Source organism: Hemitrygon akajei, chromosome 25, assembly GCF_048418815.1.
Source record: "Hemitrygon akajei chromosome 25, sHemAka1.3, whole genome shotgun sequence".
Lineage (NCBI taxonomy): Eukaryota > Metazoa > Chordata > Chondrichthyes > Myliobatiformes > Dasyatidae > Hemitrygon > Hemitrygon akajei.
This window is the reverse complement of record NC_133148.1, coordinates 46,277,617-46,854,332: the sequence shown is the minus strand read 5'-3', so window position 1 is coordinate 46,854,332 and position 576,716 is coordinate 46,277,617. Positions and strand designations below refer to the sequence as shown.

Genomic DNA, 576,716 nt, shown 5'->3' with positions numbered 1-576,716 from the left:
TAATCACATATCTCCCCACAGAATCAATTATTACATTTTGTATTTTAATTGGTAAAGATTTATTAACCAAAATTGCAACTCCTCTCGATTTTGAATTAAATGAAGCTGCAATGACATTTCCAACCCAATCCCTCTTTAATTTCTTATGTTCTGTTTCTGTTAAATGTGTTTCTTGTAAAAAAGCTATATCTTCAATATACGTAATTGATTTACTTGTTTATTTATTATTTTTATTATTATTATTATTATTATTATTATTTCTCTGCTAGATTATGTATTGCATTGAACTGCTGCTGCTAAGTTAACATATTTCACATCACATGCCGGTGAAAATAAACCCAATTCTGATTCTGATTCTGAAAAGAGAATTCAGAGAGCTGGGTGGAAAGCTGAGAAGCAGGAATTCCCGGGTAGTAATTTCTGGATTGCTGCCTGTGCCACACGTCAGTGAGGGTAGAAACAGGATGATCTGGCTGATAGATGCGTGGCTGATAATTGAATTGAATTGACTTTATTTCTTATATCCTTCACAGACACGAGGAGTAAAAATCTTCGTGTTACATCTCCATCTAAATGTGAAATGTGCAATCACAGTAATTTATAATAATCTATAATAAACAGAATAGTCAATGAAACATAGAAATACACTCAGATCAGTGTGAGTTAATCAGTCTGATGGCCTGGTGGAAGAAGCTGTCCTGGAGGCTGTTGGTCCTGGCTTTTAATCTGCGGTACTATTCCCTGGGTGGTGAATTAGAGTAGATTGTGGTTGGGATGACTCAGGTCCCAATGATCCTACGGGCCCTTTTCACTCACCTGTCTTTGTAAATGTCCTGAATCATGGAAGTTCACAACTGCAGATACGCTGGGTTGTGCGATTTAGGGAGGTACAGTTCCCATACAAGGCAGTGATGCAGCCAGTCAGGATGCTCTCAATTGTGCCCCTGTAGAAGGTTCTGAGGATTTCAGGGCCCATACCAAACTTCCTCAATCGTCTGAGGTAAAAGAGGTGCTGTTGAGTCTTTTTCACCACAGAGCTGGTCTATGCAAACCATGTGAGGTCCTCGGTGATGTGGATGCTGAGGAACTTAAAGTTGTTAACCCTCTCAATCCCATCCATTGATATCAATAGTGGTTACCCTGCCTCCATTTCTCCTGTAATCCACAACCAGTAGGGGGCAGGGCTTCAGGTTCTTGGATCATTGGGATCTCTTCTGGGGCTGGAATGATCTGTAAAAAAGTGATGGGTTGCACCTGAGCCCAAGGGCGACCAATATTCTCGCATGCAGGTTTGTTAGAGCTGTTGGGGAGGGTGGGAACCAGAGTGAAGGGACTCAGGATAGGACAGATGGTAAAAAAGTAAAGATAGCGTGCAGTCAGACTGTCAGGAAAGGCAGGAAGGTGATGGGATGTAGTTGCACCAAACAGACTGAGTATCAACTCATTAGAGATGCAGAATCAGAAAGGAGAGCAAATACGGTACTCAAGGTGTTGTATCTAAATGTGCATAGTATAAGAAATAAGGTGGATGATCTTGTTGCAATATTACAGATGGCCAGGTATGATGTTGTGGCCATCACTGAATAGGGGCTGAAGGTTGGTTGTAGTTGGGAGTTGAATGTCCAAGGTTACACGTTATATCGGAGGGATAGGAAGGTAGGCAGAAGGAGTGGTGTGGCTCTACTGGTAAAGAATGGCATCAAATCAATGTAAAGATGTGACATAGGATCGGAATCCTTGTGGGTTGAGTTAAGAAACTGCAAGGGTAAAAGGACGTTGATGGCAGTTTTATACAGGCCTCCCAACAGTGGCTGAGAGGTGGAACACAGGTTACAACAGGAACTAGAAAAGGCAAGTGAAAAGGGCAACGTTATGGTAGTCATGGGTGATTTTGACATACAGGTCAATTGGGAAAATCAGGTTGGTAATGGATCTCAAGAGAGTGAGTTTGTTGAAAGCCTAACAGCTAGCTTGTTAGAGCAGCTGAGCCTACTAGGGGATCAGCTATACTGGATTGGGTGTTATGTAATGAACCGGAGGCAAGTAGGGAGCTTAAGGTACAAGAACCCTTAGGAACCAGAGATCACAATATGATTGAGTTCAACTTGAAATTTGATAGGGATAAAGTGAAGACTGATGTAGAGGTATTTCAGTGGAGTAAAGGAAATTACAGTAGTATGAGAGAGGAGTTGGCCAAAGTAAATTGGAGCCGCAGGCAGGGATGTCAGCAGAGTGGCAATGGCGTGCATTTCTGGGGAAAATGAGGAAGGTGCAGGACAGAGGAATTCCAAAAATGAAGAAATAATTAAATGGTACAATCGTACAACCAGGGCTGACAAGGGAAGTCAAAGCCATTGTGAAAGCAAAAGAATGGGCATACAACACAGCAAACATTAGTGGGAAGATAGAGGAATGGGAAATTTTTAAAACCCTACAGAGAGCAACTAAAAAATCATTAGAAGGAAAAGATGAAATATGAAAGCAAGCTAGCAAATAATATCAAAGTGGACAGGAAAAAGTTTTTCAAGTATGTTAAAAATAATAGAGAAATGAGAGTGGATTTAGGACCGTAAGAAAATGAGGCAGGTGAAATAATTATGGGGGACAAGGAGACGGCTGAATAAGTAGATACTTTGCATCAGTCTTCACTGTAGAGGACACTAACCATATGCTTGATGTTGTAGTGTGCTAAGGAAGAGAATTGTGTGAAGTTACAATTACAAGAGAGAAGGTGCTCAAAAAGCTGAAAGACCTAAAGGTACGTAAGTCACCCGGACCAGATGAACTGCATCCTATGGTTCTGAAAGAGGTAGTGTTAGAGATTGTGGTGGCATTAGGAATAATCTTTCAGAAATCATTTGACTCCGGCATGGTGCCAGAGGACTGGAAAATTGCAACTGTCACTCCACTCTTTGAGAAAGGAGGAAGGCAGCAGAAAGGAAATTATAGACCTTAGTGGTTGGGAAGATGTTAGAGTCAATTGTTAAGGATGAGGTGATGGAGTACTTGGCGACACGAACAAGATAGTACAAAGTCAGCATCGTTTCCTTCAGGGAAAATCCTGCTTGACAATCCTGTTGGAATTCTTTGAGCAGATTAGAAGTAGGATAGATAAAGGGGATGATTCAGTGAATGTTGTATATTTGGACTTTCAGAAGGAGTTTGACAAGGTGTCACATACGAGGCTGCTAACCAAGTTAAGAGCCCATGGTATTAGAGGAAAGTTACAAACATGATTAGAACATTGGCTGATAGGTAGGATGCAGCGAGTGGGAATAAAAGGATCCTTTCCTGGTTGGCTGCCAGAGACTAGTGGTGTTTCACAGGGGCTGGTGTTGGGAACACTTCTTTTTGTGCTGTATATAAATGATTTAGATGATGGAATAGATGGATTTGTTTCGAGGTTTACAGATGATACGAAGATTGGTGGAGGGGCAGGTAGTGTTGAGGGAACAGGTAGGATGCTGGACTTGGACAGATTAGGAGAATGGGCAAGAAAGTGACAAATGAAATGCAATGTTGGAAAATGCATGGTCATGCACTTTGGTAGTAGAAATAAATGTGTGGACTATTTTCAGAATGAGGAGAAAATCCAGGAAACTAGATGCAGAGGTTACTTGGGAGTCCTTGTGCAGAACACCCTGAAAGTTAACTTGCAGGTTGAGATAGTGGTGAGGAAGGCAAATGCCATGTTAGCATTCATTTCATGATGTCTAGGATACAAGAGCAGGGGTGTGATGCTGAGGCTTTATAAGACACTAGTGAGGCCTCACCTTTAGTACTGTGAACAGTTTTGGGCCCCTCATCGTAGAAAAGATGTGTTGGCATTGGACAGGGTCCAGAGGAGGTTCATAAGGATGATTCCAGGAATGATAGGGTTACCATACGATGAACGTTTGATGGCTCTGGGTCTGTACTTGTTGGAATTCAGAAGGATGAGGGGGGATCTCATTAAAACCTTTTCAACGTTGAAAGGCCTGGACAGAGTAGATGTGGAAAGGATGTTTCCCATGGTGGGAGAGTCTAGGACAAGAGGGCACAGTCTCAGGGTAGAGGAGCACCCTTTCAGAACAGTGATGCAGAAGAATTTCTTTAGCCAAAGGGTAGTGAATTTGTGGAACTTGTTGCCATATGCAGCTCTGGAGGCCAGATTGTTGGATGTATTTTTGAGAGAGATTGATAGTTCTTATTTGAACATGGCATCAAAGATTACAGGGAGAAGGTGGGGAACTGGGGTTGAGCAGATTTTTTAAAATGATCATCCATGATTGAATGGTGGAGCAGACTCAATGAGCCAGATGGCCTAATTCTGCTCCCATGTGTTATGGTCTTATGAAAGCAAAGATGTAATGTTGAGACTTCAGAAAGCACTCGTGAGGCCATCTTGGAATATTGTGAGCAATTTTGGGCCTCTTATCTAAGAACTGACATGGTGACATTGGAGAGGGTACAAAGGAGATTCACGAAAACTATTCCCAGATTGAAAGGCTTGTCATTGGACCTTTGGATGGCTTTAGGCCTGTGGTCAGTGGAATTCAGAAGAATGAGAGGTGACTTCATTGAAACAGGACGATTGTTGAAAAGCCTCGATGGAGTGGATGTTTCCTGTGGTGGGAGAGTCTAAGAAAAGAGGACACAGCCTCTGAATAGAGGGGTATCCTTTTAGAATGGATATGAGGGTGAATTTCTTTCAGCAGAGAATGGTGAATCTGTGGAATTCACTGCCACAAGTGGATGTGGAGGCCAAGCCTTTAGGTATATTCAAGGCAGAGGTTGATAGATTCTTGATCAGTCAGGGCCTGAAGGGATATGGGGAGAAGGCAGGAGATTGGGGCTGGGAGGGAAAATGGATCAACCAAGATGAAAAGACGAAGCAGACTCGATGGGCCAAAATGGCATTTCTACTGCTATATCTTATGGTTTTAATGGAGGAGTTCTGAATGTTAAGAGCAATTTCAAAAAAAAGGGGTAGGTTAGGATTAGTCAGCAAGGCTGTGTGTGTGGGAGATTATGTCTCATGAATTTCCTCCATTTTGTCCCTGCTCCAGCTTCCACAGGACCATACGGTTTCTCTCTTTCTGTTCTCATTTGTTCTTCCTCATCTATTAGGGCATAGTAAGTATACAAATATTTGTAGTAAGAATGGCTCCAAGGGCAAACACGAGGTAATCTGCAGATGTTGGAAATTCAAACAACACACACAAAATGCTGGTGGAACACAGCAGGCCAGGCAGCATCTATAAGGAGAAGCACTGTCGACGTTTCAGGCCGAGACCCTTCGTCAGGACTAACTGAAAGGACAGATACTAAGAGATTTGAAAGTAGCGGGGGGAGGGGGAAATGCAAAATGATAGGAGAAGACCGGAGGGGGTGGGATGAAGCCAAGAGCTGGAAAGGTGATTGGCGAAAGTGATACAGAGCTGGAGAAGGGAAAGGATCATTGGACGGGAGGCCTCGGCAGAAAGAAAGGGGGAGGGGGGAGCACCAGAGGGAGATGGAGAACAGGCAGAGTGATGGGCAGAGAGAGAGAAAACAAACAACTAAATATGTCAGGGATAGGGTAAGAAGGGGAGGAGGGGCATTAACGGAAGTTAGAAACATCAATGTTCATGCCATCAGGTTGGAGGCTACCCAGCCGGTATATAAGATGTTGTTCCTCCAACCTGAGTGTGGATTCATCTTTACAGTAGAGGAGGCCATGGGCAGACATATGGGAATGGGACGTGGAATTAAAATGTGTGGCCACTGGGAGATCCTGCTTTCTCTGGCAGACCGAGCGTAGGTGTTCAGCGAAACAGTCTCCCAGTCTGCGTCGGGTCTCACCAATATATAAAAGGCCACACCGGGAGCACCGGACGCAGTATACCACACCAGCCGACCCACAGGTGAAGTGTTCCGTCTCCGCCGCATCTGCTCTCAGGATGAGGCTTTTCATTCCAGGATGAAGGAGATGTCTTCCTTTTTTAAATAAATGGACTTCCCTTCCTCCACCATCAACTCTCCTCTCAAACGCATCTCTCCCATTTCCCGCACATCTGCCCTCACTCCATCCGCCGGCCACCTCACTCAGGATAGGGTTCCCCTTATCCTCACCTACCACCCCACCAGCCTCTAGGTCCAACGTATAATTCTCCGTAACTTGCGCCACCTCCAATGGGATCCCACTACCGAGCACATCTTTCCCTCCCACCTCTTTCTGCTTTCTGCAGGGATCCCTTGCGACTCCCTTGTCCACTCGTCCCCCCCATCCCTTCCCACCGGTCTCCCTCCTGGCACTTATCCTTGTAAGCGGAACAGGTGCTACACCTGCCCTTACACTTCCTCCGTCACCACCATTCAGGGCCCAGACAGTCCTTCCAGGTGAGGCGACACTTCACCTGTGAGTCGGCTGGTGTGGTATACTGCGTCCGGTGCTCCCGGTGTGGCCTTTTATATATTGGTGAGACCCAACGCAGACTGGGAGACCGTTTCGCTGAACACCTACGCTCGGTCCGCCAGAGAAAGCAGGATCTCCCAGTGGCCATACATTTTAATTCCACATCCCATTCCCATACTGATATGTCTGTCCATGGCCTCCTCTACTGTAAAGATGAATCCACACTCAGGTTGGAAGAACAACACCATATATACCGGCTGGGTAGCCTCCAACCTGATGGCATGAACATTGATTTCTCTAACTTCCGTTAATGCCCCTCCTCCCCTTCTTACCCCATCCCTGACATATTTAGTTGTTTGTTTTTTTTTCTCTTTCTCTGCCCATCACCCTGCCTGTTCTCCATCTCCCTCTGGTGCTCCCCCTCTCCAGCTCTGTATCACTTTCACCAATCACCTTTCCAGCTCTTGGCTTCATCCCACCCCCTCCGGTCTTCTCCTCTCATTTTGCATTTCCCCCTCCCCCCGCTATTTCAAATCTCTTAGTATCTCTCCTTTCAGTTAGTCCTGACGAAGGGTCTCGGCCTGAAACGTTGACAGTGCTTCTCCTTATAGATGCTGCCTGGCCTGCTGTGTTCCACCAGCATTGTGTGTGTGTTGTTTGGCTCCAAGGGCAGTGTTTTTCACTCTGTGTGGGATGTGGGAAGTCTGGGAGATCTCCATTCTCCCAGCTGAACACATCTGCACCAGGTGCACCGAGTTGCAGCAACTGAGAGAATGTATTAAGGAACCGGAGCTGCAGCTCGATGAGCTTTGACTCATACGGGAGAATGAGAAGGTGATAGACAGGAGCTACAGGGACGTCATTACTCTAAAGTTGCAGGAGACAGGTAACTGGGTGATGGTCAGGAGAAGGAGGGGAAGTGCACAGCCTATGCAGAGAACAACTGTAGCTGTTCCTCTCAGTAACAAGTATATCTTTAGATACTATTGAGGGGGATGACCTACTGGTGGGTAGCCAAAGTGACCAGGCCTCTGACGTTGAGTCTGATGATGTGGCTCAGAAGAGCAGAGAGGTAAAGAGGACTGCAGTGTTGATAGGAGATTCCTTGGTCAGAGGAACAGAGGTGAGGTTCTATGGGTGCGACAGAGACACACAGATGGTATGTTGCATCCCTGCTGCCAGGATCAGGGACGTCTCAGATTGTGAACATGACAATCTCAAGGGTGAGTGTGAGCAGCCAGAAGTCTTTGTTATGAGACACTCCCAACCATACCAGCTTCTGGGATTTAGACGCATGAACACTCTGGAGTGCGGATAGCTGGCTCAGGTTCAGGATGGTCCTGCTAACTGGTAATCCTGGTTTTGGCACCAAGAATTGACTGTTTAATGACCAGCTGAACAGATGTTCGGTGCTTAATCGTAAGCCTTCTTGTGATATCATCTGGAGGAACTCAGCAGGCCAAGCAGCATCTCTGGAAAGGAGTACAGTCGACGTTTCAGGCTGGGACCCTTCATCAGGATGAGGGGTCTGCTGAGTTCCTCCAGCATTTTGTGTCTGTTGCTCAGATTTCCAGCATCTGCACATTTTCTCTTGTTTGTAAGGAACAGCTGGTTACAGTTTTGGTGCTCAATTGTAAACTGACTAATAATATCATCCAATGTTTGTTTTGTGCTCGAATCTAGTCAGATCAGTGAGAGATCTGCTTGGATTCAGAGGAATTCATGGGAGCCATGAGGACGGTGTTTAATCACCTTATTGGAGCCAGCGAGCCTCGGACCGCCTGATGAAGAATCGACAGGGGGTATAGTCTGCGACCGACTACGCAATTGAATTTTAGACTTTGGTCCAGGAGGATCATTGGAACTGGAAGGTTTTGGCCATGCTGTACCACCATGGATCCCAAAATAAATTGAAGGATTCACTTGCCTTAGGAGAGCCAGCAGAGAACTCAGAGGCTCTGATTGACCAGTCCATCCATCTCGATAAACGTCTCGGAGAGCAAAAGTGGGACTACTTCAGGAAAATGAAGAGAGCTGGTCCCTATGCATTGCAGTTCCACTCCCAACCTCAGACCATAATCAGCCAGTCGCCTGCTCAAGATCCAGTCGAACTCACAGAGGTCTACTGTACTAGACTCTCGCCGATGAGAGATCCCAGTGTTGGAAACAAGATCGCTGGTTTTACTGCAGGGAAATATGTCAGCAGTGAGCAAAATGTCCCAGGCTGCAACCGTCAGGACAGCAAAGACCAGCCAGTATCGGGAGGACTGTGATAGTAGCAGTCACTACTCCCTTCCCACTGACTCTGGGTTTGTGCTGAAGGCAGAGTTTTCCAGGGTAACAACTTAAGGCAGGTGAGGGCTTTTGTGTACTATGGAGCAGTGGGTAACTTCCTGGATTTAACAACAGCCCATTGGTTCGACATACAGTTGCAGGAGTTGAGTCAACCCATGTCTGCAATCATCTTGGACAGTTGCCCTCTAGGTTCTAGACGTATCCAGCAACAGACTGTGGATTTGCAGATGAAGATAGATAGATACTTCATTGATCCCAAAGGAAATTACAGCATCACACTAGCATTACAAGTGCACAGATATAAATACAAGAAATAGAAAGAATAAAAAATAAGTTCCCTCCAACAGTCTAACAGGAGGGGTCATCACTTCCCTGGCTATAGGCTGACTCTTTATAGAGCCCAATGGCCGAGGGTAAGAATGGCCTCATGTAGTGCTGTTTACAGCAGCACACTTGTCTCAGTCTATTACTAAAAGTGCTCCTCTGTTCAGCCGAGGTGGCATGCAGAGGGTGAAAAACATTGTCCAGAATTGCCAAGATTCTCCGTAGGGTCCCTTGTTCTATCACAGCTCCAGTCTATCCAGTTTGACTCCTATAACAGAGCCAGTCACCTGTTAGCATCACCCGGGTTGATGTCATTGCCCCAGGACACCAGCCCAGAAAAGATTGTACTGGCAACAACAGACCAGTAGAACTGGTGAAGGAGAAGCCTGCATACTCCAAAGGATCTCACTCTCCTCAGGAAGTAGAGGCGACTCTGGCCATTCTGTGGAAGACATTAGTTTCTACATTATTGACTCTCATAACCCTGATCCTCGGGTAACCTTGGCTGTCCCAGCATAACTCATCCGTGGACTGGAGGGAGGGGAGAATCATTGCTTGGTCCAGTCATTGTAAGACAGTTTGTTTGTGGCATGGTGTTCCAAGACCCAGACTCTCCTGTGACCAACAAACAATAAGGGGGCAGCCTCAGACCTTCTGGAGACCTCGTCCTGCCCTCAGGGATGGACAAGCTGGTTCCAGCCAATGGGCCTGTGTGAGTCCCGACACTCTCTAGTCGGGATCCCACAGGAACTAGAGAGAGGGAATCTCTAGTTCAGGAGAGGACCAAAGAGATGCCCAAACAGTCAGTGGAACTTGCAGACAATCTTAAGGAATCCAGCCACCAGGTCTCAAGGAAGGGGAAAGACTGCTTTACACGTGAAACCTATTTCCAGGAAGGAAGGAACCTTCTGTAACGCCTCACTGCCGTCGCCTGAGGATTCAGATGGAGATTCGGACTCTGATTTGGCCCGTTTCCATGAATGAGCTTTGAGCCTAGGGAGGGGTCTCTGAGATCAGTTGAATCGCCCCTGCTGCCTAAGAAGACTCAGAGTCATTCTCACAGGAAGGTCGGGAGGAGAGAGCTACACCCAAAAAGGTCAAAATCCCTTCACTTTACAAGGACTTGGTCGTTGGCAAGAGAAAGGCCTTGAGTCTTCCCCTGCACACACCCTATAACTGTACAATAGACCTGCTGCCCAGTACTTGTCCCACACAGGGTCAATTGTCAGGCCCAGAGAGAAGCGTAATGGAGGAGTATATTATGGAGGCTGTTGCCACGGGCTTCATTCAGCCCTCCACCTTATCCGCCTGTGCAGTCTTCTCCTTCATACAAAAGAAGGATGGGAGCCTGCGGCCAAGCATTGATTAAACCGCATGATGGCCAAAAATCACTACCCCTAACATTCATGATTATGGCCTTTTAGATGCTCCAAGGAGCGAGTGTGTTCTCAAAACTAAACCTACAGATGTATACAATCTGGTCCATGTAGGGGAAGGTGATGAGTGAAAGACTGCATTCAATACACCGATGGGGCTCCAAGGTATCTGGTTTTGCCCTTCAGCCATTTTCCAGGCCATTATAAACGACATACTCCAAGGTACTCTCCATAAGTATGCCTTTGTCGACTTGGATGATATCAGAATCTTCTCAGATCCCATGGAGTAGAATGCTGTTTATGTCAGGGGCATTTTAAAGAGTGTTCTAGAGCATGATCTTTATGTCAAGTTGGAGAAGTCCGAGTTTCACGTGATGACTATTTCATTTTTGGGGTTTGTCATCTCCAATGACAATCTCAAGATGGACTCTCCGCTCATACCCAGGCAGGGATTGGCCACTATCACCTAGCATCAATCAAGTCCAATGATTCCTGGGGTTTGCAAACTTCAGCTCAGTGGCAGCTCCTCTGATGTCACTACTAAGAATTCCATGGACCCTTTCGTCTGGACTACTGATGCAGAGGCTGCTTTTGTGAGCAGACAGAAGTGGCTGAACACATTGGCTCAAATGACAATAGGCAGAAAAGTGGATGTGCTGCTGTGGAGTGAATAAAGGGAGTTAGAAAAGAGTTAAAATGTAAGACCCCAACTGTGGTGATCCCTGGATTATTCCCACTGCCATGTCCTGGTGAGGCTAAAAATTGAACATACTGTATATGGTTGAAACTTTGCACAGGGTGCGAGAATTCAGTTCTCTGGATCTTTCAGATACTTTCTGGGACAGACGTGATGTGTACGGGTAATTTTGTCCTTAATTTAAGAAGGGCTGTAAATAAAAATAAAATGCTGGAAACTATGGACTAGTGAACCCAATATCTGTGGAAGGAATTTACTATAATAGAGCAAAAATCAGTGGGAAGTTAGAATGGGAAGATTTTAAAAACCACCAGAAGGCAACTTAAAAAGTCTTAAAGAAGCAGTAGGTGGAATACAGAAATAAGCTAGCCAAGCTTAAGGAATCCAGCCACCAGTTCCAAAGGAAGGGAAAAGACTCCTCTTCACCGAACCTTGGAGCCTATTTCCAGGGGCGAATAACTCTCTGTAAACCATCGCTGCCATCATCTACCGATGCAGATGGGGATTTGGACTCTAATTTGCCCCATTTCCATGAATGAGTTTTGTGAGCTGAGGGAGTGGACTCTGAGTTCTGCTGAATCACTCCTGCCCCCAAATAAGCCTCAGCGGTCATCCTCGAAGGAAGATCCAGAGGAGATAGGAACACACAAACAGGTTGAAATTTCTTCCATCTACAAGAAAGGAAGAAAGGAAGGTAGACCTCCGTCTACTTGAAGGAGGTCTTAAGCAAGGAAAAGGCCTCAACTCTTCCAGTGCACTGACCATACGACTGTCTGATAGACCTATTGCCTGGTACCTGTCCCCGCGGGGTTGATTGCATGCACTCTTGGACCCAGAGTGAAGCACAATGGAAGAGTATATTGAGGAGGCTCTTGCCACGGGCTTCATTTGGCCCTCCACCTCAACCCTCGTCGCAGGTTTCTTCTTCATACAAAAGAAGGATGGGACCCTGCGGCTATGCATTGATTATAGGGGATTATACTTCCAAACGGCCAGAATTTGCTAAGCCCTACCACTCATTAGTATGGCCTTCGAGATGCTCCAAGGAGCAAGAGTATTCTCAAAACTAGACCTACGGAGCACATACAATCTGGTCCATATGAGTGATGCGATGAGTCGAAGACTACATTCAATACACTGACTGGGCTTTATGAGTACCTGGTTATGCTCTTCAGCCTTGTGAATGCTCCAGCCATTTTCCAGGCCTTTATAAACAACATGCTCCGAGATACTCTACATAATTACACCTTTGTCTTCTCAGATGATATCTTTACAGAAACATAGAAAATAGGTGCAGGAGTGGGCCATTTGGCCCTTCGAGCCTGCACCACCATTCTGTATGATCGTGGCTGATCATCCAACTCAGAACTCTGTACCTGCTTTCTCTCCATACCCCCTGATCCCTTTAGCCACAAGGGCCATATCTAACTCCCTCTTAAATATAACCAATGAACTGGCCTCGACTATTTCCTGTGGCAGAGAATTCCACAGATCCACTACTCTCTGTGTGAAGAAGTTTTTCCTCATCTCAATCCTAAAAGGCTTCCCCTTTATCCTTAAACTGTGACCCCTCGTTCTGGACTTCCCCAACATCGGGAACAATCTTCCTGCATCTAGCCTGTCCAATCCCTTTAGAATTTTATACATTTCAATAAGATCCCCCCTCAATCTTCTAAATTCCAGCGAGCATAAGCCTAGTCGATCCAGTCTTTCTTCATATGAAAGTCCTGTCATCCCAGGAATCAATCGGGTGAACTTTCTTTGTACTCCCTCTATGGCAAGAATGTCTTTCCTCAGATTAGGGGACCAAAACTGCATACGATACTCCAGATGTGGTCGCACCAAGGCCTTGTACAACTGCAGTAGAACCTCCCTGCTCCTGTACTCGAGGTTCTACTGCTTATCTTCACAAAGTCCATGGAGGAGAATTTCAGGGGATTCGTTGCTACATCTACAACCAGTCTATTGAAGAAGGTGGGGGTGAGGGGTGTCTCCCTCCAACAAGCAATCAAGTCCTTGTCAAATGCAGCAGAAGAAAGCAGCAATTGGATTTGGATTAAAAGGAAAGACAACAACTGGGCTGCAAGCTGAAGACAGGAGGGTACGGAACTGAGAGGGGTGTATCTGGGACGCCAGGTACCACCGTTAAGCCCTCTGGAGATGTTGTGGGATTATCAATGAAACGTCAAAGAAGGAGGGTGCCCATTTGCTGACCCCAATGACATAGCTACCCTCCTCGTCACCACTCCAAGCCTACTGCCAACATCAAGAGTGCCAACTTTATAATTGGGATTGAAAGATCAAGTCCTAGTAGCTCTACAGGAGCCCAAGAGTTTGAATTCCAGGCAGGCCAGGTGGACTTTGTTATTTAACTGCTTTGAATTCATCCTGTCCTAATGACCGGAGTCAAAGGAACAAAGCCAGATGCCCAGTCCTGTCATTCTGATGAACCGGAACGAGAGGAGCAGCCTGCCACCATTTTACCACAAGCCAGAGTGGTAGAACCAATTCATTCGAGAATCAACACTCTTGTTCAATAGGTCAAAGCACAGAGGGGACCTCCTTCCGGGTCAGCTGTTTGTCCCAAGTTCTCTGGTCCCAGGTTCTCCAGTGGGGATATTCACTGAGAATGACTGCACACCCAGGACTCTCAAGTTTATTAAGAGGAGTATAGGTGTCCTACAGATGACGGAAGAACTTTGGCACTTCATGCAGGCATGCAAGGTGTGTGCTCGAAACAAGCAGAACCACACCTCAAGGGCTCCTCCACCCCCTACCTGTTCCAGAAAGACGTTGGACACACATCTCCATGGACTTTGGCACATGTCTCCCACCACCCAGGGGGATATCGGTCATGATGGTAGTCGTCATTGGTTTTCTAAAGCCTGCAATCCATTGCCTTGGAGAAGCTACCATCTGCAGTGGAAATGGCTGAAATTGTCCTGGACCAAGTCTTCAGGATCTACAGATTCCCAATGGACATTGTCTTGGATCGTGGTCCACAATTCACATCACATCTCTGGAGGGCATTCTGTAAACTGATAGGGGCAACAGCAAGCCTTTCCTCTGGGTTTTACTCCAATCCAATGGTCAGACCGAGCTGACCAATCAAGAACTTACCCCAAGATGCCTGGCCTCGGAAAGACCTGATGAGCAGTGTGACTATTTGATGTGGGCAGAGGTCACCCAGAACACTTTACAGCATTCATCACATGGGATGTCAGTTTGGTTAACTTCTGCCTCTTGTTCTGGTACAGTAGGCCGAGGTTGGGGTCTCTGCAGCCGAAGATTTCATCCAATGCTGCAAGCAGAAATGGATTATGGCAAGAGAAATTTTATTAGCCTCTACCCCGAGGGCAGAAACCAAGGTGAACTGAAGAAGACAGGGACCCACTTTACAGCCTGAGCAAGGGGACTGGCTGTCCTCTCATGATTTGCCTCTCCGGGTTTAATCTAGAAAGTTGGCACCCAAGATCATGGGAATTTTCAAAGTCCCGAGGAAAGTAAACCCGGTGGCTAATACCTTGCAGCTCCCCAAGACCCTAAGGATCATTCCCACCTTCCACATCTTTAAATTAAAGCCTGTCTCCATCAGCCCCTGAGCACCACCACCATCAGCCCTGCTCCTACCCAGGCACAGGGTGCTTGATAGAGACATCTTAGAACTGGCCCTCATCCATGATTATCATCGACACTTCTCCGAGCAGCAAGTGCCCTCATGAATTGAGGTATTTACTGTAGGGCAGGGGTTCCTATTACAAAAAGCTCCCATCTGCGCCAACTTCCGGGATTTACATGATCTAACTCTGCAGAGTACGGGTAGCTGACATGTCCCTTTCAGGGATCAAGACAGTCCTGCTAATTGGTAATCATGTTTTGGGTGTCAAGAATTGAGTATTTAAGGAACAGCTGAACAGAGGTTTGGTGCTCAATCATAACCTTGCTTGTGATATATTCTAGCATATGTTTTGTGCTCAGATCTAGTTTGATACCATGTCTTGAACTTTGCTTCGAATACCCCAGCATCTGGGTCAAAACCATCATCGTCATCATGGACTCTAGTCACAGTCTTGGTACATATTGGCATCAATGACATGAGTAGACAAGGTGAGGAGGTCCTGAACTAATGCAAGAGGCAGGGGTTCAGATTTATGGGTCACTGGGATCTCTTCTGGTGAAGGTATGACCTCTAGAAAAGAGATAGGTTACACCTGAACCCGAGGAGGTCCAATATCATTGTGTGCAGATTGGCTGTTGTGCAATAAACTGGATTGATGAGAGAGCTGAAGGTAAAAGAAGCCTTTGGGAAAATTATCATAATATGATCAAATTCAACATGGAATCTGAGAAGGAGATGGTAAAGGCAGATGTATCAGTATTACGGTGGAGTAAAGAAAATTACAGTGGCATGACAGAGGAGATGATTGCCAGAATTGATTGGAAAAGAACACTGGTAAGGCTGACAGCAGAGCAACAGTAACTGGAATTTCTGGAAGCAATTCAGAAGGCACAGGATATATACATCCCAAAGAGGAAGAATTATTCTAAAGGCAAGATAATGCAACCATGGCGAACAAGCGAAGTCATAGCCAAAATAAAAGCCAAAGAGAGCGCATATACTTGAGCAAAAATTGGTGGAAGTTCGAGGATTGGGAAGGTTTTACAAATCAGCAGAGGGCAACTGAACAAGTCAGAAAGAAGGTTAAGATGAATTCAAAAGTAAGCTAGCCAATAATATTAAACAGGATATTGTTACGGATTCAGGCAACAATAAATATATGAGTTAGGCAGGGGTTTTTATAACAAATAACACGTTTATTAAACACTGAAAACAAACCCCCCAAAAGTAAACAAATCACTAACGTAACCGGAAATCAGCTGCTGTGCGGCAGCTTAATGGTCCTTAAAGCAATGAAGCTTACAGTCCTTAAAGCGATGTTGCAAGAACAGTTCTTTAGAGTAGTATTGCCAAAAGTTCAAAATGCTCACAGTCCATTTAAAAGGAGAGACTTTTAAAGACGATTTAAATTCTCTTTCACGTCGTTTTGCTTCGGTTCCCCAAAGTCGAACTTTTCCCACGAAGAATTTATGGAACAAAACGGCTTAAAGGCACTGACCTTTCCTTTACCACCATTCTCAATCCTTTCTGGTATTTCCCAGGGATTAACACGAGAATAGTCAACGAAATCCTTCCGAATAAGGATCAAACAAGGTCGAACCTGTTTCACCGTCGAAATCGATTCTCCTCGATCTTTAACTCCCGAACTCCGATCTTCACTCTCCACTGATTCTCAACTAGCAGTATTGTAAAGAAACTGCTGGCAATGACCTTTTAAACTTTAGGCATTAGACAAAACTTCATCTTTCAACTAAACTGCGTCATAACATTAAATCACGCAGTGGCATGAAGTCAACATGGCAAATCCAGCCACGAACTGCCCCTCCTCACAGGGAGGGGTCCTCCTCTTATACCCTGTAAAAAAAACCTGTCACATGATCTCTACTGGCGGGAAAATGACATCACTCCACCATCACCTCAAGTCCAGTATAACTTCAACCCCAGTCACGTGACAAGTGTACCACTGTCACGTGTCACGGGTACGTAACAATATAAAAAGGTTCATCAGATACATAAAGTGTATAAAAGAGGCAAGAGCGTATATTGGACCGCTGGAAAAAGATGCTGTCAATGTAGTAAGGAGAGAAGGAAATAATGGATGAACTGAACAAATACTTTGCATCAGTCTTCACTGACGAAGACACTAGCAGTATGGTAGAAGTTCCATGCATCTGGGGTCATGAAGTGTGTGAAGCTATCATTACTAGAGAGAAGATTCTTGAGAAACTGAAAGGTATGAAGGTAGATATGTCACCAGGACCAGACGGTGTACACCCCAGGGTTCAGAAAAAGGTGGCTGAAGAATTTGTAGTGGCATTAGCAATGATATTTCAAGAATCATGAGATTCTGGAATGGAAGACTGGAAAATTGCCCATGTCGCATATGTTACTCCACTATTCAAGAAGGGAGAGAGGCAGAAGAGTGGAAATTATAGGCCAGTTAGTTTGACCTCAGTGGTTGGGAAAATGTTGGAGTTGATTATCGCAGATGAGGTCTCAGGGTACTTGGAATCACATGATAAAATAGGCCATACTCAGCATGGCTCCCTCAAGGGAAAATCTTGCAGAACAAATCAGCTGGAATTCATTGAAGAAATAGCAAGCAGGATGGACAATAGAGAATCAGTTGATGTGTGTACTTGGATTTTCAGAAGGCCTTTGACAAGGTGCCACATATGACACTGCCTAACAAGTATGAGCCCATGGTATTACAGGAAAGATTCGAGCATGTTTCAAGCAGTAACTGATTGGCAGGAGGCAAAGAGTGGAAATAAATGGAGCCTTTTCTGGTTGGCTGCCATTGACTAGTGGTGTTCTACAGGGGTCTATTTTAGGACAGATTCTTTTCACATTTTTTGTCAATGACTTGGATGTTCGAATTGATGGATTTGTTGCAACTTTTGCAGATGATACGATCATAGGTGGAGGTGCAGATAATTTTGAGGAAGTAGAGATGCTACTGAAAGACTTACACAGATTAGGAGAATGGGCAAAGAAGTGGTAGATGGAGTACAATGTTGGGAAATGTATGATCATGTTTTTGGGAAGAAGAAACGAAAGGGTTGACTATTTTCTCAATGGAGAGAAAAGATAAAACTTTGAAGTGCAAAGGGTTTTGTGAGTCCTTATGCACGATTTCCAAAGGTTAATTTTCAGGTAGAGTCTGTGGTGAGGAAGGCAAATGCAATGTTAGCATTCATTTCCAGAATATTAAAGCAAGGTGATAATGCTCAGACTTTATAAAGCACTATTGAAGCCTTTCTTCATTTCCTTTCAGATTCGATTATATTCAGCTTTTGGTCACTCCCATCCACCACCCACTAGAGGACACAGTTTTCAGGACAGAGTTGAAAGATTTAATAGGAACATAAGGAACAAGTTTTTCACCCAGAAGATGGTCTGCATATGGAATCAGCTGCCGGATGAAGTGAGTGAGGCAGATACAAGAACAACATATTAAAAAAACACTTCAACAGGTATATGGATAGGAATACTTTAGAGCAGGGGTTCCTAACTGGGGGTCCGTGGACCCTCTGCTAAATCATATTGGTCCGTGGCATTAAAAGGTTGGCAATACCTGTTTTAGAGGGATGTGTGGTGTGCACTGGCAAATGGGCAATTCTGATGTGAAACTTGGTCCACATCGACCAGTTGGGCCAAGAGTCCTATTTCAGTGCTCTGTAACTCTGCAGGAGGTGTTCCAGTTTGGGACGTCAAACCAGGCAAAGTCTTTTGCAGTAAATGGTAGGGTCCTGGGGGTGTTGATATCCTCCAGGGGAACCTACACCTCGACAGCATTAGAATGAAATTCTTCAGCATCCAGTAACTGCTCCCCCTCTGTGACTTTCCTTTCACCTCTGATCTAGCTGGCCCTCAACACCGTCTCTTTGTCCTCCTCCACCTCCACACTGGAAGATCACCCAAAGTTCAAAGTAAATTTATTATCAAAGTACATAGATGTCACTATATACTACCCTGAGATTCATTTTCTTGCAGGTATTCACAGTAAATATAATGAGACAATAGAATCAATGAAAAACTGCACACGACAAAGATGGACAAAGAACCAATGTGCAAAAGACAAGAAAGTGTGCAAATATGAAAAAGAAATCAAAAGAATAAGAAATGCATGAAAGAATAAATAATGTTGTGAATCAGTTGTCGAATCCTTGACAGAGAGTCCATAGGTTGTGGAGCAGACTCGACAGGCCAAATGGCCTAATTCTGCTCCTCCATTTTAGGAATCAGTTCATTGTAGGGGTGAGTGAAGTTATCCACTCTGGTTCAAGAGCTTGATGGTTGAGCGTTTATAACTGTTCCTGAACCTGGTGGTCTGGGACACAAGGCTTCTGTACCTTCTTCTTGATGACAGCAGTGAGAAGAGAGCATGTCCTGGATGGTTGATGTGCTTGATGATAGATGCTTCTTTCCTGCAATAGCACTCCTTGTAGATGTGTTCAATAGTGTGGAGAGATGTTAGGGTGTATTCTGGAGTTACGGTAAATAGCAAATACTAATTTCAACAGCAACCAGCCTTCATACCTAAACATGGAATGTAGATTGAGTTTAAAATGCACCCAGAACAATGGTGTTCTTGGAGCTGCAGAATGGGATTGATTGCAAACAAAGAAACTCTAAATTCGACCTCAGATACCTGTATATGCATGAATGTGGCCCAGAGTCAGTGGGGATTAACATTCATTTTGCGTGTCTAAAGTATGGATGTGAAGATGGAGGAATTTCAAAATTATATGTAATTCAAAGGGAGCATTCTGGATGCATTTTAACCACAGAATTGTCCTGCTGTTACGTTTGATCTTTAGCATCTAAAAATTTCATGTAACACAGGGTCAGGCAGGCCTCTTCTTCCACGACTGTCTGGAGTACGATGCCTGTTGCTTGTTTTGCTGAATAAAGATTTCTATATCCACCAGCTTCAGTGTCTCTCTGGTGAATTCGTTCACAGTCACAAGGGCTTTACCTGTGATGGACTGGTCTGTATCCATGAGTTTTTGTAGGCTTTTCCATTCAAAGGGTTTCCATACCAGTCCATGATACAACCAACACACTCCTCCCACTGGTGCCCATCCTCCACTGCACCCCTCTGCCCTCCGCACCTCTCTCCCATTAGTTCATGCTCCACATTCCTCTCCTATCAGATTCCATTATCTTCAGCCTTTTGTTACGTCCACCCTCACCTACAACTTTCCAGCGCTGTTCCCACTTTTCCTTTCCCCATCTGTCAACCCGCTCACCTGGAGGCACCTATCACCTGACAGCACTTGCTCCACCCCTTCCCTCACCTCTTCACAATTTTACAGCTTTGCTGAAACATCCACTTTAACGGACCTTTCTGAAAAAATGTCTTGCTGTTAAACAGCCCCCCCACAACTTTAAAAAGTGACCAATGGTATGGCAAGACTGACAATGGATCTGCATGAAAACTAATGGAGATAAAAAGGGAGGGTGCGAACATGCAGACGTCCAACCAATAGAGGCAGGTGGTCTGTGCATTTCTCTAATGACGCACGGAAGGAGAACCGCCAGGCCTTTTAACCAATGGCGGCAGGAATAGAAGCTGGTTCACTGTGTTTGCCTGACTTTTACTCTGGTGTTTCCTTTCACTATCTTCCTTCGGCTAACAGTCTAGGTGGGAATGGCCTGTGTACGTTTACGTCCCCACACTCCGCAAAGATCCTCTCCACATCAACTCCTTATGGGCCTTTCAATAGTCGATAGGTTTCCAAGGTTTAAGGTGCATTACCACTACCTTCTGAATTGGAGTGTGGTTCAACATAACTAGAACCACATATTTATACAGTATTTGACCCCATATTTATGTTTGTATTAAATTTTATTTAAAAAAGAACTGTTCTTGGGGGGACGTCACGTGATGACGTAGGATCGAGACGCTGGAACCCAGCTCTCCCGTAAAAAGTTAATAAATTAATGTCTAAATGAAGAAAAGTTAGTCAGTACCTTCTAAAAGTTACTTATAAACTACTCCGGATTGTGTCAAGCTATGCCTCAAAGAAGGAAGATGAAGAAAACTAATACCGGGAAGATTACGCAAGTTGGAACAAGAGCGGGGCCCACGTCTGCCGAGGAACCGCGGTCTCAGGTACGTGATGCCACCGGCGAGGCGGAACAAGAGACCGCGGCAACAATGGCCATTCCTAAAGGGAAGGGTCATCGTGAATTGCGCAAACGCGGAGCATGCGCAAACGGGAGCAACAAGAACTACAAAGCCCAGCTACCACTGCAACTGAAAGTGATAGTGAATCGGAGGGAGAGTCAAGTGTCTCGGAAGGATCAGATGAAGAGGGAGTTAAAAGTCCTTCTAGAAATACAGAAAAGACTTTGAGGCAAATAATGCGTAAATTAGACACATTAAAAATAATTAAAAAATACTCGAAAAAAAAATGACCAAAATGAAGATTATGCTTGATAAAATGACAAAGAGACAGGAAAAAATGGAAAAAAGAATTACGGACTTGGAAACTACAACGGAGGACATAGTTGAAAGAATGGACAAAATAGAAAATGAAAATGCTGCTTGGGCATCAGAAAGAAAACAATTTATGGAACAAATTGATAAGCTTGAAAATTTCAGTAGACGAAATAATATTAAAATTGTTGGACTTAAAGAAGATATAGAAGGAGAAGATCCAATAAATTTTTTTCAAAAATGGATCCCTGAAAAGTTGGAAATGGAAGGAGAAATTCCAATTGAGATCGAAAGGGCTCATAGATCCTTAAGGCCAAGACCTCATGCTGATCAAAACCCACGATCAATTTTGATAAAATGCTTACGATACCAAGACAAAGAAAAGATCCTGAAGGCCGCTGCCCAAAGTGCCAAAAATAGAAACGGGCCATTGATGATAGCAGGAAAACCAATTCTCTTTTATCCTGATATAAGTTACAACCTGTTGAAGAGAAAGAAGGAATTTAACCCAGCGAAAAAAGCCTTATGGGAAAAGGGTTATAAATTTACAATGCGTCATCCAATGCGTCACTGATAATTTTTTTGGAGGAAGGAAAAAAACTTTTTTCCGATTATCGAAAAGCGGAGGAGTTTGTACAAGAACTTCCATCTACTCGCTAATTACGCATAGAGACTTCCAAACGTAATGGATTAAAGATGAAGATAGACCCAACGAACAGAAGTGATGGACATTTACGGATATTATAGAAGAGAAAAGCAAAATTTTAGAAATACTAAATGAGAATGGTATTTCTTTTCTTTTTCTCTTCTTATACATATACGTTTTTGTGTTGCGGGGGGGCTGGGGAGCTTTGGATCGGTTACTGCGGGATTCATGTGTGTAATCTTGGCGGTTGCCATGACCCGTACAGCAGAGGGGGGTAATGTTGTGTTTTTTTTTCCACAACATTAGTAGGGGGGTATTTTGTTTTTTTTCTTTATATTTTAATTTTCTTCTATCTTTTAGCCTGGATGATTGGTGGGGACACACATAGCAACACGGAGATTTTTATAAAGATTTCCCAAGATACCACGAAAGTGGAAAGATTAGGTATTATTATAGATTGGAATAATATAATAAAAAAAAATAATGACTAATCTACTAAACTTTTAAAGTTTTAATGTTAATGGGCTTAATGGGCCAGTAAAAAGAAAAAGAATTTTAACATATATTAAAAAAAATGAAAACAGATATAGCTTTTTTACAAGAAACTCATTTAACAGACATAGAACATCAGAAATTAAAAAGAGACTGGGTTGGAAATGTTATTGCAGCTTCATTTAATTCAAAGGCGAGAGGAGTTGCAATTTTGGTTAACAAAAATCTACCAATTAAAATACAAAACGTATTAATTGATTCGGCGGGGAGTTATCTAATTATACACTGTCAAATTTTTTCAGAACTATGGACCCTTATGAACATTTATGCACCAAATGAAAATGATGTAAAATTCATACAGGAGGTCTTTTTGAATTTGGCCAACGCACATGATAAAATATTAATAGGTGGAGATTTTAATTTTTGTCTAGATCCAGCTTTAGATAGATCAACAAAGGTTGTTACAAAATCAAAAGCAGTAAAATTAACTCTATCATTGATGAAAGACTTAAATCTGATTGATATATGGAGAAGAATTAATCCAAAAGAAAGAGATTATTCATTTTATTCAAATAGACATAAAACATATTCAAGGATAGACTTTTTCCTATTATCAACAAATATTCAAGATAGAGTGAAAAATGTGGAATATAAAGCAAGAATATTGTCAGATCATTCTCCTTTAATAATGACAATGATAATGATAGATAAAGAGGAATCAGTTTATAGGTGGAAATTCAATATTATTAAAACGTCAAGACTTTTGTGATTTTATGAAAAAACAGATTCAGTTCTTTTTAGATATAAATTCACATTCAGTTGATGATAAATTTATAGTGTGGGAAGCAATGAAGGCATACTTGAGAGGTCAGATAATAAGTTATACTTCTAAAATTAAGAAGGAATATATGATAGAAATAGATCAATTGGAAAAAGAGATTACAAAATTAGAAAAAGAATCCCAAAGAAATATGACAGAAGAAAAACGAAGACAACTTATTAACAAGAAGTTACAATATAATACGCTCCAAACATATCGAATGGAAAAAGCAATTATGAGAACTAAACAAAGATATTATGAATTAGGTGAAAGATCACATAAAGTTCTTGCATGGCAGCTAAAAACAGACCAGACTTCTTAAACAATAAATGCAATTCGAACAAGAGTAAATAAAATTACTTATAAACCTTTAGAAATTAATGAAGCTTTTAAGAATTTTTACTCTGAGTTGTACAAATCAGAATCACAAAATGACAATGTCAAGATAGAAAGGTTTCTATCACAAATAACTCTTCCAAAATTAAATACAGATGAACAGAAGGGATTAGATATGCCTTTTACATTGAAAGAGGTCGAAGAAGCCCTAGGATCACTTCAAAGTAATAAATCTCCAGGAGAAGATGGTTTTCCTCCTGAATTCTATAAAAAGTTTAAAGATTTATTAATTCCTCCTCTTATGGAGTTAATACGCCAAGCGGAAAGAACGCATAAACTTCCAGAATCCTTTTCGACAGCCATTTTAATAGTATTGCCAAAAAAAGATAGAGATCCTTTAAAGCCATCATCATATAGACCGATTTCTTTATTAAATACTGATTATAAAATAATAGCAAAAACCTTATCTAATAGATTATCTAGATGCTTACCAAAATTAGTACATATGGATCAAACAGGATTTATTAAAAATAGACCATCAGTAGATAATGTAACTCGCTTATTTAGTATAATTCATTTAGCACAGAAGAGGGACGAAATGAGCGTGGCAGTTGCTTTAGATGCAGAAAAAGCATTTGATAGATTGGAGTGGGATTTTTTATTTAAGGTATTGGAAAAATACGGATTAGGAGTATCTTTTATAAAATGGATTAAAACCTTAAATACTAATCCCAAAGCTAAAGTAGTGACAAATGGTCAAATTTCAACACCATTTCAGTTAACAAGGTCAACTAGGCAAGGTTGTCCATTATCACCTGCTTTATTTGTATTGGCGATAGAGCCATTAGCTGAATTGATCAGAATGGACCCAGATATTAAGGGTTTTAGAGTTAACCAGGAAGAATACAAGATTAACTTATTTGCTGATGATGTTCTACTTTATCTAACAAACCCATTGCAATCGTTGCGTAAATTATCCTATAGATTAGAAGAATATGGGAAAGTATCAGGTTACAAAATAAATTGGGATAAAAGTGAAATTTTACCTCTTACTAAAGGAGACTATAATCAATGTCGATCAATAACCCAATTTAGATGGCCGGCAAATGGTATAAAATATTTAGGTATAAGAGTCGATAATGATATAAAGAACATATACAAATTAAATTATTTACCACTATTGAAAAAAATTCAAGAAGATCTTGATAAATGGATGGTATTACCAATAACATTAGTAGGTAGAGTAAATACCATAAAAATGAATATATTCCCTAGATTACAATACTTATTTCAATCACTACCAATACAATTACCCCAGAAGTTTTTTCAAGAGCTGAATAAATATGTGAGGAAGTTTCTTTGGAAAGGTAAGATGTCAAGAATATCGTTGGAAAAATTGACATGGAAATTTGAGCTAGGAGGGTTACAACTTCCAAATTTTAAGAATTATTATAAAGCAAATCAACTTAGATTTATTGCATCCTTTTTTGAGAAAGACAAACCGGCATGGATCAGAATAGAACTAGATAAAATAGGAGAAAATATACCAGAAGACTTTATATATAAATGGGAATCTAAATGGATACGGGAAAAGAAAGAATCTCCTATATTAAAACATTTGATTGATTTATGGAATAAGATAAATGTTGACGATGAGACAAAGAAATCCTTATTAGCAAAGAGATCTTTAATCCAAAATAGACTTATTCCTTTTACAATGGATAATCAACTTTTATACAATTGGTTTCAAAAAGGGATTAGATATATAGGAGATTGTTTTGAAGGAGGTATATTAATGTCATTTGATCAATTAAAGAATAAATATAAAGTATCAAACAACACTCTTTTTTGTTACTTTCAACTAAGGGCTTATTTAAGAGAAAAGCTAGGTCAACAATGTTACTACCGAAACCCAATGAAATAGAAACTTTAATTCAAAAAGGAAAGATTAAAAAATTTATCTCTTGTATGTATAATTTGATTCAAAAACAGGCAATTAAACAAAGAGTCCATAAGTCAAGATAAAAATGGGAAAGTGATTTGAATATCAAAATTGAAGAAAAAAACTGGTCAAGACTATGTCTTGAGAGTATGACAAATACAATAAACGTTCGATTAAGATTAGTGCAATACAATTTTTTACATCAACTATATATTACACCACAAAAAATAAACAAATTAAACCCAAATCTATCTGATCAGTGTTTTCGATGTAACCAAGAAATTGGTACTTTTTTACATTCTACTTGGTCTTGCTCTAAAATTCAACCTTTTTGGACAAATTTAAGAGTTTTACTGGAATTTTTATTTACTGGAATTTACTGGAACAAATTATTGGAATACAACTTCCACACAACCCAATATTACTTTTACTAGGTAATATTGAAGGGATAAAACCGATATCCAGATTGAATAAATATCAGAAAGAATTTATAAAAATTGCATTGGCAGTAGCCAAAAAAGCTATTGCAGTGACTTGGAAATCGGATACATATCTAAGTATAGATCGTTGGAAGAACGAAATTTATGGCTGTATTCCACTTGAAAAAATCACTTACAATTTAAGAGATAAATATGAAACATTTTTGAAAATTTGGCGCCCTTATTTACAAAAGACAGGATTAAATATATAGGTGCTCCGAAGATGAAATAATTGGTTACTTGGGGAAAGAAATAAATACATATACTAAAGTTATTACGAACTCCGTGGAGCATGTGGGGACCCTCCAATATCCAGGCATTCCTTTTTTTTTCTCTTTCTTTTTTTTTCTAATAGGGATGTTAGGGGGGAGGGGTTAAGGGGAGGGGGGCTGGGTAACACATTTTTTTTTCTCATACACATTTATTCTGTAAATTTGAAAACAATAAAAAAAGTTTTTAAAAAAAAGAACTGTTCTTAAAGAAACTGCACTATATATTTAGAGCAATAGTCCTGTGATCTTTTCTGCAAAATGCTGTTAATGTTTAATTGTATTTTATTCTGTGATAACTTTAAAATTAACCATCTCCTCTCTTGATTATATCTTGTTTCTTAGAATAATCACACCCCCCATTATTGTGTTTCTTAATTTAGAACAATGTACTTTAATTCTGTGTGCCCAATCCTCAATCTCGATATTATCACCTCCCTCCTCTTCTTTCCTGCATTCCTTGACCATTCCTGTTCTTTCTGGATATTATATTTAAGTTGAAATAAGGTTTGTATTATTCCACGTACAATGTCTGGCCTTGCCACTGAATGTAAATCTTTTAGACTTCTGATTAGAGAATATTACAACTCTCATCGGTCTCACTTCCTACACCCACTGCAAAGTGAATAGTCCAGCTGTCATTTCCCCTGTATACACTGAGAAATCATCATTTATCCTCACCTGCTTTTTCATGTTAAAATCAGGCACTACAAATCCTACCCCAAATCTACTATTACTGTTTTTAAAGCATTGTGTACATTTGAAAATATCCATAATAATGATTATTTACATAATATTCAACAATATCTTCAATTAAGATCACTTCTCTTTTTGAATAATTTAGGATCCATCTCTGGTGCTTCACAGTCATGGAGACAGCCCAGGAAAAGGCTCTGTATCACTCGCTACCTTATTACTAATTCCTGTCCTTCCTGCTTTTCCTTCAATAGTACACACTAAACCTGAATTTCTTTCTTTCCTTTTCCCAGCATGGATCTAGAAGCTGTTTACTTGGATGATGTTCTCCAGGCCCTGGGAGGTTTACCCAATATGTTAACACAAGCAGTGTTCTTCTCAGTTCCAGAGGTGTCTCTCCCAACTCCACCTGCATTGCCACCACTGGTGTTGTCCTTATTCCCCCACTGATTAACCTTATTGCTTGACTTTGAATTCAGCACTTTCTTACTTTTGATTATTTCTTTAATATGTGCTGACCATGACTATTTTCAAACCAAATGCCTAAAAATTAAAAATGTTTCCACATTGTCTAGTTCTGTTACACAAAGTTTGCTTTCAGTGCTTTTCTATCCTCTTCCTAGTAAAAAGCATTAATTTGGATTTCTCTACTGAAAAGCTGAATTCCCATTTTCATGCCCAGTTTTTCACCTAAACTTTTGCCTCTTGAAGTTTCCATGTTATAAATTCCACATTCCCACCCCTTTTCCACATCGCTCTATCATCCACACACAATGACATTCCAATACTATTTATATTAGAAAATATATCATTTATCATTATAGTAAATAATAATGGACCACCCACACTTCCCTGAGGGATTCTATTTTCCACAATCGGTTTACTTGACATAGATTTCCCTCCTCACACCATGATAGATCTACCAATTTAAAAATCTTTATTCCAATTTAGCATTTTCCTCTAATTCCCAATTTATATAATTTAGTGATCAAACCTTCCCCATCACATAACACTGGGGATTCAATTTTCCTGTTGACACCATTCATTCTTTTTATCATCTTCCAAACTCTTTCAATGGGAGGTCGTATTCCTCCGGAGTCAAAAAACTTACTTCAATATTTTTGTTTCTACTTTCAAATTGTTTTCTTACTATTGCTTACATTTTTAGTACTGAAATAATTTTGGAAAATCGTTTGTCCTCTATTCCATTCTGAATGCTCTATTACGATGTCTTATTGCTTCCCCACAGTCTTTTCTCCACCATGGCACCATTTTCCTTTCAGCTCTATTCCATTTCCTCAGGATACTTATTGTTGCTGCTGTCATTATCCCTTCCACAATCTTGTCACATAAAAGATCCACATCCTGATTGATTTCAATATTCTGTCATTCCTGATCACTTATTTCTTTAAACTTTCCCTAATCAGCCTTTCAAACAGCCGGCATTCCGGCATATTTTCTTCAACTATCAGATTCAGACTTAATATCTCCAACATATGTCATGAACTCTGTTGTCTCTGCAGCAGCAGCAGTACAATGCAATATATAATAATAGTGAAAAAACTGAATTACAGGAGATGTATATCTTTATTAAATAACTAAATTACGTAAGTAGTGCAAATGGAAAAATAAATCAGTAGTGAGGTAGTATTCAAGGGTTCATTTTTCATTCAGATATCAGATGGCAGAGGTACACAGGCCTATACTCAGGGAGTGGAAATACATCCAGGTGATCAGACTTTCCAACATGTGGACGTGGGATAGCACGGTAAGCGCCTGATGGTGGTATAACATTGGACCTCTGGTACTACATGTGATTTGTTGATTCTTATACAAACATCTGCATGATGCTAAGCTAGGACACATCATCAGTAACATTACCTGTGGTCATCAAGTGTTTCGGGTCTTTCAACATCATACACCCTCGCCCAGGTGACCCGAGTGGCGTTGATCAGACCCCAGCCTGTGCCCTAGCAGCAACCCACGGATCTGCCCTCTTTATCCAGAGCCATCTTGACGCTTTCTCTGCTGCATCTCTGGTGGTAGAAACAGCTCTCCTTCTTCTCTCTCCCGTGATTCCAAGTGCAGAGCCTGCAAAGCCATGACACCCGACCTCCACGGGCCAACACTTTGCTCTCCAGCCTCTTCTTTGGCAGTTCTTCAGATCTTCATACTTGGCTCTTTTCCGTTTGTCGGCCTCCTCCATGTGTTCTTCCCACGGCACAGTAAGCTCAAGCACAAGAACATGCTTCGAAGAGTTTGACCACAACACAATGTCGGGCCGCAATGTAGTCTCTATGATGTGGGGAGGAAATTGCAGCTGTTTTCCCAGGTCTGCTTTTAGCTTCCAGTCCTGGGCAGTGAAGAGCAACCCGGTTGCTTTCTGGTGTTCTGTTGGTTTCCCCCTCTTTGACAAAGCAGATGGTATTCTTGACCGACTTGTTTTCCGGCAGATGTTAAGGGTGCTGCAGATTGTCTCAGCAATTGTCCGGAGGACTTGGTCATGCCGCCTTCGATAATGGCCATCGGCAAGAGCTCTGGGGCAGCAGCTCAGAATATGCTCTAGCGTACCGGTCTTCTCACAGAGGGGACAAGCTGGTCATTCCCCCAATAGTGCAGGTTTGATGGGCTTGGAGGGATGTCATAAACAGCCTGTATAAGGAACTTGATGCGGTGTGGATCCACCTTCCATCGTTCCACGTGATCTTTCGCTCGATCGCTTGCTCCCATTTGGTCCAGGCTCCTTGCTGTTTCATTGCCACTGCTCTGCTGGTCCTCTCCTCCTCCACAGCTGCCCTTACTTCATTCTGCACCAGTTCTCGTTACTCTTTCCCCTGTACTTTGTCAAAGTGGGGGACTTCAGGGCTTCCAAGTCCAACTCTTCCCTTGGCGACTGCCCCCACCAGCACTTTGTGGCGCAGTCACACCTCAGCTTCTTCCACTGCAGCCTCTGCTCTCCACTTTCTTCCAGTTCTCACTGCCACTCTTGCTCCGGCAACCTCTGGATCTGAAGATTCCCAGAACTGCAGCACCCCTCTTGCTCGCAAAACCTTGAACTCCTCCTCGATGGATTTCAGAGAGAGCCTCAGTTTGCAGTTATTCCCATACAGAGCAATGATGCTGATGTTTCTTGGTAACCCAGCCATCTTCGCAGGAACCGGCTGACTACCCTCTCTAATTCAGCAACAGTGGAAATTGGAAACTCATAGAGAAGCAGTGGCCAGAGGATTCTTGGTAGTATACCGTTGTTATGCCGTTGGCCCCCTCCTTTGTGAAAATCGCAAGAACTCTAGTTAAGGGGGGTCAACTGACCCAAGAGAGAGAGACGTGCGAAAGACCACGTTCTTCCAAGAAGCAGAATAAAAGTGACTTTGACTATTGTCTCATGGAGACCACCTGAAAAGCCCTCGGGCAAAGTGGGCTGGTTGAGAGAGAGATCGCATTACCTGCAACTTGATTGACACCTGCGATCCCGTGAAGAAGTATAAAGGCGGGTCTGAGGGGAGGACCCTCAGATGCACCAAGGAAACACACGAAGGAGAAACGCTAGAAATCCTGCGACAGCGTTTTAATAGCTACAGCCGGTGGTGGGGTTCGTGTGCGTCCTTCCCTTGCCTGGGATTGGCGACTTCACCACGGAAGACGGCCTAGCTACAGGGGAAGCCACAGATGAGAGTCCATTCCCCCAACGAGACTTCCGACTACCTCCTACAGGTTGGAAAAACTGTCGGGTAAATGCTTCATGTTCTCTGTCTTTCTAACTAAAAGTGCACCAACGCGACACTTCTGCCGACAACTAAGTGAAACTGCCGTGATCTAAAAGACTTTTAGATATCCAGTGAACGATATAAAATCTACATTACCCCTAGACGACGATCGAGCTTGTGTTTTGAATGATTATTATTACACCGGTGTTTTAGATTGAGTTTTGACGGTTTGAATGTTTTGTATTAACCATACGTTTGTGCCCTTGTTGAATAAAACGTTTGAAAATAGTAGCATCCGACTCAGCTGATCCATCTATCTTTGCTGGTAAGTTACCTGGTTACGGGGTTTTCGTAACACCGTGCTGGTAAATCCATGCCTTAAACCGCCCTGGAAGGCCAGTCCTGTCAACCTCTTACAACCATTGTTCAAACTCCCCACAGGTGTTTCTTATTGCTGCCTTATCTCTGAGCCTTTTTACAGGGTTCGCTGTGATGGTAGGAATTTGAATGCCCTCAATAGAGAAACAAGATTTCTCCTGTACTCTCCCCTTCTTCAGCACTACAGATCTTGATTTTGCAGGGTTAAAGCACATCCTTGCCCACCTCATGAAACTTTCCAGCCCCTTAGGAATCCACCGAGCACCAGGCACGAACTCCGTAGTGATAGTCAGATCATCCATGAAGGCTCGTATCGGTGGTTGGCGGATCCCAGATATTGATTTCAGGCCTTGACACTCTGGATCTGCACATTTTACCAGCATATTCATTGCCAGGGCAAAAAGGATGAGTGAGATGGTGCAGCCTGTGAAGATACCAGTCTCCAGCCCACACCAGTCTGATGTTATTGGCCCTGTTGACTCTCAGGTGGAACTCGTTGTAGTCCATAAGGAGGCCTCTGATTCCTTCAAGAACATGGTGCCTCTTCAGAGCGTCTTCAACAGCCTTGTGGGGGATTGATCCATAGGCACTGGCCAAATCTAACCACAAAACTGGCTGATGTTCTCAGAGTTCTCTTCTTTTGGAATCCACACTCCGTTTGCATACTTCCATTGCTTGGGCACTTTGCCTCTCTTCCAGATGACCTTGAGGATTCTCTGCAGCCGCCAGAGAGGCCTGGGGCAGCGTTTGTAGATGTTGTAGTGGTGCCACTCGGACCAGGCGCTGAGCCGGCTCTGGCTTTCTTGACTACTTGCTGAACCTCCTTGAAGAGAGGCTCCTGAAGGTGGAAAGCCTCTGTTGGTTCTGCGGGGGCGATGAGGGCATCACAGTCCCCCAGTTCAACTTCTCTGTCTGGGTTACTGAAGATGCTTCGAAGCTGGTGGTCCATCTGTTCCTTTGTGCAGGACAGCTTTCCTCTTCTCTTCTGTCACAGCAGCTGTTTGGTGAACTGAAATGGGTTATTGATAAACGCAGATCTTTTCTGTGCTCTTTCTCTCCTGTGCCTCCGATGTTGCTCCACTCTTCTCAGAGTTATCAGCCTTTTCCTCAGCATCACACGCAGTTCTTCCAGTGGTGCCCTTTCCTCATGGTTTGCCAGTTTATGTTGTTGCTTCAGCGCCTTTAGTTCTTTCTGGATGTTGTTGATTTTGGTGGCTCTGTTGTTTTTAACATATGGTTGTTTAGCCCGCTTCTCTTCCTCAGTACCAAATCTTTCTGCTGCCACAGTTATGATCACTGTTGTCAATATCTGCAATCTCCTCTATACACCACCTTTGGCCACTGTTCCCAACACTAGATCTACGTCCTCATCAAATCTTTGCCACTCTGCTGTCTGGCAGGCTTTGGACCATCTGATCCGCACGGTCTGAGATGTGATGTTAGGAAGAACAGCTTGCACCATGCGGAGGCTCTGGGTACTGTGGGGTGCTTCCTGACCCTGCTCCTCCTCTGTCTCCCCAGATTGGGAATCTGTGCATTGTGGTGCTCTCTGTTGCTCATTACACTTCATCCTTGACCAGTGGATTTTCAAGCCTCTCTGATTCTTACACATTTTGCCACAGATGCACTGTATACTTGTTGTCGTTTGTCCATTGCACTGGGTTGGTAACCTTGTATCCGTCCAGCTGGGAAGCTCTTCCGACCCCCTCTCGGGCTTCCCTAGGGGATGGCATCGGGATGTGCTGTTTCATGCCTGTTATTACATCGCACAGTTCATACAGAGTCTGTTTTACACTGGCCTGAAGCGGAACGTACACCACTACTAAGATGATCGGTGAAGTCACCCCACACCTCTGCCTACCTGCCTGTCCTTTTGATACAATGTGTATCCTTGGATGTTAAGCTCCCAGCTATGATCTTCTTGTAGCCATGACTCAGTGATGCCCACAAGGTCATGCCTGCTGGTCTCGAACTGCAGGACAAGATCATTTAACTTATTCCATATACTTTGTGTGTTACAATACACACCCAACCGCGTCGGCTTCCAGGGATTCTCAGCTCTACTTGGATTATCATCTCGTGTTTAGTTTAGTATTCTGTTCTCATTTCAGTCTCACATTGTGTCTGGATTCCAGCCTCAGATACTCCAGCATTTGAGTCGTAACCATCCTCGCCTCGGTCTCCCATCACAGTACGATTGAGCCTAACACGGACCCAGTGGGGTATCAGAGTCTCTCATCTGCTGAGTCTAGCCAGAGCGAGAGGATTTCCAGACAGAGCCTGGAGATCCAGGTTGCCATGTGGCAACTCTCACAAGGTGGAAGCCAGAGTCGCTCAGGTGGCTGCTTTTACTGTGGGGAAGCAGGGCACCGGCTGACCGAATGTCCGAAGCTGCAGCTGTCGGGAGAACTGCTGAGACTGTCCAGTGTCGGGAGAACTGTGATGGCAGCAGCCACTACTCCCAACCCCAGGGATTCTGGTGTCACACTGAAGGCATTGATCTCCTGGGGTAAAAACCGAAGAGAGGTGAATGCCTTTGTGGACTCTGGGGCAGATGGTAATTTCCTGTATTTGTGGACCGCCTGTCAACTCAACTACCACTGCAGGAGCTGAGCCAGTCCATGCCCGCACCTGTCCTGGACGGCTGCCCGCTAGGCTCTGGGCAGATCCAGCAGCAGACACTGGTTTTACGGATGAGGATTGAGGATCATGTGGAGGACATTAGTTTCTGTATCATTGATTCGCCTCTCATACCCCTGATCCTCGGCACCCTTTGCTGTCCCAGCATAACCTTTCTATGAACTGGAAGGGAGGGAGGATGATTGCTTGGTCCAGTCATTGCAAGAGGGTATGTTTTCTGCGTGGTGTTCCAAACCCCTAGACTCGACTGAGACCAACAACCGATGAAGGGGAAGACTCCAGTTTGGGATAACCTGAGGCCGTCTGGAGACTCAGTCCTGATCTTAAGATGGTTCTGGCCAACGGGACTGTGCAAGACTCGACCTCGTCTAGTTGGGGGTTTGCTAGAACTAGAGAGCGGGGATCTCTGCTTCAGGAGCAAACCAAGGTGTCTGGAACCTTGCAGCTAAGCCAAAAGGTTCCTGCCACGAGGTCCCAACTAAAGTAAAGACTCCTAAATGCAGACCCTTGGAGCTGAGTCCTGGGGGTGCAAGGACCATTTGTTAAGCCACTGTTTTAACAAAAGAGTCTAATAAACCTATGAAGGAGACTCCGAGGTCAGTTCAATCACCACACTCACCAAAGGAGCCTCAGGAGTCATCCTCAAAGGAAAGTTCGGAGGAAATTGCAACACCCGAACTGGTTGAAATCTCTTCCTTTGACAAGGATTTGGAAGAGATATTCAGGAAGGGAAAGGCCTCGACTTTTCCATTGCACTGTTCCGATGACTGTGCTATCGATCGACTGCCTGGTACTTGTCCTCAGTGGGGTTGATTGCATGTGCACTCAGACCTGAAGAGAAGCACCGTGGAAGAGTACATAAAAGAGGCTCTTGCCATGGGATTAATTCAATCCTCCACCTCATCAGCCTGTGTGGCTTTCTGCTTTGTACAGAAAAAGGGTGGAAGCCTGCAGCCATGCATTGATTACAGGGAGCTAAATTGAAAACAGCCAAAAACCATCACCCCTTCACTCATGAACATTGCCTTCGAGATTCTGCAAGGGGCAAGAGCTTTTTCAAAGCTAGACTTGCGGAGTGCATACAATCTGGTCTGCAGAAAGGAGGGCAACGAGTGGAAAACTGCATTCAACACAGCAACGAGGCACTGCGTACCTGGTCATCCCCTTCAGCCTCGCGATCGCTGCAGCAGTTTTCCAGGCCTTTATAAATGATCTGCTCCAGGATGCTCTCCATAAGTATTTCTTTTGTTACGTATTCAGGCAACAATAAATATATGTGAGTTAGGCAAAGGTTTTTATAACAAATAACACGTTTATTAAACACTGAAAACAAACCCCCCAAAAGTAAACAAACACTAACGTAACCGGAAAACAGCTGCTGTGCGGCAGCTTCACAGTTCTTAAAGCGATGTTGAAAAAAACAGTTCTTTAAAGCGGTATGCCGAAAGTTCAAAATGCTCACAGTCCATTTAAAAGGAGAAACTTTTTAAGGCGATTTAAATTCTCTTCCACGTCGTTGTCCTTCGATCCCCGGCGTCGAACTCTTCCCACGTAGAATTTTATAAAATGTAACGGTTTAAAGGCACTGACCTCTTCTTCCACACTCTTCTCAATCTCCTGCTTTCCCGCAGAGATTAACATGAGAACAGTCAACGAAATCCTTCCGAATGAGGATCACACAAGGTCGAACCCAATCCACCGTCGAAAATTGATTCTCCTCGATCTTTAACTTCCGAACTTTTATCTTCACTCTCCACAGTAAAGAAACTGCTGGCAATGACCTTTTAAACTTTAGGCATTAGATAAAACTTCATCTTTCAACTAAACTGCGACATCACATTAAATCACGCAGTGGCATGAAGTCAACATGGCAAATCCAGCCACGAACTGCCCCTCCCCACAGGGTGGGGTCCTCCTCTTAGACCTGTAAAATAAAACCTGTCACATGACCTCTACTGGCGGGAAAATGACGTCACTCCACCATCACAAGACCATTACCTCAAGTCCAGTATAGCTTCAACCCCAGTCACGTGACAAGGGTACCACTGTCACGTGTCACGAGTACGTAACACTTTGTCTACTTGGATTATATCCAAATCTTCTCAAAGTGCATGGAGGAGTACATCACTCACATCGGGGGTGTTTTAACAAGGCTTCTAGACCATGGACTTTATGTAAAGTGAGGCTGGAAATTTCCAAATGTAACCACTGTTTCATTTTTGAGTTTTATCATCTCTCATGGCAATTTCGAGATGGGCCCAACTAAGACACAGGCAGTCAGAGACTGACCACAACCATCCAATGTGAAACCAGTCCAACAGTTCCTGGGGTTTGCCAACTTTTACTGGAAGTTCATTAGGAACTTCAGCTCAGTGGCGGCTCCACTGACAGGTCTGACTAAAAAATCCATGGGCCCTTTTGTTTGGACCACTGAAGCGAAGGCTGCTTTTGCAGAGCTCAAACACCGGTTCATGACAGCTCCCATTTTGGATTCACCTAACCCGGACCTTCCCTTCCTCATGGAAGTGGACGCCTCAGACATTCAAGTGAGTGCAGTGTTGTCTCAACGAACACTTTCAGACAATGAAATTAAATGAACCCATGTGCATTCTACTCCAGACGGCTGTCCCCAGCAGAGGATAGCCGCCATCGGTATCGGTATGACATCGGTAACAGAGAACTGCTCACGGTCAAGATGCCTCTGGAGGAATGAAGTCACTGGCTCGAGGGGGCCAAGAGACTGAATTCCAGACAGGTCAGGTGGTCTCTTTTCTTCAACCACTTCAATTTCATCCTGACCTGTCGACCAGGGTCAACAATCCAGAAACCAGATGCCTTGTCTCCTTGGCTGACATGCTCGATCGCAATGCCCAGGTGCAAGGAGAGATTCCTGAGAATGGTTCTCCAGGCCACCTGTTAGTCCCAAGTTCTGTCAAGTTCGGACGTCTTCAAAAGTTCCCAAATCTCATACAAGGAACATATCAGTAACTCTGGACCCATTCTTAGCATAACAGGCTATGTACTAACATTACAAAAAAACTTAGAACTTAGAACATCCACCTGTGCTTCCCCAAGCTTGATTTCAAGGATGCCTGTTGAGCTAAAGCCAGATCACTCTAACACTGTCCACTGACACAATGGCTGCACCGCTTACACCTCACTCCCGAGTGCCTAACAGATCGCTATGAATACAGCCCCCCAAAATGTCCCAAAAGCACCTGAACTCTTTTCAAACTTTATGCTAGATCACCAATGAACGAGCTCTCACACTGATTGCAGCTCACCATAAAGTAAGTAGGAAAGTGAAGAGCGAAGTAGGTTATCAAAATTACAGTGAGGTTTTGTTTAGGTTAATAAGTGGACTGAAAAATGGCAAACAGAGTTCTATTCAGGGAAGTGCAAGGTGTGAATCTTTGGAAAGTTAAACCAAGATAGGACTTTCACAGTGTTCGACAGGGCCCGGGAGGGTGTTGTGGAACAGAGGGACCTTGGAGTTCAAGTACATGGTTTGCTGAAAGTGGGGTCACTGGAAGACAGGGTGGTGAAGAAGTGCTTTGGTATGCTGGCATTCATCAGTCAGAACATTATGTATAAAGTTGGTAACACATGGTGTGATTGTAGAAGGCGCTGGTGAGATTAGATTTGGAGTATTGTGTTCAAATTTTATTCATCCTCTTGGTGAAAAGATATAATTAATCTGAAAAGAGTGCAGAAAAGATTTACAAGGATGTTGCCATGACTTGAGTTGAAAGGAGAAGTTGTCTGGAATAGGACATTCCTTGGAGTGAATAGACAAATTACAGAACATAATTAATATCTTGGAATCAGTCACTGTGGAGAGTCAACATAACAGTGGGATAGGACTTTTTCCTGCTACTGTATTTGTTATTTAAATCATTAACAATTTCTAACTTCCACAGCTCTGGTGAAACACTCTGACATATTGGAGACTGAGGGGGGATCTTATGGAGATACACAAAATCAAGAAGGCTATGGACAGGAAAAGTTCCCACAATATGTTGTCAAGCTGACTGGTTTGATTTTGCAGAAAGCAAAGCGCCAGATCAGTAAATTGGCCCACATCACATCAAACTGTAGCTCACCGTTACAATACCAGAACCACATTTAAAAGAAAGATGTGAAAGAAATGGTTTCATGGACCATCTGGAAGATATCACCCGAGGCACCGTTATTCGCTTGTGCCAACTTGACTGTAGTTACGCATGTATTTGGGATGTGGAGGAAAACACATTTCAATGTGACATATTCAGCTGAAGAGATCCTGCAAACTCAGGAACTCCTGACACTCTGGAATCCTCCTGTGCACTGTTTCACCCGCTTCTCCATCTTCTCTAAACACAAAGTGCACTGCAGATGCTGTGGTCAAATCAAGACGTACTAAAAAGCTGGATGAACTCAGCAGGTCGGGCAGCATCCGTTCGGATGTTAGATGTCAGATGCTGCCCGACCTGCTGAGTTCATCCAGCTTTTTTGTCCGTCTCCGTCTTCTCTGTCTGACTGACACCTAGTGGATATCGGATAGTATTACAATAGTCAGTGTGACTGAAGCCTGAATATTTGGAGATGTTCCTCTGACTCCCAGTGGTTACAGTTTATCACTGCAAGGTAACAAATACTTCTGATCAAATTGACTTCAATCCAGACACAAGAGTCCACTGATGCTGGAATCCTCAACCACACACAATCTACTGGCAGGCTGAGCAGCATCAATGGAAGAAACTGTCGAATTCCTGAATGAGGAGAGTCCGTGCTAGGGTTACAACAGACAGAATGAAATTACCAGAGTAAAGAAAACCTGCTCATGTTGTAAGTCAGAAGTAAAACCTTTTGCAAGCACTGCACAGACAATATACATTGTACATCAGTGCTGGAGGGAATGAAATGCAGTGTCAGTGAGTAGACCATATACTTCACCAAATATGCCAACTCATGGATGTCAATGATTAAGTCAAAACAACTGTAAAATAACAAAATCAGAGTCCAATGAACAAGAGCTCAGATCAAAGCTCTATGGAAGACAACCTATAAATGCAAATTATTGCAAGGTAATGAAACATTGACAGAGAAAGACAGTGAGAGAAAGCAGGGATTGTATAAAACGTCCTATCAGTGAGATACTAACTGATGAATGAAAACCCTGCCCTTTCCTTGTGACATATTCATCTGAAGAGCCCCTGTAGTTTCAGGAACTCCTGGAACAGTGGAATCCTCCTGTGCACTGATTCACCCACACTGTCCAGCAGCCTCTCTGTTACATTGACAACTAGAGACTGTCAGTTACTGTTACAGCAGCCAGTTTAACTGAAGGCTCAATATTTGGATGTGTTCCTCTGACCCCCAGTTGTTCCCGTCCTAACTCCCAGAGATACAAAACCTTCTTTCAAATGAGAAACTGATTTATTTGTACATCTCTGAATTACTGTAGTTGATCTCCTGCTGATAATGTGGCCTCCTCTACACTGGGGAAAACACAAACCCAGAAACTGCGTTCAAGAATTCTTTATTCAAACAGATTTCAGATATATGGAGAAATTTAAGGTGGAGGGTTATTGGAAGGCAGGGTTTAAGGGTTGGCACAACATTGTGGGCTGAAGGACCTGTACTGTGCTATATTGTTCTATGTTCTATGTCCTATGTCACAAATTCAAAACCACACTCTGATCATCTGCACTTTGACAACTCAAGGTGATGCTTGAGGAAGGACACATCTCCCTATGAGACACATTACAGTCGCTGAGTCTGAGAGATGTCACCATGATCTCAGATAACCAACCACTCCAGTTTGTGACAGAACTCTCCTGCTCCAATGAAGAACATTCACTAAATTGTAATGGAAACCCATTTTCTCTCTCCACAGATGTTGCCTGACCCACCCTTTACGCTCCTGTTGCCACCTTCCCCCACCCACCACTCCCCTCCATCATGCATCTCCTACCTGCCCATCACAGCTCGGATTATCCATATATACTCTATGCCTGCTCCATATTCCTCCAGCCACAAATACTACTCAAGCAGCTGAGTTTATCCAGCGGATTGCTTGTTCCACCAGATTCCAGCATCTGCAGTCTCCCTCGTCTCCTCCTCACCCAGCTGTAGTACACATCAACCCCAACCTCCAGTGACAACCTTGACCAGGCCACACTTCAGTGCCGACTATTGGGATTCAAATTTGCAGCTCCAATAGCTCACATACCCCATCCCTCGAATCCACGTGGCCAACGGATCCTCCAATCACAGCTTGCCAATCTTCCTGCTTGTACTTCAACCATGGGGTTTGGATACTTGGATACACAGAGCAGACAATGTCCAGTTGGTGCTGCAGAGGAGATGCTGACACCATAGACCATGCTACTGGTGGGATATTCACACATAGTGTTGTTGGTGCTGCAAGGACTGTGCTGACAGGACACACAATGCTTTTCCAGTTGTTTTATTTTCCTTAACAACTGCAGCACCACTGCAGTTGAAATCATTTAGTGAAGTTGAGTCACTGAAATATGAGAACGCGTGGCATCTCCAACAGTGAAAGATATGGGTGTCCCAATGATGTTTTAACCACTAACACAGCCCCTTTGTTACAAGGAGTGACGGGGGGTGAACCCAAGTGCAGGACACAGACACGGAGACAGGGTTGAGCAGTGCTTGCACAGTCGTGAACGTGGAACAGATAACCAGGGGAGTATTGACCCGGAGCTGTGATATGGAGCCTTGACACAGACGGGGTTTTCATGGAGTAACTTGAAACTAGAGCTGAACTTAGAACAAACATTTCTAAGCGATGGGGAAATGAAGTTATCACACGGGAATAGACCAATGAACTGGCGACCCGTGGTTGTGACGCCAGAGTTCTTATCCTGCAGTCTCTGGAGGAAACCAGATGTGTTGTATTTAAGTGAACTAGCAACAATTGGGAATCTAACAACTGGAATTAAGGCAATAATCAAGGAGATAGGAGTGAGATGGGAAACAGCCAGGTGGGACGATGACAGTACCCTCCCCCTCAACAGGAGCCTCCAGGCGACACCCCAGGCTTGTCTGGATGGTCCCGATGGAAGTCACAGATGAGGGAAGGGTCCAGGATGAAGGAACGGGGAATCCAGGAACGTTCCTCTGAGCCGTATCCCTCCCAGTCGACCAGGTACTGGAGGCCCCTGTCCTGACGGCGCACATCCAGTAACCGCCAGACGGTGTATGTCGGGTGGTCGTTGATGATCTAGGCGGGTGGAAAGGGTTCAGTCGGAGGGCACAAGGGGCTGACAGAAACCGGTTTTAATTGGGAAACATGAAATGTAGGACGGATGTGCATAGATTTAGGCAGTTTGAGTTAAACCACGTGGGGTTGATAATACTCTCGATCTCAAAATGTCCCAGAATGCGAGGGGTGAGCTTCTTGGGCTCATTCTTGAGAGGAATGTCTTTAGATGAGAGCCACACCTCCTGCTCAGGTCGATACTCGGGAGCAGGAGTCCGATGGCGATCGACAATCCTCCAATTGCGGTCGGCTGAGTGGAGCAGGGCCGTGTGTGTGTCTTCCCAGACCTTGCGGCATCGCTGCATTTGAGGCAGAACAGAAGGCACTAGAATATCCTCTTCCTGAGTGGAAACAGTGGGGGTTGGTAACCAAGAGGGCATTCAAAAGGAGATCTTCTGGTGGTGGTGCTGACCAGAGAGTTGTGGGTGTACTCTACCTGCGTGAGGTGGTTGCTCCAGGTAGACGCGTTGTTGACTGTTATGCAACGTAGCACCGCCTCCAAATCCTGGCTGACCCGCTCCGTTTGCCCGTTCGTCTGTGGATGAAAGCCAGACAACAGGCTAACTGAGGAACCCAGGGATCGACAAAAGGATCTCCAGACTTGCGAAACGAATTGGGGACCCCGGTCGTTGATAATGTCTGAAGGAATTCCGTGAATGCGGAAGACGTGGCGGACGAGAAGGTCTGCAGTCTCCTGAGCAGAAGGAAACTTAGGGAGGGCTACAAAGTGCACAGTCTTGGGGAAACGGTCCACCACGGTGAGTATGGCGGTGTTCCCATGTGAAGGGGTTAATCCCGTGACAAAATCCAGTGCTATGTGAGACCAAGGATGATTAGGGACAGGTAGGCGATGAAGTAACCCAGCAGATGGTCGGTGGGAGGCATTTCCATGGGCACAGATAGAACATGCAGAGACAAAGGAACGGAATTTAGCATCCATGGAAGGCCACCAAAAGTGTCTTTTCTGGAGAGACAGTGTCTAATCACCCCTGGGATGGCAGGCGAAACGAACGTGTGATCAAACGGAACCACAAAAAGGTGATTGGTGGGACCATTTCCAGGGTCAGGTTCAGCCCGTTGAGCCTCTTTCACTACGGTTTCGATTTCCCAGGTGAGGGCAGCCACCACACAGGATGGTGGAAGGATGGTCTCCGGGCTGGAAAGGTTTTCTTTGGAATTGTATTGACAGAAAAGCGCATCAGGTTTCCTGTTCTTGGACCCCAGACGACAGGTGAGAGAAAACCTGAACCTGCCAAATACTCACGCCCAACGGGCTTGGCGGGAGTTTAGGCGTTTGACGTTCTGGATATTTCCGAGGTTCTTGTGATCGATCCACACAATAAAAGGGTTTTCCTCCCCCTCTAGCCAGTTCCTCCATTCTTCCAACGCCAATCTGACTGCCAGTAGCTCCCGGTTCCCCACGTCGTAACCGTTCCGTGCGGGACAGCTGGCGAGGAAAGGAGGCACGGGGGTGAAGTTTCTGATCAGGATCTGAATGTTGGGACAGGGCTGTTCCTACCCCAGAGTCGGAGGCATCGACCTCCACACTGAATTGACAGGAGGGGTCCGGTTGGACGAGGATGGGAGCGGATGTGAAACGCCTCTTCAGTTCAGCAAATGCTAAGTCAGCCTCGGAGTCCGAAAGAAAAGGTGTTCTAGGTGAGGTAAGTTGGGTAAGGGGTGCCGCCACCCGACTGTAATCCCTGGTAAACCAGCGACAGAAGTTTTCAAACCGCAGAGACTGCTGGAGTTGTTTGCGGGTCGTGGGTCTGGGCCACACCGCCACCACCCAGATCTTCTCGGGATCTGCTCTCACTCACCCACTCTCAACGATGTAAGCTGAGAAGCTGACCGAGGGGATGTGGAATTCACACTTTTCAGCCTTCAGGAATAATTTGTTCTCCCACAGCCTCTGTAGGAATTGACGGACATAATGAATGTGGTTCCAGAGACTACTGGAGAAGATTAGGATGTCATCCAGGTAGACAAACACAAAGCGGTTAATAAAGTCTCTCAGCACATCATTAATCAAGGCCTGAAAAACAGTGGGGGCATTGGTGAGGCCAAATGCAATGAACAGGTATTTGAAATGGCCCAGAGGGGTATTAAATGCCGTCTTCCACTCGTCCCCCTCCCTAATTCTGACCAGATGATTGGCGCTTTGTACGTCCAGCTTCGAGAAGATGGTGGCCCTGTGAAGTGCTTCATACACTGAATTTATGAGGGGCAGTGGGTACATGTTTTTAACGGTTATGTTGTTAAGGCCTCAGTAATCGATGCAGGGACGTAGTCAACACAGGTGCTCCCCAGGGCTGTGTGCTGAGCCTGTTGCTGTATACTCAGCTCACACACACTGCAACTGCATGGCCAAACACCGAGTAATCACATTGTCAAGTTCACCAATGACACAACAGTGGTTGGGCTCATCACCAACAACATTAAGACAACTGCAGAGAGGAGGTAGAAGAGCTCGAGGCCTGTTGGCAGGCAAAGAACCTCTTCCTTACTCTCAGCAAGACAAAGGAGATGGTTAATGACAGAGACCATAAGAGATAGGAGCAGAATTAGACCATTCAGTCCGTTGAGTCTGCTGTGCCATTTCATCATGGCTGATCCATTTCCCTGCTGAATCCCATTCTCCTGCCTTCTTTCAACACCAACTAATCAACAAACCATCAGCATCTTTCTTAAATACACCCAGTGACCTGGCCTCCACGTCGACCTGTGGCAACAAATTCCACAGATTCACCACCACCTGTCTAAAGAAATTCCTCCTCATCTCCATTCTAAATAAACATCCCCGGTATTCAGAGAACTGTGCACTCTGGTCCTGGACTCTCTCACTACAGGAAACCACCTCTCTATATCCACACAACCCAGGCCTTTCAAAACTTGATACAATTCAATGAGATCCCCCCTATTTCTTGAAAATTCCAGTGAGTACAGGCCCAGAGCATTCAAATTCTCCTCATATGATAACACTTTCATTCCCAAAATCATTCTCGTGAACCTTTTCTGAGCCTCCTCCAACATAAGCACATCTTTTCTTAAATAAAGGATCCAAAACGCCTCAAAGAGTTCAAAGGGTAATACAAAGCCTTGGCATTGCTACCAACTCAACCTGCAAGTTAGCCTTTAGGGAGCCCTGCATGAGGACTCAAAAGTCCCCTTGTACCTCCGAGTTTTGAATGTTCTGCTCATTTAGAAAATAGTCTGAACTTTTGTTCCTTTTACCAAAGTGCATGGCCAAACATGTCCTGACACTGTACTCCACTGGCCAATTCTTTACCCATTGTCCTAATCTGTCTAAGTCCTACTGCAACCTGGCTGCTTCCTCAACCCTACCAGCCCCTCTACCTATCTTCGTATCATCTGCAAACTTGGCCATTATGTCATTTAGTCTATCATCCAAATCATGAACATGTAATGCAAAAAGAAGTGGTCCCAACACCGACCCCTGTGGAAGAGCACTTGTCACCAGCAGCCAACCAGAAAATGCTCCCTTTATTCCCATCCTTTGCCTCCTGCCACTCAGTCAATCCGGTACCCATGCTAGTATCTTATCTCTTTAAGCAGCCTCATGTGCGACACCTTGTTATTTCCTGATCAGTCAGGCATGATTTTCCTGTAAGTAAACCATGCTGAATTCAGCCTATTTTATCATGTGCCTCCAAATAACCTGAAAAATCATCCTCGACAAACAACTTCTTCCCAACTGAGGTCAGGCTAACCGTCCGATAATTTCCTTTCTACTGCCTCCATCCCTTCTTGAAGAGTGAAGTGATATTTGCAATCTTCGTGTCCTCCAGAACCATGCCAGAATCTAGTGATTTTTAAGAGATCATTATCAATGCCTCCACACTCTCCCCAGCCACCTCTTTCAGAACCCTGGTGTGTGGTCCAGGTGACATCCACCTTCAGAGCTTTCAGCTTCCCAAGCACCTTCTATAGAAACAGCAGTTGCACTCACTTCATCCTCTGATACTCTTGAACTTCCATCATATGTCAGTGTTTTCCATGGTGAAGAAAGATGCAAATTCTCACTTAGTTCATCGGCCATTTCTTTGTCCCCCAGTACCATCTCTCCAGCATTATTTTTCAGTGGTACTATATCTATTCTTGCCTCTCTTTTACTCTTTATTTATCTGAAAATCTTTCTGTATCCCACTTGACATTAAACACCAGCTAACCTTCATATTTCCCTCCTTATGGCCTTTTTAGTTGCTTACTGTTGGTTTTTAAAAGCTTCCTGATCCCATTCATTTTCCCCTTTATTATATGTCTTTTGCTTTCATGTTGTTTTGGACTTCCCTTGTCAGCCATGGATACATCATTCTGCTTTTAGAATACTTATTATTCCTTGGGATGTATCTATCCTGCACCTTCCATATTTCTCCCAGAAACTCCAGTCATTGCTGTTCCGTCATCATCCTTGTTAGTATCCCCTTCTAATAAACATTAGCCAGCTCCTCTATCATGCCTCTGTAATTCCCCTTACTCCAGTGTAAAACTCATACATCTGACTTCAGCTTTTCCCTCTCAAATTGCAGGGTGAAGCCTGTCATATTATGATCACTGACTGCTTAGGGTTCCTTTACCTTAAGCTCCCTAATCATATCTGATTCCTTGCACAACATGAATCCAGAATAGCCTTTCCCAAGTGGGCTCAATCACAATCTGCTCTAAAAAGCCATCTTGTATGGATTCTACAAATTTTCTCTCTTGGAATCCAGCACCAATTTGATTTTTCCAATCTTCCTGCATATTGAAATCCTTCATGGCCATCATAACATTGCCCTTTGGATAAACATTTTCTACCTCCAGCTGTAATTTATAGCCCACAGCTTGGCTACTGTTCACAGGCTTGTATATAACTCCCATCAGGGTCATTTTACCTTTGCAGTTTCTTAAATCCACTCACAAGGATTCTATATCATCCAATCCTATGTCACCTATTTCCAATGATGTGATTTATTTTTTTACCAACAGAGCCACCCCACTCCCTCTGCCTACCTACCTGTCCTTTCAAAACTATGGATGTTGGACTCCCAAATATGATCATCTTCCAGCCATGAAACAGCAATGCCCACAACATCACACCTACCAATCTCTAACTGTGCTTCAAGATCATCTACCTTATTCCATATTCTGTATTCAAATATAACACCTGCAGTCCTGAATTCATCCTTTTTTTTTATTTTGGCCTCCTGTTACATCGACTGCAATTTTGCCTTTCATCTGCCTGTCCTTCCTCACAGTCTCACTACACACTGCATCCAGTTATATAACAACTGCCCACCCTCAGCCCTATCACTCAGCTTCCCATTCCCCTGCCAAATTAGTTCAAAACCTGCCCTAAAGCTCTAGCAAACCTGCCAGCAAGGATATTGGTCCCCCTCGGGTTTAGGTGTAAGCTGTCCTTCATGTACAAATCACTCCTTCCCCAGAAGAGATCCCAATGATCCAGAAATCTGAAACCCTGCCCCCTGTACCAATTCCACAGCTGCGCATTCATCTGCTGTATCATTTTCTTACCCTCACTGGTGCATGGCATAGGCAGCAGTCCAGGAGGTCCTGCTTTTCAGCTTCCTGTATTCTCTCTTCCAGACCTTCTTCCTTTTCCACCCTGTCGTTGGTACCAATATGTATCACATCTTCCAGCTGTTCACCCTTCCCCTTCAGAATGTTGTGGACCTGATCTGAGACATCCCCGACTCTGGCAGCTGTGAGGCAACATACCATCTTCATGTCTGCAGAATCTGCTGTCTGGTCCCCTAATTATGGAATCCTCAATTACTACTGCACACCTTTTCTCCCCAAACCCCACCCTTTCCTGTGCCACTGAAACACTTTTAGTGGCAGAAATCAGGTCATCATGGCTGCCCCCAATAGGTTGTCCCACCAACAGTATCCAAAGCATTTTAATTATTATTGAAGGGAACAGCCACAGGGGTACTGTGCACTGGCTGCTTGTTTCCTTTCCCTCTACTGACAGTCACACAAACACCCATCTCCTGTAACTTAGGAGTGACTACCTCACTATTGCTCCTATCTATCACCTCCTCATTTTCCCAAAGGTCATCGAGCTGCAGCTCCAGTTCCTTCACACAGTCTCTAAGGAGCTGCAGCTCAGTGCATTTCATACAATTGTATTTATCAGGGAGACTGGATGTCACCAAAAGTTACCACATCTCATAAAAGGTCCATTCTCAGAGCAATTAGCTGTGTACCAAAACAAAAAAAAATCTTACAAGAAACTTCCTTAAAGCATCCACCTGTACTTGCCTACCCCTGATTACAGGAAACCTTTTGAGCTAAACCTGTCCACTCACACAATGGCCACTCCCGTGATGGCTGCCCCACTTACAGCTCACTTCTCTTTATTGGCCCCTGACGAGTGCTATCGAAGCTGACTGGATCGCTATGATTGCAGCCCACTGAAAAGTCCTGAATACACCTAAACTCTTTTTAAAACTGTTCTGCAACACCAATTCTCTCTCACGAATTGCAGCCCGACAAAAAAAATAAGCGGTAAAGTGAAGAGCAAAGAAGGTTATCAAAATTACAGTTGGTCCTCGTTCAGCTCGGTAAGTGGGCTGAAGTGTGGTAAATGGAGTTCTATTCAGGGAAGTGCAAGGTGTAATACTTTGGAAAGTTAAACCAAGATAGGAATTTCAGAGTGAATGAAAGGTCCCCGGAGAGTGCTGTGGAACAGAGGGACTTCTGAGTTCAAGTACATGGTTCCCTGACAGTGGAGTCACAGGTAGACAGGGTGGTGAACAAGTTTTCTGTTATGCTGTTCTTCATCAGTGAGAACATTGTGTATAGATGTTTGGAACACATGTTGGGATTGTAGAAGATGCTGGTGAGGTTGTATTTGGAGTATTGTGCTCAGTTTTTATTGATGCTCCTGGAGAAAAGATGTTATTAATCAGAACAGAGTACAGAAACAACTTACAAGGATGTTGCGTGACTTTGAAGGGAGACATTGTCTAGGCTAGGACTTTCCTTGGAGTGAATATACAAATTACAGAAAATATGATTTGTATCTTGGAGTCACAGTCACTGTGGAGAGTCAATGTCACAGTGAGATGGACAGATAATGTGCTGCCTTTATGGCAGTTATTTAGTTTATAATATTTTCACTTAGTCATTCGTTTGTTAGCATTTTTTAGTTAAAGTTAGGATTGTTTAAGTAAAATTCGTTGTCTGTAATATATCGCGGCGAGGACGTCACATCCGGTTTCGCCGCGTCTTGTGGGAAAATACCGGTTTGGGATAAACGCAAGGGTGGGGGCCAGACATGTGCCAGTTCAGCGCAAGCAGAGTTTTCTCTCTACGCACCAGAAACACAGTGAAAGCAACGCTGTAAGTCATGAGATAATCAATATGTTGAATTAAAATGTTAACGCTGATTCTGTTCAAAGTAACGACAGTCGATAAGGTTTATGTTTTTGTTAGTTAAAGAGTCGGGATAGTTTGTGTTGAAGTGTATTTAAAGCAGTCAATGGAGTAGGTAGATTCTGACTGTATGCTGCACTTTAATGTAATGTAGTTGTTGTAGTTTTACCTTTGCAAGTATTCACGATGTAAATGTGATGTCTAGAAGGAAACAAACACTGTACCAATCTTGTGTTGTTTTATCAACAGTTTTCACCATACGTTAATGTGAAGAGTGAACAGTAAATGGTTAATCTTACTGCGACCTTGTTTTCATTGACTATGGTTTAACTCGACGTTTAATTCGGGTTTCCTTACACCCGAGCGAGAACGTTACAGTGAAAAAGCGGCATTATCAGGTGTTTCAAGTGCAGCAATGACAACTCGGTCCAGCATCAAGTCATTGCCATCCTGCGACAGGGGCAGTAGGGCATCAAGTAAGGCCACCCAAGCAAGAGCTAAAGCAGAAGCTGCCAATGTGCGAGCGTGCTTTGCCAAACAAGAAGTAGAAATAAAAATGGAAGCGGCTGCCAAAGAAGCCGAAAACCAGAAGGAAGAGGCTGCCAGAGAAGCCGAAAACCAGAAGGAAAAGGCTGCCAGAGAAGCCAAAAACCAGAAGGAAAAGGCTGCCAGAGAAGCCAAAAACCAGAAGGAAAAGGCTGCCAGAGAAGCCAAAAACCAGGGGAAAAAGGCTGCCAGAGAAGCCGAAAACCAGTTGGAAAGAAAAAGGATAGCGGCAGAGTTAGAAGTGCTGACGCTAGAACGAGAAGCAGAAGCTGCCAGGGTGGAAGCAGAGTTAATAGAAGATGCTGAAGAAATGCATGATCTGGTTGACGGAAAATCTACTTCAGAAAAGATCAGGTTGGAACTCACAAGCGACTATGTCCAATCTCAAATAAACTGGAAGACTCGTTCTTCCGCTCCACACTCATTTGATAACGTCCCACTTCACGAGGAGTCTCAGAGAGGCCCGACCGCATCACATCCATCCGAGGAAATCAATTTACGTGTGCAACTCCGCAATGAATCCAGGAATGAAAGGGCTCACGACAAGTACTTCTCAACACCAAACTTACCAGATTTGGGGAGAAGAGAGGCAAAGACCGAGTCCAGAACAGCAAATTCCGTAACAGATGTACGCCCTCAGTCGTATACCCGCAGACATGTTTCCTCAGCCCGCATGCCACTTGCAGTCGAACCCGTAGCACGGTATTTAGCACAACGGGATCTCGTCACTTCAGGACTATACCAGTTTGACGATAAACCTGAAAATTACCGTGCATGGCACTCCACATTCACCAACGCTATCGACGGAGTCCAGCTCAGAGCAACCCAGGAGTTGGATCTTATGGGGAAATGGCTGGGAAAAGAATCGTGCGAACAGGTGAGACGCATACGTTCAGTGTACATCAACAAACCTGAGCTAGCATTGAAGAAAGCATGGGAGAGACTTCAGGAGGGCTATGGAGCCCCCAAAATTATTGAAGTGGCGCTATGCCAACGTTTGGGGAATTTTCCTAAGGTGTCAGCCAAGGACCACACTAAGATAAGAGAACTCAGAGATTTACTCATGGAGATTCAAGGCGCCAAAGAAGATAGCTACTAAGCTGGTCTAGTATACCTAGACACTCCAACCGGGATTAGACAAATCGTGGACAAACTTCCATTTGGGCTGCAGGACAGCTGGTTGTTCATTGCCTCAGAGTACAAGGAAGATCGCAGAGGTCGATTTCCTCCCTTTGAGTATTTCACTAGGTTTGTGCTCAAGGAGGCGAAGAAGCAAAATGATCCTAGCCTCATAGGTCCAGGAAGCAGTACAACTTACACCAAGCCAGATAAATCCTCTTCGAATAATTTCAACATTAATAAACCAGTCTCAGTGCTTAAGACTGAAGCCTTTACAACTAACAACGACCCTACCAAGAATTGTCCATTGCATAACAAACCCCACCCCCTCAAAAGATGCAGAACGTTTAGGGAAAAACCCCTTGAAGAGAGGATGGCCCTTCTCAAGGAGAAAAGAATATGTTTTAAATGCTGTTCCTCAACCTCTCACTTTGCTAGAGAGTGTACGATCTCCGTGAAGTGCCCGGAATGTAATAGCACTAATCACGATGGGGCCATGCATCCCGGCCCATTACCACAAACCGACAACGCTCCTTCACCCCCACAACAGGATGGCGGGGAGGGAGAAGCTCACTCCAGGACAACTGTTGTCAGCTCGAGCTGTACAGAAGTTTGTGGTCAAGCTCAGGCAAGCCGTTCTTGTTCAAAGATCTGTCTCACTAAGGTGTACCCTAAGGGAGCCAAAGACAAGGCCATCAAAGCCTATGTAATTCTGGATGATCAGAGCAATCGCTCGCTAGTCAGTCCAGAGTTCTTTAACTTGTTCAACATAGAGAGTGAGCAGTTCCCATACTACCTTAGAACTTACTCAGGCAACATGGAAACTTACGGAAGGAAGGCTGAAGGCTTCCAGATCGAGTCCCTGGATGGTAAAGTCGTCATCTGTCTCCCTCCACTCTTAGAGTGCAACGAAATCTTGAATAACCGCACTGAGATCCCGACGCCAAGTGCAGTGCTACACCAGCCACATCTCCACCACATCGCCAAACACATCCCAGAACTGGATCCAAAAGCAGAAATACTCCTGCTATTAGGGAGAGATGTTCTCCGGGTACACAAGGTTAGGCAGCAGGTCAATGGACCACATGACGCCCCCTTTGCGCAACGCCTGGATCTGGGCTGGGTGGTGATAGGAGAGGTGTGCCCTGGCAATGTACACAAATCGACGGTTAACACACTCAAGACCAATGTGCTAGAGAGTAGCCGCCATTCGATTCTTCAACCCCACACAAGTTCCATGTGTGTCCAGGAAGCACAACGAGGCTTTAACAAGCGCAAAGTAACTGACAAGACGCTGGGTCAGTCAGTCTTCGCTCAACCGGAGCATGACAATAAACTAGCTCCATCAGCTCAAGATGCTGTTTTCTTAAAAACAAAGGACACCAAGGCCTTCAGAGATGAAGCAAATAATGGGGTCGCCCCACTACCTTTCAGAGAACCACGCCAGCGAATGCCAAACAACAAAGAGCAGGCAGTCAAGCGGTTCACGTCCTTGAAAAAAATCCTGAAAAGGAAACCTGAGATGCAGCACCGCACCCGATTGACCCACGAGGTACTGTGCACACTAATGGCAGAGGTCACAGCCATTATAAATGCACGACCACTCCTACCCGTGTCTTCTGACCTGGAAAACCCCTTCATACTCTCGCCATCAATGCTCCTTACGCAGAAGGCAGGAGCTGCCCCTCCACCAGGGGACTTCTCTGATAAGAATTTGTACACAAAGCAATGGAGACAGGTCCAGGCCCTGGCAAATCGGTTCTGGTCTCGTTGGAGACAGGAATATTTACCTTTGTTGCAACACAGACAAAAGTGGACAGAACCCCGCAGGAATCTTCAAGTTGGAGATTTAGTCCTGCTCAGGGACAAGCAAATCGCCCACAACTGCTGGCCAATGGCCAGAATCACTGCCACATTCCCTAGTCGGGATGGACATGTCAGGAAAGTCGAGCTGAAAACTACCGACCAAGGCGATGTGAAAATTTACCAAAGGCTAGTTACAGAAGTCATTCTACTTCTACCTAATGACTGATTTAGAGACTGAAGTTTTGTATTATGTTCATTGTGACCTTACAAAGGTCAAGCGGGGAGTGTGCTGCCTTTATGGCAGTTATTTAGTTTATAATATTTTCGCTTAGTAATTCGTTTGTTAGCATTTTTTAGTTAAAGTTAGGATTGTTTAAGTAAAATTCGTTGTCTGTAATATATCGCGGCGAGGACGTCACATCCGGTTTCGCCGCGTCTTGTGGGAAAATACCGGTTTGGGATAAACGCAAGGGTGGGGGCCAGACATGTGCCAGTTCAGCGCAAGCAGAGTTTTCTCTCTACGCACCAGAAACACAGTGAAAGCAACGCTGTAAGTCATGAGATAATCGATATGTTGAATTAAAATGTTAACACTGATTCTGTTAAAAGTAACGACGGTCGATAAGGTTTATGTTTTCGTTAGTTAAAGAGTCGGGATAGTTTGTGTTGAAGTGTATTTAAAGCAGTCAATGGAGGAGGTAGATTCTGACTGTATGCTGCACTTTAATGTAATGTAGCTGTTGTAGTTTTACCTTTGCAAGTATTCACGATGTAAATGTGATGTCTAGAAGGAAACAAACACTGTACCAATCTTGTATTGTTTTATCAACAGTTTTCACCATACGTTAATGTGAAGAGTGAACAGTAAATGGTTAATCTTACTGCGACCTTGTTTTCATTGACTATGGTTTAACTCGACGTTTAATTCGGGTTTCGTTACACCCGAGCGAGAACGTTACAGATAATATACATTATACATCAGTAATGGAGGGAATGAAATGGAGTGTCAGTGAGTAGACCATATACATCTCCAAATATACCCACTCATGGATGTTAATGATCATGTCAACAAGTGTAAAATAACAAAAACAGAATCCAATGAACAGGAGCTCAGATCATAGCTCTAGGAAGAAGCCCTATAAATGCAAATTATTGCAGGGAAATGATGCATTGACAGAAAAAGACAGTAAGAGTGAGAGAAAGCAGGGACTGTACAAGATGTCCCATCAGTGAGATTCTAACTGATTAATGGAATCCCTGCCATTTCCATATCTGTCACTTTCAATGTGACATATTCATCTGAAGAGCTCCTGTAATAGCAGGGCCTCCTGGCACAGTGGTATCCTCCTGTACACTGCTTTACCCACACAGTCCAGCAGCGTTTCCATGCCTGACTGTTACTCTGACACCCAGAGACTGTCGGTTACTTTTACAGCAGTCAGTTTAACTGAAGGCTCAATATCTGGAGTCGTTCCTCTGACCCCTAGTGGTTGCAGGTATTATTGCAGGGTAATAATTTGATGGAATCAAATCGGCTTCAGACAAAATCAGCATCTGAACTCCAACAGAAGTATTAAATCATCACTGAGGGACAAATAACTACACATGTTGCAAATAAGAGATAAAAACTACTGAAATTACAGGACAAGCAGTCTATGTGGAGAGAGAGACAAACTAGTATCACAATCACTTCACCAGAGCTGAGAAAATCAGACACTTGATGATTGAAAACCAAGTAGAGTTGCAGAAAAAAAATCCATCTCACTCTGTCCTCCACTCACTCTCCGTGGTGACCAAGGGACCTTGTGAATAAATTCACATAGGCACTGTTACTCCTTCTTCCTTAAAATTTGCTTGGCAGAAATAAATTCCCTCGTTGGTGTTGGGGAGTTTTGAATGAAAGATGTGTATGAGAGGAGAGAGAAAAGGGGACAGTGGGGGAGAAGTTTACCTCAAATTGCAGAATTCAATATTCATGCCACTGGATTGTAGATAACCAGACTGGAATATGAGGTTCTGTCCCTCACGCTTGTGTTTGGCCTCACCATGACAGTGAATGATGTGAAAGCCAGATAGGTTGATGTGGTAAAGGGGAAAGGGTTTAAAACGGCTTCCAAGTGGGATCTGTTGATGGCCATGGTGCCGAGAGTGCAGATCTCCCTTAAAATGATTCCCTCATCAGCACTTAGGTCACCTTGAGAGCACTGAATGCAATAGTTAACAATGGATGGAAATGGAAATCTGAGCCTCACTGGAAAGACTGTTTAGGAGATTGGATGGTGGTGATGAGACAAGGGGACGGGTATTACACCATTGCTGAACAGCAGGGGAAAATCTGGCCTATTTTCCAATTCTCGTACTAACCAGCACATGGCATTATGAGTAATCCAGTGACCATTCCACTTGAGGACCTGTGTTTTAATTTCATACCCCATTCCCTATTCGCATTTTGCAGGACATCAGCCATTGTCCCAACATATACCTGTTAGTGAGGGGAATGGCCACAGGGGACCCCTGTACTGACTGTCTTCTCCCCTTACTTTCCCATCTATGTGAAGTGTGTACTTGAGGTCTGACCACCTCTGTAAATGTCTCATCTCTGTAGCACCGTTTCCCAGATGATACTCAGTACCTGCAGATCCAGCCTCGAACAACAGCCAATCGGAACCTCGCTTTCTCCCGCGCTTTGACCATTTGTCGCGAGCTCACTTCCTCCCAGCTCGCGCGGACACCGGGAGTTTGAATCTTTAATCAGCGGTAACCGGAACAGGTCATACGTCACCTCCAGGCCGATCCTCCAATCAGAGCTTGCCGCTACCCGCGCTCCCCAACCCGACTCTCTTCTCGAATCTTCCTTTTTTTCCGGCAACCAAACATGTCTCCCCGCCCTCTAGTGAGAATCTCCACAACCCACGCTCGAGCCGTCTTCCAATAGACACCCCACGTGACGGCTGATCCTCCAATCACCGCTTTAGAATCGATCCGCGCGCTTCGGCCGTTGGGTTTCGAACACAAGTCACGTTCCCGGCCGTTGATTGGATCAGCTTCCTCCACCAGGCACACCAGTGATTTCCAGACACAAGCCTCTCACCGCATAAATCATTCCTTCCTCATGTGACTCTGATCCTTTTGTCAACCCCACTCATTCTACACCCTCTACATTCACCAATGACAACAATTTCTCTCTGAATTGGATTGACTTTATTACTTACATCCTTCATATAGATGAGAAGTACAAATCTTTATGTTACGTCACATCTAAATGTGCAGTGTGTATTTTATAGTAATTCGTAATAAATAATATGTACAACAGGACAGTCAATATAACAGAAATACAGTTGCGTCAGCATGAATTAATCAGTCTGATGGCCCGGTGGAAGAAGCTGTCCCGGAGCCTGTTGGTTGGTCCTGGCTTTTATGCTGCAGTATGATTTCCTGGATGGTAGCAGCTGGAACAGTTTGTGGTTGGGGAGACTCAGGTCCCCAATGATCCTTTGGGCCTTTTATTACACACCTGTCTTTGTAAATGTCCTGAACAGTGGGAAGTTCACATCTACAGATTCACGAGGCTGCAGAGTCCTGCGATTGAGGGAGGTACAGCTCCCACGCCAGGCAGTGATGCAGCCAGTCAGGATGCTCTCAGTTTTATATATGAATAGATTTGATTGCTTCCTTCCCTCTTACATCCTGATTATTTGGGCTGCAAAGAGATTACTAACAAATGAGATGATGTCATCAGCAGGTTACCTGTACATTTTGGCTGTTCTTGCTGTGGAGATTGTGTGAATACTATATACTGTGTCACGAGTATAATTCTCACATCCGTGTGTCTGTCAGTGATGCAGAAATAATGTTAATGGTCAAGATTGTTGTTAGTGAAATGATACTTGCACATCCAGACTGTTAGTTGGTTCAGGGTGGGGCTCACATCATCGTTGGTCTATAAACTGGATGAAATGACAATGTAGGAGCTGACATCTCTTTCCAAGTGCAGATGGTGCATGTCATACAGACAGGAGCATTCCCAATGGCCTGAGTACAATTGTCCTCCATTGTGCCGGAGATTGCAGTGTGGGAGTTGCTGTGACTCGGACATACTCCCTGTACACCCATAACTGTGTGGCCAGGTACAGCTCCATTAATGAGTTGGTGCTGTACTGGGCCACACAGTTAGGGGTGAACAGGGAGTATGTCCGTGACAAGTAGGTGTACCTCAGGGGTCGATTTCTTGTTTGTCATCTGCGTCAAAGATTTGGATATGAATGTAGAAACCATGGTTAGTACATTCACAGATGACATTGAAACAAGTGGGAAAGTGAAGATTATCAAACGTTACGGGCGTATGTTGATTAGCTGAGTAAATGAGCAGAGGAGTGGCAACTGGATTTTAATTCAGATAAGTGTGAGGTGTTTCATTTTGTAAAGTCAAACCAAGGTGGGGCTTTCACAGTAAATGGTGGGGACCTGGACAGTGTTGTGGAACAGAGGGACCTTGGATTGAAAGGACATGGTTCACTGAAAGTGGAATCAGAAGTAGATAGGATGGTGAATGCTGCCCTTCATTAGACAGATCATTGAGTGTGAATGTTGGGAGGTCACAGTGAGGTTCTACAAGGCATCTGTGAGGCTGCACTTAGAGAATTGTGTTCATTTTCAATCAGCAAGCTGCAGGAAAGATGCCATTAAACTGAATGAGTGCAGAAAGATTTATAAGGATGTTGTCAGGACTCAAGGGACTATGTTACCAGCTTATTAAGACGTGAGGCGTCCCTCTTCTTAATGCTTCCTCCCCAACACGCCACCACAAGCCCTACCAACAAGCCCGTCTTTGTATGTGGGAGGAAACCATGTTGCAATGTGACATATTCACCTGAAGAGCTCCTGTCACCTCAGGACCTCCTGGCACAATGGACTCCTCCTGTGTACTGGTTCACCTGAACCCTCCAGCAACCCTTCTCTGTCTGTCTATAACACTGACACCCAGTGGCTTGAGATTGCTATTGCAGTAGCCAGTTTGATTCCTTATTTCAGCGGTGTTGCTCTGACCCCCAGTGGCTGCAGGTTGTCACTGCAAGGTACCAAATGCTTTCCGTTAAGTCAACTTCAATCCAGACACAAGTGACTGCAGATACTGGAATCCAGAGCAACACACTGTCTGCTGCAGAAACACTGCGATTTCAAGCAGCATTGATGGCTGGAAAGAAACTGTTGAATCCCTGCATCAGGTCAGTTCAAATTAGCATCTGTGCTACCACAGGCAGAATGTAATCATCACCAAAGCAAAATAAAACCTGTTCAAGTTACATTGCAGAGAAAAAATATTCTTGAAAACACCAGACAGACAATATCCATGGTGTATCAGTGGTGGAGGTAATGAAGTGGAGTGTTGCTGAGCAGACCATATACATCAGCAAGTGTGCCAACTCATGAGATGCCAATGATCATGTTGACACAGCTGAAAAATAGCAAAAGCAGCAAAAAAGCTTGCTAAAGATCAGTCCCATGAGCAAGAGTTCAGGTCAAATCCATATTGAAGCTTCTGTTAAAAGCACAGGATTGTTGCTGGCTGACTTTGTCCAATCATTTATCAATGAAGGCTTTTCATTGACACAATTGAGACAGTGTAATCCTCAATGAAGAACAGGGGCCGATTCAAAGGACAGTCTGTTTCAGACTGGAAAGTGGGAGAGCAGGAGGCAGTGTTGTGTGAAGAACAAATGTTATGAGGACACGGCCACAATCACTATGAGGAGACGCTGGGGGTGGATTCAAAGTGTGATGAGGCCAACTCCATCATCAAGACTTAATTGGATCCCTGAAGAGTGGAAGAAAGACAGGAAAACAGAGACAATGAGGCACTGTATCACAGAGGCAGAAATGAGAACCCTGATCCACACCTGGGGCACAATGGAGAAGATGGCCAAGTACAGACAGAGATGGAGGAACTTCATTACGGCTCTAAACATCAGCAGCATAACGGGCAGTAAGTAAATGAACTTCAGTCCAAATTGTCATCTGAGTTACAACACGCAGGATGAAATTGTCACTGAGGGGAACTAACCGCATATGTTGCAAATCAGAGACCAAACTCATGAAAATAGATGATAGGCAGTACCTATGGAGAGAGAACCAAAGCAATATCTCAGGTCAAAACATTTCTGCAGACCTGAAGAAATTAGAGATTTAATAAAGGTCAAAATAATTTTATTATCAGACTACATATATGTCACCATATCAAACTAAATCAAGTTTAATTATCATTCAACCATACACGGATACAGCTGAATGAGACAGTGTTACTCCGGGGCCAAGGTGCAAAACATAAGCACATTCAAAATAGTGAGAAAGAAAAAAAGAGTCATGCAAGAAAACACATTTTGAGTTCAAGACCCTGAGCGAAAATTCCTGTAAATTGTTGATTCCCGGTAACCCAACCTGTCATTCCACAGATTGAACACTAGAGGGCAGCACTGAAAGGAGAGACTGGCTTCAACCAAGCACGGATGTCACACTGCACCACCCTTATCTGGACTGCAGCAGCAGGCAAGCCTGCATCTTGAGTACTATTCCTCACTAAAACTGAAGCTACACTGCTACTTTCCTGTCTGTCTCACCACCAAACAAGGGAAACAGGCTTGAGGCAACCAATGTTTAACAGGCTCTTACAATTGGTAGAGAAACATTCAAGACAGTCACTCACGCTTTCACTGCACGCTGCCTTTGTGCCCCAGTGTCTTTGAGTAGCAGGCAACAGCACAGTCTGCATCCAGGTCAGCTCCACTGAACCCAATCCAGCTCCTCCGATCCGCTGGCCTGCTCCCTCTCCCACCCACCGACCGGACTCTCCTCCAAACTACTGGTCGGTTCCTATGGCACCCTGGCTGGCTACTCTGAACAACGAGCAGCTCCCTGATGTGATAGACCTGCTGTCCCCATAGTTCATGGAGTCCAGTATAATCATATACAATCCTGAGATTCATTTTCATGCAGGCATACTTAATAAATCTATAATATAATACCATAGTAGAATAAATGAAAGACCGTACCAACTTGGGCCTTCAACCAGTGTGCAAAGACAAACACCGTGCAAATACAAAAAGAAAGAAGTAACAATAATGAATAAACAGTAAATATTGAGAACATGAGATGAAGAGTCCTTGAAAGTGAGTCCATAGGTTGCGGGAACATTCAATGATGGGGCAAGAGAGGTTGAGTGAATTTATCCCCTTTGGTTCGGAGCCTGATGGTTGAGGGGTAATAACTGTTCCTGAACCTGATGGTGTGAGTCCTGAGGCTTCTGTATGTTCTTCCTGATGGAAGCAGTGAGAAGAGAGCACGTCCTGGATGGTGGGAGCTTTCCTGCGACAACATTTCATGCAGATGAGTTCATTTGTGGGGAGACTTCACCCGTCATGGATTGGACTGTATCCACTACTGTTTGTAGGATTTTCCATTCAAAGACGTTGGTGTTTCCATACCAGGCTGTGATGCAGCCAGTCTGTGTGGATTTAATAGTTGAAAACTAAATACAGCAGCAGAAAGAAATCCATCTCACTCTGAAATCCACTCCTCATGGAGAAGAAAAGACAATGTGAATAAATTCATACAGACGCTGTTGCTCCAATTCCCTGAACAAAATCTGCTTAGCAGGAATAAACAATTCTCCAGAGAAACTGATTACATTCTATGTTTCTGTGATAATGTTTTTTGATGCATCGAGTAAACAATGAACTTGGAAATGCCTTTCCATACAAGTCCCTTCTAATGTCTCTCCACAGTCCTTTACATAATTTGGACGGGGTCACCTCCTGTGATTGTTTTCCAAAGCAACACTTACAATTGATTTCCTTCTCTGGCCCTGTAGAGATGGAGACATAGAATGATACAGCAATGGAAAAAGTCCCTTCAGCCCAGAGTCCACACCAACCATCAACTACACAGTTAGATTAATCCGACATTAATGATATTATTTAAATTCTCCTCATATTCACATCAATTTGCATCCTCGGATCACCAACCCCTCCCCCCACCTTTCTACCTTCAGAACACTTCACCTGTACACAGAGGGTGATTTCCATCGTCAGTTAACTGACCAACCAGCACATCTTTGAGACATTGCAGGAACCCAGAGCACACTGGGAAATCAGGAGCAATCACAGGGTCAATGTGCAAACTCAATATAGACAGCAGCTTCTTGTTTTGAGGACCAAGCAGAAAACCCATCAGAAAAGACAGCCCTTGACACTATTTCTACGTGACAGTATTACCATACTGTCTGAGAAATTCTTGGGTCTATTCTTTTAGTCTAACACACTATGAACTGCAGTGTCTCCATCCTCTACCCAGGGACAATATGAGTTGGATAAAGAAATTGCTTGTTTTGGTGATGATGACAACATCTGGTGCAGGATAAAACTTCTAAAAATCACTGGATCCTGCTAGTAAGTCATGGCCACTGGCTCTCCATGCAATTCCTTTGAATCTTGCTGCAGTAGAGTTGATCCCCAGGATGACACAGAAGTTCACTCACACCAGGGCTGCACCATTATTCAATATTGACCTGGCCTGGCAGAGTTCATAGCACATTGTAAACAATTTCATAAATGGGGTGAGTCTCAGGACCCGACCTTGGAATTTCTTCACTTGCTTCTTGATACGGGTGTTGGAGGGGGGATGATTCACTGTACAGCTGAAGACTGATTCTGTCTTCCACTCCTGTAAACTCATGGTCAGGAAGAGTCTGGCACTGAAAGCCCACCCCGCTCCAGAGTGGTCGGTGTAGCGCTGGTGTTGGAGGTGATCACGGTGCTGCCTTTCTCCCAGATGACATTTATTTGGTCCGGGAAGAATCCGGAGACCACACACTCCAGTGTGGCCGTTTTCCTTTTCTTGGTCTCTTCCTGAGGTGGAGGCTGTCAGGATTTTGAATAAAGACTGACAATTCTGTGGATTAGAAATGGAAATGCTCAGGATCTTACTGGAGCTATTTCTATTGGTCGTGTTAGGTCAAGACAGATCATCAGTACATGACAGATGCATTTAATGCAAACAGAGTAACATAAACACCCAGGACTGAATCACGTGTCTCATATTCCTGTAAGTTTTGATTGAGAAAAGAAAATCAGAACAAAGGATGTGCTAACTAGGTATTGAATCCCTTTCTAATAACTGTACCAGTTGGTTCACTGTGTGACGGAGCTCTGTGAGACAGAGAAGCATGCAGATTTCTCAGCAGAGACACAGCTCAGTATATTCTTTGCTCAGAGACTCAGTGCCATTGATCAGTAACAATGAACACTGTGAATCAATGAGAATCCCTTTCTCCATCTGGGCTGAGCCTGGGATTCACTCTGTTTAATAACTTCACATCCCGACATTCCAGTCTTACTGTGGCTGTGCCTCTCCCATTCTCTGCAACCTTCACCACCAACACAAACTTCGGAAAACATCGTATTCTTTCAACTCTGCTCACTCATACACCTGCACTACTTCTGCTGGTGCCTGTGGTTTTAGCTTTCATGCTTACAAACACTGAAGCCTCTGTCTCTCTTGAAATGAGCAGTCATGGACAGAGTGTATACTTCAGTTAGCGACTGATGATCTGGTTTTATGTGTTTCAATCCCAAGGAGCAGATGGTAGTTTCAATTCCAATAATAAATGTTTTTGGGATTAATAAAGGATTTGTACTGTTATAAAACCCATGCAGTTTGCTGTTGTTCCACAGGGGAAGAGATCAATCATCCATATCTGGTCTGTGACTCCAGACCTGCAGCAACACGGCTGAACCTGAATCACCATCGGGAACGAGCCAGCAAGTCCCTCAGTTCCAGAGCAATCAGTGATTGATAGGAAATGATAAATGAATAAAACATCTCTTTGATCGGGTTTTGGGTCTCCAGTCCTCTGACAAGTTGTGAGAGGACCTTGTTTTGGGAATGGTTGTTGCAAGACCATTCATACATTTCAGTGATGCTGAACCTGAAAATACAGAAGCCTAGTCTGTGTTCAGTAGCTCCCAGGCTGAGGTTGGAGTGGAGGACAGTGTGTTCAGAGGGGGTAAGTTTCGAGGATGAGAGGGGTGTGCTGAATTTGAGAACGTTCATGTCTCGTTAGACGACTGTCAAGCCTTTTAACCAATGGTGGCAGGAACAGGGTCAGGTCAGGCACAGGCTGGTTCACTGTGTCTGCCTTGCTTTTATTCTGATTGTTCCCCTCTCTTCCTTCGGCAAAGAGCCCGTGGTTGGAATGCCCTTTGTGTGTTTGATATTGCTGCACTCTGGGAAATGCCACTGTGCTGTTTGAAGGACAGTTTACACTCTGGGTCCATTTTAGTTCTGGTTCCTGCTCCATTTACTCACTGCCCGTTACGCCACTTGTGTTTGGGGCAGCAATGAAGGCCTTCCATCTCTGTCTGTCCTTGGCCATCTTCTCTATTGTGCCCCAGGTGTAGTTCAGGGTCCTCATTTCTGTCTCTGTGGTATGGTGCCAAGTTGTCTTTGGTCTCCTCTGTTTCCTCTGTCCTTCAGGGATCCAATGAAGTCTTGATAATGGAGTTGGCCTCATCACATTCCCAATTCATCTCCAATGTTTCATCATGGTGATTGTGGCCATGTCATCTTCATGACACTGAAGGAGCAGGACATAGTTGGAGATCTTTCTTGCCCAGAAAATACAGACGATCCTCCAGAGGATCATGGTGTGAAAATAATTTGGTACCTTGTAATGATAATCTGCAACCACTGGGTGTCAGAGGAACACCTCCAGTTATTGACACTTCATCAGTCTGGCTGCTCATAACTGAAATCTGGGTCTCAGTGTAATAGTCAGGCACGGAGGGACTGCTGGACAATGTGGATGAAACAGTGCACAGGAGGATTCCACTGTGCCAGGAAGTCCTGATTCACTGCAGGAGATCTTCAGATGAATATGTCACATTGAAAATTCAGACAGGGAAAGGACAGGAGATTCATTCAGCAGTTGGTACCTCACAGACAGTTCAGGGCTCTGCAATGGCATTCTGTACAATCCATGCTTTCTCCTGGTGTCTTTTCCCATCAGACATCATTCCCTTTCCCACTCGTTCTCCTTATCTCTTTCCATTTCCATCTCCATTATTCTCTTGGTCAATCTCTTTCTTGATCTCTGTTTTTATTCTCTCTCCTTCAGTCTCTCTTCTTTTTTGTCGTCTCTCTTTCAGGTACAATATGATGCATTCTCTATCTCTCCATCTTGTCCATTCTTTCCTCTCCCCATCACTCTTTCTCTCCATTCCCATTCTAACTCTCTCTCCTTCCTCCTCCCTCTTTGCAGCTTCCCCTGTATAAAGCTGACAGGGTTTGAAAACCTGCCCGTGATTTCTGTTCTTCATACCACACTGCCTGTCTCACTGTTTCTGCTCTCCCACTTTCCAATCTGAAACAGACTGTCATTTGAATCAGCCCCTGTTCTTCATTAAGGATTACAGAGGCTGATTTGTCTCCATGGATAGACCTCAATGATAAACAATTGAATGAAGGCAGCCAGCAGTAATCCTGTGCTTTTGAACAGCAGCTTCAATATGGATTTGATCTGAACTTTTGTTCATGGGACACATCTTTAGTAATTTATTTTTGTTGCTTTTGCTATTTTACAGCTGTGTCAAAATAATCGTTGGCATCTCATGAGTTGGCACACTTGGTCTGCCCAGCAACGCTCCACATCATTCCCTCCACCACTGATGCACCGTGGATATTGTCTGTCTGGTGTTTCAAGAGTATTTTTTCTCTGCAATGTAACTTGAACAGGTTTTATTTTGCTTTGGTGATGATTACATTCTGTCTGTGGTAGCCCAGATGCTAATTTAAACTGACCTGATGCAGGGATTCAACAGTTTCTTTCCAGCCATCAGTACTACTGAAATCACTGTGTTTCTCCAGCAGATTGTGTGTTGCTCTGGATTCCAGTATCTGCAGTCTCTTGTGTCTGGATTGAAGTTGACTTGATGGAAAGCATTTGGTACCTTGCAGTGACAACCTGCAGCCACTGGGGGTCAGTAATACACCTCTGAAATAAGGCATTGAGGCTTCAGTCGAACTGGCTGCTGTAATAGCAACCTCGAGCCACTGGGTGTCAGTGTTACAGTCAGACAGAGAGGGGTTAATGGACATTTTGGTTGAAACAGTGCACAGGAAGAGTCCATTGTGCCAGGAGGTCCTGAGATGACAGGAGCTCTTCAGGTGAATCTGTCACATTGCTACGTGATTTCCTCCCACACACAAAGATGTGCTTGTCGGTAGGTTAATTGGCTACTGTAGATTGCCTGCAGTTTGGATTGACAGAGTCCTACAGCGTGGAAACAGGCCTTTAGCACAAACCATCCATGCTGACCAAGATGAGAATCCAACTGAGACCCATTTCCCAGTGTTCGGCCCATAACTTTCCAAAATGTTCCTCTCCATGTACCTGTCCAAGTGTCTTTCAAAAGTTGTTATTTACTTAACTCAACCATTTCCTCTGGTAGCATATTCCACAAATTTTACACCATTTCTATTTAAATATCCTTTATTTTCCTATTGAATCTTGCCCTTGTCAGCTGACCTAAGTCCTCAAGTTCTTGATTCCCCAATCTTCAGTAAAAGACTGAGTGGATTCATCACAGCTGAGTCCTTGTGATTTTATCAAATCTGCCCTCATTCTAAGGGATTCCTGCATTCCCTCGCTAAGGTGCCGCATTGGCAAGCTCATGCTGGAAAAGGAGGGATCTTCCATGCGATCACACAACAGTGGTTTGCCCTGGGGATATCAGCAGCCTGTGGCAAAGGAGCCATGACTATGTTTGTTAATTGTGTTGTAATCTTATAATATTTCTAGTAATAGTTTGACTCCAACCTGTTTGAATTTTGTAAAGTATCTTGTTTTGAGTAGCTCTAAGTTATGGGGATATACCACCACCAAATTTACAAACCTGTGCTCTTCTTATTGTTTCTGAGTTCGGGCCCTATATAATCAGGAAAACACTACAAATTGCCAACAGAAGTAAATGTGACTCCCGTGTTGCCCAACCCTGGTCTGTTTGTGCTCAGGACCAGAGTCTAAGGTAAATTGGTTAGAATTTTCCCATATGCTATTTGTTTTGCACCCCTCACGCAGCAGTGGCCCGATCTATCTGAAAACATGAACAGGGTTTTTTGGACTCTCTTGGGGGGGTGCTATAAATAATGCCCATACTATTGATTATATAAGTTTAGAATTAGAAATTCTAGCTAATGAAACTACAAAAATGTTCTCAATTATGAATCAGGAAATGCAAAATCTCTGAGTAGTCGTTTTGCAGAACAGGATGGGCTTGGACTACGTCTTAGCAAAAGAAGGTGGTGTTTGTGCACTAGTCGGGAAAGAATGTTGCACTTATCGACCGGATGCTTCAAAAACATGACTCAACAAAACTCAAGCTCAGTTCTCAGGCTTCTCCTAAGGGTTGGGATATTGGTGTTTTTCCGGTTGCAGTCCCACTTTATGGACATTGCACAGATTTGCTTGGTATTAGTTATTCTCTGCATCTTGTAGTGGTTTATTCATCGGACATATACACCTTCCCAGTCAAAGACAAAAATGACTACGCTTTGCTTCATGTGAGGTCCCCAAATATGGGAAACAGTGGGGAAGAGGATAGTTTATGATGAACGAGAAGGTTTGAAAATTCGACCACTACCCTCAAGGTATGAGATCCCTTTTGCAGATACCGATCAAAAAGGAGGGAATTGTGGAAGAATATTTCGAATATAGAGCTACAAGTGCTGTATGTTGCTAAAGCTTTGTGACCTTGTGGACATCCTGTGTTTTCCAATTAAGTTCTAAGTCTGTATAACTAAGATTATTGTGCTGAACAAAACCCCCTATTAAAGCAATAATACAGCTGCACAAGATAGGGGTAGACAGACGAGCCACAAATCAACTCTTTGTTTTGCTAATTGGGACGGGGGCTGGTTTCGCTCAATGTCTGCTACTAGATATAAACAGAAGATGATTCCATGTAACCAGCGTTCCCCACATAAGGATTCTCCATGACATCATGCTAAAATAAAAGATTCACCACTTGAAGTCTGGTATGGAGATTTATTTTTAAAACAATCTCTAACACTCCACTTACAAATCTCAGCGCACTGATTGTAGTGTCAGGAACATGCAGGTTCCATTTTCCAGCCACAGGGTTGTGGGACACTCATTTATTGCCGAACAGTCTGTGGTAGAGACTGTTGGATCTCTGTTTATTTTCTGAACCTTAGGGATTATCTTGGAGTCAAAAAGGCGAGCAGTCTTAATTCCAATATTTCAGTTTATTTTAGAATATAAGCAACATACAATTTGAAGCAAACTAGATAAAGAGCTGTGAAACAATGCTTAGAGGTGTATAGACAAAATAATAAAGAAGAAGCCAAGATTGCGATTCTGAAAAATCACTCACTTTTATGGAGAAGATAAAGAAATTCCTGAAATCGAGAATAAGCCAACTCATGAACTAGATTATGAAAACAATCACATCATGTGGGTAATGTACTAATAGCCAATGAAAGATGAGATAGGTGGAAAACCGTTTCTTTAACTGCCATACCGCTTTGTGCCAGTGAGAGGAGATGAACCACCACACACTGTGACAAATACATGACTTCACTTAAGAGTACAAACTTAATACAAAGTGTTATTGTAAAAACACCGGTTTCCTGCAGGTCCCCCCTTTTGATTCTATAAGGACCCTGGCAGAATCACGTCTGAAAATTCAGAGTAATCACTTTAAAACAAACACAAAGAATGTAGATTCATAGTCGTAATGTCCAATAATTATACTTGTGCTTGAAGTCTTCTCGCAGTATTCGTTTCAATCTGGAGTTACTTGAGCTCGTTTGCAGTGGCTGGTGTGTATCCACTTACATTTGACTTCTACGTTAACTGTTGAATTAGTAATTAACAATGCTTGATAAGGACCTTCTAACCAGGCTCCCAGGGGTTCCTTATACAGTTCTTTGACCAGGACCCACTCGCCAGGCATCAAGGTGTGTTCTCATTCTCATGTACCACAACCAACAGAAACCTGTTGAGAAGCAGACCGAACAGCTTGTGTTGGTTTTGAGCAATAGTCAGCTAAACTATCTGGCAAGAAATGTATATTAGCCTCTCTGAGATCGAGTGCACCCAGTAGTGATGTAGGTCGCCCCGTCATATCTTCAAATGGACTCAGTTTTGTGTTCTTGTTTGCGGTTGCCCTGATGCCGCATAAAAGCGAAGGATTAGCTGTCGAACATGCTATGACTTCCTCCTTATACTTAGTCAGCTGTTGTTTGATGATGCCACTCTTGACACACATTTCCAGTGAAATGTGCTCCTTGGTCAGAGTCAATGTGGCATGGCAATCCTCATCTAGGATTATAGTCCTTAATCTCAGTTTTAGCTGTGTGTGTGGCAGGAGCTTTTCTTGCTGGGATGGCTTCACCCGTCTTGAAAATGTGTCCGTTATTTCTGACCCATCTCAAAACCATTTGCATTTCGGTAAAATAATGTAGTCCACCAGTAGGTGTAAAAATGGACTGGAAGGAGCAGGAGTACTTAGTTGAGGTAGCTAATTTGTTAATCTTTGTTAATCTGGGGTTTGTTTTCTGACATGTTATACATCTCTAAACTATTTATCCTGGTTTATTTGCTGAATTAATAGCATAGTATCTAAAATTTGAATGCCCACATATGGATGCAATTTGGATATATTCTTAATCCATTGAACAACAACTTCCTTGGATCATTCATTATTTTTTTCAGGATCTAGTGGTTGATGACAAACCTCCTATTCCTTTCTATCATCAGTCTTGTGTGTTTTCACTCTCTGAATTTTTACTGGGGCAAGTCCTGCCATGGCTGACAGACCAATTACCTCATTACTGTCATCATCACCTCAGCCACTAGAGGTCTCTGTTGAGTCAGTATCACTTTGCAGTTCCATGAAGTTCCTGAGGTGCTGTGGTTTCAGTGTTGGCTGCCTTTCAACATGATTGACATCACTGTTAACACCGCCCACTGGGACGAATATCTGATTTTTCACAGCTAATCCAACCCCATGTAGAAGAGGTTTTCCTTCCAGATAACGTTTCCATAATGTGTACCTGTAACCTTGTTCCTGCAGCTGACTTTCTCCTGAAACCCTCACTAGGGTGGCAACATTAATGTCCGTGTTCGAGACTAACACAGCATTGGGACACCCATAACTTTCGCTGTTGGAGATTCCACAGGTTCTCACATTCCAGCGACTCAACTTCACTTCATCAAGTCACGTCAAGTTTATTGTCATTTAACTATATACAAACGTTTGTACATTTATATAACGTATATAACCTTCTTTCTTAGGCATCCGTTAGTCTCATGAGACCATGGATTTGCAGGCCTGGGCAGGGTTGTATGGGAGACCGGCAGTTGCCCAAGCTGCAAGCCTTCCCCTCTCCACGCCACCGATGTTGTCCAAGGGAAGGGCACTAGGACCCATGCAGCTCGGTGTCGTCGCAGAGCAATGTGTTGTTAAGTGCCTTGCTCAAGGACACAAACACGCTGCCTCAGCTGAGGCTTGAACCAGTGACCTTCAGGTTACTAGTCCGATGCCTTGTCCACTAGGCCATGCGCCAACTTCAACCATATAATGTATATTGAAATGGGACAACGTTTCTCTGAACCAGGGTATAAATCACAGTAGTGCACATAACACGAGATGATTTATGAAGTTAAGGATAAAATCTACAGATGAATACAGGAACATGTCTTTAGATACTATCGAGGAGGAATCTTCTTTCAAGGGCCAGCAGAAATGGTTAGGTCTCTGGCTGTGTGACTGGCTCTTCAGCTCAGAGGGTGAGCATGTAGGCATACTGGGCATCACGACAGGATACTCAACAGACTGAGATGTATCTTAGAAGCTTGTGAAAACTCAATGTCATCTAAAATGAAACACCCTGGTTTCATTGGCTGCGTAAGTTTAGGGAAGACAACCTCCAGCCCTGCCAAACTTTAGAGATTGAGTTGCATTGGATCCCACCCCAAGCCTCGGTTTGTGTGAATGCCGTGTCCTTTGCTACCCTGTTACAAATTAATGCCACAGAATAACAGTACGCTGCATACAATTAAAGGAATGATGTATATGAATCTTAATTGAAGGCTTATTAAAGAGTAACAAAAAGAAAAAAGCCCATTCTTATTTACAGTCAAATGTGCATAATTTGGAGTTCATCTTGAACTTCTAGGTCACTTACGCACTGGGTCCTCGCTCAATGTAAAAGCACATTTATGATTTTTATAAATGACCTGGATGTAGAGGCGGAAGGATGGGTGAGTAAGTTTGCGGAGGACATGAAGATTGGAGGAGTTGTGGATGGAGCTGTAGGTTGTCGAAGGTTACAAGAGGATATAGACAGGCTGCAGAGTTGGGCAGAAAAATGGCAGATGGAGTTCAATTCAGACAAGTGTGAGGTGATGCCTTTTGGAAGGACAAACCAGAAGACTGAGTACAGGATTAATGATCAGTTACTTAAGAGTGTGGATGAACAAAGGGACCTTGGGGTTCAAATCCATACATCCCTCAAGGTTGCTGCACAGGTTGATAGGGTAGTTAAGAGGGCCTATGTGATGCTAGGCTTCATTAACAGGGGGATTGAGTTCAAGAGCAGAGAGGTCATGTTGCAACTCTACGAATCTCTGGTGAGACTGCACTTAGAATATTGTGTTCAATTCTGGTCACCTTTTTATAGGAAGGATGTGGAAGCTATGGAGAGGGTGCAGAGGAGATTTACCAGGATGTTGCCTGGTTTGGAGAACAAGTCATATGAAGCAAGGTTAGCAGAGCTGGGACTTTTCTCTTTGGAGCGTAGAAGAATGAGAGGGGACTTGATAGAGGTCTACGAGATTATGAGAGGAATAGATAGGGTGGATAGTCAGTACCTGTTTCCCAGGACACCAATAGCAAACACCAGAGGGCATATGTACAAAATTAAGGGAGGTAAGTTTAGGGAAGACATCAGGGGTAAGTTTTTTACACAAAGGGTTGTGAGTTCCTGGAATGACTTGCCAGGGATGGTGGTGGAGACTAAAACATCAGGGGTATTTAAGAAACTCTTGTACAGGCACATGGATGAAAGAAAAATGGAGGGTTATGGGGTAGTGTGAGTTTAGTACATTTTTTAAGGATTATATGGGTCGGCACAACATGGAGGGCTGAAGGGGCCTGTAATGTTCTATGGTTCTATGGTTCACACACCACCTTCCAAACGTCACCAGCAATTCATCTTGAACAAACAGGTCTCGCACCGGAACGTATACCAAATGCTTTCCATCAAGTCAACTTCAATCCAGACACAAGTGACTGCAGATACTGGAATCCAGAGCAACACACAATCTGCTGGAGAAACACAGCGATTTCAGTAGTACTGATGGCTGGAAAGAAACTGTTGAGTCCCTGCATCAGGTCAGTTCAAATTAGCATCTGGGCTACCACAGGCAGAATGTAATCATCACCAATGCAAAATAAAACCTGTTCAAGTTACATTGCAGAGAAAAAATACTCTTGAAAACAGCAGACAGACAATATCCACGGTGCATCAGTGGTGGAGGTAATGAAGTGGAGTGTAGCTGGGCAGACCGTACACATCACCAAGTGTGCCAACTCTTGAGATGCCAAAAAGAGTCATTAAAGAAAGCACAATTTGGGACTTCCGGTAAGATGGCGATTGCTTAGCTGCTCCGAACTTTTGTTCCGTTACTGTCGCTACCTTTGCACTAAATGTCTCCATTTTATAAAGCTTAGTTAGGAATTATTTCGGTATCTCTTACTTGCCTGTGAATATATCTAACCTACAATGTCTAGCAAGAGTTCTAAATCCGGGAGAAAAGAAACTATGACCTCGTCGGACATGACGATGGAGGCGCTTGAAAATCTCCGAGACGAAATCTTAAAGGAAATTAAAACCGCTTTCAAACAGTTAGAAGAGAAACTGGATTGGATCAACGATAAAGTGGACAAACATGCTGAACACTTATCTCGCATCTATTCGACTTCTGAAGCTTTAGAAAGTCGGGTTCGATACTTGGAGACTCTCTGTTCCAGCTTAGAGGAAAAATCTAATAAACTTCTTTCCAAAATGGTGGATCTCGAAAATCGCAGCAGACGCTGCAACATCAGAATTCTGGGATTACCAGAGGCAACTGAGAAGGGGTCAACCGTGAAGTTTTTCGCCGAGTTTCTCTGTGAGATATTCGGGAAGGATCTGCTTCCAAACCCGCCCGAGCTCGAACGGGCACACAGAGTTAACGTCCCCCCGGAATTCTGGGCACCCGTCCGCGACCAGTAATCTTGTGTTTCCATCAATACCAGGTAAAACACAGTCTGATTGTGGAGGCACGTCGCAGAGGCTCTTTTTCTTTCCAGGATACAACCATTCGCTTTGTGGAAGATTTTGCACCTGTTACGTATTCAGGCAACAATAAATATAGATGAGTTAGGCAAGGGTTTTCATAACAAATAACACTTTTATTAAACACTGAAAACCAACCCCCCAAAAGTAAACAAACATTAGCTTAAACGGAACTCAGCTGCTGTGCGGCAGATTCACAGTTCTTAATAGCGTTGTAGATCAAACAGTTCTTAAAGCGGTATTGAAAAAAAAACCAGTTCTTTAAAGCGGTACGCCGAAAGTTCAAAAGCTCGCAGTCCTTTTAAAAGGAGAGACTTTTTAAAGCGATTTAAATTCTCTTCTACGTCGATGTCCTTCGATTCCCCCGGCGTCGAACTTTCCCACGAAGAATTTTATGAAATATAACGGCTTAAAAGTACTGACCTTCTTTCCACACTATTCTCAATCTCCCGCTATCCCAGCGGAGATTAACACGAGAACAGTCAACGAAATCCTTCCGAATGAGGATCAAATAAGGTCGAAACCAATCCACCGTCGAAAATCGATTTTCCTCGATTTTTATCTTCCAAACTTTTATCTTCACTCTCCACCAGCAAAGAAACCGCTGGCAATGACCTTTTAAACTTTAGGCATTATATAAAACTTCATTTTTCAACTAAACTGCGTCATCACATTAAATCACGCAGGGACATGAAGTCAACTTGGCAAATCCCGCTACGAACTGCCCCACCTGACAGGGTGGGTCTTCCTTTTATACCCTGTAAAAAAAACCTGTCACATGACCTCTACTGGCGGGAAAATGACGTCACTCCACCATCACAAGACCATTACCTCAAGTCCAGTATAACTTCAACCCCAGTCACGTGACAAGGGTACCACTGTCACGTGTCACGGGTACGTAACACCTCCCTCCAAAAAAAACATTTTTGGTCTGACAAGAACAAAAATTTTAACAATTACTTACAAGAAAAACAAATGTATAAATTATATAACATACACAATATACAATACAGTAGGAGTGTTACAATAAAAAAAACCACTCCAAAAAAAATTACATTGTACATTCAACATCGAGATAGACAATCAGCAACCACATTATCTTTACCTTTAACATGAGTTATCACAATATTGTACTCTTGCAACATCAAACTCCAATTTAACAATCTTCTGTTTTTGTTTTTCATCTTACCCAGAAAAACTAACGGATTATGATCAGTGTAAACAATAAGTGGTTTTTGAGTTGTAACAACATATATCTCAAAATATTCCAAAGCTAAAACAAGAGATAACAATTCTTTCTCTATTGTTGAATAGTTTCTTTGATGCTTATTAAATTTCTTAGAAAAGTAAGCTACTGGATGATCAACCTCATCACCCTCATTCCTTTGCATCAATACTGCTCCCGCAGCTTCATCACTAGCATCTACAGCTAATGAAAAAGGTTTTCCAAAGTCAGGTGCCTTAAGCACAGGTTGTTGACATATCATTGTTTTCAATGTTTCAAATGCTTCCTGACAAGGCACTGTCCACACAAACTTCACATTCTTCTGCAAAAGGTTAGTTAATGGAAGGGAAACATTAGCAAAATTCTTACAAAATTTTTGATAATATCCTACCATTCCCAAAAATCTTCTAAGAGTTTTTTTCCCCGTCGGAGTGGGAATCTCTAAAATTGCCTGAACTTTTGCCTGAACAGGAGCTACCTTACCTTGACCTACAACATAACCAAGGTAAGTCACAGTGGCATGTCCAAATTCACTCTTGGCTAAATTAATAGTCAAGTTAGCTTTTGAAAGCTTTTCAAACAATTTCTCCACTGCAATTATGTGTGCTTCCCAAGTATCATTTCCTGTCACTAAATCATCAATATAAGCATCAGTATCTTTCAATCCCTGAATCACAGAGTTAATCATCCTCTGGAAAGTACCTGGGGCATTCTTCATCCCAAATGGAAGAACATTATACTCATATAACCCAGATGGAGTTACAAATGCAGAAATCTCTCTACCTCTGTCCGTTAATGGAACACACCAATACCCTTTCAATAAATCAATCTTTGTAAGGAACTTTGCTTTTCCAACCTTATCTACACAATCATCTACTCTAGGAATTGGATATGCATCTGTTTTCGTTACAGCATTCACCTTCCTATAGTCCGTACAAAACCTAATACTACCATCAGGTTTTGGCACCATAACACATGGCGAACTCCAATTCGAGTTAGAATGTCTAATAATATCATTCTCTAACATGTATTCAATTTCTTTCTCAGCAAGTTCACATTTTTCCATGTTCATCCTATAAGGATGTTGTTTAATAGGTTTGGCATCTCCAACATCTACATCATGTGAAGCTATAGTAGTCCTTCTCGGAACATCTGGAAACAAATCCTTATACTTAAAAATCAATTCCTTCATCTGTTGTTTCTGCTCTAGCTGTAAATGTGCTAATTTCTCATCCATATTTTCCAGAATGGTCGAATTAGGTAACCTAACAGAAACAATGTTAGATTTAGAATGAAAGTCAGATGAATCATCTATCATGTTCCCAGTTAAATCAAACTCATTCCCACTAACCACAACAGTCACAGTATCAGATTGTTTCTCAAAATATGGTTTAATCATATTTATGTGGCAAAGTTGTGTTGACCTTCTACGATCTGGAGTTTTTATTACATAATCCACATCATTGATTCTAGACACAATTTCATAAGGACCATGAAATCTAGCTTGTAAAGGATTTGTCTGCACTGGGAAAAGAACCAACACCTTATCTCCAGGCTTAAACATCATCATCCTAGCTTCGTTATCATACCAAGTTTTCATTTTCTCCTGAGCCAACTTTAAATTTTCCTTGGCTAAACTACAAGCTTTATGTAACCTGTCCTTAAATTTCAAAACATAGTCCAACAAATTAGTATGTACTTCCTTACTAATCCACTGTTCCTTCAATAAAGCTAAAGGTCCTCTAACTCTATGCCCAAACACAAGTTCAAATGGACTAAAACCTAAAGATTCCTGTACCGATTCCCTTACTGCAAATAAAAGTAAGTTTATACTCTCATCCCAGTCACTTTCATTTTCCACACAATATGTCCTAATCATATTCTTCAGGGTAGAATGAAACCTCTCCAAGGCACCTTGCGATTCTGGATGGTATGCAGACGAAATGATTTGCTTAGCTCCCAATTTATAAACTATCTGTTGAAACAATCCAGACATAAAATTACTGCCTTGATCAGTTTGTATTTCCTTAGGCAATCCAAAATAAGTAAAGAATTTTATAAGAGCCTTTGTCACAGATTTAGCTTTTATATTCCTAAGTGGTACTGCCTCTGGAAACCTAGACAAAGTACACATGATAGTCAACAAATACTGATAGCCAGTTTTTGTCTTTGGTAATGGACCAACACAATCTACAATAACTTTAGAAAACGGTTCACCAAATGCTGGAATAGGTTGTAATGGAGCTACTGGTGTAACCTGATTTGGTTTACCCACAATTTGACAAGTATGGCACGTCTTACAAAACATCGCCACATCTTTTCTTAGACCAGGCCAGTAAAAATGTTTTAAAATCTTGTCCACAGTTTTCCTTACCCCTTGATGTCCACCTAAAGGCACACTATGAGCTAAAGTCAAAATCTCATTCCGATAAACTTTAGGAACAACTACCTGATAAACAACATTCCATTCCTCACTTGCAGGAATTGTAGGCGACCTCCACTTCCTCATCAACACTCCTTTTTCCAAGTAATATCCTACTGACACCTTCTCAATTTCACTACCTAGTAAAGCTTGTTCCCTTAATTTTATAATCTCAGGATCTCTATTCTGCTCTGCTATCATCTCCTTCCGAGACAGAGATAAATCTTCATAGTCAGACTTACTCTCAGAATCTTGTTCAAACAACGAAGGTAAGAAAGTCTCTGACACATCCTCAAAACTCAAATCCTGAGTTGAACAGTCATGAGTAACAACCTCATTCTGCACATCAATCTTTTTAGCCATAGCTCTAGTCACAACACAGGAAGAATCTGGGTTAGAATTCACCTCTGGTTCCTCTGACTCCATTATCAAATGCACTTCAGGAAAAACTTGTCCACCTGCCAAGTCATTACCTAACAATAAAGAAATACCCTTCACAGGTAAGCTATGCTGTAATCCTACTTTAACAAATCCTGTAACTAACCCTGACTTTAAATTTACTTCATGTAAATGTACAGGCATAAAATCACTTCCAACAGCTCTTATGTAATTTACCTCACCAGTATCACTCTCTTCACTAAACTTCAACACACTATCTAACATCAGTGATTGAGAAGCTCCAGTATCCCTAAGAATTTTTATTGGCACCAGAGTAGATCCCTCTTTCAAGGATACAAACCCTTCAGTTATAAAATGATCATATCCCTTTCTAACTTGGTCAGACTCTAACAAATCCTCATTTGTGTTTACCAAACCCTGTAACTTTACAGGTGCTTCAGTATGTTGCACACAAGCATCTGGAACTGCTTCCTTCTCTTTCTTTTTCAATTTGAAACAGTTAGCTATTACATGGCCAGGCTTCTTACAATAGTTCCAAATAAGACCAAACTGTCTTTCCTTCACAGGTTTTCCTTCCTCCTTACCTTTCTCATTAACCTCTGATTTAATTTCTGATTTACCTTGAGTCTCCATATTATTTTTCCTCTTAAAAATTCTACCCTGAGGAAATTTATTCTTATGGATTAAAACATACTCATCAGCTAATCTAGCACAGTCCTGCAATTTATCAGTATCCCTCTCATTTAAGTAGGTCCTTACTTCAACAGGAATGCTTCTTTTAAATTCCTCCATTAAAATCAGCTCTTTCAATGTATCATAGTCCTCATTTACATTTTTAGAAGAAACCCATCTCTCAAAACACATAGCTTTATCATAGGCAAATTCCACATAAGTCTTTTCCACAGACTTTTTCAAACTTCTGAATCTTTCCCTATATGCTTCTGGGACTAATTCGTACGCTTTGAGAATATTCATTTTCACAATATCATAATCTAATGCTTGCGCAGCAGTTAAAGCTGTGTAAACTTGCTGTGCTTTGCCTTTAATCACACTCTGTAACAACACTGACCATTTATCTTTCGGCCAGTCTGACATCCGAGCAATAGTTTCAAAATGCTGAAAATATCTTTCCACTTCTGTTTCACTAAATGGAGGGACCAATTTAATTTCTTGGCTAGCAACAAACGGTTTTTTAGAATCAGAAGACTGACTCCCAGACCTTAATTTCGCCATTGCATATTCAAACTCTCTCTTTTTCTGGTCAGATTCCAATTTACACTGCTCTAACATCATTTGTTCGATTTGCAACTGCATCTCCAGATTACTTATTGGAAACGATTCTAAAATCGATTCATCAAAATCACCCGAAGCCACAAAATGTGATGCGATTTTTCTCTGTATTACAGCTTTTGATGTAGTCGTCAAAATACCTTTAAGTTGCAATCTATTAGCAATCTCAGACACTTCAGTTTTTTTCACCTTCGCTAACAAATCCGCGGCTGGCGAATCCAGAAACTCATCAATATTCATCGTTGCCGAATACCACTCACAAGCCAATCAAACAAAAGAATCGAGCAATCCGCGTTACCAAAACACCGATTCAAAAGTTAACAAGCATTTAACTCAAACGATCCAATTCCGGACGTAGCCCCCATAATTATGTTACGTATTCAGGCAACAATAAATATAGATGAGTTAGGCAAGGGTTTTCATAACAAATAACACTTTTATTAAACACTGAAAACCAACCCCCCAAAAGTAAACAAACATTAGCTTAAACGGAACTCAGCTGCTGTGCGGCAGATTCACAGTTCTTAATAGCGTTGTAGATCAAACAGTTCTTAAAGCGGTATTGAAAAAAAAACAGTTCTTTAAAGCGGTATGCCGAAAGTTCAAAAGCTCACAGTCCTTTTAAAAGGAGAGACTTTTTAAAGCGATTTAAATTCTCTTCTACATCGATGTCCTTCGATTCCCCCGGCGTCAAACTTTCCCACGAAGAATTTTATGAAATATAACGGCTTAAAAGTACTGACCTTCTTTCCACACTATTCTCAATCTCCCGCTATCCCAGCGGAGATTAACACGAGAACAGTCAACGAAATCCTTCCGAATGAGGATCAAATAAGGTCGAAACCAATCCACCGTCGAAAATCGATTTTCCTCGATTTTTATCTTCCAAACTTTTATCGTCACTCTCCACCAGCAAAGAAACCGCTGGCAATGACCTTTTAAACTTTAGGCATTATATAAAACTTCATTTTTCAACTAAACTGCGTCATCACATTAAATCACGCAGGGACATGAAGTCAACTTGGCAAATCCCGCCACGAACTGCCCCACCTGACAGGGTGGGTCTTCCTTTTATACCCTGTAAAAAAAAACCTGTCACATGACCTCTACTGGCGGGAAAATGACGTCACTCCACCATCACAAGACCATTACCTCAAGTCCAGTATAACTTCAACCCCAGTCACGTGACAAGGGTACCACTGTCACGTGTCATGGGTACGTAACACACCCCAGACCTTAAAGATGCGCGCTGAGTATAAAGGCGTAATGAAAGTGCTTTTTGATCGTGGTTTCAAACCTTCCTTTCGTAATCTTGCTGACCTAAGAATCAAGTTTAATACCGGGGAATTCTAGTGGTTCAAATCAGCGAGGGAAGCTGAAGCGTTTGTGGCAAGTCTTCCGGCTATCCAGTCATCTTTGGAATCTGATCGGACCTCCTAAAATGGTGGATATGTACTCCTCGTAGTAAAATTACTTTTTCTGGACTCGGAATTCACTTGAATCACTCAGACATTATTCACTGAAACTCTAAAGGCTGTTGACAATCTCTCCCGGGATTTGGTGTGTGTGTAATCTATTTTCACCTCTGTATAACTTTACCTACAGAGTTCTACAACTAAATCTAACTTGTTTTGGAGGTTTGAAGTCTTTAGTGAAGGCCTCCCTGTTTGTCGGTTCACAGTTCAACTGCTGATTTATTTTTCCTCTGTTTTAAATACTTATTTATTTTATCTTTTTCTTTTCTTCACCCCCTTTTTTTCCATTCTCTGAATGTTTTTTTCTCCCTTCTCGGTAAACGGTTGATAAATACTCGTCTTGAATTTATAATTTTCCCCTTCCTCTTTTTTTCTTTTTCCTTCTTACCTTTTTTTTCCCCTTTCTCTTACTTTATCCTTCTATAATATTTCGCGGGTAGGTTAGTTTTGGTTTTCTTCCGATTTTCTCTGTATTAAGTTGTATATCTCGGCAGAAGGTGTTCTAATCTGTAGTTATGTTTTCTAGTGCATAAACTAGTTACTGTTTGTTATAGCATTTATACGGAACTGCTGTCAATGACACAGATCTGGAAGTTGTATTTGGGTTAATTTTTTTGGTAGAGCTAGCTACTTGTTTTGGTAGCCGTCTAGTTTTGGGTTGTGTGGGTGGGGCGGATTTTCCAGTTCCAACATTTCTTTATTGTTTAGGACATGTTTATATTTTGACCTTACGAATCTATGTTTACATCTCTGCTCCCAGACTGCTATTGTACCGCTTGATTTTTTATATGCCTGCTGCCTTTTATGCATTAGTAATTGATAATGGCTAGTGCACTTAAATTTGTGAGCTGGAATGTAAAGGGACTGAACCACCCTGTTAAAAGGAGGAAGGTATTCTCACATATTAAACAACTCAAAGCTGACATTGCTTTCCTCCAAGAAACTCATATTCGTTGTTTCGATAACTCCCGGCTTCTGTCAAAGTGGGCGGGTCAGCATTTTCATTCATCCTTTTCCGCTAAAGCTAGGGGAGTCTCCATTCTTATTAACTCAAATATTCCTTTTGAACTCCATAACAAAATATCGGACACAAATGGCCGTTTTATTATTGTTTCTGGTAAACTATATAACACTAAAGTTGCACTAGCAAACCTGTATGCCCCCAACTTTGATGATGTTAACTTTTTTGAACGGTTTTTTTCCTCACTACCAGACTTAAACTCATACTCTCTTATATTGGGTGGTGACTTTAACTGTTGGTTGGATCCTAAACTGGACCGATCGTCCTCTGTTACCAGATCACCTACCAAATCTGCCTTAGCTATTCAGTCGTTTCTCTCTAATTTTGGTATCTCTGATATATGGCGTTTCCTCCATCCTACGGAGAGAGATTATTCCTTTTTCTCACACGTTCACCATACCTTCACTAGAATTGACTATTTCCTACTCGATAACCAACTTATCCCATTTGCCCACACTTGTGACTATCAGAGTATACTGATTTCTGACCATGCCCAATTACCCTCTCTCTGAACTTTCCTGGTCTCCCTCAGAGGAACAAACAGAGGTTCGACTCAACTTTATTATCGGATGATGATTTCGTAAAATTTATTAAAGACCAGATAACCTTCTATTTTAACACTAATACATCACCTGAAGTGCCATCCCAGATTGTCTGGGATGCCATGAAAGCATATCTGAGGGGTCAAATAATCTCTTACACAGCAAATCTCAACAGAAGATCCCGTGCAGATCGAGCAGACCTCATTAACCAGATTAAAGATGTGGATCAATTATATGCCCAAACTAAGAACCCTGAATTATACAAGAAGCGCGTTGAACTCCAAACTAAATTTAACCTTCTGTCCACTCAACCTGTCGAACGCCAACTTCTCGAAAGCAAGAGCCGTTTTTACATTCATGGGGATAAGTCTGGTAAATTCCTAGCCAATCAGCTGAGGCGTTCTAAAGCCAAACAACATATTACAAAGATCCGGAAGGAGAACGGAGACTTTACATCGGATCATTTAGAAATTAATGACGCATTTAAAAAATTTTATTCTCGGCTTTATTCCTCTGAATCCCTGAATGACAATACCTCTGTGGATCAATTTTTACAGAATCTGAATATCCCCTCACTTTCATCTGATTTCAAAGCCAAACTTAATGCACCTATATCACCAGAAGAAATATCTTTTGCAATTTCTGCACTGTCCTCAGGGAAATCTCCTGGACCTGATGGGTTCCCTGTGGAATTTTATAAATCATTCTCCTCACTTCTTTCTTCTCAGTTACTTTCAGTATTATCTGACTCGTTTAACTACGGCAAATTGCCACCCTCTTTCAATGAGGCATCTATTATTCTTCTTTTAAAAAAGGGCAAAGACCCAACAGAGTGTTCCTCGTACAGGCCGATCTCTCTGCTCAATGTTGATGTAAAGATCTTAACTAAAGTGTTGGCTCATAGATTAGAAACCGTTATTCCCTCCATTATCTCTGATGACCAAACAGGCTTTATTAAAAACCGTCTCCCTTTTTTTAACATTCGGCGTCTATTTAATATTTTATACTCAGTTCCAACTGGGACTCCTGAATGTGTTATCTCCCTTGATGTGGAGAAAGCATTTGATCGTATAGAGTGGAACTACCTTTTTGCAGTCTTAGAAAAATTTGACCTCGGCCAAAGTTTCATCTCTTGGATCCAATTGCTGTACCTGTGTCCTACTGCTTCTGTTCTAACTAACTTTCAGAAATCCCAAGTATTCAATCTCAAACGTGGCACCCATCAGGGATGCCCCTTAAGTCCCTTTCTCTTTGATTTGGCTATAGAACCTCTGGCGATAGCATTTCGAAAATGTCCTGAACTGACCGGGATTTGGAGAGGGGGTGTTGAGCATAAAGTCTCTCTCTATGCTGATGACCTACTACTCTTTCTCTCATATCCGTCTACATCCTTACCTCTAATGATTTCACTTCTTGACCAGTTTAGCCAGATCTCTGGCTATAAACTCAACTTACATAAGAGTGAACTTTTCCCAATTAATAAAGAAGCACAAGAACTAATATTTCGTGATCTCCCTTTTAAAGTAGTCTATAATCAATTTACTTATCTTGGAATTACAGTCACAAGGAAGTTTAAAGATCTCTTTCGTGAAAACTTTGTCAATCTTTCATATGTCACAAAACAGAGTCTGGTACAATGGTCACCTCTATCTATGTCCTTGGTAGGTCGTATCAATGTTGTCAAAATGTATGTTCTCCCCAAATTCTTATACTTATTTCAATCTATCCCAATTTTTATTCCTAAATCTTTTTTTGATTCCTTAGACTCTATTATTTTGTCATATCTGTGGCAGAATAAGCGCTCTAGAATTAATAAAATCCACCTCCAAAAATCTAAAAAAGAGGGTGGCATGGCTTTACCTAACTTTCGCTTATATTACTGGGCAGCTAATATACGTTGTGCTGCCTTCTGGTCTTTCTTCCACGGTCAACCTGAGTGCCCTAACTGGGTGGCAATGGAGTTGAGCTCCACTAAAGAATTATCTATATCTGCACTTCTTGGCTCTGCACTCACTAGCAGTCTGCCCAGATCAATAGCTAATCCGCTGGTTAGACACACTTTGCGTATATGGGCTCAGTTCAGGAAATGCTATGGTTTCCAGGGGTTTTCCATTTCTAGCCCTGTCGCACATAATCACCTTTTTTTACCTACCACATTCGATTCAGCATTCCATGTTTGGTACAGGAAGGGCATTAGACATTTTGAAGATCTCTTCATTGATAACCGCTTCGCTTCTTTTCAACAGCTCTCTGTTAAGTTCAACCTGCCTAATGCTCACTTTTTCAGATATCTCCAAATCCAACACTTTACTGCTCCTTTAATTCCTAACTTTCCTGAAATGCCTGCGAAAAATGCTATGGACCTATTTCTCTCCATTAATCCACTAGGTAAAGGTTTAATTTCAATTATCCAAGATAAACTAGCAGCCTTACGACGGGCCCCTGTGGATAAAATTAAAATGGCCTGGGAGCAGGATTTAAATATCTCCTTATCCGAGGAGAGCTGGGACTCAGTTCTCAAATCGGTTAACTCAACCTCTCTTTGTGCTCGCCATTGTCTCTTACAGTTTAAGATTGTTCATAGAGCCCACATGTCTAAATCTAAACTATCTCGATTCTACCCTGGCATTAGTCCGCTCTGTGATAAATGCAAGAGGGGCGTGGCCTCTCTCATCCATATGTACTGGCTCTGTCCTAGCTTGGAGAAATTCTGGAAAGATGTCTTCGCTACACTATCGGGTATTCTGAATCAGCACCTAGAACCTAACCCCTTAATTGCTCTGTTCGGTTTTTGGGGCAAGACAGATTTATGTCAAATGCCGAATACTATCCTTTGCCTCTCTCCTGGCGAGACGCTTGATCCTCCTTAGATGGAGAGATGTTGCCCCACCCACTCATGCGCAATGGCTGAACGACATTATGGCCTGCTTGGACCTCGAAAAAATTCATTATTCAGTTCTCAATTCGGATTTAAAGTTCCATAAGATCTGGGGGCCTTTTATCGAGAACTTTCATAACCTTCCTCTTGACTAGGGTTTTTTTTTCTTTTCGGTCCCTTGCTTTCAGCTCCCTTTTTTTTCTGGTAGTAGGCAGTATTATCCTCTGTTGCTAAGTGTATTCACAGTCTGGGAGTTTGACTGTCCTGACTTATACTCTCTATATTGTGTGGTGGTTGGTCTGGAATTGTTGTTTTTTTTTTCTTGTGTTGTGGGGTTTGGGGAGGACACTAAGCTCACTTGTCTTTAATTTAGGTGCTTTTTTGTTAAATTCTCTTCCTCTGTAGCATATTGTTATTGTATGCTTAACCTTGCTCTGTATTAATGCTCCTCATTGGGATTTGGGGTTTTTAATTTTGTAAAATGTTTTGAAAAACTAATAAAAAAATTTTAAAAAAAAGAAAGCACAATTTTAGTCCAAGACCCTGAGCGAAAATTCCTGCAAATCGGTGATTCCTGGTAAACCAACCTGTCATTCCACTGATTGAACACGAGAGGGCAGCACTGAAAGGAGAGGCCGGCTTCAACTGAGTACAGATGCCACGCTACACCACCCTCACCTGGACTACAGCAGCAGGCAAGCCCACAGCTCGAGTACTATTCCTCACTAAAACTGAGGCTACACTGCCACTTCCCTGTCTGTCTCACCACCAAACAAGGGAAACAGGCTTGTGACAACCAATATTTAACATGCTCTTGTGATCGCAAGAGAAACATCCAAGACAGTCACTCACGGTTTCACTTCATGTTACCTTTGTACCCTAGTATCTTTCAGTAGCAAACAACAGAACAGTCTGCATCTTGGTCAGCTCCACTGAACCCAATCCAGCTCCTCCAATCCGCTGGCCTGCTCCTTCTCCAGCCCACTGACCAGACTCTCCTTCTCCAGACCACTGGTCGGTTCCTATGGCAACCTGGCTGGCTACTCTGAACAACGAGCAGCTCCCTGATGTGACAGAGCTGCTGTACCCATAGTTCATGGAGTCCAAGGTACCCGTATACAATCCTGAGATTCATTTTCATGCAGGCATACTTAATAAACCTAAAAATAGAATAATAGCCTGTTCTTTATTAAAAGTCACTGGATCCTGATAGTAAGTCATGGCCACTGGCTCTTTATGTAATTCCTTTGAATTTTGTGAAGCGAAGCTGATCCCCAGGATGACACAGAAATTCCTCAATCCACAACCAATAAAACCAATGTGACTCCAACCTCAGCCAGTGAGCTACTGAACACAGACTAGGCTTCTGTATTTTCAGGTTCAGCATCACTGAAATGTATGAATGGTCTTGCAACAACCATTCCCAAAACAAAGGCCAGAGGACAACCTGCCAGAGGACAGGTGACCTAAAACCTGATCAGAGATATTTTGTTCATTTATCATTTCCTATCAATCACTGATCGCTCTAGAACTGAGGGACTTGCTGCCTCATTCCTGATGGTGATTCGGGTTCAGCCGTGTTGCTGCAGGTCTGGAGTCACAGACCAGATATGGATAATTGATTTCTTCCCATGAGGAACAACAGCAAATTGCATGGGTTTTATAACAGTCCAAATCCTTCCACAGTATCTTTTTCATTCCCAAAAAACATTTATTATTCAAATTTACCATCTGCTAGCTTGGGACTGAAACACATAAAACCAGATCTTCAGTCCCTAACAACCACTCTGACCATGACTGCTCATTTCAACAGGGACAGAGGCTTCAATGTTTGTCAGCAAGAATGCTAAAACCACAGGCACCAGCAGAAGTAGTGCAGGTGTATGAGTGAGCAGAGTTGAAAGAATACGATGTTTTCTGAAGTTTGTGTGGGTGGTGAAGGTTGCAGAGATGGGGAGAGGCACAGCCACAGTAAGACTGGAATGTCGGGATGTGAAGTTATTAAACTGAATGAATCCCAGGCTCAGCCCAGATGGAGAAAGGGATTCTCATTGATTCACAGTGTTCATTGTTACTGATCAATGCACTGAGTCTCCAAGCAAAGAATATACTGAGCTGTGTCTCTGCTGAGAAATCTGCATGCTTCTCTGTCTCACAGAGCTCCGTCACACAGTGAACCAACTGGTACAGTTATTAGAAAGGGATTCTAAACCTATCCTTTGTTCTGATTTTCTTTTCTCAATCAAAACTTACAGGAATATGAGACACGTGATTCAGTCCTTGGTGTTTCTGTTATGCTGTTTACATTAAGTGCAGTAGTCATGTAGTGATGATCTGTCTTGACCTAACACGACCAATAGAAATATCTCCAGTAAGATTCTGAGGATTTCCATTTCTAATCCACAGAATTGTCAGTCTTTATTCAAAATCCTGACAGCCTCCACCTCAGGAAGAGACCAAGAAAAGGAAAACGGCCACACTGGAGTGTGTGGTCTCCGGATTCTACCCGGACCAAATAAATGTCATCTGGGGGAAAGGCAGCACCGTGATCACCTCCAACACCAGCGCTACACCGACCACTCTGGAGCAGGGGTGGACTTTCAGTACCAGACACTTCCTGACTGTGAGTTTACAGGAGTGGAAGACAGAATCACTCTTCAGCTGTACAGTGATTCATCATCCCTCCGACACCCGTATCAAGAAGCAAATGAAGAACGTCCAAGGTAGGGTCCTGGAACTCACCCCATTATTGAAATTGTTTACATTGTGCTATGAACTCTGCCAGGCAAGGTCAATATTGAATAATGGTGCAGCCCTGGTGTGAGTGAACTGATAATCCAGAAGAGTGGCCAAAGACTTAATTGTATCTCTGAAAATGCTTTCTTAGTTTGAGGATAATCCAGAGTACTTCACTGGATAATAACCTTGAAGATCCCTGATACTTGTCTTCAAAATGCTCTCTCCCTCCGGCATTCAACATAATTTTTCGAGGATGTAACCAGGAAGTTAGACGGGGGAGATCCAGTGGATGTAGTGTACCTCGATTTTCAGAAGGCATTTGATAAGGTCCCACATAGGAGATTGGTGGGTAAAATCAAAGCTCATGGCATTGGGGGGATGACATTGACATGGATAGAAAACTGGTTGGCAGATAGAAAGCAAAGGGTAACGGTGAATGGGTATTTCTCGGAATGGCAGGTGGTGGCTAGTGGGGTGCCACAGGGCTCGGTATTGGGACCACAGCTGTTTACCATTTACGTCAACGATTTAGATGAAGGCATTGAGAATAACATCAGCAAATTTGCTGATGATACTAAGCTGGGTGGCAGTGTGACATGTGATGAGGATGTTAGGAGAATTCAGGGTGACTTGGATAGGCTGGGTGAGTGGGCAGATACTTGGCAGATGACGTTTAATGTGAATAAGTGTGAGGTTATCCACTTTGGGAGTAAGAACAGGAAGGCAGATTATTATCTGAACGGTGTAGAGTTGGGTAAGGGAGAAATACAAAGAGATCTAGGAGTCCTTGTTCATCAGTTACTGAAGGTGAATGAGCAAGTGCAGCAGGCAGTGAAGAAGGCTAATGGAATGTTGGCCTTTATTACAAAGGGAATTGAGTACAAGAGCAAGGAAATCCTCTTGCATTTGTACAGAGCCCTGGTAAGACCACACCTGGAGTATTGTGTACAGTTTTGGTCTCCAGGGTTAAGGAAGGACATCCTGGCTGTAGAGGAAGTGCAGCATAGATTCACGAGGTTAATTCCTGGGATGTCTGGACTGTCTTACGCAGAGAAGTTAGAGAGACTGGGCTTGTACACGCTGGAATTAAGGAGATTGAGAGGGGATCTGATTGAAACTTATAAGATTATTAAGGGATTGGACAAGATAGAGGCAGGAAATATGTTCCAGATGCTGGGAGAGTCCAGCACCAGAGGGCATGGTTTGAGAATAAGGGGTAGGTCGTTTAGGACAGAGTTAAGGAAAAACTTCTTCTCCCAGAGAGTTGTGGGGGTCTGGAATGCACTGCCTCAGAAGATAGTGGAAGCCAATTCTCTGGATGCCTTCAAGAAGGAGCTAGATAGGTATCTTATGGATAGGGGAATCAAGGGATATGGGGACAAGGCAGGAACCGTAGATGATCAGCCATGATCTCAAAATGGCAGTGCAGGCTCGAAGGGCCAAATGGTCTACTTCTGCACCTATTGTCTATTGTCTTTCATCACAGCCTCCGATTAGTGCCTCAGTTGTGACTGAATTTCCAGCAGAGCAGCTCTCCCTCTGCTCCTGTGTGGGAATGGTCAGCCTGGACAATGTGTAGAAGCCTCTGGAGGGCGGCTTGAACACACAACATTCTGATAAATCAGCAGTTTTGTTCCACATAACAGAGGAAATGTTGCATTTAAATATTTGTATTAAAATTATAGTTGTGATGTTAATTTTTAGAATCTAAAACATATTTGCTGGAATATTTTCATGTGAAATATTTTCTCTCTTTTCCGCTCCACAGTCACACTGAAATGCTGGATATTTTCTGTATTTGTTTTAATAAGTGGCTGGAAACAGTTTAATTGACCATAAAACTGCAAAAACAATCTAAGGGCCAATCTTGTTCATTTACATTCCCTCAGGGTGTTTACCCTGTCTGCTCAATAGGGGAGATTCCTTTCTTCACCAATGTAGATTGGTCTAATCTCATTTGATGGGACTGGCAAATCATTGACCAGAGATGAACAGATGCTGGTCAGTGACAAACTTGTCCATTGGGGAACGGTGAAATAATAATTGCAACATTTCTCCCAGATGACTGTTCAGATACCCACCCCTCAGTCACTTTAAGCAAACCATCCTTTGAAGAGATCTGGACGAAGAGGACAGCGACCATTCTGTGTGAGGTGGTTCGCAGTGATTTACAGGGATTCAGTGTAACCTGGCAGGTGGACGGAAGGAAGAGGGAAGCTGGGATGAGATCTCTGGGTCCAAACAGATATTTGGAGATGGGAAATAAAGAACTTTTGACATGAACTATGGTAGGTAATGCACACTCTGAGAGAATTAGTTATCTTCATATCTATGGTGTCTAAACCCTTCCTGCATTGGTTCCCAATGATCAGCTGTCAGTTAATGGTCAGAGAAATTAGAATAATTGGCTTTCTGACAAAGATGTGACAGTGCTAACTACTGATCAGATGTGATATCTGTGTCAAAGACGTTGGATCACTGTTTGAGGGCTCCTTGTCACCACTAAGTTTGTTGCTGCTCATCTGGTGCATGTGTGACGCTAACTAAATGAAACGTATCATTGTTGGGAAATGTCAGAATCTATGAATATGAATAAACAGACAACATTTCAGGCCGAGACCCTTCTACAGGACTGAAAAGGAGGGGGAAAGTTGCCTGAATAAATAGGTGGGGGTAGGGGAAGGAAGCTAGCTGGTAGGTGATAAGTGAAGCCAAGTGGGTGGGAAAAGTAAAGGGCTGGAAAAGAAGGAATCTGATAGGAGAGAAGAATAGAACATTGGAGAAGGTGAAGGAATAGGGTACCCAGGGGATGTGATAGACAGATGAGAAGAGGTAAAGGGCCAGAATGAGGAATACAGGAAGAGGGGAGGGGAGGATAATTTCCTCTTTACTGGAAGGAAAAATGGATATCATGCCATCAGGTTGGAGGCCACCCAGATGGAATATAAGGTGTTGCTCCTCCACCCTGAGGGTTACCTCATCTTGGTGAATGAAATGGAGGTGCTCAATTAAACTGTTTCCCAATTTATGACCATTCTCCAATATCGAGGAGGCCACATCAGGAGCACTGGACACAATAGATGACCCCCACAGATTTACAGGTGAAGTGTTGCCTCACCTCGAAGGACCGTTTAGAGCCCTGAACGGAGGTGAGGGAGGAAGTGAATGGGCAGATGTAGCATTTTGCCATTTGCAGGGATAAAAACCTGGAGGGAGATTAGTGGGGATGGACAGATGGACAGGGGTATCATGTCAAGGTAGATCCATGCGGAAAATGGAGTGGGTGGGGGGGGGGGATGTAAAATATGTTTAGTGGAAGTATCCCTTTGGAGATGGTGAATGTTGTGGAGGATGATGTGTTGGATGTGGAAGCTCGTGGGGTGGTAGGTAATGATAAAAGAAACTCTATCACTGATAAGGCGGTGGGAAGATGGGGTGAGCTCAGATGTTTAGGAAATGGAAGAGATGCAGGTGAGGGCAGCATCAATGGTGGAGGAAGGACACAATTCTGATCTCCTGGGAAGGAAAGCCACAAACTTGGAACAGGTGCAGTCATGTTTGTGGATCTTGGGAAGGAGGTATAAGCAAGCAGTGTAGGGTAACGGAACTATGTGTTTGATGGCAGTGGATAGGAGTTCATCAGACTTGATGAGGTCAGTGATGGTGTTGGAGACAGTTTTCTGATGGTCTGGAGGGGAGTCCTCTTCACAGGGTAAGTATGAGGAGGTGTCTGAGAATTGCTGTCTGGCTCAGCAAGGTAGAGGGCAGTTCAGCACACTACAACAGCACTGCCTTTGTCTGTGGCTTTGATGGTAAGTTTGGGATTGGTTGGAGAGAGTAGAGGACAGTGTGATTAGGCAGTCAACATTTCCACGGAGTCCTGACGAAGGGTCTCGGCCCAAAACGTTGACTGCTCATTTCCACGGATGCAGCCCGACCTTCTGAGTTCTTCCAGCATGTTGCACGTATTGCTTTGACCACAGCATCTGCAGTGTACTTCATGTTCACTGTGTCTGTCTTCCCTTTATTCTGATTGTCCTCCTCTCTTCCTTCCACAAAGAGCCCATGGTTGGAATGGCCTTTGTGTGTTTGATATTGCTGCACTCTGGGAAATGCCACTGTGCTGTTTGAAGGACAGTTTACATTCCGGGTCCATTTTAGTTCTGGTTCCTGCTCCATTTACTTACTGCCCATTATGCCGCTTGCGTTTGGGGCAGCAATGAAGGCCTTCCATCTCTGTCTGTCCTTGGCCATCTTCTGTATTGTGCCCCAGGTGTATTTCAAGGTCCTCATTTCTGTCTCTGTGGTATGGTGCCAAGTTGTCTTTGGTCTCCTGTGTTTCCTCTGTCCTTCAGGGATCCAATGAAGTCTTGATGATGGAGTTGGCCTCATCACATTCCCAATTCATCTCCAATGTTTCATCATGGTGATTGTGGCCATGAAGGAGCAGGACCTAGTTGGAGATCTTTCTTGCCCAGAAAATACAGACGATCCTCCAGAGGATCATGGTGTGAAAAGAATTTGGTACCTTGTAGTGATAATCTGCAACCACTGGGTGTCAGAGGAACACCTCCAGTTATTGACACTTCATCAGTCTGGCTGCTCATAACTGAAATCTGGGTCTCAGTGTAATAGTCAGGCACGGAGGGACTGCTGGACAATGTGGGTGAAACAGTGCACAGGAGGATTCCACTGTGCCAGGAAGTCCTGATTCACTGCAGGAGATCTTCAGATGAATATGTCACATTGAAAAGTCAGATAGGGAAAGGACAGGAGATTCATTCACCAGTTGGTACCTCACAGACAGTGCTGGGCTCTATGATGGCATTCTGTACAATCCATGTTTTCTCTGGTGTCTTTTCCCATCAGACATAATTCCCTTTCCCACTCGTTCTCCTTATCTCTTTCCATTTCCATCTCCATTATTCTCTTGGTTAATCTCTTTCTTGATCTCTGTTTTTATTCTCTCTCCGTCAGTCTCTCTTCTCCTTTGTCGTCTCTCTTTCAGGTACAATATGATGCATTCTCTCTCTCTCCATCTTGTCCAATCTTTCCTCTCCCCATCACTCTTTCTCTCCATTCCCAGTCTGACTCTCTCTCCTTCCTCCTCCCTCTTTGCAGCTTCCCCTGTATAAAGCTGCCAGGGTTTGAAAACCTGTCAGACACATCATTTTATTTCATACAATTTGTCTGTGATTTCTGTTCTTCACACCACACTGTCTGCCTCACTGTTTCTGCTCTCCAACTTTCCAATCTGAAACAGACAGTCTTTTGAATCAGCCCCTGTTCTTCATTAAGGATTACAGAGGCTCACTTGTGTCCATGGATAAACCTCAATGATAAACAGTTGGACAAAGTCGGCCAGCAGTAACCCTGTGCTTTTGGACAGCAGCTTCAATATGGATTTGATCTGAACTTTTGTTCATGGGACACATCTTTAGCAATTTATTTTTGCAGCTTTTGCTATTTTACAGCTGTGTCAAAATAATCATTGGCATCTCATGAGTTGGCACACTTGGTGATGTGTATAGTCTGCCCAGCAACACTCCACATCATTCCCTCCACCACTGATGCACCGTGGCTATTGTCTGTCTGGTGTTTCAAGAGTATTTTTTCTCTGCAATGTAACTTGAACAAGATTTATTTTGCTTTGGTGATGATTACATTCTGCCTGTGGTAGCCCAGATGCTAATTTGAACTGAACTGATGCAGGGATTCAGCAGTTTCTTTCCAGCCATCAGTACTACTGAAATCACTGTGTTTCTCCAGCAGATTGTGCGTTGCTCTGGATTCCAGTATCTTCAGTCTCTTGTGTCTGTATTGAAGTCAACTTAATGGAAAGCATTTGGTACCTTGCAGTCAAAACCTGCAACCACTGGGGTTCAGAAATACTCCTCTTTAATAAGGTATTGAGGCTCTTTAATACTCCTCTTTAATAAGGTATTGAGGCTCTTTAATACTCCTCTTTAATAAGGTATTGAGGCTCTTTAATACTCCTCTTTAATAAGGTATTGAGGCTCTTTAATACTCCTCTTTAATAAGGTATTGAGGCTCTTTAATACCCCTCTTTAATAAGGTATTGAGGCTCTGTAATACTCCTCTTTAATAAGGTATTGAGGCTCTTTAATACACCTCTTTAATAAGGTATTGAGGCTCTTTAATACTCCTCTTTAATAAGGTACTGAGGCTCTTTAATACTCTTTAATAAGGTATTGAGGCTCTTTAATACTCCTCTTTAATAAGGTATTGAGGCTCTTTAATACTCCTCTTTAATAAGGTATTGAGGCTCTTTAATACTCCTCTTTAATAAGGTATTGAGGCTCTTTAATACTCCTCTTTAATAAGGTATTGAGGCTCTTTAATACTCCTCTTTAATAAGGTATTGAGGCTCTTTAATACCCCTCTTTAATAAGGTATTGAGGCTCTGTAATACTCCTCTTTAATAAGGTATTGAGGCTCTTTAATACACCTCTTTAATAAGGTATTGAGGCTCTTTAATACTCCTCTTTAATAAGGTACTGAGGCTCTTTAATACTCTTTAATAAGGTATTGAGGCTCTTTAATACTCCTCTTTAATAAGGTATTGAGGCTCTTTAATACCCCTCTTTAATAAGGTATTGAGGCTCTGTAATACTCCTCTTTAATAAGGTATTGAGGCTCTTTAATACACCTCTTTAATAAGGTATTGAGGCTCTTTAATACTCCTCTTTAATAAGGTACTGAGGCTCTTTAATACTCTTTAATAAGGTATTGAGGCTCTTTAATACTCCTCTTTAATAAGGTATTGAGGCTCTTTAATACTCCTCTTTAATAAGGTATTGAGGCTCTTTAATACTCCTCTTTAATAAGGTACTGAGGCCAACGGCGGACCCAGCAGGAGACTGGTGGCAAAGGCGGAAGAGCTACGACCTTGGAAGACAACGGTTGCTTCGCAGGCAGATGATCGAACAAGAAGAGGGGTGGTGATCTCTTTAAACTCTCCTGGCAGAAGTCAAAGGCAAACCACTACTGTAACCTGTCAAGTATATGATTTTCCAATATGTCAATCTCAATAAAGGTTCAAAACAACGACGTTAACAGAGCCACGAATAACAGCAGTGGAGTTGTGTCCCGCAATGTTAGGAATGAGGCTACCAGGGTCGTTATCAAGCGAAAACTGCATGTCAGGATAGCTAAATGGAATATTAGATCTCTTCTTATACGAGGTAAACTAGAAAATGGGGTTATGGAAATGAAAAGACTGAAGATAAACATACTAGGACGGTGTGAAAGGAGGTGGACAGAGGGGGGATGGCTCAAAAGGGGTGACGGAGACCAACTGATCCATTCAGGAGGAAGTGAACGTAAGCACGGAGTTGGAATCATGGTAGACAAGGAAACAGCGAGAAGTATCAAAGGCAATGTATCCATTAGCGAAAGAGTGATGATGATTAAAATCTCAGCTAAACCATTTGACATTAACGTTATACACGTCTATATGCCAACCACGGACTATGACGATGATGAAGTTCGATATGGTCTACAGAGAAATTGAAAACCTGATGAAAAAGACTAAAAACAATGTAGTAACTGTGATTCTTGGTGATTTTAATGCCAAAGTTGGCAGCGGAAGAAATGTTTTGACTGTGGGACACTTCAGGCTTGGGGAAAGAAACGACCACAGAGAAAGACTGGTTGAATTTGCAAAAACTAACAAACTAATGATTGTGAACACCTGGTATGAACCAGTCCTGATGGTTCAGTAAAAAACCAAATTGACTATATTTTAGTACCCAATCAGTTCAGGAATGGAGTGAAGCAGGTGAAAATGTACCCTGGTGCTGACTGTTATACAGATCACAACCCTGTGGTATTGGACATGAGTGTGTGTTTGAAGAAGATGAGAAAAGCCAAACCATCAAATACGATAGAGTTTGATTAATTCATTAAGGATGAAGCAAAAAAAATGAATATTTGGTTGAAACAGAGAATAGATTTTCAGTCTTAGGTCTTGAGGGTAGCAACATGGCAGTGGAGAACATCTGGGAAGAGTTTAAAACAACAGTGACAGACATTGCAGAAAATACTTTGAGTTTTTGGAAAAAGAGCAAAAGACATAACCCTTGGCTCACTGATGAGCTGAGTAAGTTAACTGAAGAAAGAAGAAAGGTAAAACATCAGGATAATGAACGATACAAAGCCCTACACCGCTTGATTCAAAGAAAATGAATGGAAGTGAAAGAGAATTGGATGAATGAACAGTGCAAAGAAATTGAGCAGTATGAACAAAGTTATGATTATAGAGATCTTCACCAAAAGGTAAAGGATATGATTAAATTAAAGAGGACCGTGCCACCAACTGGGTGTATTGAAGATGGTAGTGGTAATCCATGCTATGAAAAGAAGAGATCGTGGACAGATGGGTTGAGTACATCTCGGAATTATTTGAAGATATCAGGATTGAGGATTTACCAGAACTAAATCAAATGACTATCCAACCTAAAATATTGATGTCAGAGATGGAAAGTGCGATTTGGAGTCTAAAAGTCAGAAAGGCGGCCAGTGAAGATAAGATTTCCACTGAAATTCTGAAATCACTTGGTCTGAAGGGAAAAACAAACCTTTTAGCGATATTAAACAATAGTTATATGACAGGAAATCTTCCGGTGGACTTTCGCAAATCGGTATTTATCACCTTACCAAAAAAGCCAAGGACAATAAAATGTAACGAACACAGGACGATAAGCATAATGTCTCACTGCGTCAAGCTACTGATGAAAATAGTGTTCAGCAGAATGAAAGGCACAATCAGCGATAAAATTGGAAAAACGCAGTTTGGTTTTCGTAAAGGCTCAGGAACATGGGGAGGAATATTTGCGATGAGAAACATCATGGAGAGATGCATTGATGCACAAAAGATCATCTACTTATGCTTTATTGGCTATGAAAAGGCTTTTGATAAAGTAAGACACCAGAAAGTAGTAGAGGTGCTGAACAAGTACGATCCGGGATGGGAGAATGTGCAGATAATAAGGAACTTGTATTGGAAACAGAAAGGGTAGAAGATGAGCTATCACCATGGGCTTGTATTAAACAAGCCGTAAGGCTAGGCTGTGTTGGAACACCGGATTTGTTCAACCTCTATCGAGAATGGACTTTCCGGGAATGCGACCATCAGGAGACAGGTGCTCCAATCGGAGACTGGAAGTAGATCATATCAGATATGAGGATGACACCACGTTGTTAGCTGAAAGCAAATGTGAACTGCAAATTATGCTGAATAAAGTGAATTAGAAAAGTCTTGACTTAAAATCAACCCTCAGAAAACAAAATCGATGATGGTAAGCAAAACAAACACTTAAGACTCATTCATGATTGTATCGTTACAAGTGAATGGAGAAGACATTGAACAGGTGTGAAAGTTTGAATATCTTGACAGTTGTCTGAAAGATGACGGGAGATGTGAAGTTGAGATCAGAAGGAGAATAGGTATGGCTAAGTCCCAGTTCATGAAGCTAAAAGATCTACTATGGAAACGGAAGGTAGACATCCAAACTAGAATCCGCTTCCTCAAGTGTTACGTATAGTCAGTACTGAGGTACGGATCAGAAACATGGACCCTGAAAAAGGATAACATGAAACGAATTAATGCTATTGAAATGTGGTGCTATCGACAGATGTTGAAGATCAGCGGGGTAGAGAAAGTTTCAAATGAGAGGGTTTTGTCCGCAGATGATAGACCACGGATATTGCTGGAGAAAAGTATGAAGTTAAAAGTTACTTATTGTGGACACGCTATGCAGAGAGATAACATCTTGTCAGACTTGCTATATGGAAAGGTGGAGGGAAAGAAAGGAAGAGGAAGGCAAAGAACAACGTGTCTGGATAACATCAAGGATTGGACCTAGCTGGAGAAGACTAGGGATGTTGTAGACAAGTGTTGGGACAGAGCGGAGTGGAGGGAAATTGTCCGCCAACTGGAAATTCCAGATGCAACCTAACGACGATTGAGGCTTCAGTCAAGCAGGCTGCTGTAATAGCAACCTCGGGCCACTGGGTGTCAGTGTTACAGTCAGACAGAGAGGGGTTGATGGACGGTTCGAGTGAAACAGTGCACAGGAGGAGTCCATTCTGTCAGGAGGTCCTGAGATGACAGGAGCTCTTCAGGTGAATATGTCACATTGCAACGTGGATTCCTCCCACACACTAAAGATGTGCTTCTCGGTAGGTGATGCACCATCAATAACTCTTGAAGACGGGAGGTAAAAGATAGGCTTTTATTAGCTGCAAACGCGACCACGACATCTTGGAGACTGAGGGAGGAGCAGTGCCTCCAATTGCCTTTATACAGGGGTCTGTGGGAGGAGCCACAGGAGCAGTCAGCAGAGGGACGTGTCCAGACAGGTATACACATAATTTACCACAGTAGGTTAATTGGTTACTTTAAATTGCTCACAGTGTGGATTGATAGAGTCCTACAGCATGGAAACAAGCCTTCAGCACAAACCGTCCATGCTGACCAAGATGAGAATCCAAGTGAGACCCATTTCCCAGTGTTCGGCCCATAACCTTCCAAAATGTTCCTCTCCATGTACCTGTCCAAGTGCCTTTCAAAAGTTGTTATTTACTTAACTCAACCATTTCCTCTGGTGGCATATTCCACAAATTTTCCACCATTTCTGTTTAAAAATCCTTTATTTTCCTATTGAATCTTGCCCTTGTCAGCTGACCTAAGCCCTCAAGTTCTTGATTCCCCAGTCTTCAGTAAAAGACTGAGTGGATTCATCACAGCTGAGTCCTCGTGATTTTATCAAATCTCCCCTGATTCTCCGACACTTGAAGGAATAAAGCCTTAGCTTATCAAACCTCTCCCTAGAACTCAGTCCCTAGAGTTCTGGCAGCATCCTTGTAAACCTTTTCTGCATTGTTTCCAATATAATGATATCTTTCTTGCATCTTGGTGAATAAAATGAACACAACACTGCAAGTGCAGCCTCACCGGTGCCTTGTACAACCACTCCATGAGCAGCCAGCATTCAGAATCAATGTTCTGTCTAAATAAGACCAGCATGCCAAAACCATTCCTCACCATCCTATCTAACCCTGATAACGCTCTCAGTGAACCATGTGCTTAAACTCCAAGGTCCCTCTGTTCCACAACACTTCCCAGGACCCCGCCATTTACACTGAATGTCCTACACTGGTTTGACTTTCCAAAATGCAACACCTCACACTTATCTGAATTTAAACCCAGATGCTACTGCTCTGCCCATTTGCTCAGCTAATCAACATCATCTTCTTCACAGTTCACTCTACTACTTACTTTAAGGCCATTTACGAACTTACCAACAATGCCTTGTACATTCTTATCCAAATCTTTGATGTGCATGACAACCAGCAAATGGCCCAGCACTGACCTCTGATGTCCGCCAGTTGTCTGGATCTGCTCTCTGTAAACCCACAACTGCATGGCCAGGTACAGAACCAACTCATCGACGGAGCTGCTGTAGAAATATTCAACAGCTTCAAGTTCCTCGGCACCCATATCACCAGCAACCTCACCAGGTCCCTTCACACCGATGATGTGATCAAGAAAGCTCATTAGCATATTCCCTTTGTTAGGTGTTTGACATTTAGTATGTCTGCCAGGAATCTAGAGACTCATGGTAGAAAGCATTCAGACAGGTTGCATCACACTCTTGTACAGCAACTGCTCTGCTCTCGACCATCTGAACCTGAAGAGAGTGTTAAACACAGCCCAGTCCATCAGAAACTTGTTAATTCCTCCCATCCAGTCAGTCTTCACGGTGCATTGCCTCAGGAAGACCCGTGGTGATGTCAAGGATGCATACCATGCTGACCATACCCTTTTCAGTCTTCTACCTTCTGGAGAATGTTGAGAAGCTAGAAAACCGGAATGTCCGGACTGAAGAGCATCTTTTCCCCTTGATATCAGTCTCCTGAGCTGATCAATTCTTTCACATCTCCTTCCTGGTGGTGCTGCCACCTTCTCATACCATTCTCTGCTTTATTCTGTTTCTGTCATTGTCGTGTGTTGTTTTGTGGCATTACCTCACACTGCACAACAATCCCTGTACCATTGTGCTCTTCTCTGCATATAAATTTATTTCTATCGTCATGTATATTGGCCGTTCTCTACCAGCTTCACGTGAAGAAGGAATTTGATTGCACCCTGGTGTACACGGCCATAAACCAACCTAATCTAATCTGAACTGTTTCATACCGTTTCTGAGGGAAGTTCATCACAAAGCATTCATGCCTTGTCTTTAGCTCTCATGTGCTGGGCTCCACCCTCCTGGAAGTTGGTTCTATTGGAGTCGACTCATTTCATTCACTTTTAATGATCCATCATCGTTCACACCTGCATGTGGCAGGACTGCAGAGGCTTGATCTGATCTCTTCTTGATGGGACTGTACATTGGCCATTCTTTGCCTCCTTTGCTATTTTACAGATGTGTAGACTTGATCGTTGGCACCTCACATGTTAGTATATTTGGTGCTGTATATGGTCTGTCCACCCACACCCCAGTTCATTCCCCCCACCACTGATATACCATGAATGCAGTGTATACTATCTACAGAATGTACCACACTCTTCAGTGAAGATTCGGTGACAGCAACTCCCACACTGCAATCTCTGGCACAATGGAGGACAACTGTACTCAGGAGATTGGGGATGCTACTGTCTGTATGACATGCACCATCTGCACTTGGAAACAGATGTCTGCTCCTACATTGTCATTTCACCCACCTCATAGACACCATCGATGATGTGAGCCCCACCCTTGAACAACTAACAGTCTGGGTGTGCAAGTATCATATCACTGACAACAATCTGGAGCATTAACATTATTTCTGTATCACTGACAGCCAGAGAATCAGTTTTCTATCTGTTTATATTATCCCAATGTATATTTTATCCATAATTCAGGACACAGTATCAGAGGAGCGATGAGTCAACCTGACAGAATGGAATTATTTTGTTTGGAAAGGAGGAAGTGGAGGGAACATCTGTGAAGGTATTTCTAATCACAAAGGATCTAGGACTCAAGATTCAAAATTGTTTAATGTGATTTCCTGAACACAAGTGTAAACGAGAATGTAATAATTGATAGATAGATAGATAGATAGATAGATAGATAGATAGATAGATAGATAGATAGATAGATAGATAGATAGATAGATAGATACTTTATTCATCCCCATGGGGAAATTCAACTTTTTTCCAATGTCCCATACACTTGTTGTAGCAAAACTAATTACATACAATACTTAACTCAGTAAAAAAAATATGATATGCATCTAAATCACCATCTCAAAAAGCATTAATAATAGCTTTAAAAAGTTCTTAAGTCCTGGCGGTAGAATTGTAAAGCCTAATGGCATTGGGGAGTATTGACCTCTTCATCCTGTCTGAGGAGCATTGCATCGATAGTAACCTGTCGCTGAAACTGCTTCTCTGTCACTGGATGGTGCTATGTAGAGGATGTTCAGAGTTATCCATAATTGACCGTAGCCTACTCAGCGCCCTTCGCTCAGCTACCGATGTTAAACTCTCCAGTACTTTGCCCACGACAGAGCCCGCCTTCCTTACCAGCTTATTAAGACGTGAGGCGTCCCTCTTCTTAATGCTTCCTCCCCAACACGCCACCACAAAGAAGAGGGCGCTCTCCACAACTGACCTATAGAACATCTTCAGCATCTCACTACAGACATTGAATGACGCCAACCTTCTTAGGAAGTACATTCGACTCTGTGCCTTCCTGCACAAGGCATCTGTGTTGGCAGTCCAGTCTAGCTTCTCATCTAACTGTACTCCCAGATACTTGTAGGTCTTAACCTGCTCCACACATTCTCCATTAATGATCACTGGCTCCATATGAGGCCTAGATCTCCTAAAGTCCACCACCATCTCCTTGGTCTTGGTGATATTGAGACGCAGGTAGTTTGAGTTGCACCATATCACAAAGTCCTGTATCAGTTTCCTATACTCCTCCTGTCCATTCCTGACACACCCTACTATGGCCGTGTCATCAGCGAACTTCTGCACATGGCAGGACTCTGAGTTATATTGGAAGTCTGATGTGTACAGGGTGAACAGGACCGCAGAGAGTACGGTTCCCTGCGGCGCCCCTGTGCTGCTGACCACCGTGTCAGACCTACAGTCTCCCAAATGCACATACTGAGGTCTATCTGTCAAGTAGTCCACTATCCAATCCACCATGTGAGAGTCTACTCCCATCTCCGTTAGTTTGTGCCTTAAGATCTTGGGCTGGATGGTGTTAAAGGCACTAGAGAAGTCAAGGAATGTAATCCTCACAGCACAACTGACCCCCTCTAGGTGAGAGAGTGATTTGTGCAGCAAATACGTGATAGCATCCTCCACTCCCACCTTCTCCTTATACGCAAACTGAAGAGGATCCTGGGCGTGCCTGGTTTGTGGCCTCAGATTCTGTATTATCAGCCGCTCCATGGTCTTCATCACGTTGTTACTCTGGATCTGGATTTTTTTTGCTGGACCGGGTAAGTAGATGAATTGATGAGAAACGAGGAGAGAGAGAGAGCGAGAGAGCGAGAGAGCGAGAGAGCGAGAGCGAGAGCGAGAGCGAGAGCGAGAGCGAGAGAGAGAGAGAGAGAGAGAGAGAGCGAGAGCGAGAGCGAGAGCGAGAGCGAGAGCGAGAGCGAGAGAGAGAGAGAGAGAGAGAGAGAGAGAGAGAGAGAGAGAGAGAGAGAGAGAGAGAGAGAGTTCCCTGTAAATGTTAATAAGAAAACAAGAAAGGAGAAATCCCTGGCACAGCCGCTGGTGCCGCCAGGCTCCCCTGCTGATACGGTATGGTTGGAAACTGGAGATAGCAGGTATGTGATTCCTTTTACTAGTGACTTGTATGGTTGGACACATGACCGGTGGCCTTCTGGGGGGGGGGGGGGGGGAATTTAAATAAGAGACTGGAGGCAGAGATAGATCCTACGTGGGATTATGATTATATGATGACGTCTAACTCCCATCTTTCTCCAATCCAGATGAAGGTCTCTGCCCGACGTCGACTGTTTACTCTATTCCATAGATGCTGCCTGGCCTGCTGAGTTCCTACAGAATTTTGTGTAGGTTGCTTGGATTTCCAGCATCTGCAGATTTTCTGTTGCTTCCTACACTCAAAACATTGATTTACGAAGACCTATGTGCCAAAAGCTTTCTTTGCAATCTATATATACCTGTGATGTCACTTTCAATGAATTATGGACCTGTATTCCCAGATCCCTTTGTTCTACCACACTTCTCAGTGCCCTACCATTCACTGTGCAAAACCTCGCACTTGTCTGCATTAAATTCCATCTGCCATTATTCCCTCATCCTGAATATCGAGTGACTGAACATTCTTGACCAACCTACCATGCGGGACCTTGTCAAGTGTCTTGTTAAAGTCCATGTAGACAGCATCCACTGCCTTGCCTTCATCCGCTTTCACGATAACTTACTCAAAAAACTCTGAGATTGGTTCGACTTGACCTACCACACGCAAAGTCCTGCTGACTAACCTTGATCAGTCCATGTCTATCCAAATACTTATAAATCTGGTCCCTTAGAATAGCTTCCAATAACTTTCCCACAACTGATGTCAGACTCCTCAGCCTATAATATCCTGGTTTCCGTCTCGAGACTTTCTTATTTTTTAAAAAAAAGCAGAACAACATTGGTTATCCTCCAATCCTCTGGTACCTCTCCTGTCACTAGGATAATTTAAATATCTCTTCTAGGTCCCCTGCAATTTCTGCACTTGCCTCCTGTAGGATCCGAGGGACACCTTATCAGGCCCTGGGAATCTATCCATACTGATTTGCTGCAAGGTTACCAACACCTCCTCCTCTTTAATCTGAACAGGGTCCATGAAGTTGATGTCACTTTGTCTCACTTCTATAGATTCTGCGTCTATCTACTGAGTAAATATAAATGCAAAAAAAAAATGTTTAAGATCTCCCCCATCAGTTTTGGCTCCACAAATGGATTACAATCCTGATCTTCCATAGAGCCAATTTTGTCCTTTTGCTCTTAACATTTCTGTAGAATCCCTTCGGATTCTGTCTGACCTTGTCTGCTAGAACAACTTCATGCCTTATTTTAACCCTCCGGATTTCTTTCCAAAGAGCTCTCTTGCATTTTTTATACTCCATAAACACAGTTGTTCCTATCTGCCTATAACTGCTCTGCACCTAATTTTTTCTCTTAACCAGGGCCACAATATTGCTTGAAAACCTAGGTTCCCTACACTTGTTATCTTTACTTCTTTTATTATGACAAGCACATACAAGCTTTGTACTCTCAAAATTTCGCTTTTGAATGCCTCCCACTTGCCAAGTACACCTTTGTCAGAAAATAGCCTTTCCCAATCCACAGTAGCCAGATCATTTTGGATGCCATCAAAATTGTCCTTTCTTCCATTTAATATCTCAATCCATGGACAAGACCTACATTCTTGCATATTTATGTTGAGACGAATGGCATTGTGGTCACTGTGTGCAAAGTGTTCCCCTACACAAACTTCTGTCACCCACCCTGTCTCATTCCCTTATAGCAGATCCAGTATCGCATACTTTCTCTACGTACTGATGAAGGAAACTTTCCTGAACATCTTTGGAAAAACTCTATCCCATCTAGTTTTATTGTAGAAATTGGATTCCTGAATATCGAATAATGGATGCTCCTCTTCACCAACCTCCTGACCTGACATGCCTGCAGAAATGCAATGGACTCAGGAAATAATCACAGCCTTTAATGCTCTTAAAACAGCTTTGAAAACTGCTCCAGCATTGGGCACACCTGACTCTTCAGCTCCTTTCCAATTGTTTGTTAATGAACGCCAAGAGTTTACAAGCAGCATTTTAACACAACAACATGGAGGCCTCAGATTTGACATTGCATATCATTCTGTACAAATACCACGAGTTGCAAGAGGCTTGCCTGGTTGTTTAAGATCTGTCGCCGCCACTGTAGTTATGGAAGAAAAGCCCAATCCGATAGTATTGGATAACCTTTGTACAGTTTTGGCTCCCCGTGCAATTTTGCTTCTTTTAAATTCAAGTGAAATTCAAGATGCTTTTGAAGTGTTTTGCAAACCTCTATATTCCAAAGTTCCAGGGGGAAGCATAACCCAAATTGACACTTTCCTGAATTCTCTAGAGTTACCCACTTTAAGCGAAGATCAAAATAGAACGATGACTGTTGACATAACTGAAGTTGAACTAAAAGCTGCAATTAGTAGGCTTAAATTAAGCAAGTCACCAGGATCAGATGGGTATATGGCAGAATGGTACAAAGAATTTAAAAATGAGTTAATTCCTGTCTTAATCCCCACACTGAACTGGGCTCTAAAAAAGGCACAAATGCCACCCAGCTGGAAGGAAGCAAAAATCTCAGCTGTACCGAAAGAAGGCAAGGATAAAATGGAATGTGGGTCATTTAGACCAATATCCGTTCTTAGTATAAATTATAGATTATTTACCTCCATCATGGCCAAACGATTAGAGGAGTTTCTACCCATACTGATACATAACGATCAGACAGGTTTTATACAACAATGCCAAACACAAGACAATATGTGAAGGACACTTCTCATTATGGATCATATAACCATACAAAACCATATAACAATTACAGAACAGAAATAGGCCATTTTGGCCCTCCTAGTCCATGCCAAATGCTTACTCTCACCTAGTCCCACCGACCTGCACTCAACTCATAACCCTCCACTCTTTTCCTGTCCATATACCTATCAATTTTTTTTTTAATGACAATATCAAACCTGCCTCTACCACTTCTTCTGGAAGCTCGTTCCACACAGCTACCATTCTCTGAGTAAAGAAGTTCCCCCTCGTGTTACCCCTAAAGTTTTGCACCCTAACTCTCAACTCATGTCCTCTTGTTTGAATCTCCCCTACTCTCAATGGAAAAAGCCTATCCTTGTCAACTCTATCTATACCCCTCATAATTTTAAATACCTCTATCAAGTCCACCCTCAGCCTTCTGTGCTCCAAAGAATAAAGACCTAACTTTTCTCTGTAAGTTAGGTGCTGAAACCCAGGTAACAGTCTAGTAAATCTCCTCTGTACTCTCTCTATTTTGTTGATATCTTTCCTATAATTCAGTGAACAGAACTGGACACAATACTCCAAATTTGGCCTCACCAATGCCTTGTATAATTTTAACATTACATCCCAACTTCTACACTCAATGTTCTGATCTATAAAGGCCAGCATACCAAAAGCTTTCTTCACCACCTTATCCACATGAGATTCCACCTTCAGGGAACTATGCACTATTATTCCTAGATCATTCTGTTCTACTGCATTCCTCAATGTCCTGCCATTTACTATGTATGTCCTATTTTGATTAGTCCTACCAAAATGTAGCACCTCACACTTATCAGCGTTACACTCCATCTGCCATCTTTCAGCCCACTCTTCTAACTGGCCTAAATCTCTATGCAAGCTTTGAAAACCTACTTCATTATCCACAACACCACCTATCTTAGTATCATCTGCATACTCACTAATCCAATTTACACCCCATCAACCAGATCATTAATGTATATGACAAACAATATTGGACCCAGTACAGATCCCTGAGGCACACCACTAGTCACCGGCCTCCAACCTGACAAACAGTTATCCACCACTACACTCTGGCATCTCCCATCCAGCCACCGTTGAATCAATTTTACTACTTCAATATTAATACCTAATGATTGAACCTTCCTAACTAGCCTTCCATGCGGAATCTTGTCAAAGGCCTTACTGAAGTCCATATAGACAACATCCACTGCTTTACCCTCATCAACTTTCCTAGTAACCTCTTCAAAATATTCAATAAGATTTGTCAAACATGACCTTCCACGCACAAATCCATGTTGACTGTTCCTAATCAGGCCCTGTCTATCCCGATAATTATATATACCATCTCTGAGAATACTTTCCATTAATTTACCCAGCACTGACATCAAACTTACAGGCTGATAATTGCTAGGTTTACTCTTAGAACCCTTTTCAAACAATGGAACCACATGAGCAATACACTAATCCTCTGGCACCAACCCCGTTTCTAATGACATTTGAAATATTTCTGTCAGAGCCCCTGCTATTTCTACACTAACTTCCCTCAAGGTCCAAGGGAATATCCTGTCAGGATCTGGAGACTTATCCACTTTTATATTCTTTAAAAGCGCCAGTACTTCCTCCTCTATAATCATCATAGTTTCCATAACTACCCTACTCATTTCCCATACCTTACACAATTCAATATCCTTCTCCTTAGTGAATACCAAAGCAAAGAAATTGTTCAAAATCTCCCCCATCTCTTTTGGCTCCACACATAGCTGTCCACTCTGATTCTATAAGGGACCAATTTTATCCCACACTATCCTTTTGCTATTAATATAACTGTAGAAACCCTTTGGATTTATTTTCACCTTACTTGCCAAAGCAACCTCATATCTTCTTTTAGCTTTTCTAATTTCTTTCTTAAGATTCTTCTTACATTCTTTATAATTCTCGAGCACCTCATTTACTCCATGCTGCCTATATTTATTGTAGATCTCTCTCTTTTTCCGAACCAAGTTTCCAATACCCCTTGAAAACCATGGCTCTCTCAAACTTTTAACCTTTCTTTTCAACTAACAGGAACATAAAGATTCTGTACCCTCAAAATTTCACCTTTAAATGACCTCCATTTCTCTATTACATCCTTCCCATAAAACAAATTGTCCCAATCCACTCCTTTCTCCAATCAAAAATCTCAACCCTGGGTCCAGTCCTATCCTTCTCCATAATTGTATTGAAACTAATGGTATTGCGATAACTGGACCCGAAGTGCTCCCCAACACATACCTCCGTCACCTGACCTATCTCATTCCCTAACAGGAGATCCAATACTGCCCCTTCTCTAGTTGGTACCTCTATGTATTGCTACAAAAAACTATCCTGCACACATTTTACAAACTCCAAACCATCCAGCCCTTTTACAGAATGGGCTTCCCAGTCTATGTGTGGAAAATTAAAATCTCACACAATCACAACCTTGTGCTTACTACAAATATCTGCTTTCTCCTTAAAATTTGCTCCTCCAATTCTCACTCCCCATTAGGTGGTCTATAATACACCCCTGTAAGTGTTACTACACCTTTCCCATTCCTCAATTCCACACAAATAGTCTCCCTAGATGAGCCATCTAATCTATCCTGCCAGAGCACTGCTGTAATATTTTCTCAGACAAGCAATGCAACACCTCCCCCTCTTACCCCTCCAATTCTATCACACCTGAAGCAATGAAATCCTGGAATATTTAGTTGCCAGTCACATCCTTCCTGCAACCGTGTTTCACTAATAGCTACAACATCATATTTCCAGATATCAATCCATGCTCTAAGCTCATCCACCTTTCTTGCAATGCTCCTAGCATTAAAATAAATGCATTTAAGAAATTCTCCACCTCTTATTCTCTGTTTACCCCTAACGGTGCAAACAACTTTATTATCTTCTTTTTCTTTCTTCTTCGGTCTGAGCGCTCCCCTTCTCTATCACCTGCCTATCCTCCCTCACACACTGTCTACAAACTTTCTCTATTTGTGAACTAACCTCTTCGCTCCTAGTCTTTTCAATTTGATTCCCACCCCCCAACCATTCTAGTTTAAAGTCTCCCCAGTAGCTTTATCAAATCTCCCCGCCAGGATATTGGTCCCCCGGGATTCAAGTGCAACCCGTCCTTTTTGTACAGGTCCAAAAGAGGTCCCAATGATCCAGAAACTTGAATCCCTGCCCCCTGCTCCAATCCTTCAGCCACGCATTCATCCTCCACCTAATTCCATTCCTACTCTCACTGTCGCGTGGCACAGGCAGTAATCCCGAGATTACTACCTTTGTGGTCCTTCTTCTCAACTGCCTTCCTAACTCCCTATATTCTCCTTTCAGGACCTCTTCCCTCTTCCTACCAATGTCATTGGTATCTGCATGTACCATGGCCTCTGGCTCCTCACCCTCCCACTTCAGGATATCTTGGACATGATCAGAAACATCCCGGACCCTGGCTCCAGGGAGGCAAACTACCATCCGGGTCTCCTGATCGCATCCACAGAATCGCCTATCTGACCCCCTAACTATCGAGTCCCCTATTACTACTGCCTTCCTCTTCCTTTCCCTACCCTTCTGAGCTAAAGGGCCAGACTCTGTGCTGGAGGCACAGCCACTGTTGCTTCCCCCAGGTAGGCTGTCACCCCCCACCCCCCACCCAACAGTACTCAAACAGGAGTATTTATTTTCAAGGGGTACAGCCATTGGGGTACTCTCTAGTACCTGACTCTTCCCTTTCCCTCTCCTAACCGTGACACACTTGTCTGCCTCCCGTGGCCCTGGTGTGACCACCTGCCTGTAACTCCTCCCTATCAACTCCTCATTCTCCCTGACCAGACGAAGGACATCGAGCTGCAGCTCCAGTTCCCTAACACGGTCCCTCAGGAGCTGCAGATCAGCGCATCTGGCGCAGGTATGGACGTCCGGGAGGCTAGGAGACTCCAGGACCTCCCACATCCGACACCGAGAACAACAAGCTGCCCTCACACTTATAATTCCCCCTTTCCTCAAATAACAGGAAAAACTGAAAACTAAACCTACCTTGCCTCGCCTTTTTCCGCCTAAGCCCGTTGAGCCAAAGCCCTTAAGCCTTCACTCTGCTCCCGGCTCACTCCGCTGCCCGCTGTATAAGGTTGTATTTCTTTTAAATCTTCCGTGCTTCCCTGCCGGAATTCACACGCCTGCACAGTCCCGTCTCTCTTAACCCCAATGAGAAGAAAAAAATCAAAATGGCTTCCGCAGCACTCCCGTTCTGATTCTCAGACATCCTTCTTCAAATATACAAAAAAAAAATCGAAGCAATAGTGATAAGCGTGGACGCTGAAAAGGCATTTGATTCGGTTAATTGGAATTTTCTTTACAGAGTTTTACATAGATTTGGTTTCCATGATACAATTATTAAAACTATATAGGCAATATATGACAACCCTATTGCTAGGATTAAAATCAATGGATATTTATCAAATAGTCTTACCCTAGAAAGGGGCACAAGACAGGGTTGTGCATGGTCACTGCTACTCTTCGCATTATATCTGGAACCATTAGCTCAATACATCAGACAAACTGAAGATAACAGGGGAATTACTATTAAAGGGACAGAGCATAAATTGGCTTGTTACGCGGAAGACATTTTGATCTATCTTGGGCAACCAACATACTCTTTTCTAAATTGATGCAATCCTTTGAACAATATGGTCAATTATCAGGATACAAGATCAATATAGATAAAACCTAATTACTTTCATATTACTATAGCCCACCAAGCGAAATTGAAAGCAGATATCCCTGGTCAAGGCAGAGTTTTTCAAATATTTGGGCATTATTATGCCCAAAGATTTGGAAAAATTATCAGAATGCAATTATCAGCCTATATATAAAAAATTAATGAAAATATAACAAGATGGAACATACTTCCTTTTTTTTTAGTTTCAGTTCAATGATTAAACTATTAAACTATTGCCCAGACTATTATATCTCTTTCAAACCCTACCAATAGAGATTAACCAAAATCAATTAAATGAATGGAATAAAATGTTATCAAGATATATTTGGCAAGGTTAAAGGGCTGGGGTTCATTTCAAAGCTTTGCAATTAGCCAAGGAAAAGGGGGGGGAATGGGCCTACCTTCTCTTAGAGATTATTATTTTGCAGCACAGTTGAGAGCTGTGATGTGTTGGTGCAACCCATCATATGACACTGAATGGAAAAACATTGAGGAGCAGGTACTTCCCATCCCCATACAGGCAATTTTGGCTGATAACAACCTACAAAGTTACATAATTACTATTGATAACCCATGGGTGAAATGGATTCTTAAAATATGGAAAACTATTATAAAAGAATATAAACTAGAGGGAGATACTGCAATTCTTAAATGGTGTGCATGTGACTCGGATTTTACGCCGAATAAACTGGATGCTAGATTTAAGGACTGGACAGCTAAAGAAATAACAGTTCTTTGCAATATAATGAAAGAAGGAACACTGTTCAGTTTTGAAATGCTTAAAGAGGAACACTTACTAGAAAAACGAGACTTTTATCAGTATTTAAAGATGTGACAATATGTTAATAGGACGGTTAGAAATGTAACCAAGGCAAGTAGATGTTTGATAGAGCTATTTAGAAAAGCATAGAATTCAGATAATGGTAGTAGAATTATATCAAGCGCGTATAAGGGTTTGTCAAATCTTAAAACACATTCAACTTGATCCATTAAAACAAAATGGGAGAAGGAAGGAGGGATAATTATATCTGAGGAAGAACAGACGATAATATGGAGGTATCAATGGAAGTGTACCAGTTCACAGAAATGGAGGGAGTTCGGATGGAAAAACTTGATAAGGTATTTTATTACACCCTCTCAGAAATCCCATTATGATAATAACCTCCTTGTTTGCTGCAGAAATTGTAGAAATCGAAATGCAAACCATTATCAAGAATGGTTGAAAAGAGATAAATATTTAATGAATATACTGCTGGTGGCTGGTAAAAAAAGTCTCTTACTGGGAAATGGTTATCACAGGAGAGCCCAACCTTAAAGGCATGGTTGGAAATTACAATGGACATTTACAAAACGGAGAAGATAACAGAATCTGTTAATCATAAGCTGGAACAATTTGATTCATACTGGGAAAAATGGTTTAACTACATAATGCCTCATAGGCCTGATTTTATTCTCACAAATCAATGAATCTGTTGTAAAAAAAAAGATCACTCCCTACTTGGACATAGTTTTCTCCTTTCGCTTGTTCTTTCTTTCCTCTCTTTTCTATAAGTGTATACCTCAGATAAATATTATGTGGAGATTTGTGGCATATATGACTATATGATATATATACGGTATATATATAATATCTGAAATACTTCTTATGGAAATGTTTGATGATGAACTTCAATAAAAACTAGATTACAAAAAAAAACAAATTCTCGCTAATGAAACTATAAAAGCATTTTGATTATGAATCAGGAAATGCAAAATCTGTGAGTAGTTGTTGTGCAAAACAGGATGCACTTGTTGGGAAAGAATGTTGTACTTATTGACCGGATGCTTCAAAAATATGACTCGACAATGAGATGAAATACAAGAGCTAAGTTCTCAGACTTCTCCTAAGGATTGGGATATTGGTGTTTTTCTGGTTACAGCCCCACTTTTGATGGACATTGCACAGATTTGTTTGGCATTAGTTATTCACTGCATCTTGCAATGGTGTATACTTCTGACATATATACCTTCCCAGACAAAGACAAAAATGACTGTGTCTTACTTTATGTGAGGTCCCCAAATATGGAAAACAGTGGGGAAGAGGATAGTTTATGATGAACGAGAATGTTTGAAAATGTGACCACTACCCTCAGGCTATGAGGGACAAAATAAAGAAATTCCTTAAATAGAAAATAAGCCAGTGCATAAACTAGATTACTAAAACAATTACATCATGTGCATAATGTGCTAATAGCCAATGAAAAAATGAGAAAGGTGGGAAACCATTCCTTTAACCGCTTTGTGCAAGTGAGTGGGGATGAACCATCACACACTGTGACAAATATATGATTTTGTAAAAGTCAAAAAAGACAAATCTTATATAAAGAATTTTTTTTAAAAAAAACAGTGGTTTCTTACAGTACCCCCTTTTGATTCTATAATGACCCTGGCAGAATCACGTCTGAAAATTCAGAGTAATCACTTTTAAACAAACACAAAAATATAGATTTATTTTCATGATGTCCAATTAAAATGTCCAATATTTATATTTGTGCTTGAAGTCTTCCCACGGTATTTGTTTAAATCTGGAGTTACTTCAGCTCGTTTGCAGTAGCTGGTGTGTATCCGCTTATGTTAACTGCTGAATTGGTAATTAACAATACTTGGTAAGGACCTTCTAACCATGCTTTCAGGGGTTTCTTACGTGGTTCCTTGACCAGAACCCATTCACCAGGAATCAAGGTGTGTCCTCATTCGGGTGCATCACTACAACCAACAGAAACCTGTTGAGAAGCAGGCTGAGCAGCTTGTGTTGGTTTTGAACAATAATTAATTAAGCTATCTGACAAAAATGCATATTAGCCTCTCTCAGATCGAGAGCTCCCAGTAGTGACACAGGTCCCCCCCGTCATATCTTCAAATGGACTCAGTTTCAGGACATCCTGGTATGAGAGGGAAAGCAACCAGAAGTCGTGATACATGTTGGGACCAACAACATAGGCAGGAAGAGGGATGAGGTCCTGAAGTGTGAGTTTCGGGAACTAGGCAGAAGGCTGAAGAACAGGACCTCAAGGGTGGCATTCTCAGGATTGCTGCCAGTACTACGTGATAGTGATGGTAAGAATTGGAGGAGATGGCAGTTGAATGCGTGGCTGAGGAGTTGGTGCAGGGCGCAGGATTTTAGATTTTTGGACCATTGGGATCTCTTCTGGGGAAGGTGGGACCTGTACAGATTGGATGGGTTGCACCTGAACTCGAGGGGGAGCAATATCCTTGCTGGTAGGTTTGCTAGCATGGTTCGGGAGGGTTTAAACTAATTTGCAAGGGGGATGGGAGCGATAGAGCAGTGAAAGAAGTGCGTGGAGTAAAGCCAGATCTAACATATAGGGAGGCTTTGAGGAAAGAGCAGCAGAATAAAGGGTATAAAGGTAGTAAGGTAGAAGGGCTAAAGTGTGTGTACTTCAATGCAAGAAGCATCAGGAACAAAGGTGATGAACTGAGAGCTTGGATACATACATGGAATTATGATGTAGTGGCCATTATGGAGACTTGGCTGGCACCAGGGCAGGAATGGATTCTCAATATTCCTGGATTTCAGTGCTTTAAAAGGGATAGAGGGGGGGAAAAGGGGAGGAGGGGTGGCATTACTGGTCAGGAATACTATTACAGCTACAGAAAGGGTGGGTAATGTAGCAGGATCCTCTTTTGAGTCAGTATGGGTGGAAGTCAGGAACAGTAAGGGAGCAGTTACTCTACTGGGGGTATTCTATAGGCCCCATGGTAGCAGCAGAGATACCGAGGAGCAGATTGGGAGGCATATTTTGGAAAGGTGCAAAAATAACAGGGTTGTTATCATGGGTGACTTTAACTTCCCTAATATTGATAGGCACTTGATTAGTTCCAAGGGTTTAGATGGGGCAGAGTTTGTTAAGTGTGTCCAGGATGGATTCCTGTCACAGTATGTTGACAGGCCGACTAGGGGGAATGCCATACTAGATCTAGTATTAGGTAACGAACCAGGTCAGGTCACAGATCTGTCAGTGGGTGAGCATCTGGGGGACAGTGATCACCGCTCCCTGACCTTTAGCATTATCATGGAAAAAGATAGAATCAGAGAGGACAGGAAAATTTTTAATTGGGGAAGGGCAAATTATGAGGCTATAAGGCTAGAACTTGCGGGTGAGAACTGGGATGATGTTTTTTTCCGGGAAATGTACTATGGACATGTGGTTGATGTTTATGGATCTTTTGCAGGATGTTAGGGATAAATTTGTCCTGGTGAGGAAGATAAAGAATGGTAGGGTGAAGGAACCATGGGTGACAAGTGAAGTGGAAAATCTAGTCAGGTGGAAGAAGGCAGCATACATGAGGTTTAGGAAGCAAGGATCAGATGGGTCTATTGAGGAATATAGGGTAGCAAGAAAGGAGCTTAAGAAGGGGCTGACAAGAGCAAGAAGGGGGCATGAGAAGGCCTTGGCAAGTAGGATAAAGGAAACCAAGGCATTCTTCAATTATGTGAAGAACAAAAGGATGACAGGAATGAAGGAGAGACCGATTAGAGATGAAAGTGAGAAGATGTGCCTGGCGGCTGTGGAAGTGAGCGAGGTCCTCAATGAATACTTCTCTTCAGTATTCACCACTGAGAGGGAACTTGATGACGGTGAGGACAATATGAGTGAGGTTGATGTTCTGGAACATGTTGATATTAAGGGAGAGGAGGTGTTGGAGTTGTTAAAATACATTAGGACGGATAAGTCCCCGGGGCCTGACGGAATATTCCCCAGGCTGCTCCATGAGGCAAGGGAAGAGATTGCTGAACCTCTGGCTAGGATCTTTATGTCCTCATTGTCCACGGGAATGGTACCGGAGGATTGGAGGGAGGCGAATGTTGTCCCCTTGTTCAAAAAAGGTAGTAGGGATAGTCCAGGAAATTACTGACCAGTGAGCCTTACGTCTGTGGTGGGAAAGCTGCTGGAAAAGATTTTTAGAGATAGGATCTTTGGGCATTTAGAGAATCATGGTCTGATCAGGGACAGTCAGCATGGCTTTGTGAAGGGCAGATCGTGCCTAACAAGCCTGATAGAGTTCTTTGAGGAGGTGACCAGGCATATAGATGAGGGTAGTGCAGTGGATGTGACCTACATGGATTTTAGTAAGGCATTTGACAAGGTTCCACATGGTAGGCTTATTCAGAAAGTCAGAAGGCATGGGATCCAGGGAAGTTTGGCCAGGTGGCTTCAGAATTGGCTTGCCTGCAGAAGGCAGAGGGTTGTGGTGGAGGGAGTACATTCAGATTGGAGGGTTGTGACTAGTGGTGTCCCACAAGGATCTGTTCTGGGACCTCTACTTTTTGTGATTTTTATTAACGACCTGGATGTGGGGGTAGAAGGGTGGGTTGGCAAGTTTGCAGACGACACTAAGGTTGGTGGTATTGTAGATAGTGTAGAGGATTGTCGAAGATTGCAGAGAGACATTGATAGGATGCAGAAGTGGGCTGAGAAGTGGCAGATGGAGTTCAACCCGGAGAAGTGTGAGGTGGTACACTTTGAAAGGACAAACTCCAAGGCAGAGTACAAAGTAAATGGCAGGATACTTGGTAGTGTGGAGGAGCAGAGAGATTTGGGGGTACATGTCCACAGATCCCTGAAAGTTGCCTCACAGGTAGATAGGGTAGTTAAGAAAGCTTATGGGGTGTTAGCTTTCATAAGTCGAGGGATAGAGTTTAAGAGACGCGATGTAATGATGCAGCTCTATAAAACTCTAGTTAGGCCACACTTGGAGTACTGTGTCCAGTTCTGGTCACCTCACTATAGGAAGGATGTGGAAGCATTGGAAAGGGTACAGAGGAGATTTACCAGGATGCTGCCTGGTTTAGAGAGTATGGATTATGATCAGAGATTAAGGGAGCTAGGGCTTTACTCTTTGGAGAGGAGAAGGATGAGAGGAGACATGATAGAGGTGTACAAGATATTAAGAGGAATAGACAGAGTGAACAGCCAGCACCTCTTCCCCAGGGCACCACTGCTCAGTACAAGAGGACATGGCTTTAAGTTAAGGGGAGGGAAGTTCAAGGGGGATATTAGAGGAAGGTTTTTCACTCAGAGAGTGATTGGTGCGTGGAATGCACTGCCTGAGTCAGTGGTGGAGGCAGATACACTAGTGAAGTTTAAGAGACTACTAGACAGGTATATGGAGGAATTTAAGTTGGGGGGGGTTATATGGGAGGCAGAGTTTGAGGGTCGGCACAACATTGTGGGCTGAAGGGCCTGTAATGTGCTGTACTATTCTATGTTCTATGTTCAGTTTTGTGTTGTTGTTTGGGGTTGCCCAAAGCAAAGGAATAGCTGTAGGCCATGGTATGTCTGCTCGTGATATTTAGTCAGCCGTTGTTTGATGATGCCACTCTTCACAAACATTTCCAGTGAAATGTGTTCCTTGGTCAGAGTCAATGTGGCATGGCAATCCCCATCTAGGATTATAGTCCTTAATCTCAGTTTTGGCTGTGTGTGTGGCAGGAGCTTTTCTTGCTGGGATGGCTTCACCCATCTTGAAAAGGTGTCCGTTATTACTGACCCATCTCAAAACCCTTTGTACTTTGGTAAAGTAATGTAGTCAATTAGTGGATGTAAAGATAGACTGGAAGTGGCAGGAGTACTTAGTTGAGGTAGCTTCTCTGTTAATCAGGGGCTAGTTGTCTGGCATGTCAGGAATCTCTAAACTATTTGTCAAGCTTGTATCCTGGCTTATTTCCTGAGTATTAGCATCGTAACAAAAATTTGAATGCCTTTATATGGATGTAATTTGTATATAGTCTTAATTCATTGAAGTTCAGCCCAACAACTTCCTTAAATCATTCATTATTTTTTTCTAGAACTAGTGGTTGATGACAAACCTCCTATTTCCTTTTATATTCTCCATCATCAGTCTTGTGTGTTTTCACTCTCTGAATTTTTACTGGGACAAGTCCTGCCATGGCTGCCAGACCAATTACCTCATTACTGTCATCATCACTTCAGCCACTGGAGGTCTCTGTTGAGTCAGTATCACTTTGCATTTCCATGAATTTCCTGAGGTGCTGCTGTTTCAGTGTTGGCTGCCTTTCAACATGATTGACATCACTGTTAACACCGCCCACTGGGACGAATATCTAATTTTTCACAGATAATCCACCTCCTTCCAGATGACCCTTCTTCAATGTGTACCTGTTACCTTGTTCCTGCAGCTGACTTTCTCCTGAACCCCTCACTAGGATGGCGACATCAGCATCCAACCCGTCCATGTTCGAGGCTAAAACAACATTGGGACACCCATATCTTTCGCTGTTGGAGATTCCACAGGTTTTCACATTCCAGCGACTCAACTTCACTTCATCAAGTCACTTCAAGTTTATTGTCATTTAACTATGCACGTGTATACACTGTATATAACCATATAATGTATATTGAAATGGAACAACGTTTCTCTGAATCAGGGTGTAAATCACAATTGTACACATAACATGTGATGATTTATGAAGGTACGGATAAAATCTGCAGATGAATCACACATAAATAACAAACTAAAGTGCATTTATATTAAATATTGTACAGGAACAGATTAACCAGTGACACTTCAAATTCAATGCGACAGGGAGCTCAGAAGCCGAATGGCCTGGGGGAAAAACTCTTTCAAATCCTGACCATTCTTGTTGTTATGTATAGTCGCCTCCTGCCTGATGGTAGGAAGAGAAAGGAGGATGCTGGATGGATGGTTGAGATCCTTAATAATACTAATGGCTCTGCGTATACAGCGCCCCTGATAAATTCCTCCGATGGATGGTCGGGAGATCCCTTTGATCCTCTGAGCTGTTCTCACGCAGTCATTTGTTGGGAATTCCTGCCCGATGCTCGACTGCTTGGAACTGGAGACGTTGCTGCCCACACGGACTGACTGTGGCCTTGCTGTAAAGAAATCCAGTGTCCACTTGCTGAGGGGCTGTGAAGACCCAGCGAGGATAGTTTCCCCACCAGTTTCTGGTGTATGATGGTCCTGAATGCCGAACTGAAGTCTATAAACAGCAGTCTAGCGTATGAGACCCAATTTTCCAGGTGGGACAGGACGGAGAGGCGGACAGAGGCTATTGCATCATCAGAGCATCAATTTGAGCATTAAGTGAACTGGAGAGGGTCCAATGCAGCCAGGAGAAAGGCTTTAATGTGCTCCATGACCAGCCGTTCAAAGCACTTCATAATAGTTGATGTTAATGCCACCAGACGTTAATCATTTAGGCAGGTTACTGTCACCTTCATTGACACTGGAATGATGGTTGCTGCCTTGAAAACCGAGGATACAATAGATTGTTCCAGTGAAATGTTGAATATATCTGTCAGTGACTCTGTCAGCTGGGCTACTCAGTCTTTCCGAACCCGACCTGGTATACCATCGGTCCCGCAGCTTTGCGTGGGTTGACTCTGGCCAGGGTCTTTCTCACCTCAGCTTCAGCCAGGCACAGCGTTTGCTTCCGAGGGAGGACAGGTGCCTTCATTTTCAGTGCTTTGTTCTGTGCATTGAACCGGGTGTGGAAGACATTCAGCCTCTCAGGGAGTGAAGCATCCTGGTCTCTGACGCACAGGATAGACTTGGAGTCTGAAAAGCTCTGAATGTCTTGCCACATGCGCCTCTCGTCTCTGATATCACAGAAGTGGCTGTAAATTCTCAGAATGTTCCCATTTCGCATTCCTGATGGAGCGGGAAAGCACAGTTCTTGCTTCCCTGAGAACTGTCGCATCCCCCGATCTAAAGGGAGCATCAGGATCCCTCCGCCGTGCACGGAGCTCTACAGTGAGCCATGGCTTCTGATTTACCCTCAGCCGGATGTGCTTCGTGATGGTAACATCCTCAGTACACTTCTCTGTGTAGCTGCTCACAGAATCCACATATTCCTCGGTGTTATCATGGTTGCCATGGGTAGATTGCAGCTTCAGACCAGGTTATCACCACCTTTAGAACTGGTTTGTCCCAATTGTATGCTGCAATTAGCATTACAGATAAGTGGTCTGAGAGTCAATGTGGGATCGAGGCACTGCTTTATGGGCAACTGGTTTGTTCGTATAAACCAGGTCGAGTGTACTTTCACCTCTGTTAGCAAAATCAACATGCTGGTGGAATTCTGGCCAGACTGTTTTTGGGTTGGCATGGTTAAAATCACCGGGGTGTTTGGTCTGAAAGTCACTGATGGCGGGGTAGAGTCAAGCAGTACCTCACCAGCATGAGCAGAGGAGTGGGCTGGGGGATATACACAGCCACATGTGACAAATTTATCACCTACATTGAGGAATTATTGCACATAGGTGTGAGAACAGTAGAGAAGCGCTCAAAGGAAATATCAAATATCCTGGAGTCACCTGGGTCACCCAGAGAGCAAAGGGCCTGGATGGGGAAGAATTTGTGTGGGGTGTTCAAGACAATTTCCTCACAAATTATATAGAGGAAAATATTTGGGAAGGAGAACTACTGAACCTCCTCTTAGGCAAAAGGATGGCCAAGTAACTGAAGTGTAAGCTGGGGAGTCTAGTGATCACAATTCTACAATTCTAGTTTTAAAGTAGTAATGGGAAAGAAAGAGAGAACAACGGGAGCTATCATTTTCCTTTCGGATAGGTCCACATGGCAAAGTCCTTAACTGCAGCAAGGCCAACTGAAGGAATTAGGCTGGATCTAGATTGGTTTGACTGAGTGACTCTATTTAAAGATAAAGAAATATTTGGCAAGTGGGAGGTATTTAAAAGGGTGAATCAAGAGTCCAAGGGCAGCATGTTCCTGTTAGTGTGAATGGTAGATGTACCCAGTTGTCATGTTCCTGTTAGTGTGAATGGTAGATGTACCCAGTTCAGGAAACCCTGGTTGTCAAAAGATATCAAGACTCTGGTAAAGAAAAAGAAGGAAGTGTACAATGAGTTTAGGCAGCTGGATGTGAAGGTATCACTTGATGAATATAAAAAGTTTAAGACCAGGTCTAAGAGGGAAATCAGGAGGGCAAAAAGAGGCTATGAGATAGATTTGGCAGGCAAGGTTCATTAGCTACCTTAACAGTGAAAGGTTGTCTATGGAGAGACTGTTTCCTTTGAAAGGCCATCTTGATAATTTGTGTGTTTAATGATGTGAGGAAGCAGAGGGTGGTGGTTGAAGGTGAATTCTTTGACTGGAGGATAGTGACTAGTGGTCACCAGGGATCAGTGTTGGGACCTCTGTTATTTGTGATTCGAGTAAATTAGTTGGAATGTGAATGTACAAGGCACAATTCACAAGTTTGCTGATAATACTAAATGAGGTGGTCTTGTTGATATGAAGGAAGTAACATTGATTTGCCAAAAGATCTTCATCTGTTCAAGAAAAGAGCTAAGGAATAGCAAATTAGATCAAAGTGAGATGATGTATTTTTGGACGGTCAAACCAGGGAAGTACATACAATACATGGCAGGCTTCTTATGAGTACTGTGGACCAGAGGGTCCTCCCAGTCCAAGTACACAGTTCACTGAAATCAGCTGTACCAGTTGAAAGTTCAAAGTAAATTTATTATCAAAGTACATACATAAATGTCACAACACACCACCCTGAGATCCATTTTCTTCTGAGCACTCACAGTAAATACAGGAAACAAAACAGAATCCATAAAAGACTGCATCCAACAGGACAGACGAACAACCAATGTGCAAAAGATAAGGGTGAAAATACTGAAATAATAATAATATATAAGCAATAAATCTTGAAAACATAAGATGAAGAGTCCTTGAAAGTTCAAATTTGGGGAACAGTTCAGTGATGGGGCAAGAGAAGTTAAGTGAAGATATCCCCTCTGATTCAAGAGTCTGATGGTTGAGTGTTAAAAATTATTCCTGAACCTGATGGTGTGGCTCCTGAGGTTCCTGCTCTTCTTTGCTGAGAATAGACCATTGGCTGGATGGTGTTGGTCCTCAGTTATGGAGGCTGCTTTCCTGCAATAGCACTCCTTGTTTCTGTGTTCATTGGGAGGGAGGGCTTTACCCATAATGTACTGGGGTTTTCCATTCAAGGGGATTGGTGTTTCCATTCCAGCCCATGAAGCCCCAGTCAATATACTTCCCACCTCACATCTGTTGAAATTCGTTAAAGTTTTTGATGTCACGCCAAGTAATGGCAAACTTTTTGATGTCTTGGCAAACTGGTAAGAAAGTAGAGACTGCTGTGCTTTCTTCGTAATGACACTGACACTGAGAAATTTAAAGTTGCTGAACCTCTCCAACTCTGATTCCCTGATGAGGACTCTTGGACTTTCGGTTTCCTCCTCCTGAAGTCAAATCCTCTCCTCGATCTTGTTGACATGGAGTGATAGGTGGTTGTTGTTGCACCACTCAGCCAGATTTCCAATCCCTCCCCTAAATGCTGATTCGTCACCACATCTGTTTCAGCCTACAGCAGTGGAGTCATTGGCAAAGATAAATATGATATTAGAGTTATGCTTAGCCTCACGGTCATAAATATAAAGTGAGAAGAGCAGGGGACTAAGCACACAGCCTTGTGGTGCAACTGTGCTGATAGAGATTGTGAGGAGATGACGGTGGTGAAGAAGGCGTTTAGCATGCTGGCCTTCATCAGTCAGGGCATGGAGTCCAACAGTGGGGAGAGTATGTGGCAGTTATGTAAATTGTTGATGAGGTCACACTTGGAGTATTGTGTACAGTTTTGGTCACTCTGATATAGGAAAGACATTGTCAAGCTGGAAATGGTACAGAAGAGATGTACAAGGATGCTGCCCAGACTAGAGGGCCTGAGTTATAGGGCGAGGTAAGCCATACTGGTTCTTTATTATCTGGAGTGGAGGGGAGTATGGGGTGACCTCAGAAGTTTGTAAAATCATGAGGGGTATGGAATGCTGGATGGTCATAGGCTTTTCCTCAGGGTTGGGAGTCCAACACAGGAGGGTACATATAGAAGATAAGAGGGTAGAGATTTAAAAGAGATCTGAGAGTTAACTTCTTTAAAAGAATAATGAGTACCTGGCAGCATCAATAGACCTGGCCTGCTGTGTTCCTCCAGCATTTTGTGTGTGTTGCTTATTGATTTGTCAGGATTACAAACAGGTTTTGTGCCTCCATTTCCTGAGAACTTTGGAGTTCTTGGACTTCCTCCTCAGGACACTCTCCATCAGGTCAAGTGAGGGGATTCTGTGCAACTTGCTAGGGTACTGCTGACTTTCACAGTGTACCTGGACTGATCCTTCATTGTGTGTACGTTAACCCCTCACCAGTGGGTGACTTTGTACACTGTGTCTCTGTCTTCATTAGGCTGAAAGTAACAGTTCACTGTTGAATGTTTTTCCAGTTGATTTGAAATTGCTGTGAATAACTAATTTTTTTGTATTACTGTTGTTCTGACTTTGCAACAGTAATAGAGAGGGTGGCAAAGTGATCCAGAGAAACAGACTAAAAACCCGGCATAACTGAGAACAATTTGCTTCAGTACATTAAAGGAACCTGGAATTCACATACCATGAATTGAGGGAAAAGATGATGTGAAACCACTGAATTGTTATAATCTACCACTCTTTCATTCAGGGAGGGGAAAGTGTGAGTCCTTCTTGCTCTGGTCTTGCAAGAGTCTTCAGAAAAGAAGCTATGTTTGACAGTCTGTGTCCTGAGATTGATAAAGATACTGATCAATAATATAAAGATATAAATCATATGTCCATAGAGCGAGACAGGGAGGGAGATAAATGTATGATTATTAGGAAATAAAAGAGAGATGCGTAGCCAGAAGGTTTGTCAGATCCTTGTTCTTCCCACTGTGGCCTGATCAGCTGACTGTCAGTCATTGGTAAGGCAGTGGAAGCTGTTGCCTGTGGTGCTCTAAAATAGGACTTGCTCATTAATAACCTGTTTACTGTATTCAGCTTCAGTTTTCTCCAGACCACTCTGCTCCTATTCTCATGAGAGTTTTGCTCCAAGCATGGTGTGGTGAACTACATATACCTGTCTGGACACGCCCCCCCCCCCCCCCCCCGCTGACTGCTCCTGTGGCTCCTCCCACTGACCGTGGCTCCTCCCACGGACCCCGGTATAAAGGCGATTGGGGACACCGCCCCGGTCTCAGTCTCCAGGATGCAGTGTGGTGATCAATTGCTGCTTGTTCTTTCTTCCAGCCAATAAAAGTCTATATCTCGCCTCATGTCTCCAAGAGTTATTGATGGTGCATCACATGGACAGGAAAAAAGCAAATGTATAGAAGAGACGAGCCCTAAGAAAATAGCTAAGAAAATCTCGATGTGCTCGCCACTGCCTTTTACAGTTCAACGTGGTACACAGGGCTCATATCTAAAACTAAATTGTCACGGTTCTATCCTGATATTAGTCCCTGTTGTGATCAGTGCAAAGGGGGCAAGGCCTCTCTTATTCATATGTATTGGGCTTGTCCTAGCTTAGAGAAATTCTGAAGAGATTTTTTAAAAATTTTATCTCATATACTTAATTGCTATTTGGAACCTAACCCTCTGATTGCTCTTTTCGGTACTTCGGGAGAAGCTGACATGCATTTAACTCCGACTAAGCGTCGTACATTGTCTTTTGCCTCTCTTTTGGCCAGACTTGCAGTCCTTCTTAGGTGGAGAGATGCTGCCCCACCCACTCATGCTCAATGGCTCAGAGATATTATGTCCTGCTTAGACCTTGAAAAAATTCATTATTCACTTCTTAATTCGGAGATAAAGTTCCAAAAGGCCATTTCTTGAATATTTTCATAATTCCCTCTTAGATTAAGGGTGCATCCCTCCCTTTTTTTCCTTTTTCATTTAAATCCCTTACTTCTAACTTCCAGATTAAGATTTATGGTTTTTTTTAATTTGAAAAATATTATAGATTAGGTAGTAGGCAATATACCTTTTTATAAATACAGCTCTGTGGTGATATAGTTCTGATTAATTTTGTTACATATCGTAAGGGTCAATTATGGAAAACCCTGAACATCCTCTACATAGCACCATCCAGAGACAGGGAAGCAGTTTCAGCGACAGGTTGCTATCGATGCAATGCTCCTCAGACAGGATGAAGAGATCAATACTCCCCAATGCCATTCGGCTTTACAATTCAACCGCCAGGAGTAAGATATGTTAAAGTGCCGGGGTTAGGACTCAATGTATTTAAGTAAACTACTTAAGAACTTTTTAAAAGCTATTATTAATGCTTTTTGAGAGGGTGATTTTAGATGCATATCATATTTTTACTGAGTTAAGTATTGTATGTAATTAGTTTTGCTACAATAAGTGTATGGGGCATTAGAAAAAATGTTGAATTTCCCCATGGGGATGAATAAAGTATCTATCTATCTAGGTTGGCTTGGAGTTGGGTAGTGGGAGGGTGGGGTGGTAACTAACTTTATACAATTCTACTATGGGTGCTTTGCTTAATTGTTATGAACTGTACTTTGGATATGTTTGTTTTGCACTATATAAACCTCTTTTTTATTGTTTTATTTGTTTTGTCGCATTGTAAAAACTCAAAAAATTAATAAAAAAAGAAAATAGCTGGTGCTCATAAGGCAGGAATTTTGTTGCACAAAGCCAAGCTGATCATCACTCAAATGTGAATGAATCCTATCCCTGTGAATCTTTTCCCATCATTTCCCTACATTTGATGTGAGGCTCAATGATCTATAATTTGCTGAATAACTACAAACAAAAACATTAGCAATTTTGCAGACATCTGGGACCTCAGATGTCACTAAAGAAAATACAAAGACAACTAGCTCTTGTCCCAGCCCACTCTCTCACCTCTTTACGGTGATGATCTCTGCTCTACTCTTTCAAATAAGATGAAAGGCCTTCACCCCAAACATTGATTAGCCATTTCCCTCCAAAACCTCAGATTCACTTGGGCCACTTCCAACACCAACTTACCCTTTCTAGGTCCACCTGCAATGACCACAAGCTCACTAATTTCCATAACTACCAGGACTAACCTTCCATCAAATTATTTCATGTAAGAATGCCTTTCCTTCCTCTCAGTTTCTCCATCTCTGTGGCATCTGTTCTTGAGGTGGCCTTCCAATGTGGGACATCTGAAATATTGTCCTTTCAGAAAGAGCAGCAACTTTCAATTCAATCTCGTGCTCCGACTGATTGAGACTTGTCCCAAATCTCCATTTCCAACAACTCCGTACTGAATATATCTCCCTCAGATAAAACTGTGTGATAATTCCCTTTTCTTTCATGTCACCAGCCTTCAACCTTCACATCTTCATCCATTATTGACTATTGAATTCAGTGTTCTCAAGGTGACCCAACTGATGACGAAAAAACCACCTTAGTAAATATCTGCACTTCAGGCACCATGGCCATCTATAGCCCGTACTTGGAAGCCATTTTAATTCCCCTCCCCATTGCCACAGTAAGCCGTCTGATCTTGGCGTCATTCAGTGCCATGGTGAGGCTAAAAGAAAGTTAGAGGAATACTCCACATACTCTAATTGAGTTATTAATCTGATACTACAAATATTGAATTCGCCAATTTCAGGTCAACTTTTCCTCCTCTGTCACCTTTCTCTCTCATCCTGATATACCCAGATCCTCTCATACACATCCTTCTTTCTAAAATCCACAACCCCAATGAGATCCCAGTGGAATTGTTTATTTCTTCCAAGCAAATTTTAAGGGAGATCAAACAGCAGTGACTTGCTCTCTTGGTTATCGTGGAGAGTGGAGGTCAGAGTGAGATGGAATTTTTAATGATATTGTACTTAGCTTTCAACCTTAAAATGTCTAATTTCCTCAGCTCTGATGAAAGGCTTGCAATATTAGTTTGTTTCTCTCAGATAGTGGCTGTCCTGTAATTTCAGTAGCTTTTATCTCTTAATTGCAACGCGTGTAGTTATTTGTCCTTCAATGATTATCTCATTCTTCCTGTTGGAGTTCAGATGCCAATTCTGAATGAAGCAGATTTGATTTGAATAATTTGTTACCCTAAAATAATAGCTGCAACCACTAGGGGTCAGAGGAACACCTCAAGATATTGAGCCTTCAGTTAAACTGGCTGCTGCAACAATAACTAAGTCTCTGGGTGTCAGAGTAACAGCCAGGCACAGAGACACTGCTGGATGGTGTGGATGAAACAGTGCACAGGAGGATTCCGGAGCATCAGGAGTCCCTGAGTCTGCAGGAGCTCTTCAATTGACATCACACATTGAAATATGTCTTCCTTCAATACATGCTTGTTTGTGGGTTAATTGGCCACTGTAAGTTGCACGTGTTGTAGATATTACAGAGGCTACCACCATGATGGAGCTGACTAATTATACAACTTTCTGTAGCTTGCTTTGATCCTTTGCAGTAGACCCCCCACACACACACACCAGACAGTGATGCAGTCTGTCAGAATGCTCTCCACAGTACATCTGTAGAAGTTTTCAAGTGTTTTAGATGACAAACCAAATCTTCTCAAACTCCCAATGAAACATAGCCACTGTCTTGACTTCTTTATTGCTGCATCAATATGTTGGGACCAGGTTAGATCCTCAGCGATCTTGATACCCAGGAACTTGAAATTGCTCACTCTCTCCACTTCTAATTCCTCTATGAGATTTGGTTCATGCTTCCTCGTCTTACCCATTCTGAGGTTCACAATCAGCTCTTGAGTGAAAGGTTGTTGCTGCAACACCATCCAACTAGCCGGTATATCTAACTCCTGTCTGCCCTCTCATCTCCATCTGAGATTCTGCCTCAATGGTTGTATCATCAGCAAATTTATAGATGGCATTTGAGTTATGTCTAAGCACACAGTCATGGGTGTAGAGAGAGTAGAGCAGTGGGTTAAGCGCACATCCCTGACATGTACCAGTGTTGATCATCAGCAAGTAGAAGATGTTATGACCAATCCACACAGTTTCTGGATTGCCGGTTAGGAAGTCAAGGATCCAGTTGCAGATGGAGGTACAGAGGCCCAGGTTCTGGAGCTTTTTGTTCAGAACTGGACTAATGATAGTATTAACGCTGAGCCATAGTTAATGAACAGCATCTTGACATAGTTATTTGTATTGTCCGGGTGATCAAGGCTGTGTGGAGAGCCATCGAGCTCACATCAGCTGTAGACCTATTGAGGCAATAGGCAAACTGCAGTGGGTCCAGGACCTTTGCTGAGACAGGAGTTGATTCTCATCATGACAAATCTCTAAAATCATTTCATCATTGTTAATGTGAGTGCTGTTGGATGACAGTCGTTATGTCAGCTCACACTACTCTTCTTGGGCACTGATATAATTGTTGCACTTTTGAATCAGGTGGTAACTTCCAAACATAGCAGTGAGAGATAGAAAATATCTTTGAATACACCTGCCAGTTTATTGGTGCAAGTTTTCAGAGCCTTACCAGGTACTCCATTGGGACCTGCCACCTTGCGAAGGTTCACCCTCCTGAAAAACAGCCTGCGTTGCCCCTGAGACAGAGATCACTGGGTCATGGGGTGTAGCAGGGCCTTCTGCCCAACTCATTGATACCAGCCAAGATGCCCATCTTAGCTAGTCACTTTGACAGCATTTTGAGGGAACTTTTCCTTTCCATGTCCCTCTTCATTTTAGGCATCTCTATAAAATCACCACTCAATCTCCTGCAAGTCAGAGCTTTTCACCAGAGCTGAGGAAGTTAGAGATTTAATAAATAAGTACAGTAGCAGGAAAGCATCGCATCTCACTGTCATGTTGACTCTCCATGGAGACTGTGACTCCAAGATACAAAGTATATTTTCTGTAGAGTTACTTGTATATTCACTCCAAGGAAAGTCCTAGCCTTGATAATCTCTCCCTTTAACTCAGTCAAGGGAATATCCTTGTAAATCTTTTCTGCACTCTGTCCTAAACAATAACATTTCAGCAGCAGGATGAATAAAAAGCGAACACAATACTCCAACTGCAACCTCACCAATGCCTTCTTCATTCGGACCATGCGGTCCCAACTTTTCGACACAATGTTCTGTCTGATGAAGGCCAGCATACCAACAGTCTTCTTCACCACTCTGTCTACCTGTGACTCCACTTCCTGTGAACCATATAGACCATAAGATATGGGAGGAGAATTAGGCCATTCAGCTGATCAAGGCTGCTCCGCCATGGCTGATCCATTTCCCTCTCAACCGCATTATCTTACCTTTCTCCCCATAATCTTACACGCCCTGACTTAGCAAGAATTTATCAACATCTGCTTTACATACACTCAATGACCTGGCCTCCACAACTGTATGTGACAACAAGTTTCACAGATTCACCACCCTTAGGCTAAAGGAATTGTTCCTTATTTCTGTTCTAAAGGATGTACCTCTGTTCTGAGGTTGCACTCGCTGGCCCTTGGCTTTCAGCATTCGAAAGGTTTCAATGAGATCCCCCCTCATTATTCTAAATTCCAGTGAGTACAGGCCCAAAGCCTCCAAATGCTCCTCATACAATAAACCTTTCAATCCCAGAGTCATTTTCTTGAACTTCCTTTGAACTCTGTCCAATGTTAACACATCCCTACTTGGATAAGGGGCCCAAAGCTGTTCTCAATACTCCAAGTGAGGCCACACCGATGCCTTATAAAAGCCCAGAATTACATCCTTGTTTTTATATTCTAGTCTGCTGAAATGAATGCTAACGTTGCATTTGCTTTCCTCACCACTAACTCAACCTACAAGTTAAATTTTAGGGAATTCTGCACGAGAACTCCTAAGTCCCTTTGCATCTTGGATTTTTGAGTTTTCTCCCCATTCAGAAAATATTCTATGTTTTTATTCCCTCTACTAAGGTGAATGACTATACACTTCCCGACAATGTATTCCATCTGCCATTTCCTTGCCCGTTCTCCTAATCTGGCTAAGTCCTTCTGCAGCCCACCTGCTTCCTCGACACCACCTGCCCCTCCTCCTATCTTCATATTGTCTGCAAACATGATCAAAAAGCCATCAATTCTGTCATCCGAGTCACTGACACAATGTAAACAGAAGCGGTTCCAATACAGACCCCTGCGGAACACCATTAGTCACTGGAAATCAAACAGAAAAGGTTCCTTTATTCCTACACTTTGCATCCTGCCAGGCATCCAATGCTCTATCCATGCTATAATTTTTCCTGTAATACCATGACTCTTATCTTGCTAAGCAGCCTCATGCGTAGCACCTTGGCAAAGGCCTTTTAAAAATCCAAGCACACAATATCCACTGGCTCTCCTTTGTCTATCCTACTTGTTATTTTCTCAAAGAATTCCAGTGGATTTGTCAGACAAGATTTCCCCTTAAGGAAACCATGCAGACTTTGCCATTTTATCATGTGCCTCCAAGAACCCTGAAACTTCATTCACAACAATCGACTGCAACTTCTTCCCAGTCACTCGGGCCAGGCTAACTGACCTATAATATTCTTTCTTCTGCCTCTCTCCCTTCTTGAAGAGTGGAATGGCATTTGCAACTTTCCACTCCCCTAGAACCATGCCAGAATCTAGTGATTCTTGAAAAATTGTTGCTAATAGCTCCATAATCTCTTCAGCTTCCTTTCACAAATCTAGGGTGTGGTCCATCTGTTCCACGTGACTTATTTACCTTCAGACATTTCAGCTTCCCAAGCACCTTCTCACTTATGCCCTGTCACTCGCAAACCCTGGTGTACAGCTCGCATATTCCACGGTGAAGGCTGATGCAAAATATTTATTCAGTTCGTCCACCATCTCCTTATCCCCCATTACTACCTCTCCAGTGTTATTTTCCAGCAATCTGATATCTACTCCGCCTCACTTTTACCCTTTATATATCTGAAAGATCTTTTGGCATCCCCTTTGATATTATTGACCAGCTTAACTTCATATTTCATCTTTTCATGCCTCAGGGCTTTTTTAGTTGCCTTCTCTTGATTTTGAAAAGCATCCCAATCCTCTAACTTCCCACTAGTTGTTGCTCCATTATATGCTATTTGTTTTACTTTTATGTTCGCTTTGACTTTCCTTGTCAGCCATGGGAATGTCATCCTGCCTCCAAAATACTTGCCATTGCTTCTCTCTGTTAGTGTCCCTTTCCATTCAGTGTTGGCAGGCTCCTCCCTCATGACTCTGTAATTCCCTTTACTCCAGTGTAATACTTCACTGGAGTTGGAATTGAATGTACTCAGGATCATCCGGGAGGCTGAAGACTGAACTGGAGGGGAATGAATATCCTGGCTGGGGGGTGGGGGGGGGGGTTGCTAATGTTACTCATGAGGGTTAAAACTAGGTTTTCAGGGGTGGGAAACTTAGCTCCAGTTCAGTAACTGAAATATTGGACAAGAAGGAAGATGTCAGGGAATGTATTGAGAGGCAAAATCAAAATAACTGTGGTATGATGGGACGGATACAGTAGTTGGAAGTGTGTGTGCTTTAATGCTAGGAGTATTATGGGTAAAGGGGATGAACTTAGAGCATGGATCAGTCAATGCAACCACAATGTTCTGACCATTACAGAGACTTGGCTGAGAGAGGGGCAGGAAATGGATGATTAATATTCCAGGTTTTCGAAGTCTTAGAAAAGATAGAGGAGAAGGTAAAAAAGCAGGGGGGATGTGCAGTACTAAACGGGGAGAATATCAGTGCTGCACTGAGGGGAAACATAATGGAGGTTCAGACACTGTGTCCATTTGGGTGGAACTCAAGAATAGTAAAGGTGTAATCACACTGATGGGATGGTACTACAGACCCCCAGTAGCCCCCGGGACATTGAGGAACAGGTACATAAACAAATTAAGCAAATGTGTAAAAATAATAGTGTTTTTATCATGGGGCATTTCAACTTCCCTAATATAAACTGGAATCTGCCCCAAATTCTAGATGGGGCAGAATTTGTAAAGTGTATTCGCGAGGGTTTCTTAAATCAATAAGTGGACGGTCCAACAAGAGGAGGAGCTGTATAGGATCTGAAGTTGGGTAATGAGTCTGGCCAGGTGATCAACCTCTCAGTGAATGAGCAGTTAGGGAGCAGTGACCACAACTCCTTAACTTTCAGGACATCTATAGATAAGGACAGGTATGGTCATTGCAGGAGATTCTTAAATTGGATAAGGGCAAATTATGAGGGCATTAGTCAGGAACTAAGAAGAGTTATTTGGCAAACCTTTTTTCTGTCAAGTCCACATCAGACATGTGGAGAGTGTTTAAAGATCAATTGCACAGAGTACAAGAAAGGTATGTAATAGGAAAGACAGAGATAGAAAGATAAGAGAGCCTTGGATGTCCAGAGAGGTGATGAATTTAGACAAGAAGAAAAGGGAAAAGCATGTAAAGCTTCGGAAGTTAAAATCAAATGAAGCACATGAGGAGTATAAAGAAACCAGAAAAGAAGTAAAGAAAGGAAATAGGAAAGCCACGAGGGTCCGTGAAAAGTCCTTGGGAAGTGGGATTAAGCTGAACCCCAAGGTATTCAATACATACATCAAGAACAAGAGGATAACTAGGGAGAGGGTAGGGCTACTCAAGGATAAAGAGAGGGACATTTGCTTGGATGTGGAGAAGGTGAGTGAGGTACTTAATGAGTACTTTGCTTCAGTATTTCCCAAGGAAATTGACATGGAGGACCAGGAGATCAGAGCTGAGTGCATAGATATGTTAGGGTGTTTAGAGGTAAATGAGAAGGAAGTGTTGGGGCTCCTAATACATATTAAGGTGGATAAGTCCCCAGGGACTGATGGGATTTACCCCGGGTTATTGAAGGAGGCAAGAGATAAGATTTCTGGGCCCTTAACCAGTATCTTTGTTTCCTCTCTAGGCAGTGAAAGATGTGCTTATGGGTTTTAGTAAGATGCTTGACAAAGTCTCTCATGAGAGACTAATCCAGAAGATTAAGATGCATGGGGTCCATGCTGAATTGGCTGTTATTATTCAGAAATAGCTTGCACAGAGAAGACTGAGGGTTGTGGTCAAAGGAACTTATTTGAGCTGGAGGTCTGTAACTAGTGGTGTTCCGCAGGGATCTGTGCTGGTACTTCTGCTGTTTGTGATGTATATAAATGACTGAATGAAAATGTAAATGGGTTGGTTAGTAAGTTTGTAGATGATACCAAGATTGGTGGAGTTGTGAATAGTGTAGAGGGCAGAGAAATCACAGATGGAGGTTAACCCAGATAAATGTGAGGTCTTGCACCTTGGGAAGGCAAATGCAAGGAGGCAGTACACTGTTAAGGGCAAGATTCTTAACAGTGTTGCTGAGCAAAGAGACTTTGGGTTCCAAGTTCATAGCTGCTCGAAATCAGCTAGACAGGTAGAAGTCTTACGGAATGCTTGCTTTTATTAGTCGAGGCATTGAGTTCAAAAGTCAAAGGGTTGTGTTGCAATTTTATGAAATTCTAGAGGATTGGATACAGTTCTGGTAACCTCACTATGGGAAGGATGTTGCAAAGCTTTGGAGAGGGTGCAGAAGAGGTTTCACAAGTTGCTGTCTGGTTTTGAAGGAATGTGCTATCATGAGAGGCTAAGCAAGCTTGGGTTGGTTTCTTTGGAATGGCTGAAGCTGAGGGGAGGTCTGATAGTGGTTTATAAGATTATGAGAGGCATAGTTGGAGTTAACAGCGTATCTTTTTTCCCAGGATAGAAATGTCTAATTCCAGACAGCATGCATTGAAGATGAGAGGAGGTAGGTTCAAAGGGAATGTGAGGGGTAAGTTTTTGCTCAGAGAGTGGTGGATGCCTGGAATGCATTGCCTACTGTGATGGTAGAGGCAAATACATTAGAGACTTTTGAGAGATATTTGGATAGGTGCATGAATATGAGGGAAATGGAGGGTGTCAGGGTCCGGTCCAGTCCAGAATCCGTGTTCCGGGTCTCGATCCGGTCCGAGGGCTCCGGACTCCGGGTCCTGCAGTTGCCCGTCCCGTCACCCGTGAGCTAGTTAGGACCTTCCTGGCTCAAGGAGGCACACCTGTGACTCATTGAGCTGCAGGTGTTTATAAGGGGCCTTGGGACTGGGACCAGGCGGGTGGTCGTTTTGTTATGTTTCCTGTTTCTCCGCTGACTCTGAACTCTTCTCTGCATTCTGTTATCCTGCCCGGGCTCAGATCCACTCCTCATCATGCTTCTCTGCCCCGTACCAGTACTGCCAGGTTGGTCCTCTCCCCCACCTTTCTTCCCACGCGCTGGTCCTGCTTCTCTGCTCGTTTGTTTTGTTCGCACGGTTGCGCTGTCTGCCAGCCTTTCCCGATTTTCCTGCTATTATGGCTGTTGTGTTGGTCACCCTAGACCTATGCCCATTCCTACCCCTTGCCTCCGTCGGGCGGGTCCGGCCAGTCTGCCACTGCCCTTTGGTGGTTCTGCCACGTCCTCCTCTTCCGCACGAACCCTGGGATTGTGCACCGCACCCGCCTAGGGGTCCGTGTCGTGCCCAGACCTCCGGTGTTTCCGCCTGGGAGGCGGCCCTACCCGGGACATATGCAGCCCACCCAGGGAGGGCTCTCCTCTGCCCCGTCCTCCTCTTCCGCCTGAACTCTGGAATTGTTCCCCGCACCCACCCAGGGGTTCGCGTCTTGCCCAGGCCTCCGGTGTTTCCGCCTGGGAGGCGGCCCTACCTGGGATATATCAGGCCCACCCAGGGATGGCTCTCCGCCAGCTTATCTAGCCACCTAGACCTGTCTGCCTGCCAGCCTGAACCCCGGGGACCTGTCTGCCTGAACTCGAACTCAAGGAGCCCACTCCACTCTGCCTGCCTGAACCCCGGGAGCCCGTTCCGCTCTGCCTGCCTGAACTCGAACTCCAGGAGCCCACTCCGCTCTGCCTGCCTGAACCCCGGGAGCCTGTCTACCTGAACTCGAACCCCGGGAGCCCACTCCGCTCTGCCTGCCTGAACCCGAATCCGGGAGCCCGCTCCGCTCTGCCTGCCTGAACCCGAATCCGGGAGCCCGCTCCGCTCTGCCTGCCTGAACCCGAATCCGGGAGCCCGCTCCGCTCTGCCTGCCTGAACCCGAATCCGGGAGCCCGCTCCGCTCTGCCTGCCTGAACCCGAATCCGGGAGCCCGCTCCGCTCTGCCTGCCTGAACCCGAATCCGGGAGCCCGCTCCGCTCTGCCTGCCTGAACCCCGGGAGCCCGCTGCGCTCTGCCTGCCTGAACCCGAATCCGGGAGCCCGCTCCGCTCTGCCTGCCTGAACCCCAGGAGCCCGTCTACCTGAACTCAAACCCCAGGAGCCCGCTCCGCTCTGTCTGCCTGAACTCCGGGAGCCCGCTGCGCTCTGCCTGCCTGACACTCTATCTACCTGAACCCCAGCTCTACCCCTAAATGCCATGGCATCCCCAACCTGTCCTCCCCTTAGTACTTCAGTGTCTGCGTCCTGCGTTTGGGTCCATCCGGCCCCTTTCCTGACAGAGGGATTAGTTTTAGGGGATTTTTGATTTATTTTTCAGCTGGTTCAGCCCACAATGTTGATTATCAATGTTGATAATCTGACTTTAGCTTCTCCCTTTCAAATTGCAGGGTGAATTCTATCATAATTTGACAACTGGCTCTAAGTGTTCCTTTACCTTGAGCTCCCACATCAACTCTGGTTTATTACACAACACCCAATCCAGAATAGTTGATCCCCTAGTGGGCTCAAGCATAAGATGCTCTAAAAATCCATCTATTAGGCATTCCACACATTATCTCTCTTGGAATCCAAAATCAGCAAAAAAACTTGATTTTCCCCATCTTCCTGCATTTTGAAATCCTCCATGACGATCATAACTTTGCTCTTTTGACTTGTGTTTTCTGTCTCCCATTGTAATTTGTAACCAACATCCTGGCTGCTGTTTGGATATAACTCCCTGTATATAACTCCCTTCAGGGCCTTTTACCCTTGCAGCTCCTTAACTCTACCCACAATGATTTGCATCTTCTGTGCCACCACCTCTGACTACTTGCCTATCCTTTTGATAGAATGTGTATCCTTGGATGTTAAACTCCCAACTATAATCTCCTTTTATCCAGAAATCTGAAATCCTGCCCTCCGTACCAGTATCTCAGCCATACTTTCATCTGCCAACTCATCCTATTTTTATCCTCACAGGCACGTGACACAGGCAGCAATCGAAAGATTACTGCACTGGAGGATCTGTTTCAGATTTCTATTTGAACTCCAAGGCCCATCCGTTCCACATTACCCTCCAGGATCCTATCGTTTACTGTGGAAGTCCTACCTTGGATTAACTTTCCAAACCTTGAACTTCCCTGAATAGAACTGCATTTGCCACTCTTCAGTCCACCTGTTCAGCTAAACAAGATCCCACTGTAATGTTGATAACCTTCGCTCTTGACTTTACTGCATATTTTTCAGTTGGCTGCAATTAGTGCGAGAAGTTGGCAGGAGGATGGGAAGCAGAGTGATGGAGCTGAGGATCCGGCAGTTGGTATTGTTACGCCTGTGCCCCCCCCCTCCTTTTTGAGAATCACAAGATCGCTATTAAGTCAGGTCAGGAGACCCAGGAAATGAGAGAGAGACGTTTGGAATGTCCTGGCCCCAGCGATACAAAGCCATGGAACAGGTCATTGTCTCTTGGAGACGGAATTGTGTATTGTGTACTATACTTCATGGAGGCCCTCAGGCAACGTGGGCTGGTTGGGGGATGGCATCATTCCACCCTGATTGACATCTGAGACCCTGTGAGTCAGGATAAAAGAGGGACTGGGGAACAGCCCTTCAGACGCACCAGAAGAAACGCTAGAAATCCTGTAACAGCGTAATAGCGAAAGCCGGTGGAAAGCCACGTGCGTCCTTTTCCATTTGCCTCGGAATTGGTGGGCCTTGCCACAGAAGAACGGCTTTAGCTAACAACAAAGGAGAAATCAGCCCCAACGACTCTCGAAGGATTGACATCAGAAAAGGAATGGGCAAGTTTTAATCCGTCTCTCTCTCCAACCAAAAGCTGCAGCCTTAATGAACTTGAGTGACTTTTATATTTCCATCGGACAATACATTATCCCCTAGACAACGATAGAGCTATTTCTTATTGATTATTATTATACCCGCGCTTTTAGATTTAGTATTGACGACGTATATTATCTGTATGTTTGCATTGATATTATTTTTGTGTATTTTATCAATAAATACTGTTAAAAATAGTACCAACAGACTTCAACGGACCTCTCTATCTTTGCTGATAAGTGACCCAGTTACTGGGTACGTAACAATTGGGGTTCTCATCTCGGGATTTGACACCAAATTGGGAGGCCAGTGAATCGGGCTTGTAAGTCCAAACTTGGATCTGGTTACGTGGGTAGCCAGATGGGAAACCAGCAAAGATGGGTGTGGATGAATTTATAGAAAACCCGACTCTAGAGGCGCTAGAGGCGGCCACTAAATCAGACTTGATAAATGTGGCGAATGGGCTAAACCTCGCAGAGGTGAGGTTGTCAATGAAAAAGCAGGAGGTGCGAAGGGCCATAACTCAGTATTATATTGAGAAGAATGTGTTTGCAGCTGAGGTATTGGAAAATATCCCTGAAAAGGTACCAGCTAGTGGGACGGCTCAGTTAGAGTTGGAGAAATTAAGGTTGGAACATGCAATTAAGTTAAAGCAACTGAGAAGGAGAAAGAAAGGGCCGAGAGACAAAGGGAGCATGAGCTCCAGCTAAAGGAGTTGGAGGTGAAAAGGGAGCAGGACAGGGCTGAGAAACAAAGGGAGCATGAAATTCAGTTAAAACAGCTGGAAGCAGCTGAAAAAGAGAGGGAGAGAGCTGAGAAAGAAAAGGAAAGAGCCGAGAAACAGAGGAAACATGACTTGGAGATGGAGAAGTTAAGGCAAGAGCGAAGAGATCAAGGGTCAGACCGAGAGGAACGGTTTAATGTTAGTCGGGAGTTGAGGTTAGTACCTCCGTTTGAGGAGACGGATGTTGATAGTTATTTCTTGCTTTTTGAGAAGGTGGCAGTGAATCAGAAGTGGCCCAGAGATCAGTGGGTGGCGCTGTTACAAAGTGTGTTAAAAGGGAAGGCACAATGAGCATATACGGCATTGTCCATGGAGGAGGAAGAGGCGGAGAGTTATGACAAAGTAAAAGCGGCCATTCTCCAGACTTACGAATTGGTACCTGAAGCGTATAGACAAAAGTTCAGAAATTTAAAGAAAGGGTGGAATCAGACGTATACCGAGTTTGCCTATGAGAAGGGTGTGCTCTTGGACCGTTGGTGTACAGCAGAAATAGTGGAAGAGGATTTTTGGCGTCTCAGGGAGTTAATTCTGATTGAGGAATTTAAAGGTTGTGTTTCGGAGGATATCCGGATGTATTTGAATGAGAAGCCGGATAAGTCCATCTCAGACTTTGCTAGGTTCGCAGATGAATATGCCCTGACCCACAAGACAAAGTTTTCCTCGAATAAAAGTTACCAGAGAGACCGTGGGAACGATAGAGAAAGCCCGCCGGCTGAGGCAGAGGTCCCGCCGGGAGCTAGTGGTAAGATTGAGGGGGAAAGGCAAGACGGCCAGAGATTTCCGGGCTTGACCTATTTTAATTGTGGAAAGGGGGGACATATTGCATCTAGGTGCTTTGCTCCGAGGAAGGAGACAGGAAAAGGGAAAGCAGCGGTCCCTATCAGATGTGCCGTGGTAATCAGTAAATCGACAAGAGAGCCCCGGGTAGACAGAGTACGAGAAGGGTCTGAGACTTGTATGTCAAACGGAACCGTGTCTGTGAGGGAGGGAGACACACCAGTTCCAGTACGGATCTGGAGAGACACGGGGGCTGAACTATCATTGATCAGCAGTAAGGTACTAGATTTTGGTCGCAAGACAGGAATGGTAGCTGTGAAAGGAATAGGAAAAGGGACGGAAATGGTGCCCCTGCATAGGATCATTATGAATTGTGAGCTAGTCTCTGGACCAGTTGAAATGGGGTTGCGATCAGAATTCCCGAGAACTGACGCGGACGTCCTTCTGGGTAATGATTTAGCCGGTGGTAAGGTTTGGTCAGCAATGACGCTGACGAGACAGCCGGTGAGTGTTGCGGTCCCGCCCCTAGATTCCAAGATCTATCCCGCATGCGCGATCACTCGCAGCATGTCGAGAAAGGCAGCTGAGAACGAGAGCAGTTTAAATCCGGCCAGTATCGATTTGGCCGAGACGTTTTTACCAACCCTGTACCACGAGGGTTTAGAGGGTGTTAAAACTAAGAGTAGTAAAGTGAAAGAGAGTAAGGGAGAGGAGGTAGACCTGTCCTTAGCGAGGAGAAAAGTTCTAGAGGCACGAAATAAAGATGAGAAACAGAAAAAGCTGTTAAAAGTTCCAGAGTTGGACATGGATGATCTGTCTGGTTTGGCAGAACTGTTTGAAGAAGTTGAAAATTCTAAAGGTGTTCCCGATAATGAAATGAGGGTAGTCCTAGATGAAAAGGATGCCATTACCTTGAAGAAGTCTGCTGGGTTGGCAGATGAGGTTGTTTCAGCCCGCGGGGTTGAGTTTACTCTGGAAGGGAGTTGCCCAGAGAGTAGCTGGGAGAATCAGGGGAATTTAGAATTTGGTACGGGTATTGAAAGCCTGGAAGAGGCAAATGTCCCGTTTGAGTGTGTCCAAGATGTGGATGCACGTGGTACTGAACCTAGTAATGGAGCTCAGAAAAAGTCTGAGGTATTTGATTCAGTTGAAAAGGAATGCAGTCCTTGTGGGTCAGATGGACTTGGTTCAGTGAAGAAAGGGTTAACCTTGGTAATAGTGGGAAGTGAGAGTTCCCAGGTGTTTGTGCTCGAAGGTGTGTTAAAAGTTAGCGAGGAGATCAAAAGTGGGGAGATGAATATTATTATTGAAGGAAAAGGAAAATATGTGGTTCCCAAATTGAATGATGAAAATTTAAAGGCTGAACTGATATCGAGAGTGGCAATCAGGCTACAGGGACAAAGGCATGGTACCACAAAGCCTGCGAATCAATTACAGGTTGAGTTGGAAGGTAACGGGGCCCCACACGCTATTGTTATTCCAGAGTGTGGTGTGAAAAGGCAGAATTTGAAATGCTGTTTGAACAAAGAGTTTAAACTAAAAACTAACAGCCTCAAGGGTCCTGAAAAGACAACTAGCAACTTGCGTAAAATTAAATAATTGGGTGGAAATTCAGGAAATGGTCTAAGTTTGGAACACATTGTTGATAAAATAACTCCTATGGAAGGAGCGGGCGAAAGCCTATTTTGGCAGGGTGCACAAGCTCCCCACGTGGGAATTAACTGGAAAAGAAGCGAGGGTTAATGGGACGCCATTTTTAAATGGCAGAAGCCTGTTTTAAGGGTTTTCGACAAAGCATGTGAATAATAAAAGACAACCCCCATGGAAGCCTGCCTGTTAAGTTTGAAAGTAACATAAAGATTAGTATTTGCATGAACTTTTGTAGTATACCCGTAAGCTAAGATCACAACTCTTTAGTTTTTGTTGGCTAAAGAAAAATAAGACCTAAAAATAGGTGGTTATTAAATTGGAGTCTGATGCTACAAGACTTTAGTAAGGTACAAGATGTTAAGATATTAAAGGAAGTGACAATGTAATCGGTAACCATCTAGATACTGAATTGAATGTATAACTGTATTACCCTGTAGAAAAAAAAGCCTTTTGTATGGTGTTAGATTCTAAAATCCTGTAAGACTCTGTATTACTTTGTTTTTTCCCGATGGTAAAAAACGCGTTGATGAAAGGGGGTGTTACGCCTGTGCCCCCCCCCCCCTCCTTTTTGAGAATCGCAAGATCGCTATTAAGTCAGGTCAGGAGACCCAGGAAATGAGAGAGAGACGTTTGGAATGTCCTGGCCCCAGCGATACAAAGCCATGGAACAGGTCATTGTCTCTTGGAGACAGAATTGTGTATTGAGTACTGTACTTCATGGAGGCCCTCAGGCAACGTGGGCTGGTTGGGGGATGGCATCATTCCACCCTGATTGACATCTGAGACCCTGTGAGTCAGGATAAAAGAGGGACTGGGGAACAGCCCTTCAGACGCACCAGAAGAAACGCTAGAATTCCTGTAACAGCGTAATAGCGAAAGCCGGTGGAAAGCCACGTGCGTCCTTTTCCATTTGCCTTGGAATTGGTGGGCCTTGCCACAGAAGAACGGCTTTAGCTAACAACAAAGGAGAAATCAGCCCCAACGACTCTCAAAGGATTGACATCATAAAAGGAATGGGCAAGTTTTAATCCGTCTCTTTCTCCAACCAAAAGCTGCAGCTTGAATGAACTTGAGTGACTTTTATATTTCCATTATCCCCTAGACAACGATAGAGCTATTTCTTATTGATTATTATTATACCCTCGCTTTTAGATTTAGTATTGACGACGTATATTGTCTGTATGTTTGCATTGATATTATTTTTGTGTATTTTATCAATAAATACTGTTAAAAATAGTACCATCAGACTTCAACGGACCTCTCTATCTTTGCTGGTAAGTGACCCAGTTACGGGGTACGTAACAGTATACAACTAGATGTGGTGTGTAGTGAGGCTGAGAGGAAAGGACAGGTAGAAGATAGGCAAAATTGAAGTCATGTGAATGAGTTAAAGTGTAACTGGGGCCAAAATCAAAAAGAGTGATGAATACAGGACTGAAGGTGTAATATTGGAAGGTCTTGTAGCGCAGTTAGAGATTGGCAGGTATGATGTTGTGAGCGTCACTGAATCGTGGCTGAAAGATCATAGCTGGGAGCTTAACATCCAAAGCTACACATTGTGTTGAGAGAATAGGCAGGTAGGCAGAGGGGAGGAGGTGGCTCTGTTGGTAAAAAAAAAGAAATCAAATCCTTATAAAGTGGTGACATAGTATCAGAAGATGTAGTATCATTGTAGGCAGAGTTAAGAAAGTGCAAGGGTAAAAAGATCCTGATGTGAGTTATATACAGACCCCTGAACAGTAGCCAGAATGAGGGATACAAATTACAATGGGTGGGAGGAAAGACATGTAAAAAGGGTAAAGTTAAAATAGTCATGGAATTTCAATATGTAGATAGATTGGGACAATAAGGTTGGTGCTGGATCCCGAGAGAAGAAATTTGTAGAATGCCTATGAATTGTTTTTAGAGCAGCTTGTGGTTGAGTCCAAAAGTGGAACAGCAATTCTGGATTGGGTGTAGGGTAATGAACCAGATTTGATTTGCAAACTTATGGTAAAGGAACCCTCCAGAAAAAGAGATCGTAATATTATAAAATTCAGCTTGCATTTTGAGAAAGAGAAGCTACAATCAGATGTATCAGTACTACAGTGGAGTAAAGGGAATTACAGACACATGAGAGAGGACCTGGCCACAGTTGATTGGAAGGGGTCAGTAAGAGGGATGATGGCAGTTTCTAGGAGAACTTTGGAAGGCATAGGAAAGATGCATCCTGAAGATGAAGAAGTATTCTAAAGGGAGGATGAAACAATCATAGCTATCAAAGGAAATCAAAGACAGAACAAAGGGAAAGAGAGGGCATATAATATAGCAAAAACCAACAGAAGGCTTTCTGTCTGGCATGTGCTAAATGTAGCTTGTACTGTGTAGGACTCTTCATACAGCGTTTTGCACTTTGGCCCCAGAGAAATGCTGCTTTGTTTGTCTGTACTGATGGGCATTCACATCTGGTTGAATGATAATAAACTTGAATTTGGGCTACATCCACAATATGCCGGATAAATCCGTAACCGAAGCTTTTCCTCTCATTTTTACCCTCCGTCCACACTAAAACGGTGTTTTAGTCTCCTGAAACCGGAGCTTTTCAAAAACGCTTTCCAAGGTGGATATTTTTGAAAACACTGCTCGGGCAGATCAATGTAGACGGCATAACCGGAGACTTCTGAAAACGCTATCAGACGGCAGCGCGCCATTTCATTGTTTTCTTGAACGCAACCTAACAACTTCGGAACAGACGGCAACAAGACTGAAGCCAGAAGAGTTAGAAATGTACTCCCAAATACTTTGACCCATAACTTACTGAATAAATAAGTATACTCACTTTGCCCTGTTTTCTGTCCTTGCTTGTATGAAGGTGGTTTACCTATTTATGCAAGTACTTCTCTGACAATAGATGTGTAACAGCCTAATGTAACATTGTATGGAAATACAAGATAACACTGATGCAGACATGTTTTATACATTTAACAAGGTGCTTTATTAATGCAACAGAGTTGGTCAGTTTTCCAATGTTCGTCATCAGCCGGGTCAATCTGTCATTGAACTTCTTGTCGGTTGCCGCTGTACACTCAAGTATTTGTTTTTTTTTTTAGTTTTAAGTTCTCCTGCACGAGAGCCAACAGCTGTCTGTCGTTTTAAGTTTTTCTTGTCTGTAACTACACAAACGCGCACTTTTACGGCGAGATTCGACACCAAACATGTCGCTTGTTTTTGGTAAATGTGCCCTGCGCATGCCCAGCAGGAGGAGATTCGCCAAAATCTCCGTTTCAGTGTGGATAGAGATATTTTCAAAAACGCATAGTGTGGACGCCTATCGTTTATACGTGAAACCAACGTTTTCAAAATTATCCGGTCTAGTGTGGATGTAGCCTTAAACTTGAGGGCAACTTAAAAAAAAGACATAAAGAGAGAAGAGATGAAATATGAAGGTAAGCTAGACAACAACATAAAAGAGGATACCAAAATTTTTCTGATATATATGAAGAAAATGAGAGACCAGAATGGCTATCGGACCACAGGAAAATTACGCTGGAGAGGTAGCAATGTGGGACAAAGAAATGGCAGGCGAACTTAGTAAGTATTTTGTGTCAGTCTGCACTGTGGAACACAGCAGCAAAATGCCAGAAATGCAAGAGTGTCGGGGGCAGAAGTGATTGTCATTTCTATTACTAAGCAGAACATGCTTGGGATGCTGAAAAGTCTGAAGTCACCTGGAGCAGATGGACAACACCTCAGGGCTCTGAAAGAGGAAGCTGAAGAGACTGGAGGCATTAGTAATGATCTTTCAACAGTCACTAGATTCTGAAATGGTTCCAGAGGACTGGAAAATTCCAAATGTCACTCCACTTTTTAAGAAGGGGCAGAGGCGGAAGAAAGGAAATTATACGCAAGGTGGTTAATAGTTAGTGCAGTCTCAGTGGTTAATAATGGTTAGTGCAGACACAGTGGTTAATGGTTAATGCTGACTCAGTGGTTAATGTCTAGTACAGACTCAGTGGTTAATGGTTAGTCCAGAATCAGTGTTGTTAATGGTTAGTGCAAACTCAATGTGGTTAGTAGATAGTACAGACTCTGGATAATGGTTAGTGCAGAGTCAGTAGTTAATGGTTAGTATAGACTCAGTGGTTAATGGTTTGTACAAACTCAATGGTTAATGGTTAAGCCAGACTCAGTGATTAATGGTTAGTACAGACTCAGTGGGATGATGGGCCTGTTTCTGTACTGTATCTCTCTATCTGGACAGGAAACAGTACAGACTGAGTACGGAAGCCCTTGTAAGTGTTCCCCGGACTAACCATCAAAAGAGATAAGTGTGACCCACTACAGTCTGAAGGGGAATGCAGACCTGAATCACCAGTGATTAATGTTCTTTCCCAGACACTGTCTACCTCGCTGTTTTCTGATTTTATTTTCTACGCTCTTGCACATTCTAATAGAAAATGTGACTTCCTTGCGACTCAGCCCCCGTTCATCATCAAGAACTTTTGTGGCTCATTTGTGGACGTGGTTGGTCTGCAATGCAAAATAATTGGACCATTTTGCCCAAAAGCAACCACTTGCATTTACAGTGTGGCTTTAATATAGGAAATCATCAGAAGGTGTTTCACAGGAACATAAATCAGATGTCAGGTCATAGAAGGAGAGGGAATGGCAGGTGAGGAAGTGTCTGGTCAGAGGAGGAATCTGGAAGCAATGCCTCAGTCCAACGGGATGATGTGCTGAAATGGTTTGCACCACAATTTACTGACTCACTCAGATGTCTGACACAGAGTGATGGAAGAGTGAAGGGAATGGAAATGACATCCATAAGATGGATTTAAATTAAAGAGGAAGAGAAAGACACAGACTGCAGGTTTAAATTCATCAGAATGAATCTGTGGACTTTGTTGAGGAAGCTCCTCAGACAGAGTAATTGACAGTAGGACTGGACTCCCATATGGAGGAGGGTGAGAGGAAACTCAGGAATACTTTTAGAATGAACTCATGGGAAAAATCAGTAAAGTCCATGTAAATTATTTAATTCATTTATTTATTGGCATACAGCATGGAATAGGCCCTTCTGGCCCTTTGAGCTACACTGCCCAGGAATCCTGATTTAATCCTCGTCTCATCTCAGGACAATTTACAGCGACCAGTTAAAGTACCAAACTGAGGTATTTTAGACTTTGGACTGTGAGAGGAAACCGGAGTACCCGGTGGAAACCCACACATTCTTGGGGAGACATTACAGTTTCCTTACAGGCTGTGGCAGGAATTGAACCCCAGGCTGCCTGCACCGTAAAGCACTCTGCTAACCCACTGCACTACCAAATGCTGGGTTTCCCAGCCTGTCTGATGGATTCAGTAATTAAAACTTAAACTTGTGTTGGGTCCTGAACTCAAAGTTCTTCAGCAGTCAAGAAGGGGCATTAAAACCCGTTGCTTATGACTGCTGAAAACTGGTAGCAGACATTCTATTCAAATTCCATTGCTTAAATTAAACAATAAAATAGTCCCTATTCGAGCAATGTGATACCCGCAACTCACTGAGCAATTACATGTATATAAGTTATTATTTAAAAACAAACAAACACAAGAAAGTTAAACTACAATGAAAATTACAACTATGCAGTCCAATCCAAAACCTGAAAGGGCCAACTTCCCAAAATAATAAGGTAGTATCATCCTGGTACCTTCCTCGGGACAATTATTTACAGGTATTGTGAGATCTATCAGTATGTTCTTACCAAGATTGATACACGGTTTAAAGAGACTCAAATCCAGGTCAGGTGATGTTATTTAATTCAAGGTGAACACAAAAATCAAACAGCAAGCTATTGGCCCAAGGCTCTTATAGGAGTAAAACTACAAATTTTACTGTCCTGATGCCAGAGAGAAAGGTTTACTACACATCTATTCTTGCAGACCTCATCAGCTGATAACCTGTCAATGACGATTAGATAACAGATTATTGAATGTCTCTGAATCTGCAAGTTTGTTATCCTTGATCTTCAGGGCCTGAGAGCTTCCAGGCCAATGATAACCCCCAATTCCCACAGTGATCCAAAGTGATGATGGTCTGTGTTGCTGTTTCAGTCTAAGCTTTATTCACTGGGCAGCAATTGTTCTCATCAACAAACATCAGCATGTCACACCGGGATTCTGCCCACCCATTGGTGTAATGTTGACAAGGCAGTCTGTGGCATCTTTTAGTTTCTCCTTCTTTTTCACTTTATTGATGACAATTCACAATTATCTGATCACCAAGATGGACCTTTGTGCTCAGTTTGAGCAAACACACTTTAAGTAGTTGGTGGGAGTCTCCCAACTACTTCAGAACATAAAGTGCAGGTGTACATACATTTGAACTGCTCATTCCCATAACATAATCAATAAATCAATCAGTAACACTCAATCATCATTACAGTGAGCCCGTTTCTGACACGTGGCAAATGCTCTGTAACGAGGAGAGGGTCTTGCTGTCTCTGTGTCTTTTGACCTTTGATTTTGATTCATTTCATTTCATTCTGTATGGTAAACGTGAACCTGTTGGTTGGTGCAAAGCACAATGTTAGAATTGTATTTCCATATGTAAAGCAGTGTGCTTATTCTTGTTAGTAACACAGCTCCACTGGGAGGGCCCCCTGCTCAAATTAAACCTGCCTGTGAAACCGGAGAGGAAGTGTAAGGACTGAGTGTTAATGTTATCGCAGAGTTTCAGACATCTGTCAGCTATTAATAACAAATAGTTACTGAGCTTCAAGTAAACCTCCAACACAGAGCAGTACAGCACAGGAACAGGCCCTTCAGCCCATGATGACTGTGACAACCTTAACACCAAATTAATCTAAAGCGAACTATCGGCACATAATCCATATCCCTCCATATCCTGAATGGTCACGTGCTTTTTCAAATGTATCTCAACTGTACTATCATGCTGATTCACCACCACTCCTGCCAGTGCATTCCAGGCACCTATCACTCTCTGTGTAAAAAATACAACCCACAAATCTCCTTTGAATGTTATACCCCTCACCTTAAGTCGATGTATTTTTGGATACAACATTTTACCTTGGAAAAATAACTCTGACTGTCTACCCTGTCCGCCAGAAGAAACTCCAGCCTAATCAAGGACAGGCGAGGCAGACAAACCAGTTGTCTTTTTTCCCCACATTTTGGACTCTGAGCTGATTGTTACTCTGGGGCGATCTAATCAGAGCAATTGAATGTGGATGCAAGGAATTTCAGGTAATGACCTGCTAAATCTGAGACCATTCTTGAATGAGTAGGTACTTACTATGCAAAATGCCAGACCTACCAAAGAAAAAAATCTTTGACATCCTGACGAAGGGTCTCAGCCCGAAACATTGACTGCTCCTTTCAACGGATGGTGCCCGACCTGCTGAGTTCATCCAGCTTTTTTGTATGTCTTGATTTGACCACAGCATCTGCAGTGTACTTTGTGTTAAACAAAAAAAATCTGTTATCTTGTTTGACGCTGTCCGGGTCACTTCATTTAACTGGTTTGGGCCGGTCAGAGTTGAAAGACTCAAATACACAAGGCTGGGATGGGCAGAACCATGAAACAATGTTAGTGTAGCCCTGTACAATGACCAGTAAGAATCAGGAACTCCAAATAAACAGGGGTGATAACTCTCCAGTAACCAGAGACCAACCATTGTGCACAAGTAGGACCTCACTGATACATGGAGATTGGGACCATGAGGAATGCCTGGCCAGCGTTGACTCCTTTCCCGGGTAATACCTTTTATCTTCATTGATTGTTCATGGAGGGTCAGGGATTCTAGTCAGGTGCACACAGGTAATTAGTTTGTGAACCCACGTGCTTTTGAGTTGAGACAATAAAAGTTACTTGTCAGTAAATACAGATTCTCTGTCCTTCCCAGATCATTATTACAAGGGGTGATTCTTGTAACAACCCTATTGATGACTCTCATACTTTCATAAGCCTTTATCAGGTTGCCTCTCAGCCTACGCTCCAGAGTAAACAGTCAAAGATTGTTCAACCTCTCCTTACAGGTAATATTCTGTAATCCAGGCAACATGCTCGTGAACGTCTTTTACACCCTCTCCAAAGCCTCCACATCCTTACAACGGAGCAAACAGAACTGGGGTTTCATGAAGTTTCACCCAGGTAAATGCAGGCATGGAAACCTATGCTTTAACTTCGACAAAAAGCAATCTGTACTCTTACCCAGTCCCATGAAATTCTCCCAGTCGGGACACTGTCACCTTGATGCTGCAATGTACTGGATTCAACTTTAGGGCTCTTCCCTGTGAAAACAGGGGGACATTTTTGACCGCATTAGTAACATGTGAATGGTTTTGATGCTCAAATACACCCTGGATAGGAGGGTCATGAGAATGTTGAAGTGTAAAGCACATTTCCACATAAAATTACCTGATAGGGTGGAGGAGAAAGGTGGTTCAGTCTTCAGGAGGATTAAAACTATTTGGATTATTTATCCAGGGAGTGGGGAGAATGTAGATCTCTCCACAGAAGTGAATGTGGAGAAAGGGAACAGAAGGAAAAGATAACCCAGTTGCACAAAGATGGAATGACTGAAGGTTCATGCAGAAAATGAACAATGGCATGAAATTATTGGTCTGAATCTGCTCCTGTGCTGTACATTTCATTTAAGTCTGTGTAGTACCAGAGTTTCAGGAGGGAAACAAAATCTATTGAGTTTACTTTTCTTCACCATGTTCCTCTCCGACTCTCTTTATCTCTTCCTAGGACTTTCACTCTCCTGTTCCCCCTCACTCACTGCATATCCATGTCATATTTCTCTCATTTCCATTTTCCCCTTTCTGTCACCCTTCTTGTCACTTCCTCTCCATTTCATTCTCTCCCACTTCATGTCTCGTATCCTCTTCCTCCTTCATTCGCTCTGCATGTTCCTCTCTCTTTATTTTCCCTTCATTTTTCCTTCCCAAACTCTTTCTCAGGAACTGTTGTTTCCCAGTGGCAGCAGTTGGGCCCAGACCAGTCACCTACGGTCAGGTATATCAGATCATCAGACTCAACTATTTTCTGCCTTCACTCCCATCTGTATCAGAAACAGGTTTAATATCACTGACGTATGTAGTGAAATTTGTTGTGTTGTGGCAGCAGTACAGTGCAACACATAAAAAATCATAAATTACAATAAATGTATATATAAATATGAGGTAGTGTTGATAAATTGATACATTGCCTGGTCAGAAATCTGATGGCAGAGGGAAGGAAGCTGTTCCTGAATTGTTGAGTGTGTGTCTCCAGGCTCCTGTACCTCCTCTCTGATGTAGTAATAAGAAGAGAACATGTCCTGTATGATGTGAGTTTTTAATGATGGATGCGGCTTTTCGAGGCACCAAATCATCTCAAACTCCTAATGAAATTTAACCTGCTTTAAGATTCTGCCAACAACAGACAAATGTGAAGATGGCATTTGAGCTGTGCCTAGCCACACAGTCATGGGTGTAGAGAGAGTAGAGTGGAGCATGTTCCATATCTCAATTCAGAATGGGACAAAGAGGCAGCGGGAGCTGGAACAGATTAGCCAGCTGTGAGATTTTTAACTTACAGCTGTAAGCCTAGAAAATTTTGAACAAACTGTAATGAATACAAGCCAATGGTAGGTTGAGGCAGGTACACATGAAAATACTCAGGTGTGGTGGGAAACATAAGGAGGTAAACTGCCCACAGTCACAGAGGTTGTTGTCTGGTGAGCTCGTGTTTCAAGAGAGGTCTTGTTTCTGCTGTGTCAGCTGACTGACACAGATTCCATAAGGGAATAAACAATCCCAGTGGAAAGAGGGAATATGGAAGGTTTACTTTGGATGAGAGACCAAGATTGGGTTCTAATTAATCCTAAGGATGAATTTAAGCTAAAGTTCTCATGTGCTGCAGTTAATGAGGAAAACAGGGATACAGAGTGGTGGATATGACACAGCTATGGATAAGAGATCTAGTTAGACCACATCTGGAGCACTGGCAGTGATTCTTGGCATCACTCTTCAGGAAGGATGTATTTTCCTTGGCTGGGAGGGGTTTGGTATTGCTGTTGGGACGGGGGCCAGTGAAGTGCTACTGGGACAGGGATAGTTAGCATATTAGGTCTGGTCTTCTGTTCCCTGAAGTGTGGAAATTGAAATTGAAAGCAAGTGCAATTGGGCAACTTAAAAACATTCAAGGATGGCACAGAAGAATAACACAAAGAATCTGTTATTTCAGGGTACACAGGGCACTGGAAATCTGGGACTCTCCCTGAGAAGTGGTCAAGACTGGAGAGCCATGGGGAGTGTCAGCTGAAACTTCAAAATTAATAGAATTTTGTTTGTTCAATTATTAATATATGTGGAGCCAAAGAAGGTAGATGGAGATTGGACACAGATCAGCTTAAGAAAGAGGGCTGAACAACCTCCTTCTGACACACAGTGCATGGGATAAATTTGTACAGAATCTCTGTGTGCAGCTGTTGATTTACCAGAAACACATTTCATATTTTCTTTCTTGACAGGTGGATGAAACTGGACAGTGATATAGAGGCTATATCCTTCTCAGCTTCCTGTAGGAGATGTGGCTTGACTTAATCTGAACAGGGGACCTTCCAGAGGAAATAGGCTTACTAAAAATAATAAGCTCGCTGCTGAAGGCCTAGAAATACTTTTCTGATTCAGGGACCAATACCAATAAGCAATTCTTGTACAGTATTATTGAAAAGAGGAATGACTAATGGGACTGAAAGTCTGAAGGGAGAAGGGGTCCATGCAAGTATGGAGACATCTGTCCTCTGGGAAGTAACAATATAAAGCTGACTTAAACCAAACATAAATATTGGGTTCTATGGGAAGAAAACAGAGATTGGCTCAGATTGAAGGTGGCGGTTATTTATGCTGCAAACAGGAAATCTGTGCTCTGCCCCAATGCCATTATACTAATGGTTCCAACTGAACTGCTCCAGTACAGATACAACACTGACATCTGCACAAAAATGGGAAAAGTTGCCCAGTATGTCCATTCTCGAAATACAGGACAAATCTAGTTAGACAATAATGGCCCAACTCATCTACACAATGTTCAGTAAAGTGATGGGAGCCATAGTTGACATTATTGGCAAGAGGCACTTACTCACCAGTGACCAGTTTAAACTGTGCTAGCACCACTTGGTTCTTCGTTGATCAATCTTGTTGTTTTATCTTAACCTCTCCTTACAGTTAATATGCTCCAATCGAAACAACACTAAACTGAATCTACTCTGCACCCTCTCCAAAGTACCCACTTCTTTCCTGTAATGCAATAACTAGAACTTTACATGCTCCAAATGTGGAATTAGTATACAAACTCAAGATAAGCAGGACAATTTTGAAATGAATCCTCTATGGCCTGAGAATTCACCAGAGGTTCTCCCTGTTGATGTTAACAAATGCCATTTCAAAGTCCATGAAATTTGTGTGTAGTTGTCACTGTCACTTTGCGTTCTGCTCTATGACATTCCACAGTCTGAAGACCTCATCGACAAAACCTTTATTCTTCCTGAAGCCATCTTGCTCCTTCTTCAAGCACTCATAAACAGTATCTGTAATCCACTGGACAATGACTTTGTTGAGAACCTTGCTAGTCACTGACAGAAGTGTGATTCCGCACCAGTTGTTTCAATCACTTAGTGTTCCTTTCTTGTGGATCCTAACAATAGCTCTCTTTGTCCAGTCCTTTGGTACTTGTCCCCATTCCCAGATTATAATAAACAGTGATTGCAGAATGGCTGCTGCAACTTTTGGTTCAGCTTTGATCAGTTCGGTGTTCAAAATATCATGTCCTGCTGTTCTCTAATGATTTAATCGCAGCAACGATCTCTTCTTTCTTGGGTTGCATTGATGTCTAGATCCATTGCTACCTCTTGTATGTCAGGGTCTTCATCTGGTGGTGTTCTATTCAGTAATTCTCTGAAATACACTATCCATCGTGCTCCTTGATCTTTATTAGTTGTCAAAACCAAACCAATTTTATCTCTCATGGGACAACTGGATCTGGCCTGGAGCTTTTTGCATACCAATTTTGACATCTTGCATATATTTTCCTGATCACCTTGATTGGCTGCTTCTGTGGCTTCCACTGCTAGGTTTTCCATGTAGACTCTCTTATCCATTTTTTGAAGCTTTTCACTTTCTTGCCAGTTGAAGTTTCACCTTAATTTGTGTTGACTTTGCATCAAACACTTTCCTCCTGATTTTCCATCTTTCTTCTAAAGCTGTTCATGTTACCTGCAGTATCCATTCTTTGTTTTTCTCTCCAGCTCTGTAATGTAGACAAGCCTCGCTGATTTCCTTGAACACTGACACAATCTGTTTCCACATTGTGTTGACCTTGTCCACTGACACATCCTCGTCAAAGGCCTGAAATCTGTTCTTAAGTTGAATGGTGACCGCAGATCGCACACTGGTGTCCTTGAACTCAACATCAAAATGTCTTTGTACATATGCTCTGGTCCAGTGCTTCTCAGCATGAGTTTCATCACTGCTACAACAAGATTGTGATTACTTCCTGTATCTGCACCCCTCTTCACCTTTATACCTTGCTGGGATTGGCTCCACATACCAATGATCATCAAATGGTCAATCTGGATCTTGTCACATCCATTGGGCGAACACAATGTCAGTTTGTGGAAAGAGAGTCATCCTATGATCAGATTGTTCATGGCACAGAATTCCACCAGTCTTTCACCGTTGCTATCCATTGCTATTCATTGTCTCACTTACTTGTGTGCCCATGAACCTAGTGAAGTGTGAGTTGTTATTTCCCACTTTGCCATTTAGATCTCCTATGATGATTACATCATGGTGTGGTGTTAACTCTACCTCTGTTGTTTGTAGAAGATGTCCTTTTCTTCAATGTCACTATTGTTACTTGGAGCATAGCACTGGATCACAATCATGTTCACTTGCTTCACTCTCAGCCTGACTCTCACCAGCCGACTGTTGATTGTTTACTCCAGCGGGCACTTCTCAATGCCTTTCTTCAAAATGACAGCTACACCATCATGATGCTGACCATCTTCCCTTCCTGAATATAGAACTGTTTCACCAGTTGCTGCCTTTATTCTGCCAGACCCTGTCCATCTGCTTTCACTGACACCAGTGTGTGTTGGCTGTAAAGACACATTACTGTGGTTATTTGTGTGAGCTTGCAGTGTTGTACGTGGTTAGTACATTTCCAAAAAAACATTTTTGCTCTTGGTCTTTGTGAAGTTCATGGCTTCCTTTACCATGCCAGTAGCTTTCTCTCAGTTTTCACTACTGTCAGCCATGCAAGTCCCGGGTGGTGACTAGGGAATACCATCGCACTCAGATGTAGAAGGATTCCTCATTGCTGTTTCTGTAACTGTGATGAGAGTCCTTGATGAGGATGGTTTGGACCCAAACGCTGGAGTATCCGAAGCAAAGTTCAAGACACAGAATCAAACTGGATTGGGAACTGAGCACAAAACAAACGCTGGACAATGTCACTAGTAGGGCTTACGATTGAGCACCGAACATCAGTTCAGATGTTCTTTAAATACTCAATTCTTGGAGCCCAAAATATGATTGTCAATAAGTGGGATCATCCTGAACCTTAAAAGGGCTGCAACTAGCTATCCACACTCTGCAGAATTAGAGATTCTAAATCTGGAAGATGGCGTGGTTAGGAGTGTCTCGTAACAAAAATTATTTTTCTTTTTGACTAGTCAGTTTCCCTAACCCTGACCTGAAACTCCGAACTTGGAGGAATGGTGGAGCACTCTTCGTCTGGCACCTACACTTTGACCTGTCTAGCATGGGTGACCCTACCTAGAGCTAAAGCACAAGACCCTGACTCAAGTCAACATAGATCTCTGGGTTATTGAGGCACACAAACCCTACAAAAATTTGTGGTCCTCTTGGAGGAAAAAAATGATTCACCATTTTGACTGGTGTCCTGGTGGGGTTGCTGTGTCAGGTGAATGTAAAAGATTTGGAAATTTCTCCACTATGCATCCCAACATTGATCCCTCAATCAGCATCACTGAATGTCTGATCTCTTTGTCTGATCAGACTGAATGTCTGATCGCCAAGATGGCAGCATGACGCAGCTTGCAGTGGCCACTCCGGAGCTGATTATCTGTTATTTGTGAAGCGGGGTGCCGTGCACAATCATAATCGATGAAAAACGGACGTGGGAGCATGGAGGAACATCTGGAAATCTCCAGGAAGACCTTCTTCGTTGCTGCTGCTGCTGTGAGGTCTGGGTCTCTGCTGGGAAGAACAAGCCCCCAGTCCTCGGGGTCGCGTTCCCGATGGCCATTGGCGGGGGCGTCTTAATACGCTCGGCAGAGGATGATCCTGTGCCGGAGGGGATGGTCGGAGGGGAGGGGACGCTCGGAGGTTCGACGGACTCGGAGTTCGCTGCGGTCAGGTCGCTTTCATTGTGTGCTGTGTCTGCGAGGCTGGGTTTGATGGAGCTTTCATTGTGTGCTGCGTCTGCGAGGCTGAGTCGGGCGGCGCCGTGGAAGTCCATAGCGGGGGATTCCCTTCTGCCGCTGGCATGGGATGACGAGTCTATCGGGACCCTGAGGACTTGTGGAAACTGTGTGGTGGTTTCTTTTGAACTTAGTCTTTTAACATCTTTAGATTATTTTTACTGTGCCCATGGTCTGTTTTTTTTTAATCAATTATGCTATTGTTTGCACTGTTGTAAATATATGGTTTTATGTAGGTCTTGTAGCTTTAGTTTGTGGTCTTGTTTTGTCTGGTGGGATTGGAGCTCCTCTCCGGGGAATGCGCTAAGATGGTAGCGTGATATTAATACGCAGCAGCCTCTCTGGACTCTGGATTGGGATTGCCAAACGTTATGTGGACTTTCTGGTGTAGTCTGTTTTGTCAAGTGCTTTTGTGATATCATTCTGGGGGAAAGTTGTCTCATTTTTTAACTGCATAGCATTTGTGTTTTCTAAATGACAATAAACTGAATCTGAATCTGAATCTTTATATCTCAATGCTGTTTCAGAGAGGTTGTTCTGTGTAATTTGGCTTGTCTGCCAACCCACTGGGGAGCATCCTGTTACCAACGACAACAACTTCCCCTGTTGTGTGGCTTCAATTCCCGAGTTCCCTGCATCAAATGTCCTGTTCCTCTCACAGGCTGAAACAGGTCAAAGAGATTTTGTGGGGAGAACTGCTGAGGGTTTTGCAGTGAAATTCATGCTGCCAGGTCCCTGACAGAGAAAATATCTTAAAAGTGTAAATTCCACCCATTTTCACCAGGAATCTCTGTTTAACATTGATTCTCATGCTATGAGTGCAGGCAGGCAATTGTGTGGTAACTCTTTCTACTGCAATGTATTTTCCTGCAAAGACACTCTCAGACTGTGTCTCTGTGGAGCATATCTGCCCACTGACTGGTGTCTCTCAGTCCCTGTCTCTCAGGGAGATATCTGTCCACTGACTGGTGTCTCTCAGATATCTGTCCACTGACTGGTGTCTCTCAGTCCCTGTCTCTCAGAGGGATATCTGTCCACTGACTGGTGTCCCTCAGTCCCTGTCTCTCAGGGGGATATCTGTCCACTGACTGGTGTCCCTCAGTCCCTGTCTCTCAGAGGGATATCTGTCCACTGACTGGTGTCTCTCAGAGAGATATCTGTCCACTGACTGGTGTCTCTCAGGGAGATATCTGTCCACTGACTGGTGTCTCTCAGATATCTGTCCACTGACCGGTGTCTCTCAGTCCCTGTCTCTCAGAGGGATATCTGTCCACTGACTGGTGTCCCTCAGTCCCTGTCTCTCAGAGGGATATCTGTCCACTGACTGGTGTCCCTCAGTCCCTGTCTCTCAGAGGGATATCTGTCCACTGACTGGTGTCTCTCAGGGGGTTATCTGTCCACTGACTGGTGTCTCTCATTCTCTCTCGCTGGGATTCTGTGTGTTTCAGTTTACACAAACTGTTCATCGCTGAAATTGATGGATCGAGCAGAGTGTGACAGATCTTTAATCCGGATCTGGTCACTGCCGCGGACCTGCCGCCTGTTGCAGAGACAAACATCTTTTGGGGAATTGAAATCGCTGCTGTGGGCGGGGACAGGAAGCTGCGCCTCTGGTTTCAGTGTGTGAGAGCCTGTTCAAACCGCGGCTCCCTCTCTCACTCACAGCCCACGTCCCTATTTAAACAGCGCTCACTGCGGCTCCGGACAAAGCCGGCCTGAGCTGAAGCCGCCGATCTCAACAGTGTCCAAGTCCGGCTCAGTGTTCAGGGCGATGGGGGTCGTTCCTTATCTCTGTCTCCTCCTGTCTTGTCTGGCAGGTGGGTGTCCCGCGGCTTGTCGTCCTCCCGGGACCGGCTGTTTCTCGGAGGCTTTGTGAATCTCTGCCCGTGGAACATTTTATTAATTTCTGCTCTTTTTTATTGACAGGCGTGCGGTCCGACGTCGTGCTGACACAGCCCAAGTCAGCGGTGGTACAGCCCGGACAGTCCCACAGACTGACCTGTGACGTCAGTGGGTTCAGCCTCAGCAGCAATAGCATGAGCTGGGTGAAACAGGTCCCCGGGAAAGGGCTGGAATGGGTGGCGGTGATAGCGTATAACAATAACAAATACTACGCGCCTGAATTCCGGAGCCGGTTCGAGGTTTCCAAGGGCAGCAGCACCGTTTATCTGCAAATGAACAGCCTGAGACTGGACGACTCGGCCACCTATTACTGTGCGAGAGACACAGTGAGAGAGACCGGGACTGGACCGGGACAAAAACCCAGCGAGAGCGCCTGCCCTTCGGGCGCTGAGGGAAAGGGCAGCAGTGATCGCCACAGCTGTATCCCGGTCGTTCTGGGCCACATCCGCTCGTCCACGCAATGGAAGACGGGTTGTCAGCGGGGATTCCCGAGAAGAGATGCTGGATGGATGGGCCGAGGGGCTCAGCGGATCACTTCAGAGGGCAGCTCGGAGCCAAGCGCCGTGAGTGGGAATGGGGTCACCGATCGACCTGGTCAGGTGTCGGTCCTTCGTCCACACGTGACAGTAAATGGTCGGGCCATGAGGAACATTAATGATCAGAGACACTTTGGTGTTCCAGTGCGGTTTGACTGAGGAGTGACTGTGCTGGGAGACAGTGAGAGGGGCGGAGGTTATCGTAAGGCGGTGTATCACTGTGACTACTACGGGGTGGCACAGTGTGAGAGATGGCGGCTCCCTCCATACACAAACCTACCGCAACAAAACTCTTTAAATTGGGCTCTTCGGACGCTTCCACTGGCCTTTACCCCGGGATCCGTGAATATCAATCAGATCCCGAGTGGATAATCTGGAAGTTGGAACAAGTTCCACTGGAGATGTGTCTGGAAGGGAACGGGACCACCGAGGAGGAGCTGTCAGTGGAAGCCCAGTGAAAGGTCCCGGTGGGTTATATCATCTCCACTTCAGGACTGGGATGACCGAGATTGAGACCCGCTGTGTGGGATACCCGGACACAGAGGGAGGGTTTAATAAATCCGCCGGCCGGCTCTGGGATCCACTGGATTTCGGGCTGGATGTGATGAAGGCGGTTTGTGACCTGCGGTGAAGCACTGTGATATGGAGCACGGTGACGGGGAGCTGAACAGAAACTGGTCCCGACAAAGGAGCGTCTGCAGCGCAGTCTGTCTCCACGGATTCCGCATTGCTGCTTCCCAGAGTCAAATCCCCGAAGCCTGACTCGGACTGCTGGGTGTAAATGTCCATTTCTGGACAATTAAAAGCCCAAAAAGGATTCGACTCTGATTCCGGATGATGGCGGGAGCCGGTGTCCACAGACAGGAAAACTGTGAAAATGCCTCTTTTAATCACCCGCCATGAAGAGACAAGGACGGAGTTTGGGATGGAAATCCAGGAAGCGGCTGCTCCCGGTCCGGACAGGGATCATGTTGACATTTTGCTGAGATTATTGGATGTGACGGGCAAGTGAAGTTACTGCACTGGGTGAATGGGGAGACGGAGCACTGTGACTATCTTGACTACTGGGGCGGAGGAACCTCGCTGACAGTGACTTCAGGTAAGACCAACTTCTCAATTGTATCTTCACGCACTAGAATTTTATTTATTTACGGTTTTGGCGAATTCTGTGATTTAACTGAAATCAGTGAGATATTTAGAGCGAGTACATGAATCTCCCCGAACCGGCGGGTTTCTCTAGAGCCCAGTAACAGTACAAGGGTACATACCCCACCCCACCAGTGAACTGTCCACAGACCGGGAACAGGCTCAGGGGAATGGGGTCGGATCTTGTCACCAGACTGTGCCTTGACATCGGCCGGTTGTGCTGAGTGAGCTCAGTGTTTGGTTCAAGTCTGGCTTCTGATCCTCAGCACCAACTGAAGCCACGTTCAGGGGCTGAGCGTTTCAGTGCAGTTGAACTCGTTCCCTGTCAGTGACAACAATGGATCTGTTCAGTGTCAAGTTATTGGGATCGGGTTTTACTGTCGGCTGCTTTCATGTTGAAGGTAATGGGATTGAGACATAATCTGAGGGAATGGTTACACATGTATGATCTGGTTGATGGCTCAATATCCCCAGGGTACAGGTGGGTGTCAGTCCCATCATGTAATGTCCGGCGTGAGGTCCGTCCCGGGATACAGCAAAAGTATCGGCGATATCCCAGGATTAATTGACGGGATTAAGGTTTTAGTTTTATTCCCTGATGGGTGAGGAGGCTGGGTATGGTGGGGAAGAATTTTGGAGTTGGGAAGGCAGTGGGGAAGTGGTGCAGGAGGGTAAGGCAGGGAATTGAAATCACAATTCCTTCACACATTCCGGGCAGACTTGCATTGGTGGGTGGGGGAGGGGGAGTGGTGCAGGTGGGGTGGGGAGGGAAGCGTTCAAGTCAATAATGTGTAATAGGGGAGCATTTAAGGGAAGGTTTGTTGATGAACGTTTGTGATCTGGAACACACTGCCTGAATGATGGTGGTGGCCAATAGTGAGTGTAGAGAGGGAACAGGAGGAGATCCGCCTTTTGTAGGGATACAGGGAAGAGCAGAGAGACCAATGGGTTTATTGGGTTTGCTCAGCTAAAGGGAAGCACAAACACTATCGGATGAATGGCCTCACTCTCTGCTCTGTCATTCAATGGAATCAGTATTTATCTTGTAAATCTGGGAAATTCTTCCTCAAAGGGATTCCAACAATCACCCAAGGGTACACAGAGCATGAGTTAAATGCAGATTACAGTTCCCATGTCCTGTCCTGGCAGCCACGGATTAGATACAAAGATCCTTCTGCACTGTCCCATCCCTCCCAGGGCGGAGGCAGCAGAGGTTAGACCCAGAGTGAAGCTTCCCCCGACCTGTCCCATCACACGCTCACGGGACACAAGTTGAACATTACTGTATAAATGAACTGCTTATTCTCAGTTCACAGACAGAGCAACTGCTCTAATTTCTTGCCCTCCTCCATCCCTCGACTGGGTTTGTTTAACAAGTGTTTTCCTACATTAACCAGTGTTGCTGGTGATTCAGTAAAAGTGGTTGCGAGATAAAGTGCTGACATTTACAGACACCTTCCATGGTGTCCCCGAGCTCTTCACAGGCAATGAAGTAGTTTCAAAGTACAGCCCTGTTGTAGAGTCGGGAATGTGGAGCCACTCTGCACACAGCAGAATCCACAAATTGCAAGGTGAGAACGATCAGACAGTCTGTTCTGGTGATGTTATTGAAGGAGAAATATTGTCCAGGACACCATGGACACAGTGATCCAATGGACAGGCACAAGGTTGGATTCGGAGTGATGGGAAACAGGGCAGTACATCAAAGCAGATGAGTAGTGCAGAGGGATGGATGAACAGTCCACGGATACCACCACAACAAAACTGACAAATCTAAACTCAGTTCATCATAATCTGCAACAGATTTGGATCTGTGGTCAGATTTACAACATCTTAATAATTGGTATTGTTTTTAAATCTAGTCATTAGTAATGATGACCCTTCAGTTTTACTGATGTCCCTCAGGGAAGGAGATCTCTCATCCTTACCATCCTTACCCTTTGCAGCTATATAGGACCCTGGTCAGACCCCACTTGGTGTACTGTGCTCAGTTCTGGTCGCCTCACTACAGGAAGGATGTGGAAGCCATAGAAAGGGTGCAGAGAAGATTTACAAGGATGTTTCCTGGATTGGGAGCATGCCTTATGAGAACAGGTTGAGTGAACTTGGCCTTTTCTCCTTGGGGCGATGGAGGATGATAGAGGTGAAAAAGATGATGAGAGGCGTTGATCGTGTGGGTAGTCAGAGGCTGTTTCCCAGGGATGAAATGGTTGCAACAAGAGGACACAGGTTTAAGCTGCTGGGGAGTAGGTACAGAAGAGATGTCAGGGGTAAGTTTTTTACTCAGAGAGTGGTGAGTGCGTGGAATGGGCTGCCGGCAATGGTGGTGGAGGTGGATACAACAGGGTATTTTAAGAGACCTTTGGATAGATCCATGGAGCTCAGAAAAATAGAGGGCCATGTGTAAGCCTAGTTCTTAATTTCTAAGGTAGGGACATGTTCGGCACAACTTTGTGTGCCAAAGGGCCTGTATTGTGTTACAGGTTTTCTATGTTCCATGTTCTATGTGTTCTATGAGCCTATTTATGATCCATCAATGTGTTTATATCCAAAAGCCCTCTGAATGACAGCTCAGATGTGTAATTCATTCAGACTTTACCGGCAAAGCCCAGATCCCAAAAGATGAATAAACAAAATTGCCCACCGGTTGTTCGTACCACCCAATGTTCTATCCACTTACTGCAATACAGACTGAAATCAAACTGTCTTCCCCGATCTACTGATTCAACATCAATCATTTTATACAAATACTCAAGTGTCATTTAATTGAAAATTTCTTCTGAGCTGATCCAGCCAGATCCAGTTCCCCTCTTCACCCAGCACCCCGTGACCCACCCAGATCCAGTTCCCCTCTTCACCCAGCACCCCATGACCCACCCAGATCCAGTTCCCCTCTTCACCCAGCACTCCATGACCCACCCAGATCCAGTTCCCCTCTTCACCCCAGCACCCTGTGACCCACCCAGATCCAGTTCCCCTCTTCACCCCAGCACCCTGTGACCCACCCACATCCTGTTCCCCTCTTCACCCCTGCTCCCTGCTGTCAGTTTGATGGGTGTTTTTATAAAGACCCAGAGGAACACTGATCCAGACAGAACTGTACTTACCACCTGCTGGTCCCGGGATGTAAAAGATCCTCAGCTGCAAATCTCACCGACTGACATTATTCTGCCTCCTGCACTGCCAACACTGAGCAGCTCAGGGAACATCTGTGGGGTGAGAAACAGAGTTAATGTTTCACATCAGTGACCCTTCACCAGACTCTGTCAGTCTGATTTCTGGCAACTATGCCATTTCCATTTTTATTCTACTGACTTTATTTTGATGAAAAAAAAGTGTTTTTCATTGACTTCTGCAACTCTAGAACATCCCAGAGCCTTTCCCAACCCAGCAAGTACTTCTGCAGTGTGTCACTTCATATGTGGGACTAAACCTCCAACTTGTCTGCATCTTGTTCCCACAAACTGAACTACAACATGACAATGTAGTCTGGGTGATGTTGGAAGGGAATGGTCACTTTTAGCCTGCAATTCCTAAAGCTCCCCACCACTGGGAACTCCTCATCTGAATCCTCATTGTGCAGTAGATGAATAGACAGACACTATTTGGTTGTAGGTCATCCAAATGGTCCCAGGTCCTTAGTCCAGCAATTGCAGTTGTTTTCAGGGGTTAACGTCGATAAAGAGCAGTGAGGTTCCTCAGACCTCAGCTGACCAGCTCGTTCCTGAGCTGCTGTGTACCTGGGAGGCTGAGGACAGTGTGGGTGAAATGGTGCTGGCTGTGGCTGGCAATTCCAAAGGGAATCACCAGTGTTCAGCCACTTACACTGGAGTCAGTCCCAGAGTTCCACAGACCACTGTACCCCGGGATTTATTGAGTGACAGATGCCTCCAGAGCTGTTACCACACTCTACCCCATGACACCAGGTCCTACTGGAATTCCCAGGGTAACACTGGGAAATCCACCACAATAATTCCCTCACAGGCCGGACCTGACAAAGGATCACATTCCCCATTCATCTGACTGGGGATTCTGAGCCTTGGGAAGGGATTTATTCAGGAATGATTTCTGGATGATTATTATATTTTAATGCATTTCAGATTTATTATTTTAAGCAAAATATGCTAAATTAATTGTTGCCACAGGAATTTACATCAACTTTAATGTTTCCCAGACATTTCAAATCTGTTAAATTACATGACAGCATTGACACATGACAATTGGCTCCCCGCAATTACCAAGCATAGAAACATAGAAAACCTACAGCACAATTCAAGCCCTTCCACCCACAATGCTGTGATAAACATGTACTTACTTTAGAAATTACCTCGGGTTAGCCACAGCCCTCTATTTTTCTAAGCTCCATGTACCTGTCCAGGAGTCTCTTAAAAGACCCTATCGTATCTGCCTCCATCACCATTGCCGGAAGCCCATTCCATGCAATCACCACTCTCTGTGTAAAAAAATTACCCCTGGCATCTCCTCTGTACCTACTTCCAAGCACCAAGTGACAGGGTGTTCTGGACCCAGAGTCCCAGCAGGGTGCTGCCTGAGGCTTTTTAATGCTGATGCCCCGATACACCTCACCGCAAGTCTCCAGTGTCCAGAAACCCAGCGGGATCCCACCTTTCCCAGTGTAGCAGTGTGGGGAGAGTCCCAGCAGGTTAGAACCAGCACCATTCAGCCCAGTCTGTGTGGACATGGTCCAGTTGGCACCGTGCCCTGTGCTTTCTCTCCTGTGACACTTCACCCACAGCACAGGTCAGCTTGTCCCCCTGTTTCACAGAAGTTGTGTCCCCGGTGGGGAGTCTGACATCAGCATTTCACTGGTTGTTTCAGGCTCAGTCTGAAGGGAATGAGAAAGGGACTATTTTTTTGCTCGGCACATCTTTTGGTCAACATGAATCACCTGAGCTGACTGAGTGTACAACTTCCATCAAAATTTTGTTCTTAAAAATCTTGACCGTTGTGTGAACTGATACTCATTGTCCTTTATCTGTTTTATGTCTAGTATTGGAAAACAAGGTTTCATAACTTTATCTCCATCCTCCTAAGCAACCTCTTATGAGTTTGAAGACTTGCATCTATTTCTTTTGACCTTGGTTGCATCTTGAAATTCCTACTGTTTTATTCCCAAAGCTTGATCTTGTCCAGTCTCATCCATCAGCCACATCACATTTACACCACAGTGCCTTTGTCGACTGCAGTCAAACCTGTTTGATGGATTAGTCTAAAACTAGCACATAGGTGTGGGTGAGTGTGAAGGTTATTACATCACAAGGACATCCCAGAGTTCTGCAAGAGATGACTTCAGAGTTTGTAAATGTTCTGGGTATTATTTCCAAGGTCTGTAGGTTCAGGAATTTTTCCAGTGGATTGAAGAGTAGTAAATGTAACATCACTACTACACAGAAATTAGCGAGAAAAATATGTCAGAAACGACCAGTCTGTTAGCCTAACATCAGTGGCTAGATTCTACAATAAAGACTGTACTAAAACACCTTGAAAAGAATGATAGAATAGAGCAGAGTTAGCTTATATTGATGAAGACAAAACCATGGGTGATTGATCTGCAGGAGCCCTTTGTCGATATGACAAGTAGGTGGAGAAGGGGAAATGAGTGGAGGTGCTGTATTTGTGTTTCCAGAAGGCTTTTGATAAAGTCTTGTATGGGATATTAGCTGGATTAGGGCCTATGTATTTGGGGGTGTGCACTGAGATGGATTGGGAATTGATCACTGGACTGAAATCAAAGAGCTGGCTTAATGGATTCTTCTCTGGATGGCAAGCTTTGATGAGTGGGGTATCACAGTGAAGGGTATTTAGACCACAGCTAATCAAAGCTGCATCAATGTTGAATGAGCGTATGATACATCATTTTAGCAAGACTGCTGAGGATATCATATGAGCTGGGATAGGCCCAGGGAGGATGCAAAGGAAATATGGACAAAATGAATGAGGAGATGAGAAACTGACATGTGGAATATAATCTGGAAAAATGCCAGGTCATCTGTTCAGGTGCACATCTTCAAAAAGCACCGTAGTTGTTAAATGGTGAGAGACTGGGTTCAAAGTTCAATGTAAATTTACTATCAAAGCACATATATGTCACCACGTACAACCCTGAGATTCATTTTCTTGTGGGCATTCATAGTAAATACAAGAAACAGGACAGCGTAAATGAAAGACCGCTCCCAACAGGACAGACAATCAATGTGCAAAAGAGCAGGGGGCGAAGCTCACAGCCTTGTGGTGCACCTGTGCTGATGGAGATTGTGGAGGAAATGGTGTTGCCAATCCAAACTGCCAGGGCTCTGCAAATGAGAAATTGAGCGTCATTTTCCTCACTTGGTAGTGGTAATGTTCAAGGGAACTGAGATGTGCTTGTGCAGAAGGCAGTAAAGGTGAGGATGTAGGTGCAGCAACTGATCAGGATCACCAATGGTATGTTATTAAAGAGGGTGCGAACACAAGAGGAAGTAAGTATTATTGTGGTCAGAGAGCAGTTTGTGAGATGGCCACTGGGGTATTGCATAGTTCTGAACTCCTTACCTTTGGGTATGGAGTGATGGGGTGGAAATATATCTCTACCAAAGGAGGTGTACGGCGCTCCTTCCCTCTGCTAGCCCGCAGGTCACCCTTGGGCAAGGTGTAGCACCTGCTTAGCCCCCCACCCCACTCCCTGATCAGGGTCACATGAAGCCATGGGAGCAGGTGGTAAATATCACAGGTCCTGGTTATGTGACCACTGATGCCAGGCAGACAATATCTGAAGAGTGTTGATAATGGCTGGGCTCACCCATCTTGTAAAGACACTGCCCTGAAGAAGTCAATGGCAAACCTCTTCTGTAGAAAAATCTCCCAATCATGGTCATTGAAAGACACATGACGCGGCACATCATGAACGAGTGAACAAACCATAGGGTGACTGCAGGAAAGATTCACTAGACTGGTTCCAGGGATGGTGGGTTTACATCCTGACTGTTAATTAGAACCAGTAAACCCTTGATATGTATTGTTGTCAAGACAAACTCACTTCCCAACAGTGCAGAATAAACATTGCTTCACCAAGGCCAAAACATCGGGAACACTGTGAGCTGGACACAGTCTTAAACAAGAAGTATACACATTCTTAGAAAGAAAGGGTGGAGCCTTTACACTGACATCACAACATAGACTGGCAAGGCACTGAGCCACGTGGCAATGGGAGGATGCATTGATCCTCTTCTACCTGTTCCACCATGGAGAGACACTGAGATTGATTTATCACCCAATTGCTTTTCCTGAGTCCATTTACACCCAGTTAGCTAAAAGAAATCAGCTTCCTATTTTAAGTTAAGACTTCCTAGTTAAGACTGAACTTGGCCCCCCCATCCCAAAAATCCTGACTGCGCCAACATAAATTTGTTTTTTGTGAATTCAGAATTTCTCTGGCACTCTGTGTGAGGAATTCTTCATTGAAACAGTTAAGATTATAAGGTTCTTGACAGACTAGATGTGGAGAGGATATTTCCTCTTGTGAGAGAATCAAGAACTGGGGATCATTATTTCTAAATAAGAGATGGTGTGATTAAAACAGAGACAAGTTGAACACTTTTCTCACTGAATGTTGTGAGTCTTTATCAAACAGCAGTGGAAGCAGAGTGTCTGAATAGTTTCATGTCAGTGATAGAAGATACTTGATAAGCAAGAGGTTACTCTGTGTGCCTTCAATGTCACCTTCTGATCAGCCATTCCCTTACTAAATGGCAGAGGGGGTTTGAGGGGCTGACTGACCTCCTGTTGCTCCAAATCCATGTGTCTGTTTGTCTTTCCTGCTCCCGGGACCCCTCAACCCACTCTTGTTGGCAACTTTAGTTGTCAATAGCAGGGAAAAGCAGGTGGGTCAGAACAAGCCCTGTCCACAACTCCACTGAAGATAATTCTGACAACTGGTCAAAACACATCCCATCACTTATTCTCCTGTCAAAGCCACTGGAACACTGAATTTTCAAACTAGATTGGAAAATATTCAAACATTAAGAACATTTTAAAAAATGTTAACTAATTCCGCTAGTTAAATATAGCACTCAAGAATACCTGAAATAATGTAATTGGAGTTAGTGAGTTACTTCATTAAATCAACAATTAGTCGTCTCCAGGGAAGTGGACAAAGACCGAGTTGTTTCAAGTGGGGTTTTGATGGTAATTGGTGAGGAATTACCACAGCCTCGTGTCGTCTCACTGGACACCCCCCATCAGGTGTGCACTGAGGGAAATACATCAACATCGAGCAGCATTTCAAGCATTGGCTCAGGATCTCTAAATCGCTCTCATTATTGCCGGTGTCATCCAGGCCAGTGTCTTTCCACACACCCATTTTGTTTCTCACCCTCGTCATCATTACCGACAGGTGGGTCAGTAATTCATGTCGAATCTGTGGGGTTGCTTGCATTTATCATGATGTGTGGCATCACGTGCTGCTTTGGTGAGTTGAATTAAATCTCGGAAGCAGAGTTTAATACATTGGTAGCCACAAGTCAGTCTCACATTTAGTGCTGGAGACAGAGCCCAAATATTTACTGCATCCTCATTTAACTCTTCCATTCAACAGCACCTCAAACAGCTTGATTTTTCAAATACCTCAGTAGACAATACTTTGTTTCATGAAAACTCCTTTGACCTACAGCTAATGTTGTTATGGGGAAGAATGATTAGCTCTGGGTTTAACTGAAGAGTCAATCATTACATCACTGGTGTGGTGCTACACTGGAGTGTGAGCTCAGGTCAGCGGAGTGGGTTCTATCCCACGACCTTACACCTCACAAACACTCTAGTTTAAATCAGTAAGTGCAGTTGGACATGGATTTTGTGTTTTAAAACACAACAACATCTCTTCAGCTTTATCTGACTGCAATGCATTTATTTACTGCAAAATCTGCATGAATTTATTTCCTTTTCAGATGTCAAATCCATGCCATCAGTCTACATCACCTCGTCCACCAGCACAGAAACTCAACAAGACGTCAGCCTCCTCTGCTTGGTGAAGGACTTTGAGTCTACTAGCATCACTTCAACATGGTCCACTGACACTGGAGAGATCACAGCTGGGATCAAGCAGAGCCCTGTAGTCCTGGGGCAAAATATGAAGTACATGATGAGCAGCTTGCTCCGAGTTCCTGCAGCAGATTGGAACAGCAACAAAGTCTACACCTGCAAGGCAGGGTACAAGCCAGACAAAATAAAACAAGCTGAAGTGCAGAGACATCAAGTCAGAAGTTAGTATAAGATAGTATTTGTATTCAAAACTTCACTGATTTCAGGAGTTGGGCAGAAACCTTTGCTGACTAGTGCGGGGGTCATGAATTCTTGTGTACATTTGCTTTCCCAGTGGTGTTGCTAATGAAATGGAAAGTCATGAGTCTTGGTATGAGATTGGAAGAGAGCAAAGTTGTTGCATTTTCAGCCTGAAATGAACCACTCTGAGTGATTAGTTCTGCAGTTTTAATGTCAAGGAAACTGAATATTGGGTGGATTGAATCACAGCAGAGCGAGACTGTTGAGTCTTCATCCAGGTCCTGCCTCACTTCATGTTTCATAGAATCACCCACGGCAGATGAATGCCCTTTGGCCCATCTTGTCTCTGCCAGAATTATGTGGGAGATGAAGTCAGCCCCATTGCCCCTAATATTTCCAATTGGCCTTGGAAATATTTCCCATTGAAATACATATCCAATTCCCTCACAAAAATTCTCAAATAATCTATTTACATCACCCACACCCAGAGTTGAACACTGGGTGAATTTGTGAAAACTTCCTGGTATCTGCCTGGCCTCTTGAACCAAAGTCTGTTCCCAAGCCTCCTGCCAGTGAAAGTAGTTCCACCTCATCTTCTCCTACAAACAGCAACAGGTGTTGGATTCCTGCTGCCTGCGCCCACTCCACCAAACAACTCATTGTACCTCAACCTCATTTACCCACCCTTCTCCTTCATCACTGCATAGAGGCACACTCTGTTTGGGAGACCTCAGTTATACTGACAGCCCTCCCAGTCACAGCGTCTCACTGTGGATTCACCATGTCAATGGTCAGAGGTAAATCAGCAGCATTGTGGAGAGGGTTACTGTTGGGGAATTTTGCCCCTGATGTTGGGGTGATAGAGTTGATCTTAATTAAAGTTATAATAATGTTTTACAGCTCAGCCTCCAGAGATCAGTTCCCTTGTTCCAACCTTGAAGGATGTCCACAGTCAACAACAAGCTATCCTGGGCTGTTTGATATCCGGATTTTATCCCAACCAGATACAGGTTTCCTGGACAAAAGCTGGATCCATTCAAATGGGTACCACTCTCCCCTCGACAATGAGAAACTGCTCAAGCTTTGAAACCGTCAATTACCTGATGGTGCCGATGGACCAGTGGACCAGTGGAGACAAGTACACTTGTGAAGTGACCCACACACCTTCCAATTTCCAGAAAAGCATCAACGTGACATATCAAAGTGGTGAGTGGTATCTGTGGGGAAACCCATTTACCATCTACAACTCAGCCTTGTACTGAGCTCAGGCTGAGTTCATGTCCAAAACGTCAACATTAGTGGGAGAGAAAAGATGTTCGGTGGTTGGTTTTCTGACACTGAACTTGCCCCTACTTTTAACCCAACATCAGGGTGGAAACCATCCCCCTTTTACTCTCACAGTTTTAGTTTCCACTATGTCACGGGTTAAGAGAATGGGGCATCAAGGAAAATAGACGTCCCAATCATTATTTTCCCAAGTCGCCAAACTCTGCTTTTGCTTCTAGTGGCTACTCGATAGATTGTGAACTTACTGGAATGTCGAACCCTGGTTTTTTTTTAAAAATGACCCCAAACTCCTGAAATTTGGTTTATTTCCTCATGTTGTATAGTGCGGGAAAAGGTGAAGCAGCCTACTGTGCTTTGTGTGACCTCATCCCTATAGTTTCCTAAAACATAGGAGAGGTATTGGGAAAATATGGAACTTCCGCAGTCTAATGCTCAATTATGTGAATCTTCCAGTTCCAGGTGAAGATTGTTCGAAGTGTGTGCCGACGTTCATCCAACAGACTAGTACGAATGTGTTATTCCCTGATGGGACTCAACATCAGTATCATTGCCATGGGGGAAAGTGTGAAATAAAGTGATTGGCGTGTATTAAATACGTGATTGAATTTTATTACAACCTTTCTAGTGGAGTTACATCAAACACATGTTATCCATTGGGATCAAAGTGTAATAGTAGGTGGTGATAACAACCAATTCAGATTCTTGCCCCCTAGCTCGTCCATTTCTTTTATTGACATTGCTGGTTCACTGTGACTCAGACTCCAGTCCCACTGCTTGACCAGTTCTGTTCAGGAATCTGACTCCAGATGGCAAGAACTGAAGCTTTTTTTTGGTGGGGCAGGAAGGGAAGGAGGAGGAGGATGCAAGTTAAATATCTCACTGGTGCAGTAAAATGTTGGATGAACCCTTTAATATTAATCCTGGGGCAAAATGGAGAGAAAGAACACAGGATCAGTTTAGTGTCCTGTTCAGTCTCAGAAGTTGTGGATGAAAATCCTGCATAGTTCCCTTGTCCCATCTCCCAGAAACGGATATCAGTCAAAAAGAAGAATTCAGTAATCACAAAGAATGCCCCAGTGCTAATATAAAAAATACAAGAAGAATAATATTAGCATTTTGGGATCTTGAGGAGAATGTTTTGAATATCAGGGCTGCCAATTAACTATTAAACAAGAAGGGATTACTACCTCTGGCCACCAAGATTCAACAGATTTTGAAACAACTATCAAAATGTGTCTGGAACAGCAGCACATCAAGGCCATTTCTCTGATACAGGATATGGGCGAACATCTTAATAAATATGTCTTTGACATCATCATGACATGGATTAAACCTAAATTCACAGATTATCTGCAGTGTCTATCCACCGCTCTTTACAAGTTCCTCACCATGCAACATTAGGGTCCATGTTGAGACCGAGAACAACCCACTGGTGTTTTAGGAAGGAAGGTGTTCACCATTTTTTTTGTCACAAAGAGAAGGGCTAATGAATGGAAAACATCTGACATTATCAAACTACAGAGTCTCTGTTAGTAACACACCCACAATACGGGAGGAACTCAACAGGTCAGGCAGCATCTATGGAGAGGAATAAACAGTCAACATTTCAGGTCAAGACCGTTCAAGATGACTCGGCTCAAAATGTCGACTGTTTATTCCTCTCCATAGGTGCTGCCTGACCTGCTGAGTTTTTCCAGGCTATTGTGGGTGTTACTCTGGATTTCCAGCGTCTGCAGAATCTCTTGTATTTATGGGGTCACTGTCGGATCTGGAAGGAGGCTGAGAAATAGATATTAGCATACATCACCAAACAAGATGACTCCATCCCACGGTCAGTGTGTGTGAAACGTGAGCTCCAACAGCGGCCACGGGTACTGAGCACCCAGCACAAGGAGATTCACTCTTTCTGCAAAGACACACGAGAGTGAAGTCAATCAAGAACAATGTAACCGGGCCTCTCAATGCCACAGAGAGCATGTAGTCATCTGTGTAACTGATTCCACGATGCTGCTTTGGGAGAACATGCAACAAATTTCATTCCATTCCATTCCCCTTCCAGTGATTCGGTTTTGAAATGGGTGAAAGGATGTAGTCTGGAAATAATCCCCGATCAGTAGCAAGTGGGAGATTTCTGTGACTTCATGGGTTACGTTACTGTTCCAAACACTTCCTTTCTTCACAGGGATTCATCATCACTTCCTTTTAGAATGTTCCTTTGACATATTCAAACCTCAACAACTTCACCGGAGCACAATCACAAAAAAATGACACGAACCCAGTCAGAAGTATTGAGGGCTGTGGCAAGGGCTGCATTTCATGTCCCTCGCTGATTGCTCAAGAACTGAGGGACTTGTGGGGCCATTTCCGATGGTGATGAAGGTTCAGCTGCACTGCTGCAGGTCTGAAGTCACATGTCAGCCAGAGCAGATACGGACGACAGATTTCCTTCCCTGAACAACAACGGTGAACTGGATGGGTTTTATGACAGTGCAAATCCTTCCACAGTCCACATCAGTAATGCATGTTTTTAGTTCAGAATGCATTTATTTACTAAATTTAAATTCCCACTGCCAGATTGAAATTTGAGCTCGAGTCTCCACATCATCAGTCCAGCAACTGATGGAGACTCTCCAACCACAGCTGCTCATTTCAAACAGGAGTGACTGGAATCAACCATGGAGGGTTACTGAGTGAGATTCCGTGTTTGCAAGCAAGACAGCTAAAAACACAGCCACCAACAGAAGGAGTGAGCTGTACGAGTGACTGGAGCTGGGCAAATGCAACATTTCCTGACATTGCGAAGATTGCCGTGATGGGTAGAGACACAGTCACAGTAAGACTGGGATATCAGGATGTGAAGTTATTAAACTGAGTGAATCCCAGGCTCAGCCCAGATGGAGAAAGGGATTCTCATTGAGTCACAGTGCTCATTGTTACTGATCAATGGCACTGAGTCTCCAAGCAAAGAATATACTGAGGTGTGTCTCTGCTGAGAAATCTGCATGCATCTTTCCGTCACTGTGTTACACAGTAACTAAACAATGCTCAGCCTCACCGGTCACAGTCATTGCAACAAGATTTAAATCAAATGGCATGTTGTCTTTATCTTATTTTCTCTGTTAAAACCTGCAGCAGTGTATACCACACCAATCAACCTGGTGTGTTTCTTCTACTCTGCAGTAAATATAACCCTAAAGTACTGATGATCTGTCTGTCTTAACACAACCAAGAGAAAAGTTTCCATTAAGATTCTAAAATCTTGTATTTCTAATCCACAGAATTGTTTGTCTTTATTCAAAACCCTGACATTGAAGAGATATGGATCAACAAGACTGCTACCGTGAAGTGCACGGTTATCTGTACAGATCCCGAAGATATCCACATCTCTTGGCACGTGGGCGGGAAGGAGAAAACTAAAGGACCTGTCACTCATCAAGCGGAGAGGGACGGGTCCCGATACAGAGTCCTCAGCGAACTCCAGATCAGTGTGGAGGAGTGGTTCAGTGGGGTGGAATATGAGTGCTCTGCTCAGGAATCTCCTTCATCTTCCCGAGTGTCAGCACGGACCAGTAGTACCAAAGGTGGGCAAGAGACCAGCGATTAAATGGCCAGCATTAGTTACCTGAGTCAAAATGTTTGACACTTCCTTTGTTTTCTTGTCTATTCCAGTCGAGATAAAACGTCCCAAGGTCAGACTGCTGCCTCCACCTCAGGAAGAGACCAAGAAAAGGAAAACGGCCACACTGGAGTGTGTGGTCTCTGGATTCTACCCGGACCAAATAAATGTCATCTGGGAGAAAAACAACACCGCTACCACCGTCAGCACCGTGATCACCTCCAACACCAGCGCTACACCGACAGCTCTGGAGCAGGGGGGATCTTTCAGTGCCAGACACTTCCTGACCATGAGTTTAGAGGAGTGGAAGACAGAATCAGTCTTCAGCTGTACCGTGATTCATCCTCCCTCCGACACCCGTATCAAGAAGCAAGTGAAGAACATCCCAGGTAGGGTCCTGGGACTCACCCCATTATTGAAATTGTTTACATTGTGCTATGAATTCAAGGTCAACACTAAATCACGGTGCAGCCCTGGTTTAGTTATGTGAGTGAACTGATAAAGTTCAAAGTACAAAGTACATTTATTATCACAGTCTGTGCACCATATACAACCTTGAGATTCTCTTCTTGCAGGCAGTCACAAAACAAAGAAACACAATAGAATTCAGGGTCAAACATCCAATGTGTGAAAAAGAAAGAACAATTGTGCAAACAATAAAAAAATTCAAACAAACAGTCCACAGAACCTGAACCGCAGAGTCCGCTGAAGTAAATCCACAGCCACGTCACCAGTTCAGCACTGCAACCGGTCCAGGAGACCGATGGCTGCAGGCCACGGCCACGGAGCCAGGCTCAGTGCTGAGGTGAGTGCCGATGGCTGCAGGCCGCAGCTGCAGAGTCAGTTCAGTGCTGAGGTGAGTCAAGTCTCATAAAGTAGTGAGCCAAATACTGGATCGTCCATTGACTCAACCTCAACGTCTTAATTTTTGGAATCTTGCCCAGCCAATCATCAGTTTGTTCTCTGCTCGCAGCCAACATAATCCAGAAGTTTCACCATATAAATAACTGTCTCTCAGAAAATGCTTTATAACTTGAGGAGAATCCAGACCATTTCACTGGACAGGCACTCGGAAATCCCTAATACTTGTATTCAAAATGCTCCCTCCGTTTACCTTTGAACATAATCCCAGCCCCTGATTAGTGTCTCAGTTGTGACTGAATTTCCAGCAGAGCAGCTCTCCCTCTGCTCCTGTGTGGGAATAGTCAGCCTGGACAATGTGTAGAAGCCTCTGGAGGGCAGCTTGAACACACAACATTCTGACAAAGCTGCAGCCAATTTAAGTTGCACTTAATAGACAAATAAGGTACCTTTCAGCATTTGTGACAAAAAGTAGATGTTTCTGCTACTTTTGTTTTGAAATATGAAGTGTATTTTCTGAAATATTTTCACGTGAAACTTTGCTCTGTTTCCTGTTCCACAGTCACACTCTGAAATACTGGGCATTTTCTGTATTCGCTTTAATAAGTGGCTGGTAACAGTTTAAGTGACCATGAAACCTCAAAAACAATGTAAGGGCCAATCCTGTTCATTTTCGTTCCCTCAGGGTGTTTACCCTGTCTGCTCAATAGGGGACATTCCTTTCTTCACCAAAGGTGATGGGTCTCAACTTGTCTTGACGGGACTGGCAAATCATTGACCAGAGATAAACAAGAAATTCTGGTCTTGTCAGTGAGAAACTTGTTCATTAGGGAATGGTGAGATAATAATTGTGACGTTTCTCCCAGATGTCTGTCCAGATACCCACCCCTCAGTCACTTTAAGCAAACCTTCCTTCGAAGAGATCTGGACAAAGAGGACAGCGACCATTCTGTGTGAGGTGGTTCACAGTGATTTACAGGGATTCAGTGTAACCTGGCAGGTGGACGGAAGGAAGAGGGAAGATGGGGTCAGGACTCTGGGTCCAGAAAGCAATGAAGGTGAAGACAAGATCACCAGCAGACTGACAGTCCCTGCTGCAGAATGGAACAGTGGGGCTGAGTACTCGTGTGTGATAGAGGATGAGAGTTTGCCAACACCAGTGAAGAAATCCATCAGGAAGAACACAGGTACGTGTGGACAGAATTCAGTGTGAGTCTGATCTCAGCAATTGGACAGATTTATCACTATCCAGCACTGTGATAGACTATAGAAAATGAGAACAGGAGCAGGTCACTGGGGCTCTCGATCTGCTCAACCATTCAATCTGGTTTTGGCTGATCATAGAAATATAGAAAGCCTACAGCACAATACAGGCACTTCGGCCCACAAAGCTATGCCAAACATGCCCTTACTATAGAAATTACTGGGGCTTCCCCATAGCCCTCTATTTTTCTAAGCTCCATGTACTTATCCAGGAGTGTCTTAAAAGACCCTATCGTTTCCACCTCTACCACTGCCACTGGCAGCCCATTCCATGCACTCACCACTTTCTGTGTAAAAATCTTACCCCTGACATCTCCTCTGTACCTACTTCCAATTGTACCCTCTCGTGTTCACCATTTCAGCCCTGGGAAAAAAAATCTCTGACTACCCACATGATCAATGCCTCTCGTCATCTTATATACCTCCATCAGAATACCTCTCATCCACTGCCACTCCAAGGAGGAAAGGCCCAGTTCACTCAACTAATCTCATAAGGCATGCTCCGCAATCTAGGCAACATCCTTGTAAATGCTCTGCACCCTTTCTGTAGTTTTCACATCCTTCCTGCAGTGAGGTGACCAGAGCTGAGTAGAAGTGGGGTCTCACTAGGGTCCTATATAGCTGCCGCATTATCTCTTGGCTTCTAAATTCTATCACATGATTGATGAAGGCCAATCCACTATATGCCTTCTTAACCACAGAGTCAACCTGTGTAGCAGCTTTGAATGTCCTATGGACTCGGACCTCAGGATTCCTCTGATCCCTCTGATCCTCCACACAGCCAAGAGTCTTACCATTAATAATATATTCTATCATCATATTTGACCTACCAAAAGGAACCACCTCACACTTATCGAGGTTGAACTCCATCTGCCACTTCTCAACCCTCCACACTATCCACAACAGCCCCAACCTTTGTGCCACCAGCAAATTTACTAACCCATCCCTCCACTTCCTCATCCAGGTCATTTATAAAACCACAAAGAGTAAGGGTTCCAGGACAGATCCCTGAGGAACACCACTGGTCACTGAGCTCCATGTAGAATATGACCCATCTACAACCACTCTTTGCCTTTTCTGGGCAAGCCAATTCTGGATCCACAAAGCCATGTCCCCTTAGATCCCATGAGTCTTTCACAATAAGCCTTGCATTGGGTACCTTATCAAATATCTTGCTGAAATCCATATACACTACATCTAATCCTCTACCCCCATCAATATGTTTTGTCACATCCTCAAAAAATTCAGTCAGGCTCGTAAAGCATGATCTGTCTTTGACAATGCCATGTTGACTATTTCTAATCATGTTATGCCTTTCCAAATGTTCACAAATCCTGCCTCTCAGGATCTTTTCCATCAGCTTACCAACCACAGAGGAAAGACTCACTGGTGTATAATTTCCTGGGCTATCTCTACTCACTTTCTTGAATAAGGGAATGACATCCGCAACCCTCCACTCCTCCGGAACCTCCCCTGTCCCCATTGATGATGCAAAGATCATCACCAGAGGCTCATCAGTCCCCTCCCTCAACTCCCACAGTAGCCTGGTACAATCTCATCTGGTCCCGGTGACTTATCCAACTTGATGCTTTTCAAAAGCTCCAGCACATCCTCTTCCTTAATATCTTTAATAGCTTTTCAGTCCACTGCAAACCATCCCCACAATTGCCAAAATCTTTTCCATAGTCAATACTGAGCAAAGTATTCATTAAGTACCTCTGCTATCTCCTTTGGTTCCATACACACTTTTCACCTGTCACACATGATTGGTCCCATTCTCTCACGTCTTATCCTCTTGTTCTTCACATACTTGTCAAATGCCTTGGGGTTTTCCTTAATCCTGTCTGCCAAGGCCTTCATATGGCCCCTTCTGGCTCTCCTAATTTTATTCTTAAACTCCTTCCTGCAAGACTTATAATCTTCAAGATCTCTATCATTACCTAGTTTTTTTCAAACCTTTCGTAAACTTTTCTTCTTGACGAGACTTACAACAGCCTTTATACACCATGGTTCCTGTACCCTACCATCCATTCCCTGTCTCATTGGAACGTACCTATGCAGAACTGCACACAAATATCCCCTGAATATTTGCCACATTTCTACTGTGCACTTTCCTGAGAATGTCCTTTCCCTATTTATGTTTCCAAGTTCTGCCTGATAGCCTCATATTTCACCTTACTCCAGTTAAATGCTTTCCCAAATTGTCTATTCCTATCCCTCTCCAATGCTGTGGGAAAGGAGATAGAATTGTGATCACTATCTCCAAAGTGCTCTCCCACTGATATATCTGACATTTGACCAGGTTAATTTCCCAATACCAGATCGTACAGCCTTGCGAATTGTAGGCTTATCTATATACTGTGTCAACAATCCTTCCTGAACACACCTAACAAACTCCACACCATCTAAACCCCTTGCTCTAGGAAGATGCCACTCAATATTTGGGAAATTAAAATCTCCCACCATGACAACCCTGTTATTATTACACTTCTTCAGAATCTGTCTCCCTATCTGTTCCTCAACATCCCTGTTACTATTGGGTGGTCTATAAAAAAACACCCAGTAGAGTTATTGACCAATTCCTGTTCCTAACTTCCACCCACAGAGACTCTGTAGACAATTTCTCCATAACTTCCTCCTTTTCTGCAGCCGTGACGCTATCTCTGATCAGCAGTGCCATACCCCCACCTCTTTTGCCTCCCTCCCTGGCCTTTCTGAAACATCTATAGCCTGGCACTCAAAGTAACCATTCCTGCCCCCGAGCCATCCAAATCTCTGTAATGCATAGCTTCAAGTACTGATCCACGCTCTAAGCTCATCCTCTTTGTTCATATGCTTCTTGCATTAAAATAGACATATCTCAAACCATTGGTCTGAGTGTTTCCCTTCTCTATCACCTGCTTATCCTCCGTCTTGCACTGTCTGCAAACTTTCTGTATTTGTGAGCCAACTGCCTCTTCCTCCATCTCTTCAGGTCAGTTTCCACCCTCCAACAATTCTCGTTTAAACTCTCCCCAGCAGCTGTAGCAAACGTCCCTGCCAGGATATTCGTTCCCCTTGGATTCAAGTGCAACCCGTCCTTTTTGTACAGGTCACACTTGTCCCAAAAGAAGTCCCAATGATCCAGAAATCTGAAACCCTGCCCCTCCTCCAATCCCTCAGCAATGCAGTTATCCTCCACCTCGTTCTTTTGATCATCCAAATTCAATCTCTGCTCCTGTTTTCTCCAGATATCCTTTGACCCATTCACCCAAAAAGTACATACAACCCTTTCTTGAATATATTAGATGATAAGTCTTCAAGTGCTTTCTGTGGGAGAGAGTTCCACAGGTTCTCACTCCCTCTACACGTACACAGCTGAGACTGCCACCCCTGCTCCCGGGGAGATGGAACAAACAGCACAGGATGATGCAAGTCCAGGGGCTGAGTTCCACTTTCTGTCGAGTTGCTGTGTTCAGTGACTCCCATTGATTGAACTGAATGGACTAACCTCGCTGGAAGCTGTAAAATGTAGCAGGTTCAAGATTTCCACTCCACAAATCCTAATGATGAACAGAAAGGGAGAAGCCTTTAGTTTTAGATAAAGTGAAGTCTCTCAGAGTTAGAAATTGTTCATGTTGCTACAAGACCAGAATGTGTCGGGTAAGGAGGGAATTATTGGAAGATTCATTCTAACTGAGATTCTCTCTGTTCCAGGTGTTGTGGCTCGTCCTCAGGTCTACCTCCTCCCCCCGTCATCGGATGAGGTAGACACTGATCAGACTGGGACCTTGATGTGCCTGATCACCAAGTTCTCTCCCGCAGACATCTATGTGGCCTGGATGGCCAATGACACCCTTCTGAAGACAGGGTTTGTGAACCAGCCGGTGACCAAGGACCCCAGAAGAGGCTGGAACACAATGACCAGTCAGCTGAAGGTTTCTCCTGAGGAGTGGAAGAGCGGCACCACTTTCTCCTGTGTGGTGGGTCATGAGTCGCTCACAACCAACCTGTTCCGAAGCATCAATAAATCTCACAGCAAACCCACCCTGGTCAATGTCTCACTTGTTCTGACTGATAGTTTCAAATCTTGTGTGTAACAATGTGTGATTCAATCCATGAATCCCTAGTTTTGTTAGTTTTATGATTATTAATTATCACAGAGGGTTATTTAGCATTAAAACATGATTAAAATTTGGACCTTTTCAAATCATTAATGAAATTAAACTAAACTACAAACATGATTCATCACAAATCTCCGTGTTTGTGTGTACATTCTGAGACCTTCTTCTCCCAAGTTTGAACGGATTTCAATCCTGTGTGGGACTGCACAATGTATTAAATCTTTGTATCTGTCAATGTACTGATCCAAGTTCAATAAATATGACATGAATATGTCTTGATTGTGATTTTTAGTGACGGGAAATAAGGAACTTTCAACATGTGGCATGGCGCGTGACGCACACTCAGGGAGAAATAGTAATCTTTGTATCTCTGGTGTCTAAACCCTTCCTGCATCGGGTGTCGCACTGATCAGCTGTCAACTAATGGTCAGAGAAATTGGAACCTACGGCCATCTGACAAACAGTTGAGGGATGAAACCACTGACCAAATGTCAAATTGGTGTCAAAGATGTCAGATCACTGTTTGAGGGCTCCTTGTCCCCACTAACATTGCTGCTCCTCATCTGGTGCCTGTGTGACGCTGACTAAATGAACCGTATCATTGGTGGGAACTGTTCTGTAGCAATGGCGCAGTTAAACATCTGTCTGTCAGTGCAGACAGTTTGCATCTGTACTGGAGGGGAACTAATATCCTAGTGCGAAGGTTTGCTTGTGCTGCATGGTGGGGGTGGGAGTGGGGTGGGGGGTGGGTTAAACTAGAGTTGTCGGGGATGGGAACCAAAGTGTAAAAACAGATCGTGGAGAGGTTGAGGAGAGAGATGTTAAGACATTAAAGTCAGGAATCAAAAAGTTGAGCGTGGTGTGAGTAATGTTCTGAGTTGCGTATATTTCAAAGCAAGTATAATTGTAGGAAAGGCAGATGAGCTCAGGGCAGAGTTCAAAACATGGAATTATGATATTTAGCCATTAGTGAGACCCGGTTGCAGGACAGGCAGGACTGGTAGCTCAATATTCTGGGGTTTTGTTGTTTTAGACGTAACAGAGTGGGAGGGATTGAAGTGGGAGGTGTGGCATTACACATCAATAAAAGTGTCACGGCTGTGTTCAGTCAGGAGAGACTGGAGAACTCCTCTTGTGAGGCTTTGCAGGTGGAAATGAGGAATAAGAAAGGTATGGCCATGATAATGAGGCTACATTATAGACCATCAGGATGTGGAGGTACAATTTGTCAGGAGATCACAGACTATTGCAAAAAACATAAGGTTGTGATAATCAGAGATTTCAACTTTCCAGATATTGACTCCCATACTACAAAAGGGATGCAGTTTGTCAAATGTATTCAAGAAAGTTTCCTTAATCGGTACATAGAAATCCCAACAGAGTGTGTGTGATACTTGATTTCTTGTCAGCAATGAGACAGGGCAGGTGACAGAAGATTGTGTACAGGAACACTTTGCATCTACTGATCATCATGCCATTAGTTTCAAAATAATTACGGAAAAACATAGGTCTAGTTCCAAGATTCGGATTCTAAATTGGAGAAAGGCCAACTCTGATCGTATCAGAAAGAATCTGGTAAATGTGAGTTGGGACAGGCTGTTTTCTAACAAAGGTGTACTTGGTAAGTAGGAAGCCTTCCAAAGTGAAATTTTGAGAGCACATTGCTTGTATGTGCCCGTCAGAATAAAAGGCAAGGATGACAGGTTCAGGGAATGTTGGTCTTCACAAGATATTGAGGCCCTGATTAAGAAGTAAAAGGAAGTGCACAGCAGGTATCGGCAGGTAGGGACAAATGAGGTACTTATGGAGTGTAAAAAATGCAAGAAATCACCTAAGAAAGAAATAAGAAGGGCTAAGAGAATGGACGAGGTTGCCCGAGCAGACAAAGTGAAGGGGAATCCCAAGGGACTCTGCAGATATGTTAAGAGCACAATGATTGCAAGGGACAATATTGGTTCTCTAAGAGATCAGGATGGTAATCTATGTGTGGTGCCAAAAGTGATGGGGAGATCATCAATGGATTTTTTGTTTCTTCATTTATTTGGGAGATGGGCAGAGAATCTGCAGAAATGAGGCAAAGCAGAAGCAAGGACATGGACCCTTTACAGATTACAGAGGAGGAGGTGTTTACTGTCTTTAAACAAATTAAGGATTGTTGAGAATGGGGGGAGGGGCTAGCAGATATACTTAAAACATCCTTAGCACCAGACAAGATACTGGAGAATAGCAGGATAGCTGAGGTTCCATAGTTTAAAAAAGGCGTTAAAAATAAACCAGAAGATTAGAGGCCAGTGAGCCTGACATCTGTCATGGGAAGGTTATTGGAAGGTATTCAAAGGGACTGAATATATGTGTATTTGGATAGATATGGAGTGATTGAGAATAATCAGTATGGCTTTGTGTGTGTAGGCATGTCTAACCAATTCTATGAAGGAAGTTACTAGGAAAGTTGATGAAGGCAAGGCAGTGGATGTTATCTACATGGCTTGACAAGGCATTTGACAAGGTCCCAAATGGGAGGGTGGTCAGGAAGGTTCAATCGCATGGCATTTAAGATGAGACAGCAAATTGGATTGGACATTGGCTTTGTGGGAGAAGCCAGAGGGTGGTAGTAGATAGTTGCCCATCTGACTGGAGGCCTGTGACGAGTAGAGTTTCGCATGAATCGGTGCTGAGTCCATTGTCATCTGTATCAATGATCTGAATGATGACATGGTTAACTGGATCAGCAAGTTTACAATTGGCACCAAAATTGTGGGTGTTGTGGATAGCAAGAAAGACTATCAGAGCTTGTAGTGGAATCTGGATCAGTTGGTAAAATAGTCAGAAAAATAGCAGATGGAATTTAATGCAGACAAGTGTGAGGTGTTGCACTTTGGAAGGACCAGCTAAAGTAGGTCCTACAAAGTGAACGATAGGACACTGAGGAGTGCAGTAGAACAAAGGGATCTGGGAATACAGGTCCATAATTAATTGAAAATGAAGGCACAGGTAGATAGGATCATAAAGAAATCATATGGCACATTGGCTTTCATAAATCAAAGTACTCAGTACAGGAGATGGGATGTTATGTAAAGTTGTATAAGACATTCATGAGGCCTAATTTCAATTTTAATTGAATTGAATTGACTTTATTACTTACATCCTTCATATACATGAGGAGTAAAAAATTTTTACCTGTTCAGTGTTGGTCTCTTACCTGCAGGAAGGATGTAAATAAGCTTGAAAGAATACAGAGAAAGTTTAAAAGGATGCTACCAGGACTGGAGAAACTGAGCTATAAGGAAAGATTACATAGGTTAGGACTGCTTTCCCTGGAATGTAGAAGACTGAGGAGAGATTTGATGGAGGTATACAAAATGACCAGGGTATAGATAGGGTAAATGCAAGTAGGCTTTTCCCACTGAGGTTGGGTAGGACTAGAACTGGAGATCATGGGTTAAGGCTGAAAGGTGCAATGTTTAAGGGAAACTTCTTCACTCAGAGATTTGTGAGAGTGTGGATTGAGCTGCCAGAGCAAGTGGTGCTTGCAAGCTCGATTTCAATGTTTAAGAGAAGTTTGGGTGGTTACATGGATGGGAGGGGTATGGAGGGTGATGGTCTGGGTGCAAGTCAATAGGACTTGGCTGTTCAAATGGCTCGGCACAGACTAGATGGGATAAAGGGCCTGTTTCTATGCTGAACGTTTCGATGACTGAATGACTGTCAGACAATGACCAAGACCAGACAGTCTGTGTCTGCATTGCTTGCGGTTGAGAAGAATCCAGATTTCTGGACTCAAACATATCAAATGTAAAAGGGGAACAAGGGGGTACATGTGAGAAAAATTCCCCTGTCACAGAGCAATGAACCAAGAGACAGAGTTACAAAGTAAGGGGCAGGATATTTGAAACTGCAGTGCAGAGAAATTTCTTCCCTCAGAGGGAATGAATCCCCAGAAATCTCAGCCCAGAGGATGGAATCTGGTGGTTTGCACTTTCTCCTGTTTTCGTCTTGTGAGTTCAGTGGAGACAGAGACAGAGAGAATTGTAAGAAGAAAGAAAGGGTGAGATCAGAACTATGCAAATAAAGAAATAGGTGTGTTGGACCAGGATAGATCTTCAAAGATTTTGTCACCCAAGAACTTGAAACTGCTCACCCTTTCCACTGCTGATCCTTCAATGAAGACTGATGTGTGTTCCCGTGACTTCTCCTTCCTGTATTCTGCAATCAATTGCTTCGTCTTACTGACATTGAAATCAAGGATGTTATTGAGATACCATTTACCCAGCTGATCTATCCTGCTCTTGTATGCTTCCTCATCACCCTGAAATTCTGCCCACAATAGTTCATCAGCAAATTTATAAATGCCACTTGAGCTGTACCTAGCCACACAGTCGTGGGTGCAGAGAGCGTAGAGCACTGGATTAAGCACACATCCTTGAGGTGCTCCAGTGTTGATTGTCAGTGAGGAGGAGATGCTCTTTCAGATACACACTGACTGTGGACTCCCAGTGAGGATGTCATGGATCCAGTTATGGAGGGAGGTCCAGAGGCCCAGGTTTTGGAGTTTGTTGATTATAACTGAGGGTATGATTGTGTTGAACGCGAGCTGTAATCAGTAAACAACATCTTGACGTACAACAGGTATTGCTATTGTCCAGGTGATCCAAGGCTGAGTGAAGAGCCAGTGAGATTCTATCTGTTACAGATCTATTGTGGCAATAGGCAATTGCAGTGGGTCCAGGTCCTTGCTTAGGCAGGAGTTGTTTCTGGATACGACCAACCTCTCAAAGCATTTCATCAAAGTGGATGTAGGTGCAACTGGGTGATAGTCATTGAGACAGCTACCCTGCTCTTCTTGAGCACTGGTATGATTCTCTCTCTTTTGAAACAGGTGGAACCTCTGACTGTGGCAGTGAGATATTGCAGATGTCCCTGAACTCTCCCACCAGTTGGTTGGCACAGGGTTTCAATTCCCTACCGGGTAGACCAATTAGGGCCTGATGCCTCGTGAGGGTTCACCCTCTTGAAAGCTGCTTTGGCGCTGGCGTCCGAGACGGAGATCACAGGGTCACCAGACACTGCTGGGATTTGCACACATGTAGTTTTATTCTCCCTTTCAAAGTGTGCTTAAATGGCATTGAGCTCATCTGGGAATGAAGCATCACTGCCATTCATGTTGTTGGGTTTCATCTTGTAGGAAGTAATGGCCTGAAAAGTCTGCAAGAGCTGAAGGGCATCTGATTCCTTCTCTAAGTTCAATTGGAATTGTTCGAAGTTCATTTACTTTCGAAGTCTGTATCCGCATAAAACTTGAAATTTGTGTTCTCCAGATAGCCACGAAAACAAAAATATGAAAGTCGTTCAGAGAGAAATATCAAACTCACCCCTTCCCCTCCACCGACAAAAACGGCATCCCGATCATCAATCCCCCCCTCTCCCTTCACAAAATGGAACAGCAACACCGACCCCACTAAACAACCCCTCCCCCATATAAAAAACTAACAGAACACTGACCCCCAAACACTCTCCACTCGCACAGCAAAACAGAAAAGAAACAGGTGATAAAAAACACAGAATATAAAACTATAAGTCTAAAAATGTCCACAGTCCATAAACACAACAGTCCAATTCATAAACACAGAACCACAATACCGTCTCCGATATCAGCGACATTCATAGAAAGAGAAGAAAGGGACACCACACGAGGCAGAGAGGCCGACCCGCCTGTCACAGTGAGACACACAGCAACAGGCCAAAAGGCCTCTCACAGAATCCATCTCCAGCTGTGATCAAAAGACAGGAAATTGGCGCTAAAACTCCCTCTTGCTTAATGGACGCTTTAAATGCTGAAATGGAGTCAATAATCATCTTGAAGTTTCATCACATCGAGGCCGTCTGAGTACATGCTCGGAAAGTGCTGGATCACTGAAGCGATCTCCAATCAAAATCACAATCTCTGACTCTAACAGGTCCCAGAAACATATTGAAGGAGAAAAACAGATGTAAAAGACCAAAAAAGGATATTTTTGTGAGCTATCTGGAAGAGGTTGACCAAGGGAGCATTGCACTCTGGCATCATCTTGACCAAGATGAGTTTATTCACTTTTAAAATAGCCTTCCACAGGTTGTACCTGGGCTTCTTGACTAATGCAGGATCACCAGCATAGACTGCCATTGACTGAGCCCTCAGCAGACTACAAATTTCCTGGTACATCGGCACTTTTTCTTTGGGTATGTCTGGTATGTTCTTGAAGGCAAATACTCAACCACACAGTGAATGAAGTCACTGACAACTGTGACATATTCAGATTTGAAGATGTGTCTCTGAATATTGTCTAGTTCACCAACTCAAAGTCCTCTAAGTGCAATTCTGCCTTCCTTGACCATATCTTCTTTGTCTTCACTACCAGCACTGTGGTCTTTAGTCTCTGCCTATATGCCGGGAGTTGAAGTACAGCCAGGTGATCAGACTGACCAAAGCGTAGCCATGGGCTGGCACAGTAACTATTGTCGATGGTGGTATAAAAGTGGTAAAGTGTTGGCTCCTCTGTTTCCACAGGAGATATCTTAGTGGTCGTTGTTCAAAGACTTCCACAAGATGTCCTGGTTCAAATCCCGGTGTGCTATTTTGTGTTTAGTGATCACGGTGCTCAACTCCCCAGTGACTGCCCGATGTTGGCCTGAGGTGGTTGCCCCCACACCATGCCTGGATCTACTGTAGACTAATGGACTGAAAGTGTTTGCAATCATTCATTGACAACTCCATTATCACTGTGTCATGTGACAGGGGACTGAACCCAGCAGGATTTAATCGTGATCAGTGTCCTGCGACGATCTTTGTCAGCACTGCAACTATTCACTGATATTACTAATGATGTGAATGATGGGACACAAAGCCGTGTCTATGAGTGTGCAGCAAATGAAAAGCAGACTCCACAGTAAATAGAATGGCAGGGAGGTTTGAAGTGTAGAGATGGAAACAGATGAAGTGAACAGGACAACTGGAACAAAGTGAGATCATTGACTGAGGCAGGCAAGTTACAGAGATGAAAGGAGAGATTTTTCATGGGAGATTTGAAAGTCAGCATCAGAATTTTCAGTCTGGAAGAATCCCAGGCTCAGTCCGAACAGATATGAGGCAGCTCATTGATTCAGATCAATGTCACAAATGTATCTACAGATTCTCACATGCACTGAGACAAGAAAATTGCAGGGAAGTGTTGTCTTTGATCAGAAACTGCATCTCTCATTGCAATTCACAGCTCTGATAGCACATTTTATTGGCATTCCAGCAGCTAAATGTCACGTAGCTGGCCAACTGTCCTGCAGTCTCTGCTGTGACCCGACTGGGTCCCAAGGAAATCAGCTCCTTGATGTTTGATTTTGTTTTCTCAGTCAAAGGTTGTAAGCAGAGATGAGCAACCCACTCTGCAAACAAACCTAATTTCATTCCAATGTACAATTCTGTACAAATTGAGCTTCAGGATAAGTCTGAGCTGAAGTTGTCAAGCCAGCTGACAGCAGATATTGTCCAGTTTGTAAATTTTCTATTTCTCATCTACAGAGTTGTCTGTCTTTATCCAAAATCCCTCCATTGAAGAGATGTGGATCAACCAGACTGCTACTCTGGTGTGTATTATTGTGGGTGCTGATCTGAGCCAGGTCCAAATCCACTGGCAGGTGAACGAGGGGGAGAAAATCAAAGCAAACATGACCAAAAAACTGAGAGAGGAAGGAACCCGAGACACTGTGATCAGCCAACTCCAGACCAGTGTGGAGGTGTGGGCCAGTGGGGTGGAGTACACTTGCTCTGCCCAACAACCTTCTTCAACCTCACCAGTATCAGCACGGACAAAAAGTACCAAAGGTGGGCAAGAGGTCAGCGATTAAAATGGACAACGTTGGTTACCTCAGTAAAAATGTTTGACATTTCCATTGTTTGCCCATCAGTTCCAGTGGAGACAAAAGGTCCCAAAGTCAGACTGCTGCCCCCGCCAGAGGGAGAGACCAAGAGTGGGAACACGGTCACCCTCGAGTGTGTTGCCTCTGGATTCTACCCAAACCAAATAACTATCACCTGGGAGAAAGGGGACTCTCTGATCTCTTCCAACATCAGTGTGAGACCAGCTGCTCTGGAACAGGCGGGGACTTTCATTGCCAGCTACATCCTGACCGTGAGCACAGAGGAGTGGAAGGAAGGCTCAGTTTTTAGATGCACAGTGTCTCATCCCCCCTCCAACACCACCGTCAGACAGGATGTGAAAAACATTCAAGGTATGATTCTGAGATTCACTCCACTGTTGACATCCTCTGCCACAGCCACAACCCAGGGCCAAACAAGGTCAATAGGTAATGGCAAGTGTGGCATTGTTGTGGTTGTGTGAGTGGATTAATAATGCAGAGGCAGAGAGTGGGAAAGAATCAGATTTCATCCAATGCTTCCAGAACTTGACTCTCTTCCAAACTACCAACACAAGGTCTGTCTGTCCATCAGTAAGTGCCTATCTGGACCCCTCTGTCGCATCTCAGACAGATGTGTGAGAGTGCAGCACTCCCTCAGTACTAGTACCAGGATCACTGACCTACAGTCTGTTCCCAAACCTCAGGACAATGGCGTGAACACACAACCAGAGGTGACTGTGCCGGATTCTAGTTTGAGATTACAAACTATTTCTCTGATGTTCTTTGGTGAAGGACGTTGGCCTTCCTACCCTGTTTACCCATATCCATCAGTCCCACATCAAACTCTTCACTGCTCTGTGATCGGTCGGCTGGAGCAGAGCAAGGAATGCCGGCCTTGTCAGTGAGGGAATGATGAAATAATGACTGCAGGATCAATGTTTGCACACCAGCGTCTCAGAGACATGAAGCAAGTCTATCTGTCAGCAGAACTGGAGGAACTGAGTTTCACTGGAGCAGGCATTGTGGAATGTAACTGGACACCAGACAGTTGTTGAGTTCCAGTAAACCAGAGAGATGCACAGTACTCAGCCAGGCACAGAACTAGTGCTGAAGCAATGGTACACAGTACATTTGTGATGCTATCTCAATGTTATCCCTTTCTCTGTCCATAAATGTTCTCTAACCTGCTGAATACTTTCCACAATTTCCCTTTCATTTCCAAATGTAAAAACCCTTCATATTTTAGATGCAGAGAGATCTCTAGTGGTGTAAACACTGGCCTGGATGGTGTAAGAACAGAATATTCCCAGTAACCATCATATAAAAAATAGTCCATTCCCAATAGGAACCCTCTAAAGTTACCCTTCCCCACCAGATTAGATGGAAAGAAGTTGGGTCACTGGGTTCTCTACAACAGAGATTCCCATGGACAGAGTGGTCAACAGCTCCAATTGTCAACCTTCAATTGATGGTTGATCCTACAACAGTGTGGTTCACGTCACTGAAACAAGCAAGGCTACCTGCAAGTCCTTTCTCATTAGCTCTAAGTGCAAATATATATTACTTTACTTTACTTTATTGTCACCAAACAATTGATACTAGAGCGTACAATCATCACAGTGATATTTGTTTCTGCGCTTCGTGCTCCCTGAAGTACAAATCGAAACAAATATAATAAAAATTTAAATTATAAATCATAATTAGAAAATAGAAAAGGGAAAATAAGGTATTGCAAGTCAGGTCCAGATATTTCCAGGTACGGCCCAAATCCGAGTCAGGATCTGTTCAGCAGTCTTATCATGGTTGGAAAGAAGCTGTTCCCAAATCTGGCCGTACGAATCTTCATGCTCCTGTATCTTCTCCCAGAGGGAAGTGGGACAAAAAGTGTGTTGGCTGGGTGGGTCTTGTCCTTGATTATCCTGGCAGCACTGCTCCGACAGCGTGTGGTGTAAAGTGAGTCCAAGGATGGAAGATTGGTTTGTGTGATGTGCTGGGCTATGTTCACTATCTTCTGCAGCCTCTTCCGGTCTTGGACAGGACAACTTCCATACCAGGTTGTGATGCACCCTAGAAGAATGCTTTCTACGGTGCACCTATAAAAATTAGTGAGGGTTTTAGGGGACAGGCCAAATTTCTTCAGCTTTCTCAGGAAGTAAAGACACTGGTGGGCCTTCTTGGCAGTGGACTCTGCTTGGTTAGACCAAATCAGGTCATTTGTGATATTCACCCCGAGGAACTTAAAGCCTTTGACCTGTTCCACCTGCAACCACCAATGTAGATGGGGTTGTGTGATCCGCTACTCCTTCTGAAGTCAACAACCAATTCCTTCGTCTTGCTGACATTGAGGGATAGGTTATTGTCTTCTCACCATGCCACCAGGTTCTTAATTTCCTCTCTGTACTCAGACTGATTTCATGATTAAATACATCAAAATAAGTTACTAACATTTCTGAGATCCTGCAGTTCTTATTAACACTTCCTTGTGTCAGGTCTGATCTTGTTGGAAACTTGTGAAGACTACTTGAGAGGCTAAACGTTAGCCTGTGTTTGTGTAATCAAAGTTCAATAAAGAAGGTGTGGAAAGCATTCAGCTACCAGTGTTCCGTGCCGGTACATTTTGGGATACAATGTGTGACTTAAACATGAGGGGTGGAAAGTGTTGCCTGGTTGGTTCTGTCCTTCATTGTATAAGCAGATAGACATTCAAGTAGATGTATGTGTATGTGTATTATAGTTTCCACTGTGCAAATGATAGAACATTCCAGATTGGTCCACAGTTTCAAATATACAAAGTTAATTGATGGGGAAAGGAATTTTATCAACTTTATGAAGACATTTGGTGAACTCATTCAGAAAGTGGAGAGTTACAGAAAGAAGGGACAATATGTAGCCAGTGATGCCCTGGGACCTGCAGCAATGTGTTGAGTGCTGACATTATTCACTAGATTTATTCATGGTTTCGATATTGGGCAGAAACACACATGACCAACTTTGCCACTCACACAAGGCTGGCAGATCTGTCAGCAGTCTGGAAGGCTTTAACTACAGAGATAATAATCGATGAAATGAATAGGCAGCAACCAAGTCCTCAAGTTTACTCAAGTTTGTTGCCATGTTGATCTTCATGAAACATTGACAAGAAACTAACTCTCTCACTTTCTCAATTCTTTCAGAAATCTGCACAGACTTGACAGGAGAGGAGGGGAAGGAAGAACAGGGACACATGGATGGAGATGACAATGTGCCTACAGTTGCTGCCTTTGCCATTCTGTTCATCATCAGTTTCCTCTACAGCACATTCGTCACCGTTGTCAAGGTAACTAATTGACTAACGGAGGCATCCCATGAAACCCAAACTTTCACCTTCCTTATCTCACCACACTGCATTCTCTGACACTGCAACCCCAACAACAGCACAATCAACAGACAATGCAGTCTGAGGCCTTTCACAACCGCTCGGACTTTACACCTTTCCTCTTTACTCCGAGCCTCTGGGCCTTGATAAGCAGAAGTTATGAGGGGTACAAAAGGGATGGGTTGCACCTGAATCCATGAGGGACAAACAGAATTGCAGACAGGTTTGCTAGTGCTGTTCAGAAGGGTTTAACCAAATTTGGCAAGGGGATGGGAAATAAAGTGAAAGGGATGAGGATCAAATCATTGGTTTACAAACAGAGGCAGTGTGTAGTGAGACTGCTGGAAAGAAACCGATGTTCGGGTAAAATTGCACTCAACAGGATGAGTTGCAATGTAAAAGGGGGACAAAATTTTAAACTGTGATGAATACAGGACTGAAGGTGTTATATTTGAATGCACATCGTATATGGAGTAGGCTAGATGAACTTGTAGCACAGCTACAGATTGGCATGTATGAACTTGTGGGCATCACTGAATTGTGGATGAAAGAAGATTATAGCTGGGAGCTTGATGTCCAAGGATAGACATTGTATCAAAAGGACAGGAATATAGGCAGAAGGTGTGGTGTGGCTGTGTTGGTAAAAAATTAAATTAAATCACAAGAAAGTAGTGACATAGGATCAGATGGTGTAGAGTTTGCGAGAGTGAAAGATGCTGATGGGAGTTATAAACAGACCTGCGAACAGTATAGCAAATATGTGGTCTACAAATTACAACAGGAGACAGAAAATGCACGTCAAATGTTAAGATAATCATCGGGAATTTCAATATGCAGGTTGATTGAGTCGGATTGCACCAGAACCGCAGGGGAATCATTATCCTGGCTTCAAGATTTGTTGATGCTGCATGGGAGAGTTTAAGGGATTCCAATAGGGCTGAATTTGTTAAGTGTATCCAGGAAGGTTTCTCAAATCAGTATGTGTACGGTCCAATGAAAGGAGGGGCCACCCTGCTCCTGGTACTGGAGAATGAGCCTGGACAGGTGTCTGACCTGTCAGTGGGTAAACGGTAAGGGAAGAGTGACAACTCATTAACTTTTAAGATAATTATCGACAAAGATAGGTATTATCCTTGTGGAACAATTTTAAATTGGCATAGGGCAATTTACAAGGACATTCAGCAGGAACTAAGAAGCGTTAATTGGAAACACTTTTTCTCTGGCAAGTCCACATCAGACATGTGGAGGGTGTTTAAAGAGCAATTGCATGGAGTACAGGAAAAGTATGTTCCTGTCAGAAGGAAGAATGGGGATGGAAAGATAAGAGAACCCTGGATGTTCAGAGAGGTGATGAATTTAGTCAAGAAGAAAAAGATAAAGTATGTAAAGCTTCAGAAGGTCAAATCAAACAAAGCACATGAGGGGTATAAAGAACCCAGAAAGGAACCAAAGGGAATTAGGAAAGCCAGGATGGGCCATGAAAAGTCCTTGGCAAGTTGGATAAGGTGAATCCCAAGGCATTATATACATGTGTCAAGGGTAAGAGGATAACTCGGGAGAGGGTGGGACCACTCAATGATAAAGGGAGAAATATCTGCTTGGATGCAGAGAATGTGAATGAGGTACTTATTGAGTACTTTGCTTCAGTATTTACAAAGGAAAAGGATGTGGAGGACCAAGAGATCAGTGCTGAGTGTATAAATAAATTCGGGCATTTCGAAGTAAAGTTGGAGGAAGTATTGGGCCTCTGAAAAATGATTAAGATCCATAAGTCCTCAGTACTAATGTTGTGCCTCTATTTATGAAGGGAACAAGGGTACACCTTTAAGGGCAAGGTCCTTAACCGTGTTGCTGAGCAGAGAGATCTTGGGATCCAGGTTCAAATTCCTTGAAAGTGGCTGCGCAGGTCAATAAGGGGGTTAACAAGGTTTATGGAAGGCTTGCTTTTATTAGCTGTGGCATTGAGTTCAAAGGTCAGGAGGTTATGTTGCAACTTTACAAAACTCTGGTTCAATCACATCTGGAGTATTGCGTAGAGTTCTGGTTGCCCCACTATAGGAAATATTTTGAGGCTTTGGAGAGGGCGCAGAAGAGGTTTACGAGGATGCTGCCTGGTTTAGAGAGCATGTGCTATCATGAGAGGCTGGATAAACTTGGTTTGTTTTCTTTGGAGCATCAGAGCTAAAGCAGGATCTATAGAGGTTTACAAGATTATGAGAGGCATAGATAGAGTGGACAGAGAGAATCTCTTTTCCAGTTGTTCTAAGGAAGTAGGAGGGCTATGGACATGGTGTAAGTAGGAGGAACTGATGACTGGATGGTTTTGATTTGCTTTACAGCTTGTTCAGCACATCATTGTGGGCTGAATGTCCTGTGCAGTACTAAATCGTTTTGGTGCCGGATCCCAAGGGAATGAATTTGTAGAATGTCTACTAGCTTGCTTTTTTAGAGCAGCTGGTGTTTGAACCCACTAGGCAGTTAGCTATTCTGGATTTGGGGTTGTGCAATGAATCAGAGTTAAAATTAAAGGAACTCTTAGGAGCCAGTGATCATAATATGATAGAATTCACCCTGCAATTATTTTGAGAAGGTGAGCTAAAGTCATATTTATCAGTATTACTGTGGAGTAAAGGGAATTTCAGAGGCATTGAGAGGAGCTGGCCAAAATTGATTGGAAGGGGATACTAGCAGGGATGATGGCAGAGAAGCAATGGCTGGAGATTCTGGGAGAAAATTGGAATGCACAAAATAGATGCATCCTAAAGAAGAAATATTCTACAGGCCAGATGAAGCCAGGCAGTATCTATGGAAAAGAGTAAACAAAAGATGTTTCGGGCCAAGTCCCTTCATCAGTCTGAAACATGGACTGTTGACTCTTTTACACAGATGCTGCCAGGCCTGCTAAGCTCAACCAGCATTTTGTGGTGTTGCCTTAGAACCCATGGTACTACAGGAAAGAAACTGGGGTGGTTAGAACCCTGGCTGAATGTCAGGAGGAAAAGATTAGGGTATAAAGGGAGCCTTTTCTGGTTAGCTGCCAGTAACCGGTGACTACATGTGACCGCATCTTTTCATATAAAATATCAATAATTTGGATAATTAAATTGATGGCTTTTATGGCAGGGTTGCAAATGATACAAAGATAGATGGAGGGGCAGGCAGAGTTGAGGAAGCTTCTTATGGTGGACGAGTCTACGACCAGAGAGCACAGCATCAAAATTGAGGGGCCTTTTTTAGAAAGGAGATCAGGACAAACTTTTATCAGCAGAGAATCATGAACCTGTGGAATTCGCTGTCACATGCGGCTGTGGAGGCCAATTCTTTAGGTATATTCAAGGCAAAGGTTGATAGATTCTTGATTAGTCAGGGCATGAAGGTGTACAGGGAGAAGGAAGGAGATTGGGGTTGAGAGGGAAAACGGATCAGCCATGATGAAATGGTGAAGCAGACTTGATGCGCCAAAATGGCCTAATTCTACTGCTATAACTTATGGTCTTAATGGAGAAGTTCTGAGGGTTAAGAGCTATTTCAAAAAAACTGGGGTTGATTAGGATTAGTCAGCAAGGCTCTGTGTGTGGGAGATTATGTCTCATGAATTTCCTCCATTTCATCCCTGCACCACCTTCCATAAGACCATAAGGTTTCTCTCTTTCTGTTCCCATCTGTTCATTCCTCATCTATTATGGCAAAGTAATTTTGTAAGAATGGCTCCAGGGGCAGTGTTTTGCTCTCTGTGTTGGATGTGGGAAGTTTGGGAGACTCCAGTCTCTCAGGTGAACAAATCTGTACCAGGTGCACCGAGTTGCAGCAACTGAGAGAATGTATTAAGGAACTGGAGCTGCAACTCGATGAGCTTTGACTCATACGGGAGACTGAGGAGGTAAAAGGCAGGAGCTACAGGAAGGTAGTTACCCCAAGGCTGCAGGAGACAGGTAGCTGGGTGACTGTCAGGAAAAGGAGGGCAAATGCACAACCAGTGCAGAGAACACCTGTGGCTGTTCCACTCAATAATAAGTATTTAACTTTAGATACAATGGAGAGGAATTGACCTACCGGGAGGATTCAGAATGACTGGGTCTCTGGCACTGAGTCTGATGATGTGGCTCAGAAGAGGTTAAGAGTAATGCAGTAATGATAGGAGATTCCTTTGTCAGACGAACAGGGACGAGGTTCTGTGGGCTTGATAGAGACACACAGATGGTATGTTTCATCTCAACTGCCAGGAACAGGGATGTCACAGATCGTGTCCATGGTACTCTCAACGGCAAATGTGAACAGCCGTTCACATTGTCTTTGTTACAAGACACTCCAAACTGCACCAGTTTCCAAGAGTACGGATATCTGGCACGGCCAGATTTAAACAGAGAGAGGAGAAATGGGCTAAAAATTCTATATCTGAATGCACAAAGTGTCAGAAATAAGGCGGATAAGCTTGAAGCTCAGGTGCGAATGGGTAACTATGATGTTGTTGGGATAACGGAGACATGGCTGCAGGGAGATCAGACCTGGGAAATGAATGTACAAGGGTATACGTGCTATCGTAGGGACAGAAATATGGGCAGAGGGGGTGGGGTGGCCCTGTTGGTGAGGAATGAGATTCAGTCCTTTGCAAGGGGGGACATAGGATCAGGAGAAGTACAGTCTGTGTGGATAGAACTGAGGAACAGTAAGGACGAAAAGACCCTAATGGGTGTTGTCTACAGGCCACCAAACAGTAGCATGGATATTGGGTGCAAGTTGAATAGGGAGTTAACATTGGCATGTGGCAAAGGTAATGTCGCAGTAGTTATGGAGGATTTCAACATGCAGGTGAATTGGGAGAATCAGGTTGGTGCTGGACCACAGGATAGGGAGTTTGTTGAGTGCCTACAGGATGCATTCTTGGAACAGCTTGTACGGGAGCCGACCAGGGACAAGGCTATTCTGGATTTAGTCTTGTGTAATGAACAGGATTTGATAAGCGATCTTGAAGTAAAGGAGCCATTAGGAGGTAGTAACCATAATATGATAAGTTTTTATCTGCAGTTTGAGAAGGATAAGGGCAGATCGGAGGTGTCAGTGTTGCAGTTGAACAGGGGAGACTATGGAGCCATGAGGGAGGAGCTGGCCAAAGTTAACTGGACAGATATCCTAGCAGAAAAGACAGTGGAACAGCAATGGCAGGTATTCTTGGGAATAATGCACAAGGTGCAAAATCAGTTCATCCCCCGGAGAAGGAAGGATTCAAAGGGGGGAAAGGGGCCACAGTGGTTGACAAAGGAAGTCAGAGATTGCATAGCATTAAAAAAAAGGAAGTATGACAGAGCTAAGGTGAGTGGGAGGACAGATGATTGAGAAATTTTTAAGGAACAACAGAACTTAACTAAAAAGGCAATACGGGGAGAAAAAATGAGGTACGAACGCAAGCTAGCCAGGAATATAAAGGAGGATAGCAAAAGCTTTTTTAGGTATGTGAAGAGAAAGAAGATAGTTAAGAACAATGTTGGGCCCTTGAAGAAGAAACAGAGAAATGGCAGAAGAATTTAATAAGTACTTTAGATCTGTCTTCACTAGGGAAGACACAAGCAATCTCCCAGATGTATGGATGGGCCAAGGACATAGGGTAACAGAGGAAATGAAACAGATTGACATTAGGAAGGAAACGGTGATGAGTAAACTGATGGGACTGAAGGCTGACAAATCCCCAGATCCAGATGGTCTGCATCCTAGGGTACTAAAGGAGGTGGCTCTGGAAATTGCGGATGCATTGGTAATCATTTTCCAATGTTCCTTAGATTCAGGATCAGTTCCTGAGGATTGGAGAATGGCTAATGTTATCCCACTTTTTAAGAAAGGAGGGAGGAAGAAAACAGAGAACTATCATCCTGTCAGCCTAACATCAGTAGTGGGGAAGATGCTAGAGTCCATTATTAAAGATGAAATAGTGGCATATCTAGATAGCAGTGATAGGATTGGGCCGAGCCAGCATGAGTTACCAAGGGCAAATCATGCTTGACTAATCTATTGGAGTTTTTCGAGGATGTAACCAGGAAGTTAGACAAGGGAGATCCAGTGGATGTAGTGTACCTCGATTTTCAGAAGGCATTTGATAAGGTCCCACATAGGAGATTGGTGGGTAAAATCAGAGCTCATGGCATTGGGGGGAAGATATTGACATGGATAGAAAACTAGTTGGCAGATAGAAAGCAAAGGGTAACGGTGAATGGGTGTTTCTCGGAATGGCAGGTGGTGACTAGTGTGGTGCCACAGGGCTCGTTATTGGGACCACAGCTGTTTACGATTTACATCAACGATTTAGATGAAGGCATTGAGAATAACATCAGCAAGTTTGCTGATGATACTAAGCTGGGTGGCAGTGTGACATGTGATGAGGATGTTAGGAGAATTCAGGGTGACTTGGATAGCCTGAGTGAGTGGGCAGATACTTGGCAGATGACGTTTAATGTGAATAAGTGTGAGGTTATCCACTTTGGGAGTAAGAACAGGAAGGCAGATTATTATCTGAACGGTGTAGAGTTAGGTAAGGGAGAAATACAAAGAGATCTAGGAGTACTTGTTCATCAGTCACTGAAGGTGAATGAGCAAGTGCAGCAGGCAGTGAAGAAGGCTAATGGAATGTTGGCCTTTATTACAAAAGGAATTGAGTACAAGAGCAAGGATATTCTTTTGCATTTGTACAGGGCCCTGGTGAGACCACACCTGGAGTATTGTGTACAGTTTTGGTCTCCAGGGTTAAGGAAGGACATCCTGGCTATAGAGGAAGTGCAGCGTAGATTCACGAGGTTAATTCCTGGGATGTTCGGACTGTCTTACACATAGAGGTTGGAGAGACTGGGCTTGTACACGCTGGAATTAAGGAGATTGAGAGGGGATCTGATTGCAACATATAAGATTATTAAGGGATTGGACAAGATAGAGGCAGGAAATATGTTCCAGATGCTGGGAGAGTCCAGTACCAGAGGGCATGGTTTGAGAATAAGGGGTAGGTCATTTAGGACAGAGTTAAGGAAAAACTTCTTCTCCCAGAGAGTTGTGGGGGTCTGGAATGCACTGCCTCGGAAGGCAGTGGAGGTCAATTTTCTGGATGCTTTCAAGAAGGAGCTAGATAGCTATCTTATGGATAGGGAAATCAAGGGATATGGGGACAAGGCAGGAACCAGGTATTGATAGTAGATGATCAGCCATGATCTCAGAATGGCGGTGCAGGCTCAAAGGGCCGAATGGTCTACTTCTGCACCTATTGTCTATTGGCCCCTTTAAGGGTTCATGATGGTCCTGCTAATTGCTAATCGTATATGAGCACCACGAATTGAGTACTTAAGGAACAGTTGAACAGAGGTTCGGTGCTCAATCGTAACCCAACTGGTGATATATCCAGCATTTGTTTTGTGCTCAGACCTAGTTTGATACCGCGTTTAGAACCTTGCTTCATTTACCCCAGCAACTTGGTCCAAATCATCCTCATCAAGGACTCTTGTAACATTACAATTGAGCCAACATGGACCCAGTGGGATATCAAAATCTTTTGTCTTCTGTGGTGACAAGGATTACCAGACAAGGCCCAGAGATTCACGAACTCCAGGTAGCCATTCAACAACTTTCACAAGGAGGAAGCCAAGGTCGATCGGGAGAGCCAGCACATCATTCAACCCCAGAGAGATTTGACAGTGACTTGGGTTCTTGCTGTGGCCCTTCACCCGATGCTCATTCATGTTTGAACAACAGCTGTTCCAGTTCCCTTCAGATCAAGGAAAAGTGGCCTTCATTATCTCTCTCCGGACTGGAAGAGCTCTACCTTGGGCCACAGCGCATTGGGAACATAGGTCAGAGATCTGTTCGGATTTTGAGGAATTCATGGCCGCTAGGAGGAAGATGTTTGATCACCTCACCACAGCCAGCGAGCCTCAGATCAGTTGATGAAGATTCAATACAGGCTATGGTCCACGGCCAACAACGCAGTTGAATTTTGGATCTTAGCCCAGGAGAGTGGTTGGAATAGGGAGGCTGTGGCCATGTTCTACTGCCACAAATGAACTGAAGGACACCTCACCTTGGGAGAGACAGCTGAGATCTTAGAAGCTTTCAGTGATCAGTGCATCCATCTCAATAATCGTGTGGCAGAGTGAAGGTGGGACCACTTCAGGAAATCAAAGTGAGTCGGTCCAATTCTAGTCCCTACGCATCAGCTTCACCACCCCCCACCCCCCCCCCCCCCAACCTTGGACCATAAGCAGCCCATCACTACTCAAGATCCAGTCGAACTCATGCAGGTTGGCTGCACTGGACTCTCCGCCGATGATAGGTCCCGGTGTCAGAGTCAAGGTCGCTGCTTTTACTGTGGGGAAGTATGTCACTGGTGGGCCGAATGTCCCAGGTTGTGGACTGGAGGGAGGGGAGAATCATTGCTTGCTCCAGTCAGCATAACAGGGTTTGTTTGTGCCATGGTGTTCTGAGACTCAGACTCTCCCATGACCAACAACCAATAAGAGGGCAGCCTTCAGTGTGAGGTAACCTGAGACCTTCTAGAGACTGTCCTCAAGGATGAACAAGCCGTCTTCAGTCAATGCTCTGCAAGTCCCAACACTATCTAGTCAAGTCCCCTAGTTCAGCAGAGGACCAAGGAAATATCTGAACAATCTGGGGAACTTGCAGCCAAGCTTATGAAATCCAGCCACCAGGTCTAAAGGAAGGAAAAAGACTCCTTTACGCTGAACCTCAAAAGTCTATTTCCAAGAGGGAAATAACCCTCCGTAATGCCTCGCTGAGTATTCAGACAGATATTTGAGGAGGAAGAAATGTTCAAAAGGCAAGATGATGCAACCATGGTGAACAAGGGAAGTCAAAAGCAGAGTAACAGCCAAAGAGAGGGCATATAATTGAGCTCGCATTGGTGGGAAGTTAGAGGATTGAGAAGCATTTAAAACCAACAGAAGGCAACTAAAAAGGTCAGTAAGAAGAATAAGATGGAATACTAAAGAAGCTACTCAACAATATTAAAGAGAACACGAAATGTTGCTTCAGATACATAAAATGTAAAAGAGAGGCAAGAGTGGGTATAGGACAACTGGAAAACAATGCTGGATAGGTAATAATGCGGGACAAGAAAATGGTGGACACACTGAATAAATATCTTGCATCAGTGAGGAAGACACTAGCAGTCTGGTAGAAGTTCCAGGTGTTGGGCAAATGAAGTGTGTGAAGCTATCATTACTACAGAGAAGATTCTTGAGAAATTGAAAGGTCTGAAGGTAGATAAGTCACGTGGACTAGATGGTGCACACCACCACATTCAGAAAGATTATATCTTTTTATATTATGTCAGTGATTTGGATGTTGGACTTTATGGCTCTGTTGGAAAGTTTGCAGACGATATGAAGGTAGGTCGAGGGGCAGGTAGTTTTGAGGAAGTAGAGACGATACAGAAACAGTTAAATAGATTAGGAGAATGGGCAAAGACGAGGCAGATGGAATACAATGTTGGAAAGTGTATGGTTATACTCTTTGGTAAAAGAAATGAAACGATTGACTCTTTTCTAAATGGACAAAAAATACAAAACTCTGAGGAGCAAAGGGATTTGCGAATCCTTGTGCAGGATTCCCTCATGGTTAACTTGCAGGATGAGTCTGTGCTGAGGAACTGAACCTTTCTGAAAAATTTTCATGTGATCCAACCCCCAACTTTAAAAAACATGAACACTGGTAAGGCAAGCCATATGTTGAATCTGCGTGCAAACCAATGGAGATAAAAAGAGAGAGTGGGAACCTGCAGACCTTCAACCAATAGAGGTAGATAGTCTGCATTTCTCTAGCCAGATGTAAGACGGGCCTTTTAACCGATGGCAGCAAGGACAGAAACAGATAGGTGGGAGGTCTGGTTTACTGTGTCTGCCTGACTTTTTCTCTGGTGTTTCCCTTCTCTGTCTTCCCTCTGCAAACAGCCTATAGCGGGAATGGCCTGTGTATACTTACATCCTGACACTCTCGCAAACATCCTCTCCACATCAACCCTATCTGGGCTTTTCACTAGTTGATAATGTTCTGAGGTTTTTATGGCAGTTGGCAAAAAACTTTAAGGTGCATTATCGGCACTACAGAACCGGAGTGTGGGTCAACATATCATGACACACATTTTTAAATTTGGCCCCATATTTATATTTGTATCAAATTTATAAAAAGACCTGTGTTCGTAAGGAACTACACTATTTATTTAAAGCAATAATCCTGCAGTCCTTTCTGCAAAATGCTGTTAATTTTAAATTTTATTTTATTCTGTGATAACTCTAAGACCAACCAACCCCTCTCTTGATTGCGTCTTGTTGATTACAATATTCACAACTCCCTGTATTGTGTTTCTTCATGAAAAACAATGTACCTTAACTCTGTGCCCAAAACTCAATCCTGATGTTATCACCTCCTGCTCTTTCCTGCATTCCTCAACTATCCCATTTCTTTCTGGACATTATTATGTGGTCGAAATAAGGTTTGCATTACCTTACTTACAATGTCTCATCTTGCCTCAAAACGTAAATCTTTTTGAGTCCTGATTGTTGTCCTTGAATCAGACAATATTACAACTCTCATCGGTCTTACCTCCTCCACCCACTGCAAAGTGAATAGTCCAGCTGTCATTTCCCCTGTATACACTGAGAAATCATCATTTTTCCTCACCTGCTTTTTCATGTTCAAATCAGGCACCACCAATCCTACCCCTAATCTACTATTGCCATTTTTGAAGCATTTGTTTGCATTTGTAAATATACAGTACATAATGATCATTATTTACATGGGCTTCAACTATAACTTGATATAAAATCACTTCTCTATTTTTCTATCTCTTTCTGAATAATTTAGGATCCACCTCTGGTGCTTCACACAGTCATGGAGGCAGCCCAGTAAAAGACACTGTATCACTCACTGCCTTATTACTAATTCTTGGTCCTTCCTGCTTTTCCTTCAATAGTCCATGCAAAACTTCTGAAAAACCTTCTTTCCTTTTCCCAGCATGGATCTAAAAGCTGTTTAGTTGGATGATTTTCTCCAAGCCCTTGTAGGTTTACCCAATATGTTAACACAAGCTGAGTTCTTCTCAGTACCAGAGGTGTCTCTCCCAACTCCACCTGCATTGCCACCACTGGTGTTGTCCTTATTGCCCCACAGATTAACCTTAATGCTTGACTTTGAATGATATCCAGTTTATTGAGCACACAGTGTGATGCTGATCCATATACCATACTTCCATAGTCCGGTATTGCTCTTATTAATCCTATATATATTGCTTTCAAGGGATTCCTACCAGCTCCCCATTCCTTTCCTGTTGAACACCTCATAACATTTAGCACTTCCTTACTTTTGGTTATTATTTCTTTAATATGTGTTGACCATGTGAGTCTTTTATCAAACCAAATTCTTAAAAATTGAAATGTATCCACACTTTCTAATTCCATACCATAAAGTTTTAGTTTCAAGTGTTGTTCTGTCCTCTTCCTAGAGAAAAACATTATTTTGGATTTCTCTGCTGAAAAACTGAATTCTCATTTTCATGCCCAGTCTTCCACCTTAACTTTTGCTTCTTGAAGTTTCCATGTTATAAAATTGCACATTCCCACCCCTTTTCCACATTGCTCCATCATCCACAAATAATGATATTCCAAAACTATTATTTCTATTGGAAAATATCTCATTTATTATGATAATAAATAATATTCTGTCGTTGGTTTACAAACAGAGGCAGTGTGCAGTGAGACTGCTCTCCACGGTGACACACCAAATCTCCTCAAGCTCCTAAACAAATATAACAGCTGTTGTGCCTTCTCTGAAGCTGCATCAATATGTTGGGTCGTCTGGGTCGTGATAAGGAAAAGGTGGAAGAATATTCACGGGTAGCACGTGAATCCAAGGAAGATAAATATCTTTGTGGGCAGCTTTGCTAGAGCTGTTCAGAAGGGTTTGAACTAATTTGACAGGGGATGGGAAATGGAGTGATAGGGCTGAGCTTCCAGTCGTTGGTTTAACAACAGAGGCAGTGTGTACTGAGTCTGCTAGCAAGCAAAGGCTGATGATAGGGCAAAATTGCAGTCAATGAGATAAGTTGAAATGTAAAAGGGGGACAAAATCGAGAAGGGTGATGAACATTGGGGTGATGCCCAAGGATACACATTGTATTGAAAGGACAGGGAGATAAGCAGAGGGCTTGGTGTAGCTGTGTTGGGAAAAAATTAAATCAAATCATTAGAAAGAAGTGACAAAGGATTTGAAGGTGTAGAATTGTTGTGGGTAGAGCTAAGAAACAGTAAGGGTAAAGTCCTTGATGGGAGTTACATACAGACCTCCCAAAGATGTGGTCTACAAGTTACAATGAGAGATGGAAAATGCATGCCAACAGTGCAGTGTTAGAAGAGTCATCGGGAATTTCAATATGCAGATAGACTAGGGTGGTTTGCACTTGAACTGGAGAGGAGCCAATATCCTGGCTGTGAGATTTACTGATGCTACCTGGGAGAGTTTAAACTAGTTTTGTAGGGGGCTGAGAACCAGAGTCCCAGGTCAGTAGGGAATGGATCTGACCAGAAGTTAGATGTCAGAGAAGGTATTGAAAGGCAAAATTGAAATGACAGGTAGGATGGGTCGGATAGTTTGAGGTGTGTATATTTTAACGCAGGGAGTATTATGGGTAAGGGTGATGGATCAGTACATGAAACTACGGTGTTGTAGCCATTACTGAAACTTAGTTGACAGAGCGGCAGGCAGGAATGGGTGATTAATGTGCCAGGTTTTTGGAGTTCTAGAAAAGATAGAGGAGTAGGTAAGGGGGTGGGGGGGGGGTGCACTCCTGATCAGGGACAATATCACAGCTGCACTCAGAGGAGACATAACGGAGGAGTCAGAAACTGAGTCCATTTGGGTGAAACTCAGGAATAGGCAGGGTGTAATCCCACTGATGGGATTGTACTATGGACCCCCTGATAGCCACTGGGACATTGAGGAGCAGATATGTAATCAGATCAAGGAGAAGTGTAATAATAATAGGGTTGGTGTCATGGGGGATTTCCCTGATATAAACTGGGAGCTTCTGAGTGTAAGGGGTCAGATGGGTTTGAACCTGTTAAGTAGGTTTCTTAAATCAATGTGTCACAGTCCAGTGAAAGGAGGGACCATACTGTACCTGGTTTTGGGGAATGAGCCTGGCCAGGTGACTGACCTTTCAATGGGTGAACAGTTCAGGAATCATGACCATAACTGGTTAACTTTCAGGACAGCTATCGACAAGGATAGGTATGGTCCTTGTGGAAGAGATTTAAATTGACACGGGGCAATGTACAAGGGCATTAGACAGGAACAAGCATTAATTTGGGAACACCTTTTCTCTGGCAAGTCCACATCAGATGTATGACCATGAGACAGGAGTGGTATTAGGCCATTCCACCCATCAATGCCGTCCTGCCATTCCATCATGGCTGATCCCGGACTCCACTCAACCCCATACACCTGCCTTCTCACCATATTCTTTGATGCCCTGACCGATTAGGAAACTATTAATTTCCACCTTAAGTATATCCACGATTTAGCCTCCACTGCAGTTTGTGGCAGAGCATTCCACAGATTCAGCATTCTCAGGCTAAAAAAATCATTCCTTACCTTTGTTCTAAAAGATTGCCCCTCAATTTTGAGGCTGTACTGTCTTGTTCCAGATACCCCCACCAGAGGAAACATCGACTCCATATCCATCCTATCTATTCTTTTCAACATTCGGTAGGTTTCAATAAGATTGCCCCACATTATTCTAAACTCCAGTGAGTGCAGGCCCAAAGCTGCCATATGCTTCTCAAACGTTAAACCCTTCATTCCTGGAATCATCCTCATGAACCTCCTCTGGACTCTCTCCAATGAAATCACATCCTTTCTGAGATATTGGGCTCAAAACTGATGACAGTACCCCAAGTGTGGCCTGATTAGTGTCTTATGAAGCCTCAGCATTATCTCCTTGCTTTTATACTCTATTCCCCTTGAAATAAATGCCAACATTCCACTTGCTTTCTTCACCACAGACTCGATCTGTAAATTAACCTTCTGGGAGTCTCACACAAGGACTCCTAAGTCACGTTGCACCTCTGATGTTTGAACCTTCTTCCCAATTCGATAATAGTCTGCACTGTTGCTCCTTTTGCTAAAATGAATTATCATACATTTCCCAAGATTGTTATTCATCTGCCACTTTTTGCCCATTCTTCCAATTTGTCTAAGTGGTACAGCAATTGCATTGCCCAAATAGCATAATTCTGCTCCTATATCTTATCTTTTGGTTTTACTCAGGAACTGAAACATTAACCCAACGGTGGATCACCCTAAAGGTCTGAACTGGTATTCATATTTTTGTTTTGGAGTGACCTCGGAGAATAATGACAGACATCTCTTCATGGGATTCCATCTCATGCAATGAGGACAGACCGTCTGTTATTTCGTTCACCTGTCCTCACAGGTTAAGGTCTGTGCTGCACCTTGTCACACACAATATCATACTCTCCTGTCTGTATTTCAGGTTCAGCAGTGACCAGCAGATACACGCCCCACATTCAGACAAGAGATCCCCGTGTGGCTGCGATGTTTGGAAATGGAGTCTCCATCTCACTCACTCGGCAATCCGAGGCTACCGCACTGCAACTGCTCATTTCAGAATATAAACCTCTAGATGCACCGGGGATGCCAGATGGGAAATGGGGGCACAGAGCTGGTTAGGTGGGCGGAGGGACAGCAATGGATGATACATTGGGAAAATGGCAGGATATGTGACGCTGGAGGGGGTATACAAGAGGGGAGAGGAAGGCAGCATTAAGCCTTGGGAATGGGGAGCAGGGGTTGGGAGTTTTGTTAGTGAAGGAGAAGAGGGAGGTGAGGAAATGGATATTATTGTTAAGGAGCAAGAATTTGATGTGGGGGGTGATTGTGGTGGAGGGTGGGCTCAGTGTCTTGTTCTGTTATATTTTGTAAATCAGACATTACGGAAATCATTGCCTGTAGCATTTCTTGCATTATTCCGCTGGAGTTTATTTCATGATTTGAAATTGTATTAATTAAAAACAAAGACAATGAGACAATGAAGTGTCTGGAGTTGATAAAACTGAGAGAAGCCATTCATCCCATCTTAGTTCCCTCATCACTGCAGTGACTTCACCTGCCTCCAAGTACAACAAGTGGGTATTGCATCCCATAAAACCATAAGACAAAGGAGCAGAAATTGGCCATTTGGCCCATCGAGTCTGCTCCGCCATTTCATCATGAGCTGATCCAATCTCCCCTTTAGTCCCATTCCCCCGCCTTCTCACCATAACCTTTGATGCCCTGACTACTCAGATACCACCCGTGGCAACAAATTCCACAGGTTCACCACCATCTGGCTAAAAAAATTTTTCGCATCTCCGTTCCGAATGGGAGCCCTGCAATCCTCAAGTAACGTCCTCTCGTACTAGACTCCCCCACCATGGGAAACAACTTTGCCACATCCACTCTGTCCATGCCTTTCAACATTCGAAATGTTTCTGAGGTCCCCGCTCATTCTTCTAAACTCCAAGGAGTACAGTCCAAGAGCGGTCAAACGTTCCTCATATGTTAACCCTCTCATTCCTGGAATCATTCTAGTGAATCTTCTCTGAACCTTCTCCAACGTCAGCACATCCTTTCTTAAATAAGGAGCCCAAAACTGCACACAGTATTCCAAGTGAGGTCTTACCAGTGCCTTATAGAGCCTCAACATCACATCCCTGCTCCTATACTATATTCCCCTAGAAATGAATGCCAACATTGCATTCGCCTTCTTCACCACCGACTCAACCTGGAGGTTAACCTTCAGGGTATCCTGCACGAGAACTCCCAAGTCCCGTTGCATCTCAGAACTTTGAATTCTCTTCCCATTTATTTCTTCTACCAAAGTGCATGACCGTACACTTTACGACATTGTAATTCATTTGCCACTTCTTTGCCCATTCCCCCAATCTATCCAAAGCTCTCTGCAGACTCTCTGCTTCCTCAACACTACCAGCCCCTCCACCTATCTATATATCATCAGCAAACTTAGCCACAAAGCCATCTATTCCATAATCCAAATTGTTGATATACAACGGAAAAAGAAGCGGCCCCAACACGGACCCCTGTGGAACATCACTGGTAACCAGCAGCCAACCAGAATGGGATCCCTTCATTCCCACTCTCTGTTTCCTGCCAATCAACCAACAGTCTATCCACGTATGTAACTTTCCTGTAATTCCATGGGCTCTTATCTTGTTTAGCAGCCTCATGTGCGGCACCTTGTCAAAGGCATTCTGAAAGTCCAAATACACAACATCCACTACATCTCCCTTGTCTAGCTTACTTGTAATTTCCTCAAAAAATTGCACTAGGTTTGTCAGGCAGGATTTTCCTTCAAGGAAACCATGCTGAGTTCTGCCTATCTTGTCATATGCCTCCAGCTACTCCGTAACCTCATCCTTGACAATCGACTCCAACAACTTCCCAACCACCGATGTCAAGCTAACAGGTCTATAATTTCCTTTTTGCTTCCATGCCCCCTTCTTAAATAGCGGAGTGACATTTGCAATCTTCCAGTCCTCTGGAACCAGGCCAGAATCTATCGACTTTTGAAAGATCATTGCTAATGCCTCCGCAATCTCCACTGCTACTTCCTTCAGAACACGAGGGTGCATTTCATCTGGTCCAGGAGATTTATCTACCCTTAGACTATTTAGCTTCCTGAGTACTTTCTCTGTTGTAATTGTGACTGTGCATACTTCTCTTCCAAGACACCCTTGAATGTCTGGTATATTGCTGATCTTCCTCCAGTGAAGACTGATGCAAAATACTCGTTCAGTTCCTCCGCCATCTCCTTATCTCTCATTACAATTTCTCCAGCACCATTTTCTATCGGTCCTATATCTACTCTCACCTGTCTTTTACTCTTTATTTTCTTGAAAAAGCTTTTAGTATCCTCTTTGATATTATTTGCTCGCTTCCTTTCATAGTTCATCTTTTCCCTCTTAATGACCTCCTTAGTTTCCTTTTGTAAGCTTTTAAAAACTTCCCAATCCTTTGTCTTTCCACTAAGTTTTGCTTCCTTGTATGCCCTCTGCTTTGCTTTTACTTTGGCTTTGACTTCTCTTGTCAGCCACAGTTGCATCCTTTTTCCATTCGAAAATTTCTTTTTCTTTGGAAAATATCTGTTCTTGCACCTTCCTCACTGCTCGCATAAACTCCAGCCACTGCTGCTCTGCAGTCCTTCCTGTTAGTGTCCCTTTCCAGTCAACTTTGGCTAGTTCCTCTCTCATGCCACTGTAACTTAGAAACATAGAAACATAGAAAATAGGTGCAGGAGTAGGCCATTCGGCCCTTCGAGCCTGCACCGCCATTCAGTATGATCATGGCTGATGATCCAACCCAGAACCCTGTACCTGCTTTCTCTCCATACCCCCTAATCCCTTTAGCCACAAGGGCCATATCTAACTTCCTCTTAAATATAGCCAATGAACTGGCCTCAACTGTTTCCTGTGGCAGAGAATTCCACAGATTCACCACTCTCTGTGTGAACAAGTTTTTTCTCATCTCGGTCCTAAAAGGCTTCCCCTTTATCCTTAAACTGTGACCCCTCGTTCTGGACTTCTCCAACATCAGAAACAATCTTCCTGCATCTACCCTGTCCAATCCCTTTAGAATTTTATACGTTTCAATAGGATCCCCCCTCAATCTTCTAAATTCCAGTGAGTATAAGCCTAGTCGATCCAGTCTTTCTTCATATGAAAGTCCTGCCATCCCAGGAATCAATCTGGTGAACCTTCTTTGTATTCCCTCTATGGCAAGAATGTCTTTCCTCAGATTAAGGGACCAAAACTGCACACAATACTCTACGTGCGGTCTCACCAAGGCCTTGTACAACTGCAGTAGAACCTCCCTGCTCCTGTACTCAAATCCTTTTGCTATGAATGCCAACATAACATTTGCCTTTTTCACCGCCTGCTGTACCTGCATGCCCACCTTCAAAGACTGGTGTACAATGACACCCAGGTCTCGTTGCACCTCCCCTTTTCCTAATCGGCCTCCATTCAGATAGTAATCTGTTTTCCTGTTCTTGCAACCAAAGTGGATAACCTCACATTTATCCATATTAAATTGCATCAACCATGAATTTGCCCACTGACCTAACCTATCCAAGCCACCCTGCATCCACTTAGCATCCTCCTCACAGCAAACACCGCTGCCCAGCTTCGTGTCATCCGCAAATTTGGAGATGCTGCATTTAATTTCCTCGTCTAAATCATTAATATATATTGTAAACAACCGGGGTCCCAGCACTGAGCCTTGCAGTACCCCACTAGTCACTGCCTGCCATTCTGAAAAGGTCCCGTTTACTCCCACTCTTTGCTTCTTGTCTGCCAACCAACTCCCACTCTTTGCTTCCTGTCTGTCAACCAAACTCCCACTCTTTGCTTCCTGTCTGCCAACCAAATTTCCTTTACTTCACTGAGATACCGACACATCAGATTTTGGCTTCTTTCTCAAATTTCACAGTGAACTCAATCATGTTGTGATCACTGCCTCCTAAGGGTTCTTTCACTTCCATCTCTCTAATTACCTCTAGTTCATTACACGATACCCAATCCGGTACAGACGATCCCCTAGTGGGCTCAACAACAAGCTGTTATAGACAATAGACAATAGGTGCAGAAGTGGACCATTCGGCCCTTCGAGCCTGCACTGCCATTTTGAGATCATGGCAGATCAATTACTATCAATACCCGGTTCCTGCTTTGTCCCCATATCCCTCGATTCCCCTATCCATAAGATACCTATCTAGCTCCTTCTTGAAAACATCCAGAGAATAGGCCTCCACTACCTTCCGAGGCAGTGCATTCCACACCCCCACAACTCTCTGGGAGAAGAAGTTTTTCCTTAACTCTGTCCTAAATGACCTACCCCTTATTCTCAAACCATGCCCTCTGGTACTGGACTCTCCCAGCATTTGGAACATATTTCCTGCCTCTATCTTGTCCAATCCCTTAATAATCTTATATGTTTCAATCAGATTCCCTCTCAATCTCCTTAATTCCAGCATGTACAAGCCCAGTCTCTCTAACCTCTCTGCGTAAGACAGTCCAGACATCCCAGGAATTAACCTCGTGAATCTACGCTGCAATTCCTCTACAGCCAGGATGTCCTTCCTTAACCCTGGAGACCAAAACTGTACACAATACTCCAGGTGTGGTCTCACCAGGGCTCTGTACAAATGCAAGAGGATTTCCTTGCTCTTGTACTCAATTCCCTTTGTAATAAAGGCCAACATTGCATTAGCCTTCTTCACTGCCTGCTGCACTTGCTCATTCACCTTCAGTGACTGATGAACAAAGACTCCGAGATCTCTTTGTATTTCTCCCTTACCTAACTCTACACCGTTCAGATAATAATCTGCCTTCCTGTTCTTACTCCCAAAGTGGATAACCTCACACTTATTCACATTAAACGTCATCTGCCAAGTATCTGCCCACTCACCCAGCCTATCCAAGTCACCTGAATTCTCCTAACATCCTCATCACATGTCACACTGCCACCCAGCTTAGTATCATCAGCAAATTTGCTGATGTTATTTTTTATACCTTCATCCAAATCGATAACGTAGATGGTAAACAGCTGTGGTCCCAATACCGAGCCCTGTGGCACCCCACTAGTCACCACCTGCCATTCCGAGAAACACCCATTCACCGCTACCCTTTGCTTTCTATCTGCCAACCAGTTTTCTATCCATGTCAATGCCTTCCCCCCGATGCCCTGAGCTTTGATTTTACCCACCAATCTTCTATGTGGGACCTTATCAAATGCCTTCTGAAAAGCATTTCTAAAAAGCCATCTCGTAGACATTCTACAAATTCTCTCTCTTGAGATCCACTGCCAACCTGATTTTCCCAATCCACTCGCATGTTAAAATCCCCTACAATTATCATAACACTGCCCTTCTGAAAAGCTTTTTGTATTTCCTGTTGTAATTTGTAGTCCACATCACTGCAGCTATTTGGAGGCCTGTAGATAACTGCCATCAGAGTCCTTATACCCCTGCAATTTCTTAGCTCAACCCATAAAGATTGTGTACCTTCCGATCCTATGTCAACTTTTTTTTTTTTTGTAATTTATTTTATTACTGAAGATCATCAAACAAACATTTCCATAAGATGCATTTCAGACATTGTCCATATATATCATATAATCAAATATATCACAAAGTATTTATCTGAGGGATACACTTATAGAAAAGCGCAGAAAGAGAAAACAAGCAAAAGGGAAAAAACTATGTACAAGTAGGGAGTGACCTTTTTTCTTGATTCTCGTTATGTTTTTGGGGTAACATGTGATTTTGGCAACACAGGGGACTTATCATATCTTCAGGTAAGCCTGTTGAACATTCTCTTTTTTTTGTAATTTTTTTGTTTAAGTTCATCATCAAACAAACATTTCCATAAGATGTATTTCAGACATTATCACAAATCTCCATAAAGTTTTTATCTGAGGTATACACTTACAGAAAAGAGTGGAAAGAAAAAACAAGCAAAAGGAAAGAACTACGTACAAGTAGGGAATGATCTTTTTTTTACAACAGATTCATTGATTTGTGAGAATAAAATCAGGCCTATGAGGCATTATGTAGTTAAACCATTTTTCCCAGTATGAATCAAATTGTTCCAGCTTATGGTTAACAGATGCTGTTATCTTCTCCATTTTGTAAATGTCCATTGTAATTTCCATCCATGTATTTAAAGTTGGGCTCTCCTGTGATAACCATTTCCTAGTAGGAGTCTTTTTAACCAGCCACTAACAGTATATTCATTAAATATTTATCTCTTTTCAACCATCCTTGAGGTATATATCCAAAATATATGGTCTTACTCTCTAATGGTATTTCACATTTAAAGATGTCTTGTAGGGTATTGTCTAACCCCCTCCAATAGTTTTTGATAACAGGGCAGTCCCAAAAAAAATGATAATGATTTACATTTTGATTTTCACAATTTCTCCAGCAAACAGGGAGGTTACTATCATAATGGGATTTCTGAGAGGTGTAATAAAATATCTTATCAAGTTTTTTCCATCCAAACTCCCTCCATTTCTGTGAACTGGTACACTTCCATTGATACCTCCATATTATTATCCATTCTATACCTCAGATATAATTATCCCTCCGTCCTTCTCACATTTTGTTTTAATGTATGAAGTCGAATGTGGTTTAAGATTTGATAACCCCTTATACATGCTTGAAATGATTCTACTACCATTATCTGAATCATATGCTTTTCTAAATAGCTCTATCAAGCATGTACTTGCCTTGGTTACATTTTTAAGTGTCTTATTAACATATTGTCGCATCTGTAAATATCAATAAAAATCTTGTTTTTCTAATGTGTTTCTCTTTAAGCATTTCAAAACGGAACCTTGTTCCTTCTTTCATTATGTTGCAAAGAACTGTTATTCCTTTAGCTGTCCAGTCCTTAAATCTAGCATCCAATTTATTTGATGTAAAATCTGAGTCATATGCATACCACTTAATAATTGCAATATCTCCCTCTAGATTATATTCTTTTATAGTATTTTTCCATATTTTAAGAGTTAATTTCACCCATGGATTATCAATAGTATTTATGTACCTTTGCAGGTTGTTATCAGCCAAAATTGCTTGTATGGGGATGGGAAGAACCCGCTGCTCAATGTTTTTCCATTGAGCGTCATATGATGGGTTGCACCAACATATCACAGCTCTCATCTGTGCTGCAAAATAATAATCTCTAAGAGAAGTAGGCCCCATCCCCCCTTTTCCTTTGCTAATTGCAAAGTTTTGAGACAAACTCTAGGCCTTTTACCCTGCCAAATATACCTTGATAACATCTTGTTCCATTCGTTGAATTGATTTTGATTAATCTCTATTGATAGAGATATAACAGTCTGGGCAGTATATTCATTTTAATAGACTCAATCCTTGAACTGGGACTGAAAAAAGGAATCAGGTTCCATCTTGCCATATCTTCCTTAATTTTTTATATAAAGGCTGATAACTACATTCTGATAATTTTGCCAAATCATTTGGCATAATGATGCCCAAATATTTGAAAGACTCTGTTTGCCATGCCCAGGGTTACCTACTTTCAATTTCTCTTGGTGGGCTACAGTAATATGAAAGTAATTGGGTTTTATCTATGTTGATCTTGTATCCTGATAATTGACCATATTGTTCAAAGGATTGCATCAATTTAGGTAAAGAGAACGTTGGTTGCCCTAGATAGATCAAAATGTCATCCGCGTAACAAGCCAATTTATGCTCTGTCCCTTTAATAGCAATTCCCCTGATATCTTCATTTTGTCTGATGTTTTGGGCTAATGGTTCCAGATATAATGCGAAGAGTAGCAGTGACCATGCACAACCCTGTCTCGTGCCCCTTTCTAGGGTAAGACTATTTGATAAATCCATTGATTTTTATCCTAGCAGTGGATTGTCATATAGTTTCTGTATAGTTTTAATAATTGTGTCTTGGAAACCAAATCTATGTAAAACTCTGTAAAGAAAATTCCAATTAACTGAATCAAATGCCTTTTCAGCGGCCATGCTTATCACTATTGCTTAGATTTTATTTTTTTGTATATGATCCATAATGTGAAGTGTCCTTTGTATATTGTCTTGTGTTCGGCGTTGTCGTATAAAACCTGTCTGATCGTTACGTATCAGCATGGGTAGAAACTCCTCTAATCGTTTGGCCATGATGGAGGTAAATAATCTATAATCTACATTAAGAATGGATATTGGTCTAAATGACCCGCATTCCATTTTATCCTTGCCTTCTTTCGGTATAGCTGAGATTATCACTTCCTTCCAACTGGGTGGCATTTGTGCCTTGTTTAGAGCCCAGTTCAATGTGGGGAGTAAAACAGGAATTAACTCATTTTTAAATTCTTTGTACCACTCTGCCATATACCCATCTGATCCTGGTGACTTGCTTAATTTAAGCCTACTAATTGCAGCTTTTAATTCAACTTCAGTTATGTCAGCAGTCATCGTTCTATTTTGTTCTTCGCTTAAAGTGGGTAACTCTAGAGAATTCAAGAAGGTGTCATGCTTCCCCCTGGAACTTTGGAATATAGAGTTTTGTAAAACACTTCAAAAGCTTCTTGAATTTCACTTAGCTTATTTTTTATCATTTTTGTTCTTGGGTCCCTAATTCTATGAATTGTATTTTCTGCTATCTTTTTTTCAGTCACCACACCAGTATTTTCATAGACTTTGATCCACTTTAATAATGTCTCTGTTTCAGAAACATTAAATTTTTCCTGATTTCTTGTGTAGCCAAACTACTAATTTCATTCCTAACATTTTTAATTTCTCCTAATGTACCCTGTGCCAAATTCAATTTTTTTCTTTATTTCCTTCAGCCTATTTTGTAATTCCTCTAATGTCTTATTCCTTATGTTTTTCTTATATGAAGATATCGCTATAATTTTCCCTCTTAAGACAGCCTTCAGAGTATCCCATAGAATGGGAGGTGAAACCTCTCCATTATCATTAAATTCTAAGTACAGAACAATTTCTTTTTTAATTTGTTCCTTAAAGTACGGATCATTGAGTAGATTTGAATTTAGTTTCCAAATAGTATTCTTTGGTTGTAGGTCAAAATCAACAGATAAATATATAGGTGCATGGTCACTTACATCTATTGTCCCAATTCCACAGGTGTTTATTTTGTCTTTGTCTTTTCCAAATGTTATGAAATAGTCTATTCTTGCATATACAGAATGGGGAGCAGAATAATGAGTGTAATCCCTTCTGTTGGGGAAAAGGTCCCTCCATATATCAATGAAACCAATATCCTCAAAAAGTGTATTAACTTTCTTATGTAAGGATTTTTTTTCATAGGTTTTTCTATTGGAAGAATCTAAGTTTGGTTGTAATTGTAAATTTAAGTCTCCCCCACATATCAGGAGACCTTCTGTTTCCGCTACCATAATATCAGTAATTTTCTGAAAGAAACCAATATCACTTTCCGGGGGTGTGTATATATTCAATAGAGTAACTGAATTTCTATCTATATTCCCCCTTACCAGAATATACCTGCCCTCTTTATCTCCCATTTTGAATACTTTTTCAAAATTTAGCTTACTTGAGATAAGAATAGCTACTCCTTTCCTATGTCCTGATTTTTGTGAGGAGAAAATCAAATTAGTGAAGCCCATTCTCTTCAGTTTTCTACGCTCATTATCACTTATATGAGTTTCCTGTAAATATACTACATGGGCTTGTTCTTTTCTCATTTTGGATAAAATTCTGTAACATTTGATTGGATTTAATAGCCCATTGAAATTAAAAGAAATAAATTTTACTTTGTCCTTAACCATCTGTATTTATCCGTCAATGTATCCTTGAAATTAGCAGAATAAAACTTAATCGATCTTCTCCCTGAACAAGTAAGAAATAAGAAACGCAAATAATAACAAAAATGGCAATGGACGTGTGATTCCAAGGCTGAGGTCTCTAGTAGACCCTGCGTTGAGCTAGAGGAAATGTCTAGCTGTGGGGGATAACCCCTCCTACTTGTGAGTTGAGGGCCCCCTTTGCAGTATTCATAAAAGTCAGTGAACAAATCCATTACACATTAAATATTTCCCTGTGTACTCCTCCTATATATATATATATATGCAAACACACACACACACACACTCACACACATATATACATATATTACATACATACACATATATGCACACATATATATATATTCTCATTTTGGTGGGGAAAAAAGAGTAAGTGAGCAAATAAAGAATAACATCTAAGTAATATAAAATCCACATAATAATAAGTATTTCTCGAGATAGGTAAATCACCATCTACTTTTGCTTCCGTTTAGCTTCTCAACATTTTTAAAGCTAGTCAATCCTTATGGCTCTTTTGGAGGGGATGAGGGCTGTCTTTGGAAAACTCTCAGTCTCTTCCTGATATACTTCTCTCGGCCTCCTCCCGACTCCTGTCTTCTCAATTCTCACACTATTTCCCAAGCGGAGTGGGAAAATTCCTCTGCCAGGCTTTCCCTTGGTTTGATCACGCTGACGGGCAACCCTCTGGCCTTCATGTCTGGAGTCACCTCTTCCACTGTCTGGTACAACCGCATTTCTTCTTCATAAAACACTTGAAGTTTAGCAGGGTACGGAGTTTGAAATCTAATCTTTCTTTGCTTTAATATTCGCTTTACTTCAGAGTATTCCTTACGTTTCTGCAGGACCGCGGGGGGGTAATCTTGGTCGAAATATATTAATTTATCGTCTAAAAGCATCCTCTTCTTATGCCAGGCCCTTCATAGAATCTCCGCCTTGGTATTGTACCGAAGGAATTTTATTATGATTGAGCGTGACTTATCTGCTCTATCTTGGGTAGGCTTCGCGATAAGCGCACGATGGGCTCTCTCAATTTCCAGCTCCATAGTCGAGAGAAGCTCCAGCGCATTCCGCAGCAACTTTCCGACCAACTCCGTCATAGACAAGCCCTCTGCTCCTTCGGGAACATAGTATATTCTGATATTTTTCCGCCATGATCTTCCCTCCAGATCAAGCAGTTTACCTTCTTGGTGATTTAATATTTTTATCATCTTACTCAGTATCCGTTCCACGTTTTGAATGCGATCTTCCACCTTCTCAATTCGAGACTCTGCCACTGCTATTTTTTGATTGACATTGGTGAGCTCTGACTTAATATCATGTAACGGCTCCTTTATATCTTTCTGGAACTCCCTTATCTCCTTCAAAATTTCCATCATATTGGCTGCTTCGCCTGAATGAGGCCCAGCGTCCGCCTCACTAGCACGCGGTCGGGAAGGAGAGCCACTCGCTACACTCCTCGCAGCCGCAGGCTCCACAGTGTCACTTTTTTAAAATTTTCATTCTTTTTCCCTATTCTTGCCCCTCTTTTCAGTTCAAATATTTTTCGAAAAATACTATATTTGATGGGTTAACGGGGCTTAATACGTGTTTTTCCAGAGGAGCTAGTGACTTTAGCTGCCATTCTCGACGATGAATTCACCGGAAAACATGTCAACTCTTTCTAATGATTTAATAACATTTCTTACCATTAAAGCCACGCCACCCCTCGACCTAACTGTCTATCCTTCCGATACACCGTGTATCCTTGGACATTCAGCTCCCAGAGACATGCATCTTTTAGCCACGTCTCAGCGATGGCCACAATATCATACTGCCAATCTGTAACTGTACAACAAGATCATCCACCTTATTCCTTATGCTGCGTGCATTTAAGTATAACACCTTAAGTCCAGTATTTGGTACATTTTGCATTGATTGCACTGCAACTCATCCCAATGGCTGCAAATTTGCTCCATCATCTGCCTGTCCTTTCTGACATCCTTACTGCTCACTACCTTAGATCTATTTCTGTTTTCCCTCTCCTCCGCTTCATCATTCCGGTTCCCGTCCCCCTGCCAAATTAGTTTAAACCCTCCCTTACAGCTCTATTAAACCTACCTGCCAGGAGATTGGTCCCCCTAGGATTCAAGTGTAACCCGTCCTTTTTGTACAGGTCACACCTGTCCCAAAAGAGGTCCCAATGATCCAGAAACTTGAATCCCTGCCCCCACTCCAAGCCCTCAGCCATGCATTTATCCTCCACCTCATTTCATTCCTACTCGCACTGTCGCGTGGCACAGGCAGTAATCCCGAGATTACTACCTTGGCGGTCCTTTTTCTCAACTGCCTTCCTAACTCCCTATACTCTACTTTCAGGACCTCTTCCCTTTTCCTACCTATGTCATTGGTACCTACATGTAACACAACCTCTGGCTCCTCACCCTCGCACTTCAGGATATCTTGGATGTGAGCAGAAACATCCCGGAGCCTGGCACCAGGGAGGCAAACTACCATCCGGGTCTCCTGATTGCGTCCACAGAAATGCCTATCTGACCCCCTAACTATCGAGTTCCCTATTACTTGGCCAGTTATTCTGATGTTAGTGGTTGGGAAGATTTTGGAGTCGATTGTTAAGGTTATAGTTTCCGGGTACTTGGAGGCACATTGTGAAGTAGGCCACAGTCAGCATGGTTTTCTCAAGGAAAACCTTGCCTGAGAAATTTGTTGGAATTCTTTGAAGACTTACCAAGCAGAATTGAATCAGTGGACATTGTGTACTTGGATTTTCAAAAAGCATTTGACAAGGCACTGCACACGAGGTTACATCACAAGTTAAGAGCCCATGGTATTACAAGGAAAACACTAGCATGGATACAGTGGCTGATTGCCACGAGGCAAGGAATGGGAAAAAAGGGAGCCTTTTCTGGTTGGCTGCCGATGACTAGCGGTGGAACTGCTTCTTTTAACGAAAAATGTCAATGACTTGGATGATGGTAATGTTGGCTTTGTTGCAATGTTTGTGTATGAATCAAGATGGGTGAAGGGGCAGGTAGCTTTGGGGAAGTACAGAGGCTACGGAAGGACTAAGACAGATTGGGAGAGTGGGCAATGAAGCAGCAGATGGAATACAATGTTCGGAATTGTATGGCCATGCATTTCGGTAGAAGAAATAAAAGGGCAGGCTGTTTCCTAAATGGACAGAAAATTCAAAAATCTGAAGTGCAAAGGAACTTGGGAGTCCTTGTGCGAGATTTCCTAAAGGTTAGTTTGCAGGTTGAGTCAGTGGTGAGGGAGGCATATGTGATGTCAGCATTCATTCCAAGAGGACTACAAGATAAAAGCAAGGATGTAATGTTGAGGCTTTAGAAAGCACTGGTGAGGCCCAACTTGGAGTACTGTCAGCACTTTTGGGCTCCTTATCTAAGAAAGAATGTGCTGAAATTGGGGAGAGTTCAAAGGAGATTCACAAAAATGATTCTGGGATTGAAAGGCTTGTCATATGGAGAGCATTTCATGTACTCACTGGAATTCAGAAGAATGAGCAGTGACCCTATTGAAACCAATCAAATGTTGAAAAGCCTTGATAAGAGTGGATGTGGAGAGGATGGTGTGAGAGTCGAAGACTGAAGGACAGAATAGAGGAGACTCCTTTTTGAATGGAGATGAGGATGATTTTTTTTCAGCAGAGCGCAGAGAGTCTGTGGAATTTGCTGCCACAGGCAGCTGTGGAGGCCAAGTCTGGACATATCCAAGGCAGAGGCTAATTTTCCTTGATTAATCAGTGCATGAAGGGATATAGGTAGCGGACAGGAGATTGGGGCTGAGGGGGAAAATGGATCAGTCATGATGAAATGGCGAAACAGACTTGATGGGCCAAATGGCCTAATTCTGCTCCTATATCGTATGGTCTTAACGGCGGAGTTCTGAGGGTTAAGAGCTATTTCAAAAAACTGGGGTTGATTAGGATTAGTCACCAAGGCTCTGTTTCTGGGAGAACAGGTCTCATGAATTTCCTCTGTTTAGTCCCTGTTCCACCTTCCATAAGACCACAAGGTTTCTCTCTTTCTGTTCCCATTCGTTCATTCCTCATCTATTAGGTCATGGTAGTTTAGTGAGAATGGCTCCTGGGGCAGTGTCTTGCACTCTGTGTGGGATGTGGGAAGTCTGGGAGATCTCCAGTCTCCTAGATGAACATATCTACACCAGGTGCACCGAGTTGCAGCAACTGAGAGAATGTATTAAGGAACTGGAGCTACAGCTCGATGACCTTCAACTCATACAGGAGAATGAGGAGTTGACAAACAGGAGCTAGAGGGAGGTAGTTACCCCAAGATTGCAGGAGACAGGTAACTGGGTGACTGTCAGGAGAAGGAGGGGAAATGCACAGCCAGTCCAGAGAACACCTGTGGCTGTTCCACTCAATAATACGTATTTAACTTTAGATACTATTGAGGGGCTGACCTAACAGTGGGGAGGAAGAGTGACTGGATCTCTTTCACTGAGTTTGATGATGTTGCTCAGAAGAGGAGAGAGGTGAAGAGGAATGCAGTGTTGATAGCAGATCCCTTAGTCAGAGGAACAGATACAGATAGTCAGAGGGCATGATTGAATGTCCCAGGATGCAACAGTCGGGACTGCTAAGACTGTTCGGTATCAGGAGGACTGTGACTGAAACATTCTCTATTCCAATCCCATTGATTCATTGGTTTGTTCAACATCCAGAATCAGTATCAGAATAAGGTTTATGATCACCAGCATGTGTCATGAAATTTGTTAACTTGGCAGCAGCATTTCAATGTAATATATAATATAGAACCATAGAACATTACAGCACAGAAACAGGCCTTTTAGCCCTTCTTGGCTGTGCTGAACCATTTTTCTGCCTAGTCCCACTGACCTGCACCTGGACCATATCCCTCCATACACCTCTCGTCCATGTACCTGTCCAAGTTTTTCTTAAATGTTAAAACTGAGCATGCATTTCCCACTTCATCTGGCAGCTAATTCCACACACTCACCACTCTCTGTGTGAAGAAGCTCCAGCCCCCCCATGTTCCCTTTAAACTTTTCCCCCTTCACCCTTAACCCATATCCTCTGGGTTTTTTTCTCCCCTAACCTCTGTGGAAAAAGCCTGCTTGCATTCACTCTATCTATATCCATCATAATTTTATATACCTCTATCAAGTCTCCCCTCATTCTTCTACGCTCCAGAGAATAAAGTCCTTACTTTCTCTGTAACTCAGTTTCTCAAGTCCCGGCAATATCCTTGTAAACCTTCCCTGCACTCTTTCAACCTTATTAGTATCCTTCCTGTAATTTGGTGACAAAAATTGCACACAATGCTCCAAATTCGGCCTCACCAATGCTTTATACAACCTCACCATAACATTCCAACTCTTATACTCAATACTTTGCTTTATAAAGGCTGATGTACCAAAAGCTCTCTTTACTACCCTATCTACTTGTGATGCCTCTTTTAGAGAATTTTTTATCTGTATTCCCAATTCTCTCTGTTCTACTGCACTCCTTAGTGCCCTACCATTTACCTTGTATGTTCGACCTTGGTTTGTCCTTCTGAAGTGCAATACCTCACACTTATCTGTATTAAACTCCATCTGCCATTTTTCAGCCCATTTTTCCAGCTGGTCCAAATCCCCCTGCAAGCTTTAAAAACCTTCCTCACTGTCCACTACACCTCCGGTCTTTGTATCACCTGCAAATTTGCTGATACAATTTACCACATTATCATCCAGATCATTGATATGCAAACATACATGACAAATAACAATGGACCCAGCACTGATCCCTGCGGCACACCACTAGTCATTGGCCTCCACTCAGAGAAGCAATCCTCAATTAACATCCTCTGACTTCTCCCATTGAGCCAATGTCTAATACAATTTACTACCTCACCATGTATCCATTTTCCTGGTAACCTCCTCTAAAAACTCTAATAGAATTGTTAAGCATGACCTACCATGCACAAAGCCATGTTGACTCTCCTTAATAAGTCCCTGTCTATCCAAATACTTGTCGATCCTATCTCTTAGTACTCCTTCCAATAATTTACCTACTACCGACATCAAACTTAATGGCTTATAATTTCCCAGATTACTTTTAGAGCAGTTTTAAACAATGGAAGAACATGAGCTATCCTCCAATCCTCCGGCACCTCACCCGTAGATACCGACATTTTAAATATATCTGCCAGGGCCCCTGCAATTTCAACACTTGTCTCCTTCAAGGTCCAAGGTCAACACTGTCAGGTTCTGTGGATTTATCTACTCTGATTTGCCTCAAGATAGCAAGCACCTCCTCCTTTTCAATCTGTGTAGGCTCCATGACCTCACTATCTGTTTGCCTCATTTCCATTGTCTTCATGCTAGTTTACTTAGTAAATACAGATGCAAAACCTATTTAAGATCTCCCCCATTTCTTTTGGTTCCATACATAGCTGACCACTCTGATCTTCATGAGGACCAAATTTATCCCTTACTATCCTTTTGCTCTTAATATACCTGTAGAAGCTCTTTGGTTTATCCTTCACCTTGACTGCCAAAGCAACATCATGCCTTCTTTTAGCCCTCCTAATTTCTATTTTTTAAGTATCTTTTTGCACTTTTAATACTCCTCAAGCATTTTATTTTCTCCCTGTTCCCTCTACATGTCATACATCTTTCTCTTCTTCTTTATCAGATTTCAGATATCCATTTAGAACCAAGGTTCCTTATCCTTATTCACTTTGCCTTTAATCCAGACAGGAACATACAAACACTGCACTCTCAAAATTTCTCCTTTGAAGGCCTCTCACTTACCAATCACATCTTTGCCAGAGAACAACCTGTCCCAATCCACACTTTTTAGATCCTTTCTCAACCTGAGGACCAGATCTATCTTTTTCCATGATCAAGTTGAAACTAATGGTGTTATGATCACTGGAACCAAAGTGTTCCCCCACACACACTTCCATCACCTGTCCTAACTCATTTCCTAATAGGAGATCTAATATTGCATCCTCTCTAGTTGGTATCTCTATATATTGATTTAGAAAACTTTGCTGAACACATTTTACAAACTGTAACTTGTCTATAACAGTATAGGAGTCCCAATCAATATGTGGAAAATTAAAATCCCCTGCTATCACAACTTTATGCTTCCTGCTATCTCTCTGCAGATTTGTTCCTCCAATTGTCGCTGAATATTGGATGGTCTATAATACAACTCCATTAATGTGGTCATACCTTTCCTGTTTCTCAGCTCCACCCATATGGCCTCAGTAGACAAGCCCTCTAATCTGTCCTGCCTGAGCCCTGCTGTAACATTTTCCCTGACTAGCAATGCCACCCCCCTCCACCCTTCATTCCTCTGCCTCTATCATGTCTGAAACATCAGAACCCTGGAACATTAAGCTGCCAGTCCTGCACCTCCTGTAGCCAAGTTTCACTAATGGCTATAATGTTGTAATTCCATCTGTCAATCCACGCCCTCAGCTCGCCAGCCTTCCCCACAATACTCCTCACATTGAAATAGACACACCTCAGAAGATTATAACCACCACACACAATCCTTCTATTTGTCACTTTGCATGAACTTTTAACATCATTTATTTTCACCCCCACTCCACTATCTACTCTGGCACTCTGGTTCCCAGCCCCCTGCAAATCTAGTTTAAACCCTCCCCAATAGCACTAACAAACCTCCCTGCAAGGATATTAGTCCCCTTGTAGTTCAGGTGTAACCTGTCTCTCTTGTACAGGTCCCACCTGCCCCAGAACAGGTCCCAATGATACTGAAATCTGAAACCCTGCACACTACACCAGTTCCTCAGCCACATGTTCATCCACCAGAGCATCCTATACTTACCCTCACTGGCACGTGGCACAGGTAGCAATCCTGAGATTACCACCCTCGAGATCCTGCTTTTTAACTTCCTACCGAGCTCTCTATACTCACTCTTCAGGACCTCCTCACTCTTTCTTCCTATGTCATTTGTACAAATGTGTACCATGACATTTGGCTGCTCACCACCCACTTCAGAATGCTGTGCACGCGATCAGAGACATCCCTGACCCTGGCACTCGGGAAGCAACAAACCATCCGGCAGTCTGTCACGACCACAGAACCTCCTGTCTGTACCTCTAACTATCGAGTCCCCTATCACTACCACTCTCCTCTTCTTCCACCCTCCCTTCTGCACTGCAGAACTAGACTCAGTGCCAGAGATCCGGCTGCTGCAGCTTGTCCCAGGTAGGTCATCCCCCCAACAGTATCCAAATCAGTATACTTGTTGTTGAGGGGAATGGCCACAGGGGATCCCTGCTCTGCCTTCCCTTTCCCCTTCCCTCGCCTGACGGTAACCCAATTACCTGTATGTTGCTCCTTTTGCGTAACTACCTCTCTGAAACTACTATCTATAAACTCCTCATTCTCCTGAATGATCTGGAGGTCATCCAGCTCCTGCTCTAGTTCCCTAATGCAGTTTGTTAGGAGCTGCAGCTGGATGCACTTCTTGCAGGTGTGGTTGTCAGGGACACCGGAGGTCTCCCTGACTACCCACATCCTGCAAGAGGAGCATTCCAACATCCTGCCTGGCATTCTCTCTACTCTAAATAAACAAAACAAAACTTACCGGAACCTACCCTCGCCTCTGCCTGTTCACCAAAACCTGTTGAGCCAAAGCCATCCCACTCTGCTCCCTCTCACTCCGCTGTCCGCTGTATATGGTGGTCTTTTTTTAAACCTTTGGTGCTCTACGTCACACGCCTGTGAAGTCTAGCCTCTTTTCCCCAAGCAGTGTAAAAAAACTTCTCTCCGACATTCCTTTACTCTTTCAGTCTCAGCCTCTTGCTTTGATTTAAAAAGGACCGTTGAAAATTCTTCTCCTTTTTAAACCTTTAGCGCTGTACGTCATGCACCTACGCACTCTAGCCTCTTTTCCCCGAGCAGTGTTAAAATCTCCAAACAAATTAAAGAATTAGATAACATTAATGCAATCTCTCCAAATGCTGTTTCATTTAAAAGAAGAGTAGAATTACAATCACAGTATAATTTATTACTAACATATCCTATTGAAGGATATTTGCTTAAATTAAAAAATCAATTTTATATCTTTGGGGATAAAAATAATAAGCTCTTAGCTTCTCAATTAAGAGCAGCTACAGCTAAAAGACAAATCTTAAAGATTCGTAAAAGTAATGGAGATATAGTAAGTAACCATGAGGACATTAATAATACTTTCAAGATTTTTTACTCTGATCTTTATAGATCTCAATTTCCTGCAGATTCCTCTAAAATGAAGGCTTTTTTACATAAGATTAAATTTCCACAAATTTCTTTTGAAGATCAACAGATGCTTGATGCTCCAATTACCAAGCATGAAATTCAGAAAGCTATATTATCAATGCAATCAGGGAAAGCTCCTGGACTTGATGGTTATTCAGTGGGATTTTACAAAAAATTTGAAAGATTACTTTCTCCGTATCTTTTGGAAATATTTCATGAATCCTTTGACAAGGGTAATTTACCTTCTTTTTTATGAAGCATCTATTTCCTTAATTCTTAAAAAAGATAAAGATCCAGTTGAATGTTCATCATATAGACCTATCTCACTATTAAATGTGGCTGCAAAAATTCTCTCTAAAATATTGGCTAATCCTTTGGCAAATATTTTAACTAAAATTATTTCTATGGATCAAACGGGCTTTATTAAAGGCCTTTACTCTTTCTCTAATGTTCGGAGATTGATGAACATTATATATTCCTCATTATCTAAGAAACCTCAATGTGTTATCTCTCTTGATGCAGAAAAGGCATTTGATAGAGTTGAGTGGCCATATTTGTTTAAAGTATTAGAAAAATTTGATTTTGGTAATGATTTCAATAGATGGATTCAAATGATTTATAAGAATCCTATTGCCACAGTCATTACTAATAACTGCCGGTCTTCTTTTTTCTCACTTTCTCGTGGCACTAGACAGGAATGTCCATTAAGTTCTTTATTATTTAATCTTGTATTGGAGCCTTTAGCTATAATATTATGTGAAGCTAAAACTATTCATGGTATCTCTATGAATGGAACCATACCTAAGATTTCTCTTTATGCAGATGATCTTTTGGTTTTTATTTCAAATCTTGAGGAATCAATTCCTAATCTTTTGGGAACACTTAAAGATTTTGGTAAGTTTTCAGGATATAAACTTAACTTGAATAAAAGTGAATTGTTTCCATTAAATGTTCATGTTAATACATATAATGATATTCCTTTTAGAATTGATAATACATTTAGATATTTAGGTATTATGATTACTAAAAAATATAAAGATCTCTATAAAGCAAATATAGTTCCTTTAATGGACTCCATGAAACAATTATCTTCTGGATGGAATCCTCTTACTTTTTCTTTAATAGGCTGTGAAAGTGATGATTTTACCTAGATTTTTATATATTTTCCAAAATTTACCTATCTTTTTAACTAAAAAAATCTTCGATCAAATTGACTCTCTTATTTCTTCTTTTATTTGGATCAATAAGAGACCTAGAATTAATAAGTATCATTTACAAAAGGTGGTGGATGTGCACTTCCTAATTTAAGACTATTATTGGGCTGTGAATATTAGACAATTATGTTTTTGGTTATATTGGCTTGATGAGAACCAAAAACCATTATGGGTTGATTTGGAATTAAAAGCTGTTAAACAATTTCATTTAACTTCAATTTTAGGAGCTCCATTTCCTTTACAGCTCTTTAAAATTCCAAATTTAAATCTCTATCTGGTTATTAAACAATCCCTACGGATTTGGGTTCAGTTCCGTAATTCTTTTAATCTTAAACAATTTAAGTTATCGCCTTTTTTATATTGAAATTTTTTATTTAAACCTTCAACAACTGACCCCATTTTTCTTTTACGGAAAAATAAAGGAATTCATTCTTTTACAGATTTATTTTGTGATGGTCGATTGATGACTTTTGAGGAGTTAATTAATAAATTTTCTCTCGCTCATACGCATTTTTTGCAATATTTTCAGGTTAGACATTTTTTACACCAATATTTACCTAAGTTTCCATATTCACAAGAATCTGATTTGTTGGATACCATTTTGAAATTGAATCCCTTAGTGAAAGGTTCCATTAGCAGAATTTATAATTTATTTTTGTTACAAAAAGAGAACCTATCACTAAAGATTAAACAAGATTGGGAGAGAAATTAATATGACCTTTGTTAATGAAAATTGGCTTCGAGTTTTGAAAAATGTAACTTCTTCTTCTGTATGTGCCAACCATTGTTTAATTCAATTTAAAATTGTACACCGTTATTATTTAACAAAGCAGAGACTATCTAAAATATTTCCTAGAATAGATAACTATTGTGATAGATGTAAAACTGAAGTAGCTACTTTGTCACATATGTTCTGGTCATGTTCTTCATTAAAAAAGTTTCAGAAATCTTTATTTTCTACAATTTCTAAAGCTTTGAAAATTAATTTCCAACCTAATAGATTAACTGTTCTATTTGGAATAGTTCCGCATCATATTCAGGGTATCTCATCTTCAGATCAACATGTAATTGCATTTGTTACACTGCTGGCAAGAAGAGCTATTTTATTAAAATGGAAAGATATTTCTTCCCCTACATTAATTGCATGGTTTTCTCAAGTGATGTTATGTCTTAGATTGGAAAAAATTAGAAGTAGAACTTCTGATCCTCGATTTGGTTTTGAGAGAAGATGGGGTTCTTTTGCCAAATATTATCATTTAATTTGAATCAAGTTATATGGTTTCCTTCCAATTTTTATTTTATTTTTTAATATAAATATTAAATGACGGTTCTGACTCTTTTTTTATATATCTATATTTAGATGATGGTCAAACGTATTGCTCCAGGGGGGTTGATTCCTAATGGGTTTTTTTATAGTTAGTGGGGGGTTTTTTTCTTAGTTAGATGGGCTTCTTTTTTTCCCTTCTTTTTTCTATATATAATTTTTTTTCCTTTTTTATATTTCAAGATCAGTTTTTTTCTTCTCTTCAGCTTTATTATTAATATATATTAATATTAATAACATATTAATCTGTTAAAGTTTTGTATCATTTTATAGCTGTTGATGATTACGTACCAATAAAAAGATTCTAAAAAAAATTCTAAAAATGAAAAAAAGACTTCTCTCCAAGATTCCTTTACTCCTTCACTCTCAGCCTCTTACTTCGATTTAAATAAAAGAACAATAAATAAATAAATCAATTGCAGTATAAGTATATTGAAGAGATTAAAAATTATTCAAAAACAGAAATAATATATATTTTTAAAGTGAGGGTTGCCCATGGGTTCAATGTCCATTTAGGAATCCATTGGCAGAGGGGCAGAAGCTGTTCCTGAATCACTGAGTGTGTGCCTTCAGGTTTCTATACCTCCTATTTGACGGTAATGGGTGCTGGGGGTCCTGAATAATGGACGCTGCCTTTCTGAGATCCCTCTCTTTGAAGATGTCTTGGGTACTAAGTAGGCTAGTACCCAATATAGAGCCAACTAAATTTACGACCCTCTGCAGCTTCGTTCGGTCCTGTGGATTAGCCATCCACCACCACGCCCCCGCCCCCAATGTCAGACAGTGTGGCAGCCTGTCAGAATGCTCTCCATGGTACATCTATAGAAGTTTTTGAGTATTTATGTTGATGTTTCAAACTCCTGATGAGTTTGCATTGATATGTTGGGAGCAGGTTAGGTGCTCAGAGATCTTGACACCAAGGAACTTGAAATGGCTCACTGTCTCCAATTCTGATTCCTCTGTGAGGATTGGTATGTTTTCCTTGATCTTACCCTTCCGGAAATCTACAATCAGCTCTTTCATCTTACTGATATTGAGTGCCAGGTTGTTGCTGTGACACCACTCCACAAGTTAGTATATCTCACTCCTGTACACCCTCTCATCTCCATCTGAGATTCTACCAACAATGGTTGGATCATCAGCAAATTTATAAACAGCATTTGAGCTATACCTGGCCACACAGTCATAGGTATAGAGAGAGAGAGAAGCAGTGGGCTAAGCACACACCCCTGACGTGCACCAGTGTTGATCGTCAGCAAGGAGGAGTTATTATCACCAATTGTGGTCTTCCTGACCGGAGCATCCAACTGTAGAGTGAAGTATAAAGGCCCAGGTACTGTAACTAATCTGTGAGTTACTGCCCACTGCGAGAGTTGAACCAACCCATGCTTGCCACTGTTTTGGATGGTCACCCACTAGGTTCCGGGTGGATCCAGTGGATTTGCAGATGAGGATAGCGGATCATGTGGAAGACATTAGTTTCCACATTATTGATTCCCCACTTGCACCCCTGATCCTCGAGTACCCTTGGCTATCCCAGCATAATCCTCCATGGACTGGAGGGAGGGGAGAACCATTGAAACAGAACGTTGGTTTCACATTCCTCACACAAACATTATCTGTTCCTTTTACTACCCTAATTCGAGTACCAAATCCCCTCCCGGCACGGCCTCTCAATTGCTTGGTCCAGTCATTGTAAGAGGGTTTGTTTGTGGCATGGTGTTCGAAGACCCCGACAGTCCCATGAAAAATTACCTAAAAGGGGGCAGCTGTCAGTGCGAAATAACCCAAGACCTTTTGGTGACCCAGTCCTGCCCTCCTGGATGGACAAACTGATTCCAGACAATGGGACTGTATGAGCCCCAACACTATCGAGTCTGGATCCCCCAGGAATTCGAGAGAGGGAATCTGTCATTCAAGAGAGGACCAAAGAAATGCCCGAACTTTCTGGGGAACTTGCAGCCAACCTTAGGGAACACAGCTACCATCTCTCGAGTTACTGAAAGACTTCATTATTCCCAGCCTTGAAGCCTATTTCCAGGAAGGAAAGAACCCTCTGTAATGCCTTGCTGCCATTGCCTGAGGATTCAGATGGGGATTTGGACTCAGATTTGGCTCGTTTCCATGAATGAGCTTTGTGAGACTAGGGAGCGGACTCTGAGGTCAGTTGAATCACCCCAGTGCCTAAAAATCCTCAGGGTTCATTTTCGAAAGAGAGTCCAAGGAGACAGCACACCCAAACCTGTTGAAAGCACTTCCATCTGCAAGGACATGGGGGAGGTCTTCAGCAAGGGAAAGGCCTTTACTCTTCTGAAACACCGACCCCACAACAGTGCAATATCTGCTGCCTGGTACTTGTCCCTTGCAGGGTTCATTAAACATACTCTTGAGCCCAGAGAAAAGTGTAGTGGAAGAATATATCAAGGAGACTCTTGCCACAGGCCTGATACGGCCCTCCACCTCACTCACTGGCACAGGCTTCTACTTCGTACAAAATAAGGATGGGAGCCTGTGGCCATGCGTTGATTATAGAGGATTAAACTGCATAATGGCCAAAAATCGCTACCTGCTGCCTTTCATGGACTTCAAGATGCTCCAAGAGTGAGAGTATTCACAAATCTGGAACAATGGAGTGCGTACCATCTGGTACATATAAGAGAATGTGATGAGTGGAAGACTGCATTCAATACACCGATGGGGCACTAAGAGTACCTGGTTATGCCCTTCAGCCTCGTGAATGCTCCAGTCATTATGCATATTCTTCATAAGTATTCCTTCATCTACATTGATGATATCCTCATCTTTTCAAAGTCCATGGGGAAGAACGACGTTAACATTTTAAAGAGGCTTCTAGAGCATGGAGTTGATGTTCTGTTGGAGAAGTCTGAGTTTCATGTGACAACTATTTCATTCTTGACGTTCATCATCTCCAATGGCAATCTCAAGGTGGAGCCTACCAAGACGTACCAAGACCCAGGCAGTCAGAGACTGGCCGCCACCATCTAGCATCAACCAAATCCAATGTTTATTGGGGTTAGAAAATTTCTACCAGAAGTTCATAAGCAACTCCAGTCGGTGCAGGTCTGCTGATGTTGCTCTAACTCTTCGCAGTGCGGATAGCTGGTGCAGCCCCTTTAAGGATTCAGGACAGTCCCGTAAATTGGTAATCATGTTAAATATATCAATATTACAGTGGAGTAAAGAAAGTTACAGAGGCATGAGAGAGTAGTTGATTGCCAGAATTGATTGGAAAAGAACACTGGCAGGGATGATGGCAGAGCAGCAATAGCTGGAAGCAATTCAGAAGGCACAGAATAAAAACATCCCTGAAAGGAAAAGGTATTCTAAAGGCAATATGACACAGCCATGGCTAACAAGGGAAGTCAAGGCCAACATAAAGCTAAAGGGAGGGCATATACCTGAGCAGAAATTGAGTCGAGGATTAGGAAGCTTTTAAGAAACAACAGAAGGCAACTAAAAAAGTCAGTGAGAAGGTAAAGCTGGAATATGAAAGTAAGCTAGCCAATAATATTAATGAGGATACTAGTAGTTTCTTCAGATACATGAAGTGTAAAAGAGAGCTGAGAGGCCATATCAGACCACTGGAAAAGGATGCTGGAAAGGTAGTAATGAGGGCCAATAAAATGGCAGATGAACTGAATAAATATATTTCATCAGTCTTCACTGTGGAAGACACGAGCAGTATGGTAGAAGTTCCAGGTGTCAAGGGCCACGAAGTTTGTGAAGCTACCATTACTAGAGAGAAGATTCTTGAGAAATTGAAAGGTCTGAAGGTAGGTAAGTCACCAGGAACAGATGGTGTACACTCCAGGGTTCTGAAAGAGGTGGTTGAATTGATATAGAGGCATTAATAATGATCTTTCAAGGATCATTAGATTCTGGAATGGTTCCAGAAGAGCGGTAAATTGCATATGTCACTTCACTCTTCAAGAAGGGAGAAAAGCTAAAGAAAATAAATTATTACCCAGTTTGTCATAGGTGGAGGGGCAGATGGTTCTCAGGAAGTAGAGAGACAACAAAAAACTTGGACAGATTAGGAGAATGGGCAAATAAGTGGTAGATGGAATACAATGTCAGGAAGTCATGCTCAATGGTAGAAGAAGTGACTTAATAGGAACAGAAATATGAAAAATAAATCAAAATAATATAATTAATAAATATATAAATAATATTGTGAACTTCAGCTGTAGAGCCCTTGACAGTGAGTCCATAGGTTGTGAAGCTGACTCGATGGACAACATGGCCTAATTCTACTCCTATATCTTATGGAATCAGTTCAGTGTTGGGGTGAGTGAAGTTATTGACCCTGGTTCCAGAGCATGATGGTTGTGTGGTAATAACTGTTCCTGAACCTCATGGTCTGACACAAGGCTTCTGTATCTTCTTCCTGATGGCCACAGTGAGAAAAGAGCATGTCCTGGATGCTGGATGTGCTCAATGATGGATGTTGCCTTCCTGAAACAAACTCTTTGTAGATGTGCTCAATTGTGTGGAGAGCTGTTAGGGCATATTCTGGAGTTATGTTATATAGCAAATACTAATTTCAACAACAGCCAATCTTCACACCTGAATGTGGATTGTAGATTCAGTTTAAAATGCACCCATAACGATAGTGTTCTTGGAGCTGCAGAATGGAGTTGTTTGCAAACAAAGAAACTCACCATTCGACCCCTGCAGGACTGAGTGGACTTGGAATGGACTGGGAGTCGACGACGCCTGGGGGGAAATCGATGGAGGATTAGTGGACAGGAAACCGTGACACCTGTATATGCATGATGCAACCCAGAGTCAGTGGCCATTAACATTCTGTAACATCCTGGGAAAGGTTTCACTGCTAATGTAATGGTCACTCTGTAGCAGCAGTGTTTGTGTTATGGCTAGAGTTAAGGGGGCTTTGGAATTTGCACAGTCCAATGAAGGAAGTGTTTTTTACTTCTTGTGTGCCTGAGAGCGAGTGGTTCAAGGTCTTTTGTTCAGTGGAAGATGGAGAGAGAAGATGCCAGAATGAAGAGGTTCTAGACTGCATGACTGAGTGGACTTGGAATGGGCTGGGAGTCGACGATGCCTGGGGGGAAATCGATGGAGGACTAAAGGACAGGAAACCGTGAGCTCCAACGTGCACATTAGACTGTTTCATTAAAATGGGCCCTTTTCTTTTTGTTTTTCTTACTAACCCTCTAGTCAAATTAAGAATTGTAAAGTTAAATCATTTAATTGTATATGGTGTACTGTCTGTTATTTTGTGGTACTGATTTGTAACAGGGGAACACATCACGCAGTATCCACACAAACAAGAGGCTTTGCACCTCAGATTTCACACGTTTGGCAGGGCCAGAGACTGTCTTCCTGGACTAACGCCTCCGGCCGAACCTGAGGGGGTATCGTTCGGGATTGACTCCGTTGGATACTGTGTGATTGCCCTGAGCATTGAACCAGTGGATTGTGTGTTTAAGTGTGTGCTAGTATGGATGCTGCCGGTGTGGAGCGGTGGTGTTCATCCACGCGGTTTCCGGTAACTAATGCATGCGTGTTGAGTGGGGTAGATATTCATAATCCTGATGAATTGTTGATTCCACTTTTAAGTACTGTTAACGTGGTAGGTAAAGTTATGATTATGGGGCAGAGATTTGATAAAATGGCAGGCACAGACTTTGTTTTAGTTCAGATTAGCGCTGATGTAACAACAGTAGAACTGCCCAGTACTAGAGAGTGGGGTGGGGTGTGTACTGTCCATACTTTCCGGGGGAGGAGAGTGGAGGTGAGCGGGCCGAAGCACAAGTCGTGTCTCCCGTAGCTGGGGGAGGAGACTTCAGAGACAAGGGTTCTCTCGTTTCTGCTTAGTGAGGTGAAGGAGCGGTCTGATTTGGAATGTCTAATGAGTCCCTGTCCTTCAGGGAAGTGTGAGAATTCTGAGTTAGTATCCGCCCTTACCTCTCTGGCAAATAAATGGAAAAATGCCCAGGTCCAAAGTCCCAGCTATGGTAGGCTCCGCCTATTCTCAGGAACGAAGCCCATCCCTAAAGGGGAGGAGAAGTGAGACTTGGGCGAGGCAGACCTCTCAGTTGTTCGATGAGTGGCAGTGCTCTGATTATGTAAAACGACAGCGATTGGTTGAAAGTTTGAGGGGCGGGCAGCTGACATTATGAGAGCTTACATGCTGGAAGCTGTCTTTTGCACTGACGAGTTTGATGTGGGTTCTTCCAAGAGTACTCGTCACAGTAGCTGAGTGACTGAGGACACCCCGTTCAGAAAAAGGTCACAGCAACTGGCCCCTGCAGAGGTGGAAGATGTTCGGCAACATCTGTGGAAGTTGAAGGAAGCTGGGATTATCACTGAGTCCAGAAGACCCAACGTGTTCCCAATAGTAGTGGCCAGAAAGCAGAATGGGAAGGTATGGCTGTGTGTGGACTATAGGACCCTGAACAGGTGTACCGTCCCTGACCAGTATACGGTCCCAAGGATCGAAGATGCACTGGCCTGTCTGAGTGGTGCTAAGTGGTTCAGTGTGCTGGACTTGAGGAGTGGATATTACCAGATCCTCATGAGCGAGGCTGACAAAGAGAAGACGGCATTTCAATGTCCACTGGGATTCTTCCAGTTCAAAAAGATGCCAGCAGAGAGGGCTCGGGGGTGTCCTGTATCAAAGTCAGGGCACCAGGTTGAGACCTGTTCTGTTAGTCAGCCAGAGTCTGTTACGCCCAGAGAAAAACTATCCCATACACAAGTTGGAGTTTCTGGTGTTGAAATGTGATGTGGTGGATAAGTTGAGTGACTACCTCTTTGGTGCCAAGTTTGAGGTGAGGACGGACAACAATCCCCTAACTTATTCCTGACCTTGGCAACATGGGATGCCACAGGCCATCGTTGGTTGGTGGCGTTGTCTGCCTTCGATTTCAGCCTGAAGTACTGGCTGGGAAGTAGGAATATTGACGCTGATGCTTTGTCCCGACGTGCACATGAAGGGCTGGACAGGGACGAGGAGTGGGAGAGCGTTCCTGCCCTGGGAGTGAAAGCCGTGTGCCAGTTTGTCATCGCGGTGAAGGCAGATGGAAGGCAAGGGCAGGATCAAGCGGTAGATCAATTGGGAGCTTCTGATGATGCCATTCCACAAGTTTACTGTAACCTGACCGCTCTGAAGACAAACCGGTTACTGGAATTGAGTCCTGGGGAAATGGCAGGTGCTCAGCGAGATGGCCTGGGCATCGGTACCATTTGGTGAGCGGTTGAAAAGGGAGACCCGGCCCAAGCGGAGAAGATGAAACACTATGCGGTGCCTCCATTACTGAGAGAGTGGCCCAGATTGGAGTTGAGGAACTGGATCCGATACCAGGTCACGTCACCTCCAGAACGACCTCAGCATTCCAAGCTGGTTCTGCCTGAGAAGTATTGGAGGATGGTGTTGAAGTCACTTCATGATGATTCTGGCCATTTAGGGGTTGAAAAGACCTATGGATTGCTCAGAGATCAGTTTTACTGTCCCCAAATGAAGCCAGAGGTTGAAGAAAACTGCAATTCATGCATTTGATGCATACAGAGGAGACACTGCCTACGAGGGCAGCTCCTTTGTCCCATTTGCAGATTGCGGGGCCCCTTGACCTGGTGTATATGGATTTCTTGTCAATAGAGCCAGATGCCAGCAACGTGGCGAATGTCTTAGTCATCACGGATCACTACATCAGATATGCGCAGGCTTTCCCTACCAAGGATCAGAGGGTGTCCACGGTGGCCAAAGTGCTTTGGAAAGGTTTTTCATTTATTATGGCCTCCCCAGGCGGATACATAGTGATCAGGGATGGGATTTCGACAGGAGGCTCATCCATGGACCAGCTGGAAAAATGGGCTGAAATGGGCAGATGGTGTTTAAAACAGACAAGTGTGAGGTATTGCACTTTGTTAGGAAAAACCAAGGTAGAACATACAAGGTAAATGGTAGGGCACTGAGGAGAGCAGTAGAACAGAGGGATCTAGGAATACAGATACAAAATTCCCTAGAAGTGGCATCACTGGTAGATAGGGTAGCAAAGAGAGATTTTGGTACATTGGCCTTTATAAATCAAAGTATTGAGTATAAGAGTTGGAATGTTATGGTGATGTTGTATAAGACAATGCAGGAAGGATATTAATAAGGTTGAAAAAGTGCAGAGAAGGATTACAAGGATGTTGCCAGGACTTGAGAAACTGAGTTACAGAGAAAAGTTGAATTGGTTAGGACTTTATTCCCTGGAGCGTAGAAGAATGAGGGGAGACTTGATAGAGATATATAAAATTATGATGGGTACAGATAGAGTGAATACAAGCAGGCTGTTTACACTGAGGCTAGAGGAGAAAAAAAAAGGACATGGGTTAAGGGTGAAAGGGGAGAAGTTTAAAGGGAACATTGGGGGGGAATTCCTTCACACAGAGAGTGGTGGGAGTGTGGAATGAGCTGCCAGATGAAGTTGTAAATGCGTGCTCACTTTTAACATTTAAGAAAAACTTGGACAGGTACATGGATGAGAGGTGTATGGAGGGATCAGGGCCAGGTGCAGGTCAGTTGGACTAGGCAGAAAAATGGTTCGGCACAGCCAATAAGGTCCAAAAGGCCTGTTTCTGTGCTGTAATGTTCTATGGTTCGATTAGTTACTGAGCATGCTGGGAGTCATGAAGTCAAGGACTACTCCTTATCACCCACAGGGTGATCCCCAGCCTGACAGGTTTAATCGGACCTTGCTAGACATGTTCAGAACCTTGGCGGTCAGCAAGAAGAGCAGGTGGAGTCAACATATTGGACATCTGGCCCACTACTACAACTGTACCCGAAATGAAGCGACTGGGCACTCGCTAGACTATCTGATGATTGGGCACAAGGCGAGGTTGCTCATTGACCTTTGTTTTGGGATGGAGAAGGACGACTGACCACCAAAGACTTATCTGAAGTATGTGTCTGACATGAGACGGTGTTACACGAGCAAGACGATGGACGAACCCAAGTGCAGAACACGAGCACGGAGGCAGAGTTAGGAGGCATTCTTGATGTAACGAGAGTGGAATCAGTATCCAGGAGCAATACTAGACTTAGAACTGGCAGTTCTAAGAACCATGAAATAAGGTTACTTACACATGAGTCTACCACGAACTGGCAGCTCCTTGTTGTGATCACAGGGTTTTTATCTGCATTTGTTGATGGAAAGCAAGTGTTTGTAGTTAGTGGGACCTGGGAATGATTGGAAACTAAACAAGGTGATTGAGGTCCAATTCCTGAGGTAAATAGCTGGGTGGCGATTGCCGGAAGGGACCATGACAGCACCCCTCCCTTAATGGGAGCCTCCCGGTGATCCTCCAGGCCTGTCTGGATGGTCAAGATGAAAATCCTGGATGAGTGAAGGGTCTAGGATGAAGGAGCAGGAGAACCAGGAACGCTCTTCTGGACCGTACCCTTCCCAATCTACCAGGTATTGGAAACCCCTTGCCCTATGGTGCACATCCAGTAGTCTTTGGACAGTGTATGCCGAATGGTTGTCGATGATACGGTCCGTGGGGGAATCTCAGCCAGGGGACACGGGGCTGACGGAAACTGGCTTTAACTGGACACATGAAAAGTCGGGTGGATGCTCATAGCCCTTGGGAGTATTAGGCGGACCGCTGCAGGATTGATAACACTTTCAACATTGAATGGTCCCAGGAAGCGAGGGGCGAGTTTCCTACGCTCGTTCTTGAGTGGGATGTCCTTGGAGGAAAGCCACACCACCTGCCCCGGTTGGTACTCAGGCACCGGAGTCCGGTGTCGGTCGGCCATCTTCATTTTGCATTTTGCTGATCTGAGAAGGGCCGTGCGTGTCTCCTGCGAAACCTTCAGGCACCGATCGATATGGTCCTGAACCGACGGTACTGCAATCTCCTCTTCTTGTGCGGGGAACAGCGGGGGTTAGCACCACAGGGAACACTCGAATGAAGACCTTCCAATGGCAGAGCTCACCAGAGAGTTGTGGGCGTACTCAACCCACGGGAGGTGGTCGCTCCAGGTCGACGGGTTGTTTGCCGTTACACAACGTAGCGTCGCCTCCAGGTCTTAGTTGACCCGTTCCGTCTGTCCGTTCGTCTGGGGGTGGAAGTAGGATGACAGGCTGACTGATGCACCTAAGGCTTGACAGAAGGCCTTCCATACCCGTGAGATGAACTGGGAACCACGATCGGAGACGATATCTGTGGGGATTCCGTGGGGGCGGAAGACGTGGCAGACGAGAAGATCAGCAGTTTGTTGAGAGGAAGGGAGTTTAGGGAGGGCTACGAAGAGCACCGCCTTGGAGAACCGGTCTACCACAGTGAGTACGGTGGTGTTCCCATGTGAAGGGGGTAGACCGGTGACGCAGTCCAGGGTGATGTGTGACCAGGGACAACCAGGGACAGATAGAGGACAAAGTAACCCTGCAGGTGGCCGATGAGAGGCTTTTTCCCTGGGCACAGATGGAAATGCCGAGACATAGGAACGGGTATCCGCCTCCGTGGACGGTCACCAAAAGTGTCTTTTCAGGAGCGCTAGGGTCCAACCATTTCCAGGATGGCAGGTGAACCAAGACGTGTGCCCCCATTGGAGAACCTGAGGCCTGACGGAAACGGGCACATACAGTCGATTGCCAGGGTCAGGGTCATCCTGTTGGGCTTCTTTTACTTTGGACTCGATCTCTCAAGTGACGGTGGCGACCACGTAGGATGGTAGGAGGATAGTCCCTGGACTGAAAATGTCCTCCTTGGAGTCGTATTGGCGGGAGAGCGCATCCAGCTTCCCGTTCTTGGACCCCGGATGGTCTGTGACGGAAAACTTGAACCGTCCAAAAAATAACACCAACAGGCCTGGGGCCGGAGTTCAAACGTTTGGCGGTCTGAATATACCCCAGGTTTTTATGATCAGTCCATACTACAAACTGTTGTTCTGCCCCCTCCAGCCAGTGCCTCCATTCTTCCAATGCTAGTTTGCCCGACAGGAGTTCCCGATTTCCCACGTCGTAATTCCACTCGGTGGGGGACAGTCAATGAAAATAGAAGGCACAGGGGTGAAGCTTTTCATCCGAACTTGATCGTTGGGATAGGAATGCTCCTATCCCAGAGTCAGAGGCGTCCACCTCAACAATGAATTGACCGGCTGGGTCCAGATGGACCAGGATGGGAGCGGTGGTGAAACACCAGGTCAGTGAAACACCAGGTCAGTGAACACCGAGTCAGCTTCGGAGTCTCAACAGAATGGGGTAGTAGGTGAGGTAAACCGGGTAAAGGGGGCCGCCACTCCACTGTAGTCTCTGATAAATCTGCGGTAGAAGTTTGCAAACCCTAAGAATCATTGAAGTTCTTTGTGAGTCGTGGGCCTCCAGTAGGTAGCCCTGACTGGCGAGGGCCTGTTGTACGGGATCCGTGTCCGCTGGGTTCATTATGGCCAGTTCATTCTGTTACATGAGCAAGGCAGTGGACAAACCCAAGTGCAGAACACGGGCACGGAGGCAGAGTCAGGAGGCATTCCTGATGTAGCGAGTGTGGAATCAGTATCCAGGAGCAATGCTAGACTTAGAACTGGCAGTCCTTAGAAACATGAAACAGGATTACTCACACCAGAATCAACCACAAACCAGCAGCTCCTTGTTGTGATCACAGGGTTTTTATCTGCATTTGCTGATGGAAAGCAAGTGTTTGTAGTTAGTGGAACCTGGGAATGATTGGAAACTAAACGAGGTGATTGAGGCCCAATTCCTGAGGTAAATAGCCAAGTGGGCGATTGTCAGAAGGGACCATGACAGAAGGGAGCTGAAAAGGGTTTATGAATTAGCTGGGGTCCTGACTGCCAAGCAGAATCAAGGAAATTAGAGGAGGTATCATCAAAAGGTTAGGATCTCCCAACTCATGCCGGGAAACCAAGTCCTCATAAAGAATTTGGGGCTACCTGGAAAGCATAAGTTGGCTGACCGCTGGGTGGCTATGCCCGATGTAGTGGAGAGCCAGATGCCAAATGTACCAGTTTTCCAGGTGAAACCAGAGGATGGGAATGGGCTGGTCAAGATTATCCATTGGAACCACCTTGTGTCCCTGGGATAAGAGATGCGTGTTGACCCAGAGCCCAACCTGGAGCCTACACAGAGTAAGAGGACGCTGTGGTATCGCTGGGTGACTGAAAGGCCAATAACAGGAGAGATTAGACTGGCCCCCGCCCCTAAATGGGGTACAGACTTGGAGGATGAGGAAATAGGGGTGAGGTATATGCCGCATTTGCTAACTCCCCACTGACTGAAGAAGAGATTCCCAACCCTTCTCCCATTGAGTCAGGTGAAATCTGGGGGGGAGAGTCTGTCCGTGGACAGCTGGGGGTTGAGCGGGACCCCACAAGGAATGAAGTGGGGCTTGGCCAAGGGACAGAGGAGTCCGAGTTGCAGGAGGGCACGAGTAATAGACCGCGGAAGGCCTCTCCAGGTAGACCAGAAGTACCTCCAGTACTGAAGAGGTAGGTGAGGGAGTACGGAGGTCTTCAAGAATTAGGAGACCTCTGGATAGGCTGGCCTATGTAGCACCAGGGAGCAGAGCGGTGCCCCTCCCGCTTTGGGGAGCTGTGTCACTGCCTTTTGCAGCCGGGTTGGACTTTGTGTTTTGCAGGAAGGAAATTAGTAATTTTGGTGGGGGGAGCGTGTAATGTCCTGGGAAAGGTTTCACTGCTAATGTAATGGTTGTTCTGTAGCAGCAGTGTTTAGGCTATGACTAGAGTTAACGGCTTTGGAATGTGCGGTGTCCATTGAAGGGAGTGTTTGCTCTTGTGCCTGAGAGCGACTGGTTCGAGGTCTTTTGTTCAGTGGAAGATGGAGAGAGAAGATGCCAGAATGAAGAGGTTGTAGACTGCAGGATGGAGTGGACTTGGAATGGGCTGGGAGTCGACGACGCCTGGGGGGAAATCCATGGAGGACTAACGGACAGGAAACCGTGAGCTCCAAAGTGCACATTAGACTGTTTCATTAAAATGGGCCCTTTTCCTTTTGTTTTCCTTTACTGACCCTCTAGTCAAATTAAAAATTGTAAAGCTAAATTGTTTAATTGTATATGGTGTACTGTCTGTTATTTCTTGATATTGATTGGTAACAGAGGAACACATTGTGGTGAACTACATATACTTGTCTGGACTGCTCCTGTGGCTCCTCCCACAGACCCCTGTATAAAGGCGATTGAGGCCTGATGCCCAGCCTCATTCTCCAGGATGTAGTGTTGTTCATTCTTCCAGTCAATAAAAGCCGATACCTCGCATCTTACGTCTCAGAGTGAGTTATTGATGGTGCATCACACATCACGCAGCATCCACACAAACAAGAGGTTTTGACCTTCGATGCAGGATTTGACATTTCTAGACTGGCATAGAAAGGGCATTAGGTGTTTTGAAGATCTTTTCATAGATAAGCACTTTGCAACTTTAGAACAATTCTCTGTAAAGTTTGGCCTACCTAACACTCATTTCTTTTGATAGCTCTAAATAAGACATTTTATCAACCCATTAATACCAAACTTTCCTGAGGTACCCTTTAAAAATGTTGTGGATTTGTTTCTTCATGTGAATCCATTGGGTAAAGGTTTAATTTCTACCATTCCAGATATGTTAACGATATTGAGGCGAGCCCTCTTCCACAAAATTAAAACTGCCTGGGAGCATGATTTAAGTTTTTCTTTGTCTGACGAGGTTTGGGATACAATTCTCAAGTCAGTTCATTCAACTTCATGTGCTCGCCACTGCCTTTTACAGTTCAAGGTGATACACAGGGCTCATATGTCTAAAACTAAATGGTTGCGGTTCTATCCTGATATTAATCCCTGTTGTGATCAGTGCAAAGGGGGCAAGGCCTCTCTTATTCATATGTATTGGGCTTGTCCCAGCTTGGAGAAATTATGGAGTGATTTTTTTTAACTTTACCTCACATACTTGATTGCTATTTGGAACCTAACCCTCTGATTGCTCTTTTCGGTACTTCGGGAGAAGCTGACCTGCATTTAACTCCGACTAAGCGTCGTACATTGTCTTTTGCCTCTCTTTTGGCCAGATGTGCAGTCCTTCTAAGGAGGAGAGATGCTGCCCCACCCACTCGTGCTTAATGGCTTAGAGATATTATGGCCTGCTTAGACCTTGAAAAGATTAATATGTTAGGTAGTAGCCAATATACCTTCTTTTTATAAATACAGCTCTGTGATGATATAGTTCTGATTAACCTTTTTATATCGTAAGGTTGACTTGGAGTTGGGTAGTGGGAGGGTGGGGTGGTAACTAACTTTATACGATTCTGCTATGGGTCCTTTGCTTAATTGTTATCAATTGTACTTTGATACGTTTGTTTTGCACTGTATAAACCTCTTTATTGTTTTTTTGTTTTGTTGCATTGTAAAAACACATAAAAATTAATTTAAAAAACAAACAAGAGGTTTTGCACCTCAGATTTCACACGTTTGGTGGGGCCGGAGACTGTCTTCCCTAGACTAACGCGGCCAGCCGAACCTGAGTGTTACAATTCATTGTGGGTGTCTTGAGTGTGGATGTGAAGATGGATGTATTTGAAAATTATATATAATTCAAAATGGAGCTTTCTGGATACACTATAACTACAGAATTGTCCTGTTGTGACATTTCATTGTCACAACAGGAGATTTACCTGTGATGGACTGGCCTGTATCCAGGACTTTTTGTAGGCTTTTCCATTCAAAGGGTTTCCATACCAGTCTGTGATACAACTCACACTCTCCTCCCACTGGTTCCCGTCCCCCACTACTCCCCTCTGCCCTCCGCACCTCCCTCCCTTTAGTTCATGCTCCACCTTCCATTATCTTCAGCCTTTTATCACTCCCACCCTCACCTACAACCTTCCAGCGCTGTTCCCACTATCCATTCTCCATCTGCCTGTAAACCCGCTCACCTGGAGGCCCCTATCACCTGACACCATTTGCTCTACCCGTTCCCTCGCCTCTTTACACCGGTCACCTCCCCTCTGTCTTTCAATCCACTGGAAGGGTCTTCAAACATCACTTCTCCATTTCCACTCGAGATAGAGCGTATTCTAAGCGCAGGGGCGTTTGGGTAACTGATATCTCCATTTCATCGTTAGTAAGACGATCGCAACTTCCATTAAACATTGTTTTCTTTTTTAAACATCACAACGTGTGAACATCAAATGGTAAATTCGCTCCCAATATTCCCCAAGACTTCAGAAATACCGTACGGAAAGAATAATTTATACGGCAATGACCGATAAATATTACCAATCAGCGCAGGCGTAAACCCGCTGCGCTTTTGTTCCCAAAGTTTTCTGTTTTCGATCATAAAACTTATAACGTTCACAATTTTACAGCTTTTCTGAAACATCCACTTTAATTTGGTGAACCAAATGGACCTTTCTGACAATTGTGAAAAATTTTCAGAAAGGTCTCCGCCGCGAAAAATAAATTGGACCAATGGTTGAGCAGGTCCTATGATGGATCTACGTGAGAACCAATGGAGAGAAAAGGGAGGTGGGGATGGCGAAACGCGCTCACCTCCAAGCAACCAATAGCGGCAGGCGGTCTGCATGATTCTCTAATCCGGTGAATGACGGGTGGGAGGACTGAAGGTCCTTTTAACCAATAGCGGTAAGAATAGAAACAGGAAAGCGGGATTCTGGTTCACTGTATCTGCCTGACTTTTACTCTGTTGATTCTTTTCTCGCTCTTCTATTGGCAAACAGTCAATGGCGGGAATGGTCTGGGAGTGTTTACATCCAACACTCTCGCAAACATCCTCTCCACATCAACCCTATCGGGGCCTTTCAATGGTCGATAGGCTTCTGAGGCTTTTATGGCGGAGAGCAAACAGCTTTAAGGTGCATAACCGCCCCTTCTGAACGTATCTTGACCCACGTATTTCATGTCACCCCATGTTTATATTTGTATCAATTTTTATTAAAAAAAGACCTGTGCTCTGAAGTAACTGCACTATTATTTCAAGCAATAATCCTGTGATCCTTTCTGCAAAATGCTGATAACGTTAAATTGAACTTTATTCTGTGATCTTTAAAATCAGCCATCCCCTCTCTTGATTATATCTTGTTGATTACTATATTCACACCTCCCATTGTTATGTTTCTTATTGAAAAACAATTTATTTTAAACCTTTGTGCTCAAACCTCAGTCTCAATATTATCACCTCCTCCCTCCTGCTCTTTCCTGCATTCCTCAACCATCCCACTTCTCTCTGGATACTATTTTGAGTTGAAATAAGGTTTGTATTTTCCCACATACAATGTCTTTTCTTGCCTCTGAATGTACATCTTGTAGGCTCCCAATTGTTGTGCATGAATCAGACAATATTACAACTCTCATTGGTCTCACTTCCTCCACCCACTGAAAAACGAATAGTCCAGTTGTCATTTCAGCTGAGAAATCATCATCTATCCTCACCTGCTTTTTCATGTTAAAATCAGGCACCACCAATCCTACCCCTAATCTACTATTAACATTCTTGAAGCATCTGTGTACATCTGTAAATATCCATAATAATTATTATTTACATACTATTCAACAATACCATGATTTAAAATCACTTCTTTATTTTTCTGTCCCTTTTGGAATAATTTAGGATCCACCTCTGGTGCTTCACACAGTCATGGAGACAGCCCAGGAAACAGCTCTGTATCACTCGCTATTTATTACTAATTCCTCTCCCTTTCTGCTTTCCCCTCAATAGTCCATGCAAAACTTCAGAATTTCCTTTTCCCATCATGGGTCTAAAAGCTGTTTACTTGGATGATGTTCTCCAGGCCCTTGTAGGTTTACCCAATAGGTTAACACAAGCTGTGTTCTTCTCAGTACCAGAGGTGTCTCTCCCAACTCCACCTTTGAATTATATCCAGTTTATTGAGCACAGAGTGTGATCCTGATCCATATACCATACTTCCATAGTCCAGTATTGATCTTATTAATCCTGTATATATTGCTTTCTAGGATTTCCTATCAGCTCCCCATTCCTTTTCTATTAAACACCTCATAACATTTATATAACATATTATATAATATATATAATGTGTCTACTTCTTTTAATTAATAAAAAGAATGATAAAGAGAAGAAGGAAGAATTTCTCAGCATCCTGTTACACACACCAGAGCCAGATATTGATGGAATGTTTCATAATTAACGTCTCCATCCCTTGTTTCAACATATTAACCTAATTCTCCACACTCCGTCCAATAAAACTGTGAATACAGGAGCTTCTCCATTGCACACACAATCTCCCTTCAATGTCCCAGCTGAAAGGCAGCACCTCTGTCCCTCAGTGCCCTGGAAAAGAACAGAACTCACTGTTGAGTCCAAAGCCTTTGGTCTTCCCAGTGTTTGGCTGAAGGAAACTTTTTGCATCCTGCAGTATTGCCCATCAGAGAGTGTGGAGTTGTTGATACAAGTACAGGTGACACAGAACTTGATATTGACAATGCAAATGTTTTAATGTGATGTAAGCAAGAGAGAGCATTTTGAGAAAATATGCCAATGCAGGAAAATACAACACACCAGGAGTAGAAAACATAAACAGGTACCTGATTAATGCAAACCAAGAATACAATAGGATAGATTCCCCATGTCCATAACCTGGAGTGCATGTGTCAGCACAACTAATCAATCCAACTATTGACAGAGTCATTCCCAATGCCTTATCTAAGGAATTCTATCACAGGAGCAACTTATCAATGAAATTCCACGGAGACAATTGAATACAATATCATGACGTAACTACATAAAATAATAAACAGTAAAGCAGGCATGAAATATTATTAACACTAAATTAATTTCATTGCAATTAAATTAAAAATCAATCTCAATCCTGTGGGATTGATCTTAAAAACAATACAGTGATGTATTTGTCATGATACAACATATATACGGATGACTTTTTGTTATTCATTCGTGAGATGTGAGTAGAACAACATTTCTTTCCCATCCCAACTGCTCTCGAACCGGGTGGATTACTGAGCCATTTCACAGTGCAGTTACAGGTCAGTTACATTACTGTGGGCCTGGAGACATATACAGGCCAGACCAGGTAAAGTCAGCAGATTCCCTTCCCTGAAACACCTCAGTCATGTGTTTAAACACCAATCCACCAAGCCAGTCACATATTTAATGAACTGACTTTGGACATCCCAGCTGCCGTGATGTGATCTGACCTCGCATATGAACATCACACACTCAGCTTCATGATTCCGTTCTCAGTAACTTCACTCACTCAACACCATATCTGTTGCTCAGCAACCAGACTCACTCCCACTGACAGATTTTAGCCAACTACAAAGGCAGGTTGTGCAACAACTGAGGACCTTACCTTGCCACTGGCCTCTGCTCCCCTCTGGGAATGTCGGCTCCCGACCCTGGCCTGCCTCTCCTTCTTTCCCGCCATGAGAACGTGCTGCCAGTCCTCCAGTATATTTTACACTCTTCACTGCTCACAGCAACAGCTTTGTCTTCTGCTTCCTGTTTGTGTCTCTGCCCCTCTCTCTCTCTCTGTCAGCTAAGGGCTCCGACAGTCTGTTTGTACACAGTGCAGGCAGCTTGTCAGAGCCAGCTTCTGACCTCGTGCACTGTGGGGTGGGAGGGAGAAATGAGGGACCAAATTGTAGGTCTGAAAAGTCTGAAATGAGCTTAGAGAAGGTGGAAAGAGAGAGAGAGAAAGGTCAGGTAGAGAGAGAGATGCAAGTAAGGGAATGGAGGGAGAGATCACAGGGTAAAAGGGACAGACCCTCCAAGACCAGTGTACTGGACTAATGTACAAATACAAGCCATGTTCTTCACTGTGTTTTGGCACTGGGAATCTCCCCCACTATGTGAATGTGTGTGTCTCCAAACCGTATCCAATTACACTTTCACACAACACTGAATAAGGGGGCATTTCCCTAGACATGGACTGAGAATTGTTCCTTTGAATTTTATCCTGGGTCTTTGTCCAATGATTGTTGATACTTGGATGAAGGAGTCCTCTCATTGATGGGATCAATCCCATATTCCTGAGTATTAGATGGCAGGTGACACTAAAATAGATAGTATTGTAGGGAGTAGACATATTGTACATTGCTGCGACCTTGCACACGGAGCAGAAACACACACAAAGTGTTGGTGGAACGCAGCAGGCCAGACAGCATCTATAGGAAGAAGAACAGTCAACGTTTCCAGCTGAGATACTTCGTGAGTCCTGACGAAGGGTCTTGGCCGAAAACGTCGACTGTACTTCTAACTATAGATGCCGCCTGGCTTGCTGCGTTCCACCAGCATTTTGTGTGTGTTGCTTGAATTTCCAGCATCTGCAGATTTCCTCATGTTTGCATTTTTAAATTCACAGGGGGCAGGAATTCAGTTCTTTGGACCTTTTGGACATTTTCTGGGACAGACAGGATATGTATGAATAATTTTGCACCTTTATTTAAGAAGGGCTGCAAATAAAATTAAATGCTGAGAACTATAGACTGGTAAACCCAATATCTTTGTAGGAAGTTAATATAATAGAGCAAATATTGGTGGGAAATTAGATTGGGAAGATTTTAAAAACCACCAGAAGGCAACAAAACAAGTTTTAAAGAAGCAAAAGATGGAACACAAAAATCTTAAAGAGGATACTAAAAGTTTCTTCAGACACATAAAGTGTAAAGGAGAGGTGAGAGTGGATATCAGACCACTGGAAAACAGCGCTGGAGAGGTCGTAATGGGGACGAGGAAATGGTCGATAAACTGTATAATGATTCTGTATCAGGCTTCACTGTGGAAGACACTAGCAGTATGCTGGAAGTTCAAGAGAGTCAGGGGGCAGAACTGGGAGATGGTGCCATTAGTAGGGAGGAGGTTCTTGAGAAACTGAACGGTCTGAAGGTAGATACGTCACCTCGTCCAGATGGTGTACATTGTTCTATTGTTTAAAAAGGGTTCTAAGAGTAAACCTAGCAAATATCGGCCCGTAAGTTTGACGTCAGTGGTGAGTAAATTAATGGAAAGTATTCTTAGAGATGGTATATATAATTGTCTGGATAGACAGGGTCTTATTAGCATCAGTCAATGGATTTGTGCGTGGAAGGTCGTGTTTGACAAATCTTATTGAATTTTTTGAAGAGGTTACGAGGAAAGTTGCTGAGAGTAAAGCAATGGATGTTGTCTATATGGACCTCAGTGAGGCCTTTGACAAGGTTCCACACGGAAAGTTAGTTAGGAAGGTTCAATCATTAGGTATTAATATTGAAATAGTAAAATGGATTCAACAGTGGCTGGATGGGAGATGCCAGAGAGGTGGTGTGCCTCAGGGATCTATACTGGGTCCAATGTTGTTTGTCATATACATTAATGATCTGGATGATGGGGTGTAAATTGGATTAGTACGTATGCAGATGATACTCAGATAGGTGGCGTTGTGGATAATGAAGTAGGTTTTCAGAGCTTGCAGAGAGATTTAGGCCAGTTAGAAGAGTGGGCTGAAAGATGGCTGATGGAGTTTAATGCTGATAAATGTGAGGTGCTACATTTTGGTAGGACTAATCAAATTAGGGCAATGAGGATTGCAGTAGAACAGAGTGATCTAGGAATAATGGTGCATAGTTCACTGAAGGTGGAATCTCATGTGGATAGGGTGGTGAAGAAAGCTTTTGGTATGCTGGCCTTTATAAATCAGAGCATTGAGTATAGGAGTTGAGATGTAATGTTAGTATTGTTCAAGGCACTGGTGAGGCCAAATTTGGAGTATTGTGTACTGTTCTGGTCACCGAATTATAGGAAAGATGTCAACATATTAGAGAGAGTACAGAAGAGATTTACTAGAATGTTACCTGCGGTTCAGCACCTAAATTACAGAGAAAGGTTGAAGAAGTTAGGTCTTTATCCTTTGGAGCGTAGAAGGTTGAGGGGGGTCTTGATAGAGGTATTTAAAATTATGACGGGAATAGATAGAGTTGACGGAATAGGCTTTTTCCATTGAGAGTACGGGAGATTCAAACGAGAACATGAGTTAAGAGTTAGGGGGCAAAAGTTTAGGGGTAACATGAGGGGGAACTTCTTTACTTAGAGAGTGGTAGCTGTGTGGAATGAGCTTCCAGTAGAAGTGGTAGAGGAAGGTTCGATATTGTCATTTTAAAAAAAAATGGATAGGTATATGGACAAGAAAGGAATGGAGGGTTATGGGCTGAGTGCAGGTAGGTGGGACTAGGTGAGAGTAAGCGTTCGGCGCGGACTAGAAGGGCCGAGATGGCCTGTTTCCGTGCTGTAATTGTTATATGGTTATACACCCAGGTTCTGGAAGAGGTGGCTGAAGGGATTGTGGAGACATTAGTAATGATCTTTAAAGGAATCACTAGATTCTGGAATGGGTCCAGAAGACTGGAAGACTGCAAATGTCACTCCACTCTTCAAGAAGAAGAGAGGCAGAAGAAAGAAAATTATAGGTCAGTTTGTCTGACCTAATTGGTTTGGAAGATGTTGGAGTCGATTGATAAGGATGTGTTTTTGGAGTACTTGGAGATACATGATAAAATAGGCCAAGGTCAGCATGGTTTCTTCAGGTGAAAATCTTGCCTGATGAATCTGTTGGAATCCTTCAATGAAATACAAAGCAGAATAGACAAAGGAGAATTGGTGGATGTTGTGTACTTGGATTTTCAGAAGGCCTTTGACAAGATGCCACACATGAGGCTGCTTTACTAGTTACAAGCCCGTGGTATTAAAGGAAAGATACTAGCATGTATAAAGTGGCTGATTGACAGGACGCAAAGAGTAGGAAGAAAGGGAGCCTTTTCCAGTTGGTTGCCAGTGACTAGTGGTGTTCCACAGGGTTCTGTGTTGGGACTGTTTCTTTGAACATGTAATGTCAATGACATGGATGATGGAATTGATGGCTTTCTTGTAAAGTTTGCAAATGATCTGAAGATAGGTGGAGGGGCAGGTAGTTTTGAGGAAGTAGAGAGGCTACAGAAGGATTTAGACAGATTACAAGAATGGGCAATGAAGTGGCAGATGGAATAGTGTCAGGAAGAGTTTGGCCATACGCTTTGGTAGATGAAATAAGAGGATAGACTATTTTCTATATGGAGAGAAAATTCAAAAATATGAGGTGCAAAGGGTCTTGGGAATCCTTGTGCACGATTCTCTAAAGATTAATTTGCAGGCTGAGTCAGCGATGAGGAAGGCAAACGCGCTATCAGCATTGATTTTAAGAGGACTGAAATATTGTACGCAGCCTATCAGCAGCGTCAACACAGCTCTACGAACTAACTAAAAGTACAAAAGGTATAAGCGGAGTGGCCATTATCGGGAGTAGGCCAGTGGCAAGAGTAGAAGTGGCAGGTTTTGGCTCAAAAGAGGCTTCGGCTCAGAAGAGGCATCGGCTCTGTGTAAAGCGTCTGTTAAGATTTCCTTTTTATCTTTTTTCCCTTTCTTGCTGCTCTATTTAAATGGCTGTGGTGTGTTCTTCATGCCGGATGTTAGATCGTGGGAGATCCAGAGTCTCCTGGGGAACTATATCTGTGTGAAATGCATCTGGTGCAGCTCCTTGAAGACCATGTTAGGGATCTGGAGCAGCAACTGGGTGACCTTCAGCTTGTATGGGAGATTGAGGATATAATTGATCAAAGTTACAGAGAAGTAGTCACCCCGAAGTTGCAGGAGGCGAGTAGCTGGGTGACTGTCAGGAGAAACGGAAAATGGCAGTTAGAGCAGAGCACCCCTGTGGCCATTCCCCTCAAATGTATCCGCTTTGGATACTTTTGTGGTGGATAACCTCCCGGGAGAATGCTACAGCCACCAGCTTACAGACACTGCCCATGGGTCCGTGGAGAAGAAGAGAAATAGAGAGAAGAAGGGAGTGCTGGTGATAGGGGATTCAATAGTGAGAACAGACAGGACATTCTGTGAGCGTGAACAGGACAGCCGGATGGTATGTTGCCTCCCAGGTGCCAGGGTCAGGGATGTCTTAGGTCGCATCCACAAACATTTTGAGTGGGAGGGGGAGCAGCCAGATGGTACATATTGGTACCATTGACATAGATACGACCATAGAATCTCAGGTGGTGGTGAGAGAGCGTACAGGAGTGAGATATCCCCACTAGTGGAGTGGTGCCGTAGCAACAGCCTGGCACTCGTCAGTAAGACGAAAGAACTCATTGTGGACTTCAGGAGGGGCAAGACGAAGGAACACATACCCATCCTCAGAGGGATCAGAAGTGGAGAGAGTGAGCAGCTTCAAGTTCCTGGGTGTCAAGATCTCTGAGGATCTAGCCTGGTCCCAACATATTGATGTATTTATAAAAAAGGCAAGACAGTGGCTATATTTTAAAGGAGTTTGAATAGATTGGTTAAGTCAACAAATACACTCAAAAACTGCTATAGTTGTACTGTGGAGAGTAATCTGACAGGCTGCATCACTGTCTGGTATGGAGGGGCTAGTGCACAGGACCGAAAGAAGCAGTAGAATGTTGTAAATCCAGTCAGTTCCATCTTTGGTACCAGCCTACAAAGTACCTAGGACATCTTTAGGGAGCAGTGTCTCAGAAAGGCAACGCCCATTATTAAGGACCCCCAACACCCAGGGCATGCCCTTTTCTCATTGTTAACATCAGGCAGGAGATACAGAAGCCTGAAGGCACACACTGAGCGATTCAGGAACAGCTTCTTCCCCTCTGCCAGTCGATTCCTAAATGGACATGGAATTTTTGGACACTACCTCACTTTATTTTAATATACAGTAATTCTGTTTTTGCACATTTTTAAAAAATCTATTCAATATATGTATTTTTTATTTATTAAATTGTAGAAAATTACAAAGAATAATGTGATGATAAAATAGTGAGAAAAATAATATTAACCCTCCCCCCTCCCCTTAACCCTTATCTAAAGAAAAAAAAAGAAGAGAAAGATTGCCTGGATATCGGAGAATCCCCACATGCTCCATGGAGTTCAAAATAATTTTAATATTTATTTTTACTTTCCCCAATTACTTTATAATTTTATCTTCAAAGGACCTATGTATTTAATCCTATCTTTTGTAAGTATGGGAGCCAAATTTTCAAAAATATATCATATTCATTTCTTAGATAGTATGTAATTTTTTCAACTGGAATACAACTATGTATTTCATTATTCCAACAATCCATAGTTAAATATAAATCAGATTTCCAAGTAACTGCAATAACTTTTTTGGCTACTGCCAATGCAATTTTTATAAATTTTTTCTGATACTTATTCAATTTAAGTTTCGGTATTGTCCCTTCAATGTCTCCTAATAAAAATAATACTGGACTACGTGGGAGTTGTACTCCAGTAATTTGTTCCAATAAAAGTCTTAGATTTATCCAAAATGGTTGAATTTTAAAACAAGACCAAGTAGAATGTAAAAAAGTACCAATTTCTTGATTACATCGAAAACATTGGTCAGACATATTTGAATTTAACCTATTTATTTTCTGTGGAGTTCTATATAATTGATGTAAAAAATTATATTGTATTAATCTAAGTCAAACATTTATTGTATTTCTCATACTATCAGAACATAATCTTGACCAGTTTTTTTCCATCAATTTTAACATTCAAATCAGATTCCCATTTTTGTCTTGATTTATGAATTCCTGATTTAATTGTCTGTTTTTGAATCAAATTATACATACAAGATGTAAATTTTTTAACTTTTCCTTTTTGAATTAATATTTCTATTTCACTAGGTTTTGGCATCAACATTGTTTGTCCCAGCTTTTCTCGTAAATAAGCCTTTAATTGAAAATAACAGAAAAGAGTGTTATTTGATATTTTATATTTATTTTTTAATTGATCAAACGACATCAATATACCTCCTTCAAAACAATCACCTATATATTTAATCCCCTTTTGGAACCAATTATGTAAAAGTTTATTATCCATTGTAAAAGGAATAAGCCTATTTTGAATTAAAGTTCTTTTTGCTAATATAGATTTCTTTATCTCATCGTCCATATTTACCTTATTCCATAAATCAATCAAGTGTCTTAATATAGGAGATTCTTTTTTTTCCCGTATCCATTTGGATTCCCATTTATATATAAAATCTTCTGGTATGTTTTCTCCTATCTTATCTAATTCTATTCTAATCCATGCCGGTTTTTCTTCATCAAAAAAAGACGCAATAAATCTAAGTTGATTTGCTTTATAATAATTCTTAAAATTTGGAAGTTGTAACCCTCCTAAATCAAACTTACATGTCAATTTTTCCAATGATATTCTTGACATCTTTCCTTTCCAAAGAAATTTCCTTACATATTTATTCAGTTCTTGAAAAACCTTCTGAGGTAATTGTATTGGTAAAGTTTGGAATAAATATTGCAATCTAGGAAATATATTCATTTTTACAGTATTAACTCTACCTTTTAATGTTATTGGTAACATCATCCATTTATCAAGATCCTCTTTTATTTTTTTTAATAATGGCAAATAATTTTGTTTATATAAATTTTTTACATCATTATCAACTCTAATGCCTAAATATTTTATCCCATTTATTGACCATCAAAATTGAGTTACTAATCGACATTGATTATAATTTCCTTTGGTAAGGGGTAAAATTTCACTTTTATCCCAATTTACTTTATACCCTGATACTTTCCCGTATTCTTCCAATCTAAAAGATAATCTTTGCAAAGATTGTAATGGGTTTGTTAAATAAATCAAAACATCATCAGCAAATAAATTAATCTTATATTCTTCTTGATTAACTCTAAAACCCCCAATGTCTGAATCTGTTCTAATTAATTCAGCTAATGGTTCTATTGCCAATACAAATAAAGCAGGTGATAAGGGGCAGCCTTGTCTAGTTGACCTCGTTAAGCAAAATGGTGTTGAAATCTGACCATTTGTAACTACTTTAGCTTGAGGATTAGTATTTAAGGTTTTAATCCATTGTATAAAAGATTTTCCTAACTCATATTTTTCCAATACCTTAAATAAAAAATCCCATTCCAATCTATCAAGTGCTTTTTCTGCATCCAAAGCAACTGCCACACTCATTTCCTCTCTTTTTTGTGCCAAATGAATTATACTAAGTAACCGGGTTATATTATCCATTGATTGTCTGTTTTTAATAAAACCTGTTTGATCCATATGTATTAATTTTGGTAAATATTTAGATATTCTATTAGATAAAATTTTTGCTATTATTTTATAATCAGAATCAGACTTTAATCGCCAAGTACCTATGCACATACAAGGAATTTACTTCCGGCAGATGTTGTCTCTCTGCTCATAACAATAATAATGATAAATATAAATGAAAATACAGATTATACATACAGGTAGTGCAATCCAAGTAATAGTTAGCCGACAGTTAACCGGCAGTTAACTGTTCAGCGAAGTGACCGCAGTAGGGAAAAAACTTCTCCAGTGCCTATTAGTCTTAGTCTGGAGGGATCTGAAGCGCCTACCAGACGGAAGCAGATCAAACAGTCCGTGCGCAGGATGGGAGGAGTCCTTTATGATGTTCCCCGGCCTCTTCTTCAACCTGGAAGAGTACAGGTCCACAATAGAGGGCAGGGAGGCTCCAATAATGCACTCGGCAGTCCTCACTCTGCGCTGTAGTCTGGTTCTATCCTGCTTGGTGGCGGCTCCAAACCACACAATGATGGAGGTGCACAGGACAGACTCAATGACTGCAGTGTAGAACTGCAGCAGCAATTCCTGAGGCAGACCGTATTTCCTCAAGAGCCGCAGGAAATACATCCGCTGCTGGGCCTTCTTCAGGATGGAGCTGATGTTCTGCTCCCACTTCAGATCCTGAGAGATGGTGGTTCCCAGGAACCTGAAGTTCTCCACAGTGGACACAGGGCTGCTGAGGACTGTGAGGGGAGACATAGCGGGGGGATGTCTCCTGAAATCCACTATCATCTCCTTTGTCTTGAGCGTGTTCAGCTCCAGATTGTTCCGACTGCACCAGAGCGCCAGTTGGTCCACCTGCTGTCGATATGCAGACTCATCACTATTCTGGATGAGTCTGATGATGGTGGTGTTGTCTGCAAACATCAAAAGCTTCACATAGGGGTTGGAGGAGGTGCAGTCATTGGTGTAGAGGGAGAACAGCAGTGGAGAGAGGACACACCCCTGGGGGGCGCCGGTGTTGGTGATTCGAATATCCGAGGTGACCTGTCCCATCCTTACCTGCTGACTTCTGTTGGTCAGGAAGCTGTAAATCCAATCCAATCTGTATTCAACAAGGAAATAGGTAGGGATGTTAGGGGGGAGGGGTTAAGGGGAGGGGGGATGGGTAACATACATTTTCTTTTTCATACACTTTTATTCTGTAACTACTTGAAAACACAATTAAAAAAAAGTTTTTAAAAAAACAAGGAAATAGGCCTATATGATGTTAGTTTTAAAGGATCTCTATCTTTTTTTGGCAATACAGTTATGATCACTGTTAAAAAAGATTGTGGGAGTTTATGCATTCTTTCCACTTGGTATATTAATTCCATAAAGGGAGGAATTAATAAATCTTTAAATTTTTTATAAAATTCAGGAGGAAAACCATCTTCTCCTGGGGATTTATTACTCTGAAGTGATCCTAAAGCTTCTTCGACCTCTTTTAATGTAAAGGGCATATCTAATCCTTTCTGTTCTTCCAAATTTAATTTTGGAAGGGTTATTTGTGATAAAAATTTGTCTATCTCAGCAATCTTATTTTGTAATTCTGATTGATATAGTTCAGTATAAATTTTTTTTAAAGTTTCATTAATTTCTAAAGGTTTATAAGTAACTTTATTTACACTTGTTCTAATTGCATTTATTGTTTTAGAAGCCTGTTCTGTTTTCAACTGCCAAGCAAGAATTTTATGTGATCTTTCACCTAATTCGTAATATTTCTGTTTAGTTCTCATAATTACTTTTTCTGTACGATATATCTAGAGTGTATTATATTGTAGTTTTTTACTAACAAGTTGTCTTCGTTTTTCTTCTGTCATATATCTTTGAGATTCTTTTTCTAACTTTATATCTTTTTCCAATTGATCTATTTCTGCCATGTATTCCTTCTTAATTTTAGATGTATAACTTATAATCTGACCCCTTAAATATGCTTTCATTGCTTCCCATAATACAATTTTATCCTCAACTGAATGTAAATTTGTATCCAAAAAAAATTGAATTTGTTTTTTCATAAAATCACAAAAATCTTGACGTTTTAATAAAATTGAATTAAATCTCCATCTATAAATCGATTCCTCCTTATCCATCATTATCATTGTCATTATCAAGGGGGAATGATCTGACAGTATTCTTGCTTTATATTCCACACTTTTCACTCTATCTTGAATATTTTTTGATAATAAAAAAAATCAATCCTTGAGTAAGTTTTATGTCTATTTGAATAAAATGAATAATCTTTTTCTCTTGGATTAATTTTTCTCCATATATCAATCAGGTTTAAATCTTTCATTAATGATAGTTAGTTTTATTACTTTTGATTTTGTAACAACTTTAGTTGACCTATCCAAAACTGGATCTAAACAAAAATTAAAATCTCCACCTATTAATATTTTATCATGTGCATCAGCCAAGTTCAAAAAAACTTCTTGTATGAATTTTGCATCATTTTCATTTGGTGCAGAAATGTTCATAAAAGTCCATAATTCTGAAAAAATTTGACAATGTATAATCACATATCTCCCCACAGAATCAATTATTACATTTTGTATTTTAATTGGTAAAGAGTTATTAACCAAAATTGCAACTCCTCTCAATTTTGAATTAAATGAAGCTGCAATGACATTTCCAACCCAATCCCTCTTTAATTTCTTATGTTCTGTTTCTGTTAAATGTGTTTCTTGTAAAAAAGTTTTATCTTCCATATACGTAATTGATTTACTTGTTTATATTTATTATTTTTTATTGTATTTTTATTATTATTATTATTATTATTATTTCTCTGCTAGATTATGTATTGCATTGAACTGCTGCTGCTAAGTTAACATATTTCACATCACATGCCGGTGAAAATAAACCCAATTCTGATTCTGATTCTGAAAAGAGAATTCAGAGAGCTAGGTAGAAAGCTGAGAAGCAGGAATTCCCGGGTAGTAATTTCTGGATTGCTGCCTGTGCCACACGTCAGTGAGGGTAGAAACAGGATGATCTGGCTGATAGATGTGTGGCTGATAATTGAATTGAATTGACTTTATTTCTTTTATCCTTCACAGACACGAGGAGTAAAAATCTTCGTGTTACATCTCCATCTAAACGTGAAATGTGCAATCACAGTAATTTATAATAATCTATAATAAATAGAATAGTCAATGAAACATAGAAATACACTCAGATCAGTGTGAGTTAATCAGTCTGATGGCCTGGTGGAAGAAGCTGTCCTGGAGCCTGTTGGTCCTGGCTTTTAATCTGCGGTACTATTCCCTGGGTGGTAGCAGCTGGAATAGATTGTGGTTGGGGTGACTCGGGTCCCAATGATCCTACGGGCCCTTTCCACACACCTGTCTTTGTAAACGTCCTGAATCATGGAAGTTCACAACTGCAGATGCGCTGGGCTGTGCGATTTACGGAGGTACAGTTCCCATACCAGGCAGTGATGCAGCCAGTCAGGATGCTCTCAATTGTGCCCCTGTAGAAGGTTCTGAGGATTTCAGGGCCCATACCAAACTTCCTCAATCGTCTGAGGTGAAAGAGGTGCTGTTGTGTCTTTTTCACCACAGAGCTGGTCTATGCAAACCACGTGAGGTCCTCGGTGATGTGGATGCTGAGGAACTTAAAGTTGTTAACCCTCTCAATCCCATCCATTGATATCAATAGTGGTTACTCCGCCTCCATTCCTCCTGTAATCCACAACCAGTAGGGGGCAGGGCTTCAGGTTCTTGGATCATTGGGATCTCTTCTGGGGTAGGAATGACCTGTTCAAAAGTGATGGGTTGCACCTGAGTCCGAGGGCGACCAATATTCTCGCAGGTAGGTTTGTTAGAGCTGTTGGGGAGGGTGGGAACCAGAGTGAAGGGACTCAGGATAGGACAGATGGTAAAAAAGTAAAGATAGCGTGCAGTCAGACTGTCAGGAAAGGCAGGAAGGAGATGGGATGTAGTTGCACCAAAAAGACTGAGTATCAACTCATTAGAGATGCAGAATCAGAAGGGAGAGCAAATACGGTACTCAAGGTGTTGTATCTCAATATGCATAGTATAAGAAATAAGGTGGATGATCTTGTTGCAATATTACAGATGGCCAGGTATGATGTTGTGGCCATCACTGAATAGGGGCTGAAGGTTGGTTGTAGTTGGGAGTTGAATGTCCAAGGTTACATGTTATATCGAAGGGATAGGAAGGTAGGCAGAAGGAGTGGTGTGGCTCTACTGGTAAAGAATGGCATCACATCAATGTAAAGATGTGACATAGGATCGGAATCCTTGTGGGTTGAGTTAAGAAACTGCAAGGGTAAAAGGACGTTGATGGCAGTTTTATACAGGCCTCCCAACAGTGGCTGAGAGGTGGACCTCAGGTTACAACAGGAACTAGAAAAGGCAAGTGAAAAGGGCAACGTTATGGTAGTCATGGGTGATTTTGACATACAGGTCAATTGGGAAAATCAGGTTGGTAATGGATCTCAAGAGAGTGAGTTTGTTGAAAGCCTAACAGCTAGCTTGTTAGAGCAGCTGAGCCTACTAGGGGATCAGCTATACTGGATTGGGTGTTATGCAATGAACCGGAGGCAATTAGGGAGCTTAAGGTAAAAGAACCCTTAGGAACCAGAGATCACAATATGATTGAGTTCAACTTGAAATTTGATAGGGATAAAGTAAAGCCTGATGTAGAGGTATTTCAGTGGAGTAAAGGAAATTACAGTGGTATGAGAGAGGAGTTGGCCAAAGTAAATTGGAGCCGCAGGTAGGGATGTCAGCAGAGTGGCAATGGCGTGCATTTCTGGGGAAAATGAGGAGGGTGCAGGACAGAGGAATTCCAAAAATGAAGAAATAATCAAATGGTACAATCGTACAACCAGGGCTGACAAGGGAAGTCAAAGCCATTGTGAAAGCAAAAGAATGGGCATACAACACAGCAAAAATTACTGGGAAGATAGAGGAATGGGAAGTTTTTAAAACCCTACAGAGAGCAACTAAAAAATCATTAGAAGGAAAAGATGAAATATGAAAGCAAGCTAGCAAATAATATCAAAGTGGACAGGAAAAAGTTTTTCAAGTATGTTAAAAATAATAGAGAAATGAGAGTGGATTTAGGACCGTAAGAAAATGAGGCAGGTGAAATAATTATGGGGGACAAGGAGACGGCTGAATAAGTAGATACTTTGCATCAGTCTTCACTGTAGAGGACACTAGCCATATGCTTGATGTTGTAGTGTGCTAAGGAAGAGAAGTGTGTGAAGTTACAATTACAAGAGAGAAGGTGCTCAAAAAGCTGAAAGACCTAAAGGTACGTAAGTCACCCGGACCAGATGAACTGCATCCTATGGTTCTGAAAGAGGTAGTGTTAGAGATTGTGGTGGCATTAGGAATAATCTTTCAGAAATCATTTGACTCCGGCATGGTGCCAGAGGACTGGAAAATTGCAAGTGTCACTCCACTCTTTGAGAAAGGAGGAAGGCAGCAGAAAGGAAATTATAGACCTTATTGGTTGGGAAGATGTTAGAGTCAATTGTTAAGGATGAGGTGATGGAGTACTTGGCGACACGAACAAGATAGTACAAAGTCAGCATCGTTTCCTTCAGGGAAAATCCTGCTTGACAATCCTGTTGGAATTCTTTGAGCAGATTAGAAGTAGGATAGATAAAGGGGATGATTCAGTGAATGTTGTATATTTGGACTTTCAGAAGGAGTTTGACAAGGTGTCACATACGAGGCTGCTAACCAAGTTAAGAGCCCATGGTATTAGAGGAAAGTTACAAACATGATTAGAACATTGGCTGATAGGTAGGATGCAGCGAGTGGGAATAAAAGGATCCTTTCCTGGTTGGCTGCCAGAGACTAGTGGTGTTTCACAGGGGCTGGTGTTGGGAACACTTCTTTTTGTGCTGTATATAAATGATTTAGATGATGGAATAGATGGATTTGTTTCGAGGTTTACAGATGATACGAAGATTGGTGGAGGGGCAGGTAGTGTTGAGGGAACAGGTAGGATGCTGGACTTGGACAGATTAGGAGAATGGGCAAGAAAGTGACAAATGAAATGCAATGTTGGAAAATGCATGGTCATGCACTTTGGTAGTAGAAATAAATGTGTGGACTATTTTCAGAATGAGGAGAAAATCCAGGAAACTAGATGCAGAGGTTACTTGGGAGTCCTTGTGCAGAACACCCTGAAAGTTAACTTGCAGGTTGAGATGGTGGTGAGGAAGGCAAATGCCATGTTAGCATTCATTTCATGATGTCTAGGATACAAGAGCAGGGGTGTGATGCTGAGGCTTTATAAGGCACTAGTGAGGCCTCACCTTTAGTACTGTGAACAGTTTTGGGCCCCTCATCGTAGAAAAGATGTGTTGGCATTGGACAGGGTCCAGAGGAGGTTCATAAGGATGATTCCAGGAATGATAGGGTTACCATACGATGAACGTTTGATGGCTCTGGGTCTGTACTTGTTGGAATTCAGAAGGATGAGGGGGGATCTCATTAAAACCTTTTCAACGTTGAAAGGCCTGGACAGAGTAGATGTGGAAAGGATGTTTCCCATGGTGGGAGAGTCTAGGACAAGAGGGCACAGTCTCAGGGTAGAGGAGCACCCTTTCAGAACAGTGATGCAGAAGAATTTCTTTAGCCAAAGGGTGGTGAATTTGTGGAACTTGTTGCCATATGCAGCTCTGGAGGCCAGATTGTTGGATGTATTTTTGAGAGAGATTGATAGTTCTTATTTGAACATGGCATCAAAGGTTACAGGGAGAAGGTGGGGAACTGGGGTTGAGCAGATTTTTTAAAATGATCATCCATGATTGAATGGTGGAGCAGACTCAATGAGCCAGATGGCCTAATTCTGCTCCCATGTGTTATGGTCTTATGAAAGCAAAGATGTAATGTTGAGACTTCAGAAAGCACTCGTGAGGCCATCTTGGAATATTGTGAGCAATTTTGGGCCTCTTATCTAAGAACTGACATGGTGACATTGGAGAGGGTACAAAGGAGATTCACGAAAACTATTCCCAGATTGAAAGGCTTGTCATTGGACCTTTGGATGGCTTTAGGCCTGTGGTCAGTGGAATTCAGAAGAATGAGAGGTGACTTCATTGAAACAGGACGATTGTTGAAAAGCCTCGATGGAGTGGATGTTTCCTGTGGTGGGAGAGTCTAAGAAAAGAGGACACAGCCTCTGAATAGAGGGGTATCCTTTTAGAATGGAGATGAGGGTGAATTTCTTTCAGCAGAGAATGGTGAATCTGTGGAATTCACTGCCACAAGTGGATGTGGAGGCCAAGCCTTTAGGTATATTCAAGGCAGAGGTTGATAGATTCTTGATCAGTCAGGGCCTGAAGGGATATGGGGAGAAGGCAGGAGATTGGGGCTGGGAGGGAAAATGGATCAACCAAGATGAAAAGACGAAGCAGACTCGATGGGCCAAAATGGCATTTCTACTGCTATATCTTATGGTTTTAATGGAGGAGTTCTGAATGTTAAGAGCAATTTCAAAAAAAAGGGGTAGGTTAGGATTAGTCAGCAAGGCTGTGTGTGTGGGAGATTATGTCTCATGAATTTCCTCCATTTTGTCCCTGCTCCAGCTTCCACAGGACCATACGGTTTCTCTCTTTCTGTTCTCATTTGTTCTTCCTCATCTATTAGGGCATAGTAAGTATACAAATATTTGTAGTAAGAATGGCTCCAAGGGCAAACACGAGGTAATCTGCAGATGTTGGAAATTCAAACAACACACACAAAATGCTGGTGGAACACAGCAGGCCAGGCAGCATCTATAAGGAGAAGCACTGTCGACGTTTCAGGCCGAGACCCTTCGTCAGGACTAACTGAAAGGACAGATACTAAGAGATTTGAAAGTAGCGGGGGGAGGGGGAAATGCAAAATGATAGGAGAAGACCGGAGGGGGTGGGATGAAGCCAAGAGCTGGAAAGGTGATTGGCGAAAGTGATACAGAGCTGGAGAAGGGAAAGGATCATTGGACGGGAGGCCTCGGCAGAAAGAAAGGGGGAGGGGGGAGCACCAGAGGGAGATGGAGAACAGGCAGAGTGATGGGCAGAGAGAGAGAAAACAAACAACTAAATATGTCAGGGATAGGGTAAGAAGGGGAGGAGGGGCATTAACGGAAGTTAGAAACATCAATGTTCATGCCATCAGGTTGGAGGCTACCCAGCCGGTATATAAGATGTTGTTCCTCCAACCTGAGTGTGGATTCATCTTTACAGTAGAGGAGGCCATGGGCAGACATATGGGAATGGGACGTGGAATTAAAATGTGTGGCCACTGGGAGATCCTGCTTTCTCTGGCAGACCGAGCGTAGGTGTTCAGCGAAACAGTCTCCCAGTCTGCGTCGGGTCTCACCAATATATAAAAGGCCACACCGGGAGCACCGGACGCAGTATACCACACCAGCCGACCCACAGGTGAAGTGTTCCGTCTCCGCCGCATCTGCTCTCAGGATGAGGCTTTTCATTCCAGGATGAAGGAGATGTCTTCCTTTTTTAAATAAATGGACTTCCCTTCCTCCACCATCAACTCTCCTCTCAAACGCATCTCTCCCATTTCCCGCACATCTGCCCTCACTCCATCCGCCGGCCACCTCACTCAGGATAGGGTTCCCCTTATCCTCACCTACCACCCCACCAGCCTCTAGGTCCAACGTATAATTCTCCGTAACTTGCGCCACCTCCAATGGGATCCCACTACCGAGCACATCTTTCCCTCCCACCTCTTTCTGCTTTCTGCAGGGATCCCTTGCGACTCCCTTGTCCACTCGTCCCCCCCATCCCTTCCCACCGGTCTCCCTCCTGGCACTTATCCTTGTAAGCGGAACAGGTGCTACACCTGCCCTTACACTTCCTCCGTCACCACCATTCAGGGCCCAGACAGTCCTTCCAGGTGAGGCGACACTTCACCTGTGAGTCGGCTGGTGTGGTATACTGCGTCCGGTGCTCCCGGTGTGGCCTTTTATATATTGGTGAGACCCAACGCAGACTGGGAGACCGTTTCGCTGAACACCTACGCTCGGTCCGCCAGAGAAAGCAGGATCTCCCAGTGGCCATACATTTTAATTCCACATCCCATTCCCATACTGATATGTCTGTCCATGGCCTCCTCTACTGTAAAGATGAATCCACACTCAGGTTGGAAGAACAACACCATATATACCGGCTGGGTAGCCTCCAACCTGATGGCATGAACATTGATTTCTCTAACTTCCGTTAATGCCCCTCCTCCCCTTCTTACCCCATCCCTGACATATTTAGTTGTTTGTTTTTTTTTCTCTTTCTCTGCCCATCACCCTGCCTGTTCTCCATCTCCCTCTGGTGCTCCCCCTCTCCAGCTCTGTATCACTTTCACCAATCACCTTTCCAGCTCTTGGCTTCATCCCACCCCCTCCGGTCTTCTCCTCTCATTTTGCATTTCCCCCCTCCCCCCGCTATTTCAAATCTCTTAGTATCTCTCCTTTCAGTTAGTCCTGACGAAGGGTCTCGGCCCGAAACGTTGACAGTGCTTCTCCTTATAGATGCTGCCTGGCCTGCTGTGTTCCACCAGCATTGTGTGTGTGTTGTTTGGCTCCAAGGGCAGTGTTTTTCACTCTGTGTGGGATGTGGGAAGTCTGGGAGATCTCCATTCTCCCAGCTGAACACATCTGCACCAGGTGCACCGAGTTGCAGCAACTGAGAGAATGTATTAAGGAACCGGAGCTGCAGCTCGATGAGCTTTGACTCATACGGGAGAATGAGAAGGTGATAGACAGGAGCTACAGGGACGTCATTACTCTAAAGTTGCAGGAGACAGGTAACTGGGTGATGGTCAGGAGAAGGAGGGGAAGTGCACAGCCTATGCAGAGAACAACTGTAGCTGTTCCTCTCAGTAACAAGTATATCTTTAGATACTATTGAGGGGGATGACCTACTGGTGGGTAGCCAAAGTGACCAGGCCTCTGACGTTGAGTCTGATGATGTGGCTCAGAAGAGCAGAGAGGTAAAGAGGACTGCAGTGTTGATAGGAGATTCCTTGGTCAGAGGAACAGAGGTGAGGTTCTATGGGTGCGACAGAGACACACAGATGGTATGTTGCATCCCTGCTGCCAGGATCAGGGACGTCTCAGATTGTGAACATGACAATCTCAAGGGTGAGTGTGAGCAGCCAGAAGTCTTTGTTATGAGACACTCCCAACCATACCAGCTTCTGGGATTTAGACGCATGAACACTCTGGAGTGCGGATAGCTGGCTCAGGTTCAGGAGGTCCTGCTAACTGGTAATCCTGGTTTTGGCACCAAGAATTGACTGTTTAATGACCAGCTGAACAGATGTTCGGTGCTTAATCGTAAGCCTTCTTGTGATATCATCTGGAGGAACTCAGCAGGCCAAGCAGCATCTCTGGAAAGGAGTACAGTCGACGTTTCAGGCTGGGACCCTTCATCAGGATGAGGGGTCTGCTGAGTTCCTCCAGCATTTTGTGTCTGTTGCTCAGATTTCCAGCATCTGCACATTTTCTCTTGTTTGTAAGGAACAGCTGGTTACAGTTTTGGTGCTCAATTGTAAACTGACTAATAATATCATCCAATGTTTGTTTTGTGCTCGAATCTAGTCAGATCAGTGAGAGATCTGCTTGGATTCAGAGGAATTCATGGGAGCCATGAGGACGGTGTTTAATCACCTTATTGGAGCCAGCGAGCCTCGGACCGCCTGATGAAGAATCGACAGGGGGTATAGTCTGCGACCGACTACGCAATTGAATTTTAGACTTTGGTCCAGGAGGATCATTGGAACTGGAAGGTTTTGGCCATGCTATACCACCATGGATCCCAAAATAAATTGAAGGATTCACTTGCCTTAGGAGAGCCAGCAGAGAACTCAGAGGCTCTGATTGACCAGTCCATCCATCTCGATAAACGTCTCGGAGAGCAAAAGTGGGACTACTTCAGGAAAATGAAGAGAGCTGGTCCCTATGCATTGCAGTTCCACTCCCAACCTCAGACCATAATCAGCCAGTCGCCTGCTCAAGATCCAGTCGAACCCACAGAGGTCTACTGTACTAGACTCTCCGCCAATGAGAGATCCCAGTGTTGGAAACAAGATCGCTGGTTTTACTGCAGGGAAATATGTCACCAGTGAGCAAAATGTCCCAGGCTGCAACCGTCAGGACGGCAAAGACCAGCCAGTATCGGGAGGACTGTGATAGTAGCAGCCACTACTCCCTTCCCACTGACTCTGGGTTTGTGCTGAAGGCAGAGTTTCCCAGGGTAACAACTTAAGGCAGGTGAGGGCTTTTGTGTACTATGGAGTAGTGGGTAATTTCCTGGATTTAACAACAGCCCATTGGTTTGACATACAGTTGCAAGAGTAGAGTCAACCCATGTCTGCAATCATCTTGGACGGTTGCCCTCTAGGTTCTAGACGTATCCAGCAACAGACTGTGGATTTGCAGATGAAGATAGATAGATAATTTATTGATCCCAAAGGAAATTACAGCATCACACTAGCATTACAAGTGTACAGATATAAATACAAGAAATAGAAAGAATAAAAAATAAGTTCCCTCCAACAGTCTAACAGGATGGGGGTCATCACTTCCCCGGCAATAGGCTGACTCTTTATAGAGCCCAATGGCCGAGGGTAAGAAGGACCTCATGTAGTGCTGTTTACAGCAGCACACTTGTCTCAGTCTATTACTAAAAGAGCTCCTCTGTTCAGCCAAGGTGGCATGCAGAGGGTGAAAAACTGTCCAGAATTGCCAAGATTCTCCGTAGGGTCCCTTGTTCTATCACAGCTCCAGTGTATCCAGTTTGACTCCTATAACAGAGCCAGTCACCCGTTAGCATCACCTGGGTTGATGTCATTGCCCCAGGACACCAGCCCATAAAAGATTGTACTGGCAATAACGGACTGGTAGAACTTGTGAAGGAGAAGCCTGCTTACTCCAAAGGATCTCGCTCTCCTCAGGAAGTAGAGGCCACTCTGGCCATTCTTGTGGAAGACATTAGTTTCTACATTATTGACTCTCCGCTCATACCCCTGATCCTTGGGTACCCTTGGCTGTCCCAGCATAACCCATCCATGGACTGGAGGGAGGGGAGAATCATTGCTTGGTCCAGTCATTGTAAGACAGTTTGTTTGTGGCATGGTGTTCCAAGACCCAGACTCTCCTGTGACCAACGAACAATAAGGGGGCAGCCTCAGACCTTCTGGAGACCTCGTCCTGCCCTCAGGGATGGACAAGCTGGTTCCAGCCAATGGGCCTGTGTGAGTCCCGACACTCTCTAGTCGGGATCCCACAGGAACTAGAGAGAGGGAATCTCTAGTTCAGGAGAGAGCCAAAGAGATGCCCAAACAGTCTGGAGAACTTGCAGACAATCTTAAGGAATCCAGCCACCAGGTCTCAAGGAAGGGGAAAGACTGCTTTACACGTGAAACCTATCTCCAGGAAGGAAGGAACCTTCTGTAATGCCTCACTGCCATCACCTGAGGATTCAGCCGGAGATTCGGACTCTGATTTGGCCCATTTCCATGAATGAGCTTTGAGCCTAGGGAGGGGTCTCTGAGGTTGGTTGAATCACCCCTGCTGCCTTAGAAGACTCAGGAGTCATTCTCACAGGAAGGTCGGGAGGAGAGAGCTACACCCAAAAAGGTCAAAATCCCTTCACTTTACAAGGACTTGGTCTTTGGCAAGAGAAAGGCCTTGAGTCTTCCCCAGCACTGACCCTATAACTATACAATAGACCTGCTGCCCAGTACTTGTCCCACACAGGGTCAATTGTACGTGCTGTCAGGCCCAGAGTGAAGCGTAATGGAAGAGTATATTATGGAGGCTGTTGCCACGGGCTTCATTCAGCCCTCCACCTTATCCGCCTGTGTAGTCTTCTCCTTCATACAAAAGAAGGATGGGAGCCTGCGGCCATGCATTGATTAAACCGCATGATGGCCAAAAATCACTACCCCCTACCATTCATGATTATGGCCTTTTAGATGCTCCAAGGAGCCAGTGTGTTCTCAAAACTAAACCTACAGATGTATACAATCTGGTCCATGTCGGGGAAGGCGATGAGTGAAAGACTGCATTCAATACACCGATGGGGCACGAAGTGTATCTGGTTTTGCCCTTCAGCCTTGTGAATCCTCCAGCCATTTTCAAGGCCATTATAAACGACATACTCCAAGGTACTCTCCATAAGTATGCCTTTGTCGACTTGGATGATATCAGAATCTTCTCAGATCCCATGGAGTAGAATGCTGTTTATGTCAGGGGCATTTTAAAGAGTGTTCTAGAGCATGATCTTAATGTCAAGTTGGAGAAGTCCGAGTTTTACGTGACGACTATTTCATTTTGGGGGTTCATCATCTCCAATGACAATCTCAAGATGGACTCTACCAAGACCCAGGCAGGGATTGGCCACTATCACCTAGCATCAATCAAGTCCAACGATTCCTGGGGTTTGCAAACTTCAGCTCAGTGGTAGCTCCTCTGATGTCACTACTTAAGAATTCCATAGACCGTTTCGTTTGGACTACTGATGCAGAGGCTGCTTTTGTGAGCAGACAGAAGTGGCTGAACACATTGGCTCAAATGACAATAGGCAGAAAAGTGGATGTGCTGCTGTGGAGTGAATAAAGGGAGTTAGAAAAGAGTTAAAATGTAAGACCCCAACTGTGGTGATCCCTGGATTATTCCCACTGCCATGTCCTGGTGAGGCTAAAAATTGAACATACTGTACATTGTTGAAACTTTGCACAGGGTGCGAGAATTCAGTTCTCTGGACCTTTCAAATACTTTCTGGGACAGACGTGATATGTACGGGTAATTTTGTCCTTAATTTAAGAAGGGCTGTAAATAAAAATAAAATGCTGGGAACTATGGACTAGTGAACCCAATATCTGTGGAAGGAATTTACTATAATAGAGCAAAAATCAGTGGGAAGTTAGAATGGGAAGATTTTAAAAACCACCAGAAGGCGACTTAAAAAGTCTTAAAGAAGCAGTAGATGGAATACAGAAATAAGCCAGCCAAGCTTAAGGAATCCAGCCACCAGTTCCAAAGGAAGGGAAAAGACTCCTCTTCACCGAACCTTGGAGCCTATTTCCAGGGGGGAATAACTCTCTGTAAAGCCTCGCTGCCATCATCTGCGGATGCAGACGGGGATTTGGACTCTAATTTGCCCCGTTTCCATGAATGAGCTTTGTGAGCTGAGGGAGTGGACTCTGAGGTCTGCTGAATCACTCCTGCCCCCAAATAAGCCTCAGTGGTCATCCTCAAAGGAAGATCCCGAGGAGATAGGAACACACAAACAGGTTGAAATTTCTTCTGTCTACAAGAAGGAGGTCTTAAGCAAGGAAAAGGCTTCAACTCTTCCAGTGCACTGACCATACGATTGTCTGATAGACCTGTCACCTGGTACCTGTCCCCACGGGGTTGATTGTATGCGCTCTCGGACCCAAAGCGAAGCATAATGGAAGAGTATATTCAGGAGGCTCTTGCCACGGGCTTCATTTGGCCCTCCATCTCAACCCTCGTCGTAGGTTTCTTCTTCATACAAAAGAAGGATGGGACCCTGTGGCTATGCATTGATTATAGGGGATTATACTTCTGAACAGCCAGAATTCGCTAAGCCCTACCGCTCATTAGTATGGCCTTCGAGATACTCCAAGGAGCAAGAGTATTCTCAAAACTAGACCTACGGATCACATACAATCTGGTCCATATGAGTGATGCGATGAGTGGAAGACTGCATTCAATACACTGACAGGGCTTTATGAGTACCTGGTTATGCTCTTCAGCCTTGTGAATGTTCCAGCCATTTTCCAGGCCTTTATAAACAACGTGCTCTGAGATAGTCTACATAATTATGCCTTTGTCTACTCAGATGATATCTTTACAGAAACATAGAAAATAGGTGCAGGAGTGGGCCATTTGGCCCTTCGAGCCTGCACCACCATTCAGTATGATCGTGGCTGATCATCCAACTCAGAACCCTATACCTGCTTTCTCTCCATACCCCCTGATCCCTTTAGCCACAAGGGCCATATCTAACTCCCTCTTAAATATAACCAATGAACTGGCCTCGACTATTTCCTGTGGCACAGAATTCCACAGATCCACTGCTCTCTGTGTGAAGAAGTTTTTCCTCATCTCAGTCCTAAAAGGCTTCCCCTTTATCCTTAAACTGTGACCCCTCGTTCTGGACTTCCCCAACATCGGGAACAATCTTCCTGCATCTAGCCTGCCCAATCCCTTTAGAATTTTATACGTTTCAATAAGATCCCCCCTCAATCTTCTAAATTCCAGCGAGTATAAGCCTAGTCGATCCAGTCTTTCTTCATATGAAAGTCCTGTCATCCCAGGAATCAATCTGGTGAACCTTCTTTGTATTCCCTCTATGGCAAGAATGTCTTTCCTCAGATTAGGGGACCAAAACTGCATACAATACTCCAGATGTGGTCGCACCAAGGCCTTGTACAACTGCAGTAGAACCTCCCTGCTCCTGTACTCGAGGTTCTACTGCTTATCTTCACAAAGTCCATGAAGGAGAATTTCAGGGGATTCATTGCTACATCTACAACCAGTCTACTGAAGAAGGTGGGGGTGAGGGGTGTCTCCCTCCAACAAGCAATCAAGTCCTTGTCAAATGCAGCAGAAGAAAGCAGCAATTGGATTTGGATTAAAAGGAAAGACAACAACTGGGCTGCAAGATGAAGACAGGAGGGTACAGAACTGAGGGGTATATCTGGGACGCCAGGTACCACCGTTAAGCCCTCTGGAGATGTCGTGGGCTTATCAACAAAACGTCAAAGAAGGAGGGTGCCCACCTGATGACCCCGATGACGTAGCGACCCTCCTCGTCACCACTCCAAGCCTACTGCCAACATCGAGAGTGCCAACTTTATAATTGGGATTGAAACATCAAGTCCTAGTAGCTCTACAGGAGCCCAAGAGTTTGAATTCCAGGCAGGCCAGCTGGACTTTGTTATTTAACTGCTTTGAATTCATCCTGTCCTAATGACCGGAGTCAAAGGAACAAAGCCAGATGTCCAGTCCTGTCATTCTGATGAACCGGAACGAGAGGAGCAGCCTGCCACCATTTTACCACAAGCCAGAGTGGTAGAACCAATTCATTTGAGAATCAACACTCTTGTTCAATAGGTCAAAGCACAGAGGGGACCGCCTTCCAGATCAGCTGTTTGTCCCAAGTTCTCTGGTCCCAGGTACTCCAGTGGGGATATTCACTGAGAATGACTGCACACCCAGGACTCTCAAGTTTATTAAGAGGAGTATAGGTGTCCTCCAGATGACGGAAGAACTTTGGCACTTCATGCAGGCATGCAAGGTGTGTGCTCGAAACAAGCAGACCCACACCTCAAGGGCTCCTCCACCCCCTACCTGTTCCAGAAAGACATTGGACACACATCTCCATGGACTTTGTCACATGTCTCCCACCATCCAGGGGGATATCGGTCATGATGGTATCTGTCATTGGTTTTCTAAAGCCTGCAATCCATTGCCTTGGAGAAGCTACCATTTGCAGTGGAGATGGCTGAAATTGTCCTGGACCAAGTCTTCAGGATCTACAGATTCCCGATGGACATTGTCTTGGTCCACAATTCACATCACATCTCTGGAGGGCATTCTGTAAACTGATAGGGGCAACAGCAAGCCTTTCCTCTGGGTTTTACTCCAATCCAATGGTCAGATCGAGCTGACCAATCAAGAACTTACCCCAAGATGCCTGGCCTCGGAAAGACTTGATGAGCGGTGTGACTATTTGATGTGGGCAGAGGTCACCCAGAACACTTTACAGCATTCATCACATGGGATGTCAGTTTGGTTAACCTCTGCCTCTTGTTGTGGTACAGTAGGCCGAGGTTGGGGTCTCTGCAGCCGAAGATTTCATCTAATGCTGCAAGCAGAAATGGATTATGGCAAGAGAAATTTTATTGGCCTCTATCCCGAGGGCGGAAACCAAGGTGAACTGAAGGAGAAGACAGGGACCCATTTTACAGCCTGAGCAAGGGGACTGGCTGTCCTCTCATGATTTGCATCTCTGGGTTTAATCTAGAAAGTTGGCACCCAAGATCATGGGAACTTTCAAAGTCCTGAGGAAAGTAAACCCGGTGGATTATACCTTGCAGCTCCCCGAGACCCTAAAGATCAATCCCACCTTCCACATCTTTAAATTAAAGCCTGTCCCCATCAGCCCCTGAGCACCACCATCATCAGCCCTGCTCCTACCCAGGCACAGGGTGCCTGATAGAGACATCTTAGAACCGGCCCTCATCCATGATTATCATCCACACTTCTCTGAGCAGCAAGTGCCCTCATGAATTGAGGAATCAGCTGTAGGCCAGGGGTTCCTATTACAAAAAGCCCCCATCTGCGCCAACTTCCGGGATTTACATGATCTAACTCTGCAGAGTACGGGTAGCTGACTTGTCCCTTTCAGGGATCAAGACAGTCCTGCTAATTGGTAATCATGTTTTGGGTGTCAAGAATTGAGTATTTAAGGAACAGCTGAACAGAGGTTTGGTGCTCAATCATAATCCTGCTTGTGATATCTTCTAGCATACTTCTTGTGCTCAGATCTAGTTTGATAACGTCTTGAACTTTGCTTCATATACCCCAGCATCTGGGTCAAAACCGTCATCATGGACTCTAGTCACAGTCTTGGTACATATTGGCATCAATGACATGAGTAGACAAGGTGAGGAGGTCCTGAACTGATGCAAGGGGCAGGGGTTCAGATTTTATGGGTCACTGGGATCTCTTCTGGTGAAGGTATGACCTCTAGAAAAGGGACAGATTACACCTGAACCTGAGGAGGTTGGCTGTTGTGCAATGAACTGGATTGATCAGAGAGCTGAAGGTAAAAGAACTCTTTGTGGAAAATTATCATAATATGATCAAATTCAACATGAAATCTGAGAAGGAGATGGTAAAGTCAGATGTATCAGTATTACAGTGGAGTAAAGGAAGTTACAGAGGCATGACAGAGGAGTTGATTGCCAGAATTGATTGGAAAAGAACACTGGTAGGGATGACAGCAGAGCAGCAATGGTGGGAATTTCTGGAAGCAATTCGGAAGGCACTGGATATATACATCCCAAAGAATTAATCTAAAGGCAAGATGCAACCATGGCGAACAAGCGAAGTCAAAGCCAAAATAAAAGCCAAAGAGAGCGCATATAATTGAGCAAAAATTGGTGGGAAGTTCGAGGATTGGGAAGGTTTTACAAATCAGCAGAGGGCAACTAAACAAGTCAGAAAGAAGGTTAAGATGAATACAAAAGTAAGCTAGCCAATCATATTAAACAGGATATAAAAAGGTTCATCAGATACATAAAGAGTATAAAAGAGGCAAGAGCATATATTGGACCGCTGGAAAAAGATGCTGTCAAGGTAGTAAGGAGAGAAGGAAATAGCGGATGAACTGAACAAATACTTTGCATCAGTCTTCACTGACGAAGACACAAGCAGTATGGTAGAAGTTCCATGCATCTGGGGTCTTGAAGTGTGTGAAGCTATCATTACTAGAGAGAAGATTCTTGAGAAACTGAAAGGTATGAAGGTAGATAAGTCACCAGGACCAGATGGTGTACACCCCAGGGTTCAGAAAAAGGTGGCTGAAGGATTTGTAGTGGCATTAGCAATGATATTTCAAGAATCATGAGATTCTGGAATGGAAGACTGGAAAATTGCACGTGTCGCATATGTTACTCCACTATTCAAGAAGGGAGAGAGGCAGAAGAGTGGAAATTATAGGCCAGTTAGTTTGACCTCAGTGGTTGGGAAGATGTTGGAGTTGATTATCGCAGATGAGGTCTCACGGTACTTGGAGTCACATGATAAAATAGGCCATACTCAGAATGGCTCCCTCAAGGGAAAATCTTGCAGAACAAATCAGCTGGAATTCATTGAAGAAATAGCAAGCAGGATGGACAATAGAGAATCAGTTGATGTGTGTACTTGGATTTTCAGAAGGCCTTTGACAAGGTGCCACATATGACACTGCCTAACAAATATAAGCCCATGGTATTACAGGAAAGATTCGAGCATGTTTCAAGCAGTAACTGATTGGCAGGAGGCAAAGAGTGGAAATAAATGGAGCCTTTTCTGGTTGGCTGCCAGTGACTAGTGGTATTCTACAGGGGTCTATTGTAGGACCGATTCTTTTTACATTATATGTCAATGACTTAGATGTTCGAATTGATGGATTTGTTGCAACTTTTGCAAATGATACGATCATAGGTGGAGTTGCAGATAATTTTGAGGAAGTAGAGATGCTATTGAAAGACTTACACAGATTAGGAGAATGGGCAAAGAAGTGGTAGATGGAGTACAATGTTGGGAAATGTATGATCACGCTCTTTGGTAGAAGAAAAGAAAGGGTTGACTATTTACTCAATGGAGAGAAAAGATAAAACTCTGAAGAGCAAAGGGTTTTGTGAGTCCTTATGCACGATTCCCAAAGGTTAATTTTCAGGTAGAGTCTGTGGTGAGGAAGGCAAACTTTTTCACCCAGAAGATGGTCTGCATATGGAATCAGCTGCCAGATGAAGTGGGTGAGGCAAATAAAAGAACAACATATTAAAAAAAAATCACTTCAACAGGTATATGGATAGGAATACTTCCTAACCGGGGGTCCGTGGACCCTCTGCTAAATCATATTGGTCCGTGGAATTAAAAGGTTGGCAATACCTGTTTTAGAGGGATATGTGGTGTGCACTGGCAAATGGGCAATTTTGATGTGAAACTTGGTCCACATCGACCAGTTGGGCCAAGAGTCCTATTTCAGTGCTCTGTGACTCTGCAGGAGGTGTTCCAGTTTGGGACGTCAAACCAGGCAAAGTCTTTTGCAGTAAATGGTAGGGTCCTCGGGGTGTTGATATCCTCCAGGGGAGCCTACACCTCGACAGCATTAGAATGAAATTCTTCAGCATCCAGTAACTGCTCCCCCTCTGTGACTTTCCTTTCACCTCTGATCTAGCTGGCCCCCAACACCGTCTCTCTGTCCTCCTCCACCTCCACACTGGAAGATCACCCAAAGTTCAAAGTAAATTTATTATCAAAGTACATAGATGTCACTATATACTACCCTGAGATTCATTTTCTTGCAGGTCTTCACAGTAAATATAATGAGAGACAATAGAATCAATGAAAAGCTGCACACGACAAAGATGGACAAAGAACCAATGTGCAAAAGACAAGAAAGTGTGCAAATATGAAAAAGAAATCAAAAGAATAAGAAATGCATGAAAGAATAAATAATGTTGTGAATCAGTTGTCGAATCCTTGACAGAGAGTCCATAGGTTGTGGAGCAGACTCGACAGGCCAAATGGCCTAATTCTGCTCCTCCATTTTAGGAATCAGTTCATTGTTGGGGTGAGTGAAGTTATCCACTCTGGTTCAAGAGCTTGATGGTTGAGCGTTTATAACTGTTCCTGAACCTGGTGGTCTGGGACACAAGGCTTCTGTACCTTCTTCTTGATGGCAGCAGTGAGAAGAGAGCATGTCCTGGATGGTTGATGTGCTTGATGAGAGATGCTTCTTTCCTGCAATAGCACTCCTTGTAGATGTGTTCAATAGTGTGGAGAGATGTTAGGGTGTATTCTGGAGTTATGGTAAATAGCAAATACTAATTTCAACAGCAACCAGCCTTCATACCTAAACATGGAATGTAGATTGAGTTTAAAATGCACCCAGAACAATGGTGTTCTTGGAGCTGCAGAATGGGATTGATTGCAAACAAATAAACTCTAAATTCGACCTCAGATACCTGTATATGCATGAATGTGGCCCAGAGTCAGTGGGGATTAACATTCATTTTGGGTGTCTGGAGTGTGGATGTGAAGATGGAGGAATTTCAAAATTATATGCAATTCAAAGGGAGCATACTGGATGCATTTTAACTACAGAATTGTCCTGCTGTTACGTTTGATCTTTAGCATCTAAAAATTTCATGTAATACAGGGTCAGGCAGGCCTCTTCTTCCATGAGTGTCTGGAGTACGATGCCTGTTGCTTGTTTTGCTGAATAAAGATTTCTATATCCACCAGCTTCAGTGTCTCTCTGGTGAATTCATTCACAGTCACAAGGGCTTTACCTGTGAAGGACTGGCCTGTATCCAGGACTTTTTGCAGGCTTTTCCATTCAAAGGGTTTCCATACCAGTCCGTGATACAACCAACACACTCCTCCCACTGGTTCCTATCCCCCACTGCACCCCTCTGCCCTCCGCACCTCTTTCCCATTAGTTCATGCTCCACATTCCTCTCCTATCAGATTCCATTATCTTCAGCCTTTTGTCACTTCCACCCTCACCTACAACTTTCCAGCGCTGTTCCCACTTTTCCTTTCCCCATCTGTCAACCCGCTCACCTGGAGGCACCTATCACCTGACAGCACTTGCTCCACCCCTTCCCTCACCTCTTCACAATTTTACAGCTTTGCTGAAACATCCACTTTAACGGACCTTTCTGAAAAAATGTCTTTCTGTTAAACAGCCCCCCCACAACTTTTAAAAGTGACCAATGGTATGGCAAGACTGACAATGGCTCTGCGTGAAAACTAATGGAGATAAAAAGGGAGGGTGCGAACATGCAGACGTCCAACCAATAGAGGCAGGTGGTCTGTGCATTTCTCTAATGACGCACGGGAGGAGAACCGCCAGGCCTTTTAACCAATGGCGGCAGGAATAGAAGCTGGTTCACTGTGTTTGCCTGACTTTTACTCTGGTGTTTCCTTTCACTATCTTCCTTCGGCTAACAGTCTAGGTGGGAATGGCCTGTGTACATTTACGTCCCCACACTCCGCAAAGATCCTCTTCACATCAACTCCTTATGGGCCTTTCAATAGTCGACAGGTTCCCAAGGTTTAAGGTGCATTACCGCTACCTTCCGAATTGGAGTGTGGTTCAACATATCTAGACCCACATATTTATACAGTATTTGACCCCATATTTATGCTTGTATCAAATTTTATTTAAAAAAAGAACTGTGTTCTTAAAGAAACTGCACTATATATTTAGAGCAATAGTCCTGTGATCTTTTCTGCAAAATGCTGTTAATGTTTAATTGTATTTTATTCTGTGATAACTTTAAAATCAACCATCTCCTCTCTTGATTACATCTTGTTTTTTAGAATACTCACACCTCCCATTATTGTGTTTCTTAATTTAGAACAATGTACTTTAACCCTGTGTGCCCAATCCTCAATCTCGATATTATCACCTCCTCCCTCCTCTTCTTTCCTACATTCCTCGACCATTCCTGTTCTTTCTGGATATTATATTTCAGTTGAAATAAGGTTTGTATTATTCCACGTACAATGTCTGGCCTTGCCACTGAATGTAAATCTTTTAGACTTCTGATTAGAGAATATTACAACTCTCATCGGTCTCACTTCCTCCACCCACTGCAAAGTGAATAGTCCAGCTGTCATTTCCCCTGTATACACTGAGAAATCATCATTTATCCTCACCTGCTTTTTCAAGTTAAAATCAGGCACCACAAATCCTACCCCTAATCTACTATTACTGTTTTTAAAGCATTGTGTACATTTGAAAATATCCATAATAATGATTATTTACATAATATTCAACAATATCTTCAATTAAAATCACTTCTCTTTTTGAATAATTTAGGATCCATCTCTGGTGCTTCACAGTCATTGAGACAGCCCAGGAAAAGGCTCTGTATCACTCGCTACCTTATTACTAATTCCTGTCCTTCCTGCTTTTCCTTCAATAGTGCATGCAAAACTTCTGATTTCTTTTTCCCAGCATGGATTTAAAAGCTGTTTACTTGGATGATGTTCTCCAGGCCCTGGTAGGTTTACCCAATATGTTAACACAAGCTATGTTCTTCTCAGTTCCAGAGGTGTCTCTCCCAACTCCACCTGCATTGCCACCACTGGTGTTGTCCTTATTCCCCCACTGATTAACCTTATTGCTTGACTTTGAATTCAGCACTTTCTTACTTTTGATTATTTCTTTAATATGTGCTGACCATGACTATTTTCAAACCAAATGCCTAAAAATTTTAAATGTTTCCACATTGTCTAGTTCTGTTACACAAAGTTTGCTTTCAGTGCTTTTCTATCCTCTTCCTAGTAAAAAGCATTAATTTGGATTTCTCTACTGAAAAGCTGAATTCCCATTTTCATGCCCAGTTTTTCACCTAAACTTTTGCCTCTTGAAGTTTCCATGTTATAAATTCCACATTCCCACCCCTTTTCCACATCGCTCTATCATCCACACACAATGACATTCCAATACTATTTATATTAGAAAATATATCATTTATCATTATAGTAAATAATAATGGACCACCCACACTTCCCTGAGGGATTCTATTTTCCACAATCGGTTTACTTGACAGAGATTTCCCTCCTCACACCATGATAGATCTACCAATTTAAAAATCTTTATTCCAATTTAGCATTTTCCTCTAATTCCCAATTTATATAATTTGGTGATCAAACCTTCCCCATCAACACTGGGTATCCAATTTTCCTGTTGACACCATTCATTCTTTTTATCATCTTCCAAACTCTTTCAATGGGAGTTCGTATTCCTCCGGAGTCGTAAAACTTACTCCAATATTTCTGTTTCTACTTTCAAATTGTTTTCTTACTATTGCTTACAGTTTTAGTACTGAAATAATTTTGGAAAATCGTGTGTCCTCTATTCCATTCTGAATGCTCTAATACGATGTCTTATTGCTTCCCCACGGTCTTTTCTCCACCATGGCACCATTTTCCTTTCAGCTCTATTCCATTTCCTCAGGATACTTATTGTTGCTGCTGTCATTAACCCTTCCACAATCTTGTCACATAAAAGATCCACATCCTGATTGATTTCAATATTCTGTCATTCCTGATCACTTATTTCTTTAAACTTTCCCTAATCAGCCTTTCAAACAGCCGGCATTCCGGCATATTTTCCTGATCTATCAGAATCAGGGTTAATATCACAGGCATATGTCATGAACTCTGTTGTCTCTGCAGCAGCAGCAGTACAATGCAATATATAATAATAGTGAAAAAACTGAATTACAGGAGATGTATATCTTTATTAAATAACTAAATTACGTAAGTAGTGCAAATGGAAAAATAAATCAGTAGTGAGGTAGTATTCAAGGGTTCATTTTTCATTCAGATATCAGATGGCAGAGGTACACAGGCCTATACTCAGGGAGTGGAAGTACATCCAGGTGATCAGACTTTCCAACATGTGGATGTGGGATAGCACGGTAAGCGCCTGATGGTGGTATAACATTGGACCTCTGGTACTATATGTGATTTCTTGGTTCTTATACAAACATCTGCATGATGCTAAGCTAGGGCACATCATCAGTGACATTACCTGTGGTCGTCAAGTGTTTCAGGTTTTTCAACATCATACACCCTCGCCCAAGCGACCCGACTGGGGTTTTGATCAGACCCCGGCCTGTGCCCTAGCAGCAACCCACGGATCTGCCCTCTTTATCCAGAGCCATCTTGACACTTTCTCTGCTGCATCTCTGGTGGTAGAAACGGCTCTCCTTCTTCTCTCTCCCGTGATTCCAAGTGCAGAGCCTGCAAAGCCATGACACCCAACCTCCACGGGCCAACACTTTGCTCTCCAGCCTCTTCTTTGGCAGTTGTTCTTCATACTTGGCTCTTTTCTGTTTGTAGGCCTCCTCCATGTGTTCTTCCCATGGCATAGTAAGCTCCAGCATAAGAACGTGCTTCGAAGAGTTCGACCACAACACAATGTCGGGCCGCAATGTAGTCTCTATGATGTGGGGAGGAAATTGCAGCTGTTTTCCCAGGTCTGCTTTTAGCTTCCAGTCCTGCGCAGTGAAGAGCAACCCGGTTGCTTTCTGGTGTTCTGTTGGTTTCCCCCTCTTTGACAAAGCAGATGGTATTCTTGACCGACTTGTTTTCCGGCAGATGTTAAGGGTGCTGCAGATTGTCTCAGCAATTATCCGGAGGACTTGGTCATGCCGCCTTCGATAATGGCCATCGGCAAGAGCTCTGGGGCAGCAGCTCAGAATATGCTCTAGCGTACCGGTCTTCTCACAGAGGGGGCAAGCTGGTCATTCCCCCAGTAGTGCAGGTTTGATGGGCTTGGAGGGATGTCATAAACAGCCTGTATAAGGAACTTGATGTGGTGTGGATCCACCTTCCATCGTTCCACGTGATCTTTCGCTCGATCCCCTGCTCCCATTTGGTCCAGGCTCCTTGCTGTTTCATTGCCACTGCTTTGCTGGTCCTCTCCTCCTCCACAGCTGCCCGCCCTTCATTCTGCACCAGTTCTCGTCACTCTTTCCCCTGAAGATTCCCAGAACTGCAGCACCCCTCTTGCTCGCAAAACCTTGAACTCCTCCTCGATGGATTTCAGAGAGAGCCTCAGTTTGCAGTTATTCCCATACAGAGCAATGATGCTGATGTTTCTTGGTAACCCAGCCATCTTCGCAGGAACCGGCTGACTACCCTCTCTAATTCAGCAACAGTGGAAATTGGAAACTCAGAGAGAAGCAGTGGCCAGAGGATTCTTGGTAGTATACTGTGCTGGTAAATCCATGCCTTAAACCGCCCTGGAAGGCCAGTCCTGTCAACCTCTTGCAACCATTGTTCAATCTCCCCACAGGTGTTTCTTATTGCCGCCTTATCTCTGAGTGTTGCATCAAACATCTTCCCAAGACTTTTTACAGGGTTCTCTGTGATGGTAGGAATTGGAATGTCCTCAATAGAGAAACAAGATTTCTCCTGTACTCTCCCCTTCTTCAGCACTACAGATCTTGATTTTGCAGGGTTAAAGGACATCCTTACCCACCTCATGAAACTTTCCAGCCCCTTAGGAATCCACCGAGCACCAGGCACCGACTCCGTAGTGATAGTCAGATCATCCATGAAGGCTCGTATTGGTGGTTGGCAGATCCCAGATCTTGATTTCAGGCCTTGACACTCTGGCTCTGCACATTTTACCAGCATATTCATTGCCAGGGCAAAAAGGATGAGTGAGATGGTGCAGCCTGTGATGATACCAGTTTCCAACCCACACCAGTCTGATGTTATTGGCCCTGTTGACTCTCAGGTGGAACTCGTTGTAGTCCATAAGGAGGCCTCTGATTCCTTCAGGAACATGATGCCTCTTCAGAGCATCTTCAACAGCCTCGTGGGCGATTGATCCATAGGCACTGGCCAAATCTAACCACAAAACCACTAAGACACCCTTATTCTCTCTGGCCTCTCTCAGGAGCTGTGTGATGACTCCAGTGTGCTCCAAGCAGCCTGGTACCCTTGGAACGCCACCCTTCTGAACGGAGGTGTCGATGTAATTGTTCCTCAGGAAGTGCTCTGTCAGGCGCTTTGCCACCACGCTGAAGAAGATCTTCCCTTCAACACTCGGCAAGGATATTATCCTAAACTGGCTGATGTTCTCAGAGTTCTCTTCTTTTGGAATCCACACTCCGTTTGCATACTTCCATTGCTTGGGCACTTTGCCTCTCTTCCAGATGACCTTGAGGATTCTCTGCAGCCGCCAGAGAGGCCTGGGGCAGCGTTTGTAGATGCTGTAGTGGTGCCACTCGGACCAGGCGCTGAGCCAGCTCTGGCTTTCTTGACTACTTGCTGAACATCCTTGAAGATAGGCTCTTGAAGGTCGAAAGCCTCTGTTGGTTCTGCGGGGGCGATGAGGGCATCACAGTCCCCCAGTTCAACTTCTCTGTCTGGGTTACTGAAGGTGCTTCGAAGATGGTGGTCCATCTGTTCCTTTGTGCAGGACAGCTTTCCTCTTCTCTTCTGTCACAGCAGCTGTTTGGTGAACTGAAATGGGTTATTGATAAACGCAGATCTTTTCTGTGCTCTTTCTCTCCTGCGTCTCTGATGTTGCTCCGCTCTTCTCAGAGTTATGAGCCTTTTCCTCAGCATCACACGCAGTTCTTCCAGTGGTGCCCTTTCCTCATGGTTTGCCAGTTTATGTTGTTGCTTCAGTTCTTTCCAGATGTTGTTGATTTTGGTGGCTCTGTTGTTTTTAAACATATGACTGTTTAGCCCGCTTCTCTTCCTCGGTGCCAAATCTTTCTGCTGCCACAGTTATGATCACTGTTGTCATTATCTGCAATCTCCTCTATACACCACCTGTGGCCACTGTTTCCAACACTAGATCTATGTCCTCATCAAATCTTTGCCACTCTGATGTCTGGCAGGCTTTGGGCCATCTGATCCGCACGGTCTGAGATGTGATGTTAGGATGAACAGCTTGCACCATGCGGAGGCTCTGGGTACTGCGGGGTGCATCCTGACCCTGCCCCTCCTCTGTCTCCCCAGATTGGGAATCTGTGCATTGTGGTGCTCTCTGTTGCTCATTACACTTCATCCTTGACCAGTGGATTTTCAAGACTCTCTGATTCTTACACATTTTGCCACAGATGCACTGTATACTTGTTGTCGTTTGTCCATTGCACTGGGTTGGTAACCTTGTATCCATCTAGCTGGGAAGCTCTTCCGACCCCCTCTCGGGCTTCCCTTGGGGAAGGCATCAGGATGTGCTGTTTCATGCCTGTTATTACATCGCGCAGTTCATACAGAGTCTGTTTTACACAGGCCTGAAGCGGAATGTACACCACTACTAAGATGATTGGTGAAGTCTCCCATGGCAGATAAAATGAACGACCCTTGATCACAAGATGTTCCAGGTCTGGTGAGCGGAACTGAAACAGCATTGCAACATTTTTACACCACAAGGATTTGATTGTACAGCACTTCTAATTTTTTCTAAATTTAGACATAACATAGTTTGAGAAAGCCAATGAAATACCGTGGGAGGATTAATTTCCTTCCAATTCAACAAAATAGATCTTCTAGCCATCAAAGTGAGAAAAGCAATCATTCGACAGGCAGAAGGAGATCAGTGAAGTAAGTCCATCATCGGTAAACCAAAAATTGTGGTAATAGGATGGGGTTGTAAATCAATGTTCAGTACCGCCGAAATAATATCAAAAATATCTTTCCAATATTTTTTCAAAAGCGGACATGACCAAAACATATGAGTTAAAGACGCGATTTCTAATTGACATCTGTCACAAATAGGGTTTATATGAGAATAAAAATGAGCTAATTTATCCTTGGACATATGGGCCCTATGTACAACCTTAAATTGTATTAATGAATGTTTGGCACATATAGATGATGTATTAACTAATTGAAGAATTCTATCCCAATTCTCAATAGGAATAATAAGATTAAGCTCTCTTTCCCAATCATTTTTGGTCTTCTATTAAATTTGAAAAGATATGGAGACCATTTATTCAATATTTTCATATGATGTAATGGCCCTGTGCCAGGCTTATTGGTTTTTTCAGCTTTAATCGTATGTATGTTGAGTGGATCGGAGTTGACGTCATTGATGTTTATGTATGCTTGTGAGATACTATGAACAGCCCTTTTTTTCTCTCTTTTTTTAAAGTTTTTTTTTTAAGTTTTTTTTTCCTTCTTTGCTTTTTTTTCTTAGATATTAGATTAGTAGATTAGTTAGCTTTCATATATAGATTTACTATTTTTTTTCTCTTTTTTATATTATATATTATGGAATATCTAGACTTACCTTGTTCATATATATACTATATGGTTTATGTTTTGGGAAAACTTACATACTGTATTCATTCCTTATGTATTCCTTCATGTGTAATGGGAGTCTATATGTTTGTAATCCCTTATCAATATTTTAATTGTATTTTATTCATAATATTTTTAATACTAATAAAAAGATTGAAAGAGAGGATTTGATTGTAGAGCATATTCCACCTGATGGTGTACCCTTCCAATCAACTTTGGCCAGTTCCTCTCTCATGCCTCTGCAATTCTCTTTACTCCACTGTAATACTGATACATCTGACTTTAGCTTTTCCCTCTCAGATTGCAGGATGAAGTCTATCATATTATGATTGCTGTCTTCTAAAGGTTCCTTTACCTTCAGCTCCTGAATCAGATCTAGTTCTTTATACAACAGCCAATCCAGAATAATCTTTCCCCAAGTGGCTCAGCCACAAGCTGCTCTAAAAAGCCAGCTTGTATGGATTCTACAAACTTTCAGTCGCGATCCAGCACCAACCTGATTTTCCCGATGTACCTGTACACTGAAATCCCCCTATCGTGACATTGCCCTTCTGATTCATGTCTTCTATCTCCCATTCTCATTTGTAGCCCATATCCTGGCTACTGTTCAGAGGCCTGTATACAACTCCCAGCAGGGTCTTTCTACCCCTTCAGTTTCTGAAATCTACCCACAAGGATTCTACATCTTCTGATCCAAGTCACCCATTTCTCAGAATTTGATTTCATTTTATACAAATGGAGCCACCCCACACCTCTGCCTACCTGCCTGTCCTTTTGATACAATGTGTATCCTTGGATGTTAAGCTCCCAGCTATGATCTTCTTGTAGCCATGACTCAGTGATGCCCACAAGGTCATGCCTGCTGGTCTCGAACTGCAGGACAAGATCATTTAACTTATTCCATATACTTTGTGTGTTACAATACACACCCAACCGCGTCGGCTTCCAGTGGTTCTCAGCTCAACTTGGATTATCATCTCGTGTTTAGTTTAGTATTCTGTTCTCATTTCAGTCTCACATCGTATCTGGATTCCAGCCTCAGATACTCCAGCATTTGAGTCGTAACCATCCTCGCCTCGGTCTCCCATCACAGTACGATTGAGCCTAACACGGACCCAGTGGGGTATCAGAGTCTCTCATCTGCTGAGTCTAGCCAGAGCGAGAGGATTTCCAGACAGAGCCTGGAGATCCAGGTCGCCATGTGGCAACTCTCACAAGGTGGAAGCCAGAGTCGCTCAGGTGGCTGCTTTTACTGTGGGGAAGCAGGGCACCGGCTGACCGAATGTCCGAAGCTGCAGCTGTCGGGAGAACTGCTGAGACTGTCCAGTGTCGGGAGAACTGTGATGGCAGCAGCCACTACTCCCAACCCCAGGGATTCTGGTGTCACACTGAAGGCATTGATCTCCTGGGGTAAAAACCGAAGAGAGGTGAATGCCTTTGTGGACTCTGGGGCAGATGGTAATTTCCTGGACTTGGGGACTGCCTGTCAGCTCAACTACCAGTACAGGAGCTGAGCCAGTCCATGCCCGCACCTGTCCTGGACGGCCGCCCGCTAGGCTCTGGGCAGATCCAGCAGCAGACACTGGTTTTACGGATGAGGATTGAGGATCATGTGGAGGACATTAGTTTCTGTATCATTGATTCGCCTCTCATACCCCTGATCCTCGGCACCCTTTGCTGTCCCAGCATAACCCTTCTATGAACTGGAAGGGAGGGAGGATGATTGCTTGGTCCAGTCATTACAAGAGGGTATGTTTTCTGCATGGTGTTCCAAACCCCCAGACTCGACTGAGACCAACAACCGATGAAGGGGAAGACTCCAGTTCGGGATAACCTGAGGCCATCTGGAGACTCAGTCCTGATCTTAAGATGGTTCTGGCCAACGGGACTGTGCAAGACTCAACCTCGTCTAGTTGGGGGTTTGCTAGAACTAGAGAGCAGGGATCTCTGCTTCTGGAGCAAACCAAGGTGTCTGGAACCTTGCAGCTAAGCCAAAAGGATCCTGCCACGAGGTCCAACCTAAAGTAAAGACTCCTAAATGCAGACCCTTGGAGCTGAGTCCTGGGGGTGCAAGGACCATTTGTTAAGCCACTGTTTTAACAAAAGAGTCTAATAAACCTATGAAGGAGACTCCGAGGTCAGTTCAATCACCACACTCACCAAAGGAGCCTCAGGAGTCATCCTCAAAGGAAAATTCGGAGGAAATTGCAACACCCGAACTGGTCGAAATCTCTTCCTTTGACAAGGATTTGGAAGAGATATTCAGGAAGGGAAAGGCCTCGACTTTTCCATCGCACTGTTCCGATGACTGTGCTATCAATCGACTGCCCGGTACTTGTCCTCAGTGGGGTTGATTGTATGTGCACTCAGACCAGAAGAGAAGCACCGTGGAAGAGTACATAAAAGAGGCTCTTGCCATGGGATTAATTCAATCCTCCACCTCATCAGCCTGTGTGGGTTTCTGCTTTGTACAGAAAAAGGGTGGAAGCCTGCAGCCATGCATTGATTACAGGGAGCTAAATTGAAAACAGCCAAAAACCATCACCCCTTCACTTATGAACATTGCCTTCGAGATTCTGCAAGGGGCAAGAGCTTTTTCAAAGCTAGACTTGCGCAGTGCGTACAATCTAGTCTGCAGAAAGGAGGGCAACGAGTGGAAAACTGCATTCAACACAGCAACGAGGCACTGCGTACCTGGTCATGCCCTTCAGCCTCGCGATCGCTGCAGCAGTTTTCCAGGCCTTTATAAATGATGTGCTCCAGGATGCTCTCCATAAGTATTCCGTTGTCTACTTGGATAATATCCAAATCTTCTCAAAGTGCATGGAGGAGCACATCACTCACATTGGGGGTGTTTTAAAGAGGCTTCTAGACCATGGACTTTATATAAAGCTAGGCTGGAAATTTCCGAATGTAACCACTGTTTCATTTTTGAGTTTTATCATCTCTCATGGCAATTTCGAGATGGGCCCAACTAAGACCCAGGCAGTCAGAGACTGACCACAACCATCCAATGTGAAACCAGTCCAACAGTTCCTGGGGTTTGCCAACTTTTACTGGAAGTTCATTAGGAACTTCAGCTCAGTGGCAGCTCCACTTACAGGTCTGACTAAAAAATCCACGGGCCCTTTTGTTTGGACCACTGAAGCGAAGGCTGCTTTTGCAGAGCTCAAACACTGGTTCATGACAGCTCCCATTTTGGATTCACCTAACCCGGACCTTCCCTTCCTCATGGAAGTGGACGCCTCAGACATTCAAGTGAGTGCAGTGTTGTCTCAACGAACACTTTCAGACAATGAAATTAAATTAACCCATGTGCATTCTACTTCAGACGGCTGTCCCCAGCAGAGGATAGCCGCCATCGGTATGACATCGGTAACAGAGAACTGCTCACGGTCAAGTTGCCTCTGGAGGAATGAAGTCACTGGCTCGAGGGGACCAAGAGACTGAATTCCAGACAGGTCAGGTGGTCTCTTTTCTTCAACCACTTCAATTTCATCCTGACCTGTCGACCAGGGTCAACAATCCAGAAACCAGATGCCTTGTCTCCTTGGTTGACGTGCTCGATCGCAATGCCCAGGTGCAAGGAGAGATTCCCGAGAATGGTTCTCCAGGCCACCTGTTAGTCCCAAGTTCTGTCAAGTTTGGACATCTTCAAAAGTTCCCAAATCTCATACAAGGAACATATCAGTAACTCTGGACCCATTCTTAGCGTAACAGTCTATGTACTAACATTACAAAAAAACTTAGAACTTAGAACATTCACCTGTGCTTCCCCAAGCTTGATTTCAAGGATGCCTGTTGAGCTAAAGCCAGAGCACTCTAACACTGTCCACTGACACAATGGCTGCACCGCTTACACCTCACTCCCGAGTGCCTAACAGATCGCTAGGAATACAGCCCCCCAAAATGTCCCAAAAGCACCTGAACTCTTTTCAAACTTTATGCTAGATCACCAATGAACGAGCTCTCACACTGATTGCAGCTCACCATAAAGTAAGTAGTAAAGTGAAGAGCGAAGTAGGTTATCAAAATTACAGTGAGGTTTTGTTTAGGTGAATCAGTGGACTGAAAAATGGCAAACGGAGTTCTATTCAGGCAAGTGCAAGGTGTGAATCTTTGGAAAGTTAAACCAAGATAGGACTTTCACAGTGTACGACAAGGCCCGGGAGGGTGTTATGGAACAGAGGGACCTTGGAGTTCAAGTACATGGTTTGCTGAAAGTGGAGTCACTGGAAGACAGGGTGGTGAAGAAGTGCTTTGGTATGCTGGCCTTCGTCAGTTAGAACATTATGTATAAAGTTAGTGACACATGGTGTGATTGTAGAAGGTGCTGGTGAGATTACATTTGGAGTATTGTGTTCCAATTTTATTCATCCTCCTGGTGAAAAGATATAATTAATCTGAAAAGAGTGCAGAAAAGATTTACAAGGATGTTGCCATGACTTGAGTTGAAAGGAGAAGTTGTCTGGAATAGGACATTCCTTGGAGTGAATAGACAAATTACAGAACATAATTAATATCTTGGAATCAGTCACTGTGGAGTGTCAACATAACAGTGGGATAGGACTTTTTCCTGCTACTGGACTTGTTTATTAAATCTTTCACAATCTCTAACTTCCACAGCTCTGGTGAAACACTCTGACTTGTTGGAGACTGAGGGTGATCTTATGGAGATACACAAGATAAAGAGGGCTTTAGACAGGAAAAGTGCCCACAATATGTTGTCAAGCTGACTGGTTTGATTTTACAGAAAGCAAAGCGCCAGATCAGTCAATTGGTTCACATCAAATCAAACTGGAGCTCACCGTTACAATACCAGAACCACATTTAAAAGAAAGATGTAAAAGAAGTGAAAGAAATGGTTTCATGGACCATCTGGAAGATATCACCCGAGGCACCGTTATTCACTTGTGCCAACTTGACTGTAGTTACGCATGTATTTGGGATGTGGAGGGAAACACATTTCAATGTGACATATTCAGCTGAAGAGATCCTGCAAACTCAGGAACTCCTGACGCTCTGGAATCCTCCTGTGCACTGTTTCACCCGCTTCTCCATCTTCTCTAAACACAAAGTGCACTGCAGATGCTGTGGTCAAATCAAGACGTACTAAAAAGCTGGATGAACTCAGCAGGTCGGGCAGCATCCGTTCGGATGTTAGATGTCAGATGCTGCCCGACCTGCTGAGTTCATCCAGCTTTTTTGTCCGTCTCCATCTTCTCTGTCTGACTGTTACACTGACACCTAGTGGAGGTTGGATAGTATTACAATAGTCAGTGTGACTGAAGCCTGAATATTTGGAGATGTTCCTCTGACTCCCAGTGGTTACAGTTTATCACTGCAAGGTAACAAATACTTCTGATCAAATTGACTTCAATCCAGACACAAGAGTCCACTGATGCTGGAATCCTCAACCACACACAATCTACTGGCAGGCTGAGCAGCATCAATGGAAGAAACTGTCGAATACCTGAATGAGGAGAGTCCGTGCTAGGGTTACAACAGACAGAATGAAATTACCAGAGTAAAGAAAACATGCTCATGTTGTAAGTCAGAAGTAAAACCTTTTGCAAGCACTGCACAGACAATATACATTGTACATCAGTGCTGGAGGGAATGAAATGCAGTGTCAGTGAGTAGACCATATACTTCACCAAATATGCCAACTCATGGATGTCAATGATCAAGCCAAAACAACTGTAAAATAACAAAATCAGAGTCCAATGAACAAGAGCTCAGATCAAAGCTCTATGGAAGACAACCTATAAATGCAAATTATTGTAAGGTAATGAAACATTGACAGAGAAAGACAGTGAGAGAAAGCAGGGATTGTATAAAACGTCCTATCAGTGAGATACTAACTGATGAATGAAAACCCTGCCCTTTCCTTGTGACAAATTCATCTGAAGAGCCACTGTAGTTTCAGGAACTCCTGGAACAGTAGAATTCTCCTGTGCACTGATTCACCCACACTGTCCAGCAGCCTCTCTGTGCCTGACTGTTACATTGACAACCAGAGACTGTCAGTTACTGTTACAGCAGCCAGTTTAACTGAAGGCTCAATATTTGGATGTGTTCCTCTGACCCCCAGTGGTTCTCATCCCAACTCCCAGAGATACAAAACCACCTTTCAAATGAGAAACTGATTTATTTGCACATCTCTGAATTACTGTAGTTGATCTCCTGCTGATAATGTGGCCTCCTCTACACGGGGGAAAACACAAACCCAGAAACTGCGTTCAAGAATTCTTTATTCAAACAGATTTCAGATATATGGAGGAATTTAAGGTGGAGGGTTACTGGGAGGCAGGGTTTAAGGGTCAGCACAACATTGTGGGCTGAAGGACCTGTACTGTGCTTTATTGTTCTATGTTCTATGTCACAAATTCAAAACCACACTCTGATCATCTGCACTTTGACAACTCAGGGTGATGCTTGAGGAAGGACACATCTCCCTATGAGACACACTACAGTCGCTGGGTCTGAGAAATGTCACCATGATCTCAGATAACCAGCCACTCCAGTTTGTGACAGAACTCTCCTGCTCCAATGAAGAACATTCACTAAATTGTAATGGAAACCCATTTTCTCTCTCCACAGAAGTTGCCTGACCCACCCTTTACGCTCCTGTTGCCACCTTCCCCCACCCACCACTCCCCTCCATCATGCATCTCCTACCTGCCCATCACAGCTCGGATTATCCATATATACTCTATGCCTGCTCCATATTCCCCCAGCCACAAATACTACTCAAGCAGCTAAGTTTATCCAGCGGATTGCTTGTTCCACCAGATTCCAGCATCTGCAGTCTCCCTCGTCTCCTCCTCACCCAGCTGTTGTACACATCAACCCCAACCTCCAGTGACAAACTTGACCAGGCCAGACTTCAGTGCCGACTATTGGGATTCAAATTTGCAGCTCCGATAGCTCACATACCCCACCCCTCCAATCCACGTGGCCAACGGATCCTCCAATCACAGCTTGCCAATCTTCCTGCTTGTACTTCAACCATGGGGTTTGGATACTTGGATACACGGAGCAGACAATGTCCAGTTGGTGCTGCAGAGGAGATGCTGACACCATAGACCATGCTACTGGTGGGATATTCACACATAGTGTTGTTGGTGCTGCAAGGACTGTGCTGACAGGACACACAATGCTTTTCCAGTTGTTTTATTTTCCTTAACAACTGCAGCACCACTGCAGTTGAAATCATTTAGTGAAGTTGAGTCACTGAAATATGAGAATGCGTGGAATCTCCAACAGTGAAAGATATGGGTGTCCCAATGATGTTTTAACCACTAACACAGAGACTTTGTTACAAGGAGTGACGGGGGGTGAACCCAAGTGCAGGACACAGACACGGAGACAGGGTTGAGCGGTGCTTGCACAGTCGTGAACGTGGAACAGATAACCAGGGGAGTATTGACCCGGAGCTCTGATATGGAGCCTTGACACAGACGGGGTTTTCATGGAGTAACTTGAAACTAGAGCTGAACTTTGAACAAACATTTCTAAGCGATGGGGAAATGAAGTTATCACATGGGAATAGACCAATGAACTGGCGACCCGTGGTTGTGACGCCAGAGTTCTTATCCTGCAGTCTCTGGAGGAAACCAGATGTGTTGTATTTAAGTGAACTAGCAACAATTGGGAATCTAACAACTGGAATTAAGGCAATAAGGTTATCAAAATTACAGTTGGTCCTCGTTCAGCTCGGTAAGTGGGCTGAAGTGTGGTAAATGGAGTTCTATTCAGGGAAGTGCAAGGTGTAATACTTTGGAAAGTTAAACCAAGATAGGAATTTCAGAGTGAATGAAAGGTCCCTAGAGAGTGCTGTGGAACAGAGGGACTTTGGAGTTCAAGTACATGGTTCACTGACAGTGGAGTCACAGGTAGACAGGGTGGTGAACAAGTTTTCTGTTATGCTGTTCTTCATCAGTGAGAACACTGTGTATAGATGTTTGGAACACATGTTGGGATTGTAGAAGGTGCTGGTGAGGTTGTATTTGGAGTATTGTGCTGTTTTTATTGATGCTCCTGGAGAAAAGATGTTATTAATCAGAACAGAGTACAGAAACGACTTACAAGGATGTTGCGTGACTTTGAAGGGAGACATTGTCTAGGCCAGGACTTTCCTTGGAGTGAATATACAAATTACAGAAAATATGATTTGTATCTTGGAGTCACAGTCACTGTGGAGAGTCAATGTCACAGTGAGATGGACAGATAATATACATTATACATCAGTAATGGAGGGAATGAAATGGAGTGTTGGTGAGTAGCCCATATACATCTCCAAATGTACCCACTCTAGGAAGAAGCCCTATAAATGCAAATTATTGCAGGGAAATGATGCATTGACAGAAAAAGACAGTGAGAGAAAGCAGGGACTGTACAAGATGTCCCATCAGTGAGATTCTAACTGATTAATGGAACCCTGCCATTTCCGTGTCTGTCACTTTCAATGTGACATATTCATTTGAAGAGCTCCTGTAATAGCAGGGCCTCCTGGCACAGTGGTATCCTCCTGTGCACTGTTTCACCCAAACTGTCCAGCAGCGTTTCCGTGCCTGACTGTTACTCTGACACCCAGAGACTGTCGGTTACTATTACAGCAGTCAGTTTAACTGAAGGCTCAATATCTGGAGTAGTTCCTCCGACCCCTAGTGGTTGCAGGTATTATTGCAGGGTAATAATTTGATGGAATCAAATCGGCTTCAGACAAAATTGGCATCTGAACTCCAACAGAAGAATGAAATCATCACCGAGGGACAAATAACTACACATGTTGCAAATAAGAGATAAAAACTACTGAAATAACAGGACAGGCAGTCTATGTGGAGAGAGAAACAAACTAGTATCACAATCACTTCACCAGAGCTGAGAAAATCAGACACTTGATGATTGAAAACCAAGTAGAGTTGCAGAGAAAAATTCCATCTCACTCTATCCTCCACTCACTCTCCGTGGTGACTCCTTCTTCCTTAAAATTTGCTTGGCAGAAATAAATTCCCTCGTTGGTGTTGGGGAGTTTTGAATGAAAGATGTGTACGAGAGGAGAGAGGAAAGGGGACAGTGGGGGAGAAGTTTACCTCAAATTGCAGAATTCAATATTCATGCCACTGGATTGTAGATAACCAGACTGGAATATGAGGTTCTGTCCCTCACGCTTGTGTTTGGCCTCACCATGACAGTGAATGATGTGAAAGCCAGATAGGTTGATGTGGTAAAGGGGAAAGGGTTTAAAACGGCTTCCAAGTGGGATCTGTTGATGGCCATGGTGGCGAGAGTGCAGATCTCCCTTAAAATGATTCCCTCATCAGCACTTAGGTCACCTTGAGAGCACTGAATGCAATAGTCAACAATGGATGGAAATGGAAATCTGAGCCTCACTGGAAAGACCGTTTAGGAGATTGGATGGTGGTGAGGAGACAAGGGGACGGGTATTACACCATTGCTGAACTGCAGGGGAAAATCTGGCCTATTTTCCAATTCTCGTACTAACCAGCACATGGCAATATGAGTAATCCAGTGACCATTCCACTTGAGGACCTGTGTTTTAATTTCATACCCCATTCCCTATTCGCATTTTGCAGGACATCAGCCGTTGTCCCAACATATACCTGTTAGTGAGGGGAATGGCCACAGGGGACCATTACTGACTGTCTTCTCCCCTTACTTCCCCATCTATGTGAAGTGTGCACTTGAGGTCTGACCACCTCTGTAAATGTCTCATCTCTGTAGCACCCTGTTTCCCAGATGATACTCAGTACCTGCAGATCCAGCCTCCAACAACAAAATAAACGTCTATTTATTGTCTAAACACCCAGCATATAATCTGAGTTCCGTCACCAGCCTAACTGTGTATTCACACTCCATCTGTCATACAATGACCTCTCCCATCTCCACCCACCAAGTGTTCATACATCAAACAATCAGAACCTCTTCCAACACCACACCACTGTCCTTCCTGCACGGTCCGGTCCGAGACACGAGGAAATGAATGTTTCCCGAACTTGCCTCTCTCCTTACCCTGCAATGCGTTGTCCCGTTAGCTTTTGTGCACCCCTCCGGCGAGGGGCTTCTTCAGTCACCAACGATGTGCTACCGGACACGACAACTCAGCGCTGGCGTCTCCTCTCTCCCGCCGCTGCGGTTGTGCCGTTGGAGGGATTCGCGCTCTCGGCTCCTCTTCACGTCTTTTCTCCTCAGCCAATCGGAACCTCGCTTTCTCCCGCGCTTTGACCATTTGTCGCGAGCTCACTTCCTCCCAGCTCGCGCGGACACCGGGAGTTTGAATCTTTAATCAGCGGTAACCGGAACAGGTCATACGTCACCTCCAGGCCGATCCTCCAATCAGAGCTTGCCGCTACCCGCGCTCCCCAACCCGACTCTCTTCTCGAATTTTCCTTTTTTTCCCGGCAACCAAACATGTCTCCCCGCCCTCTAGTGAGAATCTCCACAACCCACGCTCGAGCCGTCTTCCAATAGACACCCCACGTGACGGCTGATCCTCCAATCACCGCTTTAGAATCGATCCGCGCGCTTCGGCCGTTGGGTTTCGAACACAAGTCACGTTCCCGGCCGTTGATGAGACCGGCCGGTGCTGCAGAGGAGACGCTGACACCAGAGACCGTGTTACTGGTGGGATACTCACTCACAGTGTTGTTGGTGCTGACAGGACAGGCAGTGTCACCAGACGTGATAGTCACAACTTTTCCAGTTGTTTTCCCCATTACAACTGGGATAATTCTTCACTGCTGTTAACAAAGAAGTGGTGAAGTGAAGTTCAGTAGTGGGAACGTGAGAATCCCGTAAGTCTGGTTGTCCCAATGTTGTTTCAGTCTCGAATGAAGAAGGTTGGACGTTGATGTTGCCAGCCCGTGCGGGGTTCAGGCGAAAGTCAGCTGAAGGAACATGTGCACATTCTGGAAGGATCCTCAGGAAGGAGAACCTCTTCTATTTCGGTTGGTTTGGCTGTGAAAATGAGCTGGATGACTCTACCAAAGGTTGTTTTGGAAAAATTGACAGTCTCATGGCCGTGTGCCCGATTGAAAGATGGAGCCAGCATGTTTCTGACATCTGATAGATATCATTGCCTTTGGGGCAAGTTACATAAAGGGTTTTGGAATGATAGGAGGTGATAGCAGCCAGACAGATGGCTTAAGTACAGAGAATCACTGACAGAATAGTGTGGAAGAAAATTGATTCACCAATTAAGTCTGAGCTGCCAGTAATCAAGAGCAAACTCACATGTCTCCCGTCATTCTGCAGTTTGGTTTCCTTTCAATTGTCCATTTCCCTTTCGAATGTCACAATTGGATCAGCTTCCTTTCCCAGGCACACCAGTGATTTCCAGACACAAGCCTCTCACTGCATAAATCATTCCTTCCTCATGTGACTCTGATCCTTTTGTCAACCCCACTCATTCTACACCCTCTACATTCACCAATGACAACAATTTCTCTCTGAATTGGATTGACTTTATTACTTACATCCTTCATATAGATGAGAAGTACAAATCTTTATGTTACATCACCATCTAAATGTGCAGTGCGTATTTTATAGTAATTCGTAATAAACAATATGTACAACAGGACAGTCAATATAACATAGAAATACAGTTGCGTCAGCATGAATTAATCAGTCTGATGGCCCGGTGGAAGAAGCTGTCCCGGAGCCTGTTGGTTGATCCTGGCTTTTATGCTGCAGTATGATTTCCTGGATGGTAGCAGCTGGAACAGTTTGTGGTTGGGGAGACTCAGGTCCCCAATGATCCTTTGGGCCTTTTATTACACACCTGTCTTTGTAAATGTCCTGAACAGTGGGAAGTTCACATCTACAGATTCATGAGGCTGCAGAGTCCTGCGATTGAGGGAGGTACAGCTCCCACGCCAGGCAGTGATGCAGCCAGTCAGGATGCTCTCAGTTTTATATATGAATAGATTTGATTGCTTCCTTCCCTCTTACATCCTGATTATTTGGGCTGCAAAGAGATTACTAACAAATGAGATGATGTCATCAGCAGGTTACCTGTACATTTTGGCTGTTCTTGCTGTGGAGATTGTGTGAATACTATATACTGTGTCTCGAGTATAACTCTCACATCCGTGTGTCTGTCAGTGATGCAGAAATAACGTTAATGCTCAAGATTGTTGTAAGTGAAATGATACTTGCACACCCAGACTGTTAGTTGGTTCAGGGTGGGGCTCACATCATCGTTGGTCTATAAACTGGATGAAATGACAATGTAGGAGCTGGCATCTCTTTCCAAGTGCAGATGGTGCATGTCATACAGACAGGAGCATTCCCAATGGCCTGAGTACAATTGTCCTCCATTATGCCGGAGATTGCAGTATGGGAGTTGCTGTGACTCGGACATACTCCCTTAATAAGTTGGTACAGCTCCATTAATAAGTTGGTGCTGTACCGGGCCACACAGTTAGGGGTGAACAGGGAGTATGTCCGTGACAAGTAGGTGTACCTCAGGGGTCGATTTCTTGTTTGTCATCTGCATCAAAGATTTGGATATGAATGTAGAAACCATGGTTAGTACATTCACAGATGCCATTGAAACAAGTGGGAATGTGAAGATTATCAAACGTTATGGGCATATGTTGATTAGCTGAGTAAATGAGACGAGGAGTGGCAACTGGATTTTAATTCAGATAAGTGTGAGGTGTTTCATTTTGTAAAGTCAAACCAAGGTGGGACTTTCACAGTAAACGGTGGGGACCTGGACAGTGTTGTGGAACAGAGGGACCTTGGATTGAAAGGACATGGTTCACTGAAAGTGGAATCAGAAGTAGATAGGATGGTGAATGCTGCCCTTCATTAGACAGATCATTGAGTGTGAATGTTGGGAGGTCACAGTGAGGTTCTACAAGGCATCTGTGAGGCTGCACTTAGAGAATTGTGTTCATTTTCAGTCAGCAAGCTGCAGGAAAGATGCCATTAAACTGAATGAGTGCAGAAAGATTTATAAGGATGTTGTCAGGACTCAAGGGACTATGTTATGGGGAGAGGTTCAACAGACTAAGGCTATATTGCTTGGAGTGCAGGAGACTCAGAGGCACTTTTATAAAGATGAATAAAATCACGAGGGGCACAACTGTGGTACCAAAGATTGGGGAATCAAGAACTAGAGGGCATAGGCTTCAGTTGAGAGGGGAAAGAGTTAACAGGAACTTAAAGGATTTTTAAACAGAAATTGTGGAAATATGGAATATACTACCAGAGGAAGTGGTTGTGTTAAGTAAATAATAACTTTTTAACAGCACTTAAACACATGGAGAGGAACATTTCGGAAGGTTATGGGCTAAACACTGGGAAATGGGACTAGCTTCGATTGTCATCCTGGATGGCACGGAAACTTGTGCTATATGCCTGAAGGATTCTATCAATCTACACTTAAGTGCAATTTACATTGGCCAACTAATTTTTTGGTGTGTGGGGAGGAAATTACAATGAAATGTGATATATTCACCTGAAGAGTTCCTGTCATCTCAGGACCTCCTGGCACAATGGACTCCTCCTGTGCACTGGTTCACCTGAACCCTCCAGCAACCCCTCTCTGTCTGTAACACTGACACCCAGTGGCTTGAGATTGCTATTGCACCCCACTCTGGTCTTCTGCCTGCTCTGGATCACTTTATTGCTAATTGCTGACGGGACATCAACCGTCTCGACTTCACCATACCCTGTTCCAATTCCAACCTCACTCCTTCCGAATGCTCTACTCTCCGCTCCCTCCGCACCAATCTCAACCTCATTATAAAACCTGCTGATAAGGGGGGAGCTGTTGTTGTCTGGCGTACTGACCTCTACCTGGCCGAGGCACAGCGACAACTCTCTGATACCTCCTCTTATTTACCCCTTGATCATGACTCCACTAAGGAGCACCAGGCCATTGTCTCCTATACCGTCACCAACCTTATCAGCTCTGGGGATCTCCCACCCACCAACCTCATAGTTCCCACACCCCGCACTTCCCGTTTCTACCTCCTACCCAAGATCCACAAACCTGCCTGTCCAGGTAGACCTATTATCTCAGCTTGCTCCTGCCCCACTGAACTCATTTCTGCATAACTTGACACTGTCTTATCCCCCCTTGTTCAATCTCTTCCCACCTACGTTCGTGACACTTCTCATGCTTTGAATTTTTTCAATGATTTTAAGTTCCCTGGCCCCCACCGTCTTATTTTCACCATGGACATCCAGTCCCTATGTACCTCTAGCCCCCACTGAGATGGTCTCGAAGCTCTTTGCTTTTTTTTGGATTCCAGACCTAACCAATTCCCCTCTACCACCACTCTCCTCCGTCTAGCGGAATTAGTTCTTACTCTCAATAATTTCTCCTTTGGCTCCTCCCACTTCCTCCAAACCAAGGGTGTAGCCATGGGCACCCGTATGGGTCCCAGTTATGCCTGCCTTTTTGTTGGCTTTGTGGAACAGTCCATGTTCCAAGTCTATACCGGTCCATCCCCCTCTTTTCCTTCGCTACATCGACGACTGCATTGGCGCTACTTCTTGCACGCATGCTGAGCTCGTCGACTTCATTAACTTTGCCTCCAACTTTCACCCTGCCCTCAAATTTACCTGGTCCATTTCTGACAACTCCCTCCACTTTCTTGATCTTTCTGTCTCCATCTCTGGAGACGGCCTATCTACTGATATCTACTATACTATAAGCCTATAGACTCTCACAGCAACCTGGACTATTCCTCTTCCCACCCTGTCTCTTGCAAAAAGGCTATCCCCTTCTCACAATTCCTCCGTCTCCGCCGCATCTGCTCTCAGGATGAGGCTTTTCATTCCAGGACGAAGGAGATGTCTTCCTTTTTTTAAACAAAGGGGCTTCCCTTCGTCCACCATCAACTCTGCTCTCAAACGCATCTCTCCCATTTCCCGCACATCTGCCCTCACCCCACTCGGGATAGGATTCCCCTTGTCCTTACCTACCACCCCAGCAGCCTCCAGGTCCAACGTATAATTCTCCGTAACTTCCGCCACCTCCAATGGGATCCCACTACCAAACACATTTTTCCCTCCCCCCCCCCCCCCCTTCTGCTTTTCACAGGGATCGCTCCCTATGCGACTCCCTTGTCCACTCGTTCCCCCCCCCCATCCCTTCCCACCAATCTCCCTCCTGGCACTTATCCTTGTAAATGGAACAAGTGCTACACCTGCCCTTACACTTCCTCCCTCACCACCATTCAGGGCCCCAGACAGTCCTTCCAGGTGAGGCGACACTTCATCTGTGAGTCGGCTGGTGTGGTATACTGCGTCCGGTGCTCCCGGTGTGGCCTTTTATATATTGGTGAGACCCGACGCAGACTGAGAGACCGTTTCGCTGAACACCTATGCTCGGTCCGCCAGAAAATGCAGGATCTACCAGTGGCCACACATTTTAATTCCACGTCCCATTCCCATTCTGATACGTCTATCCATGGCCTCCTCTATTGTCAAAATGAATCCACACTCAGGTTGGAGGAACAACACCTTATATACTGGCTGGGTAGCCTCCAACCTGATGGCATGAACATTGACTTCTCTAACTTCGGTTAATGCCTCTCCTCCCCTTCTTACCCCATCCCTGACATATTTAGTTGTTTGCCTGTTCTCCATCTCTCTCTGGTCCCCCCCCCCTTCTTTCTCCTGAGGCCTCCCGTCCCATGATCCTTTCCCTTCTCCAGCTCTGTATCACTTTCGCCAATCACCTTTCCAGCTCTTCTCTTCATCCCATCCCCTCCGGTCTTCTTCTATCATTTCGCATTTCCCCCTCCCCCCACTACTTTCAAATCTCTTACTATCTTTCCTTTCGGTTAGTCCTGACGAAGGGTCTCGGCCCGAAATGTCGACAGCGCTTCTCCCAAAAGATGCTGCCTGGCCTGCTGTGTTCCACCAGCATTTTGTGTGTGTCCTTATTTCAAAGGTGTTGCTCTGACCCCCAGTGGTTGCAGATTGTCTCTGCAAGATACCAAATACTTTCCATCAAGTCAACTTCAATCCAGACACAATAGACTGCAGATACTGGAATCCAGAAAAACACACAACCTGCTGAAGAAACACAGTGATTTCAGCAGCTTTTATGGCTGGAAAGAAACTGTTGAATCCCTGCATCAGGTCAGTTCAAATTAACATCTGTGCTACAACAAAGCAAAATAAAACCTGCTCAGGTTACATTGCAGAGAAAAAATACTCTTGAAAACACCGGACAGACAATATCCACGGTGCATCAGTGGTGGAGGGAATGAAGTGGAGTGTAGCTGGGCAGACTATGTACATCACTAAGTGCGCCAACTCATGAAATGCCAATGATCATGTCGACACAGCTGAAAAATAGCAAAAGCAGCAAAAAAACTTGCCAAAGATCGATCCCATGAGCAAGAGTTCAGGTCAAATCCATATTGAAGCTACTGTGTAAAAGCACAGGGTTGCTGCTGGCTGATTTTGTCCAATTATTTATCATTGAAGGCTTTTAATGGACCACAAATGAGCCACTGTAATCTTTAATGAAGAGCAGGGGCCGATTCAAAGGACAGTCTGTTTCAGACTGGAAAGTGGGAGAGCAGGAGGCAGTGTTGTGTGAAGAACAAATGTTATGAGGACATGGCCACAATCACTATGAGGAGACGCTGGGGGTGGATTCAAAGTGTGATGAGGCCAACTCCATTATCAAGACTTAATTGGATCCCTGAAGAGTGGAAGAAACACAGGAAAACAGAGACAATGAGGCACCATATCACAGAGGCAGAAATGAGAACCCTGATCCACACCTGGGGCACAATGGAGAAGATGGCCAAGTACAGACAGAGATGGAGGAACTTCATTACGGCTCTAAACATCAGCAGCATAACGGGCAGTAAGTAAATGAACTTCAGTCCAAATTGTCATCTGAGTTACAACACGCAGGATGAAATTGTCACTGAGGGAAACTAACCGCATATGTTGCAAATCAGAGACCAAACTCATGAAAATAGATGACAGGCAGTACCTATGGAGAGAGAACCAAAGCAATATCTCAGGTCAAAACATTTCTCCAGACCTGTGGAAGTTAGAGATTTAATAAAGGTCAACATAAATTTATTATCAGACTACATGTATGTCACCATACCAAACTAAATCAAGTTTAATTATTATTCAACCATACACGGATACAGCTGAATGAGACAGTGTTCCTCTGGGGCCAAGGTGCAAAACATAAGCACATTCAAAATAGTGAGAAAGAAAAAAAGAGTCATACAAGAAAATGCATTTTGAGTTCAAGACCCTGAGTGAAAATTCCTGTAAATTGTTGATTCCCGGTAACCCAACCTGTCATTCCACTGACTGAACACCAGAGGGCAGCACTGAAAGGAGAGGCCAGCTTCAACCAAGCGCAGATGCCATGCTACATCATCCTTATCTGAACACAAAAATACAACTGCAGATGCTGTGGATCAAAGAATACGTACACAATGCTGGAAGAACTCAGCAGGTCAGGCAGCATCCGTGAGAAAAGAGTAGCCAACGTTTCGGGCCGAGCCCCTTCATCAGGAATGGGGGGGGGAAGAGAGGGCCAAAGCCCAGTAATAGAGATACCCCCTCCCCATCTCACGGATGCTGCCTGACCTGCTGAGTTCTTCCAGCATTGTGTACATATTCTATCATCCTTATCTGGACTGCAGCAGCAGGCAAGCCTGCATCTTGAGTACTATTCCTCACTAAAACTGAAGCTACACTGCTACTTTCCTGTCTGTCTCACCACCAAACAAGGGAAACAGGCTTGAGGCAACCAATGTTTAACAGGCTCTTACAATCACAAGAGAAACATTCAAGTTAGTCACTCACGCTTTCACTGCACGCTGCCTTTGTGCCCCAGTGTCTTTGAGTAGCAGGCAACAGCACAGTCTGCATTCAGGTCAGCTCCACTGAACCCAATCCAGCTCCTCCGATCCGCTGGCCTGCTCCTTCTCTGACCCACCGACCGGACTCTCCTTCTCCAAACTACTGGTCAGTTCCTATGGCAACCTGGCTGGCTACTCTGAACAACGAGCAGCTCCCGGATGTGATAGACCTGCTGTACCCATAGTTCATGGAGTCCAGTATAATCATATACAATCCTGAGATTCATTTTCATGCAGGCATACTTAATAAATCTATAATATAATAGCCATAATAGAATAAATGAAAGACCGTACCAAGTTGGGCATTCAACCAGTGTGCAAAGACAAAACACTGTGCAGATACAAAAAGAAAGAAGTAACATTAATAAATAAGTAACAAATATTGAGAACATGAGATGAAGAGTCCTTGAAACACAGTCCATAGGTTGTGGGAACATTCAATGATGGGGCAAGTGAGGTTGAGTGAATTTATCCCCTTTGGTTTGGAGCCTGATGGTTGAGGGGTAATAACTGTTCCTGAACCTGATGGTGTGAGTCCTGAGGCTTCTGTATGTTCTCCCTGATGGAAGCAGTGAGAAGAGAGCATGTCCTGGATGGTGGGAGCTTTCCTGCGACAACATTTCATGCAGATGAGTTCATTTGTGGGGAGGACTTCACCCGTCATGGATTGGATTGTATCCACTACTGTTTGTAGGATTTTCCATTCAAGGACGTTGGTGTTTCCATACCAGGCTGTGATGCAGCCAGTCTGTGTGGATTTAATAGTTGAAAACTAAATACAGCAGCAGAAAGAAATTCATCTCACTCTGATCTCCACTCTCCATGGAGAAGAAAAGACAATGTGAATAAATTCATACAGACGCTGTTGCTCCAATTCCCTGAACAAAATCTGCTTAGAAGAAATAAACAATTCTCCAGCGAAACTGATTACATTCTATGTTTCTGTGATAAAGTTTATTGATTCATCGAGTAAACAATGAACTTGGAAATGCTTTTCTACACCTGTCCCTTCTAATGTCTCTCCACAGTTCTTTTCATAATTTGGACGGGGTCACCTCCTGTGATTGTTTTCCAAAGCAACACTTACAATTGATTTCCTTCTCTGGCCCAGTAGAGATGGAGTCATAGAACGATACAGCAATGGAAAAAGACCCTTCAGTCCAGAGTCCACACCAACCATCAACTACATGGTTACATTAATCTGACATTAATGACATGATTTAAATTCTCCTTACACTCTTATCAAATTACACCCCCAGATCACCAACCCCACCCCCCCTTTTCTACCTTCGGAACACTTCACCTGTACACAGAGGGTGATTTGCACCATCAGTTAACTGACCAACCAGCACATCTTTGGGACATTGCAGGAACCCAGAGCACACTGGGAAATCAGGAGCAATCACAGGGTCAATGTGAAAACTCCATATAGACAGCAGCTTCTTGTTTTGAGGACCAAGCAGAAATCCCATCTGAAAAACAGCCCTTGACACTATTTCTACGTGACAGTATTACCATACTGTCTTAGAAATTCGTGAGTCTATTCTTTTAGTCTAACACACTATGAACTGCAGTGTCTCCATCCTGTGCTCAGGGACAATTAGAGATGGATAAAGAAATTGCTTGTTTTGGTGATGATGACAACATCTGGTGCAAGATAAAACTTCTAAAAGTCATTGGATCCTGCTAGTAAGTCATGGCCACTGGCTCTCCATGCAATTCCTTTGAATTTTGCTGCAGTAGAGTTGATCCCAACCTCAGCCAGTGAGCTACTGAACAGAGACTCGGCTTCTGTATTTTCAGGTTCAGCATCACTGAAATGTATGAATGGTCTTGCAACAACCATTCCCAAAACAACTTGCCAGAGGACAGGTGACCCAAACCTGATCAAAGAGCTGTTTTATTCATTTATCATTTCCTATCAATCACTGATCGCTCTGGAACTGAGGGACTTGCTGCCTCATTCCTGATGGTGATTCAGGTTCAGCCGTATTGCTGCAGGTCTGGAGTCACAGACCAGATATGGATGATTGATCTCTTCCCCTGTGGAACAACAGCAAACTGAATGGGTTTTATAACAGTACAAATCCTTCCATGGTCTGTTTTAAACCCAAAAACATTTATTATTGGAATTTAAAGTACCATCTGCTAGCTTGGGATTGAAATACATAAAACCAGATCATAGGTCGCTAACTGAAGTATACATTCTGACTATGGCTGCTCGTTTCAAGACAGACAGAGGCTTCAGTGTTTCTAAGCAAGAATGCTAAAACCACAGGCACCAGCAGAAGTAGTGCAGGTGTATGAGGGAGCAGAGTTGAAAGAATATGATGTTTTCTGAAGTTTGTGTGGGTGGTGAAGGTTGCAGAGATGGGGAGAGGCACAGCCACAGTAAGACTGGAATGTCAGGATGTGAAGTTATTAAACTGAGTGAATCCCAGGCTCAGCCCAGATGGAGAAAGGGATTCTCATTGATTCACAGTGTTCATTGTTACTAATCAATGGCACTGAGTCTCCAAGCAAAGAATATACTGAGCTGTGTCTCTGCTGAGAAATCTGCATGCTTCTCTGTCTCACAGAGCTCCGTCACACAGTGAACCAATTGGTAGTTATTAGAAAGGGATTCTAAACCTAGTTAGCATATCCTTTGTTCTGATTTTCTTTTCTCAATCAAAACTTACAGGAATATGAGACACATGATTCAGTCCTGGGTGTTTCTGTTATTCTATTTGCATTAAATGCAGCTGTCATGTACTGATGATCTGTCTTGACCTAACACGACCAATAGAAATATCTCCAGGAAGATTCTGAGCATTTCCATTTCTAATCCACAGAATTGTCAGTCTTTATTCAAAATCCTGACAGCCTCCACCTCAGGAAGAGACCAAGATAGGAAAATGGCCACACTGGAGTGTGTGGTCTCTGAATTCTACCCGAACCAAATAAATGTCATCTGGGAGAAAGGCAGCACCATGATCACCTCCAACACCAGAGCTACACCGATAGCTCTGGAGCAGGGAGCATCTTTCAGTGCCAGACACTTCCTGACCATGAGTTTAGAGGAGTGGAAGACAGAATCAGTCTTCAGCTGTACAGTGATTCATCATCCCTCCGACACCCGTATCAAGAAGCAAGTGAAGAACGTCCAAGGTAGGGTCCTGGGACTCACCCCATTATTGAAATTGTTTACAATGTGCTATGAACTCTGCCAGGCAAGGTCAATATTGAATAATGGTGCAGCCCTGGTGTGAGTGAACTGATAATCCAGAAGAGTGGCCAAATACTTAATTGTATCTCTTAAAATGATTTCTTAGTTTGAGGATAATCCAGAGATTTCACTGGATAATCACCTGGAAGATCCCTGATACTTGTCTTCAAAATGCTCTCCCCTTCTGACATTGAACATAATCCCAGCCCCTGATTAGTGCCTCAATTGGGACTGAATTTCCAGCAGAGCAGCTCTCCCTCTGCTCCTGTGTGGGAATAGTCAGCCTGGACAATGTGTAGAAGCCTCTGGAGGGTGGCTTGAACACACAACATTCTGACAAAGCTGCAGTTTTGTTACACTTAACAGAGGAGAAGTTCCATTTAAATATTTGTATCAAAATTATAGTTGTGATGTTAATTTTTAAAATCTAAAACATATTTGCTGGAATATTTTCATGTGAAATATTTTCTCTGCTTCCCGCTCCACAGTCACACTCTGAAATACTGGGTATTTTCTGTATTTGTTTTAATAAGCAGCTGGTAATAAGTGACCATGAAACTACGAAAACAATGTAAGGGCCAATCTTGTTCATTTACATTCCCTCAGGGTGTTTACCCTGTCTGCTCAAAAGGGGAGATTCCTTTCTTCACCAATGTAGATTAGTCTCATCTCATTTGATGGAAATTGCAAATCACTGACCAGAGATGATCAGGAGATGCTGGTCTTGTCAGTGACAAAATTGTCCATTGGGGAATGGTGAAATAATAATTGTGACATTTCTCCCAGATGACTGTTCAGATACCCGCCCCTCAGTCACTTTAAGCAAACCTTCCTTCGAAGAGATCTGGACAAAGAGGACAGCGACCATTCTGTGTGAGGTGGTTCACAGTGATTTACAGGGATTCAGTGTAACCTGGCAGGTGGACGGAAGGAAGAGGGAAGCTGGGATGAGATCTCTGGGTCCAAACAGATATTTGGAGATGGGAAATAAAGAACTTTTGACATGAACTATGGTAGGTAATGCACACTCTGAGAGAATTAGTTATCTTCATATCTATGGTGTCTAAACCCTTCCTGCATTGGTTCCCAATGATCAGCTGTCAGTTAATGGTCAGAGAAATTAGAATAATTGGCTTTCAGACAAAGATGTGACAGTGCTAACCACTGATCAGATGTGATATCTGTGTCAAAGACGTTGGATCACTGTTTGAGGGCTCCTTGTCACCACTAAGTTTGTTGCTGCTCATCTGGTGCATGTGTGACGCTAACTAAATGAAACGTATCATTGTTGGGAAATGGCAGCATCTATGAAAATGAATAAACAGTCAACATTTCAGGCCAAGACCCTTCTACAGGACTGAAAAGGAGGGGGAAAGTTGCCTGAATAAATAGGTGGGGGTAGGGGAAGGAAGCTAGCTGGTAGGTGATAGGTGAAGCCAAGTGGGTGGGAAAAGTAAAGGGCTGGAAAAGAAGGAATCTGATAGGAGAGAAGAGTGGACCATTGGAGAACGTGAAGGAATGGGGTACCCAGGGAATAGGAAGGACAGATGAAAAGAGGTAAAAGGCCAAAGTGAGGAATAGAGGAAGACGGGAGGGGAGGATAATTTCTTCTTTACTGGAAGGAGAAATGGATATCATGCCATCAGGTTGGAGGCCACCCAGATGGAATATAAGGTGTTGCTCCTCCACCCTGAGGGTTACCTCATCTTGGTGAATGAAATGGAGGTGCTCAATTAAACTGTTTCCCAATTTATGACCATTCTCCAATATCGAGGAGGCCACATCAGGAGCACTGGACACAATAGATGACCCCACAGATTTGCAGGTGAAGTGTTGCCTCACCTGGAAGGACTGTTCAGGGCCCTGAGTGGAGGTGAGGGAGGAAGTGAATGGGCAAGTGTAGTACTTTGCCACTTTCAGGGATAAATACTGTGAGGGAGATTAGTGGGGATGGACAGATGGACAGGGGTATCATGTCAAGGTAGATCCATGCGGAAAATGGAGTGGGTGGGGGGGGGATGTAAAATATGTTTAGTGTAAGTATCCCTTTGGAGATGGTGAATGTTGTGGAGGATGATGTGTTGGATGTGGAAGCTCGTGGGGTGGTAGGTAATGACAAAAGAAACTCTATCACTGATAAGGCGGTGGGAAGATGGGGTGAGCTCAGATGTTTAGGAAATGGAAGAGATGCAGGTGAGGACAGTATCAATGGTGGAGGAAGGACACACTTCTGATGTCCTGGGAAGGAAAGCCACAAACCTGGAACAGGTGCAGTCATGTTTGTGAATCTTGGGAAGGAGGTATAAGCAAGCAGTGTGGGGTAACGGAACTATGTGTTTGGTGGCAGTGGCTAGGAGTTCACCAGAATTGATGAGGTCAGTGATGGTGTTGGAGATAGTTTTCTGATGGTCTGGAGTGGGGTCCTCTTCACAGGGTAGGTATGAGGAGGTGTCTGAGAATTGCTGCCTGGCTCAGCAAGGTAGAGGACAGTTCAGCACACTACAACAGCACTGCCTTTGTCTGTGGCTTTGATGGTAAGTTTGGGATTGGTTGGAGAGAGTGGAGGACAGTGTTTTCAGAGGGGGTAATGTTCGAGGATGAGGTGGGGTGCTGAATTCGATAACGTTCATGTCTTGTTGGAGGACTGTCAAGCCTTTTAACCAATGGTGGCAGGAACAGAGTCGGGTCAGGCACAGGCTGGTTCACTGTGTCTGTCTTCCTTTTATTCTGATTGTTCCCCTCTCTTCCTTCAGCAAAGAGCCCGTGGTGGGAATGGCCTTTGTGTGTTTGATATTGCTGCACTCTGGGAAATGCCACTGTGCTGTTTGAAGGACAGTTTACATTCCGGGTCCATTTTAGTTCTGGTTTCCTGCTCCATTTACTCACTGCCCGTTATGCCGCTTGTGTTTGGGGTAGCAATGAAGGCCTTCCATCTCTGTCTGTCCTTGGCCATCTTCTATATTGTGCCCCAGGTGTAGTTCAGGGTCCTCATTTCTGTCTCTGTGGTGTGGTGCCAAGTTGTCTTTGGTCTCCTGTGTTTCCTCCGTCCTTCAGGGATCCAATGAAGTCTTGATGATGGAGTTGGCCTCATCACATTCCCAATTCATCTCCAATGTTTCATCATGGTGATTGTGGCCATGTCATCCTGATGACACTGAAGGAGCAGGACATAGTTGGAGATCTTTCTTGCCCAGAAAATACAGACGATCCTCCAGAGGATCATGGTGTGAAAAGAATTTGGTACCTTGTAGTGATAATCTGCAACCACTGGGTGTCAGAGGAACACCTCCAGTTATTGACACTTCATCAGTCTGGCTGCTCATAACTGAAATCTGGGTCTCAGTGTAATAGTCAGGCACGGAGGGACTGCTGGACAATGTGGATGAAACAGTGCACAGGAGGATTCCACTGTGCCAGGAAGTCCTGATTCACTGCAGGAGATCTTCAGATGAATATGTCACATTGAAAATTCAGACAGGGAAAGGACAGGAGATTCATTCAGCAGTTGATACCTCACAGACAGTGCAGGGCTCTGCAATGGCATTCTGTACAATCCATGCTTTCTCCTGGTGTCTTTCCCATCGGACATCATTCCCTTTCCCACTCGTTCCCCTTATTTCTTTCCATTTCCATCTCCATTATTCTCTTGGTCAATCTCTTTCTTGATCTCTGTTTTTATTTTCTCTCCTTCAGTCTCTCTTCTCCTTTATCATCTCTCTTTCAGGTACAATATGATGCATTCTCTCTCTCTCTCCATCTTGTCCATGCTTTCCTCGCCCCATCACTCTTCCTCTCCATTCCCAGTCTGACTCTCTCCCCTTCCTCCTCCCTCTTTGCAGCTTCCCCTGTATAAAGCTGACAGGGCTTGAAAACCTGCCAGTCACATAATTTTATTTCATAAAATTTGTCTGTGATTTCTGTTCTTCACACCACACTGTCTGTCTCACTGTTTCTGCTCTCCAACTTTCCAATCTGAAACAGACTGTCTTTTGAATCAGCCCCTGTACTTCATTAAGAATACCAGTGGTTCACTTGTGTCCATGGATAGACCTCAATGATAAACACCTATTGGACAAAGTCGGCCAGCAGCAACCCTGTGCTTTTAGACAGCAGCTTCAATATGGATTTGATCTGAACTTCTATTCATGGGACACATCTTTAGTAATTTATTTTTGCTGCTTTTGATATTTTACAGCTGTGTCAAAATAATCATTGGCATCTCATGAGTTGGCAAATTTGGTGATGTACATGGTCTGCCCAGCTACACTCCACATCATTCCCTCCAGCACTGATACCCCTTGGATATTGTTTGTCCCATGTTTCAAGAGTATTTTTTCTCTGCAATGTAACCTGAGCAGGTTTTATTTTGCTTTGGTGATGATTACATTCTGCCTGTGGTAGCCCAGATACTAATGTAACACTTACCCAACAGGCTGGTATATGTCTAGGGGAAAAGGAGATCCAGCCACACACCAACCCACCTCCCGTACACGCAGGTGCTGTGAGAATCGCGTTTATGCCTCGCACCCGCCAACAGTATCAAACCCACAACAAATACCGGTATGAAATACACTTTAAAGAGTTTACTAAAATTAAAAGAGTATTAGGCAATACAATATATATATATACAAGAAAAAAACAAAAGGCGCCAACTTATCAAAGTTCAGTCAGTTTAGTGCACTCGTTGGAGCTCAACCAGCGAACCATTCGATTCCTCGGTGCTAGCCCTCCCGACTTCCACGTCTTCCACCTCGGACTCCCCGGTGGTCTTCCGAGCGCACGTCCTCCTTCCTCGGCGTCTCCCTCCCGACTCCCTTCACCCCCAAGCCCGCGCAACCCCTCCCCCAAGTTCCCAGCCTCACAAAACACAATAACATTCCCCATTGATTAACAAATGAATACAATTACCATATCAGCCATTCTAAAGCGAAACAACGGCGAGAGAAACATTTAACAGACAAAGAAACATTCCTACTCGTAACAAACCGAAGAAGCCCTTTTTAGTAACATACACAGGACATTGTACACTAATTTGAACTGACCTGATGCAGGGATTCAACAGTTTCTTTCCAGCCATCAGTACTACTGAAATCACTGTGTTTCTCCAGCAGATTGTGTGTTGCTCTGGATTCCAGTATCTGCAGTCTCTTGTGTCTGGATTGAAGTTGACTTGATGGAAAGCATTTGGTACCTTGTAGTGACAACCTGCAACCACTGGGGGTCAGAGCAACACCTCTGAAATAAGGTATTGAGGCTTCAGTCAAACTGGCCGCTGATTGCTGGTAGGTTAATTGGCTACTGTAAATTGCCCGCAGTGTGGATTGATAGAGTACTACAGCGTGGAAACAGGCCTTTAGCACAAACCATCCATGCTGACCAAGATGAGAATCCAAGCGAGACCCATTTCCCAGTGTTCGGCCCATAACCTTCCAAAATGTTCCTCTCCATGTACCTGTCCAAGTGCCTTTCAAAAGTTGTTATTTACTTAACTCAACCATTTCCTCTGGTAACATATTCCACATATTTTCCACCATTTCTATTTAAATATCCTTTGTTTTCCTTTTAAATCTTGCCCCTGTCAGCTGACCTAAGCTGTCAAGTTCTGAATTCCACAGTTTTTGGTAAAAGACTTGAGTTGATTCATCACAGCTGAGTCCTCGTGATTTTATCAAATCTCCCCTCATTCTCCGACACTTGAAGGAATAAAGCCTCAGCTTGTCAAACCTCTCCCTAGAACTCAGTCCCTAGAGTTCTGGCAGCATCCTTGTGAACCCTTTCTGTGCTTTTTCCAATATAATGATATCTTTCTTGTATCTTGGTGAATAAAATGAACACAACACTGCAAGCGCACCGGTGTGCTTGTACGACCACTCCATGAGCAGCCAGCATTCAGAATCAATGTTCTGTCTAAATAAGACCAGCATGCCAAAACCATGCCTCACCATCCTATCTAACCCTGATAACACTCTCAGTGAACCATGTGCTTAAACTCCAAGGTCCCTCTGTTCCACAACACTCCCCAAGGCCCCGCCATTTACACTGAATGTCCTGCATTGGTTTGACTTTCCAATATGCAACACCTCACACTTATCTGAATTTAAACCCAGATGCTACTGCTCTGCCCATTTGCTCAGCTAATCAACATACTCCTGTAAGTTTTGATCATCTTCTCCATAGTTCACTTTACTACTCACCTGGACTACAAATTACAACAGGAAACAGAAAAGGCTTGCCAGAAGGGCAGTGTTATGATAATTGTAGGGGATTTTAACATGCCAGTGGATTGGGAAAATCTGGTCGGCACTGGATCTCAAGAGAGAGAATTTGTAGAATGTCCACGAGATGGCTTATTAGAACAGCTTGTTGTTGAGCCCACTAGGGGATCGGCTGTACTGGATTGGGTATTGTGTAATGAACCAGAGGTGATTAGAGAGATGGAAGTGAAGGAACGCTTTGGAGGCAGTGATTACAACATGATTGAGCTCACTGTGAAATTTGAGAAAGAGAAGCCGAAATCCGATGTGTCGGTATTTCAGTGGAGTAAAGGAAATTATGTGGTATGAGAGAGGAACTGGCCAAGGTTGACTGGAAAGGGACACTAGCGGGAAGGACAGCAGTTCAGCAGTGGCTGGAGTTTATGCGAGAAGTGAGGAAGGTGCAAGACAGATATATTCCAAGGAAGAAATTTTCGAATGGAAAAAGGATGCAACCGTGGCTGACAAGAGAAGTCAAAGCCAAAGTAAAAGCAAAGCAGAGGGCATACAAGGAAGCAAAAATTAATGGGAAGACAAGGATTGGGAAGTTTTTAAAAGCTTACAAAAGGAAACTAAGAAGGTCATTAAGAGGGAAAAGATTAACTACGAAAGGAAGCTAGCAAATAATATCAAAAAGGATACTAAAAGCTTTTTCAAGAAAATAAAGAGTAAAAGACAGGTGAGAGTAGATATAGGACCAATAGAAAATGATGCTGGGGAAATTGTAATGGGAGATAAGGAGATGGTGGAGGAACTGAATGAGTATTTTGCATCAGTCTTCACTGAGGAAGACTTCAGCAATATACCTGACATATAAGGGTGTCAGGGAAGAGAAATATGCACAGTCACAATTACAACAGAGAACGTACTCAGGAAGCTGAATAGTCTAAGGGTAGATAAATCTCCTGGACCAGATGGAATGCACCCTTGTGTTCTGAAGGAAGTAGCAGTGGAGATTGCGGAGGCATTAGCAATGATCTTTCAAAAGTTGATAGATTCTGGCCTGGTTCCAGAGGACTGGAAGATTGCAAATGTCACTCCGCTATTTAAGAAGGGGGCATGGAAGCAAAAAGGAAATTATAGACCTGTTAGCTTGACATCGGTGGTTGGGAAGTTGTTGGAGTCGATTGTCAAGGATGAGGTTACGGAGTAGCTGGAGACAGATGACAAGATAGGCAGAACTCAGCATGGTTTCCTTGAAGGAAAATCCTGCCTGACAAACCTAGTGCAATTTTTTGAGGAAATTACAAGTAAGCTAGACAAGGGAGATGTAGTGGATGTTGTGTATTTGGATTTTCAGAAGGCCTTTGACAAGGTGCCGCACATGAGGCTGCTAAACAAGATAAGAGCCCATGGAATTACAGGAAAGTTACATACGTGGATAGACTGTTGGTTGATTGGCAGGAAACAGAGTGGGAATGAAGGGATCCCATTCTGGTTGGCTGCCGGTTACCAGTGGTGTTCCGCAGGGGTCCATGTTGGGGCCGCTTCTTTTTCCGTTGTATATCAACAATTTGGATTATGGAATAGATGGCTTTGTGGCTAAGTTTGCTGATGATATAAAGATAGGTGGAGGGGCTGGTAGTGTTGAGGAAGCAGAGAGTCTGCAGAGAGCTTTGGATAGATTGGGGGAATGGGCAAAGAAGTGGCAAATGAATTACAATGTCGGAAAGTGTACGGTCATGCACTTTGGTAGAAGAAATAAATGGGCAGACTATTATTTAAATGGGGAGAGAATTCAAAGTTCTGAGATGCAACGGGACTTGGGAGTTCTTGTGCAGGATACCCTGAAGGTTAACCTCCAGGTTGAGTCAGTGGTGAAGAAGGCGAATGCAATGTTGGCATTCATTTCTAGGGGAAGAGAGTATAGGAGCAGGGATGTGATGTTGAGGCTCTATAAGGCACTGGTAAGACCTCACTTACAATACTGTGTGCAGTTTTGGGCTCCTTATTTAAGAAAGGATGTGCTGACGTTGGAGAAGGTTCAGAGAAGATTCACTAGAATGATTCCAGGAATGAGAGGGTTAACATATGAGGAACGTTTGACCGCTCTTGGACTGTACTCCTTGGAGTTTAGAAGAATGAGCGGGGACCTCAGAAACATTTCGAATGTTGAAAGGCATGGACAGAGTGGATGTGGCAAAGTTGTTTCCCATGGTAGGGGAGTCTAGTACGAGAGGACGTGACTTGAGGATTGCAGGGCGCCCATTCAGAATGGAGATGCAAAAATTTTTTTAGCCAGATGGTGGTGAACCTGTGGAATTTCTTGCCACGGGTGGTATCTGAGTAGTCAGGGCATCAAAGGTTATGGTGAGAAGGCAGGGGAATGGGACTAAAGGGGAGATTGGATCAGCTCATGATGAAATGGCGGAGCAGACTCGATGGGCAAAATGGCCGATTTCTGCTCCTTTGTCTTATGGTTTTATGGGATGCAATACATACTTGTTGTACTTGTAGGCAGGTGAAGTCACTGCAGTGATGAGGGAACTAAGATGGGATGAATGGCTTCTCTCAGTTTTATCAACTCCAGACACTTCATTGTCTCATTGTCTTTGTTTTTAATTAATACAATTTCAAATCATGAAATAAACTCCAGCGGAATAATGAAAGAAATGCTACAGGCAATGATTTCCGTAATGTCTGATTTACAAAATATAACAGAACAAGACACTGAGCCCACCCTCCACCACAATCACCCCCCACATCAATTTCTTGCTCCTTAACAATAATATCCATTTCCTCACCTCCCTCTTCTCCTTCACTAACAAAACTCCCAACCCCTGCTCCCCATTCCCAAGGCTTAATGCTGCCTTCCTCTCCCCTCTTGTATACCCCCTCCAGCGTCACATATCCTGCCATTTTCCCAATGTATCATCCACTGCTGTCCCTCCGCCCACCTAACCAGCTCTGTGCCCCCATTTCCCATCTGGCATCCCCGGTGCATCTAGAGGTTTATATTCTGAAATGAGCAGTTGCAGTGCAGTAGCCTCGGATTGCCGAGTGAGTGAGATGGAGACTCCATTTCCAAACATCGCAGCCACACGGGAATCTCTTGTCTGAATGTGGGGCGTGTATCTGCTGGTCACTGCTGAACCTGAAATATAGACAGGAGAGTATGATATTGTGTGTGACAAGGTGCAGCACAGACCTTAACCTGTGAGGACAGGTGAACGAAATAACAGACGGTCTGTCCTCATTGCAGGAGATGGAATCCCATGAAGAGATGTCTGTCATTATTCTCCGAGGTCACTCCAAAACAAAAATATGAATACCAGTTCAGACCTTTAGGGTGATCCACCATTGGGCTAATGTTTCAGTTCCTGAGTAAAACCATAAGATAAGATATAGGAGCAGAATTATGCTATTTGGGTAATGCAATTGCTGTACCACTTAGACAAATTGGAAGAATGGGCAAAAAGTGGCAGATGAATTACAATCTTGGGAAATGTATGATAATTCATTTTAGCAAAAGGAGCAACAGTGCAGACTATTATCGAAATGGGAAGAAGGTTCAAACATCAGAGGTGCAAAGTGACTTAGGAGTCCTTGTGTGAGACTCCCAGAAGGTTAATTTACAGGTCGAGTCTGTGGTGAAGAAAGCAAGTGGAATGTTGGCATTTATTTCAAGGGGAATAGAGTATAAAAGCAAGGAGATAATGCTGAGGCTTCATAAGACACTAATCAGGCCACACTTGGGGTACTGTCATCAGTTTTGAGCCCAATATCTCAGAAAGGATGTGATTTCATTGGAGAGAGTCCAGAGGAGGTTCATGAGGATGATTCCAGGAATGAAGGGTTTAACGTTTGAGAAGCATATGGCAGCTTTGGGCCTGCACTCACTGGAGTTTAGAATAATGTGGGGCAATCTTATTGAAACCTACCGAATGTTGAAAAGAATAGATAGGATGGATATGGAGTCGATGTTTCCTCTGGTGGGGGTATCTGGAACAAGACAGTACAGCCTCAAAATTGAGGGGCAATCTTTTAGAACAAAGGTAAGGAATGATTTTTTTAGCCTGAGAATGCTGAATCTGTGGAATGCTCTGCCACAAACTGCAGTGGAGGCTAAATCGTGGATATACTTAAGGTGGAAATTAATAGTTTCCTAATCGGTCAGGGCATCAAAGAATATGGTGAGAAGGCAGGTGTATGGGGTTGAGTGGAGTCCGGGATCAGCCATGATGGAATGGCAGGACGGCATTGATGGGCGGAATGGCCTAATACCGCTCCTGTCTCACGGTCTTACATCTGATGTGGACTTGCCAGAGAAAAGGTGTTCCCAAATTAATGCTTGTTCCTGTCTAATGCCCTTGTACATTGCCCTGTGTCAATTTAAATCTCTTCCACAAGGACCATACCTATCCTTGTCGATAGCTGTCCTGAAAGTTAACCAGTTGTGGTCATGATTCCTGAACTGTTCACCCATTGAAAGGTCAGTCACCTGGCCAGGCTCATTCCCCAAAACCAGGTACAGTATGGTCCCTCCTTTCACTGGGCTGTGACACATTGATTTAAGAAACCTACTTAACAGATTCAAACCCATCTGACCCCTTACACTCAGAAGCTCCCAGTTTATATTAGGGAAGCTGAAATCCCCCATGACACCAACCCTATTATTATTACACTTCTCCTTGATCTGATTACATATCTGCTCCTCAATGTCCCAGTGGCTATCAGGGGGTCCATAGTACAATCCCATCAGTGGGATTGCACCCTGCCTATTCCTGAGTTTCACCCAAATGGACTCAGTTTCTGACTCCTCCATTATGTCTCCTCTGAGTGCAGCTGTGATATTGTCCTTGATCAGGAGTGCAACCCCCCCCCCCCACCCCCTTACCTACTCCTCTATCTTTTCTAGAACTCCAAAAACCTGGGACATTAATCACCCATTCCTGCCTGCCGCTCTGTCAACTAAGTTTCAGTAATGGCTACAACACCGTAGTTTCATGTACTGATCCATCACCCTTACCCATAATACTCCCTGCGTTAAAATATACACACCTCAAACTATCCGACCCATCCTACCTGTCATTTCAATTTTGCCTTTCAATACCTTCTCTGACATCTAACTTCTGGTCAGATCCATTCCCTACTGACCTGGGACTCTGGTTCTCAACGTACCATGCGGGACCTTGTCAAGTGTCTTGTTAAAGTCCATGTAGACAACATCCACTACCTTGCCTTCATCCACTTTCATGATAACTTCCTCAAAAAACTGGTTCGACTTGACCTACCACACACAAAGCCCTGCTGACTAACCTTAATCAGTCCATGTTTATCCTCGCACTTGTCTGCATTAACTTCCATCTGCCATTACTACTTCATCCTGAATATCGAGCGACTGAACATTCTTGACCAACGTAATTTCTGCACTTGCCTCCCATAGGAGGCGAGGGGACACCTTATCAGGCCTTGGGAATCTATCCACACTGATTGGCCACAAGGTTACCAACACCTCCTGCTCTTTAATCTGAACAGGGTCCATGAAGTTGATGTTGCTTTGCCTTCTATAGATTCGGTGTCCATCTCCTGAGTAAATACAAATGCAAAAAAAAAGTTTAAGATCTCCCCCATCAGTTCTGGCTCCACAAGTGGATTACAATCTTGATCTTCCAGAGAACCAATTTTGTCCCCTGCAATCCTTTTGCTCTTAAAATTTCTGTAGAATCCCTTAGGATTCTGTTTGACCTTGTCCACTAGAACAACTCCATGCCTTCTTTTAGGTCTCCTGATTTCTTTCCAAAGTGTTCTCTTGCATTTCCTATACTCCATAAACACCTCAGTTCCTCCTGTCTGCCTACACCTGCTGTGCACCTCATTTTTTCTCTTAACCAGGGCCGCAATATTGCTTGAAAAACTAGGTTCCCTACACTTGTTATCTTTACTTTTTTATTATGACAAGCACATACAAGCTTTGTACTCTCAAAATTTCACTTTTGGAGGCCTCCCACTTGCCAAGTACACCTTTGAAAATAGCCTGTCCCAATCCACAATTGCCAGATCATTTTGGATGCCATCAAAATTGGCCAAAATTTAGAATCTCAATCCACAGACAAGATCTATACTTTTTGCATATTAACGTTGAAACGAATGGCATTGTGGTCAGTGGATGCAAAGTGTTCCCCTACACAAACTTCTGTCACCTACCCTGTCTCATTCCCTAATAGCAGATCTAGTGTCGCACACTCTCTAGTTGGGACTTCTATGTACAAGCCGTATACCCTTCCCTTGGACAACATCAGTGGGGTGGAGAGGGGAGACTTGCAGCTTGGGCAACTGCCGGTCTTCCATTAAAAAAAAACCCTGCCCAGGCTTGCGCCCTGGAAACTTTCCAACGCACAAATCCATGGTCTGTCGAGACACACACACACACACACACACACACACACACACACACACACACACACACACACACACACACACACACACACACACACACACACACACACACACACACACACACACACACACACACACACACCCCCCCCCCCCCCCCCCTTTCCTGAACACCTTTGGAAAAACTCTATCCCATCTAGTCTTATTGCAGATATTAGATCCCTGAATATCGAATAATGGATGCTCCTCTTCAACAGCCTCCTTACCTGGCATGTCTGCTGAAATACAATGGACTCAGGAAATAATCACAGCCTTTAATGCTCTTAAAACAGCTTTGTCAACTGCCCCAGCCTTGGGCATACCTGACTCTTCAGCTGCTTTCCAATTATTTGTTAATGAACGCCAAGGGTTTACAAGCAGCATCTTAACACAAGAACATAGGGGCCTCAGACGACCCATTGCATATTATTCTGTACAATTACCACCAGCTGTAAGAGGCTTGCCTGGTTGTTTAAGGTCTGTCACCGCCACTGTAGTTATGGAAGAAGAGCCCAATCCGATAATCTTTGTACAGTTTTGGCTTCCTGTGCAATTTTGCTTCTTTTAAAATCAGCAGCCGCCAAGCATTTTACAGCAGTAAAAGAGTACAGGTTATGAGGTCATGTTGCTCTCTAAACCCAATCTTTCTTTCCAGCGTGCCCCGGCACTATACCCCGCTTCTCTTCCATTAACTGAGACTGAGGAAACACACCTTTACATGATTCTGTGGTGATAGTGGAAGCCACCACATCTCCCAGTCCTGACCTGCACAGTACTCCTCTTGATAACCCAGACCAAATTCTCTTTACTGACGGATCTTCCACTCACCCGTCGGATACACAGACATTTTCTGGAGATGTTATTGTTTCTTCTTTTGGGACACGAGAGGTTTAAACGTTTTCATCTGGTATTTCAACACAAGCAGCTGTATTGTTTGCCCTAACCTGAGCTTGTATGTTAGCAACAGGGAAATCTGCTACCATTTTTCTTGATTCTCGTTATGTTTTTGGGGTAACATGTGATTTTGGCAACACAGGGGACTTATCATATCTTCAGGTAAGCCTGTTGAACATTCTCTTTTTTTTGTAATTTTTTTTGTTTAAGTTCATCATCAAACAAACATTTCCATAAGATGTATTTCAGACATTATCACAAATCTCCATAAAGTATTTATCTAAGGTATACACTTACAGAAAAGAGTGGAAAGAAAAAACAAGCAAAAGGAAAGAACTATGTACAAGTAGGGAATGATCTTTTTTTTACAACAGATTCATTGATTTGTGAGAATAAAATCAGGCCTATGAGGCATTATGTATTTAAACCATTTTTCCCAGTATAAATCAAATTGTTCCAGCTTATGGTTAACAGATGCTGTTATCTTCTCCATTTTGTAAATGTCCATTGTAATTTCCATCCATGTATTTAAAGTTGGGCTCTCCTGTGATAACCATTTCCTAGTAGGAGTCTTTTTAACCAGCCACTAACAGTATATTCATTAAATATTTATCTCTTTTCAACCATTCTTGAGGTATATATCCAAAATATATAGTCTTACTCTCCAAGGGTATTTCACATTTAAAGATGTCTTGTAAGGCATTGTGTATCCCCCTCCAATAGTTTTTGATAACAGGACAGTCCCAAAAAATATGCTAATGCTTTGCATTTTGATTTCCACAATTTCTCCAGCAAACAGGGTGGTTACTATCATAATGGGATTTCTGAGAGGATGTAATAAAATATCTTATCAAGTTTTTCCATCCAAGCTCCCTCCATTTCAGTGAATTGGTACACTTCCATTGATATCTCCATATTGTTGTCCATTTTTCATCAGATATAAATATCCTTCCTTCCTTCTCCCATTTTGTATTAATGTATGAAGTCAAATGTATTTTAAGATTTGACAACCCCTTGTACATGCTTGAAATGATTCTACTACCATTATCTGAATTATATGCTTTTCTAAAGAGCTCTATCAAGCATGTATTTGCCTTGGTTACATTTTTAAGCGTCTTACTAACATATTGTTGCATCTGTAAATACCGATAAAAATCTTGTTTTTCTAATAAGTGTTTCTCTTTAAGCATTTCAAAACTGAACAGTGTTCCTTCTTTCATTATGTTGCAAAGAATTGTTATTCCTTTAGCTGTCCAGTCCTTAAATCTAGCATCCAATTTATTTGGTGTAAAATCCGAGTCATATGCGCACCATTTAAGAATTGCAATATCTCCCTCTAGATTATATTATACTTTTGTAGTAGTTTTCCATATTTTAACAGTCAATTTCACCCCTGGGTTATCAGTAGTATTTATCTACCTTTGCAGGTTATCAGCGAAAATTGCTTGTATGGGAATGGGAAGTACCCCGCTCCTCAATGTTTTTCCATTGAGCGTCATATGATGGGTTGCACCAACATATCACAGCTCTCAACTGTGCTGCAGAATAATAATCTCAAAGAGAAGGCAAGCCCCATCCCCCCTTTTCCTTTGCTAATTGCAAAATTTTGAGATGAACTCTAGGCCTTTTACCCTGCCAAATATACTTTGATAACATCTTGTTCCATTCATTGAATTGATTTTGATTAATCTCTATTGGTAGGGTCTGAAAGAGATATAACAGTCTGGGCAGTATATTCATTTTAATAGACTCAATCCTTGAACTGAGACTGAAAAAAGGAATCAGGTTCCATCTTGCCACATCTTCCTTAATTTTTTTATATAAAGGCTGATAATTACATTATGATAATTTTGCCAAATCTTTTGGCATAATGTTGCCCAAATATTTGAAAGACTCTGTGTGCCATGCCCAGGGGTATCGACTTTCAATTTCTCTTGGTGAGCTATAGTAATATGAAAGTAATTGGGTTTTATCTATGTTGATCTTGTATCCTGATAATTGACCATATTGTTCAAAGGATTGCATCAATTTAGGTAAAGAGTATGTTGGTTGCCCTAGATAGATCAAAATGTCATCCGCATAACAAGCCAATTTATGCTCAGTCCTTTTAATAGTAATTCCCCTGATATCTTCGTTTTGTCTGATGTATTGAGCTAATGGTTCCAGATATAATGCGAAGAGTAGCAGTGACCATGCACAACCCTGTCTCATGCTCCTTTCTAGGGTAAGACTATTTGATAAATATCCATTGATTTTAATCCTAGCAGTAGGATTGTCATATAGTGTCTGTGTAGTTTTAATAATTGTCTTAGAAACCAAATCTGTGTAAAACTCTGTAAAGAAAATTCCAATTAACTGAATCAAATGCTTTTTCAGCATCCACGCTTATCACTATTGCATCGATTTTATTTTTTTGTATATGATCCATAATGTGAAGTGTCCTTATATTGTCTTGAGTATGGCATTGTCGTATAAAACCTGTCTGATCATTACATATCAGTATGGGTAGAAACTCCTGTAATCGTTTGGCCATGATAGAGGTAGATAACCTATAATCTACATTAAGAACAGATATTGGTCTAAATGACCCGCATTCCATTTTATCCTTGCCTTCTTTTGGTATAGCTGAGATTATCGCTTCCTTCCAACTGGGTGGCATTTGTGCCTTTTTTAGAGCCCAGTTCAGTGTGGGGAGTAAAACAGGTATTAACTCATTTTTAATTTCTTTGTACCACTGTGCCGTATACCCATCTGATCCTGGTGACTTACATAATTTAAGCCTACTAATTGCAGCTTTTAATTCAACTTCAGTTATGTCAGCAGTCATCGTTCTATTTTGTTCTTCGCTTAAAGTGGGTAACTCTAGAGAATTCAAGAAGGTGTTGTTATGATGGAAAATAACTGGTTCTTTGAGTCTCAACAGTAGAGACCTGGACACACACAGTTTTAATAATAAGGAATTTATTTACAAGGGGAAGTCGGGTCAACGCAAGCAACTACAATACACAGGAAGCGGTGTGGGGACAGGGTACGGTTACAAAACAAAGAACAAGGGAAAAGCACTACAACAGCTATCCCCCTTGACCTTGGATAGCTGCGGCTCCCTTACCAGGACAAACGATAGACCTTTTCAAGCATAAATCAATGCACTTACCTCCAATGTGGTGGTCTGTAAGAGAGGGCTAGCCGAGGGCAAGTCTCACCTTTTAAAGCATGGGGCTGGGTGAGATAATCCAATTAAGGTGACCAATAATTTAGGTGTGCATTGATTAGTTGGGAGGGACCAAATGTTGATTGGCATGTGGTGTGTCCTCCGACCAGCCAGGTGGCAGTGCATCTGTCCCGTGGCCAGTATCTCTGGATACACTCCACCCCTCGGAAGACGCACCACATAGCCAACACACATAAGAGGGTGGAACAAAATCGCATATACCAGAAATAACCAATTTTGAGCAGCTAAGTAAATGCAGAGACACTCTTAATCAGATGGCATGTGCAACATAGTATAGAAATGGCTATGATTACAAGAATGAGTGCGATGGACCAATGACAGTTGCCCACCACCCCCCTAGGGACCCAAACGGCCACCAATTGCCCCATGAGGTGTTGTGCTGGAGGAGCTGGTCCCTTGATTTTTGAATTTTAGCCACCGAGTCCTGAATGTGAACAGCCAAGTGAGTGATGTTGCTGGACTCATCAGGGATAAAGATACAGCATTCCTTACCTGCACACGTTCCACCATCAGCAGCGAGTAGGTAGTCCAGAGCCATTCGGTTCGGCAGGGCGACCATCCTGACAGCTGTCAGTTCTGCCGCCATTCGGGTGAGGGCATCCTCCGTGTGTTGCAGTGCCACTGTCGTCTGGTTGGCCAGAGTCTCGAGCACACTGGTCATCTGGATCACCTCCCGGGACAGCCGGGCCGTACCATAACTGGGAAAGGCCATCATCCAGAACCTCTCTGCCTCTGTAATGGCCCTCTTGTCCCGGTGGCCACTGTACGCCGGATGCTCCCCAAGGTCATTCGGGGGTGGATGAAGGGCACCACATATGCTGGAAAGCAGCAGCCGTACCTGCTCGTGGGGAGCCATGGGTAGGCGCGGTGGCCGCAGATCCAGTGGGTCCCATTTAGAGTCCAGGGAGCTCCCAGCTTAGCGGCATCGTCGGCAGAGGTCACTGGGGTACCCGGGTACCAGTTTCACTGACAGTTGCTGTGACCAACGGAAAAGTTAGAAGTGTGCGCATTGCGGAGTCTGCACCAGCATTTGTTAGGTATACTCAGTGGCTGTGGAATAACTCTGAGGGTGGGGACTTGGGTGGAGGTCAAATTGTAGGGAGGGAAATACCAGTTCCTGAAGCACCCACCCCATCGGGGGTCAAGGGACGAGATGTTGTGTAAATCGTGGGAGACAAGGCCATGGCAGATAGTGGGGCTATGAATGTAGCCTTGGGGCAGGCGATTAAATGTGTATTGTCTGCTATCCCAAGTCAAGGCAAACTTGTCTTAGCTATCTGAGTGCAGGGGAATCGAGAAAAATGCATTCGCTAAATCGACAACAGCGTACCAGGGTTTATGGGGACGGCCTGCGATGTCTTCAATAAGGGTGACAATGTCAGGTACAGTGGTGGCGAGGGGGGGTGCAGCCTTGTTCAATTGCCTGTAATCAACGGTCATCCGCCAGGAGCCGTTCCTCTTACGGACGGGCCAAATGGGGCTATTGAAAGGCGAAGCAGCGGTTCTAATAATTCTCGCCCGTAACAGGGCTTGAATGGAGTCTTTGATTTCTTGGCGCCCCCCCCCCCCCCCCGGCACTCTGTACTGACTGTTACAGATGATCTTGGAGGGAGGGGGAATAACAATTGGCTCCCACTTAGCCGCCCCAACAACAATAGTGGCTCGTGCGATGCCGAAGGTGAACTTGCCCCTGTTTGTTTCAAGTGATTGTCCCTTTAAAACATTGATCCCGAGGATACATTCCGGGGAGGAGGCAATAAGGACTTGTACACGTCTGGGGGAATGGTTCCCTATGGCTAGGCGAAGGATGACCTCCCTAGCTGGTAACAGGGAGCCCCCCAATCCCTCTATCTGCATGTCCGTACCCCTCCATAAGGCAGGATTGCCTGGGATAATCGTGTGCTGGGCGCCTGTGTCAACAAGCGCCATCCACCCCTGTGTGTTTCCCTTTCCCCAATGTACTGTGATGGGTATATGTGGCCTCAGGTCCCCCGGGCGGGAAAGGGCGAGAGAGCAAATGCACCGGGGGCCCTGGCCTTCATCCTATGGGAGGGGGGAAGAGGGCTGCCACGCTGGGGGTGAGGCGCTTTGCTGGTGGAGGTGGGACATTTCCTGCCTGATGAGCTGTCTTGAGTTCTGCTTCAAGGGCCTTCGAGACAGTTTCGGGCAGGGAATGCGCGGAGGGTGGCTCGCTGTGGGTGGTCTTTTTGTAAGTAGTCTTCCCCCGCAATGCTCCTTCCACAGGGCATATAGGTTGGGGGTGGGGATGCCATCTATCTGGTTACGATCCACCCCCTGCACGCAGCAGGTCCGTGTACAGCTGCCTGCGTGTATATCTGAGAGGGATAGTGTCTAGGGCCCTTGTCTCGGTCTTTCAGACCTGCGTAGGTGCCCCCCTCTGCATATATTGTAATCCCTTCAGGAGGGTGATGGCATCCTGTACGGTCCTACCGCTAACTGGTGCCATGAGAAGCAGGATTATTGACTTCAGATCGGGGTGTGCGGTAGTGACTAAGTATCCCACTAGGGCACCGGTCATTCGTGTGTTTTCAAGGAAGTTACGGTCGCAGGCACCTTGATAGATGCCGTTGACCAGTGCTCATTCCCTGATAACCCGGGTGCCCTCACTGACCGTACCCCATTGCGGACGCCCGTGTAGATCCCACTCCAGAAGTGTGGGATAGCGAGCTCGTACCGCGGTCCCCACCCGATCCCACAGGGTTGTGCCATCACGGATTTCTGCTTGTGGCGCCCGCAGCGCATTGTTTATGCTCTGCTGGTCAGAGAGGCTTCCCAGGGCACTTGCCTCCTGATGGGAGAGGCTGAGGTTGGGCACCCCTTCGTCCCACAGCCGGAGCAGCCAGGCCGCGAGGTGCTCACCTGGTCGTTGGCTGTGGGTCTCCGTGGTCTCAGAGTGACTAGGGGAAGGTCCGGCCATCTCCCCCTCGTTCCCTTCCTCCCTGCGGTGAACCTGGGACCGCGTGGTGATGGGTCAGGCATGTTGGAGCTCGGGTGAGAAGGGGGAAGAGTGGTTGTGGGACCTTGGTTCCTGGGGCACCCCCTCGTTGTCACTATCCAGCCAGATGTCCCCATCCCCCAGCCATGCGTCCAGCTTGTCGCCACACTGGACTAAGGCTCGGATCTTTAATGGGTCCGGCTGCCAGCCAGACCGACGGGCTGCCCTGGCCTGCTGAAGTTTTATGAGGTGACGGGCAAGTTCAGTTCCCCTAACTTCAAGGTCGTTGGCTCGGGCCTGGGCAGCCTGTGCTGCTTCCTTCAGCGTGCAACAACGCTGACTGAGGTCTTCAATTTCCCTGTCCTTCTGACCACACAAGTGCTGCAGGTGATCAGTAATTCTAACCTGGCGTCTCAGCAGGGACGCAAACAACCAGAAGGCACCCCTTGGACTCCCCTTGGCTTTGGGGAACCCTGATTCCTTCAGGAGGGAGACCACATGATGGCCCAGCTTCTCTCCACCGGGCTCTAACTGCTCAGACCAGTCCACTGGTTTTCCATGGTCTGCCAGCACGCTGGCCATACTCTCAAATCCCTTCGTTTCATCAGCCCACCCGGGGATCTTATCCTGGGTGCCTGCACTGGCTTTCTTCCCCTTATTCCAGAACATTATCCCCTGTGCTTGTGTCCAGCCAAAACCTATGAGACCCTGCTCCGCAGTGCCAAATGTTGTGATGGAAATAACTGAGTCTCAACAGTAGAGGCCTGGACACACACAGTTTTAATAATAATGAATTTATTTACAAGGGGAAGTCGGGTCAACACAAGCAACTACAATACACAGGAAGCGGTGTGGGGGCAGGGTACGGTTACACAAACAAAGAACAAGGGAAAAGCACTACAACAGCTATCCCCCTTGACCTTGGATAGCTGCAGCTCCCTTACCAGGACAAACGATAGACCTTTCCAAGCATAAATCAATGCACTTGCCTCCAATGTAGTGGTCTGTAAGAGAGGGCTAGCCAAGGCCAAGTCTCACCTTTTAAAGCATGGGGCTGGGTGAGATAATCCAATTAAGGTGACCAATAATTTAGGTGTGCATTGATTAGTTGGGAGGGACCAAATGTTGATTGGCATGTGGTGTGTCCTCCGACCAGCCAGATGGCAGTGCATCTGTCCCGTGGCCAGTATCGCTGGATACAGGTGTCAATTTGGATTATGCTTCCCCTTGGAACTTTGGAATATAGAGTTTTGTAAAACACTTCAAAAGCTTCTTGAATTTCACTTACTTTTTATCATTTTCGTTCTTGGGTCCCTAATTCTATGAATTGTATTTTTTGCTTTTTTTTTGTCAGTTTCCACACCAGTATTTTCATAGATTTCGATCCACTTTCATAATGTCTCTGTTTCAGAAACATTAAGTTTTTCCTGATTTCTTGCGTAGCCAAACTATTTATTTCATTCCTAATTCTTTTAATTTCCCCTAATGTATCCTGTGCCAAATTCAATTTGTGTTTTTTTCTCTAGTTCCTTCAGCCTATTTTGTAATTCCTCTAATGTCTTATTCCTTATTTTTTTCTTATATGAAGATCTCGCTATAATTTTCCCTCTTAAGACCACCTTCAGAGTATCCCATAAAATGGGATGTGAAACCTCTCCATTATCATTAAATTCTAAGTAGAGACCAATTTCTTTTTTAATTTGTTCCTGAAAGTACGGATCATTGAGTAGACTTGAATTTAGTTTCCAAATAGTATTCTTTGGTTGTAGGTCAAAATCAACAGATAAATATATAGGTGCATGGTCACTTACATCTATTGTCCCAATTCCACAGGTGTTTATTTTGTCTTTGTCTTTTCCAAATGTTATGAAGTAGTCTATTCTTGTATATACAGAATGGGGAGCAGAATAATGAGTGTAATCCCTTCCGTCAGGGAAAAGGTCCCTCCATATATCAATTAAACCAACATCCTGAAAAGGTATATTAACTTCCATATGTAAAGATTTTGTTTCATAGGTTTTTCTATTGGAAGAGTTTAAGTTTGGTTGTAATTGTAAATTTAAGTCTCCCCACATATCAGAAGACCTTCTGTTTCCATTACCATAATATCAGTAATTTTCTGAAAGAAACCAATATCACTTCCCGGAGGTGTGTATATATTCAATAGAGTAACTGAATTTCCGTCTATATTCACCCTTACCAGAATATATCTGCCCTCTTTATCTCCCATTTCGAATACTTTTTCAAAATTTAGCTCACTTGAGATAAGAATAGCAACTCCTCTCCTATGTCCTGATTTATATGAGGAGAAAAACAGATTAGTGAAGCCCATTCTCTTTAGTTTTTTATGCTCATTATCACTTAAATGAGTTTCTTGTAAATATACTACATGGGCTTGTTCTTTTTTCATTTTGGATAAAATTCTCTTACATTTGATTGGATTTAATAGCCTATTTACATTAAAAGAAATGTATTTTACCTTGTCCTTAGCCATCTGTATTTATCTGTCAATGTATCATTGAAATTAGAATAAAACTTAATTGATCTACTCTCTGAGCAAATAAGAACCAAGAAACGCAAATAATAACAAAAATGGCAACAAACGTGTGATTCCAAGGCTGAGGTCTCTAGTAGATGACCCTGCGTTGAACTAGAGGAAATGTCTAGCTGTGGGGGATAACCCCTCCTACTTGTGAGTTGAGGGCCCCCATTGCAGTATTCATAAAAGTCAGAGAACAAATCCATTACACAGAAAAAATTTCCCTGTGTACTCCTATATATACATACATATATATATATGCACACACACAAATATATATATATATACATACATACACACACACACACACACACACATTACACACATACACATAGATGCACACATATATATATTCTCATTTTGGTGGGGAAAAAGGAGTAAGTGAGTGAATAAAGAATAACAACTAAGTAATATAAAATCCACATTATAATAACATTATTATTAAATATTAAGTACTATTAAATCCTCATTATTATAAGTATTTCTCGAGATAGGTATATCACTGTGTACTTTTGCTTCCGTTTAGCTTCTCAACATTTTTAAAGTTAGCCAAACCTTATGGCTCTTCTGAAGGGGGTGAGGACTGTCTTTGAGAAACTCTTGGTCTCTTCCTGATAAATTTCTCTCGGCCTCCTCCCGTCTCCTGCCTTCTCGATTCTCGCACTATTTCCCAAGCACAGCAGGATAATTCCTCAGCCAGGCTTTCCCTCATTTTGGTCATGCTGATGAGCAGCCCATCACAAAACACTCATCACAAAACCCATTGTACTTAAGACCTCTGCCTGTGGCAAAGGAGCCATCACTATGTATGTTAATTGTGTTTCAATCTTATAATATCTCTAGTAATAGATTGACTCCATCTTGTTTGAATTTTGTAAAGTATCTTGTTTTGAGTAGCTCTAAGTTATGGGGATATACCACCACCAAATTTACAAACCTGAGCTCTTCTTATTAATTCCAAGCTCAGGCCCTATATACAAAGTGCCAATAGAAGTGAATGTGAGTCCCGTGTTGCCCAGCCCCAGTCTGTTTGTGCTCAGGACAGGAGTCTAAGAGAAAATAGTTAGGATTTTCCCATATGCTATTTGTTTTGCACCCCTAACGCAGCAGTGGCCCGATCTATCTGAAAACATGAACAGGGTTTATTGGACTCTCTTGGTGGGGTGCTATAAATAATGCCCATACTATAGATTATGTAAGTTTAGAATTAGAAATTCTAGCTAATGAAACTCTAAAAGCATTTCGATTATGAATCAGGAAATGCAAAATCTCTGAGTAGTCGTTTTGCAGAACAGGATGGCCCTGGACTACGTCTTAACAAAAGAAGGTGGTGTTTGTGCACTAGTCGGGAAAGAATGTTGCACTTATCGACCAGATGCTTCAAAAACATGACTCAACAATGAGATAAAATACAAAAGCTAAGTTCCCCAGGCTTCTCCTAAGGGTTGGGATATTGGTATTTGTCTGGTTTAGCCCCATTTTTATGGATATTGCACAGATTTGCTTGGTATTAGTTATTCACTGCATCTTGCAATGGTTTATTCATCTGACATATATACCTTCCCAGTCAAAGACAAAAATGACTGTGTCTTACTTTATGTGAGGTCCCCAAATATGGAAAACAGTGGGGAAGAGGATAGTTTAAGATGAACGAGAATGTTTGAAAATGTGACCACTACCCTCAGGCTATGAGATCCCTTTTGCAGATACCGATCTGTAAAGTTCATCTTACAATCAAAAAGGAGGGAATTGTGGAAGAATATTTTGAATATCGGGCTAAAAGTGCTGTATGTTGCTAAAGCTTTGTGACCTTGTGGACATCCTATGGTTTCCTATTAAGTTCTAAATCTGTATAACTAAGCTATAGTGCTGGCCAAAACCCCTCATTAGAGCAACAATACAGCTGCACACGATAAGAGTAGACGGGTGAATCATAAATCAACTCTTTGTCTTGCTAATTGTGGTGGGGGCTGGTTCGCTCACTTGTCTGTTACTAGATATAAACACAAGATGATTCCATGTAACTCAGAGTTCCACACATAAGGATTCTCCATGATATCATGTTAAAATAAAAGATTCACCATTGAAGTCTGGTACCGAAGTTTATTTTAAAAATTCTCTGACACCCCACCTACAAATTTCAGCGCACTGACTGTGGTGCCAGGAACGTGCAGGTTCTATTCTGCAGCCACGAGGTTGTGAGACACTCATTTATTACTGAACAGTCTGTGATACCGAGACTGTTGGATCTTTGTTCATCTCATTACTGCCATCATCACCTCAGCCACTAGAGGTCTCTGTTGAGTCAGTATCACTTTGCAGTTCCATGAAGTTCCTGAGGTGCTGCTGTTTCAGTGTTGGCTGCTTTTCAACATGATTGACATCACTGTTAACACCGCCCACTGGGACGAATATCTCATTTTTCACAGCTAATCCACCTCCTTCCAGATGACCCTTCTTCAATGTCTACTTGTTACCTTGTTCCTGCAGCTGACTTTCTCCTGAACCCCTCACTAGGACGACGACATCAACATCCATGTTCAAGACTAAACCAACATTGGGACACCATATCTTTCACTGTTGGTGATTCCACAGGTTTTCCTATTCCAGCGACTCAACTTCACTTCGTCAAGTCACTTCAAGTTTATTGTCATTGAACTATACACATGTACATACTGTATATAACCATGTAATGTCCATTGAAATGGAACATTTCTCTGAACTAGGGTGTAAATCACAATAGTACACATAACACACGATGATTTATGAAGGTAAGGATAAAATCTGCAAATAAATCACACATAAATTACAAACTAAAGTGCATTAATATTAAATATTGTACTGGAACAGATTAACCAGTGACACTTCAAATTCAATGCGACAGGGAGCTCAGAAGCCGAATGGCCTGGGGGAAAAACTCTTTCAAATCCTGACCATTCTTGTTGTTATGCATCATCGTCTGCTGCCTGATAGTAGGAAGTCAAAGCGGATGTTGGATGGACGGGTGGAATCCTTAATAATACTAATGGCTCTGATTATGCAGCGCTCCCGATAAATTCCACCGATGGATGGTTGGGAGACCCCTTTGATCCTCTCTGCTGTTCTCACACAGTCTTTTGTTGGGAATTCCTGTCCAATGCTCGACTGCTCCCGTACCAGATGGAGATATAACTTGTCAGAATGCTCTCAATGGTGCTCCTGTAAAATCAGTTAAGATGTGGGGAACCTGGTTGCTTCAACCTGCTGCTGAGGAAGTGGAAGTGCTGCTGTGCATTCTTGCTCAGGGAAGTGATACTAAGGGACCAGGTGAGGTCATCCATGATGTGAACTTCCAGGAATTTGGTGCACTTAACTCTCTCTACGGTGGAGCCATGTATTTGGAAGGGGGTAGTTTGTCAGCATCTTCCTGAAATCCACAATGATTTCCTTTGTCTTCTCTATGTTCAGGCCTGTGTTGTTCTTCTCACACCAATCCACCAGCCGCTCCACTTCCTCTCTATATTCCGTCTCATCTTCGTTCTTGATGAGGCCAACCACTGTTGTGTCATCCACAAACTTATTGACCCGACTGAGCTGGATCCTGTGACACAGTCCTGCGTCAGCAGCGGGCTGAGCACACAGCCTTGGGAAGTGCCACTGCTCAGTGCAATGGAACTGGAGACTTTGCTGTCCACATGGACTGACAATGGCCTTACTGTCAAGAAATCCAGAATCCACTTACTGAGGGGGTGTTGAAACCCAGTGAGGACAGTTTCCCCACCAGTTTCTGGTGTATGATGGTCATGAATGTTGAACTGAAGTCTATAAACAGCAGTCTGGAAGATGAGATCCCAATTACAGGCAGGACCAACCCAAGTGGAGGACAGAGGCTATCGTATCTCAGTGGATCGATTTGAGCATTAAGTGAACTGGAAAGGGTCCAAATTAGCTGGGAGAAAGGCTTTAATGTGCTCCATGATCAGCCAATCAAAGCATTTCATAACGGTTGATATTAATGCCACTAGACGATAATCATTTAGGCTGGTTACTTCCGCCTTCATTGGCACTGGAATAATGGTTGCCGCCATGAAAATCAGGGATCCAATTGATTGTTCAAGAGAGATATTGAATATATCCGTCAATAACTGTCAGCTGGGCTGCTCAGTCTTTCAGAACCCGACCTGGTATACCATCGGTCCCGCAGCTTTGCGTGGGTTGACTGTGGCCAGGGTCTTTCTCACCTCAGCTTCAGGCAGACGCAGCATCTGCTCCCGAGGGAGGACGGGTGCCTTCCTTGCCAGTGCTTTGTTCTGCGTATTGAACCTGGTGTAGAAGATATTCAGCCCCTCAAGGAGTGAAGCATCCTGGTCTCTGATGCGCAGGGTAGACTTGTAGTCTGTAATGCTCTGAATGTCTTGCCACATGAGCCTCTCATCTCTGGTATCGCAGAAGTGGCTGTAAGTTCTCCGGGAATGTTCCCATTTCGCATTCCTGATGGAGCGGGAAAGCACAGTTCTTATTTCCCTGAGAGCAGTCGCATCCCCCGATCTAAAGGGAGCATCAGGATCCCTCCGCCGTGCACGGAGCTCTGCAGTCAGCCATGGCTTCTGATTTACCCTCAGCCGGATGCGCTTCGTGATGGTAACATCCTCAGTACACTTCTCTATGTAGCTGCTCACAGAATCCACATATTCCTCGGTGTTATCATGGTTGCCATGGGTAGATTGCAGCTTCAGACCAGGTTATCACCACCTTTAGAACTGGTTTGGCCCGTTTGTATGCTGCAATTAGCATTATAGATAAGTGGTCTGAGAGTCAATGTGGGGTCGAGGCACTGCTTTATAGTCAACTGGTTTGTTCATGTAAACCAGATCGAGTGTACTTTCACTTCCGGCAGCAAAATCAACATGCTGGTAGAATTCGGGCAGGATTTCTTTTCGGTTGGCATGGTTAAAATCGCCGGGGTGTTTGGTTTGAAAGTCACTGATGGCAGGGTAGAGTCAAGCAGTACCTCACCAGCATTAGCAGGGGAGTAGGCTGGGGGATATACACAACTACTCGTGACGTATTTATCAACTACATTGAGGAATTATTGCAGTTGCTCCAGTAAACCAACTGGAAAAGCTGTGAGTAACAGAACTACTGACACTGCCTGTCCTGTCAGCACAGACCCTGCAGAACCAACCAACTACCAACCGATCTTTTCGATGACCTGGGGCAGGTTCTGCGTTTAAAACCCAACAGCCGAAGCGCGGGCGGGAAGATTGGCAAGCTGTGATTGGAAGATCGGCTGTCACATGATGGGAGGGGGTTGGGAGCTGTCAGGGCCGCGAGTTTGATTCTCAATGGTCGGTGCCCAAGTGTGGGCTGGTCGAGGTTCCCACTGGAGGTCGGGGGCAGCCGGCAGGAGGTGATTCGGGGAGAGAGTGGGGTTGGGGAACACACGATACGGTAAAAGCTTTGACTGCAGGAATGGCCAGAAGGTGACATATGGCCTCCTCCGACTCGCGTTTATCAAAGGCTTTGAGCGCTGATTAGTCTCCCGGTATCTGCACAACTGGCGAGGGGCGAGCGCGCGGCAAAGGCTCCGGTCACGCAAGGAGAGCGCGAGAAAACGAGACTCCGATTGGTTGACGGGTGAGCGCATGTGACGAGGAGTCGAGCGCGCGCATCCCTCGAACAGCACAACCGCGAGCGGTGGGAGAAAGGAGGTGTCAGTGCTCAGCTTTCGTGTCCGGTAGTCCACGGTCCGTGAATGGAGGAGTCTGAGGGTGGGCCTCACCGGAGGGGAGCTCAACGGCCAACGGGACAACACATTGCAGGAAAAGGGGAGAGACAGGGCCGTGAAACTCGTTGGTTTCCTCATGTGTTAGACCAATATTTCTTTTTTTTTGTAATTTATTTTTTTTATTGAAGTTCATCATCAAACAAACATTTCCATAAGATGTATTTCAGACATTGTACATATATATTGTTACGGATTGATTCAGCAACAATAAATATGTAAGTGAGGCAGGGTTTTTTATAACAAACAAAACATTAAACACTGAAAAACAAACGCCCAAAAGTAAACAAACGGCTAACACAACCGGAAATCAGCTGCTATGCTGCAGCTTAAACTGTTCTTAAAGGAATAAAGCAAAAACAGTTCTTAAAGCGATGTTGCAAAAACAGTTCTTCAGAGTAGTACTGCAGAAGTTCAAAATGCTTACAGTCCATTAAAGGAGAGACTTTTTAGACGATTTAAGTTCTCTTTCACGTCGTGTTGTTGCGGTTCCCAGTCGAACTATACTTTTCCCGGAGAATTTACGAAGATGAAAATGAAACGGCTTAAAGGCACTGACCTTTCCTTTACAAAACTGTACCCAACCCTTTCTGCTATTATTCGCAGGGGTTACCACAGGGACAGCCAAGGAATTCCTTCCGAATGAGGAACAAACAAGGTCGAACCTGTTTCACCGTCGAAATCGACTTTCCTTGATCTTTTAGCTCCTGAACTCCGATCTTCACTCTCCACTGATTTTTAACTGGCAGTATTATAAAGAAACTGCCGGCAATGACCTTTTAAACTTTAGGCATTAAATAAAACTCCACCTTTCAACCAAACTGCGTCATAATATTGGACCACGCAGTGGCATGGAGTCAAAATGGCAAATCCAGCCACGGGGTCCTCCTTTTATACCCTGTAAAAAAAAACTGTCACATGACCTCCACTGGCAGGAAAATAAGGTCACTCCACCATCACAAGATCACTACCTTAGGTCCAGCATATCTTCAACACCACTGTCACGTGACAAATACAAGATACCCACGGGTACATAACAATATCATATAATCATATATATCACAAATCTCCACAAAGTATTTATCTGAGCTATACACTTATTGAAAAGAGTGGAAAGAAAAAACAAGCAAAAGGAAAGAACTATGTACAAGTAGGGAGTGATTTTTTTTTTTACAACAGATTCATTGATTTGTAAGAATAAAATCAGGCCTATGAGGCATTATGTAGTTAAACCATTTTTCCCAGTATGAATCAAATTTTTCCAGCTTATGATTAACAGATGCTGTTATCTTCTCCATTTTGTAAATGTCCATTGTAATTTCCATCCATGTATTTAAAGTTGGGCTCTCCTGTGATAACCATCTCCTAGTAAGTGTCTTTTTACCAGCCACCAGCAGTATATTAATTAAATATTTATCTCTTTTCAACCATTCTTGAGGTATATATCCAAAATATATGGTCTTACTCTCCAAGGGTATTTCACATATAAAGATGTCTTGTAAGGCATTGTGAATCCCCCTCCAATAGTTTTTGATAACAAAAAATATGATAATGATTTGCATTTTGATTTCCACAATTTCTCCAGCAAACAGGGAGGTTACTATCATAATGGGATTTCTGAGAGGGTGTAATAAAATATTTTATGAAGTTTTTCCATCCAAACTCCCTCCATTTCTGTGAACTGGTACACTTCCATTGATATCTCCATATTGTTGTCCAATCTTCCTCAGATATAATTATCCCTCCTTCCTTCTCCCATTTTGTTTTAATGTATGAAATCGAATGTGTTTTAAGATTTGACAACCCCTTGTACATGCTTGATAGAGCTCTTTAGAAAAGCATATAATTCAGATAATGGTAGTAGAATCATTTCAAGGAAGGAAGGAAGGAGCGTCTTATTAACATATTGTCGCATCTGTAAATACCGATAAAAATCTTGTTTTTCTAATAAGTGCTTCTCTTTAAGCATTTCAAAACTGAGCAGTATTCCTTCTTTCATTATGTTGCAAAGAACTTTTATTCCTTTAGCTGTCCAGTCCTTAAATCTAGCATCCAATTTATTTGGTGTAAAATCTGAGTCATGTGCACAGCATTTAAGAATTGCAATATCTCCCTCTAGATTATATTCTTTTATAGTAGTTTTCCATATTTTAAGATTCAATTTCACCCATATGTTATCAATAGTATTTATGTACCTTTGCAGGTTGTTATCAGCCAGAATTGCTTGTATGGGGATGGGAAGTACCCGCTCCTCAGTATTTTTCCATTGAGTGTCATACGATGGGTTGCACCAACATATCACAGCTCTCAACTGTGCTGCAGAATAATAAACTCTAAGAGAAGGTACGCCCCAACCCCCCTTTTCCTTTGCTAATTGCAAAGTTTTGAGATGAACTCTAGGCCTTTAACCCTGCCAAATATACCTTGATAGCATCTTGTTCCATTCATTGAATTGATTTTGATTAATCTCTATTGGTAGGGTCAGAAAGAGATATAACAAGTCTGGGCAGTATATTCATTTTAATAGACTCAATCCTTGAACTGAGACTGAAAAAAGGAATCAGGTTCCATCTTGCCACATCTTCCTTAATTTTTTTTTATATAAAGGCTGATAATTACATTCTGATAATTTTGCCAAATCTTTTGGCATAATGATGCCAAAATATTTGAAAGACTCTGTGTGCCATGCCCAAGGGTATTGACTTTCAATTTCTAATGGTGGGCTATAGTAATATGAAAGTAATTGGGTTTTATCTATGCTGATCTTGTATCTGATAATTGACCATATTGTTCAAAGGATTGCATCAATTTAGGTAAAGAGTATGTTGGTTGCTGTAGATAGATCAAAATGTCATCCGCATAACAAGCCAATTTTATGCTCTGTCCCTTTGATAGTAATTCCCCTGATATCTTCATTTTGTCTGATGTGTTGAGCTAATGGTTCCAGATATAGTGCAGAGTAGTGACCATGCACAACCCTGCCTCGTGCCCCTTTCTAGGGTAAGACTATTTGATAAATATCCATTGATTTTAATCCTAGCAGTAGGATTGTCATATAGTGTCTGTGTAGTTTTAATAATTGTGTCTTAGAAACCAAATCTATGTAAAACTCTGCAAAGAAAATTCCAATTAACCAAATCAAATGCTTTTTCAGCATCCACGCTTATCACTATTGCTTCAATTTTATTTTTTTGTATATGATCCATAATGTGAAGTGTCCTTCGTATATTGTCTTGAGTATGGCATTGTCATGTAAAACCTGTCTGATCATTACGTATCAGTATGGGTAGAAACTCCTCTAATCGTTTAGCCATGATGGAGGTAAATAACGTATAATTTACATTAAGAAAGGATATTGGTCTAAATGACCCGCATTCCATTTTATCCTTGCCTTCTTTCGGTATAGCTGAGATTATCGCTTCCTTCCAACTGCGTGGCATTTGTGCCTTTTTTAGAGCCCAGTTCAGTGTGGGGAGTAAAACAGGAATTAACTCATTTTTAAATTCTTTGTACCACTCTGCCATATACCCATCTGATCCTGGTGACTTGGTTAATTTAAGCCTACTAATTGCAGCTTTTAATTCAACTTCAGTTATGTCAGCAGTCATCGTTCTATTTTGTTCTTCGCTTAATGCAGGTAACTCTAGAGAATTCAAGAAGGTGTCAATTTGGGTTATGCTTCCCCCGGAACTTTGGAATATCAAGTTTTGTAAAATACTTCAAAAGCTTCTTGAATTTCACTTAGCTTACTTTTTATCATTTTCGTTCTTGGGTCCCTAATTCTATGAATTGTATTTTCTGCTATATTTTTTTCAGTTTCCGTGCCAGTATTTTCATAGATTTTGATCCACTTTCATAATGTCTCTGTTTCAGAAACATTAAGTTTTTCCTGATTTCTTGTGTAGCCAAATTATTTATTTCATTCCTAATTCTTTTAATTTCCCCTAATGTATCCTGTGCCAAATTCAATTTGTGTTTTTTCTCTAGTTCCTTCAGCCTATTTTGTAATTCCTCTAATGTTTTATTCCTTATTTTTTTCTTATATGAAGATATCGCTATAATTTTCCCTCTTAAGACCGCCTTCAGGGTATCCCATAAAATGGGAGGTGAAACCTCTCTATTATCATTGAATTCTAAGTAGAGACCAATTTCTTTTTTAATTTGTTCCTTAAAGTACGGATCATTGAGTAGACTTGAATTTAGTTTCCAAATAGTATTCTTTGGTTGTAGGTCAAAATCAACAGATAAATATATAGGTGCATGGTCACTTACATCTATTGTCCCAGTTCCACAGGTGTTTATTTTGTCTTTGTCTTTTCCAAATGTTATGAAATAGTCCATTCTTGTATATACAGAATGGGGAGCAGAATAATGAGTGTAATCCCTTCTGTCAAGGAAAAGGTCCCTCTATATATCAATTAAACCAACATCCTGAAAAAGTGTATTAACTTTCTTAGGTAAAGATTTTGTTTCAAAGGTTTTTCTATTGGAAGAGTCTAAGTTTGGTTGTAATTGTAAATTTAAGTCTCCCCACATATCAGAAGACCTTCTGTTTCCATTACCATAATATCAGTAATTTTCTGAAAGAAACCAATATCACTTCCCGGGGGTGTGTATATATTCAATAGAGTAACTGAATTGCCATCTATATTCCCCCTTACCAGAATATATCTGCCCTCTTTATCTCCCATTTTGAATACTTTTTCAAAATTTTGCTTACTTGAGATAAGAATAGCAACTCCTCTCCTATGTCCTGATTTATATGAGGAGAAAAACAGATTAGTGAAGCCCATTCTCTTTAGTTTTTTATGCTCATTATCACTTAAATGAGTTTCTTGTAAATATACTACATGGGCTTGTTCTTTTTTTCATTTTGGATAAAATTCTCTTACATTTGATTGGATTTAATAGCCCATTTACATTAAAAGAAATGAATTTTACCTTGTCCTTGGCCATCTGTATTTATCTGTCAATGATTCATTGAAACTGGAATAAAACTTAATCGATCTACTCCCTGAACAAATCAGAACCAAGAAACGCAAATAATAACAAAAATGGCAACAAACGTGTGATTCCAAGGCTGAGGTCTCTAGTAGATGACCCTGCGTTGAACTAGAGGAAATGTCTAGCTGTGGGGGATAACCCCTCCTACTTGTGAGTTGAGGGCCCCCATTGCAGTATTCATAAAAGTCAGTGAACAAATCCATTACACAGAAAAGATTTCCCTGTGTACTCCTATATATACATATATACACACACACATTACATACATACATGTATATGCACACATATATATATTTTCATTTTGGTGGGGGAAAAGGAGTAAGTGAGCGAACAAAGTATAACAACTAAGTAATATAAAATCCACATTATAATAAATATTTCTCAAGATAGGTTTTTCCACCGTGTATTTTTGCTTCTGTTTAGCTTCTCAACATTTTAAATGTTAGCCAAACCTCATGGCTCTTCTGAAGGGGGTGAGGACTGTCTTTGGGAAACTCCCTTTCTCTTCCTGATATATTTCTCTCGGCCTCCTCCCGTCTCCTGCCTTCTTGATTCTCGCATTATTTCCCAAGTGGAGCGGGATAATTCCTCAGCCAGACTTTCCTTCATTTTGGTCATGCTGACGGGCAACCCTCTGGCCTTCATGTCCGTAGTCGCCTCTTCCACTGTCTGGTACAACAGCATCCTGTTGTCATAAAACACTTGAAGTTTAGCAGCGGACGGAGTTTGAAATCTAATCTTATTTTGCTTTAGTACTCGCTTTACTTCAGAGTATTCTTTGCGTTTCTGGAGGACCGCGGGGTGGGGTGTAATCTTGGTCGAAATATATTAATTTATCCTCTAAAAACACTCTCTTCTTACCCCAGGCCCTTCGTAGAATCTCCGCCTTAGTGCTGTACCGAAGGAATTTTATTATTGAGCGTGGCTTTCTCTCCCGGGTAGGTTTCAGGACGAGCGAGGTGGGCTCTTTCGACTTCCAGCTCCATAGCCGGGGGAAGCTCCAGCACGTCCCGCAGTAACTTTCCGACAAACTCCATCATAGACGAGCCCTCCGCTCCTTCGGGAACGTTGTAGATTCTGATATTTTTCCGCCGTGATCTTCCCTCCAGGTCAAGCAGTTTACCTTCTTGGTGATTTAATATTTTTATTGTCTTACTCAGTATCCATTCCACATTTTGAACGCGATCTTCCAGCTTCTCAATTCGAGTCTCTGCCATGCTATTTTTTGATTGACACTGGTGAGCTCTGACTTAATATCATGAAGCTGCTGCTTTATATCTTTCTGGACCTCCGTTATTTCTTTCAGGATTTCGAAGATATTAGCCGCTTTGTCTGAACGAGGCCCAGCAGCCGCCTCGCTAGCACATGGTCGGGTCGGAGAGCCGCTCGCTGCACTCCTCTCGGATGCAGGCTCTGCAGTGTTTCTTTTTTTATTTCCATTCCTTTTCCCCATTCTTGCCCCTCTTTTCAGTTCAAATATTTTTTGAAAAATATTATATTTGATGGGTTAACAGGGCTTAATATGTGTTTTTCCGGAGGGGCTAGTGACTTAAGTTGCCATTCTCGGTGATGACATCACCGGAAACCTCCAGACCAATATTTCAATGGTTCCATTTAATATTATAGAATGTATACAACATACAACCTGAAATTCTTACTCTCTGCAGACATCCTCGAAATAGAAGAACCCTCCCCAAGAATGAATGACAGAAAAAAACATAAGAACTCCAAAGCCTCCTGCCCCTCTCACGCACTAGCAACATCAACCATCCCCTCCCCCTCACCACATATTCCAGCATAAAGCATCAGCATTCCCACCACCCACCAGGCAAACAAAAGCAAAGCCCCTAAAGAGAGATCATGGACTACAGTCCATCAAAGGCTAACTGCTGACTCCAACACAGACGCTAGCTGAACACGAGCAGGAAATGAGGAATCAACATAAGGGTGAGCAGGAGACACGGGAGACTGCAGATACTGGAATCTGGGGCAACAAGCAGTGTGCTGGATAAACTCAGTGGCTTGAGCAGTTCTTGTGGGTGGAGGAATATGGTGCAGGCACAGACCCCATATGAGCAATTTGAGCTGGATGGGCAGGTCAGACATCACATGATGGGAGTGGTGGTGAGTGAAACAGTCAATGGCTGGAATGCAGCCAGGAACGGAAAAGGGCGATAGGAGTGAGAAGGGTCAGTCAGACAGCATCTGTGGAGATAGAGAAAATGGGTTTATATTACATTTTGGTGGATGCTCCACCAGCTGGACCGTTCTGTCACAAACTGGAATGGCCGGTTATCGGAGATTGTGATGTCGTCTCTTAGACACAGGGTCCATAATGTGCTTAATTGGGATAAATGATGTCCTTCCTCAAGCTTCACCTTGAGTTGTCAAAGTGAGGATGAATCAGAGTGGAGTTTGAATTCATGTAAGAACAAAGAGGTAATCTGTCAGAATAAAGAATTCTTGAAATCAGTCACTGGGTTTGTAGTTTGCACATCCTGAGCAGGGGATCAACTACAGTAATTCAGAGATGTGCAAATGAAGCACTGTCTGATCTGAAAGGCATCTTTGCATCTCTGGGAATTGGGATGGGAACAAGTGAAAAGGCAATTGTTTGGTCTCCAAAAGTTGTGAGGACAGCAAGAGTTATGCAGACACAGCTGATGAATGCAGAAGAGTGAATTGTGGAAGAAATAATCTAATTCAATTGTTAAATGGAAGGGGTGGAAAGTTTTCTCTGTCAGTGACATTACCTGGGAGGTGATGGAAATGACGGAGAATGATTAATGAGTTGTGAGAACTTGTGAACCTGCTGATGAGTGGGAGGTGATAATGGAGAGAGAGCTGGAGTGCTGTAAGTGGAAAAGACATGGTTGAGAGTTTGGCCAACTATGGTGGAGGAGAAGGCATGTTTTAGATAAAAGAAGGTCACCTTGTAAACAGTGATGTGAAGGTACCATCAAATCAACTACAGTGGACCCAAGGAAACAATGTAATGAAATCCTCTCAGCAAGTAGAATGGAAGGATGTGAATCAGGTTTAATGGAGGAATTGACACTAGACTGGTTATGGTTATATTCTGTGTGTGTCACTGGGACAGGCATTGGGCTCTCATTGACTGTCTCTTGTCTCTCTGATAGGTAGATAGGGCCATGCTCTGCTGGAATAAATGGTGGAACATTGATGGGAATGACACTCTTGATGGTGATTGTGTCAATGTCTGTTTGGTGTGTACGTTCGGGCTGGATGGTGGGTGAAGTGTGGGTGGGGTACTGGATAGTCGATGTAGTGCAGGAAGGACTCTGGAGAGTGGTATGAAAGGAGGTTCTCATTCTTTCATGTATAGATAATAAGTTGGACGTGGTGGATGTAACTGAGAGATGTCATTGTATAACTGTTGGACTCATGTGGAGTATAAAGAATCAGTAAGGCTGGTGACAGGACGTTGATTACATTGTGGGTGGCCAGACAGTAAGTAGGGTTTATCTGATGTTACTATAAATGCATGTGAATGGGCATTCTAGCCATGGTAGCTCACAACCATCTCACAAAACCAAGCACTGAGAATGCACGTGTACAGCATCCGTCCATTTCAGACTCTTGGTGGAAAGGTGACGCCAGGTAAGTGCATCAACTGTCCCTCCCCAATCCCAACATCTCTACCACAATATTTTGATGTAGAATTCCTTTTGTTTTCCTTTGCATTTATGTTAATGTAATACAGAAAATGTGATATTGTCTGATGGTTTTCTGTTGTTCACTCTTACATTCTCTGAAATTGAGGGATATAATCTTCTTTCCCTTCCTCAAACTCAATGAGTCTGTCCTACAATTCATCCGAGGCATTCATGTAAACCTGATCTCTCTGGGTATACATATCACAGACGAGCACTCCATTAACATGAGTGATCAAAATGCAGAAAGGAATTGGGTGAGTTTCACTTACCAGGATCCGGGACTTGGCACAAGAGGCAAGAGAGTCTAAAGCAGGCAGGTTCCATGACTTTCTGGTGAGTTTCATTTAACAGGCTCCAAAAGTGTAATGTCTGCAATTTGTAAGTTAATAATTGGTTAGTTATTAGCTAATTAACAGAAGCCAATACAAGAAGTTAGGATCAAGCAGGTTGCCATTGTGACAGGGGGCCAGTAGACTGGAGGAGAGCAGAGCCTTTGACTCAACAGCCTTTGGTATGAAGAGGTGGAGTAAGTGGCTCAGATTTGGGGAATGAGGACATTTTTCTAAAAAGGCTTCACTAAGAAGGCACAGGTAAGGTTATATTTTGTTATTCATCTTCAGTCCTAGATTCAGTCAATGCAAGATAGTGGTTTGGCAGTGGAATGCTCCTCCTAAAAGTCATGGGAATTCTGGGAACCTCATGGTTTACATTTGTAGACAGTTCACCCTTGCATACTGGGTCAAGGAACTGGGGCTGGACCCGCAGGTACTCAGTATCATCATTTCAGAGATGAGACTTTTGCTGATGTGATCACACATAAAGTGCACATCTGAGATAGATGGGGAAGGAAAGGGAGAAGGCAATCAGTACAGAGGCCCCCTGTGGCCATTCTTCTGACAACAGGTACATGTTTTTGGATACTGTTGAGGGGGATGTTATTTCAAGGGCTATCATAAATGGTCAGTGGCTCTGTGACTGCCTCTTAGGCTCAGAGGGTGAGCATCAGATACTGGGCATCATGACAGAAGAATCAATGGACTTAGAAATATCTTAGAAGTTAGCCAAAAGTCAGTGTCATCTAGAATGTTGTCAAACTTCTATAGATGCGCTGTGGAGACAATACTGACTGGTTGCATTATGGCCTAGTTTGGGAACACCAATACCCTTGAATAGAAAAGCCTGCAAAAAGTAGTTGATACAATTAGGTCCATTGTGGGTAAAGCCCTCCCCACCATTGAGCACATCTGCAAGGAGCACTGTCACAGGAAAGCATTTCCATCATCAAGAATCTACTCCATCCAGGTTATGTCCTCTTCTTTGGAAGGAGGTACAGGAGCCTCAGGACTCATGCCACTAGGTTCAGGATGTAACAATCACGGATTCAGCAGCGCAGTAGATACGGCAATTGTGCTTGTGAATATGCACATGTTAGCTAATTATTATTTAATCGTGATAGTAGTGCTTGTCAAGACTTGGACAGAGCACAGCAACACTTTGTTGCCTATTTCCATTCGGCCTTTACTGAGAAATTGGACTTTCAAGTCAACTGACTCTGAAGACTAGCGGTATTCGTTTAACGTTTAGATGTTCTTTTCAGCCGCAGTGTGGGCTTGGTTTTCCATTTGAGAGTTTTAGTTAACGGCCTTGTTTGGCCTAGCTTATTGGTTTATTTTCCCTTTAACACTGTTCTCATTAAAGTCTGTGAAGTATCGACCTGCTTCAGTGTCTCTCACTCAGCACTTGGGCCGTATCTGAACCCAGTAACAGGGGGCTAAGCACACAGCCTTGTGGTGCAACAGTGCTGATGGAGATGGTGAGGAGATGACAGGGTGGTGAAGAAGGTGTTTACCATGCTGGCCTTCATCATTCAGGGCATGGAGTTCAGGAGGGGGCAATTATCTGGCAGTTATGTAAATCATTGATGAGGCCGCACTTGGAGTATTGTGTACAGTTTTGGTCACTCTGATATAGGAAAGACATTGTCAAGCTGGAAATGGTACAGAAGAGATGTACAAGGATGCTGCCTGGACCAGAGGGCCTGTGTTATAGGATAAGGTAAGCCATGCTGATTCTTTATCATCTGGAGCACACGAGAATGTGGGACAACCTCACAAGTTTGTAAAATCATGAGGGATATGGAATGCTGGATGGTCATAGGCTTTTCCTCAGGGTTGGAAGTCCAATACGGGAGGGTACTTATAGAAGATAAGAGGGCAGAGATTAAAAAGAGATCTGAGAGTTACCTTTACACTGAGAGTAGTGAGTACCTGGCAGCATCAATGGACCTGACCTGCTGAGTTCCTCCAGCATTTTGTGTGTGTTGCTTATTGATTTGTCAGGATTACAAACAGGTTTTGTGCCTCCATTCCCTGAGAGCTTTGGAGTTCATGGAATTCCTCCTCAGGACACTCTCCCAGGTCAAGTGAGGTGATTCTGTGCAACTTGCGAGGGTACTGCTGACTTTCACAGTGTACCTGGACTGATCCTTCAATGTGTGTACGTTAACCCCTCACCAGTGGGTGGCTTTGAACACTGTGTCTCTGTGTTCATTAGGCTGAAAGTAACAGTTCACTGTTGTATGTTTCTCCAGTTGATTTGAAATCGCTGTGAATAATTTTTTTTGTGTGTTGCTGTTGTTCTGACTTTGTAACAGTAATAGAGAGGGTGGCAAAGTGATCCAGAGAAACAGACTAAAAAACCAGCATAACTGAGAACAATTTCCTTCAGTACGTTAAAGGAACCTGGAATTCACATACCATGAATTGAGGGGAAAGATGATGTGAAACCGCTGCATTGTTATAATCTATCAGGTCCACTCTGCCATTCAGGGAGGGGAAAGTGTGAGACTTTCCTGCTCTGGTCCTGTAAGAGACTTCAGAAAAAAATACTGTTTGACTATCAATGTCCCGAGATTGACAAAGATGCTGCAACAGTACAAGTTCTCTTTTTACTGCAACTGTTCTCCTCAACTCAGATCCCTTGTCCATTCCTGCATCTCCTGCACCCTCCACTACAGCCATAGTTTCAACCACTTAGGCTGTCAGCACTGGAGTCTTCTCCCAGAATCAGTCCATGTCTCTGTTTCTCCCACCTCTGAAAAGCTGTTCCATACAGCACACATTCTTAACCAAGATTTCAATCAGCTGATAAAACACAGAGAAATGGAGAGACACACATGACTTGAATTTGCCGTCCTGCTGTTGACAACTGCTTCATGTCACTTTGTTTAGTCAGCAATGTTAGACACCAATTGCAAAGATTTTAGAGGCAGCTCATAGAGGAATATAAATCATATGTGCATAGAGGGAGACAGGGAGGGAGATAAATATATATGATTACTTGGAAATAAAAGAGAGATGCCTAGCCAGAAGGTTTGTCAGATCCTTGTTCTTCCCACTGTGGCCTGATCAGCTGACTGTCAGTCATCGGTAAGGCAGTGGAAGCTGTCACCTGTGGTGCTCTAAAATAGGACTTGCTCATTAACAACCTGTTTACTGATGTTCAGCTTCAGTCTGGGACCTCAGATGTCACTGAAGAAAATACAAAGACAACTAGCTCTTGTCCCAGCCCACTCTCCCATCCCTTTATAGTGGTGATCTCTGTCCACTCTTTCAGTTAACATGAAAGGCCCTCACCCCAATATTGATTAGCCATTTCCCTCTAAAACCTCAGATTCACTTGGACCATATCCACCACCAACTTTCCCATTCCTAGCTCCACTTACAATTACTGCAAGCCCACTAATTCCCATGGCTACCAGGACTAACCTTCCCATCAAATTCTTTCATGAAAGGATGCCATTCCTTCCTCACAGTTTCTCTATCTTTGCAGCATCTGTTCTTGAGAGGTGGCCTTCTAATGCAGGACATCTGAAATGCCGTCCTTTCAGAAAGAGCAGCAACTTCCAACTCGATCTCATGCTGTGGTTGATAGAGACCTGACCCAAATCTCCATTTCCAACAACTTTCCATCTCCCTCGGACAAAACTGGGTGATAGTTCCTTTTCTTTCATGCCACCAGCCTTCAGCATTCACGTCCTCATCCATTGTTGATGATTGAATTCACTGCTCTCAAGGTGACCCAACTGCTAGCGAGGGAACCACCTTAGGAAGCATCTGCACTTCAGGCACCATGGCCATCTATAGCTCCCACTTAGAAGCCATTTTAATTCCCCTTCCCATTGCCATTGCAAGCTGACTGGTCTTGGTGACATTTAGTGTCATGGTGAGGCTGAAAGCAAGCTGGAGGAATAGAGCCTCATATTCCAATTGAGTTATCAACAATATTGAATTCACCAATTTCAGGTCTACTTCTCCTCCTCTGTCCCCTTTTCTCTCTCATCCTGATCTACCAGATCCTCTCAGAAACATCCTTCTTTCCAAACTCCACAACCCCAACGAGACCCCAGGGAAATTGTTTATTTCCGACAAGTAAATTTTAAGAGAGATCAAGCAGCAGTGCCATGGTCTCTTGGTCATTGTGGAGAGTGGAGGTCAGAGTGAGATGGTGTTGTTTATGATATTCTACTTAATTTTCAACCTTAAAATGTCTAATTTCCTCAGCCCTGGTGAAAGGCTTGCAATATTAGTTTGTTTCTCACTCCACAGTTACTGCCTGTCCTGTAATTTCAGTAGCCTTTATCTCTTATTTGCAACACATGTAGTTATTGTCCCTCAGTGATGATTTCATTCTTCCTGTTGGAATTCAGATGCCAATATTGTCTGAAGCCGATTTGAATTGACAATTTGTTACCCTGAAATAATAGCTGCAACCACTAGGGGTCAGAGGAACACCTCCAGATACTGAGCTTTCAGTTAAACTGGCTGCTGTAATAGCACCAAGTCTCTGGGTGTCAGAGTAACATTCAGGTACAGAGACACTGCTGGATGGTGTGGCTGAAACAGTGTACAGGAGGATTCCGGAGCATCAGGAGTCCCTGAGTCTGCAGGAGCTCTTCAAATGACATCGCCACATTGAAATATGTCTTCCTTCCACATCCCAAATACATGGTGGTTTGTGGGTTAATTGGCTACTGTAACTTGCTCGTGTTTGTAGAATCAGAGAGTCAACGATCATGCAAACAGAATCAGAATCAGATTTAATATCACCAGCATATGTCTGAGGTTCGTTCTGAGGGACTGCTCCTTGAAGATGTCTTGGATATTACAGAGGCTAGTACCCATGATGGAGCTGATTAATTTTACAACTTTCTGTAGCTTGCTTTGATCCTTTGCAGTAGACCTCCCACACCAGACAGTGATGCAGTCTGTCAGAATGCTCTCCACAGTACATCTGTAGAAGTTTTCAATTGTTTTAGATGACAAACCAAATCTTCTCAAAGGCCAAATGAAACATAGCCACTGTCTTGACTTCTTTATTGCTGCATCAATATGTTGGGACCAGGTTAGATTCTCAAAGATCTTGACACCCAGGAACTTGAAATTGCTCACTCTCTCCACTTCTAATTCCTCTATGAGAATTGGTTCGTGTTCCGTCGTCTTACCCATTCTGAAGTTCACAATCAGCTCTTGAGCAACATCATCCAACTAGCCGGTATATCTAACTCCTGTCTGCCCTCTCATCTCGATCTGAGATTCTGCCAACAATGTTTGTACCATCAGCAAATTTATAGATGGCATTTGAGCTATGTCTAAGCACACAGTCATGGGTGTAGAGAGAGTAGAGCAGTGGGTTAAGCGCACATCCCTGACATGTACCAGTGTTGATCATCAGCAAGTAGAAGATGTTATGACCAATCCACACAGTTTCTGGATTGCCGGTTAGGAAGTCAAGGATCCAGTTGCAGATGGAGGTACAGAGGCCCAGGTTTTGAAGCTTTTTGATCAGAACTGGAGGAATTATCGTATTAAACGCTGAGCCATAGTTAATGAACAGCATCCTGACATAGTTATTTCTATCATCCAGGTGATCCAAGGCTGTGTAGAAAGCCATTGAGACCACATCCGCTGCAGAGCTATTGTGGCAATAGGCAAACTGCAGTGGGTCCAGGTCCTTTGCTGAGACAGGAGTTGTTTCTAGTCATGACAAATCTCTAAAATCATTTCATCATTGTTAATGTGAGTGCTGTTGGATGACAGTCATAAGGCAGCTCACACTACTCTTCTTGGGCACTGATATAATTGTTGCTCTTTTGAAACAGGTGGTAACTTCCAAACATAGCAGTGAGAGATAGAAAATATCTTTAAATACACCTGCCAGTTTATTGGTGCAAGTTTTCAGAGCCTTACCAGGTACTCCATTGGGACCTGCCACCTTGCGAAGGTTCACCCTCCTGAAAGACAGCCTGATGTTGCCCCTGAGACAGAGATCACTGGGTCACAGGGTGTAGCAGGGTCTTCTGCCCAACTGGTCGATGCCAACCAGGATGCCCATCCAAGCTAGTCACCGGGAACTTTTCCTCTTCATGGCCCTCTTCATTTTAGGCATCTCTATAAAATCACCACTCAATCTCCTGCAAGTCAGAGTTTTTAACCAGTGCTGAGGAAGTTAGAGATTGTTAGGGATTTTATGGACAAGTATAGTATTAGGAAAACATTCCATCTCACTGCTATGTTGACTCTCCACAGTGACTGTGACTCCAAGATACAAATTACATCTTATGTAATTGTACATTCACTCCAGGGAAAGTCCTAGCCTAGACAATGTCTCCCATTAACTCAGTCAAGGCAACATCCTTGTAAATCTTTTCTGCACTCTTTCATGATTAATAACATAATTTCACCTAGAGATTGAATGAATACTGAACACAATACTCCGAATCCAACCTCACCAATGCCTTCCACACTCACTGCATGTGCTCCCAAGTTTTCAACACAATGTTCTGACTGATGAAGGCCAGCATAACAGCAATCTTCTTCACCACCCTGTCTACCTGTGACTGTAGTTTCAGTGAACCATATAGACCATAAGATATGGAGCAGAATTAGGCCATTCAGCTGATCAAATCTGCTTGGCCATTTGATCATGGCTCTCTAACCCCATTTTCTTGCCTTCTCCCCATAATCTTACACACCCTGACATTAAGAATTTATCAACATCCATTTTAAATACACTCAATGACCTGGCCTCCACAGCTGCATGTGACAACAAGTTTCACTGATTCACCACCCTTAGGCTAACAAAATTGTTCCTTTTCTCCGTTCTTAATGGATGCCCCTCTATTCTGAGGTTGTGCTCTCTGGTCCTTGGCCTTTCAGCATTTGAAAGGTTTCAGTGAGATCCCCTTCATTCTTCTAAATTCCAATGAGCACAGGCCCAGAGTTCAGAGTCATTTTCATGAACCTCCTTTGAACTCTGTCCAATGTTAACACATCCTTATTCGGATAAGGGGCCCAAAACTGCTCTCAATACTCCAAGTGAGGCCACACCTTTGCCTTATAAAGCCCCAGAATTATATCCTTGTTTTTTTTATATTCTAGTCCTCTGAAATGAATGGTAACATTGCATTTGCTTTCCTCACCACTAACTCAACCTACAAATTAAACTTTAGGGAATTCTGCACAAGAACTCCTAACTCCCTTGCAGCTTGGATTTTTTTAGATTTCTCCATTTAGAAAATAGTCTACGCTTTTATTCCTTCTACCAAGGTGAATGACTATACACTTCCCAACAATATATTCTATCTGCCATTTCTTTGCCCATTCTCCTAATCTGACTAAGTCCTTCTGCAGCCCACCTGCTTCCTCGACACCACCTGCCCCTCCACCTACCTTCGTATTGTTGGCAAACTTGACCAAAAAGACATCAATTCTGTCATCTAAATCATTGACACAATGTGAAAAGAAGCAGTCCCAATATTGACCCCTGTGGAACACCATTAGTCACTGGCACCCAAATAGAAAAGGTTCCCTTTATTCCCACTCTTTGCCTCCTGCCAGTCAGCCAATGCGCTGTCCATGCTAGTATCTTTCCTGTAATACCATGGGCTCTTCTCTTGCTAAGCAGCCTCATGTGTGGCACCTTGTCAAAGGCCTTTTAAAAATCCAAGCACAGAATATCCACTGGCTCTCCTTTGTCTGTCACAGCTGCACTGAGGGGAAACATAATTGAGGGTTCAGACAGTGTGCCCATTTGGGTGGAAGACAAGAGTAGGGAGTTGTAATCACACTGGTGGGATGGTACTACAGATCCCCAATAGCCCCCGGGACATTGAGGAACAGGTACGTAAACAAATTAGGGAAATGTGTAAAAATAATAGGGCTGTTGTCATGGGGGATTTCAGCATCCCTAATATAAACTGGAAGCTTCTTGGTGCAAGGGGTTTAGATGGGACAGAATTTGCTAAGTGTGTTCATGAGGGTTCATTAAATCAATCTGTAGACAGTCCAACAAGGGGAGGAGCTGTACTGGTCCTGGAGTTGGTTAATGAACCTGGCCAGGTGCTTAACCGCTCAGTGGATGAGCGTTAGGGAACAATGACCAAAACACCTTAACAATAGATAAGGACAGGTGTGGTCATTGCAGGAGATTCTTAAATTAGATTAGGTCAAATTACAAGGGCATGAGGCAGGAACTAAGAAGAGTTATTTGGGAAAACCTTTTTTCTGGCAAGTCCACATCAGACATGTGGAAGGGCTGTAAAGATCAATTGCACAGAGTACAGGAAAGGAATGCTCCTGTGTTATGAATGTGACGCAACTCTGAGGGGCCGAAGGGTACAAAGTCGCCCCCTCCTTTTTGAGAATCGCAAGATCGCTATTAATTCAGGTCTGGGACCCAGGAAATGAGAGAGAGACGTCCAGAATACACAGGGTTTGGAATGTGTCCTGGCCTCAGAGAAACGGAACCATTGATAACGGCTATTGTCTCTTGGAGAAGGAATTGTGTATTGAGTACTGTACTATTCATTGAAACCCCTCAGGGGACGACCAGAGTGGGCTGATTGAGGGATTGCATCATCCCAACCTGATTGACATCTGAGACCCCGTGAGTAAGGATAAAAGAGGGTCTGGGGAACAACCCCTTTAGACGCACCAGGAGAAACGCTAGAAATCCCGTGACAGCGTTTAATAGCGACAGCCGGTGGGGGGCTCGTGTGCGTCCTTCCCTTGCCTGGGTTGGCGGGCTCACCACGGAAGAACGGCTTTAGCTAAAGGAGAGGCCACAAGTGAAAGGCCACGACAACGAGACTCCTGACGGATCAAAATCATAAAGGTTGGAAAACCCGTAGCGGTAACTGTTCCCATTCTATTCCTATTTCTCTCTCTCTCCAACAAAGTGCAACACAGCGACAACCAAAAGACAGCTGCTTGTGGAACTGCAGTGAACTGTATATTTCCATCGGACAATTCATTATCCCCTAGACAACGATAGAGCTTATTTCTTATTGATTATTATTATACCCGCACTTTTAGATTTAGTATTGACGACGTATATTATCTGTATATTTGCATTGATATTATTTTTTTGTGTATTTTTACTAATAAATACTGTTAAAAATAGTATAATCAGACTTCAACGGACCTCTCTATCTTTGCTGGTAAGTGACCCAGTTACGGGGTTCGTAACACCTGTTAGAAGGAAAGGCAGGGATGGAAAGATAAGAGAACTTTGGATGTCCAGAGAGATGATGAATTTAGTCAAGAAGAAAAGGGAAAAGCATGTAAAGTAGTGGTTGCCAACCAGTCGATCATGATCGACTGGTCAATCTTTAAGACTTTCCCAGTAGATACTGAAACAAAAAAAATAAATACACAAATACTGTTGTAATGTGAGCATTATAAAAATAAGTAATACTAATTAGGATAATGGTAATATAGCAATACTCCCACTACGGAAAGCTGTTTGTAAAGGGAGATTGTTTCCAGGGTTGCGGGGTTTTACTTCCGTTCTTTCTGCCCGGTGTGCCTGAGATAAAGACTTCTGTCGACAAGAAATGAGGAGCATGAGGAACTGTCAGATGATGTGTGGCTACTGGATTTAGGGTTTCTGACCAACCTAACGGCTAAATTAAATGCACTTAACAACAAGTTCATGGGAAAATTCCAACACCTGCCCCACATGATAAGTGCAGTAAATGCGTTTAAGGCCAAGCTCGGTGTTTGGATTTCAAATCTAAAGAACGGGAGGCTGACACACTTTCCCAACTTGCAGAAAATGTTACAGGCCATCAAGGAAAAAAAATGCTTTTCACCCTGAGCAGTACTGTGCTTACCTAGACAAACTGGCAATGGAGTTCAATCAGCGTTTTGGGGAGGTAAACGTCATGAAAGATATTGCTGCATTTATTTCAAACCCATTTCTGCCGATTGATATAGAACAGATAGCAGCCAAATTCCAGCAGGTATTTAGTGTGCCAAGTGATATTGAAATGGAAATAATTGATTTGCAAAATGATATCGAGCTTCAAGATCAAGGGAAGGTTGACTCCCCAGTCAGCAGGGAGAAGTTTCCTCATCTCACCACATGTGCACTAAAAGTCAGTGCCTACTGCAGGTCAACTTATCTCTGTGAAATTGCATTTTCACAGATGAAAATGATTAAATCTAAGTACAGGCGCTGTCTTACTGACAGACACCTCACAGACCGTCTCAAACTGGCTGTCTGTATTTATGAGCCAAATTTCAGAGAACGAGCAGAAAGTATTCAGCCCCAGTCTTCACACTGAGCGCAACAGTCAATTTTTATTCATTTATTTTTCATGTTGAAATAAAATTAAATAATGAAACAGAATTAAAGATATGAAGTATTATAATATTCTTAAAGTAAGACAGCTATGGCCTGTTTGATATGTTAGTTATAGAGTTTTCTTGGTTGAACTAATTTGAAAGTTTGACAAAAGCATTTTCTGTAATTCAAATACAATTAGCCCAAATAAGTCCTCAAGTTGGAAGTACAAACTGAGCTGTTATTTCTCTAAACAATTTAGTAGGTAGATCTTGCCTTTCACTAAGGCCGAGGCAGGGGATCTTGGGCTTAAAAAGGTTGGTGACCACTAATGTAAAGCTTCAGAACTTAGAATCAAACAAAGCACTTGAGGAGCATAAATAAACCAGAATAAAAGTAAAGAAGGGAATTAGGAAAGCCAGGAGGGGCCATGAAAAGTCCTTGGGAAGTAGGATTAAGCTGAATCCCAAGGTATTCAATACATACATCAAGAACAAGAGGATAACTAGGGAGAAGGTAGGGTGACTCAAGGATAAAGAGGGGAACATTTGCTTGGATGTGGAGAAGGTGAGTGAGGTACTTTGCTTCAGTATTCCCTAAGGAAAATGACATGGAGGAGCAGGAGATCAGAGCTGAGTGCATAGATATGTTAGGGTGTTTAGAGGTTAAGGAGAAGGAAGGGTTGGATCTCCTAATAAGTATTACAGTGGTTAAGTCCCCAGGGCCTGATGGGATTTACCCCAGGTTATTGACGGAGGCAAGAGACAAGATTACTGGGCCCTTAACCAGTATCTTTGTTTCCTCACTAAGTACAGGCAAGGTCCCAGATGACTGGCAATCAGATAATATTGTACCTCTAAGAAGGGAACAAGGGAAAATCCTGGGAACTATAGAACAGGGAGTCTCACATCAGTTGTAGGGAAATTGCTGGAGAAAATTCTTTGGGATAGAGATGCTAGCATTTGGAAACCCATGGTCTAACTAATGAGAGACAGCATGGCTTTCTGCAGGGCAAGAAATCAACTTGATTGAGTTTTTCTAACAAGGTGACAAGACATATTGATCAAGGTAGAGCAGTGGATGTTGTCCACATGGGTTTTAGTAAGGCATTTCACAAAGTCTCTCGTGGGAGGCTAATTCAGAAGATTAGGATGCATGGGGTTCATGGCAAATTGGGTGTTTTAATTCAGAACTAGCTTGCACAGAGAAAACTGAGGGTAGTTGTCAAAGGGACATATTTGAGCTGGAGGTCTGTAATTAGTGGTAATTAGGTCTGTACTGGTACTTCTGCTGTTTGTAATGTATATAAATGACCTGGATGGAAATGTAGATGGGTGGGTTAGTAAGTGCAGGTGATACCAAGATTGGTGGAGTTGTGGCTAGTGTAGAAGATTGGCAAATAATACAGCATGATATAGATTAGTTGCACATAGTGGCACTGAAATCACAGATTGGGTTTGACCCAGATAAATGAGGTATTGCACCTTGGTAGGGCAAATGCAAAGAAACAGTACACTGTTAAGTGAACAGTGCTGCTGAGCACAGAGATCTCAGGGTCCAAGTTCATAGCTCCTTGAAAGTGGCTGCACAGGTGGATAGGGTGGTTAAGAAGGCTTATGGAATACTTGCTTTTATTAGTCAAGGCATTGAGTTCCACAGTCAAGGGGTTATGTTGCAATTTTATGAAATTCTGGTTGGCCAGATCTGGAGGATTAGGTACAGTACTGGTCACTCCTCTATAGGAAGGATCTTGAGGCTTTGGAGAGGGTACAGAAGAGGTTTAACAGGTTGCTGTCTGGTTTTGAGGGAATGTGCTATCATGAGAGGCTAAACAAACTTGGGTTGTTTTCTTTGGAGTGCCGGAAGCTGAGGGGAGGTCTGATTATGAGAGGCATATATAGAGTCAACAGAGTATATTTTTCCCAGGGTAGAAATGTCTAATACCAGAGGACATGCATTGAAGGTGAGAGGACATAACAGTGGTAAGCAAAAGTTTGGGCACCCCTGGTCAAAATTTCTGTTACGGTGAATAGCTAAGCAAGTAAAAGATGACCTGTTTTCCAAAAGGCATAAAGTTAAAGATGACACATTTCTTTAATATTTTAAGCAAGATTACTTTTTTATTTCCATCTTTTACAGTTTCAAAATAACAAAAAAGGAAAAGGGCCGGAAGCAAAAGTTTGGGCACACCCTGCATGGTCAGTATTTAGTAACACCCGCTTTGGCAAGTATCACAGCTTGTAAATGCTTTCTATAGCCAGATAAGAGTCTTTCAATTCTTGTTTGGGGGATTTTCTCGCATTCTTCCTTGCAAAAGGCTTCTAGTTCTGTGAGATTCTTGGGCCGTCTTGCATGCACTGCTCTTTTGAGGTCTATCCACAGATTTTTGATGATGTTTAGGTTGCGGGACTTTGAGGGCCATGGCAAACCTTCAGTTTGCACCTCTTGAGGTAATCTATTGTGGATTTTGAGGTGTGTTTATGGTCATTATCCAGTTGTAGAAGCCATCCTCTTTTCATCTTCAGCTTTTTTATAGACGGTGTGATGTCTGCTTCCAGAATTTGCTGGTATTTAATTGAATTCATTCTTCCCTTTACCGGTGAAATGTTCCCCTTGCCACTGGCTTCAACACAAGCCCAAACATGATCGATCCACCCCCCTGCTTAACAGTTGGAGAGGTGTTCTTTTCATGAAATTCTGCACCCTTTTTTCTCTAAACATACCTTTGCTCTTTGCGGCCAAAAAGTTCTATTTTAACTTCATCAGTCCACAGGAGTTGTTTCCAAAATGCATCAGGCTTGTTTAGATGTTCCTTTGCAAACTTCTGATGCTGAATTTTGTGGTGAAGATGCAGGAAAGGCTTTCTTCTGATGACTCTTCCATGAAGGTTATATTTGTGCAGGTGTCGCTGCACAGTAGAACAGTGCACCACCACTCCAGAGTCTGCTAAATCTTCTTGAGGGTCAAATGGGGGGTTTGATTTGCCTTTCTAGCAATCCTAGGAGCAATTCTCTTGGAAAGTTTTCTTGCTCTTCCAGACCTGAACTTGACCTCCACCATTCCTGTTAACTGCCATTTCTTAATTACATCACAAACTGAGGAAATGGCTATCTGAAGATGCTTTGCTATCTTCTTATAGCCTTCTCCTGCTTTGTGGGCATCATTTATTTTAATTTTCAGAGTGCTAGGCAGCTGCTTAGAGGAGCCCATGGCTGCTGATTGTTGGGACAAGATTTGAGGAGTCAGGGTATTTATAAAGCTTTGAAATTTGCATCACCTGGCCTTTCCTAACGATGACTGTGAACAAGCCATAGCCCTAACAAGCTAATTAAGGTCTGAGACCTTGGTAAAAGTTATCTGAGAGCTCAAACCTCTTGGGGTGCCCAAACTTTTGCATGATGCTCCTTACCTTTTTTTCACTCTAAAATGGTACAAAACAAAAATAATACACTAATCTTGCTAAAATGTTGAAAAGAATGTTTCATCTTCAACTTTATGACTTTCGGAAATCAGTTCATCTTCTACTCACTTGACTATTCACAGTAACAGAAATTTTGACCAGGGGTGCCCAAACATTTGCATGCCACTGTAGGTTCAAAGGGGAAGTGAGGGGTAGGTTTTTTACTCAGAGTGGTGGATGCCTGGAATGCACTGCCTGATATGGTGGTGGAGGCAAAATTAGTAGAGACTTTTGGATAGACACATGAATATGAGGAAAATGGATGGATATAGACATTGTGTAGGTAAGAGGGATAAGTCTTAGGGGACTTTTGATTTACTTTTTAGCTGGTTCAGCCTGACATTTAGAAAGGAGTGTTTCCATTAGACAGACGCAGCATGGATTCAGAAAGGGCAGGTCCTGTTTGACAAACTTACTGGAGTTCTTTGAAGACATGTGCAGTGGATAGAGGGGAACAGGTGGATGTCATATACTTGGATTTCCAGAAGGCGTTTGATAAGGTGCCGCACAAGAGACATAAATAAGATACGGATGCATGGAGTTGGAGGAAGTGCATTGGTTAACCGATAGAAGGCAGAGAGTTGGTATAAATGGGTATTTCTCCAGTTGGCAGTCTGTGGTGAGTGGGGTGCTACAGGGATCGTGCTGGGCCCACAGCTGTTTACCATTTACATTGATGATTTTGAAGAGAGGACTGAGTGTAGCACAGCAGAATTTGCTGAGGACACTAAACTGAGTGGAAAAGCAAATTGTACAGAGGATGTGGAGAGTCTGCAGAGGGATATAGATAGGTTAAGTGAGTGGGCCAAGGTCTGGCAGATGGAATACAATGTTGGTAAATGCAAGATCATCCACTTTGGAAGGAATAATAGAAGAGCAGATTATTATTTAAATGGTGAAAGATTGCAGCATGCTGTTTTGCAGAGGGACATGGGAGTGCTTGTTCATGAATCACAAAAAGTTGGCTTTCAGGTACCACAGGTTATTAAGAAGTCAAACAGAATGTTCGCCTTCATTGCAAGAGGGATTGAACTCAAGATCAGGGAGGTCATGCTGCAACTCCACAGGGTACTGGTGAGGCCGCACCTGGAGTACTGTGTGCAATTCTGGTCTCCACACTTGAGGAAGCAGACTTGGAGGCAGTGCAGAGGAGGTTCACCAGGTTGATTCCAGGTATGAAGGGGTTAACCTATGAGTTGAGATTGAGTCACCTGGGACAAGACTCTCTGGAATTCAGAAGAATGAGAGGGGATCTTATAGAAACAATCAAAATTTTGAAAGGAATAGATAAGATAGAAGAATGAAAGTTATTTCCATTGGTAGGTGAGACTAGAACAAGGGAACATTGCCTCAAGGTTCAGGGGAGAAGACGTTTTTCCCAGAGAGTGGTGAATCTGTGGAATTCTCTGCCCAGGGAAGCAGCTGGGGCTTCCTCACTAAATATATTTAAGAAACAGATATGTTTTTACATAGTAAGGGAATTATGGGTTATGGGGAAAAGGCAGGTAGATGGAGCTGAGTTTACAGACAGATCAGCCATGATCTTATTGAATGGTGGGCAGGCTCGATGGGCCGGATGGCTTACTCCTGTTCCTAATTGTTATGCTTTTATGTTCATTGTGGGCTGAAGGGTCTGTTCCTGTGCTGTATTGTTCTGTTCTGATAAATCTGACTTTAGCTTGTCCCTTTCAAATTGCGGCATGAATTCAATCATAATTTGATAACTGGATCCTAACAGTTATAACCATATAACAATTACAGCACAGAAACATGCCATCTCGGCCCTTCTAGTCCGTGCCAAATGCTTACTCTCACCTAGTCCCACCGACCTGCATTCAGCCCATAACCCTCCATTCCTTTCCTGTCCACATACCTATCCAATTTTACTTTAAATGACAATATCGAACCTGCCTCTACCACTTCTACTGGAAGCTCATCCCACACAGCTACCACTCTCTGAATAAAGAAGTTCCCCCTCGTGTTACCCCTAAACTTTTGCCCCCTAACTCTCAACCCATGTCCTCTTGGTTGAATCTCCTCTACTCTTAATGGAAAAAGCCTATCCACGTCAACTCTATCTATCCCCCTCATTATTTTAAACACATCTATCAAGTCCCCCCCTTAACCTTCTACTCTCCAGAGAATAAAGACCTAAATTGTTCAACCTTTCTCTGTAACTAAGGTTCTTTTACCTTGAGCTCCCAAATCAAATCTGGTTCGTTACACAACATCCAATCCGGAATAGTTGATTCCCTAGTGGGCTCAAGCTGCTCTAAAAATACATCTTACAGATATTGCACAAATTCTTTCTCTTGGAATCCAAAATCAACAACAAACCTGATTTTCCCAATCTACCTGCATTCTGAAATCCTCCATAACTAACCTAACTTTGTTCTTTTGACTTGTATTTTTTATCTCCCATTGTAATTTGTAGCCCACATCCTGGCTGCTGTTTGAAGGACTGCATATAACTCCCTTCAGGGTCTTTTTAACCTTTGTAGTTCCTTAACTCTACTCATAACGATGTCACCTCTTTTTAAGGATTTTATTTCATTTTTTGTACCAACAGAACCATGCCACCCCTTCTGCCTACCTGCCTATCCTTTTGATACAATGTGTATCTTTGGATGTTAACCTCTCAATTACATATAACCTTCTTTCATCCAAGTATCTGAAATCCTGCCCCCTGTACCAGTTCCTCAGCCATACTTTTATCAGCCAGCTCATCCTATTTTTATCCTCACTGGCACATGGCACAGGCAGCAATCCAAAGATTACTGCATTGGAGGTCCTATTTTCAGCTTTCTGCATGAACTCCAAACACCCTCTGTTCTGCTTTGTTAAACAAGCAATGGTTTGAACAGACTCAGTGATTAATGGTTAGTACAGACTCAGTGGGATGATGGGCCTGTTTCTGTGCTGTATCTCTCTATCTGTACAGGAAACAGTACAGACTGAGTACGGAAGCCCTTGTAAGTGTTCCCCAGACTAACCATCAAAAGAGGTAAGTGTGACCCCACTACAATCTGAAGGGGAATGCAGACCTGAATCACCAGTGATTAATGTTCTTTCCCAGACACTGTCTACCTCACTGTTTTCTGATTTTATTTTCTACACTCTTGCACATTCTAATAGAAAATGTGACTTCCTTGGGACTCAGCCCTAGTTCATCAAGAACTTTTGTGACTTATTTGTGGACGTGGTTGGTCTGCAATGCAAAATAATTGGACAATTTTACCCAAAAGCAACCACTTGCATTGACAGTGTGGCTTTAATATCAGAAATCATCAGAAGGTGTTTCACAGGAGCAAGAATCAGATGTCAGGTCATAGAAGGAGAGGGAATGGCAGGTGAGGAAGTGTCTGGTCAGAGGAGGAATCTGGAAGCAATGCCTCAGTCCAATGGGATGATGTGCTGAAATGGTTTGCACCACAATTTACTGACTCACTGAGACGTCTGACACAGAGTGATGGAAGAGTGAAGGGAATGGAAATGACATCCATAAGATGGATTTAAATTAAAGAGGAAGAGAAAGACACAGACTGCAGGTTTAAATTCATCAGAATGAATCTGTGGACTTTGTTGAGGAAGCTCCTCAGTCAGAGTAATAGACAGTAGGACTGGACTCCCATATGGAGGAGGGTGAGAGGAAACTCAGGAATCATTTTAGAATGAACTCATGGGGAAAATCAGTAAAGTCCATGTAAATTATTTAATTCATTTATTTATTGGCATACAGCATGAAATAGGCCCTTCTGGCCCTTTGAGCCACACTGCCCAGGAATCCTGATTTAATCCTCGTCTCATCACAGGACAATTTACAATGACCAGTTAAAGTACCAAACTGAGGTACTTTAGACTTTGGACTGTACCGGTGGAAACCCACACATTCCTGGGGAGACATTACAAATTCCTTACAGGCAGTGGCAGGATTTGAACCCCAGGTCACCTGCACTGAAAAACATTCTGCTAACCACTACACTACCATGTCGCCCCAAATGCTGGGTTCCCCAGCCTGTCTGATGGATTCATTAATCAAAACTTAATCTTCTGTTGGATCCTGATGTTTTTGCAACCTAAAGTTCTTCAGCAGTCAAGAAGGGGCATTAAAACCCGTTGCTTATGACTGCTGAATATTGGCAGCAGACATTCCATTCAAACTCCATTGCTTAAATTAACCAATAAAATAGTCCCTATTGGAGCAATGTGATGCCCGCCACTGAAACTGGGAGTTTCCAGGAGATACACAGACAATGGCAACTCACTGAACAATTACATGTATATAGGTAATTATTTAAAAACACAAACAAACGTAAGAAAGTTAAACTACAATGAAAATAATAAAGTAGTACCATTCCAGTACCTTAGGGACCATTATTTAAAGCTATTATGAGATCTGTTAATCTGCCCTTACCAGAATTGATTCGGAGTTTAAAGAGACTCAAGTCCAGTTCAGGTCATGTTATTTTATTCAAGGTGAACACTATAATCAAACAGCAAGGTACTGGCCCAGGGCTATTACAGGAATAAATCTACACATTTTACTATCCAGATGCCAGGGAAAAAGGTTTGGTAGATATCTATACTTGCAGAACTCATCAGCTCACAACCTTTCAATGACAGATTATTGATTCTGTCTGAATATGCAAGTTTGTTATCCTTGATCTTCAGGGTCTGAGAACTTCCAGGCCAATGATAACCCCCAGCTCCCATTGCGATCCATGGTGATTGTGGTCTGTGTTGCTGTTTCAGTCTAAACTTGATTCACCGGGCAGCAATCGTTCTCATCAACAAACATCAGCATGTCACACCGGGATTCTGCCCACCCATCGGTGTAATGTTGACAAAAGTTCAGAATGATCTGATCACCAAGATGGACCTTTGTGCTCAGTTTGAGCAAACACAGTTTAAGTAGTTGGTGGGAGTCTCCCAACTGCTTCAGAACGTAAAATGCAGGTGTACATACATTTGAACACTCATTTCCATAACATAATCAATAAATCAATCAGTAACAGTCAATCATCATTACAGTGAGCCCGTTTCTGACACGTGGCAAATGCTCTGTCACGAGGAGAGGGTTTTGCTGTCTCTGTGTCTTTTGTCCTTTGGTTTTGTTTCATTTTGTCTCATTCTGTGTGATAAACGTGAACCTGTTGGTTGGTGCAAAGCACAATGTTAGAATTGTATTTCCATATGTAAAGCAGTGTGTTTATTCTTTTTAGTAACACAGCTCCACTGGGACGGCCCCCTGCTCAAATTAAACCTGCCTGTGAAACCGGAGAGGAAGTGTAAGGACTGAGTGTTAATGTTATCGCAGAGTTTCAGACATCTGTCAGCTATTAATAACAAATAGTTACTGAGCTTCAAGTAAACCTACAACACAGAACAGTACAGCACAGGAACAGGCCCTTCAGCCCATGATGACTGTGACAGCCATAACACCAAATTAATCTAAAGCGAACTATCTGCACATAATCCATATCCCTCCATATCCTGAATGGTCATGTGCTTTTTCAAATGTATCTCAACTGTACTATCATGCTGATTCACCACCACTCCTGCCAGTGCATTCCAAGCACCTATCACTCTCTGTGTAAAAAATACAACCCACAAATCTCCTTTGAATGTAATACCCCTCATCTTAAATCTCTGTCCTTTTGGATATGACATTTTACCCTGGAAAATGACTTCGACTGTTGACCCTATCGATGACTCTGATGCTTTTATAAGCCTCTATCAGGTTGCCTCTCAGCCGACACTCCCGAGTAAATAGTCAAAGATTGTTCAACCACTCCTTACAGCTAATATTTTGTAATCCAGGCAACATGCTCGTGAACGTCTTTTACACCCTCTCCAAAGTCTCCACATCCTTCTTACAGTGGAGCAACCAGAACTGAAGGTTCACAAAGTTTCACCGAGGTTAATGCAGACATGAAAACCTATACTTTAACTTGGACAAAAAGTAATCTGTACTCCCCTCTTACCCAGTCCCATGAAATTCTCCTAGCAGGGACACTGTCTCCTTGATGCTGGAATGTACTGGATTCAACTTTTGGGCTCTTTCCTGTGGAAACAGGGACACATTTTTAACCTCATTAGTAATACGTGAATGGTTTAGATGCTCAAATTCACCCTGTCATGAGGGTCATGAGAAGGTTGAAGGGTAAAGCATATTTCCAACTCACAGATAATAAAATTACCTGATAGGGTGGAGGAGAAAGGTGGTTCAGACTTCAGGGGGATTAAAACTATTGTAAATAATCACTAATCATCCAGTTTGGATTATTTATCCAGAGAGTGGGGAGAATGTGGATCTCTCGCACAGAAGTAAATGTGGGGAAAGGGAGCAGAGGGAAAGTTAACCCAGTTGGACAAAGATAGAGTGACTGGAGGTTCATGTGGAAAATAAACAATGGCATGAAATAATTGGTCTGAATCTCCTCCAGCGCTGTACGTTTCATTTAAATCTGTGTAGTACCAGAGTCATGGGAGAGAAACAAAACTTATTGAGTTTCCTTTCCTTCACCATGTTCCTCTCCCACTCTCTTTATCTCCTCCTGGGACTTTCGCTCTCTTGTTCCCCCTCACTCTCTGCATATCCACATCGTTTCCCTCTCATTTCCTCTTTCTGTCACCCCTCTCATCACTCCCTCTCCATATCATTCTCTCCCACCATGTTATTATCCTCTTCTGCCTTCACTCTCTCTCTATGTTCCTCTCTCTGTATTTTCCCTTCACTTTTCTGTCCATCACCCAATCCCAAACTCTTTCTCAGGAACTGTAGTTTCCCAGTGGCAGCAGTTGGGCCCAGACCAGTCACCTACGGTCAGGTATATCAGATCGTCAGACTCAACTATTTTCTGCCTTCACTCCCATCGGTATCAGAAGCAGGTTTAATATCACTGACATATGTAGTGAAATTTGTTGTGTTGTGGCAGCAGTACAGTGCAACACATAAACATCATAAATTACAATAAGATACACGTCTATATAACTCATGCAAATTGAGAGCAAAAATAGGTGGTAGTGTCCATAAATTGATTCATTGCCTGTTCAGAAATCTGATGGCAGAGGGGAAGAAGCTGTTCCTGAAATGTTGAGCGTGTGTCTCCAGGCTCCTGTACCTCCTCTCTGATGGTAGTGATAAGAAGAGGACGTGTCCTGTGTGATGTGGGTCTTTAAGGATGGATGTGGCTTTTTGGGACATTGCCTTTTGAAGATGTCCTCAATGCTGGGGAAGATGGTGCCCGTGATGGAGCTGGCTGAGTTTGCAACTCTCTGCAGCTTTTTCTGATCCTGTGCAGTGGCCTGTCTGTACCAGACGGTGATGCAACCTCATCGAATGCTCTCCAAGGTACATCTGTAGATATTTGCTGGAGTATTTGGTGAAACACCAAATCATCTCAAACTCCTAATGAAATTTAATTTCTAATATTCTTTCTTTCTCATTTCATCAATAAGTTGGACACAGGATCGATCTTTAGCGATGTTGACAGCCAGGAATTTGAAACTGCTCACCCTTTCCACTGCTGATCCCTCAATGATACCTGGTGTGTGTTCCCCCACATTCCCTTCCCAAAGGCCACAATCAATTCATTACTCTGACTGACACTGAGTGAAGGTTATTGTTGTGACACCAATCTATCTCACTTCTGTACACCTCCTCGTCACCATCTGAGATTCTGCCAACAACAGACAAATGTGAAGATGACATTTGAACTGTGCCTAGCCACACAGTCATGGGTGTAGAGAGAGTAGAGTGGAGCATGACCCATATCTCAATTCAGAATGGGATAAAGGGGCAGTGGGAGCTGGAACGGATTAGCCAGCTGTGAGATTTTTAACTTACAGCTGTAAGTCTAGAAAGTCTTAAACAACCTGTAATGAATACAAGCCAATGGTAGGTCAAGGCAGGTACACATGAAAATATTCATTGTGGTGAGAAACATAAGGAGGTAAACTGCCCACAGTCACAGAGGTTGTTGTTGTCTGGTGAGCTCGTGTTTCAAGAGAGGTCTTGTTTCTGCTGTGTCAGCTGACTGACACAGATTCCATAAGGGAATAAACAATCCCAGTGGAAAGAGGGAATGTGGAAGGTTTACTTTGGATGAGAGACCACTGGCAGGTTTGGGTTCTAATTAATCCTGATGATGAATTTAAGTTTAGGGTCTCAATGTGCTGCAGTTAATGGGGAAATCAGGGATACAGAGGGGTGGGTATTACACTGCCATGGAGTAGCGATCGAATTAGACCACATCTGGAGCACTGGCTATGATTCTTGGCATCACACCTCATGAAGGATGTGTCTTCCTTGGAGAGGGGTTGTGTGGATGAGGCACAGTGAAGTGCTACTGGAACTGGGATAAAATATTAGGTCTGGTCTCTTGTTCCCTGAAATGTGGAAAATTGAAGGCCAGTGTAATTAGGGAGCTTAAAAACATTCCAGAAAGGCACAGAAGAATAACACAAAGAATCTGTTATTTCAGGATATACAGGTCAGTGGAAATCTGGAAGTCTCTCTGGAAAGTGGTCAAGACGGGCGGAGGGGTGGGAGGTGTCAGTTGAAACTTCAATATTAAAAGAATTTTATTTGAGTTCAATTAATAAAATATGTGGAGCCAAGGTTGGTAAATGGAGGTCGAACACATGTCACCTTAAGAGGGAGCCTTTATTGGAGCCTTAGCTATAACATTACGTGAAGCTAAAAACCTTCATTGTATTTCTATAATACATAAGATTTCTCTTTATGCGATGATCTTTTGATTTTTATTTCGAATCGTGAGGGATCAATTCCTAATCTTTTGGGAACACTTAAAGATTTTGGTAAATTTTCAAGATATAAACTTAACTTGAATAAAAGTGAATTGTTTCCATTAAATGCTCCTGTCAGTATATATAATGATATTCCTTTTAGAATTGATAATACATTTAGATATTTAGGTATTATTGTTACGTACCCCGTAACTGGGTGTCTGACCAGCAGAGAAAGAAGAATCCGTTGGAGTCTGGTGGTACCAAACTAAAGGTGTTTATTAGTAAAACTACACAATACAATATCAAAAATGCAAATATACATGTAAAACAAGTTAGCAGTAATAAACCTAAAAGTGTAGGAATAATAATAATCAATAATAAACAAGCTCTATCGATGTCTAGGGGTAAATGAATTGTCATAGGAAAGTATAGAGTTCAGTTCATAAATGCTGAAGTAGTTACGGTTGTTGTGTTGAAATCGTTGGAGAGAGAGAGAGCGAGCGAGAGGTAACAGCTACAGCAGCCAAACCTTCCTTTGCTTTCTTAATCCGTCGTGTCGTTGTGGCCATTCAGTTATGACCCCTCTGGTCTTCAGCTAGACCGTTCTTCTGTGGTGGACTCGTCACTCTGGCATGAGTGGACACACACATACAAGTCCGCACCGGCCCTGTCGTCACACTGTGAGCTTTACTGACCGATCTCCTGGTTCGGTCTCTGAAGCCCCCACCTTTCTGTGGGTTCCCAACACTCAGTCAGTGTCCACTGGTGCATCTGAAGGGTGTCTCTCCAGACCTGTCTTTTATCCCCACTAACGGGGTCTCAGCTATCCATCAACTCTGAATGACCGTGTCCATCAAATCAGGCCACTCCTGCTATCTCCTGTGGAATGTTAACTAGCCAAGTACAGTCCTTATAGTAGAAAGTAAATAATCCAGGAAGAGTCATAATACAGTAAATCAACAGTCTCTCTCCCCCTCTTATCTGTAGCAAATGTTCTTGCCTGGGCTTTATCTCTCTCTCATGAGCAGCATAATAACAGCAATAGTTCGGAGTTCTCAGGAGGGGGGTTGGGAATGGTTAACTCTTCACCCCATTGTCCATTAGGTCTGTCCATCACTCATAACATTATAATTACTAAAAAAATATAAAGATATTTATAAAGCTAAAATAGTTCCTTTAATAGACTCCATGAAACAACTATTTTCTAGATGGAATCCATTTACTCTCTCTTTAATAGGTCGTATCCATGCTGTGAAAATGATGATTTTACCTAGATTTTTATATATTTTCCAAAATATGCCTATCTTTTTAACTAAAAAAATTTTTGATCAAATTGACTATCTTATTTTTTCCTTTATTTGGAACAGTAGGAGACCAAGAATTAACAACTATCATTTACAAAAATCCAAAAAAGATGGTGGACTTGCACTTCCTAACTGAAGACTGTATTATTGGGCTGTGAATATTAGACAATTATGTTTTTGGTTATACTAGCTCGATAAGAGTCAATTATTAAAATATGTGGAGCCAAGGTGAGTAAATGGAGCTCGGACACATGTCACCTTAAGGAATAGACTGGAGGGCTGAACAACCTCCTTCTGACACTCAGTGCACGGGATGAATTTGAACAGAATCTCTGTGTGCAGCTGTTGATTTACCAGAAACACATTTCATATTTTCTTTCTTGACAGGTGGATGAAACTGGACAGTGATATAGAGGCTATATCCTTCTCAGCTTCCTGTAGGAGATGTGGCTTGACTTAATCTGAACAGGGAATCTTCAAGAGGAAATAGGCTTACTAAAAAGAAAAAGTTCACTGCTCAAGGCATAGAAATACTTTTTTGATTCAGGGACCAATACCATTAAACAATTCTTGTATTACTGAAAATACATTTCTTGTATTACTATAGATGTACAGTGGAGAATATTCTGGCAGGTTGCATCACTGTCTGGTATTGGGGGGGGGGAAGTAGGGGCTACTGCACAGGATTGAAAGAAGCTGCAGAGGGTTGCAAATTTAGTTGGCTTCATCTTGAGTACAAGCCTACAAAGTACCCAGAGCCTCTTCAAGGAGCAGTGTCTCAGAAAGGCAGCGTCCATTATTAAGGATCTCCAGCACCCAGGGCATGCCCTTTTCTCACTGTTACCATCAGGTAAGAGATACAGAAGCCTGAAGGCACATACCCAACAATTCAGAAATAGCTTCTTCCCCTCTGCCATCTGATTCCTATATGGCCAATGAACCCTTGGACACTCCCTCACTTTTTAAAACATATTATTTCTGTTTATTCTGTATGATTTTGATCTATTCAATATACATGTAATTAATTTACTTATTTATTTACTATTATTTTTTTCTATATTATGCATTGCATTGAACTGCTGCTGCTATGTTAACAAATTTCACGTCACATACCAGTGATAATGAACCTAATTCTGATTCTAATTCTGAAGAGGATTGACTAATGGGACTGAAAGTCTGAAGGGAGACGGGGTCCATGCAAGTATGGAGACATCTGTCATCTGGGAAGTGACAATATAAAGCTGACTTGAAACAAACTTAAATCTTGGTTCTATGGGAAGAAAACACAGATTGGCTCAGATTGAAGGTGGTGTTTATTTATGCTGCAAGCAGGAAATTTGTGCTCTGGCCCAATTCTCATGGTTCCAACTAAACTTCTCCAGTACAGATATCTGCACAAGAAAGGGAAAAATTGCCCAGTGTGTCCATTCTCAAAATAGAGGACAAATCAAATAAGACAATAATGGCCCAATTCGACTACTCAATCTTCAGGAAAGTGATGGGAGCCATAATTGACAGTGTTGGAAAGTGGCACTTACTCACCAAATAACCTAATCACCAGTTTAGGTTTTGCTGGGACCACTTGGTTCTTTATTGATCAATCTTGTTGTCTTATCTGTTGCTATCAAATTCTCTGACAGCACATTCTAGATACCAACCACAATCTTGCCTCATAAATCTCATTTATACTTTTCCCCTGTCATCTGAAACCTTTGCCCTCTGGCGTTTGACATTTCTACTCTAGAAAATATCTGTAACTATCTATGCTCCTCATAAATTTACATACTCCTGTCAGTCCATCCCACAGTCTCCAATGCTCCAGCAAAAACAGTCCAAGTTTATCCACCCTCTCCTTACAGCTAATATGCTCCAATGCAAACAACACTTGACTGAATCTACTCTTTACCCTCTCCGAAGCAGCCACATCATCCCTGTAATGCAATGACTAGAACTTTACCTGCTCCAAACATGAAATTACCAAACAAACTCAAGATATGCGGGACAATTTTGGAAGGGATCCTGTATGATCTGAGAATTTGGCAGAGGCTGTCCCCGTGGATGCTAACAAAAGCCTTTTCAAAATCCATGAAATTTATGCACAGTTGTCTCTGCCACTCTGTGCACTGCTCTATGATGTTACGCAGCATGAAGATCCAGTTGATAGAGCCTCTATTCCTCATGAAGCCAACTTGCTCCTTCTTCAATCACACATCTACAGCATCTGTAATCCATTGGACAATGACTTTGGTGAGACAAAAGTGTGATGCTACACCAGTTGTTGCAATCATTAATACTCCTTTTTTGGGGATCCTAACTCCCTTTGTCCAGTCCTTGGGCACTTGTCCCCGTTCCCAGATTATAGTAAACAGTAGATGCAGGATGACTGCTGCAACTTTTGGTTCAGCTTTGAGCAGTTCAGCTTTCAAATTGTCATATTCTGGAGCTTTGCTGTTTCTTAATGTATTAATCACAGTAACAATCTCTTCTTTCTTGGCTGGATCTGTGTTGATGTCAAGGTCCTCTGTGACTATTCAGTAAATCCCTGAAATACCCTGTCCATCGTGCTTCATGCTCTTGTCAAAATCAGACCATTCTTACCTCTCATGGGGCTACTGGATCTGGCTTGCAACTTTCTGCATACTAATTTTGAAATCTTGTCTATATTTTCCTGATCATGTCGACCGGCACTACTGTGGCCACCACTGCAAGATCTTCCATGTAGACTTTCTTATCCATCCTTAGCTCTTCACGTTCTTGTTAGCTTCAGTGAATGCCAATGGAAGTTGCACCTTAATTCTTGTTGACTTTACATTGAACATTATCTTCCTAATTTTCCATCTTTTCTCTAAGGCCGTCCATGTTTCCTGCTGTATCCATTCTTTGTTTTTCTTTCCAGCTCTGTAATGTAAACAAGCCTCGCTGCTCTTCATGAACACTGACACAATTTGCTTCCACACTGTGTTGATCTTGTCCATTGACACATCCTCGCCAAAGCCTGAAATCTGTTTTTAAGTTTAATGGTGACAGTAGATCTCACACTGGTGTCCTTGAGCTTCTCAACATCAAAACGTCTTTGTACATGTGCTCTGGTCCCAGTGCTTCTCAACTTGAGTTTCATCAAGTTGCTACAGCAATGTGGTGATTATTTCCTGTATTTGCTCTTCTCTTCACCCTTACACCCTGCAAAGATCATCTCCACATACCATCGATCATCAAGTGGTCAGTCTGGATCTTGTCACTTCTATTAGGTGAGCACCATGTCAGTTTGGTGGATTTCATGGTGTGGAAAGAGGGTCCCTCCTGTGACCAGATTGTTCATGACACAGAATTCCACCAGTCTTTCACCGTTGTTATTCATTGTTCCACATCCTTGCATGCACATGACCCCAGTGAAGTTCGAGTTGTTATTTCCCACTTTGCCATTTAGATCTCCCATGATGATGATTATGTCATGGTGTGGTGTTAACTCTACCTCTGCTGTCTGTACATGTCCTTTTCTTCAATGTCACTATTGTTACTTGGAGCATAGCACTGGATCACAGTCATGTTCACTTGCTTCACTCTCAGCCTGACTCTCACCAGCCGACTGTTGATTGTTTACTCCAGCGGGCACTTCTCAATGCCTTTCTTCAAAATGACAGCTACACCATCATGATTCTGACCATCTTCCCTTCCTGAATATAGAACTGTTTCACCAGTTGCTGCCTTTAGTCTGCCAGACCCTGTCCATCTGCTTTCACTGACACCAGTGTGTGTTGGCTGTAAAGACACATTACTGTGGTTATCTGTGTGAGCTTGCCAGTGTTGTACATGGTTTGTACATTTCCAAAAAAACATTTTTGCTCTTGGTCTTGGCGAAGTTCATGGGTCCCTTCACCATGCCAGTAGCTTTCTCTCAGTTTTCACTACTGTCAGACATGCAAGTCCCAGGTGGTGACTAGGGAATATCATCACACTCCTCATTGCTGTTTCCGTAACTGTGATGGGAGTCGTTGACAAGGACAGTTTGGACCCAAATGCTGGAGTATCCAAGGCAAGGATCAAGATACGGTATCAAAATGGATCGAGAACTGAGCACAAAAGGCCAGCTGGTGGCGTAGTGGCATCAGCGCTGGACTCCGGAGTGAATGGTCCCAAGTTCAAATCCAGCCAGCTCCATTGCACGCTTTCCATCCGTGCTGGGTTCAGCATCGAGCTAGCAATTCGACCTCATAAAAAAAAACTGGAGAATGCTACAGAAACACCACATGAGGAGCAACCACCAAAATGATCGGTGCAAAAAGCTTGTCATGACGGTGCCCCAATGACTCCGCCAGGAGTTAAGGGCATTCTTCTTCTCTTCTACTGAGCACAAAATAACACCAGACGATATCATGAGTAAGGTTACAAATCAGCAGCGGACATCAGTTCAGATGTTCTTTAAACACTCAATTCTTTGGGCCCAGCCCCAATTAATGGGATCATCCTGAACCTGAAAGGGGCTGCAACCAGCTATCCGCACTCCGGAGAGTTAGAGAGTCTAAATCCTGGAAGCTAGCGCGGTTGGGAGCATCTTGTAACGATAACAATTTTTCTTTTTGCCTAGTCAGGTTCATTAACCCTGAAACTCCGAACCTGGTGGAATGGTGGACCACTCTTTGTCTGATCTCTACCCTTTAACCTGTTTGGCATGAGTGTCCCTACCTAGAGCTAAAGCACAAGGCAACATAAAACTCAAACTAACGTAGATCTCTGGGTCACTGAGGCACTCAAGCCTCCAAACCCTACAGTAAGGTTGTGGTCCTCTTGGATGGGAAATATAATGATACACAATTTTGATTGGTGTCATGGTGGGGTTGTGGGGTTGTTGTGTCAGGTGGACAAAAGTTTTGGAAAGTTCTCCATTATCTGTCCCAATGTTGATCCCTCAACCAGCACCACAGAATGTCTGATCTCCTTGTACTTCATTGCTGTGTCTCTAAGGAGAATATCTGCCCACTGACTCGTGACTCTCGGGGGTATCTGTCCACCAACTGGTATCTCTGGGTGATATCTGTCCATTGACAAGTGTCTCTCAGGGGTATCTGTCCACCAACTGGTATCTCTAGGTGATATCTGTCCATTGACAAGTGTCTCTCAATCCATGTCTCTCAGGGGGATATCTGTCCACTGACTGTGACAAATTCTTCAAACCGTTCATCGCTGAAATTGATGAATCGATCAGAGTGTGACAGATCTTTAATCCGGATCTGGTCACTGCCGCGGACCTGCCGCCTGTTGCAGAGACAAACATCTTTTGGGGAATTGAAATCGCTGCTGTGGGCGGGGACAGGAGGCTGCGCCTCTGGTTTCAGTGTGTGAGAGCCTGTTCAAACCGCGGCTCCCTCTCTCACTCACAGCCCACGTCCCTATTCAAACAGCGCTCACTGCGGCTCCGGACAAAGCCGGCCTGAGCTGAAGCCGCTGATCTCAACAGTGTCCAAGTCCGGCTCAGTGTTCAGGGCGATGGGGGTCGTTCCTTATCTCTGTCTCCTCCTGTCTTGTCTGGCAGGTGGGTGTCCCGAGGCTTGTCGCCCTCCCGGGACCGGCTGTTTCTCGGAGGCTTTGTGAATCTCTGCCCGTGAAACATTTTATTAATTTCTGCTCTTTTTTATTGACAGGCGTGCGGTCCGCCGTCGTGCTGACACAGCCCAAGTCAGCGGTGGTAAAGCCCGGACAGTCCCACAGACTGACCTGTGCATTCAGTGGGTTCAGCCTCAGCAGCTACTATACCTGGATGAGCTGGGTGAAACAGGTCCCCGGGAAAGGGCTGGAATGGCTGGCGGCTATATCGGGTAGCGATAGCAAGTATTACGCACCTGGAGTCCAGAGCCGGTTCACCGTTTCCAAGGACAGCAGCACCGTGTATCTGCAAATGAACAGCCTGAGAGTGAACGACACGGCCACCTATTACTGTGCGAGTGTACTATGGAGCACCATGACGGGGAGCTGAACAGAAACTGGTCCCGACAAAGGAGCGTCTGCAGCGCAGTCTGTCTCCACGGATTCCGCATTGCTGCTTCCCAGAGTCAAATCCCCGAAGCCTGACTCGGACTGCTGGGTGTAAATGTCCATGCTGGGTGTAAAACTCAAAAAAGATTCGACTCTGATTCCGGGTGATGGCGGGAGCCGGTGTCCACAGACAGGAAAACTGTGAAAATGCCTCTTTTAATCACACGCCATGAAGAGACAAGGACGGAGTTTGGGATGGAAATCCAGGAAGCGGCTGCTCCCGGTCCGGACAGGGATCATGTTGACATTTTGCTGAGATTATTGGATGTGACGGGCAAGTGAAGTTACTGCACTGGCTGAATGGGGAGACGGGGCACTGTGACTATCTTGAATACTGGGGCGGAGGAACCTCGCTGACAGTGACTTCAGGTAAGACCAACTTCTCAATTGTATCTTCACGCAATAGAATTTTATTTATTTACGGTTTTGGCGAATTCTGTGATTTAACTGAAATCAGTGAGATATTTAGAGCGAGTACATGAATCTCCCCGAACCGGCGGGTTTCTCTAGAGCCCAGTAACAGTACAAGGGTACATACCCCACCCCACCAGTGAACTGTCCACAGACCGCGAACAGGCTCAGGGGAATGGGGTCGGATCTTGTCACCAGACTGTGCCTTGACACCGGCAGGTTGTGCTGAGTGAACTCAGTGTTTGGTTCAAGTCTGGCTTCTGATCCTCAGCACCAACTGAAACCACGTTCAGGGGCTGAGCGTTTCAGTGCAGTTGAACTCGTTCCCTGTCAGTGACAACAATGGATCTGTTCAGTGTCAAGTTATTGGGATCGGGTTTTACTGTCGGCTGCTTTCATGTTGAAGGTAATGGGATTGAGACATAATCTGAGGGGATGGTTACACATGTATGATCTGGTTGATGGCTCAATATCCCCAGGGTACAGGTGGGTGTCAGTCCCATCATGTAATGTCCGGCGTGAGGTCCGTCCCGGGATACAGCAAAAGTATCGGCGATATCCCAGGATTAATTGACGGGATTAAGGTTTTAGTTTTATTCCCTGATGGGTGAGGAGGCTGGGTATGGTGGGAAAGAATTTTGGAGTGAGAAGGCAGTGAGGAAGTGGTGCAGGAGGGTAAGGCAGGGAATTGAAATCACAATTCCTTCACACATTCCGGGCAGCCTTGCATTGGTGGGTGGGGGAGGGGGAGTGGTGCAGGTGGGGTGGGGAGGGAAGCGTTCAAGTCAATAATGTGTAATAGGGGAGCATTTAAGTGAAGGTTTGTTGATGAGCGTTTGTGATCTGGAACACACCGCCTGAATGATGGTGGTGGCCAATAGTGAGTGTAGAGAGGGAACAGGAGGAGATCCGCCTTTTGTAGGGATACAGGGAAGAGCAGAGAGACCAATGGGTTTATTGGGTTTGCTCAGCTAAAGGGAAGCACAGACACTATCGGATGAATGGCCTCACTCTCTGCTCTGTCATTCAATGGAATCAGTATTTATCTTGTAAATCTGGGAAATTCTTCCTCAAAGGGATTCCAACAAGCACCCAAGGGTACACAGAGCATGAGTTAAATGCAGTTTACAGCTCCCATGTAGTGTCCTGGCAGCCACGGATTAGATACAAAGATCCTTCTGCACTGTCCCATCCCTCCCAGGGCGGAGGCAGCAGAGGTTAGACACAGAGTGAAGCTTCCCCCAACCTGTCCCATCACACACTCACGGGACACGAGTTGAACTTTACTGTTCAAATGAACTGCTTATTCTCAGTTCACAGACAGAGTTCTGGAGACAACCTATCCACTGATGTCTTTTATGAACCCACTGACTCTCACATCTACCTGAACTATGATGGTTGAGGCGGATACAATAGGGTCTTTTAAGAGACCTTTGGATAGGTACATGGAGCTCAGAAAAATAGAGGGCCATCTAGTTCTTAATTTCTAAGGCAGGGACATGTTCGGCACAACTTTGTGTGCCAAAGGGCCTGTATTGTGCTGTAGGTTTTCTATGTTCCATGTTCTATGTGTTCTATGAGCCTATTTATGACCCATCAATGTGTTTATATCCAAAAGCCCTCTGAATGACAGCTCAGATGTGTAATTCATTCAGAATTTACCGGCAAAGCCCAGATTCCAAAAGATGAATAAACAAAATTGCCCACCAGTTGTTCGTACCACCCAATGTTCTATCCACTTACTGCAATACAGACTGAAATCAAACTGTCTTCCCCGATCTACTGATTCAACATCAATCATTTTATACAAATACTCAAGTGTCATTTCATTGAAAATTTCTTCTGAGTTGATCCAGCCAGATCCAGTTCCCCTCTTCACCCAGCACCCCGTGACCCACCCAGATCCAGTTCCCCTCCATCCCAGCACCCTGTGACTCACCCAGATCCAGTTCCCCTCTTCACCCCAGCACCCTGTGACCCACCCAGATCCAGTTCCCCTCCACCCCAGCACCCTGTGACCCACCCAGATCCAGTTCCCCTCCACCCCAGCATCCTGTGCCCAACCCAGATCCAGTTCCCCTCTTCACCCAGCACCCTGTGACCCACCCAGATCCAGTTCCCCTCTTCACCCCAGCACCCTGTGACCCACCGAGATCCAGTTCCCCTCTTCACCCCAGCACCCTGTGACCCACCGAGATCCAGTTCCCCTCTTCACCCCAGCACCCTGTGACCCACCCAGATCCAGTTCCCCTCTTCACCCCAGCACCCTGCTGTCAGTTTGATGGGTGTTTTTATAAAGACCGAGAGGAACACTGATCCAGACAGAACTGTACTTACCACCTGCTGGTCCCGGGATGTAAAAGATCCTCAGCTGCAAATCTCACCGACTGACATTATTCTGCCTCCTGCACTGCCAACACTGAGCAGCTCAGGGAACATCTGTGGGGTGAGAAACAGAGTTAATGTTTCACATCAGTGACCCTTCACCAGACTCTGTCAGTCTGATTTCTGGCAACTATGCCATTTCCATTTTTATTCTACTGACTTTATTTTGATGAAAAAAAGTGTTTTTCATTGACTTCTGCAACTCCAGAACATCCCAGATCCTTTCCCAACCCAGCAAGTACTTCTGCAGTGTGTCACTTCATATGTGGGACTAAACTCCAACTTGTCTGCATCTTGTCTCCACAAACTGAACTACAACATGACAATGTAGTCTGGGTGATGTTGGAAGGGAATGGTCACTTTTAGCCTGCAATTCCTAAAGCTCCCCACCACTGGGAACTCCTCATCTGAATCCTCATTGTGCAGAAGATGAATAGACAGACACTATTTGGTTGTAGGTCGTCCAAATGGTCCCAGGTCCTTGGTCCAGCAATTGCGTTGTTTTCAGGGGTTAACATCGATAAAGAGCAGTGAGGTTCCTCAGACCTCAGCTGACCAGCCTGTTCCTGAGCTGCTGTGTACCTGGGAGGCTGAGGACAGTGTGGGTGAAATGGTGCTGGCTGTGGCTGGCAATTCCAAAGGGAATCACCAGTGTTCAGCCACTTACACTGGAGTCAGTCCCAGAGTTCCACAGACCACTGTACCCCGGGATTTACTGAGTGACAGATGCCTCCAGAGCTGTTACCACACTCTACCACATGACAACGGGTCCTGCTGGAATTCCCAGGGTAACACTGGGAAATCCACCACAATAATTCCCTCACAGGCCGGACCTGACAAAGGATTACATTCCCCATTCATCTGACTTGGGATTCTGAGCCTTGGGAAGGGATTTATTCAGGAATGATTTCTGGATGATTATTATATTTTAATGCATTTCAGATTTATTATTTTAAGCAAAATATGCTAAATTAATTGTTGCCACAGGAATTTACATCAACTTTAATGTTTCCCAGACATTTCAAATCTGTTAAATTACATGACAGCATTGACACATGACAATTGGCTCCCTGCAATTACCAAGCATAGAAACATAGAAAACCTACAGCACAATTCAAGCCCTTCCACCCACAATGCTGTGATAAACATGTACTTACTTTAGAAATTACCTCGGGTTAGCCATAGCCCTCTATTTTTCTAAGTTCCATGTACCTATCCAGGAGTCTCTTAAAAGACCCTATCGTATCTGCCTCCATCACCATTGCCGGAAGCCCATTCCATGCAATCACCACTCTCTGTGTAAAAAAATTACCCCTGGCATCTCCTCTGTACGTACTTCCAAGCACCAAGTGTCAGGGTGTTCTGGACCCAGAGTCCCAGCAGGGTGCTGCTTGAGGCTTTTTAATGCTGATGCCCTGATACACCTCACCGCAAGTCTCCAGTGTCCAGAAACCCAGTGGGATCCCACCTTTCCCAGTGTAGCAGTGTGGGGAGAGTCCCAGCAGGTTAGAACCAGCACCATTCAGCCCGGTCTGTGTGGACATGGTCCAGTTGGCACCGTGCCCTGTGCTTTCTCTCCTGTGACACTTCACCCACAGCACAGGTCAGCTTGTCCCCCTGTTTCACAGAAGTTGTGTCCCCGGTGGGGAGTCTGACATCAGCATTTCACTGGTTGTTTCAGGCTCAGTCTGAAGGGAATGAGAAAGGGACTATTTTTTTGCTCGGCACATCTTTTGGTCAACATGAATCACCTGAGCTGACTGAGTGTACAACTTCCATCAAAATTTTGTTCTTAAAAATCTTGACCGTTGTGTGAACTGATACTCATTGTCCTTTATCTGTTTTATGTCTAGTATTGGAAAACAAGGTTTCATAACTTTATCTCCATCCTCCTAAGCAACCTCTTATGAGTTTGAAGACTTGCATCTATTTCTTTTGACCTTGGTTGCATCTTGAAATTCCTACTGTTTTATTCCCAAAGCTTGATCTTGTCCAGTCTCATCCATCAGCCACATCACATTTACACCACAGTGCCTTTGTCGACTGCAGTCAAACCTGTTTGATGGATTAGTCTAAAACTAGCACATAGGTGTGGGTGAGTGTGAAGGTTATTACATCACAAGGACATCCCAGAGTTCTGCAAGAGATGACTTCAGAGTTTGTGAATGTTCTGGGTATTATTTCCAAGGTCTGTAGGTTCAGGAATTTTTCCAGTGGATTGAAGAGTAGTAAATGTAACATCACTACTACACAGAAATTAGCCAGAAAAATATGTCAGAAACGACCAGTCTGTTAGCCTAACATCAGTGGCTAGATTCTACAATAAAGACTGTACTAAAACACCTTGAAAAGAATGATAGAATAGAGCAGAGTTAGCTTATATTGATGAAGACAAAACCATGGGTGATTGATCTGCAGGAGCCCTTTGTCGATATGACAAGTAGGTGGAGAAGGGGAAATGAGTGGAGGTGCTGTATTTGTGTTTCCAGAAGGCTTTCAATAAAGTCTTGTATGGGATATTAGCTGGATTAGGGCCTATGGATTTGGGGGTGTGCACTGAGATGGATTGGGAATTGATCACTGGACTGAAATCAAAGAGCTGGCTTAATGGATTCTTCTCTGGATGGCAAGCTTTGATGAGTGGGGTATCACAGTGAAGGTTATTTAGACCACAGCTAATCAAAGCTGCATCAATGTCGAATGAGCGTATGATACATCATTTTAGCAAGACTGCTGAGGATATCATATGAGCTGGGATAGGCCCAGGGAGGATGCAAAGGAAATATGGACAAAATGAATGAGGAGATGAGAAACTGACATGTGGAATATAATCTGGAAAAATGCCAGGTCATCTGTTCAGGTGCACATCTTCAAAAAGCACCGTAGTTGTTAAATGGTGAGAGACTGGGTTCAAAGTTCAATGTAAATTTACTATCAAAGCACATATATGTCACCACGTACAACCCTGAGATTCATTTTCTTGTGGGCATTCATAGTAAATACAAGAAACAGGACAGCATAAATGAAAGACCGCTCCCAACAGGACAGACAAACAATCAATGTGCAAAAGAGCAGGGGGCGAAGCTCACAGCCTTGTGGTGCACCTGTGCTGATGGAGATTGTGGAGGAAATGGTGTTGCCAATCCAAACTGCCAGGGCTCTGCAAATGAGAAATTGAGCGTCATTTTCCTCACTTGGTAGTGGTAATGTTCAAGGGAACTGAGATGTGCTTGTGCAGAAGGCAGTAAAGGTGAGGATGTAGGTGCAGCAACTGATCAGGATCACCAATGGTATGTTATTAAAGAGGGTGCGAACACAAGAGGAAGTAAGTATTATTGTGGTCAGAGAGCAGTTTGTGAGATGGCCACTGGGGTATTGCATAGTTCTGAACTCCTTACCTTTGGGTATGGAGTGATGGGGTGGAAATATATCTCTACCAAAGGAGGTGTACGGCGCTCCTTCCCTCTGCTACCCTGCAGGTCACCCTTGGGCAAGGTGTAGCACCTGCTTAGCCCCCCACCCCACTCCCTGATCAGGGTCACATGAAGCCATGGGAGCAGGTGGTAAATATCACAGGTCCTGGTTATGTGACCACTGATGCCAGGCAGACAATCTCTGAAGAGTGTTGATAATGGCTGGGCTCACCCATCTTGTAAAGACACTGCCCTGAAGAAGTCAATGGCAAACCTCTTCTGTAGAAAAATCTCCCAATCATGGTCATTGAAAGACACATGACACGGCACATCATGAACGAGTGAACAAACCATAGGGTGACTGCAGGAAAGATTCACTAGACTGGTTCCAGGATGGTGGGTTTACATCCTGACTGTTAATTAGAACCAGTAAACCCTTGATATGTATTGTTGACAAGACAAACTCACTTCCCAACAGTGCAGAATAAACATTGCTTCACCAAGGCCAAAACATCGGGAACACTGTGAGCTGGACACAGTCTTAAACAAGAAGTATACACATTCTTAGAAAGAAAGGGTGGAGCCTTTACACTGACATCACAACATAGACTGGCAAGGCACTGAGCCACGTGGCAATGGGAGGATGCATTGATCCTCTTCTACCTGTTCCACCATGGAGAGACACTGAGATTGATTTATTACCCAATTGCTTTTCCTGAGTCCATTTACACCCAGTTAGCTAAAAGAAATCAGCTTCCTATTTTAAGTTAAGACTTCCTAGTTAAGACTGAACTTGGCCCCCCCATCCCAAAAATCCTGACTGCGCCAACATAAATTTGTGTTTTGTGAATTCAGAATTTCTCTGGCACTCTGTGTGAGGAATTCTTCATTGAAACAGTTAAGATTATAAGGTTCTTGACAGCCTAGATGTGGAGAGGATATTTCCTCTTGTGAGAGAATCAAGAACTGGGGATCATTATTTCTAAATAAGAGATGGTGTGATTAAAACAGAGACAAGCTGAACACTTTTCTCACTGAATGTTGTGAGTCTTTATCAAACAGCAGTGGAAGCAGAGTGTCTGAATAGTTTCATGTCAGTGATAGAAGATACTTGATAAGCAAGAGGTTACTCTGTGTGCCTTCAATGTCACCTTCTGATCAGCCATTCCCTTACTAAATGGCAGAGGGGGTTTGAGTGGCTGACTGACCTCCTGTTGCTCCAAATCCATGTGTTTGTTTGTCTTTCCTGCTCCCGGGACCCCTCAACCCACTCTTGTTGGCAACTTTAGCTGTCAATAGCAGGGAAAAGCAGGTGGGTCAGAACAAGCCCTGTCCACAACTCCACTGAAGATAATTCTGACAACTGGTCAAAACACATCCCATCACTTATTCTCCTGTCAAAGCCATTGGAACACTGAATTTTCAAACTAGATTGGAAAATATTCAAACATTAAGAACATTTTAAAAAATGTTAACTAATTCCTCTAGTTAAATATAGCACTCAGGAACACCTGAAATAATGTAATTGGAGTAAGTGAGTTACTTCATTAAATCAACAATTAGTCGTTTCCAGGGAAGTGGATAAAGACCGAGTTGTTTCAAGTGGGGTTTTGATGATAATTGGTGAGGAATTACCACAGCCTCGTGTCGTCTCACTGGACACCCCCCATCAGGTGTGCACTGAGGGAAATACATCAACATCGAGCAGCATTTCAAGCATTGGCTCAGGATCTCCAAATAGCTCTCATTATTGCCGGTGTCATCCAGGCCAGTGTCTTTCCACACACCCGTTTTGTTTCTCAGCCTCGTCATCATTACCGACAGGTGGGTCAGTAATTCATGTCGAATCTGTGGGGTTGCTTGCATTTATCATGATGTGTGGCATCACGTGCTGCTTTGGTGAGTTGAATTAAATCTCGGAAGCAGAGTTTAATACATTGGTAGCCACAAGTCAGTCTCACATTTAGTGCTGGAGACAGAGCCCAAATATTTACTGCATCCTCATTTAACTCTTCCATTCAACAGCACCTCAAACAGCTTGATTTTTCAAATACCTCAGTAGACAATACTTTGTTTCATGAAAACTCCTTTGACCTACAGCTAATGTTGTTATGGGGAAGAATGATTAGCTTTGGGTTTAACTGAAGAGTCAATCATTACATCACTGGTGTGGTGCTACACTGGAGTGTGAGCTCAGGTCAGCGGAGTGGGTTCTATCCCACGTCCTTACACCTCACAAACACTCTAGTTTAAATCAGTAAGTGCAGTTGGACATGGATTTTGTGTTTTAAAACACAACAACATCTCTTCAGCTTTATCTGACTGCAATGCATTTATTTACAGCAAAATCTGCATGAATTTATTTACTTTTCAGATGTCAAATCCATGCCATCAGTCTACATCACCTCGTCAACCAGCACAGAAACTCAACAAGACGTCAGCCTCCTCTGCTTGGTGAAGGACTTTGAGTCTACTAGCATCACTTCAACATGGTCCACTGACACTGGAGAGATCACAGCTGGGATCAAGCAGAGCCCTGTAGTCCTGGGGCAAAATATGAAGTACATGATGAGCAGCTTGCTCCGAGTTCCTGCAGCAGATTGGAACAGCAACAAAGTCTACACCTGCAAGGCAGGGTACAAGCCAGACAAAATAAAACAAGCTAAAGTGCAGAGACGTCAAGTCAGAAGTTAGTATAAGATAGTATTTGTATTCAAAACTTCACTGATTTCAGGAGTTGGGCAGAAACCTTTGCTGACTAGTGCGGGGGTCATGAATTCTTGTGTATATTTGCTCTCCCAGTGGTGTTGCTAATGAAATGGAAAGTCATGAGTCTTGGTATGAAATTGGAAGAGAGCAAAGTTGTTGCATTTTCAGCCTGAAATGAACCACTCTGAGTGATTAGTTCTGCAGTTTTAATGTCAAGGAAACTGAATATTGGGTGGATTGAATCACAGCAGAGCGAGACTGTTGAGTCTTCATCCAGGTCCTGCCTCACTTCATGTTTCATAGAATCACCCACGGCAGATGAATGCCCTTTGGCCCATCTTGTCTCTGCCAGAATTATGTGGGAGATGAAGTCAGCCCCATTGCCCCTAATATTTCCAATTGGCCTAGGAAGTATTTCCCATTGAAATACATATCCAATTCCCTCAGGAAAATTCCCAAATAATCTATTTACATCACCCACATCCAGAGTTGAACACTGGGTGAATTTGTGAAAACTTCCTGGTATCTGCCTGGCCTCTTGAACCAAAGTCTGTTCCCAAGCCTCCTGCCAGTGAAAGTAGTTCCACCTCATCTTCTCCTACAAACAGCAACAGGTGTGGGATTCCTGCTGCCTGCGCCCACTCCACCAAACAACTTATTGTACCTCAACCTCATTTACCCACCCTTCTCCTTCATCACTGCATAGAGGCACACTCTGTTTGGGAGACCTCAGTTATACTGACAGCCCTCCCAGTCACAGCCTCTCACTGTGGATTCACCATGTCAATGGTCAGAGGTAAATCAGCAGCATTGTGGAGAGGGTTACTGTTGGGGAATTTTGCCCCTGATGTTGGGGTGATAGAGTTGATCTTAATTAAAGTTATAATAATGTTTTACAGCTCAGCCTCCAGAGATCAGTTCCCTTGTTCCAACCTTGAAGGATGTCCACAGTCAACAACAAGCTATCCTGGGCTGTTTGATATCCGGATTTTATCCCAACCAGATACAGGTTTCCTGGACAAAAGCTGGATCCATTCAAATGGGTACCACTCTCCCCTCGACAATGAGAAACTGCTCAAGCTTTGAAACCATCAATTACCTGACGGTGCCGATGGACCAGTGGACCAGTGGAGACAAGTACACTTGTGAAGTGACCCACACACCTTCCAATTTCCAGAAAAGCATCAACGTGACATATCAAAGTGGTGAGTGGTATCTGTGGGGAAATCCATTTACCGTCTACAACTCAGCCTTGTACTGAGCTCAGGCTGAGTTCATGTCCAAAATGTCAACATTAGTGGGAGAGAAAAGATGTTTGGTGGTTGGTTTTCTGACACTGAACTTGCCCCTACTTTTAACCCAACATCAGGGTGGAAACCATCCCCCTTTTACTCTCACAGTTTTAGTTTCCACTATGTCATGGGTTAAGAGAATGGGGCATCGAGGAAAATAGACATCCCAATCATTATTTTCCCAAGTTTCCAAACTCTGCTTTTGCTTCTAGTGGCTACTCAATAGATTGTGAACTTACTGGAATGTCGAACCCTGGGTTTTTTTTTAAATGACCCCAAACTCCTGAAATTTGGTTTACTTCCTCATGTTGTATAGCGCGGGGAAAGGTGAAGCAGCCTACTGTGCTTTGTGTGACCTCATCCCTATAGTTTCCTAAAACATAGGAGAGGTATTGGGAAAATATGGAACTTCCGCAGTCTAATGCTCAATTATGTGAATCTTCCAGTTCCAGGTGAAGATTGTTCAAAGTGTGTGCCGATGTTCATCCAACAGACTAGTACGAATGTGTTATTCCCTGATGGGACTCAACATCAGTATCATTGCCATGGGGGAAAGTGATTGGCGTGTATTAAATACGTGATTGAATTTTATTACAACCTTTCTAGTGGAGTTACATCAAACACATGTTATCCTTTGGGATCAAAGTGTAATAGTAGGTGGTGATAACAACCAATTCAGATTCTTGCCCCCTAGCTCGTCCATTTCTTTTATTGACATTGCTGGTTCATTGTGACTCAGACTCCAGTCCCACTGCTTGACCAGTTCTGTTCAGGAATCTGACTCCAGATGGCAAGAACTGAAGCTTTTTTTTTTGGTGGGGCAGGAAGGGAAGGAGGAGGAGGATGCAAGTTAAATATCTCACTGGTGCAGTAAAATGTTGGATGAACCCTTTAATATTAATCCTGGGGCAAAATGGAGAGAAAGAACACAGGATCAATTTGATGTCCTGTTCAGTCTCAGAAGTTGTGGATGAAAATCCTGCATAGTTCCCTTGTCCCATCTCCCAGAAACGGATATCAGTCAAAAAGAAGAATTCAGTAATCACAAAGAATGCCCCAGTGCTAATATATAAAATACAAGAAGAATATTAGCATTTTGGGATCTTGAGGAGAATGTTTTGAATCCCAGGGCTGCCAATTAACTATTAAACAAGAAGGGATTACTACCTCTGGCCACCAAGATTCAACAAATTTTGAAACAACTATCAAAATGTGTCTGGAACAGCAGCACATCAAGGCCATTTCTCTGATACAGGATACGGGCGAACATCTTAATAAATATGTCTTTGACATCATCATGACATGGATTAAACCTAAATTCACAGATTATCCGCAGTGTCTATCCACCGCTCTTTACAAGTTCCTCACCATGCAACATTAGGGTCCATGTTGAAACCGAGAACAACCCAGGAAGGAAGATGTTCACCATTTTTTTTGTCACAAAGAGAAGGGCTACTGAATGGAAAACATCTGACATTATCAAACTACAGAGTCTCTGTTAGTAACACACACACAATACTGGAAGAACTCAACAGGTCAGGCAGCATCTATAGAGAGGAATAATCAGTCAACATTTCAGGTCAAGACCCTTCAACACAACTCGGCTCAAAATGTCTACTGTTTATTCCTCTCCATAGGTGCTGCCTGACCTGCTGAGTTTTTCCAGGCTATTGTGAGTGTTACTCTGGATTTCCAGCATCTGCAGAATCTCTTGTATTTATGGGGTCACTGTCGGACCTGGAAGGAGGCTGAGAAATAGATATTAGCATACATCACCAAACAAGATGACTCCATCCCACGGTCAGTGTGTGTGAAACGTGAGCTCCAACAGCAGCCACGGGTACTGAGCACCCAGCACAAGGAGATTCACTCTTTCTGCAAAGAGACACAAGAGTGAAGTCAATCAAGAACAATGTAGCTGGGCCTCTCAATGCCACAGAGAGCATGTAGTCATCTGTGTAACTGATTCCACGATGCTGCTTTGGGAAAACATGCAACAAATTTCATTCCATTCCATTCCCCTTCCAGTGATTCGGTTTTGAAATGGGTGAAAGATGCAGTCTGGAAATAATCCCCGATCAGTAGCAAGTGGGAGATTTCTGTGACTTCATGGGTTACGTTACTGTTCCTAACACTTCCTTTCTTCACAGGGATTCATCATCACTTCCTTTTAGAATTTTCCTTTGACATATTCAAACCTCAACAACTTCACCAGAGCACAATCACAAAAAAATGACACGAACCCAGTCAGAAGTATTGAGGGCTGTGGCAAGGGCAGCATTTCATGTCCCTCGCTGATTGCTCAAGAACTGAGGGACTTGTGGGGCCATTTCCGATGGTGATGAAGGTTCAGCTGCACTGCTGCAGGTCTGGAGTCACATGTCAGCCAGAGCAGATATGGACGACAGATTTCCTTCCCTGAACAACAACGGTGAACTGGATGGGTTTTATGACAGTGCAAATCCTTCCACAGTCTACATCAGTAATGCATGTTTTTAGTTCAGAATGCATTTATTTACTAAATTTAAATTCCCACTGCCAGTTTGAAATTTGAGCTCGAGTCTCCACATCATCAGTCCAGCAACTGATGGAGACTCTCCAACCACAGCTGCTCATTTCAAACAGGAGTGACTGGAATCAACCATGGAGGGTTACTGAGTGAGATTCCGTGTTTGCAAGCAAGACAGCTAAAAACACAGCCACCAACAGAAGGAGTGACCTGTACGAGTGACTGGAGCTGGGCAAATGCAACATTTCCTGACATTGCGAAGATTGCCGTGATGGATAGAGACACAGTCACAGTAAGACTGGAATATCAGGATGTGAAGTTATTAAACTGAGTGGATTCCAGTCTCAGCCCAGATGGAGAAAGGGATTCTCATTGAGTCACAGTGTTCATTGTTACTGATCAATGGCACTGAGTCTCCAAGCAAAGAATATACTGAGCTGTGTCTCTGCTGAGATATCTGCATGCTTCTTTCCGTCACTGTGTTACACAGTAGCTAAACAATGCTCGGCCTCACCAGTCACAGTCATTGCAACAAGATTTAAATCAAATGGCATGTTGTTTTTATCTTATTTTCTCTGTTAAAACCTGCAGCAGTGTGTACCACACCAATCAACCTGGTGTGTTTCTTCTACTCTGCAGTAAATATATACCTAATGTACTGATGATCTGTCTGTCTTAACACAACCAAGAGAAAAGTTTCCATTAAGATTCTAAAATCTTGTATTTCTAATCCACAGAATTGTTTGTCTTTATTCAAAACCCTGACATTGAAGAGTTGTGGATCGACAAGACTGCTACCGTGAAGTGCACGGTTATCTGTACAGATCCGGAAGATATCCACATCTCTTGGCACGTGGGTGGGAAGGAGAAAACTACAGGAATTGTCGAACAACAACCGCAGGCGGACGGGTCCCGATACAGAGTGCTCAGTGAACTCCAGATCAGTGTGGAGGAGTGGTTCAGTGGGGTGGAGTACGAGTGCTCTGCTCAGGGATCTCCTTCATCTTCCCGAGTGTCAGCACGGACCAATAGTACCAAAGGTGGGCAAGAGTCCAGCAATTAAATGGCCAGCATTAGTTACCTGAGTCAAAATGTTTGACATTTCCTTTGTTTTCTTGTCTATTCCAGTCGAGATAAAAAGTCCCAAGGTCAGACTGCTGCCTCCATCACAGGAAGAGACCAAGAATAGGAAAACGGCCACACTGGAGTGTGTGGTCTCTGGGTTCTACCCGGACCAAATAAATGTTATCTGGGAGAAAGGCAGCACCGTGATCACCACCAACACCAGCGCTACACCAACCACTCTGGAGCAAGGGTGGACTTTCAGTGCCAGACACTTCCTGACCGTGAGTTTACAGGAGTGGAAGACAGAATCAGTCTTCAGCTGTACAGTGATTCATCGTCCCTCCGACACCCGTATCAAGAAGCAAGTGAAGAACGTCCAAGGTAGGGTCCTGGGACTCACCCCATTATTGAAATTGTTTACATTGTGCTATGAATTCAAGGTCAACACTAAATCACGGTGCAGCTCTGGTTTAGTTATGTGAGTGAACTGATAAAGTTCTAAGTACAAAGACATTTATTATCAAAGTCTGTGCACCATATACAACCTTGAGATTCTCTTCTTGCAGGCAGTCACAAAACAAAGAAACACAATAAAATTCACAGTCAATCATCCAATGTGTGAAAAAGAAAGAACAAATTGTTTTCTGTTCTCAACCAACATAACCAGAAGCTTCACCACAGAAATAATTGCATCTCTGAAAATGGTTCCTCACTTCAGGAGAATCCAGACCATTTTACTGGACAGTCTGCCTTTGAGCAATATCCCAGCCTCTGATTAGTGCCTCAGTTGTGTCTGAATTTCCAGCAGAGCAGCTCTCCCTCTGCTCCTGTGTGGGAATCGTCAGCCTTGACAATGTGTAGAAGCCTCTGGAGGGCGGCTTGAACACACAACATTCTGACAAAGCTGCAGCCAATTTTAGTTACACCAAACAGAGAAAAAGGTGCATTTTAATATTTGTGACAAAAGCTAAATATTTCTCTTACTTAAAATTTGAAATATGAAGTGTATTTTGTTGAATTTTTTTTGTGAAACTTTGCTCCATTTGCAATTCCACAGACACACTCTGAAATGCTAGGTATTTTCTGTATTTGTTTTTAAAAGTGCCTGGTAACAGTTTAATTGACCATGAAACTGCAAAAACAATGTGACGACCAATCTTGTTCATTTACTTTCCCTCAGGGTGTTTGCCCTGTCTTCACAATAGGGGAGATTCATTTCTTCACCAATGTAGATTATTCTCATCTCACCTTGTTGGGACTGGCATATCATTGACCAGAGATGAACAGGAAATGCTGGGCTTGTCAGTGACAAACTCGGCCATTGGGGAATGGTGAAATAACAATTTCTCCCAGATGACTGTTCAGATACCCACTCGTCAGTCACTTTAAGCAAACCTTCCTTCGAAGAGATCTGGATGAAGAGGACAGCGACCATTCTGTGTGAGGTGGTTCACAGTGATTTACAGGGATTCAGTGTAACCTGGCAGGTGGACGGAAGGAAGAGGGAAGATGGGGTGAGGACTGTGGGTCCAGACAGCAACGGAGGTGAAGACATGATCACCAGCAGACTGATACGAGATTCAGTCCTGGGTGTTTCTGTTATTCTGTTTGCATTAAATGCAGCTGTCATGTACTGATGATCTGTCTTGACCTAACACAACTAACAGAAATAAAATTCTGAGCATTTCCATTTCTAATCCACAGAATTGTCAGTCTTTATTCAAAATCCTGACATTGAAGAGATGTGGATCGACAAGACTGCTACCGTGAAGTGCACGGTTATCTGTACAGATCCCGAAGATATCCACATCTCTTGGCACGTGGGCGGGAAGGAGAAAACTACAGGAATTGTCAAACAACAACCGCAGGCGGACGGGTCCCGATACAGAGTGCTCAGCGAACTCCAGATCAGTGTGGAGGAGTGGTTCAGTGGGGTGGAGTACGAGTGCTCTGCTCAGGGATCTCCTTCATCTTCCCGAGTGTCAGCACGGACCAATAGTACCAAAGGTGGGCAAGAGACCAGCGATTAAATGGCCAGCATTAGATACCTGAGTCATATGTTTGACGTTTCCTTTGTTTTCTTGTCTATTCCAGTCGAGATAAAAAGTCCCAAGGTCAGACTGCTGCCTCCACCTCAGGAAGAGACCAAGAAAAGGAAAACGGCCACACTGGAGTGTGTGGTCTCCGGATTCTACCCGGACCAAATAAATGTCATCTGGGAGAAAGGCAGCACTGTGATCACCTCCAACACCAGCGCTACACCGACCACTCTGGAGCAGGGGTGGACCTTCAGTGCCAGACACTTCCTGACTGTGAGTTTACAGGAGTGGAAGACAGAATCAGTCTTCAGCTGTACCGTGATTCATCCTCCCTCCGACACCCGTATCAAGAAGCAAGTGAAGAACGTCCAAGGTAGGGTCCTGGGACTCACCCCATTATTGAAATTGTTTACATTGTGCTATGAATTCAAGGTCAACACTAAATCACAGTGCAGCCCTGGTTTAGTTCTGTGAGTGAACTGATAAAGTTCAAAGTACAAAGTACATTTATTATCAAAGCCTGTGCACTATATACAACCTTGAGATTCTCTTCTTGCAGACACTCAGAAAACAAATACAATAGCATTCAGAGTCAAGCATCCAATGTGTGAAAAAAAACACATTGTGCAGACAATAACAAAGATTCAAAGAATCCACAGAACCTGAACCACAGAGTCCCCTGAAGTAAATCCACAGCCACGTCACCAGTTCAGCACTGTAACCGGTCCAGGAGACCGATGGCTGCAGGCCACGGCCACGGAGCCAGGCTCAGTGCTGAGGTGAGTGCCGATGGCTGCAGGCCGCAGCTGCAGAGTCAGTTCAGTGCTGAGGTGAGGGAAGCCTCACAGAGTAGTGAGATGAACAGCAGTTCGGCCTTCACTTGTGATGTCAACATCTTCATGTTTTTAATCTGGCTAGGTGATAAAATCAGCCAATCTTAGATTAGTTCTCCACTTTCAGCCAACATAATCCAGACTTTCACCATAGAAATAATTGTATCCCAGAAAATATTTCATAACTTGAGGGGAATCTGAATCATTTCACTGGACAGGCACTGTGGAAATCCCTGATACTTGTCTTCAACATATTCCCTCCCTCTGCCTTTGAACATAATCCCAGCCACTGATTAGAGTCTCAGCTGGGACTGAATTTCCAACAGAGCAGCTCTCCCTCTGCTCCTGTGTGGGAATGGTCAGCCTGGACAATGTGTAGAAGCCTCTGGAGGGCGGCTTGAACACACAACATTCTGACAAAGCAGTAGCAAACATTAGTTATACCTAATAGAGTTAAAAGTGCATTTTAATATTTGTTAGAAAAGCTAAATATTTCTCATACTTAAAATTTAAAATATTAAGTTTATTTTGTTGAATTTTTAACGCGAAACTTTGCTCCATTTCCGATTCCACAGACACACTCTGAAATGCTGGGTATTTTCTGTACTGTCTGATAACACTTCAAGTGACCATAAAACTGCAAAAACAATGTGACGGCCGATCTTGTTCATTTATTTTCCCTCAGGGTGTTCACCCTGTCTGTGCAATAGGGGAGATTCATTTCTTCACCAATGTAGATTATTCTCATCTCACCTTGTTGGTACTGGCATATCATTGACCAGAGATGAACAGGAAATGCTGGGCTTGTCAGTGACAAACTCGGCCATTGGGGAATGGTGAAAGAATAATTTCTACCAGATAACTGTTCAGATACCCACCTGTCAGTCACTTTAAGCAAACCTTCCTTCGAAGAGATCTGGATGAAGAGGACAGCGACCATTCTGTGTGAGGTGGTTCACAGTGATTTACAGGGATTCAGTGTAACCTGGCAGGCGGACGGAAGGAAAAGGGAAGATGGGGTGAGGACTGTGGGTCCAGACAGCAACGGAGGTGAAGACATGATCACCAGCAGACTGATACGAGATTCAGTCCTGGGTGTTTCTGTTATTCTGTTTGCATTAAATGCAGCTGTCATGTACTGATGATCTGTCTTGACCTAACACAACTAACAGAAATAAAATTCTGAGCATTTCCATTTCTAATCCACAGAATTGTCAGTCTTTATTCAAAATCCTGACATTGAAGAGTTGTGGATCGACAAGACTGCTACCGTGAAGTGCACGGTTATCTGTACAGATCCGGAAGATATCCACATCTCTTGGCATGTGGGCAGGAAGGAGAAAACTACAGGAATTGTCGAACAACAACCGCAGGCGGACGGGTCCCGATACAGAGTGCTCAGCGAACTCCAGATCAGTGTGGAGGAGTGGTTCAGTGGGGTGGAGTACGAGTGCTCTGTTCAGGGATCTCCTTCATCTTCCCGAGTGTCAGCACGGACCAATAGTACCAAAGGTGGGTCAGAGACCAGCGATTAAATGGCCAGCATTAGTTACCTGAGTCAAAATGTTTGACATTTCCTTTGTTTTCTTGTCTATTCCAGTCGAGATAAAAAGTCCCAAGGTCAGACTGCTGTCTCCATCACAGGAAGAGACCAAGAATAGGAAAACGGCCACACTGGAGTGTGTGGTCTCTGGGTTCTACCCGGACCAAATAAATGTCATCTGGGAGAAAGGCAGCACCGTGATCACCACCAACACCAGCGCTACACCGACCACTCTGGAGCAGGGGTGGACTTTCAGTGCCAGACACTTCCTGACCGTGAGTTTACAGGAGTGGAAGACAGAATCAGTCTTCAGCTGTACCGTGATTCATCGTCCCTCCGACACCCGTATCAAGAAGCAAGTGAAGAACATCCAAGGTAGGGTCCTGGGACTCAGCCCATTATTGAAATTGTTTACATTGTGCTATGAATTCAAGGTCAACACTAAATCACGGTGCAGCCCTGGTTTAGTTATGTGAATGAACTGATAAAGTTCTAAGTACAAAGTACATTTATCATCAAAGTATGCGCACCATATACAACCTTGAGATTCTCTTCTTGCAGGCAGTCACAAAACAAAGAAACACAATAGAATTCAGAGTCAAACATCCAATGTGTGAAAAAGAAAGAACAATTGTGCAAACAATAAAAAGATTCAAACAAACAATCCACAGAACCTGATCCGCAGAGTCCCCTGAAGTAAATCCACAGCCACGTCACCAGTTCAGCACTGCAACCGGTCCAGGAGACCGATGGCTGCAGGCCACGGCCACGGAGCCAGGCTCAGTGCTGAGGTGAGTGCCGATGGCTGCAGGCCGCAGCTGCAGAGTCAGTTTGGTACCGAGGCGAGTGAAACCTCATAGAGTAGTGAGCTGAATACAGGTTCCAACTTCGACTTCAGCCTCAATGCCTTCATCTTTTGAATCTGGCTCGGTAATAAAATCAGCCAATCTTTGGATTGTTTTCTGCTCTCAACTGACATAATCCAGAAGCTTCACCATAGAAATAATTGCATCTCTGAAAATAGTTCATCACTTGAAGAGAATCCAAACCATTTTACTGAACAATCTGTCTTTGAACAATATTCCAGCCTCCAATTAGTATCTCAGTTCAGCTTTCATTTTTGGTGTTGACGTCTTTATCTTTTTAATCTGGCTAGGTGATAAAATCAGCCAGTCTTAGGTTTGTTCTCTGCTCTCAGGCAACATTATCCAAAAGCTTCACCATAGAAATAACCTCAGAAAATACCTTCACAGAAACTATCCACAGAACATGAACTGTCCAGATATCTGCCAACCTGATGGTACACTTATTTCTGCAACTGCCAATAATCTCCCTCCTGCTCCTTTATTCATTTTTCTGCTTCCCGTACCAGGTTCCTCCTCACCCCTTCACTTCTCCCCACCTGCCCATCATCCCCATTTGGTTCCCCTCATTGTTACTAATCAATGTACCGAGTCTCCAAGCAAAGAATATACTGAGCTGTGTCTCTGCTGAGAAATCTGCATGATTCTCTGTCTCACAGTGAGCCAATTTACAGTGTTTATAAAGAGATTCTAAACCAAGAAAACAAAGATAATGTCAAACATTTTGACTCCGGTAACTAATGCTGGCCATTTAATCGCTGGTCTCTTGCCCACCTTTGGTACTATTGGTCCGTGCTGGCACTCGGGAAGATGAAGGAGATTCCTGAGCAGAGCACTTGTACTCCACCCCACTGAACCACTCCTCCACACTGATCTGGAGTTTGCTGAGCACTCTGTATTGGGACCCATCCCTCTCCGCTTGATGGGTGTGAATTTCTTTAGTTTTCTCCTTCCCGCCCACGTGCCAAGAGATGTGGATATCTTCGGGATCTGTACAGAGAACTGTGCACTTCATGATACCAGTCTTATCGATCCACATCTCTCCCACAATTGATATGCCAAGAAGGCATCGTTCTCCCTTGCACTCTCAGACCTGATGGTGGATTTGAAACTATCGCTTACCTGACACTGTCTGTACAGTAATCAACCAGGAAACAGAAATATACTTGTGAAGTGAATCACACACCCTCCAGTTTCAGTGATGGCGTCAACATGACGTATCAAGAGGGAGGGTGATGTCTGAAGGATAATTCATTTATTTACAGAACTACATAACTAATCCCTGTCCCTACTATCAATCTCGTTGAGTGATGTACAGATAATCATTGCACTTTGAATCAACTCTTATCACTAGCAGTTTTAACCCCATCTACTGGGCAGGAAAGGTATAAGATTAGGTCACCTGTCCATTCTGTCTCAATAATTTTAGCTGTCTCTGTTTGCAGTTATAATGAAAATAAGTTAGTGAGCGAAGCTCACACCCATGTTTACAATCTGGAGAAAATCTTCTTCTTCCCTTTTCACTGTCTCTTCAGTGTTAGTTCCTCAAAAAAATATCTCTGCAATTTTGTATTTGCTTCAGTCTCCAGTCTGTTTCCAGTGTTTCCTGAGAGGCTCTTCTGTCGATTGTCCACTCACTGAAATGTAGGTGCCTGGATTATTTTTGAATTGATGCCCAATCCTCGTGAATGTTGTGACCTTGTGTCCTCAGATCCTTTACCAGGTTCAGAGAGCACATGCATTTATCATGGCTGACATAACCTCATCCTGATAGGATGTGATATACAGAGGATAGAGAGTGGGAATATGTGGGGATCCCTTTTTTCCAAGCACAGGAAAAGATGTGAAAATATTTAATGCTGACATTACTGAATTTTCTATTTCCAGGTGGAAAATGTCCCCACAGTTTTTCGAAGCCTGTGCCAATGTTCTTTTATCAGAATAATCTCATTGCAACATTCTCAGATGGTTCTACCCAACAGTATCACTGTTCGGCAGGAAAGTGTGAAATAAAGTGATTGGTTCTATATAAAATTCGTCAATGAATTTCATTACAATCTACTTACAGGATTCCAGACCTGCCGCTGGAATCCTTTGGAATGGACGTTTGATAGAGAAGAAAACACCTGATTTAAACTGCCTCTCCTCTCCACATTTCAATTTCACTTTCCAATATCCTCATGGCCATCTATTTCAATTTGTCCCCCTCCCCCCACTACTTTCAAATCTCTTAGTACCTCTCCTTTCAGTTAGTCCTGACGAAGGGTCTCGGCCCCAAACGTCGACAGTGCTTCTCCTTATAGATGCTGCCTGGCCTGCTGTGTTCCACCAGCATTTTGTGTGTGTTATATCAATTTGACTTCCCATTCCCATTCTGACATGTCTGTCTGTCACCTCCTCTACTGACGTGGTGAGGCCAAAGTTAGGACCTCATATTCCATCCAGGTATCTGCCAACCTGATGGCATGAATACCGATTTCTGCAACTTGCAGTGATCATCCCCTCTCTCCTTTATTCATTTTTTTTCCGATTCCCATGCTAGATACACCCTCAACCCTTCACTTCTCCTCACCTGCCCATCATCTCCATTTGCTTCCCCTCCTCCTGAACTCTTTCCCCCACGGTCTACCGTTCAATCTGATTCCTTCTGCTTCAGCCATTTATCTCTTCCACTTACCCCCCACCAGCTTCTTACTTCATACCTCCCCATCCACACCTTTTCCCCCTCACCTGGTCTCACCTCTCATCTGACAGAATGTATTCCTCTCCACTCCACCCACCTCTTATTCTGGCTTCTGCCCACTTCCTTTCCAGTACCGGTGAAGCCATTCAGCCCAAAAGATCGACTGTTTATTTCCCTCCATAGACACTGCCTGACTTCCCGTGTTCCTCCAGCATTTTGTGTGTGTTGTTCAAGATTTCCAGCATCTGGAGAATTTCTTGTGTTTCTGGTTGTCCATACACTCATTCATTTGTGTACATTGTTGCTTCAGTGTGACTCAGATCCCAATTCCAGTTTCCTTGGCCAGATTCCCTCCTGTCTGACTCCAGTCAGCAAGAACTGGAACCTGTTTTTCACCCAGTGGCTGTGAGGCACGAGGTGATGAAGGTGAACGGGGCTGAAATTCCAAATTGACTCAGTCAAAGGACGGATGACCCTTTGATAATGTTGGGCACAAGACAAATTGGTGAGACAAGACACAGGGGTCTAACCAGTCTCCTGTCCAATCTGACAGGATTTGTGTGTAATTCCTGGATCAGACAAATTGTTGAAGTTACATTGATCCACGTGCAGGACACTGAATTCAGTCCAAGAGGGAAACTTGGTGATCCCAAGGAATGTCAGAAAGGAGAATGTTTTGTTCGAATTACTCAACCATTTACAGAATTACATGCTTCTTGTGGGATAACACCAGCATTCAGCAATAAGGGGACTGATCCTGACTGACTCTGCCAGGTTTTATGAGGGGATCGCGTTCCCCAGGGACTGCTGAACCTCAACACCATGCTGATATGGGACATAACTGAGAAACCTGCAGAAAACTTTCATGTTTAACAACATCACAGTGTTGATTAATCTGAGATTCACAATTCAGTAACCCTTCAGTGTACACCTAGGTTTGCATATTTATGATATTATATGACAACAATAATCATCTAGACGACACCCACAGATTTCCTGTTCTAAAAGAAAACTGCTCATAACCTTACTGAAATGAGAAAAGTTAAGAAATCCACATCGTACTTTGTCAGATGATCCGTCCAAGTCAGACTGGACAGTGTGTGTTACATCTGCTCTTTCTTCAGACAAAGACACTGACTCACAGTCTCACTGAAGGTCTCAACCATGACACAAACACAATCAGCCTCACACTAAATGTCAAAGAGTGAAAACACCCAACGTGCCTGAAGGGGACCGAGTGTGTAAATGGTGTACGCAAAGTGCAGAGAGCTGCAGTGTAAGTGAACTGATGATCGTGATGTTACAAGTATTACTCCTTGTAATAATGATCAGGGAGGCACAGAGAGAATTGGATTTACCGACAAGTACCTTCATTGTCTCAATGTAAGATATGTGATCTTACACGACCAATACCTGTGTGCACACCTGCTGAGTTTCCCGACCTTCCATGAACAGTCAAATATTAAAAAGATTATACCAGTTAAAAAGGAGACTTTGCTGCTAGCCACATGTTCCTTGTCGCCCCGTTTTGAATCTCCACATCCATGAGGCACCTCATATCCACGATAGTGAATCTCCTACGGAGCCATAGCTGTCAGCACACTTGAAGCATCTGCCTTTAAATTCATCCCTGACCAATTCAAATGTTACATTCCAGTGATATTTGCTAAAGTCACCTGATTGACCTCTAACACCTTCTTATTGGTTCTGATCGAGAAGTGACAACAGGTAATCTATGGCTCTTTGTCCTCAATCAGCAATCAGCTTGATCACACAGTGCAGAGACAGATCCCAACAATCACAGACCTGCATGTTATATCCAACCAAAGAACATCTCACATATGTCTTCTTCTTTGGAAATGATGCCTGGGCGGTCCAGCACATCATTTTGTCTACTTCAAAACACTGATCAAGCCAAGCAACTTCATTTCACAAAATGGAAGTCATAGAGTCTCGTCATAAAGTGGCAGCCTCCATACCTTCAAACACACGGCAAGAATAAAGACAATAGGTCTGTTTGATTCCGCTGTCCTGATTCATCCAAATTCACTAATCTATAGATGGTAGTTCTTTCTGACCAACAGTGCATTGGGAGACGACCTCAACAACTTCACTTGAGTGTAATTACACAAAAGTGACACTAACCTGAACAAAGGGTTATTTTATTAATTTATCATTTCCCATCAATCACTGATCGCTCTAGAACTGAGGGACTTGCTGCCTCATTCCTGATGGTGATTCAGGTTCAGCTGTGTTGCTGCCGGTCTGGAATCACATAGCAACCAGACCAGACGAGATTTCTTTTCAGAAGTTACCACAGCAAATACTACAAATTCTTCCAGAGTCTACATTTTATTCATTTATTATTTGAATTTAAATTCCCATCCACTGGGTTGGGATTTGAACCCATTTTGCCAGTTCATCAGTCCCTAACTTATGGATACACTCTGATCATTGCTGCTCATTTCAAGACAGACAGAGGCTGCAGTGTTTGTAAGCAAGAACGCTAAAGCTACAGGCACCAGCAGAAGTAGTGCAGGTGTATGAGTGAGCAGAGTTGAAAGAATACGATGTTTTCTGAAGTTTGTGTTGGTGGTGAAGGTTGTGGAGATGGGGAGAGGCACAGCCACAGTAAGACTGGAATGTCGGGATGTGAAGTTATTAAATGAGTGAATCCCAGGATCAGCCCAGATGGAGAAAGGGATTCTCATCAATCAACAGTGTTCATTGTTACTGATCAATGGCACTGAGTTTCCAAGCAAAGAATATACTGAGCTGTGTCTCTGCTGAGAAATCTGCATGCTTCTCTGTCTCACAGTGAGCCAATTGGTACAGTTATTAGAAAGGGATTCAATACCTAGTTATCACATCCTTTGTTCTGATTTTCTTTTCTGAATCAAAACTTACAGGAATATGAGACATGTGATTCCGTCCTGGGTGTTTCGGTTATTCTGTTTGCATTAAATGCAGCTGACATGTAGTGATGATCTGTCTCGACCTAACACAACCAATAGAAATATCTCCATAAGATTCTGAGCATTTCCATTTCTAATCCACAGAATTGTCAGTCTTTATTCAAAATCCTGACATTGAAGAGATGTGGATCGACAAGACTGCTACCGTGAAGTGCACGGTTATCTGTACAGATCCCGAAGATATCCACATCTCTTGGCACGTGGGCGGGAAGGAGAAAACTAAAGGAATTCACACCCATCAAGCTGAGAGGGACGGGTCCCGATACAGAGTCCTCAGCGAACTCCAGATCAGTGTGGAGGAGTGGTTCAGTGGGGTAGAGTACGAGTGCTCTGCTCAGGGATCTCCTTCATCTACCCGAGTGTCAGCACGGACCAATAGTACCAAAGGTGGGCAAGAGACCAGAGATTAAATGGCCAGCATTAGCTACCGGAGTCAAAATGTTTGATGTTTCCTGTTTTCTTGTCTATTCCAGTCGAGATAAAAAGTCCCAAGGTCAGACTGCTGCCTCCATCACAGGAAGAGACCAAGAAAAGGAAAACAGCCACACTGGAGTGTGTGGTCTCCGGATTCTACCCGGACCAAATAAATGTCATCTGGGAGAAAGGCAGCACCGTGATCACCACCAACACCAGCGCTACACCGACCACTCTGGAGCAGGGGTGGACTTTCAGTGCCAGACACTTCCTGACTGTGAGTTTACAGGAGTGGAAGACAGAATCAGTCTTCAGCTGTACCGTGATTCATCGTCCCTCCGACACCCGTATCAAGAAGCAAGTGAAGAACGTTCAAGGTAGGGTCCTGGGACTCACCCCATTATTGAAATTGTTTACATTGTGCTATGAATTCAAGGTCAACACTAAATCACAGTGCAGCCCTGGTTTAGTTATGTGAGTGAACTGATAAAGTTCTAAGTACAAAATACATTTATTATCAAAGTATGTGCACCATATACAAACTCTTCTTGCAGGCAGCCACAAAACAAAGAAACACAATGGAATTCAGAGTCAAAAGTCCAATGTGTGAAAAAGAAAGAACAAATTGTGTAAACAATAAAAAGATTCAAACAAACAATCCACAGAACCTGAACCGCAGAGTCCCCTGAAGTAAATCCACAGCCACGTCACCAGTTCAGCACTGCAACCGGTCCAGGAGACCGATGGCTGCAGGCCACGGCCACGGAGCCAGGCTCAGTGCTGAGGTGAGTGCCGATGGCTGCAGGCCGCAGGTGCAGAGTCAGTTCAGTGCTGAGGTGAGGGAAGCCTCACAGCGTAGTGAGCTGAATACCTGAGTCTCAATGCCTTAATCTTTTTAATCTCGCTTAAATCGGACAATTATTGGTTGTTTTCTGCTCTCAACTAACATTGTTCAGAACTTTACCACAGAAATAATTGTATCTCAGAAAATGTTTCCATAACTTGACAGGAATCCAGATCATTTCACTGGACAGGCACTCTGGAGATCCCTGATACCTGTCTTCAGGAAAATGCTCTCTCCCTCTGCCTTTGAGCAATATCCCAGCCTTCAACTAGTTCCGCAGTTGTGACTGAATTTCCAGCAGAGCAGCTCTCCCTCTGCTCCTGTGTGGGAATGGTCAGCCTGGACAATGTGTAGAAGCCTCTGCAGGGTGGCTTAAACACACAACATTCTGACAAAGCAGCAGCAAAATTTAGTTACACCTAATAGAGAAAAAAGTGCATTTTATATTTGTGACTAAAATTAAATGTTTCTCATACTTAAATTTTGAAATATGAAGTGTATTTTCTGCAATATTTTTATGGAAAACTTTTCTCTGTTTCACGTTCTACGGACACACTCTGAAATGCTGGGTATTTGTTTTAATAAGTTGCTGGTAACAATTTAAGTGACCATGGAACTACAAAAACAATCTAAGGGCCAATCTGGTTCATTTACATTCACTCAGGGTACTTACCCTGTCTGCTCAAAAAGGGAGATTCCTTTCTTCACCAGTGTTGATAGGTCTCATCTCATCTTGATGGGACTGGAAAATCACTGACCAGAGATGAACAGGAAATGCTGGTCTTGTCAGTGACAAACGTCCAGTGGGGAATGATGAAATAATAATTTTCAACGTTTCTCCCAGATGACTGTTCAGATACCCACCCCTCAGTCACTTTAAGCAAACCTTCCTTCGAAGAGATCTGGACAAAGAGGACAGCGACCATTCTGTGTGAGGTGGTTCACAGTGATTTACAGGGATTCAGTGTAACCTGGCAGGTGGACGGAAGGAAGAGGGAAGATGGGGTGAGGACTGTGGGTCCAGACAGCAATGGAGGTGAAGACATGATCACCAGCAGACTGACAGTCCCTGCTGCAGAGTGGAACAGTGGGGCTGAGTACTCGTGTGTGATAGAAGACAAGAGTTTGCCAACACCAGTGAAGAAATCCATCAGGAAGGACACAGGTACGTGTGGACAGAATTCAGTGTGAGTCTGATCTCAGCAATTTGACAGATTTATCACCATCCAGCACTGTGATAGACGATAGAAAATGAGAACAGGAGCAGGTCACTGGGTCTCTCGATCTGCTCAACCATTCAATCTGGTCTCGGCTGATCATCCAAATTCAATCCCTATCCCTGTTTTCTCCAGATATCCATTGACCCATTCACATGAAGAAGTATATACAACCCATTCTTGAATGTATTAGATGATAATTCTTCAAGTGCTTTCTGTGGGAGAGAGCTCCACAGGTTCTCACTCCCTCTCACACGTACACAGCTGAGACTGCCACCCCTGCTCCAGGGGAGATGGAACAAACAGCACAGGATGATGCAAGTCCAGGGGCTGAGTTCCACTTTCTGTCGAGTTCTGTGTTCAGATAAAGTAAAGTCTCTCAGATTTAGAAATTGTTCATGTTGCTACAAGACCAGAGTGTGTCGGGTAAGGAGGGAATTACTGGAAGATTCATTCTAACTGAGATTCTCTCTGTTCCAGGTGGTGTTGTGACTCATCCTCAGGTCTACCTCCTCCCACCTTCATCGGATGAGGTAGACACCGATCAGACTGGGACCTTGATGTGTCTGGTCACTAAGTTCTCTCCCGCAGACATCTATGTGGCCTGGATGGCCAATGACACCCTTCTGAAGACAGGGTTTGTGAACCAGCCAGTGACCAAGGACCCCAGAAAAGGCTGGAACACAATGACCAGTCAGCTGAAGGTTTCTCCTGAGGAGTGGAAGAGCGGCACCACTTTCTCCTGTGTGGTGGGTCATGAGTCGCTCACAACCAACCTGTTCCGAAGCATCAATAAATCTCACAGCAAACCCACCCTGGTCAATCTCTCACTTGTTCTGACTGATAGTTTTAAATCTTGTGTGTAACACTGTGTGATTCAATCCATGAAACCCTAGTTTTGTTAGTTTTATGATTATTAGTTATCAGAGAGGATTATTTAGCTGATTAAAACATGGTAAAAACCTGGACCTTTTAAAATAATTAAAATTGAAATTAAGATCAAGAACAAAATTAAACAATAAACATGATTCAGCACAAATCTCTGAATTTGTGTGTACATTCTCAGACCTTCTTCTGCCATGTTTGAATGGATTTCAACCCTGTGTGGGACGGCACAATGTATTAAATCTTTGTATCTGTCAATGTACTGATCCAAGTTCAATAAATATGACATAAATATGTCTTGGTTGTGATTTTTGGTGATGGAAAATAAGGAACTTTCCACATGAGGTGTGGTGGGTGATGCACACTCAGGGAGAAATAGTAATCTTTGTATCTATGGTGTCTAAACCCTTCCTGCATCAGGAGTCCCAACGATCAGCTGTCAACAAATGGTCAGAGAAATTTGAAACTATGGCCATCTGACAAAGAGTTGAGAGTGCCAACCACTGACCAGACAATATATTTGTGTCAAAGATGTCAGATCACTGTTTGAGGACTCCTTGTCCCCACTAACTTGGCTGCTCCTCATCTCGTGCCTGTGTGTCACTAATTGCATGAACCGTATCATTGTTGGGAACTGTTGTGTTGTAATGGCGCAGTAAAACATCTGTCTGTCAGGGCAGACGGTTTACATCTGTACCGGAGGGGGACTAATATCCTGGTGGGAAGGTTTGCTAATGCTGCATCGTGAGGGTGGGGACTGGTTAAACTAGAGTTGCAGGGGATGAGAACCAAGGTGGCAGGACAGATAGTGGAGAGATTGGGGAATCAGATGGCAGGAATTAGAAGGTTGAGCATGTTCTGAGCTGCGTTTATTTCAATGCAAGAAGTATTGTAGGAAAAGCAAATGAGCTCATGTCATAGATCAACACATGGAATTATGATATTCTAGCCATTAGTGAGACTTGGTTGAGGGAGAGGCAGGATTGGCAACTCAATATTCCAGGGTTCTGTTGTTTTAGACACGTCAGTGCAGGAGGGGTTAAAGAGGGAGGGGTGGTGTAACTAGTCAGGGAAATTGTCATAGCAGTGATCCGTCAGGAGAGACTGGAGAACTCCTCTTGTGAGACTTTATGGATGGAAATGAGAAATAAGAAAGGTATGACCACATTAATGGGACAATATTATATACTACCCAACAGTCTGCAGGATTTAGAGGTACAAATTTGTTGGGAGATCACAGACTTTTGCAAGAAACATAAGGCTGTGATAGTAGGAAATTTCAACTTTCCACATTTTGACTTGGACTCTCAGACTAAAAAAGGGATAGAATTTGTCAAATGTATTCAAGAAAGTTTCCTTAATCAGTACATAGAAATCCCAGCAGAGTGTGTGCGATACTTGATTTCTTATTCAGGAATGAGACAGGGCAGGTGACAGAAGATTGTGTACGGGAACACTTTGCATCTACTGATCATAATGCCATTAGTTTCAAAATAAATATGGAAAAAAGATAGATCTGGTTCCTAGGTTCAGATTCTAAATTGGAGAAGGCCAATTTTGATGGTATCAGAAAGGATCTGGTAAGTGTGAATTGGGACAGGCTTTTCTCTGGCAAAGGTGTACTTGGTAAGTGGAAATCTTTCAGAAGTGAAACTTTGAGAGAACATTGCTTGTATGTGCCTGTCAGAATTAAAGGCAACAACGACAGGTTTAGGAAGTCTTGGTCTTCAAGAGATGCTGAGGCACTGATGAAGAAGAAAAGGGAAGTGGACAGCAGGTATAGGCAGGTAGGAACAAATGAGGTACTTATGAAGTGTAAAAAATGCAAGAAAACCCTAAAAAGAAATAAGAAGGGTTAAAAGAATGGACGAGGTTGTCCGAGCAGACGAAGTGAAGGGGAATCCTAAGGGATTCTACAGATCTGTTAAGAGCACAATGACTGCAAGGAACCAAGTTGGTTCTCTCGAAGATCAGAATGGTAATCTCTGCATGGAGACAAAGGGGATGGGGAAATCTTAAATGGATTTGTTTGCATCTGTATTTACTTGGGAGACAGACAAAGAGTCTATAGAAGTGAGGCAAAGCAGAAGTGAGGACATGGACCCTTTACAGATTACAGAGGAGGAGATAGATAGATAGATACTTTATTCATCCCCATGGGGAAATTCAACTTTTTTCCAATGTCCCATACACTTGTTGTAGCAAAACTAATTACATACAATACTTAACTCAGTAAAAAAAATATGATATGCATCTAAATCACCATCTCAAAAAGCATTAATAATAGCTTTAAAAAGTTCTTAAGTCCTGGCGGTAGAATTGTAAAGCCTAATGGCATTGGGGAGTATTGACCTCTTCATCCTGTCTGAGGAGCATTGCATCGATAGTAACCTGTCGCTGAAACTGCTTCTCTGTCTCTGGATGGTGCTATGTAGAGGATGTTCAGAGATATCCATAATTGACCGTAGCCTACTCAGCGCCCTTCGCTCAGCTACCGATGTTAAACTCTCCAGTACTTTGCCCACGACAGAGCCCGCCTTCCTTACCAGCTTATTAAGACGTGAGGCGTCCCTCTTTTACGTCTTTTAAGATGTTTACTCTCTTTAAGCAAATTAAGGTGGATAAATTCCCAGGGCCTGACAAGGTGTTCCCTCGGACCCTGTGGAAGGAAAGTGCAGAAATTGCAGGGGGTTGGTGGCTGGCAGAGATATTTAAAACATCCTTAGCGCCAGGCGAGGTATAGCTGACATTGTTCCACTGTTTAAAAAAGGCTGTAAAAATAAACCAGGAAATTATAGGCCAGTGAGCCTGACATCTGTACTGGGAAAGTTATTGGAAGGTATTCTAAGGGACCAGATAAATGAGTTTTTGGATAGACTTGGACTGATTAAGGACAGTCAGCATGGCTTTGTGTCTAACCAATCTTATGGAGGTTATTGAGGAAGTTACTAGGAAAGTTGATGAAGACAAGGCAGTGGCTGTTATCAACATGAACCTCAGCATGGCATTTGACAAGGTCCCACATGAGAGGGTGGTCAGGAAGGGTCAGTAGCTCGGCATTCAAGATGAGGAAGTAAATTGGATTAGTCATTGGCTTTGTGAGGGAAGTCAGAAATTGGTAGTCAATGGTTGCCTCTCTGACTGGAGACCTGTGCTTCAGGGATTGATGCTGAGTCCACTGCTGTTTGTCATCTTTATCAATGATTTGGATGACATTGTGGTTAACTGGATCAGCAAATTTACAGTTGACCACAAGACAGAGGGTGTAGCAGACAGCAAGGAAGACTATCAGAGCTTGCAGTGGGATCTGGACCGGCTGGTAAAATGGGCTGAAAAATGGCAGAGGGAATTTAATGCAGACAAGTGTGAGGTGTTGCACTTCGATAGGACTAGCCAGGGTAGGGCTTACACAGTGAACGATAGGACACTGAGGAGTACAGTAAACAAAGGGATCTGGGAATACAGGTCCATAATTCATTGAAAGTGGAGGCACAGGTAGATAGGATCTCAAAGAAATGTTTTGGCACACTGGCCTTCATAAATCAAGGTATTGAGTACAGGAGACAGGATGTTATGTTTAAGTTGTGACTAGATGGGCCTGTTTTCTATGACTCAATGACTGTCTGACAGTGACCAAGACCAGCCAGTCTATGTCTGCATTGCTTGGAGTTATTGACAGTCTGCAGAACATTTTCAGCTGACATGGACTGCCTACATCCATCAAATCAGGTAATGGACCTCAATTCAGAAGGCCAATTACAGGGAATATTGTGAGAGTAATGGAATCAAACGACTGAGAACAGTGCCCAAAGTGGGCTCAGGCAAATGGTGAAGTGAAGCGCCAAAATACATCACTGATGGAAAGGATGAGGACTGCCTGATTGGAAACGTGAACTGAGACTGTGTACAGATGTGTGGAACATGCCAACACAGGGAAAAGTCCACCTGAACTTCTCACAACCACAAAGTGAGGGGGAAGTTACCACATCAAGGAGGTACACACAACAGAACTGGAAGTACGGGATCAGGACGCAGAACGAAAAGGAAAATTCAACCCGTATGCAGATAGCCACAGAGGAGCTCAAAAGTCTACTGTCAAAGTTGGGGACACTGTGCTTATCCAGCAAGAAAAAGTGGACAAATTCGCCACACCTTTCAACACAACACACAGGGTGATGAGGAAAACAGGAAAACCAGTGGTAGTTGAATCTCCAACTGGAGTGCAGTATGCAAGGAACACCACATATGGAAAAAGTTCAACACAAGGACTTTCGGCAAACAGGAGAAAATTCAAAGATTTCACAATGAGATACTGAGAGGGGATGATGGACAGTTATGGATAAGTTCAGTTTCACTGTGAGCAAAATCCATTACCAGACTTTGAAAGCAAAGAGAAACTGGTAGAGAGACTGCAAAGGGTTAGGAAACAACCTCTGAAGTTTCACAGTTTTGTTAAGTAGAAAGTAGAGCTTAAGTTGTGGGTTTGTAACAATGTAAACTGTTGTAAGTGGAAAATGAAGTTTTCAGTTCCAGAGTTATTAAGTTGAAACAGAAAATGTGTTGGTTATAGTCATGCATTTCAGAGAATACTGTTGAATTGAAATGATTAAATCTGTGAGTTGAATGTGTTCTAAGACATTGAAGTTCACTTCTCAGGAAAGGAGCAACACCGTGTATTGAAATGGTAAGGTCAGTTAATGTAGTTTGACAATTGTCAAGTTCGCTGATGATGTCATCAGTCTGGGACAGAACAACACACGATGTGAGGGAGCATGGAAGCGAGAATAAGAAAAAAAGACACGTTCAGAGCATAAAGGATCGAGTCATGATATATGTACTGTCTAATTAATACTAAGATAGGTTGCAAATACACCACACCACCTTCTTGAGGCACCCCCTGTTGAAGGTGTCATCAACACTGGACGGTGGTCGGGGCCCATGATAGAGCTGGCTGAGTTTACAACTTTCTGCAGCTTTTTCCGATTGTGAAGTAGTTAGAATGTTCTCCATGCTACATCTGTAGAAATCAGCGAGAGTCTTTACTGACATACCAAATGTACTCAAACTCCAAATGAGATGCAGCCACTGTCATGTCTTCTTTGTGATTGCATCAATATGCTGGACCAAGGATAGATCATCAGAGATACTAACACCCAGGAACTGGAAACTGCTCACCCTTTCCACTGCTGATCCCTCAATGAAGACTGGTGTGTGTTCCCACGACTTCCCCTTCCTGAGACAGGAAGATTTCAGGAAATGTTGTCTTTGGTCAGAAACTGCATTTCTCATTGCAATTCACAGATCTGATACTGCATTTTATTGGCATTCCAGCAGCTAAATGTCACGTAGCTGGGCAACTGACCTGCAGTCCCTGCTGTGACCTGACTGGCTCCTTGATGTTTGACTTTGTTTTCTCAGTCAAAGGTTGTAAGCAGAGATGAGCAACCCACTCTGCAAACAAACCTGATTTCATTCCAATGTACAATTCTGTACAAATTGAGCTTCAGGATAAGTCTGAGCTGAAGTTGTCAAGCCAGCTGACAGCAGATATTGTCCAGTTTGTAAATTTTCTATTTCTCATCTACAGAGTTGTCTGTCTTTATCCAAAATCCCTCCATTGAAGAGATGTGGATCAACCAGACCGCTACTCTGGTGTGTATTATTGTGGGTGCTGATCTGAGCCAGGTCCAAATCCACTGGCAGGTGAACGAGGGGGAGAAAATCAAAGCAAATGTGACCAAAAAACCGAGAGAGGAAGGGACCCGAGACACAGTGATCAGCCAACTCCAGACCAGTGTGGAGGAGTGGGCCAGTGGGGTGGAGTACACTTGCTCTGTCCAACAACCTTCTTCAACCTCACCAGTATCAGCACGGAGAAAAAGTACCAAAGGTGGGCAAGAGGTCAGCAATTAAAATGGACAACATTGTTACCTCAGTAAAAATGTTTGACATTTCCATTGTTTACCCATCAGTTCCAGTGGAGACAAAAGGTCCCAAAGTCAGACTGCTGCCCCCGCCAGAGGGAGAGACCAAGAGTGGGAACACGGTCACCCTCGAGTGTGTTGCCTCTGGATTCTACCCAAACCAAATAACTATCACCTGGGAGAAAGGGGACTCTCTGATCTCTTCCAACATCAGTGTGAGACCAGCTGCTCTGGAACAGGCGGGGACTTTCATTGCCAGCTACGTCCTGACCGTGAGCACAGAGGAGTGGAAGGAAGGCTCAGTTTTCAGATGCACAGTGTCTCATCCCCCCTCCAACACCACCGTCAGGCTGGATGTGAAAAACATTCAAGGTATGATTCTGAGATTCACTCCACTGTTGACATCCTCTGCCACAGCCACAACCCAGGGCCAAGCAAGGTCAATAGGTAACGGCAAGTGTGGCATTGTTGTGGTTGTGTGAGTGGATTAATAATGCAGAGGCAGAGAGTGGGAAAGAATCAGATTTCATCCGATGGTACTAGTACCAGGGTCACTGGCCTACAGTCTGTTCCCAAGCCTCAGGACAATGGCGTGAACACACAACCAGAGGTGACTGTGCACAATTCTGGTTTTAGATTACAAACTGTTTCACTCATGTTCTTTGGTTTCTTCCTACCCTGTTTGCCCATATCCATCAGTCCCACACCAAACTCTTCACTGCTCTGTGATCGGCCGGCTGGAGCAGAGCAAGGAATGCCGGCCTTGTCAGTGAGGGAATGATGAAATAATGACTGCAGGATCAATGTTTGCTCACCAGCGTCTCGGAGACATGAAGCAAGTCTATCTGTCAGCAGAACTGGAGGAACTGCGTTCCACTGGAGCAGGCATTGTGGAATGTAACTGGACCCAGACAGTTGTTGAGTTCCAGTAAACCAGAGAGATACACAGTACTCAGCCAGGCACAGAACTAGTGCTGAAGCAATGGTACAGAGTACACTTGTGATGCTATCTCAATGTTATCCCTTTCTCTGTCCATAAATGTTCTCTAACCTGCTGAATACTTTCCACAATTTCCCTTTCATTTCCAAATGTAAAAACCTTTACATTTTAGATGTGGAGAGATCACTAGTGATGTAAGCATTGGCCTGGATGGAGTAAGAGCAGAATATTCCCGGTAAACATCATAAGAAAAAAAGGCCTTTCCCAATAGGAACCCTCTGAAGTTACCCTTCCCCACCAGATGAGATGGAAAGAAGTTGGGTCACTGGGTTCTCTGCAGCAGAGATTCCCATGGACAGAGTGGCTGACAGCTCCAATTGTCAACCTCCAATTGATGGTTGATCCTACAACAGTGCGGTTCACATCACTGAAACAAGCAAGATTACCTGCAAGTCCATTCTTATTAGCTCAAAATGGAAATATATATTTCATGACTAAATACATCAAAATAAATTATCAACATTTCTAAGATCCTGCAGTTATTGTTAAAACTTCTGTGTGTGAGGTCTGATCCTGTTGGAAACTTGTGTAGACAACTTGAGAGGTTAAATGTCAGCCTGTGTTTGTGTAATCAAAATTCAATAAAGAAGGTATGGAAAGCATTCGGCTGCCAGTGTTCTGTGCCGGTATGTTTAGGATAAAAGTGTGTGACTTAAACATGAGGGGTGGGAGGTGTTGCCTAGTTGGTTCTGAGCTTCATTGTATAAGCAGTTAAACATTCAAGTAGATATAGGTATATGTGTATTATAGTTTCCACTGTGCAAATGATGGAACATTCTGCATTGGTCCACAGTTTGAAATATGCAAAGTTAATTGACAGGGAAAGGTATTTTATCACCTTTGTGAAGACATTTGGTGAACTCATTCAGAAAGTGGAGAGTTACAGAAAGAAGGGACAATATGTAGCCAGTGATGCCCTGGGACCTGCAGCAATGTGTTCAGTGCTGACACTATTCACTGGATCAAAGAGTCAAAGGTTCATTTATTGTCAATATTGTATAATATATGGATAGATTATCATCTATCCATATACAACTCTGAAATTTGATTCTCCAGATAGCCAAGAAAACAAAGAAAGTACATGAAAATTGTTCAAAGAAAAACAGCAAACCCACCACCCATCTAAATAAGAACAGCACCCGATCATCACCCCCCAGAAACACCCTCTCCCACACAAAACAGAACAGAAACATCAAACCCCAAAAGGCAACCCCTCCCCCCCACAAAAAGCTAACAGAACACCAACCCCCAAACACCCTCCCCTCACACAGCACAACAGTCCGATCCATAAACACAGAACCACAAAACCATCTCCGATATCACTGACATTCATTGAAAGAGAAGAGAGGGACACCACACGAGGCAGAGGCCAACCCACCTGTCACAGCGAGCCACACAACAACAGGCCGCTCACAGAATCCATCTCCAGCAGTGATCAAAAGGCAAACAGTCAGTGCTGATATTGGGCAGATACCCACATGACAACTTTGCCACTCACATAACACTGGCAAATCTATCAGCACTCTGTAAGGTTTTAACTACAGAGATAATAATCGATGAAATGAATAGGCAAGAACCAGCTCAAGGTCTTGGGACTACATCTAGGAAGGGACAGACTGTCTTGGAGAGAGTGCTGAGCATACATGCACTCCCCGGTGCAAATTACAAGTTGGGATGATGTTAAATGAGAGTGTAGCTTCTGTAATGAAGAACACTGATGGAAGATCTGGTCAACATTTTTGGTGGAGCGAACATAGTCGATGAGGAGAAACGAGTTCATTTAGTTCTGCCCAGGGGCTCCCAAGTTACAAATGACATGCTGTAAGGAAACGTGACTCAAATCATCAAGTTAAGTCGAGTTTATTGTCATGTGCACAAGTACCTTGAGGTGCAGGTAAAATCAGAAATTTGCTGCCAGCATCACAGGCATGTAGCTTCAGAGAACACACTAAATCCTAATTTTACATAAATCATCCAAGACAATGAAGAGGGAAAAAAGGCAGTGCAGGACAATACATTCATGCAAAGAAAAACAGACATTCAACTTGAAGAGCTTCATGGAAGTTTGGAACAGTCTTCCACAATGTCAGGTCTGTAGGACAATTTAAACATGAGAGTGAATGGTTTGGATAATCCCAGGGATCAATGGATCTGAGGAAAAATCAGGCCAATGCAGTTGGTCAAAGATCAACTACGATGTCATTGAATGGTGGAACTGACTCAGGCCTCCTGTGTTCCTGTCTTCCGTTTGTCTTGACGTGATGAGGATGTTGTTGATCTTCAGGAAACATCAACTCTCTCACTTTCTCAATTCTTTCAGAAACCTGCACAGACTTGACAGGAGAGGAGGGGAAGGAAGAACAGGGACACGTGGATGGAAATGACAATGTGCTTACAGTTGCTGCCTTTGCCGTTCTGTTCATCATCAGTTTCCTCTACAGCACATTCGTCACCGTTGTCAAGGTAACTAATTGATTGACAGAGGCATCCCATGAAACCCAAACTTTCACCTTCCTTATCTCACCACATTGCTTTCTCTGACACTGTAATCCCAACGACAGCACAATCAGCTGACAATGCAGTCTGAGGCCCCTCACAACCCCTGGGACTTTACACCTTTCCTCATTAGTACCATTCTCTGGGCCTTGATAAGCAGAAGGTGGCAGAATGTGAATGGGTATTTGGGGCAACAATTGTGAACTTAAGGAAATCAAGCATTGAGGGAACAGCAGGGTAAGGGTCAGAAGAGGATGATTTGGCAGATGAATGTGTGGCTGAGGAACCGGTGTAGGGGGCAGGGTGTCACATTTCTGGATCACTGTGATCACTGCTGGGGAAGGTGCAACCTGTACAAAAGGGATGAATAACACCTGAACCTGAGGGGGACAAATATCCTTGTGGGCAGGTTGGCTAGAGCTCTTCAGGTGGGTTTAAACTAATTTGGCAGGGGGATAGGAAATGGAGTGATAGGGTGGAGGATCGAGACATTAGTTTACAAACAGAAGCAGTGTGTAGTGAGATTGCTAGCAAGCAGGGACTGATGATTGGGTTAAAATGCAGTCAACAGGATGAGTTGCAATGTAAAAGGAGGACAAAATAGAATTCAATGCTTGCAGTATATGGAATAATGTAGATGAACTTGTGGCACAGCTACAGATTGGATTGCATGATGTTGTGGCATCACTGAATCATGGCTAAAAGAAGATTACAGCTGGGAGCTTAACGTCCAAGGATACCCATTGTGACAAAAGGACAGGCAGGTAGGTAGAGGGGGTGGGTTGGCTCTGTTGGTAAAAAATGAAATCAAATCAATAGAAAGAGATGGCATAGGATCAGAAGGTGTAGAATCATTGTGAGTAGAGTTAAGGAATTGCAAGGGTAAAAAGACCCTATAAAGAACAGTGGCAAATATGTGTCTACTAATTACAATAGGAGATAGAAAATGCATGTCAAAAGGGCAATGTTACAATAGTCATGGGGGATCTCAATATTCAGGTAGATTGGGAATATCAAGTTGGTGCTGGATCTCAAGAGTGGAAATTTGTAGAATGCCTACAAGATGGCTTTATAAAGTAGGTCATTGTTGAGCACATCAGGGGATTAACTATTCTGGATTGGGCATTGTGCAATGAACTGGAATTGATTAGAGAGCTTAAGGTAAAGGAACCCTTAGGGTCCAGTGATCATAATATGATAGAACTCACTCTGCAAATTGAAAAGGAGAAGCTAGAGTCAGATGTATCAGTATTACAGTGGAATAAAGAAAGTTGCAGAGGCATGAGAGAGGAACTGGCCAAAATTGTTTGGAAGGGGACATTGGCAGGGAATACAGCAGAGTAGCAATGCCTGGAATTTCCCTGAGTAATTCAGAAGGCACAGGATAGACACATCCCAAAGAAGAAGAAGTATTCAAAATGCAGGATGACACAACCATGGCTGACAAGAGAAGTCAAAGCCAACACGAAAGTCAAACAACAGGCATATAATAGAGCAAAAATTAGTAGGAAGTTAGAGGATTGGGAAGCTTTTAAAAATCAACAGAAGACAACTAAATAAAGTCAGAAAGAAAAAGATTGAATACAAAGGTAAGATAGACAATAATATTAAAGAGGATACCAAAAGTCTCTTCACATACGTAAAGTGTAAAAGAGAGGTGAGAGGAGATATTGGAATGCTGGAAGATAATGCTGGAGAGGTAGTAATGGGGGATAAGGAAATGGTGGATGAACTGAAGAAGCACTTTGCATCAGACTTCACTGGGGAAGGCACTAGCAGTATGATGGAAGCTCAGGAGTGTCGGGGGAAGAAGTGAGTGTTATTACCGGGGAAAAGGTGCTTTGGAAACTGAAAGTCAGCTGGATCAGATGGTCTACACTCTAGGATTCTGAAAGAGGTGGCTGAAGAGATTATGAAGGCGTTAGTAATGATCTTTCAAGAATCACTAGATTCTGGCATAGTTCTGAAGAACTGGAAAATTGTAATTGTCATGCCACTCTTCAAGAAGGGAGAGAGGCACACAAAAGGAAATTCTAGCCCAGTTAGCCTGACCTCAGTGGTTGGGAAGATCTTGGAGTCGGTTGTCAAAGATGGGGTTTCTGCTCCTATGACTTATGGTCTTACTCAGGACATGAAACTTTAGCCCAACTATGTATCACACTACAGGTCTGAACTGGTACTCAGATTCATGTTTTGTGGTGACCTCAGAGAATACTGACAGACACCTCTTCATGGGCTTCCATCTCCTGCAATGAGGACAGACCGCCTGTTATTTAGTTCACCTGTCCTCACGGGTTAAGGTCTGTGCTGCACCTTGTCACACACAATATCATACTCTCCTGTCTATATTTCAGGCTCAGCAGTGACCAGCAGATACACGCCCCACATTCAGACAAGAGATCCCTGTGTGGCTGCGATGTTTGGAAATGGAGTCTCCATCTCACTCACTCGGCAATCCGAGGCTACTGCACTGCAACTGCTCATTTCAGAATATAAACCTCTAGATGCACCGGGGATGCCAGATGGGAAATGGGGGCACAGAGCCGGTTAGGTGGGCGGAGGGACAGCAGTGGATGATACACTGGGAAAATGGCAGGATATGTGACACTGGAGGGGGTATTCAGGAGGGGAGAGGAAGGTAAGGTTAAGGCTTGGGAATGGGGAGCAGGGGATGGGGGTGTAGTTTGTGATGGACAGGAGGGAGGTGAGGAAGTGGTTATTATTGTTATGGAGGAAGAAGGTAAAATGAGAGGGGGGAGTGTGATGGAGAGTGGGTTTGACATCTTGCTCTCTCAAATTTTGTAAATCAGACATTGTGGAAACCATTGCCTGTAGCTTTTCCTTCAGTTTTCTGCTGGAGTTTATGTCATGATTTGAAATTGTATTAATTAAAAAAACAAAAAGGAGACAATGAAGTGACTGGAGTTGATAAAATTGAGGGAAGCCATTCATCCCATCTTAGTTCCCTCATCACTGCAATGACTTCACCTGCCTCCAAGTACAAGTGGGTAATGCATCCCGGGACAAATATCGGAGAGATTTCCAGCCTGTAATATATGAGTGTAGCACTACACATACTACTCCCATTTATGAGGGATTTCTCACAGTGGGAATACTGGGGTGCTGCACCCGAGAAAGATATTCAGGACAACAGAGGCTCATTTGGAAGAGTTTCTCAGAACCCTGTTACACATCCCAGAGCCAGATATTGATGGAATGTTTCATAACGAGTGTCTCAATCCCATATTTCAACACATTATCCTAAATCTCCATACTCCACGTCCCATAAAGCTGTGGGTACAGGAGCTTCTCCATTGCACACACAATCTCCCTTCAATGTCTCAGCTGAAAGGCAGCAGCTCTGTCCCTCTGTACTACAGTGAACAGCCAAGTCAGCCTGAATTTCCGTTCTCACATCACGGAAAATAGACTGAACATCATCAGTGCCCTGGAACAGAATTCACTGCAGGGACCAAAGCTTTTGGTCTTCCCAGTGTTTAGCTGAAGGAAACTTTGTGCATCCTGCAGCATCCCCCATCAGAGAGTGTGGAGGTGTTGGTACAAGTACAGGTGACACAGAACTGGATATCGACCATGTACATGTTTTAATGTGATGACAGCAAGAGAGAGTATTTGAAAAAATCTGCCAATGCACGAAAATACAACAGAGACTGGGGTAAGCACATTAGGAGTAGAAAACATAACCGATTACTAATTAATGCAAACCAAGAATAGAATAGAATACAACAGCTATTTGGGTAATGGACACCAGCACCTGATTTGAGCAGAGTAACTCCAAGGAACAGACATTGGAGGAAGGCAAACAGGACCAGATATTGAAGGAATATACCCTAGGAATAGACATTGGGGAAAACTATGAAAGATCAGACAATGGGAAAAATACCCCTCCACAGGACCAAAATTGTAGTTAATTCTCAACTTTGCTCCTGAGGGAATACGACAGAGATTGGGAATGCACGATTGATCTTCGGGAAGGTTGGGATTCCCGTGTATGAGAAACAATTTATTCAAGAAATTCTCTTATTTGTAAGGATTTGAAGATCAGATTCCCAACCCCATATGTTCCACCTTCAGTCAATTTGGAAAATATATATAGAACTGTGTTTAGAGACTGGAACCAAAATCATGTACTGGAAGAGACTCCTGCATCCAGAATGTAGAGCACATTGTGAGGGATCTGGTACTGAGTCAGGTACTGGGGGATGTAATTGCAGGAACTAGTGATACCTGCGACCAGGTTCTGTGGAGATTACCTGTCATATGTAATGGCAGGTCTGACCAATAGAATTTTGGCAGAGTCATTCCCAGTGCCGTCTCTGAGGGAATTCTATCACACATAGTTTTATAAAAAGAAACAACTTATCCATGGAATTTCCATGGAAACAATTCACTACATTATCATGATGTAACAATCCAAAATAATAAAAAGTAATCAGTCATGAAATATTATTAATAATGAATTAATTACATTGCAAAGTAATTAAAAATCAATCCTAATCCTGTAGATAAATCTAAAAACAATACAATGATGGATCCATCGTGATACAACATAACCATGGATGATTTTTACTTATTCATTCACAGGATGTGAGTAGAACAACATTTCTTTCCCATCCCAACTGCTCTTGAACTGGGTGGATTACTGAGCCATTTAACAGTGCAGTTAAAGTTCAGTTACATTACTATGGGTCTGGAGACAGATACAGGCCAGACCAGGTAGTCAGCAGATTCCCCTCCCTGAAACACGTCAGTCATGCAGTTAGACACCAATCTATTTCTCTAAGTCACGGTCACTGGTCACTGACACAGAACTTTCATTACACATCCCAGCTGCCGTGATGTGATCTGAACTCAAGTATCTACGTCACAAACCCAGCTTCTCAATTAAATTCTCAGTAACATGAACTGTGTCTGTGTGTGCCCATACTGATTCATATTAGAGAGATCAACAACTACAGTCCAGTGTTTATTTCCAGCCATAATACCCATCTCACGCACACACTCTGCTATTCTCCAACACATTCATCCAATCTACTTCTTTGTGAAACCCCTTTCCCCAGCTTGTACACACAACTTCCATCTGATTCCTCTGCCCTTGACATTTTAACACCATTCCTCCTTCAGTAGCTTTATTCCTTCTTTCCAGTTCGTCAATGCAGCTTCCCTCCCTCTCCTCTCTGCCCCCCACCCCACTCCCTCTCCTCTCTGCCCCCCACACCACTCCCCCTCCCTCCACCCCACCATGGCAACTTCCTTTGTGCCAATAAACAATATCTGTTGCTCAGCAACTAGACTAACTCTCACTCTTGCATTTCAGCCAACTAGAAATCCAGGATTTGTAACAACTGAGGACCTTACCTTGCCACTGGCCTCTGCTCCCCTCCATAAACGTCGGCTCTCGACACTGACCTGCTCCCTCCTTCTTTCCTCCATGAGTACATGCTGCCAGTCCTCGAGTATATTTTACACTCTTCACTGCTCACAGTAACAGCTTTGCCTTCTGCTTCCAGTTTGTCTGGCTGTCTGTCTGTCTGTCTCTCTCTCTCTCTCTCTCTCTCCCCCTCCCTCCGTCCCTCCCTCTCCTGATGGCTCCAACAGTCTGTTTGTACAAAGGCAGCTTGTCAGAGCCAGCTTCTGACCCCATGCTCTGAGAAAGAATTAAGGCAGCAAATTGGAGATTTGAAGAAGTCTGAAAGGAGCTTAGAGAAGGTGGGAGAGAGACAGACAGACAGATTGAGAGAAAGAGAGAAGCAAGGAAGGGCAAGGAAGAAGAGATAAGAACACAAGAAATAGGAGCAGGAGTAGGCCATCTAGCCCATTGAGCCTGCTCCACCATTCAATAAGATGATGGCTGATATGGCCACGGACTCATCTCCACCTTACCTGCCTTTTCCCCATAACCCTTAATTTCCCTAATATGCAAAAATCTATCCAACCTTGGCTTAAATATACTTACTGAGGTAGCCTCCACTGCTTCATTGGGCAGAGAATTCCACAGATTCACCACTCTCTTGCAAAAGCAGATCCTCCTCATCTCCATTGTAAATCTACTCCTTCGAGTCTTGAGGCTATGTCCCCTAGTTCTAGTCTCACCTACCAGTGGAAACAACTTTCCTGCCTCTATCTATCCCTTTCATAATTTTAAATGTTTCTATAACATCTCCTCTCATTCTTATCAATTCCAGTGAGTATGGTCCCAGGTGACTCAATCTCTCTTCATTTCTGGAATTAACCTGGTGAACCTCCTCTGTACCTCCTCCAAAGCCAGTATATCCTTCCTCAAGTAAAGAGACTAGAACTGCACGCAGTGCAGGTGTCCCCGCTTTATAAAGTTCGCTTTACGTCACTTCGCTTTTACGAAAGACCTACATTAGTAACCTGTTTTCGCATTACAAAGAGGAGTTTTGCCTTTACGAAAATTTTTCCCATATAAATTAATGGTTCTTCGCTTGACGTCATTTCAGCTTAAGAAAGGTTTCATAGGAACACTCTACCTTTGTAAAGGGGGGTGGGAACACCTGTACTCCAGGTGTGGCCTCACCAGTACCCTGTAGAGTTGTAGCATAACCACCCTGTTCTTAAATTCAATCCCTCTAGCAATGAAGGCCAACATTCCATTTGCCTTCTTGATAGCCTGCTGCACCTGCAAACCAACCTTTTGTGATTCACACACAAGCACACCCAAGAAACTCAATATTGCAGTGAGAAACTTGGAATGTAGCCTCTGGACAATCAATGTAGCCGGCACCCTTGCCTCTGACCGATCGAAGTCCAAGCTGCTGTTGAACCTCTGCCGGGTCCGTTTATGCTTGGGTCCTACTGTCACAGTGTGCACTGACAGACAACTGAACCAGGAGCAGAAGAACCATATAACAATTACAGCACAGAAACAGGCCATCTCGGCCCTTCTAGTCCATGCCAAACGCTTACTCTCCCCTAGTTCTATCGACCTGCACTCAGCCCATAATCCTCCATTCCTTTCCTGTCCACGTATCTATCCAATTTTTTTAAATAACAATACCGAACCTGCCTCTACCACTTCTACTGGAAGTTCATTCCACACAGCTACCACTCTCTGAGTAAAGAAATTCTCCCTCGTGTTACCCTTAAACTTTTGCCCCCTAACTCTCAACTCATGTCCTCTTGTTTGAATCTCCCCTACTCTCAATGGAAAAAGCCTATCCACGTCAACTCTATCTATCCCCCTCATAATTTTAAATACCTCTATCAAGTCCCCCCTCAACCTTCTACGCTCCAAAGAATAAAGACCTAACTTGTTCAACCTTTCTCTGTAACTTAGGTGCTGAAACTCAGGTGACATTCTAGTAAATCTCCTCTGTACTCTCTCTATTTTGTTGACATCTTTCCTATCATTCGGTGACCAGAACTGTACACAATACTCCAAATTTGGCCTCACCAATGCCTTGGACAATTTTAACATTACATCCCAACTCCTATACTCAATGCTCTGATTTATAAAGGCCAGCATACCAAAAGCTTTTTCACCACCCTATCCACATGAGATTCCACCTTCAGGGAACTATGTACCATTATTCTGAGATCACTCTGTTCTACTGCATTCCTCAATGCCCTACCATTTACCATGTATGTCCTATTTTGATTAGTCCTACCAAATTGCAGCATTTTGCTATTAATATGACTGTCGAAACCCTTTGCTATTAATATGACTGTAGAAACCCTTTGGATTTATTTTCACCCTACTTGCCAAAGCAAACTCATATCTTCTTTTAGCTTTTCTAATTTCTTTCTTAAGATTCTTTTTACATTCTTTATATTCCTCGAGCGCCTCATTTACTCCATGCTGCCTATATTTATTGTAGAGCTCTCTCTTTTTCCGAACCAAGTTTCCAATATACCTTGAAAACCATGGCTCTCTCAAACTTTTAACCCTTCCTTTCAACCTAACAGGAACATAAAGATTCTGTAGCCTCAAAATTTCACCTTTAAATAACCTCCATTTCTCTATTACATCCTTCCCATAAAACAAATTGTCCCAATCCACTCCTTCTAAATCCTTATGCATCTCCTCAAAGTTAGCCTTCCTCCAATCAAAAACCTCAACCCTGGGTCCAGTCATAATTATTTTGAAACTAAAGGATTTGTGATCACTGGACCTGAAGTGCTCCCCAACACATACCTCCGTCACCTGGCCTATCTCATTCCCTAACAGGAGATCCAACACTGCCCCTTCTCTAGTTGGTACCTCTATGTATTGCTACAAAAAACTATCCTGCACACATTTTACAAACTCCAAACCATCCAGTCCTTTTACAGAATGGGCTTCCCAGTCTATGCGTGGAAAATTAAAATCTCCCACAATCACAACCTTGTGCTTACTACAAATATCTGCTACCTCCTTACAAATTTGCTCCTCCAATTCTCGCTCCCCATTAGGTGGTCTATAATACACCCCTATAAGTGTTACTACACCTTTCCCATACCTCAATTCCACCCAAATAGTCTCCCTAGACAAGCCCTCTAATCTATCCTGCCAGAGCACCACTGTAATATTTTCTCTGTCAAACAATGTAACACCCCCCCCCTTCTTGCCCCTCTGATTCTATCACACCTGAAGCAATGAAATCCAGGAATAATTAGTTGCCAATCACACCCCCCTGCAACCATGTTTCACTAATAGCTACATCATATTTCCAGGTATCAATCCATGCTCTAAGCTCATACACCTTTCTTACAATGCTCCGAGCATTAAAATAAATGCATTTAAGAAATTCTCCACCTCTTACTCTCTGTTTATCCCTAACGATGCAAACAACTTTACTATCTTCTTTTTCTTCCTTCTCCCCGACATCTTCGGACTGAGCACTCCCCTTCTCTATCACCTGCCTATCCTCCCTCACACAGTGTCTACAAGCTTTCTCTATTAGTGAAATAACCTCCTCTCTCCTAGACTCTTCAATTTGATTCCCACCCCTCAACTATTCTAGTTTAAAGATTCCCCAGTAGCCTTAGCAAATCTCCCCGCCAGGATATTGGTCCCCCTAGGTTTCAAGTGCAACCCGTCCTTTTTGTACAGGTCACACCTACCCCAAAAGAGGTCCCAATGATCCTGAAACTTGAAACCCTGCCCCTTGCTCCAATCCCTCAGCCACACATTTATCTTCCACCTCATTCCATTCTTACTCTCACTGTCGCGTGGCACAGGCAGTAATCCCGAGATTACTACCTTTGCGGTCCTTCTTCCCAACTCCCTTTCTAACTCCCTATATTCTCCTTTCAGGACCTCTTCCCTTTTCCTACCTATGTCATTGGTACCTACATGTACCACGACCTCTGGCTCCTCACCCTCCCACTTCAGGATATCTTGGACACGATTAGAAACATCCTGGACCCTGGCACCAGGGAGGCAAACTACCATCCGGGTCTCCTGACTGTGTCCACAGAATCATCTATCTGACCCCCTAACTATCAAGTCCCCTATTACTACTGCCTTCCTCTTCCTTTCCCTACCCTTCTGAGCTACAGGACCAGACTCTGTGCCAGAGGCACGGCCACTCTTGCTTCCCCCAGGTAGGTTGTTCTCCTCCCCCCCCAACAGTACTCAAACAGGAGCCACTGGGATACTCTCTAGTACCTGACTCTTCCCCTTCCCTCTCTTAACCGTAACCCACTTGTCTGCCTCCCGTGGCCCTGGTGTGGCCACCTGCCTGTAACTCCTCTCTATCAACTCCTCACTCTCCCTGACCAGACGAAGGTCATCGAGCTGCAGCTCCAGTTCCCTAACACGGTCCCTCAGGAGCTGCAGATCAGCGCATCTGGTGCAGATATGGGCGTCCGGGAGGCTAGGAGACTCCAGGACCTCCCACATCCGACACCGAGAACAACAAGCTGCCCTCACACTCATAATTCCCCCTTTCCTCAAACAACAGGAAAAATTGAAAACTAAACCTACCTTGCCTCGCCCGTTTCCGCCTAAGCCCGTTGAGCCAAAGCCCTTAAGCCTGCACTCTGCTTCGAGTGAACCTCATGCAGAGACAGAAACAAGAGTTTATTCATAGGAATTCTAACAGTACATCAGTGTCTTGGCTGAGTGACACCACGAGACGAATCATTATCAAAACACAAGGACCCCACAATAAGTGCTAATTAGGAGTCTGCTGCTGTGAACAGCAACACCAGCCAGAATTTTTGTTCTCAAGTCAGTGAAAAGGATCAACATCATCAGTGCCCTGGAACATAACTCACTGCAGGGACCAAAGCTTTTGGTCTTCCCAGTGCTCAGCTGAAGGAAACTTTCTGCATCCTGCAGCATTCCCCATCAGAGAGTGTGGAGGTGTTGGTACAAGTACAGGTGACACAGAACTTGATATCGACCGTTACAGTTTTAATGAGAACATTTTGAGAAAATATGCCAGTGCAGGAAAATACAACAGGTACTGAGGTAAAACACACCAGGATTAGAAAAAATAAACAGGTACTAGATTAATGCAAACCAAGAAGAGAATAGAATACAACAGCCAGCACCTAATTTGAGCAGAGTAAGTCCAAGGAGCAGACATTGGAGGTTGGGACAGGACAGGACAGGTATATTGAAGGAATATACCTGTTACGTACCCCGTAACTGGGTCACTTACCAGCAAAGATAGAGAGATCCGTTGAAGTCTGATGGTACTATTTTTAACAGTATTTATTGATAGAAATACACAAAAATAATATCAATGCAAACACACAAGTAATATACGTCATCAATACTAAATCTAAAAGCGCAGGTATAATAATAATCAATAAGAAATAGCTCTATCGTTGTCTAGGGGATAATGTATTGTCCGATGGAAATATAAAAGTCACTTTAGTTCAGTCAAGCTGTAGGCTGCAGCCTTTGGTTGGAGAGAAAGACGGGTTAAAACTTGCCCATTCCTTTTATGATGTCAATCCTTCAAGAGTCGTTGGGAGTTGATTTCCCCGTTGTTAGCTAAAAACCGTTCTTCCATGGTAAAGGCCACTGATTCCGGGGCAAATGGAAACAGACGCACGTGGCCTTCCACTGGTTTTTGCTATTACGGGATCGCTAGCATTTCTTCTGGTGCGTCTGAGGGGCTGTTCCCCCAGACCCTCTTTTTATCCTGACTGACAGGGTCGCAGATGTCGATCAGGTTGGGATGATGCAATCCCTCCACCAACCTCCCCCTCGGTTCATTGCCTGGGGGGGGCTTCGATGCATCGTGCAGGATGCAATACACAAGTCCGTCTCCAAGAGACAATAGCCGGTATCAATGGGTCCGCCTTTCGGAGGCCAGGACACATTCCAACCCTTTTGTGGATTCTGCATGGCTTTCTCTCATTTCCTGTGTCCCCTGAACTGACTTAATAGTGATCTTGTGATTCTCACAAAGGAGGGGGCTACCCCGCACCCTTCGGCCCCTCAGAGCTGTGGCACATTCGTAACATACCCTAGGAACAGACATTGGGGAACACGATGGAAGCCCAGACGATGGAAAAAATACCCCTCCACGGGACCAGAAATTGCAGTTAATTCTCAACATCATTCATGAGGGACTTCGACAGAGCTTGGGAATGCACGATTGATCTTAGGGAAACAATTTAAAACAATTCACCCCACCCGCCCGCCACCGCACTCGGAATAGGGTCCTCACTTACCACCCCACCAGCCTCCAGGTCCAACGTATAATTCTCCGTAACTTCCGATGGGATCCCACTACCAAGCACATCTTTCCCTCCCCCCTCTTTTTGCTTTCCGCAGGGATCGCTCCCTACGTGAATCCCTTGTCCACTCGTCCCCCCCCCCCCCCCCCATCCTTTCCCACCGATCTCCCTCCTGGCACTTATCCTTGTAAGCGGAACAAGTGCTACACCTCCCTTACACTTCCTCCCTCACCACCATTCAGGGCCCCAGACAGTCCTTCCAGGTGAGGCGACACTTCACCTGTGAGTCAGCTGGTGTGGTATACTGCGTCCGGTGCTCCCGGTGTGGCCTTTTATATATTGGTGAGACCCGACGCAGACTGGGAGACCATTTCGCTGAACACCTACGCTCAGTCCGCCAGAGAAAGCAGGATCTCCCAGTGGCCATACATTTTAATTCCACGTCCCATTCCCATTCTGATATGTCTATCCATGGCCTCCTCTACTGTCAAAATGAATCCAAACTCAGGTTGGAGGAACAACACCTTATATACCGGCTGGGTAGCCTCCAACCTGATGGCATGAACACTGACTTCTCTAACTTCCGTTAATGCCCCTCCTCCCCTTCTTACCCCATCCCTGACATATTTAGTTGTTTGCCTGTTCTCCATCTCCCTCTGGTGCTTCCCTCCACTTTCTTTCTCCCGAGTCCTCCCATCCCATGATCCTTTCCCTTCTCCAGCTTGGTATCACTTTCACCAATCACCTTTCCAGCTCTTGGCTTCATCCCACCCCCTCCGGTCTTCTCCTATCAGTTCGCATTTCCCCCTCCCCCCACTACTTTCAAATCTCTTACTATCTTTCCTTTCAGTTAGTCCTGACGAAGGGTCTCAGCCTAAAACGTCGACTGTGCTTCTCCTTATAGATGCTGCCTGGCCTGCTGTGTTCCACCAGCATTTTGTGTGTGTTGTTGTTTCAATTTAAAATTAGTTATTTGGAAGAATCAGTGAATCAGATTCCCAACCCCATATCTCAGAAATGCACCATAGATAGATAGATTCTTGATTCAATAGGGCATGAAGGGATATGGGGAGAAGGCAGGAGACTGGGGTTGAGATGGAAAGTAAATCAGCCATGAAGAAATGGCGGAGCAGACTCAATGGGCTAAATAGCCTAATTATGCTCCTGTGTATTATGGTCTTATCTTCCAATCCTACATGACCTCTTTCTATGGATTTGATCTCATTTTTTACCAACAGAGCCACTCCAACCCTCTGCCTACATGCCTGTCCTTTCAATACCATTGTCTATCCTTGGATGCTAAGCTCCTAACTATGGTCCTCTTCCAGCCATGACTCAGCAATGCCCACATCGCATCCGCCAATCTCTAACTGTTCTACAAGATCATCAGCCTTATTCTGTAAACTGCGTGCATTCAAATATAACACCTTCACTCCTGTATGCATCACCCTTTTCCATTTTGCCCCATTTCACTTTAGCTCATCCCACTTCTCATTGTTGCCGTTGGGAAGGAGGTACAGAAGTCTGAAGGCACACATTCAGTGATTCAGGATCAGCTTCTTCTCTTCTGACATGCGATTCTTAAACTGATATTGAACCCATGAACAATACATCACTTTTTTAATATCACTTTTGTTTTGCACTTTTTTGTATATATACATTTACTTTCATTGATCTACATAGAAACATAGAAAAACATAGAAAACCTATAGCACAATACAGGCCCTTCGGCCCACAAATCTGTGCCGAACATGTCCCTACCATAGAAATTACTAGGCTTACCTATAGCCCTTTATTTTTTGAAGCTCCATGTACCTATCTAAAAGTCTCTTAAAAGACCCTATTGTATCCGCCTCCACCACCTTTGCCGGCAGCCCATTTCACACACTCACCACTCTCTGAGTAAAAAACTTACCCCTGACATCTCCCTGTACCTACTCCCCAGCATCTTAAACCTGTGACCTCTTGTGGCAACCATTTCAGCCCAGGGAAAAAGCCTCTGACTATCCACACAATCAACACCTCTCAACATCTTATACACCTCTATCAGGTCACCTCTCATCCTCCGTCGCTCCAAGGAGAAAAGGCCGAGTTCACTCAATCTATCCTCATAAGACATGCTCCCCAATCCAGGCAACATCCTTGTAAATCTCCTCTGCACCCTTTCTATGGCTTCCACATCCTTCCTGTAGTGAGGCGACCAAAACTGAGCACAGTACTCCAAGTGGGGTCTGACCAGGGTCCGATACAGCTGCAACATCGCCTCTTGGCTCCTAAAGTTAATTCCACGATTGATGAAGGCCAATACACCGTACACTTTCTTAACCACTGAGTCAACCTGTGCAGCTGCTTTGAGCGTCCTATGGACTCGGACCCCAAGATCCCTCTGATCCTCCACACTGCCAAGAGTCTTACCATTAATACTATATTCTGCTATCATATTTGACCTACCAAAATGAACCACTTCACACTTATCTGGGTTGAACCCCATCTGCCACTTCTCAGCCCCATTTTGCATCCTAACAATGTCCCGTTGTAACCTCTGCCTGATCTCTTCTGATTCTGATCTCTTCAGAATTGGCCTTCCTCCTGTTTTCAATCTCCACTCGAGGACCAATCCTATCCTTTTCCATAATTATCCTCAAAATGATCAGTAGAGCAAAAGAGTTATTTTTCTATATTATCATGTATTGCATTGAACTGCTGCTGCTAAATTAACAAATTTCACGACACATTCTGGAGATAATAAACCTGATTCTGATTCTGATTCTGAATGCAATTTTGCTCTGTTACCTGCCTGTCGTTCCTCAGTCTCATCACACATGGGATCTAGTTGGACACCGACTACCCCATCTTCGGCCCTATCACTCTAGTTCCCATCTCACTGCCAAATCATTTTAAGTGCTCCCCTACAGCTCAAGGAACCCTAGCAAAAGAGCAGAGTTTAACCTGATCAGATTCCCCATGATAGTTTTTACCCTCTGCACGGTTTGTTGTTACTCTGAGGAGGGGCAGGGCCTGAAGGGTGTACGGGAGGAAGGTAATATGCTGTCATGGAGTGGGGACAGATGTGGAAGGAATACAGACACGGTGCTACTCCAAATGGGCTGCATGGGATAGAGTTTGTCAGATGTGGTTTTGAAAGATTCTTTACTCAATATGCAGAGGTCAGGATAGTGGATCTCCTCAGGGAATGAGACAGGGCAGGTGACAGACGTGCGTGCAGGTGAACCTTTTTGCTCCACTGATGGTTTTCAGGATAATTATGGAGGATAGGATTGGTCCTCGAGTTGAGATTGAAAACAGGAGGAAGGCCAATTTTGATGGCATCAGAAGAGATCAGGCAGACATGGACTGGGATAGGTTGTTCTCCCGCAAAGGGATATTGGTTAGTGGGAGGTCTTCAAAAGTAGAAGATTGAATGTCCAGGATCTGTATGTTCCTGTTAGGATCAAAGGCACAGTTAAAAAATTTAGGGAAGCTTAGTTTTTCAGGGTATTGGGGCACTTGTGAAGGAGGAGGAGGTGAAGGTTACGCATGGGGAGCTAGGATCAAATAAGGAACTTGAGTATGAGAAATGCAAAAGAACAGGTAAGGGAGAGATCAGGAGGACTAAAAGAAGACGTGACGTTGCTCTGACAGGCAAGGTGAGAGAAAATCCCAGGGGATTTTATATCCCACTGATATATTAAGAGCAAAAGGATAGCAATGGACAGAATTGGTACTCTTGAAGATCAGCATGGTCATCTGTGTGTGGAACAGGAAAAGATGGATGAGATCTTAAATGAACTCTCTGCATCTGTATTTTCTCAGGAGACAGAGAGAATCTATAGAACTGAGGAAAAACAATAGTGGGGTCATGGACTGTATCCAGATTACAGATGAGGAACGTTTATTTGAAGTTAGGGTGGAAAAATCCCCAGAGCCTGACAAGGTGTCGCTTTGGTCCTCGCACGAGGCGAGTCCAGAAACCACAGCAGGCGTGACAGAGGTATTAAAACATTCTTAACCAAGGGCGACGTGCCAGAGGACTGGAGGATACCAACTGCTGTTCCGTTGTTCCAGACAGGCTCTGAGAACAAGCCGGGAAACTGCAGCCCAGTGAGTCTGATATCAGTTGTGGGTAAATTATTGGAAGGTATTCTACTGAACAGGATGTTTAAGCATTCGGATAGACAGGGCCACATTAGGGACAGTCAACATGCATTGTGCGGGGTACATTGTGTTGAACTGATCTTCAGGGTTTTTTGTGGACGTTACCAGAATCAGAATCAGAATCAGGTTTATTATCACCGGTGTGGGTCGTTAAATTTGTTAACTTAACAGCAGCAGTACAGTGCAATACATGATGATATAGAAAAAAATAAATCAACTAAAGCATATATATGTGTATCACTCTGGGAAAGGTTTCGTAATGGTCTTTCTGTAGAAGCAGTGTTTGTGTTATGGTTAGAGATAACGGGTGCTTTGGAATGAGAGTCGTCCAATGAAGGGAGTGTGTTTTTCGTGTTGTGTGCCTGACATTGGTGTGAGCTGGGTCTTTTGCTCGGTGGGAGATGAAGGGAGAAGATGCTGGAGAGGAGAGTTCGTAGGACTTGACCCAGAGCGGGGCTGATTCGACGAAGCCCGGGAAGATCAAAGGAGGCTCGGCATAGGGAAAACCATCAGCTCCAACTTGTGCACATTAGATTGTTTCATTAAAATGAGCCGTTTTGTTTTTTTTGCATTTTCTTTACTAACCCTTTAGTCAAACTAAGAATTATAAACCTAAATCGTTTAATTATATGCCTGTTATTTTGTGGTAATGGGGTAATGAATCACGCAGCATCCACACAAACAGGGGGTTTTGGGGGCTTGCACTTCAATCTCACACGTTTAGCGGGGCCGGAGATTCTCTTCCCTAGACTTACGCAGCCGACAGAACCGGAGTGTTTCATATGTATATCAAATAGATTTAAAAAGTGCAAAACAGAAATAGTATAAAAAAGTCGTGAGGTAATGTTCATGGGTTCAACATCCATTCAGAAATCAGATGACAGAGGGAAAGAAACTGTTCCTGAATCACTGTGTGTGTGCCTTCAGGCTTCTGTACCTCGTTCCTGACGGGAACAATGAGAAGAGAGCATGTCCGGAGTGATGTGGGTCCTTAATCATGGCACCTTTCTGAGGCAGCACTCCTTGAAGATGTCTTGGATACTACAGAGGCCAGTAACTGAGATGGCGTTGACTAATTTTACAACTTACTGTAACTTCTGTGCAGTAGTGCTCCTGCCCCCACACATATCAGACAGTGATGCAGCCTGTCAGGATGCTCCCCATGGTACGTCAGTAGAACCAAGCAGGCTAATGAAGGGAAAACCTTGTTTACATGGACTCTAGCAAGGCCTTTGACAAAGGACCACAAGGGGGTCTCGTCCTGAAGAATAAGTCACTTGGCGTTCAAGTTGCAGTAGTAAATGGGATTCAGCATTGTTTAGCGGGAGAAGATAGAGAGTGGGCGTACACAACTGTCTCTCTGACTGGAGGGCTGTGACTAGGGGTGTACTGCAGAGGTCATTGATCATCATCTGTATAAATGATTTAGATGATCTGGTAAACTACATCAGCAAATTTGCAGATGACAACAAGTATGGGGAAGTAGTAAGGGAGGCTAACAAAGATCACAGCATCATAAACAAGAGAAAAACGGCAGATGCTGGAAATCCAAAGCAACACAGACAAAATGCTGGAGGAACCCAGCAGATCTGAGACCCTTCATCTAGACTGGAAAGAAAGATGAGAGGTTGCTCAAAACAATTAATTAGGGACCTGATAGATCTCAGAATTCTGAAAGGATAACAGAACACTGATAAGAATTATTTGGGACTTCTGGTAAGTATCAGTACAATCAAAATAAACCAATGCAGCAAGATTGCAGCATGGTCTGAACCAGTGGGAAAATGGACTGAATAACGGCAGAGGGAAATAATGCCAATGGGTGTGCAGTGTTGCACTTTCCAGGGCAGGAACAACACCGTGAATAGTAAGCTTGAGAGGGTGAACAGCTTCAAGTTCCTCAGTATACACATCACCAAGGATCTCACTTGGTCTGTATATACCAGCTGTGTGGTGAAAAAAGCACAACAGCACCTCTTTTACCTCAGATTGTTGAAGACGTTCAGCATGAGTCCCTAAATCCTAAGGACTTTCCACAGGGTACAACTGAGAGCATCCTGACTGGCTGTATCACTGCCTGGTATGGGAACCAATTACAGGGCACTGTAGAGAGTGGTGCGGACAGCCCAGCGCATCTGTAGATGTGAACTTCCCACTATTCAGGACAGTTACAGCGACAGGAGTGGATCATTGGGACCCTAGCCACCCCAATCACAAACTGTTCCAGCTGCTACCATCCAGGAAACGGTACCACAGCATTAAAGGCTGAGGGACACCTTCTTCCACGAGGCCATCAGACTGATTAATTCACACTGACACAATTGTATTTCGAAGCTATGTTGGCTGTTCTGTTGTATATCTCACTGAACATTCTATTTATTACAAATTACTACAATTTGCACATTCAGACGGAGATGTAATGTAAAGATTTTTACTCCTCACGTTACGTGAAGGATGTAAGAAATAAAGTCAATTCAATTCAATGGGGAACTGAGATAGATAGGTAGATAGATAGATAGATAGATAGATAGATACTTTATTCATCCCCATGGGGAAATTCAACTTTTTTCCAATGTCCCATACACTTGTTGTAGCAAAAACTAATTACATACAATACTTAACTCAGTAAAAAATATGATATGCATCTAAATCACTATCTCAAAAAGCATTAATAATAGCTTTTAAAAAGTTCTTAAGTCCTGGCGGTAGAATTGTAAAGCCTAATGGCATTGGGGAGTATTGACCTCTTCATCCTGTCTGAGGAGCATTGCATCGATAGTAACCTGTCGCTGAAACTGCTTCTCTGTCTCTGGATGGTGCTATGTAGAGGATGTTCAGAGTTATCCATAATTGACCGTAGCCTACTCAGCGCCCTTCACTCAGCTACCGATGTTAAACTCTCCAGTACTTTGCCCACGACAGAGCCCGCCTTCCTTACCACCTTATTAAGACGTGAGGCGTCCCTCTTCTTAATGCTTCCTCCCCAACACGCCACCACAAAGAAGAGGGCGCTCTCCACAACTGACCTATAGAACATCTTCAGCATCTCACTACATACATTGAATGACGCCAACCTTCTAAGGAAGCACAGTCGACTCTGTGCCTTCCTGCACAAGGCATCTGTGTTGGCAGTCCAGTCTAGCTTCTCGTCTAACTGTACTCCCAGATACTTGTAGGTCTTAACCTGCTCCACACATTCTCCATTAATGATCACTGGCTCCATATGAGGCCTAGATCTCCTAAAGTCCACCACCATCTCCTTGGTCTTGGTGATATTGAGACGCAGGTAGTTTGAGTTGCACCATATCACAAAGTCCTGTATCAGTTTCCTATACTCCTCCTCCTGTCCATTCCTGACACACCCCACTATGGCCATGTCATCAGCGAACTTCTGCACATGGCAGGACTCCGAGTTATATTGGAAGTCTGATGTGTACAGGGTGAACAGGACCGGAGAGAGTACGGTTCCCTGCGGTGCTCCTGTGCTGCTGACCACCGTGTCAGACCTACAGTCTCCCAACCGCACATACTGAGGTCTATCTGTCAAGTAGTCCACTATCCAATCCACCATGTGAGAGTCTACTCCCATCTCCGTTAGTTTGTGCCTTAAGATCTTGGGCTGGATGGTGTTAAAGGCACTAGAGAAGTCAAGGAATGTAATCCTCACAGCACAACTGACCCCATCTAGGTGAGAGAGTGATTTGTGCAGCAAATACGTGATAGCATCCTCCACTCCCACCTTCTCCTTATACGCAAACTGAAGAGGATCCTGGGCGTGCCTGGTTTGTGGCCTCAGATTCTGTATTATCAGCCGCTCCATGGTCTTCATCATGTGCGACGTCAAGGCAACAGGTCTGAAGTCATTCAACTCCTTTGGTTGTGGTTTCTTTGGTACCGGGACAATACAGGATGTTTTCCACTGTCTGGGTACTCTTCTCTGCTCCAGGCTCATGTTGAAGATGCGCTGTAGTGGTTCTCCCAGCTCAGTCGCACAGGCCCTCAGTAATCATGGGGAAACTCCATCCGGTCCAGCTGCCTTGCTGGTACAGATCTTCCTCAGTTGACCTTCCACCTGTGCAGCCGTAATCCTGGGCGTGGGCAAGGTCTCCTGTGAGTGGCTATTTTCCTGTGAGGGAAGTAAGCCTGGTGTGGATTTCTGCGGTGAGGATGAGATTGAGCTGTCGAACCTGTTGAAGAAGTTGTTCAGCTGGTTCGCTTTCTCCACATCTCCACTTATGTTCGCCCCCCGCTTTGCACCGCATCCGGTGATGATCTTCATCCCATCCCACACCTCCTTCATGCTTTTTTTCTGCAGCTTTTGTTCTAGCTTCCTCCTATACTGCTCCTTTGCCCCCCTTATCTGTACTCTGAGTTCCTTCTGAACTCTTTTAAGCTCCAACCGATCACCATCTTTAAAGGCCCTCTTCTTCTGGTTTAGGAGGCCTTTGATGTGACTAGTGATCCAGGGCTTATTATTGGGATAGCAGCGAACAGTTCTAACAGGGACAACTGCATCCACACAAAAGTTAATATAGTCCGTTGTGCATTCAGTGACCTCCTCAACGCCCCCACAGAGCCCCCCTTGCAGTACATCCCAGTTAGTAGTACTGAAGCAGTCTCTCAGGGCCTGTTCAGCTTTAGGAGTCCATTTCCTAAAAGAGCGTGTGGTAGTGGGATGCCTCATCACAATTGATTTATATCTGGGCTGTAACAAAACCAGGTTGTGATCAGCTTTCCCCAATGAAGGCAGTGGGGATGCACTATATGCCTCCTCTACGTTTGCATACAGTAGGTCAATAGTCCTATTACCCCTGGTGTAGCAATCCACGTACTGGGAGAAAGCAGGTAGTGTCTTGTCCAAAGTCACATGGTTGAAGTCCCCTGTAATTATCACCAGTGCCTCAGGGTGCTGTGTCTGAAGCCTAGCAACAGCGGAGCTGATGACGTCACACGCTACCGTTGCGTCGGCACGCGGCGGGACATACACATTCACCACAATGACGCTTGCGAATTCTCGAGGCAGGTAATATAGCCTCATACTCACGGCGATCAGCTCAATATCTCTTTCACAAACGGAGATCTTTGTACTCACATGCCCGGGGTTACACCATCTTACGTTAATGTAGACAGTGAGTCCCCCTCCTTTCTTCTTCCCACACTTTTTGGCATCTCTGTCAAATCTTACCGTAGTAAAACCAGGTAATTCTACATTTACATCCGGGATGTTAGCTGGATGTGCAGTAGAACAAAGGGATCTAGGAATACAGATCCATAATTCCTTGAAAGTGGAATCACAGACAGATGGGGTCACAAAGACATTTTGGAACACTGGCATTCATCAGTAAGTACAGGAGCTGAAGTTGTATAAGACATTGGTGAGGCCGGATTTGGAATGCTACAAGTAGTTCTCAACACCTGCAAACAGTTTGAAAAGAGTACAGAGAAAGTCTGCAAGGAACTAGCCAAGACTTGAGGACATGAGTTATAGGGAAAGGTTGCGCTGGGTAGGATATTATCCCCTGGAGCACAGGAGATGTATGAGGGTTATAGAAAGGGTAAATACAAGCATGCATTTCTCTCCCTCCCCCTCCCAGTTTGGATGAGACTAGAACTAGAGGGCATAGGTTTCAGATGAAAAGTGAAATATTTAAGGGAAACAGGAGGGAACCTTCTTCACTCAGATGAAGGTGCAAGTGTGGAATGAGCTGCCAGCATAAGAGAAGTTTGGATGGGTCTTCAGGCCAGTGTTCTGTTTGTGGGTAGACGGGTCTAACCAGAAAAACAGGTTGGCATGGATTCTATGAATCTTCAAATTACCTGATAATCTATCCAAACTCAGAAAAACAAAGCTACAGGAGATTTACATCCCTCTTCGAAAGGAGCAAGCTGGCCTGGGGAATCAGACTAGCAAACCCTCAGAGCACGACCCTTCAGAGCAGCAGACTATCACCTCACTTGGACAATTCAGGCAGTTAATGTATCTGACAGACGGGGCTCACAGTCAATTAATTGCTGGGTTGTGATTCCTGAAAGGTGATGGAGAGCTACTCAGCCAGACATCTCACCGAAAAGTGAATGTTATCCTTGATCTTTGATGGTTTCATGTATGCCCAGAGTACTGTGTATGTCTTTATAAGTCCTATCCCCTCACCCAACACCACCTTCATTCAATGCCATTACCTTCACTGAATTCCTCTCTATCTCTGTTTAGATACAACACTGAATCACGTCATCTGCAGAAATTCTCTGATGACTCACCAGTAGTTGGGTGTATAAAGAGAGGGTGAATATGGGCCCTGGTGGAGGACTCTGTCAAATGGTGCAAGCTGAATCAACTGCAGCTCAACGTTGTTAAGACAGACGGTGATGGACTTCAGAAGGACTAAGCCCGCATTGCTGACCTGTTACTGTTGATTATGAGGACATGGATGTGGTGAGGACCTACAAGTACTTGGGGGTGCACCTGGATGACAGACTTGAATGGAGTACCAACACAGAGGTTCTACACAAGAAGGGTTGGAGTTGCCTCTGCTTCCTGAGGAAACTGAGGTCCTTTGGAGTACGAAGGTCTCTCCTTCACATGTTCTACCAGTCTGTGTCACCAGTACAGTCTTCTATGCAGTGCTGTGCTGGGGCTGTGGCATCAACATGGGTGATGCCAACAGGCTCAATAAATTGATTAGAAAGACTGACTCTGTTATAGGAGTCAAACTGGATATACTGGAGGCTGTGGTAGAACAAAGGACCCTACGGAGAATCCTGGCAATTCTGGACAATGTTTCTGACCCTCCGCATGCCACCTTGGCTGAACAGAGGGGCATTTTTAGTAATAAACTAAGACAAGTGTGCTGCTCCAAAGAGTGTGATATGAGGTCATTCTTACCCTCGGCCATGACGCTCTATAATGTGTCAACCTATACCTGGGGAAGTGATGAACCCCTCCTGTTAGACTAATAATTCTTTTCTAATTTTTTACTTCTCTTCTAATATTTGTATATCTGTGCACTTATAATGTTACTGTCACACTGTAAATTCCTTTGGGATCAATAATGTATCTATCAATATTCTGGTATTTATCAATGACAGAAACTAATCGGAGTTTCCATATACACAATGTAGGTACGAGACCAGGTCTGAAGCTGGAAATCTCATTGCTCTTATTAGATTCGGCTGTGGGCATGGGGAGAGGACGCTGAGTTGGTTCACTTACCCAATTTAAATGCCGGCCCAGATCGGGGGCGAGAGCCAATTTCACTCGCTCCCCGCGATCTTCTTGCCTCTCTCCAAGACACCGGAGCCTTTCACTGTTCCACTGTTTAGTCAACTTAAACGCTGGGCCAGATAAAGGGTGTGGAGACAAGAGCTGATTTCCCCCGTTCTCCGCGATGGCCATCTCCATGGCACTGAGGCTATGAAGACTGCCCTGGCTGCAGTGCTCTGTGCTGCTAATATGATGAACTGAGAAGTGAGGCTTTGGGCCTACTCTGGGCCGCTCCAGGGTTCGCATCTGAGGCCTCAGTTTTGATTCGGAATGCTGTTACACGATTTGTGTTTTTCTTCTGCCTCTTGCACGTCAGGTGTTGGTCTTTTCTTTTTATTCTTGTTCTTGAATTGGGCTCTTTTGGGTTTCTTGCTCTGTGGCTACCTGTGAGCAGGTAAGCCTCAAGGTTGTATAATTTAAACATTCTTTGATAATAAATGTACTTGGATCTGTCTGTGAATTTGAAGGGCTTTTCAGGGACAACACTGGTGGTACCTCTCCAATAAGATGCCACTCTGTGTACTCGGTGTCTCGGGAACGTACATCGGGGCAGATCATCACCACCTGCTAGAAGACGAGCTTTGAGACACTTTGGAGGCCCAGATCCTCAAACACTGATTCGGAGTTCTCCGAGGAGGCTCCTGAGGTCTGGGAAATGCTGCATGTTTTCCAAAGTCTCAGCATAAACCTTCACTGTTCAGTGTTGTAATTGTGTAGCAGGGCAAGTGGAGAGAGGACCTATGTTTTGGGAATGGTCGCTGCACGACAATTCAGGTATTTCAGTGAAGCTGAATTTGAGTGCGGACTCTGAACGGCATATACAGAAACATAGTCCGTGTACAGTAGCTCACTGCCCGAGGCTGGAGTGACAGTGGTTCTGTGGGTTGAAGGTTCAGGAATTACCCTGTCGTCCTGGGAAACGGCTCCACTGCAGCAGGAGACTCCTGAATTCAGAGGAATTGCATGGACAGTCAGTGGCCATGGGATTCCAGTGACTTTTAAAGGTTTCCTCAGCACCAGACTTTGTCATCATCACCAAGACCAGTGATGTCCTTGTCTATCTCTAATCGCACCTGAGCACAGGATGGAGACACTTCAGTTCAAAGTCAGAATCAGGTTTAATATCATCAGCATACGTTGTGAAATTTGCTAACTTTGTGCTAGCAGTAACAATGCAATACATAATAATAGAGAAAATAAAACTGTGAATGACAGTATCTATATATTTAATAATTAAATTAAATAAGCAGTGCAAAAAAAAAGGAAATTAAAAAGTAGTGAGTTCGTGTTCATGGGTTCAATGTCCATTCAGAAATCAGATGGCAGAGGGGAAGAATCATTGGGTGTGTGTGACATCAGGCTTCTGTACCTCCTCCCAGATGGTGGCAATGAGAAGAGGGCATGTCCTGGGTGGTGGAGGTCCTTAATGATGGACGCCGCCTTTCTGACGCACCTTCATGGGGTGTATGGACTAAAAGAATAGGCCGAAGCCTTTCCGAGGAAGTATGGCAATACTGTACTGTCATGTGGAAATGGTGTCGAAGACTGTCCTTTCTGGTGGGTTATCTGCTTGGTCCTCAAACCAAGAAGGTGCTGTCTGTGTGGAGTTTGCACATTGACCCCGTGATTGCTCCTGATCCCCGCCATTTCCCAAACATTTATTTGTTTATTGTGGTACAGAGTAGAACAGGCCCTTTTGGTCCTTCGAACCGTGTTGCCCAGTAACTCTCAATTTAATCCTAGACTAATCCTGGGATAATTTACCTGCCTGTCCCTGTATTACATGAAATTTTATTACATATGCAGTTTAACATCACCAGCGTAAGTCATGAAGTTTGTTAAGTTTGCAGCAGCAATGCAATGGTCATAGAGAGAAAAACTGACCACAGTGTTTCCTAATTTTGTATTCTCTCTAGCACCATTGTACTGCTTCTGCAAACTTAGCAAATTTCATTACTTATGTTAGCGATGTTAACAATATAATGGTAATAAAATATAATTAAACAGGTAGTGCAAAAAAAAGGAAATTAAAAAAGGTAGTGAGGCAGTACTCATGGGTTCAATTTCCATACAGGCATCTGATGGCAGAGGGGAGGAAGCTGTTCTTGAATCGCTGAGTGTGTGTCTTCATGCTCCTGTACCTCCTTCCTGATGGCAGAGGGGAAGAAGCTGTTCCCGAATCGCTGAGTGTGTGTCTTCAGGCTCCTGTACCTCCTTCCTGATGGCAGAGGGGAAGAAGCTGTTCCCGAATCGCTGAGTGTGTTTCTTCAGGCTTCTGTACCTCCTTCCTGATGGCAGAGGGGAAGAAGCTGTTCCCGAATCGCTGAGTGTGTGTCTTCAGGCTCCTGTACCTCCTTCCTGATGGCAGAGGGGAAGAAGCTGTTCCCGAATCGCTGAGTGTGTGTCTTCAGGCTCCTGTACCTCCTTCCTGATGGCAGAGGGGAAGAAGCTGTTCCCGAATCGCTGAGTGTGTGTCTTCAGGCTCCTGTACCTCCTTCCTGATGGCAGAGGAGAAGAAGCTGTTCCCGAATCGCTGAGTGTGTGTCTTCAGGCTCCTGTACCTCCTTCCTGATGACAGAGGGGAAGAAGCTGTTTCTGAAACGCTGAGTGTGTGTCTTCAGGCTCCTGTACCTCCTTCCTGATGGCAGAGGAGAAGAAGCTGTTCCCAAATCGCTGAGTGTGTGTCTTCAGGCTCCTGTACCTCCTTCCTGATGGCAGAGGGGAAGAAGCTGTTCCTGAATCGCTGAGTGTGTGTCTTCAGGCTCCTGTACCTCCTTCCTGATGGCAGAGGAGAAGAAGCTGTTCCCAAATCGCTGAGTGTGTGTCTTCAGGCTTCTGTACCTCCTTTCTGATGGTAGAGGGGAAGAAGCTGTTCCTGAATCGCTGAGTGTGTGTCTTCAGGCTTCTGTACCTCCTTTCTGACGGTAACAATGAGAAGAGGGCTCATCCTGGGTGATGGAGGTCCTTGATTATGGACGCCACCTTTCGGAGGCACCTTCACAGGATGTATCGACTAAAATAGACTGCAGAATTTTTGAGGCAGTTTACCAATACTGCCACGTGGAAATGGTGTTGAAGACTGTCCTTTCTGTTTGGGCCTCAAAACAAGAAGGTGCTGTCTATATGGAGTTTGCACACTGTCCCTGTGATTGCTCCTGATTTCCCAATGTGCTTTGGTTTCCCGCCATTTTCCAAAAATTTATTTGTAACATTCGCACTTTTTATCTGCTTTGGCGATGATTGAATTTCACCTGTTATAGCTCAGGCACCAATGTGAGCTGAGGTCAGTTTGATGGAAAGTATTTGGTTCCTTGTACTAATAACCTGCAGCCACTGGGTGTCAGAGGCGTTCTGCTAAATACAGTGGATTCCAGTTAATTGAGACGCATCAGGACCAGTATGATTTGGCCCAGTTAAGCAACTGCCTCAATTAGTTTAAGTTCCATGAAAATGGTTAAAAAGTTATAAATAAAACTACCATTTAACTGATTAAGAACATGTATGTAAATGAAATACTGAACAAATTAGAACATTATCAACACTGCTATAAAACTGTGTATCGACAAATTCTTTCAGTGCACACTGCTGTGTTGGAGGGGCAACATCTCGTAATCCAGGCAGCGCACTCAAAGTGCTGGAGGGACTCAGCAGGCCAGGCAGCATCTATGGAAAACAGTAAACAGTTGACGTTTCAGGTTGAGACTCTTCAACAGCAGTCCTGAAAAAGGGTCTCGGCCCAAAACGTTGACTGCACTCTTTTCCACATGTGCCGCCTGGCTTGCTGAGTTCCTTCAGCATTTTGAGTGTGTTGCTTGAATTTCCAGCATCTGCATCTGTGACCTCGTAGTCCATCTGGGTAGCCCCCAACCTGACGACATGGACACAATTTCTCCAACTTCTGGAAATTGGAACTGGAAGAAGATAGCGCCAGGAAACGCTACCAATGATGACGTCCTCAAGGCGGGTCACAAAGCAATTCTTTTCACTTCTTTTACATCTGCTTTTTATTTCAGGTATGGTTCTGCTACTGTTAGACCCTGTTACCTACATTCTGGTCGCTTGATTTTGGGCCAATCTGGTGCTTTGCAAGAGGGTTCCAAGAGGCTGCAACCATGGAGGCCGGGAAGTCAAGGCCCAGGATCGACTCTATCTCTCACCAATTGAAGCGCCAAGGAAGATTGAAATCACGGGCGAGTGAGTGTTCAGTGCTGTCTCGCAGACTCTTGCTCGCTGCTGCCAGAGGTATCTGCATGTGGCAGTCTCTTGCTCTCTCTCTCGCTCGCTGCTCCTGAGCAGAAGTCCTTTCTTACAAGTCGTCTCTCTTTCTCTCTCTCTCTCTCCCCCCCTTGATGCTGTCAGCAGATGGTGCCAGAGCAAGGTTTAATCAACACAGATTGTAGATTTGGAATCTAATTCAGGTTTATGGTGCTTCCTAGTATCTAGTTCAAGTTATGGTCGCTCTTTTTTGTTACAATTGGGCAATTTTTGAATCGGGAACCCTGGAGAACCCTGATGAACACAGAACTGAACTGTCCTGAAATATGCCTTTCCATTTTGAGTATTTGTTCATTTTTTTTGTTGCCATTTGCATGATTTTGTGTATGTGTGTGAGTGTTTGATGATTTTCTTTGAACACATTGGTTCTATGGTTTATAAAAACTCTACAAACAATAAAAGTAAGCAATAGCATTCAGAACTGAAGTTCACAAAAGTGAGTTCACACTGTGATAGTCGCAGGCCACAGCCGCAGTCGGTGCAGAGACAAGTAAACCTCACAGAACAGTGATTTGAACTGGCCTGTGCCTTGCTTCCAGCCCCGACAGCCCATCCTTTTCAAAATGGCCTGGCACTGAAATCGTCCAGGCCTTGCTCTCACACCCAGACCCTGCCAATGCCCCGACCCCTCAATTCAGTCGGTATGCAACTTTCCCAATTCGGTTCGGCACTTAAATCAACCAAGCCTCAGGTCTTTCTTCACTCTCAGGCCCCAATTTGGTCCCTGCTGACTCGACTCTGTTCACCTCACTTCAGTTCTGCCAAATTGAATTACCTCCAAGTTCACTCCAGGAATGGCCGAACATTGGATCATTCCCCACTCTCCGACCCAGACCCCGTTGCCTCGGTTCAACCTGTGCACACCACGCTGCAGCACTCCTACACCTTTTAGACTTCAATTGCCCCTGCAGAAGTGCCAGGTTGTAGAGGTGGTTCAAAAGCTCAACTCCTACAGAGAAGTTACAGTCTATTGTCTGCAGTGATCATTTACCAGAAAAAATGTAATTAATGAAGTACTCAGTAATTTTCTTTGTTTTATTTGCCACTGATGCCAGCTTAATTCCTCCACCATTGGTTTGTTGTTACTCCTTTCCACACCTTGTGGCACATCGGGCGGCAACCTTGCCTTTCTTTAGCATTTTTGTCTGTATTTTTTTACGACACTCAACCCAGCACAGATGGAAAGTGTGCAAGGAGCTGGCTGGATTTGAACCCAAACCACTCACCTCGAAGTCCAGTGCAGATGCCCCACACCACCGGCCAGTCTCTATGACTGATGTACCGTGGATATTCTCTGTCCGGGGTTTTCAAGAGTATTTTTTCTCTGCAATGTAACCTGAGCAGGTTTTATTTTGCTTTGGTGATGATGACATTCTGCCTGTGGTAGCCCAGATGCTAATTTGAACTGACCTGATGCAGGGATTCAACAGTTTCTTTCCAGCCATCAGTACTACTGAAATCACTGTGTTTCTCCAGCAGACAGTGTGTTGCTCTGGATTCCAGTATCTGCAGTCTCTTGTGTCTGGATTGAAGTTGACTTGATGGAAAGCATTTGGTATCTTGCAGTGACAACCTGCAACCACTGGGGGTCAGTAATACACCTCTGAAATAAGGCATTGAGGCTTCAGTCGAACTGGCTGCTGTAATAGCAACCTCGAGCCACTGGGTGTCAGTGTTACAGTCAGACAGAGAGGGGTTGATGTACAGTTCGGGTGAAACAGTGCACAGGAGGAGTCCATTCTGTCAGGAGGTCCTGAGATGACAGGAGCTCTTCAGGTGAATCTGTCACATTGCAACGTGGTTTCCTCCCACACACAAAGACGGGCTTGTTGGTAGGTTAATTGGCTACTGTAGATTGCCCGCAGTGTGGATTGACAGAGTCCTACAGCATGGAAACAGGCCTTTAGCACAAACCGTCCATGCTGACCAAGATGAGAATCCAAGTGAGACCCATTTCCCAGTGTTCGACCCATAACCTTCCAAAATGTTCCTCTCCATGTACCTGTCCAAGTGCCTTTCAAAAGTTGTTATTTACTTAACCCAACCATTTCCTCTGGTGGCATATTCCACAAATTTTCCACCATTTCTGTTTAAAAATCCTTTATTTTCCTATTGAATCTTGCCCTTGTCAGCTGACCTAAGTCCTCAAGTTCTTGATTCCCCAATCTTCAGTAAAAGACTGAGTGGATTCATCACAGCTGAGTCCTCGTGATTTTATCAAATCTGCCCTCATTCTCCGACACTTGAAGGAATAAAGCCTTAGCTTATCAAACCTCTCCCTCGAACTCAGTCCCTAGAGTTCTTGCAGCATCCTTGTAAACCCTTTCTGCATTGTTTCCAATATAATGATATCTTTCTTGCATCTTGGTGAATAAAATGAACACAACACTGCAAGTGCAGCCTCACCGGTGCCTTGTACAACCACTCCATGAGCAGCCAGCATTCAGAATCAATGTTCTGTCTAAATAAGACCAGCATGCCAAAACCATTCCTCACCATCCTATCTAACCCTGATAACACTCTCAGTGAACCATGTGCTTGAACTCCAAGGTCCCTCTGTTCCACAACACTCCCCAGGGCCCCGCCATTTACACTGAATGTCCTACATTGATTTGACTTTCCAAAATGCAACACCTCACACATCTGAATTTAAACCCAGAGGCTACTGCTCTGCCCATTTGCTCAGCTAATCAACATCATCTTCTCCACAGTTCACTTTACTACTTACTTTAAGGTCATCTACAAACTTACTAACGATGCCTTGTACATTCTTATCCAAATCTTTGATGTAGGTGAGAAAAGCAAAGGCCCAGCACTGACCCCTGATGTCCGCCAGTTGTCTGGATCTGCTCTCTGTAAACCCACAACTGCATGGCCAGGTACAGAACCAACTCATCGACGGAGCTGCTGTAGAAATATTCAACAGCTTCAAGTTCCTCGGCACCCATATCACCAGCAACCTCACCAGGTCCCTTCACACCGATGAAATGATCAAGAAAGCTCATTAGCATATTCCTTTTGTCAGGTGTCAGACATTTAGTATGTCTGTCAGGAATCTCTCAAATTTCTACAGTCTCATGGTAGAAAGCATTCAGACAGGTTGCATCACACTCCTGTACAGCAACTGCTCTGCTCTTGACCATCTGAACCTGAAGAGAGTGTTAAACACAGCCCAGTCCATCAGAGGCTTGTTAATTCCTCCCATCCAGTCAGTCTTCACGGTGCATTGCCTCAGGAAGACTCGTGGTGATGTCAAGGATGCAGACCATGCTGACCATTCCCTTTTCAGTCTGCTACCTTCTGGAGAATGACGAGAAGCTGAAACTCCTGAATATCCAGACTAAAGAACATCTTTTCTCCTTGATATCAGTCTCCTGAGCTGACCAATTCTTTCACATCTCCTTCCTGGTGGTGCTGCCACGTTCTCATACCATTCTCTTCGTTATTCTGTTTCTGTCATTGTAGTGGGTTGTTTTGTGGCATTACCTCACACTGCACAACAGTCCCTGTACCTTTGTGCTGTTTCTCTGCTTATAAATATATTTCCTATCATCATGTATATTGGCCGTTCTCTACCAGCTTCACGTGAAGAAGGAATTTGATTGCACCCTGGTGTACACGGCCATAAACCAACCTAATCTAATCCGAACTGTTTCATACCGTTTCTGAGGGAAGTTCATCACAAAGCATTCATGCCTTGTCTTTAGCTCTCATGTGCTGGGCTCCACCCTCCTGGAAGTTGGTTCTATTGGAGTCGACTCATTTCATTCACTTTTAATGATCCATCATCGTTCACACCTGCATGTGGCAGGACTGCAGAGGCTTGATCTGATCTCTTCTTGATGGGACTGTACTTTGGCCATTCTTTGCCTCTTTTGCTATTTTACAGATGTGTGGACTTGATGGTTGGCACCTCACGTGTTGGTACATTTGATGATGTTTATGGTCCGTCCACCCACACCCCAGTTCATTCCCTCCACCACTGATATACCGTGAATGCAGTGTATACTATCTACAGAATGTACCACACACTTCAGTGAAGATTCTGTGACAGCAACTCCCATATTGCATTCTCTAGCACAATGGAGGACAACTGTACTCAGGAGATTGGGGATGCTACTGTCTGTATGACATGCACCATCTACACTTGGATACAGATGTCTGCTCCTACATTGTCATTTCACCCACCTCATAGACACCATCGATGATGTGAGCCCCACCCTTGACCAACTAACAGTCTGGGTTGCAAGTATCATATCACTGACAACAATCTGGAGTATTTCAGTATCATTGACCGCCACACGGATGTGAGAATTATACTCGTGACACAGTATATAGTATTTACACCATCTCCACAGCAAGAACAACCAAAATGTACAGGTAACCTGCAGATGACATCATCCCATTTGTTAGTAATTCCTTTACAGCTCAAATAATCAGGATGTAAGAGGGAAGGAAGCAATCAAATCTATTCATATATAAAACTGATTCTGCCAAAAGGAGAATCAGTTTTATATCAGCTTACATACTCCCAATGCTTGTATATATTATTCATAATTCAGGACACGGTATCAGAGGAGCGATGAGTCACCCTGAGAGAACATTAGGATGATTCCAGGAATAATGGACATCAGTCTCTCCTCTTAACTACATATTGTGTCAAGAAACCTTCCTGAACACACCTAACTAACTCCATCCCATCTAAACCCCTTGCTCTAGGGAGATGCCAATTGATATTTGGGAAATTAAAATCTCCCATCACGACAACTCTGTTATTATTACACCTTTCCAGGATCTGTTTCCCTATCTGCTCCTTGATATCCCTGTTACTGTTGGGTGGTCTATAAAAAACACCCGGTGAAGTTATTGACCCTTTCCTGTTCCTAACCTCCACCCACAGAGACTCTGTAGACAATCCCCCCATAATGTCCACCTTTTCTGCAGCCATGACACTATCTCTGATCAACGGTGCCACGGCCCCACCTCTTTTGCCTCCCTCCCTGTCCTTTCTGAAACATCTAAAACCCGGCACTCGAAGTAACCATTCCTGTCCCTGAGCCATCCAAGTCTCTGTAATGGCCACCACATCATAGCTCCAAGTACTGATCCACGCTCTAAGCTCATCCACTTTGTTCACAATACTCCTTGCGTTAAAATAGACACATCTCAATCCGTCCATCTGAGTGCGTCTCTTCCCTATCACCTGCCTATCCTCCCTCACACACTGTCTCCAAGCTTTCTCTATCTGTGAGCCAACCGCCTCTTCCCCAGTCTCTTCAGTTCGGTTCCCACCCCCCAACAATTCTAGTTTAAACTCTCCCTAGTAGCCTTAGCAAACCTCCCCGGCAGTATATTGGTCCCCCTGGGATTCAAGTGCAACCTGTCCTTTTTGTACAGGTCATACCTGCCCCAAAAGATGTCCCAATGATCCAGAAATCTGAATCCCTGCCCCCTGCTCCAATCCCTCAGCCACCTCATTCTATTCCTAGTAAGGGAATTAAGGGTTATGGAGAAAAGGCAGGTAGATGGAGCTGAGTTTATGGATAGATCAGCCATGATCTTATTGAATGGCGGGGCAGGCTCGATGGGCCAGATGTCCTACTCCTGCTCCTATTTCTTATGTTCTTAACATGGTGGGCTGAAGGGTCTGTTCCTGTGCTGTACTGTTCTGTGTTCTGATGAATCTGACTTTGGCTTCTCTCTTTAAAATTGCAGCGTGAATGCTATCATAATTTGATAACTGTGTCCTAAGGGTTCCTTTACCTTGAGCTCCCAAATCAAATCTGGTTCATTACACAACACTCAATCCAGAATAGTTGATCCCTATTGGGCTCAAACACAAGCTGCTCTAAAAATCCATCTTGTAGGTATTTCTCAAATTCTCTCTCTTGGAAACCAAAATCAGCAACAAATTCCCAATCTACCTGCATATTAAATCCTCCATGACTATCATAACTTTGCTCTTTTGACTTGTGTTTTCTATTTCCCATTATAATTTGTAGCCCACATCCTGGCTGCTGTTCAGAGGCCTGTATATAACTCCCTTCAGGGTCTTTTTAACCTTGCAGTTCCTTAACTCTACCCACAATGATTCTACATCTTCTAATTCGATGTCACATATTTTTAAGGATTTTACTTCAGGTTTTTTTTTACCAACAGAGCCATGCCACCCCTCTGCCTACCTGCCTATCCTTTTGATACAATGTGTATCCTTGGATGTTAAGCTCCCAACTACAACAGTCTTTCATCTAGGTATCTGAAATCCTGCCCCCTGTACCAGTTTCTCTGCCAAATCATCCTATTTTTATCCTCACAGGCATGTGGCACAGGCAGCAATCCAAAGATTACTGCACCGGAGGTCCTATTTTCAGCTTTCTACTTGAACTCCAAGGCCCCTCTGTTCCACAACAACCTCCAGCACCCTCTCGTTCACTGTGAAAGTCCTACCTTGGTTTAACTTTCCAAAGTATTACACCTTGAGCTTCCCTGAATAGAACTCCATTTGCCACTCTTCAGTCCACTTATTCAGCTGAACAAGATCCCACAGTAATTTTAATAACCTTCCCTCGTGACTTTACCGCTTATTTTTCAGCGAACTGCATTCAGTAGAAGACGTCATTCATTGGTGATACAGAGCAAGGTTTAGAAAGAGCTTGGGTGTTTTCAGGACGTTACAATTGTTTGTAACCAGCACAAGGCGACGTTCGTTGGTGATGCAGTGCCAGGTTTGTAAAGAGCTCAGATGCTTTTGAAACTCTTTAGTGGGTTGCAATCAGTGTGAAAGGTGATTCGAGGGTGACACAGTGCAAGGGTTAAAAAGTGCTCAGGTTTTTTGGGAGTACAATCATTACAATCTATTAGGCACTTGGCGGGAATGAGTAAACAGAAGCAAAGTGAAAGTGGAGCAGCCATTGTGTGAGTGAACAGTGATACAGTGGTTGGACTTTGACTAAACAGACTTCTTTGTAACAACACACACAAAATGCTGGTGGAACACAGCAGGCCAGGCAGCATCTATAAGGAGAAGCACTGTCAACGTTTCGGGCCGAGACCCTTCGTCAGGACTAATTGAAAGAAAAGATTGTAAGAGATTTGAAAGTAGGAGGAGGAGGGGGAAATGCGAAATGATAGGAGAAGACCGGAGGGGGTGGGATGAAGCTGAGAGCTGGAAAGGTGATTGGCAAAAGGGATACAGAGCTGGAAAAGGGAAAGGATCATGGGACGGGAGGCCTAGGGAGAAAGAAAGGGGGAGAGGAGCACCAGAGGGAGAAGAAGAACAGGCAGAGTGATGGGCAGAGAGAGAACAAAAAGGGAAGTGGGCAAAAATAAATAAATCAGGGATGGGGTAAGAAGGGGAGGAGGGGCATTAATAGAAGTTAGAGAAGTCAATGTTCATGCCATCAGGTTGGAGGCTACCCAGATGGTATATAAGGTGTTGTTCCTCCAACCTGAGTGTGGCTTCATCTTGACAGTAGAGGAGGCCATGGATAGACATATCAGAATGGGAATGGGACGTTGTATTAAAATGTTTTCCTTGAAAACTGGCTTGGGCAAACACAGTTGGATGTTCTGAGTAAGTTTATAGTAAGTTTAATTTTTTCTGTTAGTACACAGCTAGTGTTCTGACAATGGGTCCAAATTTAGTGATATGTTCCTTCTGTGAGATGTGGACACTTTGGAAGACCTCCTGTCTCCCTGAGAACTACATCAGCATGAAGTGCACTGAGCTGCAACTCCTTAGAGAAATTGTGTTACGGAACTGGAGCTGCAGCTCGATGACCTTCAGTTCAAATGGGAAAATGATAGAAAAGAGCTACAGGTGGGTAGTCACCCCTAACTTGCAGGAGGCAGTTTCCTGGGTGACTGTCAGGAGAGGGAAAGGGAATAGGCAGCCAGTTCAGAGCACCTCTGTGGCCATTCACCTCAATAATAAGTATACTAATTTGGATACAGTTGGAGGGGATGACCTACCAGGGGGCAGCCACAGTGGCCTGTTCTCTGGCACTGAGTCTGTTCCAGTGGCTCAGAAGGGAAGGTGGGGGTGTGGAAGAGGAGTGCAGCAGTGATAGGGGATTCCATAATCAGAAGAGCAGACGGCAGGTTATATGAATGTGAAAGGGACACCCAGAGGTATGTTGCTTCTGTTATGCAGCAATAGATCACAAATGAGTCAGGTTTGAATGTTCGGGTCAGGGATGTCTTGGATCAGGTCGACAGCATTCGAAAAGAAGAGGGTGAACAGCTGGAAGACATGGTATATATCGGTATCAACGGCACCAGGGGAAGAGAAGAGGCACTGAAGAGAGAATATAGGAGTTAGATGGAAAGCTGAAGAGTTGGACCTCCAGGGTAGTAATCTCTAGATTGTTGCTTGTGCCATGTACCAGTGAGGGTAAGAATAGGATGACTTGGCAGTTGATTGTGTGACAGCAGAATTGGTGCAGGGGCAGTGATTCAGATTTCTGGACCATTGTGATCTCTTCTGGGGAATGTAGACCTGTACAAAAAGGACAGGTTACACCTGAACCCGACGGGGACCAATAACCTTGCAGACAGGTTTGCTAGAGCTGTCTAGGAGGGTTAAACTAATTTCTCAGGGGGGTGGGAACCAGAGTGATAGAGCTGATGATGGGGCAGTTGGTATACAACTAGATGTGGTGTGTAGTGAGGCTGAGAGGAGAGGAAAGGACAGGCAGGTGATGGACAAAATTGAAGTTATGTGAATGAGTTAAAGTGTAACAGGGGGCCAAAATCAAAAAGAGTGATGAATACAGGACTGAAGGTGTTATATTGGAATGCACACAGTATATGGAATAAGGTCTTGTGGCGCAGTTAGAGATGTGCAGGTATGACGCTCTGAACATCACTGAGTCGTGGCTGAAGGAAAATCTTAGCTGGGAGCTTAACATCCAAAGATGCGCATAGTATCAAAAGGATAGGCAGGTAGGCAGAGGGGATGAGGTGGCTCTGTTGGTAAAAAATGAAATCAAATCCTAAGAAAGAGGTGACATAGTATCAGAAGATGTAGTATCATTGTAGGGAGAGTTAAGAAAGTGCAAGGGTAAAAGGATCCTGATGGGAGTTATATGCAGACCCCTGAACAGCAGCCAAGATGAGGGCTACAAATTACAGTGGGAGATAGGAAATTCATGTAAAAAGGCGTAAGTTACATACTCATGGGGATTTCAATATGTAGATAGATTGGAAAAATGAGGTTGGTGCTGGATCGCAAGAGAAGAAATTTGTAGAATGCCTATGAGATTGTTTTTAGAGCAGATTGTGGTTGAGTCCAAAAGTGGAACAGCAATTCTGGATTAGATGTAGGGTACTGAACCAGATTTGATTTGCAAGCTTAAGGTAAAGGAACACTAAGGAGGAAAGGATCATAATATAATAAAATTCACTCTACAGTTTGAGAAGAGAAACTACAATCAGATGTATCAGTATTACAGTGGAGTAAAGGGAATTACAGATGCATGAGACAGGAGCTGGCCACAGTAGATTGGAAGGAGTCAGCAACAGGGATGATGGCGGAACTGCAAAGGCTGGAGTTTCTGGGAGAACTTTGGAAGGCAGAGGAAAGATGCATCCTAAAGATGAAGTAGTCTAAAGGGAGGATGAAACAACCATAGCTATCAAAAGAAGTCAAAGACTACACAAAGAAAAAGAGAGGACATATGATATAACAAAAACCAACAGAAGGCTTGCTATCTGGCATCTGCTATATGTAGTTTGTGCTGTTATGAATGTTGGTGCAGCATTTTGCACCTTGGCCCTGGAGAAACACTGCATTGTTTGTCTGTACTGATGGGCATTCACGTCTGGTTGAATTATAGTAAACTTGAACTTAACTTGAAGGCAACTAAAAAAAGACATAAAGAGAGAAGAGATGAAATATGAAGGTAAGCTAGCCAATAATATAAAAGAGGATGCCAAAAGTTTTTTTCAGATATATATCAAGTAAATGAGAGACCAGAATGGCTATCAGACCACGGGAAAATTACGCTGGAGAGGTAGCAATGTGGGACAAAGAAATGGCAGGCGAACTTAGTAAGTATTTTGTGTCAGTCTGCACTGTGGAATACAGCAGCAAAATGCCAGAAATGCAAGAGTGGCGGGGGCAGAAGTGATTGTCATTTCTATTACTAAGCAGAACATGCTTGGGATGCTGAAAAGTCTGAAGTCACCTGGAGCAGATGGACAACACCTCAGGGCTCTGAAAGAGGGAGCTGAAGAGACTGGAGGCATTAGTAATGATCTTTCAACAGTCACTAGATTCTGAAATGGTTCCAGAGGACTGGAAAATTCCAAATGTCACTCCACTTTTTAAGAAGGGGCAGAGGCAGAAGAAAGGAAATTATACGCAAGGTGGTTAATAGTTAGTGCAGACTAAGTGGTTAATGGTTAGTACAGACTCGGTGACTAATGATTAGTGTAGACTCGGTGGCTAATGGTTAGTGTAGACTCGGTGGTTAATGGTTAGTACAGACTCGGTGGTTAAAGGTTAGTGTAGACTCGGTGGTTAATGTTTAGTACAGGCTCAGTGGTTAATGGTTAGTGCAGACTCAGTGGTTAATGTTTAGTACAGGCTCAGTGGTTAATGGTTAGTACAGACTCAGTGGTTAATGGTTAGTGCAGACTCAGTGGTTAATGGTTAGTACAGACTCGGTGGTTAATGGTTAGTGTAGACTCGGTGGTTAATGGTTAGTACAGACTCAGTGGTTAATGTTTAGTACAGGCTCAGTGGTTAATGGTTAGTGCAGACTTAGTGGTTAATGGTTAGTACAGACTCGGTGGTTAATGGTTAGTACAGACTCAGTGGGATGTTGGGCCTGTTTCTGTGACCTATCTCTCTATCTGTACAGGAAACAGTACAGACTGAGTATGGAAGCCCTTGTAAGTGTTCCCCGGACTAACCATCAAAAGAGATAAGTGTGACCCCACTACAGTCTGAAGGGGAATGCAGACCTGAATCACCAGTGATTAATGTTCTTTCCCAGACACTGTCTACCTCGCTGTTTTCTGATTTTATTTTCTACGCTCTTGCACATTCTAATAGAAAATGTGACTTCCTTGCGACTCAGCCCCCATTCATCATCAAAAACGTTTGTGGTTCATTTGTGGACATGGTTGGTCTGCAATGCAAAATAATTGGACAATTTTGCCCAAAAGCAACCACTTGCATTGACAGTGTGGCTTTAATATAGGAAATCATCAGAAGGTGTTTCACAGGAGCATAAATCAGATGTCAGGTCATAGAAGGAGAGGGAATGGCAGGTGAGGAAGTGTCTGGTCAGAGGAGGAATCTGGAAGCAATGCCTCAGTCCAACGGGATGATGTGCTGAAATGGTTTGCACCACAATTTACTGACTCACTGAGACGTCTGACACAGAGTGATGGAAGAGTGAAGGGAATGGAAATGACATCCATAAGATGGATTTAAATTAAAGAGGAAGAGAAAGACACAGACTGCAGGTTTAAATTCATTAGAATGAATCTGTGGACTTTGTTGAGGCAACTCCTCAGACAGAGTAATTGACAGTAGGACTGGACTCCCATATGGAGGAGGGTGAGAGGAAACTCAGGAATCATTTGAGAATGAATTCATGGGAAAAATCAGTAAAGTCCATGTAAATTATTTAATTCATTTATTTATTGGCACACAGCGTGGAATAGGCCCTTCTGGCCCTTCGAGCTACACTGCCCAGGAATCACAATTTAATCCTCGTCTCATCACAGGACAATTTACAGTGACCAGTTAAAGTACCAAACTGAGGTACTTTAGACTTTGGACTGTGAGAGGAAACCGGAGTACCCAGTGGAAACCCACACATTCCTGGGGAGACATTACAATTCCTTACAGGCTGTGGCAGGAATTGAACCCCAGGTCGCCTGCACTGTAAAGCTTTCTGCTAACCACTACACTACCATGCCGTCCCAAATGCTGGGTTCCCCAGTCTGTCTGTTGGATTCATTAATCAAAACTTAAACTTGTGTTGGGTCCTGACGGTTTTGCAAACTAAAGTACTTCAGCAATCAAGAAGGGGCATTAAAACCCGTTGCTTATGACCGCTGAATACTGGTAGCAGACATTCTATTCAAATTCCATTGCTTACATTAACCAATAAAATAATCCCTATTCGAGCAATGTGATGCCCGCCACTGAAACTGGGAGTTTCCAGGAGATACACAGACAATGGCAACCCACTGAACAATTACATGTATATAGGTAATTATTTAAAAACACAAACAAACATAAGAAAATTAAGCTACAATGAAGATAATAAAGTAGTACCATCCCAGTACCTTCGGGACCATTATTTGCAGTTTGTGAGATCTGTCAATCTGTCCTTACCAGAATTGATTCGGAGTTTAAAGAGACTCAAATCCAGTTCAGGTGATGTTATTTTATTCAAGGTGAACACAAAAATCAACAGCAAGGTACTGGCCCAGGGCTATTACAGGAACAATTCTACACATTTTACTATCCAGATGCCAGGAAAAAAGGTGGTCTGTGTTGTTGTTTCAGTCTAAACTTGATTCACCGGGCAGCAATCGTTCTCATCAACAAACATCAGCTCCAGCATGTCACACAGTGATTCTGTAATGTTGACAAGACAGTCTGTGGCATCTTTTAGTTCCTCCTTCTTCTTCACTTTATTGCTGACAATTCACAATTATCTGATCACCAAAATGGACCTCTGTGCACAGTTTGAGCAAACACACTTTAAGTAGTTGGTAGCAGCCCCCAACTGCTTCAGAACATAAAATGCAGGTGTACATACATTTGAACACTCATTTCCATAACATAATCAATAAATCAATCAGTAACACTCAATCATCATTACAGTGAGCCCGTTTCTGACACGTGGCAAATGCTCTGTAACGAGGAGAGGGTCTTGCTGTCTCTGTGTCTTTTCCCCTTTGCTTTTGATTCATTTTGTCTCATTCTGTGTGGTAAACGTGAACATGTTGGTTGGTGCAAAGCACAACATTAGAATTGTATTTCCATATATAAAGCAGTGTGTTTATTCTTTTTAGTAACGCAGCTCCACTGGGAGGGCCCCCCGCTCAAATTAAACCTGCCTGTGAAACCGGAGAGGAAGTGTAAGGACTGAGTGTTAATGTTATCGCAGAGTTTCAGACATCTGTCAGCTATTAATAACAAATAGTTACTGAGCTTCAAGTAAACCTACAACACAGAACAGTACAGCACAGGAACAGGCCCTTCAGCCCATGATGACTGTGACAACCTTAACGCCAAATTAATCTAAACTGAACTATCTGCACAGAATCCATATTCCTCCATATCCTGAATGGTCATGTGCTTTTTCAAATGTATCTCAACTGTACTATCATGCTGATTCACCACCACTCCTGCCAGTGCATTCCAGGCACCTATCACTCTCTGTGTAAAAAATACAACCCACAAATCTCCTTTGAATGTTACACCCCTCACCTTAAGTCTTTGTCCTTCTGGAAATGACATTTTACCCTGGAAAATGACTTTGACTGTCAACTCTATCGATGACTCTGATGCTTTTATAAGCCTCTATCAGGTTGCCTCTCAGCTGACACTCCCGAGTAAACAGTCAAAGATTGTCCAACCTCTCCTTACAGCTAATATTCTGTAATCCAGGCAACATGCTCGTGAACGTCCTTTACACCCTCTCCAAAGCCTCCACATCCTTACAATGGAGCAAACAGAACTGGGGTTTCATGAAGTTTCACCCAGGTAAATGCAGGCATGGAAACCTATGCTTTAACTTGGACAAAAAGCAAACTGTACTCTCCTCTTACCCAGTCCCATGAAATTCTCCCAGCAGGGACACTGTCTCCTTGATGCTGGAATGTACTGGATTCACCTTTTGGGCTCTTTCCTGTGGAAACAGGGACACATTTTTAACCTCATTAGTAATACGTGAATGGTTTAGATGCTCAAATACACCCTGTCATGAGGGTCATGAGAAGGTTGAAGGGTAAAGCATATTTCCACCTCACAGATAATAAAAATACTTGATAGGGTGGAGGAGAAATGTGGTTCAGTCTTCAGGGAAATTAAAACTATTGTAAGTAATCACTAATCATCCACTTTGGATTATTTATCCGGAGTGTGGGGAGAAAGTGGATCTCTCCCACAGAAGTAAATGCGGGAAAGTGAGCAGAGGGAAAGTTAACCCAGTTGGACAAAGATGGAGTGACTGGAGGTTCATGTGGAAAATAAACAATGGCATGAAATAATTGGTCTGAATCTGCTCCTGCGCTGTACGTTTCATTTAAATCTGTGTAGTACCAGAGTCACGGGAGAGAAACAAAATCTATTGAGTTTCCTTTCCTTCACCATGTTCCTCTCCCACTCTCTTTATCTCCTCCTGGGACTTCCACTCTCCTGTTCCTCCCACACTCTCTGCATAACCACATCATTTCCCCCTCATTTCCTCTTTGTCACCCCTCTCATCACTTCCTCCCCATTTCATTCTCATGTCTCTTATCCTCTTCCTCCTTCACTCTCTCTGTAAGTTCCTCTCTCTTTATTTTCCCTTCACTTTTCTGTCCATCACCCAATCCCAAACTCTTTCTCAGGAACTGTTGTTTCCCAGTGGGAGCAGTTGGGCCCAGACCAGTCACCTACGGTCAGGTATATCAGATCGTCAGACTCAACTATTTTCTGCCTTCACTCCCATCAGTATCAGAAACAGGTTTAATATCACTGACATATGTAGTGAAATTTGTTGTGTTGTGGCAGCAGTACAGTGCAACACATTAAAATCATAAATTACAATAAGATACACGTCTATATAACTCATGCAAATTGAGAGCAAAAGTAGGAGGTAGTGTTCATAAGTTGCCTCATTGTCTGTTCAGAAATCTGATGACAGAGGGGAAGAAGGTGTTCCTGAAATGTTGAGTGTGTGTCTCCAGACTCCTGTAGCTCCTCTCTGATGGTAGTAATAAGAAGAGAAAATGTCCTGTATGATCTGGGTCTTTAAGGATGGATGTGGCTTTTTGAGGCATTGCCTTTTGAAGATGTTCTCAATGCTGGGGAAGATGGTGCCCGTGATGGAGCTGGCTGAGTTTGCAACTCTCTGCAGCTTTTTCTGATCCTGTGCAGTGGCCTGTCTGTACCAGACGGTGATGCAACCACATCGAATGCTCTCCATGGTACATCTGTAGAAATTTGCTCGAGTATTTGGTGACACACCAAATCATCTCCCAATTAAATTTAATCTCTAATGTTCTTTCTTTGTTATTTCATTAATAAGTTGGACACAAGATAGATCTTTAGCGATGTTGACAGCCAGGAATTTGAAACTGCTCACCCCTTCCACTGCTGATCCCTTAATGATACCTGGTGTGTGTTCCCCCCCTCGTTCCCTTCCCGAAGGCCACAATCAATTCATTATTCTGACTGACACTGAGTGAAGGTTGTTGTTGTGACACCACTCAACCAGCCAATCTATCTCACTTCTGTACACCTCCTCGTCACCATCTGAGATTCTACCAAGAACAGACAAATGTGAAGATGACATTTGAGCTGTGCCTAGCCACACAGTCATGGGTGTAGAGAGAGTATAGTGGAGCATGTTCCATATCTCAATTCAGAATGGGACAAAGAGGCAGTGGGAGCTGGAACAGATTAGCCAGCTGTGAGATTTTTAATTTACAGCTGTAAGCCTAGAAAATTTCGAACAATCTGTAATGAATACAAGCCAATGGTAGGTTGAGGCAGGTACACATGAAAATATTCAGGTGTGGTGAGAAACATAAGGAGGTAAACTGCCCACAGTCACAGAGGTTGTTGTTTGGTGAGCTCGTGTTTCAAGAGAGGTCTTGTTTCTGCTGTGTCAGCTGACTGACACAGATTCCATAAGGGAATAAACAATCCCAGCAGACAGAGAGAATATGGAAGGTTTACTTTGGATGAGAGACCACTGGCAGGTTTGGGTTCTAATTAATCCTGATGATGAATTTAAGTTTAGGGTCTCAATGTGCTGCAGTTAATGGGGAAAACAGGGATACGGAGGGGTGGGTATTACACTGACATGGAGTAGAGATCGAATTAGACCACATCTGGAGCACTGGCTGTGATTCTTGGCATCACTCCGCAGGAAGGATGTGTCTTGGAGAGGGTGTGTGTGGATGAGGCATAGTCAAATGCTACTGGAACTGGGATAAAATATTAGTTCTTGTCTCTTGTTCCCTGAAGTGTGGAAAACTGAAGGCCAGTGTAATTAAGGAGTTTAAAAACATTCCAGAATGGCACAGAAGAATAACACAAAGACTCTGTTATTTCAGGATATACAGGTCACTGGAAATCTGGAAGTCTCCCCGGAAAGTGGTCAAGACTTGGGGGGAGGGGTGGGAAGTGTCAGTTGAAACTTCAAAATTAATAGAATTTTGTTTGAGTTCAATTATTAAAATATGTAGAGCCAAGGTGGATAAATGGAGCTCGGACACATGTCACCTTAAGAGGGAATAGACTGGAGGGCTGAACAACCTCCTTCTGACACACAGTGCATGGGATAAATTTGTACAGAATCTCTGTGTGCAGCTGTTGATTTACCAGAAACACATTTCATATTTTCATTCTTGACAGGTGGATGAAACTGGACAGTGATATAGAGGAAATTTCCTTCTCAGCTTCCTGTTGGAGATGTGGCTTGACTTAATCTGAAAAGGGAATCTTCAAGAGGAAATAGGCTTACTAAAAAGAAAAAGTTCACTGCTCAAGGCATAGAAATACTTTTTTGATTCAGGGACCAATACCATAGAACCACAGAACATTACAGCACAGTACAGGCCCTTCAGCCCTCCATGTTGTGCTGACCCATATAATCCTTAAAAAAATGTACTAAAGCCACACTACCCATAACCCTCCATTTTTCTTTCATCCATGTGTCTGTCCAAGAGGCTCTTACATACCCCCTAATGTTTTAGCCTCCATCACCATCCCTGGCAAATCATTCCAGGCACTCACAACCCTCTGTGTAAAAAACTTACCCCTGATGTCTCCCCTAAACTTCCCTCCCTTAATTTTGTACATATGCCCTCTGGTGTTTGCTGTTGGTGCCCTGGGAAACAGGTACTGACTATCCACCCTATCTATGCCTCTCATAATCTTGTAGACCGCTATCAAGTCCCCTCTCATTCTTCTACGCTCCAAAGAGAAAAGTCCCAGTTCTGCTAACCTTGCTTCATATGACTTGTTCTCCAAACCAGGCAACATCCTGGTAAATCTCCTCTGCACCCTCTCCATAGCTTCCACATCCTTCCTATAATGAGGTGACCAGAATTGAACACAATACTCTAAGTGCGGTCTCACCAGAGATTTGTGGATTTGCAACATGACCTCTCTACTCTTGAACTCAATCCCCCTGTTAATGAAGCCTAGCATCCCATAGGCCTTCTTAACTACCCTATCAACCTGTGCAGCGACCTTGAGGGACGTATGGATTTGAACCCCAAGGTCCCTTTGTTCATCCACACTCTTAAGTAACTGACCATTAATCCTATACTCAGTCTTCTGGTTTGCAGAAGTTTTCTGGTATTCATGGTTTAATACCATTAAACAATTCTTGTATTACTGAAAATATATTTCTTATATTACTATAGATGTACAGTGGAGAGTATTCTGACAGGTTGCATCACTGTCGGTTATGGGCAGAGGGGTAGGGGCTACTGCACAAGATCGAAAGAAGCTGCAGAGGGTTGCAAATTTCGTTGACTTCATCTTGGGTACTAGCCTACAAAGTACCCAGGGCCTCTTCAAGGAGCAGTGCCTCAGAAAGGCAGCGTCCATTATTAAGGACCTCCAGCACCCAGGGCATGCCCTTTTCTCACTGTTTCCATCAGGAAGGAGGTACAGAAGCCTGAAGGCACACACTCAGTGATTCAGAAACAGCTTCTTCCCCTCTGCCATCTGATTCCTAAATGGACAATGAACCCTTGGACACTCACTCACTTTTTAAAATATATTATTTGTTTTTTGCATGATTTTAATCTATTCAATATATGTATATTGTAATTAATTTACTTATTTATTTACTATTATTATTTTATTTTGGGTTTTTTTCTTCTATGTTATGTATTGCATTGAACTGCTGCTGCTATGTTAATAAATTTCACATCACATACCAGTGATAATGAACCTAATTCTGATTCTAATTCTGAAGAGGATTGGCTAATGGGACTGAAAGTCTGAAGGGAGAAAGGGTCCATGCAAGTATGGAGACATCTGTCCTCTGGGAAGTAACAATATAAAGCTGACTTAAACCAAACATAAATATTGGGTTCTATGGGAAGAAAACAGAGATTGGCTCAGATTGAAGGTGGTGGTTATTTACGCTGTGTTATGCCCTCGGCCCCCTCCTTTGTGAGAATCGCAAGAGCCCTAGTCGAGGGGGGGGTCAACTGACCCAAGAGAGAAAGAGACATGCTGAATAGACACAGGAAAATGGGAGAGAGAGAGAGAGACGTGCGGAAGACCACGTTCTCCCAAGAAGCAGAATAAAGGCGACATTGACTATTGTCTCATGGAGACCACGTGAAAAGCCCTCGGGCAAAGTGGGCTGGTTGAGAGAGAGATCGCATTACCTGCAGCCTGATTGACACCTGCGATCCCGTGAAGAAGTATAAAGGAGGGTCTGAGGGGGGGAAACCCTCAGACGCACCAAGGAAGCACGATACCGATTCCCGTGGGAGCGGGAAGCCATTTTGAAGGAAGCCACGTGCGTTAGATTCCAAATGTTGAATCTGTGGCTAGAACCAACGAAAGACTGCTTTTAAATAACAACGGGGAAGCCTGCCTCCCTGATTCCAAGGATTTGCTCTGTAAAGACAACGGGCAAGTGTTTATCTTTTCTAAACCATCTCTCTCTCTCCAACGTGAAAACCCCAGCGGTTCCCAAAAGGGAAAAGCCTGCAAACTTCTGAGTGACTCTTTATATTTCAATTGGACTCAGTATTACCCCTAGACAACTATAGAGCTTATTTCTGATTGATTATTATTACACCGGTGTTTTGGATTGAGTTTTGACGATGTATATGATCTGAATGTTTTGTATTAACCATACGTTTGTGCCCTTTTTGAATAAAACGTTTGAAAATAGTAGCATCCGACTCAGCTGATCCCGCTATCTTTGCTGGTAAGTTACCTGGTTACGCGGTTACGTAACAGCTGCAAACAGGAAATCTGTGCCCTGGCCCAATGCCATTATACTAATGGTTCCAACTGAACTGCTCCAGTACAGATACAACACTGACATCTGCACAAAAATGGGAAAAGTTGCCCAGTATGTCCATTCTCAAAATACAGGACAAATCTAATAAGACAATAATGGCCCAATTCATCTACTCAATCTTCAGTAAAGTGATGGGAACCATAATTGAAAGTGTTGGAAAGTGACACTTACTCACCAAATAACCTCATCACCAGTTTAGGTTTTGCTGGGACCACTTGGTTCTTCATTGATCAATCTTGTTGTCTTATCTGTTGCTATCAATTCCTCTGACAGCACATTCCAGATACCGACTACAATTTTGCCTCATAAATCTCATTTATACTTTTCCCCTCTCATCTGAAACCTCTGCCCTCTGGCGTTTGACGTTTCTACTCTAGAAAAAGTCTGTGCTCCTCATAAATCTACATACTCCTGTCAGTCCATCCCACAGCGTCCAACACTCCAGCAAAAACAGTCCAAGTTTGTCCACCCTCTCCTTACAGCTAATATGCTCCAATGCAAACAACACGACTGAATCTACTCTTTACCCTCTTTACCCTCTCCAAAGCATCCACATCGTTCCTGTAATGCAATGACTAGAACTTCACCTGCTCCAAATGTGAAATTACCAAACAAACTCAAGATATGCTGGAGAATTTTGGAAGGGATCCTGTATGATCTGAGAATTTGGCAGAGGCTCTCCCCGTGGATGCTATCAAAAGCCTTTTCAAAGTCCATGAAATTTATGTACAGTTGTCTCTGCCACTCTGTGCACTGCTCTATGATGTTACGCAGCATGAAGATCCGGTTGACAGAGCCTCTATTCCTCCTGAAGCCAACTTGCTCCTTCAAGCAAACATCTACAGCATCTGTAATCCATTGGACAATGACTTTGGTGAGACGAAAGTGTGATGCCACACCAGTTGTTGCAATCACTTGGTACTCGTTTCTTGGGGATCCTAACTCCCTTTGTCCCTGGGCACTTGTCCTCGTTCCCAGATTATAGTAAACAGTGGATGCAGGATGCAGTTCTACAGCTTTACTGTTTCTTAATGTATTAATCACAGTAACAATCTCTTCTTTCTTGGCTGGATCTGTGTTGATGTTGAGGTCCTCTGTGACTACTCAGTAAATCTCTGAAATACCCTGTCCATCGTGCTTCATGCTCTTGTCAAAAGCAGACCGTTCTTACCTCTCATGGGGCTACTGGATCTGACTTGGAACTTTCTGCATACTAATTTTGAAACCTTCTTTCTTTCTTTTCCAATCTTTTTATTGATATCAATATGATAATATTGATACATAATTATAGAGATTACGAAATTACAATGAGCATAAAAGGATACGCAAGCAATAAGTACAATATAGTTAAGTCTACCCCAATCATGCATGATACAAATATCATAAAGAAGAGACAAAAAAAGGTATGGCAATATAAAAATTTTTAAGAAGGAAATCTTGTCTATACTTTCCTGATCACGTCGACTGGCACTGCTGTGGCCACCACTGCAAGGTCTTCCATGTAGACTCTCTTATCCATCCTTAGCTCTTCACTTTCTTGCTAGCTTCAGTGAATTCCAATGGAAGTTTCACCTTAATTCATGTTGACTCTGTATTGAACATTTTCTTCCTAATTTTCCATCTTTCCTCTAAGGCAGTCCATGTTTCCTGCTGTATCCATTCTTTGTTTTTCTTTCCAGGTCTGTAATGTAGACAAGCCCCGCTGGTCTCGATGAACACTGACACAATCTGTTTCCACATAGTGTTGATCTTGTCCACTGACACATCCTCGCCAAAGCCTGAAATCTGATCTTAAGTTTAATGGTGACAGTAGATCTCACACTGGTGTCCTTGAGCTTCTCAACATCAAAACGTCTTTGTACATGTGCTCTGGTCCCAGTGTTTCTCAGCTTGAGTTTCATCACTGCTACAGCAAGGTGGTGATTACTTCCTGTATCTGCTCCTCTCTTCACCTTTACACCCTGCAAGGATCATCTCCACATACCATTGATCATCAAATGGTCAGTCTGGATCTTGTCACTTCTACTGGGTGAGCACCATGTCAGTTTGTGGATTTCATGGTGTGGAAAGAGGGTCCCTCCTGTGACCAGATTGTTCATGACACAGAATTCCACCAGTCTTTCACCATTGTTATTCATTGTTCCACATCCTTGCATGCACATGACCCTAGTGAAGTCCGAGTTGTTATTTCCCACTTTGCCATTTAGATCTCCCATGATGATGATTATGTCACGATGTAGTGTTAACTCTACCTCTGCTGTCTGTACATGTCCTTTTCTTCAATGTCACTATTGTTATTTGGAGCATAGGACTGGATCACAGTCATGTTCACTTGCTTCACTCTCAGCCTGACTCTCACCAGCCGACTGTTGATTGTTTACTCCAGCGGGCACTTCTCAATGCCTTTCTTCAAAATGACAGCTACACCATCATGACACTGACCATCTTCCCCTCCTGAATATAGAACTGTTTCACCAGTTCGTGGCTTTAGTCTGCCAGACCCTGTCCATCTGCTTTCACTGACACCAGTGTATGTTGGCTGTGACGACACATTACTGTGGTTATCTGTGTGAGCTTGCCAGTGTTGTACATGGTTCGACAATTCCAAAAAACATTTTTGCTCTTGGTCTTGGTGAATTTCCTGGCTTCCTTCACCATGCCAGTAGCTTCCTGTCAGTTTTCACTCCTGTCAGCCATGCAAGTCCCGGGTGGTGACTAGGGAATACCATCGCACTCAGATGTAGAAGGATTCCTCATTGCTGTGTCTGTAACTGTGAAGAGAGTACAGAAACACCACATAATGAGCAACCACCAGAAAGATCAGTGCAAAAAGCTTGTCATAACGGTGCCCCGACGACTCCGCCAGAGTTAAGGGCATTCTTCTTCTCTTCTACTGAGCACAAAATAAACACCAGACGATATCATAAGTAAGGTTACAAATCATCACCGAACATCAGTTCAGATGTTCTTTAAATACTCAATTCTTCGGGCCCATCCCCAATTAGCAGGATCATCATGAACCTTAAAGGGGCTGCAGAGTTATCCGTACTCCGGAGAGTTAGAGAGTCTAAATCCTGGAAGCTGCCGTGGTTGGGAGTGTCTCGTAACAATAACAATTTTTCTTTTTGCCTAGTCAGGTTCACTAACCCTGAAACTCCAAACCTGGAGGAACAGTGGACCACTCTTTGTCTGATCTCTACCCTGTGACCTGTATGACATGAGTGTCCCTACCTAGAGCTAAAGCACAAGGCAACATAAAACTCAAACCAACACAGATCTCGGGGTCACTGAGGCACTCAAGCCTCCAAACCCTACAGCAAGGTTGTGGTCCTCTTGGATGGGAAATATAATGATTCACCATTTTGATTGGTGTCATGGTGGGGTTGTGGGGTTGTTGTGTCAGGTGGACATAGAAGTTTTGGAAAGTTCTCCACTATCTGTCCCAATGTTGATCCCTCAACCAGCACCACAGAATGTCTGATCTCCTTATACTTCATTGCTATGTCTCTGAGGAGAATATCTGCCCACTGACTGGTGTCTCTCGGGGGTTATCTGTCCATCAACTGGTATCTCTGGGTGATATCTGTCCATTGACAAGTGTCTCTCAGTCCATGTCTCTCAGGGGGATATCTGTCCACTGCCTAGTGTCTCTCAGTCCCTGTCTCTCAGGGGGATATCTGTCCACTGACTGGTGTCCCTCAGTCCCTGTCTCTCAGGGGGATATCTGTCCAATGACTGGTGTCTCTCAGTCCATGTCTCTCAGGGGGATATCTGTCCACTGACTGGTGTCTCTCAGTGGGATATCTGTCCACTGCCTAGTGTCCTTCAGTCCCTCTATCTCAGAGGGATATCTGTCCAATGACTGGTGATTCTCAGTCCATGTCTCTCAGGGGGATATCTATCCACTGCCTAGTGTCTCTCAGTCCTTGTCTCTCAGGGGGATATCTGTCCACTGCCTAGTGTCTCTCAGTCCCTGTCTCTCAGGGGGAAATCTGTCCACTGCCTAGTGTCTCTCAGTCCCTGTCTCTCAGGGGGACATCTGTCCACTGACTGGTGTCTCTCAGAGGGATATCTATCCACTGACTGGTGTCTCTCGGTCACTGTCTCTCAGGGGGATATCTGTCCACTGACTGGTGTCTCTCGGTCCCTGTCTCTCAGGGGGATATCTGTCCACTGACTGGTGTCTCTCGGTCCCTGTCTCTCAGGGGGATATCTGTCCACTGACTGGTGTCTCTCAGTCCCTGTCTCTCAGGGGGATATCTGTCCACTGACTGGTGTCTCTCAGTCCCTGTCTCTCAGGGGGACATCTGTCCACCGACTGGTGTCTCTCAGTCCCTGTCTCTCAGGGGGATATCTGTCCACTGACTGGTGTCTCTCAGAGGGATATCTATCCACTGACTGGTGTCTCTCAGTCCCTGTCTCTCAGGGGGATATCTGTCCACTGACTGGTGTCTCTCAGTCCCTGTCTCTCAGGGGGATATCTGTCCACTGACTGGTGTCTCTCAGAGGGATATCTATCCATTGACTGGTGTCTCTCAGTCCCTGTCTCTCAGGGGGACATCTGTCCACTGACTGGTGTCTCTGATTCTCTCTCGCTGGGATTCTGTGTGTTTCAGTTTACACAAACTGTTCATCGCTGAAATTGATGAATCGATCAGAGTGTGACAGATCTTTAATCCGGATCTGGTCACTGCCGCGGACCTGCCGCCTGTTGCAGAGACAAACATCTTTTGGGGAATTGAAATCGCTGCTGTGGGCGGGGACAGGAATCTGCGCCTCTGGTTTCAGTGTGTGAGAGCCTGTTCAAACCGCGGCTCCCTCTCTCACTCACAGCCCACGTCCCTATTCAAACAGCGCACACTGCGGCTCCGGACAAAGCCGGCCTGAGCTGAAGCCGCCGATCTCAACAGTGTCCAAGTCCGGCTCAGTGTTCAGGGCGATGGGGGTCGTTCCTTATCTCTGTCTCCTCCTGTCTTGTCTGGCAGGTGGGTGTCCCGAGGCTTGTCGCTCACCCGCGACCGGCTGTTTCTCGGAGGCTTTGTGAACCTCTGCCCGTGGAACATTTTATTAATTTCTGCTCTTTTTTATTGACAGGCGTGCGGTCCGACATCGTGCTGACACAGCCCAAGTCAGCGGTGGTACAGCCCGGACAGTCCCACAGACTGACCTGTGAGGTCAGTGGGTTCGATATCAGCAGCTATCACATGCACTGGGTGAAACAGGTCCCCGGGAAAGGGCTGGAGTGGCTGGTAGTGTATTACAGTGAAAGTTACAAGTATTACGCGCCTGGAGTCCAGAGCCGGTTCACCGCTTCCAAGGACAGCAGCAACTTTTATCTGCAAATGAACAGCCTGAGACTGGACGACTCGGCCACCTATTACTGTGCGAGTGGATGGCACAGTGTGAGAGATGGCGGCTCCCTCCATACACAAACCTACCGCAACAAAACTCTTTAAATTGCGCTCTTCGGGTGCCTCCACTGGCCTTTACCCCGGGATCCGTGAATATCAATCAGATCCCGAGTGGATAATCTGGAAGTTGGAACAAGTTCCACTGGAGATGTGTCTGGAAGGGAACGGGACCACCGAGGAGGAGCTGTCAGTGGAAGCCCAGTGAAAGGTCCCGGTGGGTTATATCATCTCCACTTCAGGACTGGGATGGCCGAGATTGAGACCCGCTGTGTGGGACACCCGGACACTGAGGGAGGGTTTAATAAATCCGCCGGCCGGCTCTGGGATCCACTGGATTTCGGGCTGGATGTGATGAAGGCGGTTTGTGACCTGCGGTGAAGCGCTGTGACTATGGAGCACGGTGACGGGGAGCTGAACAGAACCTGGTCCCGACAAAGGAGCGTCTGCAGCGCAGTCTGTCTCCACGGATTCCGCATTGCTGCTTCCCAGAGTCAAATCCCCGAAGCCTGACTCGGACTGCTGGGTGTAAATGTCCATTTCTGGACAACTAAAAGCTCAAAAAAGATTCGACTCTGATTCCGGGTGATGGCGGGAGCCGGTGTCCACAGACAGGAAAACTGTGAAAATGCCTCTTTTAATCACACGCCATGAAGAGACGAGGACGGAGTTTGGGATGGAAATCCAGGAAGCGGCTGCTCCCGGTCCGGACAGGGATCGTGTTGACATTTTGCTGAGATTATTGGATGTGACGGGCAAGTGAAGTTACTGCACTGGGTGAATGGGGAGACGGGGCACTGTGACTATCTTGACTACTGGGGCGGAGGAACCTCGCTGAAAGTGACTTCAGGTAAGACCAACTTCTCAATTGTATCTTCACGCAATAGAATTTTATTTATTTACGGTTTTAGCGAATTCGGTGATTTAACTGAAATCAGTGAGATATTTAGAGCGAGTACATGAATCTCCCCGAAACGGCGGGTTTCTCTAGAGCCCAGTAACAGTACAAGGGTACATACCCCACCCCACCAGTGAACTGTCCCCAGACCGGGGACAGGCTCAGGGGAATGGGGTCGGATCTTGTCACCAGACTGTGCCTTGACACCGGCCGGTTGTGCTGAGTGAGCTCAGTGTTTGGTTCAAGTCTGGCTTCTGATCCTCAGCACCAACTGAAGCCACGTTCAGGGGCTGAGCGTTTCAGTGCAGTTGAACTCGTTCCCTGTCAGTGACAACAATGGATCTGTTCAGTGTCAAGTTATTGGGATCGGGTTTTACTGTCGGCTGCTTTCATGTTGAAGGTAATGGGATTGAGACATAATCTGAGGGAATGGTTACACATGTATGATCTGGTTGATGGCTCAATATCCCCAGGGTACAGGTGGGTGTCAGTCCCATCATGTAATGTCCGGCGTGAGGTCCGTCCCGGGATACAGCAAAAGTATCGGCGATATCCCAGGATTAATTGATGGGATTAAGGTTTTAGTTTTATTCCCTGATGGGTGAGGAGGTGAGGTATGGTGGGGAAGAATTTTGGAGTTGGGAAGGCAGTGGGGAAGTGGTGCAGGAAAGGTAAGGCAGGGAATTGAAATCACAATTTCTTCACACATTCCGGGCAGCCTTGCATTGGTGGGTGGGGGAGGGGGGGAGTGGTGCAGGTGGGGTGGGGAGGGGAGCGTTCACGTCAATAATGTGTAATAGGGGAGCATTTAAGGGAAGGTTTGTTGATGAGGGTTTGTGATCTGGAACACACCGCCTGAATGATGGTGGTGGCCAATAGTGAGTGTAGAGAGGGAACAGGAGATCCGCCTTTTGTAGGGATACAGGGAAGAGCAGAGAGACCAATGGGTTTATTGCGTTTGCTCAGCTAAAGGGAAGCACAGACACTATCGGATGAATGGCCTCACTCTCTGCTCTGTCATTCACTGAAATCAGTATTTATCTTGTAAATCTGGGAAATGCTTCCTCAAAGGGATTCCAACAAGCACCCAAGGGTACACAGAGCATGAGTTAAATGCAGATTACAGCTCCCATGTCCTGTCCTGGCAGCCACGGATTAGATACAAAGATCTTTCTGCACTGTCCCATCCCTCCCAGGGCGGAGGCAGCAGAGGTTAGACACAGAGTGAAGCTTCCCCCAACCTGTCCCATCACACGCTCACCGGACACGAGTTGAACTTTACTGTTCAAATGAACTGCTTATTCTCAGTTCACAGACGGAGCAACTGCTCTAATTTCTTGCCCTCCTCCATCCCCCGACTGGGTTTGTTTAACAAGTGTTTTCCTACATTAACCAGTGTTGCTGGTGATTCAGTAAAAGTGGTTGTGAGATAAAGTGCTGACATTTACAGACACCTTCCATGGTGTCCCCGAGCTCTTCACAGGCAATGAAGTAGTTTCAAAGTACAGCCCTGTTGTAGAGTCGGGAATGTGGAGCCACTCTGCACACAGCAGAATCCACAAACTGCAAAGTGAGAACGATCAGACAGTCTGTTCTGGTGATGTTATTGAAGGAGAAATATTGTCCAGGACACCGTGGACACAGTGATCCAATGGACAGGCTCAAGGTTGGATTCGGAGTGATGACTTAGTTCACCATAACCTACAACAGATTTGGATCTGTGGTCAGATTTCCATCATCTTAGTAATTGGTATTGTTTTTAAATCCAGTCATTAGTAATGATGACCATTCAGTTTTACTGATGTCCCTCAGGGAAGGAGATCTCTGGTCCTTACCATCCTTACCCTTTGCAGCTATATAGGACCCTGGTCAGACCCCACTTGGAGTACTGTGCTCAGTTCTGGTCGCCTCACTACAGGAAGGATGTGGAAGCCATAGAAAGGGTGCAGAGAAGATTTACAAGGATGGTTCCTGGATTGGGAACATGCCATATGAGAACAGGTTGAGTGAACTTGGCCTTTTCTCCTTGGGGCGATGGAGGATGATAGAGGTGAAAAAGATAATTGAGTGGCATTAATCGTGTGGATAGTCAGAGGCTTTTTCCCAGGGATGAAATGGTTGCAACAAGAGGACACAGGTTTAAGCTGCTGGGGAGTAGGTACAGAAGAGATGCCAGGGGTAAGTTTTTTACTCAGAGAGTGGTGAGTGCGTGGAATGGGCTGCCGACAATGGTGGTGGAGGCGGATACAACAGGGTCTTTTAAGAGACCTTTGGATAGGTCCATGGAGCTCAGAAAAATAGAGGGCCATGTGTAAGCCTAGTTCTTAATTTCTAAGGTAGGGACATGTTCGGCACAACTTTGTGTGCCAAAGGGCCTGTATTGTGCTATAGGTTTTCTATGTTCCATGTTCTATGTGTTCTATGAGCCTATTTATGACCCATCAATGTGTTTATATCCAAAAGCCCTCTGAATGACAGCTCAGATGTGTAATTCATTCAGACTTTACCGGCAAAGCCCAGATTCCAAAAGACGAATGAATAAATAAAATTGCCCATCTGTTGTTCATACTCCCCGATGTTCTAGCCACTTACTACAATACAGACTGAAATCAGACTGAACCTCCACCGATCTGCTGATTCACCATCGATCGTTTTGTACAAATACCCAGCTCCTGTGACCCATCGAGATCCAGTTCCCCTCCACCCCAGCACCCTGTGACCCACACAGATACAGTTCCCCTCTTCACCCCAGCACCCTGTGACCCACCCAGATACAGTTCCCCTCTTCATCCCAGCACCCTGTGACCCACCCAGATCCAGTTCCCCTCTTCACCTCAGCACCCTGTGACCCACCCAGATCCAGTTCCCCTCTTCACCCCAGCACCCTGTGACCCACCCAGATCCAGTTCCCCTCTTCACCCCAGCACCCTGCTATCAGTTTGATGGGTGTTTTTATAAAGACCCAGAGGAACACTGATCCAGACAGAACTGTACTTACCACCTGCTGGTCCCGGGATGTAAAAGATCCTCAGCTGCAAATCTCACCGACTGACATTATTGTGCCTCTTGCACTGCCAACACTGAGCAGCTCAGGGAACATCTGTGGGGTGAGAAACAGAGTTAATGTTTCACATCAGTGACCTTTCACCAAACTCCGTCAGTCTGATTTCTGGCAACTACACTGTTTCCAGTTTTATATTACTGAATATAAATTCATCCTGGAGGGAAATCATCCAGAAATCATCCAGTAACCGGAGAGACTCCGGATGTAACGTACCTTTCCTATTTTGATGAAAACAATTTGTTTTTCATTGGCTTCTACAACCCCAGAACATCCCAGGGCCTTTACCAACCCAGCAAGTACTTCTGCAGTGTGTCACTTGTCCACAAGCTGAACTACAACATGACAATCTAGTCTGTTTGGGTGATGTTGGAAGGGAATGGTCACTTTTAGCCTACAATTCCTAAAGCTCCTCGCCATTGGAAAATCTTCATTTGAAGTCTGAAAATTCAAAGTAAAATTTATTATCAGGGTACATATATGTCACCACATACAACTCTGAGATTCATTTGCTTGTGGGCATACTCAGCAAATCTATAGAATAGTAACTGTAAACAGGATCAATGAAACAGCGAGAGCATAGAAGACAATAAACTGTTGAAATGCAACCCTAAATAAATTGCAATAAATAACAAGGTAAAGAGTCCTTAAAGTGAGATCATTGTTTATGGGAACATCTCAATAGATGAGCATAAATATCCTCTTTTATTCAAGAGCCGGATGCTTGAGGGTAGTAACTGTTCTTGAAACTGGTGCTGTGAGTCGTGAGGCTCTTGTTCCTTCTGCCTGATGGCAGCAGTGAGAAAAGAGCCCGGCCTGGGTGGTGAGGATCTTTGATGATAGATGCTGCTTTCTTACGACAGCATTTCATGTAGATGTGCTCAATGGTTGAGAGTGCTTTACCCATTACGTACTGGGCTGAATCCACTATCGTTTGCAGTATTTTCCATTCAAAGGCATTGCTGTTCCCATACCGGGCCGTAATGCAGCCAGTCAATACACTTTCCACTAGACATCTATAGAAGTTTATCAAGGTTTTAGACATCATGCCAAGTCTCCACAGACTCCTGAGGAAGTAGAGGCACTGTCCTGTTTCCTCTGCAATTACATTTATATGCTGAGTCCAGGACAGGTCCTCTGAGATAGTGACACCCAGGAATTTAAAGTTACTGACTGTGTGGTAGATGAATAGATAGACACAGATTATTGATGGTCGTCCTGATGGTCCCAGGTCTTTGGTCCCATAACTCCCTTGTTGTCAAGGGTTGACGCTGATAAACAGCAGCAAGGTTCCTCAGACCACAGCTGACCATCCCTTTCCCCTGCTGCTCAATATAAGGGAAACTGAAGATACTGTGGTTTGAATGGTGCTGGCTGTAGCTGGCATTCCCGATGTGAACCATTTACCAGTGTCTAGCCACTTACACTGGAGTCAGTCTCACAGTTCCACAGACCACTGTGCACCAAGATTTACTGAGTGACAGATGCCACCAGAACTGTCACCACACTCCACCACATGACACGGGGCCTTGCTGGAGTTCCCAGGATTAAACTGGGGATTCCACCTCAATGATTCCCTCACAGACTAGATTTGTCAAAGGATCACAGTCACCATTCATCTCAGTGCGATTCTTGGCCTGGTGTGTTGGGAAGGCGTTTGGCTTGTAATTCCCACAGGCTCGGTGCGGTTGAAGTTCTTCCTCAGTTGCATGGGTTGAATTTTGAGGCGGTGTCAGATGCATCAAGTAGTGCAGAGGGTGCATCAGAAGTGCGGAAGACTTCGGAGTCCTCGTGCGAGTCTCCCAGGTGAATTTACAGGTTGAGTCTGTGGTAAAGAAGGCAAACTCAATGTTGGCATCGACTTCACATCGGACATTGGATGACTGTCTCAGTACGGTTCTGGGTGGGGTGTTGGGGCACACTTGTGACTGTGGGCTCAAGCCTCCACTGTGAGACTGACCCATAGCCTCTGAGCTCAGTGACACAGATTCCCAGCTGGGTGTTGAAGTGGTGAGAGTTTTGTTTCATGGGGTGAATAATTTTGGAAATTACTCATTTATAAACAGTACTGTGCAAAGATCTTGGGCCTATGTATATTGCTAGCGTGCCTAAGACTTTTCCGTAGTAACATATTTGTCAAAGAGGAGTGGAGAGTGAGTTTGTAAATCTGGTGAGAGCAAAGGATGTTGGGAATGGTGAGAGTGGAATGCCATGGGAGGGGTGTGGGGCAGGTGAAAGAGCAGGGGCAGCAGTTGGCACGGGTGCAGTTCCAACCAGCTCTGAGACAACAGGCAAGGTCACTTGATTCAAAACAATTGGTTTATTGATCTTTCCGGAATGTCTCTCTGATGCTTCTCACTCCCTTCTCTTTCCCACTCTCAGTCCACAATAGAGACCCACATCAGAATCAGGTTTATCCTCACTCACATCTGTCATGAAATTTGTTTTTCTTTAGTGGCTGAGGTACAGTGCAATACATAAAATTACTACAGTACAGTGGAGGGGTCGGGTGGGCATCCCAGCTTATGTGTCTCAGACTTCAGCACAGTAGTTAGTAATGGTAATGTATAACATGTCTCCTCTGCCAGTAATGCATTTATTTACAGAACTTCTGTGAATTTCTTTCTATTTCAGATGTCAAGTTCACACCATCAGTCTACATCACTCCTTCCTGCAACATAGAATCTGACCAAGGCATCAGGCTCCTCTGTCTGGTCAAGGACTATCAGCCTGAGAGCATCAGTCAGACATGGTCCACTAACAGTGGGGACATCACCACAGGAATCAAGAAATACCCGGCGGTGTTGGGGCAAAATTCAAAGTACACGATGAGCAGCTTGCTCGAAGTCTCTGCGGCAGACTGGAAGAAGAATAAAGTCTACACGTGCAAGGCAGGGACGGTGACAGCAGAGTTCCAGAAACCTCAATGTTAGTATGAGACATAATTTTCTCTTAAAAGCTGCATTGATCTCAGAGCGTAAATCTGGAACACGAACCTTTGTCAGATAATGTTCGGCATGGCAATTAACTCCTTTATTCTAATCTTACAACGGCAGTATGACTCCTCACCAAAATGACAGTGAGAAAACGTATGGAATTGATATGGGGGGAGACGTCCTCCTGAACTCAATGAAACTCCGTATCAGTGGAGGGTGGAGGAAACAACTTGTGCTGATCTGCCTCCAGTGTATCCACTCCTTTCAGGAACCTCTCCACCATCCCATCCCACAAAAACCTCCCTACAGATCAGCTCCTGTACACATACAGAGACCGCTGGCCCATCGTACCCCTGCACATAGAACAACAATTTAAACTTTACCCCACTCCTCCTGCACTTTCCCCTCCACCCTGCAGCTTCCCCCTCTTCTGGTAAAAGCAATCCCTGGTGAATGTGATGAAGGAATCCACCCCACTGCCCTTCTTTAACCATCTTCTCACAGATCTGAACCAGCCTTTGCAGATACAACAAAATAATTCCCTCCTGTCCATCTGTTCTTCTTTCCCATTGAAAGTAAAATTGTGTTTCCCAAACTCGCCAGTGGAAACAGTACCACACCATGTACTCCTGCTCACAGGAGCTGGTATCAGTCATTCTCCATTCAACAATTAGATCATGGCAGGTCTGCACCTCAACCCCATGACCCACCTCTCTGCATTATCATAGCATAGTGGGACACACTGCTGGGAGGCCCAAGTGATACACCCAGCCCTCCCACTCACTGGTGTGAGCCATCAGATCATCAGTAAATTAACAACATTCTTGAGAGGGCTGGAATTGGGGAACTAGCCCGGGATGAGGGGGAATGAAATCTAAAGCATGGGCCAAGCAATCATGTACTGACAGATATTAAATGTGTTACAGCTCCGAAGCTCAGCTCCCTTGTTCCATCCCGGGAGGTGATCCACAGTCAAACAAATGCTGTCCTGGGCTGTGTGATATCTGGATTCTCTCCTGACAACGTTAAAGTATCCTGGAAAAAAGCTGGATCTGCCCAAGCAGGCATCGTTCTCCCTTCCACTCGGAGATCTGATGGTGGATTTGAAACAATCGCTTACCTGACAGTGCCTGTGCGGGAATGGACCAAGAAACAGGAATATACTTGTGAAGTGAATCACGCACCTTCCGGTTTTAGTGGTCAGGTCAACATGACGTATCAAGAGGGTGAGTGATGTCTGAAGAAAAATTAATTAACTTACAGCACTGAACTACCTAACTGATACTCCCACACAATTCCTGTCCCTACTGTCAATCTGGTTGTGTGATGTACAGATGATCTTTGCACTTTGAATCAACTCATATCACCAGCAGCTTTAACCCCATCTACTGGGTGGGAAAGGTATAAGGTGAGGTCACCTGTCCATTCTGTCTCAATAATTTTAGTTGTCTCTGTTTGCAGTTATAATGAAAATAAGTTAGTGAGCAAAGCTCACGTCCCATGCTTTACCATCTGGAGAAAATCTCCCTTTCCCGTTTTCACTGTCTTCTCAGTGTTAGTTCCTCAAAAAATATCTCTGCAATTTCATATTTGCTTCAGTCCCCAGAGTCTGTTTCCAGTGTTTCCTGAAAGACTCTTCTGTCGATTGACCACTCACTGAAATGTAGGTGCCTGGATTATTTTTGAATTGATGCCCAATCCTCGAGTGAATGTTGTGACCTTGTGTCCTCAGATCCTTGACCAGGTTCAGAGAACACATGCATTTATCATGGCTGACACAACCTCATCCCGATAGGATGCGATATACAGAGGATAGAGAGTGGGAATATGTGGGGCTCCCTTTTTTCCAAGCATGGGAAAAGAGCTGAAAATATCTAACATTTAAATCTATGAATCTTCCATTTCCAGGTGGAAAATGTCCCAGCTGTTTTTCGGAGCCTGTGCCAAGGTTCTTTTACCAGAGTAATCTCAATGCAACATTCTCCGATGGTTCTACCCTACAGTATCATTGTTCTGCAGGAAAGTGTGAAATAAAGTGATTGGCTGTGTATACAATTCGTCATTGAATTTCATAACAATCCATTTATCCATGGATTCCCGACCCGCCCCTGGTATCCATTGGGATGGAAATTTAACAAAGAGAGAAGAAAACACGATTCAAACTGACTACCTCTTCAATCACATTTCTATTTAACTTCCTATTATCCTTGTGGCCACCTTTTTCAATTTGACTTCCCATTCCCATTCTGACATGTTTGTCCATGGTCTCCTCTACTGCCCTGGTGAGGCCAAAGTCAGGTTGGAGTAGCAACACCTCATATTCCATCCAGATATCTGCCAGCCTGATAGCTTGAGTTCTAATTTCTGCAACCTCCAGTAATCTCCCCCCGGTCCTTTAATCCCCTTTTTTTCTAATCCCCCATATTAGATACTGCCTCATTCTATCACTTCTCCTCATCTGCCCATCATCTACATTTGGTTCCCCTCCTCTTGAACATTTCCTCCATGGTCCACTGTCCTGTCAGATTGCTTCTGCTTCAGCCATTTATCTCTTCCATTTATCGTCTACCAGCTTTCTACTTCATACCCCCTCCCCATCCACACCCTTCCCCCTCACCTGGTCTCACCTCTCATCTGACAGAATGTATTCCTCTCCACTCCACCCACCTCTTATTCTGGCTTCTGCCCCCTTCCTTTCCAGTACCGGTGAAGTCACTTGGCCCGAAAGATCGACTGTTTATTTCCCTCCATAGACACTGCCCAACTTCCCATGTTCCTCCAGCATTTTGTGTGTGTTGTTCAAGATCTCCAGCATCTGTAGAACCTCTTGTGTTTCTGGTTGTCCATACACTCATTCATTTGTGGACATTGTTGCTTCAGTGTGACTCAGATCCCAATTCCAGTTTCCTTGGCCAGATTCCCTCCTGTCTGACTCCAGTCAGCAAGAACTGGAACCTGTTTTTCACCCAGTGGCTGTGAGGCACGAGGTGATGAAGGTGAATGGGGCTGAAATTCCAAATTGACTCAGTCAAAGGACGGATGACCCTTTGATAATGTTGGGCACAAGACAAATTGGTGAGACAAGACACAGGGGTCTACCCAGTCTCCTGTCCAATCTGACATGCTTTGTGTGTAATTCCTGGATCAGACAATTTGTTAAAGTTACATTGATCCACGTGCGGGACACTGAATTCAGTCCAAGAGGGAAACACAGTGATCCCAAAGAATGTCAGAAAGGACAATGTTTTGTTAAAATTACCCAAGCACTGTCAGAATGCTATGCTTCTTGTGGAATAATTCAGCAATAAGGGGAGCGATCTTGACTTCGTCAGGTTTTATGAGAGGATCGCATTTCCCAGGGACTGCTGAACATCAAGACCAGGCTGATATGGGACCGAACTGAGAAATCTGCCAAAACACGTTTAACAACATCACAGTGCTGAGTAAACTGGGATTCACAATTCCGTGACCCTTCAGTGTACACCGAGGTTTGCAGATTTGTGATATTACACAACAACAATGATCATCTAGACTACACCCATGGACTTTCTGTTTTAAAAGAAAATTGCTCATAATCTTACTGACATGAGAAAGGTTAAGAAATACACATCATACTTTGTCAGATGATCCGTCCCAGTCAGACTGGACAGTGTGTGTTACATCTGCTCTTTCTTCAGACAAAGACACTGACTCACAGTCTCACTGAAGGACTCAACCATGACACAAACACAATCAGCCTCCACACTAAATGTCAAAGAGCAAAAGGGGACCGAGTGTGTAAATGGTGTACACAAAGTGCAGAGAGCTGCAGTGTATGTGAACTGATGGTCGTGCATTGGGAGACGGCCTCAGCAACTTCACTTGAGTGCAATCACACAAAACTGACACTAACCCAGAGGACAGGTGACCCAACACTTGATCAAAGAGCTGTTTTATTCACTTATCATTTCCTATCAGTCACTGATCGCTCTGGAACTGAGGGACTTGCTGCCTCATTCCTGATGGTGATTCAGGTTCAGCCGTGATGCTGCAGGTCTGGAGTCACAGACCAGCCGGATCAGATGGGACTTCTCTCCGGAAGTGATCACAGGGAATGACACTACAAATACCTCCATAGACATCTTTCTATTCCAAAAAGCACTGATGAATTAAATTTACACTCCCATCCACCAGGTTGGGATTTGAAACTATTTTCCCAGTTCATCAGCCCAGCAACTTAACAACGCACTCTGACCATGGCTGCTCATTTCAAGAGAGACAGCGGCTTCAATGTTTGTAAGCAGGAATGCTAAAACCACAGGCACCAGCAGAAGTAGTGCAGGTGTATGAGGGAGCAGAGTTGAAAGAACACGATGTTTTCTGAAGTTTGTGTTGGCGGTGAAGGTTGCAGAGATGAGGAGAGGCACAGCCACAGTAAGACTGGAATGTCAGGATGTGAAGTTATTAAACTGAGTGAATCCCAGGCTCAGCCCAGATGGAGAAAGGGATTCTCATTGATTCACAGTGCTCATTGTTACTGATCAATGGCACTGAGACTCCAAGCAAAGAATATACTGAACTGTGTCTCTGCTGAGAAATCTGCACGCTTCTCTGTCTCACAGTGAACCAATTGGTACAGTTATTAGAAAGGGATTCAAAACTGATTAGCACATCCTTTGTTCTGATTTTCTTTTCTGAATCAAAACTTGGAGGAATGTGAAACACGTGATTCAGTCCTGGGTGTTTCTGTTTACATTAAGTGCAGCAATCTTACTGATGATCTGTCTTGACCTAACGCAACCAATAGAAATATCTCCAATAAGATTCTGAGCATTTCCATTTCTAATCCACAGAATTGTCAGTCTTTATTCAAAATCCCGACATTGAAGAGATGTGGATCGGCAAGACTTCGACAGTGAAGTGCACGGTTCTCTGTACAGATCCCGAAGATATCCACATCTCTTGGCACGTGGGCGGGAAGGAGAAAACTAAAGGAATTCACACCCATCAAGCGGAGAGGGACGGGTCCCGATACAGAGTCCTCAGCGAACTCCAGATCAGTGTGGAGGAGTGGTTCAGTGGGGTGGAGTACGAGTGCTCTGCTCAGGAATCTCCTTCATCTTCCCAAGTGTCAGCACGGACCAATAGTACCAAAGGTGGGCAAGAGACCAGCAATTAAATGGCCAGCATTAGTTACCGGAGTCAAAATGTTTGAGAATTCCTGTTTTCTTGTCTATTCCAGTCGAGATAAAAAGTCCCAAGGTCAGACTGCTGCCTCCACCTCAGGAAGAGACCAAGAAAAGGAAAACAGCCACACTGGAGTGTGTGGTCTCTGGGTTCTACCCGGACCAAATAAATGTCATCTGGGAGAAACACAACACCGTGATCACCTTCAACACCACCGCTACACCGACCGCTCTGGAGCAGGGGTGGACTTTCAGTGCCAGACACTTCCTGACCGTGAGTTTACAGGAGTGGGAGACAGAATCAGTCTTCAGCTGTACAGTGATTCATCCCCCCTCCAACACCCGTATCAAGAAGCAAGTGAAGAACGTCCAAGGTAGGGTCCTGGTTCCTCACCCCATTTTTGAAATTGTTTACATTGTGCTATGAATTCAAGGTCAACACTAAATCACAGTGTAGTTCTGGTATAGTTATATGAGGGAACTGATAAAATTCCAAGTACATTTATTATCAAAGTCTGTGCACCATATACAACCTTGAGATTCTTTTGTTGCAGACACTCACAAAGCAAAGAAACAGAATAGAATTCAGAGTCAAACATCCAATGTGAGAAAAAGAAAGAACAAATTGTGTAAACAATATAAAGATTCAAACAAACAATCCACTGAACCTGAACTGCAGAGTCCCCTGAAGTAAATCCACAGCCACGTCACCGGTTCAGCACTGCAACCAGTCCAGGAGACCGATGGCTGCAGGCCACGGCCACGGAGCCAGGCTCAGTGCTGAGGTGAGTGCCGATGGCTGCAGGCCGCAGCTGCAGAGTCAGTTCAGTGCTGAGGTGAGGGAAGCCTCACAGAGTAGTGAGCTGAATACCGGTTTGTCCATTGACTCAGCCTCAATGCCATCATCTTTTTAATCTCGCTTGGCACTTAAATTGGCCAATCATCGGTTTGTTTTCCGCTCTCAACCAACATAATCCACATTTTCACCATCGAAACAATAGTATCCCAGAAAATACTTTCAGAACTGGAGGAGAATCCAGATCATTTCACTGGACAGACACTCTGGAAATCGCTGATACTCATCTTCAAAATGCTCCCTCCCTTTACCTTTGAACATAATCCCAGCCTCTGATTAGAGTCTCAGCTGGGACTGAATTTCCAGCAGAGCAGCTCTCCCTCTGCTCCTGTGTGGGAATAGTCAGCCTGGACAATGTGTAGAAGCCTCTGGAGGGCGGCTTGAACACACAGCATTCTGACAAAGCAGAAGCAAATGTTAGTTACACCAAACAGAGAAAAAGTGTGCATTTAATATTAGTCACAAAAACTAAATGTTTCTCATAAATTCTGTAATATGAAGTGTATTTTCTGCAAGATTTTCACGTGATACTTTGCTCTGTTTCCTGTTCCACCAACACAGTCTGAAATACTGGTTATTTTCTGTATTTGTTTTAATGAGTGGCTGGCAACAGTTTAAGTGACCATGAAACTGCAAAAACAATGCAAGGGTCAATCTTGTTCATTTACATTCCCTCAGGGTGTCTACCCTAGGGAAGATTCCTTTCTTCACCAATGTAGATTGGTCTCATCTCCTCTTGATAGGACTGGCAAATCATCGACCAGAGACGAACAGAAATGCTGGTCTTGTCAGTGAGAAATTCATCCATTGGGAAATGGGGAAATAATAATTGTGACGTTTCTCCCAGATGTCTGTTCAGATACCCACCCCTCAGTCACTTTAAGCAAACCTTCCTTCGAAGAGATCTGGACAAAGAGGACAGCAACCATTCTGTGTGAGGTGGTTCACAGTGATTTACAGGGATTCAGTGTAACCTGGCAGGTGGACGGAAGGAAGAGGGAAGATGGGGTGAGGACTCTGGGTCCAGACAGCAATGGAGGTGAAGACATGATCACCAGCAGACTGACTGTCCCTGCTGCAGAGTGGAACAGTGGGGCTGAGTTCTCGTGTGTGATAGAGGACGAGAGTTTGCCAACACCGGTGAAGAAATCCATCAGGAAGGACACAGGTACGTGTGGACAGAATTCAGTGTGAGTCTGATCTCAGCAATTGAACAGATTTATCACCATCCAGCACTGTGATAGACGATAGAAAATGAGAACAGGAGCAGGTCACTGGGGCTCTCGATCTGAACCATTCAGTTTGGTTTCAGCTGGTCATCCAAACTCAATCAATATTCCTATTTTCTCCAGATATCTTTTGACCCATTCACATGAAGAAGTACATCCAACCCATTCTTGAATATATTACATGATAATTCTTCAAGTGCTTTCTGTGGGAGAGAGTTCCACAGGTTCTCACTCCCTCTACACGTACACAGCTGAGACTGCCACCCCTGCTCCAGGGGAGATGGAACAAACAGCACAGGATGATGCAAGTCCAGGGGCTGAGTTCCACTTTCTGTCGAGTTGCTGTGTTCAGCGACTCCCATTGATTGAACTGAATGGACTAACCTCGCTGGAAGCTGTAAAATGCAGCAGGTTCAAGATTTCCACTCCACAAATCCCAATGATGAGCAGAAAGGGAAAAGCCTTTAGTTTCAGATAAAGTGAAGTCTCTCAGATTTAGAAATTGTTCATGTAGGTACAAGACCAGAATGTGTTGGGTAAGGAGGGAATTATTGGAAGATTCATTCTGAATGAGATTCTCTCTGTTCCAGGTGGTGTTGTGACTCGTCCTCACGTCTACCTCCTCCCCCCATCATCGGATGAGGTAGACACCGATCAGACTGTGACCTTGATGTGCCTGGTCACCAAGTTCTCTCCCGCAGACATCTATGTGGCCTGGATGGCCAATGACACCCTTCTGAAGACAGGGTTTGTGAACCAGCCGGTGACCAAGGACCCCAGAAGAGGCTGGAACACAATGACCAGTCAGCTGAAGGTTTCTCCTGAGGAGTGGAAGAGCGGCACCACTTTCTCCTGTGTGGTGGGTCATGAGTCGCTCACAACCAACCTGTTCCGAAGCATCAATAAATCTCACAGCAAACCCACCCTGGTCAATGTCTCACTTGTTCTGACTGATAGTTTTAAATCTTGTGTGTAATACTGCGTGATTTAATCCATGAAACCCTAGTTTTGTTAGTTTTATGATTATTAATTATCACAGAGGGTTATTTTGCTGATTAAAACATGTTTAAGATCTGGACCTTTTAAAATAATTAAGAATGAAATTAAGATCAAGAACCAAATTAAGGAACAAACATGATTCACCACAAACCTCTGAGTTTGTCCGTACATCCTAAGACCTTCTTCTGCCATGTTTGAATGGATTTCAACCCTGTGTGGGACTGCACAATGTATTAAATCTCTGTTTGTGTCAATGTACCGATCCAAGTGCAATAAATATGATTTGAAAATGTTTTAGCTGTGATTTTTGGAGACAGGAAATAAGGAACCTTCGACATGAGGTGTGGTAGGTGACGCACACTTGGGGAAAAATAGGTGTCTTTGTATCTATGGTGTCTAAACCCTTCCTGCATCAGGAGTCCCAGTGATCAGCTGTCAACTAATGGTCAAAGAAATTAGAACCTACGGCCATCTGACAAAAGAGGTGAGAGTGCCAACCACTGATCAGACAATATATTTGTGTCAAAGATGTTGGATCACTGTGTGAGGGCTCCTTGCCCCCACTAACTTTGCTGCTCCTCATCTGGTTCATGTGTGATGCTAACTAAATGAAACATATCATTGTTGGGAACTGTTCTGTTGCAATGGTGCAGTTAAACATCTGTCTGTCAGGGCAGATGGTTTGCATCTGCACTGAAGGGGTCTAATATCCTCACAGGAAGGTTTACTAATGCTGCATGGGGGGTGTGGGTGGGGGCTGGTTAAATTAGAGTTGCAGGGGATGAGAACCAGAGGGTCAGGAAAGATAGTGGAGAGATTCTGGAGATAGATGTCAGGAATTAAAAGGTTGAGCACGGTGTGAGCAATGTTCTCAGCTGTGTATATTTCAAAGCAAGTATTTTATAGGAAAGGCAAATGAGCTCATGTCATAGATTAACATAAGGAATTATGATACCGTAAACATTAGTGAGACTTGGTTGCAGGAGAGGCAGGACTGGCAGCTCAATATTCCAGAGTTCCATTGTTTTAGACAAGTCAATGCAGGAGGGATTAAAGGGAGAGGAATGGTGTTACTTGTGATCAGTCAGAAGAGACTGGAGAACTCCTCTATTTAGGCTTTATGGGTGGAAATGAGGAATAGGAAAGCTAAGACCACATTAATGGGGCTATATTATAGACCACCCAACAGTCTACAGGATTTAGAGGTACAAGTTTGTAGGGAGATCACAGACAGTTGTAAAAAACATAAGGTTGTGATGGTAGGTCATTTCAACTTTCCACATATTGACTTGGACTCCCATTCTATAAAAGGGATGGAGTTTGTGAAATGTACACAGGGAAGTTTCCTTAATCCGCATGGAGAAGTCCCACCGAGAGTGTGTGGAATACTCGATGCCTTTTTTCAGAATGAGACAGGGCAGCTGACAGTAGATTGTGTAAGGGAACACTTTGCATCTACTGATCAAAATGCAATTAGTTTCAAAAGAAATATGGAAAAAGATAAATCTGGTTCACAGGTTCAGATTCTAAATTCGAGAAAGGCCAATTTTGATGGTATCAGAAAGGATCTGGCAAGTGTGAGTTGGGACAGGCTGTTTTCTGGCAAAAGTGTTCTTGGTAAGTGGGAAGCCTTCAAATCGGAAATTTTGAGAGCACATTGCTTGTATGTGCCTGTCAGAATAAAAGGCAATGATGACAGGTTTAGGGAGCCTTGGTCTTCAAGAGATATTGAGGCCCTGATGAAGAAGAAAAAGGAAATGCTCAGCAGGGTCAGGCAGGTAGGAACAAATGAGGTATTTATGGGGTATAATAACTGCAAAAAAACCCCTAAGAAAGAAATAAGAAGAGCTAAAAGAATGGACAAGATTGCCCTAGCAGGCAAAGTGAAGGAGAATCCTAAGGGATTTGACAGATATGTCAAGATGAGGCAGTAAATTTGATTGGATATTGGTTTTGTGGAAGAAGCCAGAGATGGTAGCAGATGGTTGCTTCTCTGACTGAAGGCTTATGACTGGTGGAGTTCTGCAGGAATTGGTGCTGGGCCCATTGTTGTCTGTCATCTGTATCAATCACCTAGATCAGGGATGGCCAACCAGTGGTGCATTGTACCCCAGTGATAATAATAAAAAAGTAACCCCACTCATGCAAAAAGTATTAACCAAAAACCAATTTGTAGAAAAAAAAATCTATAACAGGAATTCAAGTAGCTTAGATCTAGAAATGGGATTTACTGAGAATAAATCTAAAACTTAGCAATTATTTTTAGTGATTTTATTATTTCGTGCACATCTTTTGGAGAATGCTATCTTCTTTGACATTAATCTGCTTTCAATTTAAAAAAATGTTCAATAAGTCAAACTAGGAAAGAAGGACTTTTGTTCTGTAGTTGTTCCACAACTGTTCAATACAAGTTTGATACTTGTTTGATCCTCAGGCGCCAGGCGTTTGCACCAGTGATGCATCGCAGGCTCTTGCCAGTCAGTTTACAATTGACACTCATGTGCTATGGAGTTGTGCTTTGTTCATCTTTTGTGAACATTTGCAGTTTTGTACTTTTTCAAAAATTCAGCCTTGGTTTTATATTCAGTTACCCATCATAGTGCAAAAGAAAATGAGCAAAAGAAAGCAAAAAGTGATAGTAACCACGAATTCAATGAACAGTGGGAAAATGAGTTCTTATTTATAGTGGGTCTGTCAGGAAAATCATTGTGCATTGTTCGTGAAAACACTTTCTCACATAATACAAGACATGATCTTAACAGACACTATAAAACACAATATCAGACAGAAATAGAAGGAAAACTGAAGCTAGTGCTTGGGTCTGAGTTACGGAAAGAATATGTGATTATGAAAAAGGAAGAAAATATATTTGTTAAAAGAAGTTGTTAAAGATTGGCAATGACTGAAGCATCCTATGAAATTACTTTAGCGTTGGCCAAAAATGGAAGTCTTTCTCTGTTGGAGAAGAAATTGTTAAGCCTTGTCTGCAAATATTTGCAAGATGTCTTGGTGATAAAAGTATCGAAAGGAAAGTACTTGTAGATGAAATTGCTCTGTCAAAGCAGTTACGAGATGCACCGAAGAGCTTTGTCATGATGTATCTGAGCAACTGAAAGACCTTGTCCATGCTTGTACTTTCTATTCTTCAGCTTTGGACGAATCTGCTGACATATGTGATGTAGCCCAGTTAAACATTTTTATAAGAGGAATTGATGATAATTTTAGCATCTTTGACAAACTTATTGGTCTTCAGTCTCTTCATGGAAAAACAAGAGGATCAGACATATTTGACAAAGTAAAATCATGCCTAGAAAATCTACAACTAGATTCCAGTAAATTCATTGGCGTTTGTACTGATGGAGCGCCGGTAATGATTGGTAAAGCCGCTGGGACTACTGCTTGAAAACTTTTTATGTTGTCCTCTACTAAAATACCACTACATTATACACCAAGAGTCACTGTGTGGAAAAACTTTAAATTTGCAGCATGGTATGCTACTGGTTGTGAAATGTGGGAATAAAGTTAAAGCAAGAGGATTTGACAGATGAGAATTCAGAGAATATTGTGAAATGTTAGATGTGGAATATGGCGATCTTGTCCTTCATTTTGAGGTGCGCTGGCTTTCTAGAAGACAGGTTCTGAGTAGATTTTGGAAACTGAAAAATACTGTTCATAATTTTCTAGAAAAAAAAATGAGCTGCCAGAGGAAAGAGCCCTTTTAACAATTGGCTGTTTGATTTAGCATTTTTAGTTGATGTTAAAAGCATCTCAATGATCTAAATTTGAAACTCCATGGTAAGAACAAATTGTTTCCTAGCTTAGTAAATGAAATCAATGCATTCAAGATGAAGTTAAAACTGTTCACCTCTCAGTTAGAAAATGAGGATTTGAGCCAGTTTCCACACTTAAAAGAGCAGAGTGAATGTGCTGAAGTTAATGGCAATTTTACAACATATATTGAAAAAAATCAGGTTATTGCAAGAGTCTTTTGAAAGTTGTTTTTATGATTTTGCTAAAGAAGTAGACTGCATACTTGCATTTATAAACCCATTTTCACTTGAACAAAAATCATGAAGATGCCTAGTAACACAAGTATTGAACTTACTGACTTGAAAACAAATTCATTATTGAACTTAAAATTTGATGAGCTTCCCTCAGTCCCAAATGCTTCTGACATGATTAATTTCTGGTGATCATTACCCTGTGAACATTTTCCAGAGCTAAGAAAATTTGCCCAGAATTATATCTGTCATTTTGGAAAGACGTACAGATATGAACAAGCATTTTCAGCCAAGAAATTGATTAAAAACAAAATGAGGTCACGATTGACTGATTTTAATTTGAAGAATTCTCTGCTGCTCTCAGTAATTAATTTATCTCCAAACATTAAAATCTTGGCAAAATCAAAACAGACTCAAAAGTCTCATTAAGGTAAATAATGTTTATCTTGTTTTTATATTAAATCAATATATCATATAAAAATGCTAAATATGTCTATATTAACATATTTTTACAAGAAATTAACGGGGGTACAAGAGTTGTAGGGCGCATCTGAACTCGTGCGTGAAAAAATTGACGCATGGAATGTAAAAGGTTGGCCACCCCTGATCTAGATGGTAATATAGTTAACTGGATCAGCAAATTTGTAATTGACACCAAGATTGGGGGGTGGAGCGGACAGCAAGGAAGACTATCGGAGCTTGCAGAGGGATCTGGACCAGATGGTAAAATAGCAGATGGAATTTAATGTAGGCAAGTGTGAAGTGTTGCACTTTGGTAGTACCAACCAGGGTAGGACTTACACAGTGAACGATAGGACACTGAGGAGTGTGGTAGAACAAAGGGATCTGGGAATACAGGTCCATAATTCATTGAAAATGGAGGCACAGGTAGATAGGATCATAAACAAAACTTCTGGCACATTGGTCTTCATAAGTCAAAGTACTGAGTACAGGAGATGGGAAGTTATCTTAAAGTTGTATAAGACATTCGTGAGGCCTCATTTGGAGTACAGTGTGCAGTCACTAACCTACAGGAAAGATGTAAATAAGCTTGAGAAAGTACAGAGAAAGTTTAAAAGAATTCTACCAGGTCTGGAGAAACTATGTTATAAGGAAAGATTACAAAGGCTAGGACTGTTTCCCCTGAAACATAAAAGATTGAGGGGAGATTTGATGGTGGTGTACAAATTTATCAGGGGTATAGATAGGGTAAAAGCAAGCAGGCTTTTTCCACTGAGGTTGGGAAGAACGCCAACTAGAGATCATAGGTTAAGGGTGAAAGGTGAAATGTTGAAGGAGAACATGAGGTAAACTTCTTCACTCAGAGATTTGTGAGAGTGTGGAATGAGCTGCCAGAACAAGTGACACTTGCAAGATCGATTTCAATGTTTAAGAGAAGTTTGGATGGTTAGATGGATGGGAAGGGTATGGAGGACAATGCTCTGGGTGCAAGTCAGTGGGACTTAGCAGCTTAAATGACTTGGCACAGACTAGATGGGCTGAAAGGCCTGTCTCTGGACTGTACTTTTCTAGAACTCAATGGGCAGAAAAATGGCATATGGAATTTAAGTGTGATGTGCTGCAATTGGCCTTCACAGATCTAGGTATTGTGTACAGGAGACTGGATGTTATTTTGAAGTTGTATAAGACATTCCTGAGGCTAAATTTGGAGTGTAGGTACATGAATGGGTGGGGTATGAATGGCTATGGTCTGGGTGGAAGTCAATGGATTTGGGCAGTTTAAATACTGGATGGGCCGAAGGGCCTGTTTCAGTAACTGAAGTGACTGTCAGACAGTGACCAAGGCCAGACTGTCTGTGTTTACATTCCTTAGAGTTTAGAAGAATCCAGGATTTCTGGACTCAAACATATCAGATACAAAAGGGGCACTAGAGGGTTGATGTTGAGAGATTGTCACCTGTCAGAGAGCAACGAACAAGGGGACATTGTTATGAAATAAGGAGCCGAATATTTGAAACTGAGGTGCAGAGAAATTTCTTCTCTCAGAGGGAATATATCCCCAGATATCTCAGCCCAGAGCATGGAATCTGGTGGTCTACTCTTTCTCCTGTTTTCTTTTCTTCTTGTGAGATCAGTAGAGACAGAGACAATTGTGTGATGTGTTGCAATTGGCCTTCACAGATCTAGGTATTGTGTACAGGAGATTGGATGTTATGTTGAAGTTGTATAAGACATTCCCGAGGCTAAATTTGACAGAGACAGAGAGAATTGCAAGAAGAGACAAAGGATAAGATCAGAACTATGCAAATAAAGAAACTGTGTGAATGTTTGAAGAAAGAAGGCAGAGGACAATCTGGGTGGCTAAAGCAGAGACAGACAGTCCCAGAAAGAGACACAAAAGGAGGCCTTCAAAGGGATCATTGGCATCGGTGCCCTTCAAACAGGACCTCACCTTCAGTGTGTCTCAACAAAATCTCCCTTACTCAATGCAGGACACAGAACATGTTATGTGATCCACAATGTGCCTAACATTCTGCAGAACTCCAAAAGACCATAAGACATAGGAGCAGAATTAGTCCACCTGGCCCATCGATTCTGCTCCACCATTCAATCATGGCTGATCCTATTTTTACTCCTCTTCAACCCCAGTTCTCAGCCTTCTCCCCATAACCTTTGCTGCCATGTCCAATCAAGAACTTATCAATTTCTGCCTTAGATACACCCAACGATCTGGCCTCCACAGCTGCATGTGGCAACAAATTCCACAAATTCACCTCACCTTGGCTAAAGAAATTTTTCCACAGCTCTGTTTTGAAAGGGCGCCTCTCTATCCTGAGGCTGTGCCCTCTTGTCCTAGACTTTCCCACCATGGGGAACACATCCATTCTGACTAGGCCTATCAACATTCGAAACGTTTCAATGAGATCCCCCCTCATCATTCTGAAATGCAGTGAGTACAGACCCAGAGCCAGCAAACGTTCCTCGTATGATTATCCTTTTATTCCTGGAATTATCCATGTGAACCTCCACTGGACCCCCTCCAATGCTAGCACATCTTTTCTAAGATGAGGGGCCCAAAACTGTTCACAATACTCAAGGTGAGGCCTCACAGACTTCCGGTGGCTGTAATGGAGTAGGTTGCACTAGCTACGTGCTCCGAAATTATTTGCTTACTTTGCTATTTAAACCTATCTCGGTGAGAGCACCATGAGTAGAAAGCTGTCAAAAAAAGAGACTACTTTAGAGACTTTGACTGAAATGATTCAACAAATGTCAGAGAAACTCAAAGAATTGGATAAACTGGATGACTTGGAATCCAAGTTTGATTTGTTACAGAATTCCTTCGACCTGGTTAAATCTGAACTGAAAACGCTTAATCAGAAACTTGGAAGTATACAGCAGACTGTGAATGACCACGAAATTCGTATTAAGCTACACGAAGAATCTCTGCCGGTGTTGCAAAAGGATATCGAAGGTTTCAAGAGAATTTCTATGGAACAACTTAAAAAATACGACACGTTACTGACGAAACTTATAGACTTGGAGACCAGGAACCGAAAGTGCAATAGCAGAATTCTTGAATTTCCTGAAAAACTGGAGGGTAGTCAACCTATCGATACTTGTGCTCAAATGCTGAAAGATTTATTCCCTGATACATTATCTGAACTACCAAAATTTGAGCACGTTCACCGAGTTACTCCCCCGCCCTCAATTGGGACCCTGCCAAACCTCACTCTATTATCATTTGCTTTTATGACTATCAGATTAAAGAACAGATCCTTCGTGAATCAAGGAAGAAACGTATATTACAATTTTGTGATCAACAGTTTCGGATCGTTCAAGATTATCCACCGGAAGTTCTAAGAGCTAGACAGGCTTTTAAAGAGGTTATGTTTGATCTTTTTAAGCTTGGCTGTCACCTTTCTCTCAGAGATCCGTGTAAACTCAAGGTTACTACTTCTGATAATAAGGTCTCTTGGTTTACGAAGCCTGAAGAAGCTAAGAAACTTTTACAAAGTCTCCATCCTTAAATTCAACTTTGATTTGTTTTATGTTAAATGTTTTAATTTCAGGTGTTCAATCAAGTAATTGGCGTTTTGTTGATAACAAGGTTTCTTGGTTTTACGAAGTCTTAATCATTTGTTTGACTAAGTAACTGGTGCCTTGTTATCTTTCAAACTATGCAAAATATGCAGGCAGACAGCATCCATTTTCTCTTTAGCTGCTTTTCGCAGCTCTTTTTAAACAATACGTTATATTCTCTCAGTGTTATGTAGGAAGCTATCTAAACCGCTTCCCTTTTTAATTATCTTCTATCTCTTTGCACCTGCGAGTATGTTGTTTTACTTATTGATTTTCCATATTTGATTTTCCTTATCTGTCTTTGCTTTTTTACCGAGACTAATACTTATATTTTCCCATGGTTTTTTTTATCGTAATTAACAAACTTATTTACTTTGATTTTTTTTTGTATATATATATATATTTACAACCGTTTATTCAGCGCAGCTATACATATATATTTTCTGGAGCCACCGGAGTTTTGGGTTGGTAACGTTAGAATTAGTCTTCAGCCTCTCTTGGCTGATTTCTCTCTTTGGGGGGAGGGAGGGGGGAAATGGGTTCTTCTATAAAGCTGATTGGATGTTTTTACTGTTTTACTTATTCACTATCTACATGTCTGTGATTACCTTTTATACATTACTAAAGGATACTTGATGGATTCTTTTATTAATATACTCAGTTTTAATGTGAAAGGTCTAAATAACCCTGTTAAATGAAATAAGATTTTCTCTTGTATCCGGAAACTTAAAACTCATAATCTTTCTCCAAGAAACCTATATTCGTAAAGATGATATTTCACGTTCTTTCAAAGGATGGAAGGGTATACATTTTCACTCACCCTCTCAATCTAGATCGAGAGGCGTCTCTATCCTGTTTGATCCTTTATTCAACATAATGTAATTTCTGATACAAATGGGCACTTTGTTATTGTTTCGGGTAGTCTTGGGAATAAACTAATCGTATTTGCGAATGTATATGCTCCAAATACAGATGACTCCTTGTTCTTTGAACGTCTTTTCTCTTTTCTGCCTGATTTGAATCGGTATTCCTGAGTGATGGGTGGAGATTTTAATTTTTGGCTTGACCCTATATTAGACCACTCTTCAAGTAAAACCCCTGTCACTAATAAATCAGTCTTACTTTTTAAATCTTTTTTTATCTCAATGTGGTATTCTTGACGTGTGGCATTTTTTACACACCCAAGAAAAGGAATATTCATATTTCTCTCAGGTTCATCATATGTACTCTCGGATTGATTTTTTTTTATAGATAGAAACTTGCTTCCACTGGTACGATCCTGTGATTATAAGGACATTGCTTTGTCTGATCATGCACCTGTGCTTCTGGCTTTAAGATTACCTGCTTACTCTGTACCAAATAGAAGTTGGCGTTTTAACCTATCATTGTTATCTGATAAAAATTTTCTAAAGTTTTTGGAAAACCATATTACTTTTTTCTTTAAAGAAAATTTTAAAGGAGGTACTGCTGGTAATATAGTCTGGGATACTTTTAAAGCATATATTCGTGGAGAAATTATCTCTTACTCTACCTATATAAAGAAAAAAGCTGACAAAGAAAGGTCTGATCTAGCAGCGATATTAAAAGATCTTGATCGAAAGTATGCCCTATCTCTAGATCCAAGTATATATAATAAGCGTATTGAAATCCAATCCAAGTATAATCTTCTGCTGACTTACCCAATTGAACGACAGCTGTTGAGAGATAAAACTCAATTTTACATTCACAGGGATAGAACTGGTAGTTTATTAGCCAATTGCTTAAAATCTTTTACAGTTAATCGTCAAATCACAGAAATGTTTAAAGATAATGGAACTAAAACATCTGACCATTCTGAAATTAACAATGTATTTAAAGACTTTTACCTTAACTTGTATCATTCTGACTCTTCTTCAGATGATACCTATATGAACGCTTTTTTCAGTAATATCAACATTCCTACATTGTCTGCTGATAGTCTAACACAGTTAGATCAGCCTATTTCCAATGAAGAAGTGGATGAGGCTATACATGCTTTACATTCTGGTAAGACCCCAGGACCTGATGGCTTTCCTGGGGAGTTTTATAAAACTGTCACTACGTTACTTACACCTTATTTATCCTCTGTTTTATCAGAGTCCTTTAAATCAGGTAAACTCCCTCAATCTTTTTATGAAGCTTTTATTTCTCTTATTCTTAAAAAAAATAAAAATCCAGCTGAATGTTCTTCATACAGACCGATTTCTTTATTAAATGTTGATGCAAAATTTTAGCCAAAATCTTAGCTCGAAGACTTGAAAATATTCTACCATCTATTATATCACATGACCAGACAGGATTTATTAAAAATCGTTACTCACATTTTAATATACGTTGGTTATTGAATGTGATATATTCACCATCCAAAAAAATATCAGAGTGTATATTATCCTTAGATGCAGAAAAAGCCTTTGATAGGATTGAGTGGAATTATCTTTTTAAGACCTTAGAAAAATTTAATTTTGGGCCTAATTTTATTCGTTGGGTTAAATTAATCTACTTGTCTCCTACCGCTCAGGTTATTACTAACGCCCAAATTTCTAAGCCCTTTAAATTACAGCAGGGATCTAGACAAGGATGTCCTCTTAGTCCTTCACTTTTTGCTTTAGCTATAGAACCCTTAGCAATAGCACTTCAAGAAGCTAAGGACATTTCTGGTATACTAAGGGAAGGTATGTCTCATAAAATTTCATTATATGCTGATGATATTTTACTTTTTATCTCTAACACTGAAACTTCTTTACCTTTGGTTCTTTCTTTAATCTCCCAGTTTAGTTCTTTTTCAGGATATAAGCTGAACCTACATAAAAGTGAGCTGTTTCCTTTAAATGACCTAATGTCATCAAATGCCAAATTTCCGTTCAAAGTTGTTACAAGTCAAATTACATATTTAGGTGTAACAATTACTAAAAACTTCAAGAATTTATTCAAAGAAAACTTAAACCCCTTATTGAATTATGTGAAAAAGACGCTTTCTAAATGGTCCCCTCTTTCTTTATCCCTAATTGGCCGAACTAATTCGATTAAAATGAAGATTCTTCCTAAATTTTTATATCTTTTTCAGGCCTTACCTATTTTTATTCCTAAGACATACTTTGATTCTTTAGATTCAATTTTAACCTCTTATATTTGGAATAATAAACAAGCTTGTTTAAGTAAAGTTTACTTACAAAGAAATAAAGAGATGGGTGGACTAGCCCTACCCAATTTTAGGTTTTACTATTGGGCTGCCAATATAAGGAATATTACTTTCTGGTCCTATTATATTTATCGTAAAGATTGCCCATCATGGGTCTCCTTAGAAGTTAATTCTGTAAAAAAATACCTCTATTGTCTCTCTTCTTGGATCATACTCTTCTTTTTCAGCAAATAAAACAACAGATAACATAATTGTTAAGCAAACTTTAAGGATCTGGTCTCAATTTAGAAAATTTTTTGGTTTAGCGAATTTTTCATTATCATCTCCCATTCTCCTTAATTATTTTTTTTATCCCTTCAATGACTGATAGTCTTTAAAGATTGGGATGAATTAGGTATTAAGTGTTTTTGGGACCTGTTTATCTCTGGATCTCTTGCTTCTTTTGACCAATTGTCAAATAAATTTGCACTCCCAAAATCACATTTTTATAGATACCTTCAAATTAGAGATTTTCTATGTTTCCAATTAGCTACTTTTCCTATAGGTCCTGATAAAAATTTACTGGACGATCTTTTAAATTTAAAACCTTTTGTTAATGGTTCTATTACCGGTATCTATAACTTGTTGATTGATTCTAGACAAGACTTTTTAGATAAAATAAAAAAAGCTTGGGAGGGTGACCTAAATTGTCAGATTTCTGATGATAGATGGAATAAAATTCTTAAACGGGTTAATAAATCATCTTTCTGTGCTCGTCATTCTCTTCTACAATTTAAAGTGGTTCATAGAGCTTACATTTCTAAACAGAAGCTCTCCAGTTTTTACCCGAATGTTTCTCCACTTTGTAATAAATGCAACTCTGCTAATGCCTCTTTAATTCATATGTTTTGGTTTTGTCCTACAATTGAAAAGTTTTGGCGGGAAGTATTTCATACCTTCTCTCAACTTTTTAGGGTCCAATTTGACCCAAATCCCCTTACAGCCTTGTTTGGTATTGTTGCAAATGAAGATATAACTTTAAATACTCCTAACCTACAGGTTTTAGTTTTTACCTCTCTTTTAGCAAGAAGAGCAATCTTGCTTAAATGGAAGGAATCTACTCCTCCTACACATCTTCAATGGCTACGTGATATTATGTCGTATTTAAATTTAGAAAAGATCCGCTGCTCAGTCTTAAATTCGAAACAATCTTTTTATGATATTTGGGGACCTTTCCTAAATTACTTTTCCAATTTATAAAGTTTAACAGTGCACAGACTTTTATGTATATTTTTATCTTCTATTCTTAAGTGAATATGTTCTTTTTTCTAATTATCCATTGTCATCCATCAGCTTTTTTCTTTGGTAGTTGGTAGGGGGTTGACTTTTTTATATATAAAAAAATTTCTTTTATGATGTATGACCTATCTTTAAATCTTTGATTACAGAGTGGTATACCTTTATGTGTTATCCTATAACATTTTGATCAATTTTATTACAATATATGAATGTACAAAAGTTATGTTGAGATTTATCTATGTGTTGCACTCTGTAAATCTTTTTTTTTCTTCTTCTGAATAAAAATATTGTAAAAAGAAAAGGTGAGGCCTCACGAGTGCTTTATAAAGCCTCAGCATCACGTCCTTGCTCTTGTATTCTTGTACTCCTTATACACGTTTGTGCTCAAGCGACTGGAACTGTGACACCAGTTCTGATTCAATGTAGAGTGTTTTGTATTTCTCACTTGAGCCAAACACAGCAGCTTTATTGTTGGGTTAGAGATTAATTCCCGGATGGTGATTGAGAACAGATGTTCCTCCCAGGTCGACCCAATGAGAGGATTAGTGTGTGGAAGTGTCAGTGTTACCAAGCAAAGATGAATAGAGGAAATACAAAAAGGTATCATTGTGAGTATTCCACAATGCTGGTGTGTTTAGAGAGACAGTAATTCATAAGTACAGACGTGAGGTGTGGTTGGTGATTTTCAGTCCATGGTGACCAACACCTTCTACCAGGATTAGCTTTAATATTACTGCCATTTGTCATAAAACTTGTTGTTTTGCTGCAGCAGTACATTGCAATACTTAATAATAAAAGGCAATAAATTCCTATATGAAATAAATATAAAAAATAAATTAAGTAAGTAGTGCAAAACAAGAACAAGAAATACTGAGGTAATGTTCATGAATTCATTGTCTATTTAGGAGGGGAAGAAGCTGTTCCTCAAATGTTGAGTGTGTCTTCAGGCTCTTGTACCTCCTCCTTGAAAGTGGCGATGAGAAGAGGGCAGGTCCTTGGTGGTGGGAGACCTTAATGACGAATGGTGCCTTCTTGAGCCATCGCCTGTTGAAGGTGTCATTGATACTGGGGAAGTTAGTGTCCATGGTGGAGCTGGCTGAGTTTACAACTTTCTGCAGCTTTTTCTGATGGTAATGCAATCGGAATACTCTCCATGGTATATCTGTAGAAATCCGTGATAGTCTTTAGCAACATACCCAGACTACTCAAATTCCAATTAAAATATAGCCACTGTCACGCCTTCCTTGTTATTGCATCAGTATGTTGGAGCCAGGATAGATGTTCCGAAATATTGACACCCAGGAACTTGAAACTGCTCACCCTTTCCACTGCAGATCCCTCAATGAAAATTGATGTGTGTTTTCACAACCTCCCCTTCCTGAAGTCTACAATCAATTGCTTTGTCTTACTGACATTGAATGCAAGGATGTTATTGAGATACCGTTTACCCAGCTGATCTATCCTGCTCTTGTTTGCCTCCTCAACCCCTGAAATTCTGCCCACAATAGTTCATCAGCAGATTTATAAACGCCACTTAAGCTGTACCTAGCCACACAGTCGTGGGTGCAGAGAGCGTAGAGCAGTGGATTAAGCACACATCCTTGAGGTGCTCCAGTGTTGATTGTCAGTGAGGAGGAGATGCTCTTTCAGATCCACACTGACTGTGGTCTCCCAGTGAGGATGTCAAGGATCCAGTTGTGGAGGGAGGTCCAGAGGCCCAGGTTTTGGAGCTTGTAGATTAGGACTGAGGGTATGATTGTGTTGAATGCTGAGCTGTAACAAGTAAACATCATTCTGACATACAGCAGGTATTGTTATTGTCCAGGTGATCCAAGACTGAATGGCGAGCAAGTGAGATTCCATCTGCTATAGACCTATTGTAACAATAGGGAAATTGCAGTGGGTCCAGGTCCTTGCTTAGGCAGGAGTTGAATCTGGCTACGACCAACCTGTCAAAGCATTTTATCACAGTAGATGTGAGTGCAACTGGACAACAGTCATTGAGACAGCTCAGCCTGCTCTTCTTGGGCACTGGTATGATTCTCATTCTTTTGAAACAGGTGGAACCTCTGACTGCGGCAGTGAGATATTGAAGATGTCCCTAAACTCTCCCAGTAGGCACAGGGTTTCAATTCCCTACCAGGTACACCATCAGGGCCTGATGCCTTGTGAGGGTTCACCCTCTTGAAAGCTGTTTTGATGCTGGTGTCCGAGACAGAGATGACAGGCTCTCCAGACACTGCTGGGATTTGCACAAATGTAGTTTTATTCTCTCTTTCAAAGTGTGCTTAAATGGCATTGAGCTCATCTGGGAATGAAGCATCACTGCCATTCATGTTGTTGGCTTTCACCTTGTAGGAAGTAATGGCCTGAAAAGTCTGCCAGAGCAGAAGGGCATCAGATTCCTTCTCTAAGTTCAATTGGAATTGTTCAAAGCTTCATTTATTATCAAAGCCTGTATCCACATAAAACTTGAAATTTGTGTTCTCCAGATAGCCACGAAAACAAGAAAGAATATGAAGGTCATTCAGAGGGAAACATCAAACCTACCCCGTCCACCGACAAAAACGGCATCCCGACCATTAAACTCTCCCCCCCCCCCCCAATATCCTCCTTCCCCTTCACAGAGTGGAACAGGAACATCAACCCCCAAAAAACAACCCCTCCCCCACACAAAAAACTAACAGAACACCGACCCCCAACACCCTCCCCTCACACAACAAAACAGAAAAGGAACGGGCGATAAAAAACACAGAATATAAAATGATAAGTCTGAAAATGTCCACAGTCCATAAACACAACAGTCCAATCCATAAACACAGAGCCACAACACCATCTCCGATATCACCGACATTCATTGAAAGAGCAGAGAGGGACACCACACGAGGCAGAGAGGCTGACCCGCCTGTCACAGTGAGCCACACAACAACAGGCCGCTCACAGAATCCATCTCTAGCACCGATCAGAAGACAGGCAATCGGCACCAAAACTCGCTCGCTTAATGGACGTTTTAAATGCTGAAATGGAGTCAATCATCATCTTGAAGTTTCATCACGTCGAGGCCATCTGAGTACATGCTCAGAATCTTCACGAAGGCAGCAAAGCGCTGAATCACTGGAACAATGTCCAATCAAAATCACAGTCTCTAACTCTAACAGTCCCAGAAACATATTTAAGGAGAAAGACAGACGTAAAAGACCAAAAAAGGATATTTTCATGAGCTATCTGGAAGAGATTGACCGAGGGAGCACTCTGGCATCATCTTGACCAAGATGAGTTTATTCACTCTTAAAATAGCCTTCCGCAGGTCGTACTCGGGCTTCTTGTCTCATGCAGGATCACCAGGCTAGACTGCCATAGATCGAGACCTCAGCAGACTACAAATCTCCTGGTCCATCCACAACTTTTGCTTTGGGTATATCAAGTATGCTCTTGAAGGCACACACTCATCCACACAGGTCTTGATGAAGTTGGTGACAACTGTGGCATATTCATTCAGATTTGAAGATAAGTCTCTGAATATTATCCAGTTCACCAACTCAATGTCCTGAAGGTGCAGTTCTGCCTTCCTTGACCATACCTTCTTGGTCTTCACTACCAGAACTGTGCTCTTTAGTCACTGCCTATATGCCGGGAGTTGAAGAACAGCCAGGTGATCGACCTTACCAAAGTGTGGCCATAGACTGGCACGGTAACCATTGTTGATAGTGGTATAACAGTGGTAAAGTGTTGGCTCCACTGTTTCCACAGGAGATATGTTAGTGGTCGTTGTTCAGAGACTTCCTCAAGATGTCCTGGTTCAAATCCCGGTGTGCTATTTCGTGTTTAGTGATCACGGTGCTCAGCTCTTCCAGTGACTGCCCGATGTTGGCCTGAGGTGGCTTCCCCCGCACCGTGCCTGGATCTGCTGTAGACTAATGGACTGAAATTGTTTGCAATTATTCATCGACAACTCCATTATCACTGTGTCATGTGACAGGGGACTGAACCCAGCAGCATTTAATCATGAGCTGTGTCCTGCAATGATCTTTGTTGGCCCTGCAACGATTCACTGACATTACTAATGATGGGACACAAAGCCGTGTCTATGAGTGTCCAGCAAATGAAAAGCAGACTCCACAGTAAATAGAATGGCAGGGAGGTTTGAAGTGTCGAGATGGAAACAGATGAAGTGAACAGGACAACTGGAACAAAGTGAGATCATTGACTGAGGCAGGCAAGTTACAGAGATGAAAGGAGAGATTTTTCATGGGAGATTTGAAAGTCAGCATCAGAATTTTCAGTCTGGAGGAATCCCAGGCTCAGTCCGAACAGATATGAGGCAGCTCATTGATTCAGATCAATGTCACAAATGTATCTACAGATTCTCACATGCACTGAGACAAGAAAATTGCAGGGAAGTGTTGTCTTTGACGAGAAACTGCATCTCTCATTGCAATTCACAGCTCCAATAGCACATTTTATTGGCATTCCAGCAGCTAAATGTCACGTGGCTGGGCAACTCTCCTGCAGCCCCTGCTGTGACCCGACTGGGTCCCGAGGAAATCAGCTCCTTGATGTTTGATTTTGTTTTCTCCGTCAAAGTTGTAAGCAGAGATGAGCAACCCACTCTGCAAACAAACCTGATTTCATTCCAATGTACAATTCTGTACAAATTGAGCTTCAGGATAAGTCTGAGCTGAAGTTGTCCAGTTTGTAAATTTTCTATTTCTCATCTACAGAGTTGTCTGTCTTTATCCAAAATCCCTCCATTGAAGAGATGTGGATCAACCAGACTGCTACTCTGGTGTGTATGATTGTGGGTGCTGATCTGAGCCAGGTCCAAATCCACTGGCAGGTGAACGAGAGGGAGAAAATCAAAGCAAACGTGACCAAAAACCCGAGAGAGGAAGGAACCCGAGACACAGTGATCAGCCAACTCCAGACCAGTGTGGAGGAGTGGGCCAGAGGGGTGGAGTACACTTGCTCTGCCCAACAACCTTCTTCAACCTCACCAGTATCAGCACAGACAAAAAGTACCAAAGGTGGGCAAGAGGTCAGCGATTAAAATGGACAACGTTGGTTACCTCACTAAAAATGTTTGACATTTCCATTGTTTGCCCATCAGTTCCAGTGGAGACAAAAGGTCCCAAAGTCAGACTGCTGCCCCCGCCAGAGGGAGAGACCAAGAGTGGGAACACGGTCACCCTCGAGTGTGTTGCCTCTGGATTCTACCCAAACCAAATAACCATCACCTGGAAGAAAGGGGACTCTCTGATCTCTTCCAACATCAGTGTGAGACCAACTGCTCTGGAACAGGCGGGGACTTTCATTGCCAGCTACGTCCTGACCGTGAGCACAGAGGAGTGGAAGGAAGGCTCAGTTTTCAGATGCACAGTGTCTCATCCCCCCTCCAACACCACCGTCAGGCTGGATGTGAAAAACATTCAAGGTATGATTCTGAGATTCACTCCACTGTTGACATCCTCTGCCACAGCCACAACCCAGGGCCAAGCAAGGTCAATAGGTAACGGCAAGTGTGGCATTGTTGTGGTTGTGTGAGTGGATTAATAAAGCAGAAGCAGAGAGTGGGAAAGAATCAGAGTTCATCCGATGCTTTCAAACCTTGACTCTCTTCCAAACTGCCAACACAAGGTCTGTCTGTTCATCAGTAAGTGCCCGTCTGCGCCCCTCTGTCGCATCTCAGACAGATGTGTGAGAGTGCAGCACTCCCTCAGTACTAGTACCAGGATCACTGACCTACAGTCTGTTCCCAAGCCTCAGGACAACGGCGTGAACACACAACCAGAGGTGACTGTGCCGGATTCTAGTTTGAGATTACAAACTATTTCTCTGATGTTCTTTGGTGAAGAACACTGGCCTTCCTACCCTGTTTACCCATATCCATCAGTCCCACACCAAATTCTTCACTGCTCTGTGATCGGTCGGCTGGAGCAGAGCAAGGAATGCCGGCCTTGTCAGTGAGGGAATGATGAAATAATGACTGCAGGGTCAATGTTTGCACACCAGCGTCTCAGAGACATGAAGCAAGTCTATCTGTCAGCAAAACTGGAGGAACTGAGTTTCACTGGAGCAGGCATTGTGGAATGTAACTGGACACCAGACAGTTGCTGAGTTCCAGTAAACCAGAGAGAAGCACAGTACTCAGCCAGGCACAGAACTAGTGCTGAAGCAATGGTACAGAGTACACTTGTGATGCTATCTCAATGTTATCCCTTTCTCTGTCCATAAATGTTCTCTAACCTGCTGAATACTTTCCACAATTTCCCTTTCATTTCCAAATGTAAAAACCCTTCATATTTTAGATGCAGAGAGATCTCTAGTGGTGTAAACACTGGCCTGGATGGTGTAAGAACAGAATATTCCCAGTAAACATCAAATAAAAAATAGTCCATTCCCAATAGTAACCCTCTAAAGTTACCCTTCCCCACCAGATTAGATGGAAAGAAGTTGGGTCACTGGGTTCTCTGCAACAGAGATTCCCATGGACAGAGTGGTCAACAGCTCCAATTGTCAACCTTCAATTGATGGTTGATCCTACAACAGTGTGGTTCATGTCACTGAAACAAGCAAGGCTACCTGCAAGTCCTTTCTCATTAGCTCTAAGTGCAAATATATATTACTTTACTTTACTTTACTTTATTGTCACCAAACAATTGATACTAGAGCGTACAATCATCACAGTGATATTTGTTTCTGCGCTTCGTGCTCCCTGAAGTACAAATCGAAACAAATATAATAAAAATTTAAATTATAAATCATAATTAGAAAATAGAAAAGGGAAAATAAGGTATTGCAAGTCAGGTCCAGATATTTGGAAGGTACGGCCCAGATCCAAGTCAGGATCTGTTCAGCAGTCTTATCACGGTTGGAAAGAAGCTGTTCCCAAATCTGGCCGTACGTATCTTCTCCCAGAGGGAAGTGGAACAAAAAGTGTGTTGGCTGGGTGGGTCTTGTCCTTGATTATCCTGGCAGCACTGCTCCGACAGCGTGTGGTGTAAAGTGAGTCCAAGGATGGAAGATTGGTTTGTGTGATGTGCTGGGCTATGTTCACTATCTTCTGCAGCCTCTTCCGGTCTTGGACAGGACAACTTCCATACCAGGTTGTGATGCACCCTAGAAGAATGCTTTCTACGGTGCACCTATAAAAATTAGTGAGGGTTTTAGGGGACAGGCTAAATTTCTTCAGCTTTCTCAGGAAGTAAAGGCGCTGGTGGGCCTTCTTGGCAGTGGACTCTGCTTGGTTAGACCAAATCAGGTCATTTGTGATATTCACCCCGAGGAACTTAAAGCCTTTGACCTGTTCCACTTGCAAACACCGATGTAGATGGGGTTGTGTGATCCGCTACTCCTTCTGAAGTCAACAACCAATTCCTTCGTCTTGCTGACATTGAGGGATAGGTTATTGTCTTCTCACCATGTCACCAGGTTCTTAATTTCCTCTCTGTACTCAGACGGATTTCATGATTAAATACATCAAAATAAGTTACTAACATTTCTGAGATCCTGCAGTTCTTGTTAACACTTCCTTGTGTCAGGTCTGATCTTGTTGGAAACTTGTGAAGACTACTTGAGAGGCTAAATGTTAGCCTGTGTTTGTGTAATCAAAGTTCAATAAAGAAGGTGTGGAAAGCATTCAGCTACCAGTGTTCCGTGCCGGTACATTTTGGGATACAATGTGTGACTTAAACACGAGGGGTGGAAAGTGTTGCCTGGTTGGTTCTGTCCTTCATTGTATAAGCAGTTAGACATTCAAGTAGATGTATGTGTATGTGTATTATAGTTTCCACTGTGCAAATGATAGAACATTCCGGATTGGTCCACAGTTTCAAATATACAAAGTTAATTGATGGGGAAAGGAATTTTATCAACTTTATGAAGACATTTGGTGAACTCATTCAGAAAGTGGAGAGTTAGAGAAAGAAGGGACAATATGTAGCCAGTGATGCCCTGGGACCTGCAGCAATGTGTTGAGTGCTGACATTATTCACTAGATTTATTCATGGTTTAGATATTGGGCAGAAACACACATGACCAACTTTGCCACTCACACATGGCTGGCAGATCTGTCAGCAGTCTGGAAGGCTTTAACTACAGAGATAATAATCGATGAAATGAATAGGCAGCAACCAAGTCCTCAAGTTTGTTGCCATGTTGATCTTCATGAAACATTGACAAGAAACTAACTCTCTCACTTTCTCAATTCTTTCAGAAATCTGCACAGACTTGACAGGAGAGGAGGGGAAGGAAGAACAGGGACACGTGGATGGAGATGACAATGTGCCTACAGTTGCTGCCTTTGCCATTCTGTTCATCATCAGTTTCCTCTACAGCACATTCGTCACCGTTGTCAAGGTAACTAATTGACTAACGGAGGCATCCCATGAAACCCAAACTTTCACCTTCCTTATCTCACCACATTGCATTCTCTGACACTGCAACCCCAACGACAGCACAATCAACAGACAATGCAGTCTGAGGCCTTTCACAACCGCTCGGACTTTACACCTTTCCTCTTTACTCCGAGCCTCTGGGCCTCGATAAGCAGAAGTTATGACCTGTACAAAAGGGACAGATTACACCTGAATCCATGAGGGACAAACAGATTTGCAGACAGGTTTGCTAGTGCTGTTCAGAAGGGTTTAACCAAATTTGGCAAGGGGATGGGAAATAAAGTGAAAGGGATGAGGATCAAATCATTGGTTTACAAACAGAGGCAGTGTGTAGTGAGACTGCTGGAAAGAAACCGATGTTCAGGTAAAATTGCACTCAACAGGATGAGTTGCAATGTAAAAGGGGGACAAAATTTTAAACTGTGATGAATACAGGACTGAAGGTGTTATATTTGAATGCACATAGTATATGGAGTAGGCTAGATGAACTTGTAGCACAGCTACAGATTGGCATGTATGAACTTGTGGGCATCACTGAATTGTGGATGAAAGAGGATTATAGCTGGGAGCTTGATGTCCAAGGATAGACATTGTATCAAAAGGACAGGAATATAGGCAGAAGGTGTGGTGTGGCTGTGTTGGTAAAAAATTAAATTAAATCACAAGAAAGTAGTGACATAGGATCAGATGGTGTAGAATTTGCGAGAGTGAAAGATGCTGATGGGAGTTATAAACAGACCTGCGAACAGTATAGCAAATATGTGGTCTACAAATTACAACAGGAGACAGAAAATGCACGTCAAATGTTAAGATAATCATCGGGAATTTCAATGTGTAGGTTGATTGAGTCGGATTGCACCAGAACCGCAGGGGAATCATTATCCTGGCTTCAAGATTTGTTGATGCTGCATGGGAGAGTTTAAGGGATTCCAATAGGGCTGAATTTGTTAAGTGTATCCAGGAAGGTTTCTCAAATCAGTATGTGTACGGTCCAATGAAAGTACGGGCCACCCTGCTCCTGGTACTGGAGAATGAGCCTGGACAGGTGACTGACCTGTCAGTGGGTAAACGGTAAGGGAAGAGTGACAACTCATTAACTTTTAAGATAATTATCGACAAAGATAGGTATTATCCTTGTGGAACAATTTTAAATTGGCATAGGGCAATTTAGAAGGACATTCAGCAGGAACTAAGAAGTGTTAATTGGAAACACTTTTTCTCTGGCAAGTCCACATCAGACATGTGGAGGGTGTTTAAAGAGCAATTGCATGGAGTACAGGAAAAGTATGTTCCTGTCAGAAGGAAGAATGGGGATGGAAAGATAAGAGAACCCTGGATGTTCAGAGAGGTGATGAATTTAGTCAAGAAGAAAAAGATAAAGTATGTAAAGCTTCAGAAGGTCAAATCAAACAAAGCACATGAGGGGTATAAAGAAGCCAGAAAGGAACCAAAGGGAATTAGGAAAGCCAGGATGGGCCATGAAAAGTCCTTGGCAAGTTGGATAAGGTGAATCCCAAGGCATTATATACATGTGTCAAGGGTAAGAGGATAACTCGGGAGAGGGTGGGACCACTCAATGATAAAGGGAGAAATATCTGCTTGGATGCAGAGAATGTGAATGAGGTACTTATTGAGTACTTTGCTTCAGTATTTACAAAGGAAAAGGATGTGGAGGACCAAGAGATCAGTGCTGAGTGTATAAATAAATTCGGGCATTTTGAAGTAAAGTTGGAGGAAGTATTGGGCCTCTGAAAAATGATTAAGATCCATAAGTCCTCAGTACTAATGTTGTGCCTCTATTTATGAAGGGAACAAGGGTACACCTTTAAGGGCAAGGTCCTTAACCGTGTTGCTGAGCAGAGAGATCTTGGGATCCAGGTTCAAATTCCTTGAAAGTGGCTGCGCAGGTCAATAAGGGGGTTAACAAGGTTTATGGAAGGCTTGCTTTTATTAGCTGTGGCATTGAGTTCAAAGGTCAGGAGGTTATGTTGCAACTTTACAAAACTCTGGTTCAATCACATCTGGAGTATTGCGTAGAGTTCTGGTTGCCCCACTATAGGAAATATTTTGAGGCTTTGGAGAGGGCGCAGAAGAGGTTTACGAGGATGCTGCCTGGTTTAGAGAGCATGTGCTATCATGAGAGGCTGGATAAACTTGGTTTGTTTTCTTTGGAGCATCAGAGCTAAAGCAGGATCTATAGAGGTTTACAAGATTATGAGAGGCATAGATAGAGTGGACAGAGAGAATCTCTTTTCCAGTTGTTCTAAGGAAGTAGGAGGGCTATGGACATGGTGTAAGTAGGAGGAACTGATGACTGGATGGTTTTGATTTGCTTTACAGCTTGTTCAGCACATCATTGTGGGCTGAATGTCCTGTGCAGTACTAAATCGTTTTGGTGCCGGATCCCAAGGGAATGAATTTGTAGAATGTCTACTAGCTTGCTTTTTTAGAGCAGCTGGTGTTTGAACCCACTAGGCAGTTAGCTATTCTGGATTTGGGGTTGTGCAATGAATCAGAGTTAAAATTAAAGGAACTCTTAGGAGCCAGTGATCATAATATGATAGAATTCACCCTGCAATTATTTTGAGAAGGTGAGCTAAAGTCATATTTATCAGTATTACTGTGGAGTAAAGGGAATTTCAGAGGCATTGAGAGGAGCTGGCCAAAATTGATTGGAAGGGGATACTAGCAGGGATGATGGCAGAGAAGCAATGGCTGGAGATTCTGGGAGAAAATTGGAATGCACAAAATAGATGCATCCTAAAGAAGAAATATTCTACAGGCCAGATGAAGCCAGGCAGTATCTATGGAAAAGAGTAAACAAAAGATGTTTCGGGCCAAGTCCCTTCATCAGTCTGAAACATGGACTGTTGACTCTTTTACACAGATGCTGCCAGGCCTGCTAAGCTCAACCAGCATTTTGTGGTGTTGCCTTAGAACCCATGGTACTACAGGAAAGAAACTGAGGTGGTTAGAACCCTGGCTGAATGTCAGGAGGAAAAGATTAGGGTATAAAGGGAGCCTTTTCTGGTTAGCTGCCAGTAACCGGTGACTACATGTGACCGCATCTTTTCATATAAAATATCAATAATTTGGATAATTAAATTGATGGCTTTTATGGCAGGGTTGCAAATGATACAAAGATAGATGGAGGGGCAGGCAGAGTTGAGGAAGCTTCTTATGGTGGACGAGTCTACGACCAGAGAGCACAGCATCAAAATTGAGGGGCCTTTTTTAGAAAGGAGATCAGGACAAACTTTTATCAGCAGAGAATCATGAACCTGTGGAATTCGCTGTCACATGCGGCTGTGGAGGCCAATTCTTTAGGTATATTCAAGGCAAAGGTTGATAGATTCTTGATTAGTCAGGGCATGAAGGTGTACAGGGAGAAGGCAGGAGATTGGGGTTGAGAGGGAAAACGGATCAGCCATGATGAAATGGTGAAGCAGACTTGATGCGCCAAAATGGCCTAATTCTACTGCTATAACTTATGGTCTTAATGGAGAAGTTCTGAGGGTTAAGAGCTATTTCAAAAAAACTGGGGTTGATTAGGATTAGTCAGCAAGGCTCTGTGTGTGGGAGATTAGGTCTCATGAATTTCCTCCATTTCATCCCTGCACCACCTTCCATAAGACCATAAGGTTTCTCTCTTTCTGTTCCCATCTGTTCATTCCTCATCTATTATGGCAAAGTAATTTTGTAAGAATGGCTCCAGGGGCAGTGTTTTGCTCTCTGTGTTGGATGTGGGAAGTTTGGGAGACTCCAGTCTCTCAGGTGAACAAATCTGTACCAGGTGCACCGAGTTGCAGCAACTGAGAGAATGTATTAAGGAACTGGAGCTGCAACTCGATGAGCTTTGACTCATACGGGAGACTGAGGAGGTAATAGGCAGGAGCTACAGGAAGGTAGTTACCCCAAGGCTGCAGGAGACAGGTAGCTGGGTGACTGTCAGGAAAAGGAGGGCAAATGCACAACCAGTGCAGAGAACACCTGTGGCTGTTCCACTCAATAATAAGTATTTAACTTTAGATACAATGGAGAGGAATTGACCTACCGGGAGGATTCAGAATGACTGGGTCTCTGGCACTGAGTCTGATGATGTGGCTCAGAAGAGGTTAAGAGTAATGCAGTAATGATAGGAGATTCCTTTGTCAGACAAACAGGGACGAGGTTCTGTGGGCTTGATAGAGACACACAGATGGTATGTTTCATCTCAACTGCCAGGAACAGGGATGTCACAGATCGTGTCCATGGTACTCTCAACGGCAAATGTGAACAGCCGTTCACATTGTCTTTGTTACAAGACACTCCAAACTGCACCAGTTTCCAAGAGTACGGATATCTGGCACGGCCAGATTTAAACAGAGAGAGGAGAAATGGGCTAAAAATTCTATATCTGAATGCACAAAGTGTCAGAAATAAGGCGGATAAGCTTGAAGCTCAGGTGCGAATGGGTAACTATGATGTTGTTGGGATAACGGAGACATGGCTGCAGGGAGATCAGACCTGGGAAATGAATGTACAAGGGTATACGTGCTATCGTAGGGACAGAAATATGGGCAGAGGGGGTGGGGTGGCCCTGTTGGTGAGGAATGAGATTCAGTCCTTTGCAAGGGGGGACATAGGATCAGGAGAAGTACAGTCTGTGTGGATAGAACTGAGGAACAGTAAGGACGAAAAGACCCTAATGGGTGTTGTCTACAGGCCACCAAACAGTAGCATGGATATTGGGTGCAAGTTGAATAGGGAGTTAACATTGGCATGTGGCAAAGGTAATGTCGCAGTAGTTATGGAGGATTTCAACATGCAGGTGAATTGGGAGAATCAGGTTGGTGCTGGACCACAGGATAGGGAGTTTGTTGAGAGCCTACAGGATGCATTCTTGGAACAGCTTGTACGGGAGCCGACCAGGGACAAGGCTATTCTGGATTTAGTCTTGTGTAATGAACAGGATTTGATAAGCGATCTTGAAGTAAAGGAGCCATTAGGAGGTAGTAACCATAATATGATAAGTTTTTATCTGCAGTTTGAGAAGGATAAGAGCAGATCGGAGGTGTCAGTGTTGCAGTTGAACAGGGGAGACTATGGAGCCATGAGGGAGGAGCTGGCCAAAGTTAACTGGACAGATATCCTAGCAGAAAAGACAGTGGAACAGCAATGGCAGGTATTCTTGGGAATAATGCACAAGGTGCAAAATCAGTTCATCCCCCGGAGAAGGAAGGATTCAAAGGGGGGAAAGGGGCCACAGTGGTTGACAAAGGAAGTCAGAGATTGCATAGCATTAAAAAAAAGGAAGTATGACAGAGCTAAGGTGAGTGGGAGGACAGATGATTGAGAAATTTTTAAGGAACAACAGAACTTAACTAAAAAGGCAATACGGGGAGAAAAAATGAGGTACGAACGCAAGCTAGCCAGGAATATAAAGGAGGATAGCAAAAGCTTTTTTAGGTATGTGAAGAGAAAGAAGATAGTTAAGAACAATGTTGGGCCCTTGAAGAAGAAACAGAGAAATGGCAGAAGAATTTAATAAGTACTTTAGATCTGTCTTCACTAGGGAAGACACAAGCAATCTCCCAGATGTATGGATGGGCCAAGGACATAGGGTAACAGAGGAAATGAAACAGATTGACATTAGGAAGGAAACGGTGATGAGTAAACTGATGGGACTGAAGGCTGACAAATCCCCAGGTCCAGATGGTCTGCATCCTAGGGTACTAAAGGAGGTGGCTCTGGAAATTGCGGATGCATTGGTAATCATTTTCCAATGTTCCTTAGATTCAGGATCAGTTCCTGAGGATTGGAGAATGGCTAATGTTATCCCACTTTTTAAGAAAGGAGGGAGGAAGAAAACAGAGAACTATCATCCTGTCAGCCTAACATCAGTAGTGGGGAAGATGCTAGAGTCCATTATTAAAGATGAAATAGTGGCATATCTAGATAGCAGTGATAGGATTGGGCCGAGCCAGCATGAGTTACCAAGGGCAAATCATGCTTGACTAAACTATTGGAGTTTTTCGAGGATGTAACCAGGAAGTTAGACAAGGGAGATCCAGTGGATGTAGTGTACCTCGATTTTCAGAAGGCATTTGATAAGGTCCCACATAGGAGATTGGTGGGTAAAATCAGAGCTCATGGCATTGGGGGGAAGATATTGACATGGATAGAAAACTAGTTGGCAGATAGAAAGCAAAGGGTAACGGTGAATGGGTGTTTCTCGGAATGGCAGGTGGTGACTAGTGGGGTGCCACAGGGCTCGGTATTGGGACCACAGCTGTTTACGATTTACATCAACGATTTAGATGAAGGCATTGAGAATAACATCAGCAAGTTTGCTGATGATACTAAGCTGGGTGGCAGTGTGACATGTGATGAGGATGTTAGGAGAATTCAGGGTGACTTGGATAGCCTGAGTGAGTGGGCAGATACTTGGCAGATGACGTTTAATGTGAATAAGTGTGAGGTTATCCACTTTGGGAGTAAGAACAGGAAGGCAGATTATTATCTGAACGGTGTAGAGTTAGGTAAGGGAGAAATACAAAGAGATCTAGGAGTACTTGTTCATCAGTCACTGAAGGTGAATGAGCAAGTGCAGCAGGCAGTGAAGAAGGCTAATGGAATGTTGGCCTTTATTACAAAAGGAATTGAGTACAAGAGCAAGGATATTCTTTTGCATTTGTACAGGGCCCTGGTGAGACCACACCTGGAGTATTGTGTACAGTTTTGGTCTCCAGGGTTAAGGAAGGACATCCTGGCTATAGAGGAAGTGCAGCGTAGATTCACGAGGTTAATTCCTGGGATGTTCGGACTGTCTTACACATAGAGGTTGGAGAGACTGGGCTTGTACACGCTGGAATTAAGGAGATTGAGAGGGGATCTGATTGCAACATATAAGATTATTAAGGGATTGGACAAGATAGAGGCAGGAAATATGTTCCAGATGCTGGGAGAGTCCAGTACCAGAGGGCATGGTTTGAGAATAAGGGGTAGGTCATTTAGGACAGAGTTAAGGAAAAACTTCTTCTCCCAGAGAGTTGTGGGGGTCTGGAATGCACTGCCTCGGAAGGCAGTGGAGGTCAATTTTCTGGATGCTTTCAAGAAGGAGCTAGATAGCTATCTTATGGATAGGGAAATCAAGGGATATGGGGACAAGGCAGGAACCAGGTATTGATAGTAGATGATCAGCCATGATCTCAGAATGGCGGTGCAGGCTCAAAGGGCCGAATGGTCTACTTCTGCACCTATTGTCTATTGGCCCCTTTAAGGGTTCATGATGGTCCTGCTAATTGCTAATCGTATATGAGCACCACGAATTGAGTACTTAAGGAACAGTTGAACAGAGGTTCGGTGCTCAATCGTAACCCAACTGGTGATATCATCCAGCATTTGTTTTGTGCTCAGACCTAGTTTGATACCGCGTTTAGAACCTTGCTTCATTTACCCCAGCAACTTGGTCCAAATCATCCTCATCAAGGACTCTTGTAACATTACAATTGAGCCAACATGGACCCAGTGGGATATCAAAATCTTTTGTCTTCTGTGGTGACAAGGATTACCAGACAAGGCCCAGAGATTCACGAACTCCAGGTAGCCATTCAACAACTTTCACAAGGAGGAAGCCAAGGTCGATCGGGAGAGCCAGCACATCATTCAACCCCAGAGAGATTTGACAGTGACTTGGGTTCTTGCTGTGGCCCTTCACCCGATGCTCATTCATGTTTGAACAACAGCTGTTCCAGTTCCCTTCAGATCAAGGAAAAGTGGCCTTCATTATCTCTCTCCGGACTGGAAGAGCTCTACCTTGGGCCACAGCGCATTGGGAACATAGGTCAGAGATCTGTTCGGATTTTGAGGAATTCATGGCCGCTAGGAGGAAGATGTTTGATCACCTCACCACAGCCAGCGAGCCTCAGATCAGTTGATGAAGATTCAACACAGGCTATGGTCCACGGCCAACAACGCAGTTGAATTTTGGATCTTAGCCCAGGAGAGTGGTTGGAATAGGGAGGCTGTGGCCATGTTCTACTGCCACAAATGAACTGAAGGACACCTCACCTTGGGAGAGACAGCTGAGATCTTAGAAGCTTTCAGTGATCAGTGCATCCATCTCAATAATCGTGTGGCAGAGTGAAGGTGGGACCACTTCAGGAAATCAAAGTGAGTCGGTCCAATTCTAGTCCCTACGCATCAGCTTCACCACCCCCCACCACCCCCCCCCCCCCCCAACCTTGGACCATAAGCAGCCCATCACTACTCAAGATCCAGTCGAACTCATGCAGGTTGGCTGCACTGGACTCTCCGCCGATGATAGGTCCCGGTGTCAGAGTCAAGGTCGCTGCTTTTACTGTGGGGAAGTATGTCACTGGTGGGCCGAATGTCCCAGGTTGTGGACTGGAGGGAGGGGAGAATCATTGCTTGCTCCAGTCATCATGACAGGGTTTGTTTGTGCCATGGTGTTCTGAGACTCAGACTCTCCTGTGACCAACGACCAATAAGAGGGCAGCCTTCAGTGTGAGGTAACCTGAGACCTTCTAGAGACTGTCCTCAAGGATGAACAAGCCATCTTCAGTCAATGCTCTGCAAGTCCCAACACTATCTAGTCAAGTCCCCTAGTTCAGCAGAGGACCAAGGAAATATCTGAAGAGTCTGGGGAACTTGCAGCCAAGCTTATGAAATCCAGCCACCAGGTCTAAAGGAAGGAAAAAGACTCCTTTACGCTGAACCTCAAAAGTCTATTTCCAAGAGGGAAATAACCCTCTGTAATGCCTCGCTGAGTATTCAGACAGGTATTTGAGGAGGAAGAAATGTTCAAAAGGCAAGATGATGCAACCATGGTGAACAAGGGAAGTCAAAAGCAACGTAACAGCCAAAGAGAGGGCATATAATTGAGCTCGCATTGGTGGGAAGTTAGAGGATTGAGAAGCATTTAAAACCAACAGAAGGCAACTAAAAAGATCAGTAAGAAGAATAAGATGGAATACTAAAGAAGCTACTCAACAATATTAAAGAGAACACCAAATGTTGCTTCAGATACATAAAATGTAAAAGAGAGGCAAGAGTGGGTATAGGACAACTGGAAAACAATGCTGGATAGGTAATAATGCGGGACAAGAAAATGGTGGACACACTGAATAAATATCTTGCATCAGTGAGGAAGACACTAGCAGTCTGGTAGAAGTTCCAGGTGTTGGGCAAATGAAGTGTATGAAGCTATCATTACTACAGAGAAGATTCTTGAGAAATTGAAAGGTCTGAAGGTAGATAAGTCACGTGGACTAGATGGTGCACACCACCACATTCAGAAAGATTATATCTTTTTATATTATGTCAGTGATTTGGATGTTGGACTTTATGGCTCTGTTGGAAAGTTTGCAGACGATATGAAGGTAGGTCGAGGGGCAGGTAGTTTTGAGGAAGTAGAGACGATACAGAAACAGTTAAATAGATTAGGAGAATGGGCAAAGACGAGGCAGATGGAATACAATGTTGGAAAGTGTATGGTTATACTCTTTGGTAAAAGAAATGAAACGATTGACTCTTTTCTAAATGGACAAAAAATACAAAACTCTGAGGAGCAAAGGGATTTGCGAATCCTTGTGCAGGATTCCCTCATGGTTAACTTGCAGGATGAGTCTGTGCTGAGGAACTGAACCTTTCTGAAAAATTTTCATGTGATTCAACCCCCAACTTTAAAAAACATGAACACTGGTAAGGCAAGCCATATGTTGGATCTGCGTGCAAACCAATGGAGATAAAAAGAGAGAGTGGGAACCTGCAGACCTTCAACCAATAGAGGTAGATAGTCTGCATTTCTCTAGCCAGATGTAAGACGGGCCTTTTAACTGATGGCAGCAAGGACAGAAACAGATAGGTGGGAGGTCTGGTTTACTGTGTCTGCCTGACTTTTTCTCTGGTGTTTCCCTTCTCTGTCTTCCCTCTGCAAACAGCCTATAGCAGGAATGGCCTGTGTATACTTACATCCTGACACTCTCGCAAACATCCTCTCCACATCAACCCTATCTGGGCTTTTCACTAGTTGATAATGTTCTGAGGTTTTTATGGCAGTTGGCAAAAAACTTTAAGGTGCATTATCGGCACTACAGAACCGGAGTGTGGGTCAACATATCATGACACACATTTTCAAATTTGACCCCATATTTATATTTGTATCAAATTTATAAAAAGACCTGTGTTCGTAAGGAACTACACTATTTATTTAAAGCAATAATCCTGCAGTCCTTTCTGCAAAATGCTGTTAATTTTAAATTTTATTTTATTCTGTGATAACTCTAAGATCAACCAACCCCTCTCTTGATTACGTCTTGTTGATTACAATATTCACAACTCCCTGTATTGTGTTTCTTCATGAAAAACAATGTACCTTAACTCTGTGCCCAAAACTCAATCCTGATGTTATCACCTCCTGCTCTTTCCTGCATTCCTCAACTATCCCATTTCTTTCTGGACATTATTATGTGGTCGAAATAAGGTTTGCATTACCTTACTTACAATGTCTCATCTTGCCTCAAAACGTAAATCTTTTTGAGTCCTGATTGTTGTCCTTGAATCAGACAATATTACAACTCTCATCGGTCTTACCTCCTCCACCCACTGCAAAGTGAATAGTCCAGCTGTCATTTCCCCTGTATACACTGAGAAATCATCATTTTTCCTCACCTGCTTTTTCATGTTCAAATCAGGCACCACCAATCCTACCCCTAATCTACTATTGCCATTTTTGAAGCATTTGTTTGCATTTGTAAATATACAGTACCTAATGATCATTATTTACATGGGCTTCAACTATAACTTGATATAAAATCACTTCTCTATTTTTCTATCTCTTTCTGAATAATTTAGGATCCACCTCTGGTGCTTCACACAGTCATGGAGGCAGCCCAGTAAAAGACACTGTATCACTCACTGCCTTATTACTAATTCTTGGTCCTTCCTGCTTTTCCTTCAATAGTCCATGCAAAACTTCTGAATTTCCTTCTTTCCTTTTCCCAGCATGGATCTAAAAGCTGTTTAGTTGGATGATTTTCTCCAAGCCCTTGTAGGTTTACCCAATATGTTAACACAAGCTGAGTTCTTCTCAGTACCAGAGGTGTCTCTCCCATCTCCACCTGCATTGCCACCACTGGTGTTGTCCTTATTGCCCCACAGATTAACCTTAATGCTTGACTTTGAATGATAACCAGTTTATTGAGCACACAGTGTGATGCTGATCCATATACCATACTTCCATAGTCCAGTATTGCTCTTATTAATCCTATATATATTGCTTTCAAGGGATTCCTACCAGCTCCCCATTCCTTTCCTGTTGAACACCTCATAACATTTAGCACTTCCTTACTTTTGGTTATTATTTCTTTAATATGTGTTGACCATGTGAGTCTTTTATCAAACCAAATTCTTAAAAATTGAAATGTATCCACACTTTCTAATTCCATACCATAAAGTTTTAGTTTCAAGTGTTGTTCTGTCCTCTTCCTAGAGAAAAACATTATTTTGGATTTCTCTGCTGAAAAACTGAATTCTCATTTTCATGCCCAGTCTTCCACCTTAACTTTTGCTTCTTGAAGTTTCCATGTTATAAAATTGCACATTCCCACCCCTTTTCCACATTGCTCCATCATCCACAAATAATGATATTCCAATACTATTATTTCTATTGGAAAATATCTCATTTATTATGATAGTAAATAATATTCTGTCGTTGGTTTACAAACAGAGGCAGTGTGCAGTGAGACTGCTCTCCACGGTGACACACCAAATCTCCTCAAGCTCCTAAACAAATATAACAGCTGTTGTGCCTTCTCTGAAGGCATATGTTGGGTTATATGTTGGGTTGTCTGGGTCTTGATAAGGAAAAGGTGGAAGAATATTCACGGGTAGCAAGTGAATCCAAGGAAGATAAATATCTTTGTGGGCAGCTTTGCTAGAGCTGTTCAGAAGGGTTTGAACTAATTTGACAGGGGATGGGAAATGGAGTGATAGGGCTGAGCTTCCAGTCGTTGGTTTAACAACAGAGGCAGTGTGTAGTGAGTCTGCTAGCAAGCAAAGGCTGATGATAGGGCAAAATTGCAGTCAATGGGATAAGTTGAAATGTAAAAGGGGGACAAAATCGAGAAGGGTGATGAACATTGGGGTGATGCCCAAGGATACACATTGTATTGAAAGGACAGGGAGGTAGGCAGGGGGTGTGGTGTAGCTGTGTTGGGAAAAAATTAAACCAAATCATTAGAAAGAAGTGACAAAGGATTGGAAGGTGTAGAATTGTTGTGGGTAGAGCTAAGAAACAGTAAGGGTAAAGTCCTTGATGGGAGTTACATACAGACCTCCCAAAGATGTGGTCTACAAGTTACAATGAGAGATAGAAAATGCATGCCAACAGTGCAGTGTTAGAAGAGTCATCGGGAATTTCAATATGCAGATAGACTGGGGTGGTTTGCACTTGAACTGGAGAGGAGCCAATATCCTGGCTGTGAGATTTACTGATGCTACCTGGGAGAGTTTAAACTAGTTTTGTAGGGGGCTGAGAACCAGAGTCCCAGGTCAGTAGGGAATGGATCTGACCAGAAGTTAGATGTCAGAGAAGGTATTGAAAGGCAAAATTGAAATGACAGGTAGGATGGGTCGGATAGTTTGAGGTGTGTATATGTTAACGCAGGGAGTATTATGGGTAAGGGTGATGGATCAGTACATGAAACTACGGTGTTCTAGCCATTACTGAAACTTAGTTGACAGAGCGGCAGGCAGGAATGGGTGATTAATGTGCCAGGTTTTTGGAGTTCTAGAAAAGATAGAGGAGTAGGTAAGGGGGGGGGGGTTTGCACTCCTGATCAGGGACAATATCACAGCTGCACTCAGAGGAGACATAATGGAGGAGTCAGAAACTGAGTCCATTTGGGTGAAACTCAGGAATAGGCAGGGTGCAATCCCACTGATGGGATTGTACTATGGACCCCCTGATAGCCACTGGGACATTGAGGAGCAGATATGTAATCAGGTCAAGGAGAAGTGTAATAATAATAGGGTTGGTGTCATGGGGGATTTCCCTAATATAAACTGGGAGCTTCTGAGTGTAAGGGGTCAGATGGGTTTGAACCTGTTAAGTAGGTTTCTTAAATCAATATGTCACAGTCCACTGAAAGGAGGGACCATACTGTACCTGGTTTTGGGGAATGAGCCTGGCCAGGTGACTGACCTTTCAATGGGTGAACAGTTCAGGAATCATGACCATAACTGGTTAACTTTCAGGACAGCTATCGACAAGGATAGGTATGGTCCTTGTGGAAGAGATTTAAATTGACACGGGGCAATGTACAAGGGCATTAGACAGGAACAAGCATTAATTTGGGAACACCTTTTCTCTGGCAAGTCCACATCAGATGTAAGACCATGAGACAGGAGTGGTATTAGGCCATTCCACCCATCAATGCCGTCCTGCCATTCCATCATGGCTGATCCCGGACTCCACTCAACCCCATACACCTGCCTTCTCACCATATTCTTTGATGCCCTGACCGATTAGGAAACTATTAATTTCCACCTTAAGTATATCCACGATTTAGCCTCCACTGCAGTTTGTGGCAGAGCATTCCACAGATTCAGCATTCTCAGGCTAAAAAAATCATTCCTTACCTTTGTTCTAAAAGCCTCAATTTTGAGGCTGTACTGTCTTGTTCCAGATACCCCCACCAGAGGAAACATCGACTCCATATCCATCCTATCTATTCTTTTCAACATTCGGTAGGTTTGAATAAGATTGCCCCACATTATTCTAAACTCCAGTGAGTGCAGGCCCAAAGCTGCCATATGCTTCTCAAACGTTAAACCCTTCATTCCTGGAATCATCCTCATGAACCTCCTCTGGACTCTCTCCAATGAAATCACATCCTTTCTGAGATATTGGGCTCAAAACTGATGACAGTACTCCGTGTGGCCTGATTAGTGTCTTATGAAGCCTCAGCATTATCTCCTTGCTTTTATACTCTATTCCCCTTGAAATAAATGCCAACATTCCACTTGCTTTCTTCACCACAGACTCGACCTGTAAATTAACCTTCTGGGAGTCTCACACAAGGACTCCTAAGTCACGTTGCACCTCTGATGTTTGAACCTTCTTCCCATTTCGATAATAGTCTGCACTGTTGCTCCTTTTGCTAAAATGAATTATTATACATTTCCCAAGATTGTAATTCATCTGCCACTTTTTGCCCATTCTTCCAATTTGTCTAAGTGGAACAGCAATTGCATTGCCCAAATAGCATAATTCTGCTCCTATATCTTATCTTATGGTTTTACTCAGGAACTGAAACATTAACCCAACGGTGGATCACCCTAAAAGTCTGAACTGGTATTCATATTTTTGTTTTGGAGTGACCTCGGAGAATAATGACAGACATCTCTTCATGGGATTCCATCTCATGCAATGAGGACAGACCGTCTGTTATTTCGTTCACCTGTCCTCACAGGTTAAGGTCTGTGCTGCACCTTGTCACACACAATATCATACTCTCCTGTCTATATTTCAGGTTCAGCAGTGACCAGCAGATACACGCCCCACATTCAGACAAGAGATCCCCGTGTGGCTGCGATGTTTGGAAATGGAGTCTCCATCTCACTCACTCGGCAATCCGAGGCTACTGCACTGCAACTGCTCATTTCAGAATATAAACCTCTAGATGCACCGGGGATGCCAGATGGGAAATGGGGGCACAGAGCTGGTTAGGTGGGCGGAGGGACAGCAATGGATGATACATTGGGAAAATGGCAGGATATGTGATGCTGGAGGGGGTATACAAGAGGGGAGAGGAAGGCAGCATTAAGCCTTGGGAATGGGGAGCAGGGGTTGGGAGTTTTGTTAGTGAAGGAGAAGAGGGAGGTGAGGAAATGGATATTATTGTTAAGGAGCAAGAAATTGATGTGGGGGGTGATTGTGGTGGAGGGTGGGCTCAGTGTCTTGTTCTGTTATATTTTGTAAATCAGACATTACGGAAATCATTACCTGTAGCATTTCTTTCATTATTCCGCTGGAGTTTATTTCATGATTTGAAATTGTATTAATTAAAAACAAAGACAATGAGACAATGAAGTGTCTGGAGTTGATAAAACTGAGAGAAGCCATTCATCCCATCTTAGTTCCCTCATCACTGCAGTGACTTCACCTGCCTACAAGTACAACAAGTGGGTATTGCTTCCCATAAAACCATAAGACAAAGGAGCAGAAATCAGCCATTTGGCCCATCGAGTCTGCTCCGCCATTTCATCGTGAGCTGATCCAATCTCCCCTTTAGTCCCATTCCCCCGCCTTCTCACCATAACCTTTGATGCCCTGACTACTCAGATACCACCCGTGGCAACAAATTCCACAGGTTCACCACCATCTGGCTAAAAAAAATTTTTGCATCTCCGTTCTGAATGGGCGCCCTGCAATCCTCAAGTCACGTCCTCCCGTACTAGACTCCCCCACCATGGGAAACAACTTTGCCACATCCACTCTGTCCATGCCTTTCAACATTCGAAATGTTTCTGAGGTCCCCGCTCATTCTTCTAAACTCCAAGGAGTACAGTCCAAGAGCGGTCAAACGTTCCTCATATGTTAACCCTCTCATTCCTGGAATCATTCTAGTGAATCTTCTCTGAACCTTCTCCAACGTCAGCACATCCTTTCTTAAATAAGGAGCCCAAAACTGCACACAGTATTCCAAGTGAGGTCTTACCAGTGCCTTATAGAGCCTCAACATCACATCCCTGCTCCTATACTATATTCCCCTAGAAATGAATGCCAACATTGCATTCGCCTTCTTCACCACCGACTCAACCTGGAGGTTAACCTTCAGGGTATCCTGCACGAGAACTCCCAAGTCCCGTTGCATCTCAGAACTTTGAATTCTCTCCCCATTTATTTCTTCTACCAAAGTGCATGACCGTACACTTTCCGACATTGTAATTCATTTGCCACTTCTTTGCCCATTCCCCCAATCTATCCAAAGCTCTCTGCAGACTCTCTGCTTCCTCAACACTACCAGCCCCTCCACCTATCTATATATCATCAGCAAACTTAGCCACAAAGCCATCTATTCCATAATCCAAATTGTTGATATACAACGGAAAAAGAAGCTGCCCCAACACGGACCCCTGTGGAACATCACTGGTAACCAGCAGCCAACCAGAATGGGATCCCTTCATTCCCACTCTCTGTTTCCTGCCAATCAACCAACAGTCTATCCACGTATGTAACTTTCCTGTAATTCCATGGGCTCTTATCTTGTTTAGCAGCCTCATGTGCGGCACCTTGTCAAAGGCATTCTGAAAGTCCAAATACACAACATCCACTACATCTCCCTTGTCTAGCTTACTTGTAATTTCCTCAAAAAATTGCACTAGGTTTGTCAGGCAGGATTTTCCTTCAAGGAAACCATGCTGAGTTCTGCCTATCTTGTCATCTGTCTCCAGCTACTCCGTAACCTCATCCTTGACAATCAACTCCAACAACTTCCCAACCACCGATGTCAAGCTAACAGGTCTATAATTTCCTTTTTGCTTCCATGCCCCCTTCTTAAATAGCGGAGTGACATTTGCAATCTTCCAGTCCTCTGGAACCAGGCCAGAATCTATTGACTTTTGAAAGATCATTGCTAATGCCTCCGCAATCTCCACTGCTACTTCCTTCAGAACACGAGGGTGCATTTCATCTGGTCCAGGAGATTTATCTACCCTTAGACTATTTAGCTTCCTGAGTACTTTCTCTGTTGTAATTGTGACTGTGCATACTTCTCTTCCAAGACACTCTTGAATGTCTGGTATATTGCTGATCTTCCTCCAGTGAAGACTGATGCAAAATACTCGTTCAGTTCCTCCGCCATCTCCTTATCTCTCATTACAATTTCTCCAGCACTGTTTTCTATCGGTCCTATATCTACTCTCACCTGTCTTTTACTCTTTATTTTCTTGAAAAAGCTTTTAGTATCCTCTTTGATATTATTTGCTCGCTTCCTTTCATAGTTCATCTTTTCCCTCTTAATGACCTCCTTAGTTTCCTTTTGTAAGCTTTTAAAAACTTCCCAATCCTTTGTCTTTCCACTAAGTTTTGCTTCCTTGTATGCCCTCTGCTTTGCTTTTACTTTGGCTTTGACTTCTCTTCTCAGCCACAGTTGCATCCTTTTTCCATTCGAAAATTTCTTTTTCTTTGGAAAATATCTGTTCTTGCACCTTCCTCACTGCTCGCATAAACTCCAGCCACTGCTGCTTTGCGGTCCTTCCTGTTAGTGTCCCTTTCCAGTCAACTTTGGCTAGTTCCTCTCTCATGCCACTGTAACTTAGAAACATAGAAACATAGAAAATAGGTGCAGGAGTAGGCCATTCGGCCCTTCGAGCCTGCACCGCCATTCAGTATGATCATGGCTGATGATCCAACCCAGAACCCTGTACCTGCTTTCTCTCCATACCCCCTAATCCCTTTAGCCACAAGGGCCATATCTAACTTCCTCTTAAATATAGCCAATGAACTGGCCTCAACTGTTTCCTGTGGCAGAGAATTCCACAGATTCACCACTCTCTGTGTGAACAAGTTTTTTCTCATCTCGGTCCTAAAAGGCTTCCCCTTTATCCTTAAACTGTGACCCCTCGTTCTGGACTTCTCCAACATCAGAAACAATCTTCCTGCATCTACCCTGTCCAATCCCTTTAGAATTTTATACGTTTCAATAGGATCCCCCCTCAATCTTCTAAATTCCAGTGAGTATAAGCCTAGTCGATCCAGTCTTTCTTCATATGTAAGTCCTGCCATCCCAGGAATCAATCTGGTGAACCTTCTTTGTATTCCCTCTATGGCAAGAATGTCTTTCCTCAGATTAAGGGACCAAAACTGCACACAATACTCTACGTGCGGTCTCACCAAGGCCTTGTACAACTGCAGTAGAACCTCCCTGCTCCTGTACTCAAATCCTTTTGCTATGAATGCCAACATAACATTTGCCTTTTTCACCGCCTGCTGTACCTGCATGCCCACCTTCAAAGACTGGTGTACAATGACACCCAGGTCTCGTTGCACCTCCCCTTTTCCTAATCGGCCTCCATTCAGATAGTAATCTGTTTTCCTGTTCTTGCAACCAAAGTGGATAACCTCACATTTATCCATATTAAATTGCATCAACCATGAATTTGCCCACTGACCTAACCTATCCAAGCCACCCTGCATCCACTTAGCATTCTCCTCACAGCAAACACCGCTGCCCAGCTTCGTGTCATCCGCAAATTTGGAGATGCTGCATTTAATTTCCTCGTCTAAATCATTAATATATATTGTAAACAACCAGGGTCCCAGCACTGAGCCTTGCGGTACCCCACTAGTCACTGCCTGCCATTCTGAAAAGGTCCCGTTTACTCCCACTCTTTGCTTCTTGTCTGCCAACCAACTCCCACTCTTTGCTTCCTGTCTGTCAACCAAACTCCCACTCTTTGCTTCCTGTCTGCCAACCAAATTTCCTTTACTTCACTGAGATACCGACACATCAGATTTCGGCTTCTTTCTCAAATTTCACAGTGAACTCAATCATGTTGTGATCACTGCCTCCTAAGGGTTCTTTCACTTCCATCTCTCTAATTACCTCTAGTTCATTACACGATACCCAATCCGGTACAGACGATCCCCTAGTGGGCTCAACAACAAGCTGTTATACACAATAGACAATAGGTGCAGAAGTGGACCATTCGGCCCTTCGAGCCTGCACCGCCATTTTGAGATCATGGCAGATCAATTACTATCAATACCCGGTTCCTGCTTTGTCCCCATATCCCTCGATTCCCCTATCCATAAGATACCTATCTAGCTCCTTCTTGAAAGCAACCAGAGAATTGGCCTCCACTACCTTCCGAGGCAGTGCATTCCACACCCCCACAACTCTCTGGGAGAAGAAGTTTTTCCTTAACTCTGTCCTAAATGACCTTCCCCTTATTCTCAAACCATGCCCTCTGGTACTGGACTCTCCCAGCATTTGGAACATATTTCCTGCCTCTATCTTGTCCAATCCCTTAATAATCCTATATGTTTCAATCAGATTCCCTCTCAATCTCCTTAATTCCAGCGTGTACAAGCCCAGTCTCTCTAACCTCTCTGCGTAAGACAGTCCAGACATCCCAGGAATTAACCTCGTGAATCTACGCTGCACTTCCTCTACAGCCAGGATGTCCTTCCTTAACCCTGGAGACCAAAACTGTACACAATACTCCAGGTGTGGTCTCACCAGGGCTCTGTACAAATGCAAGAGGATTTCCTTGCTCTTGTACTCAATTCCCTTTGTAATAAAGGCCAACATTGCATTAGCCTTCTTCACTGCCTGCTGCACTTGCTCATTCACCTTCAGTGACTGATGAACAAGGACTCCGAGATCTCTTTGTATTTCTCCCTTACCCAACTCTACACCGTTCAGATAATAATCTGTCTTCCTGTTCTTACTCCCAAAGTGGATAACCTCACACTTATTCACATTAAACGTCATCTGCCAAGTATCTGCCCACTCACCCAGCCTATCCAAGTCACCTGAATTCTCCTAACATCCTCATCACATGTCACACTGCCACCCAGCTTAGTATCATCAGCAAATTTGCTGATGTTATTTTTTATACCTTCATCCAAATCGATAACGTAAATGGTAAACAGCTGTGGTCCCAATACCGAGCCCTGTGGCACCCCACTAGTCACCACCTGCCATTCCGAGAAACACCCATTCACCGCTACCCTTTGCTTTCTATCTGCCAACCAGTTTTCTATCCATGTCAATGCCTTCCCCCCGATGCCCTGAGCTTTGATTTTACCCACCAATCTTCTATGTGGGACCTTATCAAATGCCTTCTGAAAAGCATTTCTAAAAAGCCATCTCGTAGACATTCTACAAATTCTCTCTCTTGAGATCCACTGCCAACCTGATTTTCCCAATCCACTCGCATGTTAAAATCCCCTACAATTATCATAACACTGCCCTTCTGAAAAGCTTTTTCTATTTCCTGTTGTAATTTGTAGTCCACATCACTGCAGCTATTTGGAGGCCTGTAGATAACTGCCATCAGAGTCCTTATACCCCTGCAATTTCTTAGCTCAACCCATAAAGATTGTGTACCTTCCGATCCTATGTCAACTCTTTTTTTTTTGTAATTTATTTTTTTACTGAAGATCATCAAACAAACATTTCCATAAGATGTATTTCAGACATTGTCCATATATATCATATAATCAAATATATCACAAAGTATTTATCTGAGGAATACACTTATAGAAAAGAGCAGAAAGAGAAAACAAGCAAAAGGAAAAAAACTATGTACAAGTAGGGAGTGACCTTTTTTCTTGATTCTCGTTATGTTTTTGGGGTAACATGTGATTTTGGCAACACAGGGCACTTATCATATCTTCAGGTAAGCCTGTTGAACATTCTCTTTTTTTTTGTAATTTTTTTTGTTTAAGTTCATCATCAAACAAACATTTCCATAAGATGTATTTCAGACATTATCACAAATCTCCATAAAGTATTTATCTGAGGTATACACTTACAGAAAAGAGTGGAAAGAAAAAACAAGCAAAAGGAAAGAACTATGTACAAGTAGGGAATGATCTTTTTTTTACAACAGATTCATTGATTTGTGAGAATAAAATCAGGCCTATGAGGCATTATGTATTTAAACCATTTTTCCCAGTATGAATCAAATTGTTCCAGCTTATGGTTAACAGATGCTGTTGTCTTCTCCATTTTGTAAATGTCCATTGTAATTTCCATCCATGTATTTAAAGTTGGGCTCTCCTGTGATAACCATTTCCTAGTAGGAGTCTTTTTAACCAGCCACTAACAGTATATTCATTAAATATTTATCTCTTTTCAACCATCCTTGAGGTATATATCCAAAATATATGGTCTTACTCTCTAATGGTATTTCACATTTAAAGATGTCTTGTAGGGTATTGTCTAACCCCCTCCAATAGTTTTTGATAACAGGGCAGTCCCAAAAAAAATGATAATGATTTACATTTTGATTTTCACAATTTCTCCAGCAAACAGGGAGGTTACTATCATAATGGGATTTCTGAGAGGTGTAATAAAATATCTTATCAAGTTTTTCCATCCAAACTCCCTCCATTTCTGTGAACTGGTACACTTCCATTGATACCTCCATATTATTATCCATTCTATACCTCAGATATAATTATCCCTCCGTCCTTCTCACATTTTGTTTTAATGTATGAAGTTGAATGTGGTTTAAGATTTGATAACCCCTTATACATGCTTGAAATGATTCTACTACCATTATCTGAATCATATGCTTTTCTAAATAGCTCTATCAAGCATGTACTTGCCTTGGTTACATTTTTAAGTGTCTTATTAACATATTGTCGCATCTGTAAATATCAATAAAAATCTTGTTTTTCTAATGTGTTTCTCTTTAAGCATTTCAAAACGGAAGAGTGTTCCTTCTTTCATTATGTTGCAAAGAACTGTTATTCCTTTAGCTGTCCAGTCCTTAAATCTAGCATCCAATTTATTTGATGTAAAATCTGAGTCATATGCATACCACTTAATAATTGCAATATCTCCCTCTAGATTATATTCTTTTATAGTATTTTTCCATATTTTAAGAGTTAATTTCATCCATGGATTATCAATAGTATTTATGCACCTTTGCAGGTTGTTATCAGCCAAAATTGCTTGTATGGGGATGGGAAGAACCCGCTGCTCAATGTTTTTCCATTGAGCGTCATATGATGGGTTGCACCAACATATCACAGCTCTCATCTGTGCTGCAAAATAATAATCTCTAAGAGAAGTAGGCCCCATCCCCCCTTTTCCTTTGCTAATTGCAAAGTTTTGAGACAAACTCTAGGCCTTTTACCCTGCCAAATATACCTTGATAACATCTTGCTCCATTCGTTGAATTGATTTTGATTAATCTCTATTGATAGAGATATAACAGTCTGGGCAGTATATTCATTTTAATAGACTCAATCCTTGAACTGGGACTGAAAAAAGGAATCAGGTTCCATCTTGCCATATCTTCCTTAATTTTTTATATAAAGGCTGATAACTACATTCTGATAATTTTGCCAAATCATTTGGCATAATGATGCCCAAATATTTGAAAGACTCTGTTTGCCATGCCCAGGGATACCTACTTTCAATTTCTCTTGGTGGGCTACAGTAATATGAAAGTAATTGGGTTTTATCTATGTTGATCTTGTATCCTGATAATTGACCATATTGTTCAAAGGATTGCATCAATTTAGGTAAAGAGAACGTTGGTTGCCCTAGATAGATCAAAATGTCATCCGCGTAACAAGCCAATTTATGCTCTGTCCCTTGAATAGCAATTCCCCTGATATCTTCATTTTGTCTGATGTTTTGGGCTAATGGCTCCAGATATAATGCGAAGAGTAGCAGTGACCATGCACAACCCTGTCTCGTGCCCCTTTCTAGGGTAAGACTATTTGATAAATCCATTGATTTTTATCCTAGCAGTGGATTGTCATATAGTTTCTGTATAGTTTTAATAATTGTGTCTTGGAAACCAAATCTATGTAAAACTCTGTAAAGAAAATTCCAATTAACTGAATCAAATGCCTTTTCAGCGGCCATGCTTATCACTATTGCTTAGATTTTATTTTTTTGTATATGATCCATAATGTGAAGTGTCCTTTGTATATTGTCTTGTGTTCGGCGTTGTCGTATAAAACCTGTCTGATCGTTAGGTATCAGCATGGGTAGAAACTCCTCTAATCGTTTGGCCATGATGGAGGTAAATAATCTATAATCTACATTAAGAATGGATATTGGTCTAAATGACCCGCATTCCATTTTATCCTTGCCTTTTTTCGGTATAGCTGAGATTATCACTTCCTTCCAACTGGGTGGCATTTGTGCCTTTTTTAGAGCCCAGTTCAATGTGGGGAGTAAAACAGGAATTAACTCATTTTTAAATTCTTTGTACCACTCTGCCATATACCCATCTGATCCTGGTGACTTGCTTAATTTAAGCCTACTAATTGCAGCTTTTAATTCAACTTCAGTTATGTCAGCAGTCATCGTTCTATTTTGTTCTTCGCTTAAAGTGGGTAACTCTAGAGAATTCAAGAAGGTGTCAATTTGGGTTATGCTTCCCCCTGGAACTTTGGAATATAGAGTTTTGTAAAACACTTCAAAAGCTTCTTGAATTTCACTTAGCTTATTTTTTATCATTTTTGTTCTTGGGTCCCTAATTCTATGAATTGTATTTTCTGCTATCTTTTTTTCAGTCACCACACCAGTATTTTCATAGACTTTGATCCACTTTCATAATGTCTCTGTTTCAGAAACATTAAATTTTTCCTGATTTCTTGTGTAGCCAAACTACTAATTTCATTCCTAACATTTTTAATTTCCCCTAATGTGCCAAATTCAATTTTTTTCTTTATTTCCTTCAGCCTATTTTGTAATTCCTCTAATGTCTTATTCCTTATGTTTTTCTTATATGAAGATATCGCTATAATTTTCCCTCTTAAGACAGCCTTCAGAGTATCCCATAGAATGGGAGGTGAAACCTCTCCATTATCATTAAATTCTAAGTACAGAACAATTTCTTTTTTAATTTGTTCCTTAAAGTACGGATCATTGAGTAGATTTGAATTTAGTTTCCAAATAGTATTCTTTGGTTGTAGGTCAAAATCAACAGATAAATATATAGATGCATGGTCACTTACATCTATTGTCCCAATTCCACAGGTGTTTATTTTGTCTTTGTCTTTTCCAAATGTTATGAAATAGTCTATTCTTGCAAATACAGAATGGGGAGCAGAATAATGAGTGTAATCCCTTCTGTTGGGGAAAAGGTCCCTCCATATATCAATGAAACCAATATCCTCAAAAAGTGTATTAACTTTCTTATGTAAGGATTTTTTTTCATAGGTTTTTCTATTGGAAGAATCTAAGTTTGGTTGTAATTGTAAATTTAAGTCTCCCCCACATATCAGGAGACCTTCTGTTTCCGCTACCATAATATCAGTAATTTTCTGAAAGAAACCAATATCAGTTTCCGGGGGTGTGTATATATTCAATAGAGTAACTGAATTTCTGTCTATATTCCCCCTTACCAGAATATACCTGCCCTCTTTATCTCCCATTTTGAATACTTTTTCAAAATTTAGCTTACTTGAGATAAGAATAGCTACTCCTCTCCTATGTCCTGATTTTTGTGAGGAGAAAATCAAATTAGTGAAGCCCATTCTCTTCAGTTTTCTACGCTCATTATCACTTATATGAGTTTCCTGTAAATATACTACATGGGCTTGTTCTTTTCTCATTTTGGATAAAATTCTGTAACATTTGATTGGATTTAATAGCCCATTGAAATTAAAAGAAATGAATTTTACTTTGTCCTTTACCATCTGTATTTATCCGTCAATGTATCCTTGAAATTAGCAGAATAAAACTTAATCGATCTTCTCCCTGAACAAGTAAGAAATAAGAAACGCAAATAATAACAAAAATGGCAACGGACGTGTGATTCCAAGGCTGAGGTCTCTAGTAGACCCTGCGTTGAGCTAGAGGAAATGTCTAGCTGTGGGGGATAACCCCTCCTACTTGTGAGTTGAGGGCCCCCTTTGCAGTATTCATAAAAGTCAGTGAACAAATCCATTACACATTAAATGTTTCCCTGTGTACTCCTCCTATATATATATATATATATATATATGCACACACACACACACACACACATATATACATATATTACATACATACACATATATGCACACATATATATATATTCTCATTTTGGTGGGGAAAAAAGAGTAAGTGAGCAAATAAAGAATAACATCTAAGTAATATAAAATCCACATAATAATAAGTATTTCTCGAGATAGGTAAATCACCATCTACTTTTGCTTCCGTTTAGCTTCTCAACATTTTTAAAGCTAGTCAATCCTTATGGCTCTTTTGGAGGGGATGAGGGCTGTCTTTGGAAAACTCTCAGTCTCTTCCTGATATACTTCTCTCGGCCTCCTCCCGACTCCTGTCTTCTCAATTCTCACACTATTTCCCAAGCGGAGTGGGATAATTCCTCTGCCAGGCTTTCCCTCAGTTTGATCACGCTGACGGGCAACCCTCTGGCCTTCATGTCTGGAGTCACCTCTTCCACTGTCTGGTACAACCGCATTTCTTCTTCATAAAACACTCGGTTTAGCAGGGTACGGAGTTTGAAATTTAATCTTTCTTTGCTTTAATATTCGCTTTACTTCAGAGTATTCCTTACATTTCTGCAGGACCGCGGGGGGGTAATCTTGGTCGAAATATATTAATTTATCGTCTAAAAGCATCCTCTTCTTATGCCAGGCCCTTCATAGAATCTCCGCCTTGGTATTGTACCGAAGGAATTTTATTATGATTGAGCGTGACTTATCTGCTCTATCTTGGGTAGACTTCGGGATAAGCGCACGATGGGCTCTCTCAATTTCCAGCTTCATAGTCGAGAGAAGCTCCAGCGCATTCCGCAGCAACTTTCCGACCAACTCCGTCATAGACAAGCCCTCTGCTCCTTCAGAAACATAGTATATTCTGATATTTTTCCGCCATGATCTTCCCTCCAGATCAAGCAGTTTACCTTCTTGGTGATTTAATATTTTTATCATCTTACTCAGTATCCGTTCCACGTTTTGAATGCGATCTTCCAACTTCTCAATTCGAGACTCTGCCACTGCTATTTTTTGATTGACATTGGTGAGCTCTGACTTAATATCATGTAACGGCTCCTTTATATCTTTCTGGAACTCCCTTATCTCCTTCAAAATTTCCATCATATTGGCTGCTTCGCCTGAATGAGGCCCAGCGTCCGCCTCACTAGCACGCGGTCGGGAAGGAGAGCCACTCGCTACACTCCTCGCAGCCGCAGGCTCCACAGTGTCGCTTTTTTAAAATTTTCATTCTTTTTCCCTATTCTTGCCCCTCTTTTCAGTTCAAATATTTTTCGAAAAATACTATATTTGATGGGTTAACGGGGCTTAATACGTGTTTTTCCAGAGGAGCTAGTGACTTAAGCTGCCATTCTCGACGATGAATTCACCGGAAAACATGTCAACTCTGTCTAATGATTTAATATCATTTCTTACCATTAAAGCCACGCCACCCCTCGACCTAACTGTCTATCCTTCCGATACACCGTGTATCCTTGGACATTCAGCTCCCAGAGACATGCATCTTTTAGCCACGTCTCAGCGATGGCCACAATATCATACTGCCAATCTGTAACTGTACAACAAGATCATCCACCTTATTCCTTATGCTGCGTGCATTTAAGTATAACACCTTAAGTCCAGTATTTGGTACATGAGCACTGCAACTCATCCCAATGGCTGCAAATTTGCTCCATCACCTGCCTGTCCTTTCTGACATCCTCACTGCTCACTACCTTAGATCTATTTCTGTTTTCCCTCTCCTCCGCTTCATCATTCCGGTTCCCGTCCCCCTGCCAAATTAGTTTAAACCCTCCCTTACAGCTCTATTAAACCTACCCGCCAGGATATTGGTCCCCCTAGGATTCAAGTGTAACCCGTCCTTTTTGTACAGGTCACACCTGTCCCAAAAGAGGTCCCAATGATCCAGAAACTTGAATCCCTGCCCCCACTCCAAGCCCTCAGCCATGCATTTATCCTCCACCTCATTTCATTCCTACTCTCACTGTCGGGTGGCACAGGCAGTAATCCCGAGATTACTACCTTGGCGGTCCTTCTTCTCAACTGCCTTCCTAACTCCCTATACTCTACTTTCAGGACCTCTTCCCTTTTCCTACCTATGTCATTGGTACCTACATGTAACACGACCTCTGGCTCCTCACCCTCGCACTTCAGGGTATCTTGGATGCGAGCAGAAACATCCCGGAGCCTGGCACCAGGGAGGCAAACTACCATCCGGGTCTCCTGATTGCGTCCACAGAAATGCCTATCTGACCCCCTAACTATCGAGTTCCCTATTACTTGGCCAGTTATTCTGATGTTAGTGGTTGGGAAGATTTTGGAGTCGATTGTTAAGGTTATAGTTTCCGGGTACTTGGAGGCACATCGTGAAGTAGGCCACAGTCAGCATGGTTTTCTCAAGGAAAACCTTGCCTGAGAAATTTGTTGGAATTCTTTGAAGACTTACCAAGCAGAATTGAATCAGTGGACATTGTGTACTTGGATTTTCAAAAAGCATTTGACAAGGCACTGCACATGAGGTTACATCACAAGTTAAGAGCCCATGGTATTACAAGGAAAACACTAGCATGGATACAGTGGCTGATTGCCACAAGGCAAGGAATGGGAAAAAAGGGAGCCTTTTCTGGTTGGCTGCCGATGACTAGCGGTGGGACTGCTTCTTTTAACAAAAAATGTCAATGACTTGGATGATGGTAATGTTGGCTTTGTTGCAATGTTTGTGTATGAATCAAGATGGGTGAAGGGGCAGGTAGCTTTGGGGAAGTACAGAGGCTACGGAAGGACTAAGACAGATTGGGAGAGTGGGCAATGAAGCAGCAGATGGAATACAATGTTCGGAATTGTATGGCCATGCATTTTGGTAGAAGAAATAAAAGGGCAGGCTGTTTCCTAAATGGACAGAAAATTCAAAAATCTGAAGTGCAAAGGAACTTGGGAGTCCTTGTGCGAGATTTCCTAAAGGTTAGTTTGCAGGTTGAGTCAGTGGTGAGGGAGGCAAATGTGATGTCAGCATTCATTCCAAGAGGACTACAAGATAAAAGCAAGGATGTAATGTTGAGGGTTTAGAAAGCACTGGTGAGGCCCAACTTGGAGTACTACCAGCACTTTTGGGCTCCTTATCTAAGAAAGAATGTGCTGAAATTGGGGAGAGTTCAAAGGAGATTCACAAAAATGATTCTGGGATTGAAAGGCTTGTCATATGGAGAGCATTTCATGTACTCACTGGAATTCAGAAGAATGAGCAGTGACCCTATTGAAACCAATCAAATGTTGAAAAGCCTTGATAAGAGTGGATGTGGAGAGGATGGTGTGAGAGTCTAAGACTGAAGGACAGAATAGAGGGGACTCCTTTTTGAATGGAGATGAGGATGATTTTTTTTCAGCAGAGCGCAGAGAGTCTGTGGAATTTGCTGCCACAGGCAGCTGTGGAGGCCAAGTCTGGACATATCCAAGGCAGAGGCTAATTTTCCTTGATTAATCAATGCATGAAGGGATATAGGTAGCGGACAGGAGATTGGGGCTGAGGGGGAAAATGGATCAGTCATGATGAAATGGCGAAACAGACTTGATGGGCCAAATGGCCTAATTCTGCTCCTATATCGTATGGTCTTAACGGCGGAGTTTGAGGGTTAAGAGCTATTTCAAAAAACTGGGGTTGATTAGGATTAGTCACCAAGGCTCTGTTTCTGGGAGAACAGGTCTCATGAATTTCCTCTGTTTAGTCCCTGCTCCACCTTCCATAAGACCACAAGGTTTCTCTCTTTCTGTTCCCATTCGTTCATTCCTCATCTATTAGGTCATGGTAGTTTAGTGAGAATGGCTCCTGGGGCAGTGTCTTGCACTCTGTGTGGGATGTGGGAAGTCTGGGAGATCTCCAGTCTCCTAGATGAACATATCTACACCAGGTGCACCGAGTTGCAGCAACTGAGAGAACGTATTAAGGAACTGGAGCTACAGCTCGATGACCTTCAACTCATACAGGAGAATGAGGAGTTGACAAACAGGAGCTAGAGGGAGGTAGTTACCCCAAGATTGCAGGAGACAGGTAACTGGGTGACTGTCAGGAGAAGGAGGGGAAATGCACAGCCAGTCCAGAGAACACCTGTGGCTGTTCCACTCAATAATATGTATTTAACTTTAGATACTATTGAGGGGCTGACCTAACAGTGGGGAGGAAGAGTGACTGGATCTCTTTCACTGAGTTTGATGATGTTGCTCAGAAGAGGACAGAGGTGAAGAGGAATGCAGTGTTGATAGGAGATTCCTTAGTCAGAGGAACAGATACAGATAGTCAGAGGGCATGATTGAATGTCCCAGGATGCAACAGTCTGGACTGCTAAGACTGTTCGGTATCAGGAGGACTGTGACTGAAACAGTCTCTACTCCAATCCCATTGATTCATTGGTTTGTTCAACATCCAGAATCAGTATCAGAATAAGGTTTATGATCACCAGCATGTGTCATGAAATTTGTTAACTTGGCAGCAGCATTTCAATGTAATATATAATATAGAACCATAGAACATTACAGCACAGAAACAGGCCTTTTAGCCCTTCTTGGCTGTGCTGAACCATTTTTCTGCCTAGTCCCACTGACCTGCACCTGGACCATATCCCTCCATACACCTCTCGTCCATGTACCTGTCCAAGTTTTTCTTAAATGTTAAAACTGAGCATGCATTTACCACTTCATCTGGCAGCTAATTCCACACACTCACCACTCTCTGTGTGAAGAAGCTCCAGCCCCCCCATGTTCCCTTTAAACTTTTCCCCCTTCACCCTTAACCCATATCCTCTGGGTTTTTTTCTCCCCTAACCTCTGTGGAAAAAGCCTGCTTGCATTCACTCTATCTATATCCATCATAATTTTATATACCTCTATCAAGTCTCCCCTCATTCTTCTACGCTCCAGAGAATAAAGTCCTTACCTATTCAAACTTTCTCTGTAACTCAGTTTCTCAAGTCCCGGCAATATCCTTGTAAACCTTCCCTGCACTCTTTCAACCTTATTAGTATCCTTCCTGTAATCTGGTGACAAAAATTGCACACAATGCTCCAAATTCGGCCTCACCAATGCTTTATACAACCTCACCATAACATTCCAACTCTTATACTCAATACTTTGATTTATAAAGGCTGATGTACCAAAAGCTCTCTTTACTACCCTATCTACTTGTGATGCCTCTTTTAGAGAATTTTTTATCTGTATTCCCAATTCTCTCTGTTCTACTGCACTCCTTAGTGCCCTACCATTTACCTTGTATGTTCTACCTTGGTTTGTCCTTCTGAAGTGCAATACCTCACACTTATCTGTATTAAACTCCATCTGCCATTTTTCAGCCCATTTTTCCAGCTGGTCCAAATCCCCCTGCAAGCTTTAAAAACCTTCCTCACTGTCCACTACACCTCCGGTCTTTGTATCACCTGCAAATTTGCTGATACAATTTACCACATTATCATCCAGATCATTGATATGCAAACATACATGACAAATAACAATGGACCCAGCACTGATCCCTGTGGCACACCACTAGTCATTGGCCTCCACTCAGAGAAGCAATCCTCAACTAACACCCTCTGACTTTTCCCATTGAGCCAATGTCTAATACAATTTACTACCTCACCATGTATCCATTTTCCTGGTAACCTCCTCTAAAAACTCTAATAGAATTGTTAAGCATGACCTACCATGCACAAAGCCATGTTGACTCTCCTTAATAAGTCCCTGTCTATCCAAATACTTGTCGATCCTATCTCTTAGTACTCCTTCCAATAATTTACCTACTACCGACATCAAACTTAATGGCTTATAATTTCCCAGATTACTTTTAGAGCAGTTTTAAACAATGGAAGAACATGAGCTATCCTCCAATCCTCTGGCACCTCACCCGTAGATACCGACATTTTAAATATATCTGCCAGGGCCCCTGCAATTTCAACACTTGTCTCCTTCAAGGTCCAAGGTCAACACTGTCAGGTTCTGTGGATTTATCTCCTCTGATTTGCCTCAAGATAGCAAGCACCTCCTCCTTTTCAATCTGTGTAGGCTCCATGACCTCACTATCTGTTTGCCTTATTTCCATTGTCTTCATGCTAGTTTACTTAGTAAATACAGATGCAAAACCTATTTAAGATCTCCCCCATTTCTTTTGGTTCCATACATAGCTGATCACTCTGATCTTCATGAGGACCAAATTTATCCCTTACTATCCTTTTGCTCTTAATATACCTGTAGAAGCTCTTTGGTTTATCCTTCACCTTGACTGCCAAAGCAACATCATGCCTTCTTTTAGCCCTCCTAATTTCTATTTTTTAAGTATCTTTTTGCACTTTTAATACTCCTCAAGCATTTTATTTTCTCCCTGTTCCCTCTACATGTCATACATCTTTCTCTTCTTCTTTATCAGATTTCAGATATCCATTTAGAACCAAGGTTCCTTATCCTTATTCACTTTGCCTTTAATCCAGACAGGAACATACAAACTCTGCACTCTCAAAATTTCTCCTTTGAAAGCCTGTCACTTACCAATCACATCTTTGCCAGAGAACAACCTGTCCCAATCCACACTTTTTAGATCCTTTCTCAACCTGAGGACCAGATCTATCTTTTTCCATGATCAAGTTGAAACTAATGGTGTTATGATCACTGGAACCAAAGTGTTCCCCCACACACACTTCCATCACCTGTCCTAACTCATTTCCTAATAGGAGATCTAATATTGCATCCTCTCTAGTTGGTATCTCTATATATTGATTTAGAAAACTTTGCTGAACACATTTTACAAACTGTAACTTGTCTATAACAGTATAGGAGTCCCAATCAATATGTGGAAAATTAAAATCCCCTGCTATCACAACTTAATGCTTCCTGCAGTCGTCTGCTATCTCTCTGCAGATTTGTTCCTCCAATTGTCGCTGAATATTGGATGGTCTATAATACAACTCCATTAATGTGGTCATACCTTTCCTGTTTCTCAGCTCCACCCATATGGCCTCAGTAGACAAGCCCTCTAATCTGTCCTGACTGAGCACTGCTGTAACATTTTCCCTGACTAGCAATGCCACCCCACTCCACCCTTCATTCCACTGCCTCTATCATGTGTAAAACATCGGAACCCTGGAACATTAAGCTGCCAGTCCTGCCCCTCCTGTAGCCAAGTTTCACTAATGGCTATAATGTTGTAATTCCATCTGTCAATCCACGCCCTCAGCTCGTCAGCCTTCCCCACAATACTCCTCGCATTGAAATAGACACACCTCAGAAGATTATAACCACCACACACAATCCTTCTATTTGTCACTTTGCATGAACTTTTAACATCATTTATTTTCACTCCCACTCCACTATCTACTCTGGCACTCTGGTTCCCATCCCCCTGCAAATCTAGTTTAAACCCTCCCCAATAGCACTAACAAACCTCCCTGCAAGGATATTAGTCCCCTTGTAGTTCAGGTGTAACCCGTCTCTCTTGTACAGGTCCCACCTGCCCCAGAACAGGTCCCAATGATACTGAAATCTGAAACCCTGCACACTACACCAGTTCTTCAGCCACATGTTCATCCACCAGAGCATCCTATACTTACCCTCACTGGCACGTGGCACAGGTAGCAATCCTGAGATTACCACCCTCGAGGTCCTGCTTTTTAACTTCCTACCGAGCTCTCTATACTCACTCTTCAGGACCTCCTCACTCTTTCTTCCTATGTCATTTGTACCAATGTGTACCATGACATTTGGCTGCTCACCACCCACTTCAGAATGCTGTGCACACGATCAGAGACATCCCTGACCCTGGCACCCGGGAGGCAACAAACCACCCGGCAGTCTGTCACGACCACAGAACCTCCTGTCTGTACCTCTAACTATCGAGTCCCCTATCACTACCACTCTCCTCTTCTTCCACCCTCCCTTCTGCACTGCAGAACTAGACTCAGTGCCAGAGATCCGGCTGCTGCAGCTTGTCCCAGGTAGGTCATCCCCCCAACAGTATCCAAATCAGTATACTTGTTGTTGAGGGGAATGGCCACAGGGGATCCCTGCTCTGCCTTCCCTTTCCCCTTCCCTCGCCTGACGGTAACCCAATTACCTGTATGTTGCTCCTTTTGCGTAACTACCTCTCTGAAACTACTATCTATAAACTCCTCATTCTCCTGAATGATCCGGAGGTCATCCAGCTCCTGCTCTAGTTCCCTAATGCAGTTTGTTAGGAGCTGCAGCTGGATGCACTTCTTGCAGGTATCGTTGTCAGGGACACCGGAGGTCTCCCTGACTACCCACATCCTGCAAGAGGAGCATTCCAACATCCTGCCTGGCATTCTCTCTACTCTAAATAAACAAAACAAAACTTACCGGAACCTACCCTCGCCTCTGCCTGTTCACCGAAACCTGTTGAGCCAAAGCCATCCCACTCTGCTCCCTCTCACTCCGCTGTCCGCTGTATATGGTGGTCTTTTTTTAAACCTTTGGTGCTCTACGTCACACGCCTGTGAAGTCTAGCCTCTTTTCCCCGAGCAGTGTAAAAAAACTTATCTCCGACATTCTTTTACTCTTTCAGTCTCAGCCTCTTGCTTTGATTTAAAAAGGACCGTTGAAAATTCTTCTCCTTTTTAAACCTTTAGCGCTGTACGTCATGCACCTCTAGCCTCTTTTCCCTGAGCAGTGTTAAAATCTCCAAACAAATTAAAGAATTAGATAACATTAATGCAATCTCTCCAAATGCTGTTTCATTTAAAAGAAGAGTAGAATTACAATCACAGTATAATTTATTACTAACATATCCTATTGAAGGATATTTGCTTAAATTAAAAAATCAATTTTATATCTTTGGGGATAAAAATAATAAGCTCTTAGCTTCTCAATTAAGAGCAGCTAGAGCTAAAAGACAAATCTTAAAGATTCGTAAAAGTAATGGAGATATAGTAAGTAACCATGAGGACATTAATAATACTTTCAAGATTTTTTACTCTGATCTTTATAGATCTCAATTTCCTGCAGATTCCTCTAAAATGAAGGCTTTTTTACATAAGATTAAATTTCCACAAATTTCTTTTGAAGATCAACAGATGCTTGATGCTCCAATTACCAAGCATGAAATTCAGAAAGCTATATTATCAATGCAATCAGGTAAAGCTCCTGGACTTGATGGTTATTCAGTGGGATTTTACAAAAAATTTGAAAGATTAATTTCTCCGTATCTTTTGGAAATATTTCATGAATCCTTTGACAAGGGTAATTTACCTTCTTTTTTATGAAGCATCTATTTCCTTAATTCTTAAAAAAGATAAAGATCCAGTTGAATGTTCATCATATAGACCTATCTTGCTATTAAATGTGGCTGCAAAAATTCTCTCTAAAATATTGGCTAATCCTTTGGCAAATATTTTAACTAAAATTATTTCTATGGATCAAACGGGCTTTATTAAAGGCCTTTACTCTTTCTCTAAAATTCGGAGATTGATGAACATTATATATTCCTCATTATCTAAGCAACCTCAATGTGTTATCTCTCTTGATGCAGAAAAGGCATTTGATAGAGTTGAGTGGCCATATTTGTTTAAAGTATTAGAAAAATTTGATTTTGGTAATGATTTCAATAGATGGATTCAAATGATTTATAAGAATCCTATTGCCACAGTCATTACTAATAACTGCCGGTCTTCTTTTTTCTCACTTTCTCGTGGCACTAGACAGGAATGTCCATTAAGTTCTTTATTATTTAATCTTGTATTGGAGCCTTTAGCTATAATATTATGTGAAGCTAAAACTATTCATGGTATCTCTATGAATGGAACCATACCTAAGATTTCTCTTTATGCAGATGATCTTTTGGTTTTTATTTCAAATCTTGAGGAATCAATTCCTAATCTTTTGGGAACACTTAAAGATTTTGGTAAGTTTTCAGGATATAAACTTAACTTGAATAAAAGTAAATTGTTTCCATTAAATGTTCATGTTAATACATATAATGATATTCCTTTTAGAATTGATAATACATTTAGATATTTAGGTATTATGATTACTAAAAAATATAAAGATCTCTATAAAGCGAATATAGTTCCTTTAATGGACTCCATGAAACAATTATCTTCTAGATGGAATCCTCTTACTTTTTCTTTAATAGGCTGTGAAAGTGATGATTTTACCTAGATTTTTATATATTTTCCAAAATTTACCTATCTTTTTAACTAAAAAAATCATCGATCAAATTGACTCTCTTATTTCTTCTTTTATTTGGATCAATAAGAGACCTAGAATTAATAAGTATCATTTACAAAAGGTGGTGGATGTGCACTTCCTAATTTAAGACTATTATTGGGCTGTGAATATTAGACAATTATGTTTTTGGTTATATTGGCTTGATGAGAACCAAAAACCATATGGGTTGATTTGGAATTAAAAGCTGTTAAACAATTTCATTTAACTTCAATTTTAGGAGCTCCATTTCCTTTACAGCTCTTTAAAATTCCAAATTTAAATCTCTATCTGGTTATTAAACAATCCCTACGGATTTGGGTTCAGTTCCGTAATTCTTTTAATCTTAAACAATTTAAGTTATCGCCTTTTTTATATTGAAATTTTTTATTTAAACCTTCAACAACTGACCCCATTTTTCTTTTACGGAAAAATAAAGGAATTCATTCTTTTACAGATTTATTTTGTGATGGTCAATTGATGACTTTTGAGGAGTTAATTAATAAATTTTCTCTCGCTCATACGCATTTTTTGCAATATTTTCAGGTTAGACATTTTTTACACCAATATTTACCTAAGTTTCCATATTCACAAGAATCTGATTTGTTGGATACCATTTTGAAATTGAATCCCTTAGTGAAAGGTTCCATTAGCAGAATTAATAATTTATTTTTGTTACAAAAAGAGAACCTATCACTAAAGATTAAACAAGATTGGGAGAGAAATTAATATGACCTTTGTTAATGAAAATTGGCTTCGAGTTTTGAAAAATGTAACTTCTTCTTCTGTATGTGCCAACCATTGTTTAATTCAATTTAAAATTGTACACCGTTATTATTTAACAAAGCAGAGACTATCTAAAATATTTCCTAGAATAGATAACTATTGTGATAGATGTAAAACTGAAGTAGCTACTTTGTCACATATGTTCTGGTCATGTTCTTCATTAAAAAAGTTTCAGAAATCTTTATTTTCTACAATTTCTAAAGCTTTGAAAATTAATTTCCAACCTAATAGATTGACTGTTCTATTTGGAATAGTTCCGCATCATATTCAGGGTATCTCATCTTCAGATCAACATGTAATTGCATTTGTTACACTGCTGGCAAGAAGAGCTATTTTATTAAAATGGAAAGATATTTCTTCCCCTACATTAATTGCATGGTTTTCTCAAGTGATGTTATGAATTAGATTGGAAAAAATTAGAAGTAGAACTTCTGATCCTCGATTTGGTTTTGAGAGAAGATGGGGTTCTTTTGCCAAATATTATCATTTAATTTGAATCAAGTTATATGGTTTCCTTCCAATTTTTTTTTTAATATAAATATTAAATGACGGTTCTGACTCTTTTTTTATATATCTATATTTAGATGATGGTCAAACGTCTTGCTCCAGGGGGTTGATTCCTAATGGGTTTTTTTATAGTTAGTGGGGGTTTTTTTCTTAGTTAGATGGGCTTCTTTTTTTCCCTTCTTTTTTCTATATATAATTTTTTTTCCTTTTTTATATTTCAAGATCAGTTTTTTTCTTCTCTTCAGCTTTATTATTAATATATATTAATATAAATAACATATTAATCTGTTACAGTTTTGTATCATTTTATAGCTGTTGATGATTACGTACCAATAAAAAGATTCTAAAAAAAATTCTAAAAATGAAAAAAAAGACTTCTCTCCAAGATTCCTTTACTCCTTCACTCTCAGCCTCTTACTTCGATTTAAATAAAAGAACAATAAATAAATAAATCAGTTACAGTATAAGTATATTGAAGAGATTAAAAATTATTCAAAAACAGAAATAATATATATTTTAAAAGTGAGGGTTGCCCATGGGTTCAATGTCCATTTAGGAATCCATTGGCAGAGGGGCAGAAGCTGTTCCTGAATCACTGACTGTGTGCCTTCAGGTTTCTATACCTCCTATTTGATGGTAATGGGTGCTGGGGGTCCTTAATAATGAATGCTGCCTTTCTGAGATACCTCTCTTTGAAGATGTCCTGGGTACTAAGTAGGCTAGTACCCAATATAGAGCCAACTAAATTTACGACCCTCTGCAGCTTCTTTCAGTCTTGTGGATTAGCCATCCACCACCACGCCCCCGCCCCCAACGTCAGACAGTGTGGCAGCCTGTCAGAATGCTCTCCATGGTACATCTATAGAAGTTTTTGAGTATTTATGTTGATGTTTCAAACTCCTGATGAGTTTGCATTGATATGTTGGGAGCAGGTTAGGTGCTCAGAGATCTTGACACCAAGGAACTTGAAATGGCTCACTGTCTCCAATTCTGATTCCTCTGTGAGGATTGGTATGTTTTCCTTGATCTTACCCTTCCGGAAATCTACAATCAGCTCTTTCATCTTACTGATATTGAGTGCCAGGTTGTTGCTGTGACACCACTCCACAAGTTAGTATATCTCACTCCTGTACACCCTCTCATCTCCATCTGAGATTCTACCAACAATGGTTGGATCATCAGCAAATTTATAAACAGCATTTGAGCTATACCTGGCCACACTGTCATAGGTATAGAGAGAGAGAAGCAGTGGGCTAAGCACACACCCCTGAAGTGCACCAGTGTTGATCGTCAGCAAGGAGGAGTTATTATCACCAATTGTGGTCTTCCTGACCGGAGCATCCAACTGTAGAGTGAAGTATAAAGGCCCAGGTACTGTAACTAATCTGTGAGTTACTGCCCACTGCGAGAGTTGAGCCAACCCATGCTTGCCACTGTCTTGGACGGTCACCCACTAGGTTCCGGGTGGATCCAGTGGATTTGCAGATGAGGATAGCGGATCATGTGGAAGACATTAGTTTCCACATTATTGATTCCCCACTTGTACCCCTGATCCTCGAGTACCCTTGGCTATCCCAGCATAATCCTCCATGGACTGGAGGGAGGGGAGAACCATTGAAACAGAACGTTGGTTTCACATTCCTCACACAAACATTATCTGTTCATTTTACTACCCTAATTCGAGTACCAAATCCCCTCCCGGCATGGCCTCTCAATTGCTTGGTCCAGTCATTGTAAGAGGGTTTGTTTGTGGCATGGTGTTCGAAGACCCCGACAGTCCCATGAAAAATTACCTAAAAGGGGGCAGCTGTCAGTGCGAAATAACCCAAGACCTTTTGGTGACCCAGTCCTGCCCTCCTGGATGGACAAACTGATTCCAGACAATGGGACTGTATGAGCCCCGACACTATCGAGTCTGGATCCCACAGGAATTCGAGAGAGGGAATCTGTCATTCAAGAGAGGACCAAAGAAATGCCCAAACTTTCTGGGGAACTTGCAGCCAACCTTAAGGAACACAGCTACCATCTCTCGAGTAACTGAAAGACTCCATTATTCCCAGCCTTGAAGCCTATTTCCAGGAAGGAAAGAACCCTCTGTAATGCCTTGCTGCCATTGCCTGTGGATTCAGATGGGGATTTGGACTCAGATTTGGCTCGTTTCCATGAATGAGCTTTGTGAGACTAGGGAGCGGACTCTGAGGTCAGTTGAATCACCCTGGTGCCTAAAAATCCTCAGGGTTCATTTTCGAAAGAGAGTCCAAGGAGACAGCACACCCAAACCTGTTGAAAGCACTTTCATCTGCAAGAACATTGGGGAGGTCTTCAGCAAGGGAAAGGCCTTTACTCTTCTGAAACACCGACCCCACAACAGTGCAATATCTGCTGCCTGGTACTTGTCCCTTGCAGGGTTCATTAAACATACTCTTGAGCCCAGAGAAAAGTGTAGTGGAAGAATATATCAAGGAGACTCTTGCCACAGGCCTGATTCGGCCCTCCACCTCACTCACTGGCACAGGATTCTACTTCGTACAAAATAAGGATGGAGCCTGTGGCCATGCGTTGATTATAGAGGATTAAACTGCATAATTATCCATAATAAATAAATTATCCATAAAAAAATCCATAATAATAATTATGGATAACTCTGAACATCCTCTACATAGCACCATCCAGAGACAGAGAAGCAGTTTCAGTGACAGGTTACTATCGATGCAATGCTCCTCAGACAGGATGAAGAGGTCAATACTCCCCAATGCCATTAGGCTTTACAATTCTACCGCCAGGACTTAAGAACTTTTTAAAAGCTATTATTAATGCTTTTTGAGATGGTGATTTAGATGCATATCATTTTTTTTTTACTGAGTTAAGTATTGTATGTAATTAGTTTTGCTACAACAAGTGTATGGGACATTGGAAAAAAGTTGAATTTCCCCATGGGGATGAATAAAGTATCTATCTATCTATCTATCTATCTAATGGCCAAAAATCGCTACCTGCTGCCTTTCATGGACTTCAAGATGCTCCAAGAGTGAGAGTATTCACAAATCTGGAACAATGGAGTGCGTACCATCTGGTACATATAAGAGAATGTGATGAGTGCATTCAATACACCGATGGGGCACTAAGAGTACCTGGTTATGCCCTTCAGCCTCGTGAATGCTCCAGTCATTATGCATATTCTTCATAAGTATTCCTTCATCTACATTGATGATATCCTCATCTTTTCAAAGTCCATGGGGAAGAACGACGTTAACATTTTAAAGAGGCTTCTAGAGCATGGAGTTGATGTTCTGTTGGAGAAGTCTGAGTTTCATGTGACAACTATTTCATTCTTGACGTTCATCATCTCCAATGGCAATCTCAAGGTGGAGCCTACCAAGACGTACCAAGACCCAGGCAGTCAGAGACTGGCCGCCACCATCTAGCATCAACCAAATCCAATGTTTATTGGGGTTAGAAAATTTCTACCAGAAGTTCATAAGCAACTCCAGTCGGTGCAGGTCTGCTGATGTTGCTCTAACTCTTCGCAGTGCGGATAGCTGGTGCAGCCCCTTTAAGGATTCAGGACAGTCCCGTAAATTGGTAATCATGTTAAATATATCAATATTACAGTGGAGTAAAGAAAGTTACAGAGGCATGAGAGAGTAGTTGATTGCCAGAATTGATTGGAAAAGAACACTGGCAGGGATGATGGCAGAGCAGCAATAGCTGGAAGCAATTCAGAAGGCACAGAATAAAAACATCCCTGAAAGGAAAAGGTATTCTAAAGGCAATATGACACAGCCATGGCTAACAAGGGAAGTCAAGGCCAACATAAAGCTAAAGGGAGGGCATATACCTGAGCAGAAATTGGGTCGAGGATTAGGAAGCTTTTAAGAAACAACAGAAGGCAACTAAAAAAGTCAGTGAGAAGGTAAAGCTGGAATATGAAAGTAAGCTAGCCAATAATATTAATGAGGATACTAGTAGTTTCTTCAGATACATGAAGTGTAAAAGAGAGCTGAGAGGCCATATCAGACCACTGGAAAAGGATGCTGGAAAGGTAGTAATGAGGGCCAATAAAATGGCAGATGAACTGAATAAATATATTTCATCAGTCTTCACTGTGGAAGACACGAGCAGTATGGTAGAAGTTCCAGGTGTCAAGGGCCACGAAGTTTGTGAAGCTACCATTACTAGAGAGAAGATTCTTGAGAAATTGAAAGGTCTGAAGGTAGGTAAGTCACCTGGAACAGATGGTGTACACTCCAGGGTTCTGAAAGAGGTGGTTGAATTGATTATAGAGGCATTAATAATGATCTTTCAAGGATCATTAGATTCTGGAATGGTTCCAAAAGAGCGGTAAATTGCATATGTCACTTCACTCTTCAAGAAGGGAGAGAAGCTAAAGAAATTGTTACCCAGTTTGTCATAGGTGGAGGGGCAGATGGTTCTCAGGAAGTAGAGAGACAACAAAAAACTTGGACAGATTAGGAGAATGGGCAAATAAGTGGTAGATGGAATACAATGTCAGGAAGTCATGCTCAATGGTAGAAGAAGTGACTTAATAGGAACAGAAATATGAAAAATAAATCAAAATAATATAATTAATAAATATATAAATAATATTGTGAACTTCAGCTGTAGAGCCCTTGACAGTGAGTCCATAGGTTGTGAAGCAGACTCGATGGACTACAATAGACTAATTCTACTCCTATATCTTATGGAATCAGTTCAGTGTTGGGGTGAGTGAAGTTATTGACCCTGGTTCCAGAGCATGATGGTTGTGTGGTAATAACTGTTCCTGAACCTCATGGTCTGACACAAGGCTTCTGTATCTTCTTCCTGACGGCCACAGTGAGAAGAGAGCATGTCCTGGATGCTGGATGTGCTCAATGATGGATGTTGCCTTCCTGCAACAAACTCTTTGTAGATGTGCTCAATTGTGTGGAGAGCTGTTAGGGCATATTCTGGAGTTATGTTATATAGCAAATACTAATTTCAACAACAGCCAATCTTCACACCTGAATGTGGATTGTAGATTCAGTTTAAAATGCACCCATAACAATAGTGTTCTTGGAGCTGCAGAATGGAGTTGTTTGCAAACAAAGAAACTCACCATTCGTCCCCTGCAGGACTGAGTGGACTTGGAATGGGCTGGGAGTCGACGACGCCTGGGGGGAAATCGATGGAGGACTAGTGGACAGGAAACCGTGATACCTGTATATGCATGATGCAACCCAGAGTCAGTGGCCATTAACATTCTGTAACATCCTGAGAAAGGTTTCACTGCTAATATAATGGTCACTCTGTAGCAGCAGTGTTTGTGTTATGGCTAGAGATAAGGGGGCTTTGGAACTTGCGCAGTCCAATGAAGGGAGTGTTTTTTTCTTCTTGTGTGCCTGAGAGCAAGTGGTTCGAGGTCTTTTGTTCAGTGGAAGATGGAGAGAGAAGATGCCAGAATGAAGAGGTTCTAGACTGCAGGATGGAATGGACTTGGAATGGGCTGGGAGTCGACAATGCCTGGGGGGAAATCGATGGAGGACTAACAGACAGGAAACCGTGAGCTCCAACGTGCACATTAGACTGTTTCATTAAAATGGGCCCTTTTCTTTTTGTTTTTCTTACTAACCCTCTAGTCAAATTAAGAATTGTAAAGTTAAATCATTTAATTGTATATGGTGTACTGTCTGTTATTTTGTATAACTGATTTGTAACAGGGGAACACATCACGCAGTATCCACACAAACAAGAGGTTTTGCACCTCAGATTTCACACGTTTGTTAGGGCCAGAAACTGCCTTCCTGGACTAACGCCTCCGGCTGAACCTGAGGGGGTATCGTTCGGGATTGACTCCGTTGGATACTATGTGATTGCCCTGAGCATTGAACCAGTGGATTGTGTGTTTAAGTGTGTGCTAGTATGGATGCTGCCGGTGTGGAGCGGTGGTGTTCATCCACGGGGTTTCCGGTAACTAATGCATGCGTGTTGAGTGGGGTAGATATTCGTAATCCTGATGAATTGCTGATTCCACTTTTAAGTACTGTTAACGTGGTAGGTAAAGTTACGATTATGGGGCAGAGGTTTGATAAAATGGTAGGCACAGACTTTGTTTTAGTTCAGATTAGCGCTGACGTAACAACAGTAGAACTGCCCAGTACTATTGGGGCCACAGGAGAGGGGGGTGGGGTGTGTACTGTCCACACTTTCCGGGGGAGGAGAGTGTAGGTGAGCAGGCTGAAGCACAAGTCGTGTCTCCCGTAGCTGGGGGAGGAGACTTCAGGGACAAGGGTTCTCTCGTTTCTGCTTAGTGAGGTGAAGGAGCGGTCTGATTTGGAATGTCTAATGAGTCCCTGTCCTCCAGGGAAGTGTGAGAATTCTGAGTTAGTATCCGCCCTTACCTCTCTGGCAAATAAATGGAAAAATGCCCAGGTCCAAAGTCCCAGCTATGGTAGGCTCCGCCTATTCTCAGGAACGAAGCCCACCCCTAAAGGGGAGGAGAAGTGAGACTTGGGCGAGGCAGACCTCTCAGTTGTTCGATGAGTGGCAGTGCTCTGATGATGTAAAACGACAGCGATTGGTTGAAAGTTTGAGGGGCGGGCAGCTGACATTGTGAGAGCTTACATACTGGAAGCTGTCTTTTGCACTGACGAGTTTGATGTGGGTTCTTCCAAGAGTACTTGTCACAGTAGCTGAGTGACTGAGGACACCCCGTTCACAGAAAGGTCGCGGCAACTGGCCCCTGCAGAGGTGGAAGATGTTCGGCAACATCTGTGGAAGTTGAAGGAAGCTGGGATCATCACTGAGTCCAGAAGCCCCGATGTGTTCCCAATAGTAGTGGCCAGAAAGAAGAATGGGAAGGTATGGCTGTGTGTGGACTATAGGACCCTGAACAGGTGTATCGTCCCTGAGCAGTATACGGTCCCAAGGATCGAAGATGCGCTGGCCTGTCTGAGTGGTGCTAAGTGGTTCAGTGTGCTGGACGTGATGAGTGGATATTACCAGATCCCCATGAGCGAGGATGACAAAGAGAAGACAACATTTCTATGTCCACTGGGATTCTTCCAGTTCAAAAAGATGCCAGCAGAGAGGGCTCGGGGGTGTCCTGTATCAAAGTCAGGGCACCGGGTTGAGACCTGTTCTGTGAGTCAGCCAGAGTCTGTCACCCCCAGAGAAAAACTATCCCATGCACAAGTTGGAGTTTCTGGTGTTGAAATGGGCTGTGGTGGATAAGTTGAGAGACTACCTCTTTGGTGCCAAGTTTGAGGTGAAGATGGACAACAATCCCCTAACTTATTCCTGACCTTGGCAACATTGGATGCCACAGGCCGTCGTTGGTTGCTGGCGTTGTCTGCCTTTGATTTCAGTCTGAAGTACTGGCTGGGAAGTAGGAATATTGATGCTGATGCTTTGTCCCGAGGTGCACATGAAGGGCTGGACAGGGACAAGGAGTGGGAGAGCGTTCCTGCCCTGGGAGTGAAAGCCATGTGCCAGTTTGCCATCGCGGTGAAGGCAGATGGAAGGCAAGGGCAGGATCAAGCAGTAGATCAATTGGGAGCTTCTGATGATGCCATTCCACAAGTTTACTGCAACCTGACCGCTCTGAAGACAAACCGGTTACTGGAATTGAGTCCTGGGGAAATGGCAGGTGCTCAGCGAGATGACCTGGGCATTGGTACCATTTGGTGAGCGGTTGAAAAGGGAGACCCGGCCCAAGCGGAGAAGTTGAAACACTATGCAGTGCCTCCATTACTGAGAGAATGGCCCAGATTGGAGTTGAGGAACTGGATCCGATACCAGGTCACGTCACCCCCAGAACAACCTCAGCGTTCCAAGCTGGTTCTGCCTGAGAAGTATCGGAGGATGGTGTTGAAGTCACTTCATGATGATTCTGGACATTTAGGGGTTGAAAAGACCTATGGATTGCTCAGAGATCAGTTTTACTGTCCCCAAATGAAGCCAGAGGTTGAAGAAAACTGCAATTCATGCATTCCATGCATACAGAGGAGACACTGTCTACAAGGGCAGCTCCTTTGTCCCAATTGCAGATTGCGGGTCCCCTTGACCTGGTGTGTATTGTCAACAGAGCCAGATGCCAGCAACATTGCGAATGTCTTAGTCATCACGGATCACTACATCAGATATGCGCAGGCTTGCCCTACCAAGGATCAGAGGGTGTCCACGGTGGCCAAAGTGTTTTGGAAAGGTTTTACATTTATTATGGCCTCCCCAGGCGGATACATAGTGATCAGGGATGGGATTTCGACAGGAGGCTCATCCATGGACCAGCTGGAAAAATGGGCTGAAATGGGCAGATGGTGTTTAATACAGACAAGTGTGAGGTATTGCACTTTGTTAGGAAAAACCAAGGTAGAACATACAAGGTAAATGGTAGGGCACTGAGGAGTGCAGTAGAACAGAGGGATCTAGGAATACAGATTCAAAATTCCCTAAAAGTGGCATCACAGGTAGATAGGGTAGCAAAGAGAGCTTTTGGTACATTGGCCTTTATAAATCAAAGTATTGAGTATAAGAGTTGGAATGTTATGGTGATGTTGTATAAGACAATGCAGGAAGGATATTAATAAGGTTGAAAAAGTGCAGAGAAGGATTACAAGGATGTTGCCAGGACTTGAGAAACTGAGTTACAGAGAAAAGTTGAATTGGTTAGGACTTTATTCCCTGGAGCGTAGAAGAATGAGGGGAGACTTGATAGAGATATATAAAATTATGATGGGTACAGATAGAGTGAATGCAAGCAGGCTTTTTACACTGAGGCTAGAGGAGAAAAAAAAGAGGACATGGGTTAAGGGTGAAAGGGGAGAAGTTTAAAGGGAACATTGGGGGGGAATTCCTTCACACAGAGAGTGGTGGGAGTGTGGAATGAGCTGCCAGATGAAGTTGTAAATGTGGGCTCACTTTTAACATTTAAGAAAAACTTGGACAGGTACATCGATGAGAGGTGTATGGAGGGATCAGGACCAGGTGCAGATCAGTTGGACTAGGCAGAAAAATGGTTCGGCACAACCAATAAGGTCCAAAAGGCCTGTTTCTGTGCTGTAATGTTCTATGGTTCGATTAGTTACTGAGCATGCTGGGAGTCATGAAGTCAAGGACTACTCCTTATCACCCGCAGGGTGATCCCCAGCCTGAGAGGTTTAATCGGACCTTGCTAGACATGCTCAGAACCTTGGCGGTCAGCAAGAAATGCAGCTGGAGTCAACATATTGGACATCTGGCCCACTACTACAACTGTACCCGAAATGAAGCTACTGGGTACTCGCTAGACTATCTGATGATTGGGCGCGAGGTGAGGTTGCTCATTGACCTTTGTTTTGGGATGGAGAAGGACGACTGACCACCAAAGACTTATCTGAAGTATGTGTCTGACATGAGATGGTGTTACACGAGCAAGACGATGGACGAACCCAAGTGCAGAACACGAGCACGGAGGCAGAGTTAGGAGGCATTCTTGATGTAACGAGAGTGGAATCAGTATCCAGGAGCAATACTAGACTGAGAACTGGCAGTTCTAAGAACCATGAAATAAGGTTACTAACACAAGAGTCTACCATGAACTGGCAGCTCCTTGTTGTGATCACAGGGTTTTTATCCGCATTTGTTGATGGAAAGCATGTGTTTGTAGTTAGTGGAACCTGGGAATGATTGGAAACTAAACAAGGTGATTCAGGTCCAATTCCTGAGGTAAATAGCCGGGTGGCGATTGCCGGAAGGGACCATGACAGCACCCCTCCCACAATGGGAGCCTCCCGGTGATCCTCCAGGCCTGTCTGGATGGTCAAGATGAAAATCCTGGATGAGTGAAGGGTCTAGGATGAAGGAGCGGGAGAACCAGGAACGCTCTTCTGGACCGTACCCTTCCCAATCTACCAGGTATTGGAAACCCCTTGCCCTATGGTGCACATCCAGTAGTCTTTGGACAGTGTATGCTGAATGGTTGTCGATGATACGGTCGGTGGGGGAGTCTCAGCCGGGGGACACGGGGCTGACGGAAACTGGCTTTAACTGGGCACATGAAAAGTCAGGTGGATGCTCATAGCCCTTGGGAGTATTAAGCGGACCGCTGCAGGATTGATAACACTTTCAACGTTGAATGGTCCCAGGAAGCGAGGGGCGAGTTTCCTACGCTCGTTCTTGAGCGGGATGTCCTTGGAGGAAAGCCACACCATCTGCCCCGGTTGGTACTCAGGCACCGGAGTCCGGTGTCGGTCGGCTATCTTCATTTTGCATTTTGCTGATCTGAGAAGGGCCGTGCGTGTCTCCTGCGAAACCTTCAGGCAACGATCGATGTGGTCCTGAACCGACGGTACTGCAATCTCCTCTTCTTGTGCGGGGAACAACGGGGGTTAGCACCACAGGGAACACTCGAATGAAGACCTTCCAATGGCAGAGCTCACCAGGGAGTTGAGGGCGTACTCAACCCATGGGAGGTGGTCACTCCAGGTCGACGGGTTGTTTGCCGTTACACAACGTAGCGTCGCCTCCAGGTCTTAGTTGACCCATTCCGTCTGCCCGTTCGTCTGGGGGTGGAAGCAGGATGACAGGCTGACCGATGCACCTAAGGCTTGACAGAAGGCCTTCCATACCTGTGAGATGAACCGGGCACCTCGATCGGAGACGATATCTGTGGGGATTCCGTGGGGGCGGAAGACGTGGCAGATGAGAAGATCAGCAGTTTGTTGAGAGGAAGGGAGTTTAGGAAGGGCTACGAAGAGCACCGCCTTGGAGAACCGGTCTACCACAGTGAGTACGGTGATGTTCCCATGTGAAGCGGGTAGACCGGTTACGCAGTCCAGGGTGATGTGTGACCAGGGACAACCAGGGACAGATAGAGGACAAAGTAACCCTGCAGGTGGCCGATGAGAGGCTTTTTCCCTGGGCACAGATGGAAATGCCGAGACATAGGAACGGGTATCCGCCTCCGTGGACGGTCACCAAAAGTGTCTTTTCAGGAGCGCTAGGGTCCAACCATTTCCAGGATGGCAGGTGAACCAAGACATGTGCCCCCATTGGAGAACCTGAGGCCTGACGGAAACGGGCACATACAGGCGATTGCCAGGGTCAGGGTCATCCCGTTGGGCTTCTTTTACTTTGGACTCGATCTCTCAAGTGACAATGGCGACCAGGTAGGACGGTAGGAGGATAGTCCCTGGACTGAAAATGTCCTCCTTGGAGTCGTATTGGCGGGAGAGCGCGTCCAGCTTCCCGTTCTTGGAACCCGGACGGTCTGTGACGGAAAACTTGAACCGTCCAGAAAATAACACCAACAGGCCTGGGGCCGGAGTTCAAACGTTTGGCGGTCTGAATATACCCCAGGTTTTTATGATCAGTCCATACTACAAACTGTTGTTCTGCCCCCTCCAGCCAGTGCCTCCATTCTTCCAATGCTAGTTTGCCCGACAGGAGTTCCCGATTTCCCACGTCGTAATTCCACTCGGTGGGGGACAGTCAATGAAAATAGAAGGCACAGGGGTGAAGCTTTTCATCCGAACTTGATCGTTGGGACAGGAATGCTCCTATCCCAGAGTCAGAGGCGTCCACCTCAACAATGAATTGACGGGCTGGGTCCGGATGGACCAGGATGGGAGCGGTGGTGAAACACCTCTTCAGGTCAGTGAACACCGAGTCAGCTTCGGAGTCTCAACAGAATGGGGTAGTAGGTGAGGTAAGCCGGGTAAAGGGGCCGCCACTCGACTGTAGTCTCTGATAAATCTGCGGTAGAAGTTTGAAAACCCTAAGAATCATTGAAGTTCTTTGCGAGTCGTGGGCCTCCAGTAGGTAGCCCTGACTGGCGAGGGCCTGTTGTACGGGATCCGTGTCCGCTGGGTTCATTATGGCCAGTTCATTCTGTTACATGAGCAAGGCAGTGGACAAACCCAAGTGCAGAACACGGGCACGGAGGCAGAGTCAGGAGGCATTCCTGATGTAGCGAGTGTGGAATCAGTATCCAGGAGCAATGCTAGACTTAGAACTGGCAGTCCTTAGAAACATGAAACAGGATTACTCACACCAGAATCAACCACAAACCAGCAGCTCCTTGTTGTGATCACAGGGTTTTTATCTGCATTTGCTGATGGAAAGCAAGTGTTTGTGGTTAGTGGAACCTGGGAATGATTGGAAACTAAATGAGGTGATTGAGGCCCAATTCCCGAGGTAAATAGCCAAGTGGGCGATTGTCAGAAGGGACCATGACAGAAGGGAGCTGAAAAGGGCTTATGAATTAGCTGGGGTCCTGGCTGCCAAGCAGAATCAAGGAAATAAGAGGAGGTATCATCAAAAGGTTAGGACCTCCCAACTCATGCCGGGAAACCGAGTCCTCATAAAGAATTTGGGGCTACCTGGAAAGCATAAGTTGGCTGACCGCTGGGTGGCTATGCCCGATGTAGTGGAGAGCCAGATGCCAAATGTACCAGTTTTCCAGGTGAAACCAGAGGATGGGAATGGGCTGGTCAAGATTCTCCATCGGAACCACCTTGTGTCCCTGGGATAAGAGATGCGTGTTGACCCAGAGCCCAACCTGGAGCCTACACAGAGTAAGAGGACGCTGTGGTATCGCTGGGTGACTGAAAGGCCAACAACAGGAGAGATTAGACTGGCCCCCACCCCTAAATGGGGTACAGACTTGGAGGATGAGGAAATAGGGGTGTGGTATATGCCGCATTTGCTAACTCCCCACTGACTGAAGAAGAGATTCCCAACCCTTCTCCCATTGAGTCAGGTGAAATCTGGGGGGAGGGTCTATCCGTGGACAGCTGGGGGGTTGAGCGGGACCCCACAAGGAATGAAGTGGGGCTCGGCCAAGGGACAGAGGAGTCCGAGTTGCAGGAGGGCACGAGTAATAGACCGCGGAAGGCCTCTCCAGGTAGACCAGAAGTACCCCCAGTACTGAAGAGGTAGGTGAGGGGGTACGGAGGTCTTAAAGAATCAGGAGACCTCTGGATAGGCTGGTCTATGTAGCACCAGGGAGCAGAGCGGTGCCCCTCCCGCTTTGGGGAGCTGTGTCACTGCCTTTTGCAGCCGGGTTGGACTTTGTGTTTTGCAGGAAGGATATGAGTGATTTTGGTGGGGGGAGCGTGTAACATCCTGGGAAAGGTTTCACTGCTAATGTAATGGTTGTTCTGTAGCAGCAGTGTTTGGGCTATGACTAGAGTTAACGGCTTTGGAAAGTGCGGTGTCCATTGAAGGGAGTGTTTGCTCTTGTGCCTGAGAGCGACTGGTTCGAGGTCTTTTGTTCAGTGGAAGATGGAGAGAGAAGATGCCAGAATGAAGAGGTTGTAGACTGCAGGATGGAGTGGACTTGGAATGGGGCCAGGAGTCGACGACGCCTGGGGGGAAATCCATGGAGGACTAACGGACAGGAAACCGAGAGCTCCAACGTGCACATTAGACTGTTTCATTAAAATGGGCCCTTTTCCTTTTGTTTTCCTTTACTAACCCTCTAGTCAAATTAAAAATTGTAAAGCTAAATTGTTTAATTGTATATGGTGTACTGTCTGTTATTTCTTGATATTGATTGGTAACAGAGGAACACATTGTGGTGAACTACATATACCTGTCTGGACTGCTCCTGTGGCTCCTCCCACAGACCCCTGTATAAAGGCGATTGAGGCCTGATGCCCAGCCTCATTCTCCAGGATGTAGTGTTGTTCATTCTTCCAGTCAATAAAAGCCGATACCTCGCTTCTTACGTCTCAGAGTGAGTTATTGATGGTGCATCACACATCATGCAGCATCCACACAAACAAGAGGTTTTGACCTTCGATGCAGGATTTGACATTTCTAGACTGGCACAGAAAGGGCATTAGCTGTTTTGAAGATCTTTTCATAGATAAGCACTTTGCAACTTTAGAACAATTCTCTGTAAAGTTTGGCCTACCTAACACTCATTTCTTTACATATCTCGAAATAAGACATTTTATCAACCCTTTAATACCAAACTTTCCTGAGGTACCCTTTAAAAATGTTGTGGATTTGTTTCTTCATGTGAATCCATTGGGTACAGGTTTAATTTCTACCATTCGAAATATGTTAACGATGTTGAGGCGAGCCCTCTTCCACAAAATTAAAACTGCCTGGGAGCATGATTTAAGTTTTTCTTTGTCTGATGAGGTTTGGGATTCAATTCTCAAGTCAGTTAATTCAACTTCTTTATGTGCTTGCCACTGTCTTTTACAGTTCAAGGTGGTACACAGGGCTCATATCTAAAACTAAATTGTTGCGGTTCTATCCTGATATTAATCCCTGTTGTGATCAGTGCAAAGGGGGCAAGGCCTCTCTTATTCATATGTATTGGGCTTGTCCTAGCTTGGAGAAATTATGGAGTGATTTTTTTTAACTTTATCTCATACTTAATTGCTATTAGAAACCTAACCCTCTGATTGCTCTTTTCGGTACTTTGGGAGAAGCTGACATGCATTTAACTCCGACTAAGCGTCGTACATTGTCTTTTGCCTCTCTTTTGGCCAGACGTGCAGTCCTTCTAAGGTGGAGAGATGCTGCCCCACCCACTCGTGCTTAATGGCTTAGAGATATTATGGCCTGCTTTGACCTTGAAACGATTAATATGTTAGGTAGTAGCCAATATACCTTTTTATAAATACAGCTCTGTGATGATATAGTTCTGATTAACCTTTTTATATCGTAAGGTTGGCTTGGAGTTGGGTAGTGGGAGGGTGGGGTGGTAACTAACTTTATACGATTCTGCTATGGGTGCTTTGCTTAATTGTTATCAATTGTACTTTGATACATTTGTTTTGCACTGTATAAACCTCTTGATTGTTTTTTTTGTTTTGTTGCATTGTAAAAACACATAAAAATTAATTTAAAAAACAAGAGGTTTTGCACCTCAGATTTCACACGTTTGGTGGGGCCAGAGACTGTCTTCCCTAGTCTAACGCGGCCAGCCGAACCTGAGTGTTACAATTCATTGTGGGTGTCTTGAGTGTGGATGTGAAGATGGATGTATTTGAAAATTATATGTAATTCAAAATGGAGCTTTCTGGATACACTATAACTACAGAATTGTCCTGTTGTGACATTTCATTGTCACAACAGGAGATTTACCTGTGATGGACTGGCCTGTATCCAGGACTTTTTGTAGGCTTTTCCATTCAAAGGGTTTCCATACCAGTCTGTGATACAACTCACACTCTCCTCCCACTGGTTCCCGTCCCCCACTACTCCCCTCTGCCCTCCGCACCTCCCTCCCTTTAGTTCATGCCCCACCTTCATTATCTTCAGCCTTTTATCACTCCCACCCTCACCTACAACCTTCCAGCGCTGTTCCCACTATCCATCCCCCATCTGCTTGTAAACCCGCTCACCTGGAGGCCCCTATCACCAGACAGCAGTTGCTCTACCCCTCCCCTCGCCTCTTTACACCGGTCACCTCCCCTCTGTCTTTCACTCCACAGGAAGGGTCTCAACCTCAAACATCACTTCTCCATTTCCACTCGAGATAGAGCGTATTCTAAGCGCAGGGGCGTTTGGGTAACTGACATCTCCATTTCATAATTTGTAAGACGATCGCAACTTCCATTAAACATTGTTTTCTTTTTTAAACATCACAAAATGTGAACATCAAATGGCAAATTCGCTCCCAATATTCCCAGAGACTTCAGAAATAGAATACGGAAATAATAATTTATACGGCAATGACCGGTAAATATCACCAATCAGCGCAGGCGTAAACCCGCTGCGCTTTTGTTCCCAAAGTTTTCTGTTTTCGATCATAAAACTTATAACCTTCACAATTTTACAGCTTTTCTGAAACATTCACTTTAATTTGGTGAACCAAATGGACCTTTCTGACAATTGTGAAAAATTTTCAGAAAGGTCTCCGCCACTAAAAATAAATTGGACCAATGGTAGAGCAGATCGAATGATGGATCTACGTGAGAACCAATGCAGAGAAAAGGGAGGTGGGGATGGCGAAACGCGCGCTCCTCCAAGCAACCAATAGCGGCAGGCGGTCTGCATGATTCTCTAATCCGGTGAATGACGGGTGGGAGGACCGAAGGTCCTTTTAACCAATAGCGGTAAGAATAGAAACAGGAAAGCGGGACTCTGGTTCACTGTATCTGCCTGACTTTTACTCTGTTGATTCCTTTCTCGCTCTTCTATTGGCAAACAGTCAATGGCGGGAATGGTCTGGGAGTGTTTACATCCAACACTCTCGCAAACATCCTTTCCACATCAACCCTATCGGGGCCTTTCAATAGTCGATAGGTTTCTGAGGCTTTTATGGCGGTGAGCAAACCGCTTTAAGGTGCATAACCGCCCCTTCTGAACGTATCTTGACCCACGTATTTCATGTCACCCCATGTTTATATTTGTATCAATTTTTATTAAAAAAGACCTGTGCTCTGAAGTAACTGCACTATTATTTCAAGCAATAATCCTGTGATCCTTTCTGCAAAATGCTGATAACGTTAAATTGAACTTTATTCTGTGATAACTTTAAAATCAGCCATTCCCTCTCTTGATTATATCTTGTTGATTACTATATTCACACCACCCATTGTTATGTTTCTTCATGAAAAACAATTTATTTTAAACCTTTGTGCTCAAACCTCAGTCTCAATATTATCACCTCCTCCCTCCTGCTCTTTCCTGCATTCCTCAACCATCCCACTTCTCTCTGGATACTATTTTGAGTTGAAATAAGGTTTGTATTTTCCCACATACAATGTCTTTTCTTGCCTCTGAATGTACATCTTGTACGCTCCCAATTGTTGTGCTTGAATCAGACAATATTACAACTCTCATTGGTCTCACTTCCTCCACCCACTGAAAAGCAAAAGTCCAGTTGTCATTTCAGCTGAGAAATCATCATCTATCCTCACCTGCTTTTTCATGTTAAAATCAGGCACCACCAATCCTACCCCTAATCTACTATTAACATTCTTGAAGCATCTGTGTACATCTGTAAATATCCATAATAATTATTATTTACATACTATTCAACAATACCATGATTTAAAATCACTTCTTTATTTTTCTGTCCCTTTTGGAATAATTTAGGATCCGCCTCTGGTGCTTCACACAGTCATGGAGACAGCCCAGGAAAAGGCTCTGTATCACTTGCTATTTATTACTAATTCCTCTCCCTTTCTGCTTTCCCCTCAATAGTCCGTGCAAAACTTCAGAATTTCCTTTTCCCAGCATTGATCTAGAAGCTGTTTACTTGGATGATGTTCTCCAGGCCCTGGGAGGTTTACCCAATAGGTTAACACAAGCTGTGTTCTTCTCAGTACTAGAGGTGTCTCTCCAAACTCCACCTTTGAATTATATCCAGTTTATTGAGCACACAGTGTGATCCTGATCCATATACCATACCTCCATAGTCCAGTATTGATCTTATTAATCCTGTATATATTGCTTTCTAGGATTTCCTATCAGCTCCCCATTCCTTTTCTATTAAACACCTCATAACATATATATTATATAATATATATATATAATGTGTCTACTTCTTTTAATTAATAAAAAGAATGATAAAGAGAAGAAGGAAGAATTTCTCAGCATCCTGTTACACACACCAGAGCCAGATATTGATGGAATGTTTCATAATCAATGTCTCCATCCCTTGTTTCAACATATTAACCTAATTCTCCACACTCCATCCAATAAAACTGTGGATACAGGAGCTTCTCCGTTACACACACAATCTCCCTTCAATGTCCCAGCTGAAAGGCAGCACCTCTGTCCCTCAGTGCCCTGGAAAAGAACAGAACTCACTGTCGAGTCCAAAGCCTTTGGTCTTCCCAGTGTTTGGCTGAAGGAAACTTTTTGCATCCTGCAGTATTGCCCATCAGAGAGTGTGGAGTTGTTGGTACAAGTACAGGTGACACAGAACTTGATATTGACAATGCAAATGTTTTAATGTGATGTAAGCAAGAGAGAGCATTTTGAGAAAATATGCCAATGCAGGAAAATACAACACACCAGGAGTAGAAAACATAAACAGGTACCTGATTAATGCAAACCAAGAATACAATAGGATAGATTTCCCATGTCCATAACCTGGAGTGCATGTGTCAGCACAACTGATCAATCCAACTATTGACAGAGTCATTCCCAATGCCTTATCTAAGGAATTCTATCACAGGAGCAACTTATCAATGAAATTCCATGGAGACAATTTCATGACGTAACTACATAAAATAATAAACAGTAAAGCAGGCATGAAATATTAACACTAAATTAATTTCATTGCAATTAAATTAAAAATCAATCTCAATCCCGTGGGATTGATCTTAAAAACAATACAGTGATATATTTGTCATGATACAACATATATACGGATGACTTTTTGTTATTCATTCGTGAGATGTGAGTAGAACAACATTTCTTTCCCATCCCAACTGCTCTCGAACCGGGTGGATTACTGAGCCATTTCACAGTGCAGTTACAGGTCAGTTACATTACTGTGGGCCTGGAGACATATACAGGCCAGACCAGGTAAAGTCAGCAGATTCCCTTCCCTGAAACACCTCAGTCATGTGTTTAAACACCAATCCTCCAAGCCAGTCACATATTTAATGAACTGACTTTGGACATCCCAGCTGCCGTGATGTGATCTGACCTCGCATATGAACATCACACACTCAGCTTCATGATTCAATTCTCAGTAACTTCACTCACTCAACGCCATATCTGTTGCTCAGCAACCAGACTCACTCCCACTCTCAGATTTTAGCCAACTACAAAGGCAGGTTGTGCAACAACTGAGGACCTTACCTTGCCACTGGCCTTTGCTCCCCTCTGGGAATGTCGGCTCCCGACCCTGGCCTGCCTCTCCTTCTTTCCCGCCATGAGAACGTGCTGCCAGTCCTCCAGTATATTTTACACTCTTCACTGCTCACAGCAACAGCTTTGTCTTCTGCTTCCTGTTTGTGTCTCTGCCCCTCTCTCTCTGTCAGCTAAGGGCTCCGACAGTCTGTTTGTACACAGTGCAGGCAGCTTGTCAGAGCCAGCTTCTGACCTCGTGCACTGTGGGGTGGGAGGGAGAAATGAGGCAGCAAATTGTAGGTCTGAAGGTGGAAAGAGAGAGAGAGAGAGAAAGGTCAGGTAGAGAGAGAGATGCAAGTAAGGGAATGGAGGGAGAGATCACAGAGTAAAAGGGACAGACCCTCCAAGACCAGTGTACTGGACTAATGTACAAATACAAGCCATGTTCCTCACTGTGTTTTGGCACTGGGAATCGTGAGTCCTGACGAAGGGTCTTGGCCGAAAACATCGACTGTACTTCTAACTATAGATGCTGCCTGGCCTGCTGCGTTCCACCAGCATTTTGTGTGTGTTGCTTGAATTTCCAGCATCTGCAGATTTCCTCATGTTTGCATTTTTAAATTCACAGGGAGCAGGAATTCAGTTCTTTGGACCTTTTGGACATTTTCTGGGACAGACAGGATATGTATGAATAATTTTGCACCTTTATTTAAGAAGGGCTGCAAATAAAATTAAATGCTGAGAACTATAGACTGGTAAACCCAATATCTTTGTAGGAAGTTAATATAATAGAGCAAATATTGGTGGGAAATTAGATTGGGAAGATTTTAAAAACCACCAGAAAGCAACAAAACAAGTTTAAAAGAAGCAAAAGATGGAACACAAAAATCTTAAAGAGGATACTAAAAGTTTCTTCAGACACATAAAGTGTAAAGGAGAGGTGAGAGTGGATATCAGACCACTGGAAAACAACGCTGGAGAGGTCGTAATGGGGACAAGGAAATGGTCGTTAATCTGTATAACGATCCTGCATCAGGCTTCACTGTGGAAGACACTAGCAGTATGCTGGAAGTTCAAGAGAGTCAGGGGGCAAAACTGGGAGATGGTGCCATTACTAGGGAGAAGGTTCTTGAGAAACTGAACGGTCTGAAGGTAGATACGTCACCTCGTCCAGATGCTGTACATTGTTCCATTGTTTAAAAAGGGTTCTAAGAGTAAACCTAGCAAATATCGGCCTGTAAGTTTGATGGCAGTGGTGAGTAAGTTAATGGGAAGTATTCTTAGAGATGGTATATATAATTGTCTGGATAGATAGGGTCTTATTAGGATCAGTCAATGGATTTGTGCGTGGAAGGTCGTGTTTGACAAATCTTATTGAATTTTTTGAAGAGGTCACGAGGAAAGTTGCTGAGAGTAAAGCAATAGATGTTGTCTATATGGACCTCAGTGAGGCCTTTGACAAGGTTCCACACGGAAAGTTAGTTAGGAAGGTTCAATCATTAGGTATTAATACTGAAGTAGTAAAATGGATTCAACAGTGGCTGGATGGGAGATGCCAGAGAGTAGTGGTGGATAACTGTTTGTCAGCTTGGAGGCCAGTGACTGGTGGTGTGCCTCAGGGATCTATACTGGGTCCAATGTTGTTTGTCATTTACATTAATGATCTGGATAATGGGGTGTAAATTGGATTAGTACGTATGCAGATGATACTCAGATAGGTGACGTTGTGGATAATGAAGTAGGTTTTCAGAGCTTGCAGAGAGATTTAGGCCACTTCGAAGAGTGGGCTGAAAGATGGCAGATGGAGTTTAATGCTGATAAATGTGAGGTGCTACATTTTGGTAGGACTAATCAAATTAGGGCAATGAGGATTGCAGTAGAACAGAGTGATCTAGGAATAATGGTGCATAGTTCACTGAAGGTGGAATCTCATGTGCATAGGGTGGTGAAGAAAGCTTTTGGTATGCTGGCCTTTATAAATCAGAGCATTGAGTATAGGAGTTGAGATGTAATGTTAGTATTGTTCAAGGTATTGGTGAGGCCAAATTTGGAGTATTCTGTACAGTTCTGGTCACCGAATTATAGGAAAGATGTCAACATATTAGAGAGAGTACAGAAGAGATTTACTAGAATGTTACCTGCGGTTCAGCACCTAAATTACAGAGAAAGGTTGAAGAAGTTAGGTCTTTATCCTTTGGAGCGTAGAAGGTTGAGGGGGGTCTTGATAGAGGTATTTAAAATTATGACGAGAATAGATAGAGTTGACGGAATAGGCTTTTTCCATTGAGAGTACGGGAGATTCAAACGAGAACATGAGTTAAGAGTTAGGGGGCAAAAGTTTAGGGGTAACATGAGGGGGAACTTCTTTACTTAGAGAGTGGTAGCTGTGTGGAATGAGCTTCCAGTAGAAGTGGTAGAGGAAGGTTCGATATTGTCATTTAAAAAAAAATTGGATAGGTATATGGACAGGAAAGGAATGGAGGGTTATGGGCTGAGTGCAGGTAGGTGGGACTAGGTGAGAGTAAGCGTTTGGCGCGGACTAGAACGGCCGAGATGGCCTGTTTCTGTGCTGTAATTGTTATATGGTTATACACCCAGGTTCTGGAAGAGGTGGCTGAAGGGATTGTGGAGACATTAGTAATGATCTTTAAAGGAATCACTAGATTCTGGAATGGGTCCAGAAGACTGGAAGACTGCAAATGTCACTCCACTCTTCAAGAAGAAGAGAGGCAGAAGAAAGAAAATTATAGGTCAGCTCATCTGACCTAAGTGGTTTGGAAGATGTTGGAGTCGACTGATAAGGATGTGTTTTTGGAGTACTTGGAGATACATGATAAAATAGGCCAAGGTCAGCATGGTTTCTTCAGGTGAAAATCTTGCCTGACGAATCTGTTGGAATCCTTCAATGAAATACAAAGCAGAATAGACAAAGGAGAATTGGTGGATGTTGTGTACTTGGATTTTCAGAAGGCTTTTGACAAGATGCCACACATGAGGCTGCTTTACTAGTTACAAGCCCGTGGTATTAAAGGAAAGATACTAGCATGTATAAAGTGGCTGATTGACAGGACGCAAAGAGTAGGAAGAAAGGGAGCCTTTTCCAGTTGGTTGCCAGTGACTAGTGGTGTTCCACAGGGTTCTGTGTTGGGACTGTTTCTTTGAACATGTAATGTCAATGACATGGATGATGGAATTGATGGCTTTGTTGTAAAGTTTGCAAATGATCTGAAGATAGGTGGAGGGGCAGGTAGTTTTGAGGAAGTAGAGAGGCTACAGAAGGATTTAGACAGATTAGGAGAATGGGCAATGAAGTGGCAGATGGAATAGTGTCAGGAAGAGTTTGGCCATACACTTTGGTAGATGAAATAAGAGGATAGACTATTTTCTATATGGAGAGAAAATTCAAAAATATGAGGTGCAAAGGGTCTTGGGAGTCCTTGTGCAAGATTCTCTAAATGTTAATTTGCAGGCTGAGTCAGCGGTGAGGAAGGCAAACGCGATATCAGCATTGATTTTAAGAGGACTGAAATATTGTACGCAGCCTATCAGCAGCGTCAACACAGCTCTACGAACTAACTAAAAGTACAAAAGGTATAAGCGGAGTGGCCATTATCTGGAGTAGGCCAGTGGCAAGAGTAGAAGTGACAGGTTTTGGCTCAAAAGAGGCTTCGGCTCAGAAGAGGCATCGGCTCTATGTAAAGCGTCTGTTAAGGTTTCCTTTTTATCTTTTTTCCCTCTCTTGCTGCTCTATTTAAATGGCTGTGGTGTGTTCTTCATGCCGGATGTTAGATCGTGGGAGGCCCAGAGTCTCCTGGGGAACTATATCTGTGTGAAATGCATCTGGTGCAGCTCCTTGAAGACCATGTTAGGGATCTGGAGCAGCAACTGGGTGACCTTCAGATTGTATGGGAGAATGAGGACATAATTGATCAAAGTTACAGAGAAGTAGTCACCCCGAAGTTGCAGGAGGCGAGTAGCTGGGTAACTGTCAGGAGAAATGGAAAATGGCAGTTAGAGTAGAGCACCCCTGTGGCCATTCCCCTCAAATGTATCCACTTTGGATACTTTTGTGGTGGATAACCTCCCGGGAGAATGCTACAACCACCAGCTTACAGGCACTGCCCATGGGTCCGTCGTGCAGAAGAGAAATAGAGAGAAGAAGGGAGTGCTGGTGATAGGGGATTCAATAGTGAGAACAGACAGGACATTCTGTGAGCGTGAACGGGACAGCCGGATGGTAAGTTGCCTCCCAGGTGCCAGGGTCAGGGATGTCTTAGGTCGCATCCACATACATTTTGAGTGGGAGGGGGAGCAGCCAGATGGTACATATTGGTACCATTGACATAGATACGACCATTGCTGGTAGAATCTCAGGTGGTGGTGAGAGAGCATACAGGAGTGAGATATCCCCACTAGTGGAGTGGTGCCGTAGCAACAGCCTGGCACTCGTCAGTAAGACAAAAGAACTCATTGTGGACTTCAGGAGGGGCAAGACAAAGGAACACATACCCATCCTCAGAGGGATCAGAAGTGGAGAGAGTGAGCAGCTTCAAGTTCCTGGGTGTCAAGATCTCTGAGGATCTCACCTGGTCCCAGCATATTGATGTATTTATAAAAAAGGCAAGACAGTGGCTATATTTTAAAGGAGTTTGAATAGATTGGTTAAGTCAACAAATACACTCTAAAACTTCTATAGTTGTACTGTGGAGAGTAATCTGACAGGCTGCATCACTGTCTGGTATGGAGGGGCTAGTGCACAGGACCGAAAGAAGCAGCAGAATGTTGTAAATCTAGTCAGTTCCATCTTGGGTACCAGCCTACAAAGTACCTAGGACATCTTTAGGGAGCAGTGTCTCAGAAAGGCAACGCCCAGTATTAAGGACCCCCAGCACCCAGGCCATGCCCTTTTCTCATTGTTACCATCAGGCAGGAGGTACAGAAGTCTGAAGGCACACACTCAGCGATTCAGGAACAGCTTCTTCCCCTCTGCCAGTCGATTCCTAAATGGACATGGAATTTTTGGACACTACCTCACTTTATTTTAATATACAGTAATTCTGTTTTTGCACATTTTTTAAAAATCTATTCAATATATGTATTTTTTATTTATTAAATTTTATAAAATTACAAAGAATAATGTGATGATAAAATAGTGAGAAAAATAATATTAACCCTCCCCCCTCCCCTTAACCCTTATCTAAAGAAAAAAAAAGAAGAGAAAGATTGCCTGGATATCGGAGGATCCCCACATGCTCCATGGAGTTCAAAATAATTTTAATATTTATTTTTACTTTCCCCAATTACTTTATAATTTTATCTTCAAAGGACCTATGTATTTAATCCTATCTTTTGAAAGTATGGGAGCCAAATTTTCAAAAATATATCATATTCATTTCTTAGATAGTATGTAATTTTTTCAAGTGGAATACAACTATGTATTTCATTATTCCAACAATCAATAGTTAAATATAAATCAGATTTCCAAGTAACTGCAATAACTTTTTTGACTACTGCCAATGAAATTTTTATAAATTTTTTCTGATACTTATTCAATTTAAGTTTCTGTATTGTCCCTTCAATGTCTCCTAATAAAAATAATACTGGACTACGTGGGAGTTGTACTCCAGTAATTTGTTCCAATAAAAGTCTTAGATTTATCCAAAATGGTTGAATTTTAAAACAAGACCAAGTAGAATGTAAAAAAGTACCAATTTCTTGATTACATCGAAAACATTGGTCAGACATATTTGAATTTAATCTATTTATTTTCTGTGGAGTTCTATATAATTGATGTAAAAAATTATATTGTATTAATCTAAGTCGAACATTTATTGTATTTCTCATACTATCAGAACATAATCTTGACCAGTTTTTTCCATCAATTTTAACATTCAAATCAGATTCCCATTTTTGTCTTGATTTATGAATTCCTGATTTAATTGTCTGTTTTTGAATCAGATTATACATACAATTCTTGGCTCTGCACTCCCTAGTAGTCTGCCCAGATCAATAGCTAATCCTCTTGTTAGATAGATAGATAGATAGATAGATAGATAGATAGATAGATAGATACTTTATTCATCCCCATGGGGAAATTCAACTTTTTTTTTCCAATGTCCCATACACTTGTTGTAGCAAAACTAATTACATACAATACTTAACTCAGTAAAAAATATGATATGCATCTAAATCACTATCTCAAAAAGCATTAATAATAGCTTTTAAAAAGTTCTTAAGTCCTGGCGGTAGAATTGTAAAGCCTAATGGCATTGGGGAGTATTGACCTCTTCATCCTGTCTGAGGAGCATTGCATCGATAGTAACCTGTCGCTGAAACTGCTTCTCTGTCTCTGGATGGTGCTATGTAGAGGATGTTCAGAGTTATCCATAATTGACCGTAGCCTACTCAGCGCCCTTCGCTCAGCTACCGATGTTAAACTCTCCAGTACTTTGCCCACGACAGAGCCCGCCTTCCTTACCAGCTTATTAAGACGTGAGGCGTCCCTCTTCTTAATGCTTCCTCCCCAACACGCCACCACAAAGAAGAGGGCGCTCTCCACAACTGACCTATAGAACATCTTCAGCATCTCACTACAGACATTGAATGACGCCAACCTTCTTAGGAAGTACAGTCGACTCTGTGCCTTCCTGCACAAGGCATCTGTGTTGGCAGTCCAGTCTAGCTTCTCGTCTAACTGTACTCCCAGATACTTGCGTATCTGGCACACTCCCAGACACACTTTGCGTATATGGGCTCAGTTCAGGAAATGCTATGGTTTCCAGGGGTTTTCCGTTTCCAGCCCTGTCGCACATAATCACCTTTTTTTTACCTACTACGTATGATTCAGCATTCCATGTTTGGTATAGGAAGGGCATTAGACATTTTGAAGATCTTTTCATTGATAATTGCTTCACTTCTTGTCAGCAGCTCTCTGTTAAGTTCAATCTGCCTAACGCTCATTTCAGATATCTCCAAATCCGACACTTTATTGCTCCTTTAATTCCTAATTTTCCTGAAATGCCTGCAAAAAATGCTATGGACCTATTTCTTTCCATTAATCCACTAGGTAAAGGTTTAATATCAATTATCCGAGATAAACTAGCAGCCTTACGACGGGCCCCTGTGGATAAAATTAAAATGGCCTGGGAGCAGGATTTAAATATCTCCTTATCCGAGGAGAGCTGGGACTCAGTTCTCAAATCGGTTAACTCAACCTCTCTTTGTGCTCGCCATTGCCTTTTACAGTTTGATTGTTCATAGAGCCCATATGTCTAAATCTAAACTATCTCGATTCTACCCTAGCATTAGTCCGCTCTGTGATAAATGCAAGAGGGGCGTGGCCTCTCTCATCCATATGTACTGGTTCTGTCCTAGCTTGGAGATATTCTGGAAATATCGTGTATTCTGAATCAGCACCTAGAACCAAACCCCTTAATTGCTCTGTTCGGTTTTTGGGGCGAGACAGATTTATGTCTGGGTCCGACCAAATGCCGAATATTATCCTTTGCCTCTCTCCTGGCTAGACGCTTGATCCTCCTTAGATGGAGAGATGTTGCCCCGCCCACTCATGCACAATGGCTTAACGACATTATGGCCTGCTTGGACCTCAAAAAAATTCATTATTCAGTTCTTAATTCGGATCTAAAGTTCCATAAAGTCTGGGGACCTTTTATCGAGTACTTAAATAACCTTCCTCTTGACTAGGGTTTTTTTTCTTCTTCTTTCGGTCCCTTGCTTTCAGCTCCCTTTTTTTTCTGGTAGTAGGCGTTATTATCCTCTGTTGCTAAGTGTATTCACAGTCTGGGAGTTTGACTGTCCTGACTTATACTCTCTATATTGTGTTGTGGTTGGTCTGGAGTTGTTGTTGTTTTTTCTTGTGTTGTGGGGCTTGGGGAGGATACTAAGCTTACTTGTCTTTAATTTAGGTGCTTTTTTGTTAAATTCTCTTCCTTTGTAGCATATTGTTATTGTATGCTTAATTTTGCACTGTATTAATGTTCCTCATTGGGATTTGGGGTTTTTAATTTGTAAAATGTTTCGAAAAACTAATAAAAAAATTTTTTTTAAGTTATACATACAAGATGTAAATTTTTTAATTTTTCCTTTTTGAATTAATATTTCTATTTCACTAGGTTTTGGCATCAACATTGTTTGTCCCAACTTTTCTCGTAAATAAACCTTTAATTGAAAATAACAGAAAAGAGTGTTATTTGATATTTTATATTTATTTTTTAATTGATCAAACAACATCAATATACCTCCTTCAAAACAATCACCTATATATTTAATCCCATTTTGGAACCAATTATGTAAAAGTTTATTATCCATTGTAAAAGGAATAAGCCTATTTTGAATTAAAGTTCTTTTTGCTAATATAGATTTCTTTATCTCATCGTCCATATTTACTTTATTCCATAAATCAATCAAGTGTCTTAATATAGGAGATTCTTTTTTTTCCCGTATCCATTTGGATTCCCATTTATATATAAAATCTTCTGGTATGTTTTCTCCTATCTTATCTAATTCTATTCTAATCCATGCCGGTTTTTCTTCATCAAAAAAAGACGCAATAAATCTAAGTTGATTTGCTTTATAATAATTCTTAAAATTTGGAAGTTGTAACCCTCCTAAATCAAATTTACATGTCAATTTTTCCAATGATATTCTTGACATCTTTCCTTTCCAAAGAAATTTCCTTACATATTTATTCAGTTCTTGAAAAAACTTCTGAGGTAATTGTATTGGTAAAGTTTGGAATAAATATTGCAATCTAGGAAATATATTCATTTTTACAGCATTAACTCTACCTATTAATGTTATTGGTATCATCATCCATTTATCAAGATCCTCTTTTTTTAATAATGGCAAATAATTTTGTTTATATAAATTTTTTACATCATTATCAACTCTAATACCTAAATATTTTATCCCATTTATTGACCATCAAAATTGAGTTACTAATCGACATTTGGTAAGGGGTAAAATTTCACTTTTATCCCAATTTACTTTATACCCTGATACTTTCCCGTATTCTTCCAATCTAAAAGATAATCTTTGCAAAGATTGTAATGGATTTGTTAAATAAATCAAAACATCATCAGCAAATAAATTAATCTTATATTCTTCTTGATTAACTCTAAAACCCCCAATGTCTGAACCTGTTCTAATTAATTCAGCTAATGGTTCTATTGCCAATACAAATAAAGCAGGTGATAATGGGCAGCCTTGTCTAGTTGACCTCGTTAAGCAAAATGGTGTTGAAATCTGACCATTTGTAACTACTTTAGCTTGAGGATTAGTATTTAAGGTTTTAATCCATTGTATAAAAGATTTTCCTAACTCATATTTTTCCAATACCTTAAATAAAAAATCCCATTCCAATCTATCAAATGCTTTTTCTGCATCCAAAGCAACTGCCACACTCATTTCCTCTCTTTTTTGTGCCAAATGAATTATACTAAGTAACCGGGTTATATTATCCATTGATTGTCTGTTTTTAATAAAACCTGTTTGATCCATATGTATTAATTTTGGTAAATATTTAGATACTCTATTAGATAAAATTTTTGCTATTATTTTATAATCTGTATTCAACAAGGAAATAGGCCTATATGATGTTGGCTTTAAAGGATCTCTATCTTTCTTTGGCAATACAGTTATGATCGCTGTTAAAAAAGATTGTGGGAGTTTATGCATTCTTTCCACTGGTATATTAATTCCATAAAGGGAGGAATTAATAAATCTTTAAATTTTTTATAAAATTCAGGAGGAAAACCATCTTCTCCTGGGGATTTATTACTCTGAAGTGATTCTAAAGCTTCTTCAACCTCTTTTAATGTAAAGGGCATATCTAATCCTTTCTGTTCTTCCAAATTTAATTTTGGAAGGGTTATTTGTGATAAAAATTTGTCTATCTCAGCAATCTTATTTTGTGATTCTGATTGATATAGTTCAGTATAAAATTTTTTAAAAGTTTCATTAATTTCTAAAGGTTTATAAGTAACTTTATTTACACTTGTTCTAATTGCATTTATTGTTTTAGAAGCCTGTTCTGTTTTCAACTGCCAAGCAAGAATTTTATGTGATCTTTCACCTAATTCGTAATATTTCTGTTTAGTTCTCATAATTACTTTTTCTGTACGATATGTCTGGAGTGTATTATATTGTAGTTTTTTATTAACAAGTTGTCTTCGTTTTTCTTCTGTCATATATCTTTGAGATTCTTTTTCTAACTTTATATCTTTTTCCAATTGATCTATTTCTGCCATGCATTCCTTCTTAATTTTAGATGTATAACTTATAATCTGACGCCTTAAATATGCTTTCATCGCTTCCCATAATACAATTTTATCCTCAATTGAATGTAAATTTGTATCCAAAAAAAATTGAATCTGTTTTTTCATAAAATCACAAAAATCTTGACGTTTTAATAAAATTGAATTAAATCTCCATCTATAAATCGATTCCTCCTTATCCATCATTATCATTGTCATTATCAAGGGGGAATGATCTGACAGTATTCTTGCTTTATATTCCACACTTTTCACTCTATCTTGAATATTTTTTGATAATTAAAAAAAATCAATCCTTGAGTAAGTTTTATGTCTATTTGAATAAAATGAATAATCTCTTTCTCTTGGATTAATTTTTCTCCATATATCAATCAGGTTTAAATCTTTCATTAATGATAAAGTTAGTTTTATTACTTTTGATTTTGTGACAACTTTAGTTGACCTATCTAAAACTGGATCTAAACAAAAATTAAAATCTCCACCTATTAATATTTTATCATTAGCATCAGCCAAGTTCAAAAAAACTTCTTGTATGAATTTTGCATCATTTTCATTTGGTGCATAAATGTTCATAAAAGTCCATAATTCTGAAAAAATTTGACAATGTATAATCACATATCTCCCCACAGAATCAATTATTACATTTTGTATTTTAATTGGTAAAGATTTATTAACCAAAATTGCAACTCCTCTCGATTTTGAATTAAATGAAGCTGCAATGACATTTCCAACCCAATCCCTCTTTAATTTCTTATGTTCTGTTTCTGTTAAATGTGTTTCTTGTAAAAAAGCTATATCTTCAATATACGTAATTGATTTACTTGTTTATTTATTATTTTTTATTGTATTTTTATTATTATTATTATTATTATTTCTCTGCTAGATTATGTATTGCATTGAACTGTTGCTGCTAAGTTAACATATTTCACATCATATGCCGGTGAAAATAAACCCAATTCTGATTCTGATTCTGAAAAGAGAATTCAGAGAGCTAGGTAGAAAGCTGAGAAGCAGGAATTCCCGGGTAGTAATTTCTGGATTGCTGCCTGTGCCACGCGTCAGTGAGGGTAGAAACAGGATGATCTGGCTGATAGATGCGTGGCTGATAATTGAATTGAATTGACTTTATTTCTTATATCCTTCACAGACATGATGAGTAAAAATCTTCGTGTTACATCTCCATCTAAATGTGAAATGTGCAATCACAGTAATTTATAATAATCTATAATAAACAGAATAGTCAATGAAACATAGAAATACACTCAGATCAGTGTGAGTTAATCAGTCTGATGGCCTGGTGGAAGAAGCTGTCCTGGAGCCTGTTGGTCCTGGCTTTTAATCTGCGGTACTATTCCCTGGGTGGTAGCAGCTGGAATAGATTGTGGTTGGGGTGACTCGGGTCCCAATGATCCTACGGACCCTTTTCACACACCTGTCTTTCTAAATGTCCTGAATCATGGAAGTTCACAACTGCAGATGCGCTGGGCTGTGCGATTTAGGGAGGTACAGTTCCCATACCAGGCAGTGATGCAGCCAGTCAGGATGCTCTCAATTGTGCCCCTGTAGAAGGTTCTGAGGATTTCAGGGCCCATACCAAACTTCCTCAATCGTCTGAGGTGAAAGAGGTGCTGTTGTGTCTTTTTCACCACAGAGCTGGTCTATGCAAACCATGTGAGGTCCTAGGTGATGTGGATGCTGAGGAACTTAAAAGTTGTTAACCCTCTCAATCCCATCCATTGATATCAATAGTGGTTACCCCGCCTCCATTCCTCCTGTAATCCACAACCAGTAGGGGGCAGGGCTTCAGGTTCTTGGATCATTGGGATCTCTTCTGGGGTAGGAATGACCTGTTCAAAAGTGATGGGTTGCACCTGAGCCCGAGGGTGACCAATATTCTCACATGCAGGTTTGTTAGAGCTGTTGGGGAGGGTGGGAACCAGAGTGAAGGGACTCAGGATAGGACAGATGGTAAAAAAGTAAAGATAGCGTGCAGTCAGACTGTCAGGAAAGGCAGGAAGGTGATGGGATGTAGTTGCACCAAACAGACTGAGTATCAACTCATTAGAGATGCAGAATCAGAAAGGAGAGCAAATACGGTACTCAAGGTGTTGTATCTAAATGTGCATAGTATAAGAAATAAGGTGGATGATCTTGTTGCAATATAACAGATGGCCAGGTATGATGCTGTGGCCATCACTGAATAGGGGCTGAAGGTTGGTTGTAGTTGGGAGTTGAATGTCCAAGGTTACACGTTATATCGAAGGGATAGGAAGGTAGGCAGAAGGAGTGGTGTGGCTCTACTGGTAAAGAATGGCATCACATCAATGTAAAGATGTGACATAGGATCGGAATCCTTGTGGGTTGAGTTAAGAAACTGCAAGGGTAAAAGGACGTTGATGGCAGTTTTATACAGGCCTCCCAACAGTGGCTGAGAGGTGGACCACAGGTTACAACAGGAACTAGAAAAGGGAAGTGAAAAGGGCAACGTTATGGTAGTCATGGGTGATTTTGACATACAGGTCAATTGGGAAAATCAGGTTGGTAATGGATCTCAAGAGAGTGAGTTTGTTGAAAGCCTAACAGCTAGCTTGTTAGAGCAGCTGAGCCGACTAGGGGATCAGCTATACTGGATTGGGTGTTATGTAATGAACCGGAGGCAATTAGGGAGCTTAAGGTAAAAGAACCCTTAGGAACCAGAGATCACAATATGATTGAGTTCAACTTGAAATTTGATAGGGATAAAGTGAAGACTGATGTAGAGGTATTTCAGTGGAGTAAAGGAAATTACAGTGGTATGAGAGAGGAGTTGGCCAAAGTAAATTGGAGCCGCAGGCAGGGATGTCAGCAGAGTGGCAATGGCGTGCATTTCTGGGAAAAATAAGGAAGGTGCAGGACAGAGGAATTCCAAAAATGAAGAAATAATCAAATGGTACAATCGTACAACCAGGGCTGACAAGGGAAGTCAAAGCCATTGTGAAAGCAAAAGAATGGGCATACAACACAGCAAAAATTAGTGGGAAGATAGAGGAATGGGAAGTTTTTAAAACCCTACAGAGAGCAACTAAAAAATCATTAGAAGGAAAAGATGAAATATGAAAGCAAGCTAGCAAATAATATCAAAGTGGACAGGAAAAAGTTTTTCAAGTATGTTAAAAATAATAGAGAAATGAGAGTGGATTTAGGACCGTAAGAAAATGAGGCAGGTGAAATAATTATGGGGGACAAGGAGACGGCTGAATAAGTCGATACTTTGCATCAGTCTTCACTGTAGAGGACACTAGCCATATGCTTGATGTTGTAGTGTGCTAAGGAAGAGAAGTGTGTGAAGTTACAATTACAAGAGAGAAGGTGCTCAAAAAGCTGAAAGACCTAAAGGTACGTAAGTCACCCGGACCAGATGAACTGCATCCTATGGTTCTGAAAGAGGTAGTGTTAGAGATTGTGGTGGCATCAGGAATAATCTTTCAGAAATCATTTGACTCCGGCATGGTGCCAGAGGACTGGAAAATTACAACTGTCACTCCACTCTTTGAGAAAGGAGGAAGACAGCAGAAAGGAAATTATAGACCTTAGTGGTTGGGAAGATGTTAGAGTCAATTGTTAAGGATGAAGTGATGGAGTACTTGGCGACACGAACAAGATAGTACAAAGTCAGCATCGTTTCCTTCAGGGAAAATTCTGCTTGACAATCCTTTTGGAATTATTTGAGCAGATTAGAAGTAGGATAGATAAAGGGGATGATTCAATGAATGTTGTATATTTGGACTTTCAGAAGGAGTTTGACAAGGTGCCACATACGAGGCTGCTTACCAAGTTAAGAGCCCATGGTATTAGAGGAAAGTTACAAACATGATTAGAACATTGGCTGATAGGTAGGATGCAGCGAGTGGGAATAAAAGGATCCTTTCCTGGTTGGCTGCCAGCGACTAGTGGTGTTTCACAGGGGCTGGTGTTGGGAACACTTCTTTTTGTGCTGTATATAAATGATTTAGATGATGGAATAGATGGATTTGTTACGAGGTTTACAGATGATACAAAGATTGGTGGAGGGGCAGGTAGTGTTGAGGGAACAGGTAGGATGCTGGACTTGGACAGATTAGGAGAATGGGCAAGAAAGTGGCAAATGAAATGCAATGTTGGAAAATGCATGGTCATGCACTTTGGTAGTAGAAATAAATGTGTGGACTATTTTCAGAATGAGGAGAAAATCCAGCGAACTAGATGCAGAGGTTACTTGGGAGCCCTTGTGCAGAACACCCTGAAAGTTAACTTGCAGGTTGAGATGGTGGTGAGGAAGGCAAATGCCATGTTAGCATTCATTTCATGATGTCTAGGATACAAGAGCAGGGGTGTGATGCTGAGGCTTTATAAGACACTGGTGAGGCCTCACCTTTACTATTGTGAACAGTTTTGGGCCCCTCATCTTAGAAAAGATGTATTGGCATTGGACAGGGTCCTGAGGAGGTTCATAAGGATGATTCCAAGAATGATAGGGCTACCATACGATGAACGTTTGATGGCTCTGGGTCTGTACTTGTTGGAATTCAGAAGGATGAGGGGGGATCTCATTAAAACCTTTTCAACATTGAAAGGCCTGGACAGAGTAGATGTGGAAAGGATGTTTCCCATTGTGGGAGAGTCTAGGACAAGAGGGCACAATCTCAGGGTAGAGGAGCACCCTTTCAGAACAGTGATGCAGAAGAATTTCTTTAGCCAAAGGGTGGTGAATTTGTGGAACTTGTTGCCATATGCAGCTCTGGAGGCCAGATTGTTGGATGTATTTTTGAGAGAGATTGATAGTTCTTATTTGAACATGGCATCAAAAATTACAGGGAGAAGGCGGGGAACTGGGGTTGAGCAGATTTTAAAAAATGATCATCCATGATTGAATGGTGGAGCAGACTCAATGAGCCAGATGGCCTAATTCTGCTCCCATGTCTTATGAAAGCAAAGATGTAATGTTGAGACTTCAGAAAGCACTGGTGAGGTCATCTTGGAATATTGTGAGCAATTTTGGGTCCCTTATCTAAGAACTGACATGGTGACATTGGAGAGGGTATAAAGGAGATTCACGAAAATTATTCCGAGATTGAAAGGCTTGTCATTAGACCTTTGGATGGCTTTAGGCCTGTGGTCAGTGGAATTCAGAAGAATGAGAGGTGACTTCATTGAAACAGGACGATTGTTGAAAAGCCTCGATGGAGTGGATGTGGAGGGGATGTTTCCTGTGGCGGGAGAGTCTAAGAAAAGAGGACACAGCCTCTGAATAGAGGGGTATCCATTTAGAATGGAGATGAGGGCGAATTTCTTTCAGCAGAGAATGGTGAATCTGTGGAATTCGCTGCCACAAGTGGATGTGGAGGCCAAGCCTTTAGGTATATTCAAGGCAGAGGTGATGGATTCTTGATCAGTCAGGGCCTGAAGGGATATGGGGAGAAGGCAGGAGATTGGGGCTGGGAGGGAAACTAGATCAACCAAGATGAAAAGGCGAAGCGGACTCGATGGGCCAAAATGGCATAATTCTACTGCTATATCTTATGGTTTTAATGGAGGAGTTCTGAAGGTTAAGAGCAATTTCAAAAAAAAGGGGTAGGTTAGGATTAGTCAGCAAGGCTGTGTGTGTGGGAGATTATGTTACACGAATTTCCTCCATTTTGTCCCTGCTCCAGCTTCCATAGGACCATACGGTTTAGCTCTTTCTGTTCTCATTTGTTCTTCCTCATCTATTAGGGCATAGTAAGTATACAAACATTTGTAGTAAGAATGGCCCCAAGGGCAAACACGAGGTAATCTGCAGATGCTGGAAATTCAAACAGCACACACAAAATGCTGGTGGAACACAGCAGGCCAGGCAGCATCTATAAGGAGAAGCACTGTCGACGTTTCAGGCCGAGACCCTTCGTCAGGACTAACTGAAAGGACAGATACTAAGAGATTTGAAAGTAGTGGGGGGAGGGGGAAATGCAAAATGATAGGAGAAGACCGGAGGGGGTGGGATGAAGCCAAGAGCTGGAAAGGTGATTGGCGAAAGTGATACAGAGCTGGGGAAGGGAAAGGATCATGGGACGGGAGGCCTCGGGAGAAAGAAAGGGGGAGGGGGAAGCACCAGAGGGAGATGGAGAACAGGCAGGGTGATGGGCAGAGAGAGAGAAACAAACAACTAAATATGTCAGGGATGGGGTAAGAAGGGGAGGAGGGGCATTAATGGAAGTTAGAGAAATCAATGTTCATGCCATCAGGTTGGAGGCTACCCAGCCGGTATATAAGGTGTTGTTCCTCCAACCTGAGTGTGGATTCATCTTTATAGTAGAGGAGGCCATGGGCAGACATATGGGAATGGGACGTGGAATTAAAATGTGTGGCCACTGGGAGATCCTGCTTTCTCTGGCGGACTGAGCGTAGGTGTTCAGCGAAACGGTCTCCCAGTCTGCGTCGGGTCTCACCAATATATAAAAGGCCACACCGGGAGCACCGGACACAGTATACCACACCAGCCGACTCACAGGTGAAGTGTTCCGTCTCCGCCGCATCTGCTTTCAGGATGAGGCTTTTCATTCCAGGATGAAGGAGATGTCTTCCATTTTTCAACAAAGGGTCTTCCCTTCTTCCACCATCAACTCTCCTCTCAACCGCATCTCTCCCATTTCCCGCACATCTGCCCTCACCCCATACGCTGGCCACCTCACTCAGGATAGGGTTCCCCGTGTCCTCACCTACCACCCCACCAGCCTCCACGTCCGACGTATAATTCTCCGTAACTTCTGCCACCTCCAATGGGATCCCACTACCAAGCACATCTTTCCCTCCCCACTTTCTGCTTTCTGCAGGGATCGCTCTCTATGCGACTCCCTTGTCCACTCGTCCCCCCCATCCCTTCCCACCGGTCTCCCTCCTGGCACTTATCCTTCTAAGCGGAACAGGTGCTACACCTGCCCTTACACTTCCTCCGTCACCACCATTCAGGGCCCCAGACAGTCCTTCCAGGTGAGGCGACACTTCACCTGTGAGTCGGCTGGTGTGGTATACTGCGTCCGGTGCTCCCGGTGTGGCCTTTTATATATTGGTGAGACCCGACGCAGACTGGGAGACCGTTTCGCTGAACACCTGTGCTCGATCCGCCAGAGAAAGCAGGATCTCCCAGTGGCCATACATTTTAATTCCACGTCCCATTCCCATACTGATATGTCTGTCCATGGCCTCCTCTACTGTAAAGATGAATCCACACTCAGGTTGGAGGAACAACACCATATATACCGGCTGGGTAGCCTCCAACCTGATGGCATGAACATTGATTTCTCTAACTTCCGTTAATGCCCCTCCTCCCCTTCTTACCCCATCCCTGACATATTTAGTTGTTTGTTTTTTTTTCTCTCTCTCTGCCCATCACCCTGCCGTTCTCCATCTCCCTCTGGTGCTTCCCCTCTCCAGCTCTGTATCACTTTCACCAATCACTTGTCCAGCTCTTAGCTTCATCCCACCCCCTCCAGATTGTGAACATGACAATCTCAAGGGTGAGTGTGAGCAGCCAGAAGTCTTTGTTATGAGACACTCCCAACCACACCAGCTTCTGGGATTTAGACGCATGAACACTCTGGAGTACAGATAGCTGGCTCAGGTTCAGGATGGTCCCGCTAACTAGTAATCCTGGTTTTGGCACCAAGAATTGACTATTTAATGACCAGCTGAACAGATGTTTGGTGCTCAGTCGTAAGCCTACTTGTGATATCATCTGGAGGAACTCAGCAGGCCAAGCAGCATCTCTGGAAAGGAGTACAGTCGACGTTCCTCCAGCATTTTGTGTCTGTTGCTCAGATTTCCAGTATCTGCACATTTTCTCTTGTTTGTAAGGAACAGCTGGTTACAGTTTTGGTGCTCAATCGTAAACTGACTAATAATATCATCTAATGTTTGTTTTGTGCTCGAATCTAGTCAGATCAGTCAGAGATCTGCTTGGATTCAGAGGAATTCATGGGAGCCACGAGACGGTATTTAATCACCTTATTGGAGCCAGCGAGCCTCGGACCGCCTGATGAAGAATCGACAGGGGATATAGTCTGCGGCCGACTACGCAATTGAATTTTAGACTTTGGTCCAGGAGGATCATTGGAACTGGAAGGTTTTGGCCATGCTGTACCACCATGGATCCCAAAATAAATTGAAGGATTCACTTGCCTTAGGAGAGCCAGCAGAGAACTCAGAGGCTCTGATTGACCAGTCCATCCATCTCGATAAACATCTCGGAGAGCAAAAGTGGGACTACTTCAGGAAAATGAAGAGAGCTGGTCCCTATGCATTGCAGTTCCACTCCCAACCTCAGACCATAATCAGCCAGTCGCCTGCTCAAGATCCAGTCGAACTCACAGAGGTCTACTGTACTAGACTCTCGCCGATGAGAGATCCCAGTGTTGGAAACAAGATCGCTGGTTTTACTGCAGGGAAATATGTCAGCAGTGAGCAAAATGTCCCAGGCTGCAACCGTCAGGACAGCAAAGACCAGCCAGTATCGGGAGGACTGTGATAGTAGCAGTCACTACTCCCTTCCCACTGACTCTGGGTTTGTGCTGAAGGCAGAGTTTTCCAGGGTAACAACTTAAGGCAGATGAGGGCTTCTGTGTACTATGGAGCAGTAGGTAATTTCCTGGATTTAACAACAGCCCATTGGTTCGACATACAATTGCAAGAGTAGAGTCAACCCATGTCTGCAATCATCTTGGACAATTGCCCTCTAGGTTCTAGACGTATCCAGCAACAGACTGTGGATTTGCAGATGAAGATAGATAGATACTTCATTGATCCCAAAGGAAATTACAGCATCACACTAGCATTACAAGTGCACAGATATAAATACAAGAAATAGAAAGAATAAAAAATAAGTTCCCTCCAACAGTCTAACAGGAGGGGTCATCACTTCCCTGGCTATAGGCTGACTCTTTATAGAGCCCAATGGCCGAGGGTAAGAATGGCCTCATGTAGTGCTGTTTACAGCAGCACACTTGTCTCAGTCTATTACTAAAAGTGCTCCTCTGTTCAGCCGAGGTGGCATGCAGAGGGTGAAAAACATTGTCCAGAATTGCCAAGATTCTCCGTAGGGTCCCTTGTTCTATCACAGCTCCAGTGTATCCAGTTTGACTCCTATAACAGAGCCAGTCACCTGTTAGCATCACCCAGGTTGATGTCATTGCCCCAGGACACCAGCCCATAAAAGATTGTACTGGCAACAACAGACCAGTAGAACTGGTGAAGGAGAAGCCTGCATACTCCAAAGGATCTCGCTCTCCTCAGGAAGTAGAGGCGACTCTGGCCATTCTGTGGAAGACATTAGTTTCTACATTATTGACTCTCATAACCCTGATCCTCGGGTAACCTTGGCTGTCCCAGCATAACCCATCCGTGGACTGGAGGGAGGGGAGAATCATTGCTTGGTCCAGTCATTGTAAGACAGTTTGTTTGTGGCATGGTGTTCCAAGACCCAGACTCTCCTGTGACCAACAAACAATAAGGGGGCAGCCTCAGACCTTCTGGAGACCTCGTCCTGCCCTCAGGGATGGACAAGCTGGTTCCAGCCAATGGGCCTGTGTGAGTCCCGACACTCTCTAGTCGGGATCCCACAGGAACTAGAGAGAGGGAATCTCTAGTTCAGGAGAGGACCAAAGAGGCCCCTGCTGCCTAAGAAGACTCAGAGTCATTCTCACAGGAAGGTCGGGAGGAGAGAGCTACACCCAAAAAGGTCAAAATCCCTTCACTTTACAAGGACTTGGTCGTTGGCAAGAGAAAGGCCTTGAGTCTTCCCCTGCACACACCCTATAACTGTACAATAGACCTGCTGCCCAGTACTTGTCCCACACAGGGTCAATTGTCAGGCCCAGAGAGAAGCGTAATGGAGGAGTATATTATGGAGGCTGTTGCCACGGGCTTCATTCAGCCCTCCACCTTATCCGCCTGTGCAGTCTTCTCCTTCATACAAAAGAAGGATGGGAGCCTGCGGCCAAGCATTGATTAAACCGCATGATGGCCAAAAATCACTACCCCTACCATTCATGATTATGGCCTTTTAGATGCTCCAAGGAGCGAGTGTGTTCTCAAAACTAAACCTACAGATGTATACAATCTGGTCCATGTAGGGGAAGGTGATGAGTGAAAGACTGCATTCAATACACCGATGGGGCTCCAAGGTATCTGGTTTTGCCCTTCAGCCATTTTCCAGGCCATTATAAACGACATACTCCAAGGTACTCTCCATAAGTATGCCTTTGTCGACTTGGATGATATCAGAATCTTCTCAGATCCCATGGAGTAGAATGCTGTTTATGTCAGGGGCATTTTAAAGAGTGTTCTAGAGCATGATCTTTATGTCAAGTTGGAGAAGTCCAAGTTTCACGTGACGACTATTTCATTTTTGGGGTTCATCATCTCCAATGACAATCTCAAGATGGACTCTACCAAGACCCAGGCAGGGATTGGCCACTATCACCTAGCATCAATCAAGTCCAACGATTCCTGGGGTTTGCAAACTTCAGCTCAGTGGCAGCTCCTCTGATGTCACTACTAAGAATTCCATGGACCCTTTCGTCTGGACTACTGATGTTTCGTTTGGCCTGCTTTTGTGAGCAGACAGAAGTGGCTGAACACATTGGCTCAAATGACAATAGGCAGAAAAGTGGATGTGCTGCTGTGGAGTGAATAAAGGGAGTTAGAAAAGAGTTAAAATGTAAGACCCCAACTGTGGTGATCCCTGGATTATTCCCACTGCCATGTCCTGGTGAGGCTAAAAATTGAACATACTGTACATTGTTGAAACTTTGCACAGGGTGCGAGAATTCAGTTCTCTGGACCTTTCAGATACTTTCTGGGACAGACGTGATGTGTACGGGTAATTTTGTCCTTAATTTAAGAAGGGCTGTAAATAAAAATAAAATGCTGGAAACTATGGACTAGTGAACCCAATATCTGTGGAAGGAATTTACTATAATAGAGCAAAAATCAGTGGGAAGTTAGAATGGGAAGATTTTTAAAACCACCAGAAGGCAACTTAAAAAGTCTTAAAGAAGCAGTAGGTGGAATACAGAAATAAGCTAGCCAAGCTTAAGGAATCCAGCCACCAGTTCCAAAGGAAGGGAAAAGACTCCTCTTCACCGAACCTTGGAGCCTATTTCCAGGGGGGAATAACTCTCTGTAAACCATCGCTGCCATCATCTACCGATGCAGATGGGGATTTGGACTCTAATTTGCCCCATTTCCATGAATGAGTTTTGTGAGCTGAGGGACTGGACTCTGAGGTCTGCTGAATCACTCCTGCCCCCAAATAAGCCTCAGCGGTCATCCTCGAAGGAAGATCCAGAGGAGATAGGAACACACAAACAGGTTGAAATTTCTTCCGTCTACAAGAAAGGAAGAAAGGAAGGTAGACCTCCGTCTACTTGAAGGAGGTCTTAAGCAAGGAAAAGGCCTCAACTCTTCCAGTGCACTGACCATACGACTGTCTGATAGACCTGTTGCCTGGTACCTGTCCCCGCGGGGTTGATTGCATGCACTCTTGGACCCAGAGTGAAGCACAATGGAAGAGTATATTGAGGAGGCTCTTGCCACGGGCTTCATTTGGCCCTCCACCTCAACCCTCGTCGCAGGTTTCTTCTTCATACAAAAGAAGGATGGGACCCTGCAGCTATGCATTGATTATAGGGGATTATACTTCCAAACGGCCAGAATTTGCTAAGCCCTACCACTCATTAGTATGGCCTTCGAGATGCTCCAAGGAGCAAGAGTATTCTCAAAACTAGACCTACGGAGCACATACAATCTGGTCCATATGAGTGATGCGATGAGTGGAAGACTGCATTCAATACACTGACTGGGCTTTATGAGTACCTGGTTATGCTCTTCAGCCTTGTGAATGCTCCAGCCATTTTCCAGGCCTTTATAAACAACATGCTCCGAGATACTCTACATAATTACACCTTTGTCTTCTCAGATGATATCTTTACAGAAACATAGAAAATAGGTGCAGGAGTGGGCCATTTGGCCCTTCGAGCCTGCACCACCATTCTGTATGATCGTGGCTGATCATCCAACTCAGAACTCTGTACCTGCTTTCTCTCCATACCCCCTGATCCCTTTAGCCACAAGGGCCATATCTAACTCCCTCTTAAATATAACCAATGAACTGGCCTTGACTATTTCCTGTGGCAGAGAATTCCACAGATCCACTACTCTCTGTGTGAAGAAGTTTTTCCTCATCTCTACCCTAAAAGGCTTCCCCTTTATCCTTAAACTGTGCCCCTCGTTCTGGACTTCCCCAACATCAGAAACAATCTTCCTGCATCTAGCCTGTCCAATCCCTTTAGAATTTTATACATTTCAATAAGATCCCCCCTCAATCTTCTAAATTCCAGCGAGCATAAGCCTAGTCGATCCAGTCTTTCTTCATATGAAAGTCCTGTCATCCCAGGAATCAATCGGGTGAACTTTCTTTGTACTCCCTCTATGGCAAGAATGTCTTTCCTCAGATTAGGGGACCAAAACTGCATACAATACTCCAGATGTGGTCGCACCAAGGCCTTGTACAACTGCAGTAGAACCTCCCTGCTCCTGTACTCGAGGTTCTACTGCTTATCTTCACAAAGTCCATGGAGGAGAATTTCAGGGGATTCGTTGCTACATCTACAACCAGTCTATTGAAGAAGGTGGGGGTGAGGGGTGTCTCCCTCCAACAAGCAATCAAGTCCTTGTCAAATGCAGCAGAAGAAAGCAGCAATTGGATTTGGATTAAAAGGAAAGACAACAACTGGGCTGCAAGCTGAAGACAGGAGGGTACGGAACTGAGAGGGGTGTATCTGGGACGCCAGGTACCACCGTTAAGCCCTCTGGAGATGTTGTGGGATTATCAATGAAACGTCAAAGAAGGAGGGTGCCCATTTGCTGACCCCGATGACATAGCTACCCTCCTCGTCACCACTCCAAGCCTACTGCCAACATCGAGAGTGCCAACTTTATAATTGGGATTGAAAGATCAAGTCCTAGTAGCTCTACAGGAGCCCAAGAGTTTGAATTCCAGGCAGGCCAGGTGGACTTTGTTATTTAACTGCTTTGAATTCATCCTGTCCTAATGACCGGAGTCAAAGGAACAAAGCCAGATGCCCAGTCCTGTCATTCTGATGAACCGGAACGAGAGGAGCAGCCTGCCACCATTTTACCACAAGCCAGAGTGGTAGAACCAATTCATTTGAGAATCAACACTCTTGTTCAATAGGTCAAAGCACAGAGGGGACCTCCTTCCGGGTCAGCTGTTTGTCCCAAGTTCTCTGGTCCCAGGTTCTCCAGTGGGGATATTCACTGAGAATGACTGCACACCCAGGACTCTCAAGTTTATTAAGAGGAGTATAGGTGTTCTGCAGATGACGGAAGAACTTTGGCACTTCATGCAGGCATGCAAGGTGTGTGCTCGAAACAAGCAGAACCACACCTCAAGGGCTCCTCCACCCCCTACCTGTTCCAGAAAGATGTTGGACACACATCTCCATGGACTTTGGCACATGTCTCCCACCACCCAGGGGGATATCGGTCATGATGGTAGTCGTCATTGGTTTTCTAAAGCCTGCAATCCATTGCCTTGGAGAAGCTACCATCTGCAGTGGAAATGGCTGAAATTGTCCTGGACCAAGTCTTCAGGATCTACAGATTCCCAATGGACATTGTCTTGGATCGTGGTCCACAATTCACATCACATCTCTGGAGGGCATTCTGTAAACTGATAGGGGCAACAGCAAGCCTTTCCTCTGGGTTTTACTCCAATCCAATGGTCAGACCGAGCTGACCAATCAAGAACTTACCCCAAGATGCCTGGCCTCGGAAAGACCTGATGAGCAGTGTGACTATTTGATGTGGGCAGAGGTCACCCAGAACACTTTACAGTATTCATCACATGGGATGTCAGTTTGGTTAACCTCTGCCTCTTGTTCTGGTACAGTAGGCCGAGGTTGGGGTCTCTGCAGCCGAAGATTTCATCCAATGCTGCAAGCAGAAATGGATTATGGCAAGAGAAATTTTATTAGCCTCTACCCCGAGGACAGAAACCAAGGTGAACTGAAGAAGACAGGGACCCACTTTACAGCCTGAGCAAGGGGACTGGCTGTCCTCTCATGATTTGCCTCTCCGGGTTTAATCTAGAAAGTTGGCACCCAAGATCATGGGAATTTTCAAAGTCCTGAGGAAAGTAAACCCGGTGGCTTATACCTTGCAGCTCCCCAAGACCCTAAGGATCATTCCCACCTTCCACATCTTTAAATTAAAGCCTGTCTCCATCAGCCCCTGAGCACCACCACCATCATCCCAGCTCCCACCCAGGCACTGGGTGCTTGATAGAGACATCTTAGAACTGGCCCTCATCCATGATTATCATCGACACTTCTCCGAGCAGCAAGTGCCCTCATGAATTGAGGTACTTACTGTAGGGCAGGGGTTCCTATTACAAAAAGCTCCCATCTGCGCCAACTTCCGGGATTTACATGATCTAACTCTGCAGAGTACGGGTAGCTGACATGTCCCTTTCAGGGATCAAGACAGTCCTGCTAATTGGTAATCATGTTTTGGGTGTCAAGAATTGAGTATTTAAGGAACAGCTGAACAGAGGTTTGGTGCTCAATCATAACCTTGCTTGTGATATATTCTAGCATATGTTTTGTGCTCAGATCTAGTTTGATACCATGTCTTGAACTTTGCTTCGAATACCCCAGCATCTGGGTCAAAACCATCATCGTCATCATGGACTCTAGTCACAGTCTTGGTACATATTGGAATCAATGACATGAGTAGACAAGGTGAGGAGGTCCTGAACTAATGCAAGAGGCAGGGGTTCAGATTTATGGGTCACTCGATCTCTTCTGGTGAAGGTATGACCTCTAGAAAAGAGATAGGTTACACCTGAACCCGAGGAGGTCCAATATCATTGTGTGCAGATTGGCTGTTGTGCAATAAACTGGATTGATGAGAGAGCTGAAGGTAAAAGAAGCCTTTGGGAAAATTATCATAATATGATCAAATTCAACATGGAATCTGAGAAGGAGATGGTAAAGGCAGATGTATCAGTATTACGGTGGAGTAAAGAAAATTACAGTGGCATGACAGAGGAGATGATTGCCAGAATTGATTGGAAAAGAACACTGGTAAGGCTGACAGCAGAGCAACAGTAACTGGAATTTCTGGAAGCAATTCAGAAGGCACAGGATATATACATCCCAAAGAGGAAGAATTATTCTAAAGGCAAGATAATGCAACCATGGCGAACAAGCGAAGTCATAGCCAAAATAAAAGCCAAAGAGAGCGCATATACTTGAGCAAAAATTGGTGGAAGTTCGAGGATTGGGAAGGTTTTACAAATCAGCAGAGGGCAACTGAACAAGTCAGAAAGAAGGTTAAGATGAATTCAAAAGTAAGCTAGCCAATAATATTAAACAGGATATTGTTACGGATTCAGGCAACAATAAATATATGAGTTAGGCAGGGGTTTTTATAACAAATAACACGTTTATTAAACACTGAAAACAAACCCCCCAAAAGTAAACAAATCACTAACGTAACCGGAAATCAGCTGCTGTGCGGCAGCTTAATGGTCCTTAAAGCAATGAAGCTTACAGTCCTTAAAGCGATGTTGCAAGAACAGTTCTTTAGAGTAGTATTGCCAAAAGTTCAAAATGCTCACAGTCCATTTAAAAGGAGAGACTTTTAAAGACGATTTAAATTCTCTTTCACGTCGTTTTGCTTCGGTTCCCCAAAGTCGAACTTTTCCCACGAAGAATTTACGGAACAAAACGGCTTAAAGGCACTGACCTTTCCTTTACCACCATTCTCAATCCTTTCTGGTATTTCCCAGGGATTAACACGAGAATAGTCAACAAAATCCTTCCGAATAAGGATCAAACAAGGTCGAACCTGTTTCACCGTCGAAATCGATTCTCCTCGATCTTTAACTCCCGAACTCCGATCTTCACTCTCCACTGATTCTCAACTAGCAGTATTGTAAAGTAACTGCTGGCAATGACCTTTTAAAATTTAGGCATTAGACAAAACTTCATCTTTCAACTAAACTGCGTCATAACATTAAATCACGCAGTGGCATGAAGTCAACATGGCAAATCCAGCCACGAACTGCCCCTCCTCACAGGGAGGGGTCCTCCTCTTATACCCTGTAAAAAAAACCTGTCACATGATCTCTACTGGCAGGAAAATGACATCACTCCACCATCACCTCAAGTCCAGTATAACTTCAACCCCAGTCACGTGACAAGTGTACCACTGTCACGTGTCACGGGTACGTAACAATATAAAAAGGTTCATCAGATACATAAAGTGTATAAAAGAGGCAAGAGCGTATATTGGACCGCTGGAAAAAGATGCTGTCAATGTAGTAAGGAGAGAAGGAAATAATGGATGAACTGAACAAATACTTTGCATCAGTCTTCACTGACGAAGACACTAGCAGTATGGTAGAAGTTCCATGCATCTGGGGTCATGAAGTGTGTGAAGCTATCATTACTAGAGAGAAGATTCTTGAGAAACTGAAAGGTATGAAGGTAGATATGTCACCAGGACCAGACGGTGTACACCCCAGGGTTCAGAAAAAGGTGGCTGAAGAATTTGTAGTGGCATTAGCAATGATATTTCAAGAATCATGAGATTCTGGAATGGAAGACTGGAAAATTGCCCATGTCGCATATGTTACTCCACTATTCAAGAAGGGAGAGAGGCAGAAGAGTGGAAATTATAGGCCAGTTAGTTTGACCTCAGTGGTTGGGAAAATGTTGGAGTTGATTATCGCAGATGAGGTCTCAGGGTACTTGGAATCACATGATAAAATAGGCCATACTCAGCATGGCTCCCTCAAGGGAAAATCTTGCAGAACAAATCAGCTGGAATTCATTGAAGAAATAGCAAGCAGGATGGACAATAGAGAATCAGTTGATGTGTGTACTTGGATTTTCAGAAGGCCTTTGACAAGGTGCCACATATGACACTGCCTAACAAGTATGAGCCCATGGTATTACAGGAAAGATTCGAGCATGTTTCAAGCAGTAACTGATTGGCAGGAGGCAAAGAGTGGAAATAAATGGAGCCTTTTCTGGTTGGCTGCCAGTGACTAGTGGTGTTCTACAGGGGTCTATTTTAGGACAGATTCTTTTCACATTTTTTGTCAATGACTTGGATGTTCGAATTGATGGATTTGTTGCAACTTTTGCAGATGATACGATCATAGGTGGAGGTGCAGATAATTTTGAGGAAGTAGAGATGCTACTGAAAGACTTACACAGATTAGGAGAATGGGCAAAGAAGTGGTAGATGGAGTACAATGTTGGGAAATGTATGATCATGTTTTTGGGAAGAAACGAAAGGGTTGACTATTTTCTCAATGGAGAGAAAAGATAAAACTTTGAAGTGCAAAGGGTTTTGTGAGTCCTTATGCACGATTCCCAAAGGTTAATTTTCAGGTTGAGTCTGTGGTGAGGAAGGCAAATGCAATGTTAGCATTCATTTCCAGAATATTAAAGCAAGGTGATAATGCTCAGACTTTATAAAGCACTATTGAAGCCTTTCTTCATTTCCTTTCAGATTCGATTATATTCAGCTTTTGGTCACTCCCATCCACCACCCACTAGAGGACACAGTTTTCAGGACAGAGTTGAAAGATTTAATAGGAACATAAGGAACAAGTTTTTCACCCAGAAGATGGTCTGCATATGGAATCAGCTGCCGGATGAAGTGAGTGAGGCAGATACAAGAACAACATATTAAAAAAACACTTCAACAGGTATATGGATAGGAATACTTTAGAGCAGGGGTTCCTAACTGGGGGTCCGTGGACCCTCTGCTAAATCATATTGGTCCGTGGCATTAAAAGGTTGGCAATACCTGTTTTAGAGGGATGTGTGGTGTGCACTGGCAAATGGGCAATTCTGATGTGAAACTTGGTCCACATCGACCAGTTGGGCCAAGAGTCCTATTTCAGTGCTCTGTGACTCTGCAGGAGGTGTTCCAGTTTGGGATGTCAAACCAGGCAAAGTCTTTTGCAGTAAATGGTAGGGTCCTCGGGGTGTTGATATCCTCCAGGAGAACCTACACCTCGACAGCATTAGAATGAAATTCTTCAGCATCCAGTAACTGCTCCCCCTCTGTGACTTTCCTTTCACCTCTGATCTAGCTGGCCCTCAACACCGTCTCTTTGTCCTCCTCCACCTCCACACTGGAAGATCACCCAAAGTTCAAAGTAAATTTATTATCAAAGTACATAGATGTCACTATATACTACCCTGAGATTCATTTTCTTGCAGGTATTCACAGTAAATATAATGAGACAATAGAATCAATGAAAAACTGCACACGACAAAGATGGACAAAGAACCAATGTGCAAAAGACAAGAAAGTGTGCAAATATGAAAAAGAAATCAAAAGAATAAGAAATGCATGAAAGAATAAATAATGTTGTGAATCAGTTGTCGAATCCTTGACAGAGAGTCCATAGGTTGTGGAGCAGACTCGACAGGCCAAATGGCCTAATTCTGCTCCTCCATTTTAGGAATCAGTTCATTGTAGGGGTGAGTGAAGTCATCCACTCTGGTTCAAGAGCTTGATGGTTGAGCGTTTATAACTGTTCCTGAACCTGGTGGTCTGGGACACAAGGCTTCTGTACCTTCTTCTTGATGGCAGCAGTGAGAAGAGAGCATGTCCTGGATGGTTGATGTGCTTGATGATAGATGCTTCTTTCCTGCAATAGCACTCCTTGTAGATGTGTTCAATAGTGTGGAGAGATGTTAGGGTGTATTCTGGAGTTATGGTAAATAGCAAATACTAATTTCAACAGCAACCAGCCTTCATACCTAAACATGGAATGTAGATTGAGTTTAAAATGCACCCAGAACAATGGTGTTCTTGGAGCTGCAGAATGGGATTGTTTGCAAACAAAGAAACTCTAAATTCGACCTCAGATACCTGTATATGCATGAATGTGGCCCAGAGTCAGTGGGGATTAACATTCATTTTGCGTGTCTAAAGTATGGATGTGAAGATGGAGGAATTTCAAAATTATATGTAATTCAAAGGGAGCATTCTGGATGCATTTTAACCACAGAATTGTCCTGCTGTTACGTTTGATCTTTAGCATCTAAAAATTTCATGTAACACAGGGTCAGGCAGGCCTCTTCTTCCACGACTGTCTGGAGTACGATGCCTGTTGCTTGTTTTGCTGAATAAAGATTTCTATATCCACCAGCTTCAGTGTCTCTCTGGTGAATTCGTTCACAGTCACAAGGGCTTTACCTGTGATGGACTGGTCTGTATCCATGAGTTTTTGTAGGCTTTTCCATTCAAAGGGTTTCCATACCAGTCCGTGATACAACCAACACACTCCTCCCACTGGTGCCCATCCTCCACTGCACCCCTCTGCCCTCCGCACCTCTCTCCCATTAGTTCATGCTCCACATTCCTCTCCTATCAGATTCCATTATCTTCAGCCTTTTGTTACGTCCACCCTCACCTACAACTTTCCAGCGCTGTTCCCACTTTTCCTTTCCCCATCTGTCAACCCGCTCACCTGGAGGCACCTATCACCTGACAGCACTTGCTCCACCCCTTCCCTCACCTCTTCACAATTTTACAGCTTTGCTGAAACATCCACTTTAACGGACCTTTCTGAAAAAATGTCTTGCTGTTAAACAGCCCCCCCACAACTTTAAAAAGTGACCAATGGTATGGCAAGACTGACAATGGATCTGCATGAAAACTAATGGAGATAAAAAGGGAGGGTGCGAACATGCAGACGTCCAACCAATAGAGGCAGGTGGTCTGTGCATTTCTCTAATGACGCACGGGAGGAGAACCGCCAGGCCTTTTAACCAATGGCGGCAGGAATAGAAGCTGGTTCACTGTGTTTGCCTGACTTTTACTCTGGTGTTTCCTTTCACTATCTTCCTTCGGCTAACAGTCTAGGTGGGAATGGCCTGTGTACGTTTACGTCCCCACACTCCGCAAAGATCCTCTCCACATCAACTCCTTATGGGCCTTTCAATAGTCGATAGGTTTCCAAGGTTTAAGGTGCATTACCACTACCTTCTGAATTGGAGTGTGGTTCAACATAACTAGAACCACATATTTATACAGTATTTGACCCCATATTTATGTTTGTATTAAATTTTATTTAAAAAAGAACTGTTCTTGGGGGGACGTCACGTGATGACGTAGGATCGAGACGCTGGAACCCAGCTCTCCCGTAAAAAGTTAATAAATTAATGTCTAAATGAAGAAAAGTTAGTCAGTACCTTCTAAAAGTTACTTATAAACTACTCTGGATTGTGTCAAGCTATGCCTCAAAGAAGGAAGATGAAGAAAACTAATACCGGGAAGATTACGCAAGTTGGAACAAGAGCGGGGCCCACGTCTGCCGAGGAACCGCGGTCTCAGGTACGTGATGCCACCGGCGAGGCGGAACAAGAGACCGCGGCAACAATGGCCATTCCTAAAGGGAAGGGTCATCGTGAATTGCGCAAACGCGAAGGACGGAGCATGCGCAAACGGCAGCAACAAGAACTACAAAGCCCAGCTACCACTGCAACTGAAAGTGATAGTGAATCGGAGGGAGAGTCAAGTGTCTCGGAAGGATCAGATGAAGAGGGAGTTAAAAGTCCTTCTAGAAATACAGAAAAGACTTTGAGGCAAATAATGCGTAAATTAGACACATTAAAAATAATTAAAAAATACTCGAAAAAAAAATGACCAAAATGGAGATTATGCTTGATAAAATGACAAAGAGACAGGAAAAAATGGAAAAAAGAATTACGGACTTGGAAACTACAACGGAGGAC

At 43.3% G+C, this 576,716-nt stretch overlaps 1 protein-coding gene, 1 long non-coding RNA gene and 3 gene segments (V, D, J or C); 4 read left to right on the top strand and 1 right to left on the bottom strand.

Moving 5' to 3' along the window:
* Window positions 1-141,324: 141,324 nt before the first annotated feature.
* LOC140716608 (uncharacterized) lies at window positions 141,325-412,671 on the bottom strand. Of its 2 annotated transcripts, XR_012096326.1 has the most exons (5): window positions 412,588-412,671; window positions 367,884-367,985; window positions 364,857-364,992; window positions 355,032-355,111; window positions 141,325-143,015 (listed from the first exon to the last, which is right to left on the bottom strand). It is a non-coding gene; the product is annotated as an uncharacterized lncRNA (long non-coding RNA). The 2 variants fall into 2 exon arrangements; XR_012096325.1 differs by lacking the exons at window positions 141,325-143,015; window positions 355,032-355,111 and adding an exon at window positions 353,550-354,197 and having other exon boundaries at window positions 364,943-364,992.
* Window positions 152,650-153,564, top strand: LOC140716607 (uncharacterized). The gene is made up of 2 exons (XM_073029448.1): window positions 152,650-152,784; window positions 152,894-153,564. Exons 1-2 carry the CDS (start codon window positions 152,739-152,741, stop codon window positions 153,562-153,564), a joined length of 717 nt encoding a protein of 238 aa, XP_072885549.1. The 5' UTR covers window positions 152,650-152,738.
* Window positions 154,382-175,230, top strand: LOC140716604 (Ig heavy chain C region-like). The segment is given in 7 exon segments: window positions 154,382-154,504; window positions 163,494-163,808; window positions 164,728-165,033; window positions 168,393-168,695; window positions 168,784-169,119; window positions 170,458-170,778; window positions 174,551-175,230. Coding segments are annotated over 6 exon segments (1,953 nt in total).
* LOC140716605 (Ig heavy chain C region-like) lies at window positions 365,208-470,075 on the top strand. The segment is given in 7 exon segments: window positions 365,208-365,504; window positions 461,233-461,526; window positions 462,461-462,760; window positions 466,367-466,669; window positions 466,756-467,073; window positions 468,403-468,723; window positions 469,375-470,075. Coding segments are annotated over 6 exon segments (1,728 nt in total).
* On the top strand, window positions 388,613-405,039 carry LOC140716606 (Ig heavy chain C region, membrane-bound form-like). The segment is given in 6 exon segments: window positions 388,613-390,242; window positions 390,329-390,646; window positions 398,803-399,105; window positions 399,188-399,511; window positions 402,460-402,602; window positions 404,990-405,039. Coding segments are annotated over 6 exon segments (1,365 nt in total).
* Window positions 470,076-576,716: the final 106,641 nt, after the last annotated feature.

Excerpts from the sequence above, each read along its gene's own strand:
- LOC140716607 (XM_073029448.1), top strand. The coding sequence starts at position 152,739 with ATGGGGGTCGTTCCTTATCTCTGTCTCCTCCTGTCTTGTCTGGCAG. Across the intron at positions 152,785-152,893 it reads CCTCCTGTCTTGTCTGGCAG|GCGTGCGGTCCGACGTCGTG; the intron begins GTGGGTGTCCCG and ends TTTTATTGACAG.